At 43.4% G+C, this 576716-nt stretch overlaps 2 protein-coding genes across 3 annotated transcripts; one reads left to right on the top strand and one right to left on the bottom strand.

Annotated features, from left to right (window-relative positions):
* The first annotated feature begins 135697 nt into the window (after positions 1-135697).
* On the top strand, positions 135698-492133 carry SYN2 (synapsin II). 2 transcript variants are annotated; one of them, XM_075833843.1, is made up of 13 exons: positions 135698-136350; positions 330715-330772; positions 335467-335558; positions 336913-337069; positions 338786-338875; positions 410213-410299; positions 413329-413471; positions 414759-414833; positions 415395-415497; positions 451450-451599; positions 469165-469225; positions 483377-483617; positions 489059-492133. In XM_075833843.1, the coding sequence occupies exons 1-13, from the start codon at positions 136067-136069 to the stop codon at positions 489192-489194; spliced, it is 1677 nt and encodes a 558-aa protein (XP_075689958.1). In that variant the 5' UTR covers positions 135698-136066; the 3' UTR covers positions 489195-492133. The 2 variants fall into 2 exon arrangements, with proteins under 2 accessions (XP_075689958.1, XP_075689959.1); XM_075833844.1 differs by having other exon boundaries at positions 135699-136350; positions 410237-410299.
* Positions 367653-403040, bottom strand: TIMP4 (TIMP metallopeptidase inhibitor 4). The gene is made up of 5 exons (XM_075832349.1): positions 402780-403040; positions 381031-381119; positions 374659-374773; positions 370338-370468; positions 367653-368692 (listed from the first exon to the last, which is right to left on the bottom strand). Exons 1-5 carry the CDS (start codon positions 402901-402903, stop codon positions 368504-368506), a joined length of 648 nt encoding a protein of 215 aa, XP_075688464.1. The 5' UTR covers positions 402904-403040; the 3' UTR covers positions 367653-368503.
* Positions 492134-576716: the final 84583 nt, after the last annotated feature.

The raw sequence follows: 576716 nt of genomic DNA, 5'->3' as shown, positions 1-576716 counted from the left end.
GAGGATTGGGCATGATGGATTTCACAACTTGTCTTGTGGGGAGATAAGGTACTTCCAAAGGTATCTTGCAGCAGCTTGTCTCCCTCTCCCCATTGAAATAAATCTGGGGAGGTCAGGGGAGATATCTGCTGAAGTGGTTGTCGGACAGTTAATTTATGTTTGGCCAGCTTTATGTTAAAGGTGGCGATACTGTGTTTTGTGGATAATACTATATGCCAAAGCAGGGTGATGTACGCCAACAATAACAGACAGTTTCTAGTATAGACGAAACATTGATATTTTAAGTCTTTTTTTACCATTAGGAAAACTTAGGCAATCATGCAGAAGCCCATAACAACCAATGACAGCAGCGACGACAACTTTACTGTCATGTTTTATGCAGGTTGGCGCCTAAGTGTAATGGTAGATACTAAGTGTGATGTAATTTATTGTAGATTATGACTGCAGCCCTTTTAATTCTTCTACATTATTACCGACCATATCCCAGAGGATTGAAATCTTGTCTCTACCATTAAATTTATGTCTTCAATTCTCCTCAGTCACTTTCTGCAATGTCAGAATAATGTCATAAATGCAGGATAAATTTTGTAGTGTTATGAACAGATAAAATATTGTATTTGTTATTAACTGGTTAATAGGCTTTTTGCAATTTTCTTTATGTTGTTTATTCTATTTTAGAATTATTGAATAGTTGTAGAAAAATAAATCCCAAATAAGATGCTGGTGAAACATTGGGGCAGATTTACTAAGATGGATGTTTCATACGCCAGTATTAGTGATCTGCTCCGATGGAGTAAGATGCTACAGATATATTAAAGTTGCACAGCTTTTAACCCTTTAACGACCTAGACATTTTTTGTTTTCACATTTTAATTGTTCACTCCCCGCCTTCCAAGAGCTATAACTTTTTTTATTTTTCCATCAATAGAGTGATGTGAAGGCTTATTTTTTGCGGGAGGAGTTGTAGTTTCTATTGGCACCATTTAAAGTACCAGATAATGTACTGGGAAATGGAAAAAAAAATCTTTGTGTGGTGGAATTGGAAAAAATCAATTCTGCCATTGTTTTTTGTTTTTTACGGTTTTCGCCGCGCGGTAAAAGATTACAACTTAACTTTATTCTGCGGCACAGTATGATTACGGTGATACCAAATTTAAATAGTTTTTTCATATTTTACTACTTTTACAAAGAAAAAACAATTTGTTAGCATTTTTTTTGTTCTGTTTCACCACATTCTGAGAGGCATAACTTTTATATATTTTTATTGAGTTGTATAAGGGCTTATTTTTTGCGGGACAGCCTGTAGTTTATATTGGTACCATTTTTTGGTACATACAATTTTTTGATCACTTTTTATTTCTTTTTGTTTGTTTGCAGAAAACAAAAATTCTGGTGTTTTAATTATTATTTTTTAACACTGTTCGAGTTAAATAATGGTATATCGTAATAGTTTGGACTTTTCCAAACGTGGCGATACCAATTTTATTTATTTTTTTAATTTTTTAAACTGTGGTGCAGTTTTTCGCCCGGAATGTCCGCTGCGGAAAACTGCTGAGCAGGCCTCCAGGGATGATGTTTGATCCCAGGAGACTGCTGCAGCCTGTGATTGGCTGCAGCGGCGGTCACATGGGATGAAACGTCATCCCAGGAGGCCGGCCCGCTAACGTCATGCAGGCCGGCCTCCTGGGATGATGTTTCATCCCATGTAACCGCCGCTTGTCCCAGTTACAACTGCATCTGCATGATAGGATGCAGATACAGATGAATTGAATGCTGGAGCGAGGAGTGATGGCTCCTTGCCCCAGCGTTCACTCTGCCATGAGCGGTTCGGCGCAGGCAGGTGTGATGTTGTGACATCATCGCGCCTGTCTGCGCCGAGTCACTCACAGCATGGACCGGAGGAGAAGGATCCTCCACCCGTCATGGGAATGGGGATAGGTAAGTAATTATGTTATTATTTTTCTATTAGGCACTATGGGGCATTATACTGGGTAGGGAAGGGGGGCTGATATGATGTCAGTTTTGGGAGCATTTTACTGTATGGGGCAGCTAAGTGGGTCCTTATACTGTATGGGGGCTATACTGTGGGGGCAGTTATGGGGAGCATTATACTATGGGGGCATTATACTGTGAGGCAGCTATAGGGGGCATTATACTGTGAGGGGGCAGCTATGGGGAGCATTATACTATGGGGGGGAGGCTATGGGGGTCATTATACTGTGGAGGCAGCTACAGGGGGGCATTATACTGTGTAGGGGCACTATACTGTGGAGGCTGGTATGGGGGGCATTATACTGTGTAGGGGAATTATACTGTGGAGGCAGCTATGGGGGCATTATATTGTGGGGGGCCATTATACCATTGAGGCAGCTATGGGGGCTTTATACTGTGTGGGGGCATTATACCGTGGAGGTAGCTATGGGGGCATTATACTGTGTGGGGGCATTATACCGTGGAGGCAGCTATGGTGGCATTATACTGTGGAGGCAGCTATGGGGACTGTTGGGCAAGGTGGCTGGGCATAGGCGCGGGCAGGGGTCTGGTGGTGTTGGGGAGAGGTAGGGGGCCCAAGTTGAATTCTTGCACCAGGGCCCACGAGCCTTTAGCTACGCCCCTGCTGCTATTTGTAGTGGATTTTACCTCCCATTGAATTCAATGGGGAAAACCCGCAACAAATAAGCAGCTTTTACGCAAATACAATTGACATGCTGCGGAATAAAATTCTACACCGCAGGTCAATTTCTGAGTATTTTTTCCACTCAGTATTTACGCAGCGCATGGATGAGACTTATTTTATCTCATCAATTTTGCTGCTACTGTACTATTCTGCGGATTTTCCACAGCATAATACAGGTATTATAATACAGGTATACGCCGTATTTAGGCAATGTGTGAACGGACTCTAACCCTCGTCCCCTGTCCCGTCCCGCCAGTCCCTGGAAAAATTCTATTGCATCAAACTGGTCCTCAGTGCAAAAAAGGTTGGGGACCACTGCCCTAGGGGACTTGAACCAGTGATCATTAGATCGCTGGTACAACATGCAGTATATTGTCATTTTTACAGGCCTTTGCGTTGTGGGGTGCGGGGGTGGGCGCGATGGGCTGTTGGAGGGGGCCGCCCCACCTTCTAAAGGTTTAAATGCCGCCGTGGCTATTGACCAGTGTCAATTAGACAGATTAGAGCAGTGTGTCAACTGTAATACACAGCTGACACCTGTAGCGCATGTAGCAGGCTCAGGGCGTGAGCGCACTACAAGAATCTTTCCCCCGCTCCACGACGTGCCGGCACGTAATATGTCGGGAAGGGGTTAATAAATCTATAGCATCTTCCTGCTGGCTATGTGGCCCAACGATTTTGGCACAATGACCCTGCCGTATGCCACCTCCCATTGGACATAAAATTAAAAATAAGTATACTCAACTCACCGCTCCTGTTTTCCCCTGTGGGTCCCCTCAGGCTCCCTTAGCATGTGACGACTCATACAAGGTCCTAACTGAGCAGTGTGAGGGCCTTATATGTGACGCAGTACTCAACATCATCACTGCAGCGTCACATGCAACATCCTGAGTCTGCCCGGCGTTGGGACATTGTATGAGCCGCTACATGCTAAGGGAGCCTGAAGGGAGAAGAGGAGCAGTATGATGAGTATATATATATATATATATATATATATATATATATATATCAAAAGAAGATATGCGGCACTCCAATGAAGAAAATGGTGGTTTATTCAATTCCAATACAAAAGCAACGTTTCAATCCTACAATAGGATCTTTATCAAGCATAGTGACACATCTAGCATTGCAAGCATATATAGGGCTGAGATCACTTTACATAATTGATCTCATTAAAAAACAAATAAAGTGCTTGGTGTCAAAATCATTATCAACAGATAATTTAAGGTATCAATAAACATATAAATATGATACATAAAGTGCTAATGTGCATCAACAATAATTGTGAACTACAATACATTATACAGAAAACGTTAAAAACAAGTGATTAGGACATAATCATTTAAGCCTCAGCTGTGTCAAAGCATCACAGATCCGTTCACCAATCAGAACTTCAGGACTTCGTTTACCATGTCAGGTCATTGAAATCCATAGTGATGTTCAGCTGCGCACCACGTTGTAATCATGGAGTAGTGCGACTGTCTAAAAACAGCGGAAGTATATCGTTGCTGGGCAACAAGGCGCACACGGCGCATGTTGACGACACTGTGCGTTCCACCATCTGGATCATGTAGATGGTGGCGTCCTCAGTTGCCAAGCAACTGACATGGATCTGCCGCACTTCGTTGCTACCATGTCAGGTGGCAATATCGCAAATTCTTATATCATAATAACAGAGTAACAAAGCTACAACGAGTTAGATAGTCCAACACATGGAAAAAACCATATATACTATTAAGGGCTCCTGTTGATGAGTGACGGAGATAACTTAGAAAAGGAAAAATAGCGATTAAGTATAACGGACTTTCGTCATTGTAATAAGAGGGTATTGTTGTTGATCCACACGTGGGTATGTGGATCTCTGCTCACTATTGCGTGTTCAGAACGATCGCACTCCCAAGGTTTCCAGAATCCACTGGCATCATCTTCATGTGCACAGGATATTCCGTCAACCACACTCGTGTAACGGACCAATAGTACCTCTTTTGGCAGCATAATGTAAATATAAATAATAGCACAATATCTCCCTGTCACTTATCACCAAAAAGGAGACTAGAAATAAACTCCATGTAAAAAGGTATTTTATTTAATGTGTTCATAGGACAAAAAACTCGTAATATAGCAATGTGTAATGTCTGTCAAACAAGGTCATTAGTATCAGATATAGATATGAAAGATCCCGAAGTTCTGTTGAGATTGGTGTTTGGATCTGAAAGAAAGAAAACAAAATATAAGTATAAAAAGTAAAATTTAGTGCTGATAGAAATAAACATATAGATAAATAATACCAATGTGTCATAAATTGTCATAAAAAGGAGAGCATTAGAGAACCTCAAAAATAAAGCGGAGAAGCGAAAGCATCACATGGTAATCCTATCTACACTGAATTCTACATTGAGGCCAGATGGTCTCAACGAGTTCAATGAGAATATCCATCTCAGTTCTTTCTTATGTAAAGCCATATGTCTATCACCACCATATTGTAATGGCGGGATATGATCAAGGATCATAAATGTAAGATCCCTTTCATTGTGTCCATGTTCTGAGAAATGTTTGGCTACAGGCAAATCAAGTTTCTTTTTTCGAATCGAAAAACGGTGGTTGTTTAAACGAGTATTAAAAGCGCAAGTGGTCTCCCCCACATATAAAAGGCCGCAGGGACACCATAGAACATATATGACCCAATCAGAGTCACAAGTAAAATTATGTCTGATGTTAAACTTATGACCAGTTAGTGGATGTGTAAAAGTCACTCACAGGTCCTGCATCGTGTCGGCCACATCGGCACCGGAGGCTACAGTTGATTCTGCAGCAGCGTTTGCAGGTAAGTAGCTACATCGACTTACCTGCAAACGCCGATGCTGCTGCAGAATCAACTGTAGCCTCTGGTGCCGATGTGGCCGACACGATGCATGACCTGTAAGTGACGACACAGCGTGATCTCTCGAGAACACGCTGTGTGTCTGCACTGCCAGAAGCTGGGCGTTCTGAAGAGAAGTGGATGATACTTCTCGTCAGAACGCCCAGCTAGTAAAAGTAGTAAAAACGCCCCGATGTACGCACATAATACACGCCCACTTGGACTTTTACTTTAAACACACCCACTTGGACTTTTGCAAGCCTCATTTGCATAAATACAAAAATGGTCATAACTTGGCCAAAAATGCTCGTTTTTTTAAAAATAAAAACGTTACTGTAATCTACATTGCAGTGCCTATCTGCTGCAATAGCAGATAGGGGTTGCAAAATCTGGTGACAGAGCCTTTTTAAGTACTACACAGTGCTGCCCCCTTGTATATAGTGCTACACATCGCACCGCCTTGTATGTAGGGTCACACAGCACTCTCCCTAGTATATAGTGCCACACAGCGTTTCCCCCCTTGTATATAGTACCACACAGCACTCCCCCTTTGTATATAGTGCTACAAAGCGCTTCCCCCCTTGTATATAGTGCTACATAGCGCTTCCCCGTTGTATATAGTGTCACACAATGCTCCACCCTTGTATATAGCGTTACACAGCGCCCCCTTTGTATTTAGTGCTACACAGCGCGTTCCCCCTTGTATATAGTGCTACACTGCGCCACCCCTTGTATATAGTGCTACACAGCGCTTCCCCCACTTGTATATAGTGTCACACGGCGCTCCCCCCTTATATGTAGTGCTACACAGCGCCCCCCCTTGTATATAGGGCTACACAGCACCCCTCTCTTGTACATAGTGCTACACAGTGCTCCCCCCTAGTTTATAGTGCTACACAGTGCCCCCCTTGTATATAGTGCTACACAGCGCTTCCGCCGTTCTTGTATATAGTGCTACACAGCGCTTCCCCCCCAAAAAAACTAATATTTTACTTACCTTGCCCCGTTCCCACGACGGACGAAGCTCTACACATCCTCCGGACGGGACACATTCGCAGACCAGCGTGATGCTGTGACTTCATCGGGCCGGCCTGCGAAGGGAGTCTTCCCAGTTCCTTATAAGTTGCAGGCCTAATGTGACCGGCCGCCTAAAGTATTCATTTGTATCTGCGTCCTGTGTATGTAAATACAAGTGAATGTGGCTGTTTCTAGCACCAGGGCCCGTCCAGTGCTAGCGACGCCACCGGCATGAGGGGGACCGTGCGGTTCAGGTGGCCGTCCAAACCGCCCTTATGATGATCCGCCACTGCTTGCTGTCTTCGGATGCAGGTTGCCATTTCCATTTTGCAGAGTCAGTGTTAGGGCTTGTCCACATGTAACAGAACTGCTGCTGGAATTGCGGACGGAAAATGCGCAGTTGAATACAGTAGTATCAAAGTGGGTGAGCTTTAACAAATGTCATCCACAAGACACAGTAAAATTCTGTCCAGACATTCACCGGCGGTGCGTAAATTTAAAGTGCACTGATTTCCTGCGTTTTTCCCCTTCCCATGGAAGTCAGCAGCAACTACAATGTACTGCATAATTCGCTGCGGAAACGCTGCAGAATTTCTAACAGGGGGTGAAAATAACAATACAGGAAGAAGAAATATCACAGAGCCCTTGAAAAAATGCACACAAAAACGCTGCAAAAATTGGAACTATTTTCCACAGAAAAAAATGCATGAAATGTTGCGGATTTTCCGCAGTGGACGGTCTGCTAGTTGATGCGTAAATTTTCTGCAGCAAAACCGTTACGTGTGGACAATCCCTAAGATTCTGAGCTTCCTTCTGGCAACACAGGGATATGCAGAAATGAAAAGCTATTGTATTATACAATCTATGGTTAATACACATGGGCTATAACAGCATACATCCAATATCGACTTATTTTATTTAAGTCCTGCAGATGAAGCTGAGGACCAGATAGATGTACAGAACACCATACAGCCACCGTACAGCATCCTGCCTTTAGCTTTAGAGAATTAGAGCATCATAGAGAAGTCCCCCACTGGAGTGGAGAGCCACTGAAAAGAGTTTTTTAATTTAAATGGGAGCCATGCAATATTACATTTCCTCTACAGTGTCGGGGGTTTCAGCAGTCGTGTAAGGTGTGGAGCAGCCCCTCACCAGGGAAAGTGCTACTGTTGCATAGTTCCCATCATTTGAATTTTTTTTCCCGGGATTCTTGGTGGGTGTCTCTTTTGGGGGTGTAGCTTATCTGGTGGGTGTGGCTAATGGGGCATGGCTTTCTTACCAGAATTTCTTCATACAAATAAATGAACACAAATTTCTGCACTAGTTTGGCTGACAACTACTATGGTGGCCGGCATCTCTCCCTGGTTATCCAGTTGTTTACAGGCAGGTGATGTCTCACTTTATTACTAGGGCTAGGTGATATGTGCTGACCACTACTGGTAGTCTAAAATCCAGCGTAGATAGTGCCTCACTCAGTGCCCCTTGTAAATTGTGCTCCCCATATATGGACAGAGACATCAGGGGCTCCCTCTAGAAGCGGAATACCCAGCCAGAGCATCAGCAACTCTGGCCGGGGATTCCACTCCAGGAGGAGCGCTTGACGTCCCTGTCCATATATGGATTCCGCTCCAGGAGAAGTGAATGGCAGAGCAGGGAGTGGAGAGTTTGCTGCTCTGCCATAGCATCCAATTGTATCTTTGTCTTGAGGACACAGATACAATTGAATATGGCAGTTGCTGAGACACATGCAGGACAGTATTATGCCGGGACTGTCTCTGTAAATTCGGGACAGTCCAGGAAAATTCAGAAATACTATGCTGTTACTTTAAATGTATGGTGTTATGCATGTTTAACTTTTTTCTTCTTGGTCCAAATATTTGAGAAGGACTATAATGAATGATGCTGGTGTGTTATCCTTTATTCATTGTAAATGCTGTGATATTGTGTTGGTCAGGCTGCATTATTACATGGTATTGTACTGTGTTAGGCCCCATGCACACGACCGTAAAAATCGTCCGTAATTGCGTAATTAATTTTTATGGCCGACTATGCAAAGACCAATATTACGACCATGTAGTGACAATATAGTGGAGGATTCTAGTTATACACAGGAGCTCTGCAGACGATATAAGTGACTACAGCACATTTATATCTAGTGACTCACAGGTGATGTTTTCTCCGATTTGATTCGTTCACTTTCCTTTTTTTTTCTCAATCCGGCCCAGACTACTGTGATGACTTATTCCAGCCGCGACTCGTCTCTGCAGAATTTGACACACAGACATGTTGGTTTTTTGCTTTTCCAGCATCCTCCACACCCATACCACATCCTCTAAACAAACTCGTAATTCACAGTGCTCCAGACAATAATAATGAGCCCTCAGTGCTCGACACAATAAAAGTGCCCCATCAGTAACCGTGCCCCCTTTGTACCCCCACAACAGTAATGCCTGTAGATAGAGCCACACAAAACCCCATGTAGAGTGCACCACACACAGCCTCCTTGAAGATAGCGCCACACACAGCCCCCTGTAGATAGCGCCACAGTCCCCCCCTTGTATATTGTGCCACACAGTCCCCCTTAGTAGATAGTGCCACACAGCCCTCCTTAGTAGATAGTGCCACACAGCCCCCCTTAGTAGATAGTGCCACACAGTACCTGTTGTATATAGTGCCACACAGCCTCCCCTTGTATATAGTGCCACAAAACCCCCCTTGTACATAGTGCCACACAGCCCCAAATAATAGAAAGTGCCACACAGCCCCTCTTGTATATAGTGCCACACAGCCCCCCTTGTATATAGTGCCACACAGCCCCCCTTGTATATACTGCCACACAGCCCCCCATTGTATATAGTGCCACACAGCCCCCTGCCTTGTAGATAGTGCCACACAGCCCCCCTTAGTAGATAGTGCCAGACAGACCCTCACTGTCGATGGCGCCACACACAGCCTACTGTAGATTGCGCCACACAGTCCTCCCTTCCTTAGTATAGTGCCACACAGCCCACCTTGTGTACAGTGCCACACAGCTCTCCTTGTATATAGTGCCACACAGCCCTCCTTGTGTATAGTGTCACATTGCCCCCCCTTGTATATAGGGCTACACAGCCCCCCTTCCTTGTATACTCCCTTGTATAAAGTGCCACACAGCTCCCACTCTTGTATAGTGCCACACACCCTCCCTTATAGATAGTGCCACATAGCCCCCCCTTAGTACGTAGTGCCACACAGCCCCCTGTAGATTGAACCACACACAGCGCCCTGTAGATTGCGCCACACACAGCACCCTATAGATTGTGTGACACAGTACTGCCTCCCTTGTTAATAGTGCCATACAGCCCCCTAGTATATAGTGCCGAACAGCACCCCCTTGTGTACAGTGCCACACAGCTCCGCCGCTTTGTAAAGTGTGACACACTCCTCCTTGTACATAGTGCCACACAGCCCCAAATAATAGAAAGTGCCACACAGCCCCTCTTGTATATAGTGCCACACAGCCCCCCTTGTATATAGTGCCACACAGCCCCCCTTGTATATACTGCCAAACAGCCCCCCATTGTATATAGTGCCACACAGCCCCCTGCCTCGTAGATAGTGCCACACAGCCCCCCTTAGTAGATAGTGCCACACAGACCCTCACTGTCGATGGCGCCACACACAGCCTACTGTAGATTGCGCCACACAGTCCTCCCTCCCTTAGTATAGTGCCACACAGCCCACCTTGTGTACAGTGCCACACAGCTCTCCTTGTATATAGTGCCACACAGCCCTCCTTGTGTATAGTGTCACATTGCCCCCCCTTGTATATAGGGCTACACAGCCCCCCTTCCTTGTATACTCCCTTGTATAAAGTGCCACACAGCTCCCACTCTTGTATAGTGCCACACACCCTCCCTTGTAGATAGTGCCACATAGCCCCCCCTTAGTACGTAGTGCCACACAGCCCCCTGTAGATTGCACCACACACAGCGCCCTGTAGATTGCGCCACACACAGCACCCTATATATTGTGTGACACAGTACTGCCTCCCTTGTTAATAGTGCCATACAGCCCCCTAGTATATAGTGCCGAACAGCACCCCCCTTGTGTACAGTGCCACACAGCTCCGCCGCTTTATAAAGTGTGACACACTCCTCCTTGTATATAGTGCCACACAGCCCCCCTTGTGTATAGCGCAACAATGCCCTGCCCTTGTATATAGGGCCACACAGCCCCCCTCACTTGTATAATCCTGTGTATAAAGTTCCACACAGCCCCCTCCCTTGTATAGTGCCACACAGCCCCCCTTGTATATAGTGCCACACAGCCCCCCACCCTTGTATATAGTGCCACACAGCCCCCCTCCCTTGTATATAGTGCCCCTCAGCCCCTCTCCCTTGCATAGAGTGATAAACAGGAGTCCCCCCTGTATATTGCCACACATAAAAAAATTGTACTTACCTTGCCTCATTCCTGCAACGGACGGAGCACTGCACAGCCTCCGGGAAGGATGCTTGCGCAGACCAGCGTGCACGCCGGCCTGCGCAGGGCGTCTTCCCAGCAAATTATAGGCTGCAGGCCTAACGTGGCCTGCAGCCTTTGGTATTCATTGTATCTGCGGGAAGGGGGCTCTAAGAGGATGGGGGCCCTGGGAAGTTTGCCCCCCATAATGCCAGTCCTGATGGCATCAATAACATATGTGAAGGAAGGGGGCCCGATCTGTGAGTTGCAGAAAGTGCACAGGGAGGGAAGCGGGCCCCCCCTCCATATGCCCCCCCTCTCCAGGCCCCTGTGCAGCTGAACCTTCTGCATTAGCTATATGTCCGATCCTGAGTTAGGGGGGATTCACACGAGCGTGTATTCGGTCCGTGCGGGCCGCGTGGTTTTCACGCGGCACGCATGGACAATACAAGTCTATGGGGCAGTACAGACAGTCCGTGCTTTTTGCGCAGCGTTTGTCTGCTGCGCAAAAAGCGCGACAGGTTCAAAAACTCTGCGTATTTCGCGCATCACGCACCCATTGAAGTCAATGGGTGCGTGAAAATCACGCGCACCACACGGAAGCACTTCCGTTGAACGAGCGTGATTCGCGCAACAGCAGTGAAAAGGATGAATGAAAACCGAAAAGCACCACGTGCTTTTCTGTTTCCGAACATCCAAACGGAGTGTCTTTGCGATTAGCGAAGCCGGACAAGCGTACCGAACTTCACCGGGTTCGGCCAAACTCGTTTTGGCCGATCCCGGCAAAAAAATTATCGGTACGCGACGTCAGGAGATAGTCACTGTCCATGGTGCTGAAAGAGTTAAACTGTTTCAGCACCATGGACAGTGACTTGCGATCCCAAAATACATTAACCTGTAAAAAAAAACCGAAGTTCTAACTTACCGATTACTCCTGTCTCCTTCCTACAGTCCGACCTCCCGGGATGACACTTCAGTTCAAGTGACAGCTCCAGCCAATCACAGGCCAAGCACAGGCTGCAGCCAATCACAGGCTGCAGCGGTCACTTGGACTGCTGCGTCATCCAGGGAGGTGGGGCCCGATGTCAAGAGAGGCGCGTCACCAAGGACGCGTCACCAAGGACGCGTCACCAAGGCAACGGCCGGGAAGTTCTCGGTAAGTAGGAACTTCATCTTTTTTTTTAACATGTTTTTCGCTGTTGTGTTCGGCATTCACTGTCGAGGGTGCTGAAACATTTAGCTCTTTCAGCACCTTGGACAGTGACGGGCGTTGACAAGCCTCATCTCTATGATGCCGGCTGCGCGAAAATCACGCAGCCGCGCATCAGACACGCATGACACACGCAGCTGTCAAATGGTTTTTGCGCTCGCAAAACGCTGCGTTGTTTGCGCGCGCAAAAACGCAACGTTCGTGTGTATCTCCCCTTATGGTGTGGTAGTATATTTCAGTAACAGTATGGGGTTATTATTGGCGCCCTGTGCGAAATGATCTTTCAGCGTCCCACCCAATCATAAAAAAAAAATGCCCCATAAAAAAATTATAATGCCCCTTTAGTGCCCTCATACAGTATAATAATAATAATAATAATATAATATATTACAACCCCTTCAAGGACACAGTATTTTGTCCTCTAATTGTGCCCACAGTATTATGCCATCTGTAGTACCCCTACACAGTATAATGTCCGCTTAGCGGCCCCCAGTCAATATAGTGCCCCCCTGTAGATTTTTGCCACACAGCCTCCCTGTAGACAGTGCCATAATCCCCCACCTACTTTTTGTAGATCGTGCCATACAGCCCCCCACACCTCCCCCTTGTAGACAGTGTCATACAGTCCCCCACCTCCCCCTTGTAGACAGTGCCATACAGCCCCCACCTCCCCCTTGTAGACAATGCCATACAGCCCCCACCTCCCCCTTGTAGATCGTGCCATACAGTCCCCGCACCTCCCCCTTGTAGACAGTGCCCCCAAACAAAAACTAAAATTGTACTCACCTAGGCCCCGTTCCCATGACGAACTGCGCTGCTCCATGACGGGATCCTTTAGCCTAGTACAGAGTTTCCCAACCTTTTCGGACTCGAGGCAGCACTGGAAAAACAAAATTTCCTCAGGGCCCCCCTACCAAAAATTGTTTTGAGAAAGACTGAAAACGCCGAAGAACAAGCACTCCTCTCGTAGGGCATGTTCACACACGTTTTTTGTAAGGCAAAAAAAATCTTCCTCAAAATTCCTTCAGCAACTGACAGCGTTGTCTGACCTTTTTTTCGTGGTTTTTCTTAAGCTGTTGAAGCGAATGCAAAAGACGCAGGAAAAAAAAGCTCCAAACGGGCACCGCAGGTATTTTCTGCCTCCTATTAATTTCAATTGGAGGTCAGAGGTGGAAACCACTTGAAGACCATCAGCCCCCCACTCACAGTAAAATGACCATCAGCCCCCACTCACAGTAAAATTACCATCAGCCCACCACTCATAGTAAAATGACCATCAGCCCCCAACTCACAGATTCCCCCTGTAGGTAGCGCCACACAGCCCCTTGTAGGTAGTGCCACACAGCCCCTTGTGGGTAGCACCACACAGCCCCTTTTATGTAGTGCCACACAGCCCCCTTGTGGGTAGCGCCAGACAGCCCCCTTGTGGGTAGCGCCAGACAGCCCCCTTGTGGATAGCGCCACACAGCCCCCTTGTGGATAGCGCCACACAGCCCCCTTGTGGATAGCGCCACACAGCCCCCTTGTAGATAGCGCCACACAGCCCCTTGTAGAGTGCGCCACACAGCCACCTGTAGAGAGTGCCGCACAGCCCCCTGGTAGGAAGTGTCGCAAAGACCCCTGGTAGAGAGTGCCACACAGCCCACAGCCCCCTGGTAGGGAGTGCAACACAGCCCCCTAGTTGGTAGTGTCCCACAGCACCATGGTTGGTAGTGCCACACAGCCCACTGGTTGGTAGTGCCCCAAAGCCCCCTGGTTGGTAGTGCCCCAAAGCCCCCTGGTTGGTAGTGCCACACAGCCCCCTGGTTGGTAGTGTCACACAGCCCACTGGTTGGTAGTGCCCCAAAGCCCCCTGGTTGGTAGTGCCCCAAAGCCCCCTGGTTGGTAGTGCCACACAGCCCGCTGGTTGGTAGTGCCACACAGCCCACAGGTTAGTAGTGCCACACAGCCCACAGCCACCTGGTTGGTAGAGCCACACAGCCCACAGCCCCCTGGTAGGTAGTGCCACACAGCCCACAGCCCTCTGGTAGGTAGTGCCACACAGCCCACAGCCCACTGGTAGGTAGTGCCACACAGCCCACAGCCCCCTGGTTGGTAGTGCCACACAACCCACAGCCCCCTGGTTGGTAGTGCTACACAGCCCACAGCCCCCTGGTAGGTAGTGCCACACTGCCCACAGCACCCTTGTAGGTAGTGCAAGGACTACGAAATGACCCTGATAGCTGGCGGGCAATAGACATTCAAAAAAGGACAACTGTGCAGGAGCACACAAAATACCCAGTTTTCCCAGCTATCAAATAAATGTGTATAAATAAACGAAGATATAACTTTTATTTAGTCTAGCTAAAGGATTAATCATGTTAGCTAGATTAAATAAAAGTTATATCTTAGTTTATTTCCACACATTTATTTGATAGCCGGGAAAGCTGGGTATTTTGTGTGCTCCTTCACAGTTGTCCTTTTTTGTAGGTAGTGCCACACAGCCCACAGCCCCCTTGTAGATAGCACCCCCCCTTCCAGTATGGATAGCGCCACTATAGCTCCCTGAAGGCATGAGAAAGGTCCTGTTGGACTGAAACGTTGCACGGGTGATTAAAAAGCTGACATATGTTGGAAGTGCTGTCTCCTCGTCTATTCTATCTATCTGTCCATATATGGACAGTCCAGGAGATAGGGAGATAAAAAATGGAATATCCGAGGGCGCAGCTGTACTGGAAATGGCTTTTATTTGTACAACAACAATAGTTGTTGTTGTACAAATAAAAGCCATTTCCAGTACAGCTGCGCCCTCGGATATTCCCTTTTTTTATCTCCCTATCTCCTGGATCTACATAGTGGATTTTTACCAATCTTCAAACCGGAATTTGGGCTGCAACTGTCTCTACCTAAGTCCAACTTGGACACGCACCTTGGGATGTTATGCTCCGAGCATAACAACATCAGGTCAGCACAATTGACCACTTTTTTCCTTTTGTTCTCACCTAATACAGGCTCATGCACTATGTGCGCTTTGTTTCCTTTTTCCCTATAGCGTGATCATATATGGACAGTGACATCAGGGAAAACTCCTGAAGCGGAATCCCTGCTCACAGCGTTGCAGACGCTATGACCATCGATTCCACTCCAGGAGAAGCTCCTGTCGTCTGTGTTCATGACGTCATTGGCTTCTCCTGGAGTGGAATCCCCGGTCATAGCGTCTGCAACGCTGTGACCGGTGATTCCGCTTCAGGAGTTTCCCCTGATGTCACTGTCCATATATGGACAGAAACATCAAGCAGCGCTCCAGGAGCAGAATCCCTGGCCACACGGGGATTCCGCTCCTTCAGGGAGCTACAGTGGCGCTAGTAGATAGCAGAGCAGGGAGATACCTCCCTGCTCTGCTATAAGGCCGTCGCTACAGCTATAGCAGCCGCAGCAGCTGCTAGCGGCTCCACCGCCCTCATGCCCGTTGTCACCGCTAGCAGCCGCTATGGCTGCTACAGCGGTAGCGACGGCCACTAACTGAAGAAGCGCCCGGGTGGAAAGGCGACTGCAGTTAGTGTGTGTATCCCCGCTGGTAGTTGCAACGACGCGGGGATACACACACTCGCTGGCGCCCCTCTTGAAGTGTGGCGGCTGGCGCCCTGTGCGACCACACTGGTCGAACATATCTAAGGCCGGCCATGCTATGTGGTTATGGCGTGACAGTATTATTCAGTATCAGTTTGGGGGTATTATTCAGTAACAGTGGTTATGGTGTGGAGGTATTATTCAGTAACAGTATGGTGGTATTATTCAGTAACAGTATGGGGGTTTTATTCAGTCACTATGTGGTTATGTTGTGGCGGTATTATTAAGTAACAGTATGGGGGTATTATTCAGTCACTATGCGGTGTGACAGACCATGTGGAGAGGTTGTGGATGGGGTCTATATTTCCCCAAGACTTCTGTCTTCTGCTATCTAAAAACAACCAGGGAATAAATTCAGCAGAGAACGTGGTTCTCCCTCTGCAATAGGTTTAGCTAAAACCTGGAAAAGGGCCTGGTTGTTGGAGTGGGGAGAGATGGGTGGGTCCCCACTCCATTCACACAGTCCTGGTCTTGGGCTGTCTAGCCATTAATCAGGGATCAGGTGTGATAGCCCTTTAAAAAGGCTGCAGTTCAGTCACACTCTCTCTCAGCCTGGGGAGAGGAGCTTGTGAGAGCAAACTGCGTGCATAACAGGTTGCATGGTCTGCATGGTCTGCATGGTCTGCATGGTCTGCATGGTCTGCATGGTCTGCCATTAGGCCTGCACTGTGTTAGTTAGGATACCTACTGTATAGTTCGTGCCGGACAGGCATAGTTTTCTTTTGTTTGTTTTCTCTTAAATTTCATGTACAAACCTGTAAATAAAACTGGCTGAGGCCAGTAGTACCACATCTTTGCTGTGCGGACTGAAATTTACTGGCGTGTTTGATACCGAGTGCCAGAGGCGTAGCTAGGTTCTCCAGCACCCGGGGCAAAGATTCAGTTTGGCTCCCCCCCCAACTTCTTTCCCGACATCTCCTTCCCCCTCGCCGTGTTTGTTTTCTCTACCAATCGACGTGTCATTTCTTTTTATGTAACGCGAGCATAAAATTATTTGTATATTTCACAAGCAATATGGTTCTGTACACAACACCAGAACCAAGCTCGGTACATATATACAGCCCCAGAACAAATACAGCTCAATTTAGTGCGACCCCTGCCGTATAGGTTTGTACGGCGTAAAACTACAGCTCCCAGCATGGACCGAACAATAGTAAGGATATGCTGGGAGATGCCGTTTCACAAAAATAAATCCTATCATAATCATATCACCCATCATCTCGCTGCAGATCACACAGTGACTACATTACTGATTAGAGGCAGAATAAACATTTACATTAAGTGACTCACCGGTGACGTCTCAGATTCTAGTTCTTTTTCTCCATTCGGTCCAGACCTCTATGATGACTTCTCCCGGTCATAGACCATTTCTGCCGTTTGCCGCTCACATGTCTTCAGCTTCTCACTTTACCAACATTTCTATACCTATAAATAAATATACAGTTATCATTATACCACACACTACACCCCAAAATATAATAGTGACATACCTCTAATTATAATAGCACCATACACCGTGTCCCACACACACACACACACACTGTGCCCCCTGTAGATAGTGCCTGCCATAGAGCCCCTATAGATAGTGCCCCCATATTGACCACCCCTGTATATAGTGTCCCACAAATAACTCCCCCTATAGTGCTCTACAGATAGCCCACCCCTGTATATAGCCCCCTGTAGATATAGCCCACCCCTGTATATAGAGCTCTACAGATAGCCCAACCATGTATATAGCACACCCCTATATTTAGTGCTCCACATATAGTCCACCCCTGTATAAAGTGTTTCACAGATAGCCCAACCCTGTATATAGCCCCCCCCCTTGTACATATAGTCCACCCCTGTATATAGTGCTCCACTAGATAGTCCACCCCTGTATATAGTGCTCCACAGATAGCCCACCCCTGTATATACTATATACAAGGGTGGGCTATCTGTGGAGCACTATATACAGGGGTGGACTATATGTACAAGGGGGCTATATACAGGGGTGGGCTTTCTGTGGAGCACTATAGGGGGGAGCTATTTGTGGGATACTATATACAGGGGTGGGCTATATCTACAGGGGGACTATATACAGGGGTGGGCTATATCTACAGGGGGACTATATCTACAGGGGGACCATATCTACAGGGGGACCATATCTACAGGGGGACCATATCTACAGGGGGACCATATCTACAGGGCTGGGCTATATCTACAGGGCTGGGCTATATCTACAGGGCTGGGCTATATCTACAGGGCTGGGCTATACACAGGGGGGCTATATATACAGGGGTGGGCTATACACAGGCGGGCTATACACAGGGGGGCTATATCTACAGGGGTGGGCTATATACAGGGGTGGGCTATATACAGGGGGAATATATCTACAGGGGGGCTATATACAGAGGGACTATATCTACAGGGCTGGGCTATATAGTCCCCCTGTATATAGCCCAGCCCTGTAGATATAGTCCCCCTGTATATAGCCCAGCAGATATAGTCCCCCTGTATATAGCCCAGCCCTGTAGATATAGTCCCCCTGTATATAGCCCAGCAGATATAGTCCCCCTGTATATAGTCCAGCCCTGTAGATATAGTCCCCCTGTATATAGCCCAGCCCTGTAGATATAGTCCCCCTGTATATAGCCCAGCCCTGTAGATATAGTCCCCCTGTATATAGCCCCCCTGTAGATATAGTCCCCCTGTATATAGCCCAGCCCTGTAGATATAGTCCCCCTGTATATAGCCCCCCTGTAGATATAGTCCCCCTGTATATAGCCCAGCAGATATAGTCCCCCTGTATATAGCCCAGCCCTGTAGATATAGTCCCCCTGTATATAGCCCAGCCCTGTAGATATAGTCCCCCTGTATATAGCCCAGCCCTGTAGATATAGTCCCCCTGTATATAGCCCCCCTGTAGATATAGTCCCCCTGTAGATATAGTCCCCCTGTAGATATAGTCCCCCTGTATATAGCCCAGCAGATATAGTCCCCCTGTATATAGCCCAGCCCTGTAGATATAGTCCCCCTGTATATAGCCCAGCCCTGTAGATATAGTCCCCCTGTATATAGACACCCCCCGTAGATAGTCCTCCACCCCCCGCAGGTACAGCCACACTTCTATTACAATTTAAAAATAAAAATAAAAAATGTTCAAACTCACCTTATTCCAGCTCCCACGCCGTCCGGCAGCCATGGAGACCTGCTCTCTTCTGCGCAGGTCTCCAGGGGGTTGAACACAGCGTCTATGAAAGGCGCTGATTTGCTGGGCAGGATGACTTTCCCTGCCAGTCAGTCAGCGCCTTTCATAGACGGAAGCGTCACTGGTACAAAAGGTACCCAGTCGCTTCATTCGTGGAGAGGCGCTGAATGGCCGGGCACGGAACGTGCCCGGTCATTCATTGCTTCTAATTGTACTGGTGTCCTTGCGACACAGGTACAATTATAGTGCAGGAGGAGGGGGCGCTGGCGCCCCCCTCTGAACTGTGCCCGGGGCACATGCCCCGCTTGCCCCCCCCTAGCTACGCCCCTGCCGAGTGCCCGTCTACCCCAGGAGACGACTGTCGCGCTACCTAATTCCCTTACAGTGGTTATAGTGTGGCTGTATTATTTGGACCTTATATTGTGTTATTATTGGTATTATAATAGTGAGTTGTGTTCAGTAACAGTATGCAGGTAATATTTAATCTGGTATAGTGGTATGATTTAATAACTGTATATGTATATAGATAATTTTTTTTGTGTGAGAAGGGGGACATATACTTTGGGTCTTGCAACACTCCTGGACGTGCTACAAATCAGCAATGTCGTTCTCTGCACTCCGCCTTCTGAATTGACTGCATTATTGATACAATAATTCAGAATTTGGGGCACCATTTTTAACTCTGCCCAGGGCAGCACTTTGTCTAAAACCGGCGCTGCAGCTACCTCATGGGTGATGGACCCTTTTGAACTCTGGGTCCCTGTGCAGCTGAACAGGCAATATGTCCTCTTTTGCTGAAAAGCATAAAGCAAAGCACATCACATAACGCTGAAGGCTATAAAAGTAAGTGAAATTTGTATTTAAAGTAATACATTTTCTCCTTGGATTTTGCATGATTTGCTTTTATTGGATGTTGCTTGAGCATTAAGAGCTTTTTCACATGTAACGGATTTGATGCACAAAATTTACGCAGCATTTACGCATTAACTAGCAGACAATCCGCTGTGGAAAATCCGCACCATTTCATGCATTTTTTACTGCGGAAAATAGTGCGGCTTTTTGCAAGAGCTGTGTGATAGTGATAGTTCTTTTTCCTGTAATGTCATTTCCACCCCCTGTAAGAAATTCCGCAGCATTTCTGCAGCAAATTACGCAGTACATCAGAAAAACGCAGGAAATCAGTCCACTTTCCGCAGCAATAATTGACATGCTGCGGAACTAAAATTATGCACTGCAGGTGAATTTCCGGACTAAATTTTTCTGCAGCGTGTGGATGACATTTGTTAAACCAAACCCACTTTGCTGATACTGTATTCCGCTGCATATTTTCCGTCCACAATTCCGGACTGAAAATACGCAGCAAATCCATTACATGTGGAGAAGCCCTAAGACTTTTAAGCAAACAATAAAGATGTTGTGTGCTCTTGAGCCCAACAAATAAGCCCCTTCAGAGTGCTGATTCTTTTTTGTTTGGCTTCAGGATAATCTCATATTGCTGTAAGGTCGCTGTTAGGGCTTATTTAGACGAACGTATAATAGGTCCGTGCAACGCGTGTGATTTTTCACGCGCCTTGCAAGGACCTATGTTAGTCTATGGGGCCGTGCAGACAGTCCGTGATTATCACGCAGCGTGTGCCCGCTGCGTGAAACTCACGCCATTTCCTATATTTGTGCATTTCTCGCACATCACGCACCTATTGAAGTCAATAGGTGTGTGAAAATCACGCGCAGCACACGGAAGCACTTCCGTGTGATTCGCGCAAGAGCAGTAAAAAGTATGAATGAAAACAGAAAAGCACCACATGCTTTTCTGTTTACAAACAGAATGTCATAATGATGGCGGCTGCGCGAAAATTACGCAGCCACACATCATATGGTGATGACACACGGAGCTGTTAAGTGCCTTTTGCATGCGCAAAATGCTGCATTTTTTGCGCGCGCAAAACGCACATGCTCGTGTAAATCCAGCCTTAGGAAACAGATCCTGGATCTGGAGGAAAAAGTCTCTTTAAGGCCTCATTCAGACGAACGGTAAATACGTCCGTGCAATGCGCGGGATTTTCACGCGCGTCGCACGGATCTATATTAGTCTATGGGGCCGTGCAGACATGTGCGTGATTTTTACGCAGCGTTGGTCCGTTGCAAAAAAGTCACGACATGTCCGTTCTTTGGCCGTTTTTCACGCATCACGCACCCATTGAAGTCAATGGGTGCGTGAAAACAACGCATGCCACACGGAAGCACTTCCGTACGCACAGCGTTTTTCATGCAAGACTTGTTAAGTCTATGTAAATGAGTTGAGATAACTTGTCCAAACAAGCACAAACCAGGAAGTGGGTTTTCACTTGTTGACCACATGCGCATAGTTGAAACCGACAACTGCTGCAATGCCTTGTGCGTGCGATGTTGAAAAGCTAATCTGCTTGGTCCAGGAGAGGCCACAGTTGTGGGACATGCGGGCAGAGGCCTACCACAACCGCACGGGCAAGGAGGTTGCCTGGGATGAGGTCGCGCAGACCCTATTCGGCCAGGAGTGGCCTAAAAGCACCACAAGTGACCGAAAGAGCATTGGTAAGTACATATCTCTATATATGCCAATGCAATTACACATGCTATAGTGTATCCTTGTGTTAACATGTTCCAACTGTGCAAGGTAGCGGGTGTGCCACAGCATCATTGAGCTGGTGTATAATGTTTTGTGGTGTCTAAGGAATGGCAACGTTTCGGACAAGTGCCGTTTTCAGTGATGTGACCTGTGCTTATTTTTTTGTTCCTATGTGCAGTTGATGATGTCAAAACCCGCTGGAGGAGCTGTCGGGATCAATTCCGGCTGGAATTTGGCGCCAGAGGGCGAAGTGGGGACGGCGCCCCAAAGAAGCGCAAATACATCTATACAGAGCAGCTGATGTTCCTCAAGGACATTATGGAGATGCGCCCGTAAGTACTGACTGTACCTTGAAGAAATGTGTGTGTTCACTTGTAAATCAACCAAAACAGGTTGTTTGTCCATTGAGGCAATGTAAGTAATAATGGAAAATGTTTCTGCCAGATGCAGTGACAATCTCATCGACACCGAAGAGGAGGCTGGGCATGAAGAGTCGCAGGTGGCCCAAGAACACCATCCCGTGCTGCCCTTAACCCCAGAGGCCACTGCACCACAACCAGCCACACAGGCGAGCATCCAACCCCAGCTGCCACGGGACGAGCTAATCCACGTACGCCACCAGCCAGGCGCAGGCACAGCCACGTTGGTTCGGCAGGTGCCCACGTGGACTCCAGGGTACTGGAGTACCTACTCCGAGGAGGACGCCTTTTGCCGCAGCCTTGCGCCGCTACTGAGGCGAGTACCCGAGCACCGGATGGCGCGCGTCCAAGGCTCCATCCTTGGCCTAATAGACTCGGCCACATCTCCTAACAATCCACGCCAGTGCTTCCAGGCAATTGAGCATTGGCGTGGATTGCCTGAGGCATCGGTGCCCTACACTGCACCTGTCCCTTCCCAGCCTGGCACCCCCTTGCCACGGCAACAGTACCAGCGGTCAATGCCGACCCAAATGTCACCAGGTCATGTGCCGGTGCGGGACCGGCCTTTACCACCCTACGGCAGACCCCTGGAACCCTTTGCCCACGGGCCACCTACAGGGCACCACTATGCTGTTGAGGAACATCCTCAGCAGGCCCATGGACAGCATAGTGGTGCTGAAATGGCCATCCATCACTCCCCATCCCACCGATATCAGGAGTTGTAGCGCTGTGTCGGCAGAATAGGTTGTTTTTGTTTTTTTTAGCAAAAGCTTGAAAAATTATGTGTATTGTGCATCATGTTGGTGCGTTTGTGTTACTTTTTGGTGCTCCGTTAGATATAATGTTCATTTCGCACATTACCACAATAAAGTGTGTTTTGGTTTAGCAAGAAAATTGTGTGTTTGCCTACATCCTATGTGGTGTAACAAAGGTTCCAAAACAGGTCCTTTAGGTAGCGTTGGAACAGTCAGGCCAGGGCCCAACATAGTTGCATGCCATAATTGAGGTATTCGTGTATCTTTAGCGGTTTTGCTCAACTCCAAAAAGTATTCTGCCGCCTTGCAGTGCTATGATAAAGGCCAGGCGAATGAGATTTGTCTTTGTATTTGTGAACATTGGATATGCCAATGTGCTTCACATGCAATTACTTTTTGGCCAGGAAAACAATACGGCGAAACCGCAAATGATATAAGCTCGCAACCCACGTCAAGGGTCCTCCATGTCTTGCGAGTCCCTAATACTAAACTCCCCATCTTAAATTAATAAATTTGCCGTGACAAATGATACATTGTGGCACTAAGCTCCACGAAGCCACCCTTCACAGAGAATCGTCCTGCCATGGCAGTGCTCCATCGGGGTTGTCAAAATATTGCGCAAATATGTTGTGCACTCGGATACCAGATGTTTGTGCCCTTCCTAGTGGAATTTATGCCGGAATGGTTGATGTGGTAGCATTTCCTCTAACATATTCAGCATCAAAACCTGCGTCATGTATGCGGCAAAATTTATGAAGAATGACAGACGCTTGTATGACACGGGTCACATTTTGCGGCGTCCGTTGCATTGTGGTGAGAAACACCCGCCATTTGGTTGTGATAATGCCAAATGCACATTCCACCCATCTACGAGCTCGGCTTAGCCGGTAATTGAAGATGCGCCGACGGTCATCCAAGCCCCTTCTTGCAAATGGACGCATTACTTGGCTTGTGAGGCCAAAACCCTCATCTGCAACGATGACATATGGGACTGGTGGTCCTCGCGAGCCAGGCAGGATGCTCAAGACCAGCACAGAAAGTTGATTGGCCATAAGACGATGGCCCATTCGGGATGAGCGAAATATGCGGGCATCAGTAGAGCTTCCATAGGACCCAATGTGTACAATGGTAAAACAATAATTACTGTCGGCCAAGGCCAAAAAAACTTGAGCCAGATTGGGGGGGGGGGCTTCTTCACACGAATGTGCTTCCCGTCTAGGGCACCAATACAATTAGGAAATTGGGTGGTGGCCAGAAAATCTTCAGAAATAGTAAGCCAGTTCTCTGTCGTGGGCTGAGGCATCATTGTGGGCTTTAATCTCTGCCACAGCACAACACAGGTGCCTGTCACAATGCCAGAAATTATGCTCACTCCAAGAAGGAATTCGAAATGTAAGGAATGGTAGCTATTTCCTGTAGCAAGAAATCTACATGGGCGACAAAGAAACACACAAAACAATAAGGAAGTTTATGTAGGACATGACACCCACACACCATCCTGTAAGCTGGAATTGTATAACACACACATACCTCAATGTCACAAGGAGTCGCTCCTCGGGGGAAATGCAGCGCCGCATGTTTGTGTCCTGGTAGGTGATTCCTGGACGAATCTGTTCCAGCAGAATATCAAATGTCGCCACAGACATGCGGCAAAACGACCTAAATTTATCGGGGTGCCGGCGAAGGTCATCATGGAGAGTATGAAAATGTCCTTTGGAGGTGCGCAGGGCCACAAGAGGATAAACCCAAATCCTCCCTCTTCTCCGGGTTCCCTCCTGAAGCATGGGTCGGCGCTCGCCAAATATCCGAGAAACCATCCACGATACCAGCACACGGCCTAGCAGAGTCAATGGCATAATTTCGCTTTATAGCCAAGAAACACCCTAAACGACCAAAAGTAGTTTGCAAGGTGCAAAAAGGATGAGAACATGTGCTCACATCAAGCAGGTGTTTGAGAAGGGTGCCTTTTTGTAGGCTGCCCTTTCCATTCTTAACATTCGTAAGAAACGCAGCCATAACGCATGCCACACGCAACTACAATGCACGCAAAACGTCGCATTTTTTACGCGCGCAAAAATGCCACGCTCGTGTGAATCCAGCCTTAGGGCTTATTCAGACGAACGGGATATACGTGCAACGGACCTATATTAGTCTATGGGGCCGTGCAGACAGTTGCGTGATTTTTACTCATCGTGAGTCCACTGAAAAAAAGTCACGACATGTCCGTTCTTTGGGCGTTTTTCACGCATCACGCACCCATTGAAGTCAATGGGTGCGTGAAAACCACGCATGCCACACAGAAGCACTTCCGTGCGACCAGCGTGATTCGCGCAACAGCAGTGAAAAGGATGAATGAAAACAGAAAAGCACCACGCGCTTTTCTGTTTAAAAACATCCAAACGGAGTGTCATAATGATGGCGGCTGCGCGAAAATCACGCAGCCGCGCATCATATGCTGAGGCCACACGGAGCTGTTAAGTGCATTTTGCGCACGCAAAACGCAGCATTTTTTTGCGTGTGCAAAACGCACACGCTCGTGTGAATCCAGCCTAATGGTGGGGAATTTGCCAGTTATATAATCGCTGCTCATTGTGTCAGGTTCTTTAAGTGCAGACAAGAATGTGCTTGACTTGAGTTTCTATTTGAATGTCCAAATCTGACAGATAAGTTTTCTGGTAAATAAATAATTTATACATCTAGTAAAATCTCAGAGCCACTTACTTTAACACTTTTATTCATCAACTGTGAGAGCAGTCGATCTCTTTTGGTTATACAGTATTCACAAACTTCATACAGATGCTCACGTATACTGTAGTGTAGTACGGCAGGAGGAGGTAGTGGAACAAGTTATGAGAATGGAACAAATGCCAAACAGACTGCGGTTTGAAAGGAAGTAAAGGAAGCCTAAGCAAAAGTTAATACATAATTCAGGAAACATTCAGGAAGCACCACAGGTTTTTTTCTGCCTCCAATTGATTCAATGGGAGGTCAGAGGCGGGAACCGTGGCAAGAAAGAACATGCCACTTTTTTTTTTTCGGTGAGCGGCCAAATTAATGGGGGGCGATTTTGGCAATTTTTTGGAGTTGATTCCGACGCAGTTATCAAAATCAGCGACAAAAAAACTCTGTGTGAACTGATCCTAAGAGGACCTGTCACCTCTCCTGACATTTCTTTTTTAGCAAATATTTGTATTCCCCATAAAATAACCATTCAGGGACATGTTTTCTTAGAAATCCGCACTGTGCCATTCCTCTGTTATTCGTCCTAGAAATGAATGAATAAATTGACAACTGGGTGTTACCATTCCTCTTGTCAAAGGGGTGTGTCCCTATACAGTCTAAGGCCTCATTTACACGAGCGTAATATACGCGCGTGCGACGCGCGTGCTTTTCACGCGTGTCGTACGCACCTATATTACTCTATGGGGCAGTTTAGACGATGCGTGAATTTTGCGCAGCGTGAGTGCGTTGCGTAAAACTCACGACATGTTCTATAATCGTGCGTTTTTCGCGCAACACGCACCCATTGAAGTCAATGGGTGCGTGAAAACAATGCATGCCACACGGACGCTACTGCGTTGCATGCGCGAAAATCACGCAAGAGCTGTCAAAAGGATGAATGTAAACAGAAAAGCACCACGTGCTTTTCTGTTTACAAACATCCAAACGGAGTGTCAAATTAGAGATGAGCGCACCGAACTTCACCGGGTTCGGCCGAACTCGTTTTGACCGAACCCGGCAAAAAATGTTCGGGTACGCGACGTCAGGAGACAGTCACTGCCCACGGTGCTCAAAGACTTAAACTGTTTCAGCACCATGGACAGTGACTTTCGATCACAATATACATATACGTGTAAAAAAAAACAGAAGTTCGGACTTACCGATAAGTCCCGGCTCCTTCCTCCAGTCCGACCTCCCGGGATGACTATTCAGGCCAAGTGACAGCTGCAGCCAATCACAGGCCAAGCACAGGCTGCAGCCAATCACAGGCTGCAGCGGTCTCATGGCCTGCCGCGTCATCCTGGGAGGTGGGGCCGGATGACAAGAGAGGGACACGTCACCAAGGCAACGGCCGGGAGACCGGACTGGAGGAAGCAGGCAGTTCATGGTAAGTTTGAACGTCTTTTTTTATTCACAGGTTGGTGTATATTGTGATCGGCATTCACTGTCGAGGGTGCTGAAAGAGTTACTGCCGATCAGTTAGCTCTTTCAGCACCTTGGACAGTGACGGGCGTCGACTACCTCATCTCTATGATGGCGGCTGCGTGAAAATCACACAGCCGCGCATCATACACGGATGACACACGGAGCTGTCAAATGCCTTTTGCGCGCGCAAAACGCAGCGTTTTTTGCGCGCGCAAAACGCACACGCTCGTGTAAATCCGGCCTAACTGTTTCAACACTGATTGGGCATTGTCAAACTGTGAATGGACACACCCCCAACTTGTTACACCCAGTTGTCAATTTATTCATACATTTCGAGGAGGAATAACAGAGGAAAGGCACATCGTAGCGTTCTAAGAAAAGATCCTCCAGAATTGTTATTTCATGGGGAATACTACTATTTACTAAAACAGACTTGTCAGGAAAGGTGACAGTTCAACTTTAAAGCATTTTCCCCTCAATTCAATTATCTAATTGTCCTTTTGAGATTTGGTTGAGCTCAGTTTTTTCTAGCAAATCTGAATGACAACCATTATGGCCAGTGCCGGGGAAAAAGGTGCAGACAAGAAAGGCAGTCATCTAGTGCGTAACTGTCTCGCCTTCTGATAGGGTTGCATTTCCTGGGGCCACTTCATTTAATTTGAGTCCCCAAGTCCAAGCATAGTGTGTAAGGGCAGAGGATGAAATTTACCTTATCTGCCTTAGAGCCAGAGCACTTTATCCCATCCCGTCATCATTACAGCAACCATAAGGTCAATGTCCCACGGCAGTAATGACATTTGTAAGCCAAAACTAGGAGTGGGTCCAAAACACGGAAAAGGAGCAAATAACATTTATGGACCAGGCGGCACGGGCCTCGTCATGTCTGGTGGCGTTGCTGGCACGATGCAGCCATGGACCCACCCTAACGGCGAAGAGAGACATCTTCTCTCGGCCGTTAACCCCTTAAATGCCACGATCAAAGCTGATCGCGGCGTGCAAAGTAAATTAGAGGAGAGGGGACTGCCCTTTGATCGTGTCACAGAAAAGGCCTGTGACTTGTATGGACTTGTATGGCCAGACAGCCCAGGGTCCATTGAAGAACCTCAGGGCTGTCTGAGTATATTTCCTGTTGTTAGGGCATACTTAGGTATGCCCTAACAACTGCCTGTGTACAATCAGTAGACAGGCTAATGTACTGGCATATAGATATATGCCAGTACATTACCATTAAAAAATCTAAATAAAAATTAAAAATCCATTTATGGGTTAAAAAAAAAAGTTAAATAAATAAAAAAAGAAAGTAAAAAAAATACACAGAAATAAACATTTTTTACAATAAATAAACTTTTCAAAATATGTCCCAAAACATGAAATAATATAGACATATTAGGTATCGCCACGACCGTAACAATCTAAACAACAAATTAATTACATTATTTATGGTGATCGGTGTATGGTGTAAAAAAAATGGTACCTACATAAAGTACAACTCTCCCCGCAAAAAATAAAGTCTCATACAACTACGTCGTACAAAAAATAAAAAAGTTATGAGCGTCGGGATGCAAAGAGGGAAATATAAAAAAATAGTTCTGTCCTCAAGGCCAAAATTGTCCGTGTCATTAAGGGCATGGCCAGATGTGGCGGAATTGCTGTGGAATTCCGCAGCGGACAGTCCGCAGTGGAATTCTCCAGCGGCTGTTTTTTACATTTGTTTCAATACATTTTGAGGCAAGTTAGTTCAGACATTGCGGAAAACTCCACTGCGGACCATAGGCTGCGGTGCAGAATTTTCCCTCCACAGCATGCACCGTCTGTTGCAGAGAAGAAGCGGAATTTCACTGCGGATTTCAGCAATGCAAAAACTGAAATCTGTGGCAAGTCCGCTGTCTTTTCTGCAATGTCTGAATTACCTCACAAATATGCAAATGTTGGTGCAGATTCGTTGCGTCATTGCCCCAAATCTGCACCAACACTTGCAGCGGAAAAACTCTGCCATGTGTGAACATGCCCTAAGGGGTTAAGGCAGAAATACCCACAAATAAGCAACAACTGAAGACCGCTGCAGTAAAGGCCGGGCAAAGCATCACAAAGGAGGAAACCCAGCGTTACATGATGTCCATGGGTTCTAGACTTCCGGCAGTCATTGCCTGCAAAGGATTCTCTACAAAGTATTACAAAAAAAACATTTTATTTATGGTAATGTTAATTTGTCCAATTACTTTTGAGCCCCTGAAATAAGGCAGCTGTGAAGAAAAATGGTTGCAATTCCTAAACGTTTCACAAGATATTTTTGTTCAACCCCTTGAATTAAACCTGAAAGTCTCCACTTCAATTGCATCTCAGTTGTTTCATTCGAAATCCAATGTGGTGGCAGCAGAGCCCAAATCATGCAGATTGTGTCACTGTCAAAATAATTCTGGACCTAACTGTATGTATCCTGTCCTAATGGCAACTATGAAATATTTATTCTTTATATTTTGAATTATTTCCTATATTGAGAAACCAATATTATGTTACAGGTCTGCTGCGAAGATGACGTTACATGGTCCAGAGAATATTACTACTGGGTGCAAGGCATTGCTACACATTTAAAATTGTCATTGAAAAGCTTTTGTCTGAAAATATATAAAAAATATATAAAAAAGTTATCATTGGCATTAGGGCATATGTTCCTGATAGAGGACAGTCCTTCCCTCAGCATCTCCTTCTGTTACCAATGCCAGGCGTGGCATTTGTCAGTGGCACACTAGAAGGATGTCAACATATACAATGGGTCACCATGGGTGCTCATTGGTTATAATGGCCGTCCTGTCCTGGTTTGTGCAGCGCTGCAGGAAATGCAAGCATAACCATATAACCATTGTAGTTTGCCCACTACAAACATCTGAGCCCCAAGATCACATTATTGCAGGAAACGTGGGGCTGTTTAAATGTCCCATTGAATACAGGAGACTTGGGGAATATATTTTATATGTGGAGCTAATTTGTACTGTTACATGGAAAGGAAACTGAGGTCACCTGTGAATATAACAGCCTGAAAAAATTATGTGCAAGCTGATTCTGCAGTTTTATTTTGTATTTACAGTACATGAACTATGTATACATGTAGTATGTGAACATACATTGGTTAGCAGGAAGTAGAGGAACGATGAAAGGGAGTATGATTGCAGAATCAGACTACACAGGGTTTGTTTGTAGTCTGTAACGATGGACACACAGGTCTGCAAGAGAGCTGTAGACACAAAGCAGTAGGAGATTTTTTAACCAAGATTATATACTTAATTTGCTCTTTTACATGCAATGGTTAAAAATAAAAAATTGGCTGCAAAGGTGGACACAGAGTCATAGCCTTTAACATCTAGTATAGAAAAGATGGTGCTATGGTGCATTTGCATCTGGTACGCAACATTACTTTTTACAGCTAATATCTCTAAATATTGTTATTAGATCATCCCTCATTAACTATATTGCAATGAATAATATTGCTGCAGAGACAAATACATCCATATTTATTAGTATGCAGTTGTCAGCATAGCATGTAGTAGGTTAATGTTGCTATGTACTTGGTTAACCTAAAGTTAATCAAACAAAATGCAGCACTATAGATCTGCTAAACTTTATCTGAGTCATATTCCATAAACCATAAAGTCTATGTATTGTCTGTCTCTTTCGACTTGCACTGAATCTGAAATTCAACCTGAGGTACAGAATCATTATTGTATTAAGCCATAAGGTTAGTACAGAACAGATGGTGCTGTAGTCAGAGCCGTAGGATATTTGCCATCCCAAGCAAAAAGCCATTCCCTTCCGCCCACTCTTCGAGGAGGTGGGGAAAAAACAGCAGAGTACAGTATATTACTCTGGTACAAAACATGAATTCTGAATATCAGTACACACTAATATTGTGTTTTCTTCTGTAAATGTAGAATAAGACCACCTCAAACCTCATAATTAGGGTATGTTCACACGCAGTGTTTCTAGACGTTTTTCGGGCCGTAAACATCCCGAGAAAAGGCTGAAAAATCGGAAGAAGAACGCCTCCAAACATCTACCCATCGATTTTCAATGGGAAAAACGGCGTTCTGTGCCGACAGGCCATTTTTCAAAACGGCCGCAAAAAAGAAGTGCATGTCACTTCTTCAGCCGTTTTTGGAGCCGTTTTTCATGGACTATAGAAAAACAGCTCCAAAAACGCAGCGAAAAACGCGAGTATGATTAAAAAATGGCTGAAAATCAGGAGCTGTTTTCCCCTGAAAACATGTATTTTCAGACGTTTTTGAGTTTGTGTGTGCACATACCCTAAGTGTTACATACATTTTTACTATGTCTGATCTACCCTGGTCACCTGTAAGTGCTATTATTGTAAAATGGAAGTGTCTACGAGTAACAACAGCTCAGACAGAAGCGATAGACCATGCAAACTCACAAAGCGAGATCGGCAAGTGCTGAAGCGTATGGTGCGTAAAAATCGCCTACTTTGGAGATGGCCTTTTCGTTTTCCAGAATGGCTATGACTGTGTTCAAAGCATAAATATATGCTTTGACATGACCTGCCTAGGTAGAGTCGTGTGTTAACCTTAGACCATACTATCCCCCCACCCCCACTTAGTAAAGACACATGACACCGAGGTTGGATGTGAAATGGCCACAGCAGCCGTTTATTAATTTCACAGTTTTATAAAAACAATTTAAATCCGAAACATTCGGATAACTAGTTAGGAATCCACCAGAGAATTCCTCCTAATAATTCACATGACCCAACATGGGTCAGAATCATAAATAACAATTAAACGTTAACATTAACCCGAGCAGAGGAAGTCCTTGAAGCCCCTTCAGATGTTCCTTTTAAGAACACACCGAATTAGCCATCTGCAAACCACCAATTACCTCCAGCCGTAAACCAGCTCGGAAGCACCGTTCACCTCTGCAGATGGCTCCAACCACTAGAAGTCCACTTCAAGGGGATAACACCCGATGAAGCCCTCAAGTGATATACCGACCACTAGAAGTCCACTTCAAAGGGATAACACCCGATGAAGCCTTCAAGTGATATACCTTCTACCAGAAGACCACTTCAAAGGGATAACACCCGATGAAGTCTTCAACCATGTACCTTTTTTGGGGGACGCATACCCCCGATGCGACCCCCCCACCATTTTGTACTGACTGGCCTCAAGGACTCCCCCCGCCAGCTGCCATGACAACAGAACCTACTCCGGAAAAAAGAAAAACATGTTAAATAAGCACAAAAATAAAACACAACGCTCATAGACGGACGTACATAAGACCTAAGGAGTAACAAACCAAGGGTGGGAGGGTGGGAGCTTACTTGTCTATGTTACTCCTCCCGCTGCTTCCGGCTCAATGCCGAGAAACAGCGGGAAGCGCAGTAACGGCCCCCCCGTCCCCCTTAACTCCTCCCCGTCCCTCCTTCAGCTCCTTCCAACTCTCCCTCACCTAATTAACCCTTTCCCTACCAGGACGGTCATGTCGGCTTCCCTTAACCCTGCGGCTGCGTCCAGCCTCTTCTTGACCTGCCTAGGTAGAGTCGTGTGTTAACCTTAGACCATACTATCCCCCCACCCCCACTTAGTAAAGACACATGACACCGAGGTTGGATGTGAAATGGCCACAGCAGCCGTTTATTAATTTCACAGTTTTATAAAAACAATTTAAATCCGAAACATTCGGATAACTAGTTAGGAATCCACCAGAGAATTCCTCCTAATAATTCACATGACCCAACATGGGTCAGAATCATAAATAACAATTAAACGTTAACATTAACCCGAGCAGAGGAAGTCCTTGAAGCCCCTTCAGATGTTCCTTTTAAGAACACACCGAATTAGCCATCTGCAAACCACCAATTACCTCCAGCCGTAAACCAGCTCGGAAGCACCGTTCACCTCTGCAGATGGCTCCAACCACTAGAAGTCCACTTCAAGGGGATAACACCCGATGAAGCCCTCAAGTGATATACCGACCACTAGAAGTCCACTTCAAAGGGATAACACCCGATGAAGCCTTCAAGTGATATACCTTCTACCAGAAGACCACTTCAAAGGGATAACACCCGATGAAGTCTTCAACCATGTACCTTTTTTGGGGGACGCATACCCCCGATGCGACCCCCCCACCATTTTGTACTGACTGGCCTCAAGGACTCCCCCCGCCACAGCGAAACAGGCCTTGACCACCTTAAGCCTGTGAGTTCCTCCACACCACCACCGCCCTTTCTATGCCTTCTGCTATCGCCAAGCTCCAAAGATCAATGCCAACCTCGGTCAGATGAACCCCGTCACTTCTCCAGAAATTCCCCACTCCTGACTCCAAATCCCTATGCCTCACGCAAATGCCCCCGTTCTTTGCCACAAAACGGGACACCGCCCGGTTAACTTTTATGCGAGCCTTATTGACTCTCTCCACCGATCTAGCTAACCGCCAATGCTTTCTTGGGACTATGTCCGACCACACTACCACCAACTTGGGATAAGATACCCACAAACACAACATATCATGTTTGATATCCCGCACCAACTCACGAAAAGGGCGGACTCCTAAGTCATTCCCACCCACGTGCAACACTAAAACCTCCGGAACCCTATCAAGCCGCGCATATGTCTGGAATTCCGCCAACACCCTGTTCCACGACATACCTCTAAAACCCAGCCAATGCACAACCGCATCCTGTCGCGGAATGCGCAACTGGCGACCATCCGGGCGGACGTCCGCCCTCAAAGCCCCCCAGTGCACGTACGAATGACCCATCAACCACACCAGACAAGGAGGCGAATCTGAAACGGAAAAAACAATTAGGCACCACCAATATAACATTTGTAAAGCGTAAACAACCCCAATCATAACATATGGGGGCGGACATAGGACTTAAACCTTTTAGACTCCCAACGACCAATACGCCTCACCCCTTCATCATCCAACCCCCAGCGCCCCGCTTCCGTTGCTGCGCCAATCCTGAAGGAATGAGATGAATATGAGCCTGCCGCAACACCAACCGCCGTCAAACATTTTTTAAATACAGCTCCAAACTGAAACCTGGACAATAACGACCCGTCCACATGACGTAACAAAGGCAAATCTGGAGACCCCCCGTTTTGCGTAAAACCCCGCATGCACTCTACAGGGCACATGACCGACCCCGGGAGAGCGAACAAAACTATCAGCTTACCCTTCCCTACTTGGTCAGTTTTAGATCGACGCAACCATACCTCTAGCCGATCTGCAAATAGGCTCACCTCCCCAGATCTCAGCCCCCCTGCCCGTTTAGTACTTGGCGACACCAACTCACCTATTCTAAATGCTCCAAAGAACGCTAACGAAAAAGCCAATCGAAACAAATCCATTTCATCTGAAGAACGACATACCGATGCTAATGAACCGCCCAACGAGCTAAGCAAAGCAAACGACACCGGCCTTCTACTATCCGCCTCCACCCTACCTCGGCGCAACCCCTTCAAAGCCTGCGATACCAGAAATTCCTTCGATACATCCCGAAAGCCCCGCAACTTAAACCCAAACGCCACTGCAGATATGAACCGGTTCACCTTCGCTACTGAAAACCCCGCCTCCCAGGCGTCCCCTAACCAGTACAAAAGTGCCACCAACCTGTCTCTATCCGTATTGACGTCACCCAACTCTCTTACCCACTCCTCCCACTGCCTCCAACAAGCAGCATACGCACTCCACGTCGCGCGCGCCAAAGACCTTTGTAACAGCTGCTCTACGGGACCGATACCAGATCCCAAAGATGCTCCGGACAAGCCAAACCGAGACGTTCCGCTCCCGGTGCCAATTGCCGAAACCGGTCCCACTGCGAGCGAGAAAGAGCATCAGCGATACAATTCCGAACACCCGGGACATGCACCGCCACCACCCACGCGTTCAATGACAAACACACCAACACTAAATGTCGCAACAATTGAACTACCGGAGGAGAGGACGCCGTGATGTTATTAATGGCAAGCACCACCCCCATGTTGTCGCAGTAAAAACGGACCTTCTTATCCCTGAGCCTGTCCCCCCAAATGGTAGCCGCCACCACGATGGGGAACAGCTCGAGCAGGGCCAGATTCTGCGTGAGTCCACTGGACACCCAGCTAGCCGGCCATTGACCCGCGCACCACGGACCTCCCCCGTAAGCTCCAAAACCACCCGCCCCAGCCGCATCCGTAAAAATATTCAAATCACTCGTATCCTGCGCAGGGGCCATCCATAGCGAGCGACCATTGTACTGGCCCAAGAAGTCATCCCAAACCTGAAGATCAGCTCGGTGCTCCTCCTTGAGCCGCACAAAATGATGCGGCGCGCGCACTCCCGCCGATGCCGCCGCCAACCTCCTACCAAACACCCTCCCCATCGGCATAATCCGGCAGGCGAAATTCAACTTCCCCAGCAGCGACTGAAGCTCCCTCAGCGTTATTTTCTTCATTCTACAAGCCCGTTCGAACCTCCAGCCTCAAAGCACCCAACTTATCCGCCGGGAGCCGACACTCCATTGCCACCGAGTCTATTTCGATTCCCAAGAAACAAATCGTCGCTACCGGGCCCTCCGTTTTTTCCGGCGCCAAAGGGATCCCAAAATCCCTCGCCACCTTCTGTAGTGCATGAAGCAAATTACCGCAAACCGGCGAACCCCCCGGGCCAACGCACAAAAAATCATCTAAGTAATGGATCAACGAATCGACCCCGGACACTCCCCTCGTTACCCACTCCACGAAGCTACTAAACGCCTCGAAGTATGCACAAGAAAGAGAACACCCCATCGGAAGGCACCGATCCACGTAAAAGGCCCCATTCCAAAAACAACCCAACAGCCGTTGGCTTTCTGGATGGACCGGCAACAACCTGAACGCCGCCTCGATGTCGGTTTTTGCTAGCAGCGCCCCCGGACTCGCAGCCCGCACTAACCCCACCGCCTTATCGAATGAGGTATAAACTACGGAACACAACTCGTGATCAATCCCGTCATTTACCGACGAACCTTTGGGATACGATAAATGTTGAATCAAACGAAACTTTCCGGGCTCGCGTTTAGGGACAATACCCAAAGGGGACACAACTAAATCTTTTACCGGCGACTCAACAAATGGCCCCGACATGCGACCCAACGAAACTTCTTTTAACAACTTTTCCGACACGACTTCCGCATGCAAGTAAGCCGATTTTAAATTCCTCCGCGTAACCGGAACCTCATAAGGAGGTGGAGGAATAACAAACCCAACACGAAACCCTTCATAAAGCAACTTAGCTGCCGCCCTATCCGGATACTCATTTAGATAAGGAGCCATCCTTTCCACCCTCACCGGCGACACCCCCTTGACCAGCCCCGTGCTGGTTCCCTGACCTCTTTTTTCGCAGACATTTTGCCGCCCCGTGTGATGCACCATTACAGTCGGAGCACACGTGCTTGAACTTGCACGTGGCCCCGAACTTGCACTGACCTTCATTAAATTGCCAGCAAAACCCAGCCTTTCCCCCGCCGCTTTGTCCACTCTGACTAGACTGGCCTCCCTGGCCACCGCTCCCGGGAAAGGGCTGCCTAACCGGAGCCGTAACCCGTAACCAGAGAGCAATATCCTTCTGGTCCCACCGAATCGCCGGCCGAACCGCCTTCCGCTGACGGAATTGCTCATCATATCGCAGCCACGCCTGACACCCATACGCCCTATGAGCCTCCCCAATGGCATCAAAATAACAAAACAACGCCGAACAATTTTCCGGCGCCTTTTCCCCTATCACACTAGCCAATATGGCGAACGCCTGCGACCAATTAACGAACGTCTGCGGGATCAGCCTATACTGCCGCCGTTCCTCCTCGTCCTTTTTACTCTCATCCCGCTTGCTCTTATCCAAATTAAATTTAGCCAGCGGCAAGAGAGAAAAAATTTCAACATATTCGTCTTTCCAGATCCGATCACGCACCTCCTGCTTTAAATGCGCCCCCAACGGACCCTCAAAACAAACATACACCTCCCCCCGAGCACGATCGTCCATACGCACTCGATCGCCGTCCTTCTGTGCCTCGGTCTGTACCGACACCGCGACCGCCTCTCTAACCGCCACCACAGGACGCGCCTGTAACGATCCCACGTCCCTGGGGCCTTCCCAAACTACCGCAGGAGACACTTCCGTTACTACCGGCGCCGCGGCCCTATCCAGGCGCCCCACCAGCTCCCGTAAGCAACCCACTAAGTCTGCCAAACCCGCTCCGTCGCGTCCGCCCGCGCCACTACCGGCCCCCGATGCAATGCTAGCAGCCCCCCCGCCGACACCCGACATAAAAATCGCTGGATAAGACAATGATGGAGTTATACACTCACCGGGCTGCACAGGCGCTGTGTTCCCGTCAGCCGGACCATCCTGACCTCGACGATACACGTCCAGTTCACCTTCCTCCAGTTCTTCTCTCGCCGACGACTGTCCCTCCCAACGACATCTTCGGAACGGGGATGAGGACGCGCTGACCGATGGGCCGGCAACCTGCCGCCCGACCGCCGGGACCCAGACTTCCGACCGGACCTGTTGCCTCGACGTCGCTGCAGATCTAGGCGTCCGTCTAGACGATCCTGACGAAGCCTGCCCCCTGGCCGGAACATCACCATGCGGGGCGGCCGTACCTTGTCCTCCAAATCTTCCATCTGATGGGGGAGGGGTGACAGGGAGCCCAGCCTGCGACTCCCTGCTTACCGCCGGACCCCGTCGCGGCCTGGGATTCCTGCCAGGACGCAGGGCCTGGGAAGGGGCGGTCCTCCCAGCTGCCTGGCCTGCAGCGTCCGGGATCGGGCTCCCTCTGCGACGCCGTGTCCGCGGGACTACCTCCGGACTGAGGCGCTCTGGAGGTCGGGACCGCCGAGAGGGACGGGTCGACCCAGCCTGCGTCGCCGTCACCCCTGGCACCGCTCTCTGCCTGCCCAGCGCAGGAGCGGTTGTTGCCGACTCCCCCCCCGCCGCCATAGCCATGCTCGTAAGGGGGCCGGGGGAGGGGAGCCTGTCCTTTTCAACAGACCCCGAACGCCGTGCCCGACGTGGCGAAACGGCGTCCGGGATCCTCGTTATGGCAGCCACGGTCTCCTCTAGCCATCCGGGACCGTGGTGCACAGCAGCGGCGCGCAGCCGCTCTAACATGAGGGCTTCTGCCATCTCTAAAAGCACGGGCAACGGGGAGCTTACTTGTCTATGTTACTCCTCCCGCTGCTTCCGGCTCAATGCCGAGAAACAGCGGGAAGCGCAGTAACGGCCCCCCCGTCCCCCTTAACTCCTCCCCGTCCCTCCTTCAGCTCCTTCCAACTCTCCCTCACCTAATTAACCCTTTCCCTACCAGGACGGTCATGTCGGCTTCCCTTAACCCTGCGGCTGCGTCCAGCCTCTTCTAGATTGATGTAGAGGAACTCGAGTGGTCTTCATAGAGCCCTGACCTCAACCTCATCAAAGACCTTTGAGATGAGTTGGAACGCTGATTGAAAGTCAGAACTTCTCATCCAACAACAGTGTCTGACCTCACAAATTCTCTTTTTGCTTAACCCTTTCAGAACAGAGCCTGTTTTGGCCTTAAAGACGAAGCCGATTTTTTCAAATCTGACGTGTCACTTTATGTGGTAATAACTTTGGAATGCTTTTACCTATCCAAACGATTCTGAGATTGCTTTCTCGTGACATATTGTACTTTATGTTAGTGAAAACATTTTGTCAACGAATTCAATATTTATTTGCGAAAAACACCAACATTTAGAGAAAATTTGCAAAAATTTGCGCTTTTCTAAATTTAAATGCATCTGCTTGTAATACAGATAGTAATACTACACAAAATAGTTACTATTTCACATATCCCATATGTCTACTTTATGTTTGCATCGTTTTTTTGAACGTTCTTTTCTTTTTCTAGGACGTTAATTTTTCACATTTTCTAGAAAATTTCAAAAGGCTATTTTTTCAGGGACCAGTTCAGTTGTGAAGTGGCTTTGAGGGCCATACAATACAACCCCCCATAAATCACACCATTTTAAAAACTGCACCCCTCAAAGTATTCAAAACAGCATCAAGAAAGTTTCTTAACCCTTTAGGCGTTTCACAAGAATTAAAACAAAGTGGGGGTGAAATTTACAAATTAATTTTTTTTTGCAGAAATTCATAATTAATCTTTTTTTTTTTCTGTAACATAGAGTGCTTTTCCAGAGAAATGCAACTCAATATTTATTGCCCAGATTCTGCAGTTTTTAGAAATATCCCACATGTGGCCCTAGTGTGCTAATGGACTGAAACACAGGCCTCAGAAGCAAAGGCACACCTAGTGGATTTTGGGGCCTTCTTTTTATTAGAATATATTTTAGGCACCATGTCAGGTTTGAAAAGGTATTGTGGGGCCAAAACAGTGGAAATACTCCAAAAAATACACCATTTGGCAAACTACACCCCTCAACGAATTTATCAAGGGGTATAGTGAGCATTTTGACCCCACAGTTTTTTTGCCGAATTTAGTGGAATGAGGTCGGGAAAATGAAAATCAAAATTTATTCCAATAAAACGTAGAAATTTTCAATTTTTACAAGGCATAAAGGAGAAAAAACAACACAACATTTGAAAAGCAATGTCACGAAGGGTCTGTGGACCCACTGGGCCATACCGCCTTGGCGGTAAGGCAGCTGGCCATCAGGGCGCAGGTGAATGCCTATAGTTCATATAGGTACCTGTGGCAGCTCAGACAGCAGCAAGGCAGGCTCGGCTGGGGCTAGGCAGCAGGTAGACATCAGGCGAGGTGAAGCACGTCAGACGTGGATACAGCACGACACGACTTTGGTACAGCACAGTGCTCGACCAGGATGGTATGGAATGCTAGGAACAGGAACAGGTACAGGAACAGGTAACACACTAGGAGGCCATCACATAGACAAACTAGGGACAACAACAACGCTCAGGCATCGAAGCAGGGGGCTGGACCCCTCTTGTAGTCCAGGGTACTCAAGGGTCAAAGTTCGTCAAAAGGTCCGGTGTGGGATCCGGCTGAGGTGAGTGGACGTGAGCGCTGGCATCTCCTGAGGAGGAGGCTGGAGCCAGCGCTTGCCGACTCGTGGCTGCGGCTGTCAGGAGGGGACCGGAGCTGACAGCCCGTAGCCACGGACATTACACAATGTCTCCGCCTCCCTCTTGCTGAAGACGTCCGGAAATGCTGCATAATGACTCGGCAATCCTGCCAATGACCGAGACAGCGAAGGCTGAGCTGACCAAATCTGCACCAGGCAACAACCTTGACACTCAGGGCCCCACTGGAGAACCTCTCCAAAATTCCAGTCCAGAACTGGGGCATGCAGTCGGAGCCAAGGCAGACCCAGCAGCACAGGGTTAACCGCTTTGGATAGCACATAGAAAGGCAGAAGTTCGGAGTGAAGGGCTCCCACTTGGAGCCTGAGCGGATTGGTCACAGCTATAACTGGATCTGGCAGAAGTAGTCCATTCACTGAGGCAACTATCAACGGGTTCTCCAGAGGGGTGGTGGGTAATTGCAGAAGATCCACCAGGTCTCTACGGATGAAATTAGCAGCGGATCCAAAGTCTAGATACACAGAAACCTGATGTGTTTTCTCGCCGGACACTATGGTCACAGGTATGGACAATGTAGATGGAAGTCCATTCTTACCCAAGGTTGTCACTCCTAGCAACCCTAGGTTTTGGGATCTTTGGGGACACAGGCGCACAAGATGGCCACCGAGGCCGCAATAAAGACACAGTCCGCGTCTGCGTTGCCTCTCCTGGGTGGATAACTTATACTGGTCCCTTATCACAGACTCCTTAGGAGGATCGACATCTGAGGACAGCAGGGGTTGCTGCAAAGTAGGAGCCAAATTGGGAAGGGCTCCCTCCCGTCGAACCTCTTGGAGGCGTTCTCGGATCCGTATATCAATCCGGGCAGACAGAAGAATGAGGTCGTCCAGGCTAGACGGCAGATCTTGGGTGGCAAGTTCATCCTTAATTCTAGAAGCCAATCCATGCCAGAAGGCAGCCACCAGAGCCTCATTGTTCCATAAGAGCTCTCCCACCAGGGTGCGGAAGAGGATGGCGTACTCACTCACGGAGATGTCTCCTTGGCGTAGATTAATCAAAGATGCCGCTGCAGATGAGACTCGTCCAGGCTCCTCAAACACCATGCGAAAAGTCCGGAGGAAAGCTTAATAGTCACGGGTCTCTGAACCTTGTCTCTCCCAGATAGGGTTCGCCCAAGCCTTGCCGGTGAGGAGAGAAATGATGAAAGCGACCCGTGCGCCATCAGACGAAAATGTCCTACTATACAGGCTGAAGTGGATCTGGCATTGAGTAATTGCTTCTCCATCATAGCGGTCAGGAAGTGGCAAAGAAACACGCGTGTCAACACTGCCAAGAGGTGTAGTCGGAGGATCAACACTGCCAGGAGGTGTAGTAGGAGGAACAGCAGCTTGTGCCTCCTGCCGACGTGCAAGGATGTTTAATGCCTGGAGAAGTTGGTCCTGTCGAGACCGGAGGTCCAGCATATACGCTCGCATCTCCTGTGATGTTGTCATGGTCTTGAATCGACCAGCGGGGTCCATGGCCTGAGCGTACTGTCACGAAGCGTCTATGGACCCACTGGGCCTTACCTTGGCGGTAAGGCAGCTGGCCAACAGGGTGCAGGTGAATGTCTATAGTTCGTATAGGTACCTGTGGCAGCTCAGACAGCAGCAAGGCAGGCTCGGCTGGGAATAGGCAGCAGGTAGATGTCAGGCAAGGTGAAGCAGGTCAGACGTGGATACAGCACGACACGAATTTGGCACAGCACAGTGCTCGACCAGGATGGTATGGAATGCTAGGAACAGGACCAGGAACTGGAACAGGTACATGAACAGGTAACACACTAGGAGGCCATCACATAGACAAACTAGGAAACAATAAGGCTGGGTTCACACGAGCACATTAACGTCCGTAATGGACGGACGTATTTCGGCCGGAAGTCTCGGCTGGGACTAGGCAGCAGGTAGATGTCAGGCAAGGTGAAGCAGGTCAGACGTGGATACAGCACGACACGAATTTGGCACAGCACAGTGCTCGACCAGGATGGTATGGAATGCTAGGAACAGGACCAGGAACTGGAACAGGTACATGAACAGGTAACACACTAGGAGGCCATCACATAGACAAACTAGGAAACAATAAGGCTGGGTTCACACGAGCACATTAACGTCCGTAACGGACGGACGTATTTCGGCCGGAAGTCCCGGACCGAACTCAGTGCAGGGAGCCGGGCTCCTAGCATCGTAGTTATGTACGACGCTAGGAGTCCCTGCCTCTCCGTGGAACTACTATCCCGTACTGAAAACATGATTACAGTACGGGACAGTTGTCCTGCAGAGAGGCAGGGACTCCTAGTGTCGTACATAACTATGATGCTAGGAGCCCGGCTCCCTGCACTGAGTTCGGTCCGGGACTTCCGGCCGAAATACGTCCGTCCATTACGGACGTTAATGTGCTCGTGTGAACCCAGCCTAACAACGCTCAGGCATCGAAGCAGGGGGCTGGACCCCTCTTATAGTCCAGGGTACTCACGGGCCAAAGTTCATCAAAAGGTCCGGTGCGTGCGCTGCCCCTTTAAGAGTGGGCGCGAGCGTGCGCGCGCACCCTACGGGATCCGACTAAGGTGAGTGGACGTGAGCGCTGGCGTCTCCTGAGGAGGATGCTGGGGCCAGCGCTTGCTGACTCGTGGCTGCGGCTGTCAGGAGGGGACCGGAGATGACAGCCCGCAGCCACGGACATTACAAGCAATTTCTCCCGATTACGGCAATACCCCATATGTAGTAATAAACTGCTGGTTAGACACGTGGCAGAGCACAGGACGGAAGAACCGCCATTTTGCTTTGGAGCTTACGTTTTGCTGCTATGGTTTTTGGGTGCAATGTCGCATTTGCAAAATCCCTGTGGAACCAAAACAGTGGAAAACCCCCAAAAGTTACCCCATTTGTGAAACTACACCCCTCAAGTAATTTATTGAGGGGTATAGTAAGAATTTTGACCCCACAGTTTTTTTGCAGACTTTAGTGGAATTAGGCCGTGAAAATATAAGTTTTTTTCTAATAAAATGTAGTTTTAGTTTTGATTTTTCCATTTTCACAATAAATAAAAGCACCCCAAAGTTTGTAAAGCAACCTCCTCTGATCACAGAAATACGCCATATGTGGCAATAAACTGCTGTTTGGACCCACAGCATGGCTTAGAAGGGAATGGGCACCATTTGGCTTTTGGAGCTCAGATTTTGCTGGAAGGAATTTATCAAGGAGTATAGTGAGCATTTTACCCACAGGTTTTTTGCCGAATTTAGTGGAATTAGGCCATGAAATAGAAAAGCTAAATTTTTTCAGATAAAACCTGGACATTTTAAATTTTTACACGGAATAAAGGAGAAAAAGCACCCCAACATTTGAAAAGAAATTCCTCCCGATTACGGCAATACCCCATCATAAGTGGTCTTAAACTGCTGTTTGGACACACTGCAGGCCATGGTCGATTCTAGCTTTACTGCTGCCTGAGGCGAAAATTGAAATGGCGCCCCCCCAGAATTGATTGACAACCCCTTGGCTGTTCTACATCACTAGCAGCCTCCTTCAACTCTTGCGAATGCGCTGTTGCCTTGTACTGGCATGTGAGTGAAGCCGGGCAGAATACACCTCGCTGCATGGTGTGTGCCCAAGTAGTACAAGGCAATGGCGCATCCGAGAAAGTTGGAGGAGAATGGTAGTGATGTATTACAACCAGGGGGATGTCAATCATGCATGGAAAGGTGGGTTTGGAGGGAGGACTATGTGACTCTTCAGTATAGCGGCACCGCCCCATGACCCTTTAATGCAGGGGTCTCAAGCACGCATGTGATCCCTGGGGCTGTCATCTGCGGCCCGTAAGACACAGAGCCGCTAGTACAGGCTCTGCTCCGGGACTCTGTGGAATTCCCTGACATTGCTGTCCATATATGAGTCCCGGGCAGAGCGCTAGTATAGGCTCTGCTCCAGGACTCTGTGGAATTCCCTGACATCACTGTCCATATATGGACAGTGTTGTCATTGTCTTCCCCAGAGCGGAGTCGCGGGCAGTGCGCTAGTATAGGCTCTGCTCCGGGACTCTGTGTAATTCCCTGACATCGCTGTCCACATATGGACAGAGATGTCTTGGGCTTCCCCAGAGCCGGAGTCCCGTGCAGAGCACTAGTATAGGCTCTACTCCAGGACTCTGTGGAATTCCCTTACATGGCTGTCCATATATGAACAGTGTTGTCAGGGTCTTCCCCAGAGCGGAGTCCCGGGCAGAGCGCTAGTATAGGCTCTGCTCCGGGACTCTGTGGAATTCCCCTACATCTCTGTCGACATATGGACAGCGATGTCTGGGGCTTCTCCAGAGCCAGAGACCCATGCAGAGCGCTAGCATAGGCTCTGCTCTGGTACTCTGTGGAATTCCCCTACATGGCTGTCCATATATGGAAAGTGTTGTCAGGGTCTTCCCCAGAGCGGAGTCTCGGGCAGAGCGCTAGTATAGGCTCTGCTCCGGGACTCTGTGGAATTCGCTGACATCGCTGTCCATATATGGACAGTGTTGTCAGGGTCTCTCCCAGAGCTGGAGTCCCGGTTAGAGCGCTAGTATAGGCTCTGCTCCGGGACTCTAGGGAAGCCTCTGACATTGCTGTCCATACATCGACAGTGATGTTAGGGGCTTCCCCAGAGCAGGAATCCCAGTGATGTCAGGAGCACAGATGGAGACACAGGAAGAGCCTACTAGCGCTCTGCCCGGGACTCCAGCTCTGGGGTTGCCCCTGACATTTATGTTCATATATGGACAGTCATGTCAGGAGCAGAGCTAGAAGTGGCTCTGCTCCGGGACCCCAGCTCTTTGCAAGCCCCTGACATCACTGTCCATATATGGACACTGATGTCAGTGGCTTCCCCAAAGTTCCAGTGCAGAGCATATACTAGTGCTCTGCTCCGGCACACCAGCTCTGGGGTTGCCCCTGATATCACATTCCAGTCCAGGAGGATCCCCTGACGTCACTGTATATGAACAGTGACGTCAGGGGCTCCAACAGCAGAGGAATCCCCAGCCAAAGCGTCGGCAATGCTCTGGCTGGGGATTCCACTCCTAGAGGGAGCCCCAATAGAGCTATCTACTTGGGGTGTGTGTGGCATTATCTGCAGAGGGCACTGTGGCAGCATCTGCAGAGTGCACTGTGGCAGCATCTGCAGAGGGCACTGTGGCAGCATCTGCAGAGGGCAATGTGGCAGCATCTGCGGACGGCAATGTGGCAGCTTCTGCGGAGGGCACTGTGGCAGCATCTACGGAGGGCACTGTGGCAGCCTCTCCGGAGGGCACTGTGGCAGCATCTACAGAGGGCACCGTGGCAGCATCTACGGAGGGCACCGTGGCAGCATCTACAGAGGGCACTGTGGCAGCATCTACAGAGGGCACTGTGGCAGCACCTACAGAGGGCACTGTGGTAGCACCTACAGAGGGCACTGTGGCAGCATCTACAGAGGGCACTGTGGCAGCATCTACAGAGGGCACTGTGGCAGCATCTACAGAGGACACTGTGGCAGCATCTACAGAGGGCACCGTGGCATTATCTACAAGTGGGTGTGTGGCAGTATCTACAGAGTATACTGTGGCATTATCTAGGGGTGTGTTGCATTATCTACAGAGGGCACTGCGGCAATATCTACATAGTTTTCAGAGGAGTAAAAAAAGGACCAAAGGCGCTGCTATAGTCATAAATGTCACAAGGCTTAGGTAGGCATGAAGTAGAAATATTTAATTATACACAAGAGGCTACGCGTTTCAACGCCGATCTAATTCATGCCTACCTAAGCCTTGTGACATTTATGGCTATAGCAGCGCCCTTGGTCATTTTTTTACTCCTCTGCAAAGTAACCCTTGACAACAAACCTCGGTTTGTTTGTGTACGGACCCGGCAGCAGTTTTCTTACCCTTGTGACACCTACCAGTGTCTGCAATCTAAGGTGAGCACTTTTTGATTATTAGCTGCTCCCCTGTTACCTCGCTTTTATTTGCACTATGTGTCTTTTTTACTCTCTTTTAATAGCTACATAGAGCATTGTGGCATTATCTACAGAGGGCACTGTGGCACTATCTACAGAGGGCACTGTGGCACTATCTTCAGAGGACACTGTGGCACTGTTTGGAAAGGGGCTGTGTGACTGCCAACTGAGTCGCCAAACTGCATTTAGCGACACTTAAACTGGAAAACTGGATTGTTGAAATAAGCACGTGGAGAATTCTCTCAAATTTAAAGCTAGCGATATTATTATAGTAATGTAGTATTATTATTATAGTAATATAGTGTTAGGCCCCATGAACACGCACATAAAAACGTCCGTATTTACGCCCGGGAAGGTGCTTACGAGAAGGTGCCCGAGCCATTGAAAAATATGGTACATGTCCTATTTCAGGCCGTAATTACGGCACGGGCAGGCCCATAGAATTCTATGGGGCTCCCATAATTCCGGGTGGCTACGTGTGTGCACCCGTAATTGCGGGAGCATTGCTAGGCGACGTCAGGGGATAGTCACTGTCCGGGGTGGTGAAAGAGTTAACTGATTGGCAGTAACTCTTTCAGCACCCGGGACAGTGACTACCGGTGGAGTTAATAGTATTAAAAGTTTACTTACCCAGAACTCTCTGCTTCTTCCTCCAGTCCGGCCTCCCGGGGTGACGTTTCATCCCATGTGACTGCTGCAGCCAATCACAGGCCAATCACAGGCTGCAGCGGTCACATGGACTGCCGTGTCATCCAGGGAAGTCTGACTGTATGTCAAAAGAGGGATGCGTCACCAAGACAACGGTACGTATGAACTTCTTTTACTTTCAATCGCTGTGGTAACTCTGCCCGAAAGGGCTGCCCCTTCTCTCTATCCATCACTGATAGAGAGAAGAGGTTGCCGATTAGGGCAGAGAAAACGGGTCCGTAAATACGGGTGGAATACTGGTGACAACAGACCCGTATTTACGGGCACAGGTCCGTAAATACTGGTGATTAACAATAATTTTGTATTGTATCAAATTTTAAAGAAATGCGGCCCGTCAACTTCCCATTTTTTCTCTATGTGGCCGGCCGAGTTTGAGACCCCTGCTTTAATGAGTAATTAGCATATAGCGTGCGTCATTTTAAAAATAGATTTTATAGATTTTGTTGCATCTGAAAAAAACATACAGGGGAATGTTTGGAAATATTGTCAGTTGATGTATTACTGCATGGTTGCGGTTCAAGGGGTTAAAACTGCTTGACAGGTTCCCATTAAATATACAATGAATTGAAAACAATTCCATCTGCCGGGTAATTTTTTTATTATAAATATATTCTATATAATTACAGCATCAGAACCAAGCTCTGACATATCTACGGCACCAGAACAAAGCTCAGTACATATATACAGTACTAAAACCAAGCTCTTTACATATATACAACACCAGAACCAAGCTAAGTACATATATACAGCATCAGAACCAAGCTCAGTAGATAAATACAGCACCAGAACAAAGCTCAGTACATATATACAGCATTAGAACCAAACTCAGTACATATATACATCCCCAGAACCAAGCTCAGTGTCACGTTGGGCACGTGGACCTACTGGGCCGTACCGCCTTGGCGGTTTGGCAGCTGGCCAACAGGACGCAGGTCACAGTCTATAGTTCTTATTGTGTACCAGTGGCAGCTTGGACAGTAGCAAGACAGGCTCGGCTGGGACAAGGCAGCAGGCAGACGTCAGGCGTGGTGTAGCAGGACTGGCGTGACATACAGCACAGCACGACTTCAGCTCAGCACGGCACTTAACCAAGATAGCACGGGATACAGGTTACAGGTACAGGAACGGGGAACATTGGGAACTGGAAAACACTAGTAGACCATTTGCTTAGAAAAACTTTTGGTACGACAAAACTCAGGCATTGCAGGAAGGAGCTGGGCCCTTCTTATAGTCCAGGGTGCTGATGGGCTAATTTAGTACTAATTTCTACGGGACCCGGGCGGGAGAAGCGGAAGTGAGTGCTGGCGTCTCCTGAGGAGGAGATGGGGGCCAGCGCTCACAGTTCCATGGCTGCGGTCGTCAGGAGGTGAGTGAACCTGACGGCCCGAGGCCATGGGCATGACATTTAGCATATAAATACATCATCAGAACCAAGCTCAGTACATACATACAGCACCAGAACCAAGCTCAGTACATAAATACAACACCAGAACTAAGCTCAATACATAAATACAGCACCAGAACCAAGCTCAGTACATATATACAGCACCAGATCAAAGCTCGGCACATATATACAGCACCAGAACAAAGCTCAGTACATAAATACAGCACCAGAACCAAGCTCAGTACATAAATACAACACCAGAACTAAGCTCAATACATAAATACAGCACCAGAACAAAGCTCAGTACATATATACAGCACCAGATCAAAGCTCGGCACATATATACAGCACCAGAACAAAGCTCAGTACATAAATACAATATCAGAACTAAGCTCAATACATAAATACAGCACCAGAACCAAGCTCAGTACATAAATACAGAACCAGATCCAAGCTCAGTACATATATACAGCACCAGAACAAAGCTCAGCACATATATACAGCACCAGAACCATGCTCAGTACGTATATACAGCTCCAAAACCAAGCTCAGTAAATATATACAGCAGCAGAACCAAGCTCAGTACATATATCCAGAACCAAGCTCAGTACATATATCCAGAACCAAACTCAGTACATAAATACAACACCAACACAAATACAGCTCAATTTAGTTCAACTACTGCCGTATAGGTTTGTACGACGTAAAACTACAGCTTCCAGTATGGCCCAAACAATGGTAAAGATATGCTAGGAGTTGCTGTTTCACAACAACAAAAATCATATCAACTATCATCTCGCTGCAGATCATACCGTGACTACAGCACTGATTAGAGGCAGAATAAACATTTACATGAAGTGACTCACCGGTGACTTTCTCAGATTCTAGTTGTTCTTTTTCTCTTTTCGTCTCCATCCGGTCGTGACCTCATGACGACTTCTCCCGGCCACAGCCCATTTCTGCAGTTTGCCGCTCAGATGTCTCACTTTTCAAACATTTCTGCACCTATAAATGAAGATAAAATTCTTATGATAACACACACTACACGACTAAATATAATAGCGCCATACACTGCACCTCTAATTATAATAGCACCATACACTGTCCCTGATTATAATAGCACCATACACTGTGTCCCACACACACAGTACTCCCTGTAGATATTGCCCACATACATCCCCCTGTAGACAGAGCCCCCCATGGATAGTGCCATACATAGATCCCCCTGTAGATAGTGCCCTACATAGATCCTCCAGTAGATAGTGCCCCACATATAGCTCTCCCTGTAGATAGTTCCCTATACATCAACAACGGATAGGGTACATACATCAACAACGGAAACGGCGTGCGTTGTTGAAAGGCGCTGATTGGTGGGGCAAGTCATTCTGTCCTGCCAATCAGCGTCATTGTAAGGCGCTAAATGAACTTGCCCGGCCATTCAGCACATTTGCATGTAATTTTATCTATGTCATATAGACACAGGTATAATTAGTGAAGGAGAGGGTGATGGCGGCTGGTTTCAGTGGCGCCACAGCCCCCTCATCTCGCCTCATGGACGGTGCGGCCCTGCTGCAGTCCTCAAAAGAGGAGGAGCACCATTTGGAGCTCAAATTTAGCTGGAATGTTTTTCGGGTGCCATGTCACATTTCAAAAGCCCCCCAAAGCGACCCCATTTGGGAAACTACACACCTTAAGGAATCTATCTAGTGGTATAGTGAGCATTTATACCCACAGGTCTTTTGCAGAAATATTTTTAACACTAAAAAGTAGCATTTTTTCATTTTTTACAAGGGATAAAGGAGAAAAAGCCGCCCAATATTTGTAAAGCAATTTCTCCCGAGTATGGCAATACCCCACATGTGGTCATAAACTGCTATTTGGACACACAGCAAGGCTCTAAAGGGGAAGAGCGCAATTTGGTTTCTGGAGTGGAGATTTTACAAAATTGCTGTTGCATTGAGCTAAGGTACCAGTACATTGAAAAGCCCTGAAAAATTAGCCCATTTTGGAAACTACATCCTTGAAGAAATTCATCTTGAGGTATTGTGAGCATTTTGACCCCACAAGTGTTTTGCAGAAATTAGTGCACAGTGGATGTAGCAGATTGAAAATTACCATTATTTCACTGATATGCCACTTCAGTTACCAATATGTTGTGCCCAGCTTGTGCCACTGGAGACACACACCCCATAAATTGTTAAGCGGGTTCTCCAGAATACAGTAATACCCCATATGTGGTCGTAATCTGCTGTTTGGATACACTGTCAGGTTTAGAAGGACCGCCATTTGACTTTTGGAGCACAGATTTTGCTTGGTAGTGGTCTTGTTTGGGGTTTTACTGGTATTTCAGCTTATAATGTGGGGCAATATGTAAGCTGGGCAGAGAACATCAGGGTATATGTAAGGTGTATGGAGTACATCAGGGTATATGTAAGCTGGGCGGAGTACATCAGGGTATATGTAATCTGGGAGGAGTACATCAGGGTATTTGTAAGGTGTATGGAGTACATCAGGGTATATGTAATCTGGGAGGAGTACATCAGGGTATTTGTAAGGTGTATGGAGTACATCAGGGTATATGTAAGCTGTGCGGAGTACATCTGTATATGTAAGCTGGGCGGAGTACATCAAGGTATATGTAATCTGGGAGGAGTACATCAGGGTATTTGTAAGCTGTGCGGAGTACATCAGGGTATATGTAAACTGCACGGTGAACACTGTAAAAAAAGAAGAAACAAAATATTACTAGAATTTCTGTTTTTTGGCTTCCTCTTCTCCCAAAAAAGTGTGTAGAGGAAACCATAAAACAGCAATTCTAGCACTGTTTTGTTTTTTCTTTTTTACAGTGTTTTAGGCATCATTTACACGAGCGTAATATACGCGCGTGCGACGCGCGTGCTTTTCACGCGTGTCGTACGCACCTATATTAGGCTATGGGGCAGTGCAGACAGTGCGTGAGTTTTGCGCAGCGCGAGTGCGTTGCGTAAAACTCACGACATGTCCTTTCTTTGTGCGCTGTTCGCGCATCACGCACCCATTGAAGTCAATGGGTGCGTGAAAACCACGCATGCCGCACGGAAGCACTTCCGTGCGAACTGCGTGGTTCGCGCAACAGCTGTCAAACTCTGAATGTAAACAGAAAAGCACCACGTGCTTTTCTGTTTACAAACATTCCAACGGAATGTCATAATGATGGCGGCTGCGAGAAAATCTCACAGTCGCGCATCATACACTGATGACACACGCAGCTGTTAAGTGCCTTTTGCGCACGCAAAACGCCACATTTGTTGCGTGCGCAAAACGCACACGCTCGTGTAAATCAGGTCTTACTGTGTTTTATGTCGATACGATACCAAATTTATATTGTTTTTTATACGTTTTACTACTTTCCCACAATAAAAATACTCTTTTCTAAAAGAAAAACATCATGTTTTAGTGTCGCCATATTCTGACAGCCATAACTTTTTTATTTTTCAGTTGATATCGCTGTGGGAGGGCTTGTTTTTGCGTGACGAACTGTAGTCTTTGTGGGTACCATTTTGGGGTACTTAAGACTTTTTGATCACTTTTAATTACATTTTTTCTGAGACAAGGTGACCAAAAAAAGAAATTCTGTCATTGTTATTTATTGAATTTTTTTTCGGTGTTCACCGTGGGGTAAAAATAACGTGATATAGTTCAGGCCGTTCCGAACGCGGCAATAACTTTTATGTATAGTTTTTTTTTCTTTTTTTTCCTAATTATAAAGGACTTGATCAGGGAAACAGGGCTATTATTGTTTTTATTACTTAAAACTTGTATTTATTTTTCGTAAACAATTTTTTTTACTTTTTTCACTTTTTTTTTTAAACTTACCTGGGGACTTGAAGATCTGATCTAATCTTCTGATCCCCTGTACAATACACTGCACTACTTATATAGTGCAGTGTATTGTAACTGTCATTTGTCATCTGACAGTTAAGCCTATTAGGTACTTGGGTAAAACCTAACAGGCTTCCGTACCTGGCCACCAGGAGGCCGTTGTTAGGCTTCCTCTCACGGGGGGGGGGGGGCGTGGGGTACAGAGTGAGCCCCTACCCTCTGACAACCACTTCAATGTGGCGGACTGTATATTACAGTTGACACCCACTGAAGATGAAGCGCGCACAACTCCTGTGCCCGCTTCATCTTCATGACGGGCCTTGTACGCCGGATTGCTGGAAGTTACTTGCAATGCCGACGTACCAAACCCGTCAATTTGCGGGAAGGGGTTAATGGGCAGAAATTACAACAGACACTCTCCAAAATCTTGTGTAAAGCCTTCCCAGAACAGTAGAGACTGTTATAGCCGCAAAGGGCCTCAACACCATATTAACAGCCATGCTTTTGGAATGGAATGTCTAACAAGCTCATATAGGTGTGATGTTTAGGCGTCCGCATACTTTTGGTTATATAGTGTATGTGTCTATGACTTGTATGTGTTTCACTTTGAGGTGACGCGGATCTTTATGATTTTGCAAGGGTGCCATGGTTGGCCACAGAAAAGTGTTAATAGCCAGACATAATGTAGTAGAAAAATAACATACACTGAACACTCTGTATGTTAAATTAGGATGAATCATGTTCAGAGGCACTTTGCCGTGATCATTTTAATATAGAGACTAGGTGAGATAAGCAAATAGCCTTAAAGGGAACCTGTCACCTACTTAATGTTGCCCTCTCTGAGTGTGGCATGCAGTAGCGATAGGAACGCTATTTTGAACAATGTGTCTTTTATGTATAATTAAAGTGTAATTTGGCTAAACTTAAAGGGGTTTTCCCATAATCAATATTTACTCACTTCACAGATCACCGGGGTTCCAGCATGCTCCCCCCTGCTGTTTATTGACATGGCTGCATTGATGAAGTCTCTGTATACCTACGTAATCGGTGCAGCCAATCACTCGTCTATGTGGGTATACAGCATAGGATCGCTGAGACCAGTGATTGGCTGCAGTGATCACGTGGGTATACGCATGGCCGGCCTTAGATACGTTCGACCAGTGCAGTCACACAGGGCGCCAACCGCCACAATGCAAGAGGGGCGCCAGCGGGTGTGTGTATCCCCGCGCCGTTGCAACTACCAGCGGGTCAGGTGCCACTCGCTAACTGCACCCATGGCCGGCCTTAGGCAGTCGCCTTTTCGCCCGGGCGCTTCTTCACTTAGTGGCCGTCGCTACCACTGTCGGCAACACCGGGCATGAGGGCGGTGGCGCCGCTAGCAGCTGCTGCGGCTGCTATAGCGGTAGCGACGGAACTATAGCAGAGCAGAGAGGTATCTCACTGCTCTGCTATCTACTAGTGCCACTGTATCTCCCTGAAGAAGCGGAATCGCCGTGTGGCCGGGGATTCCACTCCTGGAGCGCTCCTTGATGTCTCTGTCCATATATGGACAGTGACATCAGGGGAAACTCCTGAAGCGGAATCCCCGGTCACAGCGTTGCAGACGCAATGACCGGGGATTCCACTCCAGGAGAAGCCAATGACGTCATGGACACAGACAACAGGAGCTTCTCCTGGAGTGGAATCGACGGTCACAGCGTCGGCAACGCTGTAGACGGGGATTCCGCTTCAGGAGTTTCCCCTGATGTCAGTGTCCATATATGGACAGAGACATCAAGCAGCGCTCAAGGAGCGGAATCCCCAGCCACACTGTGTGGCACTACCTACAATAAAGGACAACTGTGCAGGAGCACACAAAATACCCAGCTTTCCCGACTATCAAATAAATGTGTGGAAATAAACTAAGATATAACTTTTATTTAATCTAGCTAAAAGGATTAAATCTTTTAGCTAGACTAAATAAAAGTTATATCTTAGTTTATTTCCACACATTTATTTGATAGCTGGGACAGCTGGGTATTTTGTGTGCCCCTGCACAGTTGTCCTCTTTTGAATGTCTATTGCCCGCCAGCTATCAGGGTCATTTTGTAGTCCTTGCACTACCTACAAGGGGGCTGTGGGCAGTGTGGCACTACCTACCAGGGAGCTGTGGGCTGTGGGGCACTACCAACCAGGGGGCTGTGAACTGTGTGGCACTACCATCCAGGGGGCTGTGGGCTGTGTGGCACTACCAACCAGGGGGCTGTGGGCTGTGGGGCACTACCAACCAGGGGGCTGTGTGGCACTCCCTACCAGGGGGTTGTGTGGCACTCCCTACCAGGGGTCTGTGCGGTACTTCCTATCAGGGGGCTGTGCGGCACTCCATAGCAGGGGGCTGTGCGGCACTTCCTACCAGGGGGCTGTGTGGCACTCCCTACATGGGGCTGTGTGGCATTCCCTACAGGAGGCTGTGTGGGGCACTCTACAGGGGGCTGTGTAGCGCTCTTTACAGGGGGCTGTGTGGCGCTATCTACAAGGGGGCTGTTTGGCGCTATTTACAAGGGGGATGTGTGGCGCTACCTACAAGGGGGCTGTCTGGCGCTACCTACAAGGGGGCTGTCCGGCCCTACCTACAAGGGGGATGTGTGGTGCTACCCACAAGGGGTTGTGTGGTGCTACCCACAAGGGGGCTGTGTGGCGCTAGCCACAAGGGGGAATCTGTGACTGGCGGGCTGATGGTCATTTTACTGTGAGTGGGGGGCTGATGGTCATTTTACTGTGAGTTGGGGGCTGATGGTCATTTTACTGTGAGTGGGGGGCTGATGGTTATTTTACTGTGAGTGGGGGGCTGATGGTCTTCAAGTGCTTTCCGCCTTTAACCTCCAATTTAAATTAATAGGAGGCAGAAAATACCTGCGGCGCTCGTTTGGAGCTTTTTTTCCTGCGTCTTTTGCATTCGCTTCAACAGCTTAAGAAAAAACACAAAAAAAAGGTCAGACAACGCTGTCAGTTCCTGAAGGAATTTTTAGGCAGATTTTTTTTGCCTTACAAAAAACGTGTGTGAACATACCCTACGAATGTAGTGCTTGATCTTAGCAGTTTTCTGTCTTTCTCGAAACAATTTTTGGTAGGGGGGCCCTGAGGAAATTTTATTTTTCCAGTGCTGCCTCGAGTCCGAAAAGGTTGGGAAACTCTGTACTAGGCTACAGGACCCCGTCATGGAGCAGTTCAGTTCGTTATGGGAACGGGGCCTAGGTGAGTACAATTTTTGTTTTTGTTTGGGGGCACTGTCTACAAGGGGGAGGTGGGGGACTGTATGGCACTGTCTACAAGGGGGAGGTGGGGGGCTGTATGGCACGATCTACAAAAAGGAGGTCGGGGATTATGGCACTGTCTACAGGGAGGCTATATGGTAAAATCTACAGGGGGCACTATACTGTGTGGGGGGCCACTAAGCGGACATTATACTGTGTAGGGGTAGTACAGGTGGCATAATACTGTGGGCACAATTAGAGGACAAAATACTGTGTCCTTGAAGGGGTTGTAATATATTATATTATTAAATATTATTATTATATTGTATGGGGGCACTAAAGGGGCATTATAATTTTTTTATGGGGCATTTTTTTTTAATGATGGGGTGGGGCGCCGAAAGATCATTTCGCACAGGGCGCCATCTATCCTAGGGCTGGCCCTGGGTATACGTGGAAGTCATCACCGCCGCCATGTCCATGAACAATGGTGGGGAGGACTGGAGTGGCGGCCCTGCGAATCTGTGAGGTGAGTAATAGCTCTTTTTTTTAATGCATCCCTCTTACCCCTGTCACTATTTGAAATAACTCAGAAAACACCTTTAAAAATGTGGCCTAAATGATTACCAGCATCCCATCAAACAGTTATGTTCTTCGAATCACAGTGTTGGATACTAACAAAGTAGATGTTTCCCCGCTAAAAAGCCACCATAGATAATATTGACTGGTTTAAAAAAGTATTAGTGCACACAAAAAATAAATGAAAGCTACAGTTCTTTATAAAGAAAAGGATAGAAGGGATAGTCTATGCAACAATTTTCCTTAGGTGTACATGCGACACAGCTTAATATCTTGAGAAAGATGAACATCTAAAATTAGATTGTCAAAACTGGACAATACCTTTAAATCATATATGAATAAAAATATTCATGTCAGAGCATGGATTAAGACAGCAGCTTAAGATCGCTGGCAGGATTATTGTTGCAGTCAAATGGAGACTGCAAGTGAAATCATACTATGTCAGCAGTAAAACACCTAGCAATTATAAATTCATCAAAGTAATAACTAGTCTTTACCTCACGGCTTTGTTAGCGCAGGAAGACCTAATGTGAAACATTGACTGGTAAATTACAACTTTCAGAACTCATTGTATGCAGCAATAAACTGCAACATGGGGCAATTATTGAAACACCTCTTTCCCAATTTTACTAGTATTATGCATTTTATTTAGGACTAGCACAGCTCATGGTTAGCAGTCACAGGACCTCTTGCCACCTATTAATGTTAAGCAATAACAAGAAATTAAGACTGAAACTGGAGGAAATAACGAACTGTAGGAATATGAGGGAGAATAACGGATGTCTAGTTCACAACACAGTGATACAGTTACTAATACTGGCGAGGTGGTGCTGTATATGTATTCACAATGTAGCATGTGTTGTATTAAATAAATGTATTACAGAAAGTTTGCTCACCGCGTTTCCAATGCGTTAGTTGGTACAAGTTGGTATAAGTTGATCCAGGTGCTACAGGTGCTTGTAAATACTCCCAATAAGGTCCTGTGTCGACAGCAGGTATACAAGGTAATGTATGTGAATAATGAAGGTGTATCCAGCACCCGGTATGAAAGTTAAATGGTTTATATGGTCATGTTAAAACAAAGAGATTAAAACAAAAATTCCAGGACCACGCTTCGCGTTTCAGATCACTACCTGTTGTACTTCGGAACACTCCCTGCCGATTTTTTGAATGCATTTATGGAATAAAACTTGGAAGAAGTTTCCCTTTTTAACCATCACATTTGTCTCAGCGCTGGTTCCATTTCTTGCCTTCTTTCCTATCCAATCCGTGAGCCGACACGAGGACCCGAGCGCTATCAGCAGTGCGAATCTGCACCAAGGTGAGCTGGAGGATTCCTCCCATTTTCCCTTCCTTTTAGACGGCTCTATACTGGCCGTGAAAACAAGCACCGATCGATGATACAGCACGTTGATCAGTGCTTGTTATCTCTACTCACAAGAAGCAATCGTCAGTATCGTACGGGGATGAACGATTTTTACTACAATTGTTTGTCCCATGCATTTGCATAATTTTGGCAGGACATCTCCCTATTAACACAGGGAGATGTGCTGCCAACTGGCAGCCATTTGTTGGGTCATATAAAATGCACGCAATCAGCCGATGAATGAGCATTTGCTTGTTCATTGGCTGATCGCTGCCTGGTTTACACAGAGCAATGATTGGGAATGAGCATTTGTTCGATTATTGGCTGGTGTAAAAGGGTCTTTAGGGGAAAGCGCTGTATTGCACTGCAGTGCCCCTATGCACTAGCATGTCTTCCAGAGACAATTTTTGGTGGATAAATGAAATATCTATGTAGACTTCATGTGCCTTCCCACTGCCCATTTCTAAATTTCCCTTCCGATCCCCTCTACACCCATACCCTTTTGTTTACTTTTCTTTTTACTTCAGATGCACTCCTCTTAATAAATTTGGTGAATCTCGGGCAGTCCTAAAGAGAGAAAATGAAATCTATTTATTTTTTCTGGCGTTTTTTTCCTATAGCCTTCTCTATAGGATTTCAAAAACTCCCCAAAAAAGATATCACGCATCCCCCACACGGTCAGTTGAAACAACGGCCACATTGAATTATATAGGTCCGTGTGACGGCCATTGTTTCAACGGCCGTCACACGGATGTTTAACTCGTTCGTGTGAATAAGGCCTCAGGGTATGTTAGGAAAAAAGCTAGAGGTCCAGCACACGATATGATATGAAAAAATACAAATACAATTGATTAAGAACTGAAAAGTTTGAAACGCGTATGTGTTCTCTCCCGGGATGTTTTAATTTCTTGTTTTAATTTTGACTTAAATAAACAGTTTTATATTTTTTCATATCATATCGTGTGCTGGACCTCTAACTTTTTTCCTTGGATTTCTACCTACTCCCAACGTAGCTCACTTGCCCGTGCACCGAATAATCATGGAATGTGGCGTCCTTATTTCGAATGAGGGGTGAGCGGACCAATTTTTCTTGTATATTTTCTACTCAGTGTATGTTCACAAGGCTTATTTTCAGCCATTTTTCAGGCCGTAAACGCCCTGTCATAAATATGGATATGTCATAAATGTCCTTCATGGGAAAACCACTATAAATGCCGCGGTCGCTATTGACTGCGTCATTTAATTAGTTAAACGGCCATGAACAGCACCATCACTGTTCCTAGCGGTTAGTGCAGCGTGTCAGAAGCTGACACCTGCAGTGTATGGAGCGGGCTCAGCACGTGAGCCCGCTCCATACATCATCCCCTCCCCGCTCGATGATGTGCTGGCACATCACGGGTCGGGAAGGGGTTAAGTAAGGAGCGGTCAGGGGACCCGGCACTGCCATGTCCCCTGACTGCCAACCATAAGACGCAGAGACTTTTTAGCAAGATTTATTCTTTCTAAAAACTGCGTCTTATAGTCCGAAAAATACGGTAGTTACATAGTTCATAAGGTTGAAAAACGACACAGGTCCATCAAGTTCAACCTATAATCCTACCGTGTGGACCAAGAGAAAGGCAAAACCCCCCATGAGGTGGATGCCAATTTCCTCGTTAGGGAAAAAACTCCTCCCCGACTCCAAATATGGAAATCAGAATAATTCCCTGGATCAACGGCCCATCTCCAGAATCTAGTAACCATAAGTTGTAATATTATATTTTTCAAGAAAGGAATCAAGGCCCTCCTTAAAGGGAACCTGTCACCAGCATTTTAGCTATAAAGCCAGCAATACCTGGTGAAAGTGGGTGAAAAATCATTGTCATCTAAGCTATAAATATGTTCTAAGTAAGCTCTGTAGCTTTAGTATTCCGTTTTTCAGTGGTCCCACACCGTATGCAAATGAGCAGAAAAGAGTCAAATCTTCATCTGAAAAGAGTCAGGTTTTCATTCCTCCAGCATCTCAGAGTGGACTCCACCTCCTTCTTTTTAATTGACAACTCCTTAGCCAGTCAGGGCCAGACAGGTGGTGGCAGTGGGCGTGGTTAAGAAGCTCCGTCCCAGAGGGAAAAATAATTACCATAAAAGGCGGGAAAAGTTTAAACGACTATATTTACAGACAGAGGAGGACTTTAGGAAAGAAGAGAACAGGAACGCACTCTGGACAGCTGCGGCCATTGAGGGGTCAGGCTAGTTTAACAGGTAAGATGTTGATGACAGGATCCCTTTAAGCTTGATCAATAAATTAACCATCACAACATCCTATGGCAAAGAGTTCCATAGTCTCACCGCTCCCACAGTAAAGCATCCCTGTCTGATGGTGAAACCTTTTTTCCTCTAGACGTAGGGGATTCCCCCTTGTCATTGTTACAGGTCTAGGTGTAAAAAGATCATTAGAAAGATCTCTGTACTGTCCAGTGATATATTTGTACATTGTAATTAGATCGCCAACCTTTCTTGGTACTGCAATCAGTGGCGTAACTAGCGCCGTAGCAGCCGTAGCGACTGCTACGGGGCCCACGGCATGAGGGGGCCCGTGTCGCCCGCCGGCACGGGCCCCAACCATGGCCGCAGGCTCCGCCAGCAGCCGCTATGGCTGCTACAGCGGGACGCCACTGAACACTACGGCAGAGCAGGGAGGTATCTCCCAGCTCTGCCATTAAACAAAAGACATGTATCCCCTATCCACAGGATGGGGGATACATGTGTGATCGCTGGCAGCGATAGGGAGAACGGGGGACTGAAAGTCCCCTGAAGTTCTCCATCACAAACTTCGGACTTCCGGGGTCTGTGTCGGCAGCTCCGTAGAAATGAATGGAGCGCCGGTCACGCTTGTGCGCATGCGTGACCAGCGCTCCTTTCATTTTTATTGAGCTGCGCAGACGCCGGAAGTCAGAGGTTAGTCATGGAGAACTGCGGGGGACACACTATAGGTCGCATTTTTTTTGGGGGGGGGGCTGTATGGCGTTCCCTACAGGGGGGGGCGCTGTATGGCATTCCCTGCAGGGGGGGTGCTGTATGGCGTTCCCTGCAGGGGGGGGCGCTGTATGGCGTTCCCTGCAGGGGGGGGCGCTGTATGGCGTTCCCTGCAGGGGGGGGCGTTGTATGGCGTTCCCTGCAGGGGGGCGCTGTATGGCGTTCCCTGCAGGGGGGGGCGCTGTATGGCGTTCCCTGCAAGGGGGGGGCGCTGTATGGCGTTCCCTGCGGGGGGGGGGGCGCTGTGTGGCGTTCCTTACAGGGGGGGCTGTATGGCGTTCCCTACAGGGGGGCTATATGGCGTTCCCTACAGGGGGGCTGTATGGCGTTCCTTACAGGGGGGCTGTATGGTTTTCCCGACAGGGGGGGCTGTATGGCGTTCGCGCCATACAGCCCCCTCTGTAGATAACGCCATACAGTCCCCCTGTAGATAACGCCATACAGTCCCCCTGTAGATAACGCCACACAGTCCCCCTCTGTAGATAACGCCACACAGTCCCCCTCTGTAGATAACGCCACACAGTCCCCCCTGTAGATAACGCCACACAGCCCCCCTGTAGATAACGCCACACAGTCCCCCCTGTAGATAACGCCACACAGTCCCCCCTGTAGATAACGCCACACAGTCCCCCTCTGTAGATAACGCCATACAGTTCCCCGATATAGATAACGCCACACAGCCCCCCCTGTAGATAACGCCACATAGTCCCCCCTGTAGATAACGCCACACAGTCCCCCCTGTAGATAACGCCACACAATCCCCCTGTAGATAACGCCACACAGTCCCCCCTGTAGATAACGCCACACAGTCCCCCTTGTAGATAACGCCACACAGTCCCCCCTGTAGATAACGCCACACAGTCCCCCCTGTAGATAACGCCACACAGTCCCCCCTGTAGATAACGCCACACAGTCCCCCCTGTAGATAACGCCACACAGTCCCCCCTGTAGATAACGCCATACAGTTCGCCCTGTAGATAACGCCATACAGTCCCCCTCTGTAGATAACGCCATACAGTCCCCCCTGTAGATAACGCCACACAGTCCCCCTCTGTAGATAACGCCACACAGTCCCCCTCTGTAGATAACACCACACAGTCCGCCTCTGTAGATAACGCCATACAGTCCCCCCTGTAGATAACGCCACACAGCCCCCCTGTAGATAACGCCACACAGTCCCCCTCTGTAGATAACACCACACAGTCCGCCTCTGTAGATAACGCCATACAGTCCCCCCTGTAGATAACGCCACACAGCCCCCCCTGTAGATAACGCCACACAGTCCCCCCTGTAGATAACGCCACACAGTCCCCCCTGTAGATAACGCCACACAGTCCCCCCTGTAGTTAACGCCACACAGTCCCACCTGTAGATAACGCCACACACTCCCCCCTGTAGATAACGCCATACAGTCCCCCTCTGTAGATAATGCCATACAGTCCCCCTCTGTAGATAACGCCATACAGTCCCCCCTGTAGATAACGCCACACAGCCCCCCCTGTAGATAACGCCACACAGTCCCCCCTGTAGATAACGCCACACAGTCCCCCCTGTAGATAACGCCACACAGTCCCCCCTGTAGTTAACGCCACACAGTCCCACCTGTAGATAACGCCACACACTCCCCCCTGTAGATAACGCCATACAGTCCCCCTCTGTAGATAATGCCATACAGTCCCCCTCTGTAGATAACGCCATACAGTCCCCCCTGTAGATAACGCCATACAGTCCCCTCTGTAGATAACGCCATACAGTCCCCCTCTGTAGATAATGCCATACAGTCCCCCTCTGTAGATAACGCCATACAGTCCCCCTCTGTAGATAACGCCACACAGTCCCCCCTGTAGATAACGCCATACAGTTCGCCCTGTAGATAACGCCATACAGTCCCCCTCTGTAGATAACGCCATACAGTCCCCCCTGTAGATAACGCCACACAGTCCGCCTCTGTAGATAACGCCATACAGTCCCCCTGTAGATAACGCCACACAGCCCCCCTGTAGATAACGCCACACAGTCCCCCCTGTAGATAACGCCACACAGTCCCCCTGTAGATAACGCCACACAGTCCCCCCTGTAGTTAACGCCACACAGTCCCCCCTGTAGATAACGCCACACAGTCCCCCCTGTAGATAACGCCACACAGTCCCCCCTGTAGATAACGCCATACAGTCCCCCTCTGTAGATAACGCCACACAGTCCCCCCTGTAGATAACGCCATACAGTCCCCCTCTGTAGATAACGCCATACAGTCCCCCTCTGTAGATAACGCCATACAGTCCCCCTCTGTAGATAACGCCATACAGTCCCGCCTGTAGATAACGCCATACAGTCCCCCTCTGTAGATAACGCCATACAGTCCCCCTCTGTAGATAACGCCATACAGTCCCCCTCTGTAGATAACGCCATACAGTCCCCCCTCTAGATAACGCCATACAGTCTACAGGGGGGCTGTATGGCGTTATCTACAGGGGGCGCGCTGTATGGCATTATCTACAGGGGGGACTGTAAAAGAGGCACTATCTACAAGGGGGGGTGTTGTGTGACACCCATGGGAGGGTGAGCCTCAGTCAAAAGTTTGCTATGGGGCCCAGTCTTTCCTAGTTACGCCCCTGACTGCAATCAACCTATTTCTCTAATTTTCGTGGTTTTCCTTCTTTGTGCCCATTCTAGTTTAGCTATGTCCTTCTTATACACAGGTGCCCAAAATTGTACACCCTATTCCATGTCTGTTCTGACTAGTGATTTGTATAGAGGCAAAACTATATTTTTGTCATGAGCATCTATGTCTCTTTTGATGCATCCGATTATTTTATTTGCCTTGGCAGCAGCTGCTTGGCACTGGTTGCTAAAGTTCAATTTATTGTCCACTGAAAACATCAAGTCTTTTTCAGTAACAGTTTAAGGTTCCCTGCACACGACCATGCCCGTAATCATGTTCAGAGATTACGGGCACGGCTGGCCGCAGACATTTGCTTCCATACTTTTGCTCCTGTAAAAAAGCAAAAAATAGGAAATGCGGAGCCTTTGTTCGACACGGACACCCTCCCGTGAATATACGGGAGTTGTACGTCGGACACAGAAATTACGGACGAAATCTACGATTGTGTGCATGGGGCCTTACTCAGTGTTCTACCATTTAACGCATAATTGTATAATTTATTTGTATAAAGTTTATGGCTCAGTTTTTTGAGCCAAACACAGCATTGGCAGTCGTTTCTTCATGCCTTTACTTCCTCTTTGATCCACTTATGGCTTTGGCTAAAAAAACGGAACCAAAAACGGCATCAAAACTATGTGTTATCCTGGCCTAAACAAGCTGTCAGTCATAGGGTTAATCTTTCTGATCAGAAAATAAAATGGGCCTAGCAGTGCAGTTAATATATGTTAATACCAGTATTGTAGTAAAAGTTTTTGCTTGCAGTATATGTACCGTGTACAATGCTCGTCTTTCTATAGAGTTCATTCCTTTGTATCAAGCATTTGAACTTTCCCTCTGTACCTGTGAGATAAATGAGAGTTTGGATACAGAATGATGCTGAATTTGGGAATTTTTTTTTTCTGTTATTTTTCTGAGACCTTTTGACAAGAGTCGAAGATCATAAAAATTCATTTTTCTTTTCACCATATGGCTGTCAAAAGGGGAGATTCAGTAAAACTGGACCTTGTCTGGAGAATTCTTTTATAATCCGTTCCCTTTCTTCTGCTGTGCCTGACTGAGCCTTTGGAAATACTGTTTCTAGTGCCTACAGAACCTTTTCAAACAGCCTTGAAATGTAATGCTTTTCAATTAAATTGCAATGTACATTGTTCAGCTCATCATATTGGTGCTGCTGCAGAGAGCTAGAGATCGCAAGATGAAACAAAAAATCCAATAATTTCTAGGTCCTCATATTTCCACATTGTTCTAGTAGATACGGCTACAATAGGTTATAATGTTATGTTCACACGCAGTAGCAAAATACGTCTGAAATTACGGAGCTGTTTTCGCCTGAAAACAGCTCCTGATTTTCAGACGTTTTTGTAACTCCTCACGTTTTTCGCTGCGTTTTTTACGGACGTTATTGGAGCTGAATTGAATTGAATTAAAAACGGCTCCAAAAATGTCCCAAGAAGTGACATGCACTTCTTTGACGCGGGCGTCTTTTTACGCGCCGTCTTTTAACAGCGACGCATAAAAATACACCTCGTGGGAACAGAACATCGTAAAATCCATTGAAAGCAATGGGCAGATGTTTGTAGGTGTATTAGAGCCGTTTTTTCAGGCGTAATCGAGGCGTAAAATGCCCGAATTACGTCTGAAAATAGGCCGCGTGAACATACCTTAATAGTCGAAATTAGCAACATTGGCGTGGTAAAGGCAAAGTAATGTCATGTCATCCACTCATAATATATAACAATTATAGTCTCTCAAACCAGGCGTCCGATTTAATTCAGTCCGAATAAATTCATTGCCCTGAAAGTCGTGTATGCCACTCTCGTATTTTAAAATATACCGTATTTTTCGGACTATGAGATGCGCTTTTTCACAAAATTAAATCTTACTAAAAGGTCCCTGCGTCTTATAGTCAGCCGTCAAGAGGCCCGGCTGTGCCAGTCCCCCCCTGACCGCTTCCTTAATAACCCCTTCCCAACCCATGACGTGCCGGCATGTCATTGAGCAGTAGGGTGATGTTTGGAGCGGGCTCATGCGCTGAGCCCGCTCGATACACTGCAGGTATCAGCTGAGTTTTAACGCTGACACTCTGCTCTAATGGCCAGGAACAGTGATCGGGCTGTTCCTGGCCGTTTAATTAGTTAAATACCGCGGTCAATAGCCCCCCTCGGACAGCCCAATGGCCCCCTCCGACAGCCCAATGGCCCCCTCCTGCAACGTAATCGGTTCTGCCACGTCTGCCTTCTGCCTGCCCCTGCCGTCTGTCTGCCTCTGCCAAGCTGTGCCCCCGGCAAGGCTTATCAGAAGCCTGTAAAAATGACAATACACTGCAATACATTTGTATTGCAGTGCATAGTACCAGAGACCTTACGATCACTGGTTCCAGTCCCCTAGGGGAACTAATAAAATGTGTAAAAAAAATAATTAAAAAATTAAATAAATGATCAAAAAATCAAATGTACCAAAAAATGGTGCCATTAAAAACTACAGCTCGTCCCACAAAAAATAAGCCCACACACCGCTCAATGGATGAAAAAAGATAAAAGTTATGTCTCTCAGAATGTGGTGAAACACAACTCAATTTTTTTTAACATAGTTTTTTCTTTGTAAAAGTAAAATATGAAACAATTTTTTCCTATTTTCTGTTGTCTAAAACCTAGGTGTTTCTTATAGTCCGAAAAATACGGTATATGGCTATGAATGTTAGCCGGTGGTAACAAACAGCTTGTTTAGAAACACACTGCACTGTTGGATTTTTTATGCTTTTTAAATTTAAAAAAAAGGTCCAAAAATGATTCACGCAGATGCCTGCCGGTGTTTATACACACACGGTGGTATAAGAAAAAGTGATGGCTTTTTAAAAAGTGGTCTAAAAATGATCCCTTTATGGGGAGTAGCAACAGGTTTAATATTAGTCAAATGTGGCAGATTTGTTGTAGATATTTCTGCAACTGTTCTATACATCTGAATGGGGTTTGTAAAAATCCATGCACTTGCTGCAGAAACAAGTTGCAGAAATTTCCATAGCAAATCTATAAGATAGTACAATCCCTAAGGCCTTGTTCACGCTGTGCAGATTTGCTGCAGATTTTGCTTGCATTTTTTAAGCCATAACCAGAATTAGCTCCAAGAGTGCAGACCTATTAGGCTGGATTCACACAAGCATGTTCAGTCCGTAAAGGACGGAACGTATTTCGGCCGCAAGTCCCGGACCGAACACACGACAGGGAGCCGGGCTCCTAGCATCATAGTTATGTACGACGTTAGGAGTCCCTGCCTCTCCGTGGAACTACTGTCCCGTACTGAAAACATGATTACAGTACGGGACAGTTGTCCTGCAGAGAGGCAGGGACTCCTAGCATCGTACATAACTATGATGCTAGGAGCCCGGCTCCCTGCACTGAGTTCGGTCCGGGACTTCCGGACGAAATACGTCCGTCCATTACGGACGTTAATGTGGTCGTGTGAACCCAGCCTGAAATTGAATTTGGAGCTTCTTTTGAGGCATTTTTTGAGGCGTTTTTCATAGTGTTCAATGGAAAATCAGCTCCAAAAAACGCCTCAAGAAGTGACATGCTACTTCTTTTTACGGAGTGTCTTTTTACGCTGCGTTTTTTAAAACAGAGGCTATTTTTCCAATTGATTTCAATGGGCAGATGTTTGTAGGCGTTCAGCTTCAGTTTTTTCAGGCGTTTTTCGAGGCGTAAACGCCCTGAAATACGCCTGAAAACACTGCGTGTGAACATACCTTGAGGCCTTTCTTTATATATTTCTTTCTTTTAGGTTCCGTTTCGGTTCCAAATTTCGGTGCGAAAATCTGTAGATTGGATTTGTGCAAATCTCATCTACATGCTGCTGAACATTTTCCATACAGAAATCAAAGCATGCTGCAGATTTTCAAAATAGCAGCACGTTCATTCTGTTCTGGATTTTTACTGCGGATTTTACCCTCTACAATGTAGAAGGGATGAAAAATACAGCAAAATACACAAATGAAACACCCATATTTTGCTGCAGAAACGCTACAGAAATGCTGCAGAAACGCTGCAGAAAATCTGCAGCATCTCCGTCCAGTAAATCCAGACTACAAAGCAGACCCGAAGGTTCTCCCTGTCTCAGAGGCCCAGCTGTAGACTTGGAAAGGACGGGAGGGGTATACTTATAAAAGTTGGCAAAAACAGACACGTGTCATATTTATTAGGAACCTGCCTTCCACTTTTTCTCGTGTGCATTTTGTAGTTTTATGTTTGTGAATGTGGTAAAAAATGTTGCATGATCCTAGTTTTTAACCATTTTTAGCCTTAAAGAACTGTCAGCCAGGGCCAAGGCAATTGTTAAAAAGTTCAATGTTGCACGTCTATGTAGCAAGTTGCAACATTTCATTAAGGGGTTATGTGGTTTTGTCCAGTTCGAATTACTTTTGTTTGTCAGTCAGAGAAGTGAATGAAAGGGTGTCAAAAAGTGAATTTTATCAAGGTCTGTGGGGGTTCGCCCTTTTGAAAACGTAACCCCTTGACGCATTATCACGTACATGTACGTGATAAGCGTCATAGGGAAGTATGGAGCGCGCGCACGGGCTGAGCACGCTCCATACTCAGTGGGTGTCAGCTGTGAATTACAGCTGATACCCGGGACTAACAACCAGGAACAGCGAACACGCTATTCCTGGCCGTTTAACCGCTCAAATGCTGCGGTCAATTATGACCGCAGCATCTGAGGCTTTAAACAGAGGGGGCGGTCCCCTCCGTCAACTCATCGGCGCCCCCACAATGTGATCAGGGGGTGCAAATGGTTGTCATGGCAGCCCAGGGGCTAATGAAGGCCCCCAGGGCTGCCTTCTGTCTGCCACTGTTAGGCCGGATTTACACGAGCGTGTGCGTTTTGCGCGCGGAAAAAATGCAGCGTTTTGCGTGCGCAAAAGGTACTTAACAGCTCCGTGTGTCAGACGCGTATGATGCGTGGCTGCGTGATTTTCACACAGCCGCCATCATTATGACACTATGTTTGTATGTTTCCAAACAGAAAAGCACGTGGTGCTTTTCTGTTTTCATTCATACTTTTTACTGCTGTTGCGCGAATCACGCGCGTCACACGAAAGTGCTTCCGCGTATTGCGCGGGATTTTCACGCACCCATTGACTTCAATGGGTGCGTGATGCGCAAACAACACACAAATATCGGACATGTCGTGAGTTTTACGCAGCGGACATACGCTGTGTGAAACTCACGGACAGACTGCACGGCCCCATAGACTAACATAGGTCCGTGCGAGGCGCGTGAAAATCACGTGCGTTGCACGGACGTATTACACGTTTGTCTAAATAAGCCCTTAAGCCGTGCATCTGGCACAGCTTAAAGAGGCTCTGTCACCACATTATAAGTGCCCTATCTCCTACATAAGGAGATCGGCGCTATAATGTAGGTGACAGTAATGCTTTTTATTTAAAAAAACGATCTTTTTTCACAACGGTAGGAGCGATTTTGGTTTATGCTAATGAGCTTTCTTAATGCCCAAGTGGGCGTACTTTTACTTTCGACCAAGTGGGCGTTGTACAGAGGAGTGCATGACGCTGACCAATCGGCATCATGCACTCCTCTCCATTCATTTACACTGCACTAGCGATATAGTTATATCACTATGTGCAGCTACATACACAAACCCTAACATTACTACAGTGTCCTGATAATGAATACACATGAAATCCAGCCTGGACGTCATGTGTACTCAGAATCCTGACACTTCTGACTCTTTTTTTGTGAGATTCCGGCAAGTGAAACCAAATCTCACGAGATTACGGATCTAAACGAGATTTGGTTTCACTTGCCGGAATCTCACAAAAAAAGAGTCAGAAGTGTCAGGATTCTGAGTACACATGACGTCCAGGCTGGATGGTCATGTGTATTCATTATCAGGACACTATAGTAATGTGGATTCAGGGTCTTCTGCTAATATCATGTCTGTGGAATTTGCTATGTCTCTAGCTATGCCTTTGATTGATTTGCTTAAACCTGTCCCGGTAGTGGGTATCGACTCCACTCCTCTTGCTAATGGTTATTTTACACAGCATACCCCTGTTTTTGAACTCCTTGTTGGCTCCATGCATTTGGAGCAGTGCTCTGTACTGTTGATGCAGGGATTATCGTCCGATTTGGTTTTAGGCCTTCCATGGTTGCAGTTGCATAATCCCACGTTTGACTGGAATACTGGGGAGCTTACCAAATGGGGTAATGAATGCTTGACGTCATGTTTTTCTCATGTTTTTCTGTTAATTCTATTTCTCCCCCTGAGGAGGTGAACACGCTACCTGAGTTTGTTCAGGACTTCGCTGATGTTTTCTCTAGGGAGGCCTCCGAAGTGTTACCTCCTCATAGAGAATACGATTGCGCTATCGATTTGGTACCAGGAGCTAAGCTCCCTAAGGGTAGGATATTTAATCTCTCTTGTCCCGAACGTGAAGCCATGAGAGAGTATATCCAGGAATGCCTGGCCAAGGGTTACATTCGCCCCTCTACTTCCCCGGTAGGTGCTTGCTTCTTCTTCGTAGGGAAGAAGGATGGTGGTCTTAGGCCATGCATTGACTACCGTAACTTGAATAAGGTCACTGTAAGGAACCAGTATCCCCTTCCTTTGATTCCTGATCTCTTTAATCAAGTTCAGGGGGCCCAATGGTTCTCTAAGTTTGATCTACGGGGGGCGTATAACCTTATCGGCATCAAAGAGGGGGATGAGTGGAAGACTGCGTTTAACACGCCCGAAGGTCATTTCGAATACCTCGTCATGCCCTTTGGGTTGTGTAATGCCCCCGCGGTCTTCCAGAATTTCATAAATGAGATTTTAAGAGATTACCTGGGGGTATTTCTTGTAGTGTACCTTGATGACATACTTGTGTTTTCCAAGGACTTGTCCTCCCACATTGAGCATGTCAGGAAGGTGCTCCAGGTCCTTCGGGAAAACAAACTGTTTGCTAAGACCGAAAAATGTGTGTTTGGGGTGCAAGAGATACCATTTTTGGGTCAAATCCTCACTCCTCATGAATTCCGCATGGACCCCGCCAAGGTCCAGGCTGTGGCGGAATGGGTCCAACCTGCCTCCCTGAAGGCGTTACAGTGTTTCTTGGGGTTCGCTAATTATTACAGGAGATTTATTGCTAACTTCTCGGTCATCGCTAAGCCTCTTACGGACCTCACTCGCAAAGGTGCTGATCTCCTCCACTGGCCTCCTGAGGCTGTCCAGGCTTTTGAGGTCCTTAAGAAGTGCTTTATCTCGGCCCCGGTGCTGGTCCAGCCCAACCAAATGGAGCCATTTATCGTGGAGGTTGACGCATCCGAGGTGGGAGTGGGGGCTGTCTTGTCCCAGGGTACCAGGTCCCTCACCCATCTCCGTCCCTGTGCCTACTTCTCCAGGAAGTTTTCGCCCACTGAGAGTAACTATGATATTGGCAACCGTGAACTCTTAGCCATTAAATGGGCATTTGAAGAGTGGCGCCACTTCCTGGAGGGGGCTAGGCACCAGGTAACGGTCCTTACCGACCACAAGAATCTGGTTTTCCTAGAATCTGCCCGGAGGCTTAACCCGAGACAAGCTCGATGGGCGCTATTTTTTACCAGATTCAACTTTTTGGTTACCTATAGGGCTGGGTCTAAAAATATTAAGGCCGATGCACTGTCGCGTAGCTTCATGGCCAGCCCTCCTTTGGAGGAAGATCCTGCTTGTATTCTGCCTCCCGGTATAATCATTTCTTCTATTGATTCTGATTTAGTCTCTGAAATTTCGGCTGATCAAGGTTCAGCTCCCCGGAACCTTCTTGAGAACAAGCTGTTTGTTCCCCTGCAATTCCGGCTAAGGGTACTTAGGGAAAATCATGACTCCGCACTATCTGGTCATCCAGGCATCCTGGGTACCAAACACCTCATTGCCAGAAACTATTGGTGGCCTGGGTTGCCTAAAGACGTTAAGGCCTACGTCGCCGCTTGTGAGGTTTGTGCTAGGTCCAAGACTCCCAGGTCCCGACCAGCGGGCTTACTACGTTCTTTGCCCATTCCCCAGAGAACTTGGACCCATATCTCCATGGATTTTATCACCGATTTGCCTCCATCTCAAGGCAAGTCGGTGGTGTGGGTTGTAGTAGACCGCTTCAGTAAGATGTGCCACTTTGTGCCCCTCAAGAAACTACCCAATGCTAAGACGTTAGCTACCTTGTTTGTCAAACACATCCTGCGTCTCCATGGGGTCCCTGTCAATATTGTTTCGGACAGAGGGGTACAATTTGTTTCATTGTTTTGGAGAGCCTTCTGTAAAAAGTTGGAGATTGATCTGTCCTTCTCCTCTGCCTTCCATCCTGAAACTAATGGCCAAACCGAGAGGACTAATCAGTCTCTAGAACAGTATTTAAGGTGTTTTATCTTTGACTGTCAATATGATTGGTTCTCATTCATTCCCCTCGCCGAATTTTCCCTTAATAACCGGGTCAGTAATTCGTCAGGGGTCTCCCCCTTTTTCTGTAATTTTGGGTTTAATCCACGGTTCTCTTCTGTTTCACCTGGTAGTTCCAACAATCCCGAGGTAGATGTCGTTCATCAGGGACTGTGCACAGTCTGGGCCCAGGTTCAGAAGAACCTAGAGGAGTCCCAGAGCATACAAAAAACTCAGGCTGATAGAAGACGTTCTGCTAACCCCTTGTTTATGGTCGGGGATCTGGTGTGGTTATCGTCTAAGAACTTGCGCCTTAAGGTCCCGTCCAAGAAGTTTGCTCCCCGGTTTATAGGGCCGTATAAGGTTATTGAAGTCCTCAATCCTGTCTCCTTCCGACTGGAGTTGCCCCCATCTTTTTGTATACACGACGTGTTTCATGCCTCCCTCCTTAAACGCTGCCCCCCGTCCTTGGCTCCCTCGAGGAAACCTCCTGTTCCCGTTCTCACCCCTGAGGGGGTGGAATTCGAGGTGGCCAAGATTGTGGACAGCAAGATGGTCCAAGGCTCCCTTTAGTACCTGGTCCATTGGAGAGGATACGGGCCTGAGGAGAGGACTTGGGTACCCGCCCGGGATGTTCACGCTGGGGTATTGGTCAGGAAGTTCCACCTTCATTTCCCGAATAAACCAGGTCCACTTAGAAAGGGTACGGTGGCCCCTCATAAAAGGGGGGGTACTGTAAAGGACCTGCCAGGAACAACTTCTGTGTATACGCCCATGGGTAACCAGCCTGCACCTGGTTCTATGTCTCTGAGACTGACTCCATCTTCCACCACTCAGGATGGCAGGCTTAGGAGTGGGAGAGCCTATCGCAGCCTGGCCAGACGGAGCTAGCTCCCGCCCTCTGTCTATTTATACCTGCCTTTCCTGTTCCTCCTTTGCTTGTGATTCTTCTCGTGTGGTTTCCTGGCCTTGCTGCAGCTTCTAGCTATTTGACCTTGCTTCATACTGACCCCGGCTTACTGACTACTCTCCTGCTCTGCGTTTGGTACCTCGTACACTCCTGGTTTGACTCGGCTCGTTTACCTCTCTTGTTGCTCACGGTGTTGCCGTGGGCAACTGCCCCATTTCCCTTTGCTTGTGTCCCCTTGTCTGTTTGTCTGTCGTGCACCTACTGAGCGTAGGGACCGTCGCCTAGTTGTACCCCGTCGCCTAGGGCGGGTCGTTGCAAGTAGGCAGGGACTGAGTGGTGGTAGATTAGGGCGCACTGTCTGTTTCCCTACCCCCCTGTCATTACAATATAGTGGAGGATAATAACAATAGTAAGTAAAGATAGTCTTTATTCACCCACACTAGTTATATTTAAGGACATTTGAATATTCAGCTCAGCCTGTCCGAATCTCAAATGAGAGTAGACAAATTTACAGAGTGTAGATGGCATAACAAGTAATTAGATTGAAGTAAACCTGCATATCTACTAACCCATGTGACTCCTCAGCTGTAGTAACTCCCAGGTATGGAGAGACCCCAACGCGCGTTTCGCGTGGATGGCTTTTTCAAGGGGTGTTGGGGTCTCTCCATACCTGGGAGTTACTAAAGCTGAGGAGTCACATGGGTTAGTAGATATGCAGGTTTACTTCAATCTAATTACTTGTTATGCCATCTACACTCTGTAAATTTGTCTACTCTCATTTGAGATTCGGACAGGCTGAGCTGAATATTCAAATGTCCTTAAATATAACTAGTGTGGGTGAATAAAGACTATCTTTACTTACTATTGTTATTATCCTCCACTATATGTTATAAGACTCACCGTTTTGGTGACATGATAGAGTATCGGACATGAATATATGTATATTCTGGCTCTTGCCATACATCTATATGTAAACTATCTTAGAGTGACTGACATATTTTCTTTTAGAGAAATTTTCTCTTTCCTGTGCATTTACTCATAACCATTGTGATCCTATTTCCTCCTCCTATACATTTGGAGACATACAGTTTTTTTCGATTTGTAGTCTGTTTTAACCATGTATTTTGTATTGTCCAATAAAATTTGTACTTTTCTATGCCTTTGGCAATTCATATTTCTATAGTATTTGACTCCTTTTTCTCTTGCGCTTCATCCGGTAAATTTATGCTGCGTTTTCTTTGATTTTCCGTTGCGGGTTTTCCCAATTTAATTCAATAGGGATGCAAAACCCACAACAGAAAGTTTTGCAACTTTTTGCGGCGTATTCGCAGCCATTACGCTGCAAAAATCGCAACTATGGAAAAGGAAAAAAAAAACATACTTGCCTAGTCTGTGGGTCTTCATCCAGTCCGGCCTCCTGGGATGACATTGCATCCCATGTGACCGCTGCAGCCAATCACAGGCTGTATCGGCGGTCACATGAGATGAAACGTCATCCTAGGAGGCCGACCTGGATGACGTCAGAGGACCGGCCTCCTGGGATGACGTTACATCCCATGTGACCGCCGCTGCAGCCAATCACAGGCTGCAGCGGTCACATGGACTGTAGCGTCATCCACAGAGGCCGGACCGGACTGCATAGGCAGGACGCGTCGCCATAACAACGACCTAGATAAGTATGATCATTTTTTAATGCCACTTTCCTCAGCGGAAAATCCGTCCATAAAAACGCACCACGATGTCGTGTGGTTTTTCAGACAGAATGTACTGCGGGTTCCAGGTCGGATACGCTGAGCAGTTTTTACGCAGCGTATCCGACCCGTGGGGAACCTGGCCTTATGGCTCTCAGAATGTGGTGAAACAAACAAATTTTTTTTTAACAAAAAGTTTATTTTTTTTAAAAAGTAGTAAAATATATAAAAACAAACTATTGGCGGAAAAACATAAAAAAGTTATGGAAGGCGGGGATTCAAAAACGAAAATGAAAAATAAAAAAAATGGCTCGGTCCTTAAAGGGAATGTGTTGTTAGCAAAAAATGTATTTTTTTTTTAGTTAAACAATTAGTGTGTAGGTGATTAAACATTCTTCTAATTTTTTTTATTTTTTTCACGAGTCAGGAAATATTATAAATTAGATTCTAATTTATAATATTTCCCAGCACTGGTCACTAGATGGAGCAATTCCCAAAATTGCAGCATTGCATGTGGCAAAGCAACCACATTGCTTTATGCTGCAAAATTGGGAAAAAATCCCTCGCTCTAGTGAGCTCTCAGAATCCCCCCCTCCTTTATCCTGGCTAGTGCTGGGAGAAACGAGGGGATTGAACGGTCTAACCTCCTACACTGTGTGTCGCCATTTTTTGAGCTAACACACAGTGTAGAAGGTTAACATACAGTAGTAAACACACTGAAACACGAACATACATAGAAATCACTTACCTGCTCCTGTCGCCGCCGCTCCCTCCGGTCCGTCCGCTCCGTCTGCTGCCGCTGCTCCAAGTGCACAAGTCCGGAAGCCGCGACCGGAAGTAGTAATCTTACTGTCCGGCCGCGACTTCCGGTCTACAGGAAAATGGCGCCGGACGGCGCTCAGTTCAACTTGGACTGTGTGGGAGCGGCGCATGCCCCGTTCGCATTCACTATGGGACTGTAGCTGCCGTATTCCATGTCTGTATGTGTCGTTAATCGACACATACAGAAATGGAAAAAAAAATGGCAGCCCCCATAGGGAAGAAAAAGTAAAAAAATAAAAAAAAGTAACACACAAACACACAAATAAATACAAAAGTTTTTTATAAAACACTAACATCAAACTGATATAAAAAATTTTTTTGGGCGACACTATTCCTTTAAGGGTTTAATACAGTAATACAGGCACAAGACATGTAGTAGCTTCTGTGCTGGAACACATAGTGTTCTTGACGGGATCCTAAAAGGATATAATCAGCCTAAAGTTAGTACCAAACTGGCAAGGGCTGAATGTAAGTATATAAGTTGCTTGGCCTCCTCCTAAGACGTTTTGGTCAGAGGGATCCCAAACGGGCTATGGCCTGTTTTCTTAGTAGTGTAACTAATAATATAACTTCCTTAAAACCGCTTTGGAGGTAGACCATAGAAGTGACAATGTTATCAACATGTGCAAGATTGTCATCTAGGAAGCTAGTCTAGTCTGGGATAGCCACGGAAGTGGGAGGGAAATCTTCAGAATCCAGTACATAATTGTGAGGTAAGGCCTTAGATGGACAGGGGGACAAGGGCATTATCTCATAGTAATAGCCTGGAAGTATCACAAATCAATCTAAAAAGGGAAAGGGATATTAAGAAATAGTGGTTTCTGGAAAAACTATTTTGGGCAGGGGAAGTTAATGTTATTCTTTGAACATGGTATTTAGGGTGCGCCAGGGGTATCATACAAAGAATGGGTTAGGTGCAAGACATCTTGAGAAGATGGGGAGAGGGTAGGATGGGACAAGGAACTTTCCAGGCTTGGGCACAAAGTAGTATTAAAGTCACCCCTTAATAGTTCATCTCTGATCTTGCCTGTTTAGTAGGAGGGTATTCAGTTTAGAAAAAAAGTCATGGCTAGGTTGGTTGGGACATATATCTTCAGCAAGGTGTAGATTATGTAAAAATCCTAACATTCAAGGGAAAGGGGACAGCAACGCCTCCGAATTTAGACGAATATAGCAGTGTAGCAGGAATCTAACCAAGTGGCCTTTAAAGTCGTGCAAATTTTTTTGCGGTGTAAAAAGGTCATATCCAGGTTAATACATTTTAAGTTGGTTAAAAATGTCCCCGCGTAATGGGGGTATTAAATCCTGACACTTTCCATTAGAGCAATTTAAAGAGGCTCAGTCACCAGATTATAAGTGCCCTATCTCCTACATATTCTGATCGGCGCTGTAATGTAGATAACAACAGTGGTTTTTATTTAGAAAAACAATCATTTTTGAGCAAGTTATGAACAATTTTAGATCTATGCTAATTAGTTTCTTAATAGACAACTGGGCGTTTTTTACCTTTTTACCAATCAGCGTCATACACTTCTTCATTCATTTTTAGCTGTACTAGCAGCACAGCGTGATCTCACGAGATCACGCTGTGCTGTCACATACTCCCACATTAACTTTACCGAAGTGTCTTGAGAGTGAATAGACATCGCCTCCAGCCAGGATGCGATGTCTATTCACACTCTTCGACACTTCAGTAAAGTTTCTGTGGGACTTACTCACACAGTACAGCGTGATGTCGCGAGATCACGCTGTGCTGTTGTAATGATAGGGGTAGGGAAACGGACAAGTGAGCCCTAATCTACCCGCCACTCTGTCCCTGCCTACTTGCAACGACCCGCCCTAGGCGGCAGGGTACAACTGGGCGGCGGTCCCTACTCTCAGTAAGTGCACGAGACAAACAGACAAGGGTACACAAAGCTAAGGGAAATGGGGCAGTTGCCCACGGCAACACCGTGACCAACAAGAGAGGTAAACAAGCCGAGTCAAACCAGGAGTGTACGAGGTACCAAACACAGAGCAGGAGAGTAGTCAGTAAGCCGGGGTCAATATGGAGCAGGATCAAATAGTCAGAAGCTGTAGCTGGGCCAGGAAACCACACGAGAAGAATCACAAGGAAGGAGGAACAGGAAAGGCAGGTATAAATAGACAGAGGGCGGGAGCTAGCTGAGTCTGGCCAGGCTGCGATAGGCTCTCCCACTCCTAAGCCTGCCGGCCTGAGTGGTGGAAGCTGGAGTCAGTCTCAGAGACATAGACTCAGGTGAAGACTGATTACCTATGGGAGTTAACCCCGAAGCTGTGCCTGGCAGATCCTTTACAGTACCCCCCCTTTTATGAGGGGCCACCGGACCCTTTCTAAGTGGACCTGGTTTATTGGGGAAACGAAGGTGGAACTTCCTGACCAATACCCCAGCGTGAACATCCCGGGCGGGTACCCAAGTCCTCTCCTCAGGCCCGTATCCTCTCCAATGGACCAGATACTGGAGGGAGCCTTGGACCATCTTGCTGTCCACAATCTTGGCCACCTCGAATTCCACCCCCTTAGGGGTGAGAACGGGAACAGGAGGTTTCCTCGAGGGAGCCAAGGACGGGGAGCAGCGTTTAAGGAGGGAGGCATGAAACACGTCGTGTATTCGAAAAGATGGGGGCAACTCCAGTCGGAAGGAGACAGGATTGAGGACTTCAATGACCTTATACGGCCCAATAAACCGGGGAGCAAATTTCTTGGACGGGACCTTAAGGCGCAAGTTCCTAGACGATAACCACACCAGATCCCCGACCATAAACAAGGGGTTAGCAGAACGTCTTCTATCAGCCTGAGTTTTTTTGTACGCTCTGGGACGCTTCTAGATTCTTCTGAACCTGGGCCCAGACTGTGCACAGTTCCCGATGAACGACCTCTACCTCGGGATTGTTGGAACTACCAGGTGAAACGGAGGAGAACCGTGGATTAAACCCAAAATTACAGAAAAAGGGGGAGACCCCTGACGAGTTACTGACCCGGTTATTAAGGGAAAATTCGGCGAGGGGAATGAATGAGACCCAATTACATTGACAGTCAGAGATAAAACACCTTAAATACTGTTCTAGAGATTGATTAGTCCTCTCGGTTTGGCCATTAGTTTCAGGATGGAAGGCAGAGGAGAAGGACAGATCAATCTCCAACTTTTTACAGAAGGCTCTCCAAAACAATGAAACAAATTGTACCCCTCTGTCCGAAACAATATTTACAGGGACCCCATGGAGACGCAGGATGTGTTTGACAAACAAGGTAGCTAATGTCTTGGCATTGGGTAGTTTCTTGAGGGGCACAAAGTGGCACATTTTACTGAAGCGGTCTACTACAACCCACACCACCGACTTGCCTTGAGATGGAGGCAAATCAGTGATAAAATCCATGGAAATATGGGTCCAAGGTCTCTGGGGAATGGGCAAAGAACGTAGTAAGCCCGCTGGTCGGGACCTGGGAGTCTTGGACCTAGCTCAAACCTCACAAGCGGCGACGTAGGCCTTAACGTCTTTAGGCAACCCAGGCCACCAATAGTTTCTAGCAATGAGGCGTTTGGTACCCAGGACGCCTGGATGACCAGATAGTGCGGAGTCATGATTTTCCCTAAGTACCCTTAGCCGTAATTGCAGGGGAACAAACAGCTTGTCCTCAGGAAGGTTCCCGGGAGCTGAACCTTGATCAGCCGCAATTTCTGAGACTAAATCAGAATCAATAGAAGAAATGATTATACCAGGAGGCAGAATACAAGCAGGATCTTCCTCCGAAGGGGGGCTGGCCATGAAGCTACGTGACAGTGCATCGGCCTTAATATTTTTAGACCCAGCCCTATAGGTAACCAAAAAGTTGAATCTGGTAAAAAATAGCGCCCATCGAGCTTGTCTCGGGCTAAGCCTCCGGGCAGATTCTAGGAAAACCAGATTCTTGTGGTCGGTAAGGACCGTTACCTGGTGCCTAGCCCCCTCCAGGAAGTGGCGCCACTCTTCAAATGCCCATTTAATGGCTAAGAGTTCGCGGTTGCCAACATCATAGTTACTCTCAGTGGGCGAAAACTTCCTGGAGAAGTAGGCACAGGGACGGAGATTGGTGAGGGACCTGGTACCCTGGGACAAGACAGCCCCCACTCCCACCTCGGATGCGTCAACTTCCACGATAAATGGCTCCATTTGGTTGGGCTGAACCAGCACCGGGGCCGAGATAAAGCACTTCTTAAGGACCTCAAAAGCCTGGACAGCCTCAGGAGGCCAGTGGAGGAGATCAGCACCTTTGCGAGTGAGGTCCGTAAGAGGCTTAGCGATGACCGAGAAGTTAGCAATAAATCTCCTGTAATAATTAGCGAACCCCAAGAAACACTGTAACGCCTTCAGGGAGGCAGGTTGGACCCATTCCGCCACAGCCTGGACCTTGGCGTGGTCCATGCGGAATTCATGAGGAGTGAGGATTTGCCCCAAAAATGGTATCTCCTGTACCCCAAACACACATTTTTCGGTTTTCGCAAACAGTTTGTTTTCCCGAAGGACCTGGAGCACCTTCCTGACATGCTCAATTTGGGAGGACAAGTCCTTGGAAAACACCAGTATGTCATCAAGGTACACTACAAGAAATACTCCCAGGTAATCCCTTAAAATCTCATTTATGAAATTCTGGAAGACCGCAGGAGCATTACACAACCCAAAGGGCATGATGAGGTATTCGAAATGACCTTCGGGCGTGTTAAACGCAGTTTTCCACTCATCCCCCTCTTTGATGTGGATAAGGTTATACGCCCCCCGTAGATCAAACTTAGAGAACCATTGGGCCCCCTGAACCTGATTAAAGAGATCAGGGATCAGAGGAAGGGGATACTGGTTCCTTACAGTGACCTTATTCAAGTTGTCGTTCCCTGAGACGTCGGTCAAGTCGTACCGCTAAAGCCATAACCTGGTCTAGGGAGTCAGAAGAGGGATAGCTAACTAGCAGGTCTTTCAGGGCGTTCGACAGACCCAACCTAAACTGGCACCTTAAGGCAGGGTCATTCCACCGAGAAGCTACGCACCACTTCCTAAAGTCAGAACAATACTCCTCAACAGGTCTCTTACCCTGACGTAAGGTCACCAGCCGACTCTCGGCAAAGGCAGTCCTGTCAGTCTCGTCATAAATGAGTCAGAGAGCAGAAAAGAAACGATCAACGGAGGAAAGTTCAGGGGCGTAAGGAGCCAAGGAGAAGGCCCACTCTTGGGGCCCTTCCTGGAGCCGGGACATAATTATACCCACCCGCTGGCTCTCAGAACCTGAGGAGTGAGGCTTTAAGCGAAAGTAGAGCCTACAACTCTCCCGAAAGGAGAGAAAAGTCCTCCGGTCCCCTGAGAACCGGTCAGGCAACTTGAGGTGGGGTTCAAGAGGTGAGGTGAGGGGCACTACCATGGTAGCGTCAGGCTGGTTGACCCTCTGAGCCAGGGCCTGGACCTGTAGGGAGAGACCCTGCATTTGCTGGGCCAGGGTCTCAAGGGGGTCCATAGTGGAGACAGGGACCAGGGTAGACTAGGTAATGGGCTTGTGATTATGTAATGATAGGGGTAGGGAAACGGACAAGTGAGCCCTAATCTACCCGCCACTCTGTCCCTGCCTACTTGCAACGACCCGCCCTAGGTGGCGGGGTACAACTGGGCGGCGGTCCCTACACTCAGTAAGTGCACGAGACAAATAGACAAGGGTACACAAAGCTAAGGGAAATGGGGCAGTTGCCCACGGCAACACCGTGAGCAACAAGAGAGGTAAACGAGCCGAGTCAAACCAGGAGTGTACGAGGTACCAAACGCAGAGCAGGAGAGTAGTCAGTAAGCCGGGGTCAATATGGAGCAGGATCAAATAGTCATAAGCTGTAGCTGGGTCAGGAAACCACACGAGAAGAATCACAAGCAAGGAGGAACAGGAAAGGCAGGTATAAATAGACAGAGGGCGGGAGCTAGCTGAGTCTGGCCAGGCTGCGATAGGCTCTCCCACTCCTAAGCCTGCCGGCCTGAGTGGTGGAGGCTGGAGTCAGTCTCAGAGACATAGACTCAGGTGAAGACTGATTACCTATGGGAGTTAACCCCGAAGCTGTGCCTGGCAGATCCTTTACAGCTGTGATTATAATAAAAATACTAATTATAAATACAATTTTTAACCCATACTTAAGAACACTTGTTTATAAAGATAACCAAACATGCATTCCAAAGAGAATGAAATATTACGGGGAGTCCTTGGAGCTACAAATATCTGGCGGCCATCTACCCACAATACCTTTTTACCTACAGCCATGTACCGGAGCTCAGAGGCACCTATATCACCTGCAGACACCAGGTTAAAACCACTAATGACTTCTCAAGGAAGAGCCCCACAAAACAGTCAGATAGTTGAAAGATTCACCATCCAAATTTTGGGGGGATACATACCCCTGATGAATCCCCCCATAAGTTTCAACGCCAAGGATCCTCCCACGCAGCTGCCGTGAAAAACAGATTCACGCATGTTAAGGCTGGGTTCACACAACCTATTTTCAGACGTAAACGAGGCGTATTATGCCTCGTTTTACGTCTGAAAATACGGCTCCAATACGTCGGCAAACATCTGCCCATTCATTTGAATGGGTTTGCCGACGTACTGTGCCGACGACCTGTCATTTACGCGTCGTCGTTTGACAGCTGTCAAACGACGACACGTAAAATGACTGCCTCGTCAAAGAAGTGCAGGACACTTCTTTGAAACGTAATTTGAGCCGTTCTTCATTGAATTCAATGAAGAACAGCTCAAATGATCGGCCGTCAAAGACGCCTCGCAAAATGCGAGGAGGAGCTTTTACGTCTGAAACGACACAGCTGTTTTCTCCTGAAAACAGTCTGTCTTTTCAGACGTAAAAGCCAGTTCTCACATACCCTAAGACATAAAACAACATACACCACCCATACACTCTAGAAAACTTCGGGAGAGGAAATAATAATAAGGGCAGATGGAATGTTGCTCCCACTCTGTTACGCCGGTCAAATAACAAGTGTCACTTGCTTCACTACCTTTTTAAACCTAACCTTCCCTCTTCCATACTCCTCCCTGCTCTCCACCTACTGCGGCCCTTTTGTACCTCCCTTCTCCTCCATCATGCAGGCTTTCCCTAACTACGTTGCAGTCCGACTGGTTCTGTTGTACTGGAAAGTGTAGTCGCCTGCACTTTTCAATAGAGTTATGTCAAGTTATGTCAAGATGACATATTTTTGGCATACATTTAGCCACTAAAGTCTACGGGCATATTGGGGAATGCTTCAGGAGCTTTTTCTATTGTACACACCAATTGTGCAACGCGGTGTAAATTGCGTCTTATATCCTTACACATGGCTGTAATACGGGCAGATTAAAGCGTTGGTATTACAGCAGAAATACCAGAACCTCCTGTGGTTCTGAACTGGTCTTAGATTACTGTAGGATCCTATTGTAACGTCTATGGCTGCGGACCGTCGTCCTGGCTTAACCTCTGACGGCCGTGGCCATGGACGAGTGAGTTCCCGGCGGCATCTCCCTCCTGAGAGAAAACGGTACTCACTTCCTGGTCCGGCCACTGTCTCCCACAGGGCGCAGGCGCCCGCACAGCCTTAATGGGCCACTACGTGCACAGTTGCAGAATACTGCAATCAGCCCAGAATGCTTCAGGACTATAAAAGGGGCTCTGCCCTCTCGATCCTTGCCTGAGCGTTGTTGCGCTACTTAAAGTTTGTCATTGCAAATGGTCTCCTAGTGTTTTCCAGTTCCCAGTGTTACCCGTTCCTGCTGCCTGTACCGTGTCTCGTGCCGCTGTGCTGTCAAGAGTTGGAGTCGTGTTGTGCCCTACGCTGATTCCTTCAGCGCCCCTGACTCCATAGTACTACAGCTAGCTGCTTCCTTCTCTCCTCCTGTTCCAGCTTCTCCGATTGATCCTCCTGCTACACCTCCTGGCAGCGCCAATTCTGATCCTCGGTTCTCGCTGCCACTACCACCTCGTTTCTACGGAGGTGGAAGCGTTTCCCTCAGACGGTGCCAGGATCGACTTCATTATTACTTTACTTGCCGGCAAGGCCCTGGCATGGGTGAACCCAATCGGGAACGACAGGGACCCGGACTTCCAGGGGTTCGTGCGGGTATTCCGTACTGTGTTCGAGGAGCCTGAACGAGTCTCATCGGCAGCTACGTCTATACTGAACCTTCGCCAGGAGAACATCTCTGTGGGCCAGTACACCATCCAGTTCCGGACCCTGGCAGGAGAGCTATCCTGGAACAATGATGCGTTGGTAGCTTCCTTCTAGCACGGTCTGTCTGAGATCAAGGACTAACTAGCTGCTCGTGATCTACCACCTACCTTGGATGACCTAATTTTACTTGCCACCCGGGTGGACATGAGGCTCAGAGAAAGATCCCAATATGTTTGTCAAGAGAGAAGGCTTCCTAAGTTGGCTCCCAACTTCAACCAACCCCTCTTGTTCTCATGTGCTGCTTCACCCGAGGTTCCGATGCAAGACGATCGGCTTAAGCTATCTGTCCAAGAAAAACAGCGCAGGCGCACTTCTGGATTCTGTCTATATTGCGGCCTCGCTGGCCATGTCGTGCGTCTGTGTCCCCAGAAGCCAAAAAACTCCAACGCCTAGGATTGGTTGGAGAGACAACCCTGGGCGACACAGCATTTGACAGAGAACTCTCCTCCAAGCTGTTCATCCCTGTGACTACTGTTGCTGGCGAGAGGCCCCATCTGGTCTCTGCCTATATGGACTCTTGTTCTGCAGCCAATTTTATACGCAAAGATCTTGTGGATCTTCTTCACTTGCCTACTACCCTTCTGGAGAGGCTATGGACTGCCGCTGCCCGACCCAATATTGTCTGTGACTAAGCCGCTGAGGCTTCAAGTGGGAGCCCTTCATTCTGAGCTCATCTCCCTGTTTGTCTTGCCCAAGGCCGCCTATCCCATGCTGCTGGGTTTGCCTTGGCTCCGTCAACCATCCCCAATCCTGGATTGGAACTCTGGAGAGGTTCTCCAGTGGGGTCCCAAGTGCCTCAACCACTGTCTGGGGCATATGCATCCGGTTCTGCCTCCTCCGCATCAGTCATTGGTAGGGTTTCCCTTTTGCTACTCTCAGTTTGCAGATGTCTTAGACAAGAAGGAGGCAGAGACGTTGCCACCACATCGAGCGTATGATTGCCCTATTGACTTGGTTCCCGATTCGTCCCCGCCTCGCAGTAGAGTATACCCTCTCTCCTTACGTGAAACCCAGTCAATGTCTGCCTATATTAAGGAGAATCTAGAGAGGGGCTTCATACGCAAATCCTCATCCCCAACCGGGGCCGGGTTTTTCTTCGTCAAAAAGAAAGACGGATCCCTCCGACCCTGCATTGACAACCGGGGTCTCAACCAGATCACGGTAAAGAACAGATACCCATTGCCTTTAATATCTGAACTGCTTTATCGCATACGGGGGGAATTTTTTTTCCAAACTAGACCTGCAGGGGGTCTACAATCTAATCCGGATTCGTCAGAGTGACGAGTGGTAGACGGCATTTAATACACATGATGGGCACTACGAATACATATGTTAAAGGGCTAGTACAATGGTGAATTTCACTTGCTTGTGTCACCCACCATTACTACCTCCTTTATAATCAGGGTCACTAGGGTTACTTCCCTTTACAACTTGGTTATGCCCTTCGGTCTGTGTAACCCCCCGCGGTTTGTCAAGAATTCGTCAATGACATTTTCAGTGATCTCCTCTATGTCTGTGTTGTGGTGTATCTCAATGGCATTTTGATTTTCTCCCCAGATCCAGTAACTCATCAGAGACATGTTCGCCAAGTTTTGCTTAGTTTAAGGGAGAATCACCTATATGCCAAACTGGGGAAGTGCGCGTTCGAGAGAAAGTCTCTACCCTTCCTGGGCTATATCATCTCCGATCAGGGCCTCAAAATGGATCCTGAGAAGGTAAAGACTGTCTTGGAATGGCCACGCCCTCAATGCTTAAGGGCCATACAATGCTTCCTGGGATTCGCCAACTTCTACCGGCTGTTCATTCCCAACTTCTCCTCACTGGCAGCCCCCATCTCTACCCTCACCTAAATGGGGAAAGAAGCCAAGGTGTGGACTACAGAAGCAGAGCTTAAAGAAGGCCTTCACGTCAGCCTCAATTCTTCATCATCCTGATGTGTCCTTACAGTTTTCGTAGGAAGTGGACACCTCCTCTGTTGGTGCTGGCGCACTTCTGTTCCAGAGAGGTTCCAAAGGCAAGACTGTGGTATGTGGCTACTACTCTAAGCTTTTTTCTTCCGCAGAGTGCAACTACTCGATTGGGGACCGGGAGTTACTGGCCATCAAGCTGGGTGTGCAGGCGCAGCTCATCCAATCCTGGTCTTCACGGACCACAACAACCTCACCTATCTTCAGATGGCTCAACGGCTGAACCCTCGTCAAGCCAGGTGGTCGCTGTTCTTCGCTCGCTTCCAGTTTGAGCTCCGCTACCGCCCTGCTGACAAGAATGTGAGGGCCGATCCATTGTCTAGGTCATTCGAGACAGAGGACACTGTGGAGTCCCCACAGAATATCATTGACCCTTCCTGCATCATCTCTGTCAACCCTCTGCAAGTTAGAGACGTTCCTCTGGCAAGGACCTTTGTACGTCTGGCAGACAGAGGAAGAATCCTCTGCTGGGGACACAGTTCCAAGCTTGCAGGTCACGCGGGTGCCCGTAAGACACAAGACCTAATTGTCCGTCAGTTCTGGTGCCCCACGCTGCCCAAAGATGTCATGGATTTTGTCTCCTCCTGTACGTTATGCGCAGCAAATAAAGTTGCTCACTCCAGACCAGATGGTCTGCTCCAGCCACTGCCTGTGCCCGATGCCCCCTGGCGACATATTGCAATGGACTTTGTCACAGATCTGCCTCTCTCTGCTGGATGCAGTGTGGTCTGGGTGGTGGTGGTTCGATTTTCCAAGATGGCTCATTTTGTTTCACTGACTGGTCTGCCTTCTGCTTCCCGTCTGGCCGGCCTCTTTGTCCAACACATCTTCCATCTCCATGGCTGGCCTCTGCATATTGTCTCGGATTGAGGGGTCCAGTTCACCTCAAAGTTCTGGAGAGCACTCTGCGGCCTCCTCGGTGTAAAGTTGGACTTCTCCTCCGCCTACCATCCCCAGTCCAATTGCCAAATCGAGAGGGTTAATCAGATTATGGAGAACTATCTGCAGCACTTTAAGTACAGGCAGCATGATGACTGGGTGCAGCTGCTTCCTTGGGCTGAGTTCTCTTATAACAACCATACTAGTGAGTCCACCATCTTCAGACCATTCTTCATTGTCTACGGCCAACATCCATGAATACCTCATCCTGTTTCAACTATGTCCCAGGTGCCTGCAGCTGACTCTACCTTCAGCGACTTTCTGCAGATATGGCAGCAGACCCTATTCTGCTGGCGGTCAACCGCATGAAGAAAAAGGCAAACACTAGAAGACGAGAGCCTCCTCAGTTTCTTCCAGGTACTAAGGTCTGGCTGTCTTCCAAGAATATCCGGCTGAAGGTGCCATCTTGCAAGATTACTCCCAGGTTCCTCGGTCCCTTCAAGATTCTGCTGCAAATCAATCCTGTCTCGTACAAGCTTCGGCTGCCTCCTACCCTCAAGATCCCAAACTACTTCCATGTCTCCCTGCTGAAGCCTGTGGTCCTGTACCGCTACTCCAGGACTCCTAGTTCCACAGTGGCGTCTCGTCAGGGACTTTCGAGGTGAGGGAGATCCTGGCCACCAAGAAAGTAGGAGGAAGGATATTTTATTTGGTGGATTGGAGGGGATTTGGCCCAGAGGAGAGGTCTTGGGAGCCAGAGGAGAACATCGATGCTTCTGCCCTCGTGAAGAAGTTTCTCTCCCGCTCTGGCTCCAAGGAGAGGAGAGGGGGCGTAAGAGGGAGGATACTGTAACGTTTATGGCCGCGGACCTTCGTCCTGACACCCTCTGGCGGCCGCTGCCATGGACGAGTGAGACGCCGGCACTCACTTCCTGGTCCAGACATGGTCTCCCGCAGGGCGCGCGAGCCCGCGCGTGCGCGGCCTTAAAGGGCCAGTATGTGCACAGTTGCAGAATACTGAAATCAGCAGAATACTTCAGGACTTTAAAAGAAGCTCTGCCCTCTCGATCCTTGCCTGAGCATTGTTGTGTTACCTAAAGTTTGCCATTGCAAATGGTCTCCTATTGTTTTCCAGTTCACAGTGTTACACATTCCTGCTGCCTGTACCCTGTGTCCCGTGCTACCGTGCCTCTGTGCCGTCAAGAGTTAGAGTCGTGTTGTGCCCTCCACTGCATCTATTGTGTCGCACCCCGCCGGGTGTCTGTCTACTGTCGAAGCCTCAGCTTAGCCTGAATCCACCTCTTCTGTCTACATTGCCTCAGGTTCCCTTTCTGAATTATAGACTTTGCATTGTACCTGTTTGGCCAGCTGCTATTCCACTATGCGGTATGGCCCAGTGTGTCCACACCCCACGTCGTGACACCTATATTTATGTAAGCACAGTTCAGAGAAACCACAGAAGGTCTGTGTATTGCTGTCGTAATGCGGATGCTAAAATGTGTCCATATTTCAGACATATGGAAGGGGTCTTAGAAATATTAGCTTCTTAGAGACATTGTCTAGCCAAAGACCCCAATGTGCATCATACCAAATATACTAACTGTAATATGGATTCTTCAATTACCTGTGTAATCTGGAGGCATAACCTTGTCTCCTCTAACCACCGCAGTGTTCAATTAACATAAATGAAATACAGGTTTAGTTTCTTTTCTCTTTCATCTGTTGAACTAAAAAAATATAAAAAAATGTGGTAATAATGGCATTTAATTCATTAGAAAAGTGCATTAAATCCATTAGAAATATATTAGGCAGCGACCTCTAATTTCTGTGTACGAAGGTTAAAAATGACTGCCCCAGTCAATTTCTGGTGAGACGACACTGCAGAAGTTTTTGCATTTTCAGAATCTACTTTCCACATTTCCAGGAAGGCAGAATACTGTAATAAGATGTCCAAAGATAATCAGCTTCCTTGGGCATTTCACAGTAGCTCCCCTTATACCCCACAATTTCTGTGGACACACTAATAAGGTGGTCGTCTGTCTGAGATGTAACACCCATCTCCTAGAATTCAGTTAGAAAGTACATTGTATTAAACAGGAGCATTATTTCCACATGTACTGACTAACTACACAATGGGATTTATCAGCTTTCCATAATTAAACTTGCATTTGCGTCACTGGACCAGAAATTATATTAGCCGTTATTACAGTATACGTTGCGAACTACGTTCACTCTGCTTTATACCTCGATTGGAGCAATGTAATTTAACTGGACTGGAAAGACCGTGTACAAGAACAAGACCCTCAGGAGATTTCTACCAGATTCATAACAGACCTGCAAAACGACACATAGAGAACTATTGTGAAAACGCATTGTAAGAATCCAGTAATAACTTAGGTCTGAAATGTTGTAATATAAGTTAAATATAAATATGTGAGGATCTGATTCCTGTGTGAATAATAGTTTGGTATAGGTATTATCAGGACTCCAGGTTGCTATGGTAACTAAAGTATGATGTCTAACGACGGGGTACCAGGACCCTTTATTCCCCAATCTGTCTTTTGCCGAGACGTGGGAAATCTGAGATAATATGAGATCTAACCAAACATTAGCTGAATGTATATTGTCAATCAGAATGCGTACTCATACAGGCAGTTTTTATAAATAAAGGGGGGAATTTATTCACTTTTGTACACCAGTTTTTTTTACTTAATAAAGTTACAAGTGCAATTGGCGCAAAGAAAAAAAAGTGGATGGGATCTTAGCAAAAAAAGTCAGGACCTGTCATGGCACGGAAAATTTACTTTTAGCGCATGGACAGCCAGACATGCCGTTTATTTAATAAGAGTCATGCGCTACTTAATAAATTGGGAGCATCTTGCTCCAGCTATCTTTATATTAAGACTGGCGTATGAAACGAAAACTCTGCTTTTGAGGGGTGAGTGCTGTGAAATAAAAAAAGTCATTTTATTTTGTCAAGTTTAGATCCGTCTTATGGGATTACGTTCGGCATGAACGTTTGAAAATAGCCACTGACTGAATGGCTCAGACATATGCAACTGTATGCCATATCATGGCTGCTGGTTCATCCCCTCGTGCAATACACCAAATCTATAGAACAGCTTTGGACCCAAACGTTGTTTGTTTTCTATATATGAAATTGCGACCCACCAGTAGTGACTGTAACTTTGCTTGGGATATGAGCTTTTCAATAAAAATATCTCACTAAGCATACTACCTGTTTGGTGTGGTGCTCTTCTTTACGAGATCTAGTTGCCATTGACTCCCGTTATGGCTGGAAGTCAATGGCTGCAATCAGACTACACAGGGTTTGTTGGTTGTCTGTTACCATAGAGACATATAAAAATGCAAGGGGGCTGTAAACAAAAAGTGATAAGAAATTTGTTATGAAGACTATTTGCACAGTTGCGTCATTCAGGGTCAGTTTTAAGCAAAGTGTGGCCCTGGGTAAAATTACAAGAGGGGCCCCAAATTTTAAAATCATGTACCAACAACATAATTACATTCAGTCAATTCCGTAAATGAAAACAAATATAAATTTGATATAGCTGTAACCATATTTACCAACAGGAATCACAGTTTTTTTTTTACATTCCACCATACAAATAAATTTTTTACAATATCCCTGTACATTATATGGTACAATAAATGATGCCATGAAAATCTACAACTCATCCCGCAAGAAACAAGCCCTCATATGGCTATATCGCTGGAAAACGAAAAAAGTTATAGCATTTGGAAGGTGGGGAGGAAAAAACAAAAGTGAAAATCAGAAAAATGGCTGCAGAGGGAAGGGGTTAATCAGGTCCTCTATTCAAACTCACTGGTCTACAGAACACCAACCTCTTCTCTTCCATTACTTTACTCTGGTTGCATAGTATTATTGCAGCAATATATATTCAGACCACAGATAATATATGTCACAATAACAGAGAATTTTTTTGAAAAAATTCCGACCCCAGACTAGACAACTGCTGCAGCCAGGCCATATAGTACTTGAAGGGGTTGTCCGGGCACGGGCAACTTATGAACTATCCACAGGATAGCCGCCTCAGGGCACGGCAGATTGCTCTGTACACTGCATAGCGGCCATGCTGCAGAACTGCAAATCTGAACGGAAACCATTTGCAACAATGGCATTACCAGTGAAATCAATGGTAATGCAAACAGAAGCTATGGTTTCCATTTGGCTTTCCCTTCATGGGTTCCTCTGACGGAAAGGTCTAACGGAACCTGTGAACGGAACCCAATGCTGATGTGAACGAGCCCTAAGAGTATATATGCAGCTCTAATATATTGTCTTTAGCACTATATGGCCTGGATTCATAGTATTATTGCAAAAACATGTATTCAGACAGTTTATGAATGCAGCACATTGCCATAGAATATTATCTCCAGGGTCTGATTTATTTATTTTGTGTTCAAAGTGACTTAAATCTGGGGTTTGATTCTAAGCAATGAGGCAGTACAGATAATATGGGTGTATCATACACATATCATACACACATATTATATGTACTGCCTCATTGCTCAGAATCAAACCCCAGATTTAAGTCACTTTGACCACAAAATAAAATAAAAAAATCAGATCCTGGAGATAATATTCTATGGCAGTGTGCTACTTACGTATAAATGTACCTTCTCCGCCCCTGCCTGCTATACTTCCTCTGGGCTCCAGTTTACTGTGTCCTGACGGTGCCCAGTGCACACCACGTCATGACGCTGACATCTTCAGGAAGACACAGTGCGCGCGCCAGGACTCGGAGGAGGCTGAAGAACAGTAAGGGTATGTTCACAGGCAGTGGTTTCAGACGTAATTCGGGCGTTTCACACCTCGAATTACGCCTGAAAAAATGCCCCTAATACACCTACAAACATCTGCCCATTGCCTGCAATGGGTTTTACGATGTTCTGTTCCAACGAGCCTTTATTTTACGCGTCGCTGTCAAAATACGGTGCGTAAAATGACGACTCGTTAAAAGAAGTGCAGGACACTTCTTTGGACGTTTTTGGAGGCGTTTTTCTTTGACTCCATTGAAAAATAGCTCCAAAAATGGCCGTAAAAAACGCAGCGTAAAACGCGAGTTGTTAAAAAAACTTCTGAAAATCAGGAGCTGCTTTCGCCTGAAAACAGCTCCGTATTTTCAGACGTTTCTGGCACTGCGTGTGAACATACCCTAACAGTCAGGTAGAGAGTCTCTACCATAGAATCAGCATGGAGGAGTGCTGCCGGATCGCAGGTATCGGCAATCCGGCGGAGCACCGCTCCTCCATGTTGAATCTTTGGTAGAGACTCTCTACCTAACGGTTACTGGTTTTCATTTACCAGCCCGCTTTCTTTCATGGACTGGCAGCTGAATAGCAATGCTAAAGGGAGAGGCCACTTAGGGATGGGGGCCCTGGGCAATTGCCCAGTATGCCCCCCCCCCCCTATGCCGGCCCTGGCCTTCATTTTATATGCTTTGGATCTATAAAACAAATGGTTGCAAAGGTGGGCATGACTGCATTCAGAGGGCTGGAGAATAGTGCACCAGAGAAATAAGGTTTATATTACAAAGTTGCTTCATTTTATTATTCATGTGGGTTAAGAACTCCTTTACTAATTTAATTCTGGAAAGTACCTAGAGAATTATTTGTTTTAAGTTTAATACCTGAACTGTACATTGTATACGTTAAGAAACCTGTAACTAAGATCATGGGTCAGGTAGATGCCTATTACAATACATTTATAAAAACTAGAATACCCATTGAATCGCAGCATGGGTCTCACAACAGTCACTTATCTATTGTATTCATTGATAAAAGCTGCTCTTCAGTTCAAGTACCAGTTATGACCTTGAGTGTTTTCTGTCTAGACTGAGCATGACATAATAATCCTCAAGTACATTCAATTTGTTTTTATTCCTGTAGGATAAATAATAAAAATTACATTTTGGCAAACTAACAGAAAACATGTTATTTATTTTTTAATTCATGTATTTATATTTTTAACTATGTAAAAAAAAACTATAGGTAAATGGTAATTAGAATTTTTAGCTAAGCTGCAAAGTTTGCATGCCCAAAAGAACAAAGAATCTTGTACAAGGGGACAAAAATGTGATTTGAAAAATGGAAGCCCTTTTAATGTTAGAATTTTGTCTTGGTGTAATTATTGACATTTAAAAAAATTAACTATGCACATTCATCAAAAATTGCTGATATAGTTATCCCCAAAGAGCAGATATCCAAGGATGTCTGTTAGCTCCCATACATATTATTAAAGCATTGCTAGATCCTTGGATGCACCAAAAAGTACCTAATGTGTATGAATAGCGTAAAGAGAACCTTTCACCTCCCCATACATGTGCAGCTGAGTGCTGGGGCACTTTACATTTTTTTCCTACCCTCCTCAGTTATTTAGATATCGGGGCCGTTATATTTGGTGCCCGATATTTAAATAACCCCCTGAACTGTCAATGGGGCGTGTACTGGCAAGGCGGCGTGTTACTATGGCTGTGACACTGTCCAATCAGATACGGACAGTGTTACAGCAAGAGCGAGGATAGAGGAGAGAGTGTGCGCGAGCACGCGCACGCTCTCACTCTTTAGCTTTCAAGATCAGACTTCTGCCGAACTGGCAAGGGAGCGTGTCACTGCTACGGACAGTGTAAGAGCTGGGGAGCGCTTGCAGTGTCCGCAGCAGAGACACGCCCCCTTGCCAGTTCGGCAGACAAAGTACAAGACTGATCTCTCGCAAGAGCTGAAGAGATGAGAGCGAGCATGCGCGCTCTCCTCTCCACAGCTCTTATACTGTCTGTAGCAGTGACACGCCTCCTCGGGCACACTCTCCTCGCTCTTGCTGTTACACTGTCCGGAGTGGACAGTGTCACAGCCATAGTAACATGCCCACTTGCCAGTACACGTCCCATTGACAGCTCAGGGGGTTATTTAAATATCGGGCGTCAAATATAACGGCACCGATATCTAAGTAACGGAGGAGGGTAGATTTTTTTTTTTAAAGTGCCCCAGGGTTTGTGCAGCCCTGCACTCAGCTGCACATGTATGGGGAGGTGAAAGTGTAATGATGGGGTAGGGAGACAGACAGGTGAGCCCTAATCTACCCGCCACTCAGTCCCTGCCTACTTGCAACAACCCGCCCTAGGCGACGGGGTACAACTGGGCGACGGTCCCTACTCTCAATAGGTGCACGACAGACAAACAGACAAGGGTACAAAGAAGCCAGGGAAATGGGGAAGTTGCCCACGGGAACACCGTGAGCAACAAGCAAGGTGAACGAGCCGAGTCAAACCAGGAGAAGAGCGAGGTACAAAACGCAGAGCAGAAGAGCGGTCAGTAAGCCGAGGTCAATAACAAGCAGAGGGTAAGCAGTTCAAGAAGCTGCAGCAGGGCCAGGAAACCAGCAGAGAAGAATCACAAGCAAAGGAGGAACAGGAAAGGCAGGTATAAATAGACAGAGGGCGGGAGCTAGCTCCGTCTGGCCAGGCTGTGATAGGCTCTCCCACTCCTAAGCCTGCCATCCTGAGTGGTGGAAGCAGGTGCAGACTGATTACCTATGGGCGTTGACACAGAAGCTGTGTCTGGCAGATCCTTTACAGAAAGGTTCTCTTTAAAGGGGTTGTCCACTTTGGAAATCCCTTTTTGGCAAAAGGTTCCTTTGAATAAGCTGATTACAGGTTGTCCTGCTTTTGGGACGTCTAATGATTAAATATAATTTATTGGTGAACCTGGCAGAAAATGTTTATCTCTCTGCAGCGCCACCACAAGGGAAATAAACCACTACACAGTTCTCACTAAAATCGATGGGCTGTGTCCTCCAGAGAGAATAGCTTTCTGTAGCAGTTCAGCGGTCTGGCTAATAAATGAAGATCAGGAATAGAGGACCCGCTTCTATTAGCTGAGTTTTCCATAGTAAAATATCAAAAAAATATGTTAAACCAGACAACCACTTTAAGGCTGGGTTCACCCAGGGGCGGATACGCTGCGTAAAAGCACGCAGCATATCTGCCCTGTGTGCCGCAGGCAATTCCGGGCAAAATAGAGCACCAAACTGTGGTGCAGTTTTTCTCCCAGAATGTCCACTGCGGACAACTGCTGCACTAACCGGCCTGCTAGCAGGCTGGCCTCCTGGAATGACGTTCCGAACCGCAGGTCAATTTCTGAGTGGTTTTTCCACTCAGTATTTACGCAGCATGTAGATGAGATTTGTTCAATCTCATCCAATTTTCTGCTACTGTATTCTGCTGCGTTTTTTCCGTCCGCAATTTCGGACAGAAAAAACGCAGCAATTCCATCACGTGTGGACAAGCCCTAAATGTCAACCACAAAAGCAGTTTCTACCAATGTACTCAGCAAGCTTCATGTGGCTGGGTGCTACACCATGACTTCTGCAGCCCTGCTGTGTGCAAAAATGTATGACTCCCTCTGCTGACCTGGGACTTTATGTATAGAGAATGGGAATCCTACAGATGCCACTAGGAGTTGGTACTGGCTGACCCAGTCTAACCTCCATCAGTTTCTCTGTCAGGTAACTTGCATGTCTGAGACAAAAGGTATGTGTACAATGCCGTCCCCCTCCCCAATATCGCTCTGTCAGCAGTTTTGAGAGCAAAATAATAAGGCAAGAGCACAGGAATCAGCAACAGGTAGAATGAACCTGTGGTTCTGGCAATGAGACAGAGACAGATACTGCTTTATATAGGGAGGTTGAATGATGATGTCATGCAGAGAGAATTCAGGAGTGAGCGGGCGTTGCCGGATACAGAGAGGAGCGGGTACACACAATAATAGTGTGGGCAGGGCTCATACAGAGGAAGCTTTGGCAATAGAGAGCAAAAACAGATAAGTATGTTACTGGAGATCAATGCTAACATATAGGCAAACAGACTGAATTCCTTGGACAGTACATTTTATGTAGCAGTAGGCGAATGGATGTACTGAAATTAACCGCTTCCCTTGCCATTATATTACATTGTGGTTAGCAGGTCTTTCCCGTGAACTGCCATACTATAATGGCACAGTGATGGTGAGGTGCCTGCGTCATCACTAGCAAGTGTTTGCTGTCATATCAGGTGTCAGCCTGCCATGGCTATATTCCTATTAGTCCCTGCCTGTTGCACTGACAGGGATACTGCATTGGAATATAATAGAATTGGAAATTATTATTGAAGCGATTGGAGGATTGCAGATTCAAGTTCCCGTATAGGACAAAATACAATGTCCATTGTAAAGAAAATAAAAATAAGAAACCCTTCTTGTCAATAAAAAATTTCTAAAAATGGTAAACCATAAAAATAAAAAACTTATTTGACCGCTGCAAATCTCCAAAAAATAATGGTGGAATTGCCTTTTTCTTTCTCCCCCAAAAACTTTTTAGAAAAGTCAATCAATAAGTTGTATATTCCAGAAAATACAACTCATCTCACTAAAACAAACCCTCATATAGCGACATCGCTGGGAAAAGAAAAAAAATATGATTCTTGGATTGTGCCAGCGCAAAAACTAAAACAAAATCGCTGAGTCCTGAAGGTTCAAAACAGGCCACGTCCTTAACCCGTTAGTGACTGGCCCATAGTGTTTCTACGTCGGTCACTAATGCGCCTTATTCCGATGCCATAGACTTTTTACGTCGCGGCATCGGAATAAGTAAACAGAGCAGGGAGCTGTCAAATCTCCCAGCTCTCAGCTGCCAGAGGCAGCTGAGGGCTGGGTCGTCCCTGCTCGACCGGCTGAGATAGATATAAGTATCGATCTCACCCGTTTAACCCCTCAGATGCGGTGCTGAATAGCGTGCACCGCATCTGAGTGGTTTTGGAGAGAGGGAGGGAGCTCCCTCTCATCCAACTGACACCCGGCGATAAGATCGCCGAGTGTCTGTTTCTCCGATCGCAGCCGGGGGCCTAATAAAGGCCCCCAGGTCTGCCTGTGGTGAATGCCTGCAAGGTCATGCCGGAGGCATGACCTAGCAGATGCCTGTCCGTTTTACACGGACAGGCATAATCCACTGCAATACAGAAGTATTGCAGTGTATTATAAATGCGATCGGAGGATCGCATAGTGAAGTCCCCTAGTGGGACTAGTAAAAAAGTTAAAGAAAAAGTTTAATAAAAAGTGAAAAAAAAAAGTGAAAAAAAAATGAAAAACCCACTTTTCCCCCTTACAAACTGCTTTATTATTAACAAACAAAATAAAGTAAAAAAGTTACACATATTTGGTATCGCCGCGTCCGTAACGACCCCAACTATAAACTTATTACATCATTTAACCCGCACGGTGAACGTCGTAAAAAATAAAATAAAAAAAACATGCAAAAGGGGGGGGCGTGGCTGGCCGAGCTGGAGAGCAGACGTGCTTGAGAGAGCTCTCCTCAGGCATGTGCTAGAAAGGGACAGATGGGGCACCTAAATGGGGAAAACTCGTTCCAAAAAGGCCCCACGGGGTACCCAGACATAAGGGGGTGCAGATACCCCGACTTCAATTTTTTTTTGCCTGACGGCAGACGGGGATTCGAGCTCGGGAGGAGCCACGACGCCGCCTTTGATGGAGTCGCCGGTTGGAAGCATGGCGTGCAACCCCGCCCGACTAGCTCTTAGCCTGGAGGAGCTGCTGTCACCGGAGGCAGAGCGAGCAAAGTCACAGGCCCCCGGTTCCCTGTCTGGGGATGACGGCCGGGAGAGGAGTAGAGGTCGGTTACCCGAGTTGGTAGGGGCCTCGAGGAGGATCCAAGATGGCGGCGGCCATGACCGGGGTGAGCCACCGCACGAGATGGCGGATGCCGGGCCGTCCCTCAGACGTGGGCAGGCCCAGTCTGCGGTGAGGCCAAGGAGGATGCTGACACAGGAGACGGAGGAGCAAGAGGAGAGGGACCCGGGAGAGGGCAGCAACAGCAGGGGATGTCGCGTACCTGCATCTGCTGACACCTCGTGGCGGAGCCAAGATGGCGGCCAGGACCGGAGCTTTGCAGTGGCGCAGGAGAATGGCGCTGGGGAGGTGAGAAGCAGTGCGTCACCAGGTTCTCGTGTGCAGGTCACCGGGAGGGACCTGGGAACAGTGGCCCTGATGGCGAACCCGGGGACGATGTCGGACCAGCGGTCTGACCAGGCTCAGGCCGAGCCTGGGGAAACCTGCAGGCGGCAGAGACGTAGGGGGCTTGTGGGAGAGAGGTCCTCCCCACTTTCCTCTGGTGGTGGGAGTCTGCTGGGAGATCTACCGGCCCTGGACCGGGCGGCCCAGACGCTCAGGGGGCACCCGGAATTACAAGCCTTGCTGGCGCTTCTCCCCTCAAAAAGGGACATGGAGGTGATCGCTGCCGATCTGAAAGTAGCATGTCGCCGGGATTTACACGTGGTCCAATCTGAGGTAACTGCCTTGCGAGCTAAGGTGGGGGCATTGGAATCATGGAAGGACTCTGTGTCTGCAACTATACAACACCTTACGGAGGCGCAGAGAGTTTCAGGCTCACAGCAGCGATAACTGCAAGGGCAGCTGGACGACCTGGAAAACAGGAACAGGAGGAATAATATACGTCTGAGAGGTCTGCCAGAAGCAACTAGAACTGCTGACTTAATGCCGACATTGACGGGTATCTTCAACACCTTACTTAATCGCCCCGTTGATACCTATATTGAAATAGATAGAGCTCACAGGGTATTGTGTCCGAAGAGTGCTGATGCTACTAGACCACGCGATGTCATTTGCCGTATCCACTATTATGGCCTAAAAGAGAAGATTCTGCAGAAGGCAAGATTAAAGGCCAAGATTGATTTAAATGGGGCAAAACTGCTCCTGTTTCCGGATCTAGCGAGGCGCACCTTGAGGCAGCGTGGGCTGATGCGCCCTTTGCTTTCCGTGTTGCAACAACGGGGGATATCGTATCGATGGGGATTCCCCTTTGCCCTACATGTGCGAGTGGAGGACAGAACTGTTTCATTGTATACACACGCGGAACTTCTGGGATTTCTGAGGGCCCTTGGATTGCCTGTCATCTCATTACCAGACTGGGAGACTTTCCAACTGGATACTTTGCAGGGGCCGGGAGCGCCGTTGCTTGGGAGGCCCGCGTCTGGGAGGTGGGAGAGATCTGGATCACTATTGCCGCAGAGACCGAGATGGCGTCAGAGAGCGTCCCCATCAAGATTTCAGGAGTGCTGATGTGATTTATATGCTTTCTCTTTAACCCCGTTGCATTGCCCGAGATGCCAAAGATGCCCGAGCCTGTCATTTTCGTGAGTCTGTGAAAAGCAATGTTATTATTCCCTGTTGGGTGGATGTAGGGCTCTAGTTTGGATATATAGTAAGCAAAGTTAGACTCTAGGGCGGATAGACACGTCCCGTCGTGGGCTTATGTTAGGCATTTATAGTCCCCGTAGGTTGTTTGCATCAGCATAAGAAAGGTCTGTCCCTTTACATAACTGGTTCAGAAGACGTTGATGTTAGAGGCTGTGGAGTTTAGTTCGGTATCTCTACTTTCTGTTATCAGGTAGCAGTGTACTGTTTGAAGGTAGTCCTCTGCGACCCCCACATAGGAATATCGCTGGGACTATACTGGTACTAACTAGTGATACAGGTGCTGAGTGGCACAAATTAGTATATTGTTGTGACAGGATGTTTTACTTGTCATCTGTTTGTTTTTTCTATCCTCTTATTATCCATTTTATGCTCTTTATGCTATGCTTTGGTAATGCAATGTATACATGGATGTAATGTAATTGATGTCTTTGACGGGATGGTGGGCACGGCAGCAGTGTCTGGCGAACACAGGTATTTGGTGATTAGATGCATCTTGGTTCTATTTGACTTCACGGATAATGTCTGATTTCACCATCTCATCCCTGAACGTGAAGGGATTTAATGTTCCGGAGAAGAGGTCTCATATCTTGTATGCTTCACATAAACAGAGGATCCAGGTACTTTGTGTTCAGGAAACCAACTTCCGGGTGGATCAGGTTCCAATCATTCGTAATAAATATTATCCAGTGGGATACCACTGCAGTAATCTGAATGGCAAGACTAGGGGGGTGTCTATTTTCCTGCACAAGTCTTTTCAGGGTAGGGTGATAGATACCTATGTGGACTCTGATGCACGATTTCTGAAATGTGAGGTAGGGGTCCGCACGATCACGATAGCCAATATTTATGCCCCTACCACTAACCAAGTTCCTTTTTTCCTGAAGATGTTGGAAGAGTTGAGTGCTTTTTCGTCGGGCGCACTTATCCTATGTGGGGACTTATCTGGCCATTAATCCTTTGCTTGACACGTCCTCTCGGCGGACTTCTCTGGCATACAATAAATTGAACAAATTGAGGAAGAGGCTCAGAGATATGCGGCTTTGTGATGCGTGGAGGTTGACCCATCCGGACAATAGGGACTTCACTTTCTATTCGTTTGCTCATAACTCTTACAGCAGGATAGATTACGTTATGGTTCACCATAGTCTATTGTCTTTTGTGATAGAGACCTCTATTGGCTGTATGCTTCTCTCTGACCACGCTCCGGTGTCTTGTGTACTGCGCTTTTCAACGCAGCGTCACAGAGAATTTACCTAGCGACTCAATGAATCTTTGCTGAAGGACTCCTTTTGTATGATAGAGTTGAAACAAACGGTGGAGAATTTTAGGGGGGATCATGCTAGAGACGACACAGCCCCGGCGGTGAAGTGGGAGGCTCTCAAATGTGTGCTTCGGGGGGTAGTCATCAAGCATGGAGCTCGCCTCAAGAGGGAGAGGGGGGCGAAGCTGCAGGCGCTTTTAGTTAGAGTGCAGTCCCTCGAATCCCAGCATAAACAGACGCTGCAAGAACGCACTCTTAGGGAACAAACTAAGACTCGCCATGAGATTCAACCTCCCGCTATTATTATGAGTGGGGTAATAAGGCGGGGAAGGCGTTGGCGAGGGCACTATGGGAGCGGGGGGCGTCTTCCTTTATACCCTCGATACGAACTGTAGCGGGGGAATTGGTATTTAAGACGGAGGATATAGCATCGGCCTTCTGCGAGTACTATTCCTCGCTTTATAACCTGCCCTCTCCCACTCTGGGTAATGTCCCTCCCGAATCACCGCTCTCTTTAGCGGAGTATATCAGGGACACGACGTTGCCTCGGTTGTCTCCAGAGGAGGCTGTGGGCCTGGATTTGCCATTCACCAGAGAGGAGTTACTGCAGGTTATTACAGCGTTATTACAGCGTTACCGGCATGGAAGAGCCCGGGGCCCGATGGGTACACGGTGGGATTTTACAAATCCCTGGCAGAGGACTTGGTAACGCCTATGCAAGAGTCGTTTAATTCCATCTCAGAACAGGTGGCCACATCGGCACCAGAGGCTACAGTTGATTCTGCAGCAGCATCGGCGTTTGCAGGTAAGTAGCTACATCGACTTACCTGCAAACGCTGATGCTGCTGCAGAATCAACTGTAGCCTCTGGTGCCGATGTGGCCGACACGATGCAGGACCTGGGGAAGGAAGTGAGTGACGTCACAGCGTGATCTCTCAAGAACACGCTGTTTGTCTGCACTGCCAGAAGCTGGGCGTTCTGAAGAGAAGTGGATGTACGCATATAATACACGCCCAGTTGGACTTTTACTTTTAAACACGCCCACTTGGACTTTTGCAAGCCTCATTTGCATAAATACAAAAATGGTCATAACTTGGCCAGAAATGCTCGTTTTTTAAAAATAAAAACGTTACTGTAATCTACATTGCAGCGCCGATCTGCTGCAATAGCAGATAGGGGTTGCAAAATCTGGTGACAGAGCCTCTTTAAATAAAATAAATCGATATTGGATTTATGCTGGAATAGCCCATGTGTATTAACCATAGATTGTATAATACAAAAGCTTTTCATTTCTGCATATCCCTGTGTTGCCAGAAGGAAGCTCAGAATCTAAGGGATTGTCCACACGTAACAGTTTTGCTGCAGAAAATTTACGCATCAACTAGCAGACCGTCCACTGCGGAAAATCCGCACCATTTCATGCATTTTCTTTACTGTGGAAATAGTGCTGCGTTTTTTCAAAGACTGTGTGATATTTATTCTTCCTGTATTGTCATTTCCACCCCATGTAAGAAATTCTGCAGCGTTTCGGCAGCAAATTATGCAGTACATTGTAGTTTGCTGCTGGCAAATATGAGAAGGGGAAAAACGCAGGGGAAATCAGTCCACTTTAAATTTACGCACCGCAGGTGAATGTCTTGACGGAATTGTTCTGAAGTGTGTGAATGATAATTGTTAAATCTCACCCACTTTGCTACTACTGTATTCCGCTGCACATTTTCCGTCTGCAATTCCGGACGGAAAATACGCAGCAGCTCTGTTACGTGTGGACAAGCCCTAACACTGACACTGCAAAATGGAAATGTTACCCTGCATCCGAAGACAGCAAGCAGTGTTGGATCATCATAAGGGCGGTTCGGGCGGCCGCCTAAACCGCACATGACCGCACGAGCCCCCTCATGCCCGGTGGCGTCGCTAGCACCGGACGGGGCCCTGGTGCTAGAAATAGCCATATTTACTTGAAGGGATGACGTCACTGCATCACGCTGATCTGCGCATGCAAAACGCCCGGAGGATGTGTAGTGCTCCGTCCGTCGTGGGAACAAGGCAAGGTAAGTAAAATATTTTTACATTTTCTTCATTTTTTTTTGGGGGGGGGAGCGCTGTGTAGCACTATGTACAAGGGGGAAAGTGCTGTGTAGCACTATATACAAGGGGGCGCTTCGTAGCACTATATACAAGGGGGACATGCTGTGTAGCACTATATACAAGGGGTCATGCTGTGTAGCACTATATACAAGGGGGGGCGCTGTGTGACACTATATACATGGGGGTTAGGGCTGTGTGGCACTATATACAAGGGGGTAAGAGCTGTGAGGCACTATATACAAGGGGGGAGTGCTGTGTAGCACTATATACAAGGGGGAAGCGCTGTGTAGCATTATATCCAAGGGGGCGCTGTGTAGCGCTATATACAAGGGGGAAGTTCTTTGTAGCACTATATACAAGGGGGAGCACTGTGTAGCACTATATACAAGGGGGACGCTGTATAGCACTATATACAAGGGGGGAGCTGTATAGCACTATATACAAGGGGGAGCTGTTTAGCACTAAATACAAGGGGGGCGCTGTGTGACACTATATACATGGGAGGGTAGGGCTGTGTGGCACCTTATGCAAGGGGGTAAGCGCTGTGTGGCACTATATACAAGGGGGAGCGCTGTGTAGCACTATATACAAGGGGGGAAGCACTGTGTAGCATTATATCCAAGGGGGCGCTGTGTAGCGCTATATACAAGGGGGAAGTGCTGTGAAGCACTGTATACAAGGGAGGTACTGTGTAGCACTTAATACAAGGGGGGCAGGGTAGCACTATATATAAGGGGTGAAGCGCTGTGTAGCACTATATACAAGGGGGAAGCGTTGTGTTGCACTATATACAAGGGGAGAGCGCTGTGTGGTACTATATATGAGGGGGGAAGCAGTGTAGCACTATATATAATGGGGAGCGCTGTGCAGCACTACCGTGTTTCCCCGATAGTAAGACACCCCCGATTGTAAGACGTATCGGGGGTTTCAGGGGGGTCGGCTAATATAAGCCGTACCCCGAAAGTAAGACATATGTCTTACTTTCGGGGAAACACGGGGGTATTGCCGCCTCCTGCCCACTTCCGCGCCGCCCCCCTCTCCATACGTCTCCATCAGCGGCAGGAGCACGGCTGTTATACACAGCCTGGCTCCTGCTGCAACTGCCGGAATCGAAGCGCGCGCCGATTCCGGCAGTTTAACCCATTAAATGCTGCTGTCAATAGTGACAGCGGCATTTAATGTGTTTGACAGAGGGGGGAGCTCCCTCTGTCACCCGATCGGCGCCCCCGCAAACAAATCGCGGGTCGCCGTCGGGTTTCCATGACAGCCGGGGGTCTAACAAAGACCCCCAGGTCTGCCTTCAGCATCTGCCTGTTAGGCGATGCCGGAGGCATGACCTAATAGGTTGCCTGTCAGTTTTACACTGACAGGCAATAATGCTTCGGTATACTAAGTATACCAAAGCATTATATATGCGATCGGCACATCGCATAGTGAAGTCCCCTGGTGGGACTAAAAAAAAAAATGTAAAACAGTTAAATAAAGTTTGTGAAAAAAAAAATAATAATAATTCGACAATTTTTTTCCAATATAAGACATACCCCGAAAGTAAGACATAGTGGGGCTTTTGGGGATAAAAAGAAAGTAAGACACTGTCTTACTTTCGGGGAAACACGGTATATACAAGGGGGTAGCGCTGTGTGGCACTATATACAAGGGGGAGCGCTGTGTGGAACTATATACAAGGGGTATAACTGTGTAGCACTATATACAAGGGGGGAAAGCGCTGTGCAGCACTATATACAAAGGGGGAAACGCTGTGTAGCACTATATACACTGGGGAAATCGCTGTGTAGCACTATATAGAAGGGGGAGCGCTGTGTAGCGCTATATACATGGGGGAGCACTGTGTAGCACTATATACAATGGAGGGGTACTGTGTAGCACTATATACAATGGAGGGGCACTGTGTAGCACTATATACAAGGGGGAGTGTTGTGTGACACTATATACAAGGGGGAGGATCGCTGTGTAGCACTGTATACAAGGGAAAACTATGGGTAGCACTGTATACATGGGGGAAGCAGTGTGGTACTATATACAAGGTGGGAAGCGCTGTGTGGCACTATATAAAAGGGTGGAGCGCTGTGTATCACTATAAACAGGGGGGAGCGCTGGGTGACACTATATACAAGGGGGAAGCGCTGTGTTGCACTATATACAAGGGGGGAGTGCTGTGTAGCACTATATACAAGGGTGGAGTGCTGTGTAGCACTATATACAAGGGGGGAGCGCTGTGTAGCACTATATACAAGGGGGGAAGCGCTGTGTAGCACTATATACAAGGGGGGAGCTGTTTAGCACTAAATACAAGGGGGGCGCTGTGTGACACTATATACATGGGAGGGTAGGGCTGTGTGGCACCTTATGCAAGGGGGTAAGCGCTGTGTGGCACTATATACAAGGGGGAGCGCTGTGTAGCACTATATACAAGGGGGGAAGAACTGTGTAGCATTATATCCAAGGGGGCGCTGTGTAGCGCTATATACAAGTGGGAAGTGCTGTGAAGCACTGTATACAAGGGAGGTACTGTGTAGCACTTAATACAAGGGGGGCAGGGTAGCACTATATATAAGGGGTGAAGCGCTGTGTAGCACTATATACAAGGGGGAAGCGTTGTGTTGCACTATATACAAGGGGAGAGCGCTGTGTGGTACTATATATGAGGGGGGAAGCAGTCTAGCACTATATATAATGGGGGAGCGCTGTGCAGCACTATATACAAGGGGGTAGCGCTGTGTGGTACTATATACAAGGGGGAGCGCTGTGTGGAACTATATACAAGGGGTATAACTGTGTAGCACTATATACAAGGGGGGAAAGCGCTGTGCAGCACTATATACAAAGGGGGAAACGCTGTGTAGCACTATATACACTGGGGAAATCGCTGTGTAGCACTATATAGAAGGGGGAGCGCTGTGTAGCGCTATATACATGGGGGAGCACTGTGTAGCACTATATACAATGGAGGGGTACTGTGTAGCACTATATACAATGGAGGGGCACTGTGTAGCACTATATACAAGGGGGAGTGTTGTGTGACACTATATACAAGGGGGAGGATCGCTGTGTAGCACTGTATACAAGGGAAAATTATGGGTAGCACTGTATACATGGGGGAAGCAGTGTGGTACTATATACAAGGTGGGAAGCACTGTGTGGCACTATATAAAAGGGTGGAGCGCTGTGTGTCACTATAAACAGGGGGAGCGCTGGGTGACACTATATAAAAGGGGGAAGCGCTGTGTGGCACTATATACAAGGGGGGAGTGCTGTGTAGCACTATATACAAGGGTGGAGTGCTGTGTAGCACTATATAGAAGGGGGAGCGCTGTGTAGCACTATATACAAGGGGGGAAGCGCTGTGTAGCACTATATACAAGGGGGAAAGCACTGTGTAGCAGTATATACAAGGGGGGAGTGCTGTGTGGCACTATATACAAGGGGAGGAGCGCTGTGGGACACTATAGATATGGGGGGAAATGCTGTGTAGCACTATATATGAGGGGGGAATCGCTGTGTAGCACTATATACAAGGGGAGCACTGTGTGACACTATATACAAGGTGGGGAAGTGCTGTGTAGCACTATTTACAAGGGAGGGAGGCGCTGTGTGGCACTATATGCAAGGGGGGCACTGTGTGGCGCTATATATGAGGGGGGCGCTGTGTAGCATGTGTAGCACTATATAGAAGGGGGAGCGCTGTGTAGCACTATATACCATGGGGGAGCGCTGTGTAGCACTATATACAAGGGGGGAAGCGCTGTATAGCACTATATACAAGGGGGAAGTACTGTGTGACACTATATATACAAGGGGGAAGAGCTATGTAGCACTATATACAAGGGGGAACACTGTGTGACTGTAAAGGATCTGCCAGGCACAACTTCTGTGTATACGCCCATAGGTAATCAGTCTGCACCTGAGTCTGTGTCTCTGGGACTGACTCCGTCTTCCACCACTCAGGATGGCAGGCTCAGGAGCGGGAGAGCCTATCGCTTACATAATCACAAGCCCATACCTAGTCTACCCTGGTCCCTGACACTACTATGGACCCCCTTGAGACCCTGGCCCAGCAAATGCAGGGTCTCTCCCTACAGGTCCAGGCCCTGGCTCAGAGGGTCAACCAGCCTGACGCTACCATGGTAGTGCCCCTCACCTCACCTCTTGAACCCCACCTCAAGTTGCCTGACCGGTTCTCAGGGGACCGGAGGACTTTTCTCTCCTTTCGGGAGAGTTATAGGCTCTCCCGCTCCTGAGCCTGCCATCCTGAGTGGTGGAAGACGGAGTCAGTCCCAGAGACACAGACTCAGGTGCAGACTGATTACCTATGGGCGTATACACAGAAGTTGTGCCTGGCAGATCCTTTACAGTGACACTATATGCATGGGGGAAGTGCTGTGTGACACTCTATACAAGGGGGGAAGCACTGTGTGGCACTATATACAAGAAGGGAGTGCTGTGTGGCGCTATCTATAGGGGAGCTGTGTGTGGCGGTGTCTACAGGGAATGTGTGTGATGCTATCTACAGTGGGTTTGTGTGGCGCTATCTACAGGGGGAGGTGTGGCGCTATCTACAGGGGACACCGTGTATGTGGTGCTTTACTTTACAGTGTGTGACACAATTTCATTCAGGGGTACAATGTTTGGTACTATTTTATTCAGGGGTGCAGTGTTTGGTGCTATTATATTTAGGGGCACAGCATGTGGCACCATGATAATTTTATCTTCGTTTATAGGTGTGGAAATGTTGCAAAAGTGAAGAGCCGAAGACATCTGAGTGGCAAATTCTGCAGAAATGGGTCAAGGCCAGGAGAAGTCGGCAAGTCTGGACCGGATGGAGAAGATAAGAGGAAAAGAAACTACTAGAATCTGAGACATCGTCACCTGTGAGTCACTAGATTTATAGAGTATCTGTCACCTCTCCTGACATGTTTATTATAGGAAATCCTTTTATTTCACAAAAATTATTTGTGCAGTCCAGGACTGATAGACAAAATTTCCCTTGTCAGGAGGATGTGTCCCTGCACAGTGTGATACTGTCAGTATGTAGGGACACAGCCATTTGACAAGAGGAATCGTAACACCCATTTGTTAATGTTTGCACAAAAGGGTAGTGTTAACAATTGCTACCGCGCGGCAGGACGGCGGTGGAGGAGGGGGGCCCAAGTTTTGGTAACAGCCCAGGGTCTATGGTCTACTTAATCAGCAAGTATCCAAAAATGAACATGTTTTTCTTAAATGCGAAAATGTCTAAACGGCAAGGATAATGTGAGCCTGTGTAAAATACTCTAGGACTGGTATGTTCTCTGTGATTGTCAAATGCTTGGGAAAAACAAAGTCCTTTATAGAGAAATGTGATAGAGTGCGGCAGTATCATTATTTCTTTTTCTAAAGAAAAAGGCAAGTAGGTGTGTGAGTACAGCCTGCACTTATCTTCTACATCAACATTTCTGTTTCTGTGCATCTTCTCAGCAGCAAATGTAAAAGGCATAAAAGTATTGAGAATTTGGAATACGCAGAAATATAATTTTTTTACGCCTCATGCACATGGCCGTATTTACCTACTGTACCTCCATATGCCCATATGGCTACACTGGACACCGTATTCTACCCTAGAAGTAATGCCTATAGAATATTTTTGCAATACGGATGGCACTATACAGCCTTACAAGAAGATACATTAGACAGAGTCGCCGGGACTCCATGTGCCTTCATGCAGGCTCTGCCCACACGGCTGTGTCATATACATGAACACTTAAGGCCGGGTTCCCACGTAGCGTAAACGCTGTGGAGTTTCCGCAACGGAATTGTTTGCGGAAATGATGCAGTATTTACAGTAGCAGCAAAGTGGATGAGATTTAGAAAATCTCATGCCCACGATGCAGAAAAAAACGTAACGTAAACGTTAATAAATTGACCTGCAGTGCGGAATTTTATTCTGCAGCATGTCAATTTATGCTGCGTTTTAGTTGTTTTTTTGTTGCAGGTTTTTCCCATTGAATTTAATGGGGATGCAAATCCCACAACAGAAAGCCAAGTGTTGCGACTTTTGTGAGGTATTCGTAGCAATTATGGCGCAAAAATCGCAAATTGAAATTCATTACATTGAACTTACTCCCCTTACTCATGAGTCATGGTATGCCGAGCGTGGGTACGTCACTCGAACGCTCGGTGCAACAATGTTATGTTTGCCTCGAGTGAGGGAGCAGGACAAGCGCAGCGCGCTCAACATTTATAGGCAGTACGTCATTGAGCCATCGGTCAGTAAAAACCAGACAGACTACTGTGAGTAGAGAAAAGTGTGTCGATTGGAGTTTAAAAAAAAACACTGAGTGCCTGGAGACACTAGCATTTCTAAAATCATTAAATTAATGAAATTTATTTTATGATTTTAGAAACACTAGTGTCTTCAGGCACTGGCTTCTTAAATATAAAAAGGCCCAAGTGGATCACGCCCCATATGGAGTTAAAGGGGTTTTCTCACAAACATGTATCCCTAATCCACAGGATAGGGGATTGTAACGGCCGCGGACCGAAGAGCCCTCTCATCCTGCCGATGTCTTCCTCCCTGGAGATGCCAGCATATGCGGCCGTCCTGTCCTGCAGTGACCACTAAGGTGCGCAAGCTCATTCCTGGCCTTAAAGGGCCAGCGCACATGTTAAGAGTTAACTAATTACTTCCAGGTCACTCTGGACTATAAAAAGGGCCCTGCCCTTTCAGTCCTTGCCTGTGCGTTGTTTGTATTCCTCTGTTAGTCTTGCAAATGGTTCCTTAGACGTATCCTGTTTCCTGTGTTCCCGTGCCCTGCTACCTGTATCCCGTGCTGTATTTGTTCCTATGCCCTCTCTAGTTTTGGAGTCGTGTTGTTCCACCTGCTACGCCTGAGGTCATACACCACGTCTGGTGTTATCTGCCACGCCTGGAACCTCCTTGCATCACCTGCCGTCAAACTACCATCTGTGCACAAGCCGCTGCTACTGTCTGGACTATTACATGTACCCTTGTGCTTGGACTTTGTATAAACTTGGTACACTGTTGCTTGGCTAGCTGCTACCCCATTACGGCGGTGCGGCCTAGTGGGTCCACATACCCACGGATCGTGACAGGGATACATGTGTGATTACTGGGCGTCTGACCACTGGCATACCTATCAACCATCCCGGATTCAGCGGGACAGTCACGGATTCTGGATGGTGTCCCGCAGTCAGTGGCCAGTGGTATATCACGCAGTGGTATGTCAACTGTATCTGCGTCCTCAGGGTGCAGATACAGTTAAACCCAGTGCAAATGCAGGGAGACGTACGCTCCCTGCTTCAGCATTACTTCGGAGCGAAGGAGCAGAGAGAGCTCCTCTGCTCACCGAGTACTCCCCGGGCACAGTGCTACTGTAAAGGATCTGCCAGACACAGCTTCTGTGTCGACGCCCGTGGGTAATCCGTCTGCACCTGCTCCTAAGTCTGAGAGAGTGACACGATCTTCTACCAGTCAGGCTGGGAGGCTGAGGAGTGGGAGAGCCTATCACAGCCTGGCCAGACGGAGCTAGCTCCCGCCCTCTGTCTATTTATACCTGCATTTCCTGCTCCTCCTTTGCCTGTGATTCTTTCCTGTTTCCTGGCTCTGCTGCTCCTGCTATTATTATTGACCTTGCTTCATTTTGACCCTGGCTTTACTGACTACGCTCCTGCTCTGCGATTGGTACCTTGTACACTCCTGGTTTGACTCGGCTCGTTAACTACTCTTGTTGCTCACGGTGTTGCCGTTGTCAACTGCCCCATTTCCCTTAGCTTCTGTGTACCCTTGTCTGTTTGTCAGTCGTGCACTTATTGAGCGTATGGACCGTCGCCCAGTTGTACGCCGTCGCCTAGTACGGGCCGTTGCAAGTAGGCAGGGACTGAGTGGCGGGTAGATTAGGGCTCACCTGTCTGTCTCCCTACCCCATCATAACCGCTACTTTAAGCGCTGTGCCCGAGGAAGCCCTTGACGTCTCTGTCATATATGGACAGTGACTGGCCGGGGATTCCGCTCTTAGAGGGAATCCCTGAGGTCACTGTCCATATATGGACTGTGGACTATGAGAGCTGTGTGGGCTGAACCGTGTGTGTATGGGCGGGGATTGGGCCAGATTAGAGGCGTGGCTTAAAAGGAGAAAAATAATTGCTGCGCGCCGCATCGGTTGTCCCTCTTTGTGATTCTTAAAAGTTGTGAGGTATGGCTTTTCGCAGCGGAAATTCTGTCTGAAAAACAATGTGGTGTGATTTTTCGGATGGAATGTACTGCGGGTTCCAGGACGGATACACTGCACAGTTTTTACTCAGTGTATCCAACCCATAGGAACCCGGCCTACCAGTCTTTTCCGTATACAGGAGCTGTGAAAGGTGTCTGTATTTTGTTTGGGCTTTCTTTTCCATAAGTTCTCCCAATTTAGCCAAATCACAACATTTTAACTAAAACGGAAGTTTGGCTAGAAGTTATATATTAGGAGCTGCTGTAAAAGTATTTTTCCAAAATGTAATAGCTTTTGGCTATTTATATATACCATGTTTGTGCCCAAATAAAGGCTCTTTTCTAAATGTAAGTTCACACCTATCTGGGCATTTCTAGTTTAACGCTCCTTGCGGTGGAAGTCTTTGTACTATCAGTAAATAGAAATTTTAGTTACTCAGCCTTTATAGGATCTCTGCTTGCTGTCCTGATCATGTCCAACTGATGGAGGAGCAGGGCTTCTCACAAGATAGAGCTTTTAAAAGCTATGCAACTGTGTCTGGATTATGCTGAAATCACACATTCAGTTTCTGTGGCAGTCTTTGAAGCATTTTTTTGAGCCAAATGCTAACAGTTGATACAAAAAGAAGAAAAAGCCGAAGGCCTCCTTCACACACAGAGAATTTCTGGCATTTTAAACATCTTGCTGCACTAAAAAAGGCAGCAAAAAATGCCACAAAAAACACACAAAAATGCAGTAAAACGCTGTGTATGAATCCAGCCTAAAAGAAATACTGCTATGTCTCCTGTGTTTTGTATCCACTCCTCTGTTTGGTTAAAAAAATTGCATCAATAACTTTCAAAAATGTGCATGTGTGATTCCAGCCTTAAGCTAGGATTACACACACAGTTTTGATGCAGGTTTTTTTTAGCCAAACACAGGAATGGATACAAAAGAAAGAAGATGCATCAGTCTTTTCTTTATACCTTTCGTTCCCTTTGGATCCACTTCTGGCATTGGCTATAAAACCTGATCCAAAAACTGCCACAAAAACTGCATCAAAACTGTGTGATCCTGGCCTTAGGACAGTTTTGGGGAAAATTTTAAATATTGAAGCCATGCCGAATAATTTTGCTAACATGTGATGAGCAACGACTTTCTAGTTGTAATGTAAGAATATAGCAAATAGCTTAGGAATCAGCCATAATATTGGCCATGTGGTGGCCCTTCTGAAAACCATCTACCCCTTAGACCAAGGGTCTCAAACTCGGCCAGGTAAGTGGGCCACATATAGAAAAAGTTGACGGGCTGCATTACTTTCACATTTGATACAATACAAAATTATTGTTAATCAATTAGTTATTTGAACTACTATAACAATACTACATTACTAAAGCAATACTACATTACTATACTATAAGAATACTACATTACTATAATAATACTACATTACTATAAGAATACTACATTACTATAACAATACTACATTACTATAATAAAACTACATTACTATACTATAAGAATACTACATTACACTAATGATACTACATTACTATACTATAAGAATACTACAGCACTATAATAATAGCGCTAGGTTTAAACTTAACGGAAATTTGTGAGTTTTCTCCACGTGCCTATTTCAACAATCCAGTTTTCCAGCTTAATTGTCGCTAAATGCAGTCCAGCGGCTCAGTTGGCAGCGTTTGACAGACACACAAATGTCAAGATTGGGCAGCCCCTTTTTAGATAGTGCCACAGAGCCCTCTAAAGATACTGCCACAGTGACCTCTATAGATACTGCCACAGTCCCCTCTGCAGATACTGCCACAGTGCCCTCTGTAGATACTGCCACAGTGCCCTCTATAGATACTGCCACAGTGTCCTCTGTAGATACTGCCACAAAGCCCTCTACAAATACTGCCACAGTGCCCTCTATAGATACTGCCACAGTGCCTTCTGTAGAAACTGCCACAGTGCCCTCTGTAGATACTGCCACAGTGCCTTCTGTAGATATTGCCACACAACCCTAGATAATGCCAGTGTCCTCTGTAGATACTGCCACACACCCACAGTGCCCTCTGTAGATAATTCCACAGTGCCCTCTGTAGATGCTGCCACAGTGCCCTCTACAGATGCTGCCATAGTGGCCTCTGTAGATGCTGCCACAGTGACCTCTGTAGATGCTGCCACAGTGCCCTCTGTAGATGCTGCCACCGTGCCCTCTGTAGATGCTGCCACAGTGCCCTCTGTAGATGCTGCCACAGTGACCTCTGTAGATGCTGCCACAGTGACCTCTGTAGATGCGGCCACAGTGCCCTCTGTAGATACTGCCACAGTTCAACAATCCAGTTTTCCAGCTTAATTATCGCTAAATGCAGTCCGGCGGCTCAGTTGGCAGCGTTTGGCAGACACACAAATGACAAGATTGGGCAGCCCCTTTTTAGATGCTGCCACAGTGTCCTCTGTAGATACTGCCACAAAGCCCTCTACAAATACTGCCACAGTGCCCTCTATAGATACTGCCACAGTGCCTTCTGTAGAAACTGCCACAGTGCCCTCTGTAGATACTGCCACAGTGCCTTCTGTAGATATTGCCACACAACCCTAGATAATGCCAGTGTCCTCTGTAGATACTGCCACACACCCACAGTGCCCTCTGTAGATAATTCCACAGTGCCCTCTGTAGATGCTGCCACAGTGCCCTCTACAGATGCTGCCACAGAGCCCTCTATAGATACTGCCATAGTGCCCTCTATAGATACTGCCACAGTGCCCGCTGCAGATACTGCCGTAGTGCCCTCTATAGATACTGCCACAGTGCCCTCTATAGATACTGCCACAGTGCCTTCTGTAGAAACTGCCACAGTGCCCTCTGTAGATACTGCCACAGTGCCCTCTGTAGATAATGCCACACACCCCTAGATAATGCCAGTGTCCTCTGTAGATACTGCCACTCACCCACAGTGCCCTCTGTAGTTAATTCCACAGTGTCCTCTGTAGATGCTGCCACAGTGCCCTCTGCAGATGCTGCCATAGTGACCTTTGTAGATGCAGCCACGGTGACCTCTGTAGATGCTGCCACAGTGACCTCTGTAGATGCTGCCACAGTGCCCTCTGTAGATGCTGCCACAGTGCCTTCTGTAGATGCTGCCACAGTGCCCTCTGTAGATGCTGCCAGTGACCTCTGTAGATGCTGCCACAGTGACCTCTGTAGATGCTGCCACAGTGCCCTCTGTAGATGCTGCCACAGTGCCCTCTGTAGATACTGCCACAGTGCCCTCTGTAGATACTGCCACAGTGCCCTCTGGACCGGAATATGCTGTCAGGGGCATATATGAACAGTGATGTCAGGGGCTTGCCCAGAGCTGGAGTCCCGGAGCAGAGCCGCTTCTAGCACTTTGCCTGAGATTCCAGCTCTGCTCCTGACATCACTGTTCATATATGGACAAAGATGTCAGGGGCAACCCCAGAGCTGGAGTCCCGGGCAGAGTGCTAGTAGAACTCCTACTGGGACTCCAGCTGTGCTCCTGACATCACTGTCCAGCTCTGGGGAAGCCCTAGACATCGCTGTCCATATGTGGACAGCGATGTCAGGGGATTCCACAGAGTCCCGGAGCACAGCTTATACAAGCGTTCTGCCCGGGACTCCGGCTCTGGGGAAGCCCCAGACATCGTGTGTCCATATATGGACACCGAAGTCAGGGAATTCCACAAAGTCCCGGAGCAGAGCCGATACTAGCGCTCTGCCTGGGGCTCCGCTCTGGGGAAGACCCTGACAACACTGTCCACATATGGACAGCGATGTCAGGGAATTCCACAGAATCCCAGAGCAGAGCCGATACTAGCGCCTCTGTGTCCCGCAGGCCGCAGATGACAGCCTCAGGGGCCCCTACTTGGGACCCCTGCCTTAGACTCTACCTATGAGGGGATCCTGTAACTGCTACTAATGGTACAGAACAATAATGCCCAAAATGTGACACAGAGGCCACATGCGGCGCTTGTATGCTGTGCAGCCCAAGCTCTAGCAGTAGAAAGCTATATACGATGCATAGTCTTATAGACAACAGAAATGGTCCTGCATTACACTCGAAGGTCCTGCATCTGTCACAGTAGGATGTTGTTACCAAGATACAGAAGAGGACCGAGCAGCATTGGCACTAGCCAACAAAGGAGGGGGAAGCCTACGTAAAATCAGACCCTCCTGTCCCAGAAATGAGGTGTAATCAGGGGTGGGATTAATTTCGTAACAGGTTCCCTGTTTTGCGGACAAACACATACGCGCCATGTGGTGGGAGGGGGGGGGGGCAGTGTTTTTTGGTGTATCACTCCATGGAAAATGATTCTAATAATAACATAAAAAAATTACGATATTCCAAATACATCCTATATTAACCCCTTCCCTCTTTGGCCACTTTTGACCTTCCTGACAGAGCCACATTTTTCAAATCTGACATGTTTAAATGTATGTGGTAATAACTTCAGAATGCATTTACCTATCCAAGCCATTCTGAGATTGTTTTCTCGTGACACATTGGACTTTATGTTACTGGCAAAATTTGCTCAATACGTTCAGTATTTAATTGTGAAAACACCAAAATGTTGCGAAAAATTTAGAAAATTAGCATTTTTCTGAATTTAAATGTATCTGCTTGTAAGACAAATAGTTATACCACACAAAATAGGTACTAATTAACATCCCCATATGTCTACTTTAGATTGGCATAGTTTTTTGAACACTATACTATTTTTCCAGGACGTTACAAGGCTTAGAACTTTAGCAGCAATTTCCCACATTTTGAAGAAAATTTCAAAAGACTATTTTTACAAGGACTAGTTAAGTTGTGAAGTGGCTTTGAGGGCCTTATATATGACAAACCCCCAATAAGTCACGTCATTTTAAAAACTTGACCCCTCAAAGTATTCAAAACAGCATTTAGAAAATTTCTTAACCCTTTAGACATTTCACAGGAATTAAAGCAAATTAGAGGTGAAATTTACAAATTTCATTTTTTTTTTGCAGAAATTCATTTTCAATCTATTTTTTTTGTAACACAAAAAGTTTTACCAGAGAAACGAAACTCAATATTTATTGCCCAGGTTCTGCAGATTTAGGACATAGCCCACATGTGGCCCTAGCGTGCTAATGGAAAGAAAGCACTGGCCTCAGAAGCAAAGGAGCTCCGAGAGGATTTTGGGGCCTTCTTTACATTAGAATATATTTTAGGCACCATGTTAGGTTTGAAGGGCTCTTGCGGTGCCAAAACAGTGGAAATCCCCCATAAGTGACCCCATTTGGGAAACTACACACCTTAAATAAATTATGTAGGGGAATAGTGAGCATTTTGACCCCACAGGTTTATTGCAGAAATTATTGGAATATGCCATAAAAATTGAAATCTACAATAGTACGGGCGCCCTCGCTTCCAGCAGATTTGTTTGACTCCTCCCCTTCCTGGTTCCCTAATTTTAGGGCCTTGATAATTCGCCTCTTGAAACAGAAGAAATGTTCCCCCTTGCCTGCACAACCGCATGTTTTTTATTTCCTGACTTATGGAAGCCTTAACTAATTTTATTTTTTCATAGATGTAGTGGTATGGGGGCTGTTTTTTTGCGGAACGAGCTATAGTTTTTATTGGTACCATTTTGGGGTACATGCGGCTCTTTGATCACTTTTTATCCTATTTTTTGGGAGGCAAGGTGACCAAAAAACTGCAATTCTGGCATAGATTTTTTTAGTTTTTTTTATACAGCGTTCACCATGACATGTTAACTTTATTCTGCGGGTCAGTACGATTCCAGCGATACCTAAATTATAGCACTTTTTTATGTTTTACAACTTATCAACTTATGTTACAACAATAAAATTACTTTTGTCAAAATAATGAATTTTTTTCTGTCGACAAGTCATGAGAACCATAACATTTTAATTTTTTCATCGACGGAGCTGTATGAGGGCTTGTTTTTTGTGAGACAACCTATAGTTAGATATAGGTACCATCTTTGGATATATGCAACTTTTTGATCACTTTTTATTCCAAAATTTGTAGGGCAAAGTGACCAAATAACAGAAATTCTGGTATAGTTTTTTACGTTTTTTTGTTACGCTGTTCACTGCGTGGAATAAATAACATATTTTTATAGCTCAGGCCGTTATCATCGCGGCGATACCAAATATGTATGGTTTACTTCGTTTTTTCATTGATAAAGGACTTGATAAGGGAAAAAGGCGATTGTATTTTATTTTATTACATGAAACTTTTATTGTTTTAAAACTTTATTTTTTTTGACACTTTTTTATACTTTTTTTACACTTTTTGTCAAGTTCCCCTAGGGGACTTGAAGGTCCAACTGTCTGATTTTTTTTTCTAATACATTGCACTACCTATGTAGTGCAATGTATTAGATCTGTCAGTCATTCACTGACAGCAAATCGAATAGGCCTCGCCTCCCGGCAGGGCCTAATCGGCTTCCGTAATGACAGAGCAGGAAGCCATTGTTAGGGTTCCTGTTGCCAAAGCAGGATTGGCAGCCCTAATTGCATGGCAGGGCTGCCGATCTGCTAGCAACTTCTAAGATGCAGCGATCGCTGCATCTAAGAGGTTAATGGCAGGAATCGGAGCTAGCCCCCGTTCCTGTCGTTACAGGTGGATGTCAGCTGTAACTTACAGCTGACATCCACCACTGATGACGCCAGCTCAGCTCCTGAGCCGGCGCCATCTTACTGTTGGCTACGGAAGCCTTTCAGACTCCACCTACGGGCAGCCCACCCCCTGTGATTGGCTGCAGCAGTCATATGGGATGAAACGTCATCCCGAGAAGCCAGGCTGCACGGAGAATAGCCCAAAAAAAAGAAAAGGAGCCATCGCTATGACAATGCCAGGGGGGATGAAACATTTTTTATATATACATTTAAACAAAAACATTGTTGTTTTTTTTAGATTTGCGATTTTAATCTCAGCAACGATTTTTCTTAATAAGTTGACATGCTGCGGTTTTTAAAAAAATGTACCACAGGTTATTTTAGGAATGTTTGCTCAGCTGATTTTTTCTGCAGCGTGTGGATGAGATTTCTTTAACTGTTTCCCGACCGCCGATGGTAAATTAACGTCGGCGCTTGCTGGGCTTTGTGCAGCGCTAACGTTAATTTATGTTCCTTCTAAAGTCGGCGATCGGGTCCCCCAGAGTGGGTGTAACACCTGGAATGGGCTGTTGCTATCAACTTCTGGTCCGTGTGCTCTCATCAGGGTCTGATTGGTTGACGTCCCAATCATGTGATCGCTATGATAGCCAATCATAGCGACCACAGGGAAAGTTTGTTGTAGTAACAAACTTTCCCGGCACTTGATGGTTATGACTTTCTCTCTCCCCCTGCCTCCAGTCAGTGTGAGTTCGGAGGAGAGAAGACAGAGGGAGTGTTAGCAGTGTGATCGGGTGTCTCAGAGTAGCGCTGACACCCGGATCGCGCTTTTAACACCGGCCTCTGGTCCTAGAGACATGATCGGGACCTGATTAGTTCAGGTCCCGATCATGTGATCGCAAGGAAAGTTTGTTGCTGCAACAAACTTTCCCGGGGACCGATTGCGGTTGCTGCGTTGGTGCCATGGCAAAACCAGAGGCCATACAACTGCCTCCGGGACTGCCATGCACGGAAAACTATGAGGATCAGCCATTATTTTTAGAGAAAAGTGATTTTATTGTGCAGATGCTACAAAACATAAAAAACACTATATACGTATGGTATCGCCGTGATCGTATCGACCCGCAGAAAAAAGTCATATATAGCGCACAGTTTGAACCCCATGAAAAAATAAATAAAATAGGACAAAAAACATTGTCAGAATTTGTTTTTTTGTCCCCTTCCTTGCCAAAAAAATGGAATAAATATTGATTAAAAAAATCACGTGTACCCTAAAATTGTACCAATGAAATTTACAGATTGTCCCGCAAACAAATAAGCCCTCACACAGCTCCAGTGGAGAAAAAATAGGAAAGTTCTTTCTCTCAGAATATAACAGCACAAAATGTGCAGAGCGTTCCAAAAGCGGATAAGATCGGGCGCCATTTATCAGTGCGACACCAGCCCCACATCTATGAATTATTTATTTACTGCATTATTATACCCTCTTATTATGCCCTGATGTACTCCGCACAGATTACATATACCCTGATGCACTCCGCACAGATTACATATACCCTGATGTACTCCGCATAATTTATATATGCCCTGATGTACCCCGCCCAGCTTACATATAGCAAAGAAGAGAGGAAAACTTTGATCCAGTGCCAGGTAATATTTAAAAGGAACGATGTTCCAACTTTATTTCCAAATGATATAAAATTCTAATACAGAGATGGTTCGCAAATGGTAATAATGCCTACGTGTTTCGGACAAAGCTTATGTCCTTATTCATGGCTTGTCATAAATAAAACAGTGGCATTCCGTAGTTTATATCCTGTCAATATGGTGGAACGCAGTGCAGTACGATAACGGTGCAATGGAACGCAACTTGATTATACGGTACTCATATCATTCCGGAAATTCCGTAAGACCTGAATAACACTATCTGGTAAGTAAAAAACATTCTTTCTTAAATGCAAAAGCACAAGAAAGTAACATTACCATGTTATGTATTTTAATCAACCACTCATTTCGAAAATATTATGTCTATCTGACTATATTTGTGGCGGTTAGTAATGACCGGGTGTAAACTAAACGGTAGATGTAATTGCAATATAACATAAAGGGTACAAATTAAACTATAGAATTAAATCAAAATCAAGATTCAAATTATTAAACATATATTGGTCAAAACAAAAAGTTACATAAACTGGCAATATTGATGAAAAAGTTGCACAACCTTGTTTTGGTTATAATTTTGTAATGAATGCATTATTTTGCTTTCGTTTAATCAACAAAGTATAATCGACAGGAAAATAAATTTGAAAGGAACTGAAGGGAATAATGAGAGGGGTTTAAAGATCAGTACTTCAAAAATATCATAACTCCTATCTTCTCATGCCCTGGATGGAGTTTAATAATGGAACATAAGTTCCTTTCTAAGATTAAGACCTGATGGATACCTGGTTTTGAGACCAAAGATCCAAAAGGCCTCTCTGTCCAGCAGCCTGTGCCTCAGATTACCCCCTCTTGTTGGATTATTGACCCTTTCTATGGCATACGTCTTTGGTGTTTTAACTGACCTATTATGATGGTTAATAAAGTGTCTGGCTGCATTAGAAATGTTGATGATATTGGGATTTCTTATGTAATCTAAGTGTTCAAGAATCCTTATCTTTTCTATTTGTACATCCAATCTGCAATCAGTACATTCAATCATATGTACTACAGATTCACTGTTGCAGTTAATGTATGTTTTTATGAAAAAGCGATACTATACGGCAACCTTCCTTATTGAAATATATCCCTATTCTAGCATGTCGTGGTTCGGGGGGTTATATATGGAGCGGGCTACATATGATACAGGTGTCAGCTGTGTATTACAGCTGACACCCAGGACTAACGGGGTTAAAAAAAAAAGTAAATAAAGTTATTAGTGAAAAAAATATATAATATATTTAAAGTCCAAAAAAAAACCCTTTCCCATTTTTCCTCTAAAGTAATGTAAAAAATAAAAAAGTAAACAAAATTGGTATCGCTGGATCCGTAAAAGTCAGAACTACTACAATATACCATTACTTAACTCACACGGTGAACGCTGTAAAAAATCAAGAATTGAAAAAAGCAAAATCACTGTTTCTTGGTCACCTTAGCTTTTACATTTTTTTTTATAAAAAGTAATCAAAAAGTTGTATGTATCAATAAAAACGACGGCTCGTCCCGCAAAAACGAAGCCCTCATACCACTTAATCGACCGAAAAAACAAAAAAAGTTCCGGCTCTAGGATTGTGGTGAAACAAAACGGTTTGTTTTTTTTAACAAATAGTTTTACTTTGTAAAAGTAGTAAAATATAAAAAAAACCTGTATAAATTTGGTATCACCTTAATCGTATTAAGTCTCAGAGAAAATTTAAGCTGTCGTTTTTACCGCACGGTGAAAGTCGCAAAAACGAAACCCAAAAAACAATGGAGGAATCGCAGCTGTTTCCAATTTCAGCCTGCAAAGAATTTTATTTTGAGTTTCCCAGTACATTATATGGTACTTTAAATGTTGTTAATAGAAACTACAATTCCTCCCGCAAAAGATAAGCCCTCACACCGCTCTAATGATGGGAAAATAAAAAACTTTATGGCTCTTAGAAAGCGGGGAGGGAAAAACTAAAATGAAAAAGCAAAAAATTCATCAGTCCTGAAAGGGTTAATTAATTTCGAATGAAAAACCATTTATGACCACATATGGGGTATTGCCGTACTTGGGAGAAATTGCTTTACAAATGTTGGGCGGCTTTATCCCTTGTGAAAATGAAAAAAAATCAACATTTTAGTGGAAAAAATGTTGATATTCATTTTCACTGCCTAAGGCCTCATGCACACGACTGTAAAAACACCCGTTATTACGGGTCGTAATTACAACCCGAAATAACGGGCCCATAGACTTCTGTTGGTCACGGGTACCTTCCCGTTTTCTCACGGGAAGGTGCCCGTGCCGTTGAAAAAGATAGAACATGTTCTATTTTTTTCTTTTACGGGCCGTGCTACTATACTTTATAATGGGAGCACGGTTCGGAATAACGGCCGGCTGCCCGTGGCCGGCCGTGCCCGGCCATGCTCGTAATTACGAGTCCTAATTACGAGCACGGTCGTGTGCATGGGGCCTTATTCTAATAAATTCTGCAAAAGACCTGTTGGGTCAAAATGCTAACTATACCCCTAGAAAGATTCCTTAAGGGGTGTAGTTTCTAAAATGGGGTCACTTTTGGGGGTTTCCACTGTTTTGGTCCCTCCAGGGCATTGCAAATGCGACATGTTACCTAAAACCAATCCAGCAAAGTCTGCTCTCCAAAATCCAAATGGCGCTCCTTCCCTTCTGAGCCCTGCCGTGGGTCCAAACAGCAGTTTATTACCACATATGGGATAGTTCCGTAATCGGGAGAAATAGCTTTGCAAGTTTTTGGGTGCTTGTTATTCTTTATTCCTTCTAAAAATCAAACATTTCTATGTTTTTTCAGAAAAAAAGTAGATTTTCATTTTCACAGACTAACTCCAATAAATTTAGCAAAAGACCTGTGGAGTCAAGATGCTAACTATACCTCTAGATAAACTCCTTGAGGTGTGTTGTTTCCAAAACAGTGTTTGGGGAGTTTCCACTGTTTTGGCACCACAAGACCTCTTCAAACCTGACATGGTGCCTAAGATATAGTCTAAAAAATGAGGCCCCAAAATCTTCTAGGTGCTTCTTTGCTTCTGAGGCTGGTGCTTCAGTCCATTAGCGCACTGGGGCCACATGTCAGATATTTCTAAAAACTGCAGAATCTGGGCAATAAATATTAAGTTGCGTTTCTCTGGTAAAACTTTCTGTGTTACAGAAAAAAATGTATTGCAAATGAATTTCGGCAAAAAAAAAGTAATTTGTAAATTTCCCCTCTACTTTGCTTTAATTCCTGTCAAACGCCTAAAGGGTTAAGAAACTTTCTAAATGCTGTTTTAAATATTTTGAGAGGTGCTGTTTTTAAAATGGGGTAATTTATGAGTCTATCTAGTACATAAGGCCCTCAAAGCCACTTCAGAACTGAACTGGTCCTTGAAAAATAGCCTTTTAAAATTTTCTTGAAAATGTGGGAAATTGCTGCTAAAGTTCTAAGCCATGTAACGTCCTAGAAAAATAAAAGGATGTTCAAAAAACGATGCAAACATAAAGTAGACATATGGAATATGTAAAATAGTAACTATTTTGTGTGGTATTACTATCTGTTTTACAAGCAGATACATTTAAAATTAGAAAAATCATTTTTGGAAATTTTCTTACAATTTTGGTGTTTTTCACAAATAAGCAATGAATTTATTGACCACATTTTTCCACTAACATAAAGTACAATATGTCATAAGAAAACAATCCCAGAATCGCTTGGATAAGTAAAAGCATTCCAGAGTTATTACCACATAAAATGACACGTCAGATTTAAAAAAAATGGGGCTGGTCCTGAAGGCCAAAATGAGCTCAGTCCTGAAAGGGTTAAATTTCATCCACTTTGCTGCTATTGTAAATGCTGTGTATTTTCCGCACAGAATTCCGTTGCGGAAATTCTGCGTTTACGCTATGTGGGAACCCGGCCTGAGTATGCAGCATTCAAAAACGTGAAATTTTGCTCTGGCCATTAAGGCTTAAAACATCCTCAGTCATGAAATGGTTAAGGCTGGATGTATAGAGGCCGGCATAGACCTCAAACGTTTATTAAACTATATGGACTTGTGGGTCCACTGCCGAATTCTCAACGTTTGGATTTATGTGCAGATTTCTTCTTCCCCATTAAATTTTATGGGGAAAGTCTGCATATGTACATGTACATGTACTTTCCGCAGCAGAAATTGACATGCTACGGATTAAAAAGTCTGCACCATAGGTCAATTTCCGCATAAAAAATTTCTGCAGCATGTGAATGAGATTTGCACAAATCTTATCCACTTTGCTGCTACTGAATTTCGCTGCAAAATTTCCATCCGCAAATCTGGGCGGCTAAACCGCAGCAAATCTGCTACATGTGAATGTAGCCTAGGGCCCCATGCACACGAACGTGCTTTTGGGGCCGCAATTCCCCCGAAAATCCACGGGAGAATTGCGGCCCCATTAATTTCTATGGGGCCATGCACACGTGCATGGCCCAAGAGCCTGGACCGCAAAAAGAACAGGCATTTCTTATTACGGCCGTGTTCTGCGGTCCAGGCTCATAGAAAATAATGGACGCAGCCCTGTGCAAGGCCCGCGGTTTGCGGGCGGCTCGCGGGTGATACTCCGCTGCTGGCAGACCCGAAAATCATGGCCGTGCACATGGCGACAGTCGTGTGCATGAGGCCTTACTGTCCAAATGCAACTGGACAATTAAAATGCATGAAAGTGCTGGACTGTATGGCTAGATTCAGACAGCCATAATGCGACTGTAAATTTGAATTACGGAGACAATACCTGGACCTCACTCAGTCCTACTGAACCTAACTTAGATCACCAAAGAACCCTAAGGCACAATGCACATGCGTATTGCGGATTTGCGGGCGGAAAATCCGCAGCGTAATACAGTACCAGCATAGTCAATGAGATCCCAGGAAATCTCATGTACACAGTGCAGTATTTTTCGGGGGGGAAATTGACCTGCGGTGTGTATTTTCAAATCTGCATCATGTCATTTTATCTTGCGTTTCCGCTTGCGAATTGTATCTGCCTAGTGCTGAGAAAATCGCATTAAAACCCACAGCATGAAAACGTGCCAAAAAACACATCAAAACCGCACCGAAAAACGCATGATTAGGTGCGGTTATTAACTGTGAATTTCCTGCGTATTGGTGCGTATTTTCTGCAGCAAAATACACAACGTGTGCATGTGGCCTAAGTGTCACTATGGGGCTCTATGTTTATCCTGTCTTTGGATCCATTACTAGTTCTGCCCCAGTGTTTCTTTTTTCCTGTGTCATGTGTAAACTTTATATACTAGGAGACTCATATGTCGAGTGAAATATAAATGTGTAATCGACAGAAATAATATGTATGTCAGCAGAGCCACAAACCTGGCAGACACAGCAAATCTCTATGACCTCCCACATTCTCTCACCAATTATTGTCATTGCTCGAACCATGGTGACATTATCTGACTCATTCTGACTGAGTTGCATCAGTTTGGTTTTTGCTAAATAAATAAATGTATTGCCAGGAATGTCTGCGCCCCCGTGTGCGCTGTAGAACTCTGCTCAATTTCAGCAAATTGCAAAGAGATTTAAGGAAAGTTAGAGATTTTCAATTAAATTTGCTTTCCTAATAAAATAATGTTGCAACATCCAATTATTCCATGTTCTACCGATGTAAACTAATTACATCCTAAGTGTCATCTGTCATAATAGTTGCATCTCGAATGTTGCATTGCAAAAACAAACACTGATCTTTAGGCCACCTGTATTTTTCCATCTGCAGAGTCTCCATATCTGAATAGACTTTGTGACGTTATACAACTTTGTGCATTTTCCAGGACGTAAATTTTTTTTACAAAAGTGAGCACAGAAGTGTTGTAAGTTTGGAGGATATTATGTGGTACAGTTCTGTACCCCAAACTCTGGTCTAGGTGACTGCGCTTCAAGCACTTATCACCAAGAGAGACGCCTTTACGTAAGGACAACTCTTACGTTAGACCAGTGTCCTACTCAGCTCATTGGCCAAACATGACCGAGTGGCCACATCCATGGGTCTTTATAAAGTTTGTTCAATTAAATGGATTTTCTAGTCTATTTACCAGAGCAGAGGACAGCTACAAAGAGCTTCTCTACCTCTGGAGGACCTGGCATGTCTGCGCATTAACTAAAAAATGTGTACTGTGTAATACTTCTTTTCCCCTGCGATGGTGCTGCAGGAGACCCTGTGATCAGATTATCATCGGGGGACCCTTTAAACCTGAAACTAAACATATTGTGCTGAATCGCATACCACATCCCGACACTGCCTGAGGTCAGGACCTTGTATGCGCCGTAGCACATAACTTGTGTGCCGGGGCCTGATGTGGAAGTCTGACTAGATCCTGCGTGGGCCACCTGTGGACTAGAGAAGACAGGAGCAGTGAGTAGGGGCTTTTATTTTATTTCTGATCTAAGGTGTTGGTGGGGGGGGGGGTTTGGGGCGGCGGCACTCCCTAGTTATGCCCTTAATTTTGTTGCCTTTAAAAACTACTACTTGGCACTGACGACAGGTTCATCCTTATGTATAGACAAGGAGAGTTCAGGTGGTGGAGATGGAATCTGAGACACTTGTTTTGATGACAGCAGATGGAGAGGTCAATGAACGAGGTGTTACTAAGATACAAGAAAACAAAATATTCCATCTATTCCCTGCTTGGGTTTTAGAGTCATCATTTAAAGGAAAATATAACTCCCTAGGGATAGTGCACATTCATTTCACAGTATGCTATCAGCTGTAGCTGAGTAAAACTCCCTCTATTTTTTAAATTTTATACAGGCATACCGTTAGTTACCTCGCCTGGCTCCGGTGGCGAGTCCCAGCGAGCTCCTGGATCCAGCCGTTGCTCTCCTCTTCACCACGGCCTGCATCGTCGGATTGCCGGGACAACTGGCACCTACTGATTATGCCAGGCTTGGCAGCCTATTTAAAGGAGAACCAGCCTGCCATGCCCTGTCTGAGGGCAGCATAAAGAAGTGACAGACACTCTGATTTCAGTGGTCTGTCATTTATTAGGTAGATCGTCGTAGCATAGGAGAACTTAGAGCAGAGTTATGGTGTAAAAATAGCAAAGGCTTCGTTCACATCTGCATCAGGGCTCTATTCAAAGGGTTCTGTCAGAGCTTTCCATCGCGGGAACCCATGAACGGAACCCTGACTGAAACACTGATTTCAATGATGCCGGATCCGATGCAAATGGTTTCCGTTTGTCTCAGTTGTGCAAGGGTTCCTTCGTTTTGACGGAAGCAATACCGTAGTCGACTACGGTACTGAAATCAATGGTGATGCAAACGCAAACCTAAAGTTTCCGTTTGTTTCAGTCTGGGTTCCATTTATGGGTTCCCCTGACGGAAAGCTCAGACGGAACCCCTGAACGGAGCCCCTACGCAGATGTGAACGAAGCCTTAAAGAAAGAGAAGAGAACAGCACTTCATGGTGTGATATGTTTATAATAAAAGCAGGCATATAGTCATAGGTTAGTATGATCATTTTTTTGGTGTTGTGCTTAGAGCACAACATATATTTATGTGTGTAGAATGACAGGGGCCCCCAGAGCAGTATTGCTTGGGAGACATATGATGGCACAGGCGCATTTAATTACTTCTTTTTTTTAATCTAATTTTATTGGTTTGTGTTATTAAAGTTATTTGTATTTTAGGTGGTTTGTTCCGTCCCCCCCTCTTTTATTTCAGATCGTTCTTACCTTGGAAGTATCTGGCAGCTTCTAGGAAATTCCATTTATCTGTCCAGTATCAGGAGTTCGTTGCTGATTGGCCGTCTGGATCAAATGGCTGGAAGATTCCGCTTTATAAAGTCCAAGTTCTGAGGGTCCGTTGTCAGTTCGAGTGTTCCTGTGGACCAGCGCCCCACCCTCCTTCCCATTAATTTCAATAAAATTGTTTATGTAGAGATGTGTTATTAGTGGGTTTTTTGTCTCCCAGCTATTGCTGGTTGGACTGATTTATTAAACTGGATTGTTATTATATGTGATTTTAATTATAAAGGTTTTTAAGTATTTATTTGGTTATTCAAGTATGTATTATTATTAAATCAGGTATTCATGATTATTTATGATTTATGTTTAATTGGTAACTCTTAAAAAAAGCATTGCAACCTTTTTATCTACATTTCTGTGTTGTGTATTTTTATTTATTATTGATTTAATAGTTATATAAGGTTTTAATTGAATTGGGTCTTGTACCATCATTTCGTAGCTGCAGCCGTCCTTCCCTCCGAGCGTTCGGTAATACAAATACCTTGTGCGTATGTACTACACTTGTGGGAATAAATAGTGGGATTTTCGGGGCACTGCTAGTAATAAATCTCCACTTTGGGCGGGAGGTAAAAAAGTTGTTTTATTTATTTTTTCAAACAAAAACCAAGATAGAGCTTGGAAAGCATAACTTGCTAAAACATAATAAAATGAATGTGTAAAATCCGGCCGGTTTCGGGACTGGACCAGTCCCTTCTTCAGGGCAATAATCATCTGCTTCTCCGAAGTGATACCATCTTTATGTCTCATTGAAAAGACTATAATTAACATGTCGCCCCCTCACCCCTTTCTTCAACTCGAGAGTTAAAAAAATTAATGCGCACCCAAAAATCTGAGATCAAGCACTGGTCCTGACTGCCTTGTTGGAAATCTAGAATTGTCACCAGAGGTCTGGGCTTGTAGCTCATCAATATCGATATGCCATAAATGTCTATTCACTAGGCATCACAGATGTTGTGTTCATATTAATATACAGTGAAACTTCTTTGAGACGACCAGCTGAAATTGAATCGAAAAATGGTCTTGTAGAGGTGCGGTCCTCTCAATGAAGATTACCAGTATACAGTGAAGGAAATAAGTATTTGATCCCTTGCTGATTTTGTAAGTTTGCCCACTGTCAAAGACATGAACAGTCTAGAATTTTTAGGCTAGGTTAATTTTACCAGTGAGAGATAGATTATATAAAAAAAAAAAAAAAAAGAAAATCACATTGTCAAAATTATATATATTTATTTGCATTGTGCACAGAGAAATAAGTATTTGATCCCCTACCAACCATTAAGAGTTCAGCCTCCTCCAGACCAGTTGCACGCTCCAAATCAACTTGGTGCCTGCATTAAAGACAGCTGTCTTAAATGGTCACCTGTATAAAAGACTCCTGTCCACAGACTCAATTAATCAGTCTGACTCTAACCTCTACAACATGGGCAAGACCAAAGAGCTTTCTAAGGATGTCAGGGACAAGATCATAGACCTGCACAAGGCTGGAATGGGCTACAAAACCATAAGTAAGACGCTGGGTGACAAGGAGACAACTGTTGGTGCAATAGTAAGAAAATGGAAGACATACAAAATGACTGTCAATCGACATCGATCTGGGGCTCCATGCAAAATCTCACCCCGTGGGGTGTCCTTGATCCTGAGGAAGGTGAGAGCTCAGCCGAAAACTACACGGGGGGAACTTGTTAATGATCTCAAGGCAGCTGGGACCACAGTCAGCAAGAAAACCATTGGTAACACATTACGCCGTAATGGATTAAAATCCTGCAGTGCCCGCAAGGTCCCCCTGCTCAAGAAGGCACATGTACAGGCACGTCTGAAGTTTGCAAATGAACATCTGGATGATTCTGAGAGTGATTGGGAGAAGGTGCTGTGGTCAGATGAGACTAAAATTGAGCTCTTTGGCATTAACTCAACTCGCCGTGTTTGGAGGAAGAGAAATGCTGCCTATGACCTAAAGAACACCGTCCCCACTGTCAAGCATGGAGGTGGAAACATTATGTTTTGGGGGTGTTTCTCTGCTAAGGGCACAGGACTACTTCGCCGCATCAATGGGAGAATGGATGGAGCCATGTACCGTCAAATCCTGAGTGACAACCTCCTTCCCTCCACTAGGACATTAAAAATGGCTCGTGGCTGGGTCTTCCAGCACTACAATGACCCGAAACATACAGCCAAGGCAACAAAGGAGTGGCTCAAAAAGAAGCACATTAAGGTCATGGAGTGGCCTAGCCAGTCTCCAGACCTTAATCCCATCGAAAACTTATGGAGGGAGCTGAAGATCCGAGTTGCCAAGCGACAGCCTCGAAATCTTAATGATTTACAGATGATCTGCAAAGAGGAGTGGGCCAAAATTCCATCTAACATGTGTGCAAACCTCATCATCAACTACAAAAAATGTCTGACTGCTGTGCTTGCCAACAAGGGTTTTGCCACCAAGTATTAAGTCTTGTTTGCCAAAGGGATCAAATACTTATTTCTATGTGCACAATGCAAATAAATATATATAATTTTGACAATGTGATTTTCTGTAATGGCCGGAAGGAGGTGAAGGGAAAGTGATCCCTAATCTACCCACCGCCCTGTCCCTGCCTACTTGCAACGACTCGCCCTAGGCGACGAGGTACAACTGGGCGGCGGTCCCTACGCTGTCTAAGTGCACAGGAAAACAAACAGGGAACATGCAAGGGAAGGGGCAGTAGCCACGGAACGCCACGAGGAAACGGAGCGGCGAACGGACAGTCAGGACCAGGACGAAGTGAGTACACCCAAGCGGGCAAGGAGACAGAAGCAAGCCAGGGGCAAAGCAAAGCAGGTCAAGCAGAACTGCAGCAAGGCAGAAGCACGGCAGAAGCAGGCTGGAGCAAGCAGCAGTGGGGCCAGGAATCCAAAAGAATTACAAGCACTGAGGGAGAGAACAGGGCAGGTAATAAAGGACAGGGGGCGGAGCTAACTCCGACAGACCAGGCCGCGATAGGCTCTCCCACTCCTGAGCCTGCCACCCTGGTTGGTGGGAGATGGTGTCAGTCGAACAGGTCTGGCCTCAGGTGTGGATTGATTAATCCCAGGAGTATACCTAGATGAAGTACCTGGCAGATCCCTAACAGTACTCCCCCTTTTATGAGGGGCCACCGGACCCTTACTAAGGGGACCCGGTTTAGTGGGGAAGAGAAGGTGGAACCTCCTGATCAATACCCCAGCGTGAACATCACGGGCAGGTACCCAAGTCCTCTCCTCCGGCCCGTATCCTCTCCAATGGACCAGGTACTGGAGGGAGCCCTGGACCATCCTACTGTCCATAATCTTGGCCACCTCGAATTCAACCCCCTCAGGGGTGAGAACGGGAACAGGAGGTATCCTCGAGGGGGACCAGGACGGGGAGCAGCGTTTAAGGAGGGAGGCATGGAAGACGTCATGTATGCGAAATGATGGGGGGAGCTCCAGACGGAAGGATACAGGGTTGAGGACTTCAATGATCTTATAAGGTCCAATAAATCGGGGAGCAAACTTCCTGGACGGGACCTTAAGGCGCAAGTTCCTGGACGACAACCAGACCAAATCCCCGACGACAAACCGGGGGTTAGCAGAACGTCTACTATCCGCCTGAATCTTTTGTGCGCTCTGGGACGCCTCTAGGTTCTTCTGAACCTGGGCCCAGACGGTGCACAGTTCCCGATGAACATCCTCTACCTCAGGATTATTGGAACAACCAGGGGAGACGGAGGAGAATCTTGGGTTAAACCCGAAATTACAGAAAAACGGGGAGACCCCTGACGAGTTACTGACCCGGTTATTCAAGGAAAATTCAGCAAGGGGAAGGAATGAGACCCAATCGAATTGACAGTCAGAGATGAAACACCTTAAATATTGTTCCAGGGATTGGTTGGTCCTTTCCGTTTGGCCATTAGTTTCGGGATGGAAGGCGGAGGAGAAGGACAGATCAATCTCCAACTTTTTACAAAACGCTCTCCAAAATAAGGAAACAAATTGTACCCCTCTGTCAGAAACGATATTGACTGGGGCCCCATGGAGACGCAGGATGTGTTTCACAAACAAAGAAGCTAACGTCTTGGCGTTAGGTAGCTTCTTAAGGGGCACAAAGTGGCACATCTTGCTGAAGCGGTCGACTACCACCCACACCACCGACTTGCCCTGAGATGGAGGCAAATCGGTGATAAAATCCATGGAGATATGGGTCCAAGGTCTCTGGGGAATAGGCAAGGAACGTAGTAGGCCCGCAGGTCGGGACCTAGGGGTTTTGGACCTAGCGCAAACCTCACAAGCGGCGACGTAAGCCCTAACGTCTTTAGGCAACCCAGGCCACCAATAGTTTCTGGTAATGAGGTGTTTGGTGCCCAAGATGCCAGGATGACCAGATAGAGCGGAGTCATGGTTTTCCCTGAGTACCCTCAGCCGGTATTGCAGGGGAACAAACAGTTTGTCCCCAGGGACGTTCCCGGGAGCTGCACCCTGATCAGCCGCGATATCAGAAGCTAAATCAGAATCCGTGGCAGAGACGATTATACCAGGGGGTAAAATACAAGCAGGATCCTTCTCAGAAGGAGGATTGGCCATGAAACTACGTGACAGAGCATCAGCCTTAATATTCTTGGACCCAGCCCTATAGGTAACCAAGAAATTAAATCTGGTAAAGAATAGTGCCCACCGAGCTTGTCTAGGATTAAGCCTCCGGGCCGATTCTAGGAAAACCAGATTCTTGTGATCCGTAAGGACCGTTACCTGGTGTCTGGCCCCCTCCAGGAAGTGCCGCCACTCCTCAAAAGCCCATTTAATGGCTAGAAGTTCGCGGTTGCCAATATCATAGTTACTCTCCGTGGGCGAAAACTTCCTAGAGAAGTAAGCACAGGGGCGGAGATGGGTGAGGGAGCTGGTACCCTGGGACAAGACGGCCCCCACTCCCACCTCGGAAGCGTCAACCTCCACAATAAATGGCTCCTCTTGGTTGGGCTGAATCAGCACGGGGGCCGAGATAAAGCACTTCTTGAGGGTCTCAAAGGCCTGGACGGCCTCAGGGGGCCAATGGAGGACATCAGCACCCTTGCGGGTAAGGTCCGTAAGAGGCTTAGCGACGACCGAGAAGTTGGCAATAAATCTCCTGTAATAGTTGGCGAACCCTAAAAAACACTGTAACGCCTTAAGGGAGGCAGGTTGGACCCATTCCGCCACAGCCTGAACCTTGGCAGGGTCCATGCGGAATTCATGAGGAGTGAGGATTTGCCCTAAAAATGGTATCTCCTGTACCCCAAAGACACATTTTTCAGTCTTAGCAAACAGATTATTTTCCCGAAGGACCTGGAGCACCTTCCTGACATGCTCCACGTGGGAGGACCAGTCCTTGGAAAACACCAGTATGTCATCAAGGTACACAACAAGAAAATTACCCAGGTACTCTCTCAGGATTTCATTAATAAAATTCTGGAAGACAGCAGGGGCATTACACAACCCAAAGGGCATGACCAGGTATTCGAAATGACCCTCGGGTGTGTTGAACGCAGTTTTCCACTCATCCCCCTCTTTGATGCGGATAAGGTTATATGCCCCCCGTAGATCGAACTTAGAAAACCATTGGGCTCCCTGAACCTGATTAAAAAGATCCGGAATCAAAGGAAGTGGGTACTGGTTCCTTACGGTGACCTTATTCAGGTTACGATAATCAATGCACGGCCTAAGACCACCATCCTTCTTCCCCACGAAGAAGAAGCCAGCACCTACAGGAGAAGTCGAGGGGCGAATGAAACCCTTGGCCAGGCATTCTTGGATATATTCCCTCATAGCTTTACGTTCAGGACATGAAAGATTAAATATCCTACCCTTAGGAAGCTTGGCACCAGGCACCAAATCGATAGCGCAATCGTAATCTCTATGGGGGGGCAACACCTCGGAGGCCTCCTTAGAAAACACATCGGCGAAGTCCTGAACAAACTCAGGAAGCGTGTTTACCTCCTCCCGGGGAGAAATAGAGTTAACAGAAAGACATGACATAAGACATTCATTACCCCATTTGGTGAGATCCCCAGTATTCCAATCAAACGTGGGATTATGCAACTGCAACCAGGGAAGGCCTAAAACCAGATCAGACGATAATCCCTGCATCACCAGTACAGAGCACTGCTCCAAATGCATGGAGCCAAAAAGGAGTTCAAAAACAGGAGTATGCTGAGTAAAATAACCATTAGCAAGGGGAGTTGAGTCGATTCCTACTACAGGGATAGGATAAGGTAAATCAATACAAGGCATCTTTAGAGACATAGCAAATTCCGCAGACATGATATTAGCAGATGACCCTGAATCCACGAAAGCACTGCCCGTGGCAGCCCGGCCAGCAAACGAGACCTGAAAGGGAAGCAAAATTTTATTGCGTTTCACATTAACGGGAAATACCTGTGCGCCCAAGTGACCTCCCCGATGATCACTTAGGCGCGGAAGTTTTCCGGCTTCTTATTCTTGCGCCTGGGACAGGTGTTCAGTAGATGCTTGTCGTCCCCACAGTAGAAGCAGAGACCATTCATTCTGCGAAACTCCCTACGTTGTCGAGGGGACATGGAGGCCCCGAGTTGCATAGGTACCTCCGAGTCCTCCGTGGAGGGGCGAGGAGACGGGACCTCGGGGGGGATCGCAGAAAAGTCAGAGGGGAGCACACTGAAGCGTTCTAGCTGACGTTCCCTGAGACGTCGGTCAAGTCGTACTGCTAGGGCCATAACCTGGTCAAGGGAGTCAGACGAGGGGTAGCTAACCAGCAGATCCTTCAGGGCGTCAGATAATCCTAACCTAAACTGGCACCTTAGGGCCGGATCGTTCCACTGAGAAGCTACGCACCACTTCCTAAAATCAGAACAGTATTCCTCAACCGGTCTCCTACCCTGACGTAAGGTCACCAGCTGACTCTCGGCTAAGGCAGTCCTGTCAGTCTCGTCGTAAATAAATCCGAGGGCAGAGAAAAAACGATCAACAGAGGAAAGTTCAGGGGCGTCAGGAGCCAAGGAGAAGGCCCACTCTTGGGGCCCTTCCTGGAGTCGGGATATGATGATACCCACCCGCTGGTTCTCGGAACCTGAGGAGTGAGGCTTTAGGCGGAAATACAGTCTGCAACTCTCCCGGAAGGAGAGAAACGTCTTACGGTCCCCTGAGAACCGGTCAGGTAACTTGAGGTCGGGTTCTAGAGGTGAGGTGAGGGGTACTACTAAAGCAGCGTCACCCTGATTGACCCTTTGGGCCAGGGCCTGGACCTGTAGGGAGAGGCCCTGCATCTGCTGGGCCAGGGTCTCAAGGGGGTCCATGATAGCGTCAGCGTAGGAGAAATGGTAGACTAGGTAAGGGCTTGTAATTATGTAATGGCCGGAAGGAGGTGAAGGGAAAGTGATCCCTAATCTACCCACCGCCCTGTCCCTGCCTACTTGCAACGACTCGCCCTAGGCGACGAGGTACAACTGGGCGGCGGTCCCTACGCTGTCTAAGTGCACAGGAAAACAAACAGGGAACATGCAAGGGAAGGGGCAGTAGCCACGGAACGCCACGAGGAAACGGAGCGGCGAACGGACAGTCAGGACCAGGACGAAGTGAGTACACCCAAGCGGGCAAGGAGACAGAAGCAAGCCAGGGGCAAAGCAAAGCAGGTCAAGCAGAACTGCAGCAAGGCAGAAGCACGGCAGAAGCAGGCTGGAGCAAGCAGCAGTGGGGCCAGGAATCCAAAAGAATTACAAGCACTGAGGGAGAGAACAGGGCAGGTAATAAAGGACAGGGGGCGGAGCTAACTCCGACAGACCAGGCCGCGATAGGCTCTCCCACTCCTGAGCCTGCCACCCTGGTTGGTGGGAGATGGTGTCAGTCGATCAGGTGTGGATTGATTAATCCCAGGAGTATACCTAGATGAAGTACCTGGCAGATCCCTAACATTTTCAGTTTTTTTTTATTTTTATATAATCTCTCACTGGTAAAATTAACCTAGCCTAAAAATTCTAGACTGTTCATGTCTTTGACAGTGGGCAAACTTACAAAATCAGCAAGGGATCAAATACTTATTTCCTTCACTGTATATATAGTATGGCACTTAAAATCTGTCATTTATAATACTAGTCCCTTATATGGGGCAGAGAAAACTTTATGGCGCTCTCAGGCTCGGCACGAGTGCAACTGTAAATGCTACACAGTCCAAGTTTGTCCCCAAATGGACAAATTAAACGCACTATTTTACTGCAACTTTGTCACCTTCAGTTTATGGCTCAATAGTGTTTTTTCGTGCACAGATGTAAAATTGCAGGGATTACCGTGACTATGCTGCAACTAAGATCAGTTGTTTAAGGTTGCTTGCAATTTTTTTTTTACAGGGAAACATTGAGGCCGTGATAATGCAGCAATTTTACTGTGACTAGCAGGCACAGGGTGTTTCCCATATTTCTATAGTTGCACTGTATATGTACTTTCCTATACCACCATAGACCAAATATCGTATACCCCATAGAACATCCATACTATACCCGCCATAGACCACACATCCCATACCCCCCATAGACAACACATTCTATATCCCCATAGACCCATAGACCACACATATCCAATATCCCCATAGACGACACAACCTATACCCCCCATAAACCATGCATCCTATATCCCCATAGACCACACATCATATTCCCCCCATAGACCACACATCCTATACCCCCCATATAGGGTCGGACTGGCCCACCATATAACTAGAATATCCTCTTGTGGGCCCAGGCTCTAACACAATAATGGGCCTTTAAGGTCCAGCAGAAGACAACCCGATTTGGAGTTCTTTGGAGCTAATCGCTTTCTTCTGGGATGATTCACAAATTACCTATAAGAGCTCATTTATGTCCTGTGTGTACAACGATAACAACAAGGACTATGATGAAATGAAAAGTGGACATGTACATGTTCTATATAGATAGAGGGTGGGCCCTCAGAATCATCTTCTCTGGTGGGCCCATGGAACCCCAGTTCGACCCTGCCCCCATAGACCACACATTCTATACCCCCATAGACCACACATCCTATACCCCCCAAAGACCACACATCATATACCCCCATAGACCACACCTATGGTCCCTAGAGATCACACATCCTATACCCCCATAGACCACACATCCTATACCCCCCATAGACCACATATCATAGACTCCCATAGACCACACCTATGCCCCCTATAGACTACACATTCTATACCACCCATAGAACACACATCCTATACCCCCTTTGACCACACATTCTATACCCGCATAGACCACACAACATATACCCCCACAGACCACACATTCTATACCCCCATAGACCACACATTCTATACCCACATAGACCACACATCCTATACCCCCCAGACCACATATCATAGACCCCCATAGACCACACCTATGCCCCTATAGACTATACATTCTATACCACCCATAGAACACACATCCTATACCACCTTTGACCACACATTCTATACCCGCATAGACCACACAACATATACCCCCATAGACCACACATCCTATACCCCCATAGACCGCACATCCTATACCCCCATAGACCACACATTCTATACCCACATAGATCACACATCCTATACCCCCTATACACTACACATATTCTCCCTCATACACCACACCTATACCCTCATAGACCACACATACAATACCCCCCTATACACCACACATCATATACTCCACCATACACCACACCTATACCCTCATAGACCACACATACTATACCCCCCTATACACCACACATCATATACCCCCCATACACCACACCTATACCCTCATAGAGCACACATACTATACCCCCCTATACAGCACACATCATATACCCCCCATACACCACACCCATACCCTCATAGACCACACATATTATACCCCCCTATACACCACACATCATATACCCCTCATACACCACACCTATACCCTCACAGACCACACATATTATACCCCCCTATACAGCACACATCATATACCCCCCATACACCACACCTATACCCTTATTGACTGCACTGAGTGACTGGTACATTAGGTAACTCCTATTCATTCTCCTCCCCAGCATCATCCCGCATCTCTGCTCCATGCAGCATCCTCTCATCCATCCATCAGTGCACACCCATCTGCCAGCGCTGATCACCCCCTCCTCCCATACACGGAGCAGCCACCCAGGCACCGGGCACCCCTCCTCTGCACACCGCACATCTGGGCATCCACACAGCGCTGGGTACCGTGCACTCAGCGTCCTCCAGGGGTGTGGGGGGCGGCAGGTTGTGATCACTGCAGACCTAGCAGCTCCTCCTACCGGGCTCTGACAGCCCCCAGCCCCGGGGAAGCGGCAGTCAGTGCAGGAGGTAGCGGCGGTATCCTTCCTGCCTACACCCGGGCACGTCTCTCCTTCTCTCGGCTCCAACATGAACTTCCTCCGGCGCCGGCTGTCGGACAGCAGCTTCATCGCCAACCTCCCCAATGGCTACATGACCGACCTGCAGCGCCCCGAGCCCCCCCAGCCTCCACCACCCACCGGCCCGGACAGGAGCAGACAGAGTGGGGCACAGGTGTCGGGGGGCTTCTTCTCCTCCATCACCAACGCGGTCAAACAGACGGCGGCCTCGGCCGGACTGGGGGAGCAAAGTACAGGGGTCCCCGGGAGAAGGTCCCGTATTCTGCTGGTCATAGATGACCCCCACACCGACTGGTGAGTCCTCGGTCATTATATGTTCTACATACACTGGGGGCCGCCACATATATATATACACTGAGTCAATGTATAATGCATGGAGACTATATATACAAACCCCTATACAATGTTCCTGACAAAATATATGCTAATTACTTCCACATAGAGTGGGGGCTCCTGTATAATTATAAGAGGGTCTCCAACACTGCTCACAAAATATATGCAAATTATATGCAAATTTCTTCATATTGCACATGGACTGGGGAGACCCTGCTGTAAAGGATCCCCCATACTGACCTGGAGAGTTCCCATATAATGAGACCCAGTGCACAATGTATGTGTCCTTGTAATATCCCACAGTCACTGCTATGTAATATGTATGAACCGGTAATGGAAAAATTACACTATTGTACACACAATACACACACAACACACACACTATCTACACAACACACTATCTACACAACACACACTATATACACAACAAACCACACACACACACACACACACACACACACACACACACACACACACACACACACACACACACACACACACACACACACACACACACACACTATATACACAACACACATACTATACACAACACACTATCTACACAACACACACTATATACACACACAACACACACTATACACACAACACACACTATACACACACAACACAATATACACACACAAAACACACTATATACACACACAACAGACACTATACACAACACACTATCTAAACAATACACACTATATACACAAAACACACTATATAGACACCACACTCTATATAGGCACAACACAAACTACATACACAACACACTATACACACACGCCATACACAACACACACACTATATAGAGACAACACACACACTATATACACAACACACTATATAGACACAACGCACTATAGACACAACACACACTATATAGACGCAATACACACTATATACACACAACGCACACACTATATGCACAACACACTACACACACACACACACACACACACACACTATATAGACAACACACACACTATATACACACACAGCACACACACACTATATACACACAGCACACTATATACACAAAAGGCACACTATAAACACACAACACACTATATAGAAACAACACAAACTACATACACAATACACTATACACACATACACACACACACCATATACAACACACACTATATAGACACAACACACTATATAGACACAACACACACTATATACACAACACACAATATAGACACAACACACTATAGACACAACACGCACTATATACACACAACACACACTATATACGCACACACACACACACACACACACTATGCAGACAATACACACACTGCACACAATACACACGCACACTATATAGAGAACACACACTATGCACACACACACACACACTACACACACACACTACACACACACTATATACACACATACACTATATATACACACACACACTATATATATTATGCATATATTGATGTGCTGCTCATTTATGTGACATCACTGAGGTAATTTGCGGAGTGTATAATGTGTGATATGTGATACACTGATATATAGATGTAACCCGGGTTCACACAGGGCACTTTTGGTATTTTAACAACAGCATTTTAACAGCCAGATGTTAGTGGATGGGAATTCATGGTCGACCGCTCACACGTTGCATTATCTACTGCTGGGATTTTGCATGTTATGGTTGTTTGAAATTGCAGTTTTATCTAATGTGGCGTTTTTGTGGCCTCCATGGGCTGACAGAACAGGACTAAATATGTTTAAAGAGGCTCTGTCACCAGAATTTCAAACCCCTATCTCGTATTGCAGCAGATCGGCGCTGCAATGTAGATAAGAGTAACGTTTGTTTTTTTTTCAAAAACGAGCATTTTTGGCCAAGTTATGAGCGTTTTTATATTTATGCAAATGAGGCTTTCTAAAGTACAACTGGGCGTGCTTAAAGTTATGTACAAGTGGGCGTGTATTATGTGTGTACATCTGGGCGTTTTTACATGTTTTACTAGCTGGGCGTTGTGAATAGAAGTGTATGATGCTGACGAATCAGCATCATCCACTTCTCTTCGTTACCACCCAGCTTCTGGCAGTTCAGACACACAGCGTGTCCTCGCGAGATCACGCTGTGACGTCACTTCCTGCCCCAGGTCCTGCATCGTGTCGGACAAGCGAGGACACATCGGCACCAGAGGCTACATTTGATTCTGCAGCAGCATCGGCGTTTGCAGGTAAGTCGATGTAGCCTCTGTCACCTGGTGCCGATGTGTCCTCGCTCGTCCAACACGATGCAGGACCTGGGGCAGTAAGTGACATCACAGCGTGATCTCTCGAGAACACGCTGTGTGTCTGTGCACTGCCAGAAGCTGGGCGTTGTGAAGAGAAGTGGATGATGCCGATTCGTCAGCATCATACACTTCTATTCACAACGCCCAGCTAGTAAAACAAGTAAAAACGCCCAGATGTAACACACAATACACGCCCACTTGTACATAACTTTAAAAACGCCCAGTTGTACTTAAGAAAGGCTCATTTGCATAAATATAAAAATGGTCATAACTTGGCCAAAAATGCTCGTTTTTGAAAAAAACAAACGTTACAGTAATCTACATTGCAGCGCCGATCTGCTGCAATAGGAGATAGGGGTTTGAAAATCTGGTGACAGAGCCTCTTTAAGTGACCATCACACGCTTTATGACCCACACTTTATGTTAGCAACAGGGTTAAATGACAGGACTTGTACCTGGTCACATGAATGGCGCCATGTTTATCCCTGTGTATTCCCCAGTTAGCACATGGACGCTTCTTGTGTATTGACCCAGGACATGTTCTATGTCATATAACCCTGTTGATAACTGAATGGTCACATGACGCATGGGGGAGGGGGTTACGTGAACGACACCATGTTTAGTCCTATTCAGTTAGCCGATGTATTGTCTACACCAGTGATCTCCAAACTTATTACCTTAAAGAACCTCTGAAAAATGTTTCTACTCCCAGGGAACCCCTACTCCTACTCCTGCGCTAACAAAGCTTGGTATAGGGGCAGGTAAACATTGTGTAATTCTCGTCTGTGCTTTATTCTGGCTGAGATTTGTTAACTATTATGTCAAGCATCTTTGAGCAGGCTGAAATCCGTTCCCTACTGTAAAGCTTTGTTCACACAGTGCAGATTGGCTGCAGATTTTTCATGCATTTTTTTAAGCCGAAACTGGATCCAGGAGAGCAGACCTATGAGGCCTTTCTTTTCTTCTGTTTTAGTTCTGTTGCTGGTTTTTGCTTACAATTACGTGCAAAATCTGCACTATATGAACAAGGCCTAAATGTAGCAGGCCTTGCTCTTGCCTTATTCCTGTGAACCTCTAACCAGGGCCCAAGGAACCCCAGGGTTCCTGGGAACTGGGGTTAGGAAACACTGGACTACATAATATACATCCATGAACTATATCATTCAACTGTGCAGAGACTTGGGTCCACTACACTGATATAAGAAAGGTATGGGACAGTATGGGAGGCAGGGACACCTGGCATCATACATTACTATGATGATAGTAGCCCGGTTCCCTGAACTGTGTTCGGTCCGGGAAATATGGCCAACATGCGTTCCGTATATCACGGACCAAACTCAGCCGTGTAAATAAGGCCTTAACGTATGTTCTAGGAGCTTTCACAAGCGGACAATGCAGATTTTTTGAATATTTGAAATGATTAATAGTGACAAAGTACTTCCCAAATACTGCCATACTGTGTCTAGGTAATGCCACCACTCTGTGCTGAATATTAGTACCGCCCAATGCTGCCATAGAGTGAACAAGTAACCATATACAACAGGTGGTGCCATGACATAAGCAAGATGGACCTGCTCACCTGTACTAGAGCAAACTCCAAGGCAATGGTTTCCTGCCCTGATAAAGTCAATTAGTTCCCACCATTAGTTTACTTGATGACTTACATGGTAGACACAGGTCATTGTAGTATTCGGGTAAAAAAACAACCTGTGTTTTATATATACAAAAAGAAATGTAACTTTTCTGACAGGAGCCATATGTCATCTAGTCAAATTCTGTTGGTTAATCAAATTTGTCAAACTTAATGACGAGACATCTGCAGAAGATCTGCGAACATCAGCACGGAGGGTAAAGACGCTTCGGACAAGCCAATTATTACAGATGATTGCCGATGAGTTAAAGTACATCAGACATGGACCTCACAAACTGTGCTCATTACACTCCCTATACAGCCCCCAGACCACAGTTCAGAGAGGGACTTCATGTCCCTTTCGTCTGCATACTGAATGATGTAATCTATTGCAATAGTTTATTTACCTAATCATTTCCCAAAACCCTGTCTACTAGGCTCTGTTCACACTTGTGCTACGAGCCCCTGTTGGGGTTCTCGATGTGGTTTCCATCTCCTTTGATGACAAGAATACTGCAGCATGCAGCGCTATTCTTGCAGACGAAACGACTGGAAGGAGATCCATCCGTCACAATTTGGATCCGTTGTGTGACGGATTCAGCATAGTGTCATGGCTTCCACTGTAAGCATTAGCCTTTGCCCAGAACTGTAGTTGTCAACTCTTCCCATCCGAGGGTGCAGACCGTTGTATATCTAGAGACCATTCTCTCGCTCCAAATAACCACGTTTCTTATAAAACTAGGTACATTTTATGTTTTCTTTCTCATGTTACATTGAATTATTTATTGGATGTAATAACACATAGTATGACATCTAATTTTAAGACGGTTCTCGTGGAATATAGTGATTGTCCCATTTGAACAACCTCTTTTTATTAGACGGGTCTTCCAGTGGTAAACTGGGACCCCTCTGCATTTACCTTCAAGGGACTTTTATAAGTTGTCAATGAGGTAATGGCAGTCTGGTATTCGGAATCCCCACTGTCACAGAGAAAGGCCCCATGCACACAAACTTATTTTTGCGGCCGCAATTCACCCACAAATCTGCGGGTGAATTGCGGCCCCATTTATTCCAATGTACCCATGCACACGACCGTGGTTTCCACAGTCCGTGCACTGCCCAGGAGCCTGGACCGCAAAAAGAACGGACATGTCTGATTACGGCCGTGTTTTGCGGTCCAGGCTCATAGAAATTAATACAGAGCCCGCAAATTGCGGGCGGCCGCGGGTGAGATTTCGCGTCCGTCCGAGCCGCAAGTCACGGCACGTGCACATCACTACGATCGTGTGCATGTGGCCAAAGAATGGACTCAAGTCCCCGAACCCCAACAGAAAGTTGACCATGTAAGTACATTGACTCTCTATGGAAATTAATGTCTGAGAGTTAGGACTTGGGTGCGCCGCATTATTTGTAGCAGTTCAGGTCTCAGAAGCCGAACCCCTACTTTTCATATTTTTCTGACCTGTCTAAAAGAGTTGTGTTACACCCCCTTTAATGTAACATCTTGCTCACAATTCCTTATATACTCTCTTAGAATTTCTTACCTGAGCAGTAATCTTGGGGAAGATTGTTTACATATGTCCCATTCATAGATGTGGGGTAAGTCCATATGGATGAGGGTTATGTATACTCTCCCACTGCAGTCCCATCATCAATATCAGCCAAATGTTAACAAACGTTATTTTGGGAAGTATGAGCAAGTCTAGAGGTCTGATGTGTCCGAAAATAATGAGATATTTCTGGACAGCGCGTTAAATGTGTAGTTGTGTTACATGAAAGATACATTTATATAGTATATAATATTTCACTGCCCCTAAAATCACTAGTCGTATCTCTATCGTGGCTAAAGCTACTCAAAGCTATCCGCCCTACTTCCCCATAAACATACACGATCGCCTCCGCCATCATGGGGAGATAAGTGTGGCTGCCTACCTCTGGTGCCTTATATCTCAGAAGAAACTATAAGATTGGAGTCAAATCCAACCCGTTGGATTTGTGTTTTCCTCTGCCAAATAACTGTCAGGCAGTTACCATAGACATTTATGTCCCTCATTTGGGAAATTCTTCAATATGCCGGAGCAGAGAGTGACTGCAAAGAATTCGTAGATTTTAATAGACAACATGCAATTCTTTATTTCCTGTGTGGTGGCGCTAGAGGGAAATGAAACACTTGTTGCCGGGTTCCCCCACAGACTAAGACCTCATGCACACGACCGTAAAAACACCCGTTATTGCGGGTCGTAATTACGACCCGCAATAGCGGGCCCATAGACTTCTGTTAGTCACGGGTACCTTCCCGTTCTCTCACGGGAAGGTGCCCGTGCCGTTAAAAAAATAGAACATGTTCTATTTTTTCATTTTACGGGCCGTGCTGCTATACTTTATAATGGCAGCATGGTTCGCAAAAGCGGCCGGCTGCCCGTGGCCGCCCGTGCCCGGCCGTACTCGTAATTACGAGTCGTAATTACGAGCACGGTCGTGTGCATGAGGCCTAAATGTTTGCTGCTTTTCCCAGCAGTAGGATAACCTGCGATCAGCCTATTTTTGGGAGATCCTCCTAACAGAAGAGGATTGTGAAAAGCAGAGAAATCATTTAAAGTCTGTATTCAACTTACACAAATATAACTGGAAATTGCTCAATGAGTTACTCACTGATTCAGTGTAAGATTGTGTTCTCACCTTGCGGTTTTAGCCGCGATTTTTGCAAAACACAAAATAACCGTGACGGATTTAGCCTACTATCATCTGGAGCAGTCTAGATTCATAATTCATTAACAGCGTACAGGCCATTAAAACAGCAGCCTGTATTCTGCTGATGTATTGATGATGCAATGGCAGAAAATGTGTACTACTCAGTAGTCCTATGAGCTTGTTATCAGAGTGTACCTGCTTAAATGAAGGTAGACCTTCACTTAAAGGGTGTTTCCACATCTCACTGTTTTTCAAAACCCCCACACCCTTTATAAACTTATATTCCTTGTCTTCTACTGCGGGCTCCTTACTATTTTTTCTGACCCCTGGAGCTCTGGAATCTTTTTAACGTGCAGATGCTGAAATGGGCGGTCCTTCAGATCTGGTCATGTGACTCTAGTTGAAATTGTTAGAAACTACATTACCCATGAACGCTCAGCGATCCTCTGTGGGGTGCCTCTCAGCCCTATAGTATTGCATAGGGAACATCATATGATATCTGTCTATATATGTATGTTAGAATATAATCTATTTTATGAGGCTGCAGTGTTGTGAACCATTACAGGCTGAGTTCAGTACAGCCGCAGAGAAGGGGAGAAAATCAATGGCAGAAAGCTTTATCTACCACTGGGAAAAGTATGAGGTCCAGCAACACTATTAGGCTACATGTACACAATACGTAATACGTGCGGAGCCATATCCGCAGCCTAATACAATACCAGCAAAGTAAAGGGGAACCAAATTAATCTCGTCTACATGTAGCTGAATTTTTCTGCACATAAATTGCATTACTCCTTTTTACGCAGCGGTTTTTTACACGCCGTTTTTTAAAACAGCGGCGTAAAAAAAAGTCTGCAGCATGTCAATTTATCTTGTGTTTCAGGCTCAGAATTGTATTTGTCAAGTTTATAAGAAAAAGCACCAAAATCCACAACAGATAATCCTCACCTGTTTCTGCATCAAAATGTAAAATCTGAATCTAAAACTGCAACTCAAAACGCAATATTATATGTAAATCTTTAAAAGGCAAAAACAAATTTAATAAAAAAAGGTCAATCAGTGTGTTTTGTGTAACTTTGTAAATACTTTTTATTAAAAATTTGTTTTACTTTTTTAGATACAGCTGCTCTGTATTCTTTATATCTAGTGCTATTCACTGAATCCGTCCGTCCCGCGGACCTGATGGGTTCAGTGTCGGAGGATCCACCTGTAATCTATCACATCTAAGATCATAACTGCACAAATTGCAACAATTATGCAACGAATTTGCTGCCAAATCCGCATATGTGAGGGTTCCTCCAGTTTTGGCGGATTTTTGAGCGGACACACTGCAGGTTTCAGCCTTTATATGCCTGAAATTCGCATATAAGCCAAAGAAAGATAAGTCAGCTGCGTATATATCCACTGTGGCCTCTCCGCAATGGAATTCCACCACTGCAAATCTGTCACATCTGAACATATAAGATATACTTTACTATACCATGTGTATATAAGGCTGGGTTCACAAGTCACTGTTGAAATCTGGGTCAAGTCTGCTGCCAATCTGCATCCCATGCATGTGAAGGGGGTTTCCACAATCCCGTTTACATGCTGAAAATTTCCACACAGATTTTTGCCCGCGGCACACAAAAAAAAAAGTTGTGTGGGAATTAATCAGATAACATATACAATCCAACCGTCAAAGCCCACCCACAATGTGTCACTCATTTGCTTTCAACATTTTTATATTTTTTGATGCTACAAAGAACCCATCTTCTCCTGATTGACTAGACAAGTTCCATTGTTCATCCGGAGTGCCGCCAACAGGAGTTGCAGATTGCAGGTCACCATCAGGAGAATGGGTACAGACAGACTCTGATCATGTTTTCCACAACAATTCATAATTTTCCTCGTGTTATTTATTAATCATCCTACAAATGCACTACCGCATCAAAATCTGCTTTACATTTGTGAATACCGATGTAGCAGCGCTGATTTAGTGGTTTGACACAATTTATCGTGATATCACAATGCATTATGTTTCTTACTACAGGACTGCTGGTTATGCTGCTAAGTTATCTAAATTGAAAGTTATGGTAGGAACACACACAGTGTATTCAGGGTGGATGGGCTGTGTCAAGCTGCTCAGCGTATCTGCCCTGAACACCGCAGGGAATGCCGTCCGAAATCCCGCACCACACTGTTGTGCGTTTTTTCGGGCGTGAATTTCGCTGCGTAAATTATCGCACATACTTACCCCCTCCCTACTCTGACATTTGCTTCACCTTCCCTGGATGATGTTGCAGGCCATGTGACCGCTGCAGCCTGTGATTGTCTGCAGCGGTCACATGGCCTCCAACATCATCCAGGGAGGCCGGACTGGAGAAGAAGCACGGAACTCTGGGTAAGTATAACTTTATTCTTTTTTTTCTTAATTGCGATTTTTGCGGCGGAATCTCTGTGATTCCGCAATAAATATCGCAGCACACACCACTTTGTTGCGGGTTTAAGCACCCCATTGAATTCAATGGGAAAACCCGCAACCTGGAGCTTGCATTGAGACATCAAGATTTTAATGTTACGTCAACCCATACCAGATTTGTGGCGGATTTCTTGTTAATTTTCATGCAGATTTTTTTATGCAGTGTGTGGTTGTGATTTGTTAAAATCTCATCTACCTTGCTGCTACTTTAATATTCTGCAAATTTTCCGCCAGCAAATTCAGATGGAAAATCTGCAGTGTATCAGCCCTGTGTGAACATACCCTAACTAAGAGATAACAAAGTCAACTCTGTTATATATGTGTATATGTTTGTATCATCTGACAATTGTATATATGTTATATAGTGGGTCCAGGTAAACCTGAAAATTCAGATACTGTATAATGTACCTTCCGTTTTCTCCAATTTCCTACCTGACTCCCTTCATTAACGGGCCCTACACACCACTATGGTCGTGTGCATGGGGCCTGACTGCATTTGCGGCTGTAGACTATTCAGAATTGCGGATAGTATAAAACACATGCTAACCTATGGGCCAATGCACACGACCATGGTTACCACGGTCCGTGCATTGCCCGGAGCACGGACTGCAAAACAAAATAGGACGTGTCATTATGTGGTCCAAAATTGCGGTCGGGGCTCATTGAAATCATTGCACATTCTGTTTTGTGCACGGTCTGTGATTTCAGACGGCCTGCGGATGACACTCAGTGGCCCGTCCGTGCCATAATCACGGACCGTGTACACAGCTACGGCCATGTGCATGTGCCTAAAAATGAATTTTCAGTGTTGGCTGGATACAACTTAGGCTAATACAAACACTCATTTGCTGAATGGCGCCATGATTTTCTTGGCCTCTGCCATGCTGATCGGGCCAGCCAAGGCTTATGTTAGAGATGCAATTATGTGTTGTATAGGAATCGCTCCTATCTAGAATAGAAACATTTTCCTCTTCTCTCTGCAAACGCTTTTGATTCAGTAGCTTATGTTGCTTATTGCCAAAGAGCTAAAGGCAAAATGTCACAGGTTCAGACCTTTGTTCCGCCAGGGCAACTAATAACACCTCTAGAGGGTAAACCTTGCTGCAGTAAATGGCCTTCCAAACCAACTCGCATCTGTTAGGCATACTTGGCAGTGCCAAGAGGGGCTCAATTGGCAAACTTGTGCGCGCAATAAAAGCAGTTTCCAGTAAGTCTTATGATTCCTTTTGGAACTGTTGTCTTCCCTAAGTAGATTATGAAGTAGAGGAAATCTTCCAATTCAGTCTAGAGGTTTTTTTGTTATTGCTTATAATGATCAGTAGCGGACCAACATCAGAGAGATGTGCCCGCTTCCCGTTCCCAGTGGAGGTGACCTTATATGCTTGGTCATCCTCCATTATAGTCTATTGAGAGATGCGGAAACAGTTTACAGGACATCCAGTGATATGCCATAGTCGTTTATTGGAAAACCCTTTAAGCTCTGTGCTCTTGCTTTTGCAGTAATAATTGTAATAATCTTAATCTGTCAGCAGTGTTGAGGCCTCATAGCTGCTGACAGAGGGATATAGAGGAGGGCACTGTAAACATTGCTTGAGGAGGGCACTGTAAACATTCCTTGAGGAGGGCACTGTAAACATTCCTTTTATTTGTATGTAGAAACCAATGTTTGATTCCCCCGGTGCAGCCTTTGAAAGTCCAACTGTCTGCTCTCAGTGACAGCTCTATCGCCCAATCAGGAGACTGCTGCAGCCGTCACTCAGAGCAGAGTGGCAGGGTTTTCAGCGTGCAGGGAGGAGAAGGCAGGAACATTTCCCCATCAAGTGCCCGTTTCAGGGGCACATTGCAAGGGTGGCATATGGGAATTAAACATTCCTCCCCCTCCCCTTTATTGCTCTGTTAGGAGTTTTGAGGCCTCAAAACTGCTGACAGATTCCATTTTATAAGAATACTTTCATAATAGTAATAGAATTAATGGCATTGTACAGTTTCGCTTTTCTGAGGTAAAAGGTCGTCCACCCTAATACATTTGTGGGACTGTGTAGAGCTCAAACTCCTTGCGGTTGCCCTGTGCACCCATCAGTGTGTCGCTGGCATATTGTACAGCAAGCTGTCTTTACACCATTTTCTGCTTTATACATTGAAAAAAATGGTATTCAGCATAGATACCTCTGTATCTATGTTCGACACCTACAACATTTTCATACACGCCAGAAAAAAGGCGGCATGGCTTTTACTCTGGGCAACTGATTTGCAAACGGTTTCTGACACTTTTGTGTTCACAGCCAGGTATAGTTGAGCTAACGTGCGCCATAGACGTGCAGTGTTAGAGAATACATAGCTCACAAGGAATGTAATAAAAGTAGAAAAACATATACACAATGTACAATAAAACCCTTTACTATGGCGTGCAGCCGCAGATATGTGACTAGCTGCTAAATTCCAGTCATTTACTTGATAACATGAAGCTTTCTGCTGCTACGCTGTCTCCGTATAATGATTTATAGATTATGCCGCTTACGTCTCATGCAGGGATGCCAAATCACATACTGACCACCGAATTGCTTCCAATGATAAATGTCGGGAGCTATGCCGGGTGACAGGACTCATTTGAAAGAAGATGCAAAAGAAAAAAAAATATCCCCTAAAACCAACACAAACACAAGTTTGTGTTTTCTTCAGGCGTTTCCATCTCTGACCTCCCATTGACATCAATGGGAAGCAGAGAAAGCAGTTATGGTAGCGTTTTTTGCCCGTAGCACTCAATGGCCGCTGCCAGAAAAACGCGGCAAAGACTGCAGACAGATCAAAATCTGCCTCAAAATTCCTGAATCACCCACTCTTCAGCTCTCGGCAGACAAGGACAAGACTGTGATCTCTCGCACACGCTCTTCTCTCACCAGCTCTTGCGCTGTCCGTACCAGTGACATGCCCCCTTCCCATTACATGCCCCCTTGCCAGTTCGGAAGACAAGTACAAGACTGTGATCTCTCACGAGAGATCAGTCTTGTCTGCCGAGAGCTGAAGAGTGAGAGCGTGCGTGCGCACTCGCTCTTCTCTCTCCAGCTCTTGCTGTGGCACTGTCTGTAGGGAAATACGGCCAACATATGGTCCTTATATCACAGACTAAACACGGGCCTCTGAATAAGGCCTTAGGCACTGTCACAAGGAATTCACTTTATCACAATTAAAGGAAAATATAAATGTTCATATGTAAGAGTAAGGGCACATTCACACGTGGCGGAATTGCTGTGGAATTTCGCTGCGGACAGTCTGCAGTGGAATTCTCCAGCGGACGTTTTTTACATTTGTTTCTATACATTTTTAGGAAAGTTAGTTCAGACGTTGCGGAAAACTCCGCTGCGGACCATAGGCTGCGGTGCAGAATTTTCCCTCCGCAGCATGCACTGTCTGTTGCGGAGAAGAAGTGGAATTTCACTACGTATTTCAGCAATGCAAAAACTGAAATCTGTGGCAAGTCCACTGTGTTTTCTGCAACGTCTGAATTACCTGTCAAATATGCAAATGTTGGTGCAGATTTGTTGCGTAATTGCCCCAAATCTGTACCAACATTTGCAGCGGAAAAACTCTGCCACGTCTGAACGTGCCCTTAGGGTGAGTTCACACAGAGTTTTTTGCAGGAGGAAAATCTGCCTCAAAATTCAGTTTAGAATTTTGAGGCAGATTTTCCTCTGCCTGCACGCCGATTTCCGCTGTGTTTTTCTCCTGCGGCCATTGAGCACTGGCCCTAAAACAGCCAAAAGTAAAACATCTAAACAAAACAAAACAACTCTGATGCCTGCTGAAGGAAGATACAATACAGCTCATAAGGCCATATAGAAGAGCCATCCATAATGTAGTTACTATGGGATCATTTCCAAAGATGGAGAGGGTCACTTCTTGAACCGTTTTAGAAGCTGTTATTTCCCATTGACACTTTTGCAAAAATTTGAAATTTCTTTTGAAATCAGTCGCGTATTTTTCAGCCTGAACATATTCCGTGTGATCATGGCCTGACTTCTCCCACACAAAGTTATAGTGGTACTACGGCAAAAGAAGCCAAACCGCTACCGTCCTGCAGCCATAATGTGTGTTAAATGCACAGTGATTGCTGTAAAATACTGCAGCTGTCACAATCCATGATGTGTGAACGAGTCTAAAGTAAGTCTTCATCTTGGAGGTTCTTTATCTACAATGTTGGGGAATTGCTGTTTAAAGAGGCTCTGTCACCAGATTATAAATGCCCTATCTCCTACATAATCTGATCGGCGCTGGAATGTAGATAACAGCAGTGGTTTTTATTTTGAAAAACGATCATTTTTGAGCAAGTTATGAGCAATTTTAGATTTAGTTTCTTAATGCCCAACTGGGTGTGTTTTTACTTTTGACCAAGTGGGTGTTGTAAAGAAGTGTATGAGGCTGACCAATCAGTGATCAATCAGCGTCATACACTTCTCATTGTTCACACCCCTTGAAAAAGCAATCTACGCGAAACGCGCGTTGGGGTTTTTCTCCATACTTGGGAGCTGTTACAACTGAGGAGCCACATGGGTTAGTACTTGCTGGTCTTTTTCACTAAAGACTACTACTTTTTGTCGTGTTGTTACCAGGTTACCTGTATACTTAGACAATGTCTGAAATAGGTTATCTTTATTACTGGTTCCTGTTTTGAATTAGTTACTATATTGGTACTGAGTGTGTTTAAACTACTTACTACTATAAAACAAATCACTACCCCTGTATTCCCGATTACTGTTCACAGAGACGTAGTATACTGGGAATTTGCAGAAAATATTTTTGGACACAAGTGTTCCGTTAGCCTTATTACATGGTTCTAGGGACTTGTTTCAGAGTATATTATATCTTTTTGGTAACTTCTTTTGGGAAACCGTCCCGATTAATGTGACATATACAAACTGTACTAACTAAAGTAGCTTTGTGGCTCCATACTGTCTCCTACTTTGGAGATATGCAGTTATTGGGTTTGTAGTCTGTTTTTAACTATGTATTTTTGTATGTTTCAATAAAATTTGTATTTTTCGATATTCTGTGCTTCTTACTCAAATAGTTCCGACTCCTTTTTCTCGTGTATTTAGTATATGATGTTTGGAGTTTCTATTTTCACTATTGGGGAGCTGGGAATTGTTGCACTTGCTGGTAGCTCAACCCATATGACACTATAGTCCCATGAGACATTTGTGTATAATGTTGGGGAATTGCTGTTTAAAGAGGCTCTGTCACCAGATTATAAATGCCCTATCTCCTACATAATCTGATCGGCGCTGGAATGTAGATAACAGCAGTGGTTTTTATTTTGAAAAACGATCATTTTTGAGCAAGTTATGAGCAATTTTAGATTTCGTTTCTTAATGCCCAACTGGGCGTGTTTTTACTTTTGACCAAGTGGGTGTTGTAAAGAAGGGTATGAGGCTGACCAATCAGTGATCAATCAGCGTCATACACTTCTCATTGTTCCAGCCCAGCATGATCCACAGCACAGTGTGATTGTGCAGTGAAAGAAGCTGGGCTGCAACAATGAGAAGTGTATGACGCTGATTGATCACTGATTGGTCAGCCTCATACACTTCTTTACAACACCCACTTGGTTAAAAGTAAAAACACACCCAGTTGGGCATTAAGAAACAAAATCTAAAATTGCTCATAACTTGCTAAAAAATGATCGTTTTTCAAAATAAAAACCACTGCTGTTATCTACATTCCAGCGCCGATCAGATTATGTAGGAGATAGGGAATTTATAATCTGGTGACAGAGAATAAAATGGTATTAATGGAATTCTGTTCTAACAATAATGTTCTCTACAACCATAAATCCATTCATAATATATCAACAAGTTCATTCTGCATGCATGGCTTTATTTTAATCTCTGAATTATTACATTATTTTATGAATTTCATAATTAATGGGAAATCCTTTGTTAAATGTGTTTATATACGTGACTATAAGGATATGTTCACACGCACTGTTTTCAGACATAATTCGGGCGTTTTACGCCTTGAATTACGCTTGAAAAAACTGCTCCATTACGCCTACAAACATCTGCCCATTGCTTTCAATGGGTTTTACTGTGTTCTGTTCCCACGAGGTGTAATTTTACGCGTCGCTGTCAAAATACGGCGCGTAAAAAGACGCCCGCGAAAAAGAAGTGCATGTTACTTCTTGGGACGTTTTTTTAGCCGTTTTTTATTGACTCCATTGAAAAACAGCTCCAATAACGTCCGTAAAATGCGAGTTTCTACAAAAACATCTGAAAATCAGGAGCTAAATTCGCACGAAAACAGCTCCGTATTTTCAGATGTTTTTGGTCACTGCGTGTGAACATACCCTAAGGGTATGTTCACACGCAGTGACCAAAAACGTCTGAAAATACGGAGCTGTTTTCAGGCGAAAACAGATCTTGATTTTCAGACATTTTTGTAGCAACTCGCGTTTTTTGCGGCGTATTTTACGGACGTTATTGGAACTGTTTTTCAATGGAGTCAATGAAAAACGGCTCCAAAAACGTCCCAAGAAGTGACATGCACTTCTTTTTCGCGGACGTCTTTTTACGCGCTGTATTTTGACAGCGACGCGTAAAATAACACCTCGTGGGAAGAGAACACCGTAAAAACCCATTGAAAGCAATGGGCAGATGTTTGTAGGCGTAATGGAGCCGTTTTTTCAGGCGGAATTCGAGGCGTAAAACGGCCGAATTACGTCTGAAAACAGTGCGTGTGAACATACCCTAACTTATGCGAGTAAATCAAAGCCATCCCCTACATATGGAATCGACCCTTAGGACATGTTCAGATGTTGCAGAATTCTGGTGACACTGTCCTCATCAATGCCGCACATAATCCGCGTTGCAGATTCCGTCGCGGATTTGGCTAAAATGTTAGGTAAAATGCTGCGGATTTGTCGTTGCGGATTCAGGTGCAGATCACACCCTGCTCTCTTTCAAACATTCCATCCCAGTCTGGGTATAGACCTCGACACACATAGGTCCAGCCAGAATGATGAAATATCCTGTTCCTACGCATCAAGTCCGCACCGCAGGCTATGGTCCGCATCGGAGTTTTCTGCAACGTCTGCACGAAGATAACTAAAAAGGTGTGGAAACCAATGAACAAACTGTCCGCTGCGGATTTTCACTGTGGACTGTCCGCAGCGGAATTCCACAGCAATGCCGCCACGTCTGAACGTGCCCTTAAAGGGAATGTGTCGCTAGAATTTATTTTTTTTTTCTAGTTAAACAGTTAGATTAGACATTAGACATGATTAGACATTAGACATTGTTCTAATTTTTAAACATTTTTCAACAGGTCAGGAAATATTATAAATTATATTCTAATTTGTAACATTTCCCTGTGCTGGTCACTAGAGGGAGCAATTCCCAAAATTGCAGCATTGGCATGTGGTAAAGCAACCACATTGCTTTATGCTGCAAAATTTGAGAAGACACACTCGCTCTAGCGGCCTCAAACAATCCCCCCTTCTTTATCCTGGCTAGTGCCAGGAGAAAGGAGGGGATTGCATGTTCAAACCTCCTACACTGTGCCGCCATTTTTTGAGCGAATACACAGTGTAGTAGGCTTACATACAGTGGTAATCACACACTAAAACACGTACATACACAGACATAACTTACCTGCTCTTGCCGCCGCTGCCGCTCCTTCCGCTCGCTTCTGAACACATGTCCGGAAGCCTCGACCGGAAGTAGTCATCTTACTGTCCGGCCGCGGCTTCTGGTCCACAAGAAAATGGCGCCGGATGTCGCTCCGCTGAAGACCTTCCATTTGGACTGTGGGAGCGGCGCATGCGCCGTTCCCACACAGACGGCGTACACCATAGTGAATGGAACGGCTCTTGTTCGCATTCTCTATGGGGATGCATGTGCCGTATTCCATCTCTGTATGTGTCGTTAATCGACACATACAGAGATGAAAAAAAAAAATGGCACCCCCATAGAGAAGTAAAAGTTAGAAAAAAAAAAAGTTAAACACACAAATAAATAAAATTTATTTTAATAAAATACTAAAAGCAAATTGATATAAAAAAAAATCAGTAGATGGAGCAAACGCTTGTTCATCTGCTGGTCGTATCATTTTAAAAAAGTGAAATATCGTTGTAGGCAGTACATCACCCTGTGTAAACCAGGAGATGCGCTGCCAACATGATAATGTATGAAGTCGTGCGATGGGAGTAACGACCGCTCGTCCCCATACATAGCTCTTTGTGACAGGAGAAAATGAGAGCAGTTCAACGATGTCTCGTTGATCGACCCTCGCTGCACCGGCCGATTATGGAAGGGTTAGGGTATGTTCACATGTCTAAACAAATTACGTCTGAAATTACGGAGCTGTTTTCAGGCAAAAACAGCTCCTGAATTTCAGACGTTTTTGCATGTACTCGCGTTTTTCGCGGCGTCCATTACGGACGTTATTGGAGCTGTTTTTCAATGGAGTCAATGAAAAACGGCTCCAAAAACGTCCAAAGAAGTGACATGCACTTCTTTGACGCGGGCGTATTTTTACGCGCCGTCTTTTGACAGCGACGCGTAAAACCACACCTCGTCTGAACAGAAAATCGTAAAACCCATTGCAAGCAATGGCCAGACTTTTGCAGACGTAATGGAGCCGTCTTTTCAGGCGTAATTCGAGGCGTAAAATGCCTGAATTACGTCTGAAAATAGGTTGTGTGAACATACCCTAAGGCCACACGGTGCGTCTTTGACGCGGTTTTGTTGCGTTTGAAAACCGCATGTGGTGAACTGCATGCGTTTTGTGTGCTGCAGTTCTGTTGATTTTTTTATGCACATAGTTTATGGACATAGATTACACTGGTGTTAAAGTTTGTTAGGTGCTTCCTGTATATAGTTCATTACAATGCATTGCAGAACTGTTCGAAAAACGCAAGCAGTCGGACATTATGAAGATGCGTTCAACCACACAAAAAACACATTGTAATATAATAGCAGCAGTCTGTCCGTAACAAAAAATTCACAGTTGACTTCTATTGAAAAATTACTTGCTGGGGTTTAAAAACGCAACATAAACGCACCGTAACCGCACCGTGTGGCTTTACCCTAATAGGGGCTTAAGTGTAGTGCTACATACAGGCATCTGTACTACATTGTAACCCACATGATGGACATGGAGAATGTAGGTGGTCGACTTATCAGATTTCTGGTATTAGATCGCGTAATGTACAGCAAAATGGAACCTGTTGGCCATAAATCCTTAACAGTAATGTATACATATTTATATACCACACTTATATAATCTCTTGCTGATATCTGTTGCATGTTCTCAAGGATAACGGTTTTTAGTTTGGGGGTATTTTACAAGGATTGGCTCACATGCCATATTTCTTTCGTTTTTTGCATTTTTGCAACATTTCTGATTTTGATGGTTGTTATTCGCTGTATAGTACCACTATTCATAGTGTCTATTTTGCGTATTTAATTCATGCCTAAGTCCACCAGTTTTATACTATATAGTACCTCTTATGTTTCTTCTATGGGTCCACTATATATGGCAGACATAACATTGACAGGAACCAACATTCTCTGACCCCATATCTATTCTCTTTGAGAAAAATAAAAGATTTGGTATATTACATAAACTTCCAATCATGTTTCAAAAACCTTTGCCTGCGATTTAGTGTGCTGACGATCTTTGGAAATACTCTGTCCTCCCCAACCTCATATGGCCTGGCTGTTGCCCGATCAAAAGTCAAGATATACAGTGAAGGAAATAAGTATTTGATCCCTTGCTGATTTTGTAAGTTTGCCCACTGTCAAAGACATGAACAGTCTAGAATTTTTAGGCTAGGTTAATTTTACCAGTGAGAGATAGATTATATTTAAAAAAAAAACAGAAAATCACATTGTCAAAATTATATATATTTATTTGCATTGTGCACAGAGAAATAGTATTTGATCCTTTTGGCAAACAAGACTTAATACTTGGTGGAAAAACCCTTGTTGGCAAGCACAGCAGTCAGACGTTTTTTGTAGTTGATGATGAGGTTTGCACACATGTTAGATGGAATTTTGGCCCACTCCTCTTTGCAGATCATCTGTAAATCATTAAGATTTCGAGGCTGTCGCTTGGCAACTCGGATCTTCAGCTCCCTCCATAAGTCTTTGATGGGATTAAGGTCTGGAGACTGGCTAGGCCACTCCATGACCTTAATGTGCTTCTTTTTGAGCCACTCCTTTGTTGCCTTGGCTGTATGTTTCGGGTCATTGTCGTGCTGGAAGACACAGCCACGAGCCATTTTTAATGTCCTTGTGGAGGGAAGGAGGTTGTCACTCAGGATTTGACCGTACATGGCTCCATCCATTCTCCCATTGATGCAGTGAAGTAGTCCTGTGCCCTTAGCAGAGAAACACCCCCAAAACATAATGTTTCCACCTCCATGCTTGACAGTGGGGACGGTGTTCTTTGGGTCATAGGCAGCATTTCTCTTCCTCCAAACACGGCGAGTTGAGTTAATGCCAAAGAGCTCAATTTTAGTCTCATCTGACCACAGCACCTTCTCCCAATCACTCTCAGAATCATCCAGATGTTCATTTGCAAACTTCAGACGGGCCTGTACATGTGCCTTCTTGAGCAGGGGGACCTTGCGGGCACTGCAGGATTTTAATCCATTACGGCGTAATGTGTTACCAATGGTTTTCTTGGTGACTGTGGTCCCAGCTGCCTTGAAATCATTAACAAGTTCCCCCCGTGTAGTTTTCGGCTGAGCTCTCACCTTCCTCAGGATCAAGGATACCCCATGAGGTGAGATTTTGCATGGAGCCCCAGATCGATGTCGATTGACAGTCATTTTGTATGTCTTCCATTTTCTTACTATTGCACCAACAGTTGTCTCCTTCTCACCCAGCGTCTTACTTATCGTTTTGTAGCCCATTCCAGCCTTGTGCAGGTCTATGATCTTGTCCCTGACATCCTTGGAAAGCTCTTTGGTCTTGCCCATGTTGTAGAGGTTAGAGTCAGACTGATTAATTGAGTCTGTGGACAGGAGTCTTTTATACAGGTGACCATGTAAGACAGCTGTCTTTAATGCAGGCACCAAGTTGATTTGGAGCGTGTAACTGGTCTGGAGGAGTCTGATCTCTTAATGGTTGGTAGGGGATCAAATACTTATTTCTCTGTGCACAATGCAAATAAATATATATAATTTTGACTATGTGATTTTCAGTTTTTTTTTTATATAATCTATCTCTCACTGGTAAAATTAACCTAGCCTAAAAATTCTAGACTGTTCATGACTTTGACAGTGGGCAAACTTACAAAATCAGCAAGGGATCAAATACTTATTTCCTTCACTGTATATGGTTCGTCTTTCGATTGCCACCCTTTCATGTACACTGGGGCTTTGTAATTGGTGCACCTTGGCAAGATGTGACCTTCCAAACTTCCTTTTCTGAGTAAACAGGCTGTTGGTATATTATACTTACGTCTTCACAACTCCTGCACATAACATTGGGTTTAAGGCCTTGTTCACGCAGTGCAGATTTGGTGCAGATTTTGAATGCATTTTTTAAGCCAGAACTACAATTGGATCTAGGAGAGGAGAAACTTAGTTTTCATATTTCTTCTGTTTAGGTTCCGTTCCTGGTTTTACATGCATGAACTCTGCCCTATAGGAACAAGGCCTCATAGCGCTATAGATTTATTCTGCTAGCTTATGGGATTCTCCCACTTGGACTTTCCCGCATCACTTGGATCTGTCTATAATGAGTACTTTTTACCAGAATTCCTCTCAGAGTACTGTACATTATCGACTGCATATCTGTTGATGGACATTATATCATGGCTATTATAAGGGATTTTACTTGATTCTTGACACGTGATTTACTTGCATTTTATGGTAGGTGTAGAATTTAGGAGTATTTAGGCCTTGTTTACACAGCTTTTTTTGCAAACTGATTCAGACGCTTTTATCAGCACCGGAATCAGCATGGAAAATGCCTATAATTTGCCTTTGATTGTTTTCAATAGGAATCAGCGCCGTAGTTCACTCAGTGTTTATTTTACAGCCGGCTGAATCTAAATCAGCGGTGCTGAGAGAAAAAAAACCTCCTGATCTATCCAGCTTCTTAATTTGTCCAAAAATTCCTATTGAAACCACTGGGAAGCTGAAATAAAGAGCGCTGCTCTTTTGTGTGTTGAAAAGCACCAAAAACAGCTTGTTTAATATTCAAAGTCAAAATATGGGTATGTTCACCCGGCTTATTTTCGGGCGAAAAATCAGAAGCAGGAACGCCTCCAAACATCTGCCCATTGATTTCAATGGGAAAAACGGTGTTCTGTTCCGACAAGCAGTTTCTTTTTACACGGCCGTTTTGAAAAACGGCCCCGTAAAAAAACGGCCGCTAAAAAGAAGTGCATGTCACTTCTTGTGACTTTTTTTAGCCGTTTTTCATTGACTCTGCAGTAAAACAGCTAGAAAAACGGCCCTAAAAAATGCAGCGAAAAGCGCGACTTTGAATAACAAAAGTCTGAAAATCAGGAGCTGTTTTCCCTCGAAAACAGCTCCGTATTTTCAGAAGTTTTTTAGTAAGCGTGTGAACATACCCTCACGCTCAAAATCAGCGTGCATTTTAAAATCTGCCTCCAAAATCAGACTGGAAAACTCACTTATTGCGTATGCGGATTCAGCAGCTGATTTTTCATACCGTTAGGCCTTCTTCACACACATATTTGTTATGGAAATTTAAACTGCATCAAAAAACGCTACTAAAAATGCCAGCGTTATTAAAATGTAACGTGTTTTTTTGGCCTTTTAATTTAGTGTAATTTTTGTACATGCTTTTTTATGGCGCTTTTGATGTACTATTGAGAAGCCTATGGGATGAAAGCCTGAAAAAATCCCATACCCATACCCAGAGCATGCTGCGTTTGGAAAAAAATGGCACTAACCTCAAATTTGGCTCAAGAAAGTGCAGACTATAATGTGACATCTGGCCACACTACAAAAACACCATTAAAAATGCAACGAAAAATGCACAAAAATACAGCAAAATCCTGTGTGTGAATCCAGCCTTAGGCCTTTTTCATACAGTGCAGATTTGCTACAGATTTTGCATGTATTTTTTTAAACCAAAATCAGGAACGGACCCCTAAACAGAAGAAACATATAAATGAAGCTATAGGTCTGTCCTCCTGGATCAATTTCTGATTTTGGCTAAAAAAATGCAAGCAAAATCTGACGAGCGTTAATATAACGCTTGTTGCCGATAATTGCCCTGTGTAAAAAGGGCAGCGATCAGCAGATGAACGAGCAAACGCTCAATCATCTGCTGATCGTATCGTTTTTAAAAAGTTAAATATTATCTTTGTCGGCAGCACATCTCCCTGTGTAAACAGGGAGACGCGCTGCTGACATGATAATAATGTATGGGGATGAGTGATCGGAGTAACGACTGCTCGTCCCCATACATAGCTCCGTGTGACAGGAGCAAACGAGTGCAGATCAACGATGTCTTGTTGATCAGCGCTCGCTGCACCGGCCGAATATCGGAATAGCTGGCATCACTGACTCATCTGCAGAAAATAAAAATGTTATGTAACATACCCTGTGATTTACATAGCCATTAGCTGTTTATATGCTAATCTAATGTCTATGTGGGCTATCAGACCCTCTCTGTATGGCAGAGCAAACAGGTTAGACAGGTTGGATTTTTATTGTCACTTTTATTGATAAGAATAGTCTTGCATTCGCATATCTCTTAACCCCCAAATGTCGACAATTGAAATGTCCCTATCCGTATGTCCTATTAATGCATCTTTATAAGCCTGAAGGTAGCACACTCTGGCAAGATTGATTTTAATATTCCTTGATTTACTGGGTTTACTGGGTTACCTAGAGATTAATTAGGTGAGGGCTAAAACACAAGGAGATAGCCCCAGAGTAATGATCCCCCCTGCAATTTATTTAAAGCTTAGCCTCTGTTTACAACACACATTGGCTGTACAGTTGATATACAATTTTACGTAAAAAAATGCATGACATTTTTAGGCATAAGTTTATGTTATTTTGAGGGTGACTCCAGGTGTGGCGGAAATAAATTTAGCCATGAATCCACTGCAAATCCGCTGTGAATCCACAGCAATATCTGCATATGTTACATGTGGATTTCACTGCAGATTTGCCATGGATTTCAACCACGGATTTTGCAATTCGGCAAAAATGACTGCGAAAGTTAATAGGCATGCTGTGGATTTTAAAAATTCATCGCAGATTTTTTTTATTCTATACATTTAGATCTTTTAGGTCATTGACTCCTAGGATAAACTATTTAGTAACATAAAAGAATACTACCCAGATGGAAAGCTATGGGAATATTACTGTATACTTTTTGTATTCTTTTTTCGGTGTGTATATATGGACTTATGGCCCAAACATGATGTGAACATATAGGTATAGTCCTGCTAAATTTGCGCCTGCACCTGGATCCGTGAACAGAAGCAAGTGAGGATAAACCATTTGGAAGATTCCAGCCCTTTCTTAGAAGGGCTGTAGTCATAAGAAATTGATGTTCTATCCTCAGGAAAGGCAATCAACAACTGATCAGTGGAGGCCCGACTCCCACCACCACCGCTGATCAGCTGTTTTTAAAGGGCCGCGACACTGGCTACGAGCGCTGCTTCCCCTTCATTCCTTATCTGCCCGTACTGTGAATCACTGACACACTTGTAGCGGTACTTCACAGGACCACATCCTTCTCCCATTGAAGTGAATGGGAAAAGGCTGTAATACTGTGAACCGCCACTACAAGTGTGTCAGTGTTTCACAATACGGGCAGCTAAGGAATGAAGGGGAAGCAGCGCTCGTACGAGCAACGCAGCCCCTTCAAAACAGCTGGTTGGCGGGTGTGTCGGGAGTTAGACCCCCCTTATCAGATCTTGATGGTCTTTCCTGAGGATAGACCATCAATTTCTTCTGACTGGACAACCCTTTTAATAATTTCTCAAATGTCATGGAATACGGCAGAACTCAGTTGTTAGGAGCAGAAATTCCTCCTTGCATAAATCAGCTGCACACACTCTAAGGCTATGTTCACATGGAGTATTTTGCAGGAGGAATATCTCTCAAAATTACGTTTGGAAGTTTGAGGCAGATTTTCCTCTCCCTGCACGCCGACTTTCGCTGAGTTTTTCGCGGCATTTTTCGCCCGCGGCCATTGAGCGCCGCAGGCATAAAACATCGCAAAATATGCTTTCTCTGCCTCCCATTGAAGTAAATGGGAGGTCAGAGGCAGAAACGCCCGAAGATAGGGCATGTCGCTTCTTTTTCCCGCGAGGCAGTTTTACTGCTCGCGGGAAAAAGACGCCGACGCCTCCCATTGAAATCAATGAGAGGCACTTTCGGGCCGTTTTTGACGAGTTTTGTGACGCGGTTTCCGCGTCCAAAAACTCGTCAAAATACTCCGTGTGAACATAGCCAAAGGGATAATGTTATGTTGCTTAAGCATTTACATTTGCCGTAAACGCCAATGTCTTGTTCGGTCTGCTGCAGGTCATTACTTCCTGGCTGGAGCATAAGGGCACGTTCAGACGTGGCAGAATTTTTCCGCTGCAAATGTTGGTGCAGATTTGGGGCAATTACGCAACGAATCTGCACCAACATTTTCATATTTGACAGGTAATTCAGACGTTGCAGAAAACACAGCGGACTTGCCACAGATTTGAGTTTTTGCATTGCAAAGGCTGAAATCCGCAGTGAAATTCCGCTTCTTCTCCGCAACAGACAGTGCATGCCTAGGAGGGAAAATTCCGCACCGCAGCCTATGGTCCGCAGCTGAGTTTTCCCGCAACGTCTGCACAAAGGTAACTAAAAAGGTGTGGAAACCAATGGACAAACTGTCTGCAAAGGATTTCCACTGCGGACTGTCCGCAGCGGAATGCCACAGCAATTCCGCCACGTCTGAATGTGCCCTAAGGGTGGATTCACATGCAGCAGAATTTGTTGGAGAAATTTCTGTGCTGTATTAGAAAAAAAATGCACCAGTTTTTAATATATTGAAAAAAAAGAGCCTCCCAAATGACCTAACCATATATTGTTTTTCTTTTCCGCATTACTGTCCATGGAGCGTAAACGTAAAAAAATGATTGTAAAGGTAAAGTATATTGTGATCAATCATTGCTTTGACCTTAAAGTAAAACAAGACATGAATGAAAAATGTACTAGTTACTGAAATACGACAAGACAATTGGGAAATGATGGAAGAGTTTAGGGAATAAACAGGCAGCAGGATATATCGATTCTCCCTGCTGACTGTGACCTCCCCAGGGGTGGACTTGGCTTTTCTACTGCCTGATACAAACAGTGAAATGGTGCCCCCACCAGCACCACAGGACATCCAGACAAAGCAAATAAAAAAACAAAAAAAAACCACATAGCTTTTATGATCACACATTGTTATAATCTGTACAGCACTATTGTATAGGATTTATAAAAATCCTAGTTACAGTCTGTGGAAAAAATATGCAGTGTATTTTGCAACACAAACGATATAATCCGAATCCACTCGCATGCACAGACAAGGACAAGCGTGCCACATGTTCAGCCTCATAGCCATGCACAGTCCATTACGGTATGCACTGGCAGAAGTCCTTCACCTTTTTTTCATAAGAAAGAAGAAAAGCTCAGAGTTAGGGCTGATTCAGACGAACGTTGCGTTTTTGCGCGCGCAAAAAACGCGGCGTTTTGCGCACGCAAAAACCACTTGACAGCTGCGTGTATCATCCGTGCATCAGAGATGAGTCTAGTCGACGTCAGTCACTGTCCAGGGTGCTGAAAGAGTTAACTGATCGGCAGTAACTCTTTCAGCACCCTCGACAGTGAATGCCGATCACAATATCGAGAAATCTGTTAAAAAAAAAGAAAAAGTTCGTACTTACCGAGAACTTCCCTCCCGGCCGTTGCCTTGGTGACGCGTCCTTGGTGACGCGCCTCTCTTGACATCGGGCCCCACCTCCCTGGATGACGCCGCAGTCCATGTGACCGCTGCAGCCTGTGCTTGGCCTGTGATTGGCTGGAGCTGTCACTTGGACTGAATTGTCATCCTGGGAGGTCAGACTGGAGGAAGAAGCCGGGAGTTATCGGTAAGTCAGAACTTCTTTTTTTTTTTTACACGTTCATGTATATTGGGATCGGAAGTCACTGTCCAGGGTGCTGAAACAGTTTAACTCTTTCAGCACCCTGGACAGTGACTATCTCCTGACGTCGCGTACCGGAAATTTTTTTGCCGGGTTCGGCCAAAACGAGTTCGGCCGAACCCGGTGAAGTTCGGTTCGGTTGTCCGGGTTCGCTCATCTCAAAGACACTCCGTTTGGATGTTTGGAAACAGAAAAGCACGTGGTGCTTTTCTGTTTACATTCATCCTTTTGACAGCTGGTGCGCTGTTTCAGTCGGTTCGTACGGAAGTGCTTCCGTGCGACCTGCGTGGTTTTCACGCACTCATTGACTTCAATGGGTGCGTGATGCGCGAAATCCGCGGAGATATTGAGCATGTCGCGCTTTTTGCGCAGCGGACAAACGCTGCGCAAAAAGCACGGACTGTCTGTACTTCCCCATAGACTTGTATTGGTCTGTGCGTGGCGCGTTAAAACCACGCGGCCCACACGGACCCAATACACGTTCGTGTGAATCCCCCCTTAGGGTATGTTCACACAGCTGTAAACATAGGCCGTAAACGCCCTGAGAAACGTCTGAAAAAACGGAAGCTGAACGCCTCCAATCATCTGCCTATTGATTTCAATGGGAAAAACGTTGTTTCGTCCCGTCGGGGCCGTTTGGAAAAACAGCACGTAAAAAAATGCCCCCTAAAATGCTTGATGCTTAAAAAACGGCTGAAAATCAGGGGCGGTTTTCCCTTTACTAACTGCTCCGTATTTTACGGCCGTCTTTAGTTTGCCGTGTGATTATACCATTAAAGCTGAGAATCAAGCTCAGTTCTAAAAATACGGTGCCAGAACCAAGCACAGTAAAGAAACACAGTACTAGAACTAAGCACAGCAAATAAATGGCACCAGAACCAAGCACAGTAAATAAATATGGTACCAACTCCTTTGGTCACAATGCCTTGGACTACGAATAAACTTATGCAACCTCTTTCAAACCATCCCACCACTGCACCCACCCTTAAAATTTCGCTAAACTTATTCCCTGAGGATAATATCTCACCCATTGTTCTCCAGTTTATCCAATTTTTCCCCCAGGGGCTGGACAGGGGCTTTTTTCGCACATGGCTTGAAACCTGCTTCATTTCTAGCTGGCTTATCTTGGAAGAAAAACATTCTTGCTACCAGACCCATGCCCTCCTCTCCACTTGGCAGATCACCCAATTGAAGCATTTCCTGGACTCCCTCCAGCCTCCTGGAAATTTGCTCGCCCCAAACCTTCTTCAAAGCAATATGTGTCTCCACAGGAAGCATACAGCATGCCCTGTTTTATATATATATATATATATATATATATATATATATATATATATATGTATATATATAAGATCCTCACCTCCCCTGCAAGCATTCTCTCTTACATCTTAAATTAAAAAAGTGATTTAGCTACGTATATCTTAATGCCAGAACAACGTGATAGACTTTGCACACTTGCACAATCATCATCTGTTTCCAGCAGGACACAATAATCAGGCTCTAAGCTCCTCTTCTAACGGTACGGGGTCCCTTTTAGGCTCCATGCACTAATACTTTCACTAATACTATGTTGGAGGTGTGGAGCCACGGTGGGTACGCTACTGCACATGTACTGGGAATGTCCCATGTTATCCACATTTTGGAACAGTGTGTAGCGTATTACTGTATATCCAAATTTACAGATCATTCCCTCCCTTTTTGTCCTGCCTTATTTTTACTCCATCACAGCAACATACCCATCTTTTCCTATAAGAAGTCAATGATCCGATACCTAATTAATGCATACTTGCTCTGTGGTGTCAAACATAAGTGCCGACTATCGGTCAGTGATTGTCCAGGATACAAGAGGTGATGAGAATGAAGATCTTACTGCATCAATTCATAACTCACATTACAGATTTTACAAAACCCACTAGAGCAGGTTGTAGGAGAGTGCGGAATATATATCACCTATACCCCCCTCTTACCCCATGTTGTCACTCTTGTTTGTTCTATGCCTATTAATGGCTTGTTTAGATGCTCAGAAGATGTTTTTGTATGTACTGTAGGGATGTGATCCTTTCCTTTATTGTTATATTATTGGACTCTTTATACAGTGCATTCACATCAGCCTGCTAAACCTCAATACCATGGCATGCATTTAGGGGGCCCCAAAAATAGTGTCACATGTTGTGTTACCCAAAATAATGGTACACATAGTACGCCCTAAAATAGTGTCACTCATATAGGTGGATTGAAAAATTGTGTTATACACAGTGTCCACGATATTAGCCCCATATATAAAGTGTCCCTGTAGGTCACATGTCCCTGTTCCCCCAATGCATCCAGTGGTGTACGCCTCCTCTGGCCGGTGCTGTCTGGGAAAGACATGATGGCATTATCACGCTGGCTTGTGTCAGACATAGACTGCCATAGAATAGCGAGCTAGGGAATTTGCTGGCGTAAGTTTCAACCTGGTTCTGTGATCCAGATGCTATTTCATCAACCCGTTTTGCAAAACTGGGTAAAACTGTCTGAACCCCGCTACTGCACACAGACACCTCATACAGACAGCACCAACATATACCTCACCCACTACACAAACACGACATGCACTATACACAGTCCTCCTCAGTGGTGCCTGGATGCAGAACCTTTGTTATGTGACCATTATATCACTAAAGGTCATGTATCCTGTCTAGTAATGATTTTGCTGTGATTTGCATAGAACCACATAAAAAATACCGCAGGTCTGCGTGTAAGGGGTACACTTACCTGTCCTCTTGGGAGATCACGCAGGAACGCAGCCGGTCTTTGTACTGGAGTCTGGCGGAGGAGCGTCTTGGTCGCCATGGAAACGGCCGCTTTGCCGACAGCCGCGAGCAGACGCTCCGGCGGACGGAAGAAGAGAAGTCTCGTGATGCGAGCAGGGAAAGAAGAAGGAGGAGGGGCCGTGACGTGGAAGGCGAGAGAGGACCTAGGAGTAGTGTGTGTGCGCGGGAAAGGGAGAAAGAGGCGGGATTGTTTAGAGAGGAGAGACGGCCGGAGAGGACAGAGAAGGGTGCCGGCGAGTGTAGAAGAGAGAGGAGAGAGACAGCAGAGCAGGTGCCGGACAAGAGGAGAGAGACAGCACGTGTGCTTTGTCCGGACAGGGGGATTGAACGCGACAGAGAAGGTCGGTTGGCAGAGAGAACAGCAGGAGCCTGCCAGCACGTGTGCTTCCCACTGCAGCCATTGCAGAAGGAAAAAGAGAGAACAGCACGTGTGCTTCCCCCGCAGCCAGTCAGAAGGACAGAGGACCGGCCGGAGCACAACGGAGTGTGCCAACAGCCACAGGTGCCGGTCCTAGACCGTAAGACCCCTGACCTGGAGCCAAAGTCCCGTCCTAGAGAAAGTGCCCCTTTTCCATAGCCAGTGACTGTTCCCAGGAGTGACGTCCCTCGTTAAATACCGCCACCGTGCACACAGAAGACTAGTCCTAAAATGGACAAACAACTCATCCTGAGCTAGGCCCAAGGGCAGGTCAGACTTGCTATCTCATTAACCGTGCCAGTGTCCCTGCGTGTCCTCCAGAGTGTAAACAACTGTAATACTTGCATGAACTGTTGTTGATGAATCTTGTTGGATCAGGAGCAGGCAGAAGGAACGGTCGAGTTGACGGGACTTTATTGAACTATTAGCTGGAATTTGTGTAAACCTTAGCGTCAGCCTGCCAGTTCAGTTGCGTCCTAGGGGGTCCACCGTTCTGTCACCGACTGAGGAGAGAGAGGGTTTGTCATGAAAGGTAGCGGATAGCTCCGCAAGGACCCGTGACGGTGCTAGTAGGTACGGTAGTTCGCTGATTCCCACGACGCGACCCGTGGGACGAGAGTGTGACTCTTACCCTAGGGTAGGCTGCCAGTAGCGGGTAGCTCCCGCCGTGATTGACAGCGGCGTGTCCGTAGCCAAGCCTGGCAACGTGGGTTCAGGCACAACCTCTCTCCGGGGGACTTCCAGCGGGATCGAGGTCCCCAACCTCAGGGTTCCTGTCTGCTCCACTAAAGAGAAGTTCTTGTACGAGTTGAAGGAAAAAGAGAGAAATCTTTGTACGTGTTTATAACAGTAAAGAAGTTGTACCAAGGAGTTGTGTCTCGTGAATTGCGTTACCGACAGTGGTGATCCCTCCTACATGCGCAGAATGCTGTAAATTACTGCCGTTCTTGCAGCGATTTTGTGCAAATTGCTGCAAAACCGTGACCTAAAAATATTCATGGGGTGACATTTTTTTATTAATGCACTGCGTAAAGTTAGGTGCTCACCTTGCCGACTAAAGGGATAAATGAACAGTCTGTCTTCTCCCTAATAACTGACACATGAGACTGAGTGTGGGTATAAAGTGGGGGTAGGCCACAGCTTTTATTATTATTGCATGGAGGGAAAAAACCTTGTCCCCAGCTAAAACCGGAAGCTCTTGATCTCGTTGACAATAACAGTCACCTCGCGTGCCATGCCACCGCTGCCGCGGTGGGCACGTCCTAGTTGGTACGGCAGGTGACTGTTCTCCCATCGTCCCTAGCCTGAACGGACAAGGCCCCTCCACACCGCCAGCTGTTACTAGGAATAAAGGGACAAAATGAGTAAAATACAATTTACACACAGAACAACAAAGGCACACTTGCCAACAAGCCAAGTTACATACAAGAATTGGTGCTGACAGAAGAAACTACGAAATTACTTAACAACGGTACAAGCCCTTGAATTACACTTTTTCGGGGCGGGCGGGCAAGAGGGTTCCTTCCACAATCCAAAGGGGAGTCCAAGAGGAAGCAACTCCCCTGTGTAACCTAATTTATATGGGTGGGAGGGCCCACCCGGGATACTCCTGAAAACCCCACCCTACCTAGGGGATAAGCCTGCTGGGTAAATCCCTTAAGGGAACATACCCTATAGTCACCAGCTCCCAAGCCTAAACAGCATGCACCGAGTACAGGAGAAATTCGGGCACATAATAAAGCTCCATAGGAGCAGTCTCATTCGCTCACAAGGTACTATAGGGGAAATCTATGAAGGGCTCACACCAGTTTTCTGACGTTAAAATTGTCAAATTACAATTCTGCCATATTTGAGTAATGATTTGGGACTTTTTCTTGGTTTCCTCCATATGCGGCTCTTAAACAGTAGGTGGTGCTCAGCTAGAGCGATGGGGCCGCCCCAACAGATTTAATATAGTTCAGAAACTATAGTTTAGACATTGGTGTAAATATTAGGGTATGTTCACACGCAAACTCAAAAACATCTTAAAATACGGAGCTGTTTTCAAGGGTAAATAGCTCCTGATTTTCAGACGTTTTTTAAGCCACTAGCGATTTTCGCTGCATTTTTTGCTGCGTTTTTTACAGCCGTTTTTGGAGCTTTTTTCAATAGAGTCTATGAAAAACGGCACCAAAAACGTCCCAAGAAGTGTCCTGCACTTCTTTTTCGAGGCCGTTTTTTTATGCGTTTTCAAAACGGCAGCGTAAAAAAAACGGCCCGTCGGAACATACCCTGAGCGGAACACTATGCTGGCTTGTAGCTAGCATAGATTTTACTCTGTGGTGCACAGATAGCCGAAGATGCAACAAGCATCTCACTCCAGCGTGATTTCCGCTAGGACTGGCATACGAAACTTGCACAATATTAGGGTCGGATTTCCACCTGATTGTTGGAAATTAGTATTTGTAAATGGTGGGGCAGCAAACAGCCCCTAGCAGGGGCTAAAATCATTAACAAATACTATTATTATTGCACTGCCTTTTAGTATTAACATTTCCCTCCAAATAAATGCATATATTTGAATCAGAACATAATATTCCCACATTACTTCCGTCATATCTCTGTTACCCCCAATGTTTTTTCGTGTGCCTCCAGTTAGTGACTTCAAAACAAAGACACTGGAGATCTGAGGCACCAAAATGTCAAATAAATGACAAATACGTCCTGTATCTAGAGCCATCACTGCTGTAACTACATTTATCATAGTCTGCCTCACCTCCCTGAAGACGGGCGGTCTGCTTTACATCTTATACGACTAATACGTGACATAATGGTGGAGTTAAACATTCAACGCATTTTCTATGACTAAAACTTTAACTCTAGTTAGGTAGAAATTCAATTAAATGCAGGTCACTGACCCAATAAATCACGACTCATACTGAATATATATTTACATGCTACACATTAAATGTTAATTCATATTTAAAAGGATGAATGGTTTAAGGTCCTCTCTTTACACTTGATTTACAGTTGCTATATACAGCTTATTATGTTAATGCGAGTACAGTAAACAATGTACTAGTATATATGTTTTATAAGTGATGTATAACCGCAGCGTCATGGCTAGACATGCTCGGGCGCAGAGACAATATGACAATAAGGGCCCGAGTGGGAACTTTATATCCTTATTCCAAACAGTACATGATTGAACACATTAGGCCTAGTTTAAAATGCTCTACCGGCCAGATGAAGCACCCCATCGGTTACTTTTAGCGTACACCTGTGATGGATGCAATCCATAGGTATCCATCACAAATAGGCTCCCATGTTAAAAAAAACGTATACTGCATGGCATACATATTTTTTGTAGAGTTCCTCAGAATGGAATAGTGTAGTCTACTGCGCTATTCCACCCTTGAAAAAGAAAAAAGTATGGGTACCAGCTCGATGGAGGCCAAAAGGACACCAATGGAGCCCAATGGACACATTTATTGTGCACATTGGAAGCTTTCTCGACATACACGCTAAATGTACGGCCAAAAAGTGATGTGAACTAGGCCTTATTTATCCTCTGATGGAAGCCACTGTCTATACCTTTCCCTGCGGTCTCCTTTCCCCGGGCCACTGGTTGGTCAACCTGCCTTTTACCACATTACCCTTGTAGGTTAACTATTATGTTTTCCACTATTCCTTTTGGTAGTTGTGTTGTTGTGACATAAAGTGTAGCATCCATTATTTTTAAAAGAAAATGATGAGTTTTGTTTGCTAGGATTTGACTGTATTCTAAATATATGTAAATGATATGCCTTTATAATCCTTATCATATGCCTGCAGAAAACAAGTGCCTGCTGAAGAAAATACATAGTGGGCTATATATGTTTTCAATACTTCCACAGGTGCCCAGTTGTGTGTTGATATTGTTGTTTTTTGTGCCATGTTATAGTTTACCTGACCTCATTGAGTATTTTATTGCTGTTATATGACCACAGGCTTGATGTGAACATTCATTCTGTAAGCACTTCCCTTGAGGGGTTTTTGCACCCTGTATGCAGCGCTTATTAACCCCTTGGTGACAGGCCACGTACTATTACGTTGCTGTCGCCAAGGGAAAGCCCGTGAGCGCGCTCCATACTCGGCGGGTGACAGCTGTGTCACACAGTCCACACCTCACTCCAGCGGGCAGAATCAAAGTTCACTTTGATTCCACCGGTTTAACACCTTAAATACTGCGGTCAATTGTGACTGCGGCATTTAAATTGTTAGAATCACGGGGCGCACCCTGAAACACGCCCTCACGGCCCCCCGCGGCATGATCGGCCGTTTACAATGGTTGTTATGGCAGCCTGGGGGCCTAATAAAGGCCCCCAAGGCTGCCATCTTTGTACCCCTTTGAAGATCTGTCTCTGGCAGGGTCTCAAAGGAGACTGTACGTATCATGATATACCGCAATACATTAGTATTGCAGTATTTAATGCAAGCAGTCCAACGATCGCTGGTTCAAATGTCCTGGTGGACTAATAAAAAATGTAAAAATCAGTTAAATAAAGTTTTCTTTTATGTTTCAAAAAAAAAAAAAAAAAGTCCAAACTATCACAATATAGCATTGTTTAACCTGCTCGGGGAACGCCATAAAAAATAAATAAATGATAAAACACGCAAATTGCTGTTTTTTGGTTACCTTAGCTCTAAAAAAAAATGCAATAAAAAGTGATCAAAAAGTCACATATACCCCAAAATGGTATCGGTGAAATTACAGCTCCCCTCGCAAAAATTAAGCCCTCACATCGCAAAATTTTTATGTCTCTCAGAATATGGTGACACAAAACATTGTTTTTTTTAGCAAATAGTTTTGTTTTTTTTAAAAGTGGTAAAACATAAAACAAAACATATAAATTTGGTATCGCCATAATCGTATCAACCTGTAGAATAAGGAGCTCATGTAGTTTTTACCGCCTGATGGACGCCATAAATACAAACCCCCCAAAAAAATGGCGTGATCGCTGTTTTTTTCCCATTTCACCCCACAAATATATATTTTTTTCAGCTTCCGAGTGCGGTACAATAATTGGTGCCATTAAAAAAAAACTACAACTTGTCCTGCAAAAAACAATCCCTCATACGACTATGTCGACGAAAAAATAAAGAAGTTATTGCTTTTGGAATTTGGGGAGGAAAAAACTAAAATGAAAAAACTGAAATTGTCTGTGTCTCCAAGGGGTTAACCTTTGATCACCAGATGTGATCGCTGCTCAGACGAGACTCACATTGGGAACAGAAGAAGCTTCTTGTGTATACAAGCCATTAAAGGACCAGTGTCACGAAAAAAAAATTTTTTAGATCAATTTGATTTTAGTGTTTTATGAAACATTTTTTTATTTATTTGTGTGTTTGTGTTTTACTTTTTTTTATTTTTTCACTTTTTCTTCCCTATGGGGGCTGCCATTTTTTTTTCCATCTCTGTATGTGTCGATTAACGACACATACAGACATGGAATACGGCACATACAGTCCCATAGTGAATGCGAACGGGGCCCGTTCCATCCACTATGCTGTACGCCGTCTGTGTGGGAACGGTGCATGCGCCGCTCCCACACAGTCCAAGTTGAACTGTGCGACGTCCGGCGCCATTTTCCTGTGGACCGGAAGTCGCGGCCGGACAGTAAGATTACTACTTCCGGTCGCGGCTTCTGGACTTGTGCACTTGGAGCGGCGGTAGCAGACGGAGTGGACGGACCGGAGGGAGCGGCGGCGGCAGGAGCAGGTAAGTTATTTCTATGTATGTTCGTGGTTTAGTGTGTGTTTACTACTGTATGTTAACCTACTACACTGTGTGTTAGCTCAAAAAATGGCGACACAGTGTAGGAGGATTGACCGTTCAATCCCCTCGTTTCTCCCGACACTAGCCAGGATAAAGGAGGGGGGATTCTGAGAGCTCACTAGAGCGAGTGAGTTTTCTCAAATTTTGCAGCATAAAGCAATGTGGTTGCTTTACCACATGCAGTGACCAGCGCTGGGAAATATTATAAATTAGAATCTAATTTATAATATTTCCTGACTCGTGAAAAAAATAAAAAAATTAGAACAATGTTTAATCACCTATACACTAACTGTTTAACTAAAAAAAAAAATAATGTTTTTCTAGCGACACATTCCCTTTAAAGACTGTGTATATAGATTGTGTGATGAGACAATTATCAGGACAGAGGAATCACTAAGGCTAGGCTCACACTGTGTTTAGGCATTGCGTTTGGTGGGACTGTTTGTAATGTAACATGGAACGTATGGCGCAGACGTGTGCAACTGTATGCCTATCTGTTTTTTAAGCAGTTGAGTGGGCTTTTCAATACAGTTGAGGCAAAGTTACACCATCGTATACCGGCCAAACGTACCGTATATATCGGCGTACAAGACGACTTTCTACACCCTTAAAAAAATGTCAAAAGTGTGGGGTCGTCTTATATGCCGGATATTGTCTACATTAGGGATGCACGTTGCAGCCGCACAGCTCAGTATAGTACACATGACTATGAGAGCGGGGCTGCGGCTGTGTAATTCAGCCACAGCCCCGCTCCTGAGTCCTGACATATGCGCGCGGGGTCAGCATCATGTGATGCGGCCGGCGCTGCACTAATGATCTGCGGCACTGAAGACAGAACATGGCGGGCGCGCTACAAAGCACCCCCATGTTGTCTTCAGTGCCTGAACTGCCGCTCATTAGTGCAGCGCCGGCCGCATCTCCTCATGCTGACCGCGCGCGCACTTCCTGTCAGGAGCGGGGCAATGGCTGTATTACACAGCCGCAGCCCGCTCTATAACGCCGGAGATCAGAGAACCTCTCATCTCCGCCGTTATTCCCGTGAATGCTGCGATCACAGCTGACTGCAGCATTCAGGGGAAAGTGAGAAGGGGGGATGCCCCTGGATCGCGTCACAGGGAATTCCTGTGACGCGATCGAGGGCCATACCATATATGGGCAGACAGCCCAGGGTCTATTGACGGACCCCAGGGCTGTCTGACCATATCTCTTGTTGTTAGGATATACCCAAGTATGTCCTAACAACTGCCTGTGTGCTATCCGTCCACAGGCTAATGTACTGGCACATATCTGATATATGTCAGTACATTAAAGTTTAAAAATAAAGTAAAAACAAAGTATGGTTACATTTTAAAAAAAATACACCTTCACCTTTTTTACAATAAACATTAAAATAAGTCTCAATACATAAAATACACACATTCAGTAATGGCGCGCACAACAATGTTTTTGCATCATTTATGATGTGTACGCTGTAAAAAAATGAAATAAACACGGCTTTCATTCACTTATTAATGTGAGGCGCGAGGTGCGATGAATTTACCCTCCATGTTCCTCACATTAATAGTAATTAACCCCATCATGTACCTCGCCTATCTGCGCATGCGCGAGTTCAAAGAGACCGAGTCCTGGGTCCTGCCGCCGATGGCCATAGTGAAGCGCTCCTGCACGAAATGGTGAGTATATCTTAAATTCTATATTTTAAGGGTAAAAGTTGGGGGTCGTCTTATACGCCCAGTCGTCTTATACGCCGACATATACGGTATGCCTTTAGGACACCCTTTTTGGCATAGAGATGTACTGTCTAAGTGTTACTGTATTCTCTCGAGATATGGATGTACCTGTATAGGGAGACCTGATTGGTTACTTCATCTGTGGCAGTAGTGGAGAGCCACATTAAGGGATTTATACTTACCGTACATATCCATGCTTTATTTGCCGCTTGTTTTTTTTTTGTTTTTTTTTATAGTATTGTATTTTTCTACAAATTTAGACATTACAGACACACTCATTAAGCACTGATAACAGATGATAATTGTACTTATTGATTAAATAAGGCCCGGTAAGAGCTCTGATTTCTGAGAAGTAGGAAAACTTTGCTACATGGCCAAAAGATGGCGGTGAGCAAGGAGAAGAGAGAAGACGTCAGATCCCCCCAGGCTCGGCTCTGTGCTTTAGTGTATTGGCCATGTGGATTGCATCTGTGTCTCCACTGAACTGCCCACTATGTGAATGAATTGTTACAGTCATCAAAACTATTATGTGAATATCCTTTTTCTTTTTGTGACGTTGTATTTTATATTCATTTATTAAGCTATATAGGCAGGAAATATAGAGGAGAAACTTCAGCGATTTTTGCTTGATCTGCGCACCAGCTGTTCAGCACCTTGGACAGATCCGTACAGGAGACTGACTCCTTCACAACACTGATCCTCATCCATGAACACTGTTCTGATGTGTCATTGTTGTACATAGAAAGCAGATTTCAGCTTTTCCCTTTTATTTTTTTCAAACCAAGATTGAAAATAAGCAACTAATTAGTTGCTATAGGCAACACAGACAATTTTTCTAAGAATATTTTTTTTATGCATGAGACTTAGGGCATGGCCAGACGTGGCGGAATTGGTCTGGAATTCGGCTGTGGCCAGTCCACTGCGGAAATAATTTTCTCCATTGGTTTCCACACCTTTTTAGTTAGGTTCGTGCACACGTGGCGGAAAACTCCGCTGCGGAGCATAGGCTACGGTGCAGAATTTGGTGTCTGCAGCACACACTGGCTGTTGCGGACGTGTAGCGGACTTGTTGCAGACTTATTGTGGAATTTCTCCATTGACTTCAATGGAGATTCAAAATTCTGCAATGAAATCCGCAGATGTTATGTGTGTTGCGTTGCGTATTGGTTTTACGAACAGGATATTTCTTCATTCTGGCTGGACCTATGTGTTTCGAGGTCTATAGCCAGACTGAGAGGAAATGTTTTAAAAGAGAGCAGGAAGTACTCTTCACCTGAATCCGCAACGGCTAATCCGCATCAATTTACTTCACATTTTAGGCAAAGCCGCAACGCAGATTATGTGCGGCATTGATGCGGACAGTGTCTGCAGAAATACGCCACGTCTGGCCATGCCCTAAGGCCACCTTCAGACGTGGAGGAATTCCTGTTGAATTCCGCTGCGGACAGTTCAAAGTGGAATTCTGCAGCAGCCGTTCTTACATTTGTACACTTTTAGGAAACTTAGCTCAGACGTAGAGGAAAATAACTGCGGAAATTAGGCTGCGGTGCAGAATTTTCCCTCCGCATCATGCACATTATGTTGCGGAGAAGAAGCGGAATTTCACTGCGAATTTCAGCCTTTACAATGCAAAAACTGAAATCTGTGGCAAGTCTGCTGTGATATCTGCAATGTCTGAATTACATGTCAAATATGTAAATGTTTATATCTCCATGACAGTGGTTGGTGCACTACTTTAAACAATTGTTAAACAATTGAGGCTTTGTGACCTTTGTCCAGGTTCAGAGCTCGCATTGTGTATTGTCAATTTTGTTTCCATGTCAGTGGGGGATGTCATGTTAGAAGTCTGTATATGCCAAATGTATGTGATACTTTATTTTTCTCTCAATAAAAAATGTATGTTTTAAAAATATGTAAATGTTGCTGCAGATCCGTTGGGTAATTGCCCCGAATCTGCACCAACATTTGCAGCGGAAAAACTCTGCCACGTCTGAACGTGGCTTTAAAGGGAACCAATTGACACTTAGCACCTATATACAGGGTAGGTGATAAATGTCTGATTGCAGTCGAGCATTTGCCCTGCCGCTCCATTCAATGTCTATAGGGCTGGGAGAAACAGCCGAGCGCTGTACCCTGCTGTTTTCGTCAGTCCCATAGACTTTGAATTAACCAAACATTCTCGACTGCTTCTCCATGTAAAGTTCTGTTCTAGTGAGCTGTAGGGATCCCAGCGATCAGACCTTTTCTATCCTATGGAGAGGTGATAAATGTCAATTGTGAAAAAAAAAACCTTTAGGATAGATTCACACACAATGTTTTAGCAGCAAAATACATTGCGGCCATATATTTACTTGCAGTCAATAGAGAAATATAAAACGCCCAACAAACATGGTAGTTTTTTTTAATTATTTTACTGTGCGTTTTTTTGGGGTCAGTGGCATTTTTTAAAAATAGCAGCAAGCCTGGCTTTTACCTTTTTGCTTCATTTTCCTCTTTAAGGTCATGCTCACACAGGGTGGATACACTGCGTAAAAGTACACAGCGTATCCACCCTGGCTCGCACAGAGAATTCTGATAGAAAAACCGCATCAAATTGTGGTGCAGTTTTTCGGACGGAATGTCCACTGCGGAAAACAGCAGGTTAAAAAAAAAAAAACAGCTTATATTTGCCCCGATCTCCATAGTCATGGCGACGCATCACCTGTGATTGGCTGCAGCAGTCACATGGGATGAAACTCCATCCCAGGAGGCTGGCCTGAATGGGAAGTATAGAGAATGGTGTAAGTATAACCTTTTTTTCTGATTTGTGATTTTTGTGGCGTAATCGCTTGCTACTTGTTTCAGGTTTTACCTCCCCGTTGAATTCAGTGGGCAAAACCCTCAACAATAAAGCAGCTGCGGATTAAAAAACGCACCACAGTTTAATTTATGAACGTTTTTTCTGTCGATTTTTTACGCAGCGTGTGGATCACATTTGTTCTAATCTCATCCACTCTGCTGCTACTGTATTACACTGCGGATTTTCCACAATTAAATCCGTTGTGGAAAATCCGCAGTGCTTACGCTATGTGTGGACATAAAAGGGACCCTAAAAGGGTGTCAATGGGTGTTGCGTTTTTTATATGGCATATTTGGTGGTGTTTTGTTTTTTTCCTGAATAAATCATGTGTTGCAAAGAGAAATCTTTTCATCACATGATTTGCACTTAGTCTTCATACCATACCAGGATATCCCATTATAGAATAAGACCCATACAATGACATTCATGCCCGTCATGATTTTGGCATAAAGAAATATGTCTTATTTCATTCCCGTATCTTAGTCCTTTCTAATGGCAAAGATGTCACTTGTCAGTAGTGTCCCAGTGAATTGCACAATTTGTTCCGAACTATAGGAAACCAGTTTTCCAGTGTACAGTGTCATATGTAGATATATGTCTACCATTTCCAGGGGTTACTGTTGAAAATGCGTATATAATTTTTTGGAGTTGAAATAGGCACAGGATTATACACAATAGTCTGAAAAATTAAAGGGAACGTGCCATGCTGAAGATACAGTCCAATCTGCAGGCAGCATGTTATAGAGTAGGAAGAGCTGAGCAGATTAATATATATTTTCATATCAAAAGATAGAAACCTCTGCTCATTCTGGGCTTAGGAGCAGTGGGCAGTCCTAATCAGTGATTGACAGTCTTTCCTACCTGTGTGTGAATACAAAGATCATTGTCAATCAGTGATTAGGACCGCCCACTGGACTCCGGCCCAGAATGAGCAGAGGTTTCAATGAATAAATTACAAGTTATGCTAAATATTTTGCTACAAAAACATATTAATCTACCCAACTCTTCCTGCTCTATTACATGCTGCCTACAGATCGGACTGCGTTTCGAACGTGACAAGTTTCCTTTAATAATAGTGGTGTTGGTTTTATATGTGTGAATAGATTTGCTATTTTTATTGCTCTGCCTTGATTATATATTCTTGGAAATCACAAGTACAGAATATAACAAAACAAGTAAACACTTGGCCAAGAGAAAAAATAGACTTCATCTTTTGTAAACATGGCATATTTGTTATATATATATAGCTGCTTTCTAAATTTATTCTAAATCAATTTTAGATCTATGTAATATGGTACTGTAAGTGGGGCTGAAGGAGTCTGCATAACGTTCGGCTATATAAATGATGGAAAAGATGTCCCTTGTCTTTGAATGTACGTTCTTAGTGGTTGTGGTCAGAAGTCTTTCAGAATTGTTTTTGTAACGGTGGTATACCTGTGCTTTTTTTCTGCTGGGTTTCTACCAGTATTCGGTGACTTATCCAGCTTTTAGGCTGGGTTCACACGACCATGTTACGTCCGTAATGTACGGAACGTATTTCGGCCGGAAGATCCGGACCGAACACAGTGCAGGGAGCCGGGCTCCTAGCATCATAGTGATGTACAACGCTAGGAGTCCCTGCCTCTGCGTGGAACTACTGTCCCGTACTGTAATCATGATTACAGTACGGGACAGTTGTCCTGCAGCGAGGCAGGGACTCCTAGCATCGTACATCACTATGATGCTAGGAGCCCGGCTCCCTGCACTGTGTTCGGTCCGGATCTTCCGGCTGAAATACTTTCCGTACATTACGGACGTAACATGGTCGTGTGAACCCAGCCTTATAGGCTCCAACCTGCCTAATGAACGAGTGATATGGTCGTTGTGCCTATAATTAGGCATATGCGCTATCATGGGAAATTTCGTTTTTATATCAGTTCAAACAGAACAGACTGATATAGAAAGAAAATCCATTTTTTATGGTGAATCCTGTACCTGAGGGCTAGGAGCTTCACAATTGTGAAGCAAACCAAGGATTCATAGATGGAGCCTTGGATTTAAATGGAGATCACATTATGTAATTCAAAATTTCTACAAAATAGGCAACTTGTATACTACAACCGACACATTACTGTAACGGCCAGGATCGGAGATAACTCTGATCCTGGCCTTTTAACCACTTAGATGCTGCAGTCAATAGCGACCGTGGCATATAGGCCATCAGAAAAAGGGGGGCCCTTCCATCATCCCATCGGCCCCCATTGTGCCAATGGTTGTCATTGGAGCCTTGGGGCCTAATGTATGCCCCCAGGTCTGGCATCTTTTAAGCTTAATAGGAGAGCGGTAAAAGTACAATACATTGCAATACATAAGTATGGCAGTGTTTTGTACCAGAAATCTAACGATCGATTGTTCCCCCAGTGGGACTAAAAAAAATGCCAAAATTAGTTAAATAAAGTTTTTACTAATATGCATATATCGAAAAAACTGTTAAAAGTTCAAAAGAAGAAAAAGTTTTCCCATAATTGATATCACCATGTCTGTAACAGTCTGAACTATTACAGTAAATATTATTTATGGATTTATAAATACTATTTGCACAGTCGACTGCCCTATTGTTTCCGCCATAAAAACCAGAAACTCTAAGGAACGGAGACAAACGCAAACTATTAGCAACGGAGGCATTACCGTTGAAATGAATGGAAAGGTCTGACGGAACCCATCAATGAAAGCTAATGCTGATGTGAACACACCCTTAATGCCGTAAAAAAACAAAAAAATGCCAGATTTGCTGTTTTTTGATCACCCTGCCTCAATCCCTGATGAAAAAGTCGTATGCGCCTCAAAAAGGTACTATTAAAAACTACATCTTGATCGGCACATCACTCCATCGATGCAAAATTAAAAAAGTTATGGGTTTTATAATATGGGGACACAACATTTTTTTTCTACAAATAGTTTTTTCTTTTGTAAAAGTAGTAAAAAATAAAAAAATGTATATATTTAGTATCGCTGTAATCGTATTGACCCGTAGAATAAAACTAATATGTCATTTTACCACTCGGTAAATGCCGTAAAAGAAAAACAAAATATAATCTAGGAATTGCTACTTTTTTCTCCATTCCATCACACAAATAATTTATTTTCAGTATATTATATGGTACATTTAGGGCTTATTCAGACGAACGTAAACTACGCGCGTGCAACGCGCGTGATTTTCACGTGCGTTGGCCGTAGCTATATTTGTCAATGGGGCCGTGCAGACATGGCAGCGTTTTTTGCGCAGCGTTGCTCCGTTGCAAAAAACTCACGACATGTCCGTTGATTCAGCGTTTTCAACGCATCACGCACCCATTGAAGTCAATGGGTGCGTGAAAACCACGCATGTCGCACGGAAGCACTTCCGTGCGAACTGGGTGTTTGCGCAACAGCTGTCAAAAGGATGAATGGAAACAGAAAAGCACCACATGCTTTTCTGTTGCCGAACATCCAAACGGAGTGTCTTTGCGATTAGCGAACCCCGACAACCGAAGCTAAGTTCACCGAGTTCGGCCAAACTCGTTTTGGCCGAACCCGGCAAAAAAAATTCCGGTCCGCGACGCCGGGAGACATTCACTGTGCATGGTGCTGAAAGAGTTAAACTGTTTCAGCACCATGGACAGTTACTTGCGATCCCAAAATACATGAACCTGTAAAAAAAACCGAAGTTCTAACTTACCGATTACTCCTGTCTCCTTCCTGCAGTCCGACCACCCGGGATGACACTTCAGTTCAAGTGACAGCTCCAGCCAATCACAGGCCAAGCACAGGCTGCAGCCAATCACAGGCTGCAGCGGTCACTTGGACTGTCGCGTCATCCAGGGAGGTGGGGCCCGATGTCGAGAGGCGCGTCACCAAGGACGCGTCACCAAGGACGCGTCACCAAGGCAACGGCCGGGAAGTTCTCGGTAAGTACGAACTTTTTCTTTTTTTCACGGCATTCACTGTCGAGGGTGCTGAAAGAGTTAGCTCTTTCAGCACCTAGGACAGTGACGGGCGTCGACTAGACTCATCTCTATGATGGCGGCTGCGCGAAAATCACGCAGCCGCGCATCAGACACGGATGACACACGCAGCTGTCAAATGGTGTTTGCGCGCGCAAAACGCAGCGTTGTTTGCGCGCGCAAAAACGCAACGCTCGTGTGAATCCGGCCTTAATGGTGCCATTAAAAACTACAACTCGTCCTGCAAAAAACAAGCCCTCATAAGGCTATGTAAATGGAAGAATAATAAAGGCTCATAGAATGTGGGGAGGAAAAATCAAAAACAAATTATTACTGTGGCGAGTAAGAGTTCACTTTGATATTTTGGGCTGAGAAACCAAATACCTTTTTTTTTTAAAATCAGTTCAAGTTTATTGACAAAAAACTATAATAATATAGTCCAGCTAACAAAGCAAATACTGTTAGATCTACATCGCATCACAGACAAATCATGTGCTTAAACAAAACAATGAACCCTTCCCCAACTATCACCCCCCCCCACCCATCACAGCTCTTCATCCAAGTGTTGTCAGATCTGTCCTTCCAATAACTCTTGCCTCAGTAGTTGTACAGTGTACATCTAGGTCTCTCTAATCTCTTGTGTTAAATGTCAGGCAATTTTGCTTCCACCCCCACCCCACAAACCTCGATACTAGTGTCCCTCCCTTTAGGCCACTGTTCGAAGTGCAAGTAGTTCACCCGAAGCCACACCCGAGTGGTTCATCCACCTATCCCATTTTTTACCAAATTTCTTATCAGCCCACCTTTTTAAATAAATGTTATACTCCATCCGAACCGCGTGGTTTATGTTCCCAATAATCTCGTCTATTGAGGGCGGCAGCGCATCCAACCAGTGCTTAGCTATTCGTTTCCGGACCAGATACAGAAGCTTAGCAATGGCCAACAATTCCTACCTGCCCCCCTCCAAATCTCCCAAATACCTTTAGTTTCCGTATAAAATGTCGAGTGCATGGTGGTCCAGTTTTGTGGTTTCTTTTTGTTAATTGCCTTTGAGTATTATAGTCCATCTTTCTCATGCTAAGATGACTTTGGGCATACCACTGTTATATTCAGCTGCCATTTGATGAAGTACAGCCTTTGGGTTGCTCTAAAAACCCATCAATATTTTCCTGTAGCTTCTCTTCTAAATACTAAGCCAGAAATAGAATGGAAATAAAAAAATAGAATGAACCCTATACAAATACTACAATTTTTGTAGGTTTGCAGTTTTGTCCATACTAGAACTTGCATGCCTACTAACAATGACCATCAAAGTCCCTTTTGTTTTGCCCATTCTGTTGCAAATTGACCAAAACTGGACATAGTCATGTCATGCTGGTAGAATCTACTTTTTTTAAATGGAAGGCTTCGTTCACATATGCCTCAGGGTTCCGTTCTGACGTTCCGTCCGAGCTTCCCGTCAGAACGGAACCCTGACTGAGACAAACGGAAACCATAGGTTTCCGTTTGCATCAAGATTGATGTCAATTGTGACGGATCCGGTGTACATGGTTTCCGTTGGTCTCCGTTGCGCAAGGGTTCTGTTGTTTTGACAGATTCAATACTGTAGTCGACTGCGCAATTCATTCCGCCAAAACTACGGAACCCTTGCACAATTCCGCACCGCAGCCTATGGTCCGCAGCAGAGTTTTCTGCAACGTATGAACTAACTTGCCTAAAAATTTATTGAAACAACTGTAAAAAACGGCCGCAGCGGGAATTCCACAGTAATTCCGCCACGTCTGGCCTCGCCCTAACTCATAATTGTTTTATTTTACTTTTTCTATTATGAATTTATATTTTATATTACAGAGTGGATCTGACTTCCTTTATACAAAGTCTAATTGGCAGTGTATGACTTTCTGAAGTAAAAAAATTGTAGGAATAAAGAGTATGTTTGGAAAATTCGGTGCTTGTACAATGCTCTATGATTGTCCCAGGGCTCTAATTAGTCACATAGGAGGTGAAGTGAAGTGGAAATTAAGCTGTCAGACGCTGTTTAAGAATCCCTTGTATTTCTCTTACAGGATAATACAATGCATATCACTGCAGATAAAATTTGTATTCCGGTGCAGAGATACATTGTTATAAGAACATTCCTGATGTATTATTTTTTTCTTTCTTTTTTACATTATTGACAAAGTCATATAATCACTCCCTTTATGGCAGCTGTTTACCCTACGGCAGAAGGACACTTTAGCGGTAACTGTGAGAAGCTATCCTGTCCGCATGGGCCTATATTCCTGCAAAACTCTTTCAACACCTAGTGGAATCTACTGCAATAAATTGCTAGGGATCTGTAGGCCAGAAGTGGTCGAATGCGCTACTAAATGGGCGTCTCTAATAAAGTTACCACGTAGCGTATGTCCAGTTGCTGGCAGCCCTTGTAGACTTGAAAGATGCTGCTGATTTTAAATGCATCTAAAAGTATATATATCTTGTGACAACCTGGGGACCACTTAGCTCACAGGATCGCCATCTCCCGGGTGAGATGGTTGGCACACATAGAAAGTTCACTCCAACTCCTTGAATAAAAGGTTTAAACCAGCCGCAGCTAGCTTTATTGTCTTCACCACAGCAGTCAGTATTACAACAATAAACATACAAAATAAACCCTAGGCCGTCCAGCCTCTAACTAACACATTCAGTGTCCCTCACTACGAGACACTGAGCCTTGTGCCCAGCACCTCAAAACCATCACAGTTTTACCTCACACGGTGGTGACTCTCACAGGCTAGCATGCCTGTCTTCCCCAGACTGAGAGCCCTGTGTGAACAGCACACACCTGAATTAAAGAGCTGTCTCAGGTGAAGCCTAACTAGGCTCATCAGACAGCCCAAGACATGGACTGTCTGTATGGAGTGGAAGCCCGCCCTTCTCCTTCACACTCCTGCAAACCAGGCCCTATCCCGGGCTTTACACCCAAGCAACAGCAGAGAAAACCCTCTCTGCTGTACATGCTCCCTGGTTGCTTAAAACCTGAGTTTCTGCACTGTCCAGTAGCTGCACTGCTACAATATATATGTATATACATGTATATATATATATATATATATATATATATATATATATATATATATGTATATATATGTAATTGTAAGAATAACACTTTACAATGTGGAAATGAGTCTACTAATTTGATAAAATCTGTCAAAATGGTGCACGCTACATAAAACATTTGGTGCCACTCATAGCATACTGTTCCCCATTGCCTTCCTTACGCCCTCTTATGGTTGTTGTACATGTTTACTAGTGTTTTACCATTTGCCATTCTTAGTTTAGCCATGGCTTTTTGATGCATCTCCTATGCAGGTCTCAAAACAAGATTAAAAACAGTGGATGTCACGTGTTTATTTTCATAACGCACATTATACCATATTTCTGCCGCATTTAATTTGATAAATGTGCCCCATTGTGTGCTTATTTTGAGTTAATTGTCACCACTTTAGCTTTATCTACTGGAGAAGCCTCCTTGCTAGTAATTTCTCGTCTCCCACTTGTCCATCTGTTTTAATAGTGGATAGTAGATAGAACAACCAATAGTCAGTCAGTTTATTGAATATTCATTGTATGACAATACTGTAAAATGTCATGTCACCAGACTTGCAGTATTTGAAGTCTTGGTGATCTGAACATAAAAGCTATTGCCTCTTTTCACCCATATTGACGCTAATCCAAAAATATCACTTCTGGTGATGGGATGCTATTTTTGAATGCTTCTTTACCAAAGGATTTAAGGAATTGATGCCAGAGGAATGGAAAATTCTAAAACTTAGCGGCAGAAGCGCTTGGGTGAGCACTGCCCAGCTTTGATTTTGTTTGGCTTTCCTCGGAGCGGTGTACGGACTCTATTGGGCTGGTACACCGCTCCAAGGAAAGATGATCAGAAGCAAAGCAGCACAATGCTCACCCAAGTGCTTCTGCCGCTTTGTTTTAGCAATCGGTGCGGGTCTCAGCGCTCTGACTCTCACCAATCAAAACTTCTGACATGTCACTATAAGTTTAATCTGTAGTTTCTGCATAATAGCTGTAGCTGTATTTGTTTAATGCATTTTATTGGTAGCAAGAAGACAACTTTGGAAACATTTTGTTTTAAGGAAAAGTACAGTAGAAGATAGGACAATTCATTTATATTTCCTGTCAACTCTACTGGTATGCCTGTTTCAGATAAGCTAAAATCCTTGTATTCCCCTTCAAATAACAAATCTGGAGAATCTTTTCTTAGAATGCTGAGTCGTTCCGCTCCTCTGTCAATCTTCCTGGAAATGCATGAATAAATTGACGATTGGGTCTTAGCACACCCCTTGCCAATAGATTGTGTCCCTACGCAGTGTATTGGGACACCCATGCCTGTCGGCTCTGCCCGTGTTTCCCCGGGCGGCCGCATGGATTTTGATTGACTATAATCTCTATCTGTGTGTCCACCCAGAATAAAAAGCGCGGAGCTGACAGGAGACTAAGTGGAATGGCGATCTCCTAGAGCCTTCGTTTTAGAAATCAGTGGGGGCTACATAGGTCACACCCCATCAGTCAGATTAGATAGCCCCTTTAACTATGTTTAATATACATAGGTATGGGTCTCAAATAACATCCCTGAATACAAACTGTGTTAAATTGTAGTCCTTGCGTGATGGTATCAGGAACTACAGGTGCATTGTGGAGATTACATATATGCCATGTGGCTCTATTGGTGGTATGTGTTTAGCAATCAATGTAAAGTCCCACGTATGTCACCTATAGAGACACCTGTGCTAATTATATGAATCATTCTTGTACAGCAGCGTTTTTAGTCGACAGGGCTGTCTTATAGCATAAATGTCAAAAACAGTGTGCCCTATTTTTAGTCCACATTTCATTTTACCATCCAGAGAGTATAATACAGCTTGCCACTAAATGTTTACAGAAAGTGGTCCCAATAAAAGCAGCCATGGTCCCAATGGCAGACAGATATGTTCTATCAATCAATGGTATGGAAAATAAACATCTGATTCCTGAATCTGTACGGTCCATCTGTTGGCCACTAATGATATTCCTGATTTGCAAATGGCAACAAGCCATCTGGCATTGACATAGAGAAGTTTTCATAAGACGTTGTTTGCACTAAAAAGCCAAATGTCCTTTCTACAACAAAGAAATATGATTACATGTGTGTTCTTTCTGTTCCTATGGGGAGAAAGATTGTCACCAGGCTGTCAAGCCGGGAGGTGTAATCTCTGGAAAAGCACTTCATACAGATTTTTTCCACGCAGTCTTCACTGACAAATCCATTTTATTCGGGATTCGACGATGGGTATGTTCTGCAGGTTGAGGCTCTCCAATATAGCCTATGTGAATTAGGGCATGCTGGGAGTTGTAGTGTTACAACAGTTAGAAAGTTATAGGCCTTATTCACTCACTACTACACCATAAAAAGATTGGTATACAAATTAATATTAGTAAATACAGTTTTGAACCAAGGTTTTCCATTATTTTATTTTTTTTACGTGCGGTTTCGCCGTGCGTATTTGCGTGCGTCAAAACGGCAGCGTAATACAGTATCAGCATGGACAATGAGATTCCAGGAAATCTCATGTACATTCTGTGGTATTTTCCCGCACGTAAATTTACCTGGAGTGCAGATTTTAAAATTTGCAGCATGTCAATTTGTCTTGCGTTTCTGCTTGCGAATTCTATCTGCCTAGTGCTGAGGAAAATCACACCAAAACATGCAGCATGAAAACGCCGCGATTTACGCATCAAAACATAAGAACTGCACCGAAAAACGCAGCAAAAAAATGCACCTTCAGGTTCGTTTTTTTTCAGCAAATTTCTTGCGGTTACCTGCGGTTTTGCTGCATATACGCACCTTTACAACTAATTTTTTTTTATTCTCCAATGCATCTTAAATGCAATTTTGCAAATAGTCTTGATTAAAAATATATTTTTTTGTGTCTACAGCTCCTATGCAGACCTATGCCCATCTCCTTGGCTACAGACTACAGAAAGAAAACCTTTGTAGTATGATTCTGCAGTTACACTCCATGTCCCATGTCCCCTAATACTCGTTAACCTATGGAGTGTAGATTTACTGGAAGTAGGAGACAGAATGTAACATCTGCATAGAAGCTTGAGGGTACAAATACACACAGCGTGAACACTGCGGATTTTCCGCAATTTATTAATTGTGGAAAATCTGCAGCGTATTACAAGCAGTGTGGGTGAGATTTCAACAAATCTCAACCACACACTGCGAAAAAATGCAGCTGAAAAAACTTCCCAAAAATTGACCTGTGGTGCGGTTTCTTCAACCTCAGCATGTCAATTAATGCTCTGGAATCACAACTCTTCATCACAGCTCTTCAATGGGATGCTTAAACCCGCAACAAAGTGGTGTGTGTTTCGATATTTGCGGCGGAATCACAGTAATCGCAAGTAAGAAATAAAAATAATAAAATTCTACTTACCCAGAGTTCCCTGATTCTTCTCCAGTCCGGCCTCCCCGGATGATGTTGCAGGCCATGTGACCGCTGCAGCCAATATCGCAGGCTGCAGCGGTCACATGGCCTGCAACGTCATCCAGGGAGGTCGGATCGGACATCAGAGGAGGGAGAGGCGAAGTATGTACGCTCGAAAAAACGCACCAGAGTGTGGTGCGGGATTTCGGACGGCATTGCCTGCGGTGTTCAGGGCGGATACACTGCGCAACTTGACGAAGCCCATCTGCCCTGAATACACTGTGTGTGTTCCTACCCTTAGACACAAAACTATAATTTTAGATGAATTGGATAAGAAAATAAATTGATTGCAAAGGTGGACATAGCCTAAAAAAAATTCCTAGAATTCTTTTATGGAAACATGATCCCAGTGCTGCATGTATAAAATGTTATTGATGCATTATTAAAATTCCCATTCAACATGTAACATCTGAGTTATTTTACTGGCTGGTTAGATTCATTAAAATGTGTGTCTAGTGACTGCAGTCTTCAGAGCATACAGCTTCGGATAAATCAGAGCTGTACCATTCCTCCCACTTATCAAATTATCTCCGATAACAATCGGTAAGTGCAGTCACATGCTCTTTTTCCCCTTACATAGACTGCTAGAGATTTCATTGGCATATGAATTTCAATATAAAGCGCTGTTTATGCAATTTATAGCTTACATTTGACGTACCCTAAAATCTACAAGGGGAAGCCTCCATACATTGAAGTTATAAAAGCTTTTATTTTCAAAATATGTATTTGTCTTACTTTCAGGCTACATACACACGTTGCGTATTTTGGCTGGGCTCACACGGGACAGATACGCTGCGGCTCTGTCTTGTGCGCCGCATGAAACTGGGGTGCAGTTTCTCGCCCGAAATGTCCACTGCAGAAAACTGCAGCACCAGCCGGCTTGCTAGCAGGCCAGCCTCCTGGGGTGATGTATCATCCCAGGAGACTGCTGCAGCCTGTGATTGGCTCCATCGGTGGTCATCTGGGATGAAGCGTCATCACAGGAAGTTGGCGCTCTGACATCACCCAGGCCGGCCTCCTGGGATGTTTCATCCCACGTGACCGCCGTTACAGCCTGTGATTGGCTGCAGCGGTCACATGTGATGAAATGTCATCCCAGGAGGCCGCGATGGAGGAAGGAACACAGACCTCTGGGTAAGTATCAGGCCTTTTTTTCACTGCGAACCCGCCGCAAAAAAATGCAACAACTGCTATTTGTTGCGGGATTTAGCTCTCTGTTGAATTCAATGGGGAAATCCCGCAACAAATAAGCAGCATTTACGCGAATACAATTGACAAGCTGTGGAATAAATTTTCGCACCGCACGTCAATTTATGTGCATTTTTTCCGCTCAGTATTTACGCAGCATGTGGATGAGATTTGTTCAATCTCATCCACTTTGCTGCTACTGTATTCCGCAATTTCGGACAGAAAAAACGCAGCAATTTCACAACGTTTGGACAAGCCCTTGCTGCAGAAAATCCGCAGCAGAACCGCAAGAAATCTGCAGCAAAAAAACGCACCTTAGGGTATGTTCACACGCGTAACAAAAAAAACGCTGAAAATACAGAGCTGATTTTCAGCCGTTTTTTAAGCAACTTGCATTTTTTGCTGTGTTTTTTACGGCCGTTTTTGGAGCTATTTTAAATTGGGTCAGTGAAAAACGGCTCCAAAAATGGCTCAAGAAGTGACATGCACTTCTTTTTACAAGGCGTTATCTTGCCCGTCCGTTTTTAAAAACGGCCGCGTAAAAAACGCCCCGTGGGAACAGAGCGCCGTTTTTCCCATTGAAATCAATGGGCAGATGTTTGTAGGCTTTCAGCCCCGCATTTTTAGCCTTTTTTTCAGGGCGTTTACGGCCCAACAGCTGTAAATAGCCCGTGTGAACATATCCTAAAGGTGCGTTTTTTTGCGTTTATCGGTGCGTTTTTTCAGTTTTGATGCCTTTTTCCCGCGCGTTTTCATGCTACAGATTTTGGTGCAATTTTGCTCTGCAGTAGGCAGGTAGAAGCGGAAACGCAAGATAAATTGACACGCAGCGGATTCTAAAAAACAGACCACAGGTCAATTTCAGTCCTGAAAAATACTGCAGTGTGTACATGAGATTTCCTGGAATCTCATTGACTATGCTGGTACTATATTACACTGCGGATTTGCTGCACGCAAATCCGCGTGGCAGAACCGTGCATTGACCCTAAATCTGTGTTATCTGTCCTACCATAATCCTACTAAACATAAAATAGTTCCTAACATTCTGTCATCTAGTTGGTTCCTATAGCACTGTTCATCTTAATCTTCCTAGTTTATGAACAGAACATCACAGCTACAGTGAAGATTAGTGGTGGGAAGAATGTTTACACTGTGGGGCAGTAGTGTGGCGTAATTGCATTTAACAATGCCATTTGGCATGTTCAGAAAAGTGGTGTGAACTTGTACGCTGCGCCTGATGTAGTTTGGTAGAGGTGTACTCTATTCCCCAACGTGGCTACAGTGGAATTACATGCTTGGCGGCACGGCAGTATTGGTAAATATGCCCAAGAGTACCCGTGGATCATGCCACACCTTTTATGTAAGAAGGTCTGGAGCATATGTTTACCTTTTTTAAATCCTTTGTAAAAGGGCATTGTGACCTAATAAAAATAATAATATAAAAATCCCTATGCCGTTCTCCCCCTTTTTTTTCTCTCAGGTCTCGTTCCCTCCCACCAAAAGGAACTCAAACTTCTGTCTTAGTTTTAATAACTATCAATCTGATTACCCAGGTTACATAGCCCTATAAATGTATGTTCACACTGAGTGTTTTAAGCCGTTTTTCGGGCCGTAAACGTCCCGAAAAACGGCTAAGAAAATCGGAAGCAGAACGCCTCCAAACATCTGCCCATTGATTTCAATGGGAAAAACTGCGTTCTGTTCCGACGGGGCGTTTTTTACGCGGCCGTTTTTCAAAACGGCTGCATAAAAAAACGGCCCGCGGAAAAGAAGTGCATGTCACTTCTTCAGCCGTTTTTGGAGCCGTTTTTCATAGACTCTATAGAAAAACAGCTCCAAAAATGGCCGTTAAAAACGCTGCTAAAAACGCGACTTTGATTAAAAGACGTCTGAAAATCAGGAGCTGTTTTCCCTTGAAAACAGCTCCGTATTTCAAGACGTTTTTATATAGTGTGTGCACATGCCGTTAGTATAAAAATCTGCCACTAGAAGCTGCCTATCATCCTCCTTGATGACCTTCTCAATAAAAGGCCCACATCGTTTGTAATACGTGTCCACTTCATCCCCTTGTACCCGTCTCGGCCTCCAACTATTCCAAATACATGAGTTTCTTAAACAACTCCAGCAATAGATCCACGTCAGGTAGTCGTGTATATATCCACTGTTTTAATATGGTTTAATTAGCCGTCAACAGGACTATGTGGACTATAGCCTGAGATGATACTGATGCTAGAGTCACTGAGGAAGACCCATGAAAAAGATATAACCACGGATCCCCTCTTATTCGAGAGATGATACTTCTTTAAAAAAAAAAGCAAAACACTTTCTTGGGACATTCCCCAAACCCGTGATACAAATTGTCATGTGGTAGATCAAATTCTGGACATTCCTTCTTGTATCCTGGGATATAAATTTCTAAAGATAAGTTAATAGCATAATAAAGCATATCTCCCTCCAAGGTTCTGAAACTACAATCTTCCTCATCCTTAAATATCCTGTCATTAATTTAGAGCAGTGATTCCCTGGTGTGCCATGAGAACCCTCTAAGGGTGCAGCGACACAAGAAGTGGAATCCCCGAAGCTCTGGCCGGGGATTCTGCTCCTAGGGGGAGCCCCTGACATCACTGTAGTGACGAAAAAATGGAATCGGTAGGCAGCACTTAGTTAAGGTGTAGATGAATCACCAGTGGTTTATTCCAGTATTCAGCGACGTTTAGGCTTAACAAACCAAAATATTAGAAACCAGTAACATATTTGTAACTGTATTGGCTTTCTGACTGTTTACCTATGGAATAAAATAAAAAGTTGTGTTTAGCCTTATGACCATTGTAAAAAAAGCTGACATATTTTTACAATCATCACAATGCAGTACAGGGGCGGATTCAGGATTTAAATTTAGGATGGGGCAGCCTAAAGTAGTGCTCAAGGCGCATTGCGGCAAATTTTGCTGTTTAGTCTCACGCCGGTATACTATAGATATAGAGTTGATGTCCAGCACACGATCCAAGTAAAAACAACTTCTTTATTGCATATAATTTAAAATAAAACAGAACAGATACGTTTCCCAGGGAACTCTATATTGTCCACTGTCATCTGCTACCGACGCGGGATCAATGCCAAAACACCGATCAAATACAAACATGTTGCTGTGTGCATGGTGAGCGGACCAACTTTTTCTCTTTCTACTCCTATAAATAGTCACAGATAAAATTCCTAACAATTACATTCAGTGACTGACAGGTGACGTCTTCTCTGATTGGAGTCATTCACTTTCCCTTTCTTCTCCAACAAGCCTACCACATGCACTTTCATCAGGGTCTGCAATAATGGATTCCAGGACTGAACTAGCCTGGAGAGCTTCCCTGTGAATTGGTGGGGTTATATTCTCCTTCTCCGTACTACATATGGTAACCTGGGTTGTGAGAACCTCAACCTACATGATACATTGGTTTTATTTGCCGTTGTACAGTACTAATAATCTTGAACCAGTAGGACTTTTTATATCCAGCTCTGTTGCATTATGTCTTACAATGTATTGATCTTGTTTTTTGACTATTTATTTTTGACTACTAGTTTTGTTCCTTGATGAACCTGACAATTTTCAGGGGAAACGCATTGGAATGCAGACCCACCTCTGTACCTGATATTCACTAAAGAATTAGCTAGGCCATTAATAGGGTATCTAGGGTACAAGTTGGAGTCGTCCCTTGAGTAGGGGCGTTACTACGACTCGGAAGGGTGACCTGATAGGGTATACCAGGGTCAGTTGTTTTTCTTGTTCTCTCAATTCAATTAACAAAACAAAAAATCCCTCTCCCCACATCCTTATTATTTTTTGCATCATTATTTGGAGGGAATAAGCATCTTCCCTTTTTATCCCAATATATTAATTATAGGTTATGTTTTACTGTGTAACTTTTTTGACCAACTGATTTTTTCTATGATTTCTTCTCCAACAAGCCCAGAATATTTTGAGGACTTCTCCCAATGACTGCAGAGTTTGCTGCTCAGACATCTTTGACCTCTCGCTTCTGCAGCCCAACCCACCTTCGATAGCACCACAAATTTACGATCCTACTGCCCCGCTTACAATACCTTCTCGCTAATACCCTCCAATACTGAGCCTGCGACTTATGCCCATCTGCATTACTGTACTACAGAGTTCTGTGAAAGTGCAACTCCCAGCAGTACCTGACAATTGATCATCTGACTAAATTGGGAGTTTTAGATTGACGGAACAGGTATCACAACCAGAAATAGTGGTACCAAACACACTCTAAGCCACATAAGTAAACAATGCAGGATGGGAGCAGGGGAGGCACCAAACCGCAGACAATACCCAAAAATTTATTCAGACCTCAGACCAGACCCCAAAATTTATTCAGACCCCAGACCAGGCCCCAGAATAAATTTAGTCTCCTAAATAGATTCAGACCCCAGACCAGACCCAAAAGTATTTGATCTCTTAATTCAGACCCCAAAAATAATTTAGACCCAAAATTAATTTAGACTCCAGAACAGACCCTAAAATTAGTTCAGACTCCAGACCTGTACTGAAATTAATTCAGACCCCAAAATATTTCAGACCCCAGACATCAAAATTAATTCAGACCTCAGGTCATACCACAAAATTAATTCAAACCCCAGACCAGATCCCAAAATAAGTACAGACCCAACCCCAAAATGTAGACGCCAGACTAGAGGAAGAAAAAAGGATATTCAGACCCAAGATGAAACTTTTTCTATTTAATTACCACTCCACACTTCCGAGTCCTCTTCATCTCTGGATGCCGCCGCACACACCGTTCAGACCCTGCCCGGCATCAGGACCCAGTGCCCAGAGCTAATGAGGATCCAAGAACAAGGAGTGGTAAGTGGTACCAGAAATTATCTATTGGATTTGCTTTGCATCACTAATGCAAAGCCAAAAAACAAGCAGAAAAAAAGCAACCACGCTGGTTTGCGTCTTTTTTTCAACATTGGGGTCATGCCGTGAAACCACACCCAAAGCCTTAAAGTGAATAGGGATATTTCTTCAATGTACTGTACATATTACAAGATGTGCTTCCATGTTGTGAATGCAGCAAAATAACACTGTACATCTTAGGGCCTGTGCACACAACGATTTTGTCCCTATGTTTAACGTATATGCCGTATAACGTTCCCGACATATACGTTAATAGTGGCATCCATCACCATAGAGTTGAATGGTGTGCATTTAACGTATATGTCATGAAATCCTCTTGAAAAAGCCCATGACTCATGCGTTAAACGTATATATGTGACTTATACCATACAGTGGCATACCTCACCCATAGATTCCCATGTTAAAATACTGTGTAGTATATGTTTTTGCGGTATTCCACAGGATGGAATATGGTAGTCTACTACACTATTCCAGCCCAAAAAAAAAGGTATACTAACGTATAACAGCCTGACGGAGGCCAAAAGAATACACTTTTTGCCTCTGTCAAACTAATGGAGCCCTATGGAAATGTTTAGCGTGTATGTCGGGAGCTTTCCCAATGTACATGTTAAATGTAGGGCAAAAATGTGATGTGCACAGGCTCTTATTCTTGGAGGGTATCCCCAGGTCTCTGGGAAAAAAAAGCGTGTTTAATTCATAGTCCATCTTCTTATAAGTCGTGCAGGTTTTCAAATATTCATGAGGCAGGTGATGCCTTTGACCACCTTGGGTTACTGTGTGGATAAGACATCTGTAAATTATGATAGAATAATTTGTCACTTTGGTTAAAGATTACCGTAACATTTTTAGATTAAAGGCATAATATAATAATAATATGCCGCAACCAACCCTATTGGGATGAAGCATATATTATGCCTTTCTTGGTTCTCTATTGTAAAAATAATGCAATAAATAAGTGGTGGGGGAATTTGTATTGCTTTTAAATATGCAAAATTAAGTTCTTATTTATGATTCAAGAAACTTTAGTATGTCTTTATTTCTGTGTGGGCCCATTGTATTCATATTGTCAAGGAGACAATTTGCTAGGAACTGGCAGGACTCATGCTCTCTAAATTGTCCTTTTTCTCTTCCGTGCACAAGTTAAAACAAATGATTGACTAAATAAAGTATCTATCTTGTGGTTTTCTAATATACAGATTTGTCCACCCTTACCTTTGGTTAAGGACTCTAGTTTCTCGTGAAACAAATTCAATACAATATCGCAATGTGCTAGCAACTTTCTTGAAAGGCTGCAAGTCACATCACAACTACTGGGTGGCAACACATATAGCATAGACATCTAGTGACAAAGTATCCTGAAATCATGTTTGCTTTCAACGCAGGTCATCTCGCGCCACACATCTCAGGATATGTTGAGATAAGAGGAACGGTAAGGAAGGACACTTTTGTATGTTGGTAGAAAGTATATAGCGTGTGTTTATACCCTATAAAGGGTTACCCAGGGGTGGGATTGAAATTTTTAACTGTTTTGCCGACAAAGACATACACGTGGGGGGGGGGGGCACAGTGTTTTGCGGTGTATTGCACCATGGAAAATGATTCTAATAATGAAATAAAACAATTACAATGTTCCAAATACACCGTATACTAAAGTGGACTGTAAATAAAGAAATTCCCTGTCCAGAATGTTTAACTAGATTTACACACTATGTATAGAATTACATATGCGTACATACCTACCTACCCACTCACTTTATATTAAACTCACCCATTACGTATAGACCTATATGCACACATTCAATATCCTAAGGGGACTCAGCCCATTTAGTTATGCTGTGCACTGTGAGAAGGCTGGAGGACAGTGCGACGTGCACAGTAAGTCGCAACAAATCTCATGGCTAATACACAGATACAGTGCCAGAACCAAACTCAGTACATATATACAACACCAGAACCAAGCTCAGTACATGTATACAACACCAGAACAAAGATCAGTACATATATACAGTGCCAGAACCAAGCTCTGTACATAAAAACAGCACCAGAACAAAGCTCAGTACATATATACAGGGCCAGAATCGAGCTCAGTGCATAAATACAACACCAGAACAAAGCTCAGTACGTATATACAGTAGCAGAACCAAGCTCAGTACATATATACAGTACCAGAACCAAGCTCAATACATATATACAGCACCAGAACAAAGCTAAGTACATATATGCAGCCCCAGAACCAAGCTCAGTACATATATGCAGCAGCAGAACCAAACTCAGTACATAAATACAACACCAGAACCAAGCTCAGTATATATATATACAACACCAGAACCAAGCTCAGTACATAAATACATCACCAGAACCAAGCTCACTACATAAATACATCACCAGAACCAAGCTAAGTACATAAATACAGCACCAGAACCAAGCTCAGTACATAAATACAGCACCAGAACTAAGCTCAGAACATAAATGCGGCCCCAGAACCAAGCTCAGTACATATATACAGTGCAAGAACCATACATATATACAGCACAAGCACAAATACAGCTCAGTACAGAGATTATTTCCAAATTCAGTTTAACCCCTGCCATATTAGTTTTACGGCATAAGGCTACATCTCCAAGTATAGTGTAATGGATTTGCCAGACCCAGGTTCTGTGTCGACGCTCGGGGTTAATCAGCCTTCATCAGCTCCAAGGTCTGCTAGAGTGACGCAGTCTGTTACCACTCAGGCTCTCAGGCTGAGGAGAGGGAGAACCTATCACAGCCTGGCCTGACGGTTCTGCTCCCGCCCTTGGTCTATTTATACCCTCACTTGCAGTTGTTCCTTGTCTGTGATTGTCTTGTTTCCTGGCTCTGCGATTCCTGCTATTTACATTATTGACCGCTGTTAATTTTTGACCCTGGCTTGACTGACTCTTCTCCTGCTCTGATTTTGTTACTACGTACTCTCCTGGTTTGACTCGGCTCGTTCACCACTGCCTGTTGCTCACCTGTCCGTCTCCCTACCCCGATTCGTTACATAATCACAGGCCCAGATACCTTTTCTTACCCTGGTCCCTGACTCTACTATGGACCCCCTTGAGGCCCTGACTCAGCAAATGTAGGGTCTCTCCCTACAGGTCCAAGACCTGGCTCAGAGGCTCAATCAGTGTGATGCTACCCAGGTAGTGCCCTTCACCTCACCTCTTAAACCCCACCTCAAGTTGCCTGAACGGTTCTCAGGGGACCGGAAGAGTTTTTTCTCTTTTCTTGAGAGTTGTAGACTCTATTTCCGATTAAGACCCCACTCCTCTGGTTCTGAGAGCCAGCGAGTGGGTATAATTAGGTCCCGGCTCCAGGACGGCCCCCAGGAATGGGCCTTCTCCTTGACTCCTGACGCCCCTGAACTTTCTTCTGTTGACCTTTTTTTTTCTGCTCTCGGGCTCATCTATGACGAGACTGACAAAACTGCCTTTGCCGAGAGTCAGCTGGTGACCTTACGTCAGGGTAAGAGACCCATTGAGGAGTACTGTTCTGACTTTAGGAAGTGGTGTGTAGCTTCTCGGTGGAATGACCCTGCCTTGAGGTGCCAGTTTAGATTGGGTCTGTCGAACGCCCTGAAAGACCTGTTAGTTAGCTAGACTCTCTAGATCAGGCTATGGCTTTAGCGGTACGACTTGACCGATGTCTCAGGGAACGACGACTTGAACATTCTGGTGCCTTCACCTCTGCCTCCCCTATAATGGCTCCAGAGGTTCCGTTGCTTCGTTCTTCCACGGAGAAATCGCATGAACAAATGCAACTCGGGGCCTCCGTGTCTCCCCAACAATGTAGAGATTTCCGCAGGAAGAATGGTCTCTGCTTCTACTGTGGGGATGACAAGCATCTACTGAACTCCTGTCCCAAGCGCAAGAATAAGCAGCCGGAAAGACTTCCGCGCCTAAGTGACCATCGGGGAGGTCGCTTGGGCGCACTGGTATTTCCCGTAAACATGAAGCCTAATAAAATCTTGCTCCCTTTTCAGGTCTCTTTTGATGGTAGGTCTGCCACCGGCAGTGCCTTCGTGGATTCAGGGTCTGCTGCTAATATTATGTCTATGGAATTTGCTATGTCTTTAGCTATGCCATTAATTGATTTGCCTAAACCTGTCCCGGTAGTGGGTATAGACTCCACTCCGCTTGCTAATGGTTATTTTACACAGCATACCCCTGTTTTTGGACTCATTGTTGGCTCCATTCATTTGGAGCAGTGTTCTGTGTTAGTGATGCAGGGGTTATCGTCCGATTTGATTTTAGGCCTTCCTTGGTTGCAGACGCATAATCCCACTTTTAACTGGAATACTGGTGATCTTGCTAAATGGGGTAATGAATGCATGACGTCATGTTTTTCTATTTGGTTTCTCTCGTTAAGGAGGTGAATACTCTAACTGAGTTTATTCAGGACTTCTCTGATGTCTTTTCTAAAAAGGCCTCCGAAGAGTTACCTCCTCATAGAGAGTACGATTGCGCAATCGATTTGGTACCAGGAGCTAAGATCCCTAAAGGTAGGATATTTAATCTCTCTTGTCCTGAAGGGAAAATGTGGTGCCTATTTTCAAAAAGGGCTCTAGGTCTTCCCCGGGTAATTATAGACCAGTAAGCTTAAAAAATGTTTGAGGGGCTATTGAGGGACTATATACAGGATCATGTGACAAAAAAAGGTGAGCAGAAGTCTAGACAGAGGGGCCGCTGTGGATTTAGTGTTTTTGGACTTTGCAAAGGCATTTGACACTGTCCCCCATAGACGCCTAATGGGTAAATTAAGGGCTATAGGTTTAGAAAATATAGTTTGTAATTGGATTGAGAATTGGGTCAAGGACCGTATCCAGAGAGTTGTGGTCAATGATTCCTACTCTGAATGGTCCCCGGTAATAAGTGGTGTACCCCAGGGTTCAGTGCTGGGACCACTATTATTCAACTTATTTATTAATGATATAGAGGATGGGATTAATAGCACTATTTCTATTTTTGCAGATGACACCAAGCTATGTAATATAGTTCAGTCTATGGAAGATGTTCGTGAATTGCAAGCAGATTTAAACAAACTAAGTGTTTGGGCATCCACTTGGCAGATGAAGTTTAATGTAGATAGAAGTTTAATGTAGATAAATGTAAAGTTATGCATCTGGGTACCAACAACCTGCATGCATCATATGTCCTAGGGGGCGCTACACTGGCGGATTCACTTGTTGAGAAGGATCTGGTTGTACTTGTAAATCATAAACTAAATAACAGCATGCAGTGTCAATCAGCTGCTTCAAAGGCCAGCAGGATATTGTCGTGTATTAAAAGAGACATGGACTCGCGGGACAGGGATGTAATATTGCCACTTTACAAAGCATTAGTGAGGCCTCATCTAGAATATGCAGTTCAGTTCTGGGCTCCAGTTCATAGAAAGGATGCCCTGGAGTTGGAAAAAATACAAAGAAGAGCAACGAAGCTAATTAGGGGCATGGAGAATTTAAGTTATGAGGAAAGATTAAAAGAATGAAACCTATTTAGCCTTGAAAAAAGACGACTAAGGGGGGATATGATTAATTTATATCAATATATTAATGGCACATACAAAAAATATGGTGAATTCCTGTTCCATGTAAAACCCCCTCAAAAAACAAGGGGGCACTCCCTCCGTCTGGAGAAAAAAAGGTTCAACCTGCAGCGGCGACAAGCCTTCTTTACTGTGAGAACTGTGAATCTATGGAATAGCCTACCGCAGGAGCTAGTCACAGCAGGGACAGTAGATGGCTTTAAAAAAGGGTTAGATAATTTCCTAGAACAAAAAAGTATTAGCTCCTATGTGTAGAAATTTTTTCCTTCCGTTTTCCCGTCCCTTGGTTGAACTTGATGGACATGTGTCTTTTTTCAGCCGTACTAACTATGTAACTATGTAACTGAACGTGAAGCCATGAGAGAATATATCCAGGAAAGTCTGGCCAAGGGTTACATTCGCCCCTCTATTTCTCCGGTAGGTGCTGGCTTCTTTTTCGTGGGGAAGAAGGATGGTGGTCTTAGGCCGTGCATCGACTACCGAAATTTAAATAAGATCACTATTAGAAACCAATATCCCCTTCCTTTGATTCCTGATCTCTTCAATCAGGTTCAGGGGGCCCAATGGTTCTCGAAGTTCGATCTTCGGGGGGCTTATAACCTTATCTGGATCAGAGAGGTGGATGAGTGGAAGACTGCGTTTAATACACCCCCGAAGGTCATTTCGAAAATCTCGTCATGCCTTTTGGGTTGTGTAATGCTCCCGTATTCTTCCAGAATTTCATAAATGAGATTTTAAGAGACTATCTGGGGGTATTTCTTGTAGTGTACCTTGATGATATACTTGTGTTTTCCAAGGACTGGTCCTCCCACATTGAGCATGTCAGGAAGGTGCTCCAGGCACTTCGGAAAAACAAACTCTTTGCAAGAACCGAAAAATGTGTGTTTGGGGTGCAGGAGATGCCATTTTTGGGTCAAATCCTCACTCCTAACGAATTCCGCATGGACCCTGCCAAGGTTCAGACTGTGGCAGAATGGGTCTGCCCTGCCTCCCTGAAGGCCTTACAGTGTTTCCTGGGGTTTGGTAATTATTACAGGAGATTTATTGCTAATTTCTCGGTCATCGCTAAGCCTCTTACGGACCTCACTCGTAAAGGTGCTGATCTCCACTGGCCTCCGGAGGCGGTCCAGGCTGTTGAGATCCTTAAGAGGTGCTTTGTCTCTGCCCCAGTGCTGATTCAGCCTAACTAAATGGAGCCATTCATCGTGGAGGTTGACGCCTCCGAGGTGGGAGTGGGTGCTGTCTTGTCCCAGGGTACTAGGTCTCTCACCAATCTCCGTCCCTTTGCCTATTTCTCCAGGAAGTTCTCCTCCACTGAGAGAAACTATGACGTTAGCAACTGCGAACTCAAGAGTGGCGCCACTTCCTGGAGGGGGCTAGGTACCAGGTAACGGTACTTACTGATCCCATGAATCTGGTTTTTCTAGAATCTGCCCGGAGGATCAATCCGAGACAAGCTCGATGGGCGTTGTTTTTTACGAGATTCAACTTTGTGGTTACCTATAGGGCTGGGTCGAAAAATATTAAAGCTGATGCTCTGTCACGTAGCTTCATGGCCAGCCCTCCTCCTGAGGAGGATCCCGCTAGTATTTCGCCCCCAGGTATAATCATATCCTCTGTGGATTCAGACTTAGTCTCCGAAATTACGGCTGATCAAGGTTCTGCTCCCGAAAACCTTCCTGAGAACAAGCTGTTTGTTCCCCTGCAATTCTGGCTAAGGTTGCTCAGGGAGAATCATGACTCCGCACTATCTGGCCATCCAGGCATCCTGGGTACCAAGCACCTCATTTCTAAAATCTATTGGTGGTCTGGGTTGCTTAAAGACGTTAAGGCCTACGTTGCCACTTGTGAAATTTGTGCTAGGTCCAAGACTCCCAGGTCCCGACCTGCGGGCTTACTATGTTCTTTGCCCATTCCCCAGAGACCTTGGACCCATATCTCCATGGATTTTATCACCGATCTGCCACCATCTCAAGGCAAGTCGGTGGTGTGGGTTGTAGTAGACCGCTTCAGCAAGATGTGCCACTTTGTGCCCCTCAAGAAACTACCCAATGCTAAGACGTTAGCTACCTTGTTTGTCAAACACATCCTGCGCCTCCATGGGGTTCCTGTCAATATTGTTCCTGAAAGAGGGGTACAATTTGTTTCATTGTTTTGGAGAGCTTTCTGTAAAAAGTTGAAGATTGATCTGTCCTTCTCCTCGGCCTTCCATCCTGAAACTAATGGCCAAACCGAGAGGACTAATCAGTCTCTAGAACAATATTTAAGGTGTTTATCTCTGACTGTCAATATGATTGGGTCTCCTTCATTTCCCTCACCGAATTTTCCCTTAATAACCGGGTCAGTAACTCGTCGGGGGTCTCTCCCTTCTTCTGTAATTTTGGGTTTAATCCAAGATTCACCTCCGTTTCACCTGGTGGTTCCAACAATCCCGAGGTAGATGTCGTTCTTCGGGAACTGTGCACAGTCTGGGCCCAGGTTCAGAAGAACCTTGAGGCGTTCAAGAGCATCCAAAAGACTCAGGCAGATAAAAGACGTTCAACTAACCCCCTGTTTGTGGTCGGGGATCTGGTGTGGCTGTCTTCTAAAAATTTGCGCCTTAAAGTTCCGTCCAAGAAATTTGCTTCCCGGGATATCAGCCCTGTCTCCTTCCGGCTGTAGTTACCCCCGTCTTTTCAGATACACAACGTGTTCCATGCCTCCCTCTTGAAAAGCTGCTCCCCGTCCTTGGCTACATCGAGGAAACCTCCGGTCCCTGTTCTCACTCCTGATGGGGTAGAATTAGAGGTAGCCAAGATTGTGGACAGCAGGATGGTCCAAGGCTCACTCCAATACCTGGTCCATTGGAGAGGATACGGGCCTGAGGAGAGGACTTGGGTACCCGCCCGGGATGTTCACGCCGGTGTATTGCTCTGGAAGTTCCATCTTCGGTTCCCCAACAAGCCAGGCCCACCTAGGAAGGGTCCAGTGGCCCCTCATAAAAGGGGGGGGGGGAGGTACTGTAATGGATTTGCCATACACAGGTTCTGTGGCGACGCCCTGGGTTAATCAGCCTTCATCAGCTCCAAGGTCTGCTAGAGTGACGCGATCTGTTACCACTCAGGCTCGCAGGCTCAGGAGAGGGAGAACCTATCACAGCCTGGCCTGACGGTTCTGCTCCCTCCCTTGGTCTATTTATACCCTCACTTGTAGTTGTTCCTTGCCTGTGATTGTCTTGTTTCCTGGCTCTATGATTCCTGCTATTTACATTATTGATCGCTGTTACTTTTTGACCCTGGCTCGGCTGACACTTCTCCTGCTCTGATTTTGTTACTACGTACTCTCCTGGTTTGACTCGGCTCGTTCACCACTGCCTGTTGCTCACGGTGTTCCGTGGGCAACTGCCTCTACTTCCCCCTTTGCTTCTGTGTGCCCTTGTCTTGTGTTGTCTGTCTTTCACTTATTGAGCGTAGGGACCGTCGCCCAGTTGTACGCCGTCACTTAGGACGGGCCGTGCAAGTAGGCAGGGACTGAGTTGCGGGTAGATTAGGGCTCACCTGTCCGTCTCCCTACCCTGATTCGTTACATATAGCCTGAACAATGGTAAGGACGATACACACATCCACTTGCTGTGGATCATACTGTAACTACAGCACTGATTAGTAGCAGGGAGAATAAACATTTACATTTAGTGACTCACAGGTGGCGTCTTCTCAGATTGGAGTCGTTCTTTTTCTCTTTTCTTTTCCATCCGGTCCAGACCTCTATGATGATGCCTCCTTGCCACGACCCATTTCTGCAGTTTGACGCTCAGATATATTTGGAACCTCACTTTTCAAAAATTTCCGAACAAAGATCAAATTCTCATGGTGCCACACTCTATGTCCCTGAATATAATAGTACCATACACTCTGCCCATGAATAAAATTGTGTCAAACACTGTAAAGTAATGCACCTCACACAGTACCCCCAGTATATAGTGCCGCTCACAATGCCCCCTATAGAGTGTGCCTCTCATAGAGTCCCCTGTAGATCGTGCCCCTCATAGAGCCCCTTGTAGATAGTGCTCCCTGCATTCTACAGGCTGTAAATAGTTCCTTCTGTAGATAGTGCCTTCTGTAGAGTCCCCTGTAAGTAGTGCCCCCTGTAGAAACCCTGTATCTAGGGCCCCCTGTAGAGTCCCCAGCAGATAGGGCCCCTGTAGAAAGGGTCTTCTATAGATATGGTCCCCTGTAGAGTCCCCTGTAGATAGTGCCCCCTGTAGCTAATTACAGGGGGCGTACTCTATAGGGTGCCCCGATAATGCCTCTGTAGATAGTGCCCCCTGTAGCATCCCCTGTATATAGGGCCCCTGTAGATAGGGCCCCCTATGGAGTCCTCATAGATAGTACCCTCTGTAGATACGGCCCCTATATAGTCTCCTGTAGATAGGCTTCCCTGTAGATAGGCCCCCCTATATAGTCCCCTGTAGGTAAGGCCTCTAATACTGGCCACTGTAAAAGAAAAAAAAACCATATGCTTACCTTTACCCGTTCCCGCGACGTTCTCCAGCGACGCCAGTCCTCATACAGCGAAACGACGCAGCGGCGCGATGACGTCATTGCGCCGACTACATCTTTGCTAAGGCGCCAAATTGCAAGGCATCCTGAGCCTTGCCAGGGCAGCGCTAGCTAAATCAATTGTATCCGCAGGTACAATTGAGTGCAGGGGACCGATTCCAGGTTCCCGCTTCCAGGTTCCCGCTTCACCCGGTTCTCTGAATCGGCTGTAATTTTAACAACAGGTTCAGGAGAACCGGGACAAACTGGCCGGATCCCACTCCTGGGGTTACCTCAGCACAGCATCCACTTTTTTTAACTGAGTTTGGCGCAGCAATCAATTTATATCCTCGGGGCAGGTTGCGACTGGGCACATTTTCCCTGCAGCGCCTCTATGTAATATTACGTGCCAGCTATTCAAATGACTGGCTAACCATGGCCATCTTGACTGTTAGAGGGAGTTACAAGCGTGGGCCCGCGGTTTGACTTCCTGATAGGGCACAAAGAAAATGTAGGGCTGGGCGATTAATCAAATTACTTTGATTAATTCGCCATCAAGGACTCACGCCATTTAGTTTTTTAACAGAATCGCTATATCGATTCTGTAGTTGCGCCGTCGCGCTGTACTGCATGGGGAAGCTCCGCCCAGCCGCCTCGTCACTGCCTGGTCCGCCCCGTTCTGTCTCTGCTCCCCATGGAACTGCTGTTCTGTACTGAACAAAATGATACAGTACAGAACAGCAGTTACATGGGGAAGCAGGGATTCCTAGTATATAACCACACCACCCCGCTGTAGATCGTACCACCCTTGCATATCCCCCCCTTTGTTGATCGCGCCGCTGTATCTCCCACTAGGATCTGAATCTCCAGCCAGAGCGTCGGCAACCTGTGGCCGGGGCTTCAGCTCCTAGTGGCAGCTAATGCGGCGTGATCTACAAGGAAGGGGGGGGGGGTGTTGTGATCTACAAGGAAGCCCCCCTTCTACAATGAATCGATCTACAAGGAAGGAGGGGGTGTGATCTTCAAGGAAGGAGGGGGTGCAATCTACTAGGGGGGGGTGCCATCTGCTGGGGTGTGGCAAATGGATGACAAATGGCCGTTAAAAAGGGACCGACGGACTAGAAATGGATGAGAATTTGGAGACACTTGGACAAATGATCCGTTTTTAATAGCCATTTTTTTTCACTGTCGTGTGACTGTAGCCTAAATGTCTATGATGCCAGGAGTCCCGTTCACATGTACCGTGTTTGGGCTGGGAAATCCGGCAGAGACACGTATCATTTTTCATGGTACAATCACGGTCGTGTGAATCCGTCCTTAAAGTGTAGCTAAACTTTTGACAAAACTTCTGACATGTCAGAAGTTTGGATTGGTGGGGGTCCGAGCACGGAGACCCCCACCAATCTCTAGAACGAAGCAGCTGAAGTGCTCGTTTGAGCGCTCAGCCTCTTCTTGTGTGTTCGACTTTTTCCGGAAAGCCGATGTATCGGAGTACGGGCTCATAGACTTTCTATTTAGTCCGTACACCGATACATTTATTGCCGGAAAAAGCCGAACAGACACGAAGCGGCTGAGCGCTCACACGAGCACTTCAGCTGCTTCGTTCTAGAGATTGGTGGGGGTCTCCGTGCTCGGACCCCCACCAATCAAAACTTCTGACATCTCACTATGACATGTCAGAAGTTTGTCAAACGTTTAGCTGCACTTTAATGTAATTTATTTAACACTCCATGGGGTGGGGCCGGTACTGCACTCAGACCTCAGACACTATAATGTAATCTCGCCCCAGAGTGCCCGCTCGGCGCTATCTGCCTTTCCCTGCTGCAATTTACACTGCTCTCACCTGCAATGTCGGAGACTGGCTGAGGTGGTGATGTGCAGAGGGGAATCACGCACCGCACACGGATGTGCATCCGTATGCGGTGCGTGGTGTTCACGCACCCATTGAGTTCAATGGGCGTGTAGGTGCATGATAACACACCAATATAGGACATGCAGTGAGTTTCACGCATGTGACTCTCGCTGCGTGAAAACTGCATGTGTGAACGGCTCCATTGAAATCAATGGATCCGTGTGCTGCGCGTGATTTCCATGCGCAGCACATGGACGTTATTCACGTTCGTCTGAATGAGCCCTTAGGAAGCGCCTCCCGAGCAAGTTACTAGAAAGTTATTAGTGGAGTGTGGAGCTGCTGCAAAGAGCCCTTTTGAATGGACCTTGTGCTATACTACATTTCCTCTAGTGTTAGAAATGTGTACGCGCTTGGACTTTGCCCCATGGATATCAGTTGATCGCTCAGTGTTTCAAAAGGAAGGGCTTTATTTAAAAAGTAAGTTGTCCTTGCTGATAAATTAACCATTTACATATTTTTGTAAAGATAAATTTAAAGGGAACCTGTTAGTAGATTTTATAAGACCGATGCCATGAATCTGTACTTCTAAGGCTACAGTCACACGAGCGTATCAGATTCACGCACGTGAAAAACGCGCGTGAATCTGGTTCGTTATGCATCAGAGTGCTTGTGAGGGGCATGCGTTATTCACGCACTCGCAAAGCACATCTTTTTTATTATTATTATTTTCAATTGAATTGATGCGTAAATCACGCACAGCACACGGATCTGCATTGACTTCAATGGGTGATAGGTGCATGAAAAACGCACCAATATAGGACATGCAGTGAGTTTTAAGCAACGCACACACGCTGCGTAAAAATTCCTGCATGTGAGAACGGCCCAATGGGGCCGTGTGTTGCGCGTGATTTCCCTGTGCAGCACACGGACGTTATTCACGTTCGTCTGAATGAGCCCTAAGGCCTTATGCACACGAGCGTATTTCACGTCCGTGATACGCGCGTTAAAACTATTCAATGGCGCTATTCAGACATTCAGTGTTTTTCACTCAGCGTGTGTCCGCTTGCGTTAAACTTACTACATGTCCTATTCTTGTGTTTTTTGCGCATCACGCACCCATTGAAGTCAATGGGTGTGAAAATCACGGACAGCACAAGGACGTCATCCGTATGCTGTCCGTGATTCACGCAACATTTGCTAAAGATATGATGAGAAAAAGAAAACCACCTCCTTCAGTTTTTATTGCTGACTTAAAAGACGCGTGAGATACGGATGAAATACGCGCGTAAAAAACGCAGACACACACCGTACACAAATGTCACACGGAACTGCAATGCAAGAAAACATGCTGCGTTTTTTACGCGCTCGAAACGGACATGTTCGTGTGAATAAGGCCTTATAAATACTAATCTAGACATGCCACTTTCAAAATAGTTTCAAGATTATGTATAAAAGGAAGTTATAAGTCGGCACACAATATATGTAAATAGCTTACCAGGAGTCATCTGGGCGGTACTGGAGGGATAAGGATTCACGGTGTCCTGCTTTAATCACGCCATAATGCCTTCATTGACATCCCTATGGGCATGTGAATTCATCGCTATCTCTGCTGAGCGTAAATCAAGGCAAAATGGGCATGATAATAGCCAGTGCACCATAAATCCTTTCCCCTCCAGCGCCACCCAGATGACTCCTGGTATGCAATTTACATATCACATGCGCCGACTTATAACTTCTTTTTTTCAAACATAGTAAAACTGATTATTTCAACAGGTGCATGCTTAGAGATTTTGTATTTACAAGCACTACAGCAGCATGGCGTTGGTTTAATGACCAAAAATATGGTGTCAGGTTCCCTTTAAGTGGAAAACTTCTGCAAATGTATTTCTGGTTTGGACAGACCCATCTTAGATTTCAGGTCACTTCCAGTAGCTGATCCCAGTGGAAACCCAAGAGATAAGCTTTTATCAGTGATTCAACCACAAAGTAAATGCATGTTTCCGTACAGCAGAACTTCTGAGAAAACAAACCATCACAGGAGGACCATTGAAATCTGTGGACGTCCATTGTTTGCACCCCCTCGCCCCTCCAGAGCCAAGAGCTGTACTGAATGCAACTCATGGAGAACTCTACTCTCTTAGCTCGGCTTTCCTTAATACGGCGTAACATGAGTTTTTTCTCTGCCGATCCCTTTTACATTTTTCTTGCACATTGTTGTTGTCTTACACTCATAGCTTATAATTGTAATTGCAAAAATATTTCCTATGCCGGATGAGGCAATAGTTTCCGATTTTTATGCTAAAATTCCATTACACAGAAATATTATAACATGAAATGTTTATATAAACCAAAATATCTATTTACCTAAGACCAACTTGAAATATCCACTGCTTTGATTGATACACAGAATTTCTCATCCTGTAGCCGGTTCATCACTCTGATCCTAGGATCAGTACAAGCTGCGCAGCGTACAGGAGAGGATACTGTTGGTGCCATCTCATACATTTTGACATCAAATATTCATCAGGCTTCTTTTAAGAGAAATGTTTCCATCTAGTGATCAGCTCCACAGGAGGCCTGCATTATGCAAGATAATACAGCCTCACCCCAGCCTGTACTGAACATCTTTACCACCATGTAATGTCATGCTGTATACAATATATACTGAATGGAAGTAGCAATGTCCCCGCACAATGGAAGCAGCAGTATTGTGGTCTGATGCGGGACATTGATCCCGGTGCAGTACAGTATTTCCCTTCATCTTGCTGTAGGCAAAGATATATTCCCCAATACAACACGCATTTTAAGATCATCTTAAGGGCAGATACAGACGGACGTTGCGTTTTTGCGCGCGCAAACAACGCTGCGTTTTGCGCGCGCGAAAACCATTTGACAGCTGCGTGTGTCATCCGTGTATGATGCGTGGCTGCGTGATTTTCGCGCAGCCGCCATCATAGAGATGAGGCTAGTCGACGCCCGTCACTGTCCAAGGTGCTGAAAGAGCTAACTCTTTCAGCACCCTCGACAGTGAATGCCGAACACAATATCGAAAAACCTGTTGAAAAAAAAGAAAAAGTTCGTACTTACCGAGAACTTCCCGGCCGTTGCCTTGGTGACGCGTCCTTGGTGACGCGCCTCTCGACATCGGGCCCCACCTCCCTGGATGACGCGCCAGTCCATGTGACCGCTGCAGCCTGTGATTGGCCTGTGATTGGCTGGAGCTGTCACTTGGACTGAATTGTCATCCCGGGAGGTCAGACTGGAGGAAGACGCCGGGAGTTATCGGTAAGTCAGAACTTCGTTTTTTTTTCTACAGGTTCATGTATATTGGGATCGGAAGTCACTGTCCATGGTGCTGAAACAGTTTAACTCTTTCAGCACCATGGACAGTGACTATCTCCTGACGTCGCGTACCGATAATTTTTTTGCCGGGTTCGGCCAAAACGAGTTCGGCCGAACCCGGTGAAGTTCGGTTCGCTTGTCCGGCTTCGCTCATCGCAAAGACACTCCGTTTGGATGTTCGGAAACAGAAAAGCACGTGGTGCTTTTCGGTTTACATTCATCCTTTTGACACCTGGTGCGCTGTTTCAGTCGGTTCGCACGGAAGTGCTTCCGTGCAACCTGCGTGGTTTTCACGCACCCATTGACTTCAATGGGTGCGTGATGCGCGAAATACGCAGAGTTATTGAACCTGTCGCGCTTTTTGCGCAGCAGACAAACGCTGCGCAAAAAGCACGGACTGTCTGTATTGCCCCATAGACTTGTATTGGTCCATGCGTGCCGCGTGAAAACCACGCGGCCCGCACGGACCGAATACACGCTCGTGTGAATCCCCCCTAAAACTGTGTACATTCACAGATCTAGTTTTTTTTCGTATGATCAGAAATCATTTGCATCCATAAGAAATCGTTCTAAAATAACTTGATATTCCTGAATTGGAAAAATGTTATCCAGGTATAAATATCTGGCATAAATACATTGAAAAATATGGCTTTTGGCCATCACACCATATGCTACTTTTTTCAGTTGAAACGTTGCATGTGCTTTTTTGGGGGCTGCGTTAATAAACATATGATTTTTTTGTCATATGGATGCTGTCACGGATCTTCTTATATTGGACATGATGGTCTGTGATTTGGGATTTTGTTGGACACAGGTGAATTTCATTGCATCTTGGGACTATAATTAGCAAGTGCTGTAGGCAACGAAACGTTTTGCTCTGGATAATGTCAGCTGTAACTGTATTGGGTTCATAGAAAAGAACTGTTAGTAATAGGACAGCTTGTAATTTAAGGTCCTTTTTTGGCAGGTACAATGAGCGCCGATCAACGAGATAGCTCGTTGATCGGCACTCGTTTGCTCCTTTCACAAGGAGCAAGTATGAGGACGAGCACTCGTTACTACGATCGCTTGTCCCCATACATTTCCATCATGTCGGCAGCACGTCTCCCTATTTAGTGTAAAAGAGCCCTTAGTTTATTAAAAAGCAGAAGGGGGCTCCCCATTCAGTACCCTCACCTACTAGCAAGAGAGGAGAGCTGTTTCAAAGAGCACCTCTCACTTTCTGAGGATCCGGCATGTCCATGTGAAACACAGGCAGACCATTGATTTTAATGGGGATTGTATTATGCTTTATTTTCTATGCTGTGGCACTTTAAGGGGAATTGAAATCTTGCTGCCTGGTTCCTTCACAGATTACAAGAAAATTTACGCAGAATACAGAATACCCTTAATAATAATAATAATAATAATAATCTTTATTTATATAGCGCCAACATATTACGCAGCACTTTACAATTTAGAGGGAACATGAAACAAACAATATCAGACATTACATAGTGACAAAGTTCATTTACAATTCAAACCTGGGTAGTGAGGACCCTGCTCGCAAGAGCTTACAATCTATGAGGACATAAGGGAGACACAAAGTGTAACAGTGTTTGTTCTGTACAATAGTCCGGCCATTTTTATACACATGCGGTGGTAACATAAAGCTGCATGAGCCGGTCACCAGCCACTATCCGTGTATGACGGACATGAAGAGAAGGAGTGTGAGGGAATCTTATTCTGATGACTAATCTAAATGGAGGGCCATGGAAAGGAGTCAGATTAGGGAATGTTATAGGCCTGTCTAAATAGATGTGTTTTCAGGGCACGTTTAAAACTGTGGATATTGGGAATTAATCTGATTGTCTGGGGTAGCACATTCCAGAGGACGGGTGCAGCACGAGAGAAATCTTGGAGACGGGAGTGGGAGGTTCGGATTATGGAGGATTTTAATCTAAGGTCGTTGGCAGAACGTAGAGTCCGAGTAGGGTGGTAGACAGAGATGAGGGAGGAGATGTAAGGAGGTGCAGCACTGTGGAGAGCTTTGTGGGTGAGAGTAATAAGTTTGAATTTTATTCGGAAGGGGATGGGCAACCAGTGCAGTGACTGGCACAGATTAGAGGCGTTGGTGTAGCGGTTGGTCATAAAGATGAGCCTGGCTGCTGCATTGAGGATAGATTGGAGAGGGGAGAGTTTAGTGAGGGGAAGACCGACTAGTAATGAGTTACAGTAGTCAAGACGAGAGTGAATCAGAGCAACAATGAGAGTTTTGGCAGTTTCCTCCGTAAGAAAAGATCGGATTCTGGAGATGTTTTTGAGGTGAAAATGACAGGAGCGTGAAAGTGATTGTATGTGAGGAGTAAAGGAAAGATCTGAGTCAAAAATAACCCCGAGACAGCGGGCGTGCTGCTTAGGAGTTATGATAGTGCCACACACAGAGATGGAGACATCAGGTTTAGGGAGGTTAGTAGATGGTGGGAACACAAGGAGCTCAGTTTTAGAAAGATTCAGTTTCAGATAGAGAGAGGACATGATGTTAGAGACAGCGGACAGACAATAACTGGTGTTCTGTATTAGAGCAGGGGTGATGTCACGGGAAGAGGTATATAATTGGGTGTCATCAGCGTAGAGATGGTACTGGAAGCCAAATCTGCTGATGGTTTGTCCAATAGGAGCTGTGTAGAGAGAAAAGAGGAGCGGACCTAGGACTGATCCCTGAGGAACCCCGATATCAAGGGGAAGAGGAGAAGAGGTGGAACCAGCAAATGACACACTGAACGAGCGGTCAGAGAGATAGGAGGAAAACCAAGAGAGAGCCGCGTCCTTGAGGCCAATAGAGTGGAGCATGTTAAGTAGGAGTTTGTGGTCTACAGTGTCAAAGGCTGCAGAGAGATCCAAAAGAATCAGGAGAGAGGATTTACCGTCCGATTTAGCCGCCAAGAGATCATTTGAGACTTTAGTAAGGGCAGTTTCTGTGGAGTGTAGAGTGCGGAAACCAGATTGTAAGGGGTCAAGAATGGAGTTAGCAGAGAGATAGCGGATAAGGCGAGAGTAGACCAAGCGTTCCAGGAGTTTAGAGATGAAGGGCAGATTAGAGACTGGTCGGTAGTTGGCAGCGCTGGATGGGTCAAGTGTTGGTTTTTTCAATAATGGGTTTATAATGACATGTTTAAAAGCGGAGGGAAAGATACCAGAGGAAAGAGAGAGGTTAAATATTTTAGTGAGGTGACTAGTGACAGCTGGGGAGAGGGACTGGAGGAGGTGTGAGGGGACAGGATCACTAGGGCAGGTAGTAGGACGAGAAGAAGAGAGGAGCCTCGAGACTTCTTCTTCAGTTATTGGGTCAAATGCTGAGAGTGAAGAAGAGGGAGTGCGGGGGGGAAGGGGATCGATGTTACTAGGGGACTGGGAGAGAATATCATGCCGGATGTTGTCAATTTTAACTTTAAAATAATTGGCCAGGTCTTCAGCACTGAGATCTGTGATTGGCGTCTGCACTTTAGGACTAAGGAGGGAGTGAAAAGTATCAAAGAGGCGTTTTGGATTATTAGATAGTGTGGAGATGAGAGAAGTGAAGTAGACTTGTTTGGCGCGGTGAAGGGCAGAGTTGTAAGTTTTGAGCATAAATTTGTAATGGAGGAAATCTGCATCCAAATGCGATTTTCTCCACAGTCGTTCGGCACATCTCAAGCACCGGTGAAGAAAGCGGGATTGAGGCGTGTGCCAGGGTTGTCGTCGTCTTTGTCGGGTGGTTCGGAGTGTAGTGGGGGCTGCTTCATCCAATGCATTTTTGAGAGTGTTATTATAAAGTTTGGCAGCCAGATTGGGACAGGAGAGGGAAGAGATAGGGGACAATGAGGACTGTAGACTGTCTATGAGTTTCACAGTGTTAATGGCATATAGATTTCTGTATGTCTGATACGTAGGGATGACCTGAGGAGGCAGAGAATATTTGATAGTAAAGGAGAGAAGATTGTGGTCAGAAAGCGGGAGAGGAGAGTTAATAAAGTCAGAAACTGAGCAGAGCCGGAAGAAGACCAGGTCAAGTGAATGCCCGTCTTCATGTGTAGGAGAGTTAGTAAGTTGTGACAGACCGAGGGACGAGGTTAAAGATAGAAACTGGGAGGCAGATGAGGAGATTGGGTTATCAATGGGGATGTTGAAGTCACCCATGATGAGAGTGGGTGTTTCAGAGGATAGAAATTGTGGAAGCCAGGCAGCAAAATGATCCAGGAATTGGCGAGGTGAGCCCGGTGGGCGGTAGACAACTGCCACTCGGAGGGGAAAAGGGTGAAAGAGTCTGAGGGTGTGGACTTCAAAAGAGGGAAATGTGAGTGAGGGGACCGGGGGAATGACCTGGAAAGTGCAGTGTGGGGAAAGAAGTATACCTACTCCTCCACCCTGCCTGTTCTCAGTTCTGGGGGCATGAGAGAACTGGAGACCACCATCAGAAATCATTTGCATCCATAAGAAATCGTTCTAAAATAACTTGATATTCCTGAATTGGAAAAATGTTATCCAGGTATAAATATCTGGCATAAATACATTGAAAAATATGGCTTTTGGCCATCACACCATATGCTACTTTTTTCAGTTGAAACGTTGCATGTGCTTTTTTGGGGGCTGCGTTAATAAACATATGATTTTTTTGTCATATGGATGCTGTCACGGATCTTCTTATATTGGACATGATGGTCTGTGATTTGGGATTTTGTTGGACACAGGTGAATTTCATTGCATCTTGGGACTATATTTAGCAAGCGCTGTAGGCAACGAAACTTTTTGCTCTGGATAATGTCAGCTGTAACTGTATTGTGTTCATAGAAAAGAACTGTTAGTAATAGGACAGCTTGTAATTTAAGGTCCTTTTTTGGCAGGTACAATGAGCGCCGATCAACGAGATAGCTCGTTGATCGGCACTCGTTTGCTCCTTTCACAAGGAGCAAGTATGAGGACGAGCACTCGTTACTACGATCGCTTGTCCCCATACATTTCCATCATGTCGGCAGCACGTCTCCCTATTTAGTGTAAAAGAGCCCTTAGTTTATTAAAAAGCAGAAGGGGGCTCCCCATTCAGTACCCTCACCTACTAGCAAGAGAGGAGAGCTGTTTCAAAGAGCACCTCTCACTTTCTGAGGATCCGGCATGTCCATGTGAAACACAGGCAGACCATTGATTTTAATGGGGATTGTATTATGCTTTATTTTCTATGCTGTGGCACTTTAAGGGGAATTGAAATCTTGCTGCCTGGTTCCTTCACAGATTACAAGAAAATTTACGCAGAATACAGAATACCCTTAACTTCAATACAATACAATATTGCGCCATCTAGTAAAAAAAGTTTATGTTAAAAGTATATGACATGAGTCTAAGAGCAACAGATGCCTGACAAATAGTATCTGTTGCAGACATCCGGTAAAAAAAAAAAATACGTCAAATGTATACTATTTTTTACATAGGAGTCTATGGGCGATGGATGACATCTGTTAGATGGCATCTGTCTGTCATGCAATGGCTCTGGCGCTTTTGTTTTTTTTTTTTCATTTTTCTCTTCCTTTGAAAAACAGAAGAATGGAAAACCTTAGCCCCGATGTGAACAGAGCCTTAAGGGAGGACACATCTGTAGTTCAATATACTTTTATATGATGTGCTGAATTCCCCAAAAAAATTGTAGTGTTACTTTAAATTAGGGTATTTTACAGTTGCCTTATCGCACAGACTGAACAGTGTCACAATGTACCAATCACCAGGCCAAAATAAAGGAAATGACTTGAGCTTACAGTATATGGGAAGCCACACTTGGGGAAGGATAACGTTGGTTGTGCAGAATCAGCCAATAACCGCATAAGCAACTATAAAAAGAGGACTGTGGTGACAACCCTCGGTGCAACCCTTGTAATGTGCAGCCTGTCCTTTACTGTACTGGGAACTTGGATGATTACACTACAAGAAACATGAATAAAATTAGCTTCTGAGGGACTGTCTTAAGGTGGCCATACACATTAGATTAATGTTGGGCGACCCTCCCTATTACGGCAGGATAAGCTGATCATCTAATGTGTATGGAGGGACCCCCGACACTCCCCAGACTGCAGAAGTCGGGGGAGAAAATGAGTGGGCAATTGGATTTCAACAAACCCGATCCTTTTGTTCTCAGTGGAGATAAGCCGATGCCAGACTAGTTTGGCAGTGGCTTAAGACCCTTTTACACCGGCCAATTATTGGGCAAATGATCTCGTTCATCGGCTGATCATATTGTTTATGCAGCATGAAATATCGTTGTCGGCAGCACATCTCCCTTTTTAAATAGTGAGATGTGCTGTTGACATAATGGAAATGTATGGGGATGAGCGATCGTAGTAACGGTCGCTTGTCCGCATGCATTGCTCCACGTTACAGGAGCAAACGAGGGCTCATCATCAAGATATCTGATCGATCAGCGCTCATTTACACGGCCCACGTCGGGCTGTGTAAGAGGACCCTTACTTCTCTCTCCCTATTTAGTATACATGATCGAGTGTACTTGTATGTGGGGATCGGGAGGTATAGTGGCCTCGTTCTGCTGACAGCTATCTAATGTGTATGGCCAGATATAAAAGCACTTGCTAAATGCATGTTCTTAATCTATTAAGTATTTTGCCCAGAGTTTCACTTCATCTTGAGAATTGGCAGGACTCATGTGACTTTCTTCCCTGCAGCCTTAAATCTCTAAAATTGTTTCTAAGTAGTCATGTGGACGTACTAACTTCTTGCCCCCTGGCTTGCTGTTTGGGGCCCTTTAGTGGTTGCAGTTGTGCCCATTAATTTAGCTTTGATTGGGAATTGCACAAATGCCTTAATTTTAGTGGAAACTTATTTTGTGACAAGGTTCCTTTAACATGCACATATGCAGTGACGGTGGTGGCCATTTTGCTTACATTAATATACAGCTCACATACTCCTTGCTTCTGAATATTGCCTTGTGACGGCTACATACGTAGATGTCACTGGCTCCAAGCTAAACGATAATGGCCGATAACAAGGAATTCTGTCAAAGTTTTCCATAACACTGTCTAAAGTCTTATTGCTATCAAGAAGTTTTGTCTTTTGTAGAAAAAAATCCCTGTTTATTTATTGCCAGCAAATGGCAACTAAACTAAAATGGCAGAATAAGATGATGAAAACGAATATATCTGCTTTATCGCATTAAATAACATAGCTGGAATGTCCTCAGATTTATGAGCAGAAAACAGAAAAACAAGCTGTCAAAACTGCTAAAATATTCTGTCAGCGCCGATGAATAACCAAAGATAAGTACAATCTCTGTCAGGAGGAATGACATTTTTTACTATTAAACCCGCAATAATGCCCTGGAAGTCAGTGACACTTCTAGACCAGGATCTGTCATTTATACTGTGCCTGTTACACTTCCAGGTTTTCCAAGAACAGGCGAATTAATATGGAAATTTTTGTTTTAATGAGAAGAGAGAAGGATGAAAAAATAAAGAAAGCAAAAAAGCCAACATCAGAATATGTATGGTCTGGTGAGAGTTTATACGAAGACAAGCATTATATAAATAGACACCTGAAAGATTGGGCAGAGCAAGTAGTCCTTAGGTTAATGAGCAAAGCTGCTAGGAACGTGGTATGCCACCCAGCATTGGCAGCCCTGCACGCTATTGTTGGGGCAACAGACTTATACTATATGGACAAAAGTATTAGGACACATCTCTTAATCATTAAATTTAGGAATTCATTCAGTCCCATTGCCGCAGCTGTTTAAAATCAAGCACCTCGCCATGCAGTCGCCTTTACAAACATTTGTGAAAGAATGGGTCGTTCTAAAGAGCTCACTGAATTTGAGCGTGGTACAGTGTTAGGATGCCACCGTTGTGCAAGTCAGTTCATGAAATTTCTTTCCTAGATATTCCACAATCAACTATAAGTGATATTATTGTAAAGTGGAAGCATTAGGAACCACAGCAACTTCGCCACGAAGCGGCAAACCAGGTAACAGAGCGGGTTCACAGGGTGCTGAGGTGTATAGTGCATAAAAGTCGCCAATGCTCTGCTGACTCAATAACAGCAGAGTTCCAAATCTACTTGGGCATGAACATTCGCACAAAAACTGTGGGGCGAGAGCTTCATGGCATGAATTTCCATGACCGAGCAGCTGCGTTCAAGCCTTACATCACTGAGCACAATCCCAAGCGTCGGATGGAGTGATGTAAAGCAGCCGCCACTGGAATCTGGAGCAGTGGAAACGTGTTCTGTGGAGTGATGAATCACGCTTCTCTATCTGGCAGTCCAATGGACAAGTCTGGGTTTGTCGAATTCCAGGAGAACGTTACCTGCATGACTGCATTGTGCCAACTGTAAAGTTTGGTGGAGGAGGGATATTGCTATGTGGTTGTTTTTCAGGGGTTGGGCTAGGCTCCTTAATTCCAGTGAAGGGAAATCTTGATACTTCCACATGCCAAGACATTTTAGACAATTGTAGCTTTCAACATTGTAGGAACAGTTTGGGGAAGGCCCTTTTCTGTTCCAGCAAGACTTTGCCCCAGTGCACAAAGCAAGGTCCATAAAGGCATGGTTGGGTGAGTTTGTTGTGGAAGAACTTGAATGGCCTGCGCAGAGTCCTGACCTCAACCTCATCCAACATCTTTGGTATGAACTAGAACGGAGATTATGCCCTCCAGGTCAGGCAACTTCAGTATCTGACCTCACAAATGCTTTTCTAAATGAATGGGCAAAAATTCCCACGGACACAATCCAAAAACCTTGTAGAAAACCATAATAAAGCTCTGTAATATGGCATTTGATGAAGCAGACATTTTTGTTGTTGGTTTCATATAAAAATTGTAGGCATACCGAGGTACAGTAGGGCCCAATAGAAGTCTATAAGTTTCATATTATGGCTTTGTACAAATTAGTGGCTGTATGGAGCTGTAATATGTTAGTGTGCATGAGGCTTTAAATGAACATGTTAATCTGGCCATAGACCTGAGGACATTATTCAGGAAATAGCCATTCACAAGAAATATATTTACCACAATACAGAAGATTTTCCCCATGGAAAATCATTCTTAACACAGGAAATATTGGATGCTTGAATTGCCCCTTGGATTATGAATTTAACAACAATGGGGCAGATTTACTATCTGCCCCATTTTAAATTCAGACAGCTTAGAATTAGGCTTGATGATCCAAATTTATCATGTGGCTTCATGCTGGATGATAAGTTTGCCCCATCTTTAGACACTTCTTTCTAACAGTATACCACTTCTTGATTGGTTTATTTTAGTACAATTTTGGCGCAATTTGGTGCATCATAAGCCACATCCTCTTTTCAGCTAGGATGAGTAATGAATATTAGTTTTTTTTGCCCATTTCATTTATAAATTTGTCTAAAATGATTTGCACCAAAAAGAAGATGCAACATAGGCCAGAATTTTGGTGCAATACCAATAGTAAACATTCTTAAAACAGTTATGACAAGTGTTCTGACTGGTTGAGCAAATTTACTTAAAGAGGCTCTGTCACCAGATTTTGCAACCCCTATCTCCTATTGCAGCAGATCGGCGCTGCAATGTAGATAAGAGTAACGTTTTATTTTTTAAAAACGAGCATTTTTGGCCAAGTTATGACCATTTTTATATTTATGCAAATTAGGCTTTCTAAAGTACAACTGGGCGTGTTTAACGTTAAAGTACAACTGGGCGTGTATTGTGTATGTACATCTGGGCGTTTTTAATTGTTTTACTAGCTGGGCGTTGTGCAGGTAAGTCGATGTAGCTACTTACCTGCAAACGCTGATGCTGCTGCTCAATCAACTGTAGCCTCTGGTGCCGATGTGTCCTCGCTCGTCCGACACGATGCAGGACCTGGGGCAGGAAGTGACGTCACAGCATGATCTCTCGAGAACACGCTGTGTGTCTGTGCACTGCCAGAAGCTGGGCGTTATGAAGAGAAGTGGATGATGCCGATTCGTCAGCATCATACACTTCCATTCACAACGCCCAGCTAGTAAAACAAGTAAAAACGCCCAGATGTACATACACAATACACGCCCACTTGTACTTTAACGTTAAACACGCCCAGTTGTACTTTAGAAACCCTCATTTGCATAAATATAAAAATGGTCATAACTTGGCCAAAAATGCTCGTTTTTAAAAAACCAAAACGTTACTCTTATCTACATTGCAGCGCCGATCTGCTGCAATAGGAGATAGGGGTTGCAAAATCTGGTGACAGAGCCTCTTTAAGTTGAAGCTCATTTGTAATACCATAGATATAATGATTATAATCTATAGAGGGGGGTCCCTCATTGAAGACCTCCCTCAATAAGATGGAGAAAAAAGCGGCCACAAAGTACGTCTCTCCCTGGAGGACTGACATTACTGCATTACTTAGACAGCCCTTTCATTTCAATGGGTACCATGTAATGCTTCATTTACCCTGTGGTGACGCTGCAGGGGAATTGCCACAAGGGTCCTCTGTTGATTACAGTTGATCACTATGGGGGATTGCAACGCTCTCTATTTAACTATTAGCCTGAGAGCATATCTGGATGCCCTTTCCCGGCTAGTGTAGGTTAAAACTTGGGTGATGCTTGAGAGTGGTGATACAGAGAAGTGAAGTGTAGCTGCATCGGACTTGAGCATCACTATGGAAACTTGTTGGAACTGGAACTGTACTCTGGCACAGGAGTGGTCTGACAACAGGTAAGGAAGGTGAATCCCAGAGATCCTTAATGGGTTGGGGAAGGCTAGTCTGAAGTGCAGAATGTAAGGAATCCTTTTGTTCTTCACCCTTAACCCCCGCAAGGAGGTGTGGACTTACCGGTTGGATTCCCTGGTCGCGGTCCTCAGGATAATCCTCATGAAACGGTCGGGCTGCACATGGTAGATCTGATCAGAGTTGTGGTTAAATGAATTCAGGTTGGAAATAGGTGGCCAATGTCAGGTCCAGAAATTAGTGGCAGGAGGGAAGGTCGCGGTTAGGCCAGAGATTAGTGTACAGGTAAAGAAATCAAGTGGAATCACGACCAAACCGGGTCAAAGACAGGGAATCACAGAAACTGACCACCAGGGCTGATAACTGGGCTAAAGGAATAAAAGGAGCAGTTCCCCTTTAAAGGTCTCTTGCTGATGATGTCACATTCCGCAACCAGGCCTCAATCCTGCACCTAGAGTTGTGCACAGTACAGAACAGGGAGCGGCCACAGCTCCGGTCAGCCCATGATCACTTACATAAATATAGAGCTTCATTTTTTCTGCCATACTTATACCATCTTTGCCATGAGACACACTGATATCTAAGGTCCAGTGTGCGCACATCTTATTTTATGCAGTTTCTCCATTATCATTGTGCTCCCACTAAGGTTCATGCAGTGATTGACATTTGGAAAAGGCTTCCTGTACAGCACACTTCTTTGTAACATGGAAAATAAAGGAAAAATGTCATCCGCACAGGGTTCCAGTAATTGGCTGCAAAGAAGTCATTAGGATTTTGTTCCTGCTGAAATCCTGTCTCGCTGTCAGTCTCCTAACGAACGTTGAGGGAAGGTAACTACTTTGCAGCATACTGTATGCGGTATGCTAGGTTCACATTACTTGTCCTTAGAAAATAGGATATAAGATACAAAATATTTATTGAGTTTTCCCAACAATGTACATCTCAATCTACAGTCCAAATTACAAAACCTGTTTGTAAATGACGAAGCCTACTAAAATTAAGACACACTTTCCTACATGGTTAGGGTTGTTCCTTAATTTCCTTACCATATAAAAGACACTTTATTCTTGGTACTCTATAGGATAACCACTCTAGACTAATCACTGCTATTATACGCTGTCAAGCCTATTTTATGTTTCAAATCAATTTATTAAATTACAACCAAAGGTCGTCTCCAAAGTTACAACCAAATATACAATATGAATTTTACACGTTCGAATAGTAAAGTAAGACTTCACGCTGGAAGGCAATAGTTGATATCCATCAGGGTATATTAATTGAAATAAAAAAACAATAGAAAAATCAAACAGTATAAACCTGGTGTCGGTGGTACAAGAAGCACACAGAGAATAAACATATTCATATAGATATATAAAATCACATAGATATATATAGAGACATCCTCGGTGTATGTCAAATCACAAAATTTTAATAAAAACCAAAGCTAAGAATAAGGACCCGAGCACTTCACCACACATAGAGATCACTATATTGCTAAATAATGAGAGCGGTTTGGGGCCGCCATAGATTGTACCCAAGGAGACCAAATCTTATCAAACTGTGCTACAGTATCATGTCTGACAGCGTTTAGCTTTTCGTCAACCAAAATTGTATTCATACAATTTTTCACCACCGTAAGTGAAAGTAAAGGTCGTCTCCAATTTTCAGCAATATGTATGCAAGCTGACATCATAAGGAGTTGAAGTAATTTAAAGGCAGGGTGTCATGGCGCGGGGTGTGGACCCACTGGGCCGTACCGTGTAGCGGGGTAGTAGCTGGCCAACAAGGTACAAAAGAATGTCTATAGTTCAGAACAGGTACCTGAGGCAATGTAGACAGTAGTGGAAGCACGACTTGACTTTCACAGCAGGTGGCACCGTGGATGCAGCGGAAGACACAACTTGATTTTATCAGCAGGTGACACCGTGGATGCAGCGGAAGACACAACTTGACTTTATCAGCAGGTACGATAGCACGGGAAACAGGGTACAGGCAGAAGGAATGGGTAACACTGGGAACTAGGAAACACTGGGAGACCATTTTCAAGACAAACTTAGGTAAACAACAACGCTCAGGCAAGGAACAAGTGGGCAGAGCCCCTTATTATAGTCCAGCAGCCATTTTGGCTAATTATTGATGGGTGACAGCTGGACGCGTACTGGCCTTTTAAGGCCGTGGGTGCGCGACCTGCGGGAAACAGTCCGAGGACCCGGAAGTGAGTGCCGGCGTCTCCCAGGAGGGAGCTGACGCCGCGAAGACAGATGTCCATGGCCGGGGCCGTTAGAGGGTAAGTCTGAACGACGGCCCCCGGCCATAGACGTTACATAGGGTAAGAAAGACCGTATGGTTTAACCCCTAGTAAACAAACCTCAGGAGCTATCTCTATGTGTGTATTCATCACTGAGTTAGCAAGTATCGCAACCGTCCTCCAAAAGCATTTGACTTTATGACAGGTCCACCATGTGTGCAGATGAGTACCGGGGTCCACACAACCTCTAAAGCATGTGTCAGCAATATCAAGATACATGGTATGCATTCTGGTCGGTACCATATAGATTCTATGTAATAACTTAAGAGAAGTCTCCATCAGGGTGACTTGTAAACTCCCCTTACTAGTAGTGCAAATGAAACCCCATTGCTATCGATCAAGTTGGAACCCCATCTCTTCCTCCCATTTGATCATGAATGGCAATTTGCCTCCAGTAGGTGGACAATTTAAATTAGTATATATAAAAGTTAATGATCCTGGTAAGTTAGCTCCAAGGAGACATAGGGATTCCATAGGTGCTAATTCTAACATAGGTGAAGCAGACGTGAACATTTTCTTAAAAAATGCAGACTCTGTTGTGCACAGAAAAATTCAGTAGATGGCGGATGATATAATTTGGAGTCATCAATTGTCCATTTAGGATAAAGTCTCTCACGGTCAACAATTTATTGTCTAATCACCAACTAAAAGTGTGTGGGTTTAGAGCTGGGGGAAACTCAAAATTATAAAATAAAGATGTTAGTAGTGAAGGCCTACCCTGTAAAGCAAACTTAAATCTGACGCTCTTCCACAACACCAGATCAAAGTAGGAAAATTGAGACACGTTTCTAAAATTTGCAGGATACATAGCAGAAGTCCAGAGTAATGTGGGCCACTTCAAGGGGGATATTAAATGAGCTTCAGGGTTAGTCCAGAGAGGTGCTAAAGTAACCGACATTACATTAGTTAATTGAGAAAGTCTAAGCCTGATAATATTTAAGTAAATGAGGCACAGAGAATCCCCCACTCATTTTGTGTAGATACATGACAGACCTTGATATACATATACGTTTATAACGCCATATAAACCCAATGATAGATTTTTGAAAATAATCTATTTCTTGTCTAGGGACTGGAATAGGTAAAGTTCTAAATAAATATAACAATCTTGGTAATGTGACCATTTTGATGCAATGTATGCGTCCCATCCAGGATAGAAACGGCGAGTCCCACTTTTCAAGGTCCCTCTTAAAGAGACTCTCTCACCACATTAGAAGTGCCCTATCTCCTGCATAAGGAGATGGGCGCTGTAATGTAGGTGACAGTAATGCTTTTTATTTAAAAAAACGATCTATTTTCACAACGTTAGGAGTGATTTTGGTTTATGCTAATGAGCTTTCTTAATGCCCAAGTGGGCGTATTTTTACTTTCGACCAAGTGGGCGTTGTACACAGGAGTGTATGATGCTGACCAATCGGCATCATGCACTCCTCTCCATTCATTTACACTGCACTAGCGATATAGTTATATCACTATGTGCAGCCTCATACACAAGCCCTAACATTACTACAGTGTCCTGATAATGAATACACATGACCATCCAGCCTGGACGTCATGTGTACTCAGAATCCTGACACTTCTGAATCTTTTCTGTGAGATTCCAGCAACGGATACGAAATCTCTCGAGATTACGAGGTAAACGAGATTTCGTATCCGTTGCTGTAAATCTCACAGAAAAGATTCAGAAGTGTCAGGATTCTGAGTACACATGACGTCCAGGCTGGATGGTCATGTGTATTCATTATCAGGACACTGTAGTAATGTTAGGGCTTGTGTATGAGGCTGCACATAGTGATATAACTATATCGCTAGTGCAGTGTAAATGAATGGAGAGGAGTGCATGATGCCGATTGCGGTAAATAATAATTCATAGATATGTGGCCGGTGTCGCACTGATAAATGGTGTCTGATCTTATCCGCTTTTAGAAAACACTGCACATTTTGCATCGCCATATTCTGAGAGCCAGAACTTCTTTATTTTTTCACCACCGGAGCTGCGTGAGGGCTTATTTGTTGCGGGACAATCTGTACTTTTTCATTGGTACCATTTTGGGATACATGCGATTTTTTTGATCACTTTTTATTAAAGTTTTTTGCAAGCCGGGTGACCAAAAACAAGCAATTCTGACAATGTTTTTTAGTTTATTTTTTGCGGCGTTCACCGTGCACTATAAATGACCATTATATTTTATTCTGCGGGTCGGTACGATTACGGCGATATCATATGTATATAGGTTTTTTTTATGTTTTGCAGCGTTTGCACAATAAAATCACTTCTTTATAAAATAATTTATTTTCTGTCACCATATTCTGAGAGCCGTAACTTTTTTATTTTTCAGTCAAAAAAGCAGTGTAAGGGCTTGTTTTTTGCGGGACGGTTTGTAGTTTTTATCGGTATTATTTTCGGGTACATGCGACTTTTTGATCACTTTTTATTCTCTATTTTGGGAGGGGTGGTGACCAAAAAAGAGCGATTCTGGTGCCGTTCTTTATTGATTTTTTTTGGGGTGTTCATCGTGCGGGAAAAATAACATAGTTTTATAGTTGGGGTCGTTACGAACGCGGTGATACCAGATATGTGTACTTTTTTTAACGTGTTCATTTTTTTCCTATAATGAAAGTCTTATTATAGGAAAAAAATGAAGTGTTTGTTTATGTCACTTCTAACTTTTATTTTTACAATTTTTTAAAACATTTTTATTATCTTTTTTTTAACTTTTTTCACTTGTCCCACTAGGGGACACTTAGTCTTGCAGCTTTGATCGCTGCTGGAGTACATTACACTACACACGTAGTGTAATGTATTCTAACTGTCATTGTGACGTAACTGTCACACTGACAGGAAGCCTCGGAGGACCGGCCAGAGGCTGCTCCTCCGAGGCTTCCGTACATGGCAACTCGGAGGTCATTGTCTGGCCTCCGATTGCCACGACAAGCATTGGTAGCCCCCACGATCACTTCGTGGGGGCTGCCGATGTGCTTCAAACCACTTAAATGCGGCGACGGCAATCCGTCGCCGCATTTATGGGGTTAATTGCCTAAATCAGCGGCGATGGTCCGCTGACCGACAAGGCTGGAGTGTCAGCTGTCAGGGACAGCTGACCTCCCGGTTCCCGGACACTGTCCGTCAGGACAGTGTGCTCCGGGATCTACTCCGCAATAGTACGTCTGGATGCGGGAACTAACCCTTCTGCAGGACGTACTATTGCGGAGCAGCGCGGCAAGAGGTTAAGGGAGGATAACATTGGTAGTTGACCTTATATAGAGATTGTAAGGACAACGTTAACTAATCCCAAGGTAAGTAATATAAGTTATACAGTGTTTAAATCCAAAGTTAATATTCACGAATTTTTGGGTCACAGCAGAGATATTGTCAAACATTATCTCCGATTTAGTGCGATTTATTTTCAGGCCTGATATTTGACCAAATTGATCTAAAAGGCTAGTGAGATTTGGTAACGAGAGTAACGGTTTAGTAAGAGTCAATAGTAAGTCGTCAGCAAAAAGGTTCAGTTTGTATTGTTTCCCGACAATTTCTGGGCCAGAGATATTAGTATTGTCCCTTATAGTTATAGCTAATGGCTCTATTGCGAACGCAAATAAGGCAGGGGTGAGGGGGCACCCCTGTCCTGTTCCTCTAAAGATTTTAATAGGTAGCAGTTTCAAAGTAGCAGTTGGGGAAGAATAGTATTCAGTGACAGCAGAGAGGAAGGAACCCCTGATGCCCATGGCATTTAAAGTGTGTAGGAGATAAGGCCAGGATAAACTATCAAATGCCTTTTGCATGTATGGAAAATTCCTAGGAAAAACATGAGCATGTTTGCTACCTATATGAACCACGCAAAGGAAATAAAGACGGCTTTGTGTGTGCTATGAAACCTGTAGGAATTCCACCCAATCAATTAATTTTAATTAGAGACCCAGGAATAATTTAGATAAAGCCAAAAATTATTGGTTTTAATATATCACAATATTTATTGTTTAATCCAATGCTTTATTGTAATTGAAAGCACTTTTGAGTACTGTGGTGCCCACTCATTCTGACACACTCACCTATTATCTTCACATTTTAAATTGTTCTAAATCCCTGTATGTTTTCTGGCTTTGTGCAAGCTCTGTGGAATATTTTACTTAGAGAATAAAGCAATTAATCACTTAATTAAAGAACAGTTAGAATTGGCCACTGCATTAAAAATACTAATGGAAGTAACATTGTCCAACTACTGAGTCTTTCTAATCCGTTCTAATTGGCATCATTGGTGGTTATTAACTTAGCCTAGTGTGTGGTCAGAGCAAAGGTTTTATGGATAGAGGCGGAAGTCAAGGATTTACCAGAGTATGCTCCATTTCTGTAAGGGCTGATTCAAACATGCGTGGCGTTTTTGCGCACGCAAAACACGCAGCGTTTTGCCTGCGCAAAAGCCACTTGCCTGCTCCGTGAGGCAGCATCATATGATGCGCGGCTGCGTGATTTTCGCGCAGCCGCCATTATAATGACACGCCATTTGGATGTTTGTAAACAGAAAAGCACGTGGTGCTTTTCTGTTTACATTCATTTTTTTTACAGCTGTTGCGCGAAACAGGCAGTTCGCACGGAAGTGCTTCCGTGCGACCTGCGTGGTTTTCACGCACCCATTGACTTCAATGGGTGCGTGATGCGCGAAATACGCGGAGATATTGACCATGTCGCGCTTTTTGCGCAGCGGACAAACGCTGCGCAAAAAGTACGGACTATCTGTACTGCCCCATAAACTTGTATTGGTCTGTGCGTGGCGCGTGAAAACCACGCGGCCCGCACGGACGCAATACACGTTCGTGTGAATCCACCCTTATATAAATGTTGAGGTTTCTTTTGTTGATAGCTGCAGAAAAGCATTTGTTAAATCAGTGGTCTCCAATCTGTGGCTCATTAAAATAGCAGTACGGTGATGTTCGAAAGATCATCCAACAAATATTTGTTAAGCTGAGGTTACCATACACATACATATCGTACCCATACATGTCCGATGGGACAAGAAAATTACCGGCCGATGTGACAAACACTCCGACTCTTCTCCTTTGTGGTTTCTCATTTGCAGAACGATCGTTTGTGGTCGCACGAGTGGCTTATTGACTAATAGACTCATTGGACTGAAACTTCCAACACAGCCAATCAGTTTTTGTAGAGGTTTACTTTTCGGCCATCGTTGCTTGTAACGATCGTTCGCTTAAGTTTCTAACTGTCGGTTGTTTGTTATGGTTGAAATCATCCTCTTTCATCAACTTCGTCTAATCTGATAGCCAACTTTACTACTGACTTAATACTGATTGTGTTAATATTCTGTCCCTGACCATGTATCTTAGAGACACTGGCAGATAAGGCTGTTTATAGTTTTCTTACATGTGACTTATATATTAGGCTGCTCTATGGATGGGATCCCTCCACAATTTTGTATTAAAATATCTTATCTATCCCATACTGGACATACTAAGTGAAGAGAGGACCCCATAACAAAGATCAATATGTCCCCCCAACTAAACCTTTAGACTTTCAACATTAAGGGTAGAGTAACCCTTGTGTTGGCTTCCTCTTCCCTCATTTGGTGATGGGGAGCCCTGTGCAGCTTCCTATTACCCATTAGGGAATTCGAGCCAACCTCACCTGGAGCTCCTAAATTAAGCCCAATAGCAGCTGCTGGAGCCTATATGGTATGATTTGGTTTATTCTCTTTTATAGAGCAGCCTTTTGGATGAAAATTAAGTAAACAATCCCTCACCTCTGCCATGGCCACCAAGATCATCAAATTATGACAGAATATGTACTCGGACATATGAGAATAACTATTATTCTGCTCATTTAGTGGCGTATAACATACCAGAGATCTCCTTTTAGAGACTTTAACATTTTAGAGTATAATATGAATATTCAAAAATACATAAAATTGTTTTTGCTAGAAATTTTTACTAAAATTGGCCATATACTATGGCGTTGTCGTCCAAAAACGACAAACTTTACAGACCAACCGTGAACGACAAATAATTCAGAATTGAAAACCATCTGAAAACATTGTGGTTACCTAAATATATTAGTAAATTAGATTGTAAAGCTCTCCATTCAGTAGACATGCAGTAATTTATCTTGGTTTTCTATAATCCCATTATCTTCTTCCAGGAGTCTTGATCTTAACCCCAGTGAGTTGTGATTAACATTTCACAATAGGATATTTGTGATGTCTGTGAGGATAAAATAAAGACCTGGAAAGGATCATTAAAGTGACACTAGATTAGTAGAGTTTTCAGTTTGTTTAACCCGTTAGTGACCGCCCCATAATGTTTTTACGCCGATCACTAATGGGCTTTATTCCGATGCAATAGACTTTTTAAGACACTGCATTGGAATAAATAAACAGAGCAGGGAGCTGTCAAATCTCCCTGCTTTCAGCTGCCAGAATCGATATTAGTATGAATCTCATCCGTTTAACCCCTCAATAGTGTGCGCCGCATCTGAGTGGTTATGGAGAGAGGGAAGGAGCTCCCTCTCATGCCACCGACACCCGGGATGGCAGCCGGGGTCCTAATAAAGGCCCCCAGGTCTGCCTGTTGTGAATGCCTGCTAGATCATGCCTCTGGCATGACCTAGCAGATGCCTGTCTGTTTTACACGGACAGGCATAATACACTGCAATACAGAAGTATCGCAGTGTATTATAAATGCAATCGGATAATCGCATAGTGAAGTCGCCTAGTGGGACTAGTAAAAAAGTTTAAAAAAAAGTTTAAATAAAAAGTGAAAAAAAATAAAATATGAAAAACCCACTTTTCCTCCTTACAAACTGCTTTATTATTAACAAACAAAATAATTGCATCGGTGAAAAAATAAAAACGTTACGGCTCTTCAAATATGGAGACAAAAGTGTTTTCACTGTGTAAAAGTAGTAAAACATACAAAAACTATACAACTTTGGTATCGTTGCAAACCCACTGAATAAAGTTTTTGTGTTATTTATACCACACGGTAAACGGCGTAAATTTAGGACGCAAAAAAGTGTGGCGAAATTGCTGTTTTTTTTCTATTCCCCCCCAAAAAAAGTTAATAAAAGTTAATCAATAAATTCTATGTACCCCAAAATGGTGCTATTAAAAATTACAACTTGTCCCGCAGAAAACAAGACCTTATACAGCTATGTCAACGCAAGAATATAAAGGTTATAGCTCTTTGAATGAGACAATGGAAAAACTTAAAAAATGGTTTGGTCATTAAGGTCTAAAATAGGCTGGTCGTTAAGGGGTTAAGGGAAGAAAACTGCAAATGTTTTGATCTCAACAGTTCTCAAAAGTGGATCTATCATTACACATGTACCTTTTTAAACATCTGTATAGAGTTAAGCTGGGGGGCACTATGTAAGAAATGTACTAAACAGACCCCTAAACTGGAATACAGTGAGCTGTATCAAGCTGTTTTCTCTCCCATTACATTTTTATATCTGGCAGAAAAGTGGGCGTTGCTTTCTTAGTGCATCGGGGGACTGATTTACATATGTTTTTTTGTCACTTTTTAATGCAGAAAATGGCAATGAACTATTCCAGGTACAACCTGACATAATTCAGTCCGTGCAAAACATTCCTCAATCGTGTGTGCTGTTTTGGGATGTGCCCCATTCTTCATACACAGATGTGTCGTCCTTCCTTACCCTTCTCTTTATCGTAACATATCCTAATATTTGTGGCGCAAGAGGACCAGCTTTGAAAAAAATCAAACAAAAACATGATTTTGCGGCACTCTGTCACGAGTTGTCTATGCTATGTGTGTCTATATGTGGCCACAGTAGTTGTGATGTGAATTGCAGCATGCCAAGTATTTTGCTAGCATGTCGCGATATTGTATTGAATTGAATTCATTAAAAATTTAAGTGTTTAACCAAATTCAAGCAACAGTAAGGGTGGACACATCTGTACTAGCTGAATTGGTCCAATTGGTGGCAAATCTTCATAAAAAAAATGACAGAACCAATTTATTGCCAGGTTTTGGAACACCTAAACTTACACCTGAAGGTCGCAACCAACAAAGAGAGTAACAGAAAGTCTATCTATTAACCAATAATCATTGCAAATATATAAAAGGGGCCAACAGGAATGACACTGTGAAAACACAAATATGGATAACCTTGTCAAAAAACCTTCTGTCCAAATTAATATCTCAGAGAAAGCTCGCTGCTTACTTGCTGAGGTCCACCGACCGAAAGTGCTTATATTCCACAGCGCCCCCTACCTGCATAATTCATTATTAGCATTCGAAGATTCCACTGTTTGCAGAGTCAAAACACTCAGATCCCATCTGTTAAAATCTTCATATTTCCTTGTTATGAGTGCAATCATTCTATATCATTAGACAAATGTAGACAGACAGATACTTTTTGCATTGGTCCAAATAATTCTCCAACTCTAGAGGCATATTAGCACTTATATTGGCCACAAAGGAAATTAGTTTCTGATTAACATTTATGTCCAACAATGTAAATTGTAATGATCATGTGCAGAGAAAGGGGGGTTCTAAAGGTAGGAAACATGTTGTAGTTCTTCGTCTTACAACATCGTGACACCACCTACACACAATAAAGCAAGGAAGGTGAGGGCATCAATTCAAGTGGATTGACAGGTGACTCTTTTAATAAGGGTTTGGGAAAATCCTTTAACCATATCCTATGTGCCTAGTACTGTTTCCTTTAATATTAGTATAACCATTTTTTCATCTTTTTTATCTAACAAAAATAGGTTTCCGAGTTTGTTCTTACTATTTCACAGAAAAATAATAAGTAATTTTTCATCCACCGTGTTAAAAAGATACCTATCTCACCCCAATACGTATTAGGGTATGTTCACACGAGGTCATTACGTCCGTAATTGACGGACGTATTTCGGCCGCAAGTACCGGACCGAACACAGTGCAGGGAGCCAGACTCCTAGCATCATAGTTATGTACGACGCTAGGAGTCCCTGCCTCGCTGCCGGACAACTATCCCGTACTGTAATCATGTTTTCAGTGCGGGACAGTTGTCCAGCAGCGAGGCAGGGACTCCTAGCATCGTACATAACTATGATGCTAGGAGCCCGGCTCCCTGCACTGTGTTCGGTCCGGTACTTGCGGCCGAAATATGTCCGTCAATTACGGATGTAATGACCTCGTGTGAACATACCCTTAGACTCGTACCAGTGGATGCTGCTGAAAGTCCAAGGTGTAGCTACTGATCGGGATTTGATATGGCATCCGTGGCGCCTGGCTGCATTCACCTGCCCGCCTTTATAGGGTCAGTTTTCACATTTGACCAAATAAAAATCTAAGGCCTCATGCATAAGACCGTGGTTTTGCGGCCGCAATTTATCCGCATTTTTGCGAATTAATTGTGGACCCATTCATTTCTATGGCCGCATGCACACGACCGTGGTTTACACGGATCCGTGTGGGGGCCGCAAATCCTGGCTGCAAAATCTCAGGACATGTCAGTTTACAGTCTGGATTTGCGGATTCACCAATACTGGTGAATTGTTGTGGATCCGTGAGTTCTGATGACCCACGGATGCACAACTAAGTTTATTTGCGGTCTATTTGACCACAACGGCCCCCTGGTTTTGCGGATCGCAAAACCAATGCAGTCGTGCGCATGAGGGGTAATTATTAAAGGAAAACAAGTAAGACTAGTCATAAACAGTACCAGGTCCTGAACTGCACATAATACAGAGTATAGGTTTTATTTGAAGTGTTCCTTTGATGTTATCTACTGGCAGAAACATATTTTTGTCAGGCAATCTTCCTTTGTGGGTGGTTGGCCATACATGGTGAGATGTCTCTCTAAGGCCTCATTTACACGAGCGTAATATACGCGCGTGCGACGCGCGTGCTTTTCACGCGTGTCGTACGCACCTATATTACTCTATGGGGCAGTGCAGACGATGCGTGAATTTTGCGCAGCGTGAGTGCGCTGCGTAAAACTCACGACATGTTCTATAATCGTGCGTTTTTCGCGCAACACGCACCCATTGAAGTCAATGGGTGCGTGAAAACAACGCATGACACACGGACGCTCCTGCGTTGCATGCGCGAAAAGCACGCAAGAGCTGTTATGTCCATGCAAAAGAGTCTATAAAGCTAGATAAAGCAAACCCAAAGCAGGAAGTGCCTGCGTTTCCAGTGTGAGGGGGCAAGCCTAGCCAGTGCCTGGAGACTCTGACAAGGTTGCTTTCAGCGTGTCAACTATTCTACTGCCATGCCGCGCAGGATGGATGTAGAGCGCCTCATCCTATTTGTCCAGGACCATCCTGCAATATGGGACACGCGATCAGAGGAGTACCACAACAGGACGGTCAAGGAGGACGCCTGGGAGGTGGTCGCCCAGAACCTGTTTGAGCAAGAGTGGGAGATGAGTACCATGCATTTTCTGTCAATGCCTGTCATCCCTATAGAAGACCTGGGGCCCTGTATGTGTATTCCGCGCATTAGCACGAGGAACTTTGGTGGAGCAGGTGCATCCCCGTGTCCCACGTCATTGGCACTGCAGGGCCCTTCATTTAGAAGTGAGAGGTGATAGTTCTGATGGCGTGTTATGTTTTTGTTATATCCAACAGTCCAAGATATCAAAACACGGTGGCGGAGCTGCCGTGATCAATTTAGGCGAGAGATGGGTGACAAGGGACGCAGCGGAGATGGCGCATCTCGCAAACGCCCCTACATTTACACAAAGCAGCTCATGTTCTTGAAGGACATCATGGAGATGCGCACGTAAGAGTTTATGCCTTTGCATGTGTCTAATGTGTGTTTGCCAATGTCCTGTTTGCCAACGTGTTGGTGTGGGCAATGTTCTATATTCTATTCTTACGTTTTTTTCTCCTTGTAGAACCACCGACAATTTGGAGGACACCGCAGAGGAGACTGACGTCGGCGAGTCTCTGCAAGATCCTCCTGCTCCCAATGTCCTGCCGCCCAGCCCAGAGCCGACACCCCAGGAGCCCGCACCTGGCCAGTCTGCAGGGCCCGTCGCCTCTCCAGCACAGGAGCGCCCCGTGCGTGCCCGCAGTCGCCGTGTCCGTGCTCCACAGCCCTCCACAGCTGCCCACGTCGATACTCGGGTCCTCGACTATCTTAGGCGAGCCGCTGAAGAGGACGGGAATGATGCGTTCGGGCGCAGCATAGTTCCCCTCCTACGGCTGGTGCCCATGGACCGTATGGGCCGTCTGCAGGCGTCGATAGTCACATTGATCGACGCCTCCAGACCGCCCCACAATCCAAACATCTGTTTCACGGCCATAGAGCAATGGCGCAGTTCATACATGCCGCCCACCACGCCCCAGGTGCCTGCCCAATTCCACCCTGTCCCCCAGATGGGCCGGCCGCATCCGTACATGCGCCCTATGGCTCCCCACTTCGCAGGGCCAACATTCCACCCACAACATCAGCACCACTATGCTGGTGAGGAACAACCTACCCAGCTCCAGGTCCAGCATAGTGGTGCAGAAATGCAGGCGTATGCCTCCCCGGGACAACAATACCAACACCTATGAGTGTGTTGGTGCCAATAGATTTGGACGCCACAGTTGTGTGTGGTGCAGGCCTGCCCACGTTTGTTGTGGGCTCATGTTTTGGATGTGTATTACTATACACCATGTTGGTGTCTATGTTTTGGTGTTAAAAGTTTGTGTTGGGTCCTAACACATCATTAAAAAATTTCATGGTTAATGGTTGGATTTCGTGTTGTTATTCATTTATACCACACAACACAAGGTTTGGCACACATTTCCTTTGCCTACACTCTCACACACTTCTGGCCTTTTGGTCTAATGCATACCCACGTGATATGAGGTTTTAGTTAATCTCTCAGGGTTTGACATGGCTTGCAAGCGATGGCAACGTTTAGGTGCTGCCATGGGCCCCGAGGCAAAATAAGTACACTAGCAATTGGACTTTCCTAACTGTAGTCCGCACAACATGATATCTGGGGAAAGTAAGTCGCCAACTGTCTAAAGTCCTGCTCAAACCCCGAGAGATGTAAGCTCGCAACCCGCGTCAAGGGTCCTCATGTTTTGCGAGTCCCTAACCCAACACCAACCCCAAAAAAACACTAAATAAATAACTGGTCACATGTGACGTGTGTAGTGAAGCCGCCAAACAACAGACACCCCTTCAAAGGTCATCAGCCCCCCACGGTGCGGGTCCAGATGGGCACTCAAAATATGCCGCCAAAGTATCACGCACTCGAAGGCCGGAAGATACAGATCGGCCGAGAGGAATCACCGGGCCATTGTCAGTGGTGCCTGCATGTGTTAGGATATATTCTGCATCAAAGTTAGCATCATTAATGCGGCAGAAGTTATGCAGAACTACACCCGCTTGTATAACACGTGTGACATTCTGCATGGACAATTGCATTGTTGACAGAAATACACGCCACCTGTTTGACATAATGCCAAAGGCACATTCCACACATCACCGAGCTCGGCCCAGGCGGAGATTGAACATGCGCCGACGGTCATCCAAGCCCCTTCTTGCAAAGGGACGCATGACTTGCCTTGTGAGTGCAAACCCCTCATCCGCCACGATTACATACGGGATTGGGGGGCCGCTGGAGCCCGGGAGGATGGAAGGTTCCGGCACCGCCAGTCGCCTATTCACGAGTCGCTTCACCATTCTTGATGAACGGAATATGCGTGCATCTGCCGAGCTTCCATACGAGCCAATGTCAACAATAGTGAAACAATAATTAGTGTCCGCCAATGCTAACAATACCATAGAAAAATACTGCTTGTAGTTATAGTATTGCGAGCCACTGCGTGGGGGCTTTCTCACATGAATGTGTTTGCCGTCAAGGGCACCAATGCAATTTGGAAATTCAGTAGCTCGAAGAAATCCCTCAGAAATACTTAGCCACTGTTCTGTCGTGGGCTGAGGCATGACCGTGCTCTTTAACCTCTGCCACAACACGACACAGGTGGATGTGACAATTAACGAAATGGTGGTCACTCCCAAAAGAAATTCAAAATGCAACGAATGATAACTATTGCCTGTGGCCAGAAATCTAGAAAACAACGAGAAAGAAAAAGAAAGGCAGAACACATGTTAGGGGGGGCTGGTGAAGCAGACAGCGTCATGGACTAAGTTCTAGCAGCTTCACACATACCTCAAGGTCACAAGCAGCCGTTCCTCGGCCGAAATGCAGCGTCTCATGTTGGTATTCTGGTAGGTGAGACCAGAGCGAGTTTGCGCGAGCAGAAGGTCAAATGTGGCCACAGACATGCGGCAGAAGGCTCGAAATTTGTCTGGATGCCAACGTAAGTCCTCATACAGGGTATGGAAATGGCCTTTTATTGTACGTTGGGCCACAAGTGGATGAACCCAAATGCGACTTCTTACAGGCGTCTGGTGCTGCAGCATGTGTCGGCGCTCGCCAAACCGACGTGAGATCATCCAGACAAGAAGCACACGCGCCAGCGATGGCGAAGCCATAATAGTGGTGTGTCAAGGCGATTCCAACGTGAAGGGAAAAACACACACTGTGGTTTCTGCAGAGGCGGAAATAAGGTTCTAAACAGGCTTCTACCAGCAAGCAGGGGTTGGGCCAGCTGGCCTATTTGTAGGCTGGCGTCCCACTAATCCTCTCTGCGTTTTTTTCGCGCGATGCCAACGCTAGTCGTGCGCAGGTTTTAAACGCACCAACGCTGCGTATACGCAGTGCATACGAATTACAAACGCGCGCAAAACGCTGCGTTTTTTGCGCGCGTAAAACGCACACGCTCGTGTAAATCAGGCCTAATACCTATAGTTGATGAGTCATTCCTCACACCAATTCACATTTCACTATGAGAAAAGCAAAGGATAGTATCACAAGGAAATTATTCAGGATGTTGAAAAATCTTTTTGGGTAACGCCTCATCTACACAAGCATTTTGGCCCATAACAATGTGCTCAACAATGGATCCATTTTGTACCCACTTGGTTCCATGTGAAGTTCCCTTTCATTAATTGAATTCACCTCTGGAAGCAATATATTCGTCTTATATATGGTATGCGAAGGAGCATGCCGGGATTTTTATTTGCAGACTCCATATGCCATTACCACCACAGTAGTAGGCATGGCCCCATTAAAAGAGACAACGTATTTGGGATCTGTGTGACACTGACAAGCCTAATATCAAGAGGTCAGAAGTGCTTGAACATATGCAATCCACAATTCAATTATCCAATCAATGCACTGGAAAGAAATATTGCACAATGTATGGCCAGTTTAAGGCCTCAATTACACTGTTGTATTATGGATCCGTAGTATGGCGCCCATATAATTCCATGCACCAATACTGGACCTGCGTGAGAATCTGCGAGAAAAAAAATGGTGGCATGCTCCACCTGGTCTATTCACGCGACATTGCTATGAGCACAAGCCTTTAATTGAATACATTTATAAAATGAGCTAAAATCTAAAGTCAGAATCTATTTGGCTTATTTCTAGGAAATGTATTATATGTTGATATATCTACATCTTGACATACATTGTGTGACTTACACATAGTGCCATGCACATATATCATTTGGAATGACTGGAAACCTCTGATTCCAGTATTGCAATATTATAGAGAAGCTCAGAATGACAGATGGATTCAGCATAGATAGAATATATAGCACCGCTGACTTTTTACCGTCTTCACCGCGTCTCTAGGGACCAAGAAGAAAATTTAATTTCAAATGTTGTACAATCTCATGAGACTTACAACTCCCTCAGAGGATTTCTTTTACAGTTTGTGATTCAGAATGAACAATTCCATAGGCTGAAATGTGTGGAGTTTCCCCACTGCAGCTTAGGCCGGGATGAATATCACCTTGAGTAAACAACACATTCGATCCTGAGAGAAAAGGTTTGCGGTTTGCATGTAGTTCACTGTATTTATGGTTCATGACTGAACATCTGACCTTCCATCAGACGAGCTTCCCTGTAATTCTTTATCTGGACCGTTGTCTGATCCGGGCCTTTACAAATATAGATATTTCACAATGATGGGAAGATTTTTTTCAAAACGGCTCTATTTCTTATAATTGGATTTTCCCTTAAATAATAGAATTATATGAATTTTCAAGGAAATTATTTCTGTATTCGTCATTACTGATGCTCTCCAGCATAGATCGGCGCATCGGGACTCTGCTGTGTTTAGTTGATTGCAGAGGTCAAAAGGGAGATGCGTTTTCCGTTTCCTATCAGCGAAGCTCTGTGTGAATTCTAAATGCAGATTATTTTAGAGAACACATTCATGTAAAATCACACTGCATGATCTGCACTATGAGTAGGTGCAAATTGTGGAGTGAGAATATCTCCCCCACTGCTACTCCTCTAATATTGACCCAAGGCTAAAAATTTAAATGTTGCTTAATTTTGGAACCACAAAAATGACTTTCTTTCTCCCATACAGAAGTGATTTTCTAGCATGGGTGGAAGATCCACCTACCCTAATAGTCATAGACCTTTATTTCAGTAACTTGAAAGCGATACTGTGCAAAAAACACTTGCTAATGTTGCAGCTCTGCAGCAGCTACCTGACATTACTGGAGTGGTGGACCAACCAGTCTACTGTAAGTTCAGGACGTACTGTGTGCAAGTCATCCATTTTACTGTAGATTCGATCTCTAAATACCTCTCAAGACCCGTAGCCTTGGCATGTCGTAAAACGCGTAGAGCCATGAGCGTTTTTATTTAAGTTACTGTCCCTTAGGCCTATATTGGTACACTATTCAGAAAAGGGGTAAGAGGAGTTTGGTTCCATACTCCCTCATACCAAGTGAGTTTATAACTGGCACAAGTTTACTACAATACTTATTATACCGTATGTGAACCCTACTTGAGCTAAAAAATTTCTACATTTTTACTGCATGTAATCCAAGAACCAGTTCGACTAGTGGCCAGACAATAGGAACTTCACAAACATTAAAACAACCCCAAAAGTTAGGTGCCCGATGCAATTTCTATCTGTATTAGCTAGCTTGTTCCTGGTATTTGTCAATCCCGGGATTAAAATGTACAAAACCCTTCTTTGGAGTATATTTTAAGGACACATTTGGGGAAACAAACTTCTTCACACACAGTTTTTTCCAGCATGTTTAATTGCGTTTTTTTACATGTCGTTTTGGTGGCATTTTTTTTATTTAGTGTCATTTTGTACATCCGTTTTTCCTGGGGTTTTTGAAGTTCTATAGAGAAGCCTATAGAAAAAATACTGCGTTTTGGAAAAAAACGCCACTGACCCTAAAAATGCCACAAACCAAAAAGCTAAGTATGTAGGCTTTCTCTTATTTTACTATAGAATTTAAAGTAAATTCTGGAAGCAAAAACAACCCGCCATCCAAAAAGCCCCAGAGTAAACGCTAAGGCTGGGCTGCCACGTTGCATAAACGCTGTAGAATTTTCGCAGCATTTACAGTAGCAGCAAAGTGGATGAGATTTGGATACATTTCCCAGCAGAAACATACATAAATTGACCTGCGGTGCGATTTTTTAATCTGCAGCATGTCAAATTATGCTGTGGATTGGTTGCTTTTTTGTTGTGGCTTTTTTCCATTGTATTCAATGGAAAGATAAAACCCACAACAAATAGCAATTGTTGCAACTTTTACGGCGGAAACGCTGCGATTTCACCACAAAATTTTTTGGGGGTTTCAAATTAATAAAAAGGTTAATACATGCCCCAGGCCGTTGTCATAGTCACGCATTCCTCTGCTCTCTATGCAACCCGGCCTCCAGGGGTAACGTTTCATCCCATGTGACTGGCAATCACAGGCTTCATCAGCGATCACATGTGCTGCAGCGTCATCCAGGCAAAAAGAGGGACGTGTCACTATAACCACGGCCGGGGGTAAGTATTTGCTTTTGTTTTTTCTTTTCCAAACAGTAGTGGAGATTTCGCTCGAAAATTTGTACCACAATTTGGTCCGGTTTTTCGGGCGGAAATCCGTTTAGCTTCTAGGTCGGATACGCTGTGTTTTTTTATGCAACTTATCCGACCTGTGGGAATCCAGTCATAGAATTTACATTGTAGTGCATACAATGAGATGCAGCACTATTTGGCAACATCGAGCACAGGAAAGTGCAGAAAATAGATGCCATTGCTACTGCCCACCATCCCTGCACCTTTTCACAACACAAAGGAAAGGTGACTTTTGCGTTGGTAAAATTGGAAATGGACGTTAATAAATAAATAAATATATATATATATATATATATATATATATATATATATATATATATATATATAGTGCTAAAAGCTCATTTCTGGCGTAGCCACATTTAGCAAATCTCCCTGCTATGCATGATCATACAAAGTTCTTTCCTGTTTTTCTTTTGAATAATAATTGTTTTGTTAAGATTTTATGATTCATTTGTTGACAGGTGCAGTCTGAGCAAATAAAACCTCCTAGCAGTCCTGGGAAGTAGAACAGCTGTGCTTTGTGATAATCTAATAGTCGGTAAATTATAAAATTCACTTGATTTCCTGTGTTAAACGCACTTTCCAGATAAGAGACTTTTCTACCCTGCTTACCGATATTCCAAGGCTTGTTTAACATGTCGCAGATTGTAAGGGTATAGTCACACGGTGTAATCATATTGTAGTTTTTGCCGCAATGTTTGCAAAACCGCAACGTTTGACCACACCGTGGGAATTACCTTGTCTTGTCTGGCACGCAGGATCTACTTGTTATCGATCACATATAATTTCACTTAGACAGTATTAGTAAATCTGCCCGATAGTGTTTTTGTTTTGGGCGTTTTTGTGTTCAGTGGAATTTTCATCAAAATGCAGCATGCTCTAAGTCTAAGGTATGATTTTTTTTTTTGGCCATTTTTTCCATGTGCTTTTCTAAAGGAGTTTTACAAAATTAAAACCACCACCAAATTGCACTTAAAAAATTACATTAAAAAGTTTTGGAACGCATTACCTCTGTTACATGCGTTTTAAAACATAGAAAATAAGTGTCGTTAAAGTGAGACTGAGGGCATTTCCCGACAAAATCATAGGAAAAATGCATCAAAAGCTCCACATGTGAACATACCCTTAATCTTTTCTTTATACTTTTCTTCCTTTTAACCCTTTCGCTGCCAGTGGTTTTTGAACATTTTGCACCTCGGGTAGCCAGGACAATTTTCACACTTTTGACATGTACAAATTAAACCTGAATTACAAAAATAAAAAATCATACTAAACCCCTATACCTAAATATTTTCGGAAGGTAGACACCCGGAACATTGTTAAAATGCCACTCAGCACTTTATACACACACAGGCACCGTCTTTTGTGTTAAAGAGGCTCTGTCACCAGATTCTCAAATCCCTATCTCCTATTGCATGTGATCGGCGCTGCAATGTAGAGAACAGTAACGTTTTTTTTTTAAAAAAAACGTTCATTTTTGGCCAAGTTATGAGCTATTTTATATATATATATGCAAATGAGCTTTGAAATGGACAATTGGGCGTTTTTTTTTCGTTATGTCCAACTGGGCGTGTATTGTGTTTTTAACTGGGCGTGTTTACGTGTATGACGCTGACCAATCAATGACCAGTCAGCATCATACACTCCTCTCCATTGATTTACACAGCAGCGATGTGCAGCCACATACACAGAGATTAACGTTAATCAAGTGTCCTGATAATGAATACACATGATCATCAGGCCTGGACGTCATGTGTGTTCAGAATCCTGACACTTCTGAATCTTTTCTTTGAGATTCCCGCAAGCCACACGTAATCCCGCGAGATTACGGAGGTAAACGAGATTTTGTTTCCCTTGCTGGAAATCTCAAAGAAAAGATTCAGAAGTGTCAGGATTCTGAATACACATGACGTCCAGGCTGGATTTCATGTGTATTCATTATCAGGACACTGGATTAACGTTAATCTCTGTGTATGCGGCTGCACATCGCTGCTGTGCAAATCAATGGAGATGAGTGTATGACGCTGACTGGTCACTGATTGGTCAGCGTCATACACGTAAACACGCCCAGTTAAAAACACAATACACGCCCAGTTGGACATAACGAAAAAAAAACGCCCAATTGTCCATTTCAAAGCTCATTTGCATATATATAAAATAGCTCATAACTTGGCCAAAAATGAACGTTTTAAAAAAAACAAAACGTTACTGTTATCTACATTGCAGCGCCGATCACATGCAATAGGAGATAGGGATTTGAGAATCTGGTGACAGAGCCTCTTTAAAGTGTAATTTTTCATTAAAAAAAATGCATAAAAATAGATATTTGTGGCTTAAAGTGTGACTTCATAGTTACATAGTTAGTACGGTTGAAAAAAGACACATGTCCATAAAATTCAACTAAGGGATGGGAAAAGGGAAGGGAAAAAATTTCTACACATAGGAGCAGATATTTTTTAGTTCCAGGAAATTATCTAAGCCTTCCTTAAAGCCATCTACTGTCCCTGCTGTGACTTCAATGGGTGCGTGATGCTCGTAAAACGGCCAAGTATAGGACATATCGTGAGTTTTACACAGCGGACATACGCTGCGTGAAAATCACGGACTGTCTGAACGGCCCCATTCACGCCATTTCACGGACGTAATACACGTTTGTGTGAATAAGGCCTAAAGAAGGCTTGTCGCCTCTGCAGGTTGAACCTTTTTTTCTCCAGACGGAGGGAGTGCCCCCTTGTTTTTTGATGGGGTTTTACATGGAACAGGTTTTCACCATATTTTTTGTATGTGCCATTCATATATTTATATAAGTTAATTATGTCCCCCTTTCGGCCTTATTCATACAACGTGTATTACGTCCGTGATACGCGCGTGAAAATCACGCGCGTCGCACGGACCTATGTTAGTGAATGGGGCCGTTCAGACAGTCCGTGATTTTCACGCAGCGTGTGTCCGCTGTGTAAAACTCACGACATGTCCTATACTTGGCCGTTTTCCGCGCATCACGCACCCATTGAAGTCAATGGGTGCGTAAAAAACGCGCACGGCACACAGAAGCACTTCCGTGTGACGCGCGTGATTCGTGCAACAGTAGATAAAGAAATTAAGGAAAAAAATAAAAGCACTTCCTTATCCTTTATTTTTCTAAACTTCAAAACCGCGTGTCATAAGCATGGCATATGCGTGAAAATCACGCAGCCAACACTGATGACGCACGGAAGTGCAACACGCGGAAAACGCTGCATTTTTTTGCGTGCGCAAAATGCACACGCTCGTTTGAATAAGGCCTTAGACGTCTCTTTTCAAGGCTAAATAGGTTTAGTTCTTTTAATCTTTCCTCATAACTTACATTCTCCATGGCCCTTATTAGCTTCGTTGCTCTTCTTTGTATTTTTTCTAACTCCAGGGCATCCTTTCTATGAACTGGAGCCCAGAACTGAACTGCATATTCTAGATGAGGCCTCACTAATGCTTTGTAAAGTGGTAATATTACATCCCTGTCCCGCGAGTCCATGCCTCTTTTAATACACGACAATATCCTGCTGGCGTTTGAAGCAGCTGATTGACATTGCATGCTGTTATTTAGTTTATGATTTACAAGTACACCCAGATCCTTCTCAACAAGTGAATCCCCCAGTGTAGCTCGCCCTAGGTCATATGATGCATGCAGGTTGTTGGTACCCAGGTACATGACTTTACATTTATCTACATTAAACTTAATTTGCCAAGTGGATGCCCAAACACTTAGTGTGTCCAAATCAGCTTGTAATTTACAAACACCTTCCGTAGACTGAACATTACTACATAGCTTGGTGTCATCTGCAAAAATAGAAATAGTGCTATTAATCCCATCCTCTATATCATTTGTAAATAAGTTGAATAATAGTGGTCCAAGCACGGAACCCTGGGCAACACCACTTATAACCGTGGACCATTCAGAGTAGGAATCATTGACCACAACTCTCTGGATACGGTCCTTGAGCCAATTCTCAATTCAATTACAAACGATACTTTCTAAACCTATAGTCCTTAATTTACCCATTAGACGTCTATGAGGGACAGTGTCAAATGCCTTTGCAAAGTCCAAAAACACTATATCTACAGCGGCCCCTCTGTCTAGGCTTCAGCTCACCTCTTCATAAAAACAAATCAGGTTGGTTTGACAACTTCTGTCCTTAGTAAAACCGTGCTGGCTGTCACTTATAATACTATTTTTTGTCACATATAGTCCCTCAATAGCCCCTAATTTTTTTTTACCTACGATGGATGTTAAGCTGACTGTTCTATAATTACCCAGGGAAGACCTAGAGCCCCTTTTGAGGCACCACAGTCACTAGAGAATCTCTAAATATTATGAAAAGGGGGACAGAAATAACTGAACTAAGCTCTTTAAGAACTCTTGGGTGTAACCCATCTGGTCCTGGGGCCTTATGTATACTACCGTTCAAAAGTTTGGGGTCACCCAGACAATTTAGTGTTTTCCATGAAAACTCACACTTATATTTATCAAATGAGTTGCAAGATGACTAGAAAATATAGTCAAGACATTGACAAGGTTAGAAATAATGATTTTTATTTCAAATAATAATTTTCTCCTTCAAACTTTGCTTTCGTCAAAGAATGCTCTATTTGCAGCAATTACAGCATTGCAGACCTTTGGCATTCTAGCTGTTAATTTGTTGAGGTAATCGGGAGAAATTTCACCCCATGCTTCCAGAAGGCCCTCCCACAAGTTGGATTGGCTTGATGGGCACTTCTTGCGTACCATACGGTCAATCTGCTCCCACAACAGCTCTATGGGGTTGAGATCTGGTGACTTCGCTGGCCACTCCATTACAGATAGAATAGACTGTCGAGTTTCACATGAAAGCTCTCTTTTTCTAGCCATTTTGAGAGTTTAATCGAACCCACAAATGTAATGCTCCAGATTCTCAACTAGCTCAAAGGAAGGTCAGTTTTATAGCTCCTCTAAACAGCAAAACAGTTTACAGCGGTGCTAACATAATTGCACAAGGGTTTTCAAGTGTTTTCTAATCATCCATTAGCCTTCTAACACAGTTAGCAAACACAATTGTACCATTAGAACACTGGAGTGATGGTTGCTGGAAATGGGCCTCTATACACCTATGTAGATATTGCATTAAAAACGTTTGCAGCTAGAATAGTCATTTAGCACATTAACAATGTATAGAGTGTATTTCTGATTAATTTAATGTTATCTTCATTGAAAAAAACTGCTTTTCTTTCAAAAATAAGGAAATTTCTAAGTGACCCTAAACTTTTGAACTGTAGTGTACATTTATTTAATTTAACTTAGCTTGGGCCATATCTACATTCAGCCAATTCAGTATATCAACTGATATATTAACAGCACTGGCACCGGCTACATCAGCTGCTCTTTCTTCTGTTGTATATACAGAGCTAAAGAACCAATTTAGTAACTCTGCCTTCTCTTGATCCCCTGTGACCAACTCCCCATTACCACTATTTAGGGGTCCCACATGTTCAGACTGTAGCGTCCATGGCCGCTGGCCGTCGGATTTACTCACCTCCCGACGCCCGCAGCCATGGATCAGTGAACGCTGGCTCGCATCTCCTTCCTAGGACACGCCAATGCTCACTTCCGCTCTGGTCCGCTGTGTCCCGTAGGGTGCGCGTGCACGCTCGTGCCTGGTCTTAAAGGGCCAGCTTGCGCACATGTGAACAATCATCATCATCAACTACACATGATTCCTGGACTATAAGAAGGGCCCTGCCTGAGCGTTGTTAGTGCATCCCAAGTCTCTCTTGCAAATGGTCCCTTAGTGTTCTCCTGTTCCAGTTGTTACCTGTGCTCTGTTACCTGTATCCTGTATCCCGTGCTGTGTTCTCGTTTCTGAGCCTATTAGTGTTGGAGTCCTGCTTTACTGCACTTGCTGTCGTTTGCCACGTCCAATGTCGTTTTCCATGTCCAGTGTTTTCTGCCACGTCCAGTGTCTTCTGCCACGTCCAGTGTCGTCTGCCACATCTGGCACTGTCTGCCACATCTGGCACAACCTGCTGCACCTGCCTCCATCCGTACTGAAGCCACAGCCACTGTCTGGACTAGTTCAGGAACCCGTGTGTTTACAAAGGCTACAGCTGTACCTTCAGATTTTTATTTTTCAAATACTCTTTTTTTTTATCATATATTGCCCTTTTTACAGAAGGTTTAAGCCATGTGGGGTTTAATTTTAGTCGTTTATACTTGTTACCTATAGGAATAAATTTTGCACAATAATTACCCAAAGTAGATTTTAAAATCTCCCATTTATCATTTGTACCATTATTTGACATTAGTCCTTCCCAGTCTATATCCTGAAGTTCAGGATATATTTCAGCAGAACTTTTTTTTTTTCCTGTTCAAGGAAATGTTTCTAGAACTGCTTTAATGGGATCCGCAGCCTCATGTATAAACTGCAGTTGCCTTGTGATCAGAATTTAACCTCTAGCAGCACCCATGCTATCAGACCATGCCAAGCCTCCTTGGCTCTGGGCTACGTCCCCCCATAAATGCAGCACCACAGCCAGTGGCGGATTATCATATGGGTCTTATAAAACTATTCAGCGCGCTAGCGCTGCTAACTGCCACTACGGAGATGGGGAGAAGGAGCAGGGAATTGGCCGGGATAGGGGTAGGTAGCAGGCGTTAAGCACGTCTGCTAGTGCTTAGGACACGCCTCTCTAACACTGCGGGCGCCGCCATTGAGTAACAGAACAGCGACGGACGGCTGTTCTGTTACTACAAAGCTGGAAGAGAAGAGCCGGGCGGGCTGTCGCTGAGGTTAGTACTGGCTGCCGGTTTATTCTCCTGCCCAACTAACATTAACTGGTTCCCGACCGCTGGCTATATTTTTACGGCCAGCGGTCAGAGTCCTTAAAACCCGAGCCATAGACTTTTTACGGCTCGTGTTTTAAGAATGTCAGGTCTCCGGCTGTCAGTGAGCGCTGGGGACCCTGAGGAGAGGATAGAAGCAGCCTTCGCTGCTTCTGTCTTCTCTGATGACTTGTACACAGCGCTCAATGAACGCTGTGTATAGGAATAGAGACAGCAGCAGCTGCACAGACCGGAGAAGGATCCCATCGTGGGAACGGGCATAGGCAAGTAATTATGTTATTATTTTTTATTAGGCGCATATGGGGGCATTACACTGGGTATGGGGGGGGGGGGTGATATAGTGGCAGCTATGTTTTTTTTTTTTTTTTTAAAACATCATTTTTATTAACAGTTTTCACATTTTCTTACAAACATTTCACGCAAAGGTTGCATCATGAGTGCGCAGCACTCAACTATCATTAAATTAACCTTGAGTTAAATACAACATAACATAACATACAAACATGGCATAAGTGTCGATCGTCATATAGACCGAAAACATGACTTCCCCCATCCCCGACACGACTTAGGTCATCAATGAGTATCTACTTATCATTTATTCCCCGGCTAGATCAAAGTTGCAAACCCCCTAAAGTGCCTGCCAAGAGCTGCGTAGAATACCACTTTGTGTGCCTGAAAGGCATAACAATTTCCACTACCTCAGCTGCTGTGCACTGCGATTCTATGAATATTTGCCATTTAGCGAATAGCTTCTTGGTTCCCGTTTCCTTCCGTCTTTTCACCTCCACCCTCTCAAGAACTAATAACTGTTTCAGACGAGACACAATCAGGTCTAACCCCGGCGTGTCTGTTTCCAGCCACTTACTCAGGAGGCATCTCAAGGCCACCAGTAAAATCGTGTGCGCCAGCAGGGGAGGTGATCTCACCCCTCGAGCACCCTCTTCCTCCGGTGGCCGCGCCTGATGGAACAATAGCGCTTGAGGCGTCATTGGAAGGTTCGTTTTCCAATGATCCGCAATATATTTGTGTACCATCCCCCAAAATCGCTTCGTATGAACACACCCCTATACTCCATGCCATAAATTCGTCAAGGGTGTATTGCATTTGGGACAACACGTAATGCGGTCGGGGAAGGATTGTGAAGGCAAAATATTAAAGCCATATATAGCTGAATGCATTAATTTAAAATAGGTTTCCCTCCAGCTCTCGTTTATAACACTCTTCCGTACCGTCTCCCAACCCCCCAATATGATCTCACCTATACCTGGATCTTGAGTTCACCGTTCCCAGTCCTTGAAACTAACCCTTGATTGTGGACGGACAAAACCATCTCCCAGTGCTCTATACAGCCCTGAAATAGACGCACGCCCAGTCGTTGGACCTATGACCTCATCTAGAGTGTGCGCGGTGGCTTCCTTATTCAAATCCCTGAGCCTAGAGGTGCAAAATGCTCGTGCCTGAAGAATTTGTAAAAAATGAACCCTACCTTCTAGGGGTCTGAGTTTAGTGGTGATTTCCGCCCCGGTTAACCATCTCCTTTCCTCTATATGCATAAGATCCCCTGCGTTATTTATGCCTACCGTCCCCCAAGAGGCAAATCTGTCTCCCTTGCCTACTCCCGGTAAAAATTCCGGGTGTCCGCTCAGCGGCATATGTTTCGATACCAGGTGAGGTAGATCAAAATGCTTACGTACCGCTTTCCAAGCTAGTACTGTATCTCTCAATACAATGGAGGTTTTGAGACGGCACGGAAGAGAAGCAACTCTACAATGTAGCAAAGCCTTCAGGTTCCAGGGTGAGGCATACTCCCCCTCCAGATCTAAGTTGGAATAATGGCTAGTTTCGTGAAGCCAATCTACTACATGACGAAAAAGACATGCCACGTTGTAGCCCCTGATATTCAGGAAGTTCACGCCCCCTTCTTTTTTGCCCATCATGAGCTTGGTGAGTGCAATGCGAGGCCTTTTTCCTGCCCATATACATTTTGTGAATGTGGAAGTCAGTTTAGAGACATCCACATGTTTCAATAGGAGAGGGAGTGTTTGAAAGGGGTATAGCAATCTGGGGAAACTAACCATCTTAATCAGGCGGCACCTCCCCAGGAGGGATAATGGAAATTGGCACCATCGGGTGAGTTCCGCTAAAAACGGGGGATAATTTAAGCCATACAGGGTGTCTGGCACCTTCCCTATCTTGATGCCCAGATAAGTAATGCAGTGTTCAACCGGGGATATCCCACACCCCAAGGATTGCCAAAAGGTCTTAGGCAATGGTTTGCCCAACTCCAGCAATTCGCTTTTAGCTAGGTTGACTTTATATCCCGAGCATTGCCCAAATTCCTGTAAAAAGTGAAAAACCGGCGTTAAATGCTCTTGAGCATTTGACATAAAAAGTATAACGTCATCAGCAAACAGGGCTAACTTAACTGCCAGAGACCCTACCTGAATACCTCTGAACATTTCGGATTCCTCCAGGAATCTAGCCATAGGTTCCAGTGCTAGATTGAATAACAGGGGCGACAGGGGGCATCCCTGCCGGGTTCCTTTATGCAATTGAAAGGGATCCGACAGAAATCCTGAGGAGTGAACGCGGGCCTGTGGATTATTGTAAACACCCTTCAAGAAGACCCGAAAGGCTCCCTGGACATTCATTTTGTCCAGCACTATCCCCAGCCATTCCCACTGTATGTTATCAAAAGCTTTCTCTGCGTCTAGCGCTAAGAGTGCCGGCCGGGTACCTGGCTGGGGATCGTGCCTGACTGTTTCTAGCACCGTCAACACTTTGCGTAAATTAGTCACTGCCGCCCTGCCCTTTACAAATCCTACTTGGGATTTTCCCACCAGTGTGGGTAGATACGTAGCCAGACGATTGGCCAAAACTTTTGTGAGTAATTTCTGGTCTTGGTCTATCAGTGATAGGACGGTACGACCCCGGGTCAAGAGGATTCTTCCCCTTCTTGGGTAATATCTTTATATGCGCTATTTTGGCCTCTGCTGGGAGAGCACCGGTCTTTAGTAAGATATTATAGTATGCCACCAAGGTAGGGCTAATTTCTTCTCTCAGAGATTTAAAAAACTCTCCTGTAAATCCATCTGGACCCGGGGCCTTTAAGGTCTTAATGGTGCTCTGGATTTTCTCTAAGGTAATCTCTGCGCTCAAGTGGTCGTTCTGCTCCTGAGTGAGCCCTGGCAGCTTTACCTTCTCCAAAAATTCCCTACCTTTTTGGGGGTCTATGGGCATGTCTGAGTAAAGGGCTTGATAGTATTTACTTAATATAGTGTTAATTTTTTTGGGGTCTGATGTAGCATTTCCATTAGAGTCATTACGTGTTGAAATGTGTGACGGTGCAAACCTCCCCTTCGCTAGTCGCGCTAATAATTTGCCCGCTTTATTGCCGAAACGCATTAGATCTGCATCAAATTGGGACCGATAAATACTTTCTCTTTTGTCTACCCACTGATCAAATTGCCGCTTAGCTTCCCTCCATTTCTCCCCCAAAGGCGTTGATGGAGAGTGTAGAAATGCTGTGTATGCACACCGTAATTGGTCGCTCGCTGCCTTGTACCCTTCGGTAGTCCTGCGTTTAAGATTAGACATAAATTGCATGATTTTCCCTCGTATTACCACTTTGGCTGTACGCCAATACAATGACGGGTCCGAGCGATGTGATGCATTATCCCCATCAAATTCCATCCACTACCCCTTAAGCTTCTGTAGAAAGCCCTCATCCTTTGCCAGAAAGGCGGGGAACCTCCAAATAAAATCCGTTCCCCTAACTACTATGTCGGCCAAAGTAATGGTAACCGGGGCATGGTCCGAAATAACGAGATCCTCAATCGCCGCTTCACGTAATCGTCGAGATAATGCATCATTAACTAGCAAGTAATCAATACGCGACCATGACTGATGGACATGAGAAAAATGTGTGTATTCCCGCGCATCAGGGTGTAGACACCTCCAAGCATCTGTTAAGGCAGTGTGTCTTAAAAAGTCTGGCAAGATCTTATCCCTATTTCTCTGCGAACTAGTCCCTGCGCTCCTATCTTCCCTGGAGGACCTTACAGTGTTAAGGTCTCCCCCTAGAATTAAAAGCCTAGTACGATCCTGCTGGAGTTGGGCTTCCAAATGACCAAAAAGACCTGTGTTAACCGTATTTGGGCCATACACATTATGAATACTGATAGTTTCCCCTGCATGTTCCGCCACTAGATGGATCCAACGACCCTCATCATCACGCTCCTGGGACACCAGCGTAAACGCAAAATTTTTATGTACCAAAATTATAACTCCCGCCTTACCCTCCCTTGCCGGCGAGCCAAAAACCTGGCCCACCCAGAATTTTTGCAAATACTTAAATTCTGGCTCGGTAAGGTGAGTTTCCTGTAATAGGGCTACATCTGGGTGTAATCGTTTCATGTGTCGCAAAAGTTTGGTCCGTTTCTGTGGGGACCTAAGCCCTTTAACGTTCCATGAGATTATTTTCATGTTATTGGGCAGTGCATAAGATGAGCTAAAATGTCTAAAAGTCGTGATAGGTTCGGGGAGTCAGATCCATCTTTTCCCAAAAGCCATGCGTAAACATTAAGAACGTAGCCAAAACCCGGCTTAGAAACCAAAACTAAACTCCATATCAAGGCCATCAGGCCATTACCTAAAAAAAACGATAAATCACCTGCGGCAGGGGTCACCAACCCCTTAATACCCATTGGCGTAAGAGACTTCACTTTTTTCTGTTGTGCCAAAATACGTCCCTCCCTCCCCCTCCCCCCCCAGACCTGCATATATATCACCTTCAATGAGTAAGCTACACCTGCCCTTGCCACCTCATTAACCCTTTGCCGCCTGTACACAAAGTTATACATTCTTATACCATCGGTTTAACATCCTAGAGTCCGTTTGGACTATAACATAACATGTCAAAATGAATCCTGCTTCACCTCTAGGTTTCCCTGCCTCCTTTTCCAAGATCCCCTACCGAACCTTCCCCAAATATGCGATCTGTGGCAGATATAACTAATCCCTTACATAGGGGAGGCATTGTATCATTCCCGGTCGAGCACGCCCACAAGGAGAGATCTCAGAGCCTGCCCTAACTCACTCTCTAATCCCCTGTAGTGAAAATGCGGGAAAATACCAAAATGCATACATTTTAACATTATAACGTTATAACATTAGGTCAGCTGCTGACCGGTACAAGGTGCCTTATAAGACCGCCAAATGCCGCCCTCAGAACTTTTAAAATTATCTGCAAACTTATCTGCAGCCGATCGGAACCTGCGATTGATCTACAGCGTCCACATGACCATCGTCACATCAGATAAAATGGTGCTGAGAAAACTTTGCCTGTCAATCAGGAGACGTAGATCGGGTGCGGTCTCGCGTACGCCTCTGCGGCTTCGGAGAGTCCCCTCCATTTCCGGATCGACCCCCCGGGATCTTCCTGGTGTGGGCATTAAAGCTTCTGCCCAGGTTCGCTCCATATCTAGTCGATTCCGTTTGGCTTCTCTTGACTTGCGATTTGGACTGTGTGTTGGACTGCGATGCTCCTCGTGCTGGGGTCTGTGTCTGCAAAGCTCTGTAAGTGCGTCCTCCGCTTCCTTCGGTGTGGTGAAAATCTTGGTCTGCCCGTTTTCTTGAAACACCCGTAATATGACTGGGTACTGCAGGATAAAACGTATTTTCGCTTGGAACAGCGCGGTACAGATCTTGCTGAAAGAACGCCTTCGTTTTGCGACCTCCGTAGAATAGTCCTCGAAAAGTAGCACTTTCATGCCCATTATTTCCAAAGGATGCGATCTGCTGCGGAATGCTTTCATAAGTGCCACCTTATCATTGTAATCCAACAGCTTAAAGATTACTTGTCTGGGACGAAGCGAACTGTGGTTATCTGCTGCTGGGAGATGTCTGGGGTCCGGCCCCACGCTGTGTGCCCTCTCCACCCGGCAGGGACGTGGAAGACCTAACGCTGCTGGCAATGTCCTCTCACATAATCGCTGTAAATCAGAAGGGATCACCGCTTCTTTCAGACCCACCAGTCGTAGGTTGCTCCTCCTGGAGCGGTTTTCCAGATCCTCCACCTTGTCCCCCAACTGCGTAGTAGCAGACAGCACCACTTTAAGTTTGGATTGCAGGCGCTCATTTTCATCCTCCAGCAACGTCATACGCTGTTCTAATTCATCAGTCCTGGAAGTGACTTGTGCCAGCTCCGCATGCACGCGGTTCAGGGAATCTTGCACCGTTTTTTCCAGTGCCTTTTGCAGGTCTGGCGCTATCTGCTTGGCCACTTCACGGGCCAGGGCTATATAATCAATAGGTGCAGGATGAGAAGAGACTATGGGCTCTGCAGGGCTTGAAAGCTGGGACTGAGGGTGCTGCAGCTCATCTTCCTGTGTGTATAGCAGGGGAGCAGTGGCGGGAAGCGCCGCCATCTTACCTCCCTTTTCCACGGCCGCGGCTGAATCTTCCATGGCTGGGTTATGCGCACTTCTGAGGAGGTACCTGTCCATACAGGCACCACCGGGTATGTTTCTGTGTGCAGGGCTGGTGGCTTCACAGCTGATTGTCGTCGCCGGAGCGACTATTGCGAGCAAGCAGGCTGGACGGGAGCGGGAGCTCAGTCACTCGCGTCCTGCATCGCCGGAACCGGAAGTCCATGGGAGCATTTTACTGTATGGGAGGCCTTATACTGTTTGGGGGGCATTATACTGTATAGGGCATTATACTGTGGGGGCAGCTTTGGGGAGCATTTTACTATAGGGGCAGCTATGGGGGGCATTATACTATGGGGGTAGCTAAGGGGGCATTATACTGTGAGGGGGCAGCTATGGGGAGCATTATATTGTATGGGGCAGCTATGGGGAGCATTATACTGTATGGGGGCAGCTATGGGGTCATTATATTGTGTGAGGGAAGCTATGGGGAGCATAATACTGTGTGGGGGCAGCTATGGGGAGCATTATACTATGGGGCATTATACTGTGAGGGGGCCAGCTATGGGGAACATTATACTTTGGGGGCATTATACTGTGTGGGGGAAGCTACGGGGGGCATTATACCGTGGAGGCAGCTATGGGGGCATTATATTGTAGGGGCATCCATGGGGACTGTTGGGCATAGGTGCGGGCAGGGGTCTGATGGTGTTGGGGAGGGGTAGGGGGGCCCAAGCTGAATTCTTGCACCAGGGCCCATGAGCCTTTAGCTACGCCCCTGCTGCTATTTGTTGTGTATTTTACCTCCCCATTAAATTCAATGAAGAACACCTGCAACAAATAAGCAGCGTTTACGCAAATACTATTGACTTGCTGCGGAATAAAATTCATCACCGCAGGTCCATTTCTGAGCGTTTTTTCCGCTCAGTATTTACGCAGAGTGTGGATGAGACTTGTTTTATCTCATCCACTTAGTGCTACTGTATTATGCTGCGGATATTCTGCAGCATAATACAGGTATTATAATACAGGTATACGCCATATTTATGCAATGTGTGAACTGACTCTAACCCGCGCACCCACCCGCCCCGCCAGTCCGTGGAAAATTTTTCTTGCATCAAACTGGTCTTCGGTGCAAAAAAGGTTGGGGTCCACTGCATTACACTACCTAGGTAGTGTAATGTATTATAGAAGCGATCAGTGTTGCAGGTAAAAAAAAGAAAGTGTAAAAAGTAAAAAAAAAAGTAAAATAAGTTAAGAAAAATGTTTTATAAAAGTGTATAAACAAAAGTTGTTTTTTTTCCTATAATAAGTTTTTTATTATAGGAAAAAATTGAACACGTTAAAAAAGTACACATATTTGGTATCACCGCGTTCATAACGACCCAAACTATAAAACTATATTGTTATTTTTCCCCGTAAGGTGAACACCGCAAAAAAATAAACGAAAAACTATGCCAGCATCGCTATTTTTTGGTCACCATCACTCCCAAGGTATAGAACAAAAAGTGATCAAAAAGTCGCATGTACCCCAAAACAGTACCAATAAAAACAAGCCGTTACACAGCTTTTTTTATTAAAAAATAAAAAAGTTATGGCTCTCAGAATATGGCAACACAAAAAATTTATTATTTCATAAAAATATGATTTTTTTGTGCAAACGCTGCAAAACATAAAAAAAACTATATACATATGGTATTGCCGTAATCGTACCGACTTGCAAAATAAAGTAAAATGTAATTTATTATGCACGGTCAACGGCGTAAGAAGTAAAGAATTTAAAACGCCAAAATCGCCGTTTTTTGGTCACCTTAGCTCTAAAAAATTTTTTATAAAAAGTGATCAGGAAGTTGTATGTACCATAAAGTGGTACCAATAAAAGCCACAGCTTGTCCCACCAAAAATAAGCTCCCACACCGCTCAATCGATCAAAAAATAAAAAAGTTATGACTCTCAGACTGTGTTGATACAAAACAATTTTTTTTTTTTTTAACAAATAGTATTTTCTTAGTAAAAGTAGTAAAATATATATAAAAACACTATATAAATTTGGTGTCACCGTAATTGTACTGACCAGCAGAATGAAGTTAAGTTCTCGTTTTTACCGCACGGGGAAACACGTAAAAACAAAACCCAAAAAACAATGGAGGAATCACAGTTTTTTCCAATTTCAGCCTGCAAAGAATATTTGTTTCAGTTTCCCAGTACATTATATGGTACTTTAAATGGTGTCAATAGAAACTACAACTCCTCCCACAAAAAAATAATCCTTCACACTACTCTACTGATGGAAAAATAAAAAAGTTATGGCTCTTGGAAGGCTGGGAGTGAAAATCAAAAATAAAAAAGCAAAAAAGGATCAGTCCTAAAAGGGTTAATTAATTCCTAAATAAAAAAACATTTATGACCACATATGGGGTATTTTTGTACTCAGGAGACATTGCTTTACAGATGTTGGGGTGCTTTTACTCTTTTATCCCTTGTGAAAATGAAAAAATTCAAGATTTTCATGGCCTAATTCCACTAAATTCTACAAAAAACCTGTGGGGTCAAAGTGCTAACTATACCCCTAGAAAAATTCCTTGAGGGGTGTAGTTTCCAAAATGGGGTCACAAGGGCATTGCAAACGAGACATGGCACCGAAAACCATTCCAGCAAAATCCTCGCTCCAAAATCCAAAAGGTGCTCCTTCCCTTCTGAGCCCTGCCGTGGTTCCTTTTTCTCCTTTATTGGGGTACTTTTTCTCCTTTATTCCTTGTAATAATGAAAGAATTCTATGTTTTAACAGAAATAATGTCGATTTTCATCTTCACAGACTAAGGCCCCATGCACACGAACGTAAAAACGGCCGTAATTACGGGCCGTAATTACGGCACGATTTTATGGGCCCATGGACTTCTATTGGCCACGGGTACCTCCCCGTATGCTTACGGGAAGGTGCCCGTGCCGTTGAAAAATATAGAACATGTCCTATTTCAGGCCGTAATTATGGCACGGGCAGGCCCATAGAAGTCTATGGGGCTCCCGTAATTACGGGTGACTATGTGTGTGCACCCGTAATTACGGGAGAGTTGCTAGGCGACGTCAGTAAATAGTCACTGTCCAGGGTGCTGAAAGAGTTAAACGATCGTCAGTAACTGTTTCAGCACCCTGGACAGTGACTTCTGATCACAATATAGATCAACCTGTAAAAAAAAAAAAAGACGTTTATACTTAACAAGAACTCCCTGCTTCTTCCTCCAGTCCGGCCTCCTGGGATGACGTTCCAGCCAATGTGAACGCTGCAGCCAATACGTGCGAATACGTGTGACCAAGGACCCGTTTTTACGGGAGGACAAAAATACGTTCGTGTGCATGAGGCCTTATTCCAGTAAATTCTGCAAAAGAACTGTGGGGTCAAAATGCTAACTATACCCCTAGAAAATCGCCTCGGGGTGTAGTTTCCAAAATGTGGACACTTTTGGGGGGTTTCGACTGTTTAGGCACCACAAGACCTCTTCAAACCTGACATGGTGCCTATAATATATTCCTAAAAAAAGGAGGCATCAAAATCCCCTAGCTAGTACACTAGGACCACATGTGGGATATTTCTAAAAACTGCAGAATCTGGGCAATAAATATTGAGTTGCGTTTCTCTAGTAAAACCTTCTGTGTTACAGAAAAAAAATGTATTACAAATGAATTTCGGCAAAAAAAAATTAATTTGTAAATTTCACCTCTACATTGCTTTAATTCCTGTGAAATGCCTAAAGGTTAAAAATATTTTCTGAATGCTGTTTTGAATACTTTGAGTGGTGGAGTTTTCAAAATGGGGTGATTTATGGGGATTTTCTATTATATAAGGCCTTCAAAGCCACTTCACAACTGAACTGATCCCTGAAAAAATTGCCTTTTGAAATTTTGTTGAAAATGTGAGAAATTGCTGCTAAAGTTCTAAGCCTTGTAAAATCCTAGAAAAATAAAAAGAACATTCAAAAAATGATGCAAACATGAAGTAGACATATGGGATATGTGAAATAGTAACTATCTTGTGTGGTATTACTATCTGTTTTACAAGTAGATACATTTAAATTTAGAAAAATGCAAATTTTTGTGAATTTTCTCTAAAATGTGAAGTTTCTCACAAACAAATATTGAATTTATCACTAACATAAAGTACAATATGTCACGAAAAAACTGTCTCAGAATCGCTTGGATAGGTTAAAGCATTCCAAAGTTATTAACACATAAAGAGACACATGTGAGATTTTAAAAAATCATGTGTCCACAAGACCAAAACAGGCTGCGTCCTAAAGGGGTTAAACAAGCAATAAACAGGTGCTGCATATTTTAGTTTTAGCAATACCCACTGGAATAGGTGGAATCTGATTACACGCAGCTGCCTGTAGGACAATAAAAGCATATTCTGAATGTAGAATCTTCATTACTATAAATTTCGGAAAACTTCTATTATATAAATAAAAACTTATTGGAAAATCTCTATACTGATGAATGTTGCTTTTATATAGCCCAAAATGTATTTTACTGGAATTTATTGCTTCTTTGGATAGTTAGAGGAATAAGTGCGTGTGTTCATTAGTAAACTCCCAGGGACTTGTATAATTGGATCAATTAGTCACCGTTTTAAATTTGGCAGAAAAAAAAATGCAATTGGCCTTCCTTTCATGCTACAACATGAGTGGTGCATTTCTCATTTCTATTCTAGCCATATACTTTGGTTTTGGAAGATTGCGACACAGTGCAGTGTGAATTCGGCATATGCTACTGAACAACACCAGATTGTGTTTTTGATACATCCTCATTTATCAAAACGTTCTAAGGACCTGTTCACATCACGTTTTTGGCCTATATTTAATGTATACGCCCGTAAAAGCTCCTGACCTATACGTTACAGAGGCTGTGATGGATGCTTAAAATTGGCATCCGTCACTCATAGACTATTATGGCATCCATTTAGCTTATACATCATAAACTTTGATGACGTATATGTAGGACCAATATCATAATAGTCTATGAGTGACTGATGTCACTGTTAGGAAGCTGTCACCCATAGACTATTATGGTATCCGTGTAACGTAAATGTTATGAAAAGCAAAAGCTCCTCATGGATAGTCTATAAGCCTCCGTCAGGCTAATGGTGCCCTACAGACACATTTAGCATGTACATCACAAGCTTTTCTGTCGTACACGCTAAATGGTCTCGTTGCCAAAAGTAACAAATTAGAGCCCAGCTTTTATTTCTTAAACTGCTTTGGAAAAGATAAAACTGCACTTTGATTGGTTGCTATCCAGTTTGAGGCCAATGAGGACCATTCTTTAAGTTAATTGACCTTCAATTGCATGTGACTGGAAAGCCACACAACGCATATTGTCATTTGTGTTGGTAAAACTTGTAGGAAAACTTCATTCTTCTCAATGCCATTACATCACAAAACTGGCAAGAGTTATGAAAAAGCAGTGACGGTAATAACCATGATCAATATATGTCATGTTGGGTATGTGGAACCACTGGGCCGTACCGCCTTGACGGTAAGGCATCTGGCCAACAGGACACAGGTCACAGTCTATAGTTCGTATAGTGTACCTGTGGTAGCTCAGACAGTAGCAAGACAGGCTCGGCTTGGACTAGGCAACAGGCAGACGCCAGGCATGGCATAGCAGGACAGGCGTGGTACACAGCACAGCACGACTCAGCTCGACACGGCACTTGACTAGGATAGCACGGGATACAGGTAGCAGGAAAGGGGAACACTGGAAACTGGAAAACATTTGCATAGACATACTAGGATAATGTCAACAAGGCTCCGGCATTGCAGGGAGGGGCACAGTCCTTCTTATAGTCCAGGGTGTTCTGGGAGCAATCAGCTCAATCTCCCACCTGTGTGCGCTTTGGCTCCTTAAGTCTGGACTGAGTTCGCGTGCGCACCCTGATGGTCACTGTGGAACAGGACGGCCGCATGTGCAGACATCTCTGGAGAGAAGGGCGTCAACCGGATGGAAGGAGTTCGTGGTCAGCGACCACAGACGTTACAATATATATTATTTACTTATCCATTTCTGTTAATTGCATTAATGTAATAAGATGTATGACGCTCGTTTCACAGCGACAAATTTTGCCTGCCTGTTATCTGATTAATTTTTACAGAATTTATCAAAACATTATCTTTTTTTTAGTAATTCAGGGCAATAGGTGTATTGGGAAAATGATGCATAACCAGTTTAGACCAATTGTAGAGTAAAAACATGTACCTAAAAAAATCATCCAGGGTAAGGTCTTTTTACACGGCCAATATGAACCGCAAAAACGAGCGCCGATCAACGAAAGAGCTCGTTGATCAGATTTAGTTTGTTCCTTTCACAAGGAGCAATAAATAGTTATGTATGAGGACGAGCATTTACATCATGTCGGCAGCATGTCTTGCTGTTTACACAGGGAGATGTGCTGCCGACAGCGATAATATTTATTGCTGCATAAATTATACCATCAGCCGATGAACGAGCATATGAATGCTCATTTGCCCTATCATTGGCCCGTGTAAAAGGGCGTTAAGCCTAGCCTTTGGTCTTAAGCGCATAGAGCCGTGTCTAGGAGACTGTACAGTAGCACACAGGTTCTACAGCTCCGTATTACAGAGTCTCAAGAACTCTGTGCCACTGGATGATGCTCTGTTGGCATAAGCCGGGTGCATTGGGCCCTATGTATATGTTCAGCATACGTGTTGGGAGTTTTCTCGGCTCATACTGTGAACGTATTCAAATACTGGGATGTAAACAGAGCTTAACATGGGCCAGTGCTTACTTTTTAGTGACATCTTGCTCATAAAAACGAAACATATCCAATGTATTAAATAGAAAGATCATCATTGAATAAGTCACTTTCAGTCACTCCATGCTAAGAGATAGGCTTTCACACACCATGTTTTCCTTTCAGTAGATTGAGTAGGTAACCTATAGGGTATAAATAGACCATTATCTAACCTATGTTCCTCCAAAGCTTCAACTCTGAAGTACTTAAGTGAATCTATATTTTTCTTAAAGAGGACCTGTCATGTCTGGACAGAGCGGCTTAGGTTCATGCTCCGTTGACGATGAGCGATGGAGATCCCCTAGTTGTCAATCTTCTAAGCAATTAGCATATCAGCCACTGTAATGAATGGGCTGAATGCTGGGAACTTGCGGCTGATTGTGGAGGCATAAAGGCACTAAACAGCGTAAAAATAAATAAATCTCTGGAATAAGGGGCAAGGCAGCAATACAGGAATGGTGGCAGATTTCCTGTTCTGTCGACATGACAGGTACTTTTCAAGAGTAGTTCAATATTACTGTATGGCCACTTCAGACGGCCATAATGTCGTTGAATATTAGCAGTTCTTTTGGAGAGAATGTAGATAAACATAGAACCATATGTTTCATAAATCACCAAAGAACCATATGTTCCGTCCAGTAGAGCCAAGAAGGGTCCTGGCGTTGCAGCCGTATTGTGAACCTCAATATGCGGACATTTATTTTAAGGATGCTCTACGATGTACATTAGGCTGCTGGATCTCGTAATGCTAGCATATCTGTTATGTGCTGTGCCCATTAATGCACAGTACCTTATTTAAACACTCACAGTAGCATGTAAGAAAGGAAAAAAGGGAGGCTGAAAATTCCATGTAGATTAATATCTAGAAGACGTCTACTCTCTCAGTGGTGGGCATACAAATATTGCCAGGGAAACAGACTTACAAAAATATACTTTCAACATATTCTGACAATGTGAGCAAATGGGTGCAATATGGGCACCTTTATATGCTGCAAAATTGTACCTCTAATTTTAGCTTTAACTGTGACAAATTTTACTGAATAGATTCAACAATCTCAATTAAATCAGGGACTTGAAAAAGACAGTCAGCAGATTTATATGTTGCTGGCAGAACTGAGCTGATATTTGCTCATCCAATATGGGAATGAAAGCCTTAGGGTATGTTCACACGTAGAGTCAAAAACTTCTCAAAATACGGAGCTGTTTTCAAGGGAAAACAGCCCCTGATTTTCAGACGTTTTTTGAGCAACTCTCGTTTTTCGCTGTGTTTTTTACGGCCGTTTTTGGAGCTGTTTTCATTGGAGTCTTTGAGAAAACAGCTCCAAAAACGTCCCAAGAAGTGTCCCGGAACTTCTTTTGACGAGGCTGTAATTTTACGAGCCGCCTTTTGACAGCGACGCGTAAAATGACAGGTCATCGGCACAGTACATCGTAAGACCCATTGAAAGTAATGGGCAGGTGTTTGCCGACGTATTGGAGGCATTTTTTCAGACGTAATTCGAGGCGTAAAACGCGTCCAATACGTCTGAAAATAGGTCGTGTGAACTCAGCCTTAAGGTACCATTGACAAATTGGTGATTTCTCGGATCCCTTCAAGCTTAATTTATATTGTATACTGAAAATGTAAAAGATATTTGGATGTCAATCAGAAGCAAGGACATACGTATCATAGAGGTAGGTCTTGCAACGGATACAGGGTCCATGAGAATGCATCTCCCTGTCCTTTCAGCTATGTGACATCTACACAGCCTCCCACCGCTGTTAGCAAATACATGAGTGGTTTCTGACACACATGGGTGTAGGCTGTTGGCATGAACCAGCACCAAAAATGGGCACCCATTTTGCTATTCGGCTACCGCTGTTCTATCTACACATCTTTTAAGAAGAATAGTATTGCTGGGGTGTGGGACCTCTAATTCCTTTTATGTAGAGGTGACAGGGCATGGACAGTTATCCCTGAGCTGGGACCCGTCTGTTCTGTACACTGGCTCATACATTGCCATTTAAAGAGAAGCACCAGCTGCTAACATGTAAAAATAGGAGACACTTTTAAGCACTGAAAATTACACATGGTTGTAGATGATAATTAGCAACTTGTGAAGTTCCCCTGTGTCTTCTGTAAACTTTTCTATATATAGGTCTATGCCTGGAAATAACAACTATCTTAGATTCACTGCTCTAATTAATTATAATATCTGAAATTGGTATATCTGAAAAAGCACTTTCCTGGACGTCCTGCACAGCAGCACAAACATATGGAGATTTATCCCCCTGCTATGTGCCTGGACAGGTGGCATGAAGGGTTAATTAAATTGAAACTGCCCTTATAAATAGGTCCTCAGCTCCTGCCCCACTTTGTGATTTTTTTAGTCGTACCTGTGGTAGGTGTTTGTACATGTGCTTCACTCTTCTCTTTCAGGACAGTGCTCCAATTCTGGGTGCTTTCTATCTAAATCTGGCAAGGTTGCCCCTTTACTCTTGTAGGGACTTCCTACTGCAGGTATATGGCCTACAAAACAACCCTCTCCAAAAAAAAAAAATATGGGATGCTTTATCTCCGAACAAACGAAAAATAGAGGACCACATGGAATGCAATCACACAAAGCATATATAAGTCTAAATTAAATGTGTTAATGTATCAAATTTAAAAAATATACGTCGCAATCCATTAAAAGGAGAAAAAAATAAGCATAAGGTGACATAGCCCTTACACTAAATCAGAAAACGCACCTCAGACAATCCCAAATTGCACTGTAATGGTCAACATTTGTGTATAATTTCATTATAGCATATTTACATTTAGTGTTATTATCAACATATGGTGAATCAATAGGTATATAGTGATGATAACCTAAAAATTAGAACGTCATAGACATATGACCATATAGGATCAATATGTCCATAAAGTATATAAGGTTGAAAATAAAATAAATCAATATGTGAACATGTGGTTATACACAACCTTAATAATTTATAGGTGAATTAAAGCAGTAATATAGTGTCACAAGACCATTTGATATCCACACCTCAAGCCACTATGCCTAATAGGCATTAAACATATTCACCAGATTCCATGGAACGTACCCCTAGACTTCCTCCACTGTGTGTGATATCAGGGAGACCGATAACCTCAGTACATTCTTCTGCACGACCTGTAGAGAGCTCGTTCAGGTTCTCCATTTTGGGGCTGCTTGGTAGCTTCTTGTACCCTGCAGGGAACAAGAGTTTTATGTCCTTATGTCTGATGTGGGCAGTGGCACTGTACTTCTTGCACAATAGCCAAGAACAGGCACCGGTTTGGCACAGAGGTTGCAGACTCAGGTGCGAGTTGTGTTGTGCTGGGTGCAGAATTCTTGTGACCGCGCCATCTTTGTTGTGGGCAGTTTAGCCAGATTTTGTCCTCTTGTCCCTGTCAGTATTGTCTAGATTAGGACAACATAATTTTTGGCTTAACTCTGTGCCCCACTCCTTCAGAGCTAGTATCTCTTCCGTCAGAGAGGGTCCAAGAGGCTCATCTCAAAGTATTGCCCGTAGAGGAAAGCAGTTGGTGCCTTAATTTATTACAACATAGACGTCCCAGTGGGTGGAATTTTGTAATTTCAAAATGGCGAGAGCTGCTCCAGGGCTCTTGGGCTACAAGTATAAGTAGAACGTGGTTACAAAATAGATTTTCTTTCTGTTCCCAGAGGTGGGTTTGCCTCAACCCACCTTCCATCCCTACCCACAAAAAAACTTGCTATGTTAGAAGCCATCAAAGAGTTCACATCCAAGAATGTAATAGAAGAGGTACTAGTCAACCAGTGGGTGTTAGGGGTCTACTCCCAGATCTTCCTCGTTCCAACACCAGATGGAATATTCAGAACCATTATCGACCTGAGATATTGCAACACTTCATTCAAAGTTAAAGTTTCAGGATGGAGACAATTTGTCGATGATGTCTCTGACAGACCAAGGTGATGTTAAGGTTACCCGGGATCTCAAGTATGCCTACCTGTATGTGCTAGTAGCCCTCCCCCACAGAAAGTTCCTAAGGATAGCAGTTTGTATGGGGTGCTGACTTTGCATTTCCAATTCCGGGTGCTTACTTTTGGGATCTCAATAGCCCCTAGAACCTTGTCCTGTCTATGGTAGCCTGAATGTGTCTATAGGGGATAATCATTGTACCATATCTGGATGACTGGCTGATCAAAGTGGTCTTATTCTCGCTTCTGCAGAAATTAAAGGATCAGGTCATATAATTTCTCCCCTCCCTAGGATGGAACCTGAATCTGGAGAAATCCAACCTCACTCCCACCAGGAAGTGTCAGTTTCCGGGGTTCTGTAACGATGAACAGTTGAAGGGCAAGGAATTATGGAGCATGTATCACAATGCTGACAGGCAATAAGGATACAAGAAACTGGGTCCTACCGATTAAAGACAGGGATGGAACAAGGTGATGATGTCAGAGGGATGATCGGAACAAAACGATGATGGGTGATAACAGTCTGGTGATTCATAGTCTGTGGCTATAGATGCAGTCTCATGGGCCAGATGGCATCTCAAGCCTCTAAATCTAGAAGTTTTCGAGGTATGGAACAGACGGAGGGACTCACTGGACCAGGCATGGATATTGTCTCAACAGACCAGAGATTCACTTCACTCGCCTTGAGGAATGACAGAAACATCATATCTCCTCAATGGTTAGTTCTAACTACTGATGCATTCAAGTCATGGTGGGGCGCACATGTGCTGGGAGATCAACCCAATGTTGATGGAAAACTGCAAAGTGTAAACATTGGAATAGCGCCATTTCACTTTTACGCCTCGGTCAGCAGAAAGGCTAGGCACAGCCCTGCTTGTAACCAGCATACCTAAGTCCTTCTCTTGTTCTGTTATCCCCAGTTTTATTTAATTCAATGCAGTAATACTATTACTGTGGTCTTGGTGCATTACTTTATTTATTTTATTTTCAGTTTTTTTATTTTTTTATTTAAATATACAACCTTACAGCAGAAATCAAGAAAGGCATACTAACAGCACACAAAAATAGGCTTAAAACTTATATATATATACCATAATAACCCAAACGAGAAGAAAAATTAAATACATTTAGGAGTCGTTCATGACATAGGCTTTTTCACCCTCATTAAACAAAAGGAACAAGTGCTCCCACTTAACCATAGAGTATCCCCCCCCCCCCCCCCCCGACAGTGTAAAATGTGCTCTTTCATAAAGTAGAGTCCTATACACCTGCCCCTTCTAATCAGCAAGATGTGGAATTCTAAATGTCATCCATTTTTTAAGGATCTCTAATTGAGCCAAAAAAAGTAACTGGAGGATCTTGAACTTTGTTATATAAATGATCAATTTTAGTCGAATCACCCAACAAAACTAAAACACAGTCAGACCCATTATATAGTGGAGCAATCCTTTTGACACATCCCAACACCTGGATCCAGTAATGATGTAATTTAGGACATCTCCAAAGAAGGTGCACAAGGTCAGAAGTACATTTCGGGCAGATAACCATCGTTCTAAATCTCATTTTGGCCAATTGTTTTGGAGTATAATGTAACCTGTTTATCACCATGAAATGTGAGAATCAGTGAGCAACATTGTTATATACTCTGCACAATCGTATGGACAGATACCCATTGTGACTGAGAAATATGTCCCAAATCTACTTCCCATTTATTCCTACTAGTAAATTGAAATTATATTTAGCCCCTAAACACAAGTGTTTATAACAAATTGAAATCACCCCTTTACAATTTTTCTTATTTAGCAGAATATCACCAAGAGGAAAAGGATTAATTCCATCATTATTTTTGCCTTTAGTGCAATTCCAAGCGTGCAACAATTGAGAATAAAATAACCAACCAGAACTTGTAACTTCATATTATACATGAAGAGCTTGAAAGGTTTTCAACCTCCCATTTTCAAATAAATGTGACATTTTTGTAATCCCATAGTTAACCCAAAAGTGTACCTCAGGTATTTAATAAAATTCATGCAAATAAACATGATTCCATACTAGGGTGATCGCCAGACATCCCTCAAATGCTAACACCTTCTACATCTCACACCATAATTTAGAATATAACTTTGGCAAAGGCTACGAGTAGTATGAAAGTCTGAACAACACTCCTGACTTCAATAATTGAAGACCCCATTGACCCTGACCCTCCTCTTGTAGTATTAGTCTATTAACTGCTAAAGTTTTCCAGTGTATTAGCTGTTGTAATTTCGATACCAAAAAATAAGAAAAAAATTGGGTAACGCAAACCCATCATCCTGAACTGAAAGGCAAAGTCTAGCATATTTAATGCAGGGTCGCTTACCCCTCCATGTAAGGTCATTCAGTAATTTATTTAGCTTCCAGGGTTTTCTAACCAATCAGTGAAAGTATGAAGCACCAGAGGCAGAACTACCATCTTAACCAAAGTTATGCGTGAGGCATATTGGGGCATTATTCAATTCCAGATCTTGACCTTCTGCCTCAAAATTCCAAATAATGGAAGGCTGTTCAGATGCACATAATCGGTCAATACTCTAGAAATTTTTATACCCAAGTGTTGCATAGTCGACTTCTTAGAGTTCAAATCCATCATTTGCTACAAAATTTAAGATCGAAGGCCATTAACATTGATTTTTCCCAATTAATCCTTACCCCAGCAAGTGCTCCAAACTGTTCATACCCTCTTATCCACTCATAAGATCTTATTTTTACAGTCAAAATTTCGATAAGTAAAATAAAAAGCAGTGGGGAGAGGGAGCATCCTTGGTGAGTGCCCCGAGATAATTGGAAAGAGGGAGAACAAAGCCCACCCATTCCTATCCTAGCTCTAGGACCGGAATATAATAACTTAATCCAGTTAATAAATTTTTTTCCAAGTCCAAAACCTTTGAGCAGCCCCATAGAGTAACCCCCACTCCACTCTAGTGATAAGACCCCCACCTTCATAAATTTCTCTACTCCATATTGAATATTGGAGAAGGCCCTCCTGAGATTACAGGAGATTGATTTCCCCAGGAGAAACCCAGTCTGGTCGGGGCTCAGCACTCAAGGGACAACTGTTATAAGTCGATTGGCCAACAACTTGGCCAGAATTCTTAAATCTGAATTCAGAAGAGATCTAGAACGATAAGACTGCATATACACTTCTCAACATTGAAATTGCAACACCAAGAAGGAAAAGTTTTAGAATTGTGAAAATCACAGAATCGATATACATGTTAATGATAACAAAATGGAAACAAAATATTCCAAACATCTTAATTTATCGAGTATGAGCGCCACACACGGAAATACACGCACTTACATGCCTTAGCATGCTAGTAATGAGGTCATTAATGGTTGTCTGAGGATTGTTATGCCACGCTGAATGCACTTGGACACGCAAATCATCAAGATTGGCTGCTGGCATCTCCCTTTACAATTGCCAACCAATGACGTCCCAAATGTGCTCGAAGGGAGACATGTCCGGAGACGCTGGAGGGCATAACAGCACGTTTAGACCACGCAGGCTCCTCACAGTTGTCCTGTTGAAAAACTGCTTCTGGGACACTTTGGAGAAATGGCCATACCACTGGTTCCACAACCAAATCAATGTAATGCCGAGCTGAAGTGAAGACTAGAGGGGTCCGGCTACCATACATTATTCCACCTCACACCATAACCTCGGGAGTAGGACTGGTGTGACATTCCCTTGTAAATGCCTCTTCATAGCGTTGCCCACGTGGGCTCTAGACCAATCTCCAGCTATCATTGTCCGAGACAAAAATGGGACTCATCGCTGAAGAGGAAAGACGTCCATTCCAGCCTCCATTGATGTCTTGCTGTGCACCATGATTGCCTTTGAGAGCGGTGGCGTGTGGTCAGTGGAACACCTGTAGCTGGACATCTGGCTCATAGCCCAATGTCGTGCAAACTCCGTTTGATGGTTTGTGTCGACACTGGTTGCCAGCCTAGGCGTGGGATATGACGTCCAATTTCACTTGCAGTACAAAATGGATCACTATGTGCCATTCTTCTAATCAGACGATTTGTCCATACAGGGGTTCGCCTCCGCGCACCCCTTGCTGTCGTTCCCGTTCGTTGTTGTTCTCCCAACCCCCAGGACACGCAACGCTAGACAGTGCTGACATCTCAGCCTAGGTGCCTAGCGATCTGATGGAGTGACAAACCAAGGTCTCTCAGTTCTGTCCCTCTCAGTTTGTGACAAGTGGCGATAACTGGCACGTAGATAAACAGGAGGCATTGCACAATCATTCTACCCCAGTTGATCCGATTTTTGAGGTTTCATGTGGCTAAAAAACTTTGCTTTCAATCTGGCTTTTATACCCCTCCCACATGTCACAGATTGGAGCTAGGTGCTTGAACATTTGATAATTTGCAGATCTGAGCAACATCTGCTAATCCATTGATAACCTTACGGCTTGCCTTTCTTGGTGTTGCTATTTCCATGTTGAGGAGGGTATGTTGGATCCTTATCTTTTTTTTAAAATTAAATAGTAGTTTCCTCCATTGAGGGAGGAAGTTTACCTTTAGTAAATGAGTTAGTATAGACGTGATACAGTTATTCTATTACCTCTTCTTGATAGTACGTATATCCCTGGTATGGCATCCTGTCTACACTGTGTGCCCTGTTCTTTGGAAGACTACTAATCACCTTTCTAATCTGCAAAGTCAGGGGGGCCTCTAGACCCCCTCTCTGTTCATTATAGAGGCCAACATCTTCCCTTCCCTTTCCTAACTCAACGTAATTCCTTCTGCAATGAACAAATGATTCCTTTGAGGCCAATTCTGATTGCATATCCTCATATTGTAACTGTAGACTGCGCCACCTCTGTCTGTTGCCACTCGAGGGCACTTGAGTATAATTACATTCTACCTCTGCTAACTCCACTTAAGAACCAATTCTAGATGACCATTACTCTTCCTTTTGACTGCCCGTATCTTAACCATCAGGCCTCTAAGAAAAGGGACTTAATTTGGAGCATTACTTAATTATCCAGCAATGAGTCCTGTAGTAATATTACCTAGCCTCTGTTTTGAAAAAAAAAAATCCCACCAGCATCGGGAGGTGATCGTGTTTCATAGGTCACATTTGTAATCAATCTTAGCATTTGCTCATTAGCAATTTCCAAGTCAATACGTGAGAGACTATCTGAAGCTTTTGACTATCATGAAAATGGGCGTACATCTGGGTAACTTGACCGCCAAACATCCATCCAACCTACTTCACCCAAAAACTGTAGAAAAGGGTTATTTTTAGAGCTGAGGAAAATCTATCTATATCCTCTTTAGGGGCAATATTGCAGTCTCCCATAATAAGTAAACAGCAATCCTGCTTATCCAACAAACAAGACAGGACGGTCCTGAAAATGCTTAATGGAAAAGGGGGAGGGTTTTAGACTACAACAATGACACCTAACGTCCCCTCAAATCTCCCAAATAATGCTACAAACCTATCCTCTGTATCTAAATAAATCCATTATCTGGACATGAATCTTTTTATGTATATAAATTGTAACGCCTCTTGAGAAGATGAAAAGACTGCATGATATGCTTTACTCATCCAGGGCCTCTCTATTTTTTTGTTGTTGATTCTTTAGTAAGATGGGTTTCCAGCAGAAGTATTTCTTCCGGGAAATAATTTTTTAATTAAGTTAAAGAGGTTTTCCCATCAGAGACATTAATGACATATCCACAGTATATGTCATAAATGTCAGCTACGCTGTTTCCGTAATTCATGGTCGGGAATCACACGCGTCAGCCACAACACAGCGGTACAACAGGGTTTAGGGGGCTCCGTTCTAGAGATAGGTGCGGGTCCCAGAGGAGGGACCTGCATCTATCTGACATTTATGACATATCCTGTGGATATGTCAGAAATGTCTCTGATGGGAAAACTCCTTTAAATACTACACATTTTTTTAGCCTATGTCCCAACATTCCACGAAAGAATCTTTGACATTTAAAAAAAAAGAAAAGAAAAGAAAAAGAGAAGTAACATAACCATCCCTCAAATGTAGTCTCCCAACCTCTACACCCAATACCCCTCAAATAGCTCTTTCTCCGCTACTCCTAAATAAGAAAAAACGTCAGAAAAACTGAAAAACCTTACACATAGCTTATCATAATCAATACTTGAGTTCGCTATCTCGAACCAGACTAGACTAATTAAACCATTCCTTCATTGAAAATTGCTTAGTAGAAGAAAAAAGGAATAAACAATTCCAAATCTAATATAAAAAACATCCATGGATTAAAAAAAGATTAATTAGATCTTCTTAGTGTCCATCCGGGTCACTGCATCCTCCATAGAGTAAAAAAAATGGTACAATCATCATGAATGACCCGCAATCTAGCCAGGAAAAGCAGGGAGTAATGAATTCCAATATTCTATTCTTGATTTCAGAAAATTTAATTCTCCTTTTTGTAGTGGCTTGAGAGTAATCCGGGTAAAGAGAGATTTTAGCTCCATTGTAGGTAGGCTCTGATATATTCTGCGCCTTCCTAAGCAGAAGATCTCTATCCCCTGCACTAAGCAACTTAATAAGCATTGGCCGTGGTGCGGCCGACGGAGGCCTGGGTTTTCATGGAATCCTATGCGTTCTCTCAACTGAAGTTTTTTTTTTATACAGATTCTTCGCCAAATTTATTCAGCAGCCAGTTCTTAATGAAGAAAACACAGTCTGTACCTTCTGCCTTTTCTGGGAAGCCCATTAGATGTAAATTGGCCCTACGGGACCTGTCTTCTTGGTTTGTCAGTTTAGTGGACAATTCCTTGTTAGAGTGCTTAAAAAATTGTATTTCTTTCTGCAAAGTGGATACCGTGTCCTCGACATCAGATATCCTGTTTTCAAATTCTCCCACCTTATCCTTTATTTTAGAGAAGTCATCTCTTATCAGGGAGACGTCAGACCTAATACCATCCGTTTGTATTGCCAACCTTGACACTGCCGCCTTCATTTTTGTCAGGGTACATAAATTTTCTGACAAAAAAGGAGAGACCTCCCCATATCGCTCCGCCTCCTTTGCACCCTCTAATTCTGGGGCTTCACCCACCAGCATCTCCGTAGGGCTTATGGAGTCTTTTACAACTAACAGAGGAATTGAGACGTTTTTGTTTGAACTCCCCCACTTATCCTTCTGTCGTTTACTTCCTCTGGTTTCTTTTTAGATGGCATTTTTGGGCCTATTAGGCTTTGTTCACACAGAGTTTTTTGCAGGCAAAATTTCTACCTCAAAATTCAGTTTGGAAGTTTGAGGTAGATTTTTCTCTCCCTGCACGCCGATTTTCGTGGCGTTTTTCGCCCGCGGGCATTGAGCACAGCGGGCATGAAACGCCGCAAAATCCGCTTTCTCTGCCTCCCATTGAAGTCAATGGGAGGTCAGAGGCGTAAACGCCCGAATATAGGGCATGTCCCTTCTTTCTCCCGCGAGACGGTTTTAGTCCTGACCGCCTCAAAGTTGGGCCTCTCCCAGTCGTAGTATAGTAGATAAGGAGAAAGCAATGTGGCGTTGAGACCAGGTAGGCACAAATGACATCCTAGACAATGCGTTTACATATATTATATACATCTTCAAGAACTAACCTCTATCAGTCCCAAAAAATTAAAATTTTGCAAAAATTGAACAGAACATCCAGAGTTCACCTAGAAATTAACGGCGGTGGTAAATTTAATAGTGGTAATAGTAGTAATAATATTAATAATAATTGTTATAAAAGTAATGGTTAAAAGGTTAGCAGGTTAAGAAGTTAGTAGGCACCTTTATCTGTAGATAAAGCGGACAGGGCATTCAGCTTCCAAAATTCACATACAGATTGACAGTAGTGGTAATATTGGTAATGGCGGTTAGAAAGTATAGCAAGTTAGCATGCATCATTAACTGCAGTAGTAACGGCAGTAACAGGGTGGCAAGCTTCTAGGAGCAGGGTGCAGAAAGCAAGAACCAAAAAGCTTCAGACCCCAGACAGACACTCGTCATGCACACCATCTGCATCAGTTGAGTGGTGAACAGCGGGAACGCTGAAACAGACGCCGGCATGTCAGTTTAGCAAGACGCGTCAGCGATGAGCGTTGAGCTACAAGCTTCGAGATCATTAATTCCGGAGCGATTCCATACTGTGCTTCTCCAGGAGAGCGGAAGTGGAGCGGGGAGCAATGGCGCACAGTCTGCTCACATGCTTCCTAACACTCGTCCCATGTATGCCATGTAGCATTATTTTACATTTGTCAAAATTAAATTTCATCTGCCACTTTCTTGCCCTTGCTGCCAGCTTATCGAGGTCTTTCTGTAATATTTTACCATCAAGCTCAGTTTTGAGTATCTTACAAAGTTTACTTAAAGCAGCAAATAGTGACAATCTATTCTCAATCCCATCCATGAAGTCATTAACACTTTCATGACAGGGCCTTGATGTCCACAGCAAAATTTTACACTTTGGAATGCTGTATTCTAAAGGTGATTTTTAATTCTTAGTCTACCCACATCCTATTTTTATTTTTTTTCAGTATGTACAGCTATAATAAAGGATCTAGAATTTAGATTAAACTAAATACAGAAGAGAACAGTCTGATTAGTCCTTGCTGATTTGAAAAAAACGAAAATAAATTCTGATTTGATAGTGGTACCTGTCCAGTACCCTCAAACTTTTTAAGTTGGACTATGAGCTGAGAACCACCGGTTCTGCTAGTATCTATGGGGATTTTTTTTTAGTCATGCATGATTAGACAAAAGTTTTAGGCAAGGGTCGTAACTGAAGCACACCTGCCACATTTAATGCACACCATTCTTCTGGTTTTCCTAAAAGATATCTCTCTGCACAATCAGACACTGTGGACCTGGAATTATATTAAGAACATCAAAAGACAAGATTTATATTGGAAGTCCAGAGATGGTTTGTGTTGTACTTAACAGTATCCTCAACAAGTACTTTTGTAGTTTTGTTCTCAGTCACAGTTTGGAAAATTTTTGCTAGATCGCAGATAACAACGCATAAATAATCAATGCAATAAGCACAAGCAAATTCTTTGGAGTATGGCCAAGGACATAATAACCAAAGTGTAAATTGAAGTACTCATCAATTGTACAGTAACAATAGAATTCATGTATAAACTGAACATATTCTTGTATAATATGTAGGCCATGGTCACATAGTTTCCTGTGTTTACAACACAAGGTATTTTGCTATCAGATATTTCCATGCATACTATGGGAATAAAGAAACTTAAAATTTTGTATCTACAATATCATTGAACTTTGTACGCTTTTATTTTGTTTTGGTTTTTGATCAAGTTTTTGTATCAAGTTAACTTTTTGACAACCCCTTTAATATGGGAGCTGCCATGGCGATCAGCTCGCTCTGGCTCTTGAGATCCCCACCAAACAGCCTATTTTGCCAGAGGAAATTGCTGCCACCAGAACATTCCTGTCACGGCTTTGGAGTATGTGGACCCACTGGGCCGCTCCGCCATAGTGCGGAGTAGCAGCTGGTCATACGAGAGTCATACTATCGGAGGCTGGCTTGTATCTGGACAATCGGAAGCAGGCTTGAGCCAGACTTACGGAAGCTGGCTTGTGCTGGACAACAGGACTTGTCTCGGATACAGGACACGGGTACTGAAGTTGTCACAGACACATGACTTTGCATGAACACCGGAAACGGATACTGAACTTGGCACAGACACCGACACGGATACTGAAGTTGTCACGGACACTGGACACGGATACTGAAGTCGTCACAGACACAGGACTTGGCACGGACACCGGACACAGATATTGAAGTCGTCATGGACACTGGACTTGGTACGGACACCGGACACTGGACTTAACACGGACACCGGACACTGGTCTTGACACGTACACCAGACTTGACACCGAACAGGGATACTGGATATAGGATACAAGATACGGGATACAGCATAACACTTAGGAAACTTTGCAGACCAACACAGGGTTAGACTCAACATTGCTCAGGCAATGAGGAAGTGGGCAGAGTTCCTTTTAAAGTCCCGGTTGTGCTGGAATTGGTTTGGGGTGATATTCCTGGTGCGCGCTGGCCCTTTTAGACCGGGGACGAGCGCGCGCACCCTGTGGCTATCGGCCGGAGGAGAGAGCAATGTATGCCGGCGTCTTAGGAAGAAGACGCCAACAAGGCTTCAGATTCCTGTGGTCGTGGCTGCCGGTAATTGGGGATTGTCAGCAGTCAGCTTCCGCGGACCTTACAATTCCCCTGCAGCAAAATATAGTATTACATGATGGCCTTTCAGTGTAATAGCTGACAGTGTAGTATGTAGACAGCCTGAGTCTGTCAGACCAAGAATTTGTCAGCATCTCTCCACTCTGGCTCATAGAGGGGGTTCTGATTGGGAAAACCCCTCTATGACATCCATATACCCTTGTAGGCCTTATGGACAGGTGTTGTCCTGATCGGGTTTATCCTGGATTTTAAAATTAATTGCCAATCCTTAGGATAGGCCATCAATATTAGATCGGTGGGGGTCAACTATTGGCACTTCTGCCGATCAGTTGCTTGAAGGGGCCGCAGCGCTCGTATTAGCGCCGCAGCGTGTTCATGTCTGTGCTTGCACACGCCGTTAAATTTGTTATGCCTATACATATTGCAACACTGTTCCATTCACTTGAATGGGATAATGCTGAAATAACTTGCACAGCCGCTACGAATGGATAGGCCATCAATTTTAAAATCCTGGATAACCCCTTTAATTTACATGTATATAGGTGTTGACTGGTTATTCATGGTGAATATCTATTCCTCTTTACTTGTAGCAAAGGAGGCCATCATTATGTCTAATGTATGGATTGCCATTCACAAAGCCATCTTTAGTACGTATATTCATAAATGTGTGCCACTATTCTCACTTATAGCTCACCACTAAAATGTTCAAGGTTAAAAACAATGCTAAAATGTAATCAGAAATACAGTAGATGCACATTCCCCTTGTCCTGAATATTTCCATTCTGAAGCTGCAAGATTTCTTGTGTAGTGGAAGGGACCTTAAACAAGTCTTTGTAAGATGGACAGACCGTCTGTTATATAGCCGATAAATAGGACTTCCTGTGACCACTCCTTTACAAGTAGCTACATGTGTTTAGTGGTAGTTACCCAGACGGGAAGTCAAATGGTTCTAGGTAACCTCAACTAGAAGAAGAGGAATACACTATGGAGAACTAAATGAAGATAATTAACTGGTTGCCGACACAGGACGAGAATGCTCGTCCTGAGCGGCGAGTACTTGGCGCATTAGGACCAGCATTCTCGTCCTGTGTGACAGCCGTCTGTGCACGCGATCGAGAGCAGGGCAACGGCTGTAATACACAGCCACGGCCCCGCTCTGACAGCGGAGAGGAGAGAAACATCTCTCCGCCGTTAACCCTTTGAACGCCGCGATGAAAGCTGATCGCGGCGTTCAAGGAGAGGGGACTGCACTTTGATCGCATCACAGAAGATAACTGCGATGCGATCAAAGCCCAAAACTCATATGGCCAGACAGTCCAGGGTCCATTGAAGGACCCCAGGGCTGTCTGAACATATTTCCTGTTGTTAGGGCACACTAACAACAGGCTAATGTACTGGCATATAGATCTATGCCAGTACATTACAGTTACAAAATAAAAAACTAAATGATAAATCCCTTTATGGGATTAAAAAAAAAAGTTAAATGAATGTAAAAAAAAAATAATGATAAATAAATAAATAAAATACACAGAAACACACATTTTTTTATAATAAATAAACTTTTTAATATAAGTCCCAAAACATGAAATAATATAGACATATTTGCTATTGCCACGACCGTAACAACCTGTACAACAAATGTATAACATTATTTATGATGATCGGTGTATGGTGTAAACAAAAAAATTAATATTAAAACTGCTGCGGAACTGCTTTTTTTCTGCATTTTTGCCAAAATAAAAATTTACAGAAATTAAACGATAATGTATTTGTACCAAAAAATGGTACCTACATAAAGTACAACTCGTCCCGCAAAGAACAAAGTCTCATACAACTACGTCGTCCAAAAAATAAGAGTTATGAGCGTCGGGATGCAAAGAGGGAAATCTAAAAAAAATTGCTCTGTCCTCAAGGCCAAAATTGGCCGTGTCCTTAAGGGGTTAAGCATAGATTCTACAAAGATATGCAATGCTTATTAAATATATATGCAGTTACCTCAGTGGAGTTAAGCTTTTCGGGGTATAGGAATTATCAGTTAAATAGGTAATAGAGGAGCAAAAGGAGAAATGGTAAAGTCCTAGGAAGTGAGAAGACCAGTCATCTATAGATTAATAGCAAGTAATAGCGTGCAACCTCAGTATTGTCATATGAGGTATATGTATTATATGATATCATCTAATGTTATGTTATTTCAGCTTATCACATGGTCTCTGCAACAATTTCTTAGGGGTTTGTTTCTCCAGTAAAGTCTTTAGCATTTTTTTTTCCAACAGTAAAGCCAAACAATACACCTCAATGTTGTAAATGTATAGTCTTTAGTGCTCTGCCTGCATTTCTATACGATGCTGTGTGTTGCAGGTCTTTCCAGAACACTCTACAGGCAGCGCAGCAGCCGTATAATTAACAATGGCTCCATATGGCCTTAATAGGAATAATTCTTAGTAATTACTCTAATTAGTCAATAACGAGTTGTATTACTTGTTCTGCTGCTGACAGATGCTGTCCAGCAAACTGGTTATTAGGTACATATAACAGACATCGCAGGTAAATCAATCCATAATTACTGTGTTTGTGCTTGCTGACATACATTCACTCCTCATTTCAGCAGTACAATGCAGGGAGCAGCCCTCTACCCTACACCAACAAGCCCCCATGCTAGCCATACACATTAGACAATTGTTGGCCAAAATGGCCAATTTTGCTGACCATTGATTGCAAATTATACGCGGACGATTATTTTACGATGGCAGACTATTGTCTGCCAAACATGTGATCGGTCTGGTTGTTCTTTTTTTCCGGCTGTGGTCGGCCTAGTGTGGCATGATCGGCCGCTCATTTGCCATTTTTCACAATCCCACTCTGCTGGTTTTTATCGCTAGGATATGCCATCAGTGTTAGTTTGGAGGGATTCAACTGCTGTGGCCTCCCTCACCATCACTAGAATGACGTGGCAGCAGTAACAGAAAAGTGTTGTGCTTCTTTCTGTTCCGTTGGCTCCTCTCTGTCTTTTTTTGAAGGCTGCATATTTGGCCTTTCACAATAATGGACTGACCTCCATTGGTTATCCTGCGGGATCTCCAGGATCTTTTGGAGCCCAGTGTGGTCACCTTCTTCGTTAGACAAATACTGTCAGATCTACGGAGCTCGGGTGGGGAATTAGGGAAGCACATTTTTTTTCTTGTTTTCGTATCAGAAATTCTGTGTACGGCCTCAACCACATGACCATGGTGTGGGCAAAACTGTTTCGTATTGGGTGCTCTATCTTGAATGATGCTCTTAAGGCAACGTTCACACGAGCGAATTAACAATTGTCCGCAATACTGATTAGCAATACGGATCCGCAATATGGATCTGCAATCCAGGCAGCTTATCTGCTGATTTTCAAGCGTTTTTGAGGTGTATTTTCAAAGTGAATAAGAAATGGGGAAAAAAATCGTAAAAAATACGGCTCATATGAATTACACAGCGTTTTTCCCATTGAAATCAATCAGTTGATAAGCTGTTTGCAGGCGTATTTCAATTGTATTTCCGAGCATAATACATTGCTCTATGCTCTAAAAAAATGCAGTGTGAACATGGCCTTAGTCATCAGTATTACTGTCTTCTAGGTAGGAAATCGAACTACATGGGACACCCACTTTGAAAAACGGATGCAATATGAAAAACTACCTATGATATATTGATGCAATATGGATCACATACGGATGCATCTGTATTTTAATCACTATCTATAGACTTCAATGGGCGTTCCATATAAGCAATATAGATGAAAGTAGTGCATTCTGCATTTTTAAAATATGCACTTATTTTATATGCCCAAGTTAATAGAATAACATTAGCTCCATATTACTAACAGAAAAAAAACTGATGGAATACTGATCAAAAATACACTTGTGTGAAAGCAGCCTAGAGGAAAAACAGTTGATATGTTTTTCAATGGATCATGCTGTGATTTTTTTTTTTATAGTTGGACTCATAAAAAAATTGCAAATGAAAATACTGCAATATGTATGCCTCCATCTAAATGCATTAATATTGTATTCAGGATCCATGTGATCCGAATAATGAGTATGTTCATGTGCAGAAGGCCTAACTCAAAACTCGTTGATAATAGGAGGCGTTGAGTTACATTAAAATTTCTGGTGTTGTAAACCATATTCTGAAGTATTTAGCAGTTTCGCACCTCATTCTGTGGAACATTGAAATGTTTAGATCAGCACATACCTGCAGCTAGTACAGAATCTCCCTTCTTGTGTGAATGTACTTGTTCATATACAGGCAGGAACTTTTCTTCCCAGATTTTAGTTAAATAAATACTAGCTTTTCAAACAACTTATGCTAATCAACTTTGTAATTTACTTACTGTTAAAATGTAGTTCTTTTATCCATGCAAATTCTGTATGTAGTTACTGCCACAAGGTGTCTCCCTTCCTGTAATCTGCTGTCCACCCCCTGTTGTCAATCAAAGTCCATCCCTGGTTACAGAGCAGAATTGATGAGCTGCAGAAAGGGGGAATGTGTCACTTCATTGTCTGGCTATACAAGTCTACGGAGAGGGGAGGGGGAGCAGGAGGAGGAAGCAGGGGCAGAGTGAGATAGACACAGAATGCTGGTAAGATTTCTATTTCACCGCAGAGCTGGATTCTCAGCTAGACTGCTCAATACTGTTGTATAATCTCCTCCATGCTGCTGCTAATATAAATATATATCATGCTTGAAAAAGGTCTTATAGCAGGAGAGAAACGTTGCAGCTTGTGCTGACTGAATAAACCACTTCTTCTTATTACATCGGAGTGCTGTGGGATTTCTCCTATATTTACCCATATCCCTTGGATCGGGATTACCTGCCTGTACCCACCACCATCTTGGAATTAAATATTGAGTGCTGCTCATTTCTACTTTTATTTATATATATATATATATATATATATATATATATATATATATATATATATATATATATAGAGTAGATAGATGTAGGAGAGCAGATCTCCACTTCTATATGAATGCAGTGTATAGAAGACATAATAGCCATTGGGATCCGCACACAGGCTCAGATACAACTGAGAATTAGAGATAAGGCCTGCAGAGGAGAAATATGCTAAATAATGCAGAATACAAGTCATATAATGGCCAGAAATAGTGTCATTCCTCGTGTACACACATATGACAGCTTATTCTCAAAAGCCAACTGAAAAATTAGGTATGCTATAATACATTTTAATTTAAATTAAGCCTCATACACACTACCCTATTACGAGTTGTATGGAGCCCTAATAGGGCACCTAGAGACCTCTATGTACTTTTACATCTCTCCAATTTCGTACGAAAGGTTTTTCTTTCGGATCGTGGCATTCTTTATCAAATGTTACGGAGGTTATCATCTCCTAGAAACAATGCTTCTACGAGAGAATATCTTTTGACATACGGCGCCGCGCAGAGCACCATACCGTGACACACTGCGTCTCTGCAGCTCCATAATATGGAGGCCACAGTGACTATACAGCCTCCCTCATACAGCTCTGAAATGTGCACGAGCAATTATACATAAATATACATTAAAATGCTGAAAATTCTATAAACAGTTAATAAAAATAATTTAAATCCCTAGCAAGTGTTATCTGGTACCCCCCAATATTTCAAGGACTATTTTATTCCTTTACCCAGTTAGTTTGGCATCCAGTTTTTTTAATTTTATTTCACATTTGCAATAAAAAATATAGACGCTATGTAATTTTCAGAAATGTCACATGGATACAGGAGGATATACCAGCAGATTGACTGGGGACACTTACAGCTAGAGGGCAAAGAGAGCATTATGCTGAGGTAAATCTGCAAGTGGACATCTGGGAACTTTTCTCCACAATATATTGCAAACTAACGAGTTATCGACTGCAGAGATTATAGTCAATCATTGTCACTTTCTGCCATGTTTCGTTTACGTAAATCATCTAGTCTATGGCTCAGCGTTCTTACTAGAACAATAAAGAAGGAGTGTTATGGAAATCACAATAAAATATTGAGCAGAATCCCTTTGGCTTTTTTACATAGCAACAATCCAAGAAGGCACTGGGTGGCAACCACAGATGTGCCTAGCCCTGTGTCTTCTGCTGTTGTCACTGATTCTTCACCATGCGGGTTGACCAATTTCACACGAGCGTAATACGGGTGCATTTCTGTGCCCATATTATAGCCGCAGTTCCCAGTCAGACCACAGGCTGATGACCCAAACTGACAGCATCATAGGGACCATAGGGAATTTGTGGCTGTAATATGGATGCAGAAATGCATCCGTATTATGCTCGTGTGAAACTGGCCTTTTAGAACATATGTAGTAAATGTAATGCCCAGTTGAATACGTCAGGTGTTGCATCGGCTCTCTGCTCTGGCTAAAAGAGGGGGAGCAAAACGGGGATTCCTATGATGTCCATATGCAAACTTTTTACTATAAGTCCATCTGCTCACAAAAGTTTTCTTCATCCATGTTTCGATGCTCCTTATTACTGTTAGGCCCCATGCATGTACACAGTGTATTTTCTGTATTACTTTGACTGAAAGCTTATTTTAGCATGCTCCATTAGACACCGTATTATGAATACTCCCTTAGGTTGGGCTCCCACACAGCGTAAACACCGCAGAAATTCTGCAACGTAATTCCGCAGCATTTACAGTAGCAGCAAAGTGGATGAGATTTCTGCAAATCTCAGCCGCACGCTGCAGAAAAAAATTACAGAAAAGCCATGCGGAAAGTGTTCTGCGGTGCGGCTTTCAAATCCGCAGCATGTCAATTTATGCTGCGTATTCTGTGGGAGATGGGAGATGCTGCATGTTTAGCCCCTAGACTTCAATGGGGAGCATAAATTCTGCTCTAAAAATCACAAGTTGAGTTGTGTTGCGGTTTGTACAGCGATTTTGCAGCAGAAAAGGCCTATGACTGCGAGGTTGCAGTTAACTGGTAATTTTACCTGCACATGGTTAAAGGCATATTCCCAACTTAAGACATGTACCGTATGTCTTATCCACGAGATATGCTACCAATGTCTTATAAATGCAGGTCCTAGCTCTGGGACCCACACCTATATTAAGAACTGGGGTCCGTTTTGCCTGGTGCGGCAGTGCAAGCTGCTGGTTCCAGGTAGGGACTAGTGGAGAGGGGACTCTCCACATTTTGTTGTAAGGGAGTTACGGAAACAGCCGCGCAGCGCTTGTACCAGGCGAAACGGGGGTCAGAAGAGTCCCAGAGCTAGGACCCGCGTCTATCAGTCATTTATGGCATATGTTGTGGATAAGCCAAAAATGTCTAAGTTGGGAATACCCCTTTAATAAAGATGCAGAAACATGGGAAATGTACTGTGTTCCTGACACTTTTAACAAGCTTTTGACATGGTAACACAAGCGCCAACCCAACCTTACAAACACACATACTAAAAACGTAATTAATAAATAAAGACCAAGAGACAATGCAGATGGAATAAAATGGCCGCGGTATTTATTAAGGGGTTACATAATAAATAGAATAAATAAATAAATATTAAACTTGTAATAAATACCAAATATTTTAATAAATATTAAAAACCAATAAATATTATACGAATAGTTCACACTGAGTTTTTTGCAGGAGGAAAATTCCTCCTGCAAAAAACTGCTCCAGACGGTTTTTGCACAGTGGTTTGACAAAAACTTGTCAAAACACTCGTCGTTTTTTCCTCTTTCTGACAATTGAAATGGGGTTTTGGAGGCGGAAACCTCCTCAAGATGGGTCATGACGCTTCTTTTTACCTCTGCGCGTTTTTTTTACTTGCGGTGAAAAAACTCGTCCAACTCCCATTGAAATAAATGGGAGGCATTTTCGGGCGGTTTTTGAGGAGTTTTGCGGCGCGGTTTCCGCGTCAAAAAACTCGTAAAAAAACCTCTGTGTGAACAGGGCCTAATTCATGACCTTGTCCACCCATAAACTGGGCGACTAACCCCCCACTAACAAGATACAGCGACAATAAAAGGGAGGGGGGCGAGGCGATGATGTTCCTCTTCTTCATCCAACTCGGACGGGCAGCAGACCACTCCAAAACCTGGGAATATATATTCAAAATTCCCGCCTTTTTACCAAAGGGAACCAATGAAAACACCAGATTTTCCCGCCACATAGGAATTTTCCAGAACCTGTGCGTGCCAAGACCAAGTGGGTGGGGCACCACCACTGACCTGAACCTGACCTCATACAGGTAAGTACCAAATAAAAATAGGGGGAAAAGAGGGTTAAACCAAATTACCTTTAATTAATGACCATAAAAGGAACTGAAGGAAAACAGGAGGAAAAAAGGGGGGGGGGGCGCCGTGTTACCATGAGGGGCTACGCTGTAAACAGGCTAATAGCCCCTATTCATTATGTTAATTTCTGGCTTTTGATGTTTATTTAGCAGGACTTTCAGTAAATTCAATGCCGTCCTGCTGAATGCATGAAAGACATGAACTTCTTATCTCCATTGCAGTTGTGTAATGCACCCTATGAAATCTTGTTGATACAGTAAAATGCTTATTAACTATCAAGGCTTAAGAGGAGTCGTATTATTTTACCTTGAAGCTACCAGCACATCTACATCCATCCAAACCTGCAACAGGCAAATAATGTGTTGTGTAGGAGTTAATTATATATCATAGTTGTGTTCTTATTCTAGAGCAGATGCTGCTTTACAAGTGCGTACTGTTATGTTTACCTCTAGTGTAGCACACACCATCTTCCTGTTTTGTTCCAAACACCTGAAAGTCAAAATCTATGTGCGGTGTATGTTGGGGTGATTTAGTGAATGTTCACACTGCGCAGTATTAGTGCAGTTTTTATAATCGTTTGGAAGAAGTAGTGGTTCCAAAAGAAAAAAAGGAGAAATATAAGTATTTCTCTAAACTTTTCTTCCCCTTCAAGGCTATATACATCTTCGAAAGCATTTATTTATTGATTTTAAGCAAAAGGTCAGTGTGATTTGTGCATCTTTATAATTCGTTTTTATTAAAAATTATTTTAACTTTTTGAGATACAGCTGCTTTGTATTCCCTATACAGAGCAGCTGTATCGTGCGCTAAGACCTGAATCCGTCAGGTCCGCAAGATTGACGGTTAGGCTGGGTTCACACAACCTATTTTCAGGCGTAAACGAGGCGTTTTACGCCTCGAATTACGTCTGAAAACACGGCTCCAATACGTCGGCAAACATCTGCCCATTCATTTCAATGGGTTTGCCGATGTACTGCGCCGACGACCTGTAATTTTACGCGTCACTGTCAAAAGACGGCGCGTAAAATAACAGCCTCGTCAAACAAGTGCAGGACACTTCTTGGGACGTAATTTGAGCCGTTTTTCATTGACTTCAATGAAGAACAGCTCCAAATTACGTCCGTAATGGACGCCTCGCAAAACGCGAGTACGAGCAATTACGTCTGAAATGCAGGAGCTGTTTTCTCCTGAAAACAGCTCCGTAATTTCAGCCGTAATTGACGTTATCGTGTGCACATACCCTTACAGTGTCAGCGGATCCTGCGACACACAAGATCCACCTGTAATCGATTATGAACTTAGATCTGATGGATAACAGTTGGAACCTGCATGTCAGAGACATGCTGGACCCGCTGACACTGAACCTGTCAGTCCCGCTCACCTGATGGGTACAGGATTCAGCGTAAGATACAGCTGCTCTGTATAAAGAATACAGAGCAGCTGTATCTCAAAAAGTAAAAATAATTTTTTAATGAAAACTAATTATAAAGTTGCACAAAACACTGTTTGACCTGTTTATTGTTTTTTTTTTTTTAAATACCTTCCAAAGGTTTCCGTAACCTTTAACCCCTTAACTCTATCAAGTGGTTAAAAATCCCTTTCAACCATTTTAAAGCGTCTCTACTGGGTGACAACCAATATGGCCACCATTACAACTTCTACTGAGGTTGCCCCCCAGTTTTCCAGACTTCTGAGTAACACTCCTAATCTTGCAGGGTTTATTGTCATTCATTTACCCAGAAATATAGAGCATGACTACAGATGTACAGAAGATATTTGCAAGGAAAATCCTGACCCACGACAGGTTCTTTAGCTAGAACAAGTGTTTTTTTTATTGTGAAGAGAACACCAGAGAGCCTCTTGCTGTGAGTGTGAAAATGAATTAAATGATCCTATTTTGTTGGAGGATATTCTTCTACACTGACTAATCATACAAAAGACATAAGTGCTTGATAATATCTTCCCTCAGGGTCTTCTTGCCAACTTGCCAACCTCGGAGATGAGTGGAAGGCAGAAGGAGTTGTTCTTACAGAACATACAGTTTCTAGCTGCTGGGCCAGGGGCCACTCGCTAGACCAGCGGGACTCAAACTTTTCCCCCAGGGGCATCACTTCAAACATTTAGAACTCACCAGCGGTAAATACAAGCCCAATGACATCAATGCTAATTTGTATCTTGAGATAAACCGCATATTCTAGTGTACAGGAAACAAATGTGAATGACTTTGTTGTAAAACAATATAGAGAGTGGTCTATTGCTGCCGGTGAGGTATTACACTCTACTAATAGCCGTATTGGACTGCTATTTAGGTCATAGTGACATGTCAGAAGTTTGGATTGGTGGGGGTCTGAGCACTGAGACCACCACCAATCGCTAGAACGAAGCAGCTGAAGTGCTCTTGTGAGCGCTCAGCCGCTTTGTGTCTGTCCGGATTTTTCTGGAAAGCCGATGTATCGGAGTACGGGCGCATAGACTTTCTATTGAGTCCGTATGCGATACATTTATTTCCGGAAAAAGCCGAACAGACACGAAGCGGCTGAGCGCTCACACGAGCACTTCAGCTGCTTCGTTCTAGCGATTGGTGGGGGTCTCAGTGCTCGGACCTCCACCAATCCAAACTTCTGACATGTCACTATGATATGTCAGAGGTTTGTCAAACGTTTACCTACACTTTGAGGACTATGTTAAACAGTTAGACCATTTATCGTGTTTTAAGCACTGGTTCCAAGCCTTTCACTTAGCAAGTACAAAGTATATTTAGGTTTTATTCTGCACAGCCCTTACGTGAAGAAAAGAGAAACGGAATATACAATGGATGGACCGTCAGGGTCAAGTTCTGATTATCAGTAGGCCAGTAGGGCTTGGAGGTGGCCTCAGTAATGTAGGACATTGCCTTTCTGAGTTGGAGAAGTGATTGACGGACTTGTTCTCTTTATTGCCCTGAATTTCCCTGCTGTGTCGGGAGATGCAATATAGGACAGAATAAATCCTCTAATAGGTCTGTGTGTGCTGTTCAGATGATTAGACTCCGAACTATGATGATTTTTGTGCTCAGGCTTCTGAAGCATTTTGCTAATCACATCAGAATGAAGATTTATCTTCACAAGAATATTTGTCTTCCGTATAAACTGATTAAGAAACTCGTACATAAAGCTTTCACGCATCTTCTCATCATTTCTTAATGTTAAACACATTTTTGCTAATCTTTTTTCCCAGTATAACTGTCCTTTATGTGTTTTTGGATTAAATAATCTGCTAAACAGACATTGATATGCCTGCAGGGTAATCTTCAGAGAGAGTTGCCATTTAATAACCCAGTCATTTCATCTTTGCAGAGTTTGCGTTATTTTATGGCTAATTCTTTATTGCGCTATGAACTAAATCGATTCTAATAAAATCTCAGCTACTGAGAAGTAGAAGCGGTGTAGGTGGTTTTCACAAAAGATATACCTTGTCCATCAGACCTGGCTTCACTGCTTGGAGTCTCCTTTACACACAAGATTTTTCTGGCCTTTTAAACTCTATCAAAAAACACCAGTGTTATTAAAATGAAACATGTGTTTCTTAAGGTGTTTTTAGTGGCGTTTTTCATTTGGTTTTATTTTGTGCCATGTTTTAGGTCCTATATATAAGTCTATGGGAAAAAACGTCTGAAAAAAATGCCATGCCCAGAGCATGCTGCGTTTCGAAAAAACGCCACTGACCACAAAATTGTCTCAAAGATGGCACAAACCAAAACGCAGTTTTGATCTTGATATTTTACTATAGACTTTCATGCAACATCTGGCTGCACTAAAAAAAACAGCACCACAAAACGCTGAAAAAACACCATCAAAAATACAGAAAACCACTGCATGTTACCCTAACTTTTGCTGATAATGGAATGTGACAGCAATAAAGTTATAAGTTTAATAAAGAAGAAAAATATCACTGCAGCACTGACCCAAAAGTTGATTTTATTGAAACTCACACACAGCAGCGAGTAGGATGTAGAATAAGGAAGATGTAAAGGGGCCGTCTCCTCATGATCAGCCCATTTTCTGCAGAAGACGGTTTGCCGATCCACAAATCTGGTTTTTGATGCCCCCATTAATCAACTGTGATATCAAGGTAAAGTTCCAGCTAGCCGCACATGTTGACCATTTATGTTGGGTTCGCCTAACGAGAGTCGCTGTTTGCAGTTGGTGTCTACCCTGGCTTATAGAGTGGAGTCCTTAGTAGGAGACCCACTTTTTATGACGTTAATATGCCCTCTTAAAGCAAGGTCCAAAAAGAGTGATTCCAATAATATCATATTGGTAACTTCAGGGGACACTTAGTGGGGGTTTATTAGTACCTGGTAATCCCCCCCCCCCATCCCCCTGAGCAGTTTAGGAGAAAAGATCAAGGGGGAGCTCAATGCACATGAATTTATTATTAGAGGGGTTTTCTAGGGAGACAATTTTTGCAGCGGGCAGCGCACGAGCACTGAGTAATAGCATGAAAGCGAAGTAAATGGTGCCGGCATTGAAGCATAAGCAGAGAATGAACGGCGCTGGCATTGAGGAGGCTGTGGACCAATAGGATGCCTCAAACCCGGGTATACGTCTGAAGACCCGGTTTAAAGCTTCCTCAATGCCCACGCCGTTCATTCTCTGGTTATGCTTCAATGCCAGACTTGTGTCAATACTCAGTGACGTATCGACACAGGTCTGTCTGCATAATATCGTGCAAGAGCGTATGTCGAAGCAAAAAAACACGCTCACACAATGCATATTAGGAAGTTTGTTTAATTTTTACATAGAGTATTAGTACAAAAATGTTGTGTCCTTGAAAAACCCCTTTACGTTCAATGGAAGCTGCATAAATCACTAAGCAGTAAATTCCCTCTAGTGGTAGCAGACAGAATTTTATCATGTTGCTCTATGGCTGTGTGAAGAAAAGCAGGGGACTTGGAGCTCTGTATGGGTATGTGCACACGATGAGAGGCTTTTACTTCTGAAAAGACAGACTGTTTTCAGGAGAAAACAGCTGCCTCGTTTCAGCCGTAAAAGCTCCTCCTCGTATTATGCGAGGCGTCTTTGACGCTCGTAAATCTTGAGCTGCTCTTCATTGAGTTCAATGAAGAACGGCTCAAATTACGTTGCAAAGAAGTGCCCTGCACTTCTTTGCCGAGGCAGTCAATTTACGCGTCGTCGTTTGACAGCTGTCAAACGACGACGCGTAAATTACAGGTCGTCTGCACAATACGTCGGCAAACCCATTCAAATGAATGGCCAGATGTTTGCCGACGTATTGTAGCCCTATTTTCAGGCGTAAATCGAGGCATAATACGCCTCGTTTACGCCTGAAAATAGGTCGTGTGAACCCAGCCTATCAGAAAAACCCAACTCATATAAATAACCCTGGACCTATTTATATTTCATACAATTAGGGTATGTTCACACGACAGCGCAAAATACGTCTGAAATTATGGGGCTGTTTTCAGGAGAAAACAGCTCCTGAATTTCAGACGGCTTTACATGTACTCACGTTTTTCGCTGCGTCTTTTACGGATGTAATTGGAGCTGTTTTTCATTTTCAATGAAAAACTGCTCCAAATACGTCCCAAGAAGTGTCCTGCACTTCTTTAACGCGGGCGTAATTTTACGCGCCGTCTTTTGACAGCGACGCTTAAAATTACACCTCGTCTGCACAGAACATCGTAAAACCCATTGCAGGCAATGGGCAGATGTTTGCAGACGTATTGGAGCCGTCTTTTCAGGCGTAATTCGAGGCGTAAAACGCCTCCATTATGTCTGAAAATAGGTAGTGTGAACATAACCTAATAGGTACACTTTATTTTGGACTATCCCTATTAGCCCCTTCTTTAATCTAAGCAATATAATAGTAACAACCATGTACAAAACCCCATTCACACAAAGCTAATTGTGTGTTTTTTTCCGCAGCGGGATTTCTGTTTCTGTGAAATTGCTGCAGCCCTTAAAGGCATTTACAAATTTTCACATCGGATTTCAAGGATGAAATCCGTGGCTAAGCCCGAATTTAACATATGCAGATTTTGTAGTGGATTCGCAGAGTTTTTGTTTCGGTTTTGCTGAAAATTCTTCATCACCATAGACCACTACCACTGAACCACTCCAAATCCCCGCGGAGTATGACACGAATATTATCACTAACCAAAGTTGGCGAAGACCGTATAATTGAGAGAATGTTGTTCTCTTCGTTGAGGGCACCGATGCACTTGGAAACATCTCCTTTAAAACCCTGCGTTTGTTCTTGACAATGTCCCAGGAGGATTCAACCCACAAAACCATCTATAACAGGTATTTTTTTCTTTCTATACGATACTCAGTTGCTTACCCAAGAAGCAGGGCATGCCACAAGGGAAATCCTGAGTGAGTCAGAGCGATCATTATGCTCTGCTCTTTCCATCGCCTGCTGTGTAATCACTATTCACACTTCATGAATTGCGGTTCACTTTCTGTACTTACAAGTTGTTTTGTTTTTTTATGATGTTCTACTGTTATAAGGAAAAATAATTAGTTAAAAGGAGAAAAATCTTTTGTGTTGCCATATTCTGAGAATCATAACTTTTTTCGTTTTTTTGTCGATGGAATGGTGTAAAGGCATATTTTTTTTTTTTTTTTTGCAGGGAGAGCTTTAAGGCCCTATTACATGGGCCAATGACTGGGCGAATGAGCATTCATATGAAGGCTCATTCCCAATCATTGCCCTGTGTAAACAGGGCAACGATGAGTTGATGAACGAGCTAACACTCCTTTAACGGCTGATCTGCTCTTTTATGCAGAATTAATACTCATCGCTGACATAATGAAAATGTATGGGGACGAACGATCAGAATAAGGATATGTGCACACACAAAATAAAAAACGTCTGAAAATACGGAGCTGATTTTCAGACGTTTTTTAATCAAAGTTGCGTTTTTCGCGGCGTTTTTGGAGCTGTTTTTCTATAGATTCTATGAAAAACGGCTCAAAAAACGGCTGAAGAAGTGATATGCACTTCTTTTTCGCGGCCGTTTTTTTACGCGGCTGTTTTAATTTTTTTACGCGGCCTGCATGTTGTCATCCTGGCAGCACATAGCTCCTCTAGATGAGGGCTCTTGCCCACGACCGTTGTTTTCTTCAGTGTCCTATGCAGTTTTTTTTGCTGATAGCATACTAAACCATTCATTTCTATAGGGCCATGCACACATCCGTTTTTTTTTATTGCGGATCCGTGTGTTCGTTCTGCAAAATGATAGAACATGTCCTATTGTTTTCCGTGTTTGTGGTCCTTTTCACCCATTCTAGTGTTTGGGTGCGCAAAAAATGCGGACAGCCACTATGATCCGTGCTTTGCGGTCCGCATAACTGAAATGGTCGTGTGTATTATGCCTAACTGAGTCATGAGTTTCCATTGTTAAATGCTTTGGGCTCAGATAAATCTAACAATTTCAGCTCCTGCTTGTAATAGAAGAAATCGCCACTACAGTTGTAGAAAATTGGTAGAACAGTTTAACTAATGTTATTAAAATAGTCCCAGTAATTGCTGTCCACTCCCTTCTCTTGCTTCCTCGCAGCGGTTGTGAAGTATCCCCAGGCAACCAGTGTGTGTCACTGGTATCATTAAAACTGAAAATCCAATTTTACTGCGACTTTATGTAAAAAAAAAAAACGCATCGTAAAAAGTCACCATATCATGGTAACGATGTGGAGCCAGCAGTACATTCCATCCGAAAACCGCACCACGATGTGCTGCCTTTTTTCTGGACGGAATTTCCGCTGCGGAAAGCAGCAATAAAATCCGCTCATACTTACGTAGGTCGTTGTTATGTCGGCGCGTCCCTCCATCACAATCCGGTCCGGCCTCCCTGGATGATGCTGCAGCCCATGTGACTGCTGCAGCCTGTGATTGGCTGAAGCAGCGGTAACGTCATCCAGGCTGGCCTCCTCGGATGACGTTGCATCCCATGTGACTACTGCCTCAGCCTGTGATTGGCTGCAGGGGTCGCATGGGATGCAACGTCATCCCAGGAGGCCGGACTGCAGGAAGGAGGAGGGCGTTCTGGGCAAGTATGATTTTTTATTTATTTTCCATAGTTTGCGATTTTTGCTGCGTAATCGCTGTGAATACGCCGCAAATGTCGCTTTCTGTTGCAGGTTTTGCTTCACCATTGAATTCAATGGGGAAAACCTGCAACGGAAAATCAACAAAAACGCAGCATAAATTGACATGTTGCGGAATAAATTCCGCACCGCAGGTCAATTTATTAACGTTTACGTGGCGGTTTTCTGAATCTCATTCACTTTGCTGCTACTGTAAATGCTGCGGAATTTTCACACAGAATTCCGTTGCAGAAATTCCGCAGCTTTTACGCTACATGGGAACCCGGCCTTATTATAGGGTATGTGACCACACCCTGCTGCTACAGCTCATGTTTATTAACCCCTTCTTTGCTGTGCTCAGTTGCTTTGCAGCAATGCCTTCCATTGGTTACATCCATGATGAGATCATCAAGGTCTGCTGTTTAAACCAGCCAGGGCCGTCACTAAGGGCATGACCACACGTGGCGGATTTCCTCCGCAACTGTCCGCATCAATGCCGCACAGAATCTGCGTTGCAGATTCTGCTGCGGATCTGCACAAAATGTGCAGTAAATTGATGCGGACTAGCTGCTGCGGACTGCGGTAAAAGTACTTCCCTTCTCTCTATCAGTGCAGGATAGAGAGAAGGGACAGCACTTTCCCTTGTGAAAGTCAAAGAAATTCATACTTACCGCCCGTTGTCTTGGTGACGCGTCCCTCTTTCGGCATCCAGCCCGATCTCCCTGGATGACGCGGCAGTCCATGTGACCGCTGCAGCCTGTTATTAGCCTGTGATTGGCTGCAGCCGTCACTTACACTGAAACGTCATCCTGGGAAGCCGGACTGGAGACAGAAGCAGGGAGTTCTCGGTAAGTATGAACTTCATTTTTTTTTACAGATAGATGTATATTGGGATCGGTAGTCACTGTCCCGGGTGCAGAAACAGTTACTGCCGATCGCTTAACTCTTTCAGCACCCTGGACAGTGACTATTTACTGACGTCTCCTAGCAACGCTCCCGTCATTACGGGAGCCCCATTGACTTCCTCAGTCTGGCTGTAGACCTAGAAATACATAGGTCCAGCCAGAATGAAGAAATGTCAAGTTAAAAAAGCAAGACGGATCCGCAGCACACATAACATGTGCATGACAGCTGCGGACTTCATTGCGGAAATTAGAATCTCCATTGAAGTCAATGGAGAAATTCCGCCATGAGTCCGCCACTGCTCCGCAACAGACAGAGCATGCTGCGGACACCAAATTCCGCTCCGCAGCCTATGCTCCGCAGCAGAATTTTACGCCTCGTCTAAACGAACACTGCTAAATTAAAGTGGAAGTCAATGGACAAACGGCTCCGCTGCGGATTAACGCTGCGGAGTGTCCGCAGCGGAATTTAAGTGAAATTCCGCCACGTGTGAACCCAGCCTTAGGGTATGTTCACACGCAAACACAAAATACGACTGAAATTATGGAGCTGTTTTCAGGCGAAAACAGCTCCTGAATTTCAGACGTTTTTTCAACTTCTCGCATTTTTTTGCAGCGTCCATTACGGATGTAATTGGAGCTGTTTTTCAATGGAGTCAATGAAAAACGGCTCCAAAAACGTCCAAAGAAGTGACATGCACTTCTTTGACGCGGGCGTCTTTTTACGCGCCGTCTTTTGACAGCGACGCGTAAGATTACACCTCGTCTGAACAGAACATCGTAAAACCCATTGCGAACAATGGGCAGATGTTTGCAGGCGTAATGGAGCCATCTTTTCAGGCGTAATTCGAGGCATAAAACGCCCGAATTACGCCTGAAAATAGGTTGTGTGAACATACCCTAATTGTCTGAGTGTCGGTGAAGTTACATGTTCTGTTTCAGTACCTGGCCTGTATACTGCTTCAAGCCGTCTCAAAATAGCTCTCTTATAAATAGAAAATAGATATCACATCATTTTAACTGCACTGCGCATGGCGTGAAAAAATAAAAACAAAAAAATAATCAAACAGTAAATTATGCGTAGGCCAAAATGGTGCCAATAAAAGCTACAACTCTTACCACAAGAAACAAACCCTCATACAACTTGGTCAATGGAAAAGTATACAGTTATCACTCTTGTAATATGGTAATGAAAAAAATGTAAGAAATTGTTTGGTCCTAAATGCCCAAAATATGTGGTTCCTTAGGGGGTTAATATACCATTAGAGTAAAATCCATTTAGTCAGTCACCTCATTGTCCGACACTTTGAAAATAGGAATAGCAGAAAAACAGATGATCAAAATGTTAGGAAAAGTAGTATAGATGTATTTATTTATTTATTTATAAGTAATTTTACCTAGCTGAATAATATATCTCTGATAATCTGGAAAATGTTACAATCTGAAAGTCGTCTGATCTAGCCGATCCTGGGTTATTGGATTTTTACTGTACTGGATTGTTATTTTATTGTTCTCTTATCATTTATAGGGGTTGAATGCTGGGTAATCAGTTATAATCTGTGAGAAAGCCTAAGGGTATGTTCACACGCTGAGTCAAAAACGTGTGAAATACGGAGCTGTTTTCAAGGGAAAACAGCTCCTGATTTTCAGATGTTTTTTTAAGCCACTCGCGTTTTTCGCGGCGTTTTTTATGGCCGTTTTTGGAGCTGTTTTCAATAGAGCCTATGAAAACGGCTCAAAAATGTCCTAAGAAGTGATCTGCACTTTTTCAAAACAGCCGCGTAAAAAAACAGCCCGTCGGAATATAACGCTGTTTTTCCCATTGAAATCAATGGGCAGGTGTTTGGAGGCGTCCTGCTTCCGATTTTTCGTAATGGACGGACGTATTTCGGCCGCAAGTCCCGGACCGAACACACTGCAGGGAGCCGGGTTCCTAGCATCATACTTATGTACGACGCTAGGAGTCCCTGCCTCTCCGTGGAACTACTGTCCCGTACTGAAAACATGATTACAGTACGGGACAGTTGTCCGGCAGCGAGACAGGGACTCCTAGCATCGTACATAAGTATGATTCTAGGAGCCCGGCTCCCTGCAGTGTGTTCAGTCCGGGACTTGCGGCCGAAATGCGTCCGTCCATTACGGACGTAATGTGCTCGTGTAAATCCATTCTAACAGTAAGTGTTCCATTTCCCTGTAGCGCCACCACAGGGGAAATAAAGCATTACACAGTGCCTTTTCAAATCAATGGGTTATCTGTGTAATACAGAACAGGAGAGGTCCTCCAGAGCGAGAGTTGTTCTTTGTAAAGGGCCTTTTACTCCGGCCGACAGCAGGCCGGTGCAGCGAGCGCCGATTAACGAGACATCGTTGATCGGCGCTCATTTTCTCCTGTCTCACGGAGCTATGGATGGGGACGAGCGGTCGTTACTCCGATCGCTCGTCCCTAGACATTATTATCACACGATGTGCTGCCGACAACGATAATATTTAACTTTTTTAAAACTATACGATCAGCAGATGATCGTTCTATGAACACTTGTCTGCCCGATAATCGCCCAGTGTAAAACCCCCTTAACTGCTCTCCACTTTGGCCAAGACATAAGGGGATTTAGAGATCCCTAACACGGTGTATGAAAATGTCTTTACTGGACAACCCGCTTTAAGGTGGTCTCAAATCAGTAGCTGCAAGAGATTTGTCATCTGGCATTTCCAAATTCTTGAATTGTTAATCTAAATATGTTGTGATACAAAGACATGGGGCTTAATTTGACATAACTTGACAGATTTGTCATTTATTAGTCTGGGATGACGCTCGTGAGCCGGAGTGCCGCTATAGGGACTGGGTGGGGGGGGAGAGGGGTGCAGAGGTAGCAGTCAACTTGGGCCCTTCTACCACATAACAAGACACCAGTATTATAAGGCTGGGTTCACACGTGGCGGAATTTCACTTGAATTCCGCTGCGGACACTCCGCAGCGTTAATCCGCAGCGGAGCCGTTTCTGCATTGACTTCCACTTCTATTTAGAAGTGTTCGTTTAGACGATGCGTAAAATTCCGCTGCGGAGCATAGGCTGCGGAGCGGAATTTGGTGTCCGCAGCATGCTCTGTCTGTTGCGGAGCAGTGGCGGACTGCTTGCGGACTCATGGCGGAATTTCTCCATTGACTTCAATGGAGATTCTAAGTTCCGCAATGAAGTCCGCAGCTGTCATGCACATGTTATGTGTGCTGCGGATGCGTCTTGCTTTTTTGCCATGACATTTCTTCATTCTGGCTGGACCTATGTATTTCTAGGTCTACAGCCAGACTGAGGAAGTCAATGGGGCTCCCGGAATTACGGGAGCGTTGCTAGGTGACGTCAGTAAATAGTCACTGTCCAGGGTGCTGAAAGAGTTAAGCGATCGGCAGTAACTGTTTCTGCACCCTGGACAGTGACTACCGATCCCAATATACAGCAACCTGTAAAAAAATAGAAGTTCATACTTACCGAGCACTCCCTGCTTCTGTCTCCAGTCCGGCTTCCCAGGATGACGTTTCAGTCTAAGTGACGGCTGCAGCCAATCACAGGCTGCAGCGGTCACATGGACTGCCGCGTCATCCAGGGAGGTCGGGCTGGATGCCGAAAGAGGGACGCGTCACCAAGACAACGGCCGGTAAGTATGAAATTAGTTTATTTTCACTAGGGAAAGTGCTGTCCCTTCTCTCCATCCTGCACTGATAGGGAGAAGGGAAGCACTTTTCCCGCAGTCCGCAGCAGCTAGTCCGCATCAATTTACTGCACATTTTGGGCAGATCCGCAGCCGTAATCCGCAACCCGGATTAGGTGCGGCATTGATGCGGACAGTTGCGGAGGAAATCCGCCACGTGTGGTCATGCCCTTAATGTCACATAGTAGATGGGGTACCCTCTTACAGATTTTGCAACGGTGCCCAGGAGTTTCAAGTTAGGTATCTGCCTGTGGAGCTGTAATGGCAGCCATATTGTTTAAAACCCGTACGTCTCAGAAACCAATATAATAAGGAACTGACTGTTTGAACTAAGCATAATGAGGATTTAATTTATTGTGATTTTTTTAATTTAATTTTTATGATAACTATGTAACAAACATTTTACTGTAAATAAACCTTTTTCTTTAGAAGCCGATAGAGGATCCCATTAAAAAAAGTTGTGTCTCTAAACATATTGGTTCAGGTACCGTAAATTGAACTTTATGCTACACAGCACAGTTTATAACTTTTACTGGAATGTATTGCAGTCTTTAATATAAAAGTGATTTATATGCTGAACTGTAGGATTAAACCTTTCCATCTGCCTATTGATCGAGACACGTGGTAGCAGATCCCACATGGTGACGCTTGCTTATCCCATGGCTGCACAGATGGTCTCCGAGCTGGCCTGTATTCCACACTTAATTGCACTTTTGAACAGAATTCCAGCATTTTGCCATTCAGCTGCCGACATTGAGAGTTCAGTGCAACATTAAATATCATCGGGAAGGAAGCCATGTGAAGTGTTTTAGCCACTTTCTAACTATAGACTGGCTCTGCTGTACGTCACTGTTTTTATTAGATGAAAGAGAGTGGTAATTTTTTCCTCCATTAATAGGAGACTGATGTAATAGAAATATTGCTTCCTCCCTGCACTCAGATTTCTATAATAGATACTGATTAAAACAATTGGGGACATTTATTAAAATTAACCTGCGAAGTGGCGTAATATGCATCAGAAGAATGGCCCAAGTCATGTGCACCATATTCATGAAAGACCTGCACCATGTTTTGTGCGACAGATTTGAAAAGATCCATCAAAGTGACGTGAATAATATTTGTTCTGAATTTAGTTTGGATTAGCCCCATTTTAGTGGTACAAAATACTGGTGTACATGTCACGCCTGTCAGGCCGCTCTGTCGTAGCAGAGTAGGGGCTGGCAAAACTACTGTCAATAACAGTCTCTGGGGTAAGAGTACTTGGGAGGATGTTCAAGCAGATGCTCTGAGTAGCAGATACGTGGCACAGGTGATGCTTGGCGTGGCAGATGACACCAGACGTGGCAGATGATACTAGACTTGGCATATGATATTAGACGTGGCATATGACACCAGACATGGCAAATGACACCAGACGTGGCAGATTATATCAGTCGTGGCAGATGACAACACGACTCCAACACTAGAGCCAGCTCAGGAACAAGCACAGTTACAGGATACAGGTAGTAGGATACAGGAACACTGGGAGCATGATCACAACTAACAAGACTAACATGGGAATACAACAACAATTCTCAGACAAGGAGTGGAAGGGCAGAGCTCTTTATATAGTCCAGGAAATAAGGGAATACGTTAGGGAACATTTAGTTTGTGCGCTGGCAAGCTCTTAGTGTCCCGCGGTCCCGGCTGCTGGTAAGTACAGTGTGCTGGTGGTCAGCGACTGCAGACACAACAGTACATATACCACAGCCATGAGGTGGTGTTAGGAAGAGAAATATGTCTAGATTGTGCCAACTTTATTATGTGGCATGCCCCATATTGATGAATTTGGAGCAATTTCGGCACATTGTAAAGTGTAAAGTGATTTATAACTCCTTTAGAAAATGTGCTCCAATGAATTTTAATTCTTGACCTTGACCATAAACTTGAATTGCTCCTATTTCTAGTTCAGGAGTCTAAGCATTGGTGATGGGTACTACATAATGCTCTATAACTACTAGTACATATGCACTATATAACTTGTGTGCCAACTGCCCAGCAGCTCAGTTTATGTATTGGACCTAAAACAGCGATTTTTGACAACAATCATCTAGATACCAGCAACCCCACTTGAGTAAAAGGAGGCTCACAACAGACGAAAGCATTATGTAAAGGAACTTTTACCCGGGCTTTCATACAAACATATGTTCACAATCATTGTAAACAGAACAAAGATCAGTCAATGAAAGAGCAAATGCTCGTTCATCGGCTAATAGCATCTTTTATGCGGCCAAAAAAATGTCCGTTAGTTGGCAGCACATCTCCCTATGCAAATGTATGGGGACGAACGATCATAGTAATGATTATTCCTCCCCATACTGAACGATCATTGCTCCGTTTGAATGGTTCAAATGAGCGCCGATCGACGATCTGTATTGTCAATCACCACCCATTAAAGGTGGTTAAACACGGGCAAATACCTGCCCGTGTAAAACCACCCTCAATATCTATATATTGCAGTAGTTGCTTCACTTGAAAATATAAGATAGATATGAGTATCAGTTATTTCTGGAGGTTTGGGTATACAGTGTCTTGACATCTTTCCGAAACACTTGGAGGCCTTATTGGGTAAACTCATTGGGGTAATTAGATGGATTATTCTCGCAGACTCCATTGTATCTTGTTGCCACATAATGTAATTATCTTCTTCATTCTGTATAGATCATTATAAGGCAAGGGGGTCATTTTGGGCCTAGACACGCAGCAAAGCTAGTGGATATCAATTGCTACATAACAATCTAAAGTGACACATTTCTATAGCACTTTTTCCCCTTTTGTGGTGATTAAGGTGAATAGGCTTTTCAGCACGAGAAAACTGTTAAGCATCCATAAAGTGTCTAAAAAAGAGAGAACAGGGAGCATTTGCAGCAAACATCCAATTATGAAGTGAAATGTCATTGTGTAACATTCACATTTAGAATGAATTTTTTATGAAAAGACTGGAGCCTTGTTCCTGGCAGCAAGTAGAAAACCTTTGTTTTGGGTCTTCATGTCCTTCCATGGTGCTTTAGGTGATGCCTAACATGTAAAAATATGGTGCTGTATAAAGATATGTACCATTCTACATTATATGTACCATTCTACTAAAGGCTACTTGGAAAACGACATGCCCCAATATGAGCAACTCGTGGCTCAGTGGTTCGCACTTACGGCATCGGGGTCCTGAATTTGAATCCGACCATGGGCAACATCTGCCTAGAGTGTGTATGTTATTCCTGTGTTTTTATGGGTTTTCTCAGACTTCAACGGTTTCCTCCCACATTCCGAAAACCTACTGTTAGGTTAAGCAGCTTCCTAGAAATTACACAGGACATAATGGAAGTAACCACTCACAAACAATAAAAAGCAATTTGTAAAGTACATCCGTATGTAAACAGCAAATGATCAAATGCAATACTAGAGTTTGCGGTACACTTACACCTAAACATTTATTTTTGTGAACTGTAATGCCTTTGTTTGTCTCCCCACCATATCATCCCTACATCAATCTAAACTGCATGGAGTTTCCTCATCTGCAGACACATATACAGGGTTTTAGGTACATGCAGTTGCTTGGCTGGATGTAAATCAGCTGCTTATTGGTTTTTGACATTGTGCTGTGACTTTCTGCTGTGCTAGAGGAAGATAGAGCTAATTCATTCAGTGTTTATAGGGAAATCTTTTCATATGGCTGCAGCAGATACCTCACACCAAAAAAGCCCTACAGATCCGATTATGTAACACAACTTTATGATGTATATAATCGATGTACTATATTTATTTATTTTTAAAAACGGCGTAAGGCTCTATACACACTTGATTCGTAATTTATTTTTATAATGGAAACCAAGATGCATTATGGCATCCATTGTACGGACCCCCGTTGACTTACATTGGGGTTCGTTGTGATGTCCATTCTTTTTCTGGAAAATATAGCACTGCATGCAATTCTAATGTACCTGTCAGTTTTGACATATCTGCCGATAAAGGTTCGGTACTGCGCCTGTGACGTTAATAGGAATTGAGTCTAACCCCTTTAACATTTTGCGTTAGAACATGTAATGTTTATTGAAAAGGGAAATACATAAACTGTACAGTTTTAGCTATCATATTCCTAGTTCTAATACTTATATACCCTCTCTTAGCACCAAGATATTATAAGAACGTTTGCTTAAGGTCATGCCACATGTAGCTTGGGTTAAAGTCTGAATTTTAATTGGTTCCAAAAAGCTATTTCTTCTGAATATTTTTTTTTCTTCATTAAGGAGTAGGAGGAAGCAGATGTAACATTTCACCTGAAGGTTATTGTGCAGCCAGTACTTCAGAAGTCTCTGGGGATACCCTGAGATTTTCATATGTTTAATTTAAACTCAATGTGAACAGCCAGGGAAATCATAACATTGAAAGTGATATACACACTCCAGAAACTGGAGTATATATTACCAGTAACTGTATATATAGACCAGAAACGGTACTGTGCTAGGATAAAATTTTTGTTGGTAATCTTTAGTATATGATATGATAGAGTTGTTTAATAAAGTGCACCTCTCATTAGACAAGTGCCGTTTAAATAGAGACCCATCTATCGTGTTTCTAAAGAGTTAACAGGTTAGAGCGGTTTTAGCACAAAAAAAAAAGGTTACTCTATACTTGAAAAGTTATAAAATTTTCCAGTATAATTTCTATATCAATTCCTAATGGTTTTCAAGATCTCTGCTTGCTGTAATTCAATAGGAAACTTGGGCACTCAAGACAAGACAGAGCTCTGATAACTTTACTGTAACGAGCCATGCACCTGTTTCCGTCACACGACCAGAACAGATTTGTATCCACTGGATGTAAAGGTGAAGATACTTACTGTATTACTGCGAGCAGAGATATTGCAAGCTGTAGGGAATTGATACAGAAAGTCTACTGTTAAATTATACAACTTTAAACGACTATAAATAAACCCCACATGGCTTACACCTTCTGTAAAAAGGGCAATATATGACAAAAATAGGGTATTTGAAAAATATAAATCTGAGGGTACAGCTGTAGCCTTTGTAAATTATAAAGAGCGTAATAAAATCTGTAAAAAAGTAATAAAATCAGAACAAATACAAAGAAAAATGGAAAAGGCAGGTGGCCAAAAATAACAAATCAAATCCCCAAAAATTCTTCAAGTATATAAATGCAAAAAACCCAAGGTCTGAGCATGTAGGACCCTTAGAAAGTGGTAATGGGGAGTTGGTCACAGGGGATCAAGAGAAGGCAGAGTTAGGCTGGATTCATATGAGCATGTTCGGTCCGTAATGGATGTAACGTATTTCGGCCGCAAGTCCCGCACCGAACACACTGCAGGGAGCCGGACTCCTAGCATCATAGTTATGTACGACGCTAGGAGTCCCTGCCTCTCCGTGGAACTACTCTACTGTCCCGTACTGAAAACATGATTACAGTACGGGACAGTTGTCCCACAGCGAGGCTGGGACTCCTAGCATCGTACAAAACTATTCTGCTAGGAGCCCGGCACCCTGCTGTTCGGTCCGGGACTTGCGGCCGAAATACGTTCTGTCCATTACGGACCGAACATGCTCGTGTGAATCCAGCCTTAGGGTATGTTCACATGCATTGTTTTCAGACGTAATTTGGGCGTGTCACGCCTCGAATTACACCTGAAAAAACGGCTCCATTATGCCTACAAACATCTGCCCATTGCTTGCAATGGGTTTTACAATGTTCTGTTCCCACGAGGTGTTATTTTACGCGTCGCTGTCAAAAGACAGAGCGTAAAAAGACGCCCGCGAAAAAGAAGTGCATGTCACTTCTTGGGATGTTTTTGGAGGCGTTTTTCATTGACTCCATTGAAAAACAGCTCCAATAACGTCCGTAAAATACGCCCCGAGAAACGCGAGTTGCTACAAAAACGTTTGAAAATCAGGAGCTGTTTTTACAGACGAATTTTGCTAAGCCGTGTGAACATACTCTTAGGGGATGTTCACACGCAGTGGTTTCAGACATAATTCGGGCGTTTTACGCCTCGAATTACGCCTGAAAAAACGCCCCTAATACGCCTACAAACATCTGCCCATTGCTTTCAAAGGCAATTACGATGTTCTGTTCCCACGAGCCTTTATTTTACGCATTGCTGTCAAAATATGGCGTGTAAAATGACGTCAAAAGAAGTGCAGGACACTTCTTGGGAAGTCTTTGGAGGCGTTTTTCATTGACTATTGAAAACAGCTCAAAGAACGGCTGTAAAAAACACCTCGAAAAACGCAGCGAAAAATCGCGAGTGGCTTAAAAAACGTCTGAAGATCAAGAGCTGTTTTCCCTTGAAAACAGCTCCGTATTTTCAGACATTTTTGCTCACTGCGTGTGAACATTCCCTTACTAAATGGGTTCTTTAGCTCTGTATATACAACAGAAGAAAGAGCAGCTGATGTAGCCGGTGCCAGTGCTGTTAACCCCTTCCCGACATCCGCCGGGTGGGAGAATTTGGAACGGGCTGAGACCACTCCATAGAGTGAGTGTGTCGACTGTCTGTTACAGCCGACACTTCCGGGGAACGAGCGGGATCCCGTTCGAGCGCGATCGATTATTTAACCCGTTAAATGCCGCGTTCAATAGCGATCTCGGCATTTAAATGACTAAAAACAGGGGGACGACCCCATGTAACGTCCCAACGCCCCCCCCCCCGCGGAAAGATTGGGTGGAGCCGTTGGTTGGCACAGCCTGATGAAGTCCCCCAGGTTCACCATCTTTGTACTCCTATGAAGCCCTGCCTCCTGAGACTGTCAGAATCACGATGTACTGCAATACATTATTGCAGTATATTGTGCAAGCGATCTAACGATCATTGGTTAAAGTCCCCTAGGGGGAAAAGTAAAAAACAGTAAAATAATAAAATAAAAAAATTAGAAGCCCAAAAAACCCCCCTTTTCCCATTTTCCCTCAAGCACAATGTAAAAAAAATAAAAAGCTAACATAACTGGTATCGACGCGTCCGTAAAAGTCTGAACTATTACAATATCTCATTATTTAGTCCGCAAGGTAAACGCCGTAAAAAATAAAAAATAAAAAACATCAGAATTGCTGTTTTTTGGTGCCTTCTTCTCCCACAAAAAATGAAATAAAAAGTGATCAAAAAGTCTAACGTACCCCAAAATGGTACCAATATAAACTGCAGCTCGCCCCGCAAAAAATAAGCCCTCACACGGCTAAAACGACAGAAAAATAAAAACTTTATGGCTCTCATAATGTATTGACAAAACTCAAATAAATTTTTAACAATCAGTTTTTTCCTTGTAAAAGTAGTAAAACATCAATCACCCAAACACTCAAACAAAATCACCCAAAAGGTTGAGGAATCACTGTTTTTTTCTTATTCCACCCAACATATAGATATTTTCTCGTTTCCCATAACATTATATGGTACAAAAAATGTTGCTGAGAACTCGTCCCGCAAAAAACAAGCCCTCATACCGTAATATTGATGGAAAAATAAAACAGTTACAGCCTTTGGAAGGTGGGGAGGATAAAACAAAAGTGAAAATCCGAAAAATGGCTGCGGATGGAAGGGGTTAATGTATCAGTTGATATAATGAATGTAGATATGGTCCAAGCTAAATTAAATAAAATAAATGTACACAAGGCGCCGGGTGCTGTTGCAGCTGCAGCTCTGTAACAATTAGTGTTCTCTCTCCGTCACACTGGATCACTGTGAGGGGAGAGTGAAGACGGCTATAAGGCTATATACACACAAAGTGAATAAATGGGCAGTTAACAACGGATCAACTGTCCGTTTTTCATGGCTGTTTTGCATCAGTGTGTCTTTAAATTTGAATCCATTTCCCGGCCGTCTGACTGTTTTAAACTGCCATTTGCAATCCGTTTATCATGGACGTTAAAGAAAAATGGGTGAATTTTATTCGTTGAGGTTTTTTGTCCCAGCCACCTGAAAACACCACAGTGCCCATGTAGATACTGACGCAATACCACTGTAAATAGTGCCACATAGCCCACATAGATAGTGCCCACTATAAATAGTGCCACAGTGCCCACATAGTGCCACAGTTCGCACTGTAGATGGTGCCCACATAGTGTCACACAGTGCCCAAGTAGATAGCGCCACAGGGTCCCCTGTATGTAGTGCCCATATAATGCCACATTGTTCATGTAGATAGTGCCACACCCCCTATATATAGCACCCCCTGTAGATAGCACCACACCCCCTGTAGATATTGCCAGCCCTGCAGATAGTGCCACCCCATGTAGACAGCACCCCCCTGATAGATAGCAACATCCCACCTGTAGATAGCGCCACCCCCTGCAGATAGCTCCATCACCCTACAGATAGCACCACCCCCTACAGATAGCGCCAACCCCCCTGTAGATTGCACCATCGCCCTGTAGATAGCGCTACCCCCTGTTGATAGCACCTCCCCTGTAGATAGCGCCTCCACACTGCAGATCATGCCACCCCCTGCAGATAGTGCCACCTCTCCTGTGGATAGCACCACTCCTAGTTTAGATAGCACACACCCCCATAATGGCACTCCCATTCTGTAGATAGCACCACTGTATCTCCCTGTAGGAGCGGAATTCCTCTGGCTGGGGATTCCGCTCCTAGAGGGAGCCCCTGATGTCTCTGTCCATATATGGACAGTGAGGTCAGGGGCTAACACTAAAAACAGAATTTCCTACCATAGGGTCGGCAGCAATCTGGTTGGGGATTTCACTCCAGGAGTAGCCCCTGACGTCATTGTCCATATATGGATAGTGACGCCAGGGGCTTCTCCAGTAGCAGAATCCCTGGCTAGAGTGTCGGCCGGGGATTCCACTCCTAGAGAGACGCCCTGACGTCAAGGACTCTCTCTAGAAGCGGAACCCCTGGCCAGAGCAATCTGACACTTGGGATTCCGCTCTTAGGGAGTTTAGGGGTGCTATCTACAGTGGAGGGGGTGCGATGATATATACAGCGTCTGGGTTGCTATCTCCAGGGGGGTGGCGCTAACTGCAGAGGGGTAGCACTATCTATAGCGGGGATGGAGAGATGGCGGGGGCACCCTCTAGGAGGGGAATCTACAGGGGGTTGTGTGTGGCGCTATCTACAGTGGTGACTGTATTCCGGAGCTCTCAAAGCCCCGGCAGACATGAGAGTGCAGTGCTGCTCACACAGAAGCAGCACAGCACTCGTTAAACCCCGTTCCAGTCTGCCAATGTTTATATACGTGACAGCTGCACAGGGCATCGGCAGTTGGAAAGTATATAGCTGTATAGCAGTCGTAAAGGGGTTAAATAACTTAGTTCACGTATTTCTGTCCCCCTCTTCACAATATTCAGAGATGCTCTAGTGACTGGTATAGTGCCAAGGGACTGGCGCAGGGCAAATGTGCCTATTTTTGAAAAAGGGCTCTAGGTTTTCCCCGGGTAATTACAGGCCGGTAAGCTTAAAGGGGTTTTCCAGGGATACTAAATTTTTGTACTTATACTCTATGTCTAAATTAAATAAACTTCCTAATATAAATTGTGTCAAAAATCGGAACACATTTTTTTCCTATTCCCCCTACCTCTGGCCGGCCGGAAGCTCTGCTTTTCATTCATGTTTTTTTTTTACTTCGACACACGCTCGTGCACGAGCGTTATTATGCAGACAGAACTGTGTCGACACAGGTCTGTCATTGAAGCATAAGCAAAGAATGAACTGCGCGGACATTGAGGAGGCTGTGGACCAATAGGATACCTCAAACCCGGTTCTACATCAGAAGTCCCGGATTTGAGGCATCATATTGGTCCACAGCCTCCTCAATGCCCGTTCATTCTCTGCTTATGTTTCAATGCCGACACCATTTACTTCGCTTATTCCTCTGTGCTCATGCGCTGCTCGCCCTTTTCGGGACGGCCAGCACACGAGCACTTAGGAATAGCATGAAAGCAAAGTAAATGTTGCCGGCATTAAAGCACTTGGCAATTGAGGTTTAATGTAAGTAAATGTAAAGTTATACATCTGGGTTACTAACAATATGCATGCATCATATGTCCAAGAGGGAGCTAACAGAGTCACTTGTCGAGAAGGATCTGGGTGTAATTGGTGCAATGTCAATCAGCTGCTTCTAACGCCAGCAAGATATTGTCGTGTATTAAAAGAGGCATGGACTCGCGGGACAGGGATGTAATATTACCACTTTACAAAGCATTAGTGAGGCCTCATCTAAAAAATGCAGTTCAGTTCTGGGCTCCAGTTCATAGAAAGGATGCCCTAGAGTTGAAAAAAACACAAAGAAGAGCTACTAAACCAGGGGTCTCAAACTCGGGTGGGTAAATGGACCGCACATAGAAAAAATTTGAAGTTGACGGGCTGCATTACTTTCAAATTTGATACAATTCTAAATTATTGTTACTCAATTAGTTATTTGAACAACTATAACAATACAACATTGCTATAATAATACTACATTACTATAACAATACTACATTACTATAATAATACTACATTACTATAACAATACTACATTACTATAATAATACTACATTACTATAACAATGCCGCTAGGTTTAAACTTACCGGAAATTTGCGACTTTATTACACATTGTTATTTTAACAATCCTAAATTTCGCTAAATGCAGTCTGGCTGCTCAGTTGGCAGCGTTTAGCAGACACAAGTATGTCAATATTGGTCAGCTCCTTTTTAGATAATGCTGCAGTGCCCTCTGTAGATAATGCCACAGTGCCCTATGTAGATAATGCCACAGTGCCCTCTGTAGATATTACCACAGTGCCCTCTGTAGATAGTGCCACACCCCCTGTAGATATTGCCACAGTGCCCTCTGTAGATATTGCCACAATGCCCTCCGTAGATAATGCCACAGTGCCCTCTGTAGATAATGCCACACTGCCCTCCCTAGATAATGCCACAGTGCCCTCTATAGATACTGCCACAGTGCCCTCTGTACATAGTGCCAGAGGGTCTTCTGTAGATAATGCCACACTGCCCTCCCTAGATAATGCCACAGTGCCCTCTATAGATACTGCCACAGTGCCCTCTGTACATAGTGCCAGAGGGTCTTCTGTAGATAGTGCCCCAGTGCGCTCTGTACATACTGCCACAGTTCCCTCTGTAGATACTGTCACAGTGCTCTCCATACATACTGCCACAGTTCCCTCTGTATATACTGCCACAGTGCCCTCTGTAGATACTGCTACAGTTCCCTCTGTAGATACTGCCACAGCAGTGCCCTCTGTACATATTGCCACAGTGCCCTCTGTAGATACTGCCACAGTGCTCTCTGTAGATACTGCCACAGTTCCCTCTGTAGATACTGCCACAGTGCCCTCTGTAGATACTGCCACAGTGCTCTCTGTAGTTACTGCCAGAGCTACCTGTGTAGATACTGCCACCGTTCCCTCTGTAGATACTGCCACAGTGCCCTCTGAAGATACTGCCACACTGCCCTCTATATAATGCCACACTGCCCCTTCATAGATGTTGCCACACAACCCCTTTGTAGATGTTGCCACACAACCCCTTTGTAGGTTTTGCCACCCAACCCTTTTGTAGATGTTGCCACACAAACACACACACATCCCCCCTATCGGAGTGGAATCCCCAGCCAGAGTGCTGCCGACGCACTGGCCTGATATTCTTCTGCTGTAGATAGCGCCCCACACACCCCCCTGTTGACAGCGCTACACACCCCCTCCATGTAGGTAGCTCCATTGGGGCTCCCTCCTCGACCGGAATCATCGGCCAGACCATTGCCGACGCTCTGGCCAGGAATTCCTCCGCTGGAAGAACCCTGTCATCACTGTCCATATATGAACAGTGACGTCAGGGGCTGCTTCTAGGAGCAGAATCTCTGGCCAGAAGCTCCGGCATTGCTCTGGCCGGGGGTTTCCGGTCAAGGACGGAGCCCCAATGGAGCTATCTATAGGGAGGGGGTGTGTAGCGCTGTCAAAAGTGGGGTGTGTGGGGTGCTATCTACAGGGGGTGGTACCACAGAGGACTGTCGGGCCACTGCTCACCTACCACCAATGCGTCGGTAGAGCAGAAAAAGGACTGACGTCATGAAGGAGCGCCGGAGCGCTCCTCCTTCCTTCTGCTCTCCTCTACCCGTGGGCCACAGATGAGAGCCTCGGGGGCCGCATGCGGCCCGCGGGCCATGTGTTTGAGACCCCTGAACTAAACTAATAAGGGGCATGGAGAATCTAAGTTATGAGGAAAGATTGAAAGAATTAAACCTATTTAGCCTTGAAAAGAGACGACTAAGGGGGGACATGATTAACTTATATAAATATATGAATTGCACATGCAAGAAATATAGTGAAAACCTGTTCCACGTAAAACCCCCTCAAAAGACAAGGGGGCACTCCCTCCGTCTGGAGAAAAAAAGGTTCAATCTGCAGAGGCGACAAGCGTTCTTTACTGTGAGAACTGTGAATCTATGGAATAGCCTACCGCAGGAGCTGGTCACAGCAGGGACAGTGGATGGCTTTAAGGAAGGCTTAGATAATTTCCTACAAAGAAAAAATATCAGCTCCTATGTCAATGTGTAGAATTTTTGTTTCATCCCTTCCCTTTTCCCATCCCTTGGTTGAACTTGATGGACATATATGTCTTTTTTCAACCGTACTAACTATGAAACTATGAATAACCTTTATTTGCTTAAACCGTAACACCGCTTTAAAGCAGCAGGCACTGGAGTATATTTTATTGTTTTTTTTATTGCTTTGATTCATCTGTATATACAATTCACCTGTTTGACACTTTATTCACTTCATGTATATTATTAAAGTTTAACTACTGTTTGATTTAAGAAAGATTTAATTTTCTTTTTATTCTTTCTATCATTATAATTATAATTATTATTATTATTATTATTATTATTATTTAGTTAATTAAAAAGCTAGTTTCGTTTTATTTTTCACATGTAACCAGTAGGTGGCAGTGTTTTTCTGCTAATGTCTTTAGTCTCAGAAAGTGCAGCTTAAAGGGAATGTGTTGCCAGCAAAACATGTTGTTTTTTTTTTAGTTAAACAGTTAGTGTATAGGTGATTAAACATTGTTCGAATTTTTTTTTTTTTCACGAGTCAGGAAATATTATAAATTGGATTCAATTTATAATATTTCCCAGCACTGGTCACTAGATGGAGCCATTCCCAAAATTGCAGCATTGCATGTGGTAAAGCAACCACATTGCTTTATGCTGCAAAATTGGGTAAAAATCCCTCGCTCTAGTGAGCTCTCAGAATCCCCCCCTCCTTTATCCTGGCTAGTGCCGGGAGAAACGAGGGGTTTGAACGGTCTAACCTCCTACACTGTGTGTCGCCATTTTTTGAGCTAACACACAGTGTAGTAGGTTAACATACAGTAGTAAACACACTGAAACACGAACATACATAGAAATAACTTACCTGCTCCAGTCGCCGCCGCTCCCTCCGGTCCATCCGCTCCGTCTGCTGGCGCTGCTCCATGTGCACAAGTCCGGAAGCCGCGACCGGAAGTAGTAATCTTACTGTCCGGCCGCGACTTTCGGTCCACAGTAAAATGGCGCCGGACGGCGCGCATTTCAAATTGAACTGTGTGGGAGCGGTGCATGCGCAGTTCCCACACAGCGGCGTACACGAAAGTGGATATATATAAATAAACACTGCAGATGTAAAACCTAGCACGATGGAGAAGATAAATGCCCTAAGGGCATGTTCAGACATGGCAGAATTTTTCCGCTGCAAATGTTAGTGCAGATTTGGGGCAATTACGCAACAAATCTGCACCAATATTTGCAGATTTGACAGGTAATTCAGACGTTGCAGAAAAGACAGCGGACTTGCCACAGATTTCAGTTTTTCCATTGCAAAGCCTGAAATCCGCAGTGAAATTCCACTTCTCCGCAACAGACGGTGCATGCTGCGGAGGGAAAATTCCGCACCGCAGGCTATGGTCCGCAGCGGAGTTTTCCGCAACGTCTGAACTAACTTGCCTAAAATTGTATTGAAACAAATGTAAAAAACGGCCGTTGGAGAATTCCACTGCGGACTGTCCGCTGCGGAATTCCACAGCAAATCCGCTACGTCTGAATGTGCCCAAACAGATCCCAGCACTCTTTGTGCTTTACTAATTTAAGTGAATGTGCCACCACCTTTACCCAACATGCTGCACCACTACTGCACGTTTGCAGGATGGCTGAAGTAATTTACAATCCCGCCGCATACAATTGATTTCCAAGACACTTTCAGCACCTGATACAGTCAAATGCGGCAGATTTTGTTGCAGAAATTTATGCGACTTAAAGTCAGTTCCGTTTATCTGAATGGGATTGTTTCTGCAGCAAGTACATGGATTTCTTCAAGTTCCATTCAGATAAATGTTACATAGTTATGGTTGAAAAAAGCCACAGGTCTATCAAGTCCATCCTATATCCTACAATGTTGATCCAGAGGAAGGCAAAACACCCATGAGGCGGATGTAAATTTCCTCATTAGGGGAACTGAATGGAAATGACTTTCAGTTTCTGGCATTTCTGCAACAAAAACTGCCATGAGTCACTGCACACTAGCACTTTACGCCCCCCGGCACGCATTGCGTATTAGCTGCGGATTTTCCCGATGGCAAATTCACAGTTCAATACAGTACCAGCCATGTAGATAGGATTTGACTCATATCTTCATGCTGCAGAAATTTTGAGAAGGGAAATTGACCTGCAAAGCAGATTTAAATAACCGCAGCATGTCAAATTCTGCTGCAGATTTTCACTGCGGATTTCACCTCTTTCAATGAGGTTATATTAGCTGTGAAATCCATTTCAAATTCCAACATTCAGATTTTGCTGCGTATTCGCCGTGTATTTGTGGCGGATATTTCTGTTACATGTGCAGATAGCTAAAGGAATTTTCCTATCTTTAAAAATTGCGCGCAGATGGCATAACTGCAATAGGATTGGATGACGTACTAATGTGCTGTCTGTAGCTGAAATGCCTCTGTAAACCAGTCTGACATGTAGTCACAAGACCAGGCTCCTGTATGATATTGAAACATCCGTGGTCGCTGGCCACGAACTCCTTCCATCCAGTCGACGCCCTTCTCTCCAGAGATGTCTGCAGATGCGGCCGTCCTCTTCCAGAGTGACCACAAGGGTGCACTCGCGAGCTCAGTCCAGACTTAAGAGGCCAGAGTGCACGCAGGCGGGATATTGAGCTGATTCCTCCCAGAACACCCTGGGCTATAAGAAGGTCTCAGCCCCTTCCTCCCACGCCTGAGCATTGTTGTCGTATCCTAGTTTGTCTTGCAAATGGTCCCCTAGTGTTTCCTGCTCCCAGTGTTCCCTGTTCCTGTATCCCGTACCCTGTATCCTGATCTAGTGCCGTGCTGAGCTGTTGCCCTGCTGTGCTCTATATCACGCCTGTACTGCTACTCCACGCCTGAAGTCTACCTGCTGCCTAGTCCCAGCCAAGCCTGCCTTGCTACTGTCCGAGCTGCCACAGGTACCCTATATGAACTATAGACTCTGACCTGCGCCCTGTTGGCCAGCTGCCATACCGCCAAGGCGGTACGGCCCAGTGGGTCCACGAACCCTACGTGACAGATATTCCATACACTAAATATGTAGTTATCTCCGCCTCCCTGTAGTGCAGAAGATCACACATCACATGCCTCTTATCTCCAGTGCTACCTACTGCTCCCTACTCTACCCCCTTCCTCTCTGTCTCTGGAGTGATCATGCTTCACATGCTGGGTAGCACAGTCCAGAAGTAGAACTGTGTCTTAGAAGGAGAAACAAATGACAGCACTGGCTTAAACATTGTAATAGGGGGGCATGCAGGCAACTGAGAGTATAGGCAATGTCTGTGAGAGAGGAGAGGAATCATGAGTACTGTAGTCCTTTACATGGTAATCCCGCACACAGAAAATCCTGTCATCAAAATAAAAATGCTGCACAGGGCTGGGTAAGATAATGAAAAATAACTACTACTGAGGTATGGTGCCATCACCTGGTGAACCTTTAAGCAAATATATGTTCTTTTCTGTATTTAATTCACTGCACATATGTATAATGCATGGACGTGATAGATTTTCCAGAGTGAGAGATGCTTTTTCTAGTCCTTCTTTAGAACTAATAGAGGGAGTCCAGATTGGGGACCCAACACTATATACCCATTATGCCCTAATAATGGCCATATGAAACAGAGAACAACCACATTGAAATCTTTTTTTGCTCATCCAAGTATTTCTTCCTTACGGTCTACTTATAACCTTTGCCATTATGGAGTAATTCTAAATATTTGGAAAGAATGTAAAATGCATTGGGCAGGTTGGATTTCTCCATTGGTTGTATCCTTTTCATTAATCCCTTATCTCTCAATGTTTTCATAGAATTAATAAACTATGGCCTCATGCACACGAACGTAAAAACGTTGAAAAATATAGAACATGTCCGATTTCAGGCCGTAATTACGGCACGGGCAGGCCCATAGAAGTCTATGGGGCTCCCGTAATTACGGGTGGCTACGTGTGTACACCCGTAATTACGGGAGCGTTGCTAGGCGACGTCAGGGTATAGTCACTGTCCAGGGTGCTGAAAGAGTTAACTGATCGGCAGTAACTCTCAGCACACGGGACAGTGACTACCGCTGGAGTTAATAGTATTAAAAGTTAGCTTACCCAGAACTCTTCTTCTTCTTCCAGTCCGGCCTCCCGGGATGACGTTTCATCCCATGTGACCGCTGCAGCCAATCACAGGCCAATCACAGGCTACAGCGGTCACATGGACTGCCGCGTCATCCAAGGAGGTCAGACTGGATGTCAAGAGAGGGACACGTCACCAAGACAACGGCCGGGTAAGTATGAATTTCTTTTATTTTTACTGCGGAAAGGGCTGTCCCTTCTCTCTATCCTGCACTGATAGAGAGAAGGGGCTGCTGTTTAGTGCAGTGCAATTTTGCAGCGAAAACATGCCTGTAAATACGGGTGGAATACTGGTGACACCGGACCCGTATTTACGGGCACGGGTCCGTAAATACTGGTGCAATACGGGTGGAATACGTGTGACCAAGGACCCGTATTTACGCCAGTATTTACGGGAGGACAAAAATACGTTTGTGTGCGTGAGGCCTAAGGCTCCATGCACACGACCGTATTTTTTCCCTCCCGTAAATACTGGCCGTAAATATGGGTCCGTTGTCACACGTTTTTAACCCATATTTAACCCGTATTTACGGACCTGTAAAAAAAGGGGGCTGGAAATTATGTGACATGATCGCTCAGATGCCATTTTCTCTGCTTCTCTTTATTCAAATTTTGAAATCCCCAATACAGTAATCTGATATAGAAAAACGAACTACGCATTATAACTACTAAGTGATTATAAATGTCAGTCAACGGACTTGTTGACTGTTTCCGATAGTAACCAGCAGAATTGTAAATGCAGCTCTAGGTTACACAAGCTATAACTGAGGATCAGTGGAACAAAGGTAATGCAATGTATTTACAAAGTTGCTCAACTTTTTATATAGAATTTATACTGTGAAATTGTGTTTAAAGGTGAACATACGCATTGAATGTGTTTCCCTACGATCAAATATTACTGTTCTCTGTTTGATCACCCAAAACATGACACAGTCTCAATTGGAATCATTTAAAAAAAGAAAAAACCTGTGACTAAATATTGCTGTTAATTATTTGTTATGGCGCCCCCTGGCGTTCTTTTGATTCCCTCTCAGAATGTCCACCAAATGTCTCCAGTGCTTGTGGTCACATGCTCAGCTAAGTCCCACTCCCCGGATCCTCTTGCATACGGACGGTGGGAATGATTCCTTCTATTCTAAAGGCAACCAATAAAAATTGGTGCTCTAGAAAAGTCTTCTTCTCACCAGCACCCAGGAGGCGCCATGACAAGTATGTAACAGCAATATCTAGATAAAGGAGCTTTTTAAAAAAATTATTCCATTAGAAAAAAATTTATGTTTTGTGTGATCCAACAGAGAAATAGGGGCAGATTTTTTAAGACTGGTGTTTTAGCCACGACTCTCCGCTAACACTCGCTCACCTAATTTAAAGTGCCGGAGGTGGCGTAACAATGCAAAAGTCACAATTTGCGACTTTTCTATGCCAGAAAATTCCCCCCACAATATTTAATCTTGGAACAGCCCCTATAAAGTTTGCAGACAAACAGGGATTTTATAATTTGCCTACTGCCCCAGTCCTGCTTAATAAATGTCTTCCTGCGCAGTGTTCCGATTAATAATACCCTGCATTATATAGAGAGAATTATAAACTCCAGTCATCAGCATAATGTCAGCTATTTCCTGCGTGAAGGTTATTCTCTAATGAAGTCTGATTTTAGAATGATGGCGCTAATGTACAAATTGTGTTTGTGCCAGTAGCATTTTATTTATAGGTAAAAAAAATATAGCCATTAAAGTGAATTAGACGTTTAATTTTCCTGCACAAGGTTATAGAAAAAAAACATGAAAAATTCAGAAGCAGAAAATGCGGCGGGGTATATTGTCATTAACCTGGTAACAGTAAAAATCAAGAGGTGGGAAAAATAAAGCATTAAGTAAAACCAATAAAATGAATGATATTAATATTTCCATTTCTTTCTGTTTATTGTGTAACCTTTTGTCTTAATGTTACATGAGTACTGGCTAGACTAGAGGGCGGTCTATGGAAAGGGGTTATCAGTCAGTTTTTTAATGTTCTTATTGGAATTTCTTCCTTTAGCAGTAGGAGCTGTAGGAGGCTCTGTCACCACATTATAAGTGGCCTATATTGTACATGATGTGATCGGCGCTGTAATGTAGATCACAGCAGTGTTTTATATTTAGAAAAACGATCATTTTTGACGGAGTTATGACCTATATTAGCTTTATGCTAATGACTTTCTTAATGGATAACTGGGCGTGTTTTACTTTTTGACCAAGTGGGCGTTGTGGAGAGAAGTGTATGACGCTGACCAATCAGTGACCAATCAGCGTCATACACTTCTTTCCATTCATTTATACAGCACATAGTGATCTCACTAGATCACTATGTGCAGCCACATACACACACATTAACTTTACTCAAGTGTCCTGACAGTGAATATACATTACCTCCAGCCAGGACGTGATGTCTATTCTTTATGCCTTGTAAAAATTGATAATTTCTACGTTTTATTGGAAAAATATAGATTTTAATTTTTATTGTCCAATTCCACTAAGTTCAGCAAAAAACCTGTATGGTCAAAATGCTCACTATACCCCTTGATAATTTCCCTGAGGGGTGTAGTCTGCGAAATGGTGACTTTTTGGGGGTTTCCACTGTTCTGGCACCAAAAAATCTCTTCAAATCTGACATGGTGCCTAAAATATGTTCTAATAAAAAGGAGGCCCCAAAATCCTCTAGGTGCTCCTTTGCTTCCGAGGCCTGTGTTTCAGTCCATTACAACACTAGGGTCACATGTGGGAATATTTCTAAAAACTGCAGAATCTGGGCAATAAATATTGAGTTGCGTTTCTCTGGTAAAACCTTCAGTGTTACAGAAAAAACTAGATTTTCTAAAAATAAAAATGAAATGTATAAACTTCACCTCCACTTTGCTTTAATTCCTGTGAAACACCTAAAGGGTTAAGAAAGTTTCTAAATGCTGTTTTGAAAACTTTGAGGGGTGCAGCTTTTAAAATTGGGTGATTTATGGGGGTTTCTAATATATAAGGCCCTTAACCCCTTCCCGCAATTTCACGTACAGTTACGTCATGGGAGATGGCCTTTTCCCGCATCTCCACGTAACTGTACGTCATGGAGATGAAGCTGGCTCACTGGCATTAACCCCTTCGATGCAGCGATCCATTGTGATCGCTGCATCCTAGAGGTTCGTAGCAAATCGGCAGCCAATGGACTTCTGTCTGCCATTACGTAAGCTGATTAGGCCCCGCCCAGAGGCGGAGCCTGATCGGCTTGCTGTCAGTGAACAACTGACAGTTCTATTACATTGCACTACATAGGTAGTGCAATGTATTAGATCAAACAAACAGTTGGACCTTCAAGTCCCCTAGTGGGACTAAAGAAAAGTGTTAAAAAAAGTGTAAAAAAAGTACAAATAAAAGTTGTAAAAAATACAATAAAAGTTTCAAATAATAACACAAAACACAATCGCCCTTTTTCCCTTATCAAGTAATTTATTATTGAAAAAAATAATAAAGCCATACATATTTGGTATCGCTGCGACCATAACGACCTGAACTATAAAAATATGATGTTATTTATTCCGCACAGTGAACGCCGTAAAAAAAATAACTAAAAAATACTGACATAATTGCTATTTTTTGGTCACTTTGTCTTCCAAAAATTGAAATAAAAAGTGATCAAAAAGTCGCATGTACCTAAAAATGGTACCTATAAAAACTATAACTCGTCTCGCTAAAAACAAGCCCTCATACAGCTCAGTCGACTAAAAATTTAAAACCGTTATGGCTCTCACAACTTGGCGACAGAAAAAATCCATTCTCTTTACAAAAGTTATTTTATTGTGCAAAAAGTTGTAAAACATAAAAAGTGCTATAAATTTGGTATCACCGGTATCGGACTGACCTACAGAATAAAGCTAACATGTAATTTATAACGCATGGTGAACGCTGTATAAAAAGAACCAAAAAAATATGTCAGAATTGCTGTTTTTTGGTCACCTTGCCTCCCAAAAAAAAAGGATAACAAGTGATCAAAAAGTCGCATGTACCCCAAAATGGTACCAATAAAAACTACAGCTCGTCACACAAAAAAAAAACAGCCCTCATACCACTACGTCTATGAAAAAATAAAATTAGTCAAGGCACCAATAAGCCAAGAAATAAAAATATGCAGTTGTGCCGGCCCGAGGGGAATGTCTCTTCTGTTTCAAGTGGCGAATTATCAAGGCCCCTAAAATTAGGGATCCAGGAAGGGGAGGGCCCAAACATATCTGCTGGAAGCGACGGTGCCCGTATTATACCAGGACAACACTTTCCCAGCAAAATTCCCCAAACTTCAAAGGTGTGGAGTGCGGACCAAAAGGGGAATAAGAAAAGACCATTTATTAGTGCGACACCGGCCTATGCAGAAAGGATTGTGTCACAGCGTAACACACATCTATGGATTATTTTATTCGGTTTTTTTACCCCACTATACCACCTGACTATGCCCCTTATATACTCCGCCCGCCTTACATGTGCCCCCACATTATAAACGGAAACACCAGTAAGACTCCAAACAAAACTACTACAAGCAAAATCCACGCTCCAAAAGCCAAATGGCACTACCTCCCTTCTGAACCCTACAGTGTGCCCAAACAGCAGTTTACTTCCACATATATGGCATCGCCATACCCGGGAGAACCCTTTTAGCAATTTTTGGGATGTGTGTCTCCAGTGGCACAAGCTGGACGCCACATATTGGCATATCTATTGAAAAACCATTTTCACTCTGCAACATCACGTGCACACCAATTTCTGCCAATCACCTGTGGGGTTAATATGCTCACTACACCCCTAGGTGAATAACTTGAGGGGTGTAGTTTCCAAAATGGGGTCACTTCTGGGGGGGATCTACTGTTTTGGTCCCACAGGGACTTTGCAAATGCGACATAGCGTCCAGAAACCAATCCAGCAAAATCTGTACTCCAAAAGCCAAATGGCGCTCCTTCCCTTCTGTGCCCTACTCTGTGCCTAAACAGCAGTTTATGACCACATATGTGGTATTGCCGTACACAGGAGAAGTTGCTTTACAAGTGTTGGGGTGCTCTTTTACATTTATTTGTTGAGAATATGAAACATTTTCAGCTAAAACGACGTCTTATTGAAGAAAAATGATTTTTTTTATTTTCACTGCCCAATTCTAATAAAATCTATGAAACACCTGTGGGGTCAAAATGCTCACTACACCCCTAGATGAATTCCTCTAGGGGTGTAGTTTTGTGAATCGAGTCACTTTTGGGGAGTTTCCACTGTACTGGCACCTTAGGAGCTTTGCAAAAGTGACATGGTGTCAAGAAACCAATCCAGCAAAATCTGTGCTCCAAAAGCCAAACGGCACTCCTTCTATTCTGATCCTTGCCGTATGCCCAAACAGCAGTTTATGACCACAAATGGGGTATTGCCGTACTCCAGGGAAGTTGCTTTACAAATGTTGGGGTTCTTTTATTCCTTTATTTGTTGAGAAAATGAAAAATGTTGAGCTAAAGCTACGTCTTATTGGAAAAAAAGGATTTTTTTTATTTTCACTGCCCAATTCTAATAAAATCTATGAAACCCCTGTGGGTTCAAAATGCTCACTACACCCCTAGATGGATTCTTCAAGGGGTGTAGTTTCCTAAATGTAGTCACTTTTTTGGTGTTTTCACTGTTTTGGTCCCTTAGGGGCTTTGCAAACGCGCCGTGGTCTCCGCAAACCATTCCTGCTAAATTTGATCTCCAAAAGCCAAATGGCGCTCTTTCCCTTCTAAGCTCCGCCGTGTGTCCAAAAAGCCGTTTATGACCACATGCGGGGTATTGTTTTACTCGGGAGAAATTGCTTTACAAAAGTAGTGGTGCATTTTCTCCTTTTAGTTCTTGTGGAAATTAGAAAAAATTAGCTAGACCTTCATTTTCTTTGAAAGAATGTAGATTTTCATTTTCACGGCCTACTTCCAATAATTTCTGCAAAAAACCTGCAGGGTCAAAATGCTCACTATACCCCTAGATAATTTCCTCAAGGGGTATAGTTTCCAAAATGGTGTCACTTTTTGGGGATTTCCACTGTTTTGGTGCCGCAAGAGCCTTTCAAACCCGACATGGAGCCTAAAATATTTTCTAATAAAAAGGAGGCCCCAAAACCCTCTAGGTGTTCCTTTGTTTCTGAGGCCGGTGCTTCAGTCAATAAGTGCACTAGGGCCACATGTGGGGTATTTCTAAAAACTGCAGAATCTGGGCAATAGATATTGAGTTGCGTTTCTCTGGTAAAACTTTCTGTGTTACAAAAAAAATAGATGAAAAATGAATTTCTGCAAAAAAAAAAAGAAATTTGAACATTTCACATCTACTTTGCCTTAATTCCTGTGAAACATCTAAAGGGTTAAGAAACTTTCTAAATGCTGTTTTGAATACTTTGAGGGGTGAAGTTTTTAAAATGGGTTTCTAATATATAAGGCCCTAAAATCCACTTCACAACTGAACTGGCCCTTGTAAAAATAGCCTTTTGAAATTTTCTTGAAAATGTGAGAAATTGCTGCTAAAGTTCTAAGCCTTGTGATGTCATAGAAAAATAAAAGGATGTTCAAAAAACTATGCCAATCTAAAGTAGACATATGGGTGATGTTAATTAGCAACAATTTTGTGTGGTATTACCATCTGTCTTACAAGCTGATACATATAAATTTAGAAAAATTCAAATTTTTGCAATTTTTCACAAAATTTTGGGGTTTTTCACAATTAAATACTTAATGTATCGAGCAAATTTTGCCAGTAACATAAAGTCCAATGTGTCATGAGAAAACAATCTCAGAATCGCTTGGATAGGTAAAAGCATCCTGGAGTTATTACCACATAAAGTGAAACATGTCAGATTTGAAAAAATTGGCTGTGTCCTGAAGGCCAAAACAGGCTGTGTCTTGAAGGGGTTAAAGCCACTTCAGAATTGAACAGGTCCACAATAAAATAGGTTTTGGAAATTTTCTTGAAAATGTGAGAAATTTCTGCTTATGTTCTAAGCCTTGTAACCTGCTAAAATAAAAGGATGTTCAAAAAATTATGCCAACATAATTTTGTGTGGTATTACTATCTGTATTACAAGCAGATACATTTAAATTTAGAAAATGCAAGTTTTTGCACATTTTCTCAACATTTTTGTGTTTTTCACAAATAAATACTGAATTTATCGACAAAATGTTTCCACTAACATAAAGTACAATATGTCACAAGAAAACAGTCTCAGATTCGCTTGGATAGGTAAAAGCATTCCCAAGTTATTACCACATAAAGTGACACATGTCAGATTTGAAAAAATCGGCTGCGTCCACAAGGCCAAAACAGGATGTGTCCTGAAGGGGTTAAAGTAGGAATTGATTAGGCCTCATGCACACGACCGTATTTTTGTCCTCCCGTAAATACTGGCGTAAATATGGGGTCCTTGGTCACACGTATTTGACCCGTATTGCACCAGTATTTACGGACCCGTGCCCGTAAATACGGGTCCGGTGTCACCCGTATTCCACCCGTATTTACGGGCACGTTTTCCCTGCAAAATTACATGGCAGTAATCGGCAGCCCTTCCCTCTATCAGTGCAGGATAGAGAGAAGGGACAGTCTTTTCCGCAGAAAAAGTAAAAGAAATTCATACTTACCCGGCCGTTGTCTTGGTGACGCATCCCTCTCTTGATATCCAGTCCGACCTCCCTGGATGACGCGGCAGTCCATGTGACCGCTGCAGCCTGTGATTGGCCTGTGATTGGCTGCAGCGGTCACATGGGCTGAAACGTCATCCCAGGAGGCCGGACTGGAGGAAGAAGCAGGGAGTTCTGGGTAAGTATGAACGTCTTTTTTCTATATTGTGATCGGAAGTCACTGTCCAGGGTGCTGAAGCAGTTACTGACGATCATTTAACTCTTTCAGCACCCTGGACAGTGACTATTTACTGACGTCGCCTAGCAACGCTCCCGTAATTACGGGTGCACACACGTAGTCACCCGTAATTACGGGAGCCCCATAGACTTCTATGGGGCTGCCCTTGCCGTAATTACGGCCTGAAATAGGACATGTTCTATATTTTTCAACGGCACGGGCACCTTCCCGTAAGCATACGGGGAGGTACCCGTGGCCAATAGAAGTGCATGTGCCAGTAGAAACTTGCCGTAATTACGGGCGTTTTTACGTTCGTGTGCATGGGCCCTTAGAAGTAGGAATACATCACGTTTTCAGCAAATAAATGTTGTTCTCTGTATTATGAAAAGTTATACAATTTTACATTATACTATCCTTATCAATTCCTGGCATTTTCAAAACCTCTGTTTGCTGTCATTGAATGGGAACCTTCATTGTTTACTTTGAGGAGATGAGAATCAGTTTATTATCATGTGATGATCACACAGGTACACATACTATAACTGTAATCAGTCCTTATTTATTTATTTCAGTTACTTATATAGCGCCAACATATTACGCAGCGCTGTACAGAGGTCCTTTTTTTAATTTATTTTTTCCACCTGTGTGATCATCACATGACCATGGACAGATTTGTATCCCCTGGAAGTAAACATTGAAGGTTGCTACTGAATGACAACAAGAAAAGATCTTGAAAACTGTTAAAAAACAAATACAGAAAGTATATGGAAAAATGTACAACTTTTTATTATACGAAGAATACAATTTCTTTGTGGAAACCCAATTACCCTTTTCACCCCCTAATAATACATTAAAATTGGAAAAACCCTTTCCGAAAATGTACTTTTTGTTAGTGTAGATTGTGAATTTATGTCTCAAGTAAATATGGTTGGCATATAACTCATGTACATTATGTGCACTTTAAACCCTTAGTGACTTTACTAATGTTAGTAAAAAATGTCCCCTCTCTGTGTTCCAGCGGCCATTTTTTAGTTTTTCTTCAATTTAGCTGAGTAAGACCTTGTATTTTGCAGGACGAGTTGTATTATTTATCGATACCATTTTAGGGTATAAGAACCCTTTTTTTTTTTACAAAATATATTTTTTTGTTTTGTCACATTCCAAGACCCATAGAATTTTTATTTTTCTGTTGGCGGAGCTATATGAGGGCTTGTTTTTTTGCCGGAATCCTTTAGGTACGTATGACTTTTTAATTCTGATTAATAAGAAAAGGGGGTGATATCATAAATAAAAGTCTATGTTACCGCTTCCCCTGGAGTCACGTACAGCCATACAGGGACAGGAGAAGGATTACAGATCCCTCTCCTCTCCCTTCAGACTGCCTGCACATTCCTTACCCGCTCTCTTCCTTCACAAAGGCTAAAGTGAGAGCGCAAGTACAGTATATACAGCTCCCACTTCAGCTTGCTTTAGGTCCGACTAGAACACAATCCCGGTCTCGAGCTGCGCTTAGGCTAAACTGTAAGGTTCTATTTCTGCAGCCTGAGCACAGCTTGGGATAAACTGTTAGTAGGTTAAGGGTAAATTCACACATTGAATATTCCCTTGCAGAGATCCATACACATGCTGCAGAAACAACCCCATTCAAATGTGTAGAATAGATTTTTCAGTTCCACAAATTTCTGCAAGGTATCTGGATTAGTGTTCCCCTCCACTTTCTACTTTAACAGCCTCTACACTATGGAAAAGGCGTTTCACGTAAAGGTGTAAATTAATGATCCCCGGCCCCAATGCAAAATCTGTAACGTTATATTTAATTTATAATTCTGGTTTAATCCTATGTGTCAGAGGGGCTTCCTCAGTCACGTGAGCTTTGTTATGACTGCCGCCTCTGCGTCCCCTATAGCTACGCTATACCCTATTTCCTCTTGATTTTGGAGCATGGCTGCTAAACTTCACATGTATTTAGCGACAAAACTATTAATCAGATTGGGCACTGATGTTTGGCAATGAACCATGGCTTGCTATTGAATCTCCAATTAATTCCAAAGGTTTCATATAATGCCCAAACCATAAAGAACAGCCCAGCCTGGCATTCCTTCTTCACCGAACTTTATAGCTACACATAGATGAGAGCTACGAGGCTTCGGAATCCACTTTCAAGAGGCGGATAGAAACTTTATTCCAACATATCAAAGATACATAAGCATAATACAGGCATCATTTTGGACATTCTATGGCACAAACAGGGCCTGAATGCTGCAATAAAGTTTTCCTTTGCCTCTCGAAAGTACACCGTAGTCTACTTGTCTAGGAATTTTTTGGGGGACGGAGGTGTCCCTACCCAATTGCACAGATTGGACTAAATATAAGTGGCGCTGGGGACATCTTTGGATACTAAACCTTAGCTGGCACTATGCACCCAGACAGATAAATCCAATCCATACTTTTGACAAACGGTTCACGTGCCAACGTTTTATTGCAGTGCTACTATGGCAGTAAAGTGATTGTTGCAAAGTTGCCATTCTACTGCTCATGTTTGTCTATAGAGACTGTATGGTTGTCGGCTTTATGTTATATACCTACTAGCAGATGGTGAGGCTAAAATATGCAAACCCAGCAAGTAGAAGTGGCTTCCACAATCTTTTGGATATGTTTCAAAGACTTGCAGCTCCTAAACTTGTTGCTTCTGCAAACATAGATGAGTACGTCCTCGTCCATAGAATCGATAAAGAATACATAGATTTGCACCTACCTAGAAGTGTTGCACCTAAAGAAGCACTAAAATATGATGATAAGTTCACCAAGTCCAAAGCTGTTTCCAACATTCTGCGACATGAAGAAGAGGAGATAGACAAAACAAACACGGTGAACACCTACAATTAAACCATGTGAAAAATAATTCTGAATCAAAACGACAAAATCTGGCATAATATATCTGTAAATTGTCCCGAAAATAAAATTTCTTATTCAGTAACAAAAAAATAAAATATATGGGTTGGTCTGGTTTGTAACTAGATTCTCATTCTTGCTTTTGCTTTTACGTTGTCTTATTAATTTTAATAAGCTTGAAAGAGTTAAATAGCCTGTACCAATCAACATAGACAGTTAATGAACTTTTATCATATTCTTTCTTATTTTATCTATATATTTCATTCGGATATTATTTACAACAGTGGAGAAGATCTAAAACAGTGAAAGAAAATGGAATATACTGACCGAAATTATTATTCTGCACCCCACTGCCAGTGTCCTGTGTGATGACTAGCCCACAGTGATGTGGCGTCCATGATGACGGCATCATCGAGGATGGAATAAATGTTTTTTTTTTAATAATGTTCACATTTTGGAAAACTAATTACATTTTTTAGAATTGAAGTACTGGATGAGCTTGTAGTTTATCTGTCTACCACAAGAGGGCAGCAAACATCAACCTTTATTATTGTATAGTTTATAAAGTTATATTTCTTATGACTTTTTTATTATTATACAGATGGTTGAGTAGTTATGGTGGTAACTCATGTTTGACTAAGAAACACTAAGATTTTAAATGAACCTCAAAGATTCATTAAAAGGACATCTGATGCTGTGACCATCTGTTATAATTCTTCATCAACATTTCACGCAGGTACGTATTTACATAAAACCGTAACACGATTAATCTTACGGGGCAATATAAGAAAACAAATGCAGATTTCACTACTTTAGGCTCTGGGGTTTTTTTCTGCTGGACTGAAGGGGTACATACAGTTAGGTCCAGAATTATTTGGACAGTGACACAATCTTCATGATTTGGGCTCTGCTGCTACCATATTGGATTTGAAATTAAACAACTGAGATGCAATTGAAGTGAGAATTGCAACCATTTTTCTACACAGCCGCCTCATTTCAAGGGCTCAAAAGTAATTGGACAAATTAACATTACCATAAATAAAATGTTTTTTTGTAATACTTTGTAGAGAATGCTTTGCAGGCAATGACTGCCGGAAGTCTGGAACCCATGGACATCACGTAACGCTGGGTTTCCTCCTTTGTGATGCTTTCCAGACCTTTACTGCCGCTGTCTTCAGTTGTTGCTTGTTTGTGGGTCTTTCTGCCTTAAGCAAGTGAAATGCAGCTCGATCAGGTTGAGATCTGGTGATTGACTTGGCCATTGCAGAATATTCCACTTCTTTGCCTTATAAACTCCTGTGTTGCTTCCGCAGTATGTTTTGCATCATTGTCCATCTGTCCTGTGAAGTGACGTCCAATCCACCTTGCTGCATTTGGTTGAATCTGAGCAGAAAGTTAATCCCTGAACACTTCAGAATTCATCCGGCTGCTTCTGTCTTCAGTGACATCATCAATAAACACTAGTGACCAGTGCCTGTGGCAGCCATGCATGCCCATGCCATAACACTGCCCCCACCATGCAATCACACTGCCCCCACCATGCCATCACACTGCCTCCACCATGTTTTACAGAGGATGTGTGGATCATGAGCCGTTCCAAGCCTTCTTCATACTTTCTTCCTCCCATCATTCTGGTACAGGTTGATCTTAGTTTCATGCTGTTCCAGAACTGGGCGGCTTCTTTACATGGTGTTTGGTAAAGTCTAATCTGGCCTTTCTATTTTTGAGGCTGATTAATGGTTTGCACCTTGTGGTGAACCCTCTGTATTTGCTGTCATGAAGTCTTCTCTTTATGGTAGACTTAGATACTGATACACCTACTTCCAGGAGAGTGTTCTTCACTTGGGTAGATCTTGTGAAGGGGTTTTTCTTCACCATTATGAGGATTCTGCGATCATCCACCACTGTTGTCTTCCATGGACGTCCAGGCCTTTTGGAGTCCACGAGATCACCAGTGCGCTCTTTTTTTTTTAAGAATGAACCAAACTGTTGATTTGGCCACTCTTAACATTTGTGCTGACTCTCTGGTGGATTTCTTCATTCTTTTCAGCCTAACGATGGTCTGTTTCACTTGCATTGAGAGCTCCTTTGCCCTCATGTTGTGGGTTCACAGCAACAGCTTCCAAATGCAAATGTCGCACCTGGAATCAACTCCAGACATTTTACCTGCTTAATTGATGTTGGATTAACGAGGGAATAGCCCATGCAGCCCATTAAATAGCTTTTGAGATAATTGTCCAATTACCTTTGGTCCCTTGAAAAACTACTTATTAAAGAGCTGTAATTCCTAAACCCTTCCTCAAATTAGGATGTGAATACCCTCAAACTAAAGCTGAGAGTCTGCACTTTTAAGCCCATATTGATTATATAACTGTGTTTTCAATATGTTTTAGTAATCCGCTAAAATGGCAAAACTTGTCACTGTCCAAATAATTCTGGACCTAACTGTCAGTTTAGAAATGCTGTTTTTAAATCCCTTGTTAGGGAATCCTGAGTAAAGAGAGGAGTGACCCCCTTTCTGGACTCTCATCTATTAGCCAATGCAGAGCAGAGCTAGAAAGAGCTCCTCTCGTTCTGGAGGACTTGATAGATCCGTGCATTACATTGATTTCCCCTGAGGGGGCGCTGCTGGGGAATTTAACAATTGCTTCCACTTTCCCACATGGTTTACAGCTGAATGCTGGGGATCATAGCAGCAGGAATTCTCCTGATCACAAACATCTATGACAAGGCAGAAGTTCAATATTAGGGCTGGGCACCTCATATTTGTATCTTATCATCCCCCTAGAGTCAGAGTAACCACACTTCACCAAATAAAGTCATTTACTATGCATAGTGTAATGTTCCCCGCTCCATACTTACCCTCTACTGAGGGCCTCTACTTTTCTGGCGGCCTTCCAAGCTGCTGTCGCTCGCCTCTGGGTTCTAGTGCATGCGCGGTGACCCTTGCTGTTTTAAAGGGCCAGCACGCACCAAAATGATTTCTTAGCCTTTCCTAAATGTTTCTCCCTTTTTCTCTGCTCTTTTGCCAGAGCAGTTTAGTTCTGCTAGTGTTCCTAGAGTTACCCTGCTGTCTCGTTTATTTGATTCCTGTGTTTTGACAGCCTATACTTTTAACCATTCTTGCCTGCCCTGACTTCTTGCTAAGTTATCCGTGATTAATCTCTGCCGCCTGCCTTGACCTTTTGCTATAAAAGACCACACGGACTAGGCACTACACCTGTTACATTGGCCGTTACCAAGGGAGACTACTCTGAGGGTAGCGACCTCAGGTTTTCCTGCAGTGAAGTCCAAATCCCTGTTAAAGGGTGAATACCAGGGATTCCCTTAGACTCCGCTCCACAGTTTAGCCCCACGTCAAATCCTTTGGTGACAAAGTGGGTCCACACCACCCTCTGCTTGCCCCATGACAGAATCTCCACGGACTCCGTAACACATAGATTAATTATAAAAATAACAAAATTTGTATAATTTTAAAAATATTACAGACATAATAAATTTTTAAGGATTCTATAAACACCACAGGGTGGACGGACCAGGAATAATAATGCATAAAATGGTACTAGCAAGACTATAAGAGTTTTTTTACGCGGAAACCACGCCGTCAAAACACGTCAAAAAACGGCCGAAAATTACTCCCATTTCAATGGAAGGCGGAGGCGTTTTTTTCCCGCGGGAGGAAAAAACGTCTCGCGGGAAAAAGAAGCGACATGCCCTATCTTCGGGCATTTACGTCTCTGACCTCCCATTGACATCAATGGGAGGCAGAGAAAGGGTATTTTGCGGCGGAATTTCTGCCTGCAAAAAACTCAGTGTGAACATAGCCTAAGTAATCACATTTATAAGTCAACGAAATCACAGAATATATATCTAAGTAAATTAATCTGTATCACATTGGAATCGCCATGTTTTTCAAAGGAAGCCATTAATATGGCCAATTCCTCTATACTATGTTATTATGTGTGAATTATTAGGTATCCGAAAACAATACATAAATTAATAAAGTACCTTACCCATATTTTTCATGGTCCTCAGGGTGTATTAATTTGGTGGTCAGACCCATTTTTAAAACTAATACCTGAGGATTACCTGTGATACCCATTCATTTACGTTAAAAGATGTGCTGTGATTTCTATGAATTGTAAATGTGATTACTCATAGTCTCGCTTGTACTATTACTATGATGCACTATTATTTTTGATCCATCCACACTTTGTGATGTTTGTAAGATCCTTGTTGAAAATTGATAATTTATGTGATATTTTTTAAATGATATATAATAAAACGTAGATTATTTTGATAATTAAAGGGGTTATGTGAGTACACTCGCTAATATACTGTAAAGGATCTGCCAGACACAGCTTCTGTGTCGACGCCCGTGGTTAATCAGTCTGCATCTGCTCCTAGGTCTGATAGAGTGACTCGATCTGCTACCACTCAGGCTGGTAGGCTCAGGAGTGGGAGAGCCTATAACAGCCTGGCCAGACGGTTCTAGCTCCCGCCCTTGGTTCACTTATACCTTCATTTCCTGCTTGTCCTTGCCTGTGATTCTTTCCTGTTTCCTGGCTCTGCTGCTCCTGCTATTATTATTGACCTTGCTTCATTTTGACCCTGGCTTTACTGACTATGCTCCTGCTCTGCGTTTGGTACCTCGTACACGCCTGGTTTGACTCGACTCGTTCACTACTCCTGTTGCTCACGGTGTTGCCGTGTGCAACTGCCCCATTTCCCTTAGTTTCTGTGTACCCTTGTACACATATTGAGCATAGGGACCGTCGCCCAGTTGTACGCCGTCGCCTAGGACGTGTCGTGCAAGTAGGCAGGGACTGAGTGGCGGATAGATTAGGGCTCACCTGTCTGTCTCCCTACCTCGTCATTACATATACATTCTGGTCCCCTGTCAAGCTGATTATGAGATTTAGGCCTTGTTCACACGGCGTGTATTTGACGCATTTTATGCACCGAAAAACGCATGCTTCAGGTAAAAGAGAGGCATCAGGTCAATTCCTGGCACGTAAAACACGCCTATTTCCCATAGTCAATGGGAGTCCTACGCGCCCAAAAAACACGCAGAAAGCGCTGCAAAAATTGCGGCAAAAACGCATAAACAATGCCTGTACTTTAAAAATAGCTAACATTTTTGACGCAATTACGTATCGTTTTTTTTTTTTTAAGTGCCGTGTGAACAAGGCCTTACAAGCAGTAGCAGTAGTACAGCGAGTACACAGAGTACAGCGGGGCCGGTCACATGACGATGAGTCGTGTCGTCATCAAGGAAGACTGTGCAACTAGATTTCCTGTCCCCCGTCAGCGCTATAAAAATCTATTAAAATCTCATAATCACCGCGACGGGGGAAAGGAATGTATATTAGCGAGTGTACTCACATACTTCAGTGAGTACACTGCTAATATTTTCGGTCCCCACATAACCCCTTTAATCTCTGGATAGTAAATTACTCTTTCTTTGGTGAAGTGAGGACATTTCCTGAGCAGCTTATCATTGGGGAATCCATAAAAAAAAGTTCAAGGCAGACAACCCCTTTAATACTCCCAAAGTAAGGTAGAAAGAGCATGCCCTGTGCTGGGCATTGTATATAAGTATGTGTGCCACCTTTGGAGCTACCTTAAAGGGGTTGTATGAGATAATAGAAACATTGGGGAATAGCACAATAACAATCTACCTATCTCTCAGTTGCATCTTTTGATTTCCCTCAGCAGTGGGGACTTCTTTCAAAATAGGTGACAGAGATGGAAGTGATTATGTCCGTAACTTATGACATCACCTTTGCTGTTGCTGTGAAGCCTACATGACTGTGTACTAACCCAATAGGTATTCACTATAGTCCGTCAGGAAGGAACGTAAATTTTGCTATAGAATATAAACCTCTTATGCCAGTTGCACACGACCGATGTGCCACTCGGGACGTTTTTAACGGCATCTAAGTGGCAAACGATAGTTTTCCCTGACCCATTCACTTTAGCAGGTGAATCGGGTCCGTGGAAAGATAGAACATGTCCTATCTTTCCACGGATCACTAACGGGACCCAGCCGGCGCACGCTGTCATGTGCATCAGGCATTAAGCTTCGTTCAGATCAGTGTTAGGTTCCATTCATGGGGTCCATCAGACCTTTCCATCATTGGAACCCATGAATGGAAACCAAGCAGAAACCATAGCTTTCCGTTTGCATTACCATTGATTTCAATTGTAACGCTTCCGCTGTTAAAGCTTTCCGTTTGTCTCCAGACCGTTTTTTTGTGTGGAATCAATAGCGTAGTCGACTACGCTATTGATTCCGACAAAAAACGGAAATCTTACAAAAACGAGACAAACAGAGGTCACACGGCCAAAGATCGCTGTTGTCGCAGTGTCACACTGGCTGCATCGCAGTAATGAAAGAAAAAGTGGCCAAAGTTGATGGATTTCTTGCCACTGTCGTGTCACAGCAATCTGCTGCTCACAACATGTCCACATTCACTTTCATTACAATAATGCATCACGCGATATTAGTGATCTTTTGCAGTGCAGCCACTGTTACGGCTAAAGTCGCTGTGTAGCCCTAGACTTGGACTGAATAGTCCTGGAATGGCCGGGAGACTCCTGGATGAGCAGGCAAATCTCCCGGGTGCCCCACGTCCTCACAACACACTCACCTCTCCTCATTCCTGCACTCCTCTTCACTCCCAGGCATCCCTGCAGACAACGTCTGTATTTAGGTCTGGTCTACGGTCTGTATTTGTTTAGGAGGTATGTTTACATTTGGGGGGGGGGTGATCTGACCTATTTCTGATTTAAATGCCGTAGTTTGGGGGTGCGCCCTAAATAAATGGGCTGGGCAAAAGGGGAAAAATTTTGCTCAAGCTACTACTTCCAACACTTTTCAGAATTTTCCTGATGTCCCTTCTCAAAAGTTGGTAAGTGTTAGTTTCACAGGTTCAATCTCTCTCACTGTTTCGTATCTGGTCTTAAAGATAAAAAAAAATAGCCCACAGTCCAGCAGCACCAGTGTTTAACAAAAGCGGGTGCACGCCCCAAGGAGCCGACCTTTGTACCTTCTGGATACAAAATATTTAAACATTTAGGGTAACACCCCAAAATAACTGTAAAAAAGAGCTACTTTATTAGCCCTGGTGCGATGTTTCGGCTCCACAGACTGGAGCCTTTCTCAAGCAATCTTGAGGATAGATATTTTTATACCAGTGATATTTTCCATACTGAGCATGTTGCCCACCTGTGTACCCACTTCAACTCTCCTATAGTTGTCCTTTTATTTTGGTGCACTAGCCTATACCCCATGTTCACAATGAGACCTCACAAGTGATGTAGGGGCGATACTATACAGTCTCCTTTATTATGTAACCTAAAACTGTCTTTTCTTTTACTAAAAAAAATAACTGTATAAGGTATTGCACAGGTCACAGTCTTATATCAATACCTTCCAATGCACTATTTATTTCTTGGCATCAAGCCTACGTTTGGACCACACAAGTCTTGTAATGGAGGTAGAAAGCTCTGGCCTCATTTGCATGCTAATGGAATAATTTACATACAGCTGTGTCCAATTTGCATAGACAAGGTTACTCGGAAGTTCTCTTTCCATCTCAAAAGGATAATTTTCAGAGCAACTTCAAAACTTAATGCTAAATTTATCCAGAGCACTCATACTGTGATTACATGACGTCTTGGCCATTTCTGAGATTTATCCACTTAAAGTTGTACGAATACAGGTTGACGAAGATGCGATAAGTGTTTCTTTTTGTTTTTTTTATTTTCAAGAGCTATTATAATTTGAAATCTCTTATTTAAAAAAAAAAAAAGTAGAATTATTGGAAAAAGTACATTGGCAACTATTGTTATGCTCCATTGGCACAAAGGCAAATTTGTGTTGCTTTCTAATGGAGCCTAAATTGCGTTCTTTAGTAAATAATTTACGTACAGTGTGAAAAGGGTTCTGGTCTGCAAGATGTTTTCTTCAAATGGGATTTTTTATGATTCATAAAAAAAGTATATACAGTATTTTGCAAAAGTTTTATGCATTGGTGGAAAAATGCTGCAAAGTATGAATGCTTTCAAAAATAGAAGTGTTACTAATTTTTATTCTTAATTAACAAAATACAAAGTGAATGACAGAAGAGAAATCACAATCAAATCAATATTTGGTGTGACCAACTTTTGCCTTCAAAACAGCATAAATTCTTCTAAGTACACTTGCACACAGTTTTTGAAGGAACTCGACAAGGAGGTTGTCCCATACATCTTGGAGAACCAACCACAGATCTTCTGTGGATGTAGGCTTCCTCAAATCCTTCAGTCTCTTCATGTAATCCCAGACAGACTCGATGATGTTGAGATCAGAGCTCTGTGGGGGGCATGATGACTTCCAGGGCTCCTTGTTGTTCTTTACGCTCAAGATAGTTCTTAATGACATTGACTGTATGTTTGGGATCATTGTCCTTCTGCAGAATAACTTTTGAGCCAATTAGTGCAGCAGATGAAAGACCTCCCTGATGATGCATGATGGAAAAGAATCTCCCTGTATTTCTCAGCATTGACACCATTAATCCTGGCCAAATCCTTAACGCCATTTGCTGAAATGCAGCCCCAAACTTGCAAGGAACCTCCACCATGCCTCACTGTTGCGTGCAGACACTCATTATTGCACTGCTCTCCAGCCCTTCACCGATCAATCTGCCTTCTGTTATAGCCAAGTATTTCACATTGTGACTCATCAGTCCAGAGCACCTGCTGCCATTTTTCTGCACCCCAGTTCCTATGTTTTCGAGCATTGTTGAGTCGCTTGGCCTTGTTTCCACGTCAAAGGTATGGCTTTTTGGCCGCAATTCTTCCATGACCACTTCTGGCCAGACTTCTCCGAACAGTATATGGGTGTACCAAGGTCCCACTGGTTTCTGCCAGTTCTGAGCTGATGCTACAGCTGGACATCTTCTGATTTTGAAGTAAAGTAAGCATGATGTGTCTTTGATCTGCTGCACTAAGTTTCCTTAAAGAAGTACAAAACGGGCAATGTTGAGGGCTGCAGAATAAGTGGTCGACCCTCAACGTTGCACGCTTCTTTGTGCTCCTTCAAAAGAGCTTGAACAGCACATCTTGAAATCCCAGTCTGCTTTGAAATCTCCGCCTGTGAGAGACCTTGCTGATGCAGTATAACTATCTTGTGTCTTGTTGCTGTGCTCAGTCTTAGCATGGTGGACATGAAACTGTCTTCCACAACCTTACCTTTGTAGCAGAGTTTGGCTGTTCCTCACCCAGTTTTAAGTCTCCTACACAGCTGTTTTTCTTACAGTTAATGACTGTGTTTCAACCTACATATGAAAATAATGATCGTTATCACCTGTTTGATATAATTTGTTAATCGTACACCTGAAAATAATCCTACAAACTCCATGACTTTGTACAAGTGTACCTAGAGGAAGTGACGCTGTTTTGAAAGCAAAAGGTGGTCACACCAAATATTGATTTGATTTATATTTCTCTTCTGTCCATTCACTTTGTATTTTGTTATTTTATTAAAAAAAACTATTAACACTTCTCTTTTTGAAAGCATTCTTACTTTGCACCATTTTTCCCACAACTGCCTAAAACTTTTGCACAGTACTGTATATCTATAAACATCCTTACGTAGCTCCTGATTTTTACGCTGTGTTCCAATATATGTACATACAGTATATACATGATCTGACCACTGGCATCTTATTTAGTCAAACAGCATAAGTTTAGTGCTCTTTTGCTGTAAATTACCACATATGACTGTATGTTATTATTATAGAGATTCTGCTTTTTTTTCCCCTGAAACAGCATCACTCTTGCTGTCCTTGGGATGTGTCGTATTGGAGCTCATCACCATTCTGCAGACAATTTTTTCAGAAAATTGTGGCAAAAAAACCAAACCATTTTGACCGTGATGTGTGAACACAGCCATACCTGTTCCTAGTTCTTATGTTATTTTACCACTATGACAAATAATGTATTTTTTGTTTATATTTTAGGGCAAAATGTTTCAGAGGGAAGAAGATTCAAGGAGATTATGATATACGAATTGAACAGGTAAGACATATATTGAGTAATTATAGAATAGTATTGTGGTTACAATGTATAAACAAAATAATAGCATTGTAGGATTTTTTTAGGATTTGCCCTTCTTCAACTTATTTCTTTTTTAATTCCATTTTTACTTTATTGACCTCCACAGCCCTATACTGCTGTCAATCACAATCACAAATGATTCTCATGCCGTGACACATGAACCCGTGGTATGCATCAAACATCCACCGGTATGCAGTGGGCACACAAGGCCTGTACACCGAATGCCAACCTGCCTTCCTCACATGTGTATAATGTGGTTGGCAGCTTTAACTGTACTTTGTATAGCGACATTAACTATCCACTAAATAGCGGCATCAATTGTACTGTGTGTAGCAAGATTAATTGAGCACTGAATGGCAGCATATGGCATTTATTGAACACTGGGGGTATTATTGACCACTGTATGGGGATGTTAATAAACAGTGGGATTAAGTCCTGTAATCGGGTATTAATCGGGAAGTGTTATATTTTGTTGAAAAGTGATTGTAGCTTTTAGGGAAACACTGGCCTATATTTTCAAGGGTACTGCTCGGGTAAGGCCAAAGTAGGGTAAATTGTATTGATATTGACTGTTACAGACCAAAAAATATTTATTTGCAGTCCCTATTCATTTGGGGCATGTTTGAGGTTGATGTGTTGTAGTACAATTCCTGTCTGAGTAAGGAACCTTTACTCACAGATGTAAATTTCAAGCATTGACATTTGTCATTAATATAGAATACAATTATGTTACGCGGAGGCTAACAAGCCTTGGGGTCTAGTCAGGGCCGGCCTTTGGGGTGTGCGACCTTTGCAATGGCACAGGGTGCATCACTCTAGCAGGAGGAAAGGTGCGTTGGCTCCAATCCCCTGCGTGTATTTCTAAAGCGTCCGGGCCCGACGACTCTGCAGCTGCCTTTCCTCCCGGGTGCTCCTTCTCTGCTTTTGTGCCAGCGATGCACTGAGACACATGACGTGTCATGTGACAATTCAATGTGTGTGTCACAGTGCAGCGCCGGGGCCAGAACAGAGAAGGACCCGGATGAGTGGTGAGTAAAATTAACCACCGCTTGGTTTCTGGGTCTCCAGGCTGCAAGGCAGCCATTATTTATACATTAATTTAACATTACACAGTGGGGGTATAAGAGGGCTGTTGGGGGGCAAAAGGGGGCTGTATACTGTGTGGAGTGGGCATAATAATACTTTGTGATAGTGGGGGCATAAGATGGCCGGGCATTATATTGTGTGTGGGGAGGCATAAGTTGGCATTATTTATATTGGAGGTCACAAGGGGGGCATTATATTGTGTGGGGTCACTAAAAGGCATCTTGCTGTGTTGGAGCACTAAAGCGGCCATTATACTGTGTGTGGGAACTTGGGAGACATAATGTGGGTGGGCACTAAAGGGGGCATTATACTGTGTGGGAGCACTTGGGGGACAGTATACTGTGTGTGAGCACTAAAGGGGGCAGTATATTGTGTGGAGTCACTTGGGGGACATTATACTATGTCTGGGCACTAAATGGGGCATTATACTGTGTGGGGACACTAAAGGGCACATTATACTGTGTGTGGGCACTAAAAGGGGCATTATACTGCGTCGGGGCATCTGGGGGACATTAAACTGTGCGTGGGCACTAGAGGGGGCACTCTACTGTCATGGATGGCAATAAAGGCAGTTATACTGCATGGGGCACTAAATAGGGCGATATACTGTGTGTGTGGAACTAAAGGGGGCATTATACTGTGTGTGGGGCAGTTATGGGGGAATTATACTATATTGGGGCACTAAAGGGGCATTACACTGTATGGGGGTAATTTACTGTTTGGGGCCACTAAAAAGGGCCCTTTTTAGTGGCCCCAAACAGTAAATTACCCCCATACAGTGTAATGCCCCTTTAGTGCCCCAATATAGTATAATTCCCCCATAACTGCCCCACACACAGTATAATGCCCCCTTTAGTTCCACACACACAGTATATCGCCCTATTTAGTGCCCCATGCAGTATAACTGCCTTTATTGCCATCCATGACAGTAGAGTGCCCCCTCTAGTGCCCACGCACAGTTTAATGTCCCCCAGATGCCCCGACGCAGTATAATGCCCCTTTTAGTGCCCACACACAGTATAATGTGCCCTTTAGTGTCCCCACACAGTATAATACTTTGTGGGGCATTACACTTTTTTATGGGGCCTTTTTTTATGATGGGGTGGTGTGCCGAATGAAAATTTCGCACAGGGCGCCTTCTATCATATGGCCGGCCCTGGGTCTAGTCCCTTGCACACATTTACTGACACCAACTTGCCATGAAAATCCTCCACCTTCCAAGTATCTACCAAAAAAGAAAAAAGATTGAAATATAATTTTTTAACCCCTTCAGGACTGAGCCTGTTTTGGTCTTGTGGACACAGCCGATTTTTTCAAATCTGACATGCGTCACTTTATGTGGTAATAACTTGGGAATGCTTTTACCTATCCAAGCGATTCTGAGATTGTTTTCTCGTGACACATTGTACTTTATGTTAGTGTAGAAATGTGTTCAATAAATTCAGTATTTGTTTGTGGAAAAACACCAAACTTTAGGGAAAATTTGCAAAAATTATCATTTTTCTAAATTTCAATGTTTCTGCTTGTAAAACAGATAGCAATACCACACAAAATAGTTAATAATTAAAATTTCCCATATGTCTACTTTATGTTGGCATCGTTTTTTGAACATCTTTTTTTTTCTAGGACGGTACAAGGCTTAGAACTTTAGCAGCAATTTCTCACATTTTAATTTTTTTTTTCCAAAACCTATTTTTATAGATACCAGTTCAATTCTGAAGTGGCTTTGAGGGCCTTATATATTAGAAACCCCCATAAGTCACCCAATTTTAAAAACTGCACCCCTCAAAGTTTTCAAAACAGCATTTAGAAACTTTCTTATCCCTTTAAGTGTTTCACTGGAATTAAAGCAAATTAGAGGAGAAATTTACAAATTTATTTTTTTTGTCTGAAAATCCATTTTAATTCATTTTTTTCTGTAATACAAAAGGTTTTACCAGAGAAATGCAACTCAATATTTATTGCCCAGATTCTGCAGTTTTTAGAAATATCCCACATGTGGCCCTAGCGTGCCTCAGCACCTAGTGCATTTTGGGTCCTCTTTTTTATTAGAATATATTTTAGGCACCATGTCATGTTTGAAAAGGTCTTGTGAGGCCAAAACAGTGGAAACACCCCCCAAAAAGACACCATTTGGCAAACTAAATCCCTCAAGGAATTTATCAAGGTGTATGGTGAGCATTTTAACCCCACAGGTTTTTTGCTGAATTTAGTGGAATTCGTCCGTAAAAATTAAAATCTAAATTCTTGCCAATAAAACTTAGAAATTATAAATTTTTACAAGGAATAAAGAAAAAAAAAGCACCCCAACATTTGTAAATAAATTTCTCCTAATTACGGCAATAGCCCATATGTGATAATAAACTGCTGTTTGGACACACAGCAGGGCTCAGAAGGGTGTCATGTCGCATTTGCAAAGCCCCTGCGGGACCAAATCAGTGGACACGCCCCAGAAGTTACCCCATTTTGGAAACTACAGCCCTAAAAATAATTTATCTAGGGGTATAGTGAGCATTTTGATCCCATAGGTTTTTTGCTGAATTTAGTGGAATTAGGCTGTGAAAACTTCTATTGTTTTTTATTCTCTTTTGTTACGGCGTTCACCATGCATTATAAATTACATGTTTAATTTATTCTGCGGGTCGATGCAATATTTTTCCATCAAGAAAGTTGTGTGAGGGCTTGTTTTTGGCGGAACAAAATGTAGTTTTTATTGGTATGATTTTAAGTACATGCGGCTTTTTGATCTCTGTTTATTACATTTTTTGGGAGCTGAAGTGTCTAAAAATAGCGATTCTGGTATAGTTTTTTTTATTTTACTTTTTTATGGCGGTCACCATGCAGGATAATTTACATTATATTTTTATAGTTCAGGCCGTTAAGGACTCGGCGATACAAATTATGCATAGTTTATTTCTATTTTTTTCTTATAATAAAGGACTTTATAAGGTAAAAAGGGCGATTTTTTATTTTATTATTTTGAAATTTTACTTTTTTACTTATGTCCATATTTCGAAACTTTTTTTAACTAGGGACTTGAAGATCCAATTGTTGGATCATTGTTATAATACCCTGCATATTATGTCTTGCCTCTGGCAGGACCTAATCGCATTCCATAGATGGCAGACCGGAAGCCTTTGTTAGGCTTCCGGTTGCCATAGCAACAATCCCCCCCCCTGCAATCGCGTAGCGGGGTGCCGATATTGTTACAACTCAAATGCAGCAGTCGCCATTGACCGCCGCATTTAAGGGGTTAATCGACGGGGATCACGGCTGTGATCCAACCCGATGTTTTCCCCCAGTACTAAGGCTGCTAGTAGCAGCCTGTACTGGGAGATGCTGGGCATAGGGGAACGCCTGTGTGCTCTGTTAGGAGCATACGTAGATTAACGGGCTGCAAGCACAAGGACCAGCGCTGCAGCCCGCTAATCTATGTGGGGTGGTCGGGAAAGGGTTAAACTGCAAACTAGAAGGAAAGGAAATCTATGTTCTTGCTATAGTAATTTTTCCTATCGCAGAGTCTCTCAATTGTTTTTGAATTTTATTACTCTTTCCCTCCCTAAACTTAGGCTGAATTTTCAGAAATAAATCTTGTTGCTCATTCTGATGGGACGTACGCTGTAGATCTTCAAATGTTCCGGAATGGCACCCAAGTTGTCAGGTGAGTGCATGATATTTCTTTGGCTCCAAGTTAAAGGAATTGTTTGTTGAAAACCCCTTTAATAGAGCGGGTTCACTTATTTGGAACCTTTATCAATTAGCCAGAGCTTAGAACAGCGAAAAGGAGCTCCTCTCTCTCTCTGGAGGACCCAACACATCCATGCATTACAAAGACAGACCATTGATTTTTAATGTGCACCATGTTATGTTTCATTTTCCCTGCCGTAGCGCTGCAGGGTAATTGGACACTTGCAGCCGGATTCTCCCGCAGATTACAGCCCAAGGCTGAGCATCCCAGCAGCGAAAAACAACCTGTGAAAAACCAGTTCCTTTTTGGAAACCCTTCTAACAAAAAGGGCCTGTAAAAAGTGTAAAACAACTTCTTTAAATATTATTCTAGTGGGCAGTTAAAGGGGTTTTCGGGGTATTTTTAATAAACAAAATGACCACCCTGCAGTGCCCACCAAACTGATCACCACTGCATGTAAACATTTTATCATACAGACACCCATACATTTTCACTTTAACAACACCAGGTAGGCCCTCGTCATTGAAGACAATAGTCTCCTCTTACCAGCCCAGAAGCAGATTTGCATACGTGGCCTGGCCTGCTGAATCAAGTTTTCTTTCACATCATGTGGACAGCTGGGTGGGTATGAGTCACTTACCTGGGGATGAGATGGCAACAGAATGCATATATGAGTAAAACAAGCCGGCAGAGGCAGTGTGATGCTTAGGGCAATGTTCTGCTGGAAAACCTTGGGTCCTAGCATTCATGTGGATGTTACTTTGACACGTACCACCTACCTAAACATTGTTACAGACCAATCACACCCCTTCAAGGCAACTGTAGTCCCCAAAGGCAGTGGCCTATTTTATCAGGATAATGTGCCCTGCCCCACACTGCAAAAATTGTTCAGGAATGGTTTGAGGAGCATTACAAAGAGTTCATAGTGTTGACTTGGCCTCCGTATTTCCCATATCTCAATGCAATCGAGCATTTGTGGGATGTGCTAGAAAACAAACAAGTCTGATCCATGGAGGACCCATCTCGCAGCTTACAGGACTTAAAGGATCTGCTGCTAACGTCTCAGTACCAGATAACACAGGACACCTTCAGAGGTCTTGTGAAGTCCATGCCTCGACAGGTCACAGCTGTTTTGGCGGCATTAAGGGGCCCTACACAGTATTAGGCAGGTGGTTTTAATGTTATGGCTGAGCGGTGCATATTTTACAATGATTTAGTTTATTTTACATGAATATCTTATATGTAGTATATGCACTATGTTTGTTGCCTAATGTTATATATATTATTACTATTTTGAAGATTAAATACACATTTGTGTTATTTTTAGGTCTTTTCGACCAGATTTCGTTCTCGTTCGACAACATTCCTTTAGCATGGCAGAAAATGAAGATTTCCGCAACCTCATCATTGGCATGCAATATGCTGGTATACCCAGTGTAAACTCTCTGGAGTCAATTTACAACTTCTGTGACAAGCCATGGGTGGTAAGTGCTTACACAAAAGTACACGAATATTGATTGTAGACCCAGGTAAGGGCCTGTTCAAATCTGCATCTGTGTTTCCATTGCTCTGCTCTGTCAGAGGAGGAGAACAATGAAAATACAGAAAGCACTTTTTCCGTTGCATGACGGACACCATCGGCCCCCGACACAACCCATTGACCTTAATGGGTTCCAACGGGTTTCCATCATGGTGTTCGTTGTTTTACCAAAAACAGTAGCACAGCATGCTGCACAATGATTTACAGTATTTTAAGCTAGATATGCGACGGAGGGCCCTAAAAGCATTTTTCAATTGACAGGAATCATTAACCCAGTCAATTGAAAAGTGCAATACATGTTCTGTTCAGCAGTATTTAAGTAAGCATTCACAATTAGAGAAGGTCTGCGCATGGAAATACTTAACCTTGTAAACGTATTGGCTATTTAACACATGCAATTTTTGCTGCAGTTTAAAGGCTATGTACACCTTAGAAAAAAAAAATAATAATTATAAGCATTTCTATTCGTGTGTTTGGTGCAACTTTGCAATTACATTTTATTAAAAGTATTTTTTCTTTTTGCGATACAGCTGCTTTGTATACTGTATACAGAACAGCTGTTTCGTGCGCTGAAACCTGTATCTGTCAGGTCAGCGGCACTGACGGGTTCAGTGACAGCAGGTCCTTCGTGTCTCTGACACGCAGGATCAAGCTGTTATCGATCACATTTAAGTTCATTAAGGCAGGCGGATCATGTGTGTCAGACACGCAGGAGCCTCTTTCATTGAATCCGTCAGTGCTGCTAACCTGACAGTTACAGCTGCTCTGTATATAGGAAACAAAGCAGCTGTATCTCAAAAAGTCAAAATTATTTTTAATAAAATGTAATTACAAAGTTGCACCAATCACACTGATAGACATTTTTATTTAAAAAAAAAAAGAAAAGTTTCAAGGTGTACATAGCCTTTAAAGGGGTTGTCCACCTTCAACAAATTAAAGTTATTTTCATGCACCTTCAACAAATTAAAGTAATTTTTTTGTATAAAAAAAAATATACAACTTTCCAATATACTTTCTGTACTAATTCCTCACTGTTTTTAAGATCTCTGCTTGTTTTTATTCAGTAGGAACATTCATTATTTACTTCCAGTGGATATAATTCTTTCTATGGTCATGTGAAGTACACACAGGTGCTGGGATCATTAGAAGGCACAGCTCTGATACACATACTGCAACTGTAACGAGCTGTGCACCTGTGTGTCCATCACATGACCAGGATAGAATTTTATCCACTGGAAGTAAATAATGAATGTTCGTACTGAATAACAAAAAGCAGAGATCTTGAAAACTGTGAGGAATGAATACAGAAAGTATACTTTAAAATTATATCACTTTTCATTATGCATCAAGTAACTTTAATTTGCTGAATCCAGACAACCCCTTTAAGACTGGGGCTCCACGACAACATTTGGTCACGCTACATTCGCAGTAAACTCGCCCCAATCGCAAGAATTCAGACATCTCCCTCATAGAGAATCATTCGTTTGAATGATGCAGTTGTGCAAATCTGGAAACGTCGGTGCAGAGCTCAAGCCTTTTGGCGATTGCGGTTTTGGCTCGCTGTGTTACTATTACCATCAGACGTATATGTAGTTATAACTAAAATATCTTGAAAGGTTTTAGGTTTTTATATGTTTTTTTTGTAATTATTATTTTACAGTTTTCCCAACTCATATCTGCCTGTAAAACTTTGGGAGCAGAAAAGTTTCCACTAATTGAGCAGACGTACTATCCAAACCACAAGGAGATGGTAAGTCTCACAGGCACGTATTGAAATAAATTTATTGCCTGCCGGCAACAGAAGCCCTGTTTTCCAACTAACAATTAGAAAATAACAAAGTATTTATTAAATTTATGCAAAGAAGAACAGACTACATATAATTTAAAATTTAGAGTCCGTTGCTGACTACAATCAGCTTAGTGCAAGGTATAGAAAGCCTGGAGCTGACGGCTGCAGCACGCAGCACCAGACCAACCGTTCAATTCTAAGAGTCAGCAGGACACGTGTTAAAATTAGATTAGAAGCCCCCCCGACATGTTTCGCTACGAAGTAGCGTCTTCAGGGGTATCGGGGCTAATGACAGCGCGCGGCGAGATGGCCCTGTTTAAATATGTAATGGAGTTGCTCCACATGTTCTATTGATTGGCGTAGGGCCAATCACAGAGTGAGCAGAGAACGAGCCCCCCGTTCCGTGACGGGCATGCCACACCACCAATAAGCAGCCACCCTATGTAACCAATGAGAGCATAGCAAAGCGCGCATGCGTATGAGGGCAAAAACAGGTGATAGAGTAATTTGCCGTGGAGCTATTAAGCTCAATGGACATGCGTATTGGGAAAAGATAGAGTGATAGACAAATTCCCAAACGTCAGGGGCTGACATAGTGGCAATAAGAATATTTGTGTGGTGGGGAATGAGTGGAGCTAACTCGTGATGATGACACAGTAGGTCGTCTAGGCAAAAGAGGCCGGCAGTCAGCGAAGCCGAGATACCAAGCCCATAATGCCCGCACGGTACAAGTATTGTTAGTGGTTTAAAGAGCTAACACAGTTCAGGTAGCCATCCATAGTGTACAATATGTCCGACGAAGTGACGGACAAGCCGATGTGTCAATTAACAGTGTAGTCTAGACTAGGCTAAGCAATAAGTATATCTTATCTATAGTCAGTAGGTCAATTGGTAAAGACTGCATGTCAGACGACATACAGGTAAGGTTCAATAACAGAGGATCAATGTAATGAGACGTATAAAGGACATATTGGTCAGAAACATTAGTGACCAAATAGTAGAATATAGTGTCCTTGATCTTAATAATAGTAGTATGTAGTGGCCACGTATGAGGTTCATAGAAATGCTGTATAGGTAAATCCCTCATTCAAGCCCCCTGGGCTGAGGGATCCCAGACGATGGATCCAGCGTGCTTCCTCTTGTAACAGTTTACGGTCCAGGTTACCAGCTCTAGGACCGAGTTTGACCTTAGTGATACCCCAAAATTGTAACGAGCGAGTATCTCCTCCGTGAACGTTGTGTATATGCCTAGATAGGGATGTTTCTTCCTTATTATTTATAGTACTTAGATGTTTTGATATTCTTCTCCTCAGTTCCTGTATGGTCTTACCCACATAGAACTTTGGACAGGGACATTTAGCAATGTAAACAACCCCCTTGCTCTGACAATTGATGAATTGTCTAACCTGGTATGTTCTATTATCGACTGGATTGGTAAATTGTTTAATGGTAGGCATTAAATGACAAAAGGAACAACGGCCACAGGAGTGGGAACCAATGACGGACGTCCTTAGCCAATTCTTAGATGCAGTGGTCGGTCCAGTGTGATGACTATGCACTAGGTAGTCGCGTAAGTTCCTACCTCTACGATATGTAATAGAAGGGATAGATGGTATGACTCCCTGAAGATCAGGGTCGGACAAAAGAATTGGCCAATGGCGATCTAGGATCTCACGGACCTGTTGTGAGCCAGTGTCAAAAGTGCCTATACATCTAATACTGGTTGTGCCACTAGATTGGGCAGCAATGGTTGGATGATGCCTGGTTGTGGGTTTATGTTCATATAGTAGTTCTTTTCTTTCAGTGGCTCTAGCCCTGGCATAGGCTTTATGTAGCCATTTTCTGGGGTAGCCAAGAGCCAGGAATTTGATAAATAAACCATTGCATTCCAGTTCAAAAGCCTCATCGTCGGAACAGTTCCGTTTGGCACGGAGATATTGTCCAATAGGGATTCCCTTTTTGAGGGCAGGTGGATGATAACTATCCCAGTGTAAGAGGCTGTTAGTCGCAGTGGACTTACGTGAAATGTCAGTATGGACACCACCAACAGGGTCCAGGGAGATTTTAAGATCCAAGAAGATAATTTCTTTTTGATGAATGACATAGGTGAACTTCATACCAATATGATTGGCATTAAGTTCGTGCATGAAATCATAAAAGGTGTTAATGTCACCATCCCACAGGAGGAGAATGTCATCAATATATCTCCCCCAGAATAGGATGTGGCATGTGTATATTGCCAGTGTATCAGTGAAGACCATCGTGTCCTCCCACCACCCCAAAAATAAATTTGCATATGTGGGTGCACAGATGGTGCCCATTGCCGTTCCTTTAATTTGCTGATAGAATTTGTGATCAAATAAAAAATAATTGTGTGTCAGAAGGAAACGTAATAGTGATAAAAGAAATTGGTTATGAGTATGGAATTGAATTCCCTTAGTACCCAAAAAATGTGCAACTGCTGTGAGTCCGAATTGGTGCTGGATGTTGGTGTAGAGTGATTCAACGTCGATGCTGGCTATGAAAGTGGAGGGAGTGACATGTATCTCCTGGATCCTGTTGATGGTGTCCTTAGTATCCCTTAGGTAAGAGGGAAGAGAGGTGACGAATGGCGAGAGAATTTCATTAAGGTACATACTTATGCCCTGGGTAAGACTATCATTGCCAGATACTATTGGTCTACCTGGTATTGGATGTGACATCTTGTGAATCTTAGGCAGCGCATAGAATGTTGCTAGCGTAGGGGTGGGATTGTATATACGTTTAAATTCCTCGGTACTGATCATATTTTGTGTCTTAGCTGTGTCGAGTAATAGATGTAATTCAGTTAAGAATAGATCGGTAGGGTTTTTTTCTAAGATAAGGTACGTAGTGGTGTCATCCAACAATCTATGGACCATGGCCACGTATTCATCCTGGTTCATAATCACAATATTACCCCCTTTGTCAGAGGGTTTGATGGTAATATATTGGTTATTACGTAATTCGTCCAATGCTGTTATTTCCATTCTGCTAAGATTAGAGAGTGCTTTCTTTTTGTTTGGTCTGATTTTTTTCAAGTCAGCACATACCAACTTCACAAAAATGTCTAAGTGAGCGTATTGTGCAAAGGGAGGAGTGAGTTTGGATTTCGGACGTAGTGACGAGAAAGGGCCCACTGCAGTAATGGGTCCAAACTCGTTCTCATATAGGAGACTTTCAAGGTCCGCAAGTGTGTTACGTTCAGTTCTATCACTGTCTCCCATGTTCATGGTGTTATTTTTGAAATATTTATGTAGCGCTATTTTTCTAGCGAATAAGTTGACGTCCTTAGTCCAAATGAACTCATCAAAAAGTGGAGTAGGAGTGAAGGACAGACCTCTACGTAAAAGTGTAAGTTGAGAGTTACTTAGATGGATCGAGGAGATATTGAACACTTGCATTTGGTCACTGGTGGTTTGTGTTAGAGACATAGATGGTACTGTTACTAGCCCAGATTCCATCGAGGGTTCGTACTTCCTAAAAAAGGAAACGTATTTGATGGACCCAACGGGTTTGTCGTGGTGATTGTGGGGCATTTGGTCGCTATAGGTGTTTGATTGGAGACATTCCCAGTTATACGAGAGGTTTGAGGTGCACTCAGTGGAGCAGACACTGAGAAGGTTGATGAGGTGGAAGGATAGGAGGAAGTAGTAGCATTCGGATATAACTGACATTTTGTATTGGATCTAGTTTGTACTGTACTACGTTTGGAGGAATTAAATCTGTTGTTGGTGTTTTTACGTTTAGTACCCAGTTTAAAACTGGGAGATCGTATGGTATCGTCAGTGCCAGAAACCTCAGAATCGGAAAAGTCTGTGAAGACTTGTACCCGTTTACGAACAAACTGTGGTTGTGTCTTGTATGTATACACTTGACCAATATCAAAATCTCTGCGATCCCTGATATATTTACGGTGCTTTCTCTCTTTTATCTCAGTTTGTAATTTCTCGATATTTTTTTGTAGTTGAATTTCACAATTGTTGAATTCACTTAGGGAATTGAATCCCTGAATATCACCAATTTCCTTCTCAAGTTGCTGTGCAGTTTTATTGTACTCTCGTTTTTCAAAATCTAGGATATATTGTAATAATTTTAGGGAACTTTCAGTCAAAAGCTCTTCCCAGCCTTTGATAAATTCTGGGTCACTACGATAGGAGTTTGGGGTGATGTTTATACGTAAGCCCCTATATACAATTTTTTGCTGTATATATGTCTCCAGGCTCACGATTTCCCAGCAGGATCTAATATACCTCTGATACGTTTTTTGTAAGTCCCTAAATGCGGTATGTATATCAAATTGGTGCAGCGGCACGTTGTCTGTGGAGAACACGTAAGCGGCCTCTGCAGAAAGCGTCTCTGAATTGAACCTTTTGTTTAGGAAACCTGCCATAGTAGGGGTATAGTAAATAGGTATACCTCCAGTGTGTGGAGAGAGTCCTAAGAATGGGTGATTAACCCTGCAATTATTCGATACACACAAGGGGGAGGACCCCTATAGTTGGTGGGCGTATTGGTTAAATTGAAATAAATTTATTGCCTGCCGGCAACAGAAGCCCTGTTTTCCAACTAACAATTAGAAAATAACAAAGTATTTATTAAATTTATGCAAAGAAGAACAGACTACATATAATTTAAAATTTAGAGTCCATTGCTGACTACAATCAGCTTAGTGCAAGGTATAGAAAGCCTGGAGCTGACGGCTGCAGCACGCAGCACCAGACCAACCGTTCAATTCTAAGAGTCAGCAGGACACGTGTTAAAATTAGATTAGAAGCCCCCCCGACATGTTTCGCTACGAAGTAGCGTCTTCAGGGGTATCGGGGCTAATGACAGCGCGCGGCGAGATGGCCCTGTTTAAATATGTAATGGAGTTGCTCCACATGTTCTATTGATTGGCGTAGGGCCAATCACAGAGTGAGCAGAGAACGAGCCCCCCGTTCCGTGACGGGCATGCCACACCACCAATAAGCAGCCACCCTATGTAACCAATGAGAGCATAGCAAAGCGCGCATGCGTATGAGGGCAAAAACAGGTGATAGAGTAATTTGCCGTGGAGCTATTAAGCTCAATGGACATGCGTATTGGGAAAAGATAGAGTGATAGACAAATTCCCAAATGTCAGGGGCTGACATAGTGGCAATAAGAATATTTGTGTGGTGGGGAATGAGTGGAGCTAACTCGTGATGATGACACAGTAGGTCGTCTAGGCAAAAGAGGCCGGCAGTCAGCGAAGCCGAGATACCAAGCCCATAATGCCCGCACGGTACAAGTATTGTTAGTGGTTTAAAGAGCTAACACAGTTCAGGTAGCCATCCATAGTGTACAATATGTCCGACGAAGTGACGGACAAGCCGATGTGTCAATTAACAGTGTAGTCTAGACTAGGCTAAGCAATAAGTATATCTTATCTATAGTCAGTAGGTCAATTGGTAAAGACTGCATGTCAGACGACATACAGGTAAGGTTCAATAACAGAGGATCAATGTAATGAGACGTATAAAGGACATATTGGTCAGAAACATTAGTGACCAAATAGTAGAATATAGTGTCCTTGATCTTAATAATAGTAGTATGTAGTGGCCACGTATGAGGTTCATAGAAATGCTGTATAGGTAAATCCCTCATTCAAGCCCCCTGGGCTGAGGGATCCCAGACGATGGATCCAGCGTGCTTCCTCTTGTAACAGTTTACGGTCCAGGTTACCAGCTCTAGGACCGAGTTTGACCTTAGTGATACCCCAAAATTGTAACGAGCGAGTATCTCCTCCGTGAACGTTGTGTATATGCCTAGATAGGGATGTTTCTTCCTTATTATTTATAGTACTTAGATGTTTTGATATTCTTCTCCTCAGTTCCTGTATGGTCTTACCCACATAGAACTTAGGACAGGGACATTTAGCAATGTAAACAACCCCCTTGCTCTGACAATTGATGAATTGTCTAACCTGGTATGTTCTATTATCGACTGGATTGGTAAATTGTTTAATGGTAGGCATTAAATGACAAAAGGAACAACGGCCACAGGAGTGGGAACCAATGACGGACGTCCTTAGCCAATTCTTAGATGCAGTGGTCGGTCCAGTGTGATGACTATGCACTAGGTAGTCGCGTAAGTTCCTACCTCTACGATATGTAATAGAAGGGATAGATGGTATGACTCCCTGAAGATCAGGGTCGGACAAAAGAATTGGCCAATGGCGATCTAGGATCTCACGGACCTGTTGTGAGCCAGTGTCAAAAGTGCCTATACATCTAATACTGGTTGTGCCACTAGATTGGGCAGCAATGGTTGGATGATGCCTGGTTGTGGGTTTATGTTCATATAGTAGTTCTTTTCTTTCAGTGGCTCTAGCCCTGGCATAGGCTTTATGTAGCCATTTTCTGGGGTAGCCACGAGCCAGGAATTTGATAAATAAACCATTGCATTCCAGTTCAAAAGCCTCATCGTCGGAACAGTTCCGTTTGGCACGGAGATATTGTCCAATAGGGATTCCCTTTTTGAGGGCAGGTGGATGATAACTATCCCAGTGTAAGAGGCTGTTAGTCGCAGTGGACTTACGTGAAATGTCAGTATGGACACCACCAACAGGGTCCAGGGAGATTTTAAGATCCAAGAAGATAATTTCTTTTTGATGAATGACATAGGTGAACTTCATACCAATATGATTGGCATTAAGTTCGTGCATGAAATCATAAAAGGTGTTAATGTCACCATCCCACAGGAGGAGAATGTCATCAATATATCTCCCCCAGAATAGGATGTGGCATGTGTATATTGCCAGTGTATCAGTGAAGACCATCGTGTCCTCCCACCACCCCAAAAATAAATTTGCATATGTGGGTGCACAGATGGTGCCCATTGCCGTTCCTTTAATTTGCTGATAGAATTTGTGATCAAATAAAAAATAATTGTGTGTCAGAAGGAAACGTAATAGTGATAAAAGAAATTGGTTATGAGTATGGAATTGAATTCCCTTAGTACCCAAAAAATGTGCAACTGCTGTGAGTCCGAATTGGTGCTGGATGTTGGTGTAGAGTGATTCAACGTCGATGCTGGCTATGAAAGTGGAGGGAGTGACATGTATCTCCTGGATCCTGTTGATGGTGTCCTTAGTATCCCTTAGGTAAGAGGGAAGAGAGGTGACGAATGGCGAGAGAATTTCATTAAGGTACATACTTATGCCCTGGGTAAGACTATCATTGCCAGATACTATTGGTCTACCTGGTATTGGATGTGACATCTTGTGAATCTTAGGCAGCGCATAGAATGTTGCTAGCGTAGGGGTGGGATTGTATATACGTTTAAATTCCTCGGTACTGATCATATTTTGTGTCTTAGCTGTGTCGAGTAATAGATGTAATTCAGTTAAGAATAGATCGGTAGGGTTTTTTTCTAAGATAAGGTACGTAGTGGTGTCATCCAACAATCTATGGACCATGGCCACGTATTCATCCTGGTTCATAATCACAATATTACCCCCTTTGTCAGAGGGTTTGATGGTAATATATTGGTTATTACGTAATTCGTCCAATGCTGTTATTTCCATTCTGCTAAGATTAGAGAGTGCTTTCTTTTTGTTTGGTCTGATTTTTTTCAAGTCAGCACATACCAACTTCACAAAAATGTCTAAGTGAGCGTATTGTGCAAAGGGAGGAGTGAGTTTGGATTTCGGACGTAGTGACGAGAAAGGGCCCACTGCAGTAATGGGTCCAAACTCGTTCTCATATAGGAGACTTTCAAGGTCCGCAAGTGTGTTACGTTCAGTTCTATCACTGTCTCCCATGTTCATGGTGTTATTTTTGAAATATTTATGTAGCGCTATTTTTCTAGCGAATAAGTTGACGTCCTTAGTCCAAATGAACTCATCAAAAAGTGGAGTAGGAGTGAAGGACAGACCTCTACGTAAAAGTGTAAGTTGAGAGTTACTTAGATGGATCGAGGAGATATTGAACACTTGCATTTGGTCACTGGTGGTTTGTGTTAGAGACATAGATGGTACTGTTACTAGCCCAGATTCCATCGAGGGTTCGTACTTCCTAAAAAAGGAAACGTATTTGATGGACCCAACGGGTTTGTCGTGGTGATTGTGGGGCATTTGGTCGCTATAGGTGTTTGATTGGAGACATTCCCAGTTATACGAGAGGTTTGAGGTGCACTCAGTGGAGCAGACACTGAGAAGGTTGATGAGGTGGAAGGATAGGAGGAAGTAGTAGCATTCGGATATAACTGACATTTTGTATTGGATCTAGTTTGTACTGTACTACGTTTGGAGGAATTAAATCTGTTGTTGGTGTTTTTACGTTTAGTACCCAGTTTAAAACTGGGAGATCGTATGGTATCGTCAGTGCCAGAAACCTCAGAATCGGAAAAGTCTGTGAAGACTTGTACCCGTTTACGAACAAACTGTGGTTGTGTCTTGTATGTATACACTTGACCAATATCAAAATCTCTGCGATCCCTGATATATTTACGGTGCTTTCTCTCTTTTATCTCAGTTTGTAATTTCTCGATATTTTTTTGTAGTTGAATTTCACAATTGTTGAATTCACTTAGGGAATTGAATCCCTGAATATCACCAATTTCCTTCTCAAGTTGCTGTGCAGTTTTATTGTACTCTCGTTTTTCAAAATCTAGGATATATTGTAATAATTTTAGGGAACTTTCAGTCAAAAGCTCTTCCCAGCCTTTGATAAATTCTGGGTCACTACGATAGGAGTTTGGGGTGATGTTTATACGTAAGCCCCTATATACAATTTTTTGCTGTATATATGTCTCCAGGCTCACGATTTCCCAGCAGGATCTAATATACCTTCAATGGGAAGAAGGAAAGAGGCTGGCACTACCAAAAACCGCACAGTCGGAATAGGAGTTGAAATATGGCTTGCTTACTATTGGATAATTGCAGGTAAATTGCCACGGAGTTGCTCTTCGAAAGAATAGCACAAAAAGCTGGATATATATGTAGAAGAATGATCGAGGCACTCACCGAAGCTGGCAAAAAATTCGTTCTTTATTACAAAAGAGGATCTAGGTCAGGATGTGGAAATGCCTACGGCCGTTTCACGTGCTGGTACACGCTTTCTCAAGGCCCTAGCGTCACTTCCTTCACCTGCCTTTTTATACACAAATTAGTACACATTGTTACATAACAAAAAATTAAAAAAGACAGGGAAATGCACAGTATACTTAGATGGTTCATACAATTAGTACATTCTAATCTTAGAATATCAAAATTACAATACAAAAATTCTCTAAAAACAAATAAGGTTCATGTTAAAAACGAACTCAGATCATTCCGATCATTGAGACCGAGCGGTCCTAGTGCACCTGTCAGAGAAATAATCTCTGCCTCTCTCTGCAGCAGAGATTTGTGTCTGTCTCCTCCTAACACCAATGGCTGAATGTGAACAATACCCACAAATCGCATACATCGAGCGTTATTTTCATGTTTCTCCTGCATATGTTGTATCAACCTAGGGCATCCCTCACATGTATTTAGTGATCTTATATGTTCACGAAATCTTACATACATAGGTCGTATAGTTTTTCCTATATAAAATCTACCACAATCGCAAATTACTGCATAAACAACATATTGAGTCCTACAGGTTATTAATCCATTAATTTCAAACGTAATGCCCCCTAAATTCAGGTTCCTTGTACGTATTATGGAATTGCAATAATTGCATTGACCACATCTGTGGTTACCCTTTGGACTATTAACTGTCAACCAATTTTCTTTGTACTTCTCTTTTTGGGAAAAACGTCCCCTGACTAAAATATCTTTTAAATTTTTACATCTACGAAAGGATACAATTGGTTTCCTAATTGCAACTTCCATAAGTAATGGATCATTCTCAATTAGGTGCCAATTGTTTCGAATACTTGTTCGAATAACATCACTCATTGGGCTATAACCGAAGGATAGAACAAATCTCTGATCTTTTTTCATAGGAGTTTTTCGACTATGTTTTTTATGATGGAATAACGATGTTTGTTTAATTACACTAGCTCTATTTAAAGCATCTTTTACCAATTGTACCGGATAACCTCTTGCTTCCAACTTTTGACTCATATCATCTGCCTGTTTATAAAATGTCAAGTCACTACTATTAATTCGTCTTAGACGCAAAAATTGAGCATAAGGTAAAGATTTAGTTATATGTCTAGGGTGATAACTATCATACCGCAACAATGTATTAGTGGCTGTTGGTTTTCGATAACCTTTAGTCTGAATTACTCCCTCCTCTATTGTTACATATACATCCAAAAACTCAATTTCTTGATTACCAAATTTATGTGTAAAGCTCATATTTGACGAATTTGCATTGAGGTATTTTACAAAGTCTAGAAACTCCTGCTGGGTACCAGACCACACTACAAAAATGTCGTCTATATAACGTAGGTATAACTGTAGGTATTTGGCATAGGGATTCGAAAGATTGTATATCATTTGTTCTTCAAAGTCCGCTAAAAATAAATTCGCAAAAGTCGGAGCTACGGGAGTACCCATCGCCGTTCCTGACTTTTGTCGATACCAGATGTCATCAAATTGAAAGGAATTGTGACTCAACACATACTGTAATGCCTCACATATGAAGTCAATAAACGCATGATCGCTTTTAGTATACTGCAATTGACGTCTAACGGCCTGTACACCGGCATCCTGAGGGATACGGGTGTATAGGCTTTCGACGTCAATACTAGCCAATTTAAATCCTTTTTGCCAACCAAAGTCCATAATTATTGACAAGAAATCTTGTGTATCCTGTAAATAGGAAGGAATATTCTTTAATAATGGGCGCATAACCCAATCCAAATAGCGTGAAAGTGGCTCAGTAACTGATCCAATTCCCGCTATAATGGGGCGGCCCGGAGGAAATTCCATAGATTTATGTACCTTTGGGATGAAATACCAGTATGGTCTATTGGGAAATGGTATAATTAATTTCTCTCCGAATTTTTCAGAAAAGAAACCACCCTCAACCCCCTTTCTCAATAGTGATCTCAATAACCTTAGGTATAATGAAGTTGGTTCCTGTTTGAGGATTTCATAGACCGAATTGTCATCTAACTGACGATGGGCCTCCTGAATATAATATTCTTTGGACAGTAATACTATATTCCCTCCTTTATCTGCCGGTTTTAAAATAATATTATTATTAGAACTTAACCATTTCAATGCCTTCCTTTCCTCTACTGATAGATTAGGAATGGCTGAAGGATAAATGAGGCATTTTACATCACGTAAAACCTCTTTTTGAAATAAATCTAATTGTGAACCGGCAGGTAAAGGAGGGTTAAAGGTGGATGGTCTCCCACCCTGAAACTTCTCAATATTGTACGATTGTGATTCACAATCCACTTCTTCAATAGGGACATCCATTAAAATATGTAACATTTTTCTATCTTCAGCAGAAAAATTATCATTTAAACTAAAGCCAAGATTACCTACAGTAACTTTCCTTTCTCCAATAGGAGGCACCTTTTCAGAAACATGACCAGAAAAAACCCGATGCAAATTCATCTTACGTATTGATTTATAAAGATCTATTTCAAATTTAGTATAATCAAATTCGGAATTGATACAATAGTTGAAGCCCTTTGAAAGCAGAGACAAACAATCTGGAGTCAAAATAAGATCGGACAGATTAATCACAGTTGTTACATTGGTAGAAACAGGTACATCCAAATCAGATATAGACACTGCATTATAAGAAGAACAGTCTCTTACTGTCTCCAAGAGACCTGCTTTCGCTTGACTCCTGCATAATTGCCTCTTCTGCCTTTGACGACCCCTTCTGATGCTCCTCCTAAAGGGTTATTATTCCCCTCAATTACAGAACTGGTGGAAATGTCCATCAACGGACCATGCCTGGTCACTTCTTCTCCATAGCTAGAATCCGATCCCGAATCAGTAGTCCAGTAATCAGTTGATTTGTGCTGGATCCTTTGACGTCTAAATTTTCGTATCCTCCGATTACCCCAACTGAAGATATGACCGGTATCAAAATCACCTTTATCTCGGATGAATTTATCTTTTTTCCTTTCTTTTATTTCCGACTGGATAGGAATAACCTTCTTGTCAACTTTCTTAATAAACATTTGGAATTGTGTTTCGGTTAATCTCGTTTTTAATTCCACTTTGGCTTTACCAAGTTGTTCCTTTATAGATGTATATTCTTTTTCAGTGCGGGTCAGTATTAACTCAGTTAAATTGAGTGAATGTTGTACATGCAGCTGTTTCCACTGTGCAGCAAATTCCATATCATCATGATATTGCGAAATTTCTTTATATATACGCAAGCCTCTAGGTGATCTATTGCAGTCCTTGTAAGATTGTAAGGAGTTAACAGTCCAAAACAACTTGACTTCTTTTTCGGACAGAAACATGACCTTATTTTCAAGAGCTTTTGTGCCCATCACCTGCAACTCATCTTGGAGATTGCATTGTGCAAAAAACGCATCCACATCCATACGACCTGCGATCAGCGCTGCTGAATCCAAAGTAGCCAGAGGCTCCACATGATCCACTGGATTATTTTCCATGGCTGGTTCTATCGGCGTGCTCTAGCCCAAATACACTGGATACAATCAATGGGAAGAAGGAAAGAGGCTGGCACTACCAAAAACCGCACAGTCGGAATAGGAGTTGAAATATGGCTTGCTTACTATTGGATAATTGCAGGTAAATTGCCACGGAGTTGCTCTTCGAAAGAATAGCACAAAAAGCTGGATATATATGTAGAAGAATGATCGAGGCACTCACCGAAGCTGGCAAAAAATTCGTTCTTTATTACAAAAGAGGATCTAGGTCAGGATGTGGAAATGCCTACGGCCGTTTCACGTGCTGGTACACGCTTTCTCAAGGCCCTAGCGTCACTTCCTTCACCTGCCTTTTTATACACAAATTAGTACACATTGTTACATAACAAAAAATTAAAAAAGACAGGGAAATGCACAGTATACTTAGATGGTTCATACAATTAGTACATTCTAATCTTAGAATATCAAAATTACAATACAAAAATTCTCTAAAAACAAATAAGGTTCATGTTAAAAACGAACTCAGATCATTCCGATCATTGAGACCGAGCGGTCCTAGTGCACCTGTCAGAGAAATAATCTCTGCCTCTCTCTGCAGCAGAGATTTGTGTCTGTCTCCTCCTAACACCAATGGCTGAATGTGAACAATACCCACAAATCGCATACATCGAGCGTTATTTTCATGTTTCTCCTGCATATGTTGTATCAACCTAGGGCATCCCTCACATGTATTTAGTGATCTTATATGTTCACGAAATCTTACATACATAGGTCGTATAGAGCTTTAAATAGAGCTAGTGTAATTAAACAAACATCGTTATTCCATCATAAAAAACATAGTCGAAAAACTCCTATGAAAAAAGATCAGAGATTTGTTCTATCCTTCGGTTATAGCCCAATGAGTGATGTTATTCGAACAAGTATTCGAAACAATTGGCACCTAATTGAGAATGATCCATTACTTATGGAAGTTGCAATTAGGAAACCAATTGTATCCTTTCGTAGATGTAAAAATTTAAAAGATATTTTAGTCAGGGGACGTTTTTCCCAAAAAGAGAAGTACAAAGAAAATTGGTTGACAGTTAATAGTCCAAAGGGTAACCACAGATGTGGTCAATGCAATTATTGCAATTCCATAATACGTACAAGGAACCTGAATTTAGGGGGCATTACGTTTGAAATTAATGGATTAATAACCTGTAGGACTCAATATGTTGTTTATGCAGTAATTTGCGATTGTGGTAGATTTTATATAGGAAAAACTATACGACCTATGTATGTAAGATTTCGTGAACATATAAGATCACTAAATACATGTGAGGGATGCCCTAGGTTGATACAACATATGCAGGAGAAACATGAAAATAACGCTCGATGTATGCGATTTGTGGGTATTGTTCACATTCAGCCATTGGTGTTAGGAGGAGACAGACACAAATCTCTGCTGCAGAGAGAGGCAGAGATTATTTCTCTGACAGGTGCACTAGGACCGCTCGGTCTCAATGATCGGAATGATCTGAGTTCGTTTTTAACATGAACCTTATTTGTTTTTAGAGAATTTTTGTATTGTAATTTTGATATTCTAAGATTAGAATGTACTAATTGTATGAACCATCTAAGTATACTGTGCATTTCCCTGTCTTTTTTAATTTTTTGTTATGTAACAATGTGTACTAATTTGTGTATAAAAAGGCAGGTGAAGGAAGTGACGCTAGGGCCTTGAGAAAGCGTGTACCAGCACGTGAAACGGCCGTAGGCATTTCCACATCCTGACCTAGATCCTCTTTTGTAATAAAGAACGAATTTTTTGCCAGCTTCGGTGAGTGCCTCGATCATTCTTCTACATAGGATCTAATATACCTCTGATACGTTTTTTGTAAGTCCCTAAATGCGGTATGTATATCAAATTGGTGCAGCGGCACGTTGTCTGTGGAGAACACGTAAGCGGCCTCTGCAGAAAGCGTCTCTGAATTGAACCTTTTGTTTAGGAAACCTGCCATAGTAGGGGTATAGTAAATAGGTATACCTCCAGTGTGTGGAGAGAGTCCTAAGAATGGGTGATTAACCCTGCAATTATTCGATACACACAAGGGGGAGGACCCCTATAGTTGGTGGGCGTATTGGTTAAATTGAAATAAATTTATTGCCTGCCGGCAACAGAAGCCCTGTTTTCCAACTAACAATTAGAAAATAACAAAGTATTTATTAAATTTATGCAAAGAAGAACAGACTACATATAATTTAAAATTTAGAGTCCGTTGCTGACTACAATCAGCTAAGTGCAAGGTATAGAAAGCCTGGAGCTGACGGCTGCAGCACGCAGCACCAGACCAACCGTTCAATTCTAAGAGTCAGCAGGACACGTGTTAAAATTAGATTAGAAGCCCCCCCGACATGTTTCGCTACGAAGTAGCGTCTTCAGGGGTATCGGGGCTAATGACAGCGCGCGGCGAGATGGCCCTGTTTAAATATGTAATGGAGTTGCTCCACATGTTCTATTGATTGGCGTAGGGCCAATCACAGAGTGAGCAGAGAACGAGCCCCCCGTTCCGTGACGGGCATGCCACACCACCAATAAGCAGCCACCCTATGTAACCAATGAGAGCATAGCAAAGCGCGCATGCGTATGAGGGCAAAAACAGGTGATAGAGTAATTTGCCGTGGAGCTATTAAGCTCAATGGACATGCGTATTGGGAAAAGATAGAGTGATAGACAAATTCCCAAATGTCAGGGGCTGACATAGTGGCAATAAGAATATTTGTGTGGTGGGGAATGAGTGGAGCTAACTCGTGATGATGACACAGTAGGTCGTCTAGGCAAAAGAGGCCGGCAGTCAGCGAAGCCGAGATACCAAGCCCATAATGCCCGCACGGTACAAGTATTGTTAGTGGTTTAAAGAGCTAACACAGTTCAGGTAGCCATCCATAGTGTACAATATGTCCGACGAAGTGACGGACAAGCCGATGTGTCAATTAACAGTGTAGTCTAGACTAGGCTAAGCAATAAGTATATCTTATCTATAGTCAGTAGGTCAATTGGTAAAGACTGCATGTCAGACGACATACAGGTAAGGTTCAATAACAGAGGATCAATGTAATGAGACGTATAAAGGACATATTGGTCAGAAACATTAGTGACCAAATAGTAGAATATAGTGTCCTTGATCTTAATAATAGTAGTATGTAGTGGCCACGTATGAGGTTCATAGAAATGCTGTATAGGTAAATCCCTCATTCAAGCCCCCTGGGCTGAGGGATCCCAGACGATGGATCCAGCGTGCTTCCTCTTGTAACAGTTTACGGTCCAGGTTACCAGCTCTAGGACCGAGTTTGACCTTAGTGATACCCCAAAATTGTAACGAGCGAGTATCTCCTCCGTGAACGTTGTGTATATGCCTAGATAGGGATGTTTCTTCCTTATTATTTATAGTACTTAGATGTTTTGATATTCTTCTCCTCAGTTCCTGTATGGTCTTACCCACATAGAACTTAGGACAGGGACATTTAGCAATGTAAACAACCCCCTTGCTCTGACAATTGATGAATTGTCTAACCTGGTATGTTCTATTATCGACTGGATTGGTAAATTGTTTAATGGTAGGCATTAAATGACAAAAGGAACAACGGCCACAGGAGTGGGAACCAATGACGGACGTCCTTAGCCAATTCTTAGATGCAGTGGTCGGTCCAGTGTGATGACTATGCACTAGGTAGTCGCGTAAGTTCCTACCTCTACGATATGTAATAGAAGGGATAGATGGTATGACTCCCTGAAGATCAGGGTCGGACAAAAGAATTGGCCAATGGCGATCTAGGATCTCACGGACCTGTTGTGAGCCAGTGTCAAAAGTGCCTATACATCTAATACTGGTTGTGCCACTAGATTGGGCAGCAATGGTTGGATGATGCCTGGTTGTGGGTTTATGTTCATATAGTAGTTCTTTTCTTTCAGTGGCTCTAGCCCTGGCATAGGCTTTATGTAGCCATTTTCTGGGGTAGCCACGAGCCAGGAATTTGATAAATAAACCATTGCATTCCAGTTCAAAAGCCTCATCGTCGGAACAGTTCCGTTTGGCACGGAGATATTGTCCAATAGGGATTCCCTTTTTGAGGGCAGGTGGATGATAACTATCCCAGTGTAAGAGGCTGTTAGTCGCAGTGGACTTACGTGAAATGTCAGTATGGACACCACCAACAGGGTCCAGGGAGATTTTAAGATCCAAGAAGATAATTTCTTTTTGATGAATGACATAGGTGAACTTCATACCAATATGATTGGCATTAAGTTCGTGCATGAAATCATAAAAGGTGTTAATGTCACCATCCCACAGGAGGAGAATGTCATCAATATATCTCCCCCAGAATAGGATGTGGCATGTGTATATTGCCAGTGTATCAGTGAAGACCATCGTGTCCTCCCACCACCCCAAAAATAAATTTGCATATGTGGGTGCACAGATGGTGCCCATTGCCGTTCCTTTAATTTGCTGATAGAATTTGTGATCAAATAAAAAATAATTGTGTGTCAGAAGGAAACGTAATAGTGATAAAAGAAATTGGTTATGAGTATGGAATTGAATTCCCTTAGTACCCAAAAAATGTGCAACTGCTGTGAGTCCGAATTGGTGCTGGATGTTGGTGTAGAGTGATTCAACGTCGATGCTGGCTATGAAAGTGGAGGGAGTGACATGTATCTCCTGGATCCTGTTGATGGTGTCCTTAGTATCCCTTAGGTAAGAGGGAAGAGAGGTGACGAATGGCGAGAGAATTTCATTAAGGTACATACTTATGCCCTGGGTAAGACTATCATTGCCAGATACTATTGGTCTACCTGGTATTGGATGTGACATCTTGTGAATCTTAGGCAGCGCATAGAATGTTGCTAGCGTAGGGGTGGGATTGTATATACGTTTAAATTCCTCGGTACTGATCATATTTTGTGTCTTAGCTGTGTCGAGTAATAGATGTAATTCAGTTAAGAATAGATCGGTAGGGTTTTTTTCTAAGATAAGGTACGTAGTGGTGTCATCCAACAATCTATGGACCATGGCCACGTATTCATCCTGGTTCATAATCACAATATTACCCCCTTTGTCAGAGGGTTTGATGGTAATATATTGGTTATTACGTAATTCGTCCAATGCTGTTATTTCCATTCTGCTAAGATTAGAGAGTGCTTTCTTTTTGTTTGGTCTGATTTTTTTCAAGTCAGCACATACCAACTTCACAAAAATGTCTAAGTGAGCGTATTGTGCAAAGGGAGGAGTGAGTTTGGATTTCGGACGTAGTGACGAGAAAGGGCCCACTGCAGTAATGGGTCCAAACTCGTTCTCATATAGGAGACTTTCAAGGTCCGCAAGTGTGTTACGTTCAGTTCTATCACTGTCTCCCATGTTCATGGTGTTATTTTTGAAATATTTATGTAGCGCTATTTTTCTAGCGAATAAGTTGACGTCCTTAGTCCAAATGAACTCATCAAAAAGTGGAGTAGGAGTGAAGGACAGACCTCTACGTAAAAGTGTAAGTTGAGAGTTACTTAGATGGATCGAGGAGATATTGAACACTTGCATTTGGTCACTGGTGGTTTGTGTTAGAGACATAGATGGTACTGTTACTAGCCCAGATTCCATCGAGGGTTCGTACTTCCTAAAAAAGGAAACGTATTTGATGGACCCAACGGGTTTGTCGTGGTGATTGTGGGGCATTTGGTCGCTATAGGTGTTTGATTGGAGACATTCCCAGTTATACGAGAATTTATCAAAGGCTGGGAAGAGCTTTTGACTGAAAGTTCCCTAAAATTATTACAATATATCCTAGATTTTGAAAAACGAGAGTACAATAAAACTGCACAGCAACTTGAGAAGGAAATTGGTGATATTCAGGGATTCAATTCCCTAAGTGAATTCAACAATTGTGAAATTCAACTACAAAAAAATATCGAGAAATTACAAACTGAGATAAAAGAGAGAAAGCACCGTAAATATATCAGGGATCGCAGAGATTTTGATATTGGTCAAGTGTATACATACAAGACACAACCACAGTTTGTTCGTAAACGGGTACAAGTCTTCACAGACTTTTCCGATTCTGAGGTTTCTGGCACTGACGATACCATACGATCTCCCAGTTTTAAACTGGGTACTAAACGTAAAAACACCAACAACAGATTTAATTCCTCCAAACGTAGTACAGTACAAACTAGATCCAATACAAAATGTCAGTTATATCCGAATGCTACTACTTCCTCCTATCCTTCCACCTCATCAACCTTCTCAGTGTCTGCTCCACTGAGTGCACCTCAAACCTCTCGTATAACTGGGAATGTCTCCAATCAAACACCTATAGCGACCAAATGCCCCACAATCACCACGACAAACCCGTTGGGTCCATCAAATACGTTTCCTTTTTTAGGAAGTACGAACCCTCGATGGAATCTGGGCTAGTAACAGTACCATCTATGTCTCTAACACAAACCACCAGTGACCAAATGCAAGTGTTCAATATCTCCTCGATCCATCTAAGTAACTCTCAACTTACACTTTTACGTAGAGGTCTGTCCTTCACTCCTACTCCACTTTTTGATGAGTTCATTTGGACTAAGGACGTCAACTTATTCGCTAGAAAAATAGCGCTACATAAATATTTCAAAAATAACACCATGAACATGGGAGACAGTGATAGAACTGAACGTAACACACTTGCGGACCTTGAAAGTCTCCTATATGAGAACGAGTTTGGACCCATTACTGCAGTGGGCCCTTTCTCGTCACTACGTCCGAAATCCAAACTCACTCCTCCCTTTGCACAATACGCTCACTTAGACATTTTTGTGAAGTTGGTATGTGCTGACTTGAAAAAAATCAGACCAAACAAAAAGAAAGCACTCTCTAATCTTAGCAGAATGGAAATAACAGCATTGGACGAATTACGTAATAACCAATATATTACCATCAAACCCTCTGACAAAGGGGGTAATATTGTGATTATGAACCAGGATGAATACGTGGCCATGGTCCATAGATTGTTGGATGACACCACTACGTACCTTATCTTAGAAAAAAACCCTACCGATCTATTCTTAACTGAATTACATCTATTACTCGACACAGCTAAGACACAAAATATGATCAGTACCGAGGAATTTAAACGTATATACAATCCCACCCCTACGCTAGCAACATTCTATGCGCTGCCTAAGATTCACAAGATGTCACATCCAATACCAGGTAGACCAATAGTATCTGGCAATGATAGTCTTACACAGGGCATAAGTATGTACCTTAATGAAATTCTCTTGCCATTCGTCACCTCTCTTCCCTCTTACCTAAGGGATACTAAGGACACCATCAACAGGATCCAGGAGATACATGTCACTCCCTCCACTTTCATAGCCAGCATCGACGTTGAATCACTCTACACCAACATCCAGCACCAATTCGGACTCACAGCAGTTGCACATTTTTTGGGTACTAAGGGAATTCAATTCCATACTCATAACCAATTTCTTTTATCACTATTACGTTTCCTTCTGACACACAATTATTTTTTATTTGATCACAAATTCTATCAGCAAATTAAAGGAACGGCAATGGGCACCATCTGTGCACCCACATATGCAAATTTATTTTTGGGGTGGTGGGAGGACACGATGGTCTTCACTGATACACTGGCAATATACACATGCCACATCCTATTCTGGGGGAGATATATTGATGACATTCTCCTCCTGTGGGATGGTGACATTAACACCTTTTATGATTTCATGCACGAACTTAATGCCAATCATATTGGTATGAAGTTCACCTATGTCATTCATCAAAAAGAAATTATCTTCTTGGATCTTAAAATCTCCCTGGACCCTGTTGGTGGTGTCCATACTGACATTTCACGTAAGTCCACTGCGACTAACAGCCTCTTACACTGGGATAGTTATCATCCACCTGCCCTCAAAAAGGGAATCCCTATTGGACAATATCTCCGTGCCAAACGGAACTGTTCCGACGATGAGGCTTTTGAACTGGAATGCAATGGTTTATTTATCAAATTCCTGGCTCGTGGCTACCCCAGAAAATGGCTACATAAAGCCTATGCCAGGGCTAGAGCCACTGAAAGAAAAGAACTACTATATGAACATAAACCCACAACCAGGCATCATCCAACCATTGCTGCCCAATCTAGTGGCACAACCAGTATTAGATGTATAGGCATTTTTGACACTGGCTCACAACAGGTCCGTGAGATCCTAGATCGCCATTGGCCAATTCTTTTGTCCGACCCTGATCTTCAGGGAGTCATACCATCTATCCCTTCTATTACATATCGTAGAGGTAGGAACTTACGCGACTACCTAGTGCATAGTCATCACACTGGACCGACCACTGCATCTAAGAATTGGCTAAGGACGTCCGTCATTGGTTCCCACTCCTGTGGCCGTTGTTCCTTTTGTCATTTAATGCCTACCATTAAACAATTTACCAATCCAGTCGATAATAGAACATACCAGGTTAGACAATTCATCAATTGTCAGAGCAAGGGGGTTGTTTACATTGCTAAATGTCCCTGTCCTAAGTTCTATGTGGGTAAGACCATACAGGAACTGAGGAGAAGAATATCAAAACATCTAAGTACTATAAATAATAAGGAAGAAACATCCCTATCTAGGCATATACACAACGTTCACGGAGGAGATACTCGCTCGTTACAATTTTGGGGTATCACTAAGGTCAAACTCGGTCCTAGAGCTGGTAACCTGGACCGTAAACTGTTACAAGAGGAAGCACGCTGGATCCATCGTCTGGGATCCCTCAGCCCAGGGGGCTTGAATGAGGGATTTACCTATACAGCATTTCTATGAACCTCATACGTGGCCACTACATACTACTATTATTAAGATCAAGGACACTATATTCTACTATTTGGTCACTAATGTTTCTGACCAATATGTCCTTTATACGTCTCATTACATTGATCCTCTGTTATTGAACCTTACCTGTATGTCGTCTGACATGCAGTCTTTACCAATTGACCTACTGACTATAGATAAGATATACTTATTGCTTAGCCTAGTCTAGACTACACTGTTAATTGACACATCGGCTTGTCCGTCACTTCGTCGGACATATTGTACACTATGGATGGCTACCTGAACTGTGTTAGCTCTTTAAACCACTAACAATACTTGTACCGTGCGGGCATTATGGGCTTGGTATCTCGGCTTCGCTGACTGCCGGCCTCTTTTGCCTAGACGACCTACTGTGTCATCATCACGAGTTAGCTCCACTCATTCCCCACCACACAAATATTCTTATTGCCACTATGTCAGCCCCTGACATTTGGGAATTTGTCTATCACTCTATCTTTTCCCAATACGCATGTCCATTGAGCTTAATAGCTCCACGGCAAATTACTCTATCACCTGTTTTTGCCCTCATACGCATGCGCGCTTTGCTATGCTCTCATTGGTTACATAGGGTGGCTGCTTATTGGTGGTGTGGCATGCCCGTCACGGAACGGGGGGCTCGTTCTCTGCTCACTCTGTGATTGGCCCTACGCCAATCAATAGAACATGTGGAGCAACTCCATTACATATTTAAACAGGGCCATCTCGCCGCGCGCTGTCATTAGCCCCGATACCCCTGAAGACGCTACTTCGTAGCGAAACATGTCGGGGGGGCTTCTAATCTAATTTTAACACGTGTCCTGCTGACTCTTAGAATTGAACGGTTGGTCTGGTGCTGCGTGCTGCAGCCGTCAGCTCCAGGCTTTCTATACCTTGCACTAAGCTGATTGTAGTCAGCAACGGACTCTAAATTTTAAATTATATGTAGTCTGTTCTTCTTTGCATAAATTTAATAAATACTTTGTTATTTTCTAATTGTTAGTTGGAAAACAGGGCTTCTGTTGCCGGCAGGCAATAAATTTATTTCAATTTAACCAATACGCCCACCAACTATAGGGGTCCTCCCCCTTGTGTGTATCACAGGCACGTATGGCCCTTGTGTAAGTGTTGTGTAACCAGCAGGGGGTGCTGTAGCTTGTCTACACAATTTCCTTTTTATAAATTCACAATTGTTTGGAAAATCTATTGTGAACACAATAATATATTGATATATTTAGTATTATATATTATTAGCAAGCAATTATATCAGGTATTAGGATAAAGTATACAAAATAAAAATGAACTGTGAAGTCCGGTTGACTCTTCATTGCTCGGTGGGCTTGTGTTCTTTATATTGTCACGATCTGTGGGTATTGTGGACCCTCTGGGCCGTACCGCCTTGACGGTATGGCAGCTGGCCAACAGGATACCAGTCAAAGTCTATAGTTCGTATAGGTGTACCTGTGGTAACTTCAGACATTAGCAGGACAGGCTCGGATGGGACCTTGGCAGCAGGCAGAAACCAGGCGTGGTGTAACAAGACAGGCTTAGTATACAGTACAACACGACTCCAACTCTACACGGCACTGGAACAAGATAGCACAGGATACAGGGTACAGGTAGCAGGAACGGGAACACTGGACCTGGAAAACACTCAAGGGACCATTTGCAAATACAGACACGGGTAGGTACAAACAACGCTCAGGCAACGAAGAAAGGGGCAGGGCCTTTCTTATAGTCCAGGGTGACCTGGTAGCAATCAGCTCAATCTCAGACATGTGTGTGCTCTGGCTCATTGAGGCTGGGAATGAGCTCGAGCGCGCAACCTAGTGGTCACTGCAGGACAGGACGGCCGCATGTGCTGGCATCTCTGGGGAGGACGATGTCTGCAGGAAGATAGGAGTCCAAGGATGTTACATATATTACATTTGTGGAATGTTTCTTCAGTCTGTAAGATTTTCTGTCTGCCTGGAGAACCCAACTTACAGAAAACATGTACACATACTGAGCATGCCCACTGTCTACCTATGAAAATATCCACATCACAAGGCTCTGAATGATCATGCATAGAATAAAATAATACAGGTTTACAGTTTAGGCCAGGAGTCAGCAACATTCGGCACTCGAGCTGTTGTGAAACTACCACTCCCATCATGCCCTGTCAGCCTGAAGGCTCTATTATTCCAACCAATGGCTTTGAGGGCGTGCTGGATATTGTAGTTTCACAACAGCAGGCATGCCAAAGGTTGCTGACGCCTAGTTTAGGCCATGGTCCGCAGTCTGCCTAATAGTTTGTGGAGATAAGGATAGCATGACAAATGTCAAAAATCTCGTAATTTGCCACTGGCTGTCCTTTACCTCTAACCTTTGTTGGTAAGGTGGGCCCAATAACTAAGATTAAAATGGTGCCCCTTTCAGGTGCTGGCTAACACAACAGCACCTCTTACTACCTATGACAGGGGAATTGGCACTTGTTTCCCCAACATTCTTTCCATTACCCTTGGGGTAATCCCCACACCCTTGTTTGCGGGACCACAAAGAGGGGATCCTTGCACAGGTTCTCACTACCCATTAAATAAGAGGATGCAGTTAAAGAGGCTCTGTCACCAGATTTTGCAACCCCTATCTGCTATTGCAGCAGATCGGCGCTGCAATGTAGATTACAGTAACGTTTTTATTTTTAAAAACGAGCATTTTTGGCCAAGTTATGACCATTTTCGTATTTATGCAAATGAGGCTTGCAAAAGTACAACTGGGCGTGTTGAAAAGTAAAAGTACAACTGGGCGTGTATTATGTGCGTACATCGGGGCGTGTTTACTACTTTTACTAGCTGGGCGTTGTGTATAGAAGTATCATCCACTTCTCTTCAGAACGCCCAGCTTCTGGCAGTGCAGACACAGCCGTGTTCTCGAGAGATCACGCTGTGACGTCACTCACAGGTCCTGCATCGTGTCAGACGAGCGAGGAGACATCGGCACCAGAGGCTACAGAGGATTCTGCAGCAGCATCGGCGTTTGCAGGTAAGTCGATGTAGCTACTTACCTGCAAATGCTGATGCTGCTGCAGAATCAACTGTAGCCTCTGGTGCCGACACGATGCAGGACCTGTGAGTGACGTCACAGATCTGCACTGCCAGAAGCTGGGCGTTGTGAAGAGAAGTGTATGATACTTCTCATCAGAACGCCCAGCTAGTAAAAGTAGTAAACACGCCCCGATGTACGCACATAATACACGCCCAGTTGTACTTTTACTTTTCAACACGCCCAGTTGTACTTTTGCAAGCCTCATTTGCATAAATACGAAAATGGTCATAACTTGGCCAAAAATGCTCGTTTTTTAAAAATAAAAACGTTACTGTAATCTACATTGCAGCGCCGATCTGCTGCAATAGCAGATAGGGGTTGCAAAATCTGGTGACAGAGCCTCTTTAACCTGGTCTGGGCCCCCTCTCTGCAGAGGCCCTAAAGCAGCTTCATGATCTGCCACAATGGCACTTATGCCTTTGAATATACTGTAGCAGTGATGTGGAAATGTATTGAGACCTGTAATCTGAATACATCACATGCATCTCTACTGTTTTTCCTTTTTATAGGAAAGTTATATTTAATAATTTATACTAGGTGATACGGTGTATAACTCCTATGACCAGTGTTCGGTAGTTTTCAGAAATTAAAGTATCTGTGCCTCTGTTTCACGACTCGCAGCTGAGCTATTTGAAGGTGAAGCAGAACATCACTGCCTGTCCCTTCCCATCAGATCAAGCTGCTCCGCACTTGGGGCACCTTTAACGCGTGTGACTGTGGACGATTCCCCTAGCAGAACTTCTAATCTCTGCAGAAATAATATTCAAGTCGTGCAGGATAGTCTACAGGATTGCCTTTTTTAAGACCAGTCAGAATCCACCCAGCAAACCTCTCAACATTTCGGATGGAACATTTAAAGGCGTTATCTAATTTTATATTGCATATCTAGTTTGAAAAGTTGACCATATGGACTTGTATTTTTATCACACGTAATAACAAAATTTAGATGGAACACAAAAAAAAATAATCTGAGATGATGGACAAAGAGTTAAGCAAGATCTGGATTTTATTTAATTGTTCTAAATTATATGAATTGAATGAGGTTTTGGATTATATACAGTATACAGTGACATATACTTACGAACCAAAAGTCTTTATTGACTTTTTTTTTTTTTTTTTTTAAAGTTGTCATTGAAGAACAACCTATAAGACATGTAATGACACATATATATTGACAAAGGACATGACATAAATGGTCATCATCTTATCATATAGGTATATAAAAAACCATGATTGATAGGGCTTGCTGCAGATTTAAGCTTATACAGGATATCCTTCATTTTTTGGAGGCTCCATTCACTTGCAATGTACTGTACTTTGGTGGGGATTTCTGTGCACAATCCGTTCCATCACCTCTTCACCATTTCTGACTTATCTTCTTAGTCTACTTCCCTCTCTTGGAAATCTATTCTTCATCCACATAAGCTGCATATCTCAAAATGAATGATTATGCTAATCGGCACCATCAAAAAGCTCAACAAAAAAAACTCTCGAGAATCTGTGTCTAGTTTGGCCAGAAATGTAGATAACTGACTGTGACTGGACATGTGCTAATAGCAGACATCTTTGGTCAATTCTGGCTAACTGGATTCCTACTATGCATCATAATTGGTTGAGACCAACAGTGTTTATACCATAGACGCAGACCATGCATCTGCCATGGGGCCCATTGAGAGAGAGGGGCCCCATCCCTGATTGGTCCTATCACCTTTTCTATGTATACCAGTGATTTAGATGGCACATGCTACTCTCCGAATCGTCCTTATTTTCAACTAACTCGTCTTCAGCTCTGTCCCTCGTCACCTTTTGTCAACATTATTTTGCATGATTTCATTCAAACTTTTTCTTAATTAAGCTGCGCTGTTCACTTCTAAAGTCTCTACCTAGCCAATGCTTCTTCGAGCCCTTAGGTTTGCGTCTCCTGTCCTGCAACACCCGCCTATCAATTTGGTCTTTTCCACTGACACCAGTCAGTCAAGGTTAGCAAATGACCATGATTTTCTCCATTGCTCTGGATCTTGATGGATAAGCGCTAATGCAGCACCAATCAGGACCCATATCATTTCAAAGGAAGGTGATAATAAAGGCAAAGTAGTGCCTAGTGTCCTAATAAGCTGAACGGGCACATGCTGCCCAATGGGCTGCTTGTTGGGCATCAGTAAGGTAGAAAAAATTGTGAAAATGAACACAGTATAGAAAGCACTGTTTATAGACCGACACCCAGGGTACAGGGCACGAGAAAGCTGTAGCTGAAAGGCTGTTGAAGAAAATGGTTGCATAATAACATAAGAAATAGAGTCATTCAAGGTAATGGAAGCATAGATGTAGTGGGAACCAAGACAATGTATACTTGTACAGACATGCAGTGACCCAAGACGATACACAGAATAATAAACCAATAGTAACACAATACAACATATAAAACTATACATGCGCCCGAAGAAAATAGTAGCATATATATAAAGAGTGAACCAAGGCAACATTTAATAGCATAGACTTAAAGTTACTCAAGACAACATAGAGTATAGTAGCATAGACATACAGTGACCAAAAATAACATATAATACTGTAGATGTAACGGCACCAAGGACAACAGAGCTACAAGACTACCAGATGTAAATCACAATAGAACTTTCCATCTTATTTGAGAATAAAGTTATCTTTCTGTTCTGATCGCATGTTCAGGTCTTGACTTAAAGAGAATCTATGCCCTATGTAAGGACAGCATATTACAGCTACATATGCAAATATATACAACAGCCTGCCAATCACCGCGAAAAGGGGCGGGGGAGCGCTTCCATCACAAATACAGCTGACTCAGCACTATGAGTACGTTGTATTCTTTCATTGCTCCTATTACCCAAATGGCGCAAAAATATTTTGAGCCATTTTGAATAGGAGTATGAACCTATAGCTGTTATATGCTGCACTTACATAGTACATTATATTCAGCTGACAGATCCACTTTAAAATCTCTTTAAAGAAGTTGTCCACTTTGAACAAATCCTGTTTTATTAGGAAGGCTACACAAAAATAAGCTAATCACAGGTTGTCCTGCTGCTGAAAACCCCAGCTATCAGCTGTCACCTGCGTAGAAACCTGGCAGTAGGTGCTTATTTCCCCTACAGCACCACCACAGGGGACATGAGGCATTACATGATGCCCAATGAAACCAATAATATGTCCATGTAATCCATGGACCTGCTGGATGTTCCAGTGAAAAAGATACTCTTTGTAGGTCACACTCCACTCCAGCTAATTGATGGAGGTCCCAATTGTAAGATTCCTTACAATGAACTCTCTAATAGGGTATTTCAAAATTGTGTTTTCCTAAACCAGACAACCCCTTTTAATTTTGCAAATTGCTGGGTGTCTTACTGGTTGACAGCAAAGAAAAGTAACATACATGCATAAAAGCAACACTTCTTTAGTTATTGTATGTGAATATTTATACATTATAGCTAAATATTCTACCAATACATCAAAACCTTTTAGAGATAGATGTAGTAGAATATTGCATGAATGTGTCTTCTTAAAGAAAAATACACTAACAATCATTACTTCTAATAAATAATCTATTATTTTGCGGCGAGTCTGCCAAATTACATTGATGTAAAATAATGTATTACTAATAATTTGTTTTACCATTTTAACATCCCAATTAAATCATAAATATACAGAGAAACAATTTGTATTTCACCAAACCCTTTTTTTCCACAGGATTCTAAATAGGATTAGGGTGAGGCCACATACAGCAGGCGTTGTGCGGCTAAGGCCGGATTTACACAAGCGTGTGCGTTTTGCACGCGCAAAAGGCACTTAACAGCTCCGTGTGTCATCACCATAAGATGCGTGGCTGCGTGATTTTCGCGCAGCCGCCATCATTATGACACTCTGTATGTTTGGAAACAGAAAAGCACGTGGTGCTTTTCTGTTTTCATTCATACTCTTTACTGCTCTTGCGCGAATCACGCGCGTCACACGAAAGTGCTTCCTTGTGCTGCGCCTGATTTTCACGCACCCATTGACTTCAATGGGTGCGTGATGCGCGAGAAATATACGCACAAATATAGGACATGTCTTGCGTTTCACGCAGCAGACATACGCTGCGTGAAAATCACGGACTGTCTGCACGGCCCCATAGACGAACATTGGTCCGTGCGAGGCACGTGAAAATCACGCGCGTTGCACGGACGTATTACACGCATGCAGCTTTCCCACAAGATCTTCCAGGGTTTTTTGACTGCATGATTTTTCTGGTAACAAAACGCCTGCGGCCATGACGATTCATGGTAAAACCGCATACAGTTGTGATCCAGAGCGTGGCCACACACCTGATATGTGTGGGCTCCCTCTCAGGCATCATGCACATAGTCATATTTTGTACAAAAAAGGGCACCCAGAGTGGGGCATCAGGCCTTTTTTCTTAATGCCACAAATTCAACAGTTTTTTGGGACCTTTTTCTTATGCAAACCAGAATCTGAACAAAAATCGAGGCATGCTGCATCACATGCCGTATTGCGGGTCTATTCTGCCATATTGCGTTGCTTCTAGGGAAAAATCTCTCCCGTTATTGGCACTCGACCGAAGTTATAATATGGCAGCACACGGAGTCCCTTTGGTTTCACAGTATGGAGACGCAGGGGACTCCTGGATGGCTCTGTCGTGTGCATTAGGCCTCATACTGTTAACTGAGAACCATCTGCAAACCGTTACATCTAAGGAGTTAATTAATACACAATAGAGTTTCCCAATTTCCTTCTAAATGTATATAAGCCATAGAGCAGAATTTTTTATTCCAAAAATGTATTTTCTAGGAAAATGAGAAAGAATCATCCTGATTGCTTCTCACGTCATTAATTTTCTTTATACATATATTTACATATGCTAAAATACTATTAAAGCATTCCTTTATTGATTTCCTTTATATTCTACCTGAAACCACCAACTCCACAATATCATTACACATTCTGTACAGTTTATTGTATTGTTTGTGATCCATTAGCTCCATCTGGTAGTTACAGCAGATAAAATGAGCCACAGGGGCCATCGCGAACATCTAAGGATGGCTGTTGTAAATAGACTTGTCAGGTATACTTGGGTACCAGCTGCAAGATCCATCTCTCCGTTTAATGCATGCAGAATTCTGGGCTCGCTGTCCATCTAGAGCATAATTCTTCTGCCAGTCTATCCAGGGACACTCATTTGGCGCAAGGTTTTCACAGATTTCCACGGCACACATTTTAATCTAGATATAAACCATTCAAATTTGTGATTAGGTTATAAAGTACTTAATAGACAATAACAAAGTGATTTGTAAAAACAGAAATAAATAGTAGAATTAAAATTATTATTTCAAATTAATATTGCCCTTTTGTTCCTGATAGCTATGAAAGGGATTTACTAAGCCAAATGCGCTCAAAAATGTGGGCAGGTTTAGAGTTTTCTAAATTAAATACATTGAAATATATGGATTTTAGGCTCCACTTTTTCTGACACAGCCCTGACATCTTACAATGAGGGTAGTCAGGGCAACAGATGTCATCATGACTTGTGACTACTGCTACCCGGCAGTGGCAATAAGGTGTAAGCGATAGTACACTCCTTATACTATGCCTTATATTTCGCTGACACCTTTAAATAGATGTCAGCATAATATAAGTAAATAGATCGGGCAGGCACAGTTGGTGGCATCACTCACCAGCGCCTGCCTGCCCACTACTGTCTAAAGTAGAAATAGAAACCATGGGGGAACGGAGGAGAGGTTAGTATTTTTTTTTATTTTTTTTAGGTTTTTTTTATGCTTAGACCAGTTCTTAATATCCCCCAAAGGGGACCCAGAGAGATTGGATGAGCCCTGGATAGTTGCATTAAAAGGGTGCTTTCACTTTAAGTTTATCTTCTAACATATCATTGAGACATGACTGAAAATCAGAACATAGCATCATGGAGGTTCTGTTAGTTGGAATGCTCAATTTCTCAGTGATAATATTCCTGATAGATATATATATACACTATATGTTGTACCGGGACCAAAATGCAGGGAATCAGTTGCAGTTGTAAAGGGGACTGGGATCAACCATAGTAGTTATTTACAGTAAAAGTACATTTTGAGAAATGATGTCTGCATTTGGAAAGGGAGATTACATTTTGCTTAAAGGGGTACTTTGGCTTTATAGGGGTACATGGAGTCCCGTGCCTCTTGGTACTACGGAGCTGCATGGACTAGATGTACGTGGAACAGGGTGCACTAATACGGCTCGATACAACCCAGATCCATAAACAGCCATGTACATGTGGCCCTCGACCTCATTCTGACGTGCATATTGTACCCGTGTTTAACTGTCTGTATACCTGATGTAACGTCTCCGTTCTACTGAATCGAACTTACAGCACTTTAGGGATCTTAATAAACCCTGAACAGTTCCAGAGATCTTGAAAATAGTGAGTAATCGAAATCTAAAGTATATTAGAAAGTTGCATAACCTTCCATTATAGCGTTTAAGCTTCATGTACATAAAACATAACTTTTAACATGAGGTTAGTATCGGACAATGCATTCTATAATCAAAGTTAAATGTGGAACTTTGACTCTTGTGGCCGGTTGAGTGGTTTTTTACATGCACTGTGCATATTCTCTATTCCTTGTTTTGGGAAAGGGTTTCTTAGGAAGGAATTGCGATCCTGTCTAAGGGACATAATATATACGGCACAGAGTATATACGGCACTACGAATAGTGACGTGCTCGAGTAGGACTCCAGTCCGTAATAATATTAATATAAAACTCGGCACAGCTGAGTCTTATATTAACATAATATATGTTACCGGCACAGAGCTGTAATATGGCCATTTTCATCTGTCAATAATAATAAGGAATATGAATAATACTTACTTTACACTCACATCCCAGGTGGTATCCCACATATGTTTGACTGAGACTCTTTATTTGGAATGCAGATAAGCTGTCCCAGGTGTAAACAAGACCACACAAATTAATGCGGACTCTATTGTCATAAATGTGGCCTTTAACAAATCAGAAAAAGAGCTGTCATAAAAAGCACTGCATATTCACAGTATGTATATAGGTACACATACACATCATCCACAGTAGATAGATAGAGAGATAGATAGATAGATAGATAGATAGATAGATAGATAGATAGATAGATAGATAGATAGATAGATAGATAGATAGATAGATAGATAGATAGATAGATAGATAGATAGATAGATAGATAGATTCTGTTGCAAACATTACCTACTTTGTACTGATCCTGAGTTACAACCTGTATTATAGCCCAGAGCTGCATTAACAATTCTGCCGGTTACTATTGGAAACAGACATGTTGACACAACCCTAACATCTTAGCTAATCTTTAATAATGCAGTAGGCAATGTTAAATACTTTTGTGTCAAAAAAGACAAAGATTATATGAGCAAGCTTATTTAAGCAAGATATAGTAAGCAAGTTTACAAAAAAAAAATAATTCAGTAGGGGAATTAGTTTTTCCTGCATGATATTGTCAGAGCAATAGGGGGCCCACTGCCCTCCACTTAGATTATTATTGTCACTTTTTACGTGTCACATCACAGTTTTTTCATACACAGAGCTAGTGATAACATTTGGGCTGCCTGCAGCTTCCATTAACTGCATAAACAATTTTACAGATCTCAATGAGTCCAATGGGAACTGTATTAATGCATGTACCCTTAGCTCCCTTTAGCGATGCCTGCAAGTAAGTTTTAAGGTTTTCCCACAAAGGATACTTATGACATATCCACAGGATGTGTCATAAATGTAAGATAGATGTGGGTCCCACCTCTGGGACCCACATCTATCTCTAGAACGGGGCCCCCTAAACCCCATTCTAACTTTTTGTGCTCTCACTGACTCCCGGCCACATCCTGATTCCATGGTTGGGAGATACGGAAACAACTCGCTGAGCTACGCTGTTTCTGTAACTCCCATCGTAGTGAATGGCGAGCTACGCTGTTTTCTCCTTCATGGTCCTGAAATCAGTCGGAACACCAAGAGGTAGAACGGAGTTTAGGGGCCCCGTTCTAGAGATAGGTGCGGGTCCCAGATGTGGGACCCGCATCTATCTGATATTTATGACATACCCTGTTGATATGTCATAAATGTACCTCGTGGGAAAACCCCTTTAATTCTATGACTGTGTATTAGGTATGAAGACAAGGCTGCAGTGACACACATCCATAGAGATGTCATGTCAGATAGTTGCATCTTTCAGTGGCTGTACACCGCAGTAATGTTATCCACAGTGATGTTTCAACCATAGGGATGTGGTGCTCCACTGCAGCAATTGGATGATGCAGCCGTGTGATATAATGTAATTACGGATGCTGGATAGTCATTCTAGAAGAATAGGCTGGACTGGATGGATTTATGTTTATTTTCAGTCTTACATGCTATGTGACTATTGTGCAGTGCATGGTTTTGTTCTGTTTTTGCAGGTTGGCAAAGTTTTTGTCAAGGTCCTGGAAAAATGAAAACTGAACATGGAAATGGAAACTGATAAAGTTTTTAAGTAAAAAGTAAAATGAAAAATCTGTATCTTAGGTAGTGAGGGTCCCATGACCCTTATTGCCCAGTGGCCCAGACGATTCTCACTTCGTCTCTGTCTAATATATAGACTTACTCATGATGGGAGTTTCCACCTCTAAAACCTTCAGATTATGATTGCAACCCTACCCCTCATAATGCTGTATCACACTTTTGTACAAGGACAGTATATTTCTTGGTTGTAACTCAAGATCAGTAAAAGTAAAGAAATGTATTTGAAAAGCTGTACACATTTTTATATTTCCATTTGGTAATATTAATAACATATTCTTTAAAAAGGTTAAAAGGTTTCATATAAATTAGACATGTCATAAAAATCTGATTGTTGGCGGTCCTGTAGATTTTGAGAATACATTTTTCCTGTTTTTGATTGATACTTACTTATTTTTGGGACTAACTTATTCCCCCAGTTGCCAAACAACCACTGATCTGACTTGTCATAAAAGTGTTTTTGGTCTGATCCACTCGAAGATCGCAACATATCCTCTGTGCCTCAAATTAGAAAGCAGCCAAATGCTTGTTTTCTCCCCAACCCCCCATGTGAATGTGTATTTTAGTGGGGAGAGGTAAATAAGCTGCTGCTTATCTACCGAGAAACAAAGGATCGGGCATGTTAAAATCCAACGTCCTTTATAACTCCAACATCTGCAATGGGGGACATGTACATTGGAATGTCTGCTCATCCCACCCAAATAAATGGGTTCAGCACACTTCAGCATAATTTGTATGACCAGCTGCATATGCACCTTGTATTACGCACCGTGGTATCTGGCAAACTTCTGACCCATCAGAACTAAACTAATCTGAATTTTTGTGTGTAAATGATCTATTGACTGTAAATTGCAGTCTGTAATTTCTTGATGGCCTTTAGGAGCAGCCACAAGAATTTGAACAATGTGCAATTAATTTTCAGCCCGTCTTAGTGTTAATTGTTCATAGTTTAAATAGCTTACAGTAAATTTTTCCAGGACCATAGAAAATACAAGATATGAGTTCACGTGTTCCTGTCATTTAAATTTTGTTTTCAGAAATCAATAGTGTATTCAAAGACGATAAGCCTTGTAATATGTTTTGTTACGGAAAAATGTATCTTTCTCCACTTATCAGACACCCCTAGACCTGGCTATTCTATTGTCTGTAACTGTTCAGAAAACCTGCACTCACTGAAAAACCATTACAACTATGGAACAGTTTTTCACTATGAGATCATATAACAGAGAGCAGAGGGGAAAGGGTGGGCCTGCCTGCACATGCATAATTTTCTTGTGGAACATCCTCTAGTAAGTATTATACCATCTCACACTAGTGACTGCTTAAGTCTTTTCAGTGTACACTTTCACTGAAACCACATTTCTTGGTGGGGGCAGATTTGTCATAGTATTGTGGATAGTAGAAGATGGGGAGCTTAACGAAGAGACTGATTAGAATCCTCTACACCAGTGTTTCCCAAACTGTGGGTCGTGACCCCCTGGGTGTCACGAGCCACTCACTGATGTCCCGGTTTCAACTGTTTTTCAGGACACAGATACAGTTGAATAAAAGGCTGGAGCAGGGAGCTGACGGCTCCTTGCTCAAGCATTCACTAAGCTGTGAGCCGCGAGAGGCTCGGCGCACACAGGCGCGATGTAGTGACATCGCGCCTGTCTGCGCTGAGCCACACGCTGCATAGACTGGAGGAGCCGAAGGATTTCCTCCACCCGTCGTGGGAACGGGCATAGGTGAGTATTTATTTTATTATTATTAGGCACTATTGGGGGTGTGTGGAGGCAGCTTCGGGGGCATTATACTGCTTTGGGGCATCTGTGGGGCATTATACTGTGAGGTGGCAGCTATGAGGGCTTTATACTGTGAGGTGGTAGCTATAGGATGCTTTATACTGTGAGGTGGCAGCTATGGGGGGCTTTATACTGTGTGGGGGCAGCTATCGGGGCATTATTCTGTGTGGGGGCAGCTATAGGGCATTAAACTGTGTGTGGCGCAGATATAGGGACATTATACTGTGTGTGGGCAGCTGTAGGGGCATTATCCTGTGTGGGGCCATCTATATGGGTATTATACTGTGTGGGGGCCCCTAAGGGGTAATTACACTGTGTGGGGGGGGGGGCACTTATTTGTGTTTCACCCCCCCTGTGCTAAAATGCCTCTGAAGGCCACTGATGGATGGGTCGGGTCACATGACCCACCATCAGCAGCCATAGTCGGGCCTCAGCGATACACAGCAGCAGGATACCTTGGGCCTTCGTGCACAATTTTCGTTGTTTATTATGGTGCAGGGGCTTACTTTTTGAAGTACCAGCATTTAACTACGAATGATATTGACATACAGAAGATGAAATGGGGCTAAGTACAGTAGTGGGGGGTTCCCAAACAAAAGTCTGGGCCAAAAGTGGGTCCAGTGCTCTACACACACAATGGCTTATTCTGCAAATCCGCTTATAATAATAGATACGCTTTAAGTCAATATGGTACAGTATAAATTACACATACAACAAACATACCATATTCCGCAGCAGTATACACTACATTCTTTGGTTTTATGATAAATGTTGTATTTTATCTACAGTATATGTTGGTAGAGAGAGGGCGGCTTTTTAAAACACAGCTTTAAAGTCTTTGGATGACATCTTACCTCCTAGAAGATATTCTCGTTTGTTGGCGACGTCCAACCTTACTCCACAAACAGAAGATTCAGATGGGGTGTACACATAATGTATATCTCTCATCTTCTCATATCCTTTAAATATCTATGAACATAATCAAGTGTTATTAAAGATATTCTCTGTAATCTACACTTAAAATCAACGGCAAAATACTAGTGAAAGTTGATGTCTGGTAGCTTTTTCTCCATGTTTTTATGAAATGTTGCTGTTCAGTATAATATTTGCTGAAGGATACCATTTGTTATGGAAGAGAATAAGCCCAGTTGCACACGACCAAATTTTTCACGGCATCCGACTGGAATTCGATAGTTTACACAGACCCATTCACTTTAGTGGGTAAATCTCCGATCTGTAGAAAGATAGAACATGTGCTATCGTTCCACGGATCACGGACGGGACTCGGGCAGCACACACGGTCATGTGCACAAGGGGTTTATACTGTTTCTATTATTTAGCTTTGCTGAAACTCATGCTGTTTATGTCATTTTCCGATTTTTTTGTTGGAAGGGTCCCCCAAAGTTAATTACAGGTTGTCCCACAGCTGAGATCCCCAGCGATCAGCTGTGATCTGTGGGGAAAGCCAGAAGCAAGTTTACTTTGCCTCTACAGGGAAAATGAAGCATCATACAATTTCTATAGAACTCTATGTACTGCCCATGATATATACGAATGTGCCGGGTCACCCAGGAAAGGCTGATGATTCCAACTTTTGAATAAATGTAACATAACTTTTTTATGGATAATTCTTTTTCACATGAGGTTCACCACCTACACTACCGTTCAAAAGTTTAGGGTCACTTAGAAATTTCCTTATTTTTGAAAGAAAAGCACAGTTTTTTTCAGTGAAGATAACATTAAATTGATCAGAAATACACTCTATATATTGTTAATGTGCTAAATGACTATTCTAGCTGCAAACGTCTGGTTTTTAATGCAATATCTACATAGGTGTATTGAGGCCCATTTCCAGCAACCATCACTCCAGTGTTCTAATGGTACATTGTGTTTGCTAACTGTGTTAGAAGGCTAATGGATGATTAGAAAACACTTGAAAACCCTTGTGCAATTATGTTAGCACCGCTGTAAACAGTTTTGCTGTTTAGAGGAGCTATAAAATTGACCTTCCTTTGAGCTAGTTGAGAATCTGGAGCATTACATTTGTGGGTTCGATTAAACTCTCAAAATGGCTAGAAAAAGAGAGCTTTCATGTGAAACTCGACAGTCTATTCTTGTTCTTAGAAATGAAGGCTATTCCATGCGAGAAATTGCCAAGAAACTGAAGATTTCCTACAACGGTGTGTACTACTCCATTCAGAGGACAGCACACACAGGCTCTAACCAGAGTAGAAAGAGAAGTGAGAGGCCCCGCTGCACAACTGAGCAACAAGACAAGTACATTAGAGTCTCTAGTTTGAGAAATAGACGCCTCACAGGTCCTCAACTGGCAGCTTCATTAAATAGTACCCGCAAAACGCCAGTGTCAACGTCTACAGTGAAGAGACGACTCCGGGATGCTGGCCTTCAGGGCAGAGTGGCAAAGAAAAAGCCATATCTGAGACTGGCTAATAAAAGGAAAAGATTAATATGGGCAAAAGCACACAGACATTGGACAGAGGAAGATTGGAAAAAAGTGTTATGGACAGACGAATCGAAGTTTGAGGTGTTTGGATGACACAGAAGAACATTTGTGAGACGCAAAACAACTGACAAGATACTGGAAGAGTGCCTGACGCCATCTGTCAAGCATGGTGGAGGTAATGTGATGGTCTGGTGTAATGACGGGGTAGGGAGACAGACAGGTGAGCCCTAATCTACCCGCCACTCAGTCCCTGCCTACTTGCAATGGCCCGTCCTAGGCGACGGCGTACAACTGGGCGACGGTCCCTACCCTCAATAAGTGCACGACAGACAAACAGACAAGGGTACACAGAAGCTAAGGGAAATGGGACAGTTGCCCACGGCAACACAGTGAGCAAGAAGAGTAGTGAACGAGCCGAGTCAAACCAGGAGTGCACGAGGTACAAATCACAGAGCAGGAGCGTAGTTAGTAAAGCCAGGGTCAAAAATGAAGCAAGGTCAATAATTACAGCAGGAGAAGCAGAGCCAGGAAACAGAAAAGAATCACAGGCAAAGGAGGAGCAGGAAATGCAGTTATAAATAGACAGAGGGCGGGAGCTAGCTCCGTCTGGCCAGGCTGTGATAGGCTCTCCCTCTCCTCAGCCTCCCAGCCTGACTGGTAGAAGATCGTGTCACTCTCTCAGACTTAGGAGCAGGTGCAGACTGATTACCCACGGGCGTCGACATAGAAGCTGTGTCTGGCAGATCCTTTACATCTGGGGTTGCTTTGGTGCTGATAAAGTGTGAGATTTGTACAAGGTAAAAGGGATTTTTAATAAGGAAGACTATCACTCCATTTTGCAACGCCATGCCATACCCTGTGGACAGCGCTTGATTGGAGCCAATTTCATCCTACAACAGGACAATGACCCAAAGCACACCTCCAAATTATGCAAGAACTATTTAGGGAAGAAGCAGGCAGCTGGTATTCTATCTGCAATGGAGTGGCCAGCGCAGTCACCAGATCTCAACCCCATAGAGCTGTTGTGGGAGCAGCTTGACCGTATGGTACGCAAGAAGTGCGCATTAAGCCAATCCAACTTGTGGGAGGGGCTTCTGGAAGCATGGGGTGAAATTTCTCCCGATTGCCTCAGCAAATTAACAGCTAGAATGCCAAAGGTCTGCAATGCTGTAATTGCTGCAAATGGAGCATTCCATGACGAAAGCAAAGTTTGAAGGAGAAAATTATTATTTCAAATAAAAATCATTATTTCCAACCTTGTCAATGTCTTGACTATATTTTCTAGTCATTTTGCAACGCAATTGATAAATATAAGTGTGAGTTTTCATGGAAAACACAAAATTGTCTGGGTGACCCCAAACTTTTGAACTGTAGTGTACATTTATATTTTTAAGATCTGATTGCGGGCTGAGGTGGGAAATTGCATGGGTGACTGCCTCAAGGCTGCTGGATTTGACGCTTTTTCATGAGCTGCAGCTCCCTATGCCCACCCACCACTGGTTGACCGTTTTCTCCATATGCACAATGATAGGGAGAAATCTGTCAGTCAGCGGCAGAGGGAGTGGTTGTTTAGGAATAAGCGTGACTCTTCTCTGACTGCGCTGGACGCGCGCTGCAAGGACTAAAGTTCTCCAAAATGACAAAACAATAGCATATAAGTGACATATCTCTGAAATCAGAGTGTCTGTCACTATTTTATGCTGTCCTCGGTATGACCTTGTGCCTCAAGGATGCTAATCGCCTGCCACCGGCTCATACTGTGCCTTCGTGTGCATTTGTATACTTCAGTGTAAAATCAGAAGGTTTTTATCCACAGATGTGGTGGGAATACATGAATACATGAATTTTTTTTTTAGCATGTACCAATGCTCACTGTATTAGAGTTTTTCCCCTTAGAAACATTGCTTCTAGTGAAGAATACCACGTGGCAGTGGCGTAACTACCGCCGTAGCAGCAGTAGCGGCTGCTACGGGGCCCGCGGCATGAGGGGGCCCGTGTCGCCCACCGGCACGGGCCCCCACCATGGCCGGAGGCTCCGCTAGCAGCCGCTATGGCTGCTACAGCGGGACGCCACTGAACACTACGGGAGGTATATCCCCGCTCTGCCATTAAACAAAAGACATGTATCCCCTATCCACAGGACAGGGGATACATGTGTGATCGCTGGCAGCGATAGGGAGAACGGGGGACTGAAAGTCCCCTGAAGTTCTCCATCACAAAACTCGGACTTCCGGGGTCTGTGTCGGCAGCTCCGGAGAAATGAATGGAGCGCCGGTCCCGCTTGTGCGCATGCGTGACCAGCGCTCCTTTCATTTTTAGTGAGCTGCGCAGACGCCGGAGTCAGAGGTTAGTCATGGAGAACTTCAGGGGGACTTTCAGTCCCCCGTTCTCCCTATCGATGCCAGCGATCACACATGTCTCCCCTATCCTGTGGATAGGGGATATATGTATTTTATTAGGACACACTGTAGGTCGCATTTTTTTGGGAGGGGGGACGCTGTATGGCGTTCCCTACAGGGGGGGGCTGTATGGCATTCCCTACAGGGGGGGCTGTATGGCGTTCCCTACAGGGGGGGCTGTATGGCGTTCCCTACAGGGGGGGACGCTGTATGGAGTTCCCTACAGGGGGGGGCTGTATGGTGTTTCCTACAGGGGGGGGGCTGTATGGCGTTCCCTATAGGGGGGACGACGCTGTATGGCGTTTCCTACAGGGGGGCTGTATGGCGTTCCCTACAGGGGGGGGGGCTGTATGGCGTTCCCTACAGGGGGGACGACGCTGTATGGCGTTCCCTACAGGGGGGGACGCTGTATGGCGTTCCCTACAGGGGGGGGACGCTGTATGGCGTTCCCTACAGGGGGGGACGCTGTATGGCGTTCCCTACAGGGGGGGCTGTATGGCGTTCCCTACAGACCCCCCGTAGGGAACGCCATACAGACTCCCTGTAGGTAACGCCATACAGTCTCCCCTGTAGATAACGCCAGACAGCCCCCCCATAGATAACGCCATACAGTCCCCCCTCTAGATAACGCCATACAGCCCCCTCTGTAGATAGCGCCATACAGTCCCCCCTGTAGATAGCGCCATACAGCCCCCCTGTAGATAGTGCCATACAGCCCCCCTCTGTAGGGAACGCCATACAGTCCCCCCTCTAGATAACGCCATACAGCCCCCTCTGTAGATAGTGCCATACAGTCCCCCCTGTAGATAGCGCCATACAGCCCCCCTGTAGATAGTGCCATACAGTCCCCCCTGTAGGGAATGCCATACAGTCCCCCCCTGTAGGGAACGCCATACAGTCCCCCCCCCTGTAGGGAACGCCATACAGTCCCCCCTGTAGGGAACGCCATACAGTCCCCCCTGTATGGAACGCCATACATTCCCCCTGTAGGGAACGCCATACGGTCCCCCTGTAGATAACACCATAAAGCCCCCTCTGTAGATAGCGCCATACAGTCCCCCCTGTAGATAGCGTCATACAGCCCCCCTGTAGATAGCGCCATACAGACCCCACTGTAGATATCTACAAAGGGGGCTGTATGGCGTTATCTACAGGGGGGCTGTATGGCGTTATCAAAAGGGGGGGTTTGTAAAAAAGGCACTATCTACAAGGGGGGGGGGAGTTGTGTGACACCTGGGGAGGGGGGGCCCCAGTCAAAAGTTTGCTATGGGGCCCAGTCTTTCCTAGTTACGCCCCTGCCACGTGGCACACACATTGCCTACAGGTCAGTAATATGTATCCATTTGCCGTGTGCACTGACAATTCTTATCTTCATTTCAGTAGTAGATTTTGGTATTGCAATGTGAAGGACATAACAGTGTTGAAGAGATGAGGACAGGTTATAGCATAAGGCTCTATTCACACATTCAGACAATCCTGCTTTTCTGTATTTTTGATGTGAAGAATAGCGGAGTCAGCATGGCTTCTTGCTATGAAAAATACTGGAAGATTGATGGACCCCATTAGGGTCCATCAGTGTCAGTTTGGATCCATTTGAAAACCGACCTCTCCACAACTCAATACCCAACCGTCTCAACCCTTCTGGCATAAATAAACGCAATAAATTAAATTCAGTTAATTATTTTTTTTACTAAATACGTAATTTAAACACAATCATTACAGGCAGTCAAAAACCGGAAAAAGCCGTTGGGTGAAATGCGGGTTGGTGTTTGTAGCGGAGGCCGATACCTATTGCTGTATACTATGCCCCAGTCAGGTTGGTAGCTTATATTATTTGATTTATTGAACCTAGTCTCATTGTGGTTTACTTCACTATATGGGTGCCATGACTGTACAATAATAGCTAATCCATTGGGATATCCAATAGGTCTAGATATGCACTTGCGACTGTACTATACCCCAGCTATGTGTATGTTCTAATCAATTACACATTGACATATATTGATTTCAATAACTCTTATCTAATTTATGTATTATTAGTGGGAAAGATGTTAGCCTCCTTCCTCCGTCATATATTTAAAGGTTTTTAACTGCCTGTGATGGTTGTGTCTATATTATATATGCAATAGAGATATTAATGTTGGCTTTAATTTATGGTGCTTATTTATGCCAGAAGGGCTTTGTAGGCGATCTATCCCACCATTAACACTAGTGTAAGCAAAGCCTTAGCAATATGCTTTATGTTGTGAAGCCACAAGTAAGGATTTCACAAGTAGAAAGGAAGTAGAGAAAGCTGGAGGCATTGTAATTGAAAGGTTAATAATGATTTTTAAAGTGAATAAAGCATGATAAAAATGAAATACCTTGATCACTTTGATCTCATACTGGACTGTACTGTCATAGGAGTTTGTGGAGGGAATGATCTTTTCACCAATTACTCTTGCACGAACCACTAAAACAAAAGAAACAGTAACAACAAAGGTTAATAATCATATTTTTTACATAAAAATGACTTTAGTTAGTTCTTTAGTGTACTAAGAAGACATCGGGGCCCTCTCAGAATGAGTTCACTCAATTAGAGCATATTCACACGCGAAAGATTTGTTGCAGAAATTTCTGCGACTGTCCCATTCATCTGAATAGTGTTCACCGCCTGGAAGAACGATTAAAAAGTAAGTTTATTGGTTAAATTCATAAAATTGTGGCTCTACTAGCCGTTGATGCCAGACCAGGCTAAAGCAAGAGATTGCGACACGATAGGTGGTGTGGAGTGATAAATGTCTCTTTCACCCCAAAGAAACCACCTATCTATTTATTGTATAATAACGCTATATCTTTGCCATTAATAATTGTCTATCTAAACCTACGCGTTTCATCATCACATGTAAAGTGATGCTTCCTCAGGGATTGATAGATTTGGATTATTTCAAATATCGAGGTGATAACAATATAACAGCACTGGATAGCACTGTTTTTGTGCTGATTCATAGTCTCCAGACGCATGCACGGCACTGATGCATTGGCCGTACACGCGCCGGGAAAACTAAGGGCTTAAAAAGGCTAAGAGCCCGCCCTCCAAAGGTAGTCCCCTAGGTAAACCGCCAATCCGCATATTACACGGCAACTAGTGACGTGCCGGAGGCGGGGTCCCGAGGGCCTAGCAACCGATGGAGGTTCCTGGACGACAAAAGCGTCCATGGTAACTGGGGGACGCTAGACGCGGCTCCTGAGTTGTCAAATGACAAGAATACATCGTGTGGATATAATGGTAACATACGGCCCTGTAGAAAAGGGCCGTGTTAATACATGGGGAGGAGCTCAATCGTAGGGGGAATCGTCTCACTCCGAGACTGACTCCCCAAAGTACCATAATTCTACCCCATATCCGTCCAAGATCAAAAATGGGTAGTATCCCATCACATAATAAGCATGAGTAGAAGAGAGATTGCGGCCAACCCGTACTAAATAGACCTAGGGAGGGCGCAACGTCAGATTATTTTGCGGCTAATGGTAAAATGTTCAATAGCGCACTATTGGCAACCAAGAAAAATACCCATGTCGTATTTAAGATGTATATATCCAATAGTGTCAATGACCCATGTAAAACCCTGTATGAAAAACGCGACACAAAAAACCGCGGTAAAACCGCATGGTGTGCATAAGAACAGAGGTATAGATAGAGAGTAGCATGTCTAGGTATGTTAAAATGAAGTCTATGGTACATTGTATACATGCCCAGACTGAACATAAGGTAAAATAGTGCAGTTAGAGGAAACACGAATAGGAGATTTGTTCATTAATGCCTTGCGGACTAACAGTCTGCAATCTGAATATCCATTCAGCCTCTTTTTGGAGTATTTTCCTGTCCAGGTCCCCCCCTCTAGGGAGGGGTCTCACATGTTCTATACCCTGGAAGACCAAGGATGTAGCATCCCTGTCATGACAGGACCACACATGTCTTGCTACTGGGGTATCTACTTTCCTTCTGACGTCACCAATGTGGTCCCGTATCCTTCTCCTGAATTCCCTTTTGGTCTTTCCCACGTATTGTAGGCCACATTTACATGTCATGAGATAAACAATACCCTTTGTTTTACAATTTATGAATGACCTGTTGTCAAAGGTCTTGCCAGTGTGAGTACTTGTAAAATTCTTACTGCATAGTATGGATTCGCAGGGTATAGAACATGTGAGACCCCTCCCTAGAGGGGGGGACCTGGACAGGAAAATACTCCAAAAAGAGGCTGAATGGATATTCAGATTGCAGACTGTTAGTCCGCAAGGCATTAATGAACAAATCTCCTATTCGTGTTTCCTCTAACTGCACTATTTTACCTTATGTTCAGTCTGGGCATGTATACAATGTACCATAGACTTCATTTTAACATACCTAGACATGCTACTCTCTATCTATACCTCTGTTCTTATGCACACCATGCGGTTTTACCGCGGTTTTTTGTGTCGCGTTTTTCATACAGGGTTTTACATGGGTCATTGACACTATTGGATATATACATCTTAAATACGACATGGGTATTTTTCTTGGTTGCCAATAGTGCGCTATTGAACATTTTACCATTAGCCGCAAAATAATCTGACGTTGCGCCCTCCCTAGGTCTATTTAGTACGGGTTGGCCGCAATCTCTCTTCTACTCATGCTTATTATGTGATGGGATACTACCCATTTTTGATCTTGGACGGATATGGGGTAGAATTATGGTACTTTGGGGAGTCAGTCTCGGAGTGAGACGATTCCCCGTACGATTGAGCTCCTCCCCATGTATTAACACGGCCCTTTTCTACAGGGCCGTATGTTACCATTATATCCACACGATGTATTCTTGTCATTTGACAACTCAGGAGCCGCGTCTAGCGTCCCCCAGTTACCATGGACGCTTTTGTCGTCCAGGAACCTCCATCGGTTGCTAGGCCCTCGGGACCCCGCCTCCGGCACGACACTAGTTGCCGTGTAATATGCGGATTGGCGGTTTACCTAGGGGACTACCTTTGGAGGGCGGGCTCTTAGCCTTTTTAAGCCCTTAGTTTTCCCGGCGCGTGTACGGCCAATGCATCAGTGCCGTGCATGCGTCTGGAGACTATGAATCAGCACAAAAACAGTGCTATCCAGTGCTGTTATATTGTTATCACCTCGATATTTGAAATAATCCAAATCTATCAATCCCTGAGGAAGCATCACTTTACATGTGATGATGAAACGCGTAGGATTTAGATAGACAATTATTAATGGCAAAGATATAGCGTTATTATACAATAAATAGATAGGTGGTTTCTTTGGGGTGAAAGAGACATTTATCACTCCACACCACCTATCGTGTCGCAATCTCTTGCTTTAGCCTGGTCTGGCATCAACGGCTAGTAGAGCCACAATTTTATGAATTTAACCAATAAACTTACTTTTTAATCGTTCTTCCAGGCGGTGAACTATATTGAATATTGAACGACATACACTATCTAATTTCAGTCATCTGAATAGTGCTTGCAGAAATCCATGCACATCCTGCAGAAATGTCTACATTGTAAGCATACCCTTCAAGTGTAACTAAACGTTCAACAAATGTCTGACATGTCAGAAGTTTTGATTGGTGGGGGTCCGAGCACTGAGACTCCCCACCAATCGCTGAAACTAAGCAGCAGAAGCACTCCTTTCTGTTCGGCTTTTTCTGGAAAGCCGATGTAGCGGAGTACGGTCTCATAGACTTTCTATTGAGTCTGTACACCGCTACATCAATCTCCTGAAAAAGCCGAACAGAAACGAAGCGGCTGAGCGAGCACACAAGTGCTTCTGTCGCTTTGTTTTAGCGATTGGTGGGGGTCTAAGTGCTCAGACCCTCACCAATCAAAACTTCTGACATGTCAGAAGTTTGTTGAACGTTTAGTTGCACTTTAAGACTGGTGTACACAGGCAGATTTTGGCTATAACAAGTTTCGATTCAAGATATAACAAGTCGATTGGCACTCTTTAACAGGCCCTTTTACATGGGCCAATGCTTTCTTTAAGGGGACGAACGATTGTTAATACGATTTTGCGGTCCCCATCAGTTTGCATTAGTGTCGGCAACACATCCCCTTTTACATGGGGAGATCTTCTGCTGATAACGATGATTTTATAGGCTGCATAAATGATGATGTGAACAGCTGACTAACGTACGTATGCTCATTTGTTGGCTGATCGCTGCCATGTTTACACTGAAGAGTAATCGGGAATGCGTGTTCATAAGAATGGTTGTTCGGCCAATTATTGGCCCATGTAAATTGGCCTTTAGAGGTTTAACGATTTTACTGACATCGTAGAAAAAGTTTATACCTCCTGTAAAAACAGAAAACGTAACAATTAAGTCTTGAATCCTTATGTCTAGTAACTGTGTACAATAGCGGGGGTCCGTGGGAAATGAGACTTTCACTGGGCATGCAGAGGATGGTGTGAACTCATGGTGTCACCAAGGGATTTGACATGGGGCTAAACCGGGGAGTGAAGTCTAAAGGGACCCCATGTATTTAGCCTTTAACCTATATACAGAAATCAGGACTTTGCTGCTGGGGGACCGCAGGTCGCTACCCCCAGAGTAGTTTCCCTTGGCATCGACCAACGTTAACAGACGTAACTCAAAATCAGCAGGCAGAATGCAAGGTCAGGTATAGCAATAGTCAGGGCACGCGGCAGACGGGCACTCACGGTTGATAGAGCAAAAGTTCAGGGCAGGCAGCAGAGTTTCATCACAGGTTACAAACACAATAGTTTAGGGCAGGCAGCAGGCAGGATAGTCAATAGTACACGCTAAGGTCAATCACATAAAATCCAACAAAGTATAAACCAGGGTATTACTAGACAGACTAGGATGAACCTAATTGCTGAGGCAAGGATAGGAATATGAGGTACCTTTTTATACCCTGAGAAAGAAGGATGGAAATTTGGCATGCACTGGCCCTATAAGGGTATGTTCACACAGCTTATTTTCGGCCGTTTTTTCGGGCCTTAAACGGCCGAGAAAACGGATGCAGAACGCCTCCAATCATCTGCCCATTGATTTCAATGGGAAAAACGGCTTTCTGTTCCGACGGGCTGTTATTTTACGCGGCCGTTTTGAAAAAGACACCCCGTAAAAAGAAGTGCATGTCACTTCTTGAGCCTTTTTGGAGCCGTTTTTCATTGACTTCATAGAAAAAAAGCTTCAAAAATGGCCGTAAAAAACACAGCGAAAAACGCGAGTTGCTAAAAAAAACGGCTGAAAATCAGGAGCTGTTTTCCCTTCAAAACAGCTCCGTATTTTAAGACGTTTTTTGCTAAGCGTGTGAACATACCCTAAGAGTAGTCGGGTCAGCGCGCTTGCACTAAGTGCAGAAGGAGAGCAGCGGTGGTGGAGAGTGCGTCCAATCTGGAGAGATGGAGGGACGTGGCAGCCAGGAGCCAGAGGACGGCGTGGAGAGGTAAGTATATGGCAGCGACGGGGAGCTGCGGCCGTTACAGTGGGATCTGGCTCCTGAGACCCTCAGCAGATATCTGATTTTGCCAGGGGAATATATATATAATATACATGCAGTATTACATAGTGGCCATTTAGAGTCCTCCAGAGCATGAGTTGCTGCTTGTTGGCCGTTCCCTGTTCTGACTTCATATCACCTAACAAAGCATATAAACGGGTTTTCTATGATGCTATAACCCCTTGAAGGTCAGTTGCTTGTGCTTCAGAGTTTTCCTACCTTTCGTTTTTGGCACAGGAAGTAACTGTCTCACAGCTACCATTCTCAGCCAAATTATCTCTATTGGGAAACCATCCTCCGTGTCTCCCCCCAGTAAGATCCTTCGTCACCCATCTATGAATGTGCTTGATGGAAACCTTTGGCGTGTCATACATACATTTGGTGTCAGGCGACAAAAGTATATTTGTCCATTAGAGATGTACCAGACAGACTAGAACCTTCGTCCTAATTTATCATCTATAAAGTACTTTTTTTTTTTTTTTTTTTTTAAAAAGAGTTGAAAAACATGGAATGCTGGAACATGTGATTCGATGATGACATCAGTGCAGGAGGAAGTAACTAGCTTCTCCTCCTACTTGAGAATTCAATACAGTTGGTAGCCCGTTTTTTCCAGGAACAATGCCACTCTTGTTTATGGGCTGTGACTGGTATTGCAGCTTTGCCTCATTAAGGTGAATGGGGCTGAGTTGCAATACCAAACACAACCCATGTTCAAGAGTGGCGCTATTTATTACAAGAAAAAAAAACAGCCTTTTTTTCTAATCTCATACAACCGTTGCTTTACCACAGTCCCCTTCTTCCAGTGCAGTTAGCTATGGTTGTAGCGCTGTCACACACTTCATCAGAAGGGTTACTTTTACACATTTCTTTGCAGATTTTATTATGTATAGCATGTACAATCTGATTCACGCCTGCATTAGCATGATGGCTGTCGTTTTTCATACATTTTAGTCACATTTATCAGCTAAGACACCTTTTTAATGGACAGTAAATGAGGAGGCTGTTTTGTTATGTTCTGCATAATTAACTCTGCAGGCGATTAGAGAATAATTAAACCAGCTGAGGTTATTGCTTCATTTTGTAAATGGAGACATATGTCTTTGATATGGCAAGTAATGCCTCTTTATTACCAAAAAAGTTGCTCTGTAAACACTTTTCCAACAGCTATTACCTCTTTTAACCCTACAAGGACCATAACATTAAGGTAACATTGCATTACAACTTGACAAGAAATCAGCCTCATCAGCTGTCTTCGAGTCGTTGTGTCGTTGTATGGTATAACTCTAGATCTCATCATGTTATCTTTTGAAAAGTTACTGTATGCCATAGCCTGCACTGTGGTTCAGGAGAGGATGGTTTTAAAGGATGCTCAATATACAATTTTACTATATTAAATTTTATGTAATTTATTTATAAATAAATTTAGCCCTGGCCCAAAAATACAATTGTCAATTTTGCCTACAGGCCAATATCTACAAATACTTGAACACACACATACATCCCCTCTTCCCCACACACACATACATCCCCTCTTCCCACCACACACATACATCCCCTCTTCCCACCACATACATACATCCCCTCTGACCCCCACAAACATACATCCCCTCTTCCCACCACACACATACATCCTATTTTCCCCCCACACACAGACATCCCCTCTTCCCCCACACACATACATCCCCTCTTCCCCCCACACACATACATCCCCTCTTCCCCCCACACATATATCCCTTTTTCCCACCACACACATACATTCCCTCTTCCCCCACACACATACATCTCCTCTTCCCCCACACACATACATCCCCTCTTCCCCCCACACACATACATCCCCTCTTCCCACCACACAAATACATCCCCTCTTACCCCCACAAACATACATCCCCTCTTCCCCGCACACACATACATCCCCTTTTCCCCCCACACACATACATCCCCTCTTCCTCCACACACATACATCCCCTCTTCCCACCACGCACATACATTCCCTCTTCCCCCACACACATACATCCCCTCTTCCCCCCCACACACATACATCCCCTCTTCCCACCACACACATACATCCCCTCTTCCCCCCACAAACATACATCCCCTCTTCCCCGCACACACATACATCCCCTCTTCCTCCACACACATACATCCCCTCTTCCCCCCACACACATACATCCCCTCTTCCCCCCACACACATATATACCCTTTTCCCACCACACACATACATCCCCTCTTCCCCCACACACATACATCTCCTCGTCCCCCACACACATACATCCCCTCTTCCCCCCACACACATATATCCCCTTTTCCCACCACACACATACATCCCCTCTTCCCCCACACACATACTTCGTTCACATCTGTGCCAGGGTCTCGTTCTGTCGGAGCTTTCCGTCGGAACGGGACCCTGACTGACACAGACGGAAACCGAAGTTTCCTTTCCATCACCATTGATTTCACTGGTGACGGATCCGATGCCAATGGTTTCCGTTTATCTCTGTTGTGCAAGGTTTCCGTCGTTTTGATGGAATCAATAGCATAGTCGACTACGCAAAAAAATGGCCGAAATTGCCTCCTATTGTTTTCAATGGGAGGTGGAGGCGTTTTTTTCCCGTGAGCAGAAAAAAAACACTTGCGTGAAAAAGAAGCGACGTGCCCTATCTTGAGGCGTTTTCCACCTCAAAAAAAAACATTGAAATCAATGGGAGATGGAAAAAACGCCGCGGACGGCCGACGCATTTTTGGACGCGTTTTATGTAAAAAAAAACGCTCGCAGTTTTCTCCTTTGTCTGTTGAAGAAATAGGTAAAAAAAAAGTCAACAAACGCGACAAAAATCGCCGTAAAAACGTCAACAAACGCCCGTGGTGCAAAACCACTTAAAAAAAAACTGAGCTGATTTTTCCAGGCACAATTTTCTGTCTGCAAAAAACTCAGTGTAAACATAACATTGGATATGCCACCAATGTCCGATCACTGTGACAACGTTACTAGAACAAAGTGGCATGGCCCTAAAAAGCAAGTTGGTGGCAAGCAAGCTGCCAGTTTTGCTCTTTACGAAGTTGCCAGACCCTCTCAATAAATCTCTTATTGAAAGACTGGCTGTGGTAAAAATAGATTACCATATAGGGATAGGGTGAACGGTCCCTTATGGAACACCCTATATCATACCAAATCCCACTTAGCTCATGGTGTAATATAAAGCTTTATGGAAGGCCAAGTGGGAATAGAGTGGGAAAGTGGATTGATATGTCTGAGTTGAATATTGTGTGTTCTGACAACAACCGATAGTATATTGCCGTGTATAGGCCAGTTTACACTAAGTTTTTTTATGCGGAAACTGCGTGAAAAATCGCGCCAAAAAACGTCCGAAAATGCCTCCCATTGATTTCATTGGTAGGCGGAGGTGTTTTTTTCCTGCAGGCGGAAAAACCGTCTCGCGGGAAAAAGAAGAGACATGCCCTATTTTCAGGCGTTTACGTCTCTGACCTCCCATAGACATCAATGGGAGGCAAAGAAAGCATATTTCGTGGCAAATTTTGAGGCAGAATTTTCTGCCTGCAAAAAACTCAGTGTGAACAGGGCAAATATTGGAGCAAATGATGGAGCAAATATTGACAAACACAGTTGCAATCATTGAACAACACGGAGGCCAAAATGTATTAATTCAGACTTTCCGAAAAGACACACTGTGAGTGTAAGTTGAACCGCCCACTTGTGTCCTTTAGGAGAAAGTTGTTGCTCTTTGCATAAAGCTTGAACATAGCAATGATTGGTGAGTCAACATAACAGGTACTGCTGCATTTAAAGAGACTCTGTCACCAGTTTATAACTGCCCTATATTCTACCTAATCCAATAGGCGCTTTAATGTAGATAAGTAATGTGTTGTTGTTAAAAAACCGTTTATTTTTGACAAAGTTATGAGCATTTTACGTGGGCATTTTTTTTACTCCTGACCAAGTGGGCATAGTAAAGAGAAGTGTATGACGCTGACCAATCAGCGTCATACACTTCTCTTCATTCATATCCAGCTTAATCCACAGCACAGCGTGATCTCGCGAATAGTTACACAACTATTGGCTGACATTGTACTGTATATCATTTGTGAGGACTAATTTAAATTTTGTGCTTCAAGCCAACCCTTTTGTTTTTGCTTCGGCTTAAAAATTAACATCAATTGGTTAAATAATGAGATTGATAAAAACAAGAATAAAATAAAAAGAAATATAGAATTAAGTAATAATGTTTATAGTAATAAAGTAATAATAAAAAAGTAGTAAAATGAAAATATGCTATAATAAAATTGATAAAATAAAAAATACACTAAAAATAAAAATTTATAAAATGTATAAATAATATAAAAATAAACACCCAAAATACATGCAGTGAAGGAAATAAGTATTTGATCCCTTGCTGATTTTGTAAGTTTGCCCACTGTCAAAGACATGAACAGTCTAGAATTTTTAGGATAGGTTAATTTTACCAGTGAGAGATAGATTATATAAAAAAAAAAAGAAAATCACATTGTCAAAATTATATATATTTATTTGCATTGTGCACAGAGAAATAAGTATTTGATCCCTTTGGCAAACCAGAATTAATACTTGGTGGCAAAACCCTTATTGGCAAGCACAGCAGTCAGACGTTTTTTGTAGTTGATGATGAGGTTTGCACACATGTTAGATGGAATTTTGGCCCACTCCTCTTTGCAGATCATCTGTAAATCATTAAGATTTCGAGGCTGTCGCTTGGCAACTCGGATCTTCAGCTCCCTCCATAAGTTTTCGATGGGATTAAGGTCTGGAGACTGGCTAGGCCATGTGCTTCTTTTTGAGCCACTCCTTTGTTGCCTTGGCTGTTTTTTTTCGGGTCATTGTCATGCTGGAAGACCCAGCCACGAGCCATTTTTAATGTCCTGGTGGAGGGAAGGCGGTTGTCACTCAGGATTTGACGGTACATGGCTCCATCCATTCTCCCATTGATGCGGTGAAGTAGTCCTGTGCCCTTAGCAGAGAAACACCCCCAAAACATAATGTTTCCACCTCCATGCTTGACAGTGGGGACGGTGTTCTTTGGGTCATAGGCAGCATTTCTCTTCCTCCAAACACGGCGAGTTGAGTTAATGCCAAAGAGCTCAATTTTAGTCTCATCTGACCACAGCACCTTCTCCCAATCACTCTCAGAATCATCCAGATGTTCATTTGCAAACTTCAGATGGGCCTGTACATGTGCCTTCTTGAGCAGGGGGACCTTGCGGGCACTGCAGGGTTTTAATCCATTACCGCGTAATGTATTACCAATGGTTTTCTTGGTGACTGTGGTCCCAGCTGCCTTGAGATCATTAACAAGTTCCCCCCGTGTAGTTTTCGGCTGAGCTCTCACCTTCCTCAGGATCAAGGATACCCCACAAGGTGAGATTTTGTATGGAGCCCCAGATCGATGTCGATTGACAGTCATTTTGTATGTCTTCCATTTTCTTACTATTGCACCAACAGTTGTATCCTTCTCACCCAGTGTCTTACTTATGGTTTTGTAGCCCATTCCAGCCTTGTGCAGGTGTATGATCTTGTCCCTGACATCCTTAGAAAGCTCTTTGGTCTTGCCCATGTTATAGAGGTTAGAGTCAGACTGATTAATTGAGTCTGTGGACAGGAGTCTTTTATACAGGTGACCATGTAAGACAGCTGTCTTTAATGCAGGCACCAAGTTGATTTGGAGCGTGTAACTGGTCTGGAGGAGGCTGAACTCTTAAAGGTTGGTAGGGGATCAAATACTTATTTCTCTGTGCACAATACAAAAAAATATATATAATTTTGACTATGTGATCTTCTGTTTTTTTTTAAATATAATCTATCTCTCACTGGTAAAATTAACCTAGCCTAAAAATTCTAGACTATTCATGTCTTTGACAGTGGGCAAGCTTACAAAATCAGCAAGGGATCAAATACTTATTTCCTTCACTGTAAGTAAACATATAAAAATTTTAATGTTTGTAGATCAGCTAATATTTAGGATAAGATTCTTTTAATATTCACTAAGAAAATATTTCAGCTCCTTGGTTTTCATTAATCTTGGTTGGGCTATCTATGCACTATGCTATTACCATGAAGAAGTATTCTGTAAAATAACGTTACTTTGTAGCCTACTGGTGATTGGCCAAGTAAACTGTCAATCACTACTGGCTTTAAAAGATGTCAAAAACCAAGCGTCCACATCCCTAGAAGAAGCTGACTGTCAGCGAAACGCGCGTCGGGACAAACCCGGCTGTAGATTAGGTATAGTTTAATCGAGGGATATGTGATTTTGCTTGTAGCTATGAACCTTTTGCCCTGCTCTGCCTAAATGCGGCGTTCTTAACAGACTAGCGAGGAGTTCCGCTACTCTGTAAGCGGTGCAGTGCATATTCAGTGGTACGCCCGCCTGCAGTGATAGTGTGGAGAGAGAGCGGCATACAATTCCCCGCTCTTCTTACACAAACAGCTGATAGCTGTGACCTCTGCTAGACACGCAAGCTTGAGGAGTTTGCTCTCACTATAAACAAGTGAGAGCGACTTTCAATTCTGCACTTTTTGTCTGCTATTTTATTCGTTTGTTCACTGTGATTCATGCCTTAAAAAATAAGGCTGATACTGATGACAATACTTTAAAATTACAATAGCTGAACCCTAAAGGCAGCGGTTCCTGTTAGGTTGGTTCATTCATCACTGCTATGCTCAAGCTTCTGTGATTCATGCTTTAAAAATAAGGCCGACACTGATTACAATACTTTATAAATGTTATTCGCTGAACCTTAAATGCAGCAGTACCTGTTGTGTTGACTCACCAATCACTGCTATGTTTACGCTTTATCCAAAGAGCAACAACATACTCCTAAAGGACACAAGTGTGCGTGTTCACCTTAGGCTTCGTTCACATCTGCGTTAGGGTCTTGTTCTGACGTTCCATCAGATCTTTCCGTCAGAACGGGACCCTGAACAGACACAAACTGACACGAATGGAAAACAGAGGTTTCCGTTTCCATCACCATTGATTTCAATGGTGACGGATCCGGTGCCCATGGTTTCCGTTTGTGTCTGTTGTGCACCGGACCCGTCGTTTTGCCGGAAGCAATAGTGTAGTCGACTACGAAGCCCGGTGAACAAAGCCTCACACTCACAGTGTGTCTTTTCGGAAAGTCTGAATTGATACATTCTGGCCTCCGGGTTGTTCAATGATTGCAACTGTGTTTGTCAATATTTGCTCCAGCATTTGCTTACACGGCAATATACTATCGGTTGTTGTCAGAACACACAATATCCAACTCAGACTTATATCAATCCACTATCCCTCTCTATTCCCACTTGGCTTTCCATAAAGCTTTATATTACACCATGAGCTAAGTGGGATTTGATATGATATAGGGTGTTCCATAAAGGACCGTTCACCCTATCCCTATATGGTAATCTATTATTACCGCAGCCGGTCTATCAATAAGAGATTTAATATCTCAACTTCTTGCCCTAAATTTCTCTTTTCCAATCTCCTCTTCCCTTATACTAATATATATGCACTTTAGCACCAATGAAGTTGCAAAAACCGGTTAAAACATTTTCTTGCCATGTATCAAAATATGCGACTGGCATCGGATGCCTGTGGGTTTTCTTTTATGCTGGGTTTATTTATTTTGTGACATTCCACCTTTGATCCATAGTTCTCAGTAGCTATGGAGAAAAGATTACAGCTGCCATTTTTTAAGTGATCAGGATTGTATTGGGAGTTTCTTTATTATTGGGCTATTCCGCCACTTTAATTAGTGGAATAAAATCTGCCACTTAAGCTAATGAGCATACATAGTGACTTCCTTCTTCCCACGTGATCTGTTGGTGGGATTATTTCATCAGTTGTTGGGCTCACTAGAAACTTTCTGCTGCTTACAATCAAGTAGGCTGATGCTGATAACTTTTGGAAATCCCATCCGGATGCAGATTTTTGGTGGTGTGGAAGCCACATGGAAAATCTGCATGAACCAGCCGAAGGCGCTGTCCATTCCTTTCAATCTAACTCAATGCAAAGGGGGAAAAGACAATCAAAGCACAAATTCCTTTTTCTTCATACATCCCATATACTGCTTAGCTAACTTTTGTTTTGATTTAGGCAAAGCTTCGGATATGGGTTGTGATCAGAAAGCAGTGGCAGAATGTGTACAACCTTGTGGCCTCTAATGCTTATCTAGCTCTTTCATTAAGCTTTTTTCCAAGTTTATTGCCAAGAGTTACGTCTATTCACCTGTTAAGCACAGATTGGAATTTCTGATATGCGACATTTGATCCAAGACTGTACTGCTAACTAGGCTGCTCAAAGTCATGGGCACGTATCTATACAAACTGATGTCAGCTGTCATTGTTCTAGTGCAGGTTACACATTTTTAGTAGTAACCTGATGAGTTATTGTGGCTAACACAGCCTACTGTAAAAAAATAAAAATGAAAGAAATTGACTGATACCGAGGTAGTTGCTCATGCATAGTCACTCTCCATTATAGTGAGTATAACCATCCTTTTACGTGTTTGTGGTGGCATTAGCCAAAGTTACAGTCAGATGGCCTCAACTCTTCTCAAAGGCCAGCTTAAAGGGATTGTCCCAGGGTGACAACCACAGTACATATGCCTTGATTGGCAGGCCATATGGACATTAAAGAAAGGATCTCCCACTTGGGACCCCCCCTCCATGTGCCAGAACGGAGAGATGCTGTGTAAGAACGACTCCCACTGTGGTCGACGCTGGCGTGTCCATGCATTACATGGTCGGAGATTCATTTAAATGGACGGCATGTAATGCTACATTTCGCCTTCAATGGATGCTTTAGGGGAAACGTATGCCTAGGTGAGACTTCCCCTGTCAAATCACTGTGACGGCTTCATGAGACAACCCCTTTAAAGCTTCAAACTCTATAACTTAGGCAAGACTGTTATCTAGTATGGTAATCACGTCTAGACAGCCAGTGTACTAGATATGTAGGGGCTTTTATAATTATTTTGGAGCCATTGTTTCACATACTTGAATTTAACAGTTACTCAGGTATGGTCGGGGTACGGGGTAACCTACCTGAAGGGATCTTTCGATGGGTCAAAGCTCTGACACAAAAGGCATGCGTAACCACAAAAATCTCTTTGTTTTTGGTTTTTGCTACCCCTCAGCTAGAGTTTTAGGGAGTCATATATAGGGTCTTTGATTTAAATAATGTTGCTGATCAGGATTTGTTATTGTTCTGCTGTCACTTAGTGTAGTGACAGAGCCAACACCGCTCATCTCACCCTGCTCTCCTTCTCTCGTCCTGTTCGGATTCTTAAGGCTTTTACTGGGTAGTTGGATGTGTTTTGTAGCTATGCATGTTGTAAAGGAATCAGCCAGACACGACAAAAGAGAGCTGACAAGGAGAAGACAAAATGTCACATCACTAATCACCCACACAAAAGTGGCGAGGAAAAGTGCTTGGCCCAGACTTAATTAATTTCTCAGCTTACTTCTTGTAGGAGATCTAACATGAATTCCGAGTCTTTTCACAAGACTTACACAGTTAGCCGGTGACTGGGGCTCAGCAATATTGTAGTGAGGTGACCCCTGAGAGAAAGCACAGTAGAACAAACACATACTTTGTTTTCCGGAGCCAAGGAAACATCTTGTTTTAGACAATATTAACCTTCTATATATATATATTTATTTATTTTTGCAAAAATGTGTAATGTGCACGATGGAGGTTATCAAGCGGTAGAGCATAATAGTGTGGTTTACATTACCATTATTACTGCCACTTGAATCTCATGGCAAAAAGAATGGTATCATAGAGCAAAAGACACTCTTTCTATCCTCGCTCTGCTCCGGTTTTCCAGTTTTCCTCTATCAAGTTGCTAAAATCTGGTTGAAAACCAATGTAGCCACTATGATAGTTTCAATAAGGGTCGTCCTCCAGCGAATCTGCCTAGTTATTCGGTGACATAGCACTTGCATTATGCTATTGCAAGGCAGGATTTCCTTTAGGGGGTTATCCCACCACACCAACTTATCAACTATCCACAGGATATGTGATAAGAGTTTGATCACTGGGGTTCCACCGCTATCTCTGACACTCTCATAGAGAATGAATGGAGTGACACATGCGCGACGGGACTCTGGTTATTCAGGGAACTCGGGATCCCTGTTTTCTCGATTGAAGGGGGTCCAAGCGGTGGGATCCTCAGCGCTAAAACACTTCTCTCCTATCCTGTGGATAGCTGATAAGTTGGTATGGTGGAATAAACCCTCTAAGGTTTCTAGGTAAGGGCAGTAAGACTGAGGCAATAACTGCAGTTTTCTTGAATTTTTGCGCGGTGGTAATGATGCAGCTCACTGCCACACCATTACCACCTTGTGTGAATATATCCTTGGGATCTGATATGGTAATGGTATTGATCATTACCTAGTTTTCATTAGGAAAATGGCAGAACGTTTATGAGTTTTTGGTGATATTTTGCCATTTGAGTGGGAAATACTCTATAAATTATAAAAAAAATGATACCTCTTACAAACCCTTTTTTTTTTCGTCTACTGTTTTTGGACCTTGCGCACTTCCTAATCTGCCCCCTCACTTTATTTTATGACATATGGGGAAATTATATAAAGTGCTGAGCATCTCCTAACCTTAAAAAAACTTTTGAAGCTGTATTTGAGGTGAAGACTGAATAACACGGCATATTGAAATCATGATCCATCCTCCTCTGAGATCTGTTTTCATTAGTAATATAGGCGCAACTCCGGAGATCAGTAACCTCTGAGTATCCATCAAAGTTTGGAGCATATCGAGGAACATATATGTTGGAGTATAGGGAGGAACATATATGATGGAGCATAGGGAGGAACATATATGATGGAGAATAGGGAGGAACATATATGATGGGGCATAGGGAGGAACATATATGATGGAGCATAGGGAGGAACATATATGATGGAGCATAGGGAGGAACATATATGATGGAGCATAGGGAGGAACATAGATGATGGAGCATAGGGAGGAACATATATGATGGAGCATAGGGAGGAACATATATGATGGAGCATAGGGAGGAGCATATATGATAGAGCATAGGGAGGAACATATATGATGGAGCATAGGGAGGAACATATATGATGCTCCATGTGTGACCAGATGTCGGCATGAATCTAGTTAACTAGATTTGTTTTATTTCGGGATACCTATTGTGTCCAGAGCGTAACAAGTAAAGTGTTTAATAAAACATATAGGAGTACAGTAACTGAATAGGAGATTAACAAAATCTGAAAGAGGAACCCCCCTTTTAACTATTTCACTGCCAAGGACGTACATAATATGTCATGACTTTAAACGAGGCTAGAATATAGGGGCTAGAGATAAAATCTTGGTATTATATTAAAGCCCAGAATCTTAGCTTTCCAATAATACCAGGCCATACCAAGGTACATCATAGCTGTATGGACAATATTCAGGGCGCAGCACTCGCTTTACGTAAGGAGCAGCTTGCAAAAGGTTACTTCCTAGGGTTTGAGTCTCTGTTATGGAGGGGGGAACCTCCAAGTGACTTCAGGTAGAAAGATCACGACCTTACTGTCATCTCCCTCCGTACAGCGTTGCTGTGACCCAGAGGCAACGGGGGTTATGTGAACATATGTACATGTAGACATACACATAAGTGTCATGTATGAACTCTCCACATCCTGATCTGATATCTGAGGTAAACCACAGACTCAGCTTGGGACAGACTTTTAGCCACAAACATGACTTTTTATGCAATTTTTACACAACGTTAAGCATTGATGAAAAATAGCACGAAGGCGCTTTTGAGTGTAAAGTTCTGGGTGGCATTTTCATATTGTACCAAGTGTCTCATAACCTATATGGGTATGGTATAATATGATTTTTTAAATATTATAATTTAGGATTTATTTGTGTATGTCAAAAGAGGGAAAATTGTTCTGGTAGCGAAAGGGTTAAGTGGTCGGTCGGAGAGAATATCAGAATTAGGACAATGGTTGAGATTATAAACTCATTTTAGATCATACTTGCCAACTCTCCTGAAGTGTCCTGAAGTCTCCCGGAAAACAGGGAACTCCTGAAAGAGCTGTCAAGTGCGGCGTCCTAAAAATTCCCCTTTCATCATTGCTGTAGTGCGTTTCACCCACAAAAAGTGAGTGCATTTGTTTAGGGTATCTTTTCTGGGTCTGTATTTGTTTAGGGTTTAGGGAATTTCTCTGGGCTCTGTACTAATTTGGGGGGGGGGGGGGGGGTGTGGTGAAGAAAGCCATATGGGCTACTTGTGATTCCAATGCCTTAGATTGGGAGGGTGCCCAGTATAAATTGGCGAGTATGTTAAAAAATCTAGCAAACCACTTAATTCTTCACTTCTCGGAATCTCCCTGTTGTCACTTTTCAAGAGTTGGCAAGTTTGTCCTAGATTGACTGTACATGTATAAGAAATATAGGTGGGAAATTGGAAATTTTTGCACTACAAAGTTTCATTGAAAGACAAACTACACCAAATATCTGAGTGTTTATACATAATATGGGCCTTATATATCAAAACAGTCTAATAGAAAAATTGGTCTTGTTACTCATAGCAACCAATCACAGTGCTCCTTTCATTTCTCAAACCGCTCTTAAAAATGAAAGCTGCACTACTATTGGTTCCTCATCTTCATACACGCGTATAACTAGTGAACAAAATACTATTATAATTGGTCTAAATATGATTTTAGCTGTAATCTTATGTAAACATTGGAACCATACGTATTATTGGAAAACGAAATCTTGATTATAAAGGGTCCTTTATTTTTATAACAATGCTGAAGGCTTTATATACGGTTACATTTTGATTTCGAGTGCTGATCCCTTGGACTGTGTCCACATGAAAGGACTGTAGTCTTGCAATAGACTTGCAGCAATATGTCCATAGGTATCAAGACACATATCCTGTCCATATGCAAAAGTGGCATCAAGTGAAGTTTATGTTTTCTTTTTTCATTTTTGTTTTTCACTCCCCGCCTTCTATGAGCCATAACTTTTTTATTTTTCCGTCAATGGAGTGGGGTGAAGGCCTGTTTTTTTACGGGAGGAGTTGTAGTTCTATTAGCACCATTTAAAGTACCATATAATGTACTGGGAAACTGAAAAAAAATTCTATGTGGGGTGGAATTGGAAAATACTGTGATCCCTCCATTTTCTTTTGGGTTTTGTTTTTACATCTTTCACCGTATAGTAAAAATGACAAATTGACTTTATTCTGCTGGTCAATACGATTACGGCGACACCAGATTTATATCGGTTTTTTAATGTTTTATTCCTTTTACAAAGAAAAAAACTGTTAGAAGTTTTTTTTTCTCATATTCTGAAAGCCATAACTTTTTTCTTTTTTCGTCAATTGAGTGGTATGAGGGCTTATTTTTCGCGTCAGGAGCTATGGTTTTTATTGGTACATACATGTAAAGGATCTGCCAGACACAGCTTCTGTGTCGACGCCCGTGGGTAATCAGTCTGCACCTGCTCCTAAGTCTGAGAGAGTGACACGGTTTTCTACCAGTCAGGCTGGGAGACTGAGGAGTGGGAGAGCCTATCACAGCCTGGCCAGACGGAGCTAGCTCCGCCCTCTGTCTATTTATACCTGCATTTCCTTCTCCTCCTTTGCCTGTGATTCTTTTCTGTTTCCTGGCTCTGCTGCTCCTGCTATGATTATTGACCTTGCTTCATTTTTGACCCTGGCTTTACTGACTACGCTCCTGCTCTGCGATTTGTACCTCGTGCACTCCTGGTTTGACTCGGCTCGTTCACTACTCTTGTTGCTCACTGTGTTGCGTTTGGCAACTGCCCCATTTCCCTTAGCTTCTGTGTACCCTTGTCTGTTTGTCTGTCGTGCACTTATTGAGCGTAGGGACCGTCGCCCAGTTGTACGCCGTCGCCTAGGACGGGCCGTTGCAAATAGGTAGGGACTGAGTGGCGGGTAGATTAGGGCTCACCTGTCTGTCTCCCTACCTCGTCATTACAATACAACTTTTTGATCACTTTTTATTCCATTTTTTTTCACCGCTAAGTTGACCAAAAAACAGCAATTCTGGCGTTTTCTTTTTTTTCTTTTTACGACGTTCACCGTGCGCATTAAATAATGCTATATTGTAATAGTTCTGACTTTTACAGACACAGCGATACCAATTTAGTTAATTTTTTGTATTTTTTACATTATTTCGGAGGAAAAATGGGAAAAGTTTTTTTTTAAAACTTTTAATATTCTTTTTTTTTACTACTAATTACTTTATTTAACTTTTTTTTTTACACAATTTATTAGTCCCCCTAGGGGACTTGAACCAGCGATCGTCGGATCGCTGAAGAATACACTGCAAAACCAATGTATTGCAGCGTATTGTCATTTTTACCGGCTTCTGTTATTATGTCTTCGTTTTTTAGAGGTTTCCAAACACCAGAGGTAAGTAATGCGTAGCCACTTTTTCAGGGAGATGTGCAACTTTTCAAATAAAGAGCCTTTACTGATGGATCCCCATGATGACGCAGTTCGGCCTAACAGAGGTAGAGTGAAAGCAGTCCTGGGGGCCTTCATCCTGGGCTGTAATGACAATCATGGGCATCCCACAAGGGCATTGTGGGGGCGCTGATGTGCTGTCAGATGGGGCCACCTCCCTTTCTATAATGCCACAGATGCTGTGGTCAATCACGATCCAAACGATCTAAATGGCCAATAACAGTGCGATCGTTAGTGCCGGGTGTCAGCTGTAAAACACAGCTGACACCCGCAGCGTATGGAAGGCGTGTGAGCGCGCTCCATACTTCTCCCCTGCACCTTGACTTGCACTTAAGTTAAGGGGTTAATGAGTTCAGGTAAAATGAAAGCTGATTGGTTGCTATGGTTAACAAAGGACATTCTTACCATAAGAAAGCTCGATAAATCTCCCACATTAATTGCAATTTTTTGTTGCCCTTAAATAAAAGTGGATGGACATTTCTCTGGTACGAATAAAACCGATGTCATCGAATTCATGAAACAGCGCTAATTACTATAAACTGCTCTCAACCTCTACGTTGGATCGCACATCGCCAATGTTCTGATGTATAATTCTTGGAGGTGTATTTATAAGAACTGCGTCATCATGGGGATCCATCAGTAAGAGCTCTTCATTTGAAAAGTCGCACATCTCTCCGAAAAATGGCTACACATTACTCACCTCTGGTGTGTGGAAACCTCTGAAAAACAACCTGCACAACTGACTGAAGTATCCGAACGCAGCGGGACAAAACCGTCACTTGATCCATCTATCCATCTCATTTGTGTCAAGTGAAGTTTATGTCCTAAGGGGACATAATCTTCACTTGATCCAAAAAGTGTATAGAAATAACCCCCCTGCCCTACACTACCGCATCTGTTTTAATGAGGGTCTGAATTTCAATACACAATTCACAATTTAGAGCACCACATACGTACTGGTATTTAACAGATATTCAAGTTAGCATACAGAGCCTGTTTAGGACCAAAAATAACATCATTACCAACCACATACTTATATACAGGCTGTCATTGTATAATGGGCAGAGCCAAGAAAAAAGAAACCCCAAAAAAGTCAGTGTAAGTAATGATCAGTCGTGTCAGGAGTCTGGCCCACAAAGATATTCTGTTGGCGTCTTTATAGCTATTCATCTGTATGCACCAAGCGCAATCTGCACTATAGAGATGGTAATTGCGAGGTTCTTCGGAGAGGCATGTTGTACATCTACTGCGCACATGGGATGAGAGCTAAGCAGCCACAGCGTGATTTGATGAATTAAATGGACTTTACATTTTCTCCTGTGTGTCCGACAGCAGGAGACCAAGAGTGGAGATGAATATATCTCACAGTGATTTACTGATGTGTGTCATAAGTCGCAATGAGAATTTTTTAAGTACGGACAGTGGATATTCTCTAGAATACAGATGCCGAGGACCACTTATAATAAGGAGTGTAAATGATCAATATGAGCGCCGTCAGCTCAGTTTGGTGCCAGATCATTTGGGCCACTTGCCACATTAAACAAGTCGTAAACACATGAGTTTACATGAACATTAAAGACCTCTGGTTTTGAGCAATGTGACTGCAAAAAAAAAATCCCAAAACAGATTGAGTTTACATTTTTTGTAATTTATTAAATAAGTTATTTATAGAAGCCACCTTTGTCTTATAAAAATTTTATTCCAAGTTACCACTGTTTGCATGTAATTTGTGCTCAATGTTTACCACCATCCCCGCACAAGATGCCAGTAACCCCCGCGGCATCATGGGTTGCTATAGGATACTGGACATTTAGACCAAAGTATCTTTAAATTTCATTCTGTGAAAGAACTCTAATTACTGTGTCAACCGCCCATTCCTTTTCTACATATACAGATGTAGCAGAGCTGAGTTTGTCTTTTAACAAAACTCATCACAATGTAATTAGTACAGAGCTTGTTCTTGTCATCGTTTAACTAGATTCAGATTCAACCTCCGCTACAACTGTAGAAGAATATTTTAAGAGACCAAAGAAAGAAAAACATTTTTATACTCTACCTAGAAGTAATATAAACACTTAGTATATTATATAGAGAGACTTACCAATATCTGCAATACAGAATTGCTGCTGGGGGTGGGAGAGGGCACAGCTGCATGCCTCTGTCAGCTTCTTAAGGGTTAAAAAGAGAAGGGCGCCATAGAGCAACGTGTGTGTGAAAGGATTCATGCTGAGCTACAACATGCACCGCAAGCCAAGAAAGTGATTCTCTTCGGAAGCTGTCTTCCTTCTGACAAGTGTTGAAAATTCTTCGGTCAGAGGACAGGCTCTTGCAATCTGATGTCTTATTACTATGGCATGAACCCTTCTTATTTATGGATGAACAGCCGTAGCCCCTCCTTCTAAACACAAGAAAACACCAATCACAGGAGGAAAATGACGCCCGGTAGTTTGCTAATACCGACAGTTACTAACTTGTTATTTCCTGTAAGGATCCTTATTGCCGTGTCTTACAACATGATCTTAACAATCTACTCTATAGAAATGTACATCTAGCACCTCTGCGTGTATACGTGACTGGTAAAGGTGCCCGCAGATGGTAATAATCTCACTGTGTTGACCATTCATTTGCTAATAAAAATAGATTCCGAAAAATATAATATACAATATATGGGCAACAGTATTAGGACGCCGACATATTACACCTACAGTACAGGAGCTTTTATGACATCCCACTCTGAAAAACAACGCCGTAACATTATCCCTCCTCCACCAAACTTTACACGTGGCACAATGCAGTCCGGCAGGTAACGCTCTACTGGCATTTGCCAAACCCAGACTCATCCATCAGACTGCCAGATAGAGAAGGGTGATTGTCATTCCACAGAACACGTTTCCAGTGCTCCAGAGTCCAGTGGCGGCAGCTTTACACCACTCCATCTGACGCTTGGCATTGTGCTTGGTGATGTAAAGCTGGCATGCAGCTGCTCGACCATGGAAACCTATGCCGTGAAGCTCCCGGAGCATAGTTTTTGTGATGATGTTAATGCCGGAGGAGGTTTGGATCTCTGCAGTTATTGAGTGTTGGTGACTTTTATGCACTATGCGCGTCAGTACCGGGCGACCTTGCTCTGTAAGGGCCTGTTCACATCAGCATTGGTTTCCGTTTATGGGTTCCAATGCAGCTTTCCGTCTGAGAAACCCATGAACGGAAACCATAGCTTCTGTTTGCATCACCATTGTTTTCAATGGTAATGCTTCTGTTGCAAATAATTTCTATTTGTTTCCGTTCTGTAAGGTTTCCGTACTTTTAGCGGAAACAATAGCATAGTCGATTATTCTTAAACGTTTCCACTTTGCAATAATACGACTCACAGTTGATTGTGGAATATCTAGGAGGGAAGAAAATTTACGAACTGACTTGTTGCAACGGTGGCGTCCTAGTTTCTTAGTGCAGATTACGCACCAAACATCTATGACCATTTACAGTACAACACATGAGGATGGGGTTTTTAAAAACCAAATCAGCAGAAATGCCACAAATTTTCATTGTAACAAATGCGGATGTTTCCATGGATATAGAAAACACCATACACATGTATTGTAATGTAAATTGCAGCGGATTTTCAGTTGTTTAACCCCTTCACAACTGCCATATGGCTATATACGTTCTAACTGCCGATGCACCGTGCAGTTAGCATGTGTATAAACGTTGACAGCCTGGAACGGGTTTAATGAGTTGCAGTGCTGCTTCAGTGTGAGCAGCGCTGCACTCTCATGTCGGCCAGGGCTTTGAGAGCCCCGGAATATACCCCCCACTGTAGATAGTGCCATCCACAACCCCCTGTAGGCAGTGCAAAACCCTCTGTAGATAGCGCCACCTAAGCTCCCTCCAGCATCGGAATCCCAGGCCAGCGCTCCACTGTATATAGTGCCACCCTCCTGCAGATTTAAACTCCCCTGCTGTAGATCGCATTGCACCCCAAACTATAGATAGCGCCACCTGAACTGAGTCTAGGAGCGGAATACCCGGTGTCAGATCGCACTAGCCGGGGATTCTTTTCTAGAGAGAGCCCCTGACATCACTGTCCATTTGGACAGTGACGTTAGTGGGTTTTCTCTAGGAGCGGAATCCCTGGCCGACACTCTGTCATATATGGACAATGACGTCAGCGGCTCCCTCTAGCAGCGGAATCCCCGGTGTCAGATCGCTCTTTGTTGGGGATTCCGTCACTCGAGAGCCCCTGGTGTCACTATCCATATATGGACAATGACGTCAGCGGCTCTCTCTAGGAGCGGAATCCCCGATGTCAGATCGCTCTGTGTCGGGGATTCCGCTACTGGAGAAGCCCCTGGTGTCACTATCTATATATGTATAGGAAAAACAACCCAAGCACTCAAGTATAGAGATGAATGTAGTATTTTTGAAATACTACATTCATCTCTATACTTGAATGCTTGGGTTGTTTTTCCTATATACTGTATATTGTGGGGTGTCCAAACCCGAACCCACATAGCACCTGATCGTTCTAGCCAGGAGTGCAATCCATTATTCTCTATCTACTATCCATATATGGACAGTGATGTCAGGGGCTACTCCTGGAGCAGAATCCCCGCTCTGGCAGGGGATTCCGCTTTTAGGGTATGTTCACACGACCAAGTGTCAGACGTAATTCTGGCATTTTACGCCCCGAATTACGTCTGAAAAAACGGCTCCATTACGACGACAAACATCTGCCCATTACTTTCAATGGGTTTTAAGATGTACTGTGCCGACGACCTGTCATTTTATGTGTTGCTGTCAAAAGATGGCTCGTCAAAAGAAGTGCAGGACACTTCTTGGGACGTAATTGGAGCAGTTTTTCATTGACTCCATTGAAAAACAGCTCCAATTACGTCCGTAATTACGTCTGAAATTCAGGAGCTGTTTTTGCCTGAAAACAGCTCCGTAATTTCAGACATATTTTGCGCTGTCGTGTGAACATACCCTTAGAGTTAACCCCTGACGTCACTGTCCATATATAGACAGAGACATCAGGGGCTTCCTGTAAGAGCGGAATCTTCGGCCAGAGGGATTCCGCTCCTACAGGAAGCTACAGCGGTGCTATTTACAGGAAGGAGCTGCCATTTATGGGGGGGGGGGGGGTGCCGATATCTGCAGTGGGGATATTGCTAAATACAGGGGGGGTGTTGCTATCTACAAGGGGGATGGCACTATTTACAAGGGGTGTGGTGCTTACTACAGGGGGTGCTATATACAGGAGGTGTGGCACTATCTACATGGGTACTGTGTCATATTATTATTGGCACTATATTGGCAATATATATTATATTATAGTGGCACTATCTACAGGGGACACTGGTGCTATCTACATGGGCACTGTGTGTGGCACTATATGGGCATTATCTAAAGGGAGAACTGTGGCACTATGTGGGCACTGTGGCACTTTTTACAGTGGGCACTATCTATGTGGGCACTGGCACTATCTATGTGGGCAATGTGGCACTATCTACAGTGGTATTGCGTCACTATCTACATGGGCAGTATGGTGTTTTCAGGGGGTTGGGCCAAAAAACCCTAACGAATAAAATTCATCAATTTTTTTTAACGTCCATGAAAAACGTATGGCAAATGGCGGTTAAAAACAGTCAGACGGCCGGGAAATGGATTCAAATTTTGAGACACATTGATCCAAAACAGCCATGAAAAACTGACAGTTGATTTGACATTGACTGCCATTTTTGTCACGGTCGTGTTTATATAAACCTCTTCACTCTCCCCTTACAGTGATCCAGGGTGACGGAGAGAGATGAGGACTAATTGTTACAGAGCTCTACAGTGTATAGATAGATTAGATAGATAGATAGATAGATAGATAGATAGATAGATAGATAGATAGATAGATAGATAGATAGATAGATAGATAGATAGATAGATAGATAGATTAGATTAGATAAATATATACAAAAAAATTACAAAAAAGAGTTCTTTTTTAAAATTTCTAGTGATTTGTCTTCTCATAAAAAAACTAAAAACACTCAATTAATTAAACTGATCTAGAAAATTAAAGCTTCAGAAAATAACAAAGTAAAAATAGTTGTGATATTCAAAGCGGTGGTTCCAAATATATTATCGTTTAAAGAAGTGCACATCAAAAATGTTAAATTTGACCTGGACACAGGGGCATCAATGACCCTTGGTTATGAAATGGTTAAGGACTCTTGGGTGTAACCCATCTGGCTGGCAAAGTGCACTGTCAGAAATAATCTAACCGGTTTTACAGAATACATCTGATAACTTGGCTTGCACATACTCTTCACTACTAAAGAACAATTTTTTATTTAGAATTTCCTAAAATAAATGAATCTAATAAATCTCATCAGTTTCTTCACCTTTTATTTCACGTTTAAGGTCAACCCTAAGTGCTAAATTGAAAGATTTCATGGTTAAAGGCTATGTAAACCTCTAAAGACTTTTTTTTTTTTTTTACTAAATCAGTGTATTTTAGTGTTAAGTCCAGTTTTGTAATTATTAAAAAAACAAAACTTTTCCAGATACAGCTTCTATGAAACCTGAATCTGTCAGGTCAGCGGGACTGACGGCTCTGGTGACAGCGGGTCCTGCGTGTCTCTGACACACAGGATACACCTGTTGTAGATCACATCTAAGGCTTCGTTAAAATCTGCGTCAGGGTTTCATTCACGGGAAACCACGAACGGAAACCATACCTTTCCGTTTGCATTACCATTGATTTCAGAGGTAATGCTTCCATTGCTAATGGTTTCTGTTGGTCTCCTTACCATAAGGCTTCCTTTCTTTTTGGCAGAATCATTAGCGTAGTTGACTACGCTGTTGATTCCGCAAAAAAACCGTAAACCTTACAGAACGGAGACAAACGGAAACCGTTGGTTTCCGTTTGGTTTCCATTCGTGAGTTCCCCTGACGGAAAGGTCACGAACGGAACCCCGACGCAGATGTGAACGAAGCCTAAGCGACAGCGGGTTCTGCGTGTCTCCGACACGCATGATCCACCGGTTATCGGTCATATCCAAGTTCGTAAAAGAAGACACCAAAGTCGTCAGTCCCGCTGACCTGACAGATTCAGGTTTCAGTGCAAAAAACAGCTTTTATGTGTCAAGGATACATAGAAGCTGTATCTGGAAAAGTAAAAAAAAAAATTAAATGTTTACAAAGTTGCACTAAACACTAAAGTACACTGTTTTAGTAAAAAAAAAAGACTTCAAAGGTTTACATAGCCTTTAATTTTTTCTTGAGTACATACTTCTTTGGCACCAGAAATGAATTATTGCAAAGTTGCAGACAGTGCCAGGTCATGTAGATTATTATTCATATGTGTAACAATGCAAACTTTTTACAGCCAATGACAAATTTAGCTCTTGGCCTATTATATATTTTGCTGTGACAGATTTAGGTTATTCATTTTGGTGTGGTCTCTTCACTCTCTCTTTATAGAACTATCCCTTCCATATTCCCTATGGGTTTTCTTCTCATTGATACCATGTTGCTTAGACAAATGGATTAGTATTAGTCCTCATTCACACATCAGAATTGTACGGAGGCACAAGGACTCTCTGCGGCTCTAGGGGAGAATAACTCCATAATACGGCATCCGTTGGAGCATGTCACTATTTTTACGGAGGTACAGTAGGGCCGCTCAGGAGTCTATGGGCACTGTATTACGACTTAGTACAATTTGGAGGTTGTACGAAGCCATAATACAGTTGCGTGCGTGAGCTCTTATTATGGGTGCTTTCCATTAAAATGTACATTATTAACAATTAACCATGAACGTTGAGCAATTCATCACCCACATGTTGACTAACAATGCAGTTCTACTGGAGAAGGGAGTTCAGCACAGACTTTCACCATCCAATAGCAATGGGGATGGGACCAACCAGGGCAAGCGCCCCATAACAACTGCATGGTCTGCCTCTATGGTACATACGGCTTTGTCTAGGTAAAAAAAAAAAAAGTATTTATTTGGAATTGGCAGTATAATGTTTTTTTTTTTATTTCACTGTGATCCCCACGCAGGGAGCAAATTGTGTTTCATAACCAGTACACATGCAAATCTTCAAGAAGATTGTACATACAGTAACAAAAACATTTAATAGAACCCCTGATAACTGGGACAGGGTAGTGGGATTAGGGGATATGTGTGCAATCGTACACTTTTTGAAAGTCAAGTGAGATCAATGTGAGTGCTTTTTCTTTGCCCCCAGATTAACAATATAACAATGGTAGATTACCCTTTAAAGAGAAGTAAAGAGAGAAGGAGGTAAAAGGACAAAAAAAAGAAACTTATTGTGTTTTTAGCCAATTCAGCATCTCTGCTATCTCTGAACTGTATCCAGACCCTCCATGTGTGGATAAACATCGTGTTTCTGTCTTTATGAATTGCCACCAAGTTCTCCATCTGCATAAGATAATTAACCTCTGAAACCCATTCGCTTAAAAGGGTCGTCCAGGTTCGGGCATGTTTTTTATACTGATGACTTATCCAGTTATGGATAGCGGAAACATAGTGTATCTGAAGAGTACCAGATAGACTTTCACAATGTCAAGTATACGCAGATGAAACACTAATTTGTCTACTTAGCTGGCAGTAGTCATAATAGAGGCAGTACTCAAAACAGAAAAGAAAAAGGGTCAATTAACGGCATATAAATAAAGATAACTTTTTGAGATTGCAAGAAATTGGCGGTGACTTTGTGCACGAAAACGGGGTTTCCCACCATTAAATATCATATTCATTGTATAGATCATAGAAAAGAAGAAGTGACAAGAGGGCATCTTCCTATTGAGTAGTCTCTTTCATTAACCCACTTCTGTTTGGCTGACAGAGTTTAGACTCCCTCTTATTCATATCAATTGGGAATAATTCTTGTAGGAAGAATTGTAAATGACAATTTTTGCTATCATCATGTTGATCAGGGTGATAGGCAGTGAAAATAAGCAGGTCAAATACATTTCGACTAACAGAACTGATTAGAATAATCAGAGAGATTATTGCTATGACCTGTACTTATCACTTGGAATGCTCAAAAATATTTTTGTTGTGTGTAAATCCAGGCCAATTCTTAGGTAAGTGATATCTAGAACAGAGAATGAGGAAAGAGGAATTGAGTAATATTTGAATGAGTTCTACACCACCTCCAACGTTTTATGATATACTTTTATATACAGAATTCTCCTATATCATTTCTTTCTAAACTTTATTGGCCCCACATTGTTTTGTAGCATTTTTTTCTGCCTCTTTCTTACAAACATCATATTAAAATTCATCCTTTCTTCAAATTAATATTACCTTTCGTCTTTAAATTCTAAAAAAAATATTCAATTCTTTTGTTTACTATGGCTTTCTGTTTGAGTTTTATATTTTGTTTATGATATAAGTGGTTAATTTCAAAGTGGCCTATAATTAAGTGTTGACGAAAATTGAACTTACCCATTTCTACAATGTTCCTCATATGCATATGTTCATTATTCATATAAATTCTAATTTTTTAGTCATAGTTCTTGATTTTTGGTTTGTTTCAGCTTGCAATGCCAACGTTTCCTGTTGTAGTGAAAATTGGCCATGCACATTCTGGAATGGGAAAGGTAACTACAGATTCAATTTCCTCTTAATTCACACGTATTGTTAATATTTGTAGGAGAAAAGGTGGTTCTATGTTCATATGCACTCACAGCTCAATGACTACTGGAGGTTACGGAAGCTCCCCAGCAATATTATATACATTATTTGATGTCACGGCAGATTTCAATTGAATATCTAGCTGTAAACAAGATGCATTTTTTGGTTCAACATTCAGTGTTGAATAATTTGTTTCTTTTTATTAGTCCGAGTACTGTTTTTCTAATACAGAGCTCTAAAACCCCTGCATGGGCATAGATCTAAATGATAACATTCTGTCTCGCTGCAGCCACCACTAGAGTGAGCTAATGAGCTTACTGTATACTGTATTATTATTGAGTTTATGCAGTAAGCCCCCCCACTAGTGGTAGTGCAGGTGTAAAGGATCTGCCTGACACAGCTTCTGTGTCGATGCCCATGATTAATCAGTCTGCATCTGCTCCTAGGTCTAATAGAGTGACTCCATCTGCTACCACTCAGGCTGGTAGGCTGAGGAGTGGGAGAACCTATCACAGCCTGGCCAGACGGAGCTAGCTCCCGCCCTCTGTCTATTTATACCTTAATTTCCTGCTCTTCCTTGCCTGTGATTCTGTCTGGTTTCCTGGCTCTGCTGTTCCTGCTAGTACTATTGACCTCTGCTTCGTATTGACCCTGGCTTTACTGACTACTCTCCTGCTCTGCGTTTGGTACCTCGTACACTCCTGGTTTGACTCGGCTCGTTCACTACTCTTGTTGCTCACGGTGTTGCCGTGGGAAATTACCCCATTTCCCGTAGCTTCTGTGTACCCTTGTCTGTTTGTCTCTCGTGCACGTATTGAGCGTAGGGACCGTCGCCCAGTTGTATGCCGTCGCCTAGGACGGCTCGTGCAAGTAGGCAGGGACTTAGTGGCGGGTAGATTAGGGCTCATCTGTCTGTCTCCCTACCCCGACATTACAGCAGGCAGACAGAATTTTAGCATTTATCTCTTTCTATTCAGAGGATTTGAAGCTCTGTTTTTAAAAAAAATGGAGGTCCGACTCCGTGAAATTACTCAGCGCAAAAGTTTAGACCTATTTAGATTAAAAAAACAAAAGATACAATATTATTGCTACATGTAATACAATTGACTTATATTTGGTAAAGCATGTGGAGCAATATATGCAACATTAAATGGGTTATCCGGGACTTTTGCAAATTGGCAGCATGTCAGGGGGTGGTGTAAAATAATTAAAGAACCCATTCTCCACGGCTCCATTCTGAGAAGTTTCTGCATTGGTCACATGTCATTTATCGGTCACATGCAGCTAATCACTGGCCTAAGTAGTGATGCTGCATGTGACAGCTGAGGACAGTGATTGGCTGCAGGGGCATTTGACCGATGAACAGCAAGTGACCAATGCAGGAGCTTCCAGGATCATATCCGTGTAGAACGGGGTCTCATTGCTGGACCCGGGGGACTTCATGGGGTGTGTATCTGCTAGTTTATTATTTCACATCATCCCCTAACCCTCTGCTGATTTTGAAAAGTCACAGATAACCCTTTCAAAACAAAGCACAATTGTCACAGAACATTCAATTTACACAATTAGCGCCATTATTTAAAGAGGACCTGTTTGCTCTACTGACATGTCTGTTTTAGTAAATATTTGTATTCCCCATAATATAACAATTCTGGAGCATCTTTTTGTAGAACTCTACTTTGTATCGTTCCTCTGTTATTCCTCCTAGAAATGTATGAATAAATTGACAACTGGGTGTTACCAATTGGGGGGGTGTCCCTAAAACTCAAAAACGGCGGTAGGTAGACACTCGCGGAATAACCATATTGAATGGGGCTAATCCACAAGCGGATTTAGAGCAAATTAAACTGCAAATCCGCGCCAAAAGTCTGAGGGTCAGTCTTGGATTTCTGCCGTGGATTCTCTTGCAAATCCACGTCTGATTTTTTCACTGTGTATAAATAGCCTAAGTGACACACGTCGTACAATAAATACACGTACACACATCAGACAACTGCTGAACATACATCAGTCGCAAGCCACACACATCAGGCAAGTTCATATGTCACACATGTCATATATTTCACAAATACCACCACACTATAAAAATGTCACAATAAAACACTTCAATCACACTGCTATAAATGCTGGCCACATTCCAGTGCTGACCACCAGCAGGCAGTGTCCTGCAAATACAAAGCACCGCCCCTTCCACTTAAGCTCCGCCCGTTAACAGCCACACTAAGCTGGTCAGGGCCCTGTTACAATACAGTGCACGCCTCTGGACCCTGCTGCAATCTTTTACTTGTAACTTGTAATATTGTGGTAAGAAAGGCCCCCTCCCCTCTGGGCTCCTGTGCAGCTGCACAGGCTACATGTCCGCCCCTGATTTTACCTCTACGGAAATCAATAATGATTTCCTTAGTCTTATCAGATGGAATAAAAAAATGGACTGAACGCGAGATCACGCTGTGCTGTGATTAGGTCCCACACAAATTTTACCGAAGTGTCAGGAGTGTGGATAGGCATCGCGTCCTGGCTGGAGGAAATGTCCATTCACACTCAAGACACTTCAAAAAAGTTAATGTGGGTGTATGTGACAGCACAGCGTGATCTCGCGAGATCACGCTGTGCAAGGGATACAATTGGACATGAATGGAGAGAAGTGTATGACGCTGATTGGTCACTGACTGGTCAGCGTCATACATTTCTCTTTACAACGCCCAGTTGGTAAAAAGTAAAAATGCCCAGTTGTCTATTAAGAAACTAATTAGCATAAATCTAAAATTGTTCTTAACTTCCTCTAAATTGATCGTTTTTCAAAATAAAAACCACTGTTATCTACACTACAGTTCCGATCAGATTATGTAGGAGATAGGGCACTTATAATGTGGTGACAGTGCCTCTTTAACTTCAGTCATTCACATAATGTTTCTCTTATTCATGTCTCTATAGCATCTTTACTTCTGGTAATTCTATATACGAGTTGTAACCAGTGTTTTCTTTACTTCTACAGGTGAAGATAGAGAATCACTATGATTTCCAGGATATCGCTAGTGTTGTGGCCTTAACACAGACCTATGCCACCACTGAACCCTTCATAGATTCTAAATATGATATCAGGATTCAGAAGATAGGAAATAACTACAAAGCGTACATGTAAGCACATCATGCCATACAGAGGCGTAGCTATAAGGGGTACAGAGATAAAAGTTGCAACCGTGTCCTAGTGCCTAATGGGGCCTAAAGGCCACTCTGCCACATCAGAAGATAGCAGTATTATAAATGGCACATGATAGGTGGGGGGGGACCTGTTACAAATTTTGAATTGGGGTTCCGAAGTTTCAAGTTACGCCTTTGGCACAATTGCGGTTAAGGATATGGTAGAGATTCTAAATAAAAAAATATGAATACAGGTACAGATTCTGAATTTAATATATATTTACAGTATATCTATCTATATATATATATATATATATATATATATATATATATATATATATATATATACACATATATCTTTATATATATATATATTGAATTTTTTTCTAAATTAAGATAATTACAAAGCATCCGTGTAAGACAAGAGTGTTGTTGCCATATAATACAGCCTTTTTTCCCCTCATTTGTCCCGTGTTCAAATGCAAAAGTTTTATATAAGAACATGACTTTCCATGCAGCCTCTTAATGTATTTTTATGTGTATTTCCTATATGCTATATGTATTTAAAACATTGCTTGCCAGTTTAGAGCAGTAGGGGTGATGTTTTGTTAAGGGCATTAGACAAATGTAGGGCGATAATTGGAATTGGGCCTAACTGAGGGCAAACCTTTTCAATATGTTTCTAATAGACACAAGAGAACTATTGGTGGTACAGGTGTTGTTTTTTGGTTGTCTGATTTAGAAAATCCATTTTCAAGTACCCTATTAGGGAATTCTAAAGAGGGGGTCCCCTGTTCAGGACCCTTGTCTATTAGCCAGAGTTGCGACAAAGAGGGTCTCTTGCTCCGGAGAACTCATCTGTGCTTTACATGGACAGCCCATTGAGTTCAATGTAATGCTTAAAGGGGTTGTCAAGTTTAGAAAACCCTATTTAAAAAACGCTATTAGAGAGATCTGAGTTAATAGAGGGGCGCCCCTGTTCCGAACCTTTATTTCTTAGCCAGGGGTCACAGAGCATCACTTGCCCTCGAGGACCTCTCCTGCTGTACACAGACAACCTATTGATTTGAATGGCCACTGTGTAATTCCTAATTTCCCCTGTGGTGGCACTGCAGGGAACTTGAACACTTACTGTCAGGTTTCCACCACACATTACATGTGATCGCTTGGGTCTCCGGCAGGGAATCAGATTATTGTTTGGCCTTGGTTAGATTTTGAGAGGCTATATAGTGTATCTCTATTTTATTTTGTTTCTATAAATTACATCTTACTTCTGTTTACTAGGAGAACCTCCATATCTGGTAATTGGAAGACCAACACTGGGTCAGCAATGTTAGAACAAGTGGCAATGTCAGATAGGTGAGTAACAATTTCTACATGACTTCAGGGGCCTTCAGATGTCATAACCAATATAGATGGCAGATAAACTGGCCTACTCTATTTCTTATCTACAATTTTATGTATGAATAGCTTAACCGTGGGAAAGAACTGGTATGTTTAAAGCCATTTCTAGTTTTCTACAAAAAAAATTCTGCTGGTTCTTATAAATGACTCTTCCTAGAGTCTATTGTTACCTTGTTTTAATGGGAAAATACTTACACTTTCCAATATTTATTAGGGCATTGACAGAATTGCTCCCTTTGACTGATAGTACACTACATGCTGTTGCTGATAGATCTGCCACATGGCATTAGAAATACCCTACAGCTATTTCTAGAACATTCCAACAGCTAAAGCGAATCATTTCTGATAATAACATTATTATTTTAGGTTATTGTTATCTAAGCTTTTATCTAATATATTTTGGGCTCCAAGGGTGTGCGGCACTTTAAATGACTATAAATTGACATATTAAAGACTGTGACATTAGAAGAAATAAATTTTGCAGGGCTCACGTGGATATTGTGTGTTTTTCTGCAGGTATAAGTTGTGGGTGGATACATGTTCAGAAATCTTTGGTGGCCTAGACATCTGTGCTGTGAAGGTTGTACATGGAAAAGACGGAAAAGATTATATAATAGAGGTAACTACCATATTGTGCCAACTGCAACATTGTGATTAATAAGACACAATCAAAGATTGTTTTTACTTTTTTGGTTAAGTGGAATAGCTTTTGTAATTTTCCTCTAAAATAAAAAAAATATCTATACATTTAGGCCCAAGTTTTTCTCTTATGAACATCTTTTAAAGGGGTTGTCTAACAAAATAAAATGTTTCTAATTGGTTAAGAAATGTAAAATGAAGACACTTACTAATATACTTTTAGTTTCAAAACTGCAAGGATGTTCACATTTCCCTGACTTGTTGTAACGTCTATGGCCACGGTCCGTCGTTCTGCCTTAATCCCCGACGGCCGTGGCCATGGACATCTTACCTGCTTGCAGCGTCGTCCTCCTGTGAGGCGCCGGCACTCACTTCCGGACTCCGAGTGTCTCTGTCACGGAAACAGGATACGAGATACAGGCACAAGGTACACTGGGAAACTGGAAGACACTGGGAGACCAAAAGCACAACAAACTTTGGGTAACAAACAACGCTCCGGCAAAGAGCAAGAGGGTAGAGCCATTTTTATAGCCCTGGGCTATATTGCAGACTTCCTGCAAAAATGTGCGCACTGGCCCTTTAAGACCGTGCTTATGGTCTCCCAGTGTCTTCCAGTTTCCCAGTGTACCTTGTTCCTGTATCCCGTATCCTGTTTCCGTGCTACCCAGTTCTAGTTCCGCGCTGTGCTGTTGCCGTGCTGTGCTACAGTCTACGCTTGATTTGCTACGCCTCGCCTGACGTCTTCCCGCCGCCTGGTCCTGGACGTGCCTGCCTCGTTACTGCCTACGATTGCCTCAGGTATCCTCGCTGAACTATAGAACTCTGTACTTACCTTTTTGGCCAGCTGCTATTCCCCTCCGCGGTATGGCCCAGTGAGTCCACACACCGTACGCTCTGGCCATGGACTCCGCTGGTCAATTCAAGGGATTGGCACCCTCCCAAGCCATGCAGGCGGACCTGCTGGATCTCCGAGCTAGGCAGGATCAGCTCCTTGTGGTAGTGGACTCTATGGCGCAGCAGCTAGGGACGCTAGTTGCTTCTCTTCCTGCCCCTATGCAAGTCCTTCAAGCCGATCCTCCTGTTACTCCTCCTGGCAGTTCCTGTCCGGATCCTCGGTTCTCGCTGCCATTGCCCTCTTGGTTCGATGGAGACGCCAGTGCTTGTCGGGGGTTTCTGAACCAATGCCACATTCATTTTACCCTGCACTCTTGAGCATTTCCGTCGGATGGAGCCAAGATCGCATTCATCATATCCCTCCTGACTGGCAATGCCCTGGCATGGGCTAATCCTATCTGCGAACGTCAAGGACCCGAGACCCAAGATTTCCAGGAGTTCGTGCGAATATTCCGAACTCTTTTTGAGGAGGCTGGGCGAGTCTCATCGGCAGCCACTGCCATCTTCAACCTTCGCCAAGAGGACACCTCCGTGGGCGAGTATACGATCCAGTTCCAGACTCTGGCAGGAGAGCTATCCTGGAACAATGAGGCCTTCATGGCATCCTGTTGTCATGGCCTGTCGTCCGAGATCAAGGATGAACTGGCTGCTCGAGATCTGCCTTCTGCCTTGGACGACTTGATTCTGCTTGTCACTCGGGTAGACATAAGGCTGACAGAGAGATCTCACGAGGTTCGTCAGGAGCGTCGGCGCCCTAGACTGGCACCCAACTTCCAGCAACCCCTCTTGCCTGCTTCTATTGCGTTGCCCGAGGTCCCGATGCAAGTAGACCGACTAAAATTATCGGTCCAGGAGAAACAACGCAGGCGCACATCTGGACTTTGCTTATATTGCGACCTCGCTGGCCATGTTGTGCGTCTGTGTCCTCACAACCAAAAAACCCCAGTGCCTAGGTTTGGTTGGAGAGACAACCCTGGGCGTCAACACATTGAATCAAGAACTCTCTTCCAAACTATTTATTCCCGTAACCATCATTGCTGGCGAGAGGTCCCATCAGGTCTCTGCCTATTTGGACACCAGGCTCTGCAGCCAACTTCATCTGCCAGGACCTTGTGGATCTCCTTCAGTTTCCTACTATCCCGCTTGAAAGGCCGCTGATCGTTGCCTCGGTGGATGGACTGCTATTGCCTGACCCAGCCGTTGAGACTCCAAGTGGGAGCCCTTCATGCTGAACTCATCTCCCTGTTCATCCTGTCCAAGGCCATCAACCCCATGCTGCTGGGTTTGCCTTGGCTCCGTTTGCATGCACCCGTCCTGGATTGGAACTCTGGAGAGGTCCTCCAGTGGGGTCCGAAGTGTCTTGACCACTGTCTGGGCCATATCCAGTCGCCACAGCCTGCTCCTCTTCAGTCTTTGGCAGGGTTGCCTTCTTGTTTCTTCATGTTCTGCGATGTCTTCAACAAAAAGGAGGCTGAGACCTTGCCGCCACATCGGGCATATGACTGTCCTATCGACCTGGTTCCTGAATCGTCCCCTCCTCGTTGTAGAGTGTACCCTCTCTCCTTGCCAGAGACCCAGTCCATGTCGGCCTACATTAAGGAGAACCTGGAGAGGGGTTTCATTCATAAATCCTCATCCCCTGCCGGAGAGGGGTTCTTCTTTGTTAAAAAGAAAGATGGATCGCTACGACCTTGCATTTACTACCGGGGTCTAAACTAGATCACGGTGAAGAACAGGTACCCTCTGCCTTTGATTTCTGAACTGTTTGATCGCATACGGGGGGCAACATTTTTTTCTAAACTGGACCTGCGAGGGGCCTAAAATCTGATTCGGATTCGTCGATGTGACGAATGGAAGACTGCCTTTAATACTCGTGATGGGCACTACGAATACTTAGTTATGCCCTTCGGCCTGTGTAATGCCCCAGCAGTTCAAGAATTTGTCAATGACATTTTTCGTGATCTCCTTTATGTTTGTGTTGTGGTGTATCTCAATGACATTTTGATTTTTTCCCCCAGATCCAGTCACTCATCAAAGTCGTGTCCGCCAGGTGTTGATTAGTCTAAGAGAGAATCGCCTTTATGCCAAGTTGGAGAAGTGTGTATTTGAGAAGAAGTCTCTATCCTTCCTGGGCTATATTATCTCTGATCAGGGCCTCAAGATGGACCCCCAGAAGGTAAAGACTGTCCTGGAGTGGCCACGCCCCCAAGGTTTAAGGGCCATACAACGCTTCCTAGGATTCGCCAACTTCTACCGACTGTTCATCCCCAACTTCTCATCTCTGACTGCTCCTAGCTCCACCCTCACTAAGAAGGGTATGAATGCCAAGATGTGGACTCCGGAGGCTGGAGCCGCATTTGAATCCTTAAAAAAAGCCTTCACGTCTGCCTCCATTCTGCACCATCCTGATGTATCTCTACAGTTTTCGTTAGAGGTGGATGCTTCCTCGGTTGGTGCTGGTGCACTGTTGTTCCAGAGAAGATCGAAAGGCAAGGCTGTGGTATGTGGTTACTACTCTAAGTTGTTTTCTTCCGCAGAGCGCAACTACTCGATTGGAGACCGGGAGTTACTGGCCATCAAGCTGGCTCTGCAGGAGTGGAGACATCTACTGGAGGGTGCGGTTCATCCTATCCTGATCTTCACGGATCACAAGAATTTGACCTACCTACAGACGGCCCAGCGGTTGAATCCTCGTCAAGCCAGGTGGTCATTGTTCTTTGCTCAGTTCCGGTTCGAACTCCACTACCGACCTGCCGACAAGAATGTGAGGGCCGACGCCTTGTCTAGATCTTTTGAAACCGAGGACGCCATGCAATCTCCACAGAATATTATTGACCCATCCTGCATCTTCTCTGTGATCCCCTGCAAGATAAAGACATTCCTCAGGGTAGGACTTTTGTACGTCTGGCTGACCGAGGAAGAATTCTTTGCTGGGGTCACAGTTCTAAGCTGGTGCTCGTAAGACCCAAGATCTAATCACCTGTCAGTTCTGGTGGCCCACGCTACCCAAAGACGTTATGGACTTTGTCTCCTCATGCACGGTATGCGCAGCAAATAAAGTTGCTCACTCCAGACCTGCTGGTCTGCTCTAACCACTGCCTGTGCCCGTTTCCCCCTGGCAACATGTCCCTATGGACTTTGTCACGTATCTTCCTTTTTCTGCAAGTTGCAGTGTGATCTGGGTGGTGTTGGATCGATTTTCCAAGATGGCTCACTTCATTCCCTTGACCGGTGTGCCATCTGCTACGCGATTGGCTGACCTCTTCATACAGCACATCTTCCGTCTGCACGGCTTACCCCTGCATATTGTCTCGGACCAAGGGGTCCAGTTCACCTCAAAGTTTTGGAGAGCACTCTGCGGCCTCCTCGGTGTAAAATTGGACTTCTCTTCGGCCTATCATCCTCAGTCCAATGGGCAAGTCGAGAGAGTTAACAGATCATGGAGAACTATCTACGTCACTTTGTTTCCAGGCGCAATGATGATTGGGTGCAATTGCTCCCGTGGGCAGAGTTCACTTATAACAATCACACCAGTGAGTCGACCACTTCCAGTCCATTCTTCATCGTCTACGGTCAGCATCCTCGTATACCTCTTCCTGTTTCTACTATGTCCCAGGATCCTGCAGCTGACTCGGACTTTCTACAGATTTGGCAACAGACCCGATCTTCTATCCTGTTGGCAGTGGACTGCATGAAGAAAAAGGCAGATACAAGAAGACGGGCACCTCCGCAGTTCCTTCCAGGGACTAAGGTCTGGTTGACTTCTAGGAATATCCGGCTGAAGGTGCCGTCATGCAAATTTGTTCCTAGGTTCCTCGGACCCTTCGAAATCCTGCTACAGATCAACCCGATATAATACAAGCTGCGGCTCCCCCCTACCCTCAGGGTTCCTAACTCCTTCCACGTCTCCCTGCTGAAACCCGTGGTCCTGAACCGCTACTCCAGGACTCCTAGTTCTACAGTGGTCCCTGGCCACTCATCAGGGACTTTCAAAGTAAAGGAGATTCTGGCTACCAAGAAGGTGGGAGGAAGGACATTTTATTTGGTGGATTGGAAGGGGTTCGGTCCAGAAGAGAGGTCTTGGGAGCCAGAGGAGAACATCGATGCTCCTGTCCGCGTGAGGAAGTTTCTCTCCCGCTCTGGTCCCAAGAAGAGGGGGCGTAAGAGGGGGGATACTGTAACGTCTGTGGCCACGGTCCGTCGTTCTGTCTTAATCCCCGATGGCCGTGGCCATGGACATCTTACCTGCTTGCAGCGTCGTCCTCCTGTGATGCGCCGGCGCTCACTTCCGAACTTTGAGTGTCTCCGGCGCGTCCCAGCGCGTGCACAGTCTTAAAGGGCCAGTGCGCACATTTTTGCAGGAAGTCTGCAATATAGCCCAGGATGCCCTGGGCTATAAAAAGGGCTCTGCCCTCTTGCTCTTTGCCAGAGCGTTGTTTGTTACCCAAAGTTTGTCATGCTTATGGTCTCCCAGTGTCTTCCAGTTTCCCAGTGTACCTTGTTCCTCTATCCCGTATCCTGTTTCCGTGCTACTCAGTTCTAGTTCCGTGCTGTGCTGTGCTACAGTCTACGCTTGATTTGCTACGCCTCGCCTGACGTCTTCCCGCCGCCTGGTCCTGGACGTGCCTGCCTCGTTACTTCCTACGATTGCCTCAGGTATCCTCGCTGAATTATAGAACTCTGTACTTACCTGTTTGGCCAGCTGCCATCCCGCTTTTCAGTACGGCCCAGTGGGTCCACACCCCGCATCATGACACTTGTGATGTGTTCCCGGAAGTGGAGCTTGTCTCCTTAGCTGTGACCTGTCGACACAGCCTCAGGATGCAGAGAGCTCCCCCCACTCTGTGTGTCGGTGACGTGAGGAAGGAGCTGGCTGCCTGGCTCAGTTCATCATCTGAGCCAGCCCCCCCCCCCCTCCCCTTGAGTGTCAGCACGGAGCAATCTGCTTTCAGCGTGAGCTGTACAAAGCAGTAATATTAAAAATGGCTCACAATGAAAGCAGATATCTATGTGCTGACAGTCAAGGCGTGATTGGATAACAGATAACAAGGAGTGCAGGGGGAGAAGGAACACTTGCAGACTAGACATAAAGCTACTGTCTATTCGCCATTACAGCGAAAGAGCTGGCTTAGCTAATGAACTGAGCCAGGCAGCCAGCCCCTTCATCACGTCATCGACACACAGAGAGGGGAGGAGCTCCCTGCATCCTGAGGCTCTCCCGACACATCAGAGCTAAGAGGACAAGCTCCACTTCCAGAACCACAACACAGGGCATGAAAATATGAAGATCCTTGCAGGTTTAAAATTGAAAGTATATTAGTAAGTGTCTTCATTTTACATTTCCTATCCAATTAGCATTTTCTGTCGTCGTACAACCCCTTTAATATTCTGTTTCGTTTTTTCTAAAATATCTTGCTCTCAGACATAGGTAAATGATATACAAAAAGGCTCATTGCAGCCATTTCCGTGCCTATAGAGATTGTCACCCAGCTTTACACCAACCTTAAACAACATAAATTTGTGTTATTATGAGGTTATTATATTACTCCCTATACACTATGTATATTTTGTTCTGCCTATGTACGGTAAGTATCTCAGTGGCTCAAGCAGTTCTGAATTGTGACTTTATGTATTTTTTCTGTGACACCCCGATTTCCTTATTTTATTTGCATATCATCCATACATTTATTAAATGGCCCCCGTTGCACATAGTAATGGCAGCGGGCACAATGAAGATGATATTACGAAAAAATGCATAAAGTGGGCATGTTGAATACAGACATAAGCATGAGAAAATATGATAAATTCCTGCAATGAACATTATACGTATATGAGTTATACGAATATGAAATAACTTATATGGAATGGTGTGATTCAGGAAGTTATAATAATCAGGATACAAAAAGTGAATTACTACCGCTTGCTGATATAATGATAATATACTAATGAGGGAAGGAACGTTCCCAAAATAAATCAGGGAAGGGCATGGCATGAGTAGTTCAGTGGCCATTCATGAACAGGTATGGATCCTGTTGTTAGGCAATGTGTTCTACAATGAATAGTCAAATTACAGGTTTTAAGAAATTTAAGCGGGCTCAAAATAGTTTTTGGTATTATTTTTTAAAATATAAATAATTGTCCAATATTCTACTTGCATAGAGGCCACACTATTCATAAATTTCCAATTTTACTTTATTGTGCTAAATAAAAGCTAAATAAATAAAATTGGAAATGTATGAAGAATTGTAAGACCTCCCTGTCAGGAGATGTCACAAGCATATAGAGGATATATATATATATATATATATATATATATATATATATGAGAGAGAAATAGAGTTTGCTGTCTTATACCTGCTGTCTATAAGCTGGAGATTACGTGCTACTGTTTTCATTCTTCGTACATTTTTTGATCTGAGGCTTGGCTGTATGTGCTGAAAGACAATCTCCACCTCTACTGAAGAGGTTGTCTCACGAAGACAACCCCTATTTTAATAGTAGCCTTTTCTGTACAGTTACAGTTTCTGTAACTTAGTCTACTGTTATTGCTGGGGAAAGCCATGTGTGGCTATATATGTACTCTGCAGCGGAGGGTAGATATAGGATTTCATGCAGGCCAGTCAAATAAATGTCCACCATGTAACGCATGGGACAGGTCGAGTCTGCCATAACAGGAGCTACTCTTACAGAGCACCTCTGCGTTATGTGTCATGGAGAGGGGTCCCAAGCAGAGGGCCCCACAGGGTGCAGAGGTAGCCGTTGCACCAGGTGCCTGAGGTGCCCAAAAGGCACGTCTGCCAAATAAAAAGACAATAGTATTATAAATGGCACATGGTAGGTGGGTCCTGTTACAGATTTTCATTGGGCCCAGGAGATTCAAGATGCACCTCTCAGGCCCCCCATGATTTCCATATGTTCTAATAGGACATATGGATAGGGATTGTCTTTATGGGACAACCTCTTTAAGCAAAAGCATCTTCACCCTAGCTACCCAATGAGGTTTCATTCTTACTGCATGATTTTAACCACCTGGTTAAGGTTTTGCCTATGGATATCACATCTGGGTGGAGATTTTTAATATTGTTTATTCATAATTAGGGCAATATCTTTCTTTGTTTTTCAATCTGTTATACTTAAAGGTGTTCGACTTCCAGACTTGAAGGTGTGGCGTTACATTTTATGAAAAACAATGCATTGAAAGACGATAACAGGGTTTTTCCGTACTGATCAGTGATTGATTTTGTTCCCATTTTCTAAAAATCACACCATGCTTTCCATTATTATTGACTACACATTTTCCAGTTGCATGATATTATATAAATTATGGCTAGGACAAGATGTATAGATATCTCTACCACTCACTTTGGTTTTGTAATTACTCAAATGCAGAAAAAGTCATAAACACGGTTCTTTTTTTGGCGGATTATGCCTTGAAGTTTTGGTAGATTTCTAATTGCAAATAATTTGTCTTTGGAATATCTACTCCTGAAAAACAACATTTCCTCCATAGTTTTCTATGATCAAACAGTTTTGTCTAAAAAAAAGTTCAACTTAATAACCACGTGTCTTTTTTTCAACCTAAGTGTGTCTATATACATTAGATGACAGTCGGCACAGTTCGGAAGGACCAGCCGACTATCTATTGTTTATAGGGGTGTCAGTTGTCGGGGAAAGAAGGATTGGACATGTTGGATTTCAACATGATTGATCCGTTATTTATGCAGGAGATAAGCTACTGCTAGAGATGTCTGACAATGGCCTCCCTCCATTGAGAAAACACACAGGCTCCTCTGAGCGTGTATATATATGGGGGAGTAAGGGGAAATAGCTGCCGGCCAATTGAGCATTTGTCCAACAGTTAATGTAAGTCCATGGGGAGCTTAAAGAAGCATTCCCCCCTCAATTAGTCTCAATATGGTGGTCTGGCTATACATTTACTCCGCAGCAAGGTAGATGTAGCATTTCATGTTGGACATTCAAATGAGTGCAATGATTGCATCAATTCCCTCTTCATAGCGTCACTTATTAATCTGCAACATGTTTATTTTTCGGGTCGTTGGCCATTTTGGGAGTAGCTTCATCCTCTCTTTAAGAGGAAACGCTCCCTCACACATTCCCAAGTCTAGCCACACTGTGGTGCTGCTCCTACTACAACTCCCAAGATACCCCTCTGATGAGCATGGATAAGGAGGCGGGCACTTAGATGGCACGGTAAATAGATATAGATCGGCAGCACAGGACCAAAGGCACATGGAATAAAAGGATCGTTTTTTTCACATATCTGGTAGTGCTGCCTCACTTTCTTCTGCCTAGATGGCACGGTGATGTCTCTCAAGGGGTGGGAAAAATAAGTACGGAGGGGGAGATGTTCTGCGGGAAGAGAGACCTCAAAGCACTGATGCAATAATGTAGGCAGACCGAAGAAGATGTTGACCTCTTACGAATACAGAGGCTCATGGAACTGCCAGGGGTTCACCGTTGGATTACGTGTCCCAACGGACAGGAGGAAAACAATTATTTTGTGCAGGGATAGATATAGAATAATGTGGTAATGCAAGGTACAATATAATGGGTGTCTATTGAATACAAAATAACTACACCCACAGTATTATGACAAAGTTTCCTATTGTGCTGGGATGCATAAGCATCTGTGCGTGAAGAACTTTTTAATCTCCTTGATACATTTAATATTTTACAATTACCATTGTAATATTTTCCACAGAAATTCATAACATTGTGGCTTTTAGAATCCATGAAAGTGAACACAAATAAATATCCGTCATGTCCGCCTGCTCATTCTAATATAATAGGTCATTCAGTGTGATGGATTTTAGAGGGACCTAATAAAAAGAGAGAGGAAAACAGTTGGTACTGAAAACCATTTGGTGCAAATGTTAAGTTGACATCTCATTAATAAAGCCCAAAATGTCAAAGTCTTTAGGTCTTTCAAGTGACAATTACCAAAATTAGGATATGGTGTAATTAAAAGAAATTGTCTGCCAACGTTCTATTGAAAAATTAAGCTAATAAAGTGGAAATGTAAAATTATCAAAGACTTAAAGAGGTTCTGTGGTCTAGACAGTATTTGTTTGAAAATCTATATCAGAGCTGCTAGAGCGAGTTAGCCCATTGGGAGCCCCCTCTTTTATCTATTGCCTCTCGGCTTTGTAAGACCACCCATTGATTCCAATGTCCATGCAATGGTTTGTTTGGATTTCTCAGCAGAGAGACACCCCCCCCCCCCCCCCCACAAACAACATGTGTGTTTGCAACCCGGAATATGACGTTGTCCAAACCAAACACCCTGTTGGGATTATGGTGAAGCATCACTCACATCATACACGTCATCAGACTCTTCTCATTTTGCACGTGCCCCTTTTTACTTTGACATCAAAGTCTGATTTGTCTTTACATTGAAATTCACTTATCTTTACAAAGTTATTCGTTTTCTCATCGAGCTCATCTGACTGTACGGAAGATGGCATTGGTGAAGAGATTTCAAGAAGGAAGGGTCCATAGTGCTCCATAGAGAGGGAAATCTGCCCCATAACAGCTGTCGTTTGCTTTGACTCTCCAGCTAGAATGTTGTGACAGAGATTTTAATTGATGCCCCTCTTATTTGGAAATTTAGTGTGGGTTAGGACCCCATCAATGTCCTCTTCTGACATGATTATGTGGCATGTCCAAAGACAGATTTAGCTGGTTTTGTCTTTTCAGGGTGTATTTACATGCAGAAGATTTTGTTGTAGAAATTTCTGCAATTGAAAATCAGTTCCAGTCATCGTTTCTGCAGCAAGCGCATGGATTTTTGCAAGTTCCATTCAAATGAATGGGACCGACATTTAGTCGCAGAAATTTCTGCAACAAAATCTGCCACATTTGAATACACACACCAGACATTCTCCCGTGGAACAGGTTAGCAAATTTGAAGCAGAATCCGAACGTGTAACAGATTTTTCCGCACAGTTGACCATGGAGTATGTTGAAATCCCCAAAAAATGAATTCACTGTGCAGATTTTTAAGGCCCAGTTCACACAGAGTTTTTTTGGCACAGATTTTGACACGGGAACCGCATTGGAATCAGCGCCAAAAAATGTCCGAAATCGCCCCTCATTGATTTCAGTGGGAGGCAGAGGCTTTTTTTTCCCCAGGCAGTTTTTAGCTGCTCGCGGGGAAAAAAAAGTGGCATGTTCTTTCTTGTTTCCAAGTGTTTTTTGCAGCATTTTTTGCCCCCGGACTTAATGGCTGCGCACAAAAAAAGCTGCAGAAAAAAGTGGCAAAAAAGCGCAGGCAGGTCAAAATCTTTTCCTGTCTGCAAAAAAACTCAGTGTGAACTGGCCCTTAATATGGATTCTCAAATTCTCCACGTGGCCTACTTAAAGTAACTGAGACTTCTAGGCTGAATAATTTTTAGGGCCTGTGTCACTGCAGACAAATATCAGTAAAAACTCTGCTGTTATCATTGCAAACACACACCAGATGAAACACTTGCACAAGGAAGTCTGCAAAAAGCAAAATAATCAAGTTTATTGCACAAATGATTGAACAATCTAAATAAATAGCATATTCGCCTTGACATATCTAGTGTCTGGCTTTGTGGACGCAGTATGACATCTTTAGATTGACCATATTTTGGCACAATGGTTTAAGTCCCTCTAGAGAAAAGTGTTTTATATTTGTTTGCTTTTCTTAGGGTACGTGCACACGGGAACTGTCTTTTACGTCTGAAAAGACAGACTGTTTTCAGGAGAAAACAGCTGCGTAGTTTCAGACGTAAAAGCTCCTCCTCGCATTATGCGAGGCGTCTTTGACGCCCGTAATTTTGAGCTGCTCTTCATTGACTTCAATGAAGAACGGCTCAAATTACGTTGCAAAGAAGTGTCCTGCACTTCTTTGCCCAGGCAGTCAATTTACGCGTCGTCGTTTGACAGCTGTCAAACGACGAAGTGTAAATTACAGGTCGTCGGCACAGTACGTCGGCAAACCCATTCAAATGAATGGGCAGATGTTTGCCGACGTATTGTAGCCCTATTTTCAGACGTAAATCGAGGCATAATACGCCTCGTTTACGCCTGAAAATAGGTTGTGTGAACCCAGCCTTATTTTTAAATTGGCATTATACAGAACTGTATTTTAAAAGAGCCAACCTGGACTGGGCAAGGTGTATGTAATGGTGCCAAGCAGAAGTCGCTCTTCGCTCTGGACAATAGATGGGGAGGCCGGAGTGGGGACCCCACATTATGAGGTTCATACGCTCTAATAGGGCACATGAACAGCATTTGTTGTGATGAGACAACCTCTTTTTAAGGCCCATAGTAACTATATGCACTGCAATATTGTTACCAATATTTAACAGTTGATAAATAATTCAATGTTTAAGGGCTCGAACTACTCATTTTTCCAATAATAAATCTTAGTGCTAATCGGTCCAGTATTTGAGATTGTATTATGATTGCCAAATATGGCAATAATTTGCCTGCATCAGTCTGGCCAATCAGCAAAATACCCATCATGACCTGGATTTCTCTGAGATGGTTATCCATGTGCTCGACCAAATGGGATATCTTACTGATAAAAAAAATTCAGACCTTGTATCACTAAGCTAGAACTCGATTGCACATAAGAGGGTCTCATTAAATATTTAAGGGAAGATTTATTATAACTAGAGTGGAGTAGTTGTCCATAGCAGCCAATCATGTTCAAGCTCTTATTTTTCAGAGGCCCTTTTGAAAATGAAAGAAGCAATTTGATTGGTTGCTATGGGCAACTGCTCCACTTTTCCTTTGTACCCGTTTTGATAAATCTCCCCAATTGTACATAAAGTTCCCAGAAATTTAGCTTAGTACGGCTTATATAATACACTGGTCATTTTTACTTTCTACAACAACGCGCTAATACGGGACAGATTCCAACAAAAATATACAGAAGATATCAAATGGTCTCACAGGAGAGTTTTTATTATTGTGTACCACCTATTTTATTTTTATTCTGTTTGGCTCTTTATATATTTTGGGGGAGATTTATCAAAACGTGCAAGGAAAAAAATGGAGCTATTGCCCATAGCAACCAATTAGATTGCTAATCTGATTGGCTTCTATGGGCAATTTCTTTACTGTTCCTTCGCACCAGTATTGATAAAGCTCTCCCCATGCGTATAAAGCCAACAAACTGGTGAGCTCTTGATAAAAGTTGTCTCTTTATATTGGTGTTCTTGAGACATACATGACATTTCATAGATTGACTTGACATATGATACACACCCTATTTTTCTCAATAAAATAAGCAGTGTAAGAAAGGTAACATATCAACGTACTTATAAACCATAGCTGTATTTCCTTAGACCAGTGGTTCCCAAACGTTCTAATCCCGGGACCCACTTTTGGTCGAGACTTTTGTTTGGGATTCCCACTACCGTACTTAGGCCCATTTCATCTGAAGTATGTCAACATTATTCGTAACTAGATTCCGGTACTTCGCTCCATTTGAAAAATAAGTCCCTGCAACATCGAAAACAACAAAAATTGTGCGGGCTAGGGAGGGGGCAGGCTCAAGGTACCCTGCTGAAGTGTGTCGCTGAGGCCCGACTATGGCCATCAGTGGCCATCAGAGGCTTAGCTAGGGGTTTATCACAGGGGGGTGTGAAACACATCTGAGTGGGCCCCAACCCAGTGGGCCCCCTGCACAGTATAATGCCCCGATAGCTGTCCCCACACAGTATAATGCCCTCATAGCTGCCCCAACACAGTAGAATGCCCCTATATCTGCCCCCACAGAGTATAATGCCCCCATAGCCGCCCCCACACAGTATAATGCCCCCACAGCTGCCAACATTCAGTATATTGGCCCATATCTGCCCCCCTCCCCATACCCAGTATAATGCCCCCATAGTGCCTAATATAAAAATAATAAACTAAATACTTACCTATACCCATTCTCTCGACAAGTGAAGGAGATCCTTCTCCTCCTTTGGTCTGTGCTATGGGGCTGTACAATGAGTGACTCAGCGCAGACAGGCGCGATGACGTCACTACATTGCCCGTCTGCGCCAAGCCACTCACGGCTCACCGCATAGTAAATGATGGAGCAAGGAGTAGTCAGCTCCTTGCTCCAGAATTTAATTCAACTTTATCTGCGTCTTGAGGACGCAGATACAGTTTGAACCGGGACATCGGAGAGTGGCGCGCGACCGCCCGGGTGTCTTCACACAACCACCCAGGGGGTTTGCTTGCGACCCACAGTTTGGGAAATCCTGCCTTAGACGATGGCATGTCATATTTAGCTAATTGATAAGAGATAATAAAATTTGATCAGCATATTCCAACACAATGAAACAAAACGTGTATACAGGTGCAAGGAAGCCTAAGGGCTGGTCCACACACAACGGAAATGCTGCAGAAAATTTCTGCAGCAATTCCGTTGAAAGTAAAAGGCTTTCCGCTGCGGCAAAAACACACCGTTTTTTGCGGCAGAAAATGGTGCGTAAATTGCTGAGGTTTTCCCAATGTTAGGAGATGGAGATATCTTCTCTGAAAAATGCAGCAATTCTGCACACTTCCCGTAGCAGGAATTTACATGCTGCGGTCGGAAAAATACGCACCACAGGTCAATTTTGGTTCGGAAATTTTACGCAGCATGTGGATGAGATTTGTTAAATCTCATGCACTATGCTGCTACTGTATTCTGCTGCATTTTTTCTGGCCGAAATTCCGCAGCAGCAATTCCGTAGCAAGCCCTAAGACTGCAAAACAATACAATATCCAAAAATGGTGACGACACTTTGCAAACACTAATTAGTTGAACGCTGGTTTCTACCATCCCCAGGTATATGTAGGCTTAGTCCCAGTTCTGGGTGTATGAGCAGCTTAGGGACCAGCTTACAGAGGTCGCCTTGTCGTGCCAGATGGGCTCACACAATTTGTTCAAAATGTGCGCTAACAACCTCCCTATTGTAAGTAGATTCAGCAGCAATGCATATTTATTTATTTATTTATTTATAGTGTTTAGGTGGCGTTAGTGTTCATAGAGTGCTGTGGATATTATATTTAGCTGATTGACTTACCAGTGCCAAGAAAAAGTGGAGCAGGTGCAAATAGCAACCAGTCAGATTCCTGCTCACATTTTTCAGCGGCCATTTTTAAAATGAAATTTGCTGTGAGCAACTTCTCCACTTTTTATTTGCACCAGTTTTGATAATTCGTCCCCTACGTGTATAAAGCCAATAAACTGGCGAGCTCCTAATAAAAGTTTATCTTTATATTGGTGTCCGGGAGACATACATGACGTTTCATGGAATTATTTGACATATGAAACACACCCTATTTTCCTCAATAAAATAAGCAGTGTAAGATAGGTAAGAATTTCCCGCACCGTATCAACGTACTTATAAACCATAGCTGTATTTCCTTATACGATGACGTGTGACATTTAGTTAATTGACTGATGATTGTGTGAGTCACTGAACTCTCCTCGTAGTCGTTAGATTTACACAGTCTTTCTCTTTTGTCTCTATATAATCAGTCTCACTGAAATTTTTTTAATGCATTTTACTGAATCCAGGACCGATCATACACACAGTGGGGCAGATTTACCAAGCGGTGTTGGTTTTAGACAGTGTAAACTTAGACCAGGCAGAAGATGCGCCAAATTTATCACAGGGGTCAATGCTGTATGTTGAATTTGGTGGCTCTAGCTAGACTTGCTAGACACTTTTCTCCTCCTTATACCACCTTTGATTTGGCTTATTTTGCGTCACAATTTTGAGCCACATCTTTGGGGCAATTTTGCGCATTGTAAGCCTCTTTCCTGCTAAGCCCCTTTGCTTTTTGGGACCTTTTTTTTGTGTGACTGGGAGGTGCAAACATATATTCTAAAATAAAATAGCGTATTTTAGACACATTGTAGGTGCAGACACATTAGTAGATCTGCCCCAGTGTCTTCATATAATTCATACAATGTATATTGGGCTGTGTTTCTGAATGTAGCAGAGTTAAGATTGTATTTTGGCCAAGGGCGGGAAATGCTCTCTTAGTGCCCAAAGCAAGCTTCAGAATTTGCGACTCTCGCCCTCACCCACACACATACCACCACATTCTCTCTTCTATCAGCGGCAGTGGCGTAACTATAGGGGTCGCAGCGGTCACAGTTGCGACCGGGCCCCAAAGCCAGGGGGGCCCACGGTCCCACGCAACACATCAATGAAAAGTTACTATAGTAACTGGGGCCTATGTAATAAACTACACAGGCCCCCGTTACTATAGTAACTGTAAAGGATCTGCCAGGCACAGCTTCGGGGTTAACTCCCATAGGTAATCAGTCTGCACCTGAATCTACGTCTCTGAGACTGACTCCATCTTCCACCACTCAGGATGGCAGGCTTAGGAGTGGGAGAGCCTATCGCAGCCTGGATGTGTCAGCGATTCACAGTGTAAGCAAGTATGGGAAATGAAGGGGAAGCAGCGCTCGTACAAGCGCTGCACCCCATTCAAAATTGCTGATTGGCGGCGGTCCCAGGAGTCGGACCCTGACTCATCAGCTATTGATGGCGTGTCCTGTGGATAGGCCATCAATGTTTAGGGACTGGACAACCCCTTTAAGCCTACCATGTGGTAGGCTTAGATACAGGGCCCCAACAGATAGTAATCTTATAATAATCTTATAAGTAATCTTATGACAGGGTACCGTTGGTCTTGACGCAACTAATAACACAGTCGACTGCGTTATTGATTCCGTCAAAACAGCGGAACCCTGTCATGTCACAATGGTGACAAGCGGAAACCTTTAGCAATGTTTCCGTCACCATTGAGCTGGAAAAAAGACTGCCAGAGGATAACTAAAAGTTCAAAACAGAAGGCAACCAAATAACAGGAATAGCAAAAAGGTCAAAACCGTCCGGGAGTGGATAATCAAAATCAGTAATCAGAGAATAAACGGGAGACAAGCCGAGGTCAGTGTACACGAGGCCCAGAATCAGAAGTGTAGGTGATGTCAGAAGCTTGATCAGAAACCAAAGGAGGAAATTCAAAAGCAAAGGACTGGTGGAAAGCACAGGCATAAATACAACCCCACAGCTGATTGGCAGACAGACAGGGAAAAGATAGGCTCAAAGCAAAGGAAGAACTGCCCAGAAGCTAGAGTAGTCGTCATAGCGACCTTAAGGGAGCAGGTGTTTTCCTAACAATGTCAATGGGTTGGAGCTAGATTTCCTGCCTCTGATGCTGACCAATCAGCACGGGGCACCTTGAGAGTAGTTCACGCCCTGTTGGCTAACTACAGCAATTTAGCATATAGGGAGCCAACAGTGGTCCATATCTCTGGAATGGGGGGTCCAGGGTCCAGCGCTATTCAAGTCAGTATATCAGTTTAACTTATATGACCTTATATGAACTTATAGTGACAGGTCCTCTCTAGGCTGGGTTCACACAGAGTTTTTTGCAGGCGGAAATTCTGCCTCAAAATTCCGTTTGGAAGTTTGAGGCAGATTTTCCTCTCCCTGCACGCGGATCTCCGTGGCGTTTTTCACATCGTTTTTCGTCTGCGGCCATTGAGCGCCGCGGGCATAAAACTCTACGAAATATGCTTTCTCTGCCTCCCATTGATGTCAATGGGAGGTCAGAGGCATAAACACCCGAAGATAGGGCATGTCCCTTCTTTCTCCCCCGAGACGGTTTTACCGCTCGCGGGAAAAAGACGCCTCCGCCTCCCATTGAAATCAATGGGAGGAATTTTCGGGCTGTTTTTAATGAGTTCTGCGTCGCGGTTTCCGCGTAAAAAAACTTGTTAAAAAACTCAAGCCTTAAAGAGAAATTCAGCTCGTCTAAATCTCTTATAATCACATCCCTTTATGATAATGATGAGTTATTAAATGTTGGCAGTGATCTCTACAATTCTGTATTGAGCTAAAGAAGGAGACCTTTCTAATATCTAATAAAGTGTTTTTTTCTTAAATGCTTCATCTTTTAAAATGTCATACAATAGTAATGAAACCTTTAGTAACCTTAGTTATTGACACATCTTATTATAACATCACATGTATTTTGTAGGTTTCATTATAAAATAATAGGGTTCATTATGCCTTATAGAGTCTCGAGACAAGACCTGGAAATTCACTTTTGCACAATATGGGACATCTTCCACCCCTAGAATATTACTTAACTGGGTTGTAGGAAAATCCCTGGACTTCTTTCTGGCTGTTGTAAATGTGAGATCCACATTTTGCTTCCAAATATAGGTCACTGTGGAGGTTTAAGGAAATCTAAATTAAACATTCCTGTGGTTACTTCCTAGAAGTAATTATGTGCACGATTATGAGTATTTTCACCTATAACTTAAACAGGGCCATAATAATAACACTACTAATAATAACAACCTATTTATATATAGCGCCAGCACTTTACAGCGGAGGCAGTAAATATATAAAATGGAAAAAATTGTGAACAAATGAACATTCACTGATAATGACATAAAAGGAGAGAGGACTCTCACCAGTGGAGTTAACAGTCTACGGAAAAATATAGCTGCTTTCAGACGGCCGTAATACAGGCACATTTTATAACAGATCTATAGGCACTCTGTGTGCTGCCATGTGGCACCTCCATATGGTCCCTATATGTTTCTATTATTTGAGAACTGCATGGTGATATTTATTTAGGTATTGTTATTCTCCCGTGTTTACCACCTTTTAACAAGCTCCGATCAACAATACAACTTGTCAATTGTCACTCGTTTGCTCCATTCAAACAGAACAGTAATCGGGAGTATGGGGAGGGTGGACACAGACAGCAGGGGGCACCTGTGCAAGTACAGCAAATGTACTCTTTGCTCTCTAATAGCTCTTCATAGAGCAGCCCCATCTTTTTCTTTAAAAATCCACCAGTAATTGTGAGCTGTAGACATATGCAGCTAGCAGCTTCCCACTAAGGTAGCAGTGGGCCCCTTACCTACTGAGCCCGAGCGCAGGTTGCACCAATGGTATGTTGGCCCCTGTGTACAGTGTATAATCTTTGTAGTGTATGGTGGTGGTGGTACTGTATAGCATTGTTATTTAGATAACTGCTAGGAAGTGTTATTTGGTCAATGTACGCAGAATAACCGCAGTTCACATACCGCTGAAGTCCTGTGAATATAAAACAAGACATGGAGATACATCAGAATTTTAAATTAATGTGAAGGAATTCTTAAAGACTATGTAAACCTTCGAAAGTGATTTTTAAATACAGATGCCAGTCTGTGTGTTTAGTGCGACTTTCAGAGTTTTTATTAAAAATTATTTTTTACTTTTGAGATACAGCTGCTCTGTATTCTGTATACAGAGCAGCTGTATCGTTCGCTAAGACCTGAATCCGTCAGTTCCGCGGGACTGACGGGTTCAGTGTCAGCAGGTCCTGCGTGTCTCTGATACTCAAGATCCACCTGTAATCTATCACATCTAAGTTATGAACTTACATGTGATGGATAACAGGTGGATCCGACCCGCTTTCACTGAACCCGTCAGAATAAAGAGCAGCTGTATCTCAAAAAGTAAAAAGATTTAATAAAAACTAATTTGAAAGTTGCACCAAACACACCGACTGACCTATATATATATATATATATATATATATATATATATATATATATATATATACTTTGAGACAGTGACAGGTAAAGTCATTGAGGGAAGGTACATTTCCCCTAGAATCCTGTCATATGTATTCTAGGCTCCAGGGAATGAGTATTTTTTGCAATAGAAAGCTCTAGCTTTCCAATCTCAGCTTAAGGAAAAGCCGGAAAAAGGGCCTGGAGTTGGATTGGGGAAGAGCAGGGCGGGTTCCCCAATCCCTAGTCCATCTCTGTTTGTAGGACAAGGCTGCTGCTCAATTAACTGCACCTGCAGCCTGTGTATAAAAAGGTGCAGACTCAGTGTGTGTTAGTCTCACCCCTGACTCAGACCGGAGACTACAAAGTCTGGAGTAGCCTGTATTCTATGTGAGTAAAGACCTGTGTTACTTTGTGTCCAGTGCCTGGTAGGAAGGCACTTGGTATAGTTAGATAATATCTTGTTTAGTTAGTGCTCAGACGAGCAGGATTTATTTTGTATTTTGCCTTGTTGTACAAGAGGCTGTTTCTTTGACAAGAATAAAACACAGGCAAAGCCCTGTTATGAACTTTAATGCACGGTGTCCCTGTCTCTGGCTACTAAGAAACCGCTGTACCAACCTCTCCTGATGCTAAACCCCCACAATACATATATATATTATATATATATATATATATATATACACTACCGTTCAAAAGTTTGGGGTCACCCAGACAATTTTGTGTTTTCCATGAAAACTCACACTTATATTTATCAAATGATTTGCAAAATGACTATAAAATATAGTCAAGACATTGACAAGGTTAGAAAAAATGATTTTTATTTCAAATAATAATTTTCTCCTTCAAACTTTGCTTTCGTCAAAGAATGCTCCATTTGCAGCAATTACAGCATTGCAGACCTTTGGCATTCTAGCTGTTAATTTGCTGAGGTAATCAGGAGAAATTTCACCCCATGCTTCCAGAAGCCCCTCCCACAAGTTGGATTGGCTTGATGGGCACTTCTTGCGTACCATACGGTCAAGCTGCTCCCACAACAGCTCTATGGGGTTGAGATCTGGTGACCGCGCTGGCCACTCCATTACAGATAGATACCAGCTGCCTGCTTCTTCCCTAAATAGTTCTTGCATAATTTGGAGGTGTGCTTTGGGTCCTTGTCCTGTTGTAGGATGAAATTGGCTCCAATCAAGCGCTGTCCACAGGGTATGGCATGGCGTTGCAAAATGGAGTGATAGCCTTCCTTATTCAAAATCCCTTTTACCTTGTACAAATCCCCCACTTTACCAGCACCAAAGCAACCCCTGACCATCACATTACCTCCACCATGCTTGACAGATGGTGTCAGGCACTCTTCCAGCATCTTTTCAGTTGTTCTGCGTCTCACAAATGTTCTTCTGTGTGATCCAAACACTTCAAACTTCGATTCGTCTGTCCATAACACTTTTTTCCAATCTTCCTCTGTCCAATGTCTGTGTGCTTTTGCCCATATTAATCTTTTCCTTTTATTAGCCAGTCTCAGATACGGCTTTTTCTTTGCTACTCTGCCCTGAAGGCCAGCATCCCGGAGTCGCCTCTTCACTGTAGACCTTGACACTGGTGTTTTGCAGGTACTATTTAATGAAGCTGCCAGTTGAGGACCTGTGAGGCGTCTATTTCTCAAACTAGAGACTCTAATGTACTTGTCTTGTTGCTCAGCTGTGCAGCGGGGCCTCCCACTTCTCTTTCTACTCTGGTTAGAGCCTGTTTGTGCTGTCCTCTGAAGGTAGTAGTACACACCGTTGTAGGAAATCTTCAGTTTCTTGGCAAATTTCTCGCATGGAATAGCCTTCATGTCACGATGCGGGGTGTGCACCCACTGGGCCGTACCGCGTAGCGGGGATGGCAGCTGGCCAAACCGGAAGGTACACAGTTCAATGGTTCAGCGAGAGTACCTGAGGCAATCGTAGGCAGTGGCGAGGCGGACACGTCTAGAACCAGGCGGTGGGAAGTCGTTCGGTGAGGCGTAGCAGGGTAGCGTAGACTGTAGCACAGCACGGCAGGTAGCACAGGGTAGCACGGAAACAGGATACGGGATACGGAATACAGGCGCAAGGTACACTCGGAGGCTGGAAGACACTGGGAGACCATAAGCAAGACGAACAACGGGAAAACTAACAACGCTCTGGCAAAGGGCAAGAGGGCAGAGCCCTTTTTATAGCCCAGGGCATCCTGGGCCAGATTGCAGTTTTTTGCAAAACGCGCGCACTGGCCCTTTAAGGCCGTGCACGCGCGGGCGCGCGCAACCGCCGGAGACACTCGGAACCCGGAAGAGAGTGCCGGCGCCTGACTGGGGGACGACGCTGCAGGCAGGTAAGCTGTCCATGGCCACGGCCGTCGGGGTTAACGACCGATCGACGGGCCGTGGCCATAGACGTTACAGTATCCCCCCTCTTACTCCCCCTCTTCTTGGGACCAGAGCGAGAGAGAAACTTCCTCACAAGGACAGGGGCATCCATGTTCTCCTCTGGCTCCCAAGACCTCTCTTCTGGGCCGAACCCCCTCCAGTCCACCAAATAAAATGTCCTTCCTCCCACCTTCTTGGTAGCCAGAATCTCCTTTACCTCGAAAGTCCCAGATGGGCCGCCAGGAGCCACTGTGCGACTAGGAGTCCTGGAGTAGCGGTTCAGGACCACCGGTTTTAGCAGGGAGACGTGAAAGGAGTTAGGGATCCTGAGAGTGGGGGGCAGCCGCAGCTTGTAGAATACCTGGTTAATTTGTAGCAGGACTTCAAAGGGACCAAGGAACCTCGGGGCAAATTTGCATGACGGCACCTTCAGCCGGATATTCCTAGAAGACAGCCAGACTTTAGTCCCTGGGAGGAACTGCGGAGGAACCCGTCTTCTTGTATCTGCCTTTCTCTTCATGCGGTCCACCTCCAAGAGGATAGAAGATCGGGTCTGTTGCCATATCTGTAGAAAGTCCCTGAAGGTGGAGTCGGCTGCAGGCACCTGGGACATTGTAGGAACAGGAAGAGGTATACGAGGATGTTGGCCGTAGATGATGAAAAATGGACTGGATGTGGTCGACTCACTGGTGTGGTTGTTATAGGAGAACTCTGCCCACGGGAGCAACTGCACCCAATCATCATGGCGCCTGGACACAAAGTGACGTAGGTAGTTCTCCATAATCTGGTTAACTCTCTCGACTTGCCCGTTGGACTGGTGATGATAGGCCGAAGAGAAGTCCAATTTCACACCAAGGAGCCCGCAGAGTGCTCTCCAAAACCTGGAGGTGAATTGAACACCTCTGTCCGAGACAATATGCAGGGGCAATCCGTGCAGACGGAAGATGTGCTGTATGAAGAGGTCAGCCAACCGCGTAGCAGACGGCAGAGCGGTCAACGGGATGAAGTGAGCCATCTTGGAAAATTGATCCACCACCACCCAGATCACACTGCAACTCGCAGAAGGAGGAAGATCCGTGACGAAGTCCATAGCGACATGTTGCCACAGGGCAACGGGCACAGGCAGTGGTTGGAGCAAGCCCGCAGGTCTGGAGTGAGCAACTTTATTTGCTGCACAGACTGTGCAAGAAGAGACAAAGTCCATGACATCTTTGGGGAGCGTGGGCCACCAGAACTGACGGGTGATTAAATCTTGGGTCTTACGAGCACCCGCGTGACCTGCCAGCTTAGAGTTGTGACCCCAGTGAAGAATTCTTCCTCGGTCAACCAGACGCACAAAAGTCCTACCCGGAGGAATGTCTCTGATTTGCAGGGGATTCACAGAGAAGATAAAGGATGGGTCAATGATATTCTGTGGAGATTCCATGGCGTCCTCGGTTTCGAAAGATCTAGACAAGGCATCGGCCCTCACATTCTTGTCGGCGGGACAGTAGTGGAGTTCGAACCGGAACCGAGCAAAGAACAACGACCACCTGGCTTGACGAGGATTCAACCGCTGGGCCGTCTGTATGTAGGTCAAATTCTTGTGATCCGTGAAGATCAGGATAGGGTGAACCGCGCCTTCCAGTAGGTGTCTCCACTCCTGCAGAGCCAGTTTGATGGCCAGTAACTCCCGGTCCCCAATCGAGTAGTTACGCTCTGCGGGAGAAAACAGCTTGGAATAGTAACCGCATACCACGGCCTTGCCTTTCGGTCTTTTCTGGAACAACAGTGCACCAGCACCCACCGAGGAGGCGTCCACCTCTAACGAAAACTGTAAGGACACGTCCGGATGGTGCAGAATGGAGGCAGATGTGAAGGCTTTCTTTAAGGATTCAAATGCGGCTTCAGCCTCCGGGGTCCACAACTTGGCATTCATACCTTTCTTAGTGAGGGTGGAGATAGGTGCTGTCAAAGATGAGAAGTTGGGGATGAAGAGTCGGTAGAAGTTGGTGAATCCTAGAAAGCGTTGGATGGCCCTTAAGCCTTGGGGGCGTGGCCACTCCAGGACGGCCTTTACCTTCTGGGGATCCATCTTGAGACCCTGATCTGAGATAATATAGCCCAGGAAGGATAGAGACTTCTTCTCGAACACACACTTCTCCAATTTTGCGTAAAGTCGATTCTCTCTTAGACGGAGCAACACCTGGCGGGCATGACTTTGATGAGTTACTGGGTCTGGGGAAAAAAATCAGAATGTCATCGAGATACACCACAACACAAACATACAGGAGATCACGAAAAATGTCATTGACAAATTCTTGGAATACTGCGGGAGCGTTACACAGGCCGAAGGGCATGACTAAGTATTTGTAATGCCCATCACGAGTATTAAAGGCAGTCTTCCACTCGTCACCTCGACGAATCCGGATCAGATTATAGGCCCCCCGCAGGTCCAGTTTAGAAAAAAATTTTGCCCCCCGTATGCGATCAAACAGTTCAGAAATTAAAGGCAGAGGATACCTGTTCTTCACCGTGATCTGGTTTAGACCTCGGTAGTCGATACAAGGTCGTAATGAAGCATCTTTCTTTTTAACAAAGAAGAACCCTGCTCCGGCCGGGGATGAAGATTTACGAATGAAACCCCTCTCCAGGTTCTCCTTGATGTAAGCCGACATGGACTGGGTCTCTGGCAAGGAGAGAGGATACACTCTACCACGAGGAGGAGACGATTCCGGAACCAGGTCGATTGGGCAGTCATATGCCCGGTGTGGCGGCAAGGTCTCGGCCTCCTTTTTATTGAAGACATCGCCGAACATAGAGAAACAGAGGGGCAAACCTGCCAACGACTGAAGAGGAGCGGGCTGTGGCGACTGGATGTGACTCAGACAGCGGTCAAGACACTTCGGGCCCCACTGGAGAACCTCTCCAGAGTTCCAATCCAGGACGGGGGCGTGCAGACGAAGCCAAGGCAACCCCAGCAGCACGGGGTTGACGGCCTTGGATAGGACGAACAGAGAGATGATCTCAGCATGAAGGGCTCCCACTTGGAGTTTCAACGGCTTGGTTATGGACACAACTGGGTCTGGTAATGGCAGTCCATCCACCGAGGCAACGATCAACGGACTTTCAAGCGGGATAGTGGGCAACTGTAGGAGATCCACAAGATCCTGGCAGATGAAGTTGGCTGCAGAGCCGGAGTCCAGATATGCGGAGACCTGATGAGACCTCTCGCCAGCAATAATGGTTACAGGAATAAATAGTTTGGAGGAGAGTTCTTGCTTCAATGTGTTGACGCCCAGGGTTGTCTCTCCAACCAAGCCTAGGCGCTTGGGTTTTTTGGCTTGTGAGGACACAGATGCACGACGTGGCCAGCGAGGCCGCAATATAAGCACAGTCCAGAGGTGCGCCTGCGCTGTTTCTCCTGGACCGATAATTTTAGTCGGTCAACTTGCATCGGAACCTCAGGCAAAGCGATAGAAGCAGGCAAGAGGGGTTGCTGAAAGTTGGGCGCCAGTCTAGGACGCCGGCGCTCCTGACGAACCTCATGGGATCTCTCCCTCAGCCTTATGTCAACCCGAGTGGCAAGCAGAATCAAGTCGTTCAACGCGGGAGGCAGGTTTCGAGCAGCCAGTTCGTCCTTGATCTCGGGCGACAGACCATGCCAATAGGATGCCACAAATGCCTCATTGTTCCAGGATAGCTCTCCTGCCAGAGTCCGGAACTGAATAGTATACTCGCCCACGGAGTTGTCCTCTTGGCGAAGGTTGAAGATGGCGGTGACGGCTGATGAGACTCGTCCTGGTTCCTCAAAAACGGTTCGGAAAATTCGTGCGAACTCCTGGAATTCTCGGGTCCCTGACGTTCCCAGATAGGGTTAGCCCATGCCAGGGCCTTGCCGGTCAGGAGGGAGATGATAAATGCGATCTTGGCTCCATCTGACGGAAATGCCCTAGAGTGCAGGGTAAAATGAATGTGGCATTGGTTCAGGAACCCCCGACAAGCACTGGCGTCTCCATCGAACCGAGAGGGCAATGGCAGCGAGAACCGAGGGTCCGTACAGGAACTGCCAAAAGGAGCAACAGGAGGGTCGGCTTGAGGAACTTGTACAGAAGCAGGAATGGAGGCAACTAGCTGCTGCGCCATAGAGTCCACGGCCACGAGGAGCTGGTCCTGCCTAGCTCGGAGATCCAGCAGATCCGCCTGCATGGCTTGGGAGGGTGACAAGCCCTTGAATTGGCCAGTGGGGTCCATGGCCAGAGCGTACTGTCACGATGCGGGGTGTGGACCCACTGGGCCGTACCGCATAGCGGGGATGGCAGCTGGCCAAACCGGAAGGTACACAGTTCAATGGTTCAGCGAGAGTACCTGAGGCAATCGTAGGCAGTGGCGAGGCGGACACGTCCAGAACCAGGCGGTGGGAAGTCGTTCGGTGAGGCGTAGCAGGGTAGCGTAGATTGTAGCACAGCATGGCAGGTAGCACAGGGTAGCACGGAAACAGGATACGGGATACGGAATACAGGAGCAAGGTACACTGGGAGGCTGGAAGACACTGGGAGACCATAAGCAAGACGAACAACGGGAAAACTAACAACGCTCTGGCAAAGGGCAAGAGGGCAGAGCCCTTTTTATAGCCCAGGGCATCCTGGGCCAGATTGCAGTTTTTTGCAAAACGCGCGCACTGGCCCTTTAAGGCCGTGCACGCGCGGGTGCGCGCACCAGCCGGAGACACTCGGAACCCGGAAGAGAGTGCCGGCGCCTGACTGGGGGACGACGCTGCAGGCAGGTAAGCTGTCCACGGCCACGGCCGTCGGGGTTAACGACCGATCGACGGGCCGTGGCCATAGACGTTACACTTCATTTCTAAGAACAAGAATAGACTGTCGAGTTTCACATGAGAGCTCTCTTTTTCTAGCCATTGTGAGAGTTTAATCAAACCCACAAATGTAATGCTCCAGATTCTCAACAAGCTCAAAGGAAGGTCAGTTTTATAGCTCATCTAAACAGCAAAACTGTTTACAGCGGTGCTAACATAATTGCACAAGGGTTTTCAAGTGTTTTCTAATCATCCATTAGCCTTCTAACACAGTTAGCAAACATATTGTACCATTAGAACACTGGAGTGATGGTTGCTGGAAATGGGCCTCTATACACCTATGTAGATATTGCATTAAAAACCAGACGTTTGCAGCTAGAATAGTCATTTAGCACATTAACAATGTATAGAGTGTATTTCTGATTAATTTAATGTTATCTTCATTGAAAAAAACTGTGCTTTTCTTGCAAAAATAAGGAAATTTCTAAGTGACCCTAAACTTTTGAACGGTAGTGTATATATATATATATATATATATATATATATATATATATATATATATAAATAAAATCACTTTCAAAGGTTTAAATTGCCTTTAACAAACCGAGACTTGCTTTATTACTGATGATTTCTATTAAATTGATTGCCGTGGATTACAGTACATTTGTGCTTTCAGCATCATGTTACAAAACCTCCGACATTACTATTCATAGGCAAACATCATCACTAGATTAGTTGCAGAAACATAAATAGAACATTTCTAATAATAGTATATACTGTACATATCAATGTATCTATAATAACGTTATTTACTATGTCTGCCATTGACACGCCGATTCTAAATCAGGCTCACAAGTTAGAAGTCTACTGCTACAGCGCACACATAATGACACTTTGTATTGTTTTCCTGTATATTCAATGAATAGTTTATTATAAACTTACAGTTCAAGTTATAAATATCTAACTGTGCCCCTTACATAACCTCATTACTGGAGTCAATTCAAATTAGAAATTGGAAGCCTAAAATAGGGAAAAAAGATGTACCCCAGAACTTGCCCATTCTTTTCAGCCCAGACAGTCAGGTTTTGTGGCAATTTTTGTGGGAACTTTTCCCACAATGACAACATATTTTAAGTAAAAGAAACGAAAGGGCTCAGGTTAGGATTTACAGAGCTTTGCAAATTTAGTCAGATCTTTGATAAATTGTATAATGTTCATCATTTTATTGCTTTAGTATATAAATATTGTAGACAACAAACATTACAATAAGATGTTTTAGAATTAGAAAAAAAAGGTCTCTGTGTAAGCGCGCCACCCTTGTGTGATAATGTCGTTTTGACAGGGTTAAACTTCCTTCTCCCTGTTATTCCACACCGAATAGCCACCTCTGTAAATTGGAAACTGAGGGCATGCATGGAAGATATGTACCAAACAGACAAATGGTGGTAGACATCCTCCCTCACTGAAGTAGGAAGTAAGAACTAAACTTTATTGAACAAAGAAAGAATCACAAGTTTCCTCCTTAGAGATGTGGGACGTGCTTCAGCCCCATTGGCTCTATTCAGCTGTAAGTCCATCTGTACACTCCTCTTGCATTCCAGGGGCGGTGTCTCCATAGGCGTGTTTCTCATACAGCCTCCATTGTTCCATAGATTCGATTTCTTTGTGTAATATACTGATATATATATGCAAGGATAATATTTTTGCACTTGTACAAATTGGGGGTTGTTCTTTCAATATATTTGCAATTATTTGCATTAGATAACTTATCCTGAATAATAAACTGTTTAAATTAAGAATTTTTACAAGGTTGCGTCATTTTTTACAATTTCAGATTCATTGGAACAATTGAAAAAATGGTTGCAAATGTTGATATTTTACTAATCTCTAACCCTAATCTGTTTATATACGTTTCCGTCTGTGGCGTAACTATAGAGGTCGCAGCGGTCGCAATTACAACCGGGCCCTGAAGCCAGGGGGCACGCGGCCCCCCGCACTACATCAATGAAAAGTTACTATAGTAACTGGGACCTATGTAATAAACTACACGGGCCCCCGTTACTATAGTAACTGACAGTACTTACATTCCTCCTTCCAGAGCGCAGCAGAGGTCCTGACGTCACAACACTATGCGCTGCGCACAACATCCCGACCCTGGATGGAGTCAGGACCTACGCTGCGGCCGAAGAGGAGGGTATGTTTAATACCAATGTCTGCTGGAGCTGATAGGTCGGGGTCCGACTCCCAGGACCCCCACCAATCAGCTGTTTTGAAGGGCGTGCAGCGCTCGTACGAGCGCTACTTCCCTTTCATTACGGTCACTTTCTCACACTGTGAATCGCGACACAGACGTGTCAGCGATTTACAGTGTAAGCAAGTAAGGGGAATGAAGGGGACGCAGCGCTCGTACAAGCGCTGCACCCAATTCAAAACAGCTGATTGGCAGGAGTCGGACCCTGACCCATCAGCTATTGATGGCCTATCCTGAGGATATCCTCAGGATATGTGTTAGGCTGTGTTCACATCACCGTTGCCCTTCCATTGAGGGGTACCGTCTGAGGTTTCCATCGGGTAACCCCTCAACAGAAAGGCAAACTGAAACCTCAGCTTCCGTTTCCCTCACCATTGATCTCCATGGTGACGGAAACATTGGTAATGGTTTCCATTTGTCACCGTTGTGACAGTGTTCCGTTGTTCTTGACGCATCCAATAGCGCTGTCGACCACCTTTCAAATCCCTCCTGCCAGCTATGAAACCCCTCCCTCACCCAGCTCCGCCCTCCTTGTTCCTCTGTATGTACCCATACATATAGTGCTACTAAAGAGATTAATTCTGCCCTACGTAAGGGACCAGGAGTCCATTGATATAATAGGACTGCAGAGTTATAAATCTCCCTCGAGCAAGTGCAGTGTGATAAGACCCCACCCCCTCTGCCTCTGCAAAGCCAGAGGCATGATGGGAAATGAAGGCTGCATTAGGGGAACCATATCAGAGGGAAGAAAGGAACAAAGATGGTAGACAAGCCATGAATGGTCCATCAACTAAAACAGGTATTCACAGGCATACAGTATTCTTTATTAATAGTCTATGCTGCACTCTATAGGCAGAAAATAATAATAATTGCTGGTGTGCTCCTTTAAAGCACCACTTATGATGCAAAATTATGAAATATTCACTCTTAGAATGTGTCATTGCAAAAGGTTAAATTATGCTGTGGACAATCAGTTATCTAAAGGCATTGGTCCTGAAAGAGTCAAACCTTTGCCAGGTATATTAGTAAAAAGCGGCAAAATATATATTCCGCTGCTTTCTTTGAAGAAATTGTCACTTTCAGATTCTATCCGGATAGTTGGCAGTATTCTGCCCTCTGCTGGTGATACTGGAGAACCTCTGCCTTGGACTCAGGTTGGGAAAAGATGAGCTATATTCAGTAAAAATAATGGAGAAATAGATGTTAATGGGGCTGTATAGTCTTTATAGTCTGACTCTATGTTGTTCCCGTACTTGTACGATTTTTGTCCTTTCGTTTTAGTTTTTTTCATCTTCACCTTCCAAGATCCATAACGTTTGTATTTTCCCATATCTGTAAACCTATGAGGGTTGTTTTTTTTGCGGGATGAGTTGTATTTTTTTATGGCATCATTTGATGTACCATATAATGTATTGAATAACTGTAAAAAAAAAAATAATTGTTGGGTTTCATTTTTACGGCATTGACTGTGCAGTGAAAATGACGTTACATTTATTCTGCAGGTCAGTACGATTACAGCGATACCAAATTTACATCGTTTTATTTATGTTCTGCTACTTTTACAAAATGACAATTTGTTTAGTATTGTGTCGCCATATACTAAAACCCATACATTTTTATTTTTTTCATCAGTTGAGCTGTGTGAGGGCTTGTTTTTCGTGGGTGAATTGTAGTTTTTATTGTTACCATATTGGGGTACATACGACCTTTTGATCACTTTTTATTATATTTTGGGGCAAGTGAGGTGACCAAAAAACTGCGATTCTGGCATAGTGATTTTTTTCCTATTGGGTTTAGGCCCTGTTGACACAGAGTTTTTTGACGCGGAAACGGCGTCGGAAAACGTGTGAATAAATGCCTTTCAATGGGAGGTGTTTTTTCCCCGCGAGCAGAAACCCGTCTCGCGGGAAAAAGAAGCGCTATGCCCTATCGTCGGGTGTTTACGTCTCTGACCTCCCATTGACATCAATGGGAGGCAGAGAAAGCCGCGGGTGAAAAACACGGCAAACGGCGTGCAGGCACATCAAAATCTGCCTCAAACTTCCAGGCGAATTACTCAGTGTGAAAAGGGCCTTACCCTGCTGGTCGAATAACATGATATTTTAGTAATTTTGGACTCCGTTGTCACTCCACATCCGTTCCGGTGTTCTGTTTTAAACGGACATTGTGCTTCCGTTTGTCTTCTGTTTTTAACGGTCCGTTAAAATCCATCTTGTGTGTTAAATGCAGGGAAATATGGCACGCCCTGTCGTTGCTTGGCAACGGATCCGTGAAAAACGGACGGCACACGGATGCCCTCCGTGTGCCGTCCATTGTTTTGATGGACCCATAGGCTTCAATGGGCGAGATGGACACTGAACCACGGACAAAAGTAGGACATGTTCTACTTTTGACGGAACGGACGAACGGAACTGCCAAAACAACAGAAGTGTGCGTGGCCCCATTGAACTGAATGTGTCAGGGTGCTATCAGTTAAAAAAATAGATAGCACCCTGAAGAAAATAACTGAAGTGCGCATGAGGCCTAAGGGATTAAAGATTCCAGAGGGTCCCAGATAGCCTACCTGATAAGAGTATTTATGTTGCTATATGTATACCTAAGCTAATTTTTCACATACGTACCACGAGACTAAGCCAAATAGTCTAAAGTTATAATAATAACAATGTAAAAAAAAACGGGGGGGAAATAGTGTTCTTTTTTTTATATCGTGAAATAGCGTAATAATCTGTTATACATACACCTCACAAATTATCTATGGTGTCTGGATTATCAGATTTCCGAAATTATTATATGACAGAAAATTCAAGAATACTGCACAAAATTTGCTCCTATAACTTTGTTTTTTTAATCAGAGGAATTTACTAATTGGTGATATCTGACGGTGTTCTGCGTCTGGTTTTATGAAATTCCACAATACATTGCAATTTTGGATTTCACTGTATATTTGATATTGTGCAAAATGTACCCATTACTGTATTTTTAAATATGCTGCATACAGCGCTATTCTTTCCATCAAAACGATAGTCACCACCACAGGCACCACAGATTATAAGCCGATGGGGTGAGTTGGCCACCAGTGGTATCCGTCATACAACGGATCCAGCACTGCGTCATAATAGCTCTGCATCTCATACGTTTACAGCAGGGTGTGACCAGTGATTGGGGGTTTACAATATTATTTTCTAAATATTACTGGAAGTAAACCCCAATGCCATAATGTTTGATTCTTTTTTTTTTCCATAATTTGAATTATGTTAATTTATATGTGCCAGCTGCTTACGCAAAAAAATTGCGACTTTTCTTTTTACAGCACTTTTAAAATAAAATTATTAGGTTTAGCGGAAGCTCAGCCTAACCAATGGGCCAACAAATTTACTTTAATTTAGGCTCGAAGCTGGCACAGATTTCCCTTTCTGGCGCACAGACATCCAAATATGTGACTAATTTATAAAGAGGCGTGTGCCCCTTAATGAATTTATCGCATCATACTCCAGCGGCATTCATTCGTATGAAACGCCAGTCTAAGAAAATCTGCCCCAGTGTTTAGTGTACAGTGGGTCGTCAACATACAACATTAATTGCTCCGGGACGACCATTGTATGTTGAAACCATAACCCCATGGAAAACTGGTAATTGGTTCCGATGCCCCCAAAATTTGTCACGCTGGGGTTCTTTGAGGGCCATGATATATATGTTTATACATCTACTCTGGTTCTATCTGGCTCTCTTAAAAGCAAAGTGAAAAACTAAAGTGAGTTGCTCTGCAGGCAGTGCAATGTGAGATGCTCTGCGGACACAGGCAATGCAATGTGAGATGCTCTGCGGACACAGGCAATGCAATATGAGGCACTCTGCGGACAAAGGGAATGCAATGTGAGATGCTCTGCAGACAGGTGGACAATGCAATATGAGATGCTCTGCAGACAAGAAGACAATGCAATATGAAACCCTCTGCAGACACAGGCAATGCAATGTGAGAGGCTCTGCAGACAATTAGACAATGTCGGTGTCAACCGGTCCGCTCCCTTAGGCTTCATGCACACGACTGTGCCCGAGATTACGGCCGCAGGCGGCCGGCCGTTTTTACGGGCCGTGCTCCCATCATAAGGGCTTATTCAGAAGAAAGTGATATACGTCCGTGCAAAGCGCGTGATTTTCACGCGCCTCGCGCGGACCTATGTTAGTCAATGGGGCCATTCAGACAGTCCGTGAGTTTCAGGCAGCGTGTGTCCGCTGCGTAAAACTCACGACATGTCCTATATTTGTGCGTTTTTCGCGCATCACGCGCAAATTGAAGTCAATGGGTGCGTGAAAATCACGAGCAGCACACGGAAGCTCTTTCGTGTGACGCGCGTGGTTCGCGCAACAGCAGTAAAAACTATGATTCAAAACAGAAAAGCACCACATGCTTTTCTGTTTACAAACATACAAACAGAGTGTCATAATGATGGCGGCTGCGTGCAAATCACGCAGCCACGCATCATACGCTGCTGACACACGGAGCTGTTATGTACCTTTTGCGCGCGCAAAACGCAAGCGCTCGTGTGAATCCGGCCTAAAGTGTAGGAGCACGGTCCGTAAAATAATAAAATAGGACATGTCCTATTTTTCACGGCAGGTTTCTACGGCACGGACACCCTCACGTAGGCATACGGGAAGGTGTCCGTCGGCCATAGAAATGAATGGGCCCGTAATTACGGACCATAATTACGGGCGATTTTACGGTCGTGTGCATGGGGCCTAAGTAATAATACAATTGTTCACTTCTCTATTCACTTATACATCAGCTTTTCCTAAACCTCTGTGTTAGTATTCTTTTACTGGGCAGCGTCCAGTTGCTATACTGACTGGCACGCCCCGTCCCGCTTGCATAATCCAATTACATGCCCTCTATGAGCCGGGCCAATCTAAGACCCGGTCACATGGGCTGTGGCAGCGGTGGAGGGGGCGTGGCTAAGCCTTTATAGTGTCAGTGTTCTCGGCGCGGCTTCATATCATTTGCGCTTTAGTCCACCATCAGGGCTTTAGCGCAGCAGTTTTCACTGCTCTATCGTCATAGCAGTTTTAAAGAGGCTCTGTCACCAGATTTTGCAACCCCTATCTGCTATTGAAGCAGATAGGCGCTGCAATGTAGATTACAGTAACGTTTTTATTTTAAAAAAACGAGCATTTTTGGCCAAGTTATGACCATTTTTGTAGTTATGCAAATGAGGCTTGCAAAAGTCCAAGTGGGTGTGTTTAAAAGTAAAAGTCCAACTGGGCGTGTATTATGTGCGTACATCGGGGCGTTTTTAATACTTTTACTAGCTGGGCGCTCTGAAGAGAAGTATCATCCACTTCTCTTCAGAACGCCCAGCTTCTGGCAGTGCAGATCTGTGACGTCACTCACAGGTCCTGCATCGTGTCGGCCACATCGGCACCAGAGGCTACAGTTGATTCTGCAGCAGCATCAGCGTTTGCAGGTAAGTCGATCTTACCTGCAAACGCTGATGCTGCTGCAGAATGGATGCTGCAGAGTGGATGATACTTCTCTTCAGAGCGCACAGCTAGTAAAAGTATTAAAAACGCCCCGATGTACGCACATAATACACGCCCACTTGGACTTTTACTTTTAAACACACCCACTTGTACTTTTGCAAGCCTCATTTGCATAACTACAAAAATGGTCATAACTTGGCCAAAAATGCTCGTTTTTTAAAAATAAAAACGTTACTGTAATCTACATTGCAGCGCCTATCTGCTGCAATAGCAGATAGGGGCTGCAAAATCTGGTGACAGAGCCTCTTTAAGGGGAATAGTGGATACAAATGTATTACTATTGCCCCTTTCTCCACTGTTGGTGACCTCACTTTAGCTCTAGTGCGCTTATTTATATGTCTTGTTATTAACTGTCATTGTCGATTTAGCACATTTCAACATGTTCCTTTGGGACTTGTAGTACTCCTTGCTGAATTTTCAATACTAGTGTCTATCTGGGTAGACCTCTGTTGCTTATCCAAGGTGACCACATGATCCGTCATTTAGAATGCCACTTTTAATGCACATCTAATAACAGTTAGATTTATTATTCACAATATCCATTTTTCCGCTACGTTCTCAGTGATACGATACCCTCAAAATGTCCACCTGAAACGATAAAAAAGGTGGATTGAAGACAAATAAACACAAAAGTACAAATAAAGCATGTATTGTAAGTACAGTGGTCCCTCAAGTTACAATATTAATTGTTTCCGGGATGATGATTGTAAGCTGAACATATTGTAACTTGAGACCATAAATCTATAGAAAACTAGGAATTGGTTCCAAAGCCCCAAAAATATCAACCACAGATAAGAAAAAATGACGATTTAGCAGATAATACAGACAAAGCAAGTTGTCACTTATAAAAGTCAGAAATACTGCGGCTGCTGGAGGCTGTAAATCACTTTCCACGATGAGGACAGGAGCTTCTTCAGGAGCCTGTACAGTACACAGTGTACCAGAAATATAACCTGGAGCCATCCTCACCTGGTGTCCAAAGGAGCAACTTGTCCTGGAGCAGGTAAAGAGCAGTACAGGACATGCAGTACTGTACTGTATAGAGGCGCTAGTAGACAGCCAATCAGGGCGTGCACTGCATTACAGCAGGTTTTTACAAGAAAAATACGCATTCTGATTAGCTGGATCTTCTAGCCAATCACACGTGCCCCGCATCCAGACCTTTTGTGGAATTGTATGTGGAATATGGTTTCAAGTTAGAATGTCCCAGGAAAGACCATTGTATGTTGAAAATATTGTAACCTGAGGCCATTGTAACTTGAGGGACCAGTGTATATATATGTAAATGTTCGATTCAGCAGGTGCTCTTCCCCCAGGGCCACCCATAGTCACAGACCAAGTGTTCATTTGTAATTTTCCATAACTAATACCTAAAATTTTGTCGTTTAAAAGGCTATAATAACCAATGCAGGTACATTATGCAGTATTGGTATATTAATATATATTGGTATTGGAAAACACCATCTCATAGAACCCGATTATTCTGTTTTCTTTCAGGTCATGGACTGTACAATGCCAGTGATCGGTGAACACCAAGTAGATGATCGGCAACTTGTTGCGGATTTAGTTGTGAACAAGATGAATTACGCGCTGTCTAAAACGTCTGTTCCCTCCCCACAGAGACCAACTGCAAGCGCACAGCCACAGGTAGCCATTTACTATGTCATACAATGTGAAGAATGTACAAAATTCTAACCATGTGATAGTAAGTAAAAAGCATGTCTGCTTTTCATCAATGTCCCTGAAGACAAAGCTGTGATCATCACATTACAGGTAGTGTACACTTATTATACAAGAAGATATCAGTCTCCAACTGGCACCTATTCCCTTAGATTGGATTAGATTAACGTAATCTGTAGCTACTATAGAAACCATGTGCAGAATATGCAAAGGACTTGCTTAGTAGTACCAAATGTGTTACTCAGAGCAAATAAAAAGTAGAAAAAGCTCTTAGTGCTGACTTATTATGCCTTTTATCAAGCTAATTATTTTAACGTTTAATGGAGTAATGTGCCTTATTGTAAGGTATCCTTATAGCGTCCAATTATAATGTATTATTATACTAGAATAAGTCTCCATCTAGTCACTTAAAAGAACGCAACCCACTTAAATTCTTCCAAATTAGAGAACACCTAGAAAAACAAGCTAAGCAATAACTGATAAAAATGACAAAAATACACAATAGCAAAATAAAACTACACACAAATAACAGGGCCCCATAGCGACACTCGGAATAGGCCCCACTAAGAGCTCTGCCAAATGTATTATTTAACTATAAAGTTAATGTCTACCATCATTTCTCCACGTATCTTTATTGTGGTTAGAGCTGCGTTTTTTTAGACATAGGCTGGGTTCACACGACCTATTTTCAGACGTAAACGAGGCGTATTATGCCTCGTTTTACGTCTGAAAATAGGGCTACAATATGTCGGCAAACATCTGCCCATTCATTTGAATGGGTTTGCCGACGTATTGTGCAGACGACCTGTAATTTACGCGTCGTCGTTTGACAGCTGTCAAACGACGACGCGTAAATGGGCTGCCTCGGCAAAGAAGTGCAGGGCACTTCTTTGCCACGTAATTTGAGCTGTTCTTCATTGAACTCAATGAAGCACAGCTCAAGATTTACGAGCGTCTCAGACGGCTCGCAAAATGCGAGGAGGAGCATTTACGTGTGAAACGAGGCAGCTGTTTTCTCTTGAAAACAGTCTGTCTTTTCACACGTAAATGACAGCTAGCGTGTGCACATACCCATAGAGTTATAATTTTGTCTGCACGCAGCCACCTCCACCATTTATACAGTATTGAACTCATCTGTAAAAATCTATTTGCCGAGAGCGTCCGCCTAGTGACTCTACTGTGTGACGGGAAGCTGCCGAAGTACAAAGCAGTCGTGTGATTATCTTCATTAACAATACTGTAAATCAATATACTTTTCACCCCATTGTGGGGCTTACCTTGTACTAAACATACTTCATACATGGGGTCACATATGACACCCCGCAAAAACCTGAATAACGAAAACACACCAGAATATTTGGACATAAAGGCTGCCGTGTTTTATTATGGGTAACATAAAACAATTCAATGAAAAACCAAATTGCATAACTTAATAAACCAATAAGTAATGTCCAAAAATAAAAAACGCCCCGTCGGAACAGAACGCTGTATTGCCCATTGAAATCAATGGGCAGATGTTTGGAGGCGTTCTGCTTCTGATTTTTCAGCCGTTGTTCCAGACATTTACGGCCCAAAACATGTCTGAAAACACTCCGTGTGCACATACCCAAAAGGTATAACATTATTTTTTTCTTAGTCTTGTCCAAATGTATTTATTTGATTTTATTTGTTGGTGGGATATATAGGGCTTTCTTATAATCTAAAACTGGAGCAAATATCAATTAATTTTGTAGCTCTTTTTTTAGGGAAAAATACAGGTTTTCCAAATTTTTACATGTTATGTTTTAAGGTAGTTTGTTCAATGAATAATTTTTACCCCAAAAATGAATCCTCTAATTCTCCTGCGCATTGCAATGTTAAATATGTGTATATTGTGTAATGTTTGATGTCGCTATAGCGCCAAGAACAAAGACTCTATTTTAGCTTTAAATGTGGCTCTTCCCTTAGATTTAGGCCTTATTCACACAAACGTGTCTGTTTTGCGGGAGTAAAAAACGCAATGTTTTGCGTGCGTTGCAGTTCCGTGTAACATACATCTACGGTGCTCGTCTACGTTTTTTACGCGCATATGTCATTCGTATGTCACACGTTTTCTACGTCAGCAAAATAAACTGAAGGTGTTTTTTTTCCCCATCATTTCTTTAGCAACTATTGCGTGAATCACAGCCCATATATGACTTCAATGGGTGCGTGATGCGCAAAAAACGCACAAGAATAGGACATGCAGTGAGTTTCACGCAGCGGACACACGCTGCGTGAAAAACACTGAATGTCTGAATGGCCCAATTTGACTTGCATAGGTCCGTGTGACGTCCGTTATTTTAATGCGCGTAACACGGACGTGAAATATACGCTCGTGTGAATAAGGCCTTATGTGTAGCCTCTGTACATGGGGGCTAATCATCCAAGAACAGACATTTTTTAGTAAAGGGGCAACAGCAGATAGGGACAGGGATGTACAGGCTAAAATTGATGACAGGAACATATGCCTGAGCATCTGGCATCCATACAAAACGTGTTCATGTCACTCAGAATGTCTAAAATTGGTGCGTGCGTGTTCGGAGAAGTGTGCAGTTTTGTAAACTTTTTTTTTTACTAATTTAAATATTTATTTTATTTATTTTACATTTTACCGTATTTATGTATTAGTTAATTATGATTTTAGTTATTTTTTATTTTATTTTTTACAACAGGTGCACAGGTTAGCAAGGAACACATTATCTATGTGTTCCCTGCTGTCCCCATATACAGATCACTGATAGCAGTGATCTAATGGTAGCAGCCCATTAGATCACCGCTATCAGTGATCTGTATACACAAACACGCAGAGAAGATGTAGATCTCGTCTTCTCTGTATCCCTCCAAGCCCCCTCTGCAAAGGAAATCCCTGCGACATCATTGATCCTCGCCGATCAGATATTGATATTGATGGCCTATCCTGATGATATATCATGATCAATTTCTTATGACTGGACAACCCCTTCAATAGAAATATTAAATGGTGAACTGCCTTTGCATTGATAGTTTATTGAACCAGCATTGTAGAATAGATTATATATGAATACAAGCACTCTTCTCATAGATGAATGGTTTGTCTAAAAAATACTGGAAATAATTAAAATGATGACCACCAGATGGCGCTTTACGCCTATTTTCTTTTTAAAAACAGCGAGCTGTGCATCAGACTTTACTGCGGAATATTCAGATTGTTTTATGATAATGAAGCAGCAGGTGAATATTCAAAAGTTATTTATAATTTTTTTTGCATTATCTGTGAATTCGTAACAAACCATTTCTCTGCTTTTCAGATCAAGGAAAATCAATACAACTGATCACGGTAGTCTTTAATTACACATCTAATTTTCCTATATCACTGAGGCTGGACGTCTCGGTCAAAATGTGTTTTTTGACGCGATTCGCGACCAAAACGCATTTTGACTGCGATGTGTGAGCTCAGCCATAAACAGGTGACTACGGCCAATTTTATAGGAGGCCAATTAGCCAGTTAGTTATGAGTCTGTTTTTGTATACTATTTTTGCAAAATCAGGGTAAAACGCCATGGTGTATATGTCCTATTTTGGATGTTTATTTTTTGGGGTTGCATTTGACTGAGTATACTTCATTTATGGTGTTCTACAAGTGTTTCTGGCTGTGCTCAAGAATGAATATTAGTTGTGACATTTGCAGTCTATGGGGTGCCCTGTGGCTGTCACTGTTGTGGGGTACAGTAAACTGTAATAAACTGTATGAGTTACATTTTAAAGTGTTACTCAGACATTTATGGCATATCGACAGGTGTCACCGCCAACTCCTTATTGATTCTCTGACTGGATGTGGCGGCCGAGGTCGGAAAACTCCCATTCTTCACATAGGTGCTGAGTATTGGGCCAGCTAGAAAGCTGGCAATGCCCGTAAAACAGATACCAAATGAATAATAAACTGAAGTCAACACTGGCTTGATAGATTAATATATATTAAAGTATAGAAGTCTAACCTATTCTAGGCTTATAATGGGCACATTTATCTTACCTCTTGAATGAATTACCCTATAATTATCACAAAGTATACACAATAAATCCTAGGTTACATTGCTTGAATTGGATGACATATCTGATGAATTTGACACACTTTTTATTCCAGTAAACCATAGCTAGGTCTAGGATCCAGCTCCAACAGTATATAGCCAACAATGACTCACACAAACGATATTGAGGCCTTACAATACCCCCCAGTAGTCACAGCAGAGCTTTTTATATCTTTAACCACAACTATACCCCCTCCCACGGCCCGTTCTCTTAAAGCGAACATCAGAATAGGCTCTTCATGGTGTAAATATAGCCAATAAAATCAAAGTTCCACATTGTACGTGTTTTAATAAACAGTTTTTATATCATTCAACGTTCTCTCGCACTGGAAACGCTGGTATTATACCCTCCATTTGGATTAGTTTCTTCCAAAATACCAAAAGGCTCGTTATCACCTGTTCTACGGTTACCCCTCCAGTTCTTTACAATGACTCTTGGCACTATGCCTCTGGCAATGTAATATTCCTACTCATTTGGAATGTCATCAAGGTCATTGTGGTTGTAGACATTAATTAATATTACAGCATGATTCAATTCTTTCTACCATTAGTAATCAGTTGTCCACTATTAGCCAGGAAATTACATTTTAATAAAGGGAACTGAAAAGCTTGAAGCAATCATCTGAAAGTATAGTCCAGGCTGACCGTCAGTGAGATATTGTTAGCAGGAATACATATCACTGTACTTAGGGCTTATTCACAGGAATGTAAAATACGTCCGTGCTACGCGCGTGATTTTCACGCGCGTCGCACGGACCTATGTTAGTGAATGGGGCCGTTCAGACTGTCAGTGAATTTCACGCAGCATATGTGCGCTGCGTGAAACTCACGACATGTCCTATATTTGGCCGTGTTTCGCGCTGCACGCACCTATTGAAGTCAGTGGGTGCGTGCAAATCATGCTCGGCACACGGAAGCACTTCCGGGTGCCGCGCGTGATTCGCGCAACAGCAGTAAAAACAATGAATGAAAACAGAAAAGCACCACGTGCTTTCCTGTTTGTAATCATAAAAACAGAGTGTCATAATGATGGCGGCTGCGCGAAAATCACGCAGGCGCGCACCATATGCTGATGACACACAGACCTTTTGCGCGCGCAAAACGCACACGCTCGTGTGAATCCGGCCTTGGAGTTCTTATATTATCACTTCAAATTAGTGTTTAAGATAAGCAACTTGAAACTTTTTGGCCCTAATGCAAAGTTTATGACGTCCCCCCAAGAGTCATATACCATGTATGGCCCCCCAAGTATCATATACCATGTATGGCCCCCCAAGTATCATATACCATGTATGGCCCCCCAAGTGTCACATACCATGTATGGCCCCCAAGTGTCATATACCATATATGCCCCCCTAAGTGTCACATACCATGTATGGCCCCCCCTAAGTGTCACATACCGTGTATGCCCCCCCCCCAAGTGTCACATACTATATCTGGCCATGCAAATGTGTCACATAGTAAGTGCCCCCCAAGTGTCATACCAAGTGTCACATACCAAGTGTCATACCAAGTGCCCCCCCTAGTGTCACATTCCATATATGGCCCCCCAAGTATCATATACCATGTATCCACCCCCCAAGTGTCACATACCGTGTATGGCCCCCATGTGTCACATACCATGTCCGGCCCTCCTAGTGTCACATATCATGTATGCCCCCCCAAGTGTCACATACCATGTATGGCCCCTCCAAGTGTCACATATAGTGTATGGCCCCCAAGTATCATATACCATTTCTGGCCCCCCAAGTGTCACATACTATGTATGGCCTCCCAAGTGTCATATAACATGTATTGTACTGCTGTCCTATGTAACAGGGTCCAGGTACGACTTGAAAATCTGTACCCCCTATAGCTACATCACTTTTTATTAATATTATTAGTATTACAATATCTTTATGTATGGTCAGCATGTGATACCACATTTCCCCTGTAGTGGCAGATTCAGAGGAAATGTGCAGATTGGTGCAACTGCATAGCTAATCCCTGAGGGTTTCATATGATGGAATTGTGGTGATGAGCTGGTCTTCCTTCCCTGTCGTCTTGAGGGTTCTCGGGGACAAAAAATGATGGCCTGTGATCGCCACGTCCCTTCATTGTTTACACAGGCGTAGCAGCTTCATCGTATGGGAGGCTGTGTGTGGTACTGCAACCCAGGGCCGGCCTTAGGCTACAGGGTGCCCTGTGCGGAATTGCCCTTTGGTGCCCCCCACTCAATTTATAATTGTTATGTATTGTCTGCATTTGGTGTTTTTGTTTTTGCATTTGTAACGCCGAAAAACGTGTCAAAAATTCTTGGTTTAAAGAGGCTCTGTCACCACATTATAAGTGGCCTATCTTGTACATAATCTGATCGGCGCTGTAATGTAGATTACAGCAGTGTTTTTTATTTAGAAAAACGATCATTTTGGTTATGACCTATATTAACTTTATGCTAATGAGTTTCTCAATGGACAACTGGGCGTGTTTTACTTTTTGACCAAGTGGGCGTTGTACAGAGGAGTGTATGACGCTGACCAATCAGTGACCAATCAGCGTCATACACTTCTCTCCATTCATTTACACTGCAGATAGCGATATAGCTATATCACTATGTGCAGCCACATACACAAACACTAACATTACTGCAGTGTCCTGACAATGAATAAACATTACCTCCAGCCAGGACGTGATGTGTATTCAGAATCCTGACCACTTCTGTAGCGTCTCTGTGAGACTACAGCACAGCACAGCGAGATCTCGCTGTAAATGACAGCTTACAGCGTAATCACAGAGAAGTGCAGTGCAAGTGGTTAGGATTCTGAATACACATCACGTCCTGGCTGGAGGTAATGTATATTCGTTGTCAGGACACTTGAGTAACGTTAATGTGTGTATGTGGCTGCACATGGTGATCTAGTAAGAACACTATGTGCTGTGTAAATGAATGGAGAGAAGTGTATGACGCTGATTGGTCGCTGATTGGTCAGCGTCATACACTTCTCTCCACAACGCCCACTTGGTCAAAAAGTAAAACACGCCCAGTTATCCATTGAGAAACTCATTAGCATAAAGTTAATATAGGTCATAACTCCGTCAAAAATGATAGTTTTTCTAAATAAAAAACATTGCTGTAATCTACATTACAGCGCCGATCACATCATGTACAATATAGGCCACTTATAATGTGGTGACAGAGCCTCTTTAAGCCTTCCATTGACATCAATGGTATAGTGCATACCACACGTATTGTTAAAAAATGTGTCACGTAAAAAAAGTAGTGTCAGGTCAATTCTTCGGCACGTAAAACGCGCCGAAAATGCGCCAAAATCGCACCTTATTTCTATAGTCAATGGGAGTTCTGATTTAGCGGCAAAAAACGCTATGAATACGCGTCAAAAGCGCCTGTAGTTTAAAAAGAACTTTACAAAAACACTAGTGTTTTTAAGGGTATGTGCATGCACAAAGTAAAAAACATCTCAAAATACGGAGCTGTTTCCGATTTTTCCGCCGTTTTTAGAACAGTGTGAACAAGGCCTATGTTTTGTTAAGGCTGTTTTCACATTACGTCCTGCCTGTCCATTTATCATATGCGGCGGAAAAGCTCCTAGCGCATACATTAAATGGACACACAAAACATGCAGTATATTTTTTTTTACTGGACGCCACTGCATAAAATAGCGCAGTACCCCCTGAACTGAGGCTTTTTTTAACCTCCATTAGGTGTATGGGACTGTTTACCATACGTTCTGGGAGCTTTCCCGGTGCATACATTACACGGATGGGCAGGATGTAATGTGAAATTACCTTTAGGCCTGATTTACACGAGTGTGTGCGTTTTGCGCACGCAAAAAACGCTGCGTTTTGCGTGCGCAAAAGGCACATAACAGCTCTGTGTGTCATCAGCGTATGATGCGCGGCTGCGTTATTTTCGCGCAGCCGCCATCATTATGACACTCCGTTTGGATGTTTGTAAACAGAAAAGCACGTGGTGCTTTTCTGTTTACATTCAGAGTTTGACAGCTGTTGCGCGAATCACGCAGTTCGCACGGAAGTGCTTCCGTGCGGCATGCGTGGTTTTCACGCACCCATTGACTTCAATGAGTGCGTGATGCGCGAACAGCGCACAAAGATAGGACATGTCGTGAGTTTTTTTTAGCGGACTCACGCTGAGCAAAACTCACGGACTGTCTGTATGCCCCCATAGACTAATATAGGTGCGTACGACACACGTAAAAAGCTCGCGCGTCGCACGCACGTATATCACGCTTGTGTAAACGAGGCCTCAGGCTGAGTTCACACGGGGCAGATACGCTGCGTAAAAGAACGCAGCGTATCCGCCCTGTGTGCCACAGGGAATTTGGAGTGAATAACCGCACCAAACTGTGGGGCAGTTTCTCGCCTGGAATGTCTGCTGCGAAAAACTGCTTGCAGGCTGGCCTCCTGGGATGACGTTTCATCCATGTGACCGCCGTTACAGCCTGTTATTGGCTGCAGCGGAGGTCACATGAGATGAAGCGTCATCCCAGGAGGATAAAACACAGATCCCTAGGTAAGTATAAGATATTGTTTGTTTTCTGAGTGGCGTTTTTTGCGGCAGGATCGCTGCGAACCCGCCGCAAAAACCACAACTGCTATTTTTTGCGGAATGTACCTCCCCATTGAATACAACGGGGAAAACCCGCAACAAATAAGGCGCGTTTACGCAAATACAATTCACAGAATAAAACTCTGCACCACAGGTCAGTTTTTTCCGCTCCGTATTTACACAGCGTGTGGATGAGATTGTTTTATCTCATCCACTTTGCTGCTACTACTAATTCCGTTGCGGGAAATCCGCAGTATTTACGCAACGTTTGAACTGGCCCTTACTCCGTTTACTCAAAGGCTATCTTTTGTATAACAGGAAAAATATTAAAACTGCTGTCCACGTGGGCAATGTTGGTACTTTTTATTACTTCTTATTTAACTCACTATGAAGGCCGTAAAAAAGTAAATAGCCAAAATCGCAGTTTTTTGTTCACATTAGCTGTAAAAGAAATGGAATAAAAAATTATCAAAAAGTTGCATTTACCAAAATATTGTACCAATAAAAGCTACAGCTCGTTCCGCAAAATATAAGCCCTCACACCACTTGGACCAAAATATAAAAAAAAGTTCTGTCTCTCAGAATGCGGTGCAACATTTTTTTTTTTTTTTTAACAAATAGTTCTCTTTGTAAAAGTAGTAAAATATATTAAAAACCGATATAAATTTGGTATCTACGTAATCGTGTTGAGCTGCAGAATAAAGTTAAGTTGTCGTTTTTACCGCACGATGAAAGCCGTAAAATCGAAAACCAAAAAACTATGGAGGAATCAGTTTTTTTCTACTTTCAGCCCACAAATATTTTTTTTTCAGTTTCCCAGTACATTATATGGCACTTTAAATGGTGCCAATAGAAACTACAACTCATGCAGCAAAAAATGACCACCATCCTATTGACGGAAAACGGAAAAAGTTATGGCTCTAGGAAGGTGGGTAGTGAAAAACATATGAAAAAGCAATAAATGTCTCAGGCGTGAAAGGGTTAAAATAAGAAAGCAGCCCATACTTACCTCTCTCTTCCCAGACGTTCCTGCTTTGGGGGCTCCCGTCACCTCTGTTCTCGGTTGGTATACAGAGCGGCTGCAGTGGTGACATCACGTTGACAGTACATCACCGCTGCAGCTGCTCTGTATACAAACAGTGAACAGAGGTGACAGGAGCCCCCAGCGCAGGAACGTCTGGGAAGAGAGAGGTAAGTATAAGTTCTTTTTTATTTTAACTTCTCCTCTACTGAACAATGTGCCCATCTGCCATTTATTAACAGTGTCGTTCAGTGCCACCTTGTTGCCCATTTTCCACTTATTGCCCCTTTAGTGTCCTGTTTAGTGCCCCCTTGATGCATATTTGCCATTTACTGCCCCTTTAGCACCCTCAGTCACAGAAGAATAATAAATGAGCAATAAATGGCAAATGGGCATCGAAGGGGCACTGAACAGGACACTAAAGTGGCAATAAGTGGCAAATGGGCACCAAGGTGGCACTGAATCCTCTGCCCATTTGCCATTTTTAGACCCCCCCATCAGTGCCCCCATACAACCGAAGCCCACAGTCTGACTGACCTGATGGGCTTCTTAGGGCATGCCCCAACGTGGCGGATTTCCTCCGCAACTGTCCGCATCAATGCCGCACCTAATCCGGGTTGCGGATTACGGCTGCGGATCTGCCCAAAATGTGCAGTAAATTGATGCGGACTAGCTGCTACGGACTGCGGAAAAAGTGCTTCCCTTCTCTCTATCAGTGCAGGATAGAGAGAAGGGACAGCACTTTCCCTAGTGAAAGTAAACGAATTTCATACTTACCGGCCGTTGTCTGGGTGACACGTCCCTCTTTCGGCATCCAGCCCTACCTCCCTGGATGACGCGGCAGTCCATGTGACCGCTGCAGCCTGTGATTGGCTGCAGCCGTCACTTAGACTGAAACGTCATCCTGGGAAGCTGGACTGGAGACAGAAGCAGGGAGTTCTCGGTAAGTATGAACTTCTATTTTTTTACAGGTTGCTGTATATTGGGATCGGTAGTCACTATCCAGGGTGCAGAAACAGTTACTGCCGATCGCTTAACTCTTTCAGCACCCTGGACAGTGACTATTTACTGACGTCTCCTAGCAACGCTCCCGTAATTCCGGGAGCCCCATTGACTTCCTCAGTCTGGCTGTAGACCTAGAAATACATAGGTCCAGCCAGAATGAAGAAATGTCATGTTAAAAAAGCAAGACGCATCCGCAGCACACATAACATGTGCATGACAGCTGCGGACTTCATTGCGGAATTTAGAATCTCCATTGAAGTCAATGGAGAAATTCCGCCATGAGTCCGCAACCAGTCCGCCACTGCTCCGCAACAGACAGAGCATGCTGCGGACACCAAATTCCGCTCCGCAGCCTATGCTCCGCAGCGGAATTTTACGCATCGTCTAAACGAACATTTCTAAATTTAAGTGGAAGTCAATGGAGAAACGGCTCCGCTGCGGATTAACGCTGCAGAGTGTCCGCAGCGGAATTCAAGTGAAATTCCGCCACGTGTGAACCCAGCCTTACAATGCACTGCGTCCGCTGATGCTGCTGGAACGGAGCCCTGGGGAAATAGACAGAGCAGGACCACATGGTAAGATAGGCCTTATTCACACGACATGGTCCGAGTGTCGGACGATAAAATCGGCCGTTTTGGTCTGTTTTTCCAGGCCGGTTTGCATCCGTTTTGCTTCCGTTCTGGGCCGTTTTTAACGGCCGATTTTGTCCCGTTTTGCATCCGTTTTTTTTCCCTGTCCGTTTTAAAATCGGATGAATTTCATTTGTACATTTTTGCCACACACTTCCCTCTGTAGATAATGCCACACACTGCCCTCTGTAGATACTCCCACAGCCCCCTGTTGGTAGTGCCAAACAGCCCCCCCTGTAGGTAGTGCCACACAGCCCCCCTGTAGGTAGTGCCACATATCCCCCTGTAGGTAATGCCACACAGCCCCCTGTAGGTAATGCTACACAGCCCCCTGTAGGTAGTGGCACACAGCCCCCTGAATGTAGTGGCACACAGCCCCCTGTAGGTAGTGGCACACAGCCCCCTGTAGGTAGTGGCACACAGCCCCCTGTATGTAGTGGCACACAGCCCCCTGTAGGTAATGCCACACAGTCCCCTGTAGGTAATGGCACACAGCCCCCTGTAGGTAGTGGCACACAGCCCCCTGTAGGTAGTGGCACACAGCCCCCTGTATGTAGTGGCACACAACCCCCTGTAGGTAATGCCACACAGCCCCCTGTAGGTAATGCCACACAGCCCCCTGTAGATAGTGGCACACAGCCCCCTGTATGTAGTGGCACACAGCCCCCTGTAGGTAATGTCACCCAGCCCTCTGTAGGTAATGCCACACAGCCCCCTGTAGACAGTGGCACACAGCCCCCTGTATGTAGTGCCACACAGCCCCCCTGTAGGTAGTGCCACACAACCCTCTGTAGGTAATGCCACACAGCCCCCTGTAGGTAATGCCACACAGCCCCCCATAGGTAATGCCACACAGCCCCCGGCATCTAGTTCTACACAGCAACCCTCCCCCCAAAGATGGAAGCCCCCCTACCTGTCTGCAGATAGCGCCACCGTTCCAGGAGAAGTCCCTGACTTCAATGTCCTTCAGAAGTGCCTGACGTCACTGTGTCCATATATGGACACAGTGAAGTCAGGGACTTCTCCTGGAGCGGAATCCCCGGCCACATCGCCGAGGATTCCGCTACAGAAGTCGCTGACGTCACTGTGTCCATATATGGACAGTGAAGCTAGGGACTTCTCCTGGAGCGAAATCCCCGGCCACATCGCCGGGGATTCCGCTTCAGAAGTTGCTGATGTCACTGTGTCCATATATGGACAGTGAAGCCAGGGACTTCTCCTGGAGCGGAATCCCCGGCCACATCGCCGGGGATTCTGCATCAGAAGACCCTTACTTCACTGTGGAATCAGGGACTTCTGCTGGAGCGGAATCCCCAATCCCCGGCCACAGCGTTGCCGAAGCTCCTACAGGGAGCAAAAAACATACCCTCCTCCTCCTCCTCACATGCACTTCGCACTGTGAGGATGAGAAGGAGAAAGCGCGAGCGACGGAAGACAGGGCCGTCACTTGGTGATCGTTCAATAATCCTAAATGAATCAAATATCTTAAAATTTACTTATAAGATCCTGTTGATGACGGATTTATGGTAAAACAGTTCACACAACAGATTTGTTGCAGAAATATTCCACAGAAAAACACAAGAAATCTGCAGCGGAAGATCCGCATCAAATTGCAGCAATCGTATTTAGCTGCAGATTCCAGTGTAGATTTTCATTTCATCACATGCATTTCAATAAGGAAATTCTGCAATAAATACATGAACATTTGCAGCAGAAATTGACATGCTGTGAATAAAAAAAAACGCAACGCAGGCTAATTCCTGTCTGGAAAATTTCTGCAGCATGTGGATGAGATTTGTATAAATTTCATGCCTTTTGCTGGTACTTTAAAACACTTCAAAATTATTCCGGACAGAAATTGTGTGAACAAGGTCTAAAGCATTTGCACTGCATTTTACATAAACTGGTTGATACTTGAAAAAGTCCTGTTCTGCGGTAGAATACAGAATTCTGATAGAGAAGGGAAACCGTACAAGTTCAGATGTTTGTAGACATGTCTGGCAGCATAAAATATCCTTTAATAATTGTGTCTTTACATAACACAAATCTTCGCTAATAACAGGGTTCATCAGGATGTAGATTGTTATTATAGCAAAGCTTGTGGATGTCTTCATTTTTTCGGCTGTTAACCATTGCCCTAATCCACCTAACCATGTGACCTGCGAATATTTAAAAGCCAGGAATAGCCCCAAAATCGACGTTTTTATTGACCCCTTATTTCCTGAACATTGAGTTCCATTCCAGGACATCGTTTCTTACATGGATTGATTTCCTGCCATTCATTTGACTTGGATCACTTCATTAGGGGGTCTTCTTCGTGTACTACAGAAGCTGTATTTTGTTATATAGCACTTACGCTGAGATAAAACAAAAAAGTGTAAGTCAGTGTTGCATTATCCTCTTTTGTGAAGTCTTTCTATACTCTTTTTGGTTTGAGTTGCTGGTTAACGATCAAACTTGACTATCTAGAGGAAGTAAAAGTCGTAACAAGGTTTCTCGTACCTATAATATTATAAGGAATGAAGATGTCTAGATGATACAAATCAGGACGTCCAACTAAAGCAATTCTGTCGTCACCCAATTCTGTGAGTGCAATTCACCATGAGCCGCTCTATAGAAAATGGCAAGTAATGAGGCCCCCACCCCATTCCATTTATAGACAAGATAGATAGATAGATAGATAGATAGATAGATAGATAGATAGATAGATAGATAGATAGATAGATAGATAGATAGATAGATAGATAGATAGATAGATAGATAGATAGATAGATATTTTACTTCCCCAGTTTTAAATCTCTGTGGATCATGTTGCCACTAAATAAATAAAGATTATTATTATTATAATTATTATAGAAAAAGGGAGCCCTAGGCAAGTGCACAGTTTGCCAACCTCTAAAATCAGCCCTTGCCATTACAGATTGCACAGGGGTTGTCACGTTTTCCTGGCTTCTCATTTTTTTTAATTTGCCTTGAGATTTTGGAAGACTGTATGCATATGAAAACGTAAAACCCACGGGTAGTCTAGTTAAATAAATAAACCCCTTAATAAATTAACCAACGACACTTAACTTCTTTGAATGTGGGGTTGACCCGGGGGTCGGCCACAGCTTTATTAATTTTAATAAATAATAAAATAACATTTTGTTAACCTGATCAAAAATCTCAAAACTCTAAATGACCTTAACCAAAGGTCAATGAAATACCTGTATGCCTGCCTATTAAAAGGACATGTAGGTGAATACCCTTCTAATACCGCCAGCTGTGACATGAAACAAAGCAACATACACAAAAGTACAACAATCAAGACACCACCGCATCAGAAATAAAAGCGTAAAAGAAAATATCGTCAAGTAATAAACACAACTGTTTTTTTGGGCGGGTTTTCCTTATCATTTTCTTTGTTTTTCTTTTTTTTTGTTTTCTTTAAGTATAATTTTTCTTTTCTTTTTATGTATTGTATGCTTTTCAAATAGTTTTTTTTTTTAAAGAAACAGCAAATGAAAATAAAGCAAACAGTTACACAATCAGATAAAATGACAGATGAAAAACACCACCACAACTACCAGAGAGGGAAAAATTCAGCCAATTGAGGCTGATGAGAGAGGGGATGGGAACTATATACTACCCCCTTTTTAACATAATCCTTCCCCTCTCCTCTACCCATACACCCTCCTCCTCCTAAAATAGCTGACTCACCAGCAAAGGAGGGAAGACTACCCAACTAAATTTTTAACCCCTTATACCGCAACAGTCCCAGGCTCAGCGGTTATACACCTTTCGAGCCTCCAAAACTGGCCAGATTAAGCCAGGTCTGGCCAGGTCAGGAGATATGAACTGGCCAGGTCAGGAGATATGAGACAACCCTTGTGGGAGCTGCAAGGCCATGTCTACAAAACTTCAAAGTAAAAACTGTGTCAATACCACCTATTAAATAGTCCTGGAACAGTTCTATGGACCAGATTGTGTTTTTACAAGCCTTTTTTTTATATTGCATTTGCCCATTAAAGTCATGGTAAAAAAAACACCAGAAAACCCTAAAACAATTGTTGTTGTCAGACACAAAATGTGAATGTACATCAGGATGCTGCAGATTTTAAGCTGTCATTATATTAGTTGTCTCTGAAAGGAGATGATATAAGAACTCAAAATCCACTGAATACTCCTGTATAGAAAAGGACTTCAACTCAAGGAAGGATTTATATTTTTGGAGATTTTTTGGTTTAAGAGGGAAATTTAATAAAGAAAATAAAACTACTACGTACATGGACTTGTGAAATGGTTTTATGGCTCATGAATCGTTGTTGCCTTCAATTTTATATTCTTATGACTCTTGCTAAGTTTTATTTAACTTGTCCGTGATGTCTTAAAACTTGTAAACCGAACCCTGTATTACCATTCGTGGACATTGCTGGGGCGAGATATTGGCTACTGAGTAACTTTCTCCTGTAAATATTGTACTTAAACATCCAGCACGTGATGGCTATTTCATATTACTAGATGTTGTAAAAAAGGATTTCGATTTGACACAATATATTTAGTGTAGTTAATGACTAGCACAGTGTTTGCTGTAATTTGGCGCTACTGTTCTTATGATGCCATTTATATTCGGGAGAGATGATCAGATTTTAATAAAATGCTGTGATACTGTTCATGTGCGACAGACTGTAGGATCAGCTCACGAGCTAAAGTCCAACCAGGCTAATTTACCGGCTGAACTTTGATGTGTTTCTGTATTCTCCGGTATACACAGGAAAAGCAACCATTTTTTTGCAATACAGTAACAGTTCACTAACAAATTCGGATATTTAAAGAGATTTTTGAAGCAAGAGGTAGAGCGGTTCTAGGCTTTTAAACATAGAGTTCTGAATCTGCTCCAATTTGTCAAAGCGACCCTCTGGTTCTCCATACAAGTTTTACATAATATGGGGGCTGTATAGTTAATGTACCCGGTGCCCTCCTTTCCAGCATTTCTGCCGCGGATCTGACGATTCCGGATCTTCTTTGCATTTTTCTAACATGGCCGCCATCTTCTCAGACTACCCTATACACACTGTGCTTCAGTAGTCTGAGACACTCCGCTGATGACATGTAAGGGACCTGCTCAGGATGGACACAGTGCTGACGTCATCAGCACTGGTCCATCCGAGAGCAGGAGGAACAGTCTTAGCCTACCAAAGCACGGTGTGCATAGGGCAGTCTGAGAGGCCGGCAGCCATTTAAAATGAATGCAGAGGGGATCCGCGGCCGAAATACTAAAAAGCAGGGAACCAGGTACTTTATACATTCCCCGTATTATGTAATTTTTTTTATGGAGAAGCAGAGGGTTACTTTAATGCTGTATTTTTCCCCTTCTGTAGTTCATTTGCACTACAGTGAAGGGGTGCTGCCTCTTCATACTGCTGATCGGTGTGGGTCCAGGGGTACATTGATTGGATAAGCCATTACTGCAATTTCCTGGAAAACTCCTTTAAAAATGTCTTGGTGAAATTTAGACAATGTTCACACTAGGTTTATGCTCTTCGTTTAACATATATGCCGGGGAAAAGCTCCCAACGTATATGTTAAACGGAGGCTGTGACAGTGGCATTCGTCACCTATAGTCTAATATAGCACCTGTTTAATGTATATGTCATGAGAGCTTTTCATTACATATATTTTACACAGTTGCTATTATAGCCTATGCTCATGACATATACGTTAAATGGATGCCTGTGATGCATTCCATACAGTGGCAAATGTCACCTATAGACTCCCATTTTAAAAAAGTATACCATGCGGTATGCATTTTTTTTTAATGAATGCCTCTGAATAGGATAGCATAGTCAAGTACACTATTTTATCTAGCAATAATAAAAAAAAGCTATATCAACGTATACCAGCCTGACGTAGGCCAAAGGTCGGTCTTTTGGCCTTTGTCGGGTGTATAGGAGCCTATGGATGCGTTTTGCACATACGTCGGGAGCTTTCTGGGTGTATACGTGAAACATTCACTGCAAACGCAGTGTGAACACAGTCTTTAAGCCCTTTGTGTGCTAGATTATAGGAAAGCATATATATGTTACCATACTTTGTATTACAGTCACTAAAATATGAGTGCAAGTCTCAATTTCCGTCGTAAATCTATTCCAGTTTCCTTTTGTGTTTTCTATCCTGGTGGAAGAGAGTCTAGATCTGTGTAAGAAATCGTAAATCTAATCCGTGTTTCTCATTTCTGTTTTTCAGAGCGGAACAATGAAAGAATCCGAGCAGAGCAAGATTCCAGCACAGCGACCTCCACCTCAAGGTTGTTTGCAGTACATTCTCGACTGTAATGGCGTTTCAGTAGGACCAAAACAAGTCCAGGCTGTGTGAGGGGTTGGTGAAGAGGGGTTCTAGCCAAAAAACAAAAAAAAAAAGCAAAAAGGAAAACAAAAATGTTGTGCAGTATTTGCCATGTTTCAGTGCTGACCTGGACTGTGTTTTTCTATGCAGTGTCACCTCCTTCTGTCTAGTCTTTCCCTCTCTATGTCTTCGCCTGTGACGCTATCTTCTCTTTTCTCTGTTTAACTTGTGATTCAGAGCTGATGTAACCAGTATACCCAGAATTGTGCCTCTTTCAAGTCCAACCTGACTGTTTATTATAACTGATTTCTTTTTTTATGTATTGTGGGGATTAACACCTTACTCGAGTTTCAAACCTCCGACTTTACATCAAGCGTGTATGTATGTATGTAAGCGTGAGAACACGTGACCTGGAGATCACTTGCATGAAACGATTAAGAAGATCAATGAGTTGAAATCCAGGTTTATCTGAGTTATTGAATTCCGGGGCTACTTTCTTTTTGTAATTTTATAGATTTTGCTGTCATTGTTAGCATGAGTAGACTTAGTAAACATGGACTTTAGTACCGTCTGTTTTCGTGACTCCATAAAATGACATTCTCATGCGGAGGTGTGCGTTCAGTACTTTTTAGCATTCTTGTGTAAGTGTGATTTGCACGCCATATGGATAGGCCACTAGTGCAATATTTGTGATAGAGTATAATATGTTTCATTGTAGTCCACGTATTCTGTCCTGGCTTTTGTGGCTTAAGAGCACAGAACAAGTGATTGAAAAACATAACTTATATCTATGGAATTGTGACTTCTGCAGATCACTTTCCTTCTCCTCATACCTGCTTATACCTTATTGTTGTCAGTCTGAGGTGTAAATATTACAGAGAAGCTCGGAGAATATTCCTTGACTTCTTGTTATACATGTATCTCTCAATAGCCATAATGTGTGATGTGACCCTCACATTGATTTATAGCTTAGCACTACCCAAAGAGGCAATAGGCAATCATGCTGTGCTTAAGAGTTTTTATTGGTACAACAGTTATTGCCTTCAGTCTTAGGTCGATCCAAAGATCACAGTCTGTTAGATCGGGTCAGCTAACTATAGGCACGGATAGACCCCTACAGTAAGATGTGGGAGAAAATGTACAATTTAAAGAGTAGATGAGATGGTGATATATTTATACTTTATCAGTTAACCCGCTGTCTTCTTAATACAAGTTGTAATACTGAGCTTTATGCTGTTAGTATGGATGGTCCTTCACCAGCATTAGTTGTTTGGCTCAATAGAAGCTTCACAACTCTTGTTATCGGTTTACTTGCTATGTGTGGTCATTGAAATCCTTATAACATGTGTTTCGTTTCACCGTGAAAATATCTGCAGAAACGGAAGGACCTGTTCTTACCGGCAGAGGTGCTTTTTTTTAAGGCTCATGACACTATTTCTTAGGATCATTAGTTAGAAGATAGGTTTGAAGACTGGTTGGCCGGTTCTGTTTGAGTAGATTGAGTAGTCACCTGTGTGGCATACTGGCTTTCTCTAGTCCCCTAGTTCTGCCTTTCTGTAATGGGGTTGTATGAGAAGATAAAAACATGGCTGCCATTTTCCAGAAACAACTCCACTTTTTGTCTATGGACTGTGTCTTGTATTGCCGCTCAGCCCCATCGGGGCATTTTTTGTCATTAAAAGCGAAATGAAATATTGCGATAAATCTTGGACAACAACAGATTTAAAACCAAATAATAGTGTATGCTCAGCTATTCGGACTGAGCTGTAATACCAGACACAGCCCACAGCCCATGGTCATGAATGGTGTTGTTTCTGGAAGAAAGAAGACATGTTTTAGAATCATATATAACCCCTTTAAGTCTTGGCATGTGTTTTAATATTTCATTTATTAAGATGGACATTTGTGAATCGTAACTTATTTGTCATACTTATTTCACTAACCCTTTGTCATAACTGTTGTGTTTGTCATTTACCCCATTCCCTTGCACTGTCTTCTCCATACCAACTTTTGTCCGTTCTCTTTTTATTGTGTGTTTTTGTATTCTACTGCCCAATAAAAAAGCCCATATATCAAGACTAACATTATCCAAGGGCTTATATCACTGAACGTTGGTAGACATAATTTATCACCACAGACTATTAAGTCCATTGCGCTTTAACAACTGAGGAAGTGTTCACTACTTAACTCCAGAGATATTGCGAAGTAACAATGGGAGCGTGAGGAATACAATTGTTAGCGCTCATTGTACGCAAAGATCATCTTTTGTCATTTTGTGTCTGAAGTGCAGCTAAAATAGTGATTGTAGATTCACGACGGCCTTACTGGCTTCCAGTTTATAATATCCCACATGCACTGGTCATCCTACAGTAAAGACATACATATATAAAGGTTCCAGTTTGTGCATGCAGTTATGTGTGGTTCTCGCCGCTTGAGTGTCTCTTGTCATTCTGTGTGCGCAGTGTGCCAGCAGGAAAGGGTTAAAAGCCGACACAGGAAGCCACTTAGGGGTTAATTCTGTTTCTATGATATATGAAGATGTTAAATGCCGTTAGTAACATTTGAGATTACTATATATTTTTGGCATGTAAGCATGTTTCAGTGCAATGTTGTGGAAAAACGGGTCAGTTGTCCTAAAATGTAGATTTCATGTATTTGGTTTTTATTTTTTAAGTTTTATGTTCCTGTTTGTTAGACTTTTTTTTTGTACAAAGCCAGTTATGTGGCACAGAGTACATGATGGATGTTTGACTGCAGTAATTTATGTGAAATATCTTGTACAGCTTAATGTGCAATAAAGGAAATAACATCTGCCTTCGGTGTATGGTTTTTGGGTCTTAACATTCAAGTATTATAATTATTAATTACAAATGGAATATCCATGGCAATAAACATTATCAGACTGACCAACCAACTCTTAGTGTATGCTATAATCTGATCATGGTACAATATTATTTTTACATTATCAGTCAATTTTTGGTAAATAGGTCTTACAGATAAATTATATAGTGGTCTAATTTTACATCCCTACTAAATACCACATATCTGTTCACACCTCCACGTCCTTATAGTCAGTTCCCTTGTGCTGTAAAAATTAGGAGAGAAATTGACATCTAAGCAGATCACATTGCTTTCAATGAAAACCATTTTGAAACAAAAGTAATCACAAAGTTCAGATTTCATGCCATATGGCTTTTTTTTTTTTTTTTTTTGGCTCAAAAGAGTTGCATGCTTTGCGTCTTGGTCCAGAATGGGCTGTGGCCATTAATATTAATGGCGGGCCAGAGGAAGCCTAACAGATGTGAACAAAGTTCTGTCATCCAGTCATTTCTGTAGATGTCACCACATGTGTAGATTCCCTATTTAAAACTTCTCATTGGTGCATTTCTCTTAGGGTATGTTCACACGGCCAAATTTCAGACGTATACGAGGCGTATTATGCCTCGTTTTACGTCTGAAAATATGGCTACAATACGTCGGCAAACATCTGCCCATTCATTTGAATGGGTTTGCCGACATACTGTGCAGACGACCTGTTATTTACGCGTCGTCGTTTGACAGCTGTCAAACGACGACTCGTAAAAATACAGCCTCGTCAAAAGAAGTGCAGGACACTTCTTTCAGACGTTTTTGGAGCTGTTTTCTCATAGACTCCAATGAAAACAGCTCCAAAAACGAGTTGGTAAAAAAATGAGTTGGTAAAAATGCGAGTTGGTAAAAAACGTCTGAAAAGCAGGGTCTGTTTTCCCTTGAAAACAGCTCTGGATTTTCAGACGTTTTGGTTGACTACGTGTGAACATACCCTAAAGGGGTTTCCACTGTGGACAATCTTCTGATAACAAGCTGATCACTGATTGCTGCTGGAACAGCCATAGTCTACAAGAGAATCCGGCAACAGGTGTTCAGTTTCCTTGCTGCGCCACAACAGGGGAAATCCATGTACTACACAAAAGAGCCGGGTCCTCTAGATCAAAAGACTTTTCTAGTAGCTGCTCTCAGTGTTGGATACTAGATGAGGAGGACTCCAGACAAACGCTTTAAGTTACTCTATTATGTCCATCCTTCCATAGGCTGCTCATACATATTAGATAATTACCAGATTAATGTTGATTCACCATTAATCATTCCACACATGGGATTGCTGGTGATTAATCCCTCCAGTGCCATTCTCAGGAAAGGTGAAAGATGAAAAAGACTAACATGGCCAATCCCCTTTTTTCTCAACATTGGACAGCCAACGGGATTTGCAATTAAATTAATATGCATTGATAGCTTTAGTCTAGAGCTAGTTGGGTGCTCGTGCCATGCAGCGGGATGCAATAAGCTTGGGTGAGCGCGTTATGTAGAAGGTCACACCATAGTTCAACTTCAGCTATAACCTAGTATCCAAAAAGTGTTTCATGACCTTCGTATTCTGTTGAATTGTGGAATGAAAAGAAGGCCCACAGCATAAGAACCATCAATGAACACTGCTATGATGACTTAGCTACCGGATGCTTTTGCTCTTCTACGGCCTATCTGTGTAAGTCGAATTTATAAGGCTGCCCGTACATACGCAATATTTGTTGAGTACGTTTTTTTTGGAGTTTTATATGCAAACATTCCCATAAAAACAGGAGGGAGATGGAACATCTGATAGGAATACCCACTGCCATATATCTTAGAGAAAAACAATACCTTTGGAAAGAAAAAAATGCAACTTATGGTTAGCCGTAAGCACAGACATCCAAGGGGATCAGAAAGTGCCCTGTAGATATTACATTGTCGGCAGATCCTGCCATAAACAGTGGGATCTACTGACAACAATCAAATATCTATCGTCAGCTCAAGGCTCTGTTTCCATAGGAAAAATATTGCAAATTGTATGCATTAATCCTCCTTATTTGAGCGGTCCATTGTTGTTGAAATTTGTATTGCAAACCCATAACTTTGAATATGTCAATGTCATTCTGTAAATGCCGTTACATTTAGTTTTAGCCAAATTGAAATCGGTGCAAAAGTAGATCATTTGATATGTACAATGAACATGGTCAATTGTATTCCTCATCTTCCATGCATTCTTCAGACTCATTGTAATAGACTGTCATTTTAAATCATGAATCTTTGTAAAGGCAAATTTATATTATATATATTCGAGGAACCCAATGAAATGTTACCGTAACAGTACGTACTGCAAAAAGTATTTCTCAATGGTGCTGCCGTTACGATTAATCACGTGATATTGTATTGACCAAAGGGGAGAGAACTTCTCTGATAATGGAATTGATCTGCAACAGTAGCGAGTATGGCCAAATCTACTTATAAGGCACTGTGCGTAATAATACACTAGCTCATAACGGAGCCATGACAGCCATGAATATATACCAAAACCAATGGTGAAAATTAACTGAGTAAGGCTAATATATACAGAGTCTAATTGTAGTCAGTACCTAGACATGTTGGTTGACAGTCAAAGAAATATTGTCCATATACTATGCAACACTATTAGTAACAAAGGTACAGTTTATGTATAGAATATGTGTTATTGACTCCAAGGGTCAAATATAAACCGCAATCCTCCATTGTGTGCACAGTGATTCCATGTAGACGATGACAGACCCAAACTCTAATCATACATTGTTTAAAGCCTATCTCTTGTACTACAATTATAAGTGATATGATTTTGCTTACCACTGGGTATTCTACCTCTCTGCCTCCAAAATGATCGTCCTCTTCCAATTTCCAACCTCATGCTATCTGACTATTCTGTATGTTACCACTTTAATACATTCTAAAATCCTGCTGAAATAATGGTTGATGGTAATCATCTATATCTATCCAAAGAATCCAGATTATAATGGTTCTAACCATATTAGGGTATATCGGTAATACCAATTAGACTCCGGTCACATAATGTAAAGGTTACACATTCAACTTACACGTTTGTAGAGCGCTGCCAATTGTATGCTCCAGATACACACAATTGTATATACAGTTGCACACATCTGCCATTGATTCACATCGTATAAAACATAACTGCTGCCAGACCTTCAGGGACCGGCGCTAGAGCGGGGGACGTTTCAAAGTATGACACCTGTTAATTTATTATTTTATACCCTCCCCTGCCCTCCTGTAAAACTCCTGTAAAACCCCTTTAAATAACTTTTATTGGTTTTATTGGAGAGTTAGCTGTTGATGCACGATCACATGGTGTCATTTCTCCATTAAAATCCGCTTTCGAATGAGGTAACTTACAGATTTCTGTATCTTTTATTATTTACAATAGAGAGTCGGTTAAGCATGAGGTTTTAGAAAAGTTTAGGTTTGTGGCTTCATTATTTAAGAATATTTAATGTGTATTAATCTGTCAGGGTACCCTCTAAATTTGCTGTAACTGGTCATATTCTAGAGTCGTTGCATCAAAAACTGGATTTATCTTCTAGGGTTTAGGGTTTCTCTAAAAGATGCAATCATTATATGTCTCCATTTGTTTGACTTTAGAATTTTTTGTTTTAGAAGGAACATTTTCTACAGATAACTTGTGAAACTGTGGAATTGGCTTCAGGCCAGATGTGTAAAACAGAGGATTTCACATAGACTAAGTATGATAAAAAAAACAACTAACTATTCAATGTAAAAATATTCAGTTCATTAGTGTTTATATTAATGCCCCCATTTTATGACAATCTCGTGTTACATTTATGGAAATTGATGGATTATTAGTGTTAATGGGGTTCTCCAGTCCCAAAAAATTGATTGCCTATCTTTAGGATAGGCCAAAAATATCTGATCGGTCAGGGTCCGACTCCCGGCACCCCTGCCGATCAGCTGTTTTGAAGGGGCCGTAGCGCTGCTTCCCCTTTATTTCCTTTACTGCTCACACTGCAAATTGCCAACGCACTTGTAGCCGTGGTTCACAGTATTGCAACCTTTGCCTATTAAAGTGAATGGGAGAAGGTGGTAATACAGTGAGCCGCCGCTACAAATGTGTCGGTGATTCACTGTGTGACCAGCAAAGGAAATGAAAGGGAAGCAGTGCTCCCACGAGCTCTTTGGCCCCTTCAGAACAGCTGAACGGCGGGGGGTGCTGGGAGTCGGACCCCGACCAATTTCATATTGATGGCCTATTCTGAGGATAGGCCATTGAGTTTTTGGGAGTGGACAACCCCTTTAAGCTTTTTAGTGTCTATGTATAAGCTAAGAAGCTGTTAGGAAGCTAATGCTAGTACACCTTCAGTAGTCGTAATTGCTTCAGTCTGTGTCAGACCACTCCTTCCCCATAACTTCTGCTTGCTAGGCCACTCATTCTCCAACTTGTGCCATGTTTTTGGTGTGTCAGACCACTCCTTTATTTCCTCTTCTGTGTGCCGGACCACTCCTTTATTTTCTCCTCTGTGTTATAGACCACTCCCTAATTTTCTCCTTTGTGTGCCAGACCACTCCTTTATTTTATTGTCTGTGTGCCAGACAATCCCTTCACTTTCTCCTGTGTACCAGACCACTCATTAATTTTCTCCTCTGTGTGCCAGACCCCTCCTAAGTTTTCTCCTATGTGTTCCAGACCACTCCTTAGTTTTCTCTCATGTGTTCCAGACCACTCTTTCGTTTTCTCCTGTGTGCCAGACCAATCCTGCAGTTTCTCCTCTGTGTGCCAGACCACTCCTTCATTTTCTCCTCTGCCTGCCCAACAACTTCTTAATTTTCTCCTCTGTGTGCCCGACAACGCCTTCATTTTCTCCTCTGTGTGCCCGACAACTCCTTCATTTTCTCCTCTGTGTGCCAGACCACTCATTAATTTTCTCCTCTGTGTGCCAGACCCCTCCTTAGTTTTCTCCTATGTGTTCCAGACCACTCCTTAGTTTTCTCTTGTGTTTCAGACCACTCTTTCGTTTTCTCCTCTGTGTGCCAGACCACTCCTTCATTTTCTCCTCTGCCTGTCAGAACACTCCTTCATTTTCTCCTGTGTGCCAGGCCACTCTTTCATTTTCTCCTCTGTGTGCCCGACAACTCCTTCATTTTCTCCTCTGTGTGCCAGACCACTCCTTCATTTTCTCCTCTGCCTACCAGACCACTAATTTTTCTCATCTGTTTGCCAGACCACTGCATCTCAAGCTTTTCTGTTTTCTATACCACTCCATGTTCAATCCTGTATGTACCAGACCACTAATTCCACAACTCACCTATTTTAGTAGACCACTCCTTCAAAGTTCTTCTTTGTACCAGACCAGTCTTTTTATCTTACGCTGTATGCCAGACCACTCTTCCCAACTCTCCTATATGCCATAATACTCCTTCTCCATCTCGGTTTCTTTTTGCCAGTCCACTTCTTACCATGATGTGCTCTGTTTCACATGACAGAAACAATTCCGTGTGTAACTATGCAATAATAGAGGACATACAGTATGGACAGGGCAAGTACATTCAGCACTGAATCAGAAGTCTGTGTGAAGGAGAAGAACCAGGTCCAAAAATCCAGGGTCAGACTGTTAAGTTAGCGTTAGTTACTACTTGGATACTAGCTTTACATATTAACTGGGGAACCACTGGAACTGGCAGGATGTCAACTACACTATTTGGACTCAGCGCTGACTGGTCCTTCCCTTTGACATTGCTGACAGTACCAATGACTGAACGGCACTATCTTGGGCCACACTACAGCCTTCACGTACATGTTTATGGTCCTAGGCCACGTTTTAACATTGTGGCGTGTTTGGCTACTATGCTGGCTAGCTTAAATATATGTTATGGTGCAAAAATGTTATGCATTACAATTAACACTGGTCTGACAGAGGTAAGTTGTATTTGACTCAATTATAATTTAGCAGTTTGTCTGTCGTGATGTTTTATTAATGTGTGCAGGAATTTACTCTCATCTGCATTGTTAGTCAAATATTTTTTTGTGCTAAGAATAGCCCTGAAGACAAAACTAATGGCATCCTATTAATCTGTCAGTCATACTGTACTTTCTGGATTATACCGGTACAGGGGGAAACTAGTATTCTAAAAAGCAGAATCAGCAGAAGCTCACTCAGACCACATGCAGACACTTGATATCAGCCACAATGTTCTGCTAAACTAAGGAAGCAGAAAAGCTTCACATATTGCCTTTTCACTGATCTGCTGATCGGCTTACTAATGAATTGCACAATTCTGTACTAAATATATGTGAACTGCCTGCAAATATGAGATGTTAACCTGGGTCATGGTATAAAAGTAATGTTGATTAATTATTTGAATCATACATCACGAGCAAGTCATTACTTATACTAGAATGTTGCTTATTGGCATTGCCCTTGGAAATTGTGAAGCAACTATAACCATCTTTATTCCTCTGGTTATCAACCACTGAGCACCTGTTAAACCAACTTCTTTAATAGTTTTTTTTCCATATACTGTGAATGGGTTGCCCCAATGCAAAATCTGTAACAGGGAGTACCAATTATAACACAGGATTTAAAGTACTGACCTCCTCAAACGGGAAGACGTACCTTTTGGGCCCACTCAGAACCCCGCTGTGAACACAACCTCTGCAGCACATAAAGTTGCGCCCCTGGTCGGTGGCGATGGCTTTAAAATGATGCTATATTCACATCCATACATATTACAAGGGTCAGAATTATTGTCAAGATGTCCAGGTATAACTGCTGCTTGTAAAGTATGTGGTGGCCTAGGGACCATTTTGCCCCTATGGTCTCTGCCTCTTTTATGTGCCCATCTTCATATCTACTGAACACTATATCAGCTACAATTGCAGAATGCATTTAGGGCACCAATATTCAGATCACTATACACTTTATTTATGGGATTGAAACAGTAAACCACAGTTGTCCTTATGTGTACAGAACTGTAGGAAATTGGGTTGGCAAGTCTCCCTGAGGTGTAAAACATGAAAAACAAAAGCCTCTCTAAAAGAAAGGAAATAAAAGCCAGTACATTGTCATTCTGTTTGTTAGAAGCCCATAAAATCTAGACGATCATGACCAGAATATATGGTCCATATTCTTTTTCTTTTAAATTCTTTATGTATTTTCTCTTTCTTTTTGTTAATTCATCATCAATTAAAAAAAAGGTAGAAAAAAGACATATACCATATATACCATACATATACCATATATTACATATACATCGTATAAAAAATAATCCTTTGTAAGAATTCACATTACAAAAAAGCCTTTTTTTAACTGCCTTCCTCTTCCCTACCCCCTCCAAATATCCCACGGGTGAGAAAAAAATGATAAAAGTATAAGTAAAGGAAAACCTCACTACGCTATAGAAATTCCATGAAAATCGGTCCAGCACTCAAATATCTCTTCATAATGGGCCTTAGAAGACGATTGACCCTCTGCATCGTAATTTTATATAATAACTTTAGAAGATTGGGATATCCTTTCCCAAGTACTGCCGAACAGTACTTAAAAGTCATCCATGTCATATGGATTCAGTTTGCATCTCCTTCACCACATCAAATACAAAAATCTGAAGCCCTTAAAGGGAAGGTGTCATGATTTTATTTTTTTTATTATATTGCTTTTAATATAATGTAAACAACAATTGTATTTACTTGTGTTGTCACTTTCTACTTTTTAATGTATTCATACTTTTACTTGTCTATGGGGGCTGCCATTTTTTTCCATCTCTTTATGTGTCGATTAACGACACATACAGAGATGAAATACGGCAGCTACAATGCATAGGAGTCAATGAACGGCTCCTGTCCATTACATCTGCTATCTGGCTCTGTTCTGCGCAGACGCAGGTCAGAGTCACACAGCAGAGAAGCTGTTTGTAGGGAGATAGCAGGCGCCATTATGAAGACCAGCTGCACTGCAGGTAAGGTGTGTGTCTCTGTCTGTCCGTCTCTCTCTCTCACAGACCCCCGCTCTCGTGACCCCTGACGGGCCTACCCATGTTAGAGACAGCGGACAGACAATCACTGGTGTTTTGTATTAGAGCAGGGGTGATGTCACGGGAAGAGGCATATAATTAGGTGTCATCAGCGTAGAGATGGCACTGGAAGCCAAATCTGCTGATGGTTTGTCCAATAGGAGCTGTGTAGAGAGAAAAGAGAAGCGGACCTAGGACTGATTCCTGAGGAACCCCGACAGCAAGGGGAAGAGGAGAAGAAGTGGAACCAGCAAATGACACACTGAACGAGCGGTCAGAGAGATAGGAGGAAGACCAAGATAGAGCAGCGTCCTTGAGGCCAATAGAGTGGAGCATCTTAAGTAGGAGTTTGTGGTCTACAGTGTCAAAGGCAGCAGAGAGATCCAGAAGAATCAGTAGAGAGTATTTGCCATTAGATTTAGCCGCCAAGAGATCATTTGAGAATTTAGTAAGGGCAGTTTCTGTGGAATGTAGAGTGCGGAAACCAGATTGTAAGGGGTCTAGCATGGAGTTAGCAGAGAGATAGCGGATAAGGCGAGATTAGACCAAGCGTTCCAGGAGTTTGGAGATAAAGGGCAGATTAGAGACTGGTCGGTAGTTAGCAGCGCTGGATGGGTCAAGAGTTGTTTTTTTCAGTAATGGGTTTATAATGGCATGTTTAAAAGAGGAGGGAAAGATACCAGAGGAAAGAGAGAGGTTAAATATTTTAGTTAGGTGACCAGTGACAGCTGGGGAGAGGGACTGGAGGAGGTGTGAGGATAGGATCACTTGGACAGGTAGTAAGACGAGAAGAAGAGAGTAGCCTAGAGACTTCTTCTTCTGTTATCGGGTCAAATGCTGAGAGTGAAGAAGAGGGAGTGCGGGAGGGAAGGGGATCGATGTTACTAGGGGACTGGGAGATAATATCATGGCGGAAGTTTTGTCAATTTTAACTTTAAAATAAGTGGCCAGGTCTTCAGCACTGAGATCTGTGATTGGCGTCTGCATTTTAGGACTATGGAGGGAGTGAAAAATATCAAAGAGGCGTTTTGTATTATTAGATAGTTGGGAGATGAGAGAGGTGAAATAGACTTGTTTGGCTCGGTGAAGGGCAGAGTTGTAAGTTCTCAGCATAAATTTGTAATGGAGGAAATCTGCATCCAAATGTGATTTTCTCCACAGTCGTTCGGCACATCTCAAGCACCGCTGAAGAAAGCGGGATTGAGGCATGTGCCAGGGTTGTCGTCGTCTTTGTCGAGTAGTTCGGAGTGTAGGGGGGGCTGCTTCATCCAATGTATTCTTGAGAGTGTTATTGTAACGTTTGGCAGCCAGATTGGGACAGGAGAGGGAAGAGATAGGGGACAATGAGGACTGTAGACTGTCTATGAGTTTCTGAGTGTTAATGGCATGTAGATTTCTGTATGTCTGATACGTAGGGATGACCTGAGAAGGCAGAGAATATTTGATAGTAAAGGAGAGAAGGTTGTGGTCAGAGAGCGGGAGAGGAGAGTTAATAAAGTCAGAAACTGAGCAGAGACGGAAGACCAGGTCAAGTGAATGGCCGTCTTCATGTGTAGAAGAGTTAGTAAGTTGTGACAGACCTAGGGACGAGGTTAAAGATAGAAACTGGGAGGCAGATGCCGCTACTGTATTATGCTGCAGATTTTCCGCAACAAGATCTGTTGCGGAAAATCCGCAGTGTTTACGCTATGTGTGAACTTGCCCGTAAAGTAAATTTCCACCTGTCAGGGCTCTATTTTTCTTTTCCAGAGCTCAAATCCTCTACATAAATCTAGAGTTTTAATGGCTGCAGCCACCTGGAGGGGGAGCCTACATCAAGTGCCTATTAGTGGGGGCTGAACGCAGACATCATTTTGGCATGAATGTCTATGCCAAAGATATGGAGCGCTGTATCGAAAGACTGAGCCCTCATCAAAGCATTTTAGACTTATTTAGATGGAAGGATGGAGATTCACTTTAATACCATGTTCCCACAGGGCGGATACGCTGCGTAAAATCACACAGTGCATCCTTCCTGGAACCCGCAGGGAATTCTGGCCAGAAAAACGTGCCAAAGTGTGGTGCAGTTTTTCGGGCAGAATATCCGCTGCGGAAAACAAAATAAGTTTATACTTAGCCCGTTCTCCATGTCATGGCGACGCATCCCTCTGTTCTCCCTGCAGTCCGGCCTCCTTGGATGAATCTGCAGCCCATCTGACTGCTGCAGCCTGTGATTGGCTGCAGCAGTCACATGGGATGAAACGTCATCCCAGAAGGCCGAGCTGCATGAAGAAAAACGGAACGCGACACTATGAGAACGCACCGGCACTAAGTATTGTCTTTTTTTTCCGATTTGTGATTTTTGCGGCGGAATCACAACTCACAACATTTGAAGTCAATGGGGGAAAACCCACAACAGAAAACTAGCGATTCCGAAGCATAAATTGATATGCTGCAAATTAAAAACCTGCACGCAGTTCAATTTATGAACGTTTTTTCTGTGGATTCTTTACGCAGCGTGTTGATGACATTTGTTCAAATCTCATCATCCACTATGCTGCTACTGTATGAAATACGTTGCGGAAAATCCACACTGTTTACACTAAGACTTCTTCAGATATGACCGTATTTTCCCCAAAAATTAAAACAAGAGAATTATTGCTTCACTACTGGGTGTTAAAGTATCTTACTTACATATTCTCATGTCCTTTCGGTACTTTACTTGGACTCTAACCTCTTCTCATCAATGGATAATTTAATCTACGCTTTTTACTGTTCTTTACAACATAGAGCGCCATGTTTATACCTGGGCAATAACCATTGCCCGGAGACATATCAAATGATGTATTATCTTTAGAACTGATAAAATATATTCTATGCATGCGGGAGCTTACATGTTATGTTTTGTGAAGGGATACTAGAGAAGTATGGTAAGATTTTCATGTCTGCTGAGATGTATTAGCTGTCTGGTTGGTGAAAATGAGAAAAATAGTAACTTATTCTATGACGCAGTGCAAGGGAAATTATACCGTCAAGCCAATACTAATAGCCCTGTGGTATTCTTATCATAGACTGTTATATCGTGCAGCAGTCGGCAATAAAAATACTATTTTGGCTATATGCCCATAAAGATTGCCTCACTTTAGCTTGCATATAATTTGCACAGTATATTTACCATTGCCTCACCTCAAAGATACTGGGTGAGATAAGATTTGTTTTAGATCCCATTAGTGCTTTAACAATGTGAAGTTTTCTTTTATACTAAACATAGGGGGCCCAGTGCAACCCCAAGGATTACAATCTGATAGTCAACCGCCGCCACAACGTGTAGACAAGCAAGAGCCTCCTGATCAAGACCTACTTCCACAGATTGAACCACAAAGGCCTTCAACCTCTGCAGGTCAGCAACCACCTTCTGTAGGACAGACATCATCTCCTGTCAGCAATGTGGAGTCACTACCAAGCCATCAGATGGAGCCACCTCAAAAAACCCAACCTCATCCACCGTTGAAGTAAGATCCTAGTGAATATATAATAATTTTTCTTGCTCTCTTCGATAAACTTAGAATGTGCCATCAGACTGGGCAGATATCACAAGGAAACAATATGAATTGATCCCATTTGGGAAATGGGCACTAATGGGTAATATAACCACACTTAACGTCATTGACTCCCAACAGGTGAATGATGAAAGGACATAAGATTAGTAGCACAATTATTATGAAGTTCAGCGACAAGCACTGCAAGCATCACAAAGATCTTCTAAATGAAATGATGGGGTGCCTAATATAACGATTGGCACCCTATTCTGGCCTAGATGTGCCATAAGATAGAGGGAAATTGAAAAGACATGAAATGCCTGCAGCTGGGACCTAAGGGATTTTAAACTTACTAGAGAATTATACTTTAGATCTTAATTTAAAAAAAAAGTATATCGCGAAGGCTTTGTTCGCACTAGCGTAATGGCTTATCCTTATAACGGACAGATCGGTTTAATGGGGTCCACCTGAGTTAACAGCAAGAATAGTGCTACAGACTACGCTACCCTTGCCATAAAAAAATACCGGAATGCTTGATAGAATCCCAGACAGAACCCTGGAGCGCAGATAAGAACCGAGCCAAATTGCTGCAGAAAAATTCTGATTTTAAAATTTCACTATAAAAAATGAATTTAGTCATTTCTAATTGTACGTCTAAATATGTTTAAACAGAACAAGTTTTTCAGGGGTGTACTTACTTTCAGCAATGTAACAAGAAAAAACGTAAAAGAACTGGAGTCAAATTATCATTCTCCCTGCAGCAACATGACATGGAAGCAATTAACATCAATGGGCATGAATTAATTTTAATGGTCTAGAATCTAGATGATTTACTGAGCTGCTTGACACGATTCTCAGTTTTAGCTAACAAAAAAACAAAACACCTCTATAAATTTGACATGTCTAAATTGGTTGTTTTATCAAGACAACCCATTTCTTTCTGCCTTGTGGCCATATGGACTTCATAGAGGTGGGTCCCCCACTTAAAGCCCACCTTTATGACTCACAGCAGAGAGCGCGACTACTCTGGCGGACTCTACATGACCATATACTACATACACTGATTAAAAGAGAGCTTGCAATACAACATATCCCCTGTCATGGCTGCTGCAGGGGAAATTAGAGGTAACAGATTTATAAAAAACAATTATTTTTTTCTGAAAGTGAATACAGATCATTGATTTTGCTTATACAGCAATCTACAGATTCAGCATTAGCCGTATCAGATGGACTGTAGCCCGTCATCATTTTCCTTAATTAGAAGTCATCTTTGTCTTTCACACCTGATAGCCCATTATGTAATAGTACAAAAAGATCTTTCCTCATTTTGCAATCAGCATTAAGAACTGGTATTATTAGAAACACATCCTATCACGTGAGTTCAGTGTGGTTATTATTGGGAGGTGTCACAAAAAATTGAGGAAATCCTTGCGTGATTAGTCATAGTCCTCCCACATTTACAGTATATCTCTCCTGGCTTGTAAAACTATCTCTTACTCCCACCATCTACCTGATGTTAAGTCTAAGGCTGTGTTCACACAACCTATTTTCAGACGTAAACGAGGCGTATTATGCCTCGTTTTACGTCTGAAAATAGGGCTCCAATACGTCGGCAAACATCTGCCCATTCATTTGAATGGGTTTGCCGACGTATTGTGCAGACGACCTGTAATTTACGCGTCGTCGTTTGACAGCTGTCAAACGACGACGCGTAAATGGTCTGCCTCGGCAAAGAAATGCAGAGCACTTCTTTGCCACGTAATTTGAGCTGTTCTTCATTGAACTCAATGAAGCACAGCTCAAGATTTACGAGCGTCTCAGACGGCTCGCAAAATGCGAGGAGGAGCATTTACGTGTGAAACGAGGCAGCTGTTTTCTCTTGAAAACAGTCTGTCTTTTCACATGTAAATGACAGCTAGCGTGTGCACATACCCTAAGTCTTCAACCTTTTCAATAAAACATCTTCCTGTTTTCATTCTCAGCGACAATTATAACATGGCTCATCTATATTATTATATATGGATTATTATTATGTCTTCCTTAGATAAACCTTACTCCTTTACAAGGGCTCATTCATGGATCCTGCAGCACATGGAGTCTCACAGGTCCATATTACGGACTATGTCTGTAATAATATATTTTTGACTCTCCTATACACATGCATGCTCGGCACTGCAGACTAAATAACGAGCAAAAGGATCGGACATGTTGAAATTTGACATGCCCGATCCTCCTCTCCCCTGACATCTGCCGTCGGGGGAGAGTGGGGACGCCGTCATACACATTAGATAGTCAGCTGGTCCTGGGCAAGTTTGGCCGTCATGCATCTGATGTGTATGGCCAGCTTTAGGGCTTACTCACATGAACGTGGGGAAACTCGAATGTGAAAAACGGCCATTTATCATGTCCGAGTTGCCCCCGTGCAGGTCCCGTTTTCACAGATCCCCATAGACCTGGCTCTATGGAGGGATCAGTGAAAACGGAAGAAAATAGGACATGTTCTGTTTTTCAACTGACCCTTCAAGGTTCGTTGAAAGAACGGCCATGTGAACGGCCCCATGGAAAGCCGTTGTTTTAACGGCCCTCAGACGGACGTATTCAACGTTCGTTTGAATAAGCCCTTACTCTCAGTGTTAGCAGACCGAGCGATTACTTCTCGTTTAACTTCACATGAGTCGTCAAAGCCCCGTTATCACCATCCTGGGCCTGAACATTAATTAAATTATAATTCATCCAACATATGGGGTCTCCATACGAAGGCTCAAAGAGGTACACTACATTTTTTAATTGAATTATATTAATGTTTCAGAATATATTGTAACATCTGTTTCAACTACTTGGTGCAACCATCACTGGTATACTTAAAGAATTTTACTATAATTTATAAGGTTGGAAATTACTACACAGCTTTATTGCATGTTGTTTTGGATATTGACCCCATTTTGAATATTTTTCAGATCCCTCATTTACTGATTGACTTTAATTCAGACCATAGCTATTACGTGGGTTCCTAGTCAGGACAGGGCCATTGTAAAATATTGATTTTTCTTTTTTTTATCTGTCAACCATTTCTCTGCTGCTTACGAGGTGGTTTGTGAGGTCATTGCCCTGCTGAGAGGACAAGCTGCATCCAAGCCATGACTTTCTGGCAGTGGAGCTAGGATTTCTGCCAGAATAACCTGATGCATCTTGGAATTCATGGTTTCATTAAGGATCTGAATCAGGATAACAAGGCTACATTATAGCTTATACAAATGCCCAGCGCTGGCCTTATGTTGGATAATGCCCTATAGGGTACCTTCTGTTTTCCCCCCTCCCCTGTATTGTGTTCTGCCATACAATTAAGGCCTCGTTCACATCTGCGTTGTGGCATGCATTTTAGCGGGTCCGTTGAAATAAGGGCCTGTTCACATCACCGTCTGTGCTCCGTTGAGGGGTTCCGTCAGAGGTTTCCGTCGGGTTAACCCCTCATCAGAAAGCAGTCGGAAACCTAAGCTTCCGTTTCCTTCACCATTGATATCAATAGTGACGGAAACCTAGCTAATGGTTTACGTTTGTTACCGTTGTGACAGAGTTCCGACGTTTTTAACTTTGCATCTTTCTTGCTTTAATTTTTAGTCTGCGCATGTGCAGAAAAAACGGATCTGTTAAACGTAGTGCATAACTGATACAAACGGATGGCATATCAGTTTGTATCCGTCAGCCAATGATTTCAATGTTAAAAAAAAACGGAATGCTCCTTTACATCAGGTTTCCGTAATTTTTGACGGAAACAATAGCGCAGAAGACTACGGTATTTCTTCTGTCAAAAAAACAAACCTGACGAAACGGAGCCTAAGCGTATGTTCACACGGCTTATTTTCAGCCCCTGAAAAACGGCTAAAAATACGGAGGCTGAACGCCTCCAAACATCTGGCCATTGATTTCAATGAGAAAAATGGCGTTATGTTCCCACAGCGCGTAAAAAAACACCCCATAAAAAGGAAGTGCATGTCACTTCTTGAGCCGTTTTTGGAGCCGTTTTTCATTGTCTCAATAGAAAAACAGCTCAAAAAACGCCTGTAAAAAACGCTTAATGCATAAAAAACGGCTGAAATTTTCCCTTGATAACAGCTCCGTATTGTACAGCCGTTTTTTCTTTGCCGTGTGAAGATACCCTCACTGAGCACAACTGATGCAAAAATAAAACCCATTGAAATCAATGGGTTTTTCGATGGAAACATTACCTTCCGTTCTTGTGGTCCTCTGACGGATGCGATAGAACGGAAGCCGCAACACAGATTTGAATTCAGCCTTACATACAGTGACTAATTATCATTGTCATACAGGATGATAACCCAATAACAGGGCCATAAGTTGTCCAAATAAAATTTCCATACAGATGTCTAAATAACAATCCTATACAGTGCTGCCACCACATACACTGCAAAAATAATACATTGTGCAGTGACACAAAGCACAAGTAAATATCACCATACAGTGCTCAAACAATACTAATATACAGTGATCACAGCTCCATTACGCACAATGAAGGAGGTTTATTAAAATTAGTGCAAAGGAAATGTTGAATAGTTGCCCATGGCAACCAATCAGGTTCATGCTTTCATTTTTCATAAGGCCTCTGCAAAATTAGAGGTGGAATCTGATTGGTTGCTATGGGTCCTTTGCACCAGTTTATCTCCTCCAATGGATCTCATGTATGAATACTAGTGCAGACAAGGACTATAGTTGTTGCCAATAGCAACCAATGTGATCACTGCTTTCATTTTTAGACCTGTTATGAAATATTAATAGTTGAGATCTCATTGGTTGCTAAGGACATCTCCAGTTCTTGTCTGTGCTAGTTTTCATGCATTAATCTATAACTGGGTCTTTGCATATAGCCAGGGATAGACCGCCATGTCTCTTTATTGTGGAAAAATATATGTTTGCCAGTGGGATACATTGCTATCATGGCTGTTGTGTTTTCAGGTGGATACAAAGCAAAATGGTTCAGCGTTCGTAAAAATAGCATGCAGTTTTGCCTCGTTTTTTCCCGCGCAGCTAAAAATCGCGCTGCAAAAACACATGCATTTTTTACCACGATTTGCCGTGGTTTCCCTGCTAACTGCAAAACCGCCGCAAATTGCTGCTAAAAACACGTGTTTCTGCATTGTGGTTTTCAGCCGTGCGGGGAAAAAATGCAGCAAAACCGCATTGTGCGAATACACTCTAATTTCAATAGTAATCAACTCCATCACAATCACATGCTGTGTCTGAGATCTGTCTACAACAAAATGGCTGCCTTGTTTGCAGGTACATTTTTAATCAGCTTATGCTTGTTCATGCGTCTGCAGTAGCATATTTGCAACCGGAACCGGATTTCTCCATATTTATTTTACCTATAGTAAATATATTCCCTTTTTTTTAATTAGCAAGTCCCAGTCTCTGACCAACGCCTTCAACTTCACCCAGTCATCGTTCTTCCGCTCATCAAATAACGGCGATGAAGCTAAAGCAGACACTATCCGGAATCTAAGGAAGTCCTTCGCCAGTCTGTTCTCTGACTAAGTGTCATCTAATCACCCATTTCGATAGTAAAGGGTAATCCTGCACCTAAGCTACGGGGAATATAAAACAACAGAATATTTAAGAGATCCACTCTGTACAAGTTTATTAGCCATATCAATAGCCATAATACTTGTAGCAAAATTGTTGCTGATGTCTAACTTTAGTAATAGCAATATTGCTGTGTAAAAATTCAGGTAACAGGACTGAGCCATAACTGCCAGCCCTATCAGCGATGATTATTTGTCTATATAGTTGTTATTATTGAGGTGTTTTCATGATTTTTGTGATTGTATCTATACATCCTGCTGCTCGTCATTCTATTCCTATTTTCTCCTGAACTCTCACAGCTTCAGTTATCTGAGTATATTGTTCCAATAAATTATTTAGTTCATGTTACCCTAAATCCAAACACTAAGGGCTTGTCCAGTGTATTTTTTTGACAGAAAATATGCATCAGAATACAATTGCAGCAAAGTGGGTGAGACTTAACAAATCTCATCCACACGCTGCGTAAAAATTCCAACCAGAAATTAACCTGCGATGCGTATTTTTCTTACCGCAGCACGTCAATTCCTTCTGCGGAAAGTGGTCTGAATTGCTGCGTTTTTCAGAGGAGATGTCACCATCTCCCATCATTGAGAAAGACCCAGCAAAATATGCACCATTTTCTGCAGTAAAAAACGCAGGAAATGGTGTGTTTTTTCCACAGTGGAAATCCTGCTACTTTCAACGGAATTGCTTCAGAAATTTTCTGCAGCAATTCCGTTACGTGTGGACAAGCCCTAATGGTGTGAATAAACATCATCTGTGCATGGACTTTATGTCTCCTTGTTATTAATTCATAAAAAGTCTAATGGACATGTTTTCTACTCCCATCGTCCACTAGTGGCTCAGTTCTCACTAGCATCAGAGATAACAGTTTTCATATTTATTTATTTTTAGCCCAAAAACAGGACCAGATCTCATGAGGGGGAACAAGAGAAATAGTTTCAAACTTCTTGGCATTGTTTTTCCTGGCAGCCTTTTTTGGGGATTTTTTCCAATTTGCGGTTTAATAAAACAGATTATTTAGTGACTACTGAACCTAAGGACCACATCCACACAAGCGTATTAGTGCTTCGTACAACCTCTGAGTGGTAAAGAGCCATGATATGGCATCTATAAATTTCTATGGGGCCCTTCTGTACCTCCATGCCTTCAATTTGTTATGAGTCCGACAGCAAAAAAAATTGTCCGATGCTCCATTGGACACTGTATTTTGGAGGTAATCTTTATACAACTCCACCATACGGAACACCATAAAGTGGCACATGGAGTGCCTACGGCTCCGGAGTATCAAGCCACAGGGACTGGCTATTCCTCCATGAAGCCTCCGTGCACATGGCACCCGGTTACCAAATAGAAATCTATGGGCCCATACTGTAAGTCCTTAATTCTCCGATCTTACATGAAGCCAAACAGAAGTTGTCTTCTCATGGATTCGAAGGTCCAGATACAATTTAAATAACATTAAAACTATGGTTTTATTATTGACATACTTTGACAATTATTCAACATATTATTATAGGTAGTTTCTATTTCAATGCTCTTTCCATTAAAAAAAAGAAAAGAAAACCTTAAGGCCTTATGCACACGACCGTGCATTTGCAGCTGTATACTAGCCGCGATTGCGGAGCAGCAATTGTGAATAGTATAAAACACATGTTAACCTATGGGCCAATGCACACAACCGTGGTTTCCACGATCCGTGTATTGCCCGGAGCCCGGACCACAAAAAAATAGGACATGTCATTATATGGGCTGCATTTTCAGTCCGGGCTCTTTGAAATCAATGTGTGCACAGTCTGCGATTTGCGGACCGCCCATGGATGACACTCCGCGGCCCGTCAGTGCTATAATCACGGACCGTGCACAAAGCTATGGCCAATTGAATGAGGCATAAAAAGGAGGTTTGGATTGCCAACCTTTAGTATGCATGTGGGCGTTCCTACCTATGTAAGAGTGCCTCCCTGTGTACTAATTCAAGTCGACGTACAGATTGTGACATTTAGAGCTACATATACAAGAGTGACATGTAAGAAGAGAATACAGTAGCATATTTATGTTCCTTTTTACAGTAGGAAGGAACAGCTCTGGAAAACAAACTGCAGCTCTAACTAACGAACTACTGCAAAAGCTAAGATGAGAGGAAAATTTGTAAACACGTGAAGAGTTTTTAATTATTAGGACAGAGACAGGGGTTTAAGTCTATTCAGTCAATTTGAAAGGGGTTTTCCCTACTAAGACATTTATGGCATGGCCGCAGCTATATCGAGTAGGGGGTCACCAGACAACTGCCTTGCCTGCTGCGGTAGCCGCAAGCTGCCGATTCCAGACGGGGACTAGTGGAGAGGGGGCAGTTACAGAAACAGCCAAGCAGCGATTGCACGGCTGTTACCGTAACTACCATGGAACAGTATGAAAAGAGCCGTACGTATGCACGGCCCTCTCTCCACTAGTCCCCGCTTGGACTCTGTGGCCGATGCACCAAGCCAGACGGTGGTCAGATGACGAAATAAGTGCGGATCACAGACATTTATGGCATACCCTGTGGAATGTCTGGGAATATTCCTTTAAGAAATATCTTGATAGCAGCTGTACATTTTTTGTTGTATAATATAATAATCCTCTTGTAGAATAAGAGCTGTGGTATAAATGAAATAAAACTATGATAAACTGCTTTATAGTTCTGTGTAAATATGATTTTGTTTAATAACTGCTATTTCCTTCCTTGTCATTTTTTGCTTCCACCCTTCTAGTCTTCATACAGCTAAATGTAAAGTGCTATCACCAATGTAGCAGCTCTTGTTGTAGTCTATATTAAACAACAGTTAATTTTGACAGGTACAATGATGTGTATATGATATATACCATACAAATAAAGAGAATTACCTAAACCAGTCACTGACTTTTATAGTTTGTTTTTATAATACGGTATGTTTGCTCCTAGTTCACTTTTTTGTAACGTCCCATCAGGATACCCATATCATTAGGGTATCCATATGCCATATTTAAAAGAAGTAGAGAAAACCTATGTATATGTATCATCAGTGGCGGAATAAGTAGACTATAGGCCCTGGGCTGTTCCCCAAACTTGGGCCCCCCTTCCCCACTGCCGCTCTGCCGTGTCTATAGTGAACGCCACCTTTTTGTGCGAGCATTGACAAATGGGTGTTACGATTCCCCTTGTCAAAGGGCTGTGTCCCTACATACTGACAGTCTCCAACCATCGCTGCCGCCAGTATCACACTGTGTAGGGACACTTCCTCCTGACAATGGGAATGGTAACACACATTTGTCTATCAGTGCTGGGTACACAAAGATATGTAGAATACAAGGATTTCCTACAACAGACATGTCAGGAGAGGGGACAAATACCCTATAGATCCAGTGACTCACAGGTGATGTCTTCTCTGATGGGAGTCGTTTTCTTTTCTTCTCCATCTGACGTAGACCGTTATGACGACTTCTCGTGATGAGACATCTTTGCCTATCACTTCTGCAGCCATTTCCAGCCTCTATAGAAAAACACAAATTTAGACACCAAGGCCCAGGACCATACATTAAAGGGGTTGTCCGGGCACAGACCGTTTTTTTATACTGATGACCTATCGATGTGCCCGGACAACCCCTTTTACTCAAACTAATAAATTTGGACCCCAGACTAGATCATAGAATACATACAGACCCAGACCTTGTAAACTATTGCAGTCCCCAGACCAGACCCCCCTAAACAAATACAGACCCCAGAACAAGCACCCTAAATAAATACAGATCCTAGACAGGACCCCTAAATACAGGTACCAGACCACCTAAACTAATACAGACCCCTAAATAAAGACCCCTAAACTAATACAGACCCTAGACCAAGCCCCCTAAATACAGACCCCATAAACTAATACAGACCCCAGACCCCTAAATACAGACCCCCTAAATAAAGACCCCAGACCTCAAACTAATACAGACCCCCTAAATACAGACCCCAGAGCTCACCCCCTACAATAATACAGACCCCAGACCAGACCCCCTAATCTAATACAGACCCCAGACAAGACCCCTAAATACAAACCCCTAAATAAAGACCCCTAAACTAATACAGACCCTAGAACAGGCCCCCTAAATACAGACTCCATAAACTAATACAGACCCCTAAATAAAGACCCCTAAATAAAGACCCCAGACCTCAAAATAATACAGACCCCCTTAATACAAACAACAAACCTCAACCCCTACAATAATAATGACGCCAGACCTGACTCCCTTAAGTAATACAGACCCCAGACCAGATCCCCTAATCCAATACAGACCCCAGGCCAGACCCCTAAATAAAGACCCCTAAACTAATACAGACCCTAGAACAGTCAAACTAATACAGACCCCTAAATATACAGACCCTAAACCCCTTGATTGATACAGAACTCAGACACCCTAAATACAGACCCCAGACCACTTAAACGAATACAGACACCAAACTTCCTAAATACAGACCAGACCCCCTAAATACAGTCCCCAAACCAGACCCCCTAAATACAGTCCCCACACCAGACCCCCTAAATACAGACCCCTTAAACAAATCCATCCCCTTATACTTACATAGCAGCTCACCTCAGTCTTTTCTGTGGAGTCTTGCTGCTGCTCATGGACCTGCAATCATGTGATCAGGAGGTCTCTAAACAGTAGCAAGAACTTCAGAGATGAGGTCATGTGACCTTATGTCTAAAGGTCCTTTTGCACGACATATACAATGCCGTTTCGTCACGGTTTTTGCTGCGATTCGCGGCAAAAATGCGACAAAACTACATTGTACCTAGACGCCCTATGATGATCCGCCGTTGTGTATCATAGATTTGACAAATACAGTAACTATTTCTTCATAATATACCCATGGCCAGATTACGGTTGGTGAAGGCTACTGGGCAAAAGAAATTGGTGAAGAAAACAATAGCAGTGCCATATAATGTGTGGATAAATTACACAGGACATAAACATTCAATAATTTTCATCAGAACCCATTAATGTCTACAGAATCTGATGGCAGTCTAATTGATATAAATGTCTGACCATTTGTACAACCAGGAGATAAGCTGTGCCAGTGGTGTCTGACAGCTTCTTATCCACTCGCCAAATAGCAGTAAACATGCACGTTCAACCTCCTTCTAGTGTCTTGCATGTCTTTCTGCTGGGAATGTTTAGGAAGGGTTAGTGGGAACTGGGTGGCGCAACCCCCTGGGTAATTGCCCCTTTTGCCCTTCCTAAAATGCAGCCCTGATTATACTATTGTATCTCTCTATTGAATTCAGTTGGAGTTATGGCTACGGAGATATTTCTAAATGGTCTGTATTCTTAAAATAAATGACTCAGAGACTCAGCGTGGGTATAAAGTGGGGGTAGGCCACAGCTTTTATTATAACATGGAGAAAAACCTTGTCCGTAGCTAACTCCGGATGATATTGTTCTTCTTTGAAAAAATACCGTCACCTCGTGTGCCCCGCCACCGCTGGCGCTGTCTTTGTTGATACGGCAGGTGACTGTTCTCCCATAATCCCTAACCTGAATGGACAAGGTCCTTCCACACCGCCAGCTGTGACTAGGAATGAAGAAAAGAGGGATGAATAACACACAGAGATACTTGTAACCAGAAGCAATGGCACTCTTGCCAACATGTCGAACATAGACCAACAAAATGCAACATAAAATGATGCAATGCAAAAACAGTGTAATATAAAAAGTGCAATATAACAGTAGGGCGGGCGGGAGGGTTCCTTTCCAGCGCTGGAGGGGAGTCAAAGAGGAAGTGACTCCCCTGGGTAGCAGATTTTATATGGGTGGGAGGGCCAACCCTTATCTAAAACCTAAACACACCCCTACCTGGGAACCCAGGCTGCTGGGTAAATCCCTTAAGGGGACATACCCGCTAGTCACAGACAGCATGGGGGCTGTGAAGAAGCAAGGTGTCTTATACCTGTACCCCTGTTTAGAGTTGAATTTATCATACAGACTTAGACATAATTACAGTGTTTCTAGTTTGTATTGTATTTGTATCTATACTGTTGTTAGGTCTATGTGTGGGCATGTTAGAGCATAAATACTGGAAAACATTGTATGATCCCTTTCTATTGTTACATGTTCATATATTATAAGCAGAAGATCTACGATGAGCTGAGCTACTGAATTACTCACAGATCATTAGTAATCTACAGTCTACTTCTACTTTTCCTTATCCCTTTCATTAGAGGCTTGGCTAAAGCTATGCACACTGACATTTGGTTTTTTGGAAAGAGATTGTTCCTTTGCTTGATATTTCTAGGCTTCTATAAGGGTATGTTCACACGGCTTATTTACGGACGTAATTCGGGCGTTTTACGCCTCGATTTACGCCCGAAAATGCGGCTCGATAGCGTCGGCAAACATCTGCCCATTGAAAGTATGGGTTTTACGTTGGACTGTTCCCACGAGGCGTAAATTTACGCGTCGCTGTCAAAAGACGGCGCGTAAATAGATGCCCGCGTCAAAGAAGTGCCTGTCACTTCTTCAGATGTAATTGGAGCCGTTTTCCATTGACTCGATGGAAAAGCAGCTCCAATTACGTCCGTAATGGACGCAGCGAAAAAGCGCCTCAACATGCCATGACGGCTGAAATTACGGAGCTGTTTTCTCCTGAAAACAGCCCCGTAATTTCAGCCATTACGGACGCTGCCGTGTGAACATACCCTAAACCTGAATTTACCTATGTTTGATGTACATACACGTCCTTCATGTTCCCTAATGTTCCTGAAGGAGTTCCCGTAAATATACGGGAAGGTGTCCGTGGGCCATAGAAATGAATGGATCAATATTTTTATCTGCAATTATGGATCCGTAAAAAATTACGGTCATGTGCATGATGCCTTATCCAGTAGAAATCACTCGCCACATTATATAACTAAGGTGCATCTGTTTCACTAAGCCGTCCATTCCACATTACTTATGTTATAATCTAGGGAGGGCTGAGGAATTCTGTAAGTGCACAGTATAGTATCCTCTATAGAAACCATATAGATCACAACATATATACAAAGTGTAGGTTCCATTGCACAAGTCCTGGAAGAGATCATTGAAACATTCAGTGTTATATAATGTGTATGTAATCAGTTACAAATATGTCGAATATTCTATTATAAGAGGAAACAACGTAACAGACAATGTACAGCCACTTAAAGGAAACTGTCAGTGATAGCGTTGTTATAGTTAAATGTAAGGAAACTGGGGGATTTCTTCCAGCGAAAACAATTCATTTCCTTTTTCATCAAGTATTGACAACCTAGTTTGTGTTCGAGACAAAATTAGGTTTGAGATGGGATAAGACCTGGTCTATAGGGACCTTCGTAAGATAAAAATAGACTAACAAATGGGATTTAAGCCAACAAGAAATGAACAAAAATGGCTAAAATTGAAACCATGTGGTTAATAATTCATGGTAATTTGCAAAAGGGAAACCAGTGCTATAAATGGTCAGGGTAGAGGAATTATGGCCTGTAATACTAATTTCACAATAATACATATAATGATCCTGGCTTTCATGTAATACCCAAACTTTCTCTAGCTCTACCATTATTGTTACCATTATTGTGCTTTCTTCTTAATTTATACTACTACATCCATAATATTACTGTAATGTTCTACTGATTATACACGATTATCTTTTTCTATAACGGGCAGGTTTTTCTTGGAACATTGTAATTGGCATTTACTAAATTGTTCCTACTCTTTGTTATATAGGCTGTAATGCCTATATTTATTATATTTGTTCACTTTCTGTTTCCACTTGTCTTTTTTCCTTATTACTAAACATTTTTTCAAGAAAAAACAAATGTTTAAAAAAAAAAAAAAAAAAAGGTATATATGAAAATCCTATACAGCATGACATCACTAAATATTGTTAGATGCATTTTATAGTACTGGTATCCTCTTACATGGTAAAGAATAGTTGGGCCATCTCAGGCAGTAGTTCCCAGTTCCTTCTGCACCTCAAATACCTAGACTCCTGAAAATGCTCACAGTAATTTTACAGCAAAAGGAATAATTCATACAGTTGTGTCGCATAATGTGGATATTGCACATGATATCCTGCCACAATGATAATAAACGCAGCAAAGTCACAATACATGGATACTAAATACAGTGATGTCACAATACAGGGGTTATAAACACAGCGATGTCACAGTACAGGGAAAATACACACAGTGAAGTGACATAATAAACACAGTCATGTCACAATAAAGACATAATAAAATCTCTTCTCTGGGATAATATACACAGTGATGTCACAGCACAGGGGTTATGACCAAAGAGAAGTAACAACACAGGAATAATAGTCACAGTGATGTCACAGTACATGGATAATGAACACTCTGAAGTCATAGGAAAGGGTTATTGTACACAGTGATGTCACAGAATGGAGCTAATGCGTATTGTGATGTCACAGAACAGGGATCAAAAGGCACATAGAAAATAACCACAATATCATAATACAAGGGTAATGCACAAAGTGATGTCACAGTGCAAAGATAATAACAACTGGTATTCCCTTATGTGGCAGTGTCTGTTGGGCCCAGGTGTGACTGCAACCTCTGCACTCCTTATAGTTGCACCTTTGTGTAATGTCATTGGTTAAAAATGTTTGGGCCAGGAAATAGTTTTGTTTTTGCACTTGGTGTCAGGATATTTAAGCTACCAACATCCCTGCCACTACAACTACCCACCTAAAACAAACTCCTGCCACTGTATTTATAACTTATTTTGACAATAGAGCCAGTCTTATTCATAATGATAATATCACTTATTGTGGGTACCCCAGCATTTTAGGTTTTAAAAAGTTAAGAAGACATAGAAAAGTAATAAATAGATCCAATGTATCTTTAATCAAAGTATACAGGATAGATAGATGGACGGACGGACGGACGGACAGACAGACAGTCAGACAGACAGACAGACAGAATAAAAATTATCCTCCCTCCTAGGTATCCCCTATTATTGCATAAATGCAAATATGAAAAGAATTTCAAGTATAACTTAATAACTGGTTGTACCATATTTAGCAACAATCATTCCAAGTGGACGCTTACTATAGCTTCATTTTTATATCACTGTGGAGGATTTTTACACTAATCTTTTGTGCATGAGTTGCTTATTTTAGGTCTTGCCATATAATCTCTTATGGTTTCAAGACTGTATTAAAAATTCAAGTTGGCTTCTCTTTAAATAAAGACTTGCTTTTGCCACAGACATTCTCCTTTCCGGTATAGTACAGGATTCATGGATCCTTCAACAATGGCAAATTGTTCAGGACCTAGGGAAGCAAAGGATCCCCTTACCATCCCACTGGCACAACTATTTGGGACTATTGTTATGATGATCTTACTGTGAAATGTTGTTGACTCACCTGCACCAGAAATGTCAAATGACTTTGGGGATCATCCAGCTGTTTTTATATACTCCATCACCATTCATGTCTCCGTTAGGTTGGTTTTGGAATAACCTAGGTAAAAAGTCTAGAGCAATGATGCCAGGGCTCCAGCCAAAATCAGTTAGGATCTACTAGGAGCACTTTGTTCAACCGTAGTGAACTAAGGAGCTGTTTTCTCTCTATTATGCACCAGAGCCATTAAGTGCTGCTTCCAGCTAGAAGGAGACATAGTGAACCCTGTGGATGGCACAACTGAGACTGGCACTGTCCAAGTTCCATCAGGAAATATACACATATGTAGAGATTGTTTTGCACAAAAACAAGAGCAGATCGTGGCAGAAAAGAAAAAATGTGAAGGAAACACAGACTCAAAATATTAGTATCCATAGTGATTTATATAGCATAATATTGGGGTAACACATTGTAACAATTCAAAAGACAGTGTTTATAAGATACATTAGGTGGGAGTCCTGCCCATAAAAACGAATGTATAAGGCTGTGTAAAAAAAAGCTGTGTGTGCTTACCCATTGTATTATCCCTAGCTCAACATGAAATGCAGCCTTCTGAGGAATTGAGGGCTACATTTGGGGAAATTCAACAAGAAGATATCAACTTACCCAGTCGAGTGGCCCATTGCAGAGCCCTCTGTTGCCGACAGAAATAAGTGGTAGTCTAAGGAATATGCAGAAGCCTAAAGGTAGGCACTAAGTAAATAGTAAGTCAATGGCAAAATTGGTTGATAATTAGATTTGATAGGAGAGATGGCATTTGTATATGTAAATTGTAGTTAGACTGGCAGAGTTTGGTCAAATCAATATCGAGTTCAAAGCAGTTAGAAAACAGGCCAGGTTGTCTCCAGAAAATAAGTTGAACTGAGGTTCGTTGGACCCACCAAAGGAAAATATTTAGAGGGCCCTCCATGTACACAGAACCTATACACTTTTAATTTAATCAGAAACTGTGTTATCATTGAACATACAAGACATATCATCAATAAGGTCTTATAGATTATTTGTGAATCAACCCATAAGAAAAAAACCCTAGTGACAAGTAACTCGCTCCAAAGTTAGCTGCAAATGGAGTTGTCTTCTGCTGGACCTTTGGGGCCCATTAGGCGATGTAACGGAATTGCTGTAGTTTTACTCCCTTGACTTCAATGGGGAATTAGAAATAAATTCTTATGTGGCGGATTTTGCTGCGGATTGCCTGCGGATCCGCAGCAAAATCCATAAGTCCAGAAAAACACTACACTCACCTATCCTGGCGCTTCCATAGTAATGTGTCCATAGTCCCCCTGCTGGTACAACCGGCCTTCAGTGATGACGTGTTGTGCGGACACAGGACTGCTGCAGCCAATCACGGTCTACAGCTGGCACATGTGACAAAATGTAATCGCAGGAAGCTGGGTGTAGAGAGACCAGCCGGGGGACCAGGGACCCATTGCTACAGTGTGCCATGGGAGGTGAGTATAGTGGGGTCTTTTTAAGCTCGGCTGTTTTTTTGCAGAAAAAAATTAGCTACAAAGTCCGTTACAAAATCAGCACGGTTTGGTGCAGATTTTCTGATGGTTCTCCCTGCAGATTCTGAGTGGGATTTTCTACTGAATTTTCTGCAGCAAATCTGACCTGTGTGGACGTACTCTTATTGTGTCAAAGACTGGGCCCACCAGAGGATCCTTTGGTATTCCGGTGGGTCCACCTGACTATGTTTACAATTCACAGAAACTTAAAGAACTTTTGCTCAGTCATAAGCTATTATAATTGGAAGGTACTGTATATACAAGTGTATGAGAAGGCAACTAATACAATCACATGGGAGGACTAGACTTTAATTTCTATGCATCTTTGAAATTGCAAACACATCGGGGGGGGGGGCACAAGTGAGCTTTATTAGTATAAGAGAATGGTTACAAGTAGCTGAGAGGAGGTAATTGCCCGTGAAGTGACCATGACATACACTAAATAAGCAAATATCTCTAAAGTAGCCATCGTATCTTCACCAGTTAATAAAATGGGTATATTAGTTAATTAATAAATCCAAATAGAAAAAAAAAAATAGAAGAATACTAAAAGAGTGAAAACACACATAAGGATGTGACATGTGGCCCTGCCTATAAGACTAGGTGTATAATTTGATGGACCAGGGCCGGATTCTGCATCTCCGACATTGTGATAGAATGAATCTAAGTTTTATAGAAGAATTGGAGCTTCGTTGTTGGATAAGAAAGCCACTGAACACATTATTAATAAGAAGAATGTAAACAGCCTGTCTCTTCCACTGCTAATATGGAAAATTGTGAGGTGCTTAGTCTCTGGTAACCCGAAATGTCAACTATTTTTCAGTAATTTTTTCTTAATGTGAAAAGAGGGTGAATGATTGCTGTTTAACAGCGAGATCTGGAACATACACCGGTCTCCAATCATCAGCATGATTCAGCTGTTCTCAAAAGAACATTCTTCCTTTCTCTTTAACGTTGAGTAATGAGTAACCAAACTAGCATATCAAGGTGTTTCCAGCCACTCTCTCTTCACGTGCTACTGCTTACCAAGCCTTTAACCTGTTCAGTTCTTTGTTCTTTCCCCAAGCATGGTATGTAATGTAGCATTGCTCAATTCAATAACAGCGTTACTAAACTGCAGGGTTCCAAAAGTTATCGAAACTGTACAAAGAACTGATAAGAGAAACCTATTTTTAAAATGCCTAAATTTTTATCTTTGTCTGATGTTTTTTTTATATTGCTCAACATGTTTAAAGAAGTTTATTAAAATGGCTATTTGGATATTTAAGAGCAATTGCTCCTAAACCCTAAAATCAAGAAATTTGAATTAGGAGCCATCTGAATAGCATCATGTTCTCCATCCAGACGTGTTTAGGGGTGAAGACATCTACTTGCACTAGGGTTAACAGTTGACATTAGGCACATGTGTATGGGCCCATACAGTGCATTTATATGCATTTAAGGCTGAAAGAGGTTTTTTTCCTTCTCTCATTTTGGTTTTCTCTTGGAATTTGACAGAAATGAAATTGTACCATGTTCCACAGAGATCTTTCCTGGAAGCATTGCTTCTAGGCAAAAATAAGTCTATAAGATGGTGCCATATCAAGGTACCATACAACAGCACACAAAGTCGAACAAGCACCGTGATCATGAGGGATAATAGTGCATGAGGGATAAAAGTGAGTCTTTTTGGATACAGTAGTGAGTTATGACTGCCAAATTATTGTTTTTTTTTGTCTGCTAGAGTCAAAGAAAAAGACCATCACAGAACGGAATGCTTTAAAGTTCATCTTTTTCTTACGGGCAGTGAAGTTTTGCCAGTTGCACCAATCTTCAGCCTGCAAGGATCTAGATATCAAAAGGATGTAATAGAAAAATATAATATGAGATTGTGTCACATAATTTTGAAAAGAACATCAGAAAGCTTAGCTTAAAATTTACTTAAACTCTTTAATACGTAAGTCATTTCGGTGTTTAACTGCAGTGAAATTGTCCTAGAAATATATTTCAGTCATAAAACTTCAGAGTTCTCATGGGTCTAAACGCTAGGAAAATAAGTATTGCATACCAAGGCTCAATGCACACAAATCGTATAACGTGCGGTTTTGCCGCACATATTTGGGTGCAGCAAATCCACAGTGTAATACAGTACCAGCATAGTCAATGAGATTCCAGTAAATCTCATTTACACACTGCAGTATTTTTCGGGACGGAAATTTACCTGCGGTGCGTGAAAACATGCCAAAAACGCATGAAAACATAAAAACCATTAGGTGCGTTTTTTACCTGCGAATTTCCTGCGTATTGCTGCGGTTTTGGCGCGTATTTTCCGCAGCAAAATACGCAACGTGTGCATGTAGCCTAAAGGCTAACATCCTTTTAAAATAATTTACTTGGGCGACTTTCTTGATGAATTCGACAATTTATCGTCTCTTGGTGGAAGACATAATTCATAGCCATATTTTGTTTATTTTATTATCTGGAATGGTCTAGCAGTCCATTAAGTGTCACACAGGGCCTACACTCAAATCCTGGCTTTAATTCTCGCTTGTATCCGGCAACTAAATACAAGAAAAGAACTTCAGCCACCGAGTGCAGTAAGTAACAGCACATAATCATGTGGTTTTACATCACTAATATTTAGATATAATACTAAAAAAATCAACTCCAAAAGGTAGAAGACTGGTAATTAAGACACCTGAGAGGCTTGCACTATGTACTCTAATATCTCCACAATTACATTTAAAAAAATCCACATGTCTATGATATTTTATTTAAAATTCTGGCAATGAAAATGACACAGTAATATCAATAGTTATATTTATACAAGGATACACAAAAAAAATGGACAAAGTTTTAACCAAATTTCAGACTGTGCTGTATGTACCTGCATGTTGAATTTAATCATTTACCAATATAATTTTGATAAACGTATGACATTGTCGCGTAATATGGTTAAAATGACATATGTCAGTCAAGTTCATTTGTGGGTAAGGGGAAGAGGAGTGTCAGAAACTCATAAAATAATTCAAGTTAACTCTGCTAAATCCATGTTAAGAAATTTTCATGCTTTACAAGTTCTAGGGATGTGATGTCAAGAATAGACGTTACCTTCATTAATGAACTAATGCTGAAGTATATAAAGAAGAAGTATATAAAGAAAGTGTCTTATGATCCTCATGGGGTCTCAGACCATGCTCCTCATATGGTCGAGCTTGATCTGAGCCCGAGACGGGTTAGTAAGGTAAATTAGATCTTTCCATCAGTCTTGGTGAAAATTCCATTCCACAAGATAGATAATGAATTGTCAGTGTTTCTGTTAGCCATCTCGGGTCACACGGATTCAGCGATATTATAGGATACCCATAAAAGCATTTATTAGGGGAATTGTTTTTCAAAAACAAAATATTATTAAGAAAACCCGGTATATACAAAGAGATATTATTAAAAACAACTAGAGGAGGCGGAAAGGCAATATGTAGATAATCCTTCAGAAGCTACTGAATCTCAATGGAAAGTCTCCCAAATTAAATATGAAAACTTGATACAGGAGGAAGCACAATCAGAATTTTTTTTTCGAGTTGCAAACAATACTATTTTTAAGCCAGTAAATCAAGTACATTTCTGGACCATAATGTAATTAATCAACAGCCTTCTAATTCTGTTTCCTCCATTAAGAACACAAAGGGGCAACTTGTTCACGATGCTAGGGAAGTAGTAGAAGAATTTAGATGATTCTATCAAGACCCGTACCGCTCTAGGTTAAAAAACTCTGAGGTTAGCATAGATAGTAATCTGGATAGAATGGAATTCCCTAATATTGATAATGATCATAGATCAATGTTAAATAACATTGAAAGAATTGAGAGTGTCCTCGCTGAAAACGCCAAGTAACAAAACTGTGGGGTAGACTAAATTCCATTTGAGCTATATAAATTTTATCAGGATAAATGAATCCCTATTTTTGTGGAAACAGCTAATTTTTTCTATGTTATAGGTAGGCTTCCCAAATCTATGGAGGCCACAGAAATTATTGTGATCCCTAAGAAAGATAAGCACCCTCTCTTTCTGGAATTGTACCGGCTATTTCACTGTTGAATACCGACGTCAAGCTGTTGGCCAAGGTTTTGGCCAGACTGGATTATTCCGGACAGGGTTATGGTAAAGCACATCCGCCGAGTCTTTGCTAATTTACAATATGGGAAAGTGTATGCTGAGAAGGGGGCTATCCTCTCAATCGATGCTATGAAAGCTTTCGATACAGTCGAATGGCGTTTTATTTTTAGGATTTTGAGTTGTTTTGGTATCAGGGAAAAATTGATAAATTGGATTAAATTACTGTACAGACAACCACAGGCAAGAGTAGGCATGAACGGTCAGAAATCAGCTTACTTTAACTTAGAAAGGGGTGTGCGGCAGGGTTGTCCTTTATCCCCCCTCTTATTTACTTTAGTAATTGAGGTTTTGCAATGAAGATAAGAACCTCTGAGAATATAGTGGGTTTCCAAATGGGTATTAAAGGAACAGTGTCATCACAAATTATTTTTTTATATGTTAAAGATGTTAGTGCTTTATTAAAAACGTTTATATTTATTTGTGTGTTTGTGTTTTACTTTTTCTTATTTTTACACTTTTTCTTCCCTATGGGGGCTGCCATTTTTTGTTCCATTTCTGTATGTGTCGATTAACGACACATACAGACATGGAATACGGCAGCCACAGTCCCATAGGGACTGCGAACGGCTCCCATCCCATTCACTTCTGTGTACGGCGTCTGTGTGGGAACTGCGCATGCGCCGCTCCCACACAGTCCAATTTGAAATTGGCGCCGTCCGGCGCCATTTTCCTGTGGACCGGAAGTCGCGGCCGGACAGTAATATTACTACTTCCGGTCGCGGCTTCCGGACTTGTGCACTTGGACCAGCGGCAGCAGACGGAGCGGACGGGCCGGAGGGAGCCGCGGCGGCAGGAGCAGGTAAGAGATTTCAATGTATGTTCGTGTTTGTGTGTGTTTACTACTGTATGTAAACCTACTACACTGTGTGTTAGCTCAAAAAATGGCGACACACAGTGTAGGAGGTTACACCGTTCAAACCCCTCGTTTATCCCGGCACTAGCCAGGATAAAGGAGGGGGGATGCTGAGAGCTCACTAGAGCGAGGGCTTTTTACCCAATTTTGCAATGCTGCAATTTTGGGAATAGCTCCATCTAGTGACCAGAAATGGGAAATATTATAAATTAGAATTAATTTATAATATTTCCTGACTCGTGAAAAAAATAAAAAAAATTTGAACAATGTTTAATCACCTACACACTAAATGTTTAATTTAAAAAAAAACAACATGTTTTTCTGGCAACACATTCCCTTTAAGGTTGATAAAATCTCGTTATAAGTAGACCATGTTCTTCTGTTTATAGGGGTTTTATCCTTGGTCGACCATGTAATTCGGCTATACCAAGAGTTTCGTGAGCAGGCTGGCCTTCAAATCAATTGTCAAAAATCTAGTTTGTTAAACATCTCGGCTGAGGTTCCTCCTTGAATTCTGTTGAGTTGTTTAAATATTTAGGCGTGAAAATTTCTAGGGACCCCGCTAACTATATTACACTGAATATAATCGTCTGTTTGCATTTTTGAGAGAGAAAGTTAAAGCATGGAATAAGTTACCATTGACCAGAGCTGAAAAAATTGCACTGATCAAAATTTTTACCTGAAATCTTAAAATTTTTTCTCTAACTGTCCGATTTGGTTGCGGTGGAAAATTTTTAAACTCTAGATGCTATCTCTAATGACCTAATTTGGAACGGGAAAATAAATTGCATTAAAACTCTGTTCTTACTCTACCGGTAGCCAAAGGGGGCTTTGCCCTTCCTGATTGGAAGAAGTATTTTTTAGCTTCTCAGTTCCAACAGTTCCGGATTTTTGTTGAAAACACTAGGACACAAATGGTCCAATATATCTGAAGCTCTAGAAGCCGGGGTTCTTAATTTCCCTGATTTGGGACCTCATTGAAAAGATTAATACCTTTATTGATGTCATTCCTCTATGGGACAATAGGCATATTGGTGCGTTTGACGGCCTCCCGGACTCTTTGTTTTGGAAAAAGCATCACATCACAAGTATATCACATTTATTTAATAATTCACAACTATAAACTTTTACGGAACTGCAGAAACTGTAGAAGGTCCCTGATTAAGGTCTGTTTAGATGGCCTTTTTGGCCATTAAATATATATCACGGTTTGTTCTTACACCTTTTCAATCAATAGAATGTTTAAAAAATAAGAAAGGACTTTTGTCCTCACTATATAAAAAATGTACTTTAGGGGATGAAGGAAGTCATATTAAATCACAAGGAAAATGGGATAAGTATTTTGGGATTAGGATCGATTAAGGGTTAGTTTATAAAAATATTGGAGAAGCATCATTAAATCACGATCACCGATTCATTTGTTTTATGATCAATCATAGACTTTATTATACACTGAAGCTTTTAAAGTTTATGGGTTAAGGAATAAAGATAATTGTCAGAAATGTGGTATACATCAAGTGGATCTCATCCACTTGTTGTGGCTTTGTCCCAAGCTACATAGATACTGGAGTGGAGTAGCAGCATCTAATTCTAATTTAATTCGGAAAGAGGTACCAATGCAGATGATTTGCACCCAAACGGAAGGGGGTCTGCTGTGCTGGGGGAGAGAATTCTAGCTGGGGTGGCGGAGTATTTAAGCTAGGGCCGAGGAGGGAGATCAATGTAGAAAATAAAGGGGTAGAGAGGAGACAGACTATATTGGTGGGGGGAGAAATAGACTGTGGGGAGAGGATTAGGCAACAGGATAAGGAGATCCTTTTGTTACAAAACAGCAATGAAAATAAAAATGCCCAAATAATGTCAAATAATCACATTTCTGATACCAAACCTAACAATTTGAAATGCAAGTTAAAATGCAAGTTCTCATGACTGGGCTGTAAATCTACAGAGTTTTACACTGTGTCGGAAAGACAGGACAAATAGGAAAGGTGGTGTGTATGTCTGTATGTGGGAAGTGATATGCAGGCGGTAGTGTATGTCTGTATGTGAGAAGTGATATGAAGGCCGTGGTGTATGTCTGTATGTAAGAAGTGATATGAAGGTGAGTGTGAAATAGACAATAGTGGGTGAAGATTGTGAGGAGATGGAAACCTTGTGGGTGGAATTGCAAAGGGTGGTAAACACTGAAAAAATTACTTTTGGTGTAATCTATAGACCCCCCAATATAACTAAGGAGATGGAAGGTCAGCTATATAAAAAGATGGAGTGGGCTGCAGAGGCTGGTACTGTAGTGATAGTGGGAGATTTTAATTACCGGGATATTAATTGGTGTCATGGTTCGGCTTCAACTGCGATTGGGAGAAATTTCCTCAACCTGTTGCAGGAAAATTTTATGGCCCAGTTTGTGGAAGACCCGACTAGAGGTGAAGCGCTGTTGGTTCTGGTCATTTCTAATAATGCAGAGCTTGTTGGGAATGTCAATGTTCGTGAAAACCTCGGTAACAGTGATCACAGTATAGTTATATTTTATATATACTGTAAAAAACAAACACAGGCTGGGAGGGCAAAAACACTTAATTTAGAGTAGGCCAATTTCCCCAGGATGAGGACTGAAATTCAGGCTATAGACTGGGAAGAACTAATGTCAAATAATGGTACAAATGATAAATGGGAGATTTTCAAATCCATTTTGTATAATTATAGTGCAAAATCTATTCCTATAGGTAACAATTATAAACAACTAAACCCACATGGCTTACACCTTCTATAAAAAGGGCGATACATGACAAAAAAAGGGCATTTGAAAAATACAAATCTGAGGGTACAGCTGTAGCCTTTGTAAATTATAAAGATAATATTAAAATCTGCAAAAAAGTAATAAAATCACTAAAAATACAAAATGAAAAGCAGGTGGCCAAGGATAGTAAAACAAATCCCAAACAATTCTTCAAGTATGTAAATGCAAAAAAGCCAAGGTCTGAACATGTAGGACCCCTTAATAGTGGTAATGGGGAGATGGTCACAGGGGATCAAGAGAAGGCAGAGTTACTAAATGGGTTTTTTAGCTCTGTATATACAACAGACGAAAGAGCAGCTGATGTAGCTGGTGCCAGTGCTGTTAATATATAAGTTGATATACTGAATTGGCAGAATGTAGATATGGTCCAAGCTAAGTTAAATAAAATAAATGTGCACAAGGCCCCGGGACCAGATGGGTTACACCCAAGAGTTCTTAAAGAGCTTAGTTCAGTTATTTCTGTCCCCCTCTTCATAATATTCAGATTCCCTAGTGACTCATATAGTGCCAAGGGACTGGCGCAGGGCAAATGTGGTGCCTATTTTCAAAAAGGGCTCTTGGTCTTCCCCAGGTAATTATAGACCAGTTAGCTTCACATCAATCGTGGGAAAAATGATTGAGGGGCTATATACAGGCGTATGTGACAAAAAATAGTATTATAAGTTACAGCCAGCACGGTTTTACTAAGGACAGAAGTTGTCAAACCAACCTGATTTGTTTTTATGAAGAGGTGAGTAGAAGCCTAGACAGAGGGGCCGCTGTGGATATAGTGTTATTGGACTTTACAAAGGCATTTGACACTGTCACTCATAGACGTCTAATTGGTAAATTAAGGACTATAGGTTTAGAAAGTATAGTTTCTTATTGGATTGAGAATTGGCTTAAGGACCGTATCCAGAGAGTTGTAGTCAATGATTCCTACTCTGAATGGTCCCCGGTTATAAGTGGTGTACCCCCGGGGTTCAATGCTGGGACCACTATTATTCAACTTAGTTATTAATGATATAGACGATGGGATTAATAGCACTATTTCTATTTTTACAGATGACACCAAGCTATGTAATATAGTTCAGTCTATGGAAGATGTTTTCTAAATTGCAAGCTGATTTGAACACACTGAGTCTTTGGGCGTCCACTTGGCAAACGAGGTTTAATGTAGATCAATGTAAAGTTATGCATCTGAGTACCAACAACCTGCATGCATCATATGTCCTGGGGAGAGCTATACTGGGGGAGTCACTTGTTGAGAAGGATCTGGGTGTACTTGTAGATCATAAACTAAATAACAGCATGCAATGTCAATGAGCTACTTCTAAGGCCAGCAATATATTGTCGTGTATTAAAAGACTCGTGGGACAGGGATATAATATTACCACTTTACAAAGCATTAGTGCAGCCTCATCTGGAATATGCAGTTTAGTTCTGGGTTCCAGTTCATAGGAAGGATGCCCTGGAGTTGGAAAAAATAAAAAGAAGAGCAACTAAACGAATAAGGGGCAAGGAGAATCTAAGTTATGAGGAAAGATTTAATTTTTTTAATTTAGCCTTGAAAAGGGTGACATGGTTAACTTGTATAAATATATGAATGGCACATACAAAAAATATGGCGAAATCCTGTTCCATGTAAAACTCCCTCAAAAAACAAGGGGGCACTCCCTCCGTCTGGAGAAAAAAAGGTTCAATCTGCAGAGGCGACAAGCCTTCTTTACTGTGAGAGCTATGAATATATGGAATAGCCTACCGCAGGAGCTGGTCACAGTAGCTACAGTAGATGGCTTTAAAAAAGGCTTAGATAATTTCCTGTAATGTAAAAATATCAGCTCCTATGTCAATGTGTAAAAATGTAGTTTCATCCCTTCCCTTTTTCCATCCCTTGGTTGAACTTGATGGACATGTGTCTTTTTTTTAACCGTACTATGTAATCAATACTATTTATTTTTGGCACCGCCGCTCTTTTGAAAGACTGTGGTTGTAGCACACTAATTAGAAAGATTTGGTTTCTGGCAAGACTGGTTATCATTTATAAATGGATCTCAAAAGATTTCCCATGGGAAGTAGAATGGCACCATAAGGTGAATATAGTGATGCTTTTAGAAAGATCGTATTACTTGACGCTAAGTAAAGAGGAAGGGGAATTTGTTTTTTTATAAGATCTGGAACAGATGGATAGTGGAACCATCCCCCGAACAGAAAAAAAGACCTTAGGGTTGGTTTAAAATGTGTTAGCAGTTGTTTGAGTAATGTTATGGTTTTGTTTTTCTCTCTCTCTCTCTCCCCACGCAATATTTTTCAGGGTTTTAATGGGTGATTGTTGATTTTTCAGCATTATCTATTTGAGCCCCTTTCGTGATAGTGTCTGTATGCATAATACTTTATTTAAAATAATGTTAACTTGGAACATTTTCTTTGCTTTTTTTGTTATGTAGTATGGGATATTTCAATATAATTCAACAATAATAAAAAATTATATAAAAAAACAAAAAAAAAACAACTGCTAAATCCAGAGGGTTGGGAAAAAAAACGTCTAATGCAATTTGCTATATAAGGAAAAAATCCCATAGGACTTGTTTTAAAGAAGCATCTAAACACTTTTTGAATGAATCTACTTTTTCTGCTACCTCTTTCTAATGTAGACTATTTCATGGATTTTCAGCTCTTACAGCCCCGCTCTATAACGGTGGTGATAAGAGAAACCCCTCATCTCCACCGGTATTCTCCTGAATGCTGCGATCAAAGCTGACCGCAGCATTCAAGGGGAAAATGAGAAGGGGGATGCCCCTGGGTCGGGTCACAGGGAATTCCTGTGTCGTGATTGAGGGACATACCATATATGGCCAGACAGCTCAGGGTCTATTGAAGGACCCCAGGGCTGTCTTACCATATTTCCTGTTAGGACATACTGAGGTATGTCCTAACAACTGCCTGTGTACTATACTGGCATATATCTGATATATGCCAGTACATTAAAGGGGTTGTCCCAAGTTGACTGAAATTTTTTTTTTTACACATTCTAAGCAGGAAATAAATTTTAAAACATTTGCTGTTAAAAAATTTGAAAAATTCATTTCCTAAGTGCCTTTTTTTTTACACTTGATAACTCAGCAAGTGCTGGTTATCTTTTCTAAAAAGGGGCATGAGCGGCTCGATGTCAATCAAGCCGCTCTGCTCTGCAGTGTGCGCGCTCCCGATGTTGCTAGATACTGTAGTTCTAGCAACATCGGGAGAATATTCGTCTCAAGCGGGCATGGTAAGCCCGATTGAGACGAACTTACCGTGAATGTCATCAACCCTACACTACACTACACTACACTACATTCACCCCGTTTCGGCAAACAACTTCTCTCTCCCCCCCCCATGTAATTTGTGTATCCGCCGCACCGATGCTGCATCAGCACCCGGCGAACAACTAAAAATATATAAAAAACATAAACTCACCTAAGACGTTATAACGGCGCTCTGAACGTCCCGTCACTTGCCATCTTCCTTCTTCTTGGCGCCGCTCGCATTCATAGTAACAATGCGTTGTGGCGCAGATGACGTAATCATATCAGGCCCACGTGATTATGTCATCTGCGCCCACCGCTATGTTATTGTGAATGGGAGCAGTAAGACGAAAAGTGACGGGACCGTTCAGCTCTTCGTGGGAACGTCTTAGGTGAGTTTATTTTTGTATGTATGTTGTCATGTATGTATGTATGTGTATATGTGCATGTAGGTATGTTGTGATGTATGTATGTATGTATGTATGTATGTTTTCTTGTATGTATGTCGTCATGTATGTATGTTTGTATGTGTATATGTGCATGTATGTTTTCATGTATGTATGTTTGCATGTATGTATGCATGTATGTTGTCATGTTTGTATGTGTATATGTGCATGTATGTGTATATGTGCATGTATGTTTGAATGTATGTATGTTTGCATGTATGTATATTTTCATGTATGTATGTTGTCATGTTTGTATGTGTATATGTGCATGTATGTTTGCATGTATGTATGTTTGTATGTATGCATGTATGTTTGCATGTATGTATATTTGCATGTATGTATGTTTTCTTGTATGTATGTTGGCATGTTTGTATGTGTATATGTGCATGTATGTTTGCATGTATATATGTTTCCATGTATGTATGTATGTTTGCATGTATGTTTGCATGTATGTTGTCATGTATGTATGTTGTCATGTTTGTATGTGTATATGTGCATGTATGTGTATATGTGCATGTATGTTTGAATGTATGTATGTTTGCATGTATTTATTTTTTCATGTATGTATATATGTGCATGTTTGTATGTATGGTTGCATGCAAGTATGTATGTTTGCATGTATGTATGTTTGCATGTATCTATGTTTGCTTGTATGTATGTTTGCTTGTATGTATGTTTGCTTGTATGTATGTTTTCATGTATGTATGTTGTCATGTTTGTATGTGTATATGTGCATGTATGTTTGCATGTATGTATGTTTTCAAGTATGTATGTTTACATGTATGTTTGCATGTATGTTGTCATGTATGTTGTCATGTTTGTATGTGTATATGTGCATGTATGTGTATATGTGCATGTATGTTTGAATGTATGTATGTTTGCCTGTATGTATGTTTTCATGTATGTATATATGTGCATGTTTGTATGTATGGTTGCATGCAAGTATGTATGTTTGCATGTATGTATGTTTGCATGTATGTATGTATGTATGTGCTTGCTTGTATGTATGTATGTTTGCATGTGTGTATGTTTGATGGTATAAATGTCTGTATGGCCATGTATGATACTGTCTGCTGGCGCCCTGTATCTAAGCCAAATTTGCGGCAGGCTTCTATACATGGTATAACAGTCGGTATCACACATGAAACTGAAACTAAGGCTACGACATGTTTGATTTCATTTTTTTTTTGATATATATATATTTTTACAGGTTTGGTGTTTGGACTACGTCGGTTTCGAGGACTGCTTAGATGACGCTTTTTTTTTCATCAATAAAATGGTTAATGAGGGTTGTGTTGGGGGTGCTTTATTTCAATAAAGTATTTTATCTATATTTTTGTCTTTTCTTTTCAAATTTTATTACTAACACTTTAGTAATGGCCGCTGTCTGAGTGACAAGGTCCATTACTAAGGGGAGGCTTAGTGTTAGCCGGTACAGAGGCTAACACTAAACACCATTATTACCCCGGTACCCACCACCACCAGGGGTGCCGGGAAGAGCTGGGTACGATCCAGTACCCGACCATCTGTTGTGATGGTCGGGCTCTGGGGCGGCCGCAGGCTGGTATTATGAGGCTGGGAAGGGCCAAAAACAGTGGACCTTCCCACCCTTGTAATGCTAGGCTGCTGCTGCTGTGTTGTATCTGGCTGGTTATAAAAATGGGGGGGACCCCACGTCATTTTTTTTTTATTATTTATTTATTATTTTTATTAAAAAGACATGGGGTTCCACCCAATTTATCATAACCAGCCACAAACAACACAGTGTTATTAGCCTGGGAATGTACTAAACCAGTGGCCCCTCCCACCCATGTAATGCCAGGCTGCTGCGGCCTTGTATATGGCTGGTTATTAAAAATGTGGGGACCCAACGTCTATTGTTAAATTTAAAAAAAAAACGACGTGGGGGTCCTCCCCTTTTTTATAACCAGCCCGATACAACACAGCAGTGGCAGCCTAGCATTACAAGGGTGGGAAGGTCCACAGTTTTTGGCCCTTCCCAGCCTCATAATACCAGCCTACGGCCGCCCCAGTACCCGACCATCACAACAGATGGTCGGGTACTGGATCGTACCAAGCTCTTCCCGGCACCCCTGGTGGTGGTGGGTACCGGGGTAATAATGGGTGGTTAGTGCTAGCCTCTGCACCGGCTAACACTAAGTACCGCCTTAATAATGGACGCTGTCAATCAGCCAACTGCCATTATCTAGGCACTAATAAAGTTTGAAAAAAAAACACAAATACAATTTTTTTTTATTGAAATAAGAAATCCTCAACAAAACCCTCGTTAACAATTTTATTAAAATTTTCAAAAAACGTAGATCTACGCAGTAGTCCAACGAATCGAAGATGTAGTCCAATCGGTACATCAAAATCTGCAACAACATTAAAAAAAAGTTATCAATGTAAACAATACCGATACTTATACTCACCTACACACACACAAACAACCACACACAAACATATACACAAACACATATAAACACACACCCATATATTACACAAACACACACATAAACACACAAACACATACACACAAACATATACACAAACACACACATATACACACAAACACACACACATATACACAAACACACACATATACAAAAACACACAAACATATACACAAAAACATATACACATGCACAAACACACCCATATATACACAAACACACACACATAAACTCAAAAAAACACACATATACACACAAACATACACAAACACCTGTACACAAACACACCCATATATACACAAACACACACACATAAACATATACACAAACACACACACAAACAAACATACACAAACACACCCATATATACACAAACACACCCATATATACACAAACACACACATATATAAACAAACGCACACACATATACACAAACACACACATATACAAAAACACACACAAACATATACACACAAACATATACACATATGCACAAACACACCCATATATACACAAACACACACACACACATATACACAAACACACACATATACACACAAACACCTGTACACAAACACACCCATATATACACAAACACACACACATAAACATATACACAAACACACACACAAACAAACATACACAAACACACCCATATATACACAAACACACCCATATATACACAAACACACACATATATAAACAAACGCACACACATATACACAAACACACACATATACAAAAACACACACAAACATATACACACAAACATATACACATATGCACAAACACACCCATATATACACAAACACACACACACACATATACACAAACACACACATATACACACAAACATATACACAAACACATGTACACAAACAAACCCATAAATACACAAACACACATACACAAACACACACATACAAACACACACACAAACATATACACAAACACACCCATATATACACAAACACCCATATATACACAAACACACACATATATACACAAACACACACACACATATAAACAAACAACAAACACACAAACAAACATATACACACAAACATATACACAAACACACCCATATACACACACACACACACACACACACACACACACACATAAACACACAAACACACACACATATACACAAACACAAAAATATACACACAAACATATACACATACACACAAATACACCCATATATACACTCACACATAAACACACACACATATACACAAACATATACACAAACACATATACACAAACACACCCATATACACACACACATACACACTTACCTTTAGCGGAGCGCGGACTTCTCCTCGCGACGGGTGCCTTCCACTGCATCTCCTGCGCATGCGCCGAGATGCGCGTTCACGAGTAAATGACATCCTCTGCTCAGGACACAGAGGCTGTCATTACGCATGCGCGGCCACCGCTAAAGGTAAATAGCGGTGGCCGGGAACCTAGGCAACGAGCAGGATACAAAGAGGGACTGACTGCAACTTCAATCAAGGATATCAAGAAAACTACATCGCTGGACGACGGACAGGTAATTAGAATTCTTCTTATTTTTACATGGGGGAGCTTTATAGCTCCATTTATCAACTTGGGACAACCCCTTTAAGAACCCTATTCAGAATAGGAGAAACAATTATCCCCACTCTTCAGTCACAATTTTTACTGTGCCGTTTATATATTTGTGTAATGAGAGTATTAATCAACCTCTTCTGAATGCTGAAAACTGTCACGATGTGTGGGTATGTGGACCCACTGGGCCGTACCACCTTAGCGGGATAGCAGCTGGCCAAACAGTGTACCAAGTCAATATATATATAGTCCAAGCACAAGAGTAGCTGTAGTATTTCAGACAGTGGCAACGGCTAGGCTCAGATCTGACCTTCGCAGCAGACACCAGGCGTGTAACACAGCAGGCATGGCCGGTGGCACAACACGACTCCAACTTTCTAAGCCACAGGAATAAAGGTAGCATTGGATACAGGATACAGGTAGCAGGTATGGGAACACTGGGAACAGGGTTACACTACGGGACCATTTGCAAGACTAACATGGGTAAACACAACAATGCTCAGGCAAGGAGTAAAGGGGCAGGGCCCTTCATATAGCCCAGGGTGATCATGGGCTAATTAATGATTATTTTCATGTGCGCACGCTGGCCCTTTAAGGCCTGGAACGAGCTTGCACGCGCACCCTACGGGACATAGCAGAACGGAGCGGAAGTGAGCGCTGGCGTCTCCTAGGGAGGAGATGCGGGCCTGCGCTCACAGATCCATACCTGCGGCCGCCGGGGGGTGAGTAGCCCCGGCGGTCCGCGGCCATGGACGCTACAAAAATGTTTAACCTTGTTAACCTTACCTCATAGCTGAGGTTTTACATACCCCTTATAAATGTATCTGTTACATTCTTCACGCATCTTCAGGGTTTCCTTTTTGTAATACCAAGTATTTAACTGCACATTTAAGATAGGGACACACTAATGTTTTGTAAAGTATCTATGCCTTTTTCAATACAAGACGGGGAGAGCCTGGCTTTGGGAGCAGCAGTTTGGCATTGGTCTTATCCAGATCTTTCACCATTAATATCCGTAGTAGTTAAGAATTATTTATGGAGTATGGATACTTTTGTCATGTTTAATATTATTTGACACAAGGTTTTCCCAAAGACTCAGTCTCTTAAGGTCAGCTTGTAACTTGCATACATCTTTTATGGACGGTATTTTATTACATGTTTCGTGTCATATTTACACATAATACATCATTGTAATGAATTATATTTCAAGCAGGTTCGTAATTTGTCCTTTTTTTCTAATCTTGACATCCTCATGTAGATGTGGTAGGTGACTGACTTGTGTAATTTGTTGACAAGTTCTACCTGCTTTTCCAAAATATTTTATCCCAAGGCTAAAGCAGGTTGAGAATATTTGTTCTGTGATCCAAGCAAAGTGTGTGGTTGGTCCTGTTATTACATAACCTCAGGTCACATAGGTTATCCTAAATCTATTTCATCATATATTGTAGAGTTGTATCATAAAGTGTTTTTCTCCACTAGGGGGAAGTCACAATTTGTCAAGTCTTATGTTCCAGCAGTTAATAATGATCTCCAGCACAAGCTGATGTAAGAGTTTGAGGACTTTGGATTTTAAAGGTAACTAAGTGGATGCAACCAAGGACTTTGGTTACAGATCAGGAGACTGGGTGAAATTTCTTACGAAGAAACCGATATACAGAAATGCCTAGTCAGGCCTAAATAAATAAAAAAAAAGAACAAGATCAGAACCAGGGTTGCCAACCGTCCGTAAATTTACGGACAGTCCGCAAAAACGGGTGTTTTTTCTGCCGTCCGTACCATCCGGCTGAAAAAAGCACCGTCCGGTATTTTTCTGCAGTCTCCCGGGAACTTTGTAGTGCGCATGCGGCAAAATGTACATGCGCAGAGCAAAGGAATAGTAGGCTACGGCCAGGCATATTTTCAGATTCTGCAGAATCTGAAAATATGCAGGCCGGCCGTTGCCAAGTGAGGTCGGTGCCGGGAGTGGACCAATCCAGTCACCTGACATGAGGTCAGGTGACTCAGGTCAGGTGACTAGACTGGTCCAGTCCTGTGATGTCACCGACCCCAGTTAAAAGTGAGCGTCCTCCGCTTCACCGCATGACTATCTCATCCTCCTCCTGACGGTGAGTGGTGTCAGGCAGAGCGGAGAGTGGTAGTGGTAGGCTACCACTCTTGGCTCTGTTTGCACTAAGTACAAGGGAAGGGGGGTTGTGCGGCGCTACTTACAAGGGAAGGGGGTGCGCTATCTAGAATTGGCGGCTGTGTGGCTATCTTCTATCTCCAAGGGTGGGCTGTGTGTGGCTTTATCTACAAGGGTGGGCTGTGTGTGGCGCTATCTACAAGGGGCAGGTTGTTTGTGGTGCTATCTACAACATGGGGGCTGTGTGGCGCTATCTACAACATGGGGGCTGTGTGTGGCGCTATCTACAAGGGGGAGCTGTGTGTAGCGCTATCTACAAGGGGGGCTGTACGTTTGGCTATCTGCAAGGGGAGCTGTGTGTGGCTATCTAGAAAGGGGGGCTGTGTGTGGTGCTATATACAAGGGGGCTTTGTGTGTGGCTATCTACAAGGGGGGCTGTGTGTGTGGCTATTTACAAGGGGGGCTGTGTGTGGCGCTATATACAAGGGGTGCTGTGTGTGTGGCTATCTACAAGGAGGGACTGTGTGTGGAGCTATCTACAAGGGGGGCTGTGTGTGTAGCTATCTAAAAGGGGGCAGTGTGTGTGGCTATCTACAAGGGGGGCTGTGTGTGGCGCTATATACAAGGGGGGCTGTGTGTGTGGCTGTCTACAAGGGGGCTGTGTGTGTGGCTATCTACAAGGGGGGACTGTGTGTGGAGCTATCTACAAGGGGGGCTGTGTGTGGCTATCTACAAGGGGGCTATGTGTGACGCTATATACAAGGGGGTTGTATGTGTGGCTATCTACAAGGGTGGCTGTGTGTGTGGCTATCTACAAGGGGGGGCTGTGTGGCGCTATCTACAAGGGGGGCTGTGTGGCGCTATCTACAAGGGGGAGCTGTGTGTGGCTATCTATAAGGGGGGCTGTGTGTGTCTATCTTCAAGGGGGGCTGTGTGTGGCGCTATCTACAAGGGGGAGCTGTGTGGCGCTATCTAGAAGGGGGGCTGTGTGTGGCTATCTACAAGGGGGGGCTGTGTGTGGCTATCTACAAGGGGGAGCTGTGTGGAGCTATCTACAAGGGTGGATGTGTGTGGCTATCTACAAGGGGGGGCTGTGTGGCGCTATCTACAAGGGGGCTGTGTGGCGCTATATACAAGGAGGAGCTGTGTGGCTATCTACAAGGGGGGGCTGTGTGTGGCTATCTTCAAGGGGGGCTGTGTGTGGCGCTATCTACAAGGGAGAGCTGTGTGGCGCTATCTAGAAGGGGGCTGTGTGTGGCTATCTACAAGGGGGGGCTGTGTGTGGCTATCTACAAGGGGGACTGTGTGTGGCACTATCAACAAGGGGGAGCTGTGTGGAGCTATCTACAAGGGGGATGTGTGTGGCTATCTACAAGGGGGGCTGTGTGTGGCGCTATCTACAAGGTGGGGCTGTGTGTGGCTATCTACAAGGGGGATCTGTGTGGCGCTATCTACAAGGGGGGCTGTGTGTGGCTATCTACAATGGGGGCTGTGTGTGGTGCTATTAACAAGGGGAGGCTTGTGTGGCTATCTACAAGGGGGAGCTGTGAGGCGCTATCTACAAGGGGGAGCTTTGTGGTTATCTACAAGGTGGCTGTGTGTGGCTATCTACAACATGGGGGCTGTGTGTGGCGCTATCTACAAGGGGGAGCTGTGTGTAGCGCTATCTACAAGGGGGGCTGTACGTTTGGCTATCTGCAAGGGGAGCTGTGTGTGGCTATCTAGAAAGGGGGGCTGTGTGTGGTGCTATATACAAGGGGGCTTTGTGTGTGGCTATCTACAAGGGGGGCTGTGTGTGTGGCTATTTACAAGGGGGGCTGTGTGTGGCGCTATATACAAGGGGTGCTGTGTGTGTGGCTATCTACAAGGAGGGACTGTGTGTGGAGCTATCTACAAGGGGGCCTGTGTGTGTAGCTATCTAAAAGGGGGCAGTGTGTGTGGCTATCTACAAGGGGGGCTGTGTGTGGCGCTATATACAAGGGGGGCTGTGTGTGTGGCTGTCTACAAGGGGGCTGTGTGTGTGGCTATCTACAAGGGGGGACTGTGTGTGGAGCTATCTACAAGGGGGGCTGTGTGTGGCTATCTACAAGGGGGCTATGTGTGACGCTATATACAAGGGGGTTGTATGTGTGGCTATCTACAAGGGTGGCTGTGTGTGTGGCTATCTACAAGGGGGGGCTGTGTGGCGCTATCTACAAGGGGGGCTGTGTGGCGCTATCTACAAGCGGGAGCTGTGTGTGGCTATCTATAAGGGGGGCTGTGTGTGTCTATCTTCAAGGGGGGCTGTGTGTGGCACTATCTACAAGGGGGAGCTGTGTGGCGCTATCTAGAAGGGGGGCTGTGTGTGGCTATCTACAAGGGGGGGGGCTGTGTGTGGCTATCTACAAGGGGGAGCTGTGTGGAGCTATCTACAAGGGTGGATGTGTGTGGCTATCTACAAGGGGGGCTGTGTGTGGCGCTATCTACAAGGTGGGGCTGTGTGTGGCTATCTACAAGGGGGATCTGTGTGGCGCTATCTACAAGGGGGGCTGTGTGTGGCTATCTACAAGGGGGCTGTGTGTGGCACTATCTACAAGGGGAGGGGGTGCGCTATCTAGAATTGGGGGCTGTGTGTGGCGCTATATAAAAGGGGGGCTGTGTGTGTGGCTATCTACAAGTGGGCTGTGTGTGTGGCTATCTACAAGGGGGGAATGTGTGTGGAGCTATCTACAAGGGGGGCTGTGTGTGTGGCTATCTACAAGGGGAGCTATGTGTGACACTATATACAAGGGGGTTGTAAGTGTGGCTATCTACAAGGGTGGCTGTGTGTGTGGCTATCTACAAGGGGGGGCTGTGTGGCGCTATCTACAAGGGGGCTGTGTGGAGCTATATACAAGGAGGAGCTGTGTGGCTATCTACAAGGGGGGGCTGTGTGTGGCTATCTTCAAGGGGGGCTGTGTGTGGCGCTATCTACAAGGGAGAGCTGTGTGGCGCTATCTAGAAGGGGGCTGTGTGTGGCTATCTACAAGGGGGGGCTGTGTGTGGCTATCTACAAGGGGGACTGTGTGTGGCACTATCAACAAGGGGGAGCTGTGTGGAGCTATCTACAAGGGGGATGTGTGTGGCTATCTACAAGGGGGGCTGTGTGTGGCGCTATCTACAAGGTGGGGCTGTGTGTGGCTATCTACAAGGGGGATCTGGGTGGCGCTATCTACAAGGGGGCTGTGTGTGGCTATCTACAAGGGGGGCTGTGTGTGGCTATCTACAAGGGGGAGCTGTGAGGCGCTATCTACAAGGGGGAGCTTTGTGGCTATCTACAAGGTGGCTGTGTGTGGCTATCTACAAATGGGAGCTGTGTGGCGCTATTTACAAGGGGGGCTGTGTGGCTATCTACAAGGGGGGGCTGTGTGTGGCGCTATCTACAAGGGGGAGCTGTGTGGCACTATCTAGAAGGGGGGTTGTGTGTGGCGCTATCTACAAGGGTAGCTGTGTGTGGCGCTATCTACAAGGGGGGCTGTGTGGCGCTATCTACAAGGGGGAATTGTGTGTGGCGCTATCTACAAGGGGGGCTGTGTGTGGCTATCTTCAAGGAGAAGCTGTGTGGCTATCTACAAGGCGGGGCTGTGTCGGGCTATCTACAAGGGGGAGCTGTGTGGCTATCTACAAGGGGGAGCTGTGTGGCTCTATTCTACAAGTGGGGGCTGTGTGTGGCTATCTACAAGGGGGGGCTGTGTGGCGCTATCTACAAGGGGGCTGTGTGGCGCTATATACAAGGAGGAGCTGTGTGGCTATCTACAAGGGGGGGCTGTGTGTGGCTATCTTCAAGGGGGCTGTGTGTGGCGCTATCTACAAGGGAGAGCTGTGTGGCGCTATCTAGAAGGGGGCTGTGTGTGGCTATCTACAAGGGGGGGCTGTGTGTGGCTATCTACAAGGGGGACTGTGTGTGGCACTATCAACAAGGGGGAGCTGTGTGGAGCTATCTACAAGGGGGATGTGTGTGGCTATCTACAAGGGGGGCTGTGTGTGGCGCTATCTACAAGGTGGGGCTGTGTGTGGCTATCTACAAGGGGGATCTGTGTGGCGCTATCTACAAGGGGGGCTGTGTGTGGCTATCTACAAGGGGGGCTGTGTGTGGTGCTATTAACAAGGGGAGGCTTGTGTGGCTATCTACAAGGGGGAGCTGTGAGGCGCTATCTACAAGGGGGAGCTTTGTGGCTATCTACAAGGTGGCTGTGTGTGGCTATCTACAACATGGGGGCTGTGTGTGGCGCTATCTACAAGGGGGAGCTGTGTGTAGCGCTATCTACAAGGGGGCTGTACGTTTGGCTATCTGCAAGGGGAGCTGTGTGTGGCTATCTAGAAAGGGGGGCTGTGTGTGGTGCTATATACAAGGGGGCTTTGTGTGTGGCTATCTACAAGGTGGGCTGTGTGTGTGGCTATTTACAAGGGGGGCTGTGTGTGGCGCTATATACAAGGGGTGCTGTGTGTGTGGCTATCTACAAGGAGGGACTGTGTGTGGAGCTATCTACAAGGGGGGCTGTGTGTGTAGCTATCTAAAAGGGGGCAATGTGTGTGGCTATCTACAAGGGGGGCTGTGTGTGGCGCTATATACAAGGGGGGCTGTGTGTGTGGCTGTCTACAAGGGGGCTGTGTGTGTGGCTATCTACAAGGGGGGACTGTGTGTGGAGCTATCTACAAGGGGGGCTGTGTGTGGCTATCTACAAGGGGGCTATGTGTGACGCTATATACAAGGGGGTTGTATGTGTGGCTATCTACAAGGGTGGCTGTGTGTGTGGCTATCTACAAGGGGGGGCTGTGTGGCGCTATCTACAAGGGGGGCTGTGTGGCGCTATCTACAAGGGGGAGCTGTGTGTGGCTATCTATAAGTGGGGCTGTGTGTGTCTATCTTCAAGGGGGGCTGTGTGTGGCGCTATCTACAAGGGGGAGCTGTGTGGCGCTATCTAGAAGGGGGGCTGTGTGTGGCTATCTACAAGGGGGGGCTGTGTGTGGCTATCTACAAGGGGGAGCTGTGTGGAGCTATCTACAAGGGTGGATGTGTGTGGCTATCTACAAGGGGGGCTGTGTGTGGCGCTATCTACAAGGTGGGGCTGTGTGTGGCTATCTACAAGAGGGATCTGTGTGGCGCTATCTACAAGGGGGGCTGTGTGTGGCTATCTACAAGGGGGCTGTGTGTGGCACTATCTACAAGGGGAGGGGGTGCGCTATCTAGAATTGGGGGCTGTGTGTGGCGCTATATACAAGGGGGGCTGTGTGTGTGGCTATCTACAAGTGGGCTGTGTGTGTGGCTATCTACAAGGGGGGAATGTGTGTGGAGCTATCTACAAGGGGGGCTGTGTGTGTGGCTATCTACAAGGGGAGCTATGTGTGACGCTATATACAAGGGGGTTGTAAGTGTGGCTATCTACAAGGGTGGCTGTGTGTGTGGCTATCTACAAGGGGGGGCTGTGTGGCGCTATCTACAAGGGGGCTGTGTGGCGCTATATACAAGGAGGAGCTGTGTGGCTATCTACAAGGGGGGGCTGTGTGTGTCTATCTTCAAGGGGGGCTGTGTGTGGCGCTATCTACAAGGGAGAGCTGTGTGGCGCTATCTAGAAGGGGGCTGTGTGTGGCTATCTACAAGGGGGGGCTGTGTGTGGCTATCTACAAGGGGGACTGTGTGTGGCACTATCAACAAGGGGGAGCTGTGTGGAGCTATCTACAAGGGGGATGTGTGTGGCTATCTACAAGGGGGGCTGTGTGTGGCGCTATCTACAAGGTGGGGCTGTGTGTGGCTATCTACAAGGGGGATCTGTGTGGCGCTATCTACAAGGGGGGCTGTGTGTGGCTATCTACAAGGGGGGCTGTGTGTGGCTATCTACAAGGGGGGCTGTGTGTGGTGCTATTAACAAGGGGAGGCTTGTGTGGCTATCTACAAGGGGGAGCTGTGAGGCGCTATCTACAAGGGGGAGCTTTGTGGCTATCTACAAGGTGGCTGTGTGTGGCTATCTACAAATGGGAGCTGTGTGGCGCTATTTACAAGGGGGGCTGTGTCTCTGACCATGTACTGTGCGGCCTCATGCACACAGCCGTGCCTGTAATCATGGCTTGTAAAAAACGAAAAGCAGGACATGCTCCATAATTCCTGGCACGGTTCTACGGCACGGACATCTACCCGTAGTGATAAAGAAAGTTGTCCACGGCCAATCGAACTGGGCGCAATTATGGAGATTTTTTACGGTCGTGTGCATGGGGCCTAAATTTTTGTTAAAACAACATAGTCATTTTTGTCAGTATAATATATTGTTAGTGGTGCTTAATCATTTCTAATAAACTGTGTTTCTTATTTCCTTAAAGGGTAAGCATATGTTCACACGGAGTGTTTTCAGGCGTATTTCTGGGCGTTTAAGCCTCGAAAAACGCCAGAAAAAACAGAACGCCTCCAAACATCTGCCCATTGATTTCAATATGGCATTCTGTTCCCACCAGTAAGGGATCCTCATATGGGTGGTTCGGGCGGCCGCCCGGGGCCCAAGGCTCCCAGGGGGCCCATGGCCGCCCAAACCACACATAAGTTAAAAAAAATGATCCAGGGCTGCTGCCTGTTGCGGTCATCGGTCCCACCTGCTGATGAGGAGGAGGTGGGGGGCATGTGCAGGTGGAGTCAATTTCGGCCAAGGAACAGTGGACTGGCGGCACAGCACATCAGCGGTACAGAGCAGACTGTCAGAGAGAGTGATGGGCAGGTGCTGGAGTCTCCCTGACAGTCAGCTCCTCTGTGCTGCTGTGCGCTGTCCCGTCTGTCTAAACCTGAAGCAGTTGCCTGATAACGGCAAGACTGCAAGTAGGAGGTAAAGGACCTGTGGTGACATCAGTCACATGATTAAGGTCCTGGAGGCTGTACACAAGCAGAAGCACTGCAGAGGAAGAGGCTCTGGTATGTGTGGTATGTGTATATAGGGAACGTAGTGTAAGTCTATATAGTGTGTCCTGTGTATATATAGTGTGTGTGTGTGTGTGTGTGTGTGTGTGTGCATAGTGTAAGTCTATATAGAGTGTGTATAGTGTAAGTCTATATAGTGTGTCCTGTGTATATAGTGTGTGTATATAGTGTAAGTCTACATAGTGTGTGTATAGTGTAAGTCTATATAGTGTGTCCTGTGTATATAGTGTGTGTATATAGTGTAAGTCTACATAGTGTGTGTGTATAGTGTAAGTCTATATAGTGTGTGCGTGTGTGTGTGTGTGTGTGTGTGTGTGTGTGTGTGTGTAATGTAAGTCTATAGTGTGTATAATGTAAGTCTATAGTGTGTATAATGTAAGTCTATAGTGTGTATAATGTAAGTCTATACAGCACGGTGGCTCAGTGGTTAGCACTATTGCCTTGCAGCGCTGGGGTCCGGGATTCAAATCAAACCAAGGACAACAGCTGCATGGAGTTTGTATGTTCTTCCTGTGTTTGTGTGGGTTTCCTCCCACATCCCAAAAACACACCAATAGGGAATTTAGATAGTGAGCCCCAATGGGGACAGTAAAAAAAAAAAGAGGACCTCTGTACAGCACTGTGTAATATGTTGGCGCTACATAAGTAACTGTAGTAATTGTGTGTGTATAAAGTGTAAGTCTATATAATATGTGCTGTGTGTATAATGTAAGTGTATATATAGTGTGTTTGTATAGTGTGTATAGAGATTATAGTGTGTGGTGTTAGTGGGATATGTATGAAGGGTGTTTAGTTTCAAAATGTTTGTGTGTGAAATTATTTCCCACCCATAGAGCCCTCTGCAGTAAGTCAAATGCTCAGAACCCCCTGCAGTATAATCCCTCCCCATAGAACCCTCAGTAGTTATACTGCAATCAGGGGCATCAGTGCATCTGAATGACTGCTGAGGGTTCTATGGGGGGATAACTCCTTCCCCCCCCCCCAGAGCCATAAGATTCAGATGCTCAGACCATCCCATAGAGCACTCAGCAGTCAGTCAGACGCACTGGGGAGGGGTCTGACTGCTTCAAACTAAACTAAGCTTTTTTTTAAAAATTGACCTGTCATAGTGACATGTCAAAAGTTCTGCTTGGTGGGGTTCCGGAAACTGAGACCCCCCCACCAATCGCTAAAACAAAGTGGCAGAAGCGCTCAGGTGAGCCACTTTGTTTCTGATCGTCTTTGCTCTGATAGCCGAGCAAGCGGTGTACGGGCTCAATAGAAAGTCTATGAGTCCGTACACCGCTCCAAGGCAAGACAATCAGAAATTAAGTGGAACAACGCTCACCTGAGCACTTCTGCTACTTTGTTTTAGTGATCGTGGGGGTCCCAGTGATCGGACCCCCATCGATCAAAAGTTCTGACATATCACTCTGACACGCCAATTTTTTTTTAAAAGTTTAGTTACTCCTTGGGGACTGAATTAATTGGTCTGAGTTAATGTATGGGCCTGGGGTCTTAATTTGCTTCGGGGTTTGGTCTGGGGTATAAAACAATTTAGGGTGTTTAGTTTCTGAATTTTTGTGTTGCTATAGACGCTGAAAATGGCTGCAGAATTGAGGGGCAAAGATTTCTCATCAGGAAACTCTGCATTCATCAGGAGAAGTCAACATAGCGGTCTGTGTCAGATGGAGAAGAGAAGAAAAGAGAACGACTCCCATCAGAGAAGAAATCACTCGTGAGTAATTTGATTTATAGAAGATCTGTCCCCTTTCCTGACATGTTCTTTATAGGAAATCCTTGTATTCTATAAAAGTCTTTGTGTACCCAGGACTAATAGACAAATGCGTGTTACCATTCCCATTGTCAAGAGGATGTGTGATACACTGTGATACTGTCAGCAATGGTTGGAGACTGTCAGTATGTAGGGACACAGCCCTTTGACAAAGGGAATCGTAACACTTATTTGTCAATGCTCGCACAGAAAGGTGGTATTTAATATAGACACGGCTGGGCAGGGCGGTGGTGGAGGAGGGCCAAAGCTCGTGGAACAGCCCAGTGCCTATCGTCTTCTTAATCCACCACTGGTTCCGACAGGGCATTTTTTTATGCCTCGTTTTCAAAAAACGGCACGTAAAATGACGCCCGCGAAAAAGAAGTGGGATATTTTTGGCCATAAAAAACGCAGCGAAAATCGCGAGTAGCTTAAAAAACGTCTGAAAATCAGGAGCTGTTTTCCCTTGAAAACAGCTCTGTATTTTCAGATGTTTTTGATTTTGTGTGCGCACATACCCTTACTCGAACTTTGAACATCATCCTTTTTTAGGCTCAATATTTAATGCTAATTGATTTCATAATATATATGTGACCCCCTTTCCCTTCCTACTGGTCGCTGCAGCAGGCCAGAATTTTAGAATTTAACCGTTTGATTGTGTGAAGGGAAGCAGGGGATTTATAACTCTATAACCGAAAAATTACATTTTGACCCCTATAAATATATAATATCAAATAAACCAGCACAGAATTTTAGACCTACAAATAAAATGTTTATAGTTGGACTTAGGCCTTATTCACACGAATGTGTCCGTTTTCGCGTGTAAAAAATACAGTGTATTTCTTGCATTGTAGTTCCGCGTGATATCCGTGTACGGTGCGCACCTGCCTTTTTTTTACGTGCGTATGGCCTCCGTATGTCATGTGTTTTTACGCCAGCCCAAAAAACTGAAGGAGGTGTTTTTTGTTTTCCTCATCATTTCTTTAGCAATGGTTGTGTGAATCACGGACAGCACACGGATGACGTCCGCATGCCGCAAGCATTTTTTTCCCTCATCAAAAATAGCGCCAAAAAGCTCAGTGTGAACTAGGCCTAATCTTATACAGTATAAGATTACTGGCTGCTGGAGCCTTGTATCTAAGACTATCATGTGGTAGGCTAAGATACAGGTGCAGACAGGGCCCCAGCAGACAGTAATCTTTTACAGTATATGATTACTGTCTGCTGGGGCCCTGTATCTAAGCCTACCATGAGGTAGGCTTAGATACAGGGCCCATCAGACAGGATCACACATGGCCATGTATCTAAGCCTACCATGTGGTTGGCTTAGATACAGGGCCCAGCAAACAGGATCACACCATCATGGTAGGCTTAAAGGGGTTGTCCAGTCCCTAAAAATTGACGGCCTATCCTCAGGATAGGTCATCAATATCTGATGGGTCGGGGTCCGACTGCTGGGACCCCCTACAATCAGCTGTTTTGAATGTGGTGCAGCGCTCGTACGAACGCTGCTACCCCACTAATTCTGGTCACTTGCTCACACTGTGAATCTGCTCCCACCGCAGTAGATGTCCTGACTCCATCCTGCGTCGTGACGTTATGTGCGGCACACAGAGTTGGGACGTCATGACGCGAAGAGTCATCAGAACCTCCGCTGCGCTCCGGAACGAGGAGGGTAAGTATACTATAGTAACTTTTTATAGACGTGGTGCGGGGGGTGCGGGCCCCCTGGCTTCGGGTCCGGAGCAATTGGGACCGCTGCGACCCCTATAGTTACGCCACTGGATGAAGCTTTTTGGCATTACATCCTCCACCCTGGATTCCTCCTGACTTAATTTTACCTTTATCGCGAGCTAAATTAAAGGGAATGTCTCATACATTTTATTTTTTTAATTTATTTGTATTATTTTCTTCAATTACATACCATTCAATGAAAAAAATACAAAAACAGAGAAATCTATAAACAAAAAATAAGTATACATATACCCACCCATAACCCAACCCCCCAATTCAGCCAACCAGAAGAAAAAACTAAACACATTTTATTTTAGTCTCAATAATCAGCTGTAAGTCTGTAGAAGAAATATGATGTGTTTGTAAAAAAATTTATGTTGGAGCTATTTATTTTTTATTTTCAAAACCTTCACTGGCAGCGGCCATATTGGAGACAAACACCTCGTTTCTGTATTGTCTGTAAAGACAATACAGCACGGCCGTGTGTGCTATATGGCAGTTGAAATTAATATGAGTCAATTGACGTAGATTATAATAATTTCCAGGAAGTATTAGATGACAGCCCCATCCCCTAGAAAGAAGGGAGAGACAGGGGAGATTCATACATGTGTGTTTTTTCTATAGTGTGTTTATCCTGTCTAATCTAGGCCGCAAGCATTACAACAGAGTTGTCACTTGATCCTCAACTTTCTAATGATAATGGGATGACTCTGCGTATTCCATCCCAGTCTATACAGTAAAGCTGACAAGTGAGCTACAGAAAACATTTGGATAGAGTAACAAAAAAAACCTGATTTAAATAATATATTATTTTGTCCAGATACATTACCTGTAAAGCCTAGGTTACATAGAGCAGATGATAAAAGAGCAGTTAGTAAAATAGCATGGACAAGTGGTAGTAGGGCAACATGGCATGATGGCTGTAGCCAAGCACAAATATGTGGCAGGAGTAGATGTGTAAGCTCATGTAATGTGTACCACCACCTTGTTAATCAGAAAACAATCCATATTCAATGGGACAGCAGTACTGAATCCTGGCAGAATAGATCCCATTCACAGCAATGCAGACTATAGTAAATAGTGGAATAGTAAAGTAGCGCATACTAGAGTACAGAGTACAATACAGTATAGTGCAAAAGTACAGACTCACTCTCTGCTGCATTCTTTTTAACCCTTTCATAGGTAATTTTGTCCTTCAGCATGCTTTTCCGTTTTTACCCAGGTACAACCGCGTGCTGTGCACGCATTATAGTTACATCCCTGCAGATATTGCATCACACCAAACCAACAATTCATGAATCAAAAATAATTATTCATTTTATTTGGCTGAGTAATTGTACTGGAGTTTGGCAACACGACTAAAAGTTGGTAGTGATAAGAATCGGAGATGGTTTACCTACATGTATTTATGATCGTGAACTTTAACACTGATATATTTTATTAATTCGAAATATATTCACAGCAAGTTAACATCCAGATGTGTAATAAAAGATCTTTACTGCCGGCTATATGATAGACTACAATAACACGAGTACAAAGGTTCAGATATTATTTATAGGTAAGGAACATGTGATGGGTAATATAACTTGGATTGAATTACTATTAGTTTTTATTCAATAATTGTAATAGCATAAAAAAACGTACAAATTGCTGTCTGTTGAAAGCCACAGGAAGATTTCAATACTCCGTATTTTTTTTTAAGCATTGCAACATGAAATAAAATTGGTGTTACAAAAACTACAAAAAAAATAACAACACACATTGACAAAAAGTTACTCATTTTGTTCATTTACGACATAACATTTATAACATAAACATTTTTTTGGGATTGTTGTTTCTGAAAATGTGTCTATAAAGTGGTGAAACATAAAATACTTTTAGTTTAAAATGCCATAAATGATGTCTCTGGATACATTACAAAGGCTGCATCTTTCTACATACTACTGTATAATTACATTGTAATATGTGCTTGCACAGATATACTTAAAAATTTTAAACTTGATGTCGAAGCATGGTAACCATTGCCGTCTATAGAATTTCTGAGCTCCCTGACAAGACAACATTTTGGGCTTCCTTCATGAGCCAGGAGTGCATCCACAAATTTGACCTGAAGAAGCCATACAAAGAGGAGCACATTTTTTAGGATCACTGGGCCACCTGAATACACTGATGACACCTATACAACTACTTAGTTTTGAGTTTAACACCTAATATTCCTAATTTGGTAACAACCCTGGTCGTCTTAGGAGTTTATGGTTAAGTCCCTGGTGGTCAAGGGTCAAGATGGGGTTAATGGTAACATCCCTGGTGATCTAGAATGCTGGAAGGGAAAAGGAAGCATCCCTGGTGGTTTAGGGTAATGTATTCAGTATATTCATATGTAAATTTTCTCTTTAACAGATGTACATTCTTCCTCCAGGGCTGCCTATAGTCAGAGGCCTACTGTGCCTTGAATCGGCCGCAGTTGCAGACTGCAGACCCCTTTCATCCTGCTGACGTCTTCCTCCCCCAAGATGCCAGCACATGCGGCCATCCTGTCCTGCAGTAACCACTAGGGTGTGTGCACGAGCTCATTCCTGGCCTTAAAAGGCCAGCGTGCACACATGTTAAGAATTAACTAATTACTCCCAAATCACCCTGGACTATAAACAGAGCCCTGCTATTTCACTCCTTGCCTGAGCGTTGTTTGTATTCCTCTGTTAGTCTTGCAAATGGTCCCTTAGTTATATCCTGTTCCCTGTGTTCCCGTGCCCTGCTACCTGTATCCCGTGCTGTATTTGTTCCTGTGCCATCTGTAGTGTTGGAGTCGTCTTGTGCCATATTCTACGCCTGCTAACTTACACCACATCTGGTGTCATCTGCCCTGTTTTGCATCACCTGCCGCCAAGGTCCCATCTGTGCCGTTGCTACTGTCTGGACTATAAGAGGTACTCTTGTGCTCGGACTTTATATTGACGTGGTTCTCTGTTTGGCCAGCTGCTACACCGCTATGGCGGTGTGGCCTAGTGGGTCCAAATACCAACAGATCGTGATATGCCCATAGTTAAAGGCCCTATTAGACCGGCCAATTTTGGCCGTTGCAACGAGCACCGATCAACGAGACAGCTGAATAATTTTTAAGAATGGTCTGCCTAGTGGAATAGATTTCAAACTGTGGACCTAGTGCTGTGTTATCGTATACATATAGCTTGATGCTTTGCCTGGTTACTTGTCAGATCAGCCAGATCATTGATGTAGTTATATATATATATATATATATATATATATATATATATATATATATATATATATATATAAAATGATACAGATATTCATATATATATATATATATATATATATATATTCATATATATATATATATATATATATATATATATATATATATATATATATATATTTATATAGATAGATAGATATATACTAGTTCTTCTCAATGAATTAGAATACCAAAAAGTTAATTTATTTCAGTAATTCAATTCAAAGTGTAACTCGTATATTATATAGATTCATTACACACAGAGTGATCTATTTCCAGCATTATTTTCTTTTAATGTTGATGATTATGGTAACAGCTAATGAAAACCCAAAATTTTGTGTCTCCGAAAATTCGAATATTATATAAACCCAATTAAAAAAATTATTGTTATTTTTTTTTTGTCAATTCTTTACTTCACAGACAGTAATTGTTAGGATGGGGATGGATGAGGGGAGGGGGTACAGAAAGGAAGGTAAGAGAGGGGAAGGTAAAACATTACATTCAAACAAATGTATCAAAAAACATAAACTTTAGCCTCTGCTCCTGGTTACAGTTTTGACGTATACTATATGATATTATAAAGGTTGAATCAAGTTCGTCATAGCGGACAGTCTAAGGCCTCGTGCACACTTCAGTCTTTTTCTTCAGGGTGCTAGCCATTTTTATGACGGCTAGCACCCTGACCTATTCATTTCAATGGGGCCATGCACACTTCAGTTTTTTTGACGGTCCCGTTGCTCCGTTCCGATAAAAGTGGAGCATGTCCTGCTTTTGTCCGAGATTCTCTGACCGTGAGGCCCATGCAAGTCAATGGGGCCATCAAAAAAACTGATGGCACACGGAAGGCATCAATGTGCCGTCCGTGTGTGACGGAGCCGTTGCCTAGCAACGGCCGGGCAGGCAGAAGTACATTAGAGATATTACACTAATCGGCAGCCACTTCTCTCATCCATCACTGATAGAGAGAAGAGGCTGCTGATAAAAATAAAATAAAAAGCAGTTCATACGTACCCCGGTCGTTGTCTTGGTGACGAGTCCCTCTTCTTCCTCCAGTCCGACCTTTCTGCATGACGTGGCAGTCCATGTGGCTGCTGCAGCCTGTGATTGGCTGCAGAGGCGGTCACGTAGGATGAAGCGTCATCCCTGGAGGCCGGCCTTCTGACGTCATCCAGACTTGCTTGACCGCCACTACAGCCTGTGATTGGCTGCAGCGGTGACATGCGAGAAACGTCATTCCAGGAGGCCAGACAGGAGGAAAATGCAGGGAGTTCTGGGTAAGTATGAACTGATTTTTTTATTTAATTAAAATTGTATTTTGCGAGTGCCGAGCATGGTCCTTCTTCAGCGCTAGTCACTGTCCAGGGTGCTGAAAGAGTTACCGCCGATCAGTGCAGCCAATTAACTCTTTCAGCACCCTGTACAGTGACTAGCGCTGAACAACCCTGCTCTTTCAGCACCCTGGACAGTACCATTCTTGGAGCTCGGAAACGGAAACACGGAGTGCACACAGGAGTGCACACGGAAACCACACGGCCGTCAAAAACGGCCGCTAAAATGGTGAAGGAAGTGTGCACGAGGCCTAAGGGCCATTGTTGTGTGAGAGAATCTGAAAGAGGAGTGCTTTAATGGAACCAAATTTCAATCTGGGTCTAAAGCTGTATGGTCTTGGAGCCAAATTTCAAAAACTGGATAGCACTGTATACAGTGCTATCCAGTTTTTGAAATGTAACAATACTATTAGAATCGCTATCTAGTAATCCCTGATGAGGCATCACCTTTTATGTGTTGCTGAAACGCGTAGGATCTGGATAGTTTGTTATCTATTGGCAAGGGTGTAGCGAAATACTATACAATAAGCAGGGAAGGTGGTTCTGGAGTGTTAGAGAAACTTCATTCACTCTGGTACACCTCTCCTGTCGCCTATCACTTGCTTTTGCCTGGTTCTGGAAATAGTGGCTGGTTGAGCCATACTTTTTATCAATTTAATAATAAAACTATATTTTTAATCGTTCTTTTAGGCGGTGAATCGAATATACTGTACATACTTTTCAGTAGACCAACATTTCGGTATTAAAAATAATTTTTTAAATTGGGCTTATATAATCAAATTTTCTGAGACTAAATTTTGGGTTTTCATTAACTGTTACCATAATCATCAACATTAATAGAAAAAAAATGCTGGAAATAGATCGCTCTGTGTGTAATAAATCTATAGAATATATATAAGTTTCACTAGTTAAATTGAATTACTGACATAAAGTAACTTTTTGATGATATTCTAATTCATTGAGGACTAGTATATATTTACATATACATATATATATATATATATATATATATATATATATATATATATATACACACACACATACATATATTGCCTTTACAAAGATAGGCAGTAATTAAGACTTTGCCACACTGATAACGCAAGTGACTTTTGATCAGTTCTCTCTAATATTCCATTTTTATCTTTAACAGTGAAACATTTATCTTTGATGTGAAATATACAGCTTTGATTATTGTTTTATATCTAAATTGTTCAATCTAGATACGGAGACACCTTCCGAAGGGAAATTATAACCTCAGTCAAGCCAGTGGAAAAAAAAGTTTTCCATACTGTTTGTTCAAAGTTCAGGGGACTGTCAGCTAAAATAAATACTTTCCAAGAAAATGTCTCTGAACCAACAACTTAATAGTGTTACTTGGAATCTAGTGGCAATTGGACGTAGTATTCAAGCATAGCCCTATCAATGTATATTGTCACACAAGAAAGATGTAGGAACACTGTGAAATCCTGATAAACTGAGAATAATGTATTGATTCTTAAGATTCTACAAACATAAAGAAAGATATGGTTAAGGAAATACAAAGAGTGTAATATGATATATTAGAGAAATCAGAGCTGAAATACTCCAACACAATTTTCCTTGGGCTTTATGTGTAATTATAGTTATTTTGGTATTGTTATATGGTAGTATTGCCTAAAATTGTACATAGAATAAAACTAATTCAGATGTAGCAAACTCTAACTTGACATTTAATGCATTAAATACCATGATGGAGCCAACGTTAACTTGACACTTAACACATGCCACTGAAAACGTCAATTTAAAGTTTGCTGCATCATGGTATGTAACGTGTTAAATGTTAAGTAAAAGTTTGCTACATCTGTATATGTTTTTCATACATACACATAGTGATTTGAGCCAGTCTTCCCTGTCCTATTTGGACCTCCTTGCAGTCAAACCAATTAGGCAGCAAATCCACCCAGATAGAGCCATTCGGTGTCTAGATAAACAATACCAGTGTACATATAATGCCATACATTGCCCAGATAAATAGTGCCAAGGGCCCAGATATTGCCATATAGTACTTAAAAAAATAGTGAATTCTTTACCCAAATACGGCTATTGCTGCAGCCTTGCTCTCATTAACTGCATAAGGTGAGTCTCCTGCCAAACTAGTATGGATCCATGTTAGTATTAAAATAAGACATTAAATATTAACTCTTGTGGCTGGCCCATGAGGTAGCCCTCCACATCAAGCATTTGGGGCAAATGTTATTTTATGTTAATTTATTTTGAGCTTTCTACCATGGGAGTAGCTGTAGGGGGTGCAGAGATAGCCATTGTATCCAGACACTGGTGCCTGAATGTGCCCAAAGACCCCTTTGCCACATAAGAAGAGATTATGGCACAGGGAGGGCATGTTACAGATTTTGCAATGGGGCCCTGGAGCAAGTTATGCCCCTTCTTCTTACCATATTTCTGGCCCACTCCACCATATCCTCCACCCTCCTCAGAGCACTTCTCCAGTACAATAATATGAGCTTGTAAATCATTATTTTCAACAAAACTTTAAAAACGACCTCCCTCCGCAGCCATTTTTCGGATTTTCACTTTTGTTTTTTCCTCCCCACCTTCCAAAAGCCATAACTCTTTTATTTTTCCATCAATATTGACGTATAAGGGCTTGTTTTTTGCGGGACAAGTTGTAGATTTCCTCAGCACCATTTTTTGTACCATATAATGTAGTGGGAAACGAGAAAAAATATATATGTGGGGTGGAATAGGAAAAAAACTGCGAATCCTCGACCTTTTGGGTGGTTTTGTTTTTATGGCGTTCACCTTACGGTAAAAACCGCATGTTAACTTTATTCTGCGGGTCAATACGATTACAGTGATACCAAATTTATATAGTTTTCTTTATGTTTTACTACTTTTACAAGGAAAAAACTGATTGTTAAAAATTAAATTTTTGTCGCCACATTCTGAGAGCCATAACGTTTTTATTTTTCTGTCGATTTAGTGGTGTGAGGGCTTATTTTTAGCCGGGCGAGCTGCAGTTTATATTGGTACCATTTTGGGGAACATCAGACTTTTTGATCACTTTTTCTTTCATTTTTTGTGGGAGAAGAAGGGTCCAAAAAACAGCAATTCTGATGTTTTTTATTTTTTACGCCGTTCACCGTGCGGACTAAATAATGATATATTGTAATAGTTCAGACTTCTATGGACGCGTTGATACCAGTTATGTTAGGTTTTTATTTTTTTTACATTGTGCTTGAGGTAAAATGGGAAAAGGGGTTTGTTTTGAGCTTTAAATTTTTTTCTTTTTTTTTCTTTGTTAAAAAAAACCTTTATTTTACTGTTTTTTACTTTTTTTACTTGTCCCCCTAGGGGACTTTAAACAGCGATCGTTAGATCGCTTGCACGATATACGACACTAATGTATTGCAGTATATCGCGATTCTGACAATCTCCTATGAAGCCCTGCCGGAGGCCAGGAGTACAAAGATGGCAGACCTGGGGGACTTCGCCAGGCCCTCAGGCAGCTGTGCCAACCAACGGCTCCCCCCGATTTCGCCGCAGGTGGGCCGTTGGGACGATCGCTATTGAAAGCGGCATTTAACGGGTTAAACAAGCGGGATTGCGCTCGAACGGGATCCCGCTCGTTACCCGGAAGTGTCGGCTGTAACACACAGCCGACACACTCGCTCTATGGAGCGGTCTCAGCCCGTGAGCCCGCTCCATATTCCCTCACCCGGCGTGCGCCGTATATATACGGCGGATGTCAGGAAGGGGTTAAAAGAAGCTGTGCTGCAGTTCCCTGAAAAGCAGGTGGCTAGTGGCAACGCTGTGTAGGAAAAAAATGTGAAGGAGACACAGCGCTGACACAGTGTCGTGTCCCCTTCATTCTCAGGAACGGTGGGAAACCCAACAGTCGGACTCAAACTGATCAGTAAGTGATGGCACATCAGAGGGATATACCATCCTTTTATGAGAACAGTAAGGCCCCATGCACATGACCATGCATTTGGGTCCGCATACTCTCTGCAATTGCGGAGCTGCAATTGTGGATAGTATAGGCACATTATATCCTATGGGCCAATGCACACGACCATGGTGCATTGCCCGGGCTCTTTAAACTCTATGCACTCTTGTGTGTGCACGGTCCGTGATTGTAGGAAACCCCGTAGATGACACTTCTCGGGCCGTCTGTGGCGTAATCACAGATACGGTCGTGTGCATGAGGCCTTAAATCCCTTTAACCCCTTAATGACCGGGCATGTTTGTACCTTAATGACCAAGCCAGATTTGTCAAATCTGGTATGTCTGACTTTATCAGAGAATAACTCTGTGAAAGTTTTGAATATCCAAGTAATTCTGACATTGTTTTTTCGTCACATGTTGTACTTTATTTTAGTGGTAAAAGTAGACTGATACGATTTGCGGAAATTAATTAAAAAATAGAAAAATGGAAGAAATTTTGTAAAAATTACCATTTTCCCCTATATTTAACTGCAATATGTCACATATGTACATACATACTGTACAATTTTTTAAATTAAATATATATTTCTATCTCTTTACTCCATTTTGGCAGAACTTTTGAAAAAATAAAATAAATTTTCAGCAATTTAGAGGACTTACAAATTGAATAATAATTTTATAAATTTTGAAGTACATTTTGTTTTCCTGCACCAAGCCAGGTTTTCAGAGGCTCATAGGTGTCAGAATGGTGGAAACCCCCACAAATGACCCCATTTAGAAAACTAGACCCCTTAAGGTATTTACCTAAGGGTATAGTAAGTATTTTGACCCCACAGTTTTTTGCTAAATTTAATACATAGCAGGTGAAAAAAAAAAATTTCACTTTTTTTCATAAAAGTATCAGTTTGAAGACCAATTTCTTTGTAAAGCGACCATGAGAATGAAGAAACACACCACAAAATCTATCACCCTGTTTCTCCTGTTTTCAAAAATACCAACATTGTGGCCCTAATGCGCTGCCTGGACACACGGCAGGACCCAAAAGGAAGGGAGCACCCGGAGGCTTTCAGGACTCATATTTTGCTTGAAAATGTTTTAGGCCCCAATGTACATTTGGAGAAGCTTTGAGCTGCCAGAACGATAGAAACTCCCCATAAACGACCCCATTTAGAAAACTAGACCCCATAAGGTATTTATTTAGGGGTATAGTAATTATTTTGACCCCACAGTTCTTTGCTAAATTTAATGCATATCAGGTGAAAAAAATAATAATTTCACTTTTTTCATAAAAGTATTTGTTTGAAGACCGATTTCTTTGTAAAGCGACCATGAAAATGAAGAAACACACCCCAAAATCTATCACCCTCTTTCTCCTGTTTTCAAAAATACCCACATTGTGGCCCTAATGCGTTGTTTGGACACACGGCAGGGCCCCAAAGGAAGGGAGCACCCGGAGGCTTTCAGGACTCATATTTTGCTTGAAAATGTTTTAGGCCCCAATGTACATTTGGAGAAACTTTGAGCTGCCAGAATGATAGAAACTCCCCATAAACGACCCCATTTCGAAAACTAGACCCCTTAAGGTATTTATCTAGGGGTATAGTTAGCATTTTGACCCCACAGGTTTTTCGCTAAATATATTGAAATTAGTCTGTAAGAATTAAAATGTACTTTTTTTCTGAAACAACATAGAAATTTTTATTATTTACAAGGAATAACGAAGAAAATGCACCCCAACATTTGTAAAGCAATGTCTCCCGATTACGACAATACCCCATATGTGGTAATAAACTGCTGTTTGGACCCACAGCAGGGCTCAGAAGGGAAGGAGCACCATTTGAATTTATGATTTTGCTGGAATGGTTTTCGGTGCCATGTCGCATTTGCAATGCACTGGAGGGACCAAAACAGTGGAAACCCACCAAAAGTGACCCCATTTTGGAAAAACCTTCAATGAATTTTTCTAGGGGTATAGTGAGCATTTAGACCCCACGGGTCTTTTGCAGAGTTTATTAGAATTAGGGCGCGAAAATTAATATCAACATTTTTTCCACTAAAATGTTGCATTTTCTCATTTTCACAAGTAATAAAGGAGGAAAAAAACAACCATTTTTTTATAAAGCAATTTCTCCCGAGTACGGAAATACCCAACATGTTGTCATACGTTTTTTCATTAGAAATGAATTAACCCTTTCAGGACTGATCCATTTTTTGCTTTCATATTTTAGATTTTCACTCCCCGCTTTCCAAGAGCCATAACTTTTTTATTTTTCCATCAATAGAGTGGTGTGAAGGCTTATTTGTTGCGGGACAATCTGTAGTTTTCATTGGTACCATTTTGGGGTACATGCGATTTTTTTTGATCACTTTTTATTAAATTTTTTTGCAATCCTGAGCAAAAAACAGGAATTCTGACACCGTTTTTTAGTTTTTTTTTGTTGCGGCGCTCACCGTACACTATAAATGACATTTTTACTTAATTCTGCAGGTTGGTACGATTACGGCGATACCATATGTATATAGGTTTGGTCCTTTTTTTTAGCGTTTGCGCAATAAAATGACTTATTTATAAAAAAAAAAAATTCTGTGTCACCATATTCTGAGAGCCATAATTTTTTTATTTTTTAGTCAAAAAAGCTGTGTAAGGGCTTTTTTTTTGCGGGACGGATAGAAGTTTTTATTGGCACTATTTTCGGGTACATGCGACTTTTTGATCACTTTTTATTCTTTATTTAGGGAGCGGTGGTGACCCAAAAAATTGCGATTCTGTCGTAGTTTTTTATTGATTTTTTTATAGTTTTATAGTTGGGTTCGTTACGAACGCGGTGATACCAGATATGTGTACTTTTTTAACGTGTTCATTTTTTTTCTATAATGAAAGTCTTATTATAGGAAAAAAAGCATTTAGTGTTTATAGAACTTCTAACTTTTATTTTTACACTTTTTTTAAAACATTTTTATAACTTTTTTTTACTTTTTTAACTTGTCCCACTAGGGGACACTTAGTCTTGCAGCTTTGATCGCTGCTAGAGTACATTACACTACACACGTAGTGTAATGTACTCTAACTGTCATTGTGACGTGACTGTCACACTGACAGGAAGCAGAGGAGGAACGGCCGGACGCTGTTCCTCCGAGGCTTCCGTGCATGGCAACCCGGAGGTCATTATCTGACCTCCGATTGCCGTGACAAGCATCGGTAGCCCCCACGATCACTTCGTGGGGGCTGCTGATGTGCTTCAAACCACTTAAATGCGGCGACGGCAATCCGTTGCCGCACTTAAGGGGTTAACTGCCGAAATCAGCGGCGATGGTCCGCTGTCCGGCAAGACTGATGTCTCAGCTGTCGGGGACAACTGTCAGCGCGGGTCTGTCACTCTGTGTTTACACAGAGTGACAGTTTGAAATGCGGACGAAAATGAACGTCCTGGTGCGGGAACTAGCAGCCGACCATGACGTTCATTTTCGTCCTTGGTCGTTAAGGGGTTAAAATTGCTTTAGAATCTTCCTTTGTTTTGTTTTATGTTGACTGTACGTTATATATTGTTTTTACAACTAACATCAGCTGAGTTGTCCATCGACCACAATGATAATCTGCTTATACCACATGATGTACACTGCTTAATGTTACTTTTGACCTGTTTTATGGTTATTACTTACAGATATGTAGCTTTGGTCTGTTTATCCTATTATCACTTTTGGTTCTGAATTTTAGTGGAGGTCCATGTCACTACACCGTGTTGCAAATTATTATGCACATTGGATTTAAGTGTCATAAACATTTAATTATTAGTTTTTCAATTAAACTCATGGATGGTATTGTGTCTTAGGGTATGTGCGCACGATGAGAGGCTTTTACGTCTGAAAAGACAGACTGTTTTCAGGAGAAAACAGCTGCTTCGTTTCAGACGTAAAAGCTCCTCCTCGTAATATGCGATGCGTCTTTGACGTTTTGTAATCTTGAGCTGCTCTTCATTGACTTCAATGAAGAACGGCTCAAATTACGTTGCAAAGAAGTGTCCTGCACTTCTTTGCCGAGGCAGTCAATTTACGCGTCGTCATTTGACAGCTGTCAAACGACGACGCGTAAATGACAGGTCGTCTGCACAGTACGTCGGCAAATCCATTCAAATGAATAGGCAGATGTTTGCCGACATATTGTAGCCCTATTTTCAGACGTAAAACGAGGCATAATACGCCTGAGGGCTCTTTGGATCATTGTAATCAATCTCAGACACCTGTGATAATTAGTTTGCCAGGTGTGCCCAATCAAAGGAAAACTACTTAAGAAGGACGTTCCACATTATTAAGCAGGCCACAGGTTTCAAGCAATATGGGAAAGAAAAAGGATCTCTCTGCTGCCGAAAAGCGTGAAATAGTGCAATACCTTGGACAAGGTATAAGCGTGATCAAGAAAGCTTAAAGAGGCTCTGTCACCAGATTTTGCAACCCCTATCTGCTATTGCAGCAGATAGGCGCTGCAATGTAGATTACAGTAACGTTTTTATTTTTAAAAAACGCGCATTTTTGGCCAAGTTATGACCATTTTTGTATTTATGCAAATGAGGCTTGCAAAAGTCCAAGTGGGCGTGTTTAAAGTAAAAGTCCAAGTGGGCGTGTATTATGCGCGTACATCGGGGCGTTTTTACTACTTTTACTAGCTGGGCGTTCTGACGAGAAGTATCATCCACTTCTCTTCAGAACGCCCAGCTTCTGGCAGTGCAGACACAGCCGTGTTCTCGAGAGATCACGCTGTGTCATCACTCACAGGTCCTGCATCGTGTCGGTCGAGCGAGGACATATCGGCACCAGAGGCTACAGTTGATTCTGCAGCAGCATCAGCGTTTGCAGGTAAGTAGCTACATCGACTTACCTGCAAACGCCGATGCTGCTGCAGAATCAACTGTAGCCTCTGGTGCCGATGTGTCCTCGCTCGTCCGACACCATTCAGGACCTGTGAGTGACGTCACAGCGTGATCTCTCGAGAACACGCTGTGTGTCTGCACTGCCAGAAGCTGGGCGTTCTGAAGAGAAGTGGATGATACTTCTCGTCAGAACGCCCAGCTAGTAAAAGTAGTAAAAATGCCCCGATGTACGCACATAATACACGCCCACTTGGACTTTTACTTTAAACACGCCCACTTGGACTTTTGCAAGCCTCATTTGCATAAATACAAAAATGGTCATAACTTGGCCAAAAATGCTCGTTTTTAAAAAATAAAAACGTTACTGTAATCTACAGTGCAGCGCCGATCTGCTGCAATAGCAGATAGGGGTTGCAAAATCTGGTGACAGAGCCTCTTTAACCATGATCATCATACTGTGAAAAGATTTGTGGCTGATTCAGAGCACAGACGGGTTTGTTCAGATAAAGGCATAATGAGGAAGGTTTCTGCCAGACAAATTAATAGGATTAGGAGAACAGTTACTAAAATGCCATTGCAAAGCAGCAAGCAGGTATTCTAAGCTGCTGGTGCCTCTGGAGTCCTGCGAACCTCAAGGTGTAGGATCCTCCAGAGGTTTGCAAGTGTGCATAAAGCTATTATTCGGCCACCCCTAAACAATGCTCACAAGCAGAAACGGTTGCAGAGGGCTCAGAAATACATGAAGACTAATTTTCAAACTGTGTTGTTTACTGATGAGTGCCGTGCAACCCTGGATGGTCCAGATGGATGGAGTAGTGGATGGTTGGTGAATGGCCACCATGTCCCAACAAGGCTGCGACGTCAGCAAGGAGGTGGCGGAGTCATGTTTTGGGCTGGAATCATGGGGAGAGAGCTGGTAGGCCCCTTTAGGGTTCCTGACGGTGTGAAAATGACCTCTGCAAAGTACGTGGAGTTTATGACTGACCACTTTCTTCCGTGGTACAAAAAGAAGAACCGTGCCTTCCGTAGCAAAATTATTTTCATGCATGACAATGCACCATCTCATGCTTCAAAGAATACCCCTGTGTCATTGGCTGTTATGAGCATAAAAGGAGAGAAACTCATGGTGTGGCCACCATGTTCCCCTGACCTCAACCCTATTGAGAACCTTTGGAGCATCCTCAAGCAAAATATCTATGAGGATGGGAGGCAGTTCACATCAAAACAGAAGCTCTGGGAGGCTATTCTGACATCCTGCAAAGATATTCAAGCAGAAACTGTCCAAATACTCACAAATTCAATGGATACAAGAATTGTGAAGGTGATATCAAAGAAGGGGTCCTATGTTAACATGTAACTTGGCCTGTTAAGTTTTTTTTGATTGAAAGAGCTTTTGATTTCTGTAAATATGACCTCCTGATGCTGCAAATTCAACAAATTTCCATTTTAGTTCTCTTTACAACCTTTAAAATGTTTTGATCTCTGTTGTGCATAATAATTTGAAACAGTGCATTTTGACTTTTTTACTTCTAAAAAAAAAATCTCTTATCATTAGGAGATTTGTTCAATAAAATTCACATTATACTCCAACAGCTGATGGCTTGAAAATTATACTGACTGTCATTTTCATCGACTTTTTAGGAAAATCTGCGAAAAATAACATTTGCATAATAATTTGGAACGCGGTGTATATTCTTTGCAATTCTACGAGATCGTGTACTGATCATGGTTGTGCCTTTTGCTACCTTCTTTTGGAAAAGAATGTGTAATGTTCTCTTTGGAAACACTAATAAAAATGGAATTAATAAAAGATTGGCGGCGACTTTGGGACATCTCTACATAAAGCAATATCACTTATGTTTATTTCAAACAGGGTTGAACTAGCCCACCAGAGTACCAGACTCTGAAACTTTAATGGGCCTCAATGGTTCAGCAGAAGACAATCCCAATTTAAGCTGATTTCAGAGCAAATATCACTTGGCACTATGGTCTTTTTTTTATGGGCTGAGTCACAAGTAACCTGTTAGATCATATTAATGATATGTCCTGTGTGTGCAATAACAACAAAATCTACAATGCAATTTAAAGTGGACATGTTCTGTATGGATGGAGGGTAGTTCCTCAGAATCATATTCTCTGGTGGGCCCAACGGGCTCCAGTCCAACGCGTCTTTCCATGATGGTTGATTGACTTTTGACCCCTTTATAATCCTTTACTCTTGTTTAGTATACTATCCTTAACATCACCACCACCTCTGCTTATATATGATCACTCCTGTGATGCTATACCATGTATTGACAACAATGCATCTATACATATATATATATATATATATATATATATATATATATATATATATATATATATATATATATATATGTATATATACACACTACCGTTCAAACGTTTAGGGTCACTTAGAAATGTCCTTATTTTTTAAAGAAAAGCACAGTTTTTTTCAATGAAGATAACATTAAATTAATTAGAAATACACTCTATACATTGTTAATGTGCTAAATGACTATTCTAGCTGCAAACGTCTGGTTTTGAATGCAATATCTACATAGGTGAATAGAGGCGCATTTCCAGCAACCATCACTCCAGTGTTCTAATGGTACATTGTGTTTGGTAACTGTGTTAGAAGGCTAATGGATGAATAGAAAACACTTGAAAACCCTTGTGCAATTAAGTTAGCACCGCTGTAAACAGTTTTGCTGTTTAGAGGAGCTATAAAACTGACCTTCCTTTGAGCAAGTTGAGAATCTGGAGCATTACATTTGTGGGTTCGATTAAACTCTCAAAATGGCTAGAAAAGGAGAGTTTTCATGTGAAACTCGACAGTCTATTCTTGTTCTTAGAAATGAAGGCTATTCCATGCGAGAAATTGCCAATAAACTGAAGATTTCCTACAACGGTGGGTACTACTCCCTTCAGAGGACAGCACACACAGGCTCTAACTAGAGGAGAAAGAGAAGTGGGAGGCCCTGCTGCACAACTGAGCAACAAGACAAGTACATTAGAGTCTCTAGTTTTAGAAATAGACGCCTCACAGTTCCTCAACTGGCAGCTTCATTAAATAGTACCCGCAAAACGCCAGTGTCAACGTCTACAGTGAAGAGGCGACTCCGGGATGCTGGCCTTCAGGGCAGAGTGGCAAAGAAAAAGCCATATCTGAGATTGGCTAATAAAAGGAAAAGATTAATATGGGCAAAAGCACACAGACATTGGACACAGGAAGATTGGAAAAAAGTGTTATGGACAGACGAATCGAAGTTTGAGGTGTTTGGATCACACAGAAGAACATTTGTGAGACTCAGAACAACTGAAAAGATGCTGGAAGAGTGCCTGACGCCATCTGTCAAGCATGGTGGAGGTAATGTGATGGTCTGGGGTTGCTTTGCACTACTCTTGTCTGGTGTCCTAGTCAAGTCCAGTGTCCAAAATAACTGCACTACTCCTGTCCGGTGTCCTAGTCAAGTCCAGTGTCCAAGACGACTGCTCTACTTCTATCCAGTGTCCTAGCCAAGCCCAGTGTCCGAGACGACTGTATTACTCCTGTCTAGTGTCCTGGCCAATTCCATTCTCCTGCACAGGCCTGCTTTCCCTGCTTGTCCGGCATAAACACTGGATTGACTAGGACACCAGAAAGGAGTAGTGCAGTCGTATCGGTCACTGGACTTGGCTAGGGTACCAGACGCAGATGGTGAAGTCATTACAGGAACTTGACATTGCACGGGCACCGGACACAGATGGTGAAGTCATGTCGGAGACTTGATTTGGCACTAGAACCGGACACAGATACGGGATACAGGAACGATTTTTAAGACAAACATAGGGAAGACACAACATTTCTCCGGTAGGAAGGAGTGTGCAGAATTCCTTTTAAAGTTCCAGGTGTGCTGGGATAGGTTGCGGAAGGATTCCCTGGTGCGCTCACTGGCCCTTTAAGAGCAGGGGCGGGCACGCCCGGCATTAGCTGAAGTGGAGAGCAGTGCGCGCCGGCGTCTATGAGAGAGGAGACGGCGGGAAGGCTTCAGAGGTCTGTGGTCGTGGCTGCCGGTAATTAGAAGATTATAATAACCTTTTTATTTGACTGTAACATCATGATATTCAGGTACCGTAGATTGGACACTCTAGTCTAAAAAAAACAAACAACCTAATCGAAGAGGAAAAAAATATGTTTTAAATCTTCCTATAAATGAATTCTCCATAAATATTAGTGACTCTAGATGAGTTATTTTCCAGACATCAGAAGACTTTATGATGATGGTCCCAAGCCTTCTTTAAAAAGTTTCAATACACGGCATCTACTTATAACTGAAGAGAATTTTCTAAATAGGTACAGTATAATGATGTTCGAAGGCATCTGATAATTTCAGAAATAGATACCTCATATCTCTAAGCTAAAAATTCCACTGTTCAGTCTGACGTGAAGATCATATGTTTCTACCATTTCTGGTCTCAGGGAGAATGTAAGTTGTAACCAGACCCATAAATCTGCTGTAACATCACTTACATGGTGGAATGTGTTATTCAAAAATGCTGGAAAGCAGGAAGAGTAAGCAGAAAGTACGTGCAGGCAAGGCCGGGTTGTCATCTGATACAAAGACAATATGTATTTGTTGTTCTCTGAGAGAGAAAATATACAACCCTTTATTAATAAACACTATAATTCATTAAGGGGATTCAATATATGGACAAAAGTTTTTCGATACATCTCTTAATCATTGAACTCTGGTGTTTCATTCAGTCCCACTGCCACAGGTGTATAAAATCCAGCACCTCGCCATGCAGTCGCCTTTACAAACATTTGTGATAGAATGGGTCGTCCTAAAGACCTCACTGAATTCCAGCGTGGTCCTGTAATAGGACGCCACCGTTGTAACAAGCCAGTTTGTGAAATTTCTTAGCTCCTAGATATTGCACGATCAACTGTGAGTGGTATTATTGTAAAGTAGAAGTGGAAGACCACGTATAGTTACAGAGCGGGGTCACTGGGCGCTGAGGTGTATAGTGCATAAAAGTCGCCAATGCTCTGCTGACTCAATAACTGCAGAGCTCCAAACCTCCTCTGGCAGTAAAATTAGCACAAAAACTGTGCGCAGGGAGATTCACGGCATGGGTTTCCATGGCTGAGCAGCTGCGTTCAAGCCTTACATCACCGAGCACAATGCCAAGCGTCGGATGGAGTGATGTAAAGCAGCCGCCACTGGACTCTAGAGCAGTGGAAACGTGTTCTGTGGAGTGATGAATCACACTTCTCTATCTGGCAGTCCGATGGACGAGTCTGGGTTTAATGAATACCAGGAGAACGTTACCTGCCTGAAGGCATTGTGCCAACTATAAAGTTTGGTGGGATAATGCTATAATCGTTTTTTTAGGCGTTAGCCTAAGGCCCTTAGTACCAGTGAAAGGAAATTTTAATGCTTCAGTATACCAAGACATTTTGGAGAACTGTATGCTTACAACTTTGTGGGAACAGTTTGTTGTTTGGCCCTTTTCTGCTCCAACATGACTGTGCCCCAGTGTACAAAGCAAGGTCCATAAAGGCATGGTTGGGTAAGTTTGGTGTGGAAGAATTTGACTGGCCCGCACAGAGCCCTGACCTCAACCCCATCAAACTCCTCTGGTATAAACTCAAACAGAGATTGCGAACCAGGCGCTCTCAACCAACTTCATTGTCTGACCGTATAAATGCTCCTCTGGATGAATTGGCAAAAATTCCCACAGACACACTTCAAAGTTGTAAAGGATTTGCCAGACACAGCTTCTGTGTTGACACCCGTGGGCAATCAGTCTGCACCTGCTCCTATGTCTGTGAGACTGACTCCATCTTCCACCACTCAGGATGGCAGGCTTAGGAGTGGGAGAGCCTATCACAGCCTGGCCAGATGGAGCTAGCTCCCGCCCACTGTCTATTTATACCTGCCTTTCCTGTTCCTCCTTTGCCTGTGATCCTTCCATGCTTGTTTCCTGGCTTGCTGCTGCTGCTTGTACTACTCATCCTCTGCTTGTTATTGACCTTGGCTTTCTGACCACTCTCCTGCTCAGCGTTTTGTACCTCGTTCTCTCCTGGTTTGACTTGGCTCGTTCACTACTCTTGTTGCTCACGGTGTCTCCGTGGGCAGCTGCCCCGTTTTCCCTAACTTCTGTGTACCCTTGTCTGTTTGTCTGTCTTGCACTTACTGAACGTAGGGACCGTCGCCCAGTTGTACCCCGTCGCTTAGGATGGGTCGTTGCAAGTAGGCAGGGATTGAGTGGCGGGTAGATTAGGGCTCACCTTTCTGTCTCCCTACCCCGTCATTACATAATCACAGGCCCATATACCTAGTCTACCCTTGTCCCTGACACATCTATGGACCCCCTCGAGACCCTGGCTCAGCAGATGGAGGGCCTCTCCCTACAGGTCCAGGCCCTGGCTCAGAGGGACAACCTGCGTGATGCTTCCCTGGTAGTGCCCCCCACCTCACCTCTCGAATCCCACCTCAAGTTGCCAGACCGGCTCTCAGGGGACTGGAAGACTTTTTTCTCCTTTTGGGAGACTTGTAGGCTCTATTTTTCTTTAACCCCTTAACGCTCAGTGACGTACTATTACGTCATGGAAAGCGCCCTGTTTGCGCTCCATGACGGAATAGTACGTCTCGGGAGTAACGGCCGTTTCGGCCGTCCTCCCGACACATACAGGAGCTGTGACAGCTGCTGTCTCGTACAGCAGCTGTCACAGCTCCTACAGCAGGGACCGATCGCTGTGTCCCCGCTGATTTACCCCTGAAAAGCCGTGTTCAATAGCGATCACGGCTTTTTAGGGGTTAAGCTGCCATCGCCGGCCTGCTACACGATAGCGGCCGGCGATGGTGACTATGGCAACCGGACACCAAACAATGGCGTCCGGCTATGCCATCGACGGAAGCCTAGTGGGTCCTGACGAAGTCAGGACCCACTATGCTTGCTGTCAGTGAGTAGCTGACAGCTCTAATACACTGCACTACGTATGTAGTGCAGTGTATTAGAATAGCGATCAGGGCCTCCTGCCCTCATGTCCCCTAGTGGGACAAAGTAAAAAAGTAAAAAAAAAGTTAAAAAAAGATGTGTAAAAATAAGAAAATAAAAGATTTAAAAGTAATAAAAGTAAAAATCCCCCCTTTTCCCTTATCAGTCCTTTACTATTAATAAAAATATATGAACAAACAAATAAACTATACATAATTGGTATCGCCGCGTCCGTAACGGCCTGAACTACAAAATTATTTTATTATTTATCCCGCGCGGTGAACGCCGTAAAATAAAATAATAATAAACGGTACCACAATCACAATTGTTTGGTCATTTCACTTCGCAAAAAATTGAATAAAAAGAGATCAAAAAGTCGCATGTACCGAAAAATGGTACTGATCGAAACTACAGTTCGTTACGCAAAAAATAAGTTCTCGCACGGCTTTATTGATGGAAAAATAAAAACGTTATGGCTCTTAGAATAAGGTAACACAAAAAGTTAATGATTTTTTACAAAAAGTATTTTATTGTGCAAACCCCATAAGACATAAAAAAAACTATAAACATCTGGTATCGCCGTAATCGTATCGCCCCGCAGAATAAAGTGAATATGTCATTTATAGCGCACGGTGAACGCTGTAAAAAAAATAGAATAAAAAAACAATAGTAGAATTGCTGTTTTTTAGTCACCGCGCCACTTAAAAATAGAATAAAAACTGATCAAAAAGTCGCATGCACCCCAAGAAAACTACAATGGATTCCTCAAGGGGTCTAGTTTCCAAAATGCTGTCACTTTTGGGGGATTTCCACTGTTTTGGCACCACAAGACCTCTTCAAACCGGACATGGTGCCTAATAAAAAGGAGGGCTCAAAATCCACTAGGTGCTCCTTTGCTTCGGAGGCCGGTGCTTCAGTCCATTACCGCACTAGGGCCACATGTGGGATATTTCTCAAAACCGCAGAATCTCGGCAATAAGTACTAAGTTGCGTTTCTTTGGTAAAACCTTTTGTGTTATAAAAAAAAGTGGTATAAAAAGGATTTTATGACAAAAAAAAAAGTAGATTTCACCTCTACTTTGCTCAAAATTCCTGTGAAACACCTAAAGGGTTCATAAACTTTCTAAATGCTGTTGTGAATACTTTGAGGGGTCTAGTTTCTAAAATGGGGTGATTGATTGGGGTTTCTAATATATGGGCCCCTCAAAGCAACTTCAGAACTGAACTGGAACCTAAAAAAATAAATAAATGAGGCAATACTTCGCTTCTTACATTATACTGATAATGAGCCGTGCCCACCCCGAGATGACCCCAGTTTTGACCGTTTGTATAAATGGAGACCCCTATTAGACCATTTCAGTGCCCGGTTTTCCCAAGCATACACCCCCGAGAAGTGTATTTCTATTGATGAGTCCTTGGTACATTTTAAAGGGAGGGTTCAATTCCGCCAGTACCTGCCGGGTAAGAGGGCAAGGTATGGCGTAAATATGTATAAGCTGCGAGAGTGCATCAGAGTATACCTACAAATTTAGGATATATGAAGGAAAGGACAGCAGTATTCAGCCCCCAGAATGCCCCCCCCCCCCTTACTGGGAGTTAATGCAAAAATTGTGTGGGATTTGGTGCACTCACTGCTGGACCAGGGTTACCACCTCTACCTGGATAATTTTTATACCAGTGTCCCACTCTTCAACTGCCTCACTCCCAGAAGTCCTGCGGCATGCGGCACTGCTAGAAGAAATCTGAGAGGCCTCCCTAAGTCTCTGCAGGGCAAACGCTCAGAAGGGGTGAGAGCAGGGCACAATCTAGCAGCAACATATTGTGTGTCAAGTACAAGGACAAGAGAGATGTCACACCAGTACCCATGTACCTGTACGAGGTACCAGTACAGAGACCTCCAAACCAGACTGCATCCTGGACTACTATAGGTACATGAGAGGGGTGGACTTGTCAGATCAAGCCCTGAAGCCCTACAGCGCTATGCGGTGTGGTATAAGAAGCTGGCCGGGCACATCATACAGATGGCATTGTACAACGCGTACGTGCTACATCGATGTACAGGCCAGACGGGAACTTTCCTGGAATTTCAAGAGGTGGTTATCAAGAAACTAATATTTTTATGGACCAAGAAGGGGGGGGGGCACCCAGTACTTCTGGAAGCGGGGCCACACGCATCATACCAGGGCAACACTTTCCAGGAGAACTTCCCCAAACTGGCAAGAAAGGAAAAAGTCAAAGGAGGTACAAAGTCTGCTATAAGAGGGGTATAAGGGAGGACACAATATATCAAGGCTCCGTATGAAAGAGAGCTTCAAAATTTATCATACATCCCATGATTTTTAATCTACCCCAGTTTTACTTACCCTGATGCACTCCGCACAGCTTATCCCCCCTCGTCTTTCCCCTCTGAGCCCTGCTGCGTGCCTAGGCAGCTGATTACAGCCACATGTAGGGTATTGACGTACCCGTGAGAAACCACATTACAGTTTATGGGGTGTATGTCTCCGGTCAAAATGCTCACTACACCTCTAGATGAATGCCTCAAGGGTGTAGTTTTTAAAACGGTGTCACTTCTTGGAGGTTTCAACTGTACTGGTACCTCAGGGGCTTCTGCATACATGACTTTGCACCAAAAAATCCCCAGTAGGCCAAATGGTGGTCCTTTCCTTCAGAGCCCTCCCATGGGCCCAAACGGCAGTTTATCACCACAAATGGGGTACTGCCGCACTCAGGACAAATTGGGCAACAGAATGGGGTATTTTATTTCTTGTGAAAATTAGACATTTTCAGCCAAAACTACATATTATTGGAGAAAATAATTTTGTTTTAATTCCCAGCCCAATTCAAATAAGTTCTGTGAAAAAACTGTGGGTCAAAATGGTCACAACACCAATAATTGAATTCTTTGAGGGGTGTAGTTTCCAAAATGGGGTCACTTCTGGTGGGTTTCCATTGCTTTGATACCTCTGGGGCTCTGCAAATGCGACATGGCACCCGAAAACCAATCCAGCAAAATCTGGACTCCAACAAACACATAGCGCTCCTTTCCTTCTGAGCCCTCCCATGGGCCCAAACGGCAGTTTATCGCCACAAATGGGGTATTGCCGCACTCAGGACAAATTGGGCAACAAAATGGGGTATTTTGTTCCCTGTGAAAATAGGAAATTTTGATCATAAATTACATCTTATTGGAAAAATTGTCATTTTTTTAATTTCACAGCCCAATTAAAATAGGTGCTGTGAAAAAACTGTGTGGTCAAAATGATAACAACAGCCATTAATTAATTCCTTGAGAGGTGTAGTTTCCACTATTGGGGGATTCCTACTGTTTTGGCACCTCAACACCTCTTCAAACCTGGCATGCTGCCTAAAATATATTCTAATAAAAAAGGGGCCTCAAAATGCACTAGGTGCTTCTTTGCTTCTAGGGCTTGTGTAGTCCACGAGCGCACTAGAGCCACAGGTGGGACATTTCTAAAAACTGCAGAATCTGGACAATACATATTTAGTAGTGTTTCTCTGGTAAAACCTTCCGTGTTACACAAAAAAAATTGAATTAAATTGAAATTCAGCAAGAAACATGAAATTTGCAAATTTCACCTCCACTTTGCTTTAATTCCTGTGAAATGCCTGAAGGGTTAAAAAACGTTCTAAATGCTGTATTGCATACTTTGAGGGGTCTAGTTTTTAAAATGGGGTGTTTTATCAGGGTTTCTAATACATAGGCCCCTCAAAGCCACTTCAGAACTGAAGAGGTACCTTAAAAAAAAGGCTTTTGAAATTTTCTTAAAAAAAAGAGAAATTACTGTTTAAGCCTTGTAACGTCCAAGAAAAATAAAATAATGTTCAAAAAATGATGCCAATCTAAAGTAGACATATGGGAAATGTGAACTAGTAAATATTTTGGGTGATATAACCGTCTGGTTTACAAGCAGATGCATTTAAATTATGAAAAATGCTATTTTTTATAAATTTTCCCTAAATTTTGCACATTTTCACCAATAAAAACTGAATATATCGTCCAAATTTTACCACTAAAATAAAGGTCAATGTGTCACGAGAAAACAATCTCAGAATCGCTTGGATAGGTTTAAGCATTCCGACGTTATTACCACATAAAGTGAAATATGTCAGATTTGGAAAATGGGCTCTGAGCCTTAAGGCCAAAACAAGTCTGCGTCCTTAAGGGGTTAAAGCCCCACTCCTCAGTTTCTGAGAGCCAGCGGGTGGGTATAATTATGTCCCGGCTCCAGGACGGGCCCAAAGAATGGGCCTTCTCCTTGGCTCCTGACGCCCCTGAACTTTCCTCCGTTGATCTTTTCTTTTCTGCTCTCGGGCTCATTTATGACGAGACTGACAAGACTGCCTTTGCCGAGAGTCAGCTGGTGACCTTACGTCAGGGTAAGAGACTTGTAGAGGAGTATTGTTCTGACTTTAGGAAGTGGTGTGTAGCTTCTCGGTGGAATGACCCTGCCTTGAGGTGCCAGTTTAGGTTGGGTCTGTCGAAGGCCCTGAAAGACCTGCTAGTTAGCTATCCCTCTGCTGACTCCCTAGATCAGGTTATGGCTTTATCGGTGCGACTTGACCGACGTCTCAGGGAACGACGACTTGAACGTTTTTGTGCCTTCTCCTCTGACTCCCCCATGATGCCTCTCGAGGTTCTGTTGCTTCGTTCTTCCACGGAAGACTCGGATGTACCTATGCAACTCGGGGCCTCCGTGTCCCCCCAACAACGTAGAGAGTTCCGCAGGAAGAATGGTCTCTGCTTCTACTGTGGGGATGACAAGCATCAAGTGAACAACTGTCCTAGGCGTAAGAATAAGCAGCCGGAAGAACTTCCGCGCCTAAGTGATCATCGGGGAGGTCACTTGGGTGCACAGGTATTTCCCGTAAAGATGAAACCTAATAAAATCTTGCTTCCCTTTCAGGTCTCTTTCGGTGGTAGGTCTGCTACCCGCAGTGCCTTCGTGGATTCAGGGTCTTCTGTTAATATTATGTCTGTGGAATTTGCTATGTCTCTAGCTATGCCATTGATTGATTTGCCTAAACCTGTCTCGGTACTGGGTATCGACTCCACTCCTCTTGCTAATGGTTATTTTACACAGCATACCCCTGTTTTTGAACTCCTTGTTGGCTCCATGCATTTGGAGCAGTGCTCTGTACTGGTGATGCAGGGATTATCGTCCGATTTGGTTTTAGGCCTTCTTTGGTTGCAGATACATAATCCCATGTTTAACTGGAATACTGGGGATCTTACCAAATGGGGTAATGAATGCATGACGTCATGTTTTTCTGTTAATTCTATTTCTCTCCCTGAGGAGGTGAACACTCTACCTGAGTTTGTTCAGGACTTCACTGATGTTTTCTCCAAAGAGGCCTCCGAAGTGTTACCTCCTCATAGAGAATACGATTGCGTGAATAGGATATTCAATCTCTCTTGTCCCGAACGTGAAGCCATGAGAGAGTATATCCAGGAATGCCTGGCCAAGGGTTACATTCACCCCTCTACTTCTCCGGTAGGTGCTGGCTTCTTCTTCGTAGGGAAGAAGGATGGTGGTCTTATGCCATGCATCGACTACCGGAACTTGCATAAGGTCACTGTAAGGAACCAGTACCCCCTTCCTTTGATTCCTGATCTCTTCAATCAGGTTCAGGGCGCCCAATGGTTCTCTAAGTTTGATCTACGGGGGGCTTATAACCTTATCCGCATCAAAGAGGGGGATGAGTGGAAGACTGCATTTAACATGCCCGAAGGTCATTTTGAATACCTCGTCATGCCCTTAGGGTTGTGTAATGCTCCCGCGGTCTACCAGAATTTCATAAATGAGATTTTAAGAGACTACCTGGGGGTATTTCTTGTAGTGTACCTTGATGACATACTTGTGTTTTCCAAGGACTGGTCCTCCCACATTGAGCATGTCAGGAAGGTGCTCCAGGTCCTTCGGGAAAACAAACTGTTTGCTAAGACCGAAAAATGTGTGTTTGGGGTGCAAGAGATACCATTTTTGGGTCAAATCCTCACTCCTCATGAATTCCGCATGGGCCCCGCCAAGGTCCAGGCTGTGGTGGAATGGGTCCAACCTGCCTCCCTGAAGGTGTTACAGTGCTTCCTGGGATTCGCTAATTATTACAGGAGATTTATTGCTAACTTCTCGGTCATCGCTAAGCCTCTTACGGATCTCACTCGCAAAGGTGCTGATCTCCTCCACTGGCCTCCTGAGGCTGTCCAGGCTTTTGAGGTCCTTAAGAAGTGCTTTATCTCGGCCCCAGTGCTGGTTCAGCCCAACCAAATGAGCCATTCATCGTGGAGGTTGACGCCTCCGAGGTGAGAGTGGGTGCTGTCTTGTCCCAGGGTACTAGGTTCCTCACCCATCTCCGTCCCTGTGCCTACTACTCCAGGAAGTTTTTGCCCACTGAGAGTAACTATGATATTGGCAACCGCGAACTCTTAGCCATTAAATGGGCATTTGAAGAGTGGCACCACTTCCTGGAGGGGGCTAGGCACCAGGTAACGATCCTTACCGACCACAAGAATCTGGTTTTTTAGAATCTGGCCGGAGGCTAAACCCGAGACAAGCTCGATGGGCATTATTTTTTACCAGATTCAACTTTTTGGTCACCTATAGGGCTGGGTCTAAAAATATTAAGGCTGACGCACTGTCGCGTAGCTTCATGGCCAGCCCTCCTTCGGAGGAAGATCCTGCTTGTATTTTGCCTCCAGTTATAATCATTTTCTCTATTGATTCTGATTTAGTCTCCGAAATTGCGGCTGATCAAGGTTCAGCTCCCGGGAACCTTCCTGAGAACAAGCTGTTTGTTCCCCTGCAACTCCGGCTAAGGGTACTTAGGGAAAATCATGACTCTGCACTATCTGGCCATCCAGGCATCCTGGGTACCAAGCACCTCATTGCCAGAAACTACTGGTGGCCTGTGTTGCTTAAAGACGTTAAGGCTTACGTCGCCGCTTGTGAGGTTTGTGCTAGGTCCAAGACTCCCAGGTCCCGACCAGCGGGCTTACTATGTTCTTTGCCCATTCCCCAGAGACCTTGGATCCATATCTCCATGGATTTTATCACCGATTTGCCTCCATCTCAAGGCAAGTCGGTGGTGTGGGTTGTAGTAGACCGCTTCAGTAAGATGTGCCACTTTGTGCCCCTCAAGAAACTACCCAATGCTAAGACGTTAGCTACCTTGTTTGTCAAACACATCCTGCGTCTCCATGGGGTTCCTGTCAATATTGTTTCTGACAGAGGGGTACAATTTGTTTCATTGTTTTGGAGAGCCTTCTGTAAAAAGTTGGAGATATATCTGTCCTTCTCCTCGGCTTTCCATCCTGAAACTAATGGCCAAACGGAGAGGACTAATCAGTCTCTAGAACAATATTTAAGGTGTTTTATCTCTGACTGTCAAGATGATTGGGTCTCATTCATTCCCCTCGCCGAATTTTCCCTTAATAACCGGGTCAGTAACTCGTCAGGGGTCTCCCCCTTTTTCTGTAATTTTCGGTTTAATCCACGGTTCTCCTCCGTTTCACCTGGTAGTTCCAACAATCCCGAGGTAGATGTCGTTCATCAGGAACTGTGCACAGTCTGGGCCCAGGTTCAGAAGAACCTAGAGGCGTCCCAGAGCATACAAAAGACTCAGGCAGATAGAAGACGTTCTGCTAACCCCTTGTTTGTGGTCGGGGATCTGGTGTGGCTATCTTCTAAAAATTTGCGCATTAAAGTCCCGTCCAAGAAGTTTGCTCCCCGGTTTATAGGGCCGTATCAAGGTCATTGAAGTCCTTAACCCTGTCTCCTTCCGACTGGAGTTGCCCCCGTCTTTTCGAGTGCACAACGTCTTTCATGCCTCCCTCCTTAAACGCTGCTCCCCGTCCTTGGCTCCCTTGAGGAAACCTCCGGTCCCTGTTCTCACCCCTGAGGGGGTAGAATTCGAGGTGGCCAAGATTGTGGACAGCAGGATGGTCCAAGGCTCCCTCCAGTACCTGGTCCATTGGAGGGGATACGGGCCTGAGGAGAGGACTTGGGTACCCACCCATGATGTTCACGCTGGGGTATTGCTCAGGAGGTTCCACCTTCGTTTCCCCAATAAACCAGGTCCACCTAGAAAGGGTCCGGTGGCCCCTCATAAAAGGGGGGGTACTGTAAAGGATTTGCCAGACACAGCTTCTGTGTCGACGCCCGTGGGCAATCAGTCTGCACCTGCTCCTATGTCTGTGAGACTGACTCCATCTTCCACCACTCAGGATGGCAGGCTTAGGAGTGGGAAAGCCTATCACAGCCTGGCCAGATGGAGCTAGCTCCCGTCCACTGTCTATTTATACCTGCCTTTCCTGTTCCTCCTTTGCCTGTGATTCTTCTATGCTTGTTTCCTGGCTTGCTGCTGCTGCTTGTACTACTCATCATCTGCTTGTTATTGACCTTGGCTTTCTGACCACTCTCCTGCTCAGCGTTTTGTACCTCGTTCTCTCCTGGTTTGACTCGGCTCGTTCACTACTCTTGTTGCTCACGGTGTCTCCGTGGGCAGCTGCCCCGTTTTCCCTAGCTTCTGTGTACCCTTGTCTGTTTGTCTGTCTTGCACTTACTGAGCGTAGGGACCGTCGCCCAGTTGTACCCCGTCGCTTAGGACGGGTCGTTGCAAGTAGGCAGGGACTGAATGGCGGGTAGATTAGGGCTCACCTGTCTGTCTCCCTACCCCGTCATTACAAAAGTCTTGTAGAAAGTCTTTCTACTAGAGTGGAAGCTGCAAGGGGGGGGGGGGGGCAACTCCATGTTATTCCCTATGGATTTAGAATGGGATGTCACAAAAGCTCCTGTAGGTTTAATGTGTAGGTGTCCCAATACTTTTGTCCATGTAGTGTATAATTTCACTCATTTCAGTGAATATCTAGATCCAGTTTCCAGTAAGAGTTGGCCACACATTCTACTTTAAACAACTATTCCCACCTCAGATATTTATTGCAAAAACACAGGTTGTAGATGTTACTTGTAAGTGGATGGGATTTCAGAAATTCAAATATACACAGTTATATAGAACTACAGTTTTGGGGTCTATTTTCTTCTATACTATTTACTTTTTGGACTATTGCAATATCTTTGTTAGATTTTTCCCCACTGATTTTAATGGGAAAATAATCCGCAAACATAACAAACACATTTCCTAGAACTGTCTTGCAAAAATTGCACATGCAAATTCTATTTTTTTACATCTATATTGTTGGGCCTGAGCAAAGAACTGCTCCTTACTAAAAATGGGAATAGATAAAAAAAAGAAAAAAAGAAAAGGGGTTATCAATTACACCCCTGCTCCCTGTAGTCTCCAGTCCTTATTTTGGCTATAAAATGCATATACAAGTATATAAAAGGGAAAAAAAGATATATTAAAGGGAAAAATGTATAAATGGAATATAACTGTATTATTATTAGACACCAGTGAATAGGTAAACCACATTATATCAGCTGAAATGTACTATTATGTTTAAAAAACTTATTTGGTGGAAAAGTAAAGTCTCAACTTGTATACGCGTGCTTGCTATGCAGCGCTGCAGTAAATGCCCACAGTTCTATAAAAGTTATTTGCTTCTATCCAAGTTTGTCACTGTGGCCACTTCAAATGTTTTCATTTTTAATAACTTGTAATATGATATTTATCAATTACTGATTATAATTAAGGCTAACTAAAATAAAACATTTTTTTTTAAATATATAAATAAGTGACCTTTAACCAGACTAACCCATATTCATGTTGTGCCAAAGGAAGTTCAGGTTCCGCTATTGGCAGTGATAGGGAAGGTTTGCTATTCCCAAGGTACTCGTTCAATGTAAGTGTATTGTTATTTGAGTAAACTGATTCCTATCAGTCAGGAAGAATTAGTGTCCAGCATTGTGCGCTGTTTGTCAAAACTCAGATTTATGGGATTTCTGTCTCTAATACAACACCCCAGCTGTCAGTTGTTATAACAATAGTTTATGATTTTATAAAAATCCCACTGTCTGAGGGGATCATTGGTCCCTACTTACCTAGGACTGTAAACATGTAGCTAATGACTATGTTTACTAATATATATATATATATATATATATATATATATATATATATATATATATATGTATATATATATATAATCCAGCAGCACAGGCTTAAATGAAAGGGGGTGCAAGCCTTAGGGAACTGACCAATGTGTCCCTCTAGACGAAAATCAGTACGTAGGCAGCACTCACAAAAGGCTTAAAGTGAAAAAAGAGGGTGCTTTATTGAGCCCAAAGTTTATATATAAAATACAATTCAGTGACTGGGCTCTCACTTTCTAACGTCCAATAATCCGTAAATTCTGATTATCCGGCACTTGTTTCCTGCAAAGAACTGCAAAATAATCTGGAATTGCACAAACCAAGATCAAACTGAGTAGAGATAACAAATTATAAGATTGGAATACTAATTAAGAGACTCCTCTCCTAATGATAACATTTTATTTTAGTCAGTTTTCCTGAAGATTCCATACCTTTATTCTTATTTGAGACGTTTCTAACATATCCACAGGATATGCCATAAATGTCTGATAGATGTGGGTCCCAGCTCCCGTCCTTGTCTCAGTGGAGAGGTGGCCATGATTACAGAAACAGTCGAGATCAATGTGCTATGCTTTTTCCGGGAACAACCATTTACTCCCATTCACTCTCCACTGAGTCTCCGTCTAGATTCAGGCCAGCATAGCCACACCAGACAGGGATGGGAGACCCCTGTTTTCAAGATAGGATCTATCAGATTTAATATGGTCTAAGATGGGAATACCTCCTGCCAATACATGTGCAGCATGTAATGGGCCCTACCCTGCACAAACCCTGGGGCACTTCAAAAAAAAATTCTACCCTCCGTTTTTTAGATATCGGTGCCGTTATATTTGGCACCCGTTATTTAAATAATCCCCTGAACTGTCAATAGGGCGTGTAATGGCAAGGGTGTGTGTTACTATGGCTGTGACACTGTCCAATCAGATTTGGACAGTGTTACAGCAAGAGCGAGGATAGAGGAGAAAGTGCGCGCACGCGCGTGCTCTCACTGTTCAGCAGTCAAGATCAGTCTTCTACCCGAACTGGCAAGGGGGCGTGTCACTGCTACGGACAGTGTAAGAGCTTGCACGCTCTCTCCTCTTCAGCTCTTGCGAGAGATTAGTTTTGTACTTTGTCCGTCGAACTGGCAAGGGCACTCTCCTCTCTCCAGCTCTTACACTGTCCGTAGCAGTGACACGCCCCCTTGCCAGTGCAGCAGAAGACTGATCTTGACAGCTGAAAAGTGAGAGCGTGCGGGCGCACACACTCTCTCCTCTATCCTCGCTCTTGCTGTTACACTGTCCGTATCTGATTGGAGAGTGTCACAGCTATAGTAACACGCCCCCTTGCCATTACACGCCCCATTGACAGTTCAGGGGGTTATTTAAATATCGGGCGCCAGATATAACGGCACCGATACCTACATCTGATGGTGAAACCTTATTTCCTCTAGACGTAGAGGACGCCCCCTTGTCATGGTTACAGGCATAGGTGTAAAAAGATCATTAGAAAGATCTCTGTACTGGCCATTCAAATATATGTACATTGTAATTAGCCGTCTTTTATCTAAACAGAATAACCGCAAGTTTGATAACCTTTCTTGGTACTGCAATCCGCCCATTCCATTAATTACCTTGGTTGCCCTTCTTTGCACCCGTTCCAGTTCAGCTATGTCCTTCTTATAAACAGGTACCCAAAATTGTACAAAATATTCCATGTGTGGTCTGATTAGTGATATGTATAGAGGCAAAACTATGTTCTTGTCATGTGCATCTATTCCACTTTTGATGCATCCCATGATTTTATTTGCTTTGGCAGCAGCTGCCTGGCACTTGTTGCTAAATGTTATGTTTACTGTCCACCAATATCCCTAAGCCTTTTTCAGTGGCAGTTTTATCCAGTATTTTACCATTTAATGCAGAATTGTAGAATTTGTTTCCTGGACCTAAGTGCATAACCTTACATTTATCCATAAACTTTATTTGTCATTTCTCTGCCTACGCTTCCAGTTTCCCCAAACCCTCTGTAATATTTCATTAATTACATTATCCTCCTTTGTGTTCATTACTTTACAGAGCTTTGTGTCATCTGCACATACTGAAATTATACTCTGTAAGCCCTCTACAAGTTCATTAATGAATATATATTAAAAATTAAAAAATGATAGGCCAACAATATTAGATCGATGGGTGTCTGACTCCCCCCCCCCCCCACTGATCAATTGTTTGAAGGAGCCGCGGCTGTTTCATTCGGACCTCCACTGATCAAATATTACTACTCCCCTCCTTACTGTAGCAGACGTTCCCCTGGTTGCTAGAGGAACTTTCTTGCTGCAGCAGTGCTACCCCTGAACTGACGTCTCCCTCATTCGCCAATTTGGCAAACTTATTGTTTTTTTTCCAGATCAGGACTAGTCTCCCTGATACTCTTCCCTCTATCCTGCCTTCTAATTGTTACCCAGCTAGGTGAGGGCTTCAGAGGTGGAAATGCTGTGAATATGCCATACATGCTTAAGATGGGAATACCCTTTTAAGGCCCCATTAACACCAAATCAAAGCAATTTTATTATACCGAACATTATACATTATTTTTAAATACATCCAAAAGTACTAATCACCTGTATAATTGTTGAAATCAGAAATAAAAAATATTTTAAATTGTATTTGTATGTTTTCATTTGTAATATTTGGATTCCGGCCATTTATTTTATTGAGCTGACGATGTAGAGCAGGTTGTCTTTGATTTTGCAAGCTTCAGTTTGACACAGAAATGTTCTATTTTTAGATGTAGAAATATGCTACAAAATGGTTTTTTTATCACATTATTGTACTTTATTTTGCAAAACATATTAGGACACTAGTGACTTCTGCCAGGGCCAGACTTTGGCACAAAAATACTAATAACTTGAGCCCTAAACTCTGAACATCACACCAGGAACATGATGATAAAACCATAGGCCATCTGGAACTGGTCCAATTATTAAGTGAACACCAGAGTCTTTGGTGATGACGCAATTAAACTACATAAAGTACTAGAGAAAGTAGGGCAAAAAAATTGACATGCACCTCCAAAATTGGATCAAAACAGTAATACATTTTTTTATTGACACCAGAAAGGGGAATGCTGCTTTGACATTTATATCCCATGTTTTACTGTGAGCAAGCCATTACTATTCTAACTGTCCATGTGATGGGTTCACCCACCTCTTAACCTACTGCGCATGCGGCGGTTGTGCAAGTGCTGGGTTTTGACATCTTTTACTTATACTTTGGATTTATATGTATATGTTTTTCTGGGCATTTTTTCTGCATGTACGTCGTTTGTCGGTGCAGACGAATCTTTTATGAGGTTGATCTAATCCTTTGGGCATGCGCTGAGTGTGGATGCATGCACTGACCCTTGTGAGTGTGACGCGGAGGAGCTTTGACTCTCTGCGCAGGCTCAGTACTGGGATTTTTCCTGGTGACTGCGCAGTTGAGTCGACTGGTCCTCTGCGTCTCACAGATGGCGTTGGGTGTGTGCACACTATTTGACTTTCCTGCACAATGTGCAGGTGTATATTATTACCCACCATTATCCTTGGGGCTTACATCTACTCTGTAACATTGCAGAGATGTAGTAGCTTGTCTGGCATTCAATCCACCCGACTATATTTGTATATAAAGGACACCATATCAGTCCATTCTATACTCCTGAGGAAGCTAGGTTTCTCCTGGCGATATGCGTGGGGCTGGTCTTTGTTTTTTAAGTGTGCGCCCCTCTGACGGGCTTGTATCTATTGTCTTATTCTTATGATGTTTTAGGTATGTGCCTTTTTGCATCATATGTCACATTTATTCATGATCTTATCCTATCTTAGGAATTACCACGTGTATTGAATTGGGATCCTTACTAGGGCCATTCATGTGTCTGGCAGGTCTGATCTAGTTTGGGGCTCTTGCGCACTTTTCATTGTATCTTATTATGAATAACTGAATTTTTGTATACAACGTTTTTAACGTGTTTGTCTTCTCCTTTTTGGTGTAAAAAAAAAATGTTGTCACTGTTTTAATACAATTTTGGAGGTGCATGTCAATTTTTTCCCTACTTTTTCTGGTAGTTTTGGTTGTTTGTTCTAGGGCATAAATTTTGCACTCCATACATAGGCGGTGCGTCTGCCCATTCTTGGTTTTTGCACTTAAAGAGGCTCTGTCACCAGATTTTGCAACCCCTATCTGCTATTGCAGCAGATAGGCGCTGCAATGTAGATTACAGTAACGTTTTTATTTTAAAAAAACGAGCATTTTTGGCCAAGTTATGACCATTTTTGTAATTATGCAAATGAGGCTTGCAAAAGTCCAAGTGGGTGTGTTTAAAAGTACAAGTCCAAGTGGGTGTGTATTATGTGCGTACATCGGGGCGTTTTTAATACTTTCACTAGCTGGGCGCTCTGATGAGAAGTAACATCCTCTTCTCTTCAGAACGCCCAGCTTGTGACAGTGCAGATCTGTGACGTCACTCACAGGTCCTGCATCGTGACGGCCACATCGGCACCAGAGGCTACAGTTGATTCTGCAGCAGCATCAGCGTTTGCAGGTAAGTCGATCTTACCTGCAAACGCTGATGCTGCTGCAGAATCAACTGTAGCCTCTGCTGCCGATGTGGCCGTCACGATGCAGGACCTGTGAGTGACGTCACAGATCTGCACTGTCACAAGCTGGGCGTTCTGAAGAGAAGAGGATGTTACTTCTCATCAGAGCGCCCAGCTAGTGAAAGTATTAAAAACGCCTCGATGTACGCACATAATACACACCCACTTGGACTTGTACTTTTAAACACACCCACTTGGACTTTTGCAAGCCTCATTTGCATAACTACAAAAATGGTCATAACTTGGCCAAAAATGCTCGTTTTTTTAAAATAAAAACGTTACTGTAATCTACATTGCAGCGCCTATCTGCTGCAATAGCAGATAGGGGTTGCAAAATCTGGTGACAGAGCCTCTTTAAACTACAAGACACTAAGCCAACAGACACCAAGGACTGGGTTTCCAAAACCACTAGGAGCAGTGCATTAACCATTGGATCGGAAATCAGCGCGTAAAATAAATAGTTACTGAACACACCATAGCAGGCCAGGAATATCTATGAACGTTAGAACCTCAGATATTATACCAATGGGAAACAGTCCTACCAAAAGAGACTAAATCTGTCCCTGTTTGAGACCTTACATTTACAATGCACAGGCAATACGTTATGACAAGAACTGCAGAAGAGCAGGGGAAATATTAGAAGCCCCTTTTTTGCACATCCAATCTTGTGAGAAACCTTAATAGCAATACACTGTACCATTCTAGCCTGAAGTAACCCAATGGTCCGACATTTTTAGTGTCTGGATACAGAAGTATACAGAGCAGCTATATTTCAAAATGTTCGAAAAATAAAAGTGTTGCACGTAATAATATTTCAGCAAAATGTATCTTCTTTGTTTTAAGCAGTCTTAATAGAAGATAACTAAATATTTTAATCACAATGACATTTACATACTGCAGCCTTGGAGGAGACATTTTCACAGTGTATATTGCCTTTTTTTTATACTTTGTTATATATGTCCTTGAAGACCAAGGTTAGCCAAGATAATGCAATTAAAAATCAAGTTACATTCATGTTAGTTATTATTTAACAAATGATGAGATTACAAAGTACATGACACAGAGGCTGCATAACAGCAGGAAGACAAGACATTATGTCTAAAATAACCAGTAGCCACAATGATTCCGTTTTTCAGATACCAGTAACAACTGGAGTTTATGACAAAGACAAAGCCGCTCTGGAGGCCGGAGACGTTTGAAGTCCTTGTTACAGTGAATATGGTCATTAGACGTTATCACAGCTCAAGAGGCAAACAAGTCAAGGCACAAGTGGCCGATTTGCAGCGGCCAAATGTTTAACTTATTTGGAGAAAGCAGTAAGAGAGTGTATAATTTCCCTCACCATGAGAAGTGATAACAAGCACAGGAAGATCCTCTTTGATTTCAGTACTTAATGTACTAAAAAAACATTATAATAATATAATATAATAATAATAATATAATATACTAAATGTACTAAAAAACATAATAATGATATAATATACTCTCACATGATAACAAAATAAACTAAATGTACTAAAAAAAATAATAATAATATACTATAATATAATAATAATAATAATAACAACAACAACAACAACAACATAACATACTAAATGTAATAAAAAAACAACAAAAGGCATACACGGGTTTGTATTGAACCCTTATGTATCTACTTAGAGATTATTTTTGTCCTCCATTACCAACAAGTTTTAGTCAGATGGCAGAGTTTAACCCCTTAAGGACGCAGCCTAGTTTTGGCCTTAAGGCTCAGAGCCCATTTTTCAAATCTGACATATTTCACTTTATGTGGTAATAACGTCGGAATGCTTAAACCTACCCAAGCGATTCTGAGATTGTTTTCTCGTGACACATTGGGCTTCATGTTCGTGGTAAAATTTGGTCGATATATTCAGTGTTTATTGGTGAAAAATTGCAAAATGTAGAGAAAATTTTGAAAAAATTGCATTTTTCAGAATTTAAATGCATCTGCTTGTAAAAAAAACGGTTATACCACCCAAAATAGTTACTAGTTCACATTTCCCATATGTCTACTTTAGATTGGCATCGTTTTTTGAACATTCTTTTATTTTTCTTGGACGTTACAAGGCTTAGAACATAAACAGCAATTTCTCATATTTTTAAGAAAATTTCAAAAGCCTTTTTTTTAAGGTACCTCTTGAGTTCTGAAGTGGCTTTGTGGGGCCTATGTATTAGAAACCCTGATAAAACACCCCATTTTAAAAACTAGACCCCTCAAAGTATTCAAAACAGCAGTTAGAAAGTTTTTTAACCCTTCAGGCATTTCACAGGAATTAAAGCAAAGTGGAGGTGAAATTTGCAAATTTCATGTTTCTTGCTGAATTTCAATTTAATTCAATTTTTTTTCCTGTAACACAGAAGGTTTTACCAGAGAAACACTACTAAATATGTATTGTCCAGATTCTGCAGTTTTTAGAAATGTCCCACATGTGGCCCTACTGCGCTCGTGGACTAAAACACAAGCCCTAGAAGCAAAGAAGCACCTAGTGCATTTTGAGTCCTCTTTTTTATTAGAATATATTTTAGGCAGCATGCCAGGTTTGAAGAGGTGTTGAGGTGTCAAAACAGTAGGAATCCCCCAATAGTGACCCCATTTTGGAAACTACACCCCTCAAGGAATTCATTTAGGTTTGTTGTTACCATTTTGACCGCACAGTTTTTTCACAGCACGTATTTGAATTGGGCTCTGAAATGAAAAAAATGTAATTTTTTCCAATAAAATGTCATTTGTGATCAAAATTTCTTATTTTCACAGGGAACAAAATACCCCATTTTGTTGCCCAATTTGTCCTTAGTGTGGCAATACCCCATTTGTGGCAATAAACTGCCGTTTGGGCCCATGGGAGGCCTCAGAAGGGAAGGAGCGCTGTGTGTTCTTTGGAGTACAGATTTTGCTGGTTTGGTTTTCGGGTGCCATGTCGCATTTGCAGAGCCCCAGAGGTATCAAAGCAATGGAAACCCACCAGAAGTGACCCCATTTTGGAAACTACACCCCTCAAGGAATTCATTTATGGGTAATGTGACCATTTAGACTCCATAGTTTCTTCACAGAACTTATTTGAATTGGGCTGGGAATTAAAAAAATATATATTTTTTCCAATAATATGTCATTTTAGCTCAAAAATTCTTATTTTCACAAGAAATAAAAAACTCCATTTTGTTGCCCAATTTGTCCTGAGTGCGGCAATACCCCATTTGTGGTGATAAACTGCCGTTTGGGCCCATGGGAGGGCTCAGAAGGAAAGGAGCGCTGTGTGTTCTTTGGAGTACAGATTTTGCTGGATTGGTTTTCGGGTGCCATGTCGCATTTGCAGAGCCCCAGAGGTATCAAAGCAATGGAAGCCCACCAGAAGTGACCACATTTTGGAAACTACACCCCTCAAGGAATTCATTTATGGGTGTTGTGACCATTTTGACCCCATAGTTTTTTCACAGAACTTATTTGAATTGGGCTGGGAATGAAAACAAAATTATTTTTTTCAAATAATATGTAGTTTTGGCTGAAAATTTCTTATTTTCACAAGAAACAAAATACCCCATTCTGTTGCGCAATTTGTTCTGAGTGCCGCAATACCCCATTTGTTGTGATAAACTGCCGTTTGGGCCCATGGGAGGGCTCAGAAGGAAAGGACCACCATTTGGCCTACTGGGGATTTTCTAGTGCGAAGTCATGTATGCAGAAGCCCCTGAGGTACCAGTACAGTTGAAACCCGCAAGAAGTGACCCCGTTTTAAAAACATCTAGAGGTGTAGTGAGCATTTTGACCGGAGACCTACACCCCATAAACTGTAATGTGGGTTCTCCCGGGTATGGCAATACCCTACATGTGGCTGTTATCAGCTGCCTGGACACACAGCAGGGCCCAGAGGGGAAAGACGAGGGGGGATAAGCTGTGCGGAGTGCATCAGGGTAAGTAAAATTGGGGTAAATTATAAACCAAGGGATGTATGATAAATTTTAAAACACTTTCATACAGAGCTCTGGTTATTCGGGACACGTCACATTGATATATTGTGTCATCCATTATCGCCCTCTTATAGCAGACTTTGCACCTCTTTTGACTTTTTCCCTTCTTGCCAGTTTGGGGAACTTCTCCTGGAAAGTGTTGCCCTGGTACGATGCGTGTGGGCTCGCTTCCAGAAGTACTGGGTGCCCCCCATTCTTGGTCCCTAAAGATTAGGTTCTTGATAATCACCTCTTGAAATTCCAGGAAAGTTCCCGTCTGGCCTGCACATCGACGTAGCACGTACGCATTGTACAATGCCATCTGTATGATGTGCCCGGCCAGCTTCTTATACCACACCGCATGGCGCTGTAGGGCTTCAGGGCTTGATCTTACAAGTCCATCCCTCCCATGTACCTATTGTAGTCCAGGATGCAGTCTGGTTTGGGGGTGTCCTTTCCTTCATATATCCTAAACCTGTAGGTATACCCTGATGCACTCTCACAGCTTATACATCTTCACGCCATACCTTGCCCTCTTACCCGGCAGGTACTGGCGGAATTGAACCCACCCTTTAAAATGTACCAGGGACTCATCAATAGAAATACACTTCTCGGGGGTGTATGCTTGGGAAAACCGGGCACTGGAACGGTCTAATAGGGGTCTCCGTTTATACAAACGGTCAAAACTGGGGTCATCTCGGGGTGGGCACGGCTCATTATCAGTATAATGTAAGAAGCAAAGTATTGCCTCATTTATTTATTTTTTTAGGTTCCAGTTCAGTTCTGAAGTTGCTTTGAGGGGCCCATATATTAGAAACCCCTATCAAATACCCCATTTTAGAAACTAGACCCCTCAAAGTATTCACAACAGCATTTAGAAAGTTTATGAACCCTTTAGGTGTTTCACAAAAATTTAGAGCAAAGTAGAGGTGAAATTTACATTTTTTTTTTGTCAGAAAATCCTCTTTATACCATTTTTTTTATAACACAAAAGGATTTATCAGTGAAACGCAACTTAATACGTATTGCCCAGATTCTGCAGTTTTGAGAAATATCCCACATGTGGCCCTAGTGCGGTAATGGACTGAAGCACCGGCCTCCGAAGCAAAGGAGCACCTAGTGGATTTTGAAGCCTCTTTTTTATTTGGCACCATGTCCGGTTTGAAGAGGTCTTGTGGTGCCAAAACATTGGGAACCCCCCAAAGTGACCCCAATTTGGAAACTAGACCCCTTGAGGAATCCATTGTAGTTTTCTTGGGGTGCATGCGGCTTTTTGATCAGTTTTTATTCTATTTTTAGGTGGCGTGGTGACTAAAAAACAGCAATTGTACGATTGTTTTTTTTTTCGTTTTTTTTTACAGCGTTCACCGTGCGCTATAAATGACATATTCACTTTATTCTGCGGGGCGATACGATTACGGTGATACCAGATGTTTATAGTTTTTTTTTATGTCTTATGGTGTTTGCACAATAAAATACGTTTTGTAAACAATCATTCACTTTTTGTGTTACCTTATTCTAAGAGACAGAACTTTTTTATTTTTCAATCAATAAAGCCGTGCGAGGACTTATTTTTTGCGTAACGAACTGTAGTTTCGATCAGTACCATTTTTAGGTACATGCAACTTTTTGATCTCTTTTTATTCCATTTTTTGGGATGTGAAGTGACCAAAGAATTGTGATTGTGGTTCGGTTTATTAGTATTTTATTTTACGGCGTTCACCGTGCGGGATAAATAATGAAATAATTTTGTAGTTCAGGCCGTTACGGACGCGGCGATACCAATTATGTATAGTTTATTTGTTTGTTTATATATTTTTATTAATAATAAAGGACTGATAAGGGAAATGGGGGGATTTTTACTTTTAATACTTTTAAATCTTTTATTTTCTTATTTTTACACATCTTTTTTTAACTTTTTTTTAACTTTATTGCTTTGTCCCACTAGGGGACTTGAGGGCAGGAGGCCCTGATCGCTATTCTAATACACTGCACTACATGCCTAGTGCAGTGTATTAGAACTGTCAGCTACTCACTGACAGCAAGCATAGTGGGTCCTGACGTTGTCAGGACCCACTAGGCTTCCGTCTATGGCATAGCCGGACGCCATTGTTTGGTGTCCGGTTGCCATAGTCACCATCGCCGGCCGCTATCGCGTAGCAGGCCGGCGATGGCAGCTTAACCCCTAAAAAGCTGCGATCTCTATAGAACGCGGCTTTTAAGGGGTTAATCAGCGGGGACACAGCGATCGGTCCCCGCTGTAGGAGCTGTGACAGCTGCTGAACAAGACAGCAGAGTCACAGCTCCTGTATGTGTCGGGAGGACGGCCGAAACGGCCGTTACTCCCGAGACGTACTATTACGGCATGGAGCGCGAACGATACAGCTGCCATGACGTAATAGTACGTCAAGGAGCGGGAAGGGGTTAAGGGGTCCACACTCACATTTACTAGGTAACTGTGAGTACTAGGCCTGTATTTTGTTGTATTGGAAAGGTTGGCCCTGTAACTTTATGATTTCAATGAAACATTCCACACCATTTGTCAAAAATATTTAGCTCTTCTAGGAAGGTTTCCGCCATAATTTGGTTCTGGTTTGGGTATGGGTACAGATGAGTGCAGTGTGAGTCAGGTTCAGGCCGTAAATTATAGAATAAATATAGGCAGCTCCTATTTGGTGTACATTTCACTGTGTGGGGCGTAGAAGGGTAGAGGCCCGTGCCCGGCCCGATACCTTGCTCCCCCAGATCAGAGAACACCCCTCTCTACCCTTCAGACAATTAAATAAAGAAATGATGCTCGCCAACAGCTGCATAACATCGCATATAAGGCCCTGATGCTGTTCGGCATCAAGACCTTGTATGAGCCGCAGCATGCAAAGGGGACCCCGAGGAGAGAAGAGCAGGGGAGTCATGAGGTGAGTGTAATTTCTTTATTTTAGTTTCGATGGGGAAGTGGGGGACTTGATGACGCACAAACGCGATCATTGCCCCACAATTATGGTTAACCCTATATAAGGTCCAAAAGTAGAAACGAGGTTAAACTCCACACATATACACTACCGTTCAAAAGTTTAGGGTCACTTAGAAATTTCCTTATTTTTGCAAGAAAAGCACAGTTTTTTTCAATGAAGATAACATTAAATTAATCAGAAATACACTCTATACATTGTTAATGTGCTAAATGACTATTCTAGCTGCAAACGTCTGTTTTTGAATGCAATATCTACATAGGTGTATAGGGGCCCATTTCCAGCAACCATCACTCCAGTGTTCTAATGGTACATTGTGTTTGCTAACTGTGTTAGAAGGCTAATGGATGATTAGAAAACACTTGAAAACCCTTGTGCAATTATGTTAGCACCGCTGTAAACAGTTTTGCTGTTTAGAGGAGCTATAAAACTGACCTTCCTTTGAGCTAGTTGAGAATCTGGAGCATTACATTTGTGGGTTCGATTAAACTCTCAAAATGGCTAGAAAAAGAGAGCTTTCATGTGAAACTCGACAGTCTATTCTTGTTCTTAGAAATGAAGGCTATTCCATGCGAGAAATTGCCAAGAAACTGAAGATTTCCTACAACGGTGTGTACTACTCCCTTCAGAGGACAGCACAAACAGGCTCTAGCCAGAGTAGAAAGAGAAGTGGGAGGCCCCGCTGCACAACTGAGCAACAAGACAAGTACATTAGAGTCTCTAGTTTGAGAAATAGACGCCTCACAGGTCCTCAACTGGCAGCTTCATTAAATAGTACCCGCAAAACGCCAGTGTCAACGTCTACAGTGAAGAGGCGACTCCGGGATGCTGGCCTTCAGGGCAGAGTGGCAAAGAAAAAGCCATATCTGAGACTGGCTAATAAAAGGAAAATATTAATATGGGCAAAAGCACACAGACATTGGACAGAGGAAGAGTGGAAAAAAGTGTTATGGACAGACGAATCGAAGTTTGGGGTGTTTGGATCACACAGAAGAACATTTGTGAGAAGCAGAAAAACTGAAAAGATGCTGGAAGAGTGCCTGACGCCATCTGTCAAGCATGGGGGAGGTAATGTGATGGTCTGTGGTTGCTTTGGTGCTGGTAAAGTGGGAGATTTGTACAAGGTAATAGGGATTTTGAATAAGGAAGACTATCACTCCATTTTGCAACGCCATGCCATACCCTGTGGACAGCGCTTGATTGGAGCCAATTTCATCCTACAACAGGACAATGACCCAAAGCACACCTCCAAATTATGCAGGAACTATTTAGGGAAGAAGCAGGCAGCTGGTATTCTATCTGTAATGGAGTGGCCAGCGCAGTCACCAGATCTCAACCCCATAGAGCTGTTGTGGGAGCAGCTTGACCGTATGGTACGCAAGAAGTGCCCATCAAGCCAATGCAAGTTGTGGGAGGGGCTTCTGGAAGCATGGGGTGAAATTTCTCCTGATTACCTCAGCAAATTAACAGCTAGAATGCCAAAGGTCTGCAATGCTGTAATTGCTGCAAATGGAGCATTCTTTGACGAAAGCAAAGTTTGAAGGAGAAAATTATTATTTCAAATAAAAATCATTATTTCTAACCTTGTCACAATGTCTTGACTATATTTTCTAGTCATTTTGCAACTCATTTGATAAATATAAGTGTGAGTTTTCAGGGAAAACACAAAATTGTCTGGGTGACCCCAAACTTTTGAACAGCAGTGTATATTAAAACTATATTCGACCTTGAAGGAGTCATATAAACCATGACAATTCAGAAATGCATTATTTTATTTCATACATTTAAAACATACATCAATATACATAAAGATAAAAAAACAACATTGAGCCGGTGCATACTACGACAAAATACAGTAAATAGGTAGATAATGAGCTAAATAGCGATAAGAAGACAGCCTAATTTGTATATACCTGTATCCCATCATGGAATTACCAAAGTGACTATAAAACATCAGTTCCAGAGGTCGTAAACAGACTAATTAGCGGTGGATATGTATAGAATTAGTGAAGCCACTAACTAGTCTTGTTTATGACCTCTGGTAGTGGACACATTTGCTTACAAGTATGTATACGAGTACATATATAATGTGTCAGATTGACTGTACAGGGTATATTTAGGTGCCGCTGATTTTGCACCATAAATGTGCGACAATTTTTCAGTACAATACGTCTGGATAGGGTTTTGCACAAATTAAAGAAAAAAAAATCTGTCAGAGCATACTGCAGATTTGCAAATCAATGCAATACAGAGGCTGAAATCCACATCAAAATCTGCATGTACTGTAGCACATTTTCCCCTGCCAAGTCTGAACTTAGCTTTAAATAATCATCAACTTTTCAGTAAGCTTTTCATGAATCAATAGTTCAAGCAAATATAAGAAACTTTGTAATATATCTTATTAAAGAAAAATGCCTCTTTCTCCACTCATCAGGCTCCTTTCTCAAACCGCTAAGTATTTACTCACTCTAAATGTGCTGGTTCTTCAGTCTTCTCAAGATAAAATGGACTATCGTCTCAATGGGGGATAAGGTTACAGCTGCCCTTAGAAGTCTATGGAGAGGGGAGTGGAGAGAGGGGAGCAGAGTGAGAGACACACAGAGATGCTTCTGCAGTTTTTAGTAAGTGTTATATCTTACCCCAGTGCTGGATTCTTAGCCACACTGCTCGTTACTGCTGTATGATCTCCTCCATGCTGTAGCAGTTTCTATATATATATGTGATAGATAGAGATAGGAGAGCAGGATTCTCCTCTTCTCTGTTTGCAGTGTATGGCAGACATGCTAGCAGTTAGGCTTTACCCCCTAGTTAACTCGTCACCATAGCCTCACGTAGCAGGCATCTCCCCTCCCCCTTCCTGTATGTCGGCATGTGACCAGTGGTGTGATTAAGGGGCTGGCTCTGTTTATTATATAAGCCAGTTCTCTCTTCTCCTTATTGGATGGAGACAGCCATGACTGCGAAGGGGTCGGTAATCAACTGAGCCAGACAGCCAGCCCCATCATCACATTACTGGTCACATGCCACCACACAGGGAGGCTGTGACATGTCACAGCTTACCTGAAAGCCTCTGAACTTTCAGGACCACGTGACTGCAGCAGCAATTGGTTGATCCCTGAACCTTTACAAACAACAGTATATTAGTAAGGCCTAGTTCACATCTCGTTATTGAACTATGTTTAGCTTGTACATTGGGAAAGCTCCTGGATTACATGCTAAACGTGTATAAAGGAGTCTATAGAACGACGGAGGCCAAAAGAGTGTCCTTTTGGCCTCCGTCAGGCTGGTATACTTCAGTATACCTTTTTTTTAAATATAGAAGAGCGTAGTAGACTACACTATTCCATACAATGGAACCCTGTAAGAAAAATGTATGTTGCAGAAACTTTGACCCATGTTCCATATTTAATAGTCTATTATTCTTCCAGGATTAGAAAAAAAACTACCACTATACGACATACATCACAGGCATCCGTTTAACATATACATCGTGGGCTTTTTAATAGATTTCCATGACATATATATGTTAAACGGATGCCATTTTAGTCTATGGGTGACGGATACGTTAAACGGTTGCCTTGTAGTGGCATCCGTCACCCATAGACTATAATGGTATCCGTTTAACGGATATGTCATGAGCTCCCATGACCCCAGTTCATGATGTTGTAAAATTTTAAAATGTTAAAATGTTTAAAATGTTAAAGACAATGTTTAGAGGTCAGAAAAACACATCTATATTGTACATTCTGTACATTCCTCCCTATGGGTAGCTTAAGAATTTTGTCTCATAAGGTAGATTATGCCTAAACATTGTATCCTTCCTAAAAAAAAAAATAGAGAATATTACCTTTATACATAACAGAGAGATTTATAAAGTTATAATTTTTTTTTTAACTACACGTCTAAAAAATTGCATTCCAAATGCGAAAAATAGAAAAAAAAGGTGTTAATTTTTTTTTTTTTAGCAAACTCTCATATTAAAGGGCTTGTCTCCAGTCATTGACATAGTTTCAAGGCCCTATAAGACATTAGAATGATTGGACTTGAAAATTATAGAATGCAGATACCCTAGTTTTCATTTGGTAAAAACATATGTTGCATCATTTAATTTCCTAAATCTTATCTATCCTGGACATTGCAGGTCTCCCTGCCAAATAAAAAAAATTGTGGGAAAATGCAGTGCTAACGCCTATTCTGTAAATCCACTCATGATGAGGTGCCCACTTGAGTCAATAGAAATCCATGGTATCCATTCTGTTAAACAAGATTGACTAGTCCTGCTGTGCCAAGCAAGGGCAACACTAGATGCAGGTCTTTGCTTCAGTTAACAGATGAGCAATGGTGCACATAAAAGTGGGGACCTCAATAGAAAAGGTCAACATGGGCTCCCTACTATTACGTTGGGTTTTGCCACTCAGTACAGAAGTTTGTTTGCCACTCCACCCCCTTTCCATAACCATTAAACCACTCCCTTACTTGCTAACAATGCAGTTTATCTGGAGAGGGCAGTTCTGTATCTGTTTTCTCCACCCGGTAGAAACAGGAATGGGATCAACCAAGACTGGACCCCTATCTCTAATGGCCACAGAGCAGTCAAATGGCCTGCCTCTATGGTTGGTACCCTCTTGCTGTTGGGTTGTAGACCCTTTTATATTAGCTTAACATACCAAAACTGGTTACATGACAAGGGGCTATCTGACAGCATACAACCCCTATAACAATATTACCCATAGGTGAACAAATGATAAACTACTAAGTTAGGTAAACATTTCTTTAAAGACTAAACCTTAAATAATGGCATCAAGAATGTTAAGAAATTGTAATAATTTCCTTTATTTCCTCTCATTCCATCAAAACACTCATATTTGAATTATCCAAACTACGCATTGTTCTGAGACAGGTAGAAAATCTCTGAGACATATCCGTGACCTGACTGTTATAGTAGGCAGAGGTCATTATAACAAATATTTCACCAAACAATAATGGAGAAATGCCAGACACAAAACGTACCCAAAGATAATGGTTAATTGTTATAGTTATATTTTGCCAGCTGTGACAGAACATAAAATGTATTTCCTGAGAAATGACATAAAATCAATTTCCAAAAATAAATGTTCTTTTTTGCAGCTTTAAAACTTTTATAACATTGTTTTTCTAAATTGCCAGATATTACGAGAATAATAGAAATCTGCTCTATCTTTTATAAGTGCGTCAGATTCCACACTCCTCCAGCATTATTTTAAAGGAAGTTTTAAAACTGTATTAAATACTGTATAGGGACTCATCATAATACAAACTGTGAATCTATGGCTTCCTGCTGGCCTTAAATGACCTCTTCACATCATGGCCATGATATGGAGCCATGTCCTCAGTACAAGTCACCCTCACATTAACTAAGAAGCGGAAGCTACTATTAATAGGGTCCTATGTGATGAGGTAAATATATATTTAAAAAAAAAGTGAGTACAGGTAGTGCTCCAATTTACTAATTCACTTTTAGCCAACCAACAGCTGGTCTTTGGCTGCAGGAAATGTAGGGCAAGATTTGGCTGCTCTGTATGGACTAATGTTCTGCATCTCTGTAATAATAATAATAATAATAATAATCTGCATGCACCATATGTCCCAGGGGGAGTTAAACTGGGGGAGTCACTTGATGAGAAGGATCTGGGTGTACTTGTAGATTAAAGACTAAATAACAGCATGCAATGTCAATCAGCTGCTTCTAAGGCCAGCAAGATATTGTCGTGTATTAAAAGAGGCATGGACTTGCAGGACTGGGACATAATATTACCACTTTACAAAGCATAAGAGCGGCCTCATCTGAAATAAGCAGTCCAGTTCCGGGCACTGGTTCATAGAAATGATGTCCTGGAGTTGAAAAATGTAGAAAGAAGAGCCACAAAACTGATAAAAAGCATGGATAAGGCTTCGTTCACATCTGCATCAGGGCTCCGTTCCGACGTTCCGTCTGAGCTTTCTGTCGGAACGGAGCCCTGACTGACACAAACGGAAACCATAGGTTTCAATGGTGATGGATCCGGTGCCAATGGTTTCCGTTTGTCTTTGTTTTGCAAGGGTTCCGTCATTTTGACGGAATCAATAGAGTAGTTGACTATGGTATTGATTCCGTCAAAACGACGGAATGCTTGCACAACGGAGACAAACAGAAACCATTGGCACCGGATCCGTCACCATTGAAATCAATGGTGATGGAAACGGAAATCTATTGTTTCCGTTTGTGACAGTCAGGGCTCCGTTCCGACGATAAGCTCCGATGGAACGTTGGAACGAAGCCCTGATATGAACGAAGCCTAATCTTGGTTATAAGGAAAGATTAATAGAATTACATTTATTTAGTCTTAAGAATAGAAGTGTTTTAAAAAACGGCGTGTAAAAAGACGCCCTGTAAAAAGAAGGCGCATGTCACTT

Source organism: Rhinoderma darwinii, chromosome 7 (genome assembly GCF_050947455.1).
Source record: "Rhinoderma darwinii isolate aRhiDar2 chromosome 7, aRhiDar2.hap1, whole genome shotgun sequence".
NCBI classification, from domain to species: domain Eukaryota; kingdom Metazoa; phylum Chordata; class Amphibia; order Anura; family Rhinodermatidae; genus Rhinoderma; species Rhinoderma darwinii.
The sequence above is the reverse complement of the archived record's forward strand: the minus strand, read 5'-3'. Positions and strand labels throughout refer to the sequence as shown.

Excerpts from the sequence above, each read along its gene's own strand:
- TIMP4 (XM_075832349.1), bottom strand. The coding sequence starts at position 402,903 with ATGAATCCTTTCACACACACGTTGCTCTATGGCGCCCTTCTCTTTTTA. Across the intron at positions 381,120-402,779 it reads ATTCTGTATTGCAGATATTG|TGGTTCGTGCAAGAGTAATT; the intron begins GTAAGTCTCTCT and ends CTTTTGTTTTAG. Across the intron at positions 374,774-381,030 it reads ATGAGATCAAAGTGATCAAG|ATATTTAAAGGATATGAGAA; the intron begins GTATTTCATTTT and ends TTATGTTCATAG.
- SYN2 (XM_075833843.1), top strand. The coding sequence starts at position 136,067 with ATGAACTTCCTCCGGCGCCGGCTGTCGGACAGCAGCTTCATCGCCAAC. Across the intron at positions 413,472-414,758 it reads AATAACTACAAAGCGTACAT|GAGAACCTCCATATCTGGTA; the intron begins GTAAGCACATCA and ends TCTGTTTACTAG. Across the intron at positions 415,498-451,449 it reads GAAAAGATTATATAATAGAG|GTCATGGACTGTACAATGCC; the intron begins GTAACTACCATA and ends GTTTTCTTTCAG.